Here is a 459,834-nt window from a genome sequence, read left to right as displayed (position 1 = left end):
GGTCCTGGATTGGATTTGTGTTTCAGCATGTTCTATGACATACAGCTTTAATTCAAGGCCAGTTCGTATACATCCTATTTATACAGCTACAAAATCTTTTGAAATGCAAGTTAAGAACTTTAGGGGGGAAAGTTCTTTCTGGAAGCAAATGAAACAGAAATTCCAAGTGAAAGCCAAAAGTCATCCCAAACACGGTTTTATTCCAATGGCATTACTTAACGGTGAAGTGTTATATTACCCTTGAATTTCCTGCCTGGGCTCAGGATAGGCTGGGCCCTTGATGCTATTTCGATTGTCCATGTATCACAGCAACGCCATCGCCCCTAACTCAGGCCGGCCCTCCAACACGTCAGTTACTCAAGAAAACGGGTAGAGTGTTTCCCATGCACGCACTGTAATTTTTTTCGTGTTGCTCAGCCTGCCAGAACAAACGTAAAACCACAGAAAGAAGATTTAGATCAGCCTCTTCATTGCCTGGCTGTTATTTTACAGTTTTAGGAGGGGTTGGACATCAAACACTTGAAACTGTCATCCACACATTCCTTCTCGGAATAAAGCAGCATTGGCGTGGACCCCTGCTAAATTATTTTCTACCCCCAAATGTTGGAAACTTTTGCCCTCCAGGAAAATACTCCACAGAAGACACACTGAATTAAGGGAGTTAGTTCTGAGAAAGTCTCTTGCGGTCTATAATAAACTGGCACATGTTGACATCTGGCCAGATGGATTCTCCGCCTTAGCAGGGGTGTTGCTTGGATGTTTAGTTTTTCTGATTTGTTGGCTATTATAAATAGTGCTTGAGAGAATTTTTTCTTACTGCCCTATTAAAGCATCTGCCCCCCAAAATCACTGTCACATAAATCTGTTTATTTTCTTCAAAGTATTTATGGCAACTTAATGCTCTATTCCTTACACGTTTGTTCATGGTCTACCTTCTCTTGATCACGACTTGGGCATAAATCAGGTAACCTGGGCTATCTTGTTTATTACCTAGCACACAGTAGGTCCTCAGGAAATGTTTTCTGAAGGAATACATCTTTCGTGGATGTATATGTTGCTCTTACACAATTTTCTCCTTACGATTAATTCTTTGAGTCGTCAAATTCCTAGAGACAGAAAGTAGGACACAGTTGCCAGGGGCTGGGGGGCAGGGGGAATGGGGGGTTCGTGTTTAATGGGTGCAGAGTTTCAACTGAGGAAGAGAAAAAAGTTCTGCAGATGGAGGTGATGGGCACACAACAATGTGAATACACTTAATGTCACTGAACTGTACATTTTTAAATGGTTAAAATGGTAAATTTTATAGTACCTGTCTTTTACCACAAGAAAAATAAATGAATTCTTTGAATTGAAATTCTTGGGCTAAGGGTAAGTGTGTATATTTTAACTTTGGGTATATGTTACTAAACTTTCCTCCAGAAGTTATGTCAGTTTACATGCCAACTACCAGTTCATGAGAATAAGCATTTCCCAGCACGCTGGCAACATTCTTTCCTCAGTCTCTTTCTCCTTTGTATTTAGTAGGTAAACACACGCACACACAACAGTATAGTTATTTGTGTCACTATACTTATTATTAACAGTTGAGTATATTTTTATATGTTTGGCATTTCTTCTTTGGTAAAAAGCTTATGTGTTTCATTTCCCATATTTATTGGGCTATTTGTTTCCTTTTATTGATTTGTAGAAGATCTGTGATCAGTAAAGATATTAACTCTTAGTCTGTTATATAGTTTGCAAATATTTTCCCCAGTTTACTACTTCTCTTCAAATGTTATTTGTAATTTTCTGCTGTATGAAATTGAAAATTATGCGCTGTATCAATATAATGTTGGGATGAAAAAGTCCCTTTCTCATTCCAAGATTATAAAAATAGTCATCTATGCTTTTATCCAGTACATTTGTGGCTCTGTATTTTTATATTTGATGCATCTATATGTTGATGGTAAGCAGTAAGGTAAAGATCCAACTGAATTTGCTTTTAACAGACAAGTTATTCTATCATCGTTTATTATAAAGTCCATATTTTCTCTCAGTAATTTGAAATGACATCTTTTTGTTGTAATAAATAGCCATATTCTGAGGCCCATTTCATTGCTCTATCTATCCCAGCACCTAGTCGTGCTGTTCTATGTACAGCGAGTTACCAATATATTTAGATGGTGCTTATTGCCATAAATCTTACACTAGTGACTAACCTTTAAGAATTGATCCATTATTGGAAAGATTTTAAATTATGTATAATTGTAAATTGGAAAGGTACAGCCAGACAGAGAATTTCTTCTACTGGGAGTCAGCAAGGAAGGTGCTTGCCAGGACCAGTGGTAGGAAGGAGAGGGCTTGGCTGGGATGACGGACACAGGGTCAGGTCTGCCCTTATACCCAAATCACATTCCCCAGTGAGATTAACTCAGTTACCATGTGGTGGACAGAAAGCTGGTGGGCTTTGCCCTCTTGGTACTGAGTTCTCTCTCTGCTACTTATTAGCTTTGTGGTCTTGGATGAGTCACTAAAGCAATCTGCTTATCTCAAGGCAAAGAACAGCTCCCAGCATGATCGTTCTATAGGTTAAACTGTACATTTAAATGCACTCTGCAGATAGCATCTAAATATTTATCATCATTATCATCTTTACTATTACTACGACTGCTGTAGGGGAAGATGGTTTCCCTCCTGTGTCTTCCTGCTTCTGCTGGTTCACCTGCATCCTGGCCCAGCGCCTTCCTTGGGAGACATCCTTGTCCTCCAAGGAAGAGCTGCCAACAGAATGGCGAGGCTCAGAGGCCGCCATCCCTCGAGGGCGTGTTCCCAGGCAGTGGCCCCTCTGATGCACCTCATCCAGGACACTGCTGGCTTGCATGTGCTCCTTCTCTCCCTACAGACTGTCTTAATTCGCTAATCCTATCATTTACATTTCCTTGCGGGGGAGGAGATCTTTGTGTGTGTGTGGCCTTGGTCTAGACCACAGGCTCCGATCCAGCTCAACCAGTGAGCGCTGTGCTGGGGGCCCTGGGGGGTAACCATGCCGTGTGTTTGGGTTGCCATTCTGCCGCTGTTCCTTGAGTGCCATCACAGGTGTTCCGCAGTGACACACAGTCACACCTCATGGGAGGGGGACTGACTGACAGAGACTTGGGACACTGCTAGTTCCCTAACGATAATATACCATCCCGGATGTCAAACCCTCACCTCTGTGACCTCTAAGCTCTGACAATTACCCGTCCCCAGCCTGGGTCGGTCACCCACAGGGAGAGTCTGTGGAGGACACAAGAGTGAGAGTTCAGTGGACACCAGTTACTGTTACTGCTCTGACCACGGGCTCTGCAGGCGGGGAAGTGGGGTCCTGTGACACGGGGAGCTGCTGCGCCCGGGGCTCCACCCCAACGTGCTCAGCCTACGCTGATTCCTTGCCCTCCGCATGGCCTTGCCCTCCACCTCCAGCCCCTCTGGGCCCCCGGCCTGGCACCTGGCTCTCTCTTGACCTGCTACCCTCTGGATCCAGCCCACCCTTCGCCCCAGCCCCTGCCTTTCCTTCTCCAGTTTGCCAGGGTTCCTTATGTTCTGTCTCCGTTTCTCTGGGTGGTGTTTCACCAGGCGTCTGGCCAGGGAGGCTAAAAGAAAACCCGATGAGTGTTCAAGGCATCCCACGCCCAAGCAGGACGTGAGAGCTGCCAGCCATCAGGGGGTTCTGTGAAGGACAGGCACACAGCGAACCGTGGGCACGGCCAACCCTGGAGCCTGCTCTTGTTAGAGGGAGGCTGGGTAGTACCACTGGCATCTCCGTGCATTCCTGCAATGCCTGTGCCACTTACTGGGAGTCAGAGGTGGGCAAGACAGATGTGATTCGCAGCCTCCTGGGAACTCAGTCCAACGGGGGAGACAGACAAACACCACGAAACACGTGAATAAACAACCCAGTGCGGCGAGCGCTGTCCAGGCACGGCCGGGTGCTGAGGTCAAGGCGAGGGGGACCGGCCTGTAGGCCCACTCAGACCTGATGCCAGGGAAGCCCTCTCCGAATGCCTTAATCCCACTTTCAACAAGAACTCTTTTCTCATCCCATACAGATTTGCAAAGACTTCCATCAGTTCCTCTTACATTTTGCGACTTTTCTAGTGACAAAAACAAAACCAAAAAAATGATCACCAGGCGGTAAGTAGCGAAACCTGTAAAAGAGAGCATCCCTGGCCCCAGTCACACTTCCCTCTTTGTTTGCCCTTTGACACCTTTTACTTGATTGCACTGAGGCCTGGATTAATTTTTCCTGGCCCAAGGCCCATGCTAATTTACATGGCTATTCTATACAGGGGTCAGATCCAGGAAGACAGCAGGCCAGCCTGGATTCACAAACAGAGTCACATCCATCAAATCGCCATGAGCTCAATATACTCAGGGAGAAGAATGGAGGGTAATGAGAAATCCTACCGCGGCCTGAAAGCGTGACTCACCAGGGTTGCCCTGTGGTCAGGCTGATGGGTAAAGCACTCCATCATCCTTATGTTCTCCTTGTCAGACACTTGTGGGATCCATTTTGGGCTTTAGACATGTAATTATGGTTCCCATTGTTTCCAAGGCCAGAATGACACCTCAGATGATACGATTAATTGTGAACTAAGTGGAGTGCCCTCTTCTACGACGTTCATACAAATCCTCGTTTCCTGCAGCAAATACTAGATATGCTGCCGAATCCCACTAGTCCCTAAAATCCACGTTCCTGTTGTCATATTTAGCTGTTGTTCTGAGTGGGGAACTGGTAGACTGACTTACAGCTGGGGCTAAAATCCACTATGGGAAACTCCATTCTTTCGCTGTATTTGTTGGCATCGTCAACAATGCTTTTGGTCACTGGCAGTGTTTGTTCATTTATTCACATATTCATTTGTTCGATCAATCAACAAAGACTGTTTTAGGTCTGTTACGTGGGAGGAACTGTACTAAATGCAGGTGAAAAGGCATATGGTCTGAACTAAAAACAGAGCCGCCATATGATCCAGCAATCCCACTCCTGGGCATTTACCCAGGCAAAACTCTAATTCTGAAAGATACGTGCATCCCTATGTTCATAGCAGCACTATTCACAATAGCCAAGACATGGAAACAACCTAAATGTCCATCGACAGACGAATGGATAAAGAAGAGGTGGTACATATAGACAATGGAATATTACTCAGCCATAAAAAAGAATGAAATAGTGCCATTTGCAGCAACATGGATGGACCTAGAGATTATCATACTAAGTGAAGTAAGTCAGACAGAGAAAGACAAATACCGTATGATATCACTTATATGTGGAATCTAACATATGACACAAATGAACTTATCTATGAAAGAGAAACAACCTCACAGACATAGAGAACAGACTTGTGGTTGCCAAGGGGGAGGGAAGGTGGGGGAGGGAAGGAATGGGAGTGTGGGATGAGCAGATGCAAACTATTATGTACAGGATGGATAAATAACAAGGTCCTACTGTAGAGCACAGGGAACTATATTCAATATCCTGTGATAAACCATCATGGAAAAGAATATGAAAAAACATATACATGTGTATAACTGAATCACCTCGCTGTACAGCAGAAATGAACACAACCTTGTAAACCAACTATACTTCAATAAATTTTAAAAACCTCGAAAAGGCACGGTCTCTGGCCTCAAAACTGCCCGGCTGGGAAGGTGTCCACCTTGGGGCAGGTGCTGTATCCGAGTTACCTGGGCATCTTCTAAAGTCACATATGTCTGCTCTTCTCACCCCAGACTTGTCCGAGATTCTGATTTGCCAGGTCCAGAAAGAGGCCCTGGCGTGTGGATTTTGAAAAGACAAGACCCCTACAACAGTTCTGATTACACCCTTGGGTGATGAACCACCGGCCTCGTGACCTTTCCAGAACTCTGTAGAAATCAGCTCCTTTCCGTGGAGCATAGGGCCACAAGCCCCTCTTGGCCCAAGATGTCAGGAGCTACCCTGGGCCCGGGGTAACACGGGCTCCCGAGGGCCTGTTCCCAGGCACGGGGTGGGGCCTGCACCGGCCACCTGCTCTCATGCCGACTCTGGCTGGGGCATCTCTGCTGTAGTCTGTCCCTGGCCAGGGGCATCCCTCTGTGCTGAGCTTACCTGGCCCCCTGACCTCTTCCCTGGCTCCGAAAGCTCGCCTTCTGGGGCTGGCTCTGAGGTTACAACTCATGACTGTCTGAGCCCCCTTCTCAGGGCCATGGGGACCCAGGGCACCTGGCTCTGTGGGCTGAGGACCGTGGAGACGCTGAAGAGGTCAGAAAAGTGGCATTTAGGGAAGTGTCAAAGCTCAGAGGAGGAGCTGGGCAGGGAGGCCCCGCCACCAAGGAAGCTAAACAGAGAGGGTGAGCCGGGCTCTGACAGCAGCTTCCCAGCGCGGGGTGGGAGTGGGAGGCAAGTTCTTTATCAAGTGCCCACAGGTTGGGGGGCGGGGCCGTTAAAGGCCTGGGCGCAAAGCAGGCCTCGGAAGGGACGCAGCCCCGCCGAGCCCGGGCACCGCCCTCCCACTCCGCCCCGTGCAGCAGTCAGTGTGGCCAAGCTCCGGTCTGAACACCGCACGGTCACTGCTGGACTGTCACTTCTGAGTGAACGGCAACGGTTTGTCTCACGCAAGGCCTTTGCCAGCTCGTGAATGGTTTAGCTTTGTTTTTCATTGCTCGTGTCACGCCTGATTATTTTGGACATGACATTCTGGCCTGAATACGGCTGATACTGGGGACCAGTCAGAGATGGTGTATTCACCACTTTACAATGTAAGGTTGCGTAGGTAAAGACTGGGCCAGCCAGCCAGGGTTTAGGGTCCGTCAGTCTCCTGAATGGATGAATGCAGTCAATCCAGAAAGTCTTACTTAAACTAAAATAAGCTGGAAAAGTACAAGTAAAACCAGAATTAGCTGATGTATGTTTGCTAACTGGGGCGATTTGCTGTTTTTTTACCTTCAATCATCACATCCTCTCGCAGCGCATCATCCGTGGGTTCATTTGCTCGGCTTTCCCTACGGGGGGGTCACCGGGGGTGCCTCGGAAACCGACCCCCAAACCACACCTCCTTCCTCATGGCCACACCCCCTCCCCTCATACATGGACCACCGGGCACACATGCAGATAAAGTGAACAGACGTGGCCCCTGTCCCTCAGGTCGCCCCGTCGGGTGAGGGTGACAGCCACAGAGCAACCGTTCCGAGGTGATGGAGCCTGTGGTGGTGTCTTCCCCGGGGGCTTGAGGACGCAGAGCCGAGAAGCCAGGAGCACCGCCCTGCGGAGACCGGGGCGCGAGGTCAGATCGGGGGAGGGCGGCCTTCGTGTCTCGGGGCGCGTGCACGGAGGGCAGGCGGGAGGCAGCTCCGCGCCGAAGCCTGACCCGTTGCTCCGTGAGTGGCTGTCCTGCGTGTGGCACTCCTGCCCCTCTGGCTCTTCGGCGTGACCACGGCCCCCCCTCAGCCGCCCTCCAGGGCCTCAGCTCAGCTGGAAGAGAAAACTCAGCCCCTTGTTCTCGGGAGACAGGGAGGGCGCCTGGCGGCGGGCGTTTATTTCTCTTCCTTTGGACGTTGAAACAAACCACATCGAACTGCTGCTGGGATCCCCGTGCAGGTGTCCCACAGACCTGGCAGCACACGGGTCTCCTCCGGGTGCGGCCCCGATGGAAACACGTTCTGAGCCCCCAGAGAGGTCTGTGGCGCGAGGCTAAGAATAGGCGAGCAAAGCAGCCCCGGCTCAGGGATCAGGCTTTGCAGGCCCCAGGAAAGGCAGCTGTAGCAAGCTCGGGCCAAGCCTCAGGGTCGTGAGAGACTTCCCAGCTTGGCTCCGGGAGCTGGGAAAGACGGGCAGGATGTGGTGCAGTGGCCGTGCGCGGTCTGCAGGGCCAGCGCTCCCAGCAAAAAGCCTCCTACAGACGCTTTGAACAGTGCTAACCAGTTTAAAAAAACAAAAGAGCGCGTACACACGCACATGCGCGCACACACACACACTGCCCCTGAACAGCTCTTTGCTTTAATCTCCTTCAGTGGAAACCGGGATTTGGGGCAGTTCTCATAGCGGGCGGCCAGCTCTTGGTTTTCAGGGTCTTCTGAGTATGTATAGCCATCAGCAAGGCCGCGAAAAACACCACGGGTACCCTGATAAAGCCACGTGTCCCAGGTTGACGGACGTGAGTGAGGGCCAAAACCCGGAGCAACGACTTCTCGGTGCTGATCTGCAAAGGACCTGGCCAAGCCCGGTGTGTGACGGTGCAGGAGTCCCCTTCCTAACACCTCCCCGCCAACATCTCTCCCCTCCGCCCTTCCAGCCGTGGAGCCCATCCGCTTATCGTTGGCATAGTTTCATTCAGGGGACGTGGGTCCGAGGGACTGGAATGATAATAGGTTTCAGTCCTGATTCAGTGTGTTCTAGGGCAGAAAAGACACTTCCTCTTTGCTTCTGAACTCCTTCCTGAAGAGAAAAGCAAAATGCCACTCCCAGGAAGGCAGAGCAGCACAGTCACCCCTGCATCCCCAGGGAACCACTTCAGGGGGCTTCTGTTAGCAGGTGGATGAGCTCTTTTCCAACCAAGTGTGTGAAACCTGAGCAGCTCTGAGCACATTGCTGGTGAGTCACAGTGAGGGGGATGACTCAGTATTTTAGACTCTGATAAGGATCGTTACCGAAATACCCAAGGCAGCTGCCGTCAACATTTTGGAACGCATACATTTTAAAAACATGGAAAGGCTCTACCCTCTTACTTTTCATTTCTTTATCTTTTTGATTTACCTTAAGCAAGGCACTTCATTTTCTCCCCAGCGTTGTGGAGATGGAATTGACAAGGCTCTACTCTTTAAATCCTCACTTGGAGGAAAAGATCTTCTTAAACAGATTGTTCTCTTACTCTTTCCCGACCCGGAGAAGAGTCTTTCTTCCAGATACGTCCTCCTTGACGGCTGTCAGATAGGATTGACGGGAAAGGACGGGAGAGGGGATTAGTGTTTCCTGAGCGACCACTGGATTCCAGGTCGATGAATAGCCAGTGAAGCAGATTTCTAACGTGGGCAGGTACCCTCCATCAGACTAGCTGAAGAAGCCTGGAGACAGGTAGCGTGTGTGAAGGCTGGAGCCTGAGGTCACACGGTCCAGGTTCGTGGAGACGCCGAGTTACCTGCTCCGCGGGTTTGTGTGGATTTCATGAGCTGACCCTCGAGCAGTCAGCGCAGTATCCAGCACAGAGGATGTGCTCGGGAAACGCGAGATCCTTCTCCGGTTCTATCATTCCCAGCCCACAGCTCTGAAACCCATAGTTTATGTTCACTAAACACCGATTCATTTGGAAAGATAGACCTGGCATTAACCACAGCTGCGGTACAAGAAAGATGACTTGTGTTGATGCATATTTCGGGGGCAAAAGGCACAAAGTGACGAGCAAATAGTTTGCCGTTTGGTGGCCTAGAAACGTGTTTACTAGTCTGTGCTTTCCTAGTGCTTCTGCACCAGCAGAGTTAAAGCTTGCCAAGTAGGAAAAGACTGCACTCCCGGGGGGTCATTAACTCAGTGCGTGGATCAGGCTCTTACTTGGGCCTTCTCCCTTTTATTCCAAAGAGATTTTTTGCAGTTATTCCATTTAGTTCTAAAGACCTGAAGTGTCATGGGATACATTTGCTTATGGTGATGGATGGGCATTTGGACAACCCAGGGCTTTGCTTCGAGGGCCCTTTTATGAACGCTGAATATCGCCCAACAGGGAAAGAGCCCAGCGCCCCAACCGAGAAGTGTGTGTTCCTCTCACGTTGCAGAGAGACCAGGTGACTTGTTTAAAAGTGCCCAGCAGACTGGTGACAGGCAAAGTGGGCTGCCGTCGGCCAGACTCCCACACGGAGGGAACATGAAGGAGCAGTTCGGCCGCTGCCCAGCTGCCTTTAATTAGAAACAAAGGAAGTCAGGGCTTTCTATCCGCTGGAGAAAAACAGTGAAACTCGACTAGCTAAACACTGAAAATCCCTGTCATCGAAAGCCCATGGGATTGAGCTTCTGGAAGGCCAGCCCAGCGGTAAACGTTGGTGACGTGGCTGTCCAGCTGGAGTGGCTGCAGAGAGAGAGAGTCATGGGACGGAGCATCGTAAGCAGCTGGTACAGGAGTGGGGAGCGGGCCCTGCCTTGCCGCCTGCCCTGGAGCCCTCAGGTCCAGTCATGGGCCCCTCTGCTCTGATCTCCTGAGGAGAGAATGGCACCAGATATTTTTCCCATTCCAGATGCAAAACCAAGAGCTTGAGTCCAAATGTTCTCAGTCCAGGGAAAACGTTCTGAGACCTCAGAAAACTCATTCCCCCAGAGACCATTTTCCTGACTTGTAATTGGGTCGGTGATCACCCGTTTTAGAAAGGTTTGGGGTGGTCCAGTTTCCTCTGGGAACCCTGGAGGTTTCATGGTTTCAGTTTCCCGAGTTTTCTGCTGGCCTCGGAGTTCCAGGGAAAACTGAACTTGCTGAGGAAGCGAGCGCCAGCTGTTTGGCCGCAGAGGTAGTTTCATGCTGAGGAAAAGAAAACCCAATTCGGATTCCTTCCCCTTTCTTGATACGAGCGAAGGAGCTGGCCTGAGCACAGCCTGTGTGCAGAGGGAGGCTTTGAAAGTTTCATCCGTGGTATACCACCATAAGAAAGATCTGAAAATTTCAGAAAGACTGAGAATTTCAAAACATTATGTAATGAGCTACACTTTTTTTTTTTTTTTTTTTTTTTACAAGTGTCATTAGATCTCCTGTCACCACTTTGGGGTGTCAGAACCGCTAAGCATCAAGCATCACCCTCCCTAAGGGCCTGAGTCGGTTGTGACTGGGGATGGTGTGAGTCTCTGATTTCCACACACTTTAACGCAGCCCTCTAATCTGAAGTATGCAAACTAGGTTTTCTCCCTTCGGAAAGATGATCCCATACAATTTGGTTGAGGAGCTATGCACATTTCACAGCGAGGGGACAGGGGCCATCCAAAAGGATGGAAATTGCTCAAATGAACAATTTGCATTTCCTCTCCTCCCTGGGGGAAAATAAATGCAAAAACATCTGTTGTGAAAGTTAAAGTCTACTCTTCACCTCCTCCACCTTTCTCAGTCCTTGTTTTGCACAGCAGAACACTAACAGAAGGCAAGGTGGCTTTTTTTTTTTTTTTTTTAAATGCATGCACAGAGAATCCGAGCTACAACAAATGGTCCAGGGAACCAGTGTGGAGACTGAGAATATCAAGTCAGGACAGTCAGCTTCTAGAACAAGTTGGTGGAGGGTCCCTGTGACAACAAAACTAGTTGAGGAGTGTCAGCAGCCTGGGTGGTCCTCCAGCCCGAGGGGTCATGGCCCTGCTCTCTGTAACAATAAATGTCAGAAAGCACAGCCCATCTCCCTAAATGAGCAGAAACCTTTCCCCACTTTTCCAGCCCCATCAAATATTTCTCCTTCCAAAGGCAGGACGGTCGTGTGTTTCTTGAAGCTAATCAAGTAGAGACAGTTTGAGGTGCAGGTGGAGAGTCACCTCTCTGAGGTCACTAGATTCAAGCCTTCACCATCTGTTTGGGGGGGCCCAAGGAGCCCCCGTGGGCATCAGATGGGAATTTCCACCTCCCAGCTACAGAGCCATTGTGGGAAGATCCGGCCACACCAGGTCCGGAGCTCCGTGTCCAATGAGGGCAGGTATTGCATCAAATGCCAAACACACGTTGGGTTTCTTCCTTCCTTTCAGAGTTGCTCTGGCTAATTTCATTAGGTCCCTGAGCTTGGCATCAAGACCAATTAGAAGAGAATAACGATAAAGTCCGGAAGTGTGCAGGGCTAAATAGATAAAAAAAAAAGCTGTCGCTCATAGATCCCAGCGGAGCTTTCTGGCAGGAGCCACTTTCCAGCATCAAAGCCATTTGGAACTTATCTATAAGATGTTTGACCTTTTAGCTGATATAGCTGCTTTGGTCTGATTTGCAAAATACCCAAAGTTTTTCAGCCATGACCTTGGCTTCCCTCTTCTTTTTATTTCTTCTTTTGTCTCTTGAACCAGACTATTCTGAGTGTAGTTTGGTTCCACTGACCAAAGATGTTAGAAGCAAGGGCTGGGTTCAGATATGTCACTCAGTCCAGACTCTTTGCCCCTCACGATGAAGGAATTCTGTGCAAAGACCTTATCATTGCTGATCTTGGCACATTCTGACAGCCCGCTTGTGTGGGCCCCAGACAAGCCCCCACTGTGGCCAGCTGGATGGATGTCACCGGGGAACCCTCTCATCTCAGAGGGTCACTTCCTTTCTCAGGCTACAGCCACAAGAGCGGTGTCAACTGGGGCTGGGAAAGTAGGCCAAACCAGAACTGGAGGAAAACCAGGCAGAGTGTGTTTGGAGGCGTCTGTGATCCACAGAGAGACAGATACCTCCTCTCTGTTGAGAGTGACTTGGGGATTATCTCCATTTGCCTTCAATTCTTAAAGGTCATGCACTGTGGTCCAAACCATGTAATTCACCGAAACCTGCACAGATGAACTAGATTTTTGCATCCAAATTTCTTTTCTAAGAATCAGCGTATTTCTGTCTTGTGATCTTGTGTCTCCAAATGTTGCCAAGTGTGTGTGCGCAGGGTGTGGATACACTGGGGCCAAACCTGGGTTGCCATCTGGGGCATTTCATATATATGACGTGTTCCTCATATGTCCTCCGCTGCCAGTTTGCTGCCTGAAACCTCAAACAGGAAACAAAATCTTTATTTCTACCATCTGAGCCAAGGACTCTGCCAAGAGGAAAAGATGCTTGTGGAAAATGTCCCACGAGACTTTCGATGATGTGCGGATTCTTGCCTGAGGTTAAGCTCTGAAGGAAGTTGGTGGCGGGGATGGGAAAGGGGTGGTCAAGAACAGGCGGTCCGTGGGTCCCAGAAAAAAGAAAAGTGTATCTGGAAGGGCATCAGAAGGGACCCGCAGGGAAAGGAAGACAACTTCACCTACGCCACACCTTGCCTGGTCATCGGTGGGTTATTCTCTTGGCATCAGCACAGCAGGCCTGCTGGTGAGGGCTCTCAGTGGATGGGAAGCTACTTTTCTCCACACCAAGGTCAACAGCAAACAAAGCTGCCTTTGTGTCCGGTTCACCCTGAACTTTGCTGACCACCCTGCCCCCAGCAGAGCCGGGAGGAGCTGACTCGATCACGAGATCCAGCTCCCATTCACCTGGTTATAGACACAGGGACGCAGCCATGGGTTTCCAAACCTTTGCTCCTGATGTGCCTTCAAGGGCAGGTATCCACAGGCCCATGGGTCTCCAAATTGGGAGAACTAATATTAAAGCAGCATCTGCTCTAGATCCAATCTCCAGCCACCTGGCCCTTTCCATCAGGTCCTCCAAAAGGCCGAAATAACCTTTAACACGGTCCGGGAAGAGGATCTTAACAGAAAGAGGGCTGAAAGAAGACCAAACTAACCACCCCCGCTTCCCTTCCCTGACTTAGCCAGGCAAGCTCCTCCACTCGTCTGTTCTCCTCCTTGATGGCCCCAGTGGGAAGGAAACATAAAGGACCCACATATAACCTTTTCTCATAATCACTTCTTAACTCTTTTGCCAACAAGTACAGGCAGAGCCCATGGTGTGTAAGTACAATGGAAACTCAACTGTTGAAATGACTGGGGATGTACTTGGTCTAGACTACCTGGGACCAAGTTGAAGAGACTGGATCTCAGCTGGTTGACTCTTCACCTTGAAAAAACTGCAAGAGTCGCCCAAAGGCCTGGAATCACCAGTTGTATTTTACAGTATTGTGCCTATTCTATTTACAGTAGCCTATTTATAATATTCTATTTACAGTTTATTTACACAGAAGCAACCTAAATGTCCACCGACAGATGAACGGATAAAGAACATGTGGTACCACATCCAGCCACATGGATGGACCTAGAGATTATCATACTAAGCAAAGTATTGACAGGTCAGAAAGAGAAAGAGAAACAGAAATACCATATGATATCATTTATATGTGGAATCTAAAATATGACACAAATGAACTTATCTACAAAACAGAAACAGACTCACAGACACAGAGAACAGCCTTGTGGTTGCCAAAGGGGAGGGGGGTGGGGGAGGGATGGAGTGGAAGTTTGGGGTTAGTAGATGCAAACTACTATATATAGAATGGATAAACAACAAGGTCCTACTGTAGAGCACAGGGAACTATATTCAACATCCTGTGATAAACCATAATGGAAAAGAATATAAAAAAGACTGCATATATATATAATCACTTTGCCGTACAGCAGAAATTAACATAACATTGTAAATCAACTATATTTCAATAAAATAAAATTTAAAAATAACATAAAATATTGTGCCTATGAATACAATGAAGAGTATTTGGTTTCACTATCAACATTTGTTTCAGCATAATTAAAGCCATTTCATTCCTTGAAAAAATGTACAATCTTATATTCATATTTAGGGTCTGAGTTCCAGAGTGCCTTTTAGTTCTTTACCATTTCATCTTTTTAAGAAATCGTATAACATATGGAAAGAAAATGGAAAGATTACTCACTTGACTGGAATCAGATTTGAAATCACTCTGAATATATTTTCTAACACTTCCTCATTGATTGCCTCGGAAATAAATAACCCCAAGCAGTAGCATCATAAGATTTCTCTTATTACTCTGCTTCTAAAATAAATTCCCAAGAAAGTGCGCAAAGTATCAAACTAGCATTTTCAGTATCTGCCAACCTCACACTCACATCTCAGCAAGAAAGCGTGCGAGTGAGTAAACTGCCTCTTTGTCAAACATAAATGTGGCAAATTCTAAGGTGGCTCCTTTTCAACTAAATTGTCTCAGCACGCAGAGCAGCGGGGAGAGGGTTTGCTATGGGACCCAGGCAAAAACCCAACCTTCAGATGATTTTTCCGGGAGGGTATTATATTACGTTCCTGGGAGAAATGACGAGATATTCGCGGTGAAACGGCACATTTTCTTTCAGAATCCCCTGCTCTCTTTAAATGCGTTCGAGTCTCCAGAATGTGTGCCTGACGGGCCCCTGGGTCGCACACAGAGTCCCCGGGATGCTAAGGAATTCTGTAACCTGACTGGCTGCTGCGATTTCCACGAGGCCTGACCTCCTCTGGACTCACCCTGACCCCACAAACATGCTTTCCAAGAGACACAGCCTTGTCTTGTCTGGAGCACGTGTGATGAGAAAGCAGCCGGGCCCGCCCACCTAGCAGCCACGGTCGCTCTGGGCGGCAGTGGCTCTGCCTGGGCTGTCCTCAGAGGTGTCTAGTGGCCCAGAGATCCAGGGCATGGCTCACCCGGAGCCCAGGCTTGGCCAGACTCACGCAGTGCCAGGCGCTGTCTGCTCGGAGCCTTGGGGGTGACATGGGGGCCCGTGGCAGCCGTGCCCCACGTGGCCTTGGGCGGCAGGAAGCGGTCTCAGTCACCTGGCGCCAGCTGCCCAACGACTCCACCCAGAGTGCAGAGACCCTCCAGGGGCCTATCCAACCCCAAAGCCCCTCATCGCTCACAAGCTTTCCCTGCAGACTCCCTAAATCCCAGTCCCCCAGGCCCCGTTTTTAATCCAGCTCTCTCTCCATTTCTCTCTACACCCAATAAGATCCCTTGCCCTATCAAACTGGACTTCTAGTTCCTGTTTTCAACGCCCCAATGCCAGCCTCTGACCCCAGACACTCTAAAAGCCCCTCAGCAATTATTTCCATACTCAATTCCACATCCTCCAATTCAAGGATTACCCTATAACCAAATTTCTTTTCCAAATACACACCTCTGGTCGTGTTACAATGTCATTCTCCTGCTCACAGACTTCCAGTGGCTTCTCACAGCCTGGAGTTTCCTTAGCTGGGTGCCCTGGCCCGCTGCCTGTTTGTGTAAATAAAGTTTCATTGGCACGCAGCCACACCCGTCATTTACATATTGTTTACAGCTGTGTCCATGCTCTGATGGCAGAGCTGAGTCATCGTGATGGAGATCACATGGCTTGAAACGCCTAAAATACGATTTATCCCTTCATGGAGCACATTGGCTGACACCCGCTCTAAAAGGTGGTCCCAAATTTCCTTTGCAGTTTCATGTCTTTAGAGCCTGGGCGCTCCTGACTTTAGGGCCTTGATTTCCACTAGTCCACTCTCTGCTGGGGGAAATGGACCCTCCAGGTCCATCCCAAGTGGACCCACTCACAGACGCTTTCAACGCCATCTCTCCCTGCTTTGGACCCGTCACACACTGTTATGGCATTTTGCAAGTTCTGACTTTTATTGTGTTAATGTGTGTTTCCCATCCCCATTGAGTCTGGAAGTTCCTGGAGGGCAGGAGACAGGTCTCAAACATCTTAAGCTCTTAACCCAGCTCCCTGCAGTGTCACTCAATAGCTATTTGGAGACTTACCTGACTCAAAATCTGGGAGTCTTTTCTTCCAGTGGCTTCCAGAATCAATCATCAACATTCTCCCAGATGCCCACGGGCATCCCAACACCACCCAATATAAGGGGGAGTTAGAGTGAAAAGAGACAGTGGTCTTAACTGATTTTGCTTCAAATCTCTTACTTTTTCAAATTAAAAAAACCCCCAACAAATTACCATATGGTAAGGGCCCTTCCCAGGGCTTCGGAAGGAGTCAGGGCAAGCGAGGGGCTCTGAAGCTCAGCTTTATCAGCTTCTCGGCAATTTACCTCTGTATAGAGGAGTCACTCAGGTGTGAGGCTTTAATGCGATTGCCTAGAGAGAGCTGGGCGAGAGGTACGTGCCCTGTGCTAATGAGGACTCCAGGCACAGCTGGCAGTCATCACGCAGGCGTTCCCCGTGGCATAACAAGAGCCTCTTCTACATGTTTTCTTTAATCTGGGTTTTTTAAATCTTGCAGGTTTTCTATGGAAAACAGTTTGGTATTTTCTCAAAAAGCTAAGTGTAGAATTACTGTATGACCCAGCAGTTCCACTCCTAGGTATATACCCCAAAGAATTGAAAGTAGGAACTGGAAAAGATACTTATACACCCATCTTCATAGCAGCATTACTCACAATAGCCAAAAGGTGGAAGCAACCCAATGTCCATCAACAAATGAACGGATAAGAAAAGTGTATGTATACGATGGAAAATTAGGCAGCTGTAAAAAGGAATGATGTTCTGATGCATGATGCAACACGGATAGACCTTGAAAATATTATGCTAAGTAACATAAGACACAAGAGGACACATATTTTGTGATTCCACTTACATGAAATATCTAGAACAGGAAAATTCTTAGAGACAGAAAATAGATCAGAGTTTACTAGGGGCTGGAGAAAGGGGGGAATGGGAAATTATTACTTAATTGTTTTGAGAAGTTCTATTTGGGATGATGAGAAAGTTTGAGAAATATACAGTGATAATGGCTGTACAACACTGTGAATGTAATGAATGCCACTGAATTGTACACTTAAGAATTGGTAAAATGGTAAATTTATGCTATGTATATTTTGCCACAATAAAAGTACCAAAATATGTGAGGTAATATCTGAGCATCAGAAATGAATTTGTTCAGATCAGGTTATTCATGCATAAAACATAACTGGCAGAATCTTTTGCATAAAAATATTTATCTAAAATGATTGCCATCTCTGGAATAAGAACACTGTAGAGCTCATATAGAAAAAAATCTCACAGGTTAATTACCAAGCCAATGAAAATTGATATTAACCTGCTGTACATTCACCAACTGTCGTTACACTTGTCAACCACCCACCATGGATGCATTCAAAGGCAGTGAACACACAGGTTTCGAGAGATGGTGTGGCTTGTGTTTGCCAATGTTGTCTTCTAAAACAGAAAAATTTACTCGGTGGCGATTTGCCTGGGTTAATTTCTTTCAGATCCTGAACTCCCTGAGGCCTGTTTAATATGCCTCCTTAGCTGTCTGTATAGATCCTGACAGCCAGCCAGAGGTGAGGGGCACCCAGACAGCCTCACAGAGGTTCATCCAGAGCATAAAAGCATTGATAAGGGAGGATCATTAAGTGAGCGGCAGACCACATGCCACTTGGACACTGTGAGCCACTCTCTAAATGTATTTGCTACCCCTGGCTCCCCACCCCTGCCCCAGGTTCCAGTCACCCTCTCAGCTGCTTTCTCTGGGACACATTCCGAGCCTGCATTAAGTAGGGTAAACAATGCTTGATAGGACAACAAACTCTGAGATGGTTTAGCACAGTCAGAGCTTTATTTTGCATTCCAGGACAATCTGAGACCGCTAGGCAGGTGGCCACAGATCAGCTTCTGTGAAGCTGATCAGGGATGTGAGCTCCTTCCATAGAGTGGGCCCCCATCCCCATCAGCTGGGAGTTTGTCTGCGGATCCTATGCACGTGACCAGAAGCCCAGGGAGTGGGATTGTGACATGGCCCAGGTGTGTTTTCTGGGCCAGGCCCAGAAGTGATGCACGTCACTTCCATCTACATCCCATTGGCCAAGACTCAGTCACATGACCCCACCTGGCTGCCAAGGAGTCTGAGAAATAGCTTTGGGTGAGTTCACAACAGTGTTTTCTGCCACGGGGATTTTATAAGCCACACAATCAGTGCTTTTCCCATCCCTTGTCCCATTTATCCTCACTCCACCAGGCAACAGGAATTGCCTTGCCTCCCAAGGGTAGGAAATGGGAGAAACCTTGAACTCAAGGCTCCAGCCTGGATAAAGACTGTGGCCAGGAGCTGCACTTCCACTTTCCTGGCCGGGACAAGACTACTTTCTCTCGTGACCTGCTCTGAGCTCCAGGGCAGACTAGGCCAGCCTCTGCCCAGAGGGAGATCTGCTCAGAACATCTGGGCTCCAGATGCTGCTGGCTTCCTTAATGGCTCCGAGGGCAGGGGAAGGTATTGGTCTTAAGCCGTAAAATCCTGCAAGGTCTGCTTTTTGTCTCTGAGAGCTCTTCTCTCCCCTTTGCACTCTTCGAGGGCTGAATTCAACGGAGCCAGCCTTCTTTGACAGCTGACAGGGAATTCTCCGAGGAGGACAGTTGATTTTGGAACAATTCCTGCTGTCAGTCCTGTAAAGCCCAATCTTCCTGACCCATAGGACAGGATGACAATCTCACCTGTGTTTGCAGTTAGTCATTTGAGGGGCTTCACTGTTAAAAGTTTGTCAAAGGTCAAGCTGGATGGCACAGAAAAGGATGCGTTCATCAGGCTGATCCTGGCACTCTCTGCCCTATTCCTTGTGACTTTGCTCACAGACCCACGAACGTGCGTTGCCAAGGTGTGAAGACACAGTCAGCAGGAGATACCTTTTGCCTCCTCTAAGTGTAGGTTTCCACCCATACATCTGTCTTGGCATTTTATTTCCCGTGAAAGCGGTCCTTGGGATGAGGTGTGCGTCCACTGCATGACCTCTTAATTCAGAGTAGGACTAACAACATTGAGAGTTGATCAGATTCATAAATGGTCATTCATAACGGGAGGTGGGGGAAATGAAAGTGCACTGTGTGCAACTTTAACTTTCCAAGGTTGCGACCAAGAACGATCACACCTTCCAACTTTCCTCCCAGTGTATCTTTCAGTCACACAGCCCTGAACTGGCTGGATGGGATGCTGACCCCAGGAGGGATTTTTTATGTTTGCACATAGCTCTGTTACTAAAGATGCTTTACAGATAACTATGAGAAAAGTAAATCTTTGTTATATTAATACAGTATATAAGAGCAGAGAGGCTCAAAAATACACTTGCTTTAAGGTTAGGGAATGTAGCTCTCTCGTGTTCAGGTGAGAGGGCTGAGATCTGGGTTTTTATTTTTTATTTTTTTCACTATTTCTGAACATTTACCTCTTCAGGTTTGCTTCCTCTGTACCACAGTGGAGAAGAAAGGCATGTGATTTTGGGGGGATGCTTTCAGATGCAAGGAATAGCATATCTGACCAAAAGTGAGGTTTATCTTCTCACATAGCCAGACATCCTGGATGTCGAGTCATGGGAAGGTTGGCTAATTCAGTGGCACAGAGACATGATCTTTTTGCTCTGTGGTCCTCAGCCATGCCTCCTCGTAGCCACAAGATGGATGCTGAAGCTCCAGACATCACATCTTCACAGAACTAAGGCCAAAGGCTGCAATGTCTTTCCTCTTTTCATCCGAGAGAAATACCTTTCTTAAAATCCTCCAGCAGACTTTCACTTGTATCTCAATGACCTGAAGGGAGTTCATTCTTATCCTTAATGTAATCATTGGCAAAGGGGAATGGGATTATCACAACTGGTTTAGACCAGTGGTTCTCAAACTTCAGCATGAATCAGAATCTCCTGGGGGGCTTACTAAAAAAAGATTGCTGTGTTCCTCCACCAAAATTTCTGATTTAGTATATTGGGGATGGGGCCTACTAAATTTGCATTTCTAATAAGTTGCCAGGTCATCCCACTGCTGCCAGTCTGGGGATCATACTTTGGGGACTATTGGTTTAGACAGGTCTTGATTCATTTTCTGGGGCTGAGGGTACTAGGAGGAACACATCGGGACCGAGTCAGCAGAAGAGAGCTTGTCAGGTCGGCACCCAGTCCCGACTGCCTCCTGTTTTCCTGTATTTTCCCTGCATTTTCTCAGTACATACCTAGACTCTTTTGGCCTTTTTTTCAGGACCACTGCAGATTAGATGGCTTTACTGAAATGTTTTTATTAATTTGATTCCTACAGCAAGTCTTTTCCTTTTGAAACTAACATAAATTCTAAGCCCCTCGGTGTGTACTGCTTAAATTATGTAGAGCTTAAATGATTTCTTTCAATATCTATTACCTTTTGGTCTTCTCTGTAAAACGTTATCAGTCTTCATGTTTGTTGCATCCTCCAGTTTATTAGAGCCACCTTAAGATCCTCACAACCCTCCCAGCTCTTACCAACCTAAACACTTTTGTGTCCTCAGCAAATTCTTTCACACTGCCATTCACTTCATCCTCTAGATCACTGACCAGTATACGGAGCTAAATTACTGGAACTACCAACTTGAACTTCAGCCACTCGCAGCACCTGAAACACTGCGGCCGCAGCCGTCAATCAGTGTATCAGTTTCTTACGTTAAAAAAAATCCATATTTGACTCCATTATTTCCTGTGCAGAGTTTGTAGCAGATACATAGACATAGATATAAACATGATTATACAGAAGGAAACTTATCTTGTTGAAAAGGCAGCATACACGGCTTAACATTTTGGAGATCGTTTTAGAGATTTGGTGGCACTAAATGTGGAGATTTGTTTCGAGAGGCACCCCTTCACTCCCATGCCCAAAGGGCTAGCTACTTGATATCAAATTCCACCGTTAGAAAGTCATTCTTTGGAGTCAATGAGCTTCTCGTTTAAAATAAGTGTCTCTTGAAAGGTTAAGGTTAAGAGAGCTATAGCCCTAGTCGTATATACCAACCTGAGCGTGACTCCATTTAGTAATATTCATTCCTCCGAGCCGTGATCTACACACCGAAAGGATGGAAAGACGGAAGCAAGGAATGGATTGAATGGATTGACTCGGGAATTCAGGGCAGCAAACCTCTCTGGGAAGGAATTCCCAGTGGGCCCTGGGCCACTGAGGGGGTGACAGGGGGAACTGGGTGTGATGCTTGTACATCACAAAAGGCCCCAGAAGGTAGCAGTGGAGACAGAACACGTCTCTCACAGTTTGATCCAAGACAGCCCTGTTTAGTAGCTTAATGTGCATCTTAATAAAGATTAATAAAGAGCCCAGGGATGTTTTTATTATTAGTGGAATATTAACACCTGAACTCCAGACCAGCCTTTCTCCCCTCACCTCTGGTCAGAACAGGTTGATGGGGCCCATGCCTGTTTTTTTTTTTTTTTTTTTTGCGGTACACGGTCCTTTCACTGTTGTGGCCTCTCCCGTTGCGGAGCACAGGCTCCGGACGCGCAGGCTCAGCGGCCATGGCTCACGGGCCCAGCTGCTCCGCGGCAAGTGGGATCTTCCCAGACCGGGGCACGAACCCGTGTCCCCTGCATCGGCAGGTGGACTCTCAACCACTGTGCCGCCAGGGAAGCCCCATATGCCTGTTTTTAAAGCCTAACCATAGTTCTTATCTCAACCAAGCCCCATAGGGCCAGAATCCAAGATGAGAAGCTCAGGTATGAGGACTTTTAGGTGGTTCACCAAAGGCCATACGGTTAATGGCAGAGCCAAGATTTGGTGGTCAGTGCTGTTTCTATCACACCACGTGGTCTATAGGATCAGGGCTGCTGTGGATGGCTGTGCAGCCTGTGCACTGCACAAAGGCACCCGGGTGACGGGTGACAGGGCAGCAGGAACCAGGGGTCCTTTTGTAAGGAGCACCAAAGCCCCAAATGTACTGGCTTAGGCTTTGCTTACTCATTACTAGCTCTTATTTTCCTACAAATGGATTCACCCCTAACAGACCAGAATTCTTATGTTTATATTAGAGTTATTTATGTAAAATTGGTTCCTGTAAGGCGGGTTCTAGGTGTAAGGACACTTTGGATTCTCAGCGTCTTCCTGAGTGGTCTCCCTGCCTCAGTCTTGCCTCTTCCAGTCGCAGCGCCAACACCACGTTGCTTCAGGGATAATGAGCAAACAGTACACGGTGTGTTTTAAAGGTGTACAATTTGAAATGCCGACATATGTGTGCATCCACGAAACCGCCCCACAAAGTGGTCAACATGCCCAACCCCCCAAACTCTCCACCTGACCCTTTGCAATCACTCTCCCACCCCCTGCTCCCAATCCAGGGAACCACCCACCTGCTTTCTGTCCCCAGAGGTCAGTTTACATTTTCTAGTACGGTATGAATGGAATCATACAGTCTGTGCTGATTTTTGTTTGGCTTCTTCACCAGAATGATTATTTTGAGCTTTATCCATGTCCTTCCATGTATCAACAGTTTGTTCCTTTTTTATTGCTAAGTACTATTCCATTGTATGGATGTGCCACAATTTGTTTATCCATTCACCTGATGATAACCATTTGGATTGTTCTTGGTTTTCTGTTAATTAATTAGTTAATTAATTAAGGCTATTACAAACAAGTCTGCTATAAATATTTGTATACACATCTTTGTATGGACATAGGCATTTATTTCACCTGGATAAATATCCAGAAGGAGAAAGCCTGGATCTTATGGAAAGTGTATGTTTATAACTATTTAAGAAATTGTCAAACTGTTTTCCAGGTATTTGTGCCATTTTACATTGTGTGTCAGAGGTCTAGTTCATTCGCATCCTAACCAGCAATTCACAGGGTCAGTCTTTTTAACTATAGACCTACAAATAGGCACACAACAGTATCTCACTATGGTTTTAATGTACATTTCCATAGTGCATAATGATGTTGAGTATCTTTTCATGTGTTTATTTGCTGTCTGTATATCTTCTCTGATGAATTGTATGTTCAAATCTTTGGCTCATTTAAAAAATACAGTTGTTTGTTTTCTTATTGCTGAGTTTTGGGAGTTATTAATATATTGTGGATACCAGTTCTTTATCAGATATGTGATTTATAAGCATTTTCTTCTACTCTCTGGCTTATCTTTTCACTTTTTAACAGTGCCTTTTGAACAACATTTCTTAATTTTGAGGCAGTCCAATATATCAATTTTGTATGTGTGTGTATTATTCTTTTGCCGTTGAATGTAAAAAAATCTTTACATAACCTGAGGCCACAAAGATTTTCTCCTATGTATCTTTTAGAAATTTTGTAATTTTAGTTTTTACAGCTAGATCTCCAATCTATTTTGACTTACTTTTTGTATAAGTGCCAGGATTGGACTGGAATTATTTTTTGCATAAGAATATCCAACTGTTTCATCTGCGTTAGTTGAAAACTTTGTATTTTCTTCTGAATTATCTTTATACCTGTGTAAAGAGACATAATAGAGAAGTTGACCATTGAGAACTGCTGACACCTGTCTATGGTATATTCCACAGGACACCTACCAAAAGAAAGAAAACCAGAAAGAGAGAGCCAGCATAGCAAGACATAGGCATTGCAACACCCCGGCACAGGCTCCTGCCAGTGCCAGCTGGGTTCCCTGCCACTGTTACCATTTGTACTGGCCTTGCCACTCTGCCCCTTACCTGCAGTCCTGAACTTTAAACCCAAGGATTAGGTCAAAAGAAAAAATTGACCTTATCAATGTGAGTCTATTTCTGGACTCTCCATTTTTTTCTATTGATCTTATTGTCTGTATTGACACCAATATCATACTATTTTAATTACTCTATTCTGTTCCATTGATCTACTTATCTATCTTGATGCCAATACCACAGTATCTTAATTACTGTAGTTTTATAATAAATACCAAAGTAACGTAGTATGAAAGCTTTCCTCCTATTTTTCAAAGTTGTTTTGATTTCCCTAGGTTCTTTATATTTCCAAATGAATTTCAGAATCAGCTTGTCAGTTTATACAAAAAGGATTCTCATTGGGAATGCTCTTTTTTTCTATAGATTAATTTGGGGGAAATTTGACATATTCGGTATATTGAGTTATCTGACCCATGAAACTTGTAAATCACTCCATTTATTTAGGCCTTTCATTTCTCTCAGCAATGTTCTATAGTTTTAATGTGCAGACTTTAATCATGTTTTGCCAGATTTATCCCTAAGAATATAACACTTTTTAATGCTATTGTAAATGGAATTTAAAAAATGTCAATAGCGAACTGTTCATTAGTAGTATTTGGAAATAACAGATCTTTGTATATTGATTTTACATCCTGCAACCTTCCTAAAGCCACTTATTGGTTCTTTTGGCTTTTTTGGCAGATTCTATAAGATTTTCTATATAGATGATAATGTCATCAATGCATAAAAAAGGTTTTACTTCTTTTCCAATTAAGATGGTTTTTCTTTCTTTTTCTTGCCTTATTGATGGATCTGGTTAGAACCTCCAGTACGATACTGAATACAGGTGGTGAGTGAACATCCTTGTCTTGTTTCTAATCTTCAGGGGAAGGTGTTTGGTCCTTCACAATACATAGGAGGCTAGTTATTCATTTTCCTTTGATAACCTTTATCAAGTAGAATTCCCTTCAATGCCTAGTTTGCCGAGACTAGGACCTCCAAGTACACATATATTAGACCACTTGGAAGCTGTCCCAGAGTGCACAGATAGTTTATTGTTTCCAGTCTTTCTCTCCATGTTTCACTGTATTTACTTTCTATTGCTAAGTCTCCAAATTCACTAATCTTTTTCTCTGCCATGTCTAATCTATTTTGATTCCATCCAGTGTGTTTCTAGTCTCAGATATTGTAGTTTTCATAGAATTTCAGTTTGTATTTTATATTTTCCATGTCTCTGCTAATCCTGCATGATCTTTCCTCCAATTTCTTGAACACACTGAATACAGATATAATAACTATTAAATATCTTTGTCCACTAATTCCGTCACCTATGTCATCTGTGTATCAGTTTCCATGAGCTTATTTCTTCCTCTGATTATGGGTCAAAATTTTCTGTTGCTCTGCATGCCTAGCAATCTAGATTGGATGCCAGACACTGTGAATTTCACCTTGTTGGGTGCTACCTATTTTTGTATTCCTTGAACTATTCTTGAACTCTGAACTCCGGAGCACAGTTAAATTACTTGGAAATGGTTCAATCCTTTCAAGTTTGCTTTTAAGGTTTGTTGGGCAGAACCAAGAGAATGTCGTCCAGGTCTAATTTTGCCTCACCACCAAGATCCAAACACTTGGATCTCCATGAATTATGCCTCTTTTGCTCTGGCCCTGTGTTATCTCCGGAGAGTACCTACTTTTATCTCTTAGGTGGTTCTTTCCCCAGCCTCGGGAGTTTCCTCACACACTCTTACTGATAGGCTGTGAGCTGAAGCCTCAGGAGAGACCCTCTGGATATTTCTGGAGGCCTTCTCCACATGGCTCCCTCTTCTCCCACTAACTCTAGCCACCTTGGCCTCCCCAGACTCTCAGCTGTCTCCTCAACTTAGGGAGATCACAGGGCTCTGCCTGGGTATCCCCCTCTGCCCCACTGCTTGGAAACCCTCCTTTAGGGCTGGGGCAACTGGATGCCCCCCCCAACCCTGGTTTGCTTCTCGTCTCTCAAGGATCGCTCTCCTTTACTACCCGATATCCAGGGTCTTTCAAACTCTTGTTTCATATACGTTATCTCTGTTTCCAGTTATTTCAGGCAAGAGGGTAAATCTGGTCCTTGTTACTCTATCTTGTCTGCCCTGTGTTTCAAACCCTTGTTTTAAATCAAAACCTACCAGGTTCAAGTGCCTCTCTTTTAGAGCTTCTTCCCTAATTTAGAAATTAATCTAAGCAGGCAGCCAGGGTTTGTGACTAAGAGCATAAGCATCGAGGTTGCACAGTATTACTTCATATTCTCATGGTCTGACCTCGAGCGAGTTACCTTCTTCAAGCCCCAGTCTCCTCCTTTATAACTGGGGGAAATACTGCGTGGGTTAATTGTATGTGTCAGCCTGGCTATGGGGCTCAGTCGTTGGGTCAAACATTAGTCTAGATGTTGCTGTGAAGGTATTTTGTCAATATGATCAACACTTGCAAGCGGCTGGCTTTGGAGGGAGATTGCCCTTGATAATGCGGGTGAGCCTCATCCGATCAGTTGAAGCAGACACTGAGGCTTCTGGGAGAAGAAGGAATTTGCCTCCAGACTCCACACACAAGTCCTGCCAGCCTGCCCTGTGGGTTCTGGACTCAAGATCGCAACTTAACTCCTGCCTGAGCTCCAGCCTCACCTACGCACTGCTGCCCTGTAAATGCTGTACTTGCCCAGCTCCACAATCACATGGGCCAATTCCTTAAATGAGCCTCTCTAAGCAGGACTCTAAGCCTGTTACTGATCAGTTCTTTTGTTCTCTGTCTCTTTCCCACATTCCCCCTACCATGTAGTTGGTTTTTGTTTGTTTGTTTGTTTGTTTTTTGCAGTACGCGGGCCTCTCACTGTTGTGGCCTCTCCTGTTGCGGAGCACAGGCTCCGGACGCGCAGGCTCAGCGGCCATGGCTCACGGGCCCAGCCGCTCCGCGGCATGTGGGATCTTCCTGGACCAGGGCACGAACCCGTGTCCCCTGCATCATCAGGCAGACTCTCAACCACTGCTCCACCAGGGAAGCCCCATGTATTTGTTTTAAAAATACACGTTGCCAACAGCTCAGGTGTGTGTGTGCTTTCACTTTACCATTACAGAGGGCTATCTTCCATGAGCTGCAGTGTACAAGGCAATATTTCAGAAGAGAATACATCTTCTCTTAAAGTACGTCAATTCATCTATGAAACAAACACACGAATGCAGGTTCAGCTGTGGAGGCCTATGGGGCAAGTGCCTGACCCTACTTTCCCGCAAACTTCACATTTTCCCCCTCACTTCCTGTCCGGGGCTGCCCTGAAATTCTCTTCCACTTCACGTCCTCCCTTCACAGAGGCAGCCACTGGGGCCAGTGTAAATCCTGGGGGTCACAGCCAGGAAACTGAAGTTGGGGGAACCCAAGCAGTGGCAGAGTGAGGTTGGACTGGTAACTTGAAGGAAAGCTCAGACTCCAAGTTTTTATACTGAAAAATCCAGGGCAATCGATATACATCAGCCTGACCTACACTCAGCAAAGCAGAATGTAACAGCTCTGACTTCCTGCTCTGTGCCCTGGAGAATTAAGAGAGTAAGAGAGGCATCTTTTAAACTAGGAGAACATTCTTTTAAATGTTGAAAATATTTGAGGGTTTCTTCCTCTTACAGTATCATTTACGCCATCATCATAGCACTAAAACCTGGTATTTCTGGCAACGTGCTTTCACTATTACGTATCCATACAGAGATCAAGTGGGACTTCAAGCGGAGCCTCTGTGCGGACCTTCACTCTGTCAACCTCTTTTCTCCGGTAGATGTATGTATTAATTCAGTTATAGAAATAGTAACTTAAATAATGGATGAGCTCTTTCTACTTTTCATAGACAAAGAGATTTAAGCAACCGAAGAAAAGGCAATTGTATTTACCCGAGTAAACACACATAATGTACGCAAAGAGGAATAAATGGAGACTAACGATAGGAAAACATCAGCTATTTTAATTTATCCAGTGTTCTTTTTCTTTCTGCAGTGGAGTTAGGAAATTGAAATGTGTAAGCCAAAACATTTGGAGTTTTAAGTCCTACGGTATTCTGACATGTGACGATTTTAGTTACATAAAAATTTAAATGCCTTGCTTTGGAAAGAGATAAGACAATGGAATAAGAGAAGAGACACGCCTATGCTCCAAGGATGAATTTTAAAATGGTGTTTGATTTGCTCATTGAACCTTCGTGATCTGATTCCTGCTATGAAACTGGCAAAAATAAACACTAAATGAGGCACTTTCGAATAAATATCACATTGAAAGCTCTGGTCGAGGGAACTATACTGTATATCATTTGGTAAATCTCATTTCTCTGAAACTCTGGACTTTATGCTTTTATTGGCTTTTTCTTGCCAATTTTTAGTCTCCATCTTTGAGTCATTATGACTGTTCAAAAGAAAGCCAGAATTCATGCAAACGCACATAAAAGAAGACTTGATTAATTTTGAAATTATAGACACACCAGGAAACAGTAAAGTTAACACACCTGGTATAAAACGTACTTGGAGCACTTTCATATTTAATGGAAAATATATTCCACTGAGTGTTAACCCTGAACAACATGACCTAGAAATCCACTAATAGTTTTGCAGCTTATTGCAAGATTGAGATTTTACTATCCCCACGCTAGCCGAGCATTATATGAAAATGATTATAAATTTCAACAACTCACCCTGAAGTCCTGCCAATCAGAACTTTTGCCCCCAATCAGTGGAATGTACATGAAAATATAAAAATTTCAGCAATGTCTACAGAGACGCTCCAAATTACTAAGGTATTAAATCATCTAATATGAGATGGATCTATGACCACAATGGGAAGAGTCCCCGAAGAGGACGAAATAGTTATCTAATGGGCCAATGGATCATGGGACACAGAGTGGGTTTGTAATAGGTTCAGTTATGTTCTCACTTCAGGGAGAGAGAATGCTGTGATTCCCTCTAAACCAAATTTTGGTTGTTCAACAAAACCATATTATTACCCTGTATGAAGAAATAAGCCCATAAATAGCGATACAGACCTTGGGTTTTCCCCTCCTCCCTGTGAAACTTCTCTGGAATTTCCTGCTTCTCTTTTATGCAAGAGATTTCTTTTTTCCATCGTTCTTCTAAGGCTGATTGGTTTGTATCATTTTGGAACACGGATTTTTCTTTCAAAATATCAGATTAAAAAATTCTCAGCCTTGCGTTGTCTCATAAAGATTATGCTCTGATTAAAACCAGACCTGGCTTGTGGATCTGCTTTCATTTTTTTTCCTGAAACGCAAACAAGGGAAATTTTAATAAAAACATTCCACTTCCCACCAGGGATGCTGGCGATGGTAATCCAGGTATTACCCTATCTGCAAATATGCATCCAACATGCAGGGCCTGCATGGAAGTATTTCAAAGGCTTAACCCAAGATTTTCATATTAAGAATGGAACGTAGTATTTTTTGATTCCTTAAATCCCTAATTTTGGAGAAAGGCACCTTTTAAAATGACCTGGGTAATGACCTGGGACTGCTAACAGATATCCGGTAAGATAATGAGCTCACCTGTTTCCTTTTCTCAGTGCTTTTTATAAGTGGGGAAACGGCACGCAAAGACACATGAGAAAAGATGTTCACTGCAGCTTTGTTTGTAGCAGCCGCCAGCTGCATGTAGTCTGACTGCCCATCAAGAGGGGGCTTGTGGGGGGCCTCCCTGGTGGCGCAGTGGTTGAGAGTCCGCCTGCCGATGCAGGGGATACGGGTTCGTGCCCCGGTCTGGGAGGATCCCATATACCATGGAGCGGCTGGGCCCGTGAGCCATGGCCGCTGAGCCTGTGCATCCGGAGCCTGTGCTCCGCAACGGGAGAGGCCACAACAGTGAGAGGCCCGCGTACCACAAAAAAAAAAAAAAAAAAAAAAAAAGAGGGGGCTTGGGGAGGGTGCTAGTGGAGGGAGTAAAAGCAGAAGCACTGGAGACCAGCTGCCTGGTTATGGATTCTGGTGCCACTACTTACTAATCCTGTGACCTTGGGCAAGTTATGTAAACTTTAGTTTTCTCCTCTGTAAAATCGGGATAATCACAGTAGCTAATTTTTAAGGCTGAAGTGAAGCCTGAGATAATAGCTGCTAGTATCCATAGCACCTAGAACAGTGCCTGGTACATAACAGGCTCTCCATAAATATGTGTTGAATAAATACAAAGAGGGTGCAAGAGTGCCCAGCAAACAGTCGGCACTCAAATGGTGGCTATTACATGGTGTGTCCATACAATGGCATAGTAGGCAGTGATTTTTTTTTTTTTTTCGGTACGCGGGACTCTCACTGTTGTGGCCTCTCCCGTTGCGGAGCACAGGCTCCGGACACGCAGGCCCATCAGCCATGGCTCATGGGCCCAGCCGCTCCGCGGCATGTGGGATCTTCCCGGACCAGGGCACGAACCCGTGTCCCCTGCATCGGCAGGCGGACTCTCAACCACTGCGCCACCAGGGAAGCCCTCGAGTGATTTTAAAACTTTATGTATCACTATGTAAAAATAAATTTTAAGATTTTAAAATATGATATAAATAAAAAAGCATAAGATGCTACAATTTTTCTAAGAAAATGGCCAACACATATATACACACACACATTTTTAAAAAGTATTTATTTGGTTGCACTGGGTCTTGGTTGCGGCAGGCTGGCTCCTTAGTTGTGGCACATGGGCTCCTTAGTTGCAGCACGTGGGCTCCTTAGTTGTGGCACGTGAACTCTCAGTTGCAGCATGCCTGTGGGATCTAGTTCCCTGACCAGGGATCAAACCTGGGCCTTCTGCATTGGAAGTGCGGAGTCTTAACCATTACGCCACCAGGGAAGTCCCAAAACACGTATTTTTTTTTTCTATGTACACATTCACACACTCAGGACCATCTCTGGATGCATCCGCAAGCACAGGTGTGCTTATTTTCCTTTGCACACTGTTTTGGCTTGTTTGACTTCCCTATGTGGCAGGTGGGTTTTCTGGGAAGCAGATTCTCTGAGCTGAGACTCGTGTGCAGAACATCTGTTAGGGGGTGCTCCTGTGGAGGGGAGGGGGGAAGCGGGATTGGATGGAGAAGTTGGTCTGCGATGGATTCCCAGCAAAGCCAACCCCTGGGGAGTCAGAAGCCGGATGGCCCCTCAGAGCTGCTCCAAGATGGGAGGAGGGGCCAGGCCTTCACGCCCCATGGATCGGGCACTGGATGCTGGCTGGTCCTGGGAGGAGGTGGGCCTGAGGCAGTTTTCTTCAGCTGAGGCAATCCCCAAAGGGGGTCGACGGTAAGGGCCTTCTAGCACATCCCCAGCAGCTGGGGGAGAAGTCGCTCCTTCTTGAAGGGGGGTCAGGCAGCACAGAACAGTATCCACAACATTATCTGTTCCTTCAGTAAGTGAATGACATAGCTATCGAGGATTCAATTTCCAGTCACACGAGTTTGTGGTGTGACTGACACGGTGCCCCAGGGCTATCGGCTCTCAGCCCCCAGAGGTTTTCCCCACACCACCCTGCCCAAAGTACCAGAAGTTTTAACAATTTGTTGAGCGATGGTCTAAGAGGTGCTTCCTGGAGAAATTTATTAGGGTGTACTCACTGCCTTAATAGGTTTCTCAATGATTGTCTACTATAGACCATAATTCAGGCACATGTCAGAACAAGACACTGAAATTGTCCAGTCTTCCTAGTTTAGCCCTTGTTAATATGAGCAGGAATTTAGGGCTGATTCTCTGGACCACCAAAGGAGCATGAATACAATATAGAGCAGTGTTCCCCAAAATGGGATGTGGGTGCTCCAGGGAGTACAAAAGACCCTGACCCTCTCTTTATAGCAGGGGCATTTGCTATAGAAAGGAAGTTTGAGAATTTTTACGGATACAACTTTTTGTCTCTAAAAAGGAAAGGAAATGGGCTTCTCTGGTGGCGCAGTGGTTGCGAGTCCGCCTGCCGATGCAGGGGACACGGGTTTGTGCCCCGGTCCGGGAAGATCCCACATGCCGCAGAGCGGCTGGGCCCGTGAGCCATGGCCGCTGAGCCTGCACGTCCGGAGCCTGTGCTCTGCAACAGGAGGGGCCACAGCGGTGAGAGGCCCGCGTACCGGGGGAAAAAAAAAAAAAAAAAAAATATATATATATATATATATATAAAGGAAAGGCAAGGAAGAAGTAAAGTTTCCCCAACATTTAATAAACATATGAAGACTGGCCCCTTATTCGGCCCACAAGCTAGACCAACCTTATTTCCGGTCCAGTGGAAAACAGAGTCCTAATTCCACAGCAGGAAAGAAAGGGACAAAGCCACCCCTGCTTTCAGCATCTTGTAACACTTGCAGGAGCTCCTTGGTGAACTGGAATGCCAAATAACATCATCTCGTTTTAACTAAACAAATCTTCACAAAATTATTATGTGGCATTGGCTGCTGACTCTTTCGGTGACGTGGTATCCTGGAACAGAAAAAAAGCGCAATAATGGAAGAACTGGAGAAATTCAAATAAAGTCTGTAGTTAGTAATACTTTATTAGTGTTAATTTTTTAGTTTTGATGGATTTACTATGCTTATATCAGACGTCCACATTAAAGGAAGCTGCAATGAAGGGTATATGGGAATTCTTCGTTCTATCTTAGCAATTCTTCTGTAAATCTAAAATTCTCTCAAATTAAAAAGTTCTTACAAAAAGCCTATTTGAAATATAGCTTTTTACATCTATTATTGTTAACAATGAACACTGACCTAAGTGTAGAGCGTTCCTTTGCTATATTAGAAAATGACAGAACAAAATTAGCACGGTTAGCAAAAGCAACTTAAAATTAAAATTCCAGAACATAAAAAACCAAGCCTCTTGTTTTGTTTGAAGTGTATGGTTGTGTGAGTCTCCATCCAGGATTTTAAAATAACTTACTAAATTTTTATAATATTTAGAAGCTACTCTTGAGATTTCTTATCTAATAGCAAATACACCGTTAGAGAAACTGCAGCAGAGAAATAATTTACATAAAGCAATAATGAAAAATGAAAACGCTCTCTTTAGTTAGAAAACCTTTTAGAAGACACAAGCAAAGTGTTAGAAAAAATGACACACTGTGGGCTGATTTCCGGAAGAACGAAAGTTGAGAGCCTTCTAACACGACTCCATAATTGAGCGGCTGGATTGTTTCAATAATGAAATACCTGCAGAAAGGCTTTCATATGGGCTGCCAAAGAAAAGACGTACCAGACAAAGATACATGCTCATCAAAGTATGGCTTCTTTAATTAGATGAAGGTGGTCAAAAAGTACAAACTCCCAGTTTTAAGATAAATAAGTTCTAGGGATGCAATGTACAACATGATAAGTAGAATCAACACTGCTGTGTGTTATATATGAAATTTGTTAAGAGAGTCAATCCTAACACAAGTTCTCATCACAAGGAAAACAAAATTTTTTTCTATTTCTTTGATTTTTTATCTATAGGAGATGACGAATGTTTACTAAACTTATTGTGATTATCCTTTCATGATGTATGTAAGTCACATGATGATGCCATACACCTTAAACTTACACAGTGATGTATGTCAAGTATATCTCAATAAAATTGAAAGGAGAAGATAAAGATAGAAAGAAAAAAAAAAGAAGTGGGAGTGGGGTGGTATCCATATAAGTATAACCACTTATGGAGTGGCAGCTTTGGCAGAATAAAAAAAAAGAAAGGACATCGAGGAACGCGCCCAGACCTGGTCCCTCCCAGGACGTTCGCTGACAGCATCAGTCACAAGGATGTCACTGCAGCAGAAACACTGAACCGGAGATCCCCCAAATGCTACCAGATGTCATTAAAAAAAGAAATAGGGGAATGACCATGAAAATCTCTTGTGCCCTCGGATGGTTGTAAGTTATCTGATGGCAAAGCGCTTAAAAACGTGATTAAATTTGAAATGGTCATTATTCTTTTACAAATACAAATGTTCCAAATGTGCTGGCTTTTTTGGGGTGTGGTTATAAGGGGTTGACACACAGTCTGGCAGACATTTCCAAAAAGTAAATATGCTTAATCTGTCCATTTGCGAAAATGATGTTAAAATGAGTGAGGAAGGAGTAACTTTTGAAAGAAATTCATGCTACGGAAAGAGAATTTTGAAACTGGATGTTTGAGAATGTTTCTGATTTACATGGCTTTTACTGTCACAAACAATGTAAAAACTCATATGTGCAAACATAAAAATTCTGGAAACAGAATTTTCGACCCTGTCCCCAGTTTTTCAAAATGAAGAATTTTATCACGTTTTAAATATGTTTGTTAGAAATGTAAAAAAGTGCCACACTTTCTAATTTTCAACAACATCAATTTGATATTCAGAAAAAATGGAAATGTACTAGCCCGTAAGAAACCTTGGGATAATTAGTGGAGGGAATTAAAAAATCAGTATCATAATTTAGTAAGTGCAGAAAAAAGGGCACTTCTTCCACTTAAATCTACGTATCTTTGTGAAGCATGTTTTCATTTATTATAACTAAGTAATAAAAGATAGCGAATTCAAAACCAACATCAGAAATTTGTTTCTTGTTTGTTTTATTGAAGTTGATTTACAATATTGTGTTAGTTTCACGTGTACAGCCAAGTGATTCAGTTATACATACATATATATATATATGTATCTATATTCTTCTTTTTCTATTCTTTTCCATTATAATTTATTACAAGATATTGAATATAGTTCCCTGTGCTGTACAGTAAATCTTTGCTGTTTACAAATTGGTTTTGATCTCGCTATGTCACAAAGTACTAAACCAAAATTTTCACTAATCAAAACCTTAAATCTTATTTCAACTTTTTTCCTTTAAAAACATTTTTTAAGTATTAGGAACATATTCATAATATGTTCCTACTAAAGCACAATATAGTATATAAATACAGATATTAATATTCAATATTTTTTAAGTGCCAATATTGGAAACACATGCTCAAAAGTGTTTTCCTGATAGGGGTGCATGATTTATAGTCTGTTATAGAGGATAGCTAATCAGAAACAGCAAAGAAAATGGGTTGGTTTAGTCCTTTATAAAATCTATTAGAGAAAAAACACGCTCCCCACCACATACACAACAGGCCAGTTCTAAGTGTGCATTGGCCCTGTTTATGCCAAGCAAACAAATTAGAAAGCTAGTTACCTAAGCACTTTTACAATTGTTCAGCAACATCATCTATTTGCCTTTGGTTGAAAGTCACGTTTGTGGAGCACAGCCCCAGAGATTCTGATGCAGCAGGAGAACGGGTGTCAGCCCAGGGATCTGGACGGTTAGCAAGTCCCCTGCACTGTCCAGAAGCAGTTGCTCAGGCGTGGAGATGAGGGCAGTGAGATCTAGAGAGTTAAGTGACTTGCCGGTGGTACACAAGTGGTTCCCTAACCAGAGCCAGGACTGGGACGGTCCAGACTTACCTCTTTGGGTACGTCCTGCTCTTGAAGCGACAATCTGGTGCCGGTCCAGTTTGATATTTGCAGATTGGAGGAAAAGTAACCGATTCAAAGCTTCAGCTGGAAATCGCTCTTCGCTTGCAAAATATCCTTTGAATTTTCTGGTGAGACTCATGCCACGGGCTTTATAGAGCTAACGACAAAAGGTCATTGTTGGGTTTGCTGGCGTCGCCATGTTGCTAGGAGAGCCTGTGCGATGGAATGTCTCAGGCCACACGAGCTTGGAGCCTCCACTCAGCCCCGCCGTGTGCGAAGGACACCGCCTCTGTGCACGGCGAGAGAGACCGTGCATCCCAAGGCCAAGGCCGGGGCACCCAGTCCTCCCAGACTCTGTGGGAGAGGGATCGAAGACTAACACAAAAGTCCCCAAGTCACAATAGGGTGCTTACAATATTAAGAAATAAGCATATGTTAAAATTTCAAATATTATTTTGCCTTGTGGTCCCCAAACCTGCTCGTTTCTCCTTGGCAATAGTTATAACAAAGAGCAGTAAAACGGGCCTAAATGGATATGAACTCGTTTTGCTGGAAATTGGCGACGACCTGGCCGCAACATTTGACTTGCTGGCCTTGGGAACTCTCCAAGCACGTGGCGCGAGCGCGGGAAGTCAGCCCAGCGGCCTCGCGGGTCAGGTCGTCGAGCACAGGGGAAGACGAGGGTGCACGTGAAGGCCACAGACGCTCCGTGTGTAACAATGTGCTAAACGCTGTGCTGGGACGCAGAGCACAGACCCATCTCTTCCAAGCACCAGGATTCCAACCGCCACACTCTTTCCTTTGTTATTTACATCCTAGAAGATACGCCTCCAAGCGTGACGTGTGCTTATGTATACATACGTATTTTCAGAGCGAGAGAAAACGGAAAGAGTAAGAGGAGATTTCTGACTCACCAGCTAACGTTTTTGAAATGTCTGAAAACTGCTTTGGGGAAAGCGACGTAGCTCTGGCTTAGAAAATATAACCCATTTGAATTTTAAAATAGCTCTGCAATTTTGGGGGGCAGGATGTGTTTTGTAAACCCCCCAAAGCCGAGCGTGGGTGTCAGTTCTGGAGTCTTCCTGCGGCGTGCTAACGGGAGGCCGTGTCCCCTGCGACCAGGGCTAAGGGCACAGCCACGGGCTCCCACACCTGCTTCTGGGTTCCCAGCACAGGGCCAGAGAAGGGCGAGGGCGGGATGCTGGCTGAGGCCAACTCTACCCTTGGGTGAAACTGGAGCAAAAGATAAGCAGCCAGGGAGGATTCTGGAGTGGTTAGAAGAATGGGGGAACCTTCCAATTCAAAAGCTCAGTGGGGCCCACAGGGCTCAGGTCTGCCCAGCGCCCCGGGCATGGCGCAGAGCCCCCCAGCCCTGCACCCGGCCGCTCCTCCGGCGGGTAGTGATGCTCTGGCTAAAAAGCGGAGGGGCGGAGATGCCTCTGGCAGAACTCACCAGAATCTCCTCACTAGGACGATCGGCTGCCGTCCAGACTGTCTGCATATCATGGCTGTCACAGGGAATGGTAATACCTGTACCATCTCGGGGACCGTGGAGAGAAATGAGGAGGGAGGCTCCAGGCCCTGCCGAGGCGCCCGACACCTGAGGGGACCAGTTTGTCGATACACTGACAACTGGCACAGAGGTTGGGAAGCTCTGGTTTGCACTGCAGCCCCACCTCTGCTGGAGGACTGAAAGCCTTTGTCCCCCACTGAAGGATCTGGAAGGGCAGGCATTTTCTGCGTGGCCCTGAGGTGCTGAGGTCTTCTCCTGTTGGGGGAAAGCAGAGACCGTGCGAGGCCTGAAGAAGGAGAAGACTGCAGTCCTGGGGGGGACTGGGAATCCCTGGCAGGTACCCCAAGTGGAAGAGGGCACCCCGGTGCCTGCCCCGCACCAGGGCAGAAGCTAAGGGGAGTGCCTGTAGCCCTCAGTTTCTCAACTCCGCACCTGTGCCCCCTCTGAGAGGGGAGAGGGCCACCGGCAGAGCCCCTGTGCTGCCTGGCCTGGATCCCGGAACTGGGATGCGGAGAAAGTGGGTTGGGGGTTCCTGCCTCTCCTATGGTCCCGCCTCCAGCTGGGCCATCCTCTGCCCGCCCCCGAGGAACGATGCCACAGGTGAGGAGTGGTTGGCAAGGTGTGTGCCAGGGTTTGTATTCGATAGAGGAACTGAAGGGATAGCGGTGGGCCCATCCACAGAGGGAGACACAGCAGATACTCCATAAGGCGGGTCATCTCCTTTCCTCATGTATTCTCTGGCCAAGAGGAAATCATTCCATTCACATACTGCAAGTAATCGCCCTGTTACCAAACCCTACGGACTTAAGAGCGTTTCGTGTACATAGCTCAAAGAATCAGGCGCATGGTTTTCAGTTATGACTGCTTTAGTAATTTCCGCCAGACTAAACAATAAAATTCTATTCTTGCTTCCAGAGTCTTATCAGTGTGAAGTACACTTTATCAGACATCTTCAGTCTCGCCTGAGTCTCCAAGTAATGGTGCAGGCGGTCATGCCCACGTGTCGCAGCTGCAGACAGACAACCCAAGCCCGAAGACTGCCTGCCACGTTTTCTGACCAAGTTCCTCAGAAACATCTTCTTTCCAGTTCAGCTCAGGTGCTTTTCGGCATCAGACAATTTTTCTCACCTCCTAACTCTGTCCCCATCATTTATTTTAACTCGCTTTTACTGAAATAGAGTTGATTTCCAATGTTGCGTTAGTTTCAGGTATTCAGCAAAATGATTTAGCTGTTGCCCTTTGGCTAAATCGAGTCCCACCTTGGAGGCTGACTGGTCCCGGAGCTCGGCCGTCCCCAGAGTCTGGAGCGACGTGGGGACGACGCACGTGGCAGTGGTTCAGAGGAAGCCAGGTGGCAGTTCTTGCATCCTCATGCCGCCGTGATGCCTGTAACACAGGCGTAGTGACGTAGATGTGGGGACGCCTGCATCACCACGTGTGTGGAATTCTCAGTGAACGAAGATGGAGAAGGGATGTAACTCGCGCAGGTAAGAAAGAGGTGACGCTCCATAAGGTGACGGGGAAGCGGGGTGTCCACTGGGGGAGAGACTGGAAAAAACGACTTGGAGCAGGGCGGTGGGAGGGATGCCGCTGGGATGAAGGGAACTGGTGTTGGCTGTCGGCCCCGCCGGACTCACCTGAGGGCCCCCCGAGCTGCGCCGGGGCCCTGTGGGTGACCACTCTCTGCTCACACACACCTGCAACTCCTTCCAGGCACAGAGGCGAGGGGCTCCAACTGAGAAAACTGGGGAGAAAGAAACAGAAATGAAGCGCGACGGGATGGCATTTGGGTCCGTCCCCCAAGCTCCACGGTGCCCTCTGTGCGCCCAGCGCTGCCCCAAATCCTAGGAGCCGACAGGTGTGAGTGTGGCTCCTGCCCTCAAGGAGCGGATGCAGGTTGGGGAGGACGCGGTCAGCGGCGCACGTGTGAGGACGGACAAGCCAGGACCACAGCGGGCAACGAGCGGGGAAGCGCATTCCACCCGCAGCCTCCCCTTAGAGCTTTCGGCGGGGAAAAATCAGGGGCCAGTGACTTTCCTGATCACATTTAGACGTGAGAAACGTCCCAGTCATTTAAATCTCCGAACACCAGCTCATTTCAGTGATTTATATGGCCAGCAAGTGTGATAATCAAAAGCTTCGCACTTCATTGCACAGGAAAACTTCGCCCGCCCCTCCCCTGGCACGGACCGAGGGCTGAGGGCAGCGGGGGCGAGGTGCCCCCAGCCGGCCCACCCCCAGTTGTGGCTCGGATTCCTGCCTACCGCAGAGAGGGGTGAGGCGGGGTGGGGGGATGCGGGGGAAGGTCAGGGAGCCGGGAGCTGCTCCTGGACCACCAGCAGCAGTGCATCGGCCTCTCTCTCGGCCCCGCTTATGTTCCAGTAGCTTCTTTCTCGTGCGATGCCTTCAGTGGTTCTCCCAGACCCTCCAGGGCCCTGTCCCCAGCTTGGCCACAGTCCAGCCAGGGTCTCACCGCAGCCCCCTCTGCTGAGTGCATCCCCTCTGCTGTCCACTCTCCACCCTTTCCTCGGCTCCCAGACTCTAAGGTCGCGCCCTACTAGGGTCGCCTCTCTCTCTACCTGGCCCCCCTGCTCCCTCTTCCTGCTGAATGGGGCTCACCCCGCCATCTGGAAACGCTGTGAGCCCCCTGCCCACCAACTCTGAGCGCAAGCTGGTCCCCAGGCGGCCGCCTCTCCTTGCTCGGCCATCAGGGTGACTGACCCACCGGGCTCTCCCTCCAGACTCAGCCAGGCTCCAGCCCATCGTGTCCCGCCAGCTTCAGGGACAAAGGTTAAGCCTCCAAATACTTCCTCAAAGCCCCTGTGGACTGTTTTGAGGGAGTCACCCCATTCTTCTGGGTGGGACCCACTGCTTAGCTTTCTCCCCCCAAATTCTCTCCTGTGAACTGCAGTTCTTTCCTCGGCTTCTGTGTCACCCTGTAGAGTCTGGAGGTGGGTGGTGGGCTGAAAGTAGAAAACTGGTCCTCATAAGCATCCCTTGCAAATCTTGCAGCTCATTTTGGAATATTTTATCTATTGCTTGTGGCCTCAGTTGAAACGGAGACTAAAGGTTCCAATTTAGCATCCTTAGCGCATCCATCTTCCCCACAGGGCGTCGCATGCACAGAAAAATGGAAACATTTCTGTGGTCCTCTAGGGTCAGTGGATGTGCTGTTGGCAGCTGGAGGTGACTGGGCAGGAGCTCCAGCTACTCTAGGCCCAACTGGACACCTCAAGGCCCAAGGGCACGCCTGTGATCTATTTGCATACCCGATGCGCTACTTCACATTGGCTGGGAAGCTGTGCACTAGACTGCCCGAGGCCCGGAGCGATGCAGAAGAGTGAACGATTCACGTGAGCTGTGGCATTAAGCCACCCAGAGGTGGTGATGCCTGAGCTGGGTTTTGAAGGGTGAAGCGGAGTTCCTGGGCAGCCAAGTAGGGCAAAGGCATTCTGGATAACTCAGTAACTTGGTGCAGCTGGAGAATTCAAGTGTGTGTCAGGTAGAAGGGGACCTGGCTGGGCAAGAGGCTGGAGACGCCGACTGCGCAAGGGCTCCTGGGAGCCGTCTCCCTCAAGACTGACTCAGAGCTGTGACTTCCAGCAGTCTCACTGTCACCTCAGCCTCACTCTTGGCTTTTTTTTTTTTAGTTCTCCTTCCTAAGTCACATCTAATGAATTACCAGGTTCTGCTGCTTTCACCTTTCAACTCTTTTTCACGTGACCCCCTCCACTCCATCCCTGCACTCACTGCCATGGTCACACCCAGGGTCTTCTTTCTCCCACCTGTAAAGGAGGCCCTCCTCCCATCTCCCTTGCCCACCTGCCCCTCTCCCCATCCACTGTCTGCACTGCAACCACAGTGATGTTAAGACATCCAGGCCGCTTAACCACCCCCGCCCCCTGCAATCACCTCACATCTCATTCGGCAAAGCCCCTGCCTTGCCGTGAGCCGCCCAGACCCACACGCCCCACAGCCTGCTGCCTGTGGGACCACCCCGCCCACCCCGTCCCCTCGGCTCCAGCCGTGTCAGCCTCCTGGCTCTTCCTCAGACTGGCCAAGCACACCTCCCTCAGGGCCTTTGCACTCACCCTTCCCTATTTTCGGAGAGCTGATACCTCAAATAGTCTCCTCTTCTTCAAAGTCTCAAGCACCACTTTATAAGAGACCATCTGTAAACAACAGCAACCCTGCCCGCGACTCTCCCCTCCCCGCCCCCCCACCACTTCATCTTCCTCCAGAGCATTGATACCTCGTGGCCTGTTGCACATTTTTTTGGATTATTGCCTGCCTGGCAGAATGTGAGTTCACGAGGGTGGGACTTGGTCCTCTTCCCTAAATAATCCCCCACGCCTGGCTGGTAGGAGGCTCGCAAATGATGGACCAGTCAAGAGGTGTGGGAGGAGGTGAAGAGCGTCCGACTCACTTTACACCCAAGGGCTCTTCAGGCTGGAAAAGCTGTCTCCTTTGATACCAATCATTTATTGAAGATTGACTGCATGTGGTTCTCTGTGCTAGACATTTTACATGTATCACCTCAGCTAGTCTCTGCAGTAATCTATGAAATATATATGATCTCTAGCCCTCCTTTCAATACAATGTAGGTTTTACAGTAAATTAAAGCATATAATAAGACATTCAAACATACAACAACATATACTTTAAACTGCATTTACTCTTGCAACTTGTTTATCTTTCCTGATCTTTTTCTGTGTACACATAAGTGCACATATATTCCACTGGGAGTTTGTGTGTGTTTTCACCTGCTTGTTTTGTTTTTTCCTTTACAAAAATGACACCCTGCTACAGACATCGTTATACAGTATAATGTGTCTCAGAGATTTTTGTCATGAAAGTTAACAAGATACACCTTACTCTTTCTCTTGGCTTCTTACATAGGATACGCCACGATGTGTTCGATTCATCACCTACTGGTTCACATTCGCCTTGGATTTTTTGGTTTGGTTCCACTGTATTAAGAACAATTCTGTCTACAAATAACAAATGCTGGAGAGGGTGTGGAGAAAAGGGAACCCTCCTGCACTGCTGGTGGGAATGGAAGTTGGTGCAACCACTATGGAGAACAGTATGGAGGCTCCTCAGAAAACTAAAAATAGAACTACCATATGACCCAGCAATCCCACTCTGGGGCATATATCCAGACAAAACTCTAATTCAGAAAAATACATGCACCCCTATGTTCACAGCAGCAGTATTCACAACAGCCAAGACATGGAAACAACCTAAATGTCCATCAACAGATGAACGGATAAAGAAGATGTGGTACACATATACGATGGAATACTACTCAGCCACAGAAAGGAATGAAATAATGCCATTTGTAGCAACAGGGATGGACCTAGAGATGATTATCACTAAGCAAAGTAAGTCAGAAAGAGAAAGACAAATACCATATGATATCACTTATATATGGAATCTAAAATATGGCACAAATGAACCTACCTATGAAACAGAAACAGACCCACAGACACAGAAACAGACTTGTGGTCTCCAAGGTGGGGTGGGGGAGGGATGGACTGGGAGTGTGGGATGAGCAGATGCAAAGTAGTATCTACAGGATGGATAAACAACAAGGTCCTACTGTAGAGCACAGGGAACTATAGTCAATATCCTGTGATAAACCGTCATGGAAAAGAAGATGAAAAAGAATGTGTGTGTATATATATGTGTGTGTGTATATATATATATATATATATATATATATATATATATAACTGAATCACTTTGCTGTACAGCAGAAATTAACACAACACTGTAAATCAATTATATTTCAATTAAAAAAATCGAAAACAATTCTGTAATAAAACCTGTCTTCCTATATATATTGTTGATCAGGGCCCAGGTAGGTTAGTATAAATCAGGAGGGACATTCCTGGACTTGATTCCTAAGTCAGCAAATATGCACATATCATTGATTTATTAGAATCTGGTACGACGGCTGTGGTCTCTGTAGCAGATGTGGCCAGTGCCTCACCTACATCCCTCCACCCACCACTGCCAGGCAGGCTGTCCTGACTCTTTGCCTGAGGCTTCCCAGGGCCACCAGAGCTTGCTCTGTCTGTGTGTGAGCCATGGAATGAACACCCCAGAGCAGACTTTGATCAGTGACCCACAGGAGCTAATGGGCACGCCCCTGTTGGAGGGTTGACTGTGTTTTGAGCCTTTCCTTTGCTCCTGGTGGTAACCTGATTGACAGACACTCTTGACTGACAGCCTTCCCTTTCCTACTAGCTCTCCTCCTCCTCCATTCCCTGCTCATGTTTCTCAAGTTCACCACCACAATGAACCCTCACACTCAAATCTCTGTCCTGGTGTCTGCTTCTGGAGAGCCAAAACTAAGACACCCTGATTTATTTCTGGGGGAAAAAAAGAGTTTCTTCTCTAAATAAAGGTGATGCATGAACCTGGTATTTTTTAAGTATAAAAAGATAGAAAATGAAAGGTAAACATCTTTCACCTCCCAACCTCTAGTCTCTCTACCCAACAGTAATGTCTGTTCACAGTGTCCTTTATTTCTTTCCAGAAAAAGACATGACTACACAAATATAAACACATATCCTTTTAAATTTACGTAAGTGGAATAATCCTAAACACTGTGCCTGGAACCTTTTTTCCACGTAATCATATAGTCTTGGAGACCATTTTTATTTGCACGTACAAGATCTTTAAGTAACAGTTTAACTGCCTTATATTTTGTGGCCACCCCATAGGTTTCCAACCAGTCTCCTATGAGAGAACATCTATTGTATCTAATATTACACAGGTACAACCATGCTGTGACAAACGTTTTTGTACACAGACCTTAGCTCATTTTTTAAAAAATGTATTTACTTATTCATCTTTGGCTGCATTGGGTCTTCGTTGCTGAGTGCAGGCTTTCTCTAGTTGGGGCGAGTGGGGTCTACTCTTTGCTGCGGTGCGTGGGTTTCTCACTGCAGTGGCTTCTCTTGTCGCAGAGCATGAGCTCTAGGCGTGCGGGCTTCAGTAGTCGTGGCTCGCGGGCTCTAGAGCACTGTCTCAGTAGTTGTGGCATGCGGGCCCAGTAGTTGTGGCACACGGGCTTAGCTGCTCCACGGCATGTGGGATCTTCCCAGACCAGGGCTCGAACCCATGATACCTGCATTGGCAGGCAGATTCTCAACCACTGCGCCACCAGGGAAGCCCGGCAGGTGGATTCTTATCCACTGTGCCACCAGGGAAGTCCCTCAGTTTAAAAATTTTAAATAAATTCATAACAGAACTGCTGGGTCAAGGGGTATATGCGTTTTAACTTATTTTTCTATTTTAGATATTACTGTTTTTCCCTCTTGAAGTTGATTGCTTTGATTTACAGTCTTATCAACAGTGTGTGAATGCCTGTTTCCCATGGCTTCCCTGACACTGGGGTTATCAAACATTTTAACGTTTACTCATCTGTTAGGTGCCATACCATTTTACTGTGGTTTCTACTTGTTCATATCCTTGACCCATTTTTCAGTTGGATTTTTTTGTCCTCTTTTTGACTTCTAAGAGCTTTTAATTAAATAATTTTTTGAGGTAACACTGGTTTATAATGTTAGGTAAGTTTCACGTGTACAACATACCATTTCTACTTCTGTGTATCCTACAGCGAGCTCACCACCAAAATTTCAGTTTCCAGCTGTGACTATACGGTTGACGCCCTTTATCTATTTTGCCATCCCGCCCCCCCGACCCCTTCCTCTTGGTAACCACTACTCCGTTCTCTGTATCGACCTGTTTGTTTTTGTTTCATTTGATTTGTTCACTTATTTTGTTTGTCTGTCTTCTACATTCCACCTATGAGTGAAATCATATGGTATTCATTTTACTTTGTCTGACTTATTTCACTTAGCATAAGAGCATCAAGGTCCATCCAGGTTTTTTACAAATGCCAAGATTTTATCTTTATTGCTGAGTAGTATTCTGTTGTATATATATACCATATCTTCTTTATCCATTCATCCGTTATGAGCACTTAGGTTGTTTCCATATCTTGGCTATTGTAAATAATGATGTGATTTACACAGGGGTACATATACCTTTTCTAACTAGTTTCTAAGAGCTTTTTTATTGAGTATGGTTACTAACCTGCTACATACAGCACTTATATTTTCTCCCATTCTGTGAATTCCCTTGAACTTTTTTCTAATGAAATATTTTCTTATACAAAAGTCTTAAATTATTAAATCAAGTCTGCTCATTCTTCTTTTTTCCCCCATAGTTTCCAGATTCTATATCATGCTTAAGTCTATCCTGCCCCAAGTTTATAAAAATATCCATCTATGTATCTCCTAGTTCTTTAAGATTTTACTTTTGTATTTAGGTCACTAATCCAGCTGGAGTTTATTTTTGTGGATGGTGTTTGTTGTTGGAAGAAACTACAGAGAAGTGGGAGTGGGGCAGAGAGAACAGGCCAAGAAGAGAGTGCTTGGGTGGTGTCTCCACTGATCAGAACCAGCTGATGGCCTTCCCAGGGAGGGTGAACTCGGTCCTTTTCTAGGGCTGTTGTCAGTGGTGTGATGGAGCCAGCCTGGCCAAATTATTACATACAGCCATTATTATAAGTTGAATCCTACAACATCACTATAAAAAGATAAAAATTTCCAAATTCATCACTTTCTAATTATTTTACTGTGTTTTACTATTACCTATGCTCCTAAGATTATTTACTCGTACCGGATGTAATACGGTGGAAATACGACATAAGGAGATGTCTTGTTGGAAGCTCGAATAGGCCATGGAGGGAGTATATACGCCATGCAAATTGGCAAAAGCTACCAGTCAGAGTCTTTCTTTCTTCTTTGGGGATCCAGTTGTTAAGCATTTACCAGCACACCACTGACTTTGCCCGTCTCCAGATACGTCTATTCAGAGAGGAGCTGCCATGCTGGAGAGGAACCTCAAGCATCAATTATGGAGTCAGACTGGAGGACACTGAGATCTCTTCCAGTCCTAACATTCTATGATTCTGCGATGCTCATAATTACTCTCAATGGCTATGCTGCCAGGGGGAATTTAGCTCAGAAAAATCTGCTTTTAGGGGATTTCTCCACGGTCTCCACATTGCTAACCTGGATCTCATTTTGGTGTAATTCAGTCCCTTGATGAGTCCTGCACAGGATTTTCCCCTGTGATACCTCAGATCTGGATTCCAGTGCGGCAACTCAGAGCTCTAGATAGAATTATTAATCATCATCCCTCTGTTTTTCATTTGATATTGTGTTCTTCAAAGATTTGACTCCTCTTTAAATGCTTTTAAAGTAGCCACAGTGTACTAACCACTTTACTTCCTCCCTGCCACATGGCGGCTCGTATTCTGTAGAAAGTAAAAGAAAGTTGGAGGAAAGAGAAGCAGAAGATGAGCTTGGGACCTTACACCAACTCTTGGAGCAATGGAAGCCTTATTTTTCCCAGTTATAAACAAGGGCTTTTGTTTGGTCTTCATAAATCACTTTTTCAGAAGAAGCTATGAACACTTAAAAGGTACATAAAAGTCACAGGAAAAAACGTAATATTCAAGGAGCTCTTATATGATCTTATGAGAACCTTCTCACTTGGAATAGGAGAAAGTTACTTTTTTCTGCTTCAGCATTTTCTTTTAAAGGTAGAGAGACCTTTTAAAAGTGTTCACCACACATTTAGAAATCCCTACGGAATCCATTACAATAATAATTTTATGCACTGTTCATCCTGAACCAAATCCATCTACCGTATTAATAATGTTTGGGGGGGTGGAGGTTGCTTTCACCAAGAGTTTTCTCTTTCACAAATATTCCTTAGAAGTCATTTTGCCCACGTTTCGCAGATGGTCAGACTGGTCTATTGACTGTCTCCCCAACATTCAAGCTAATTTCCAGTTTCTCTCCTCTCCCTCTTCCTGCCTGAAATTCTGTCTCCCCTCTTTTCATGCAACCATCTCAATTCTTTGAGACCCTATGCAGTCTTTCCATAATTATCCCCCAGTTCAGCGATGCTTTATCTTCAGGACTCGGAACTCCTATTTTCTGTACCACTCATTGGTGCCCAATCAATCATACCCTCCCTTGTGACCTAATGCTGTTAAGTCCATTTCTACTGCGTATGGTTTTACCCCAGCATTTAGACAAGAGGTTTCTATCCTGGGTTACACGGACCCCTTGAGACTTCAGGGAAACTAGGGATGTCATGAACTTATAAGTAAAATTTTGTGTGTATGTGCCTTTTTAGGGGCAAAATTTCTTATCTTTCATCAGATTCTCCAGAGGATTTTTGGCCCAACAGTTTCGTCCCCTGGAGAACAGAAACTAGATGCTATTCTTTGCTGTATTTTCCACAGTATCTTCAATAACTCAGCTCAGTAACTGAATGGGCACACGGTCGATCTAATGTTTCCTCTTATTTGCTACCAGTGAATCCCTTATTTTCCAAACGAAGAAAGAGGGACAACATGGCTTGTCTGTTTCCATCTCACAGTTGGGCATATATGGAGATGATAGATGTTTAAATGTTGGGAAAAATAGAAAACAATACCATACAAGTATGAGAGCTCACCTTGAGACATGGAATAAAGGAATTCTGCACTGATGAAATTCTCTGTCATTTGATTACCTTTTAAGAATCTTCTAGAGAAGCAGAGCTTGGAAAATGTCTTCTCCCTTGACACCAACTTTGGCTGCATCTGTTTTATCCATACCTCCTCTCACCCAACAGCTTGTCAATGAAAATTGCTTCATCCCCTGGTCTTTACTCTCCATTCACTGGTGATTTTTATTTCCTGATTGACTCTCATTCTCTCCAATACTATTCCCGCTCTAATGCTTGGTGATTTCAGTACTCCCTCAGATACCCCTTGCAATACCCTAGCCTCTCGTCTCCCAAACCTTCTCTCCTCCAGTGACTTGTCCTCTACCCACTTAAGCCACTCACTCCCACGGTCACACCTAGACCTTGTCTTTACCAGTAACTACACTCTTTCTGTGTAGATAATGATCGTGCCACCCAGAGATGTCTACACTCTAATCCCTAGAATCTGTGACTATGTTGCATGACACGGCAAAGGGGAATAAAGGTTGCAGACAGAGTTAAGGTTGTTAATCAGCTGACCTTAAACAGAGAGAGTATACTGCAGTACCCAGGTGGACCTAATGTAACCACAAGCGTTCTCAAATGTGCAAGAGGGAAGAGAAGAGGACGTCGGAACGATGCTATGTGAGAACATGGCTTTGAAGATGGAGGAAGACAACCATGACCCAAGGAACGTGGGTGACCGCCGTGGGCTGGAAAGAGCCGGGAAGTGGCTTCTTCCTTGGAGCCTCCAGAAAGGAACACAGCCCTGCCCACACCGTGATTTCAGCCCAGCGAGACCCATTTCAGAATGCTGACCTCTCATAATGATAAAATAATATATCTGTATTGTTTTAAGCCAATACATTTTGATAACCTGTTCCAGCAGCAAGAGGAAGCCAATACACCTTCCTTCCATTAGCAAATGAGGTCATGCTGCCTCCGAGAACCCACTCTCCTATCTTTATAGTTTACTCTTTCTACTACCCAGTTCCAGCAATGCTTTGACCCCACTAAGACCTACAATCCACTGACCCTAGAGCCTGTGACCTACTCCCTGTGTCCTGCTCCCCTGAGCAAAATCCTAACTCTAGTTGAATCCAGCCCTCCACCGATTTTGTACTTGAACCTGTGGGCTGTAGTTGGAAAAAAAACACACAACCAACCTGACTGGTTTCACTTCAAACTCGAGAAGGACTTTGTGTCCCTGCAAGGATTCTGTAGCCCCCTCACCCTCTCGCTCTTCTAGGAGACTATTTCACCATTTCTCTTCTCTCTGGAAATCTCCAAATCACCAAATTCACCCTCTACTTATTTTGCGTGAACGTGACCTTACTTCCTACCCCACCGAGAGAGAAGACGGTCAGAGCAGTGCTTCCTCACACCCCGCCATCTCGTCTGCCCCCGCCTGTCTACACTGCCTTCTCTTCCATAACTGCGAACCATCTCTGACGGCGTCTAAGCTTTGCCCCTCCAGTGGGACTGAGAACCCGTCCCCTTACACCCCTCCAGCATCTGTCTCCTTCTGTGCCTGTGAAGTCACCTTTCCGTTCTCTACTGGATCCTCTCCTGAAGAGCATCCAAACACCCTGCTGTTCCCCAATCCAAAAGCAAACTCTTTTGTCCCTGTGTCCCCACTGCTGTGACTTCCTCCTCTTCTCCAGCCCCTCCTGGACTACTCCAGTCGGCCTTGCATCCTCACCTCGCCCCTGAAACTGCCCTTGACCACGTCACCAGGGCTTCCCCACAGCTAAACCCAGGGGTCAGTTCTCTGTCGCATCGTACTTGGCCCATTGGCAGCATCTGGTATCATCTCTGGCCTGAATGGTCGCCAAATGTTCCTAAACGGCCTCCCAGCTCCCCTTGCCGCCCTGGGTCTAGTTTCTACTCGGCAGCCCGAGCGCGCCTGTGTTGTTTTGTCTTCAGTGGATCGGGTCCTGTCTCGCCTCGGGTGACAACCCTCCAAAGCATCTCAGCTCATTCAGGGTAAAAGCCAGGATCCTGACACTGGTCCACGACGTGCCTATGGTGCCGTCACCTGCTGACACCTCTCTCCCGTTCCCTCTGCTCCAGCCTCAGGGCCTCCCCCTGGCCCCTCAGACACACACGTTGCCTGTTCCCGCCTCAGAGATTCTGCCCCTGGAGCCTCTGCCTGGAGAATTCTTCCCCAAGATCAGCATGGCCCTCCCCTCCTTCCTTCAGGTCTCTGCTCAAATGTCACCTTATCCCAGTGGCTTCCTGGACACCGTCCATCATGAAACAGTAACACCCCTGCTTGCCCCCAGCTGCTTTGTTCCACGGTAAAATACAGGAGGCATTTAGCGCGGGGCTGTTCCACTTGTCACTTACACCGACCAGCATTTATCACTATCTGAGATTTCATATATATGAAACATAGATATAATTTAATATTTGCATTAAATTTAGATTCGATACTTATTTAATATTTAATAAACATATTCAATATTATTAAATTATATAGAACAATGTATACTATGATACATTAGTGTCACATATACTAATCATATTGTATGTTATATAGTATATTATATATGTATGTAAGTGTATTATATACATGTATCTTTTTTTTTCTCACCCACTAAAATATAAATGCCATCAGGGCAGGGGCTTTGTTTTGCTCGTCGCTACACCTCCAGCACTTAAAAAAGTGCCTCATGTGTAGCTGAATAAGCCTCCTGAAGGACAGTAGGAATGGATGGGTGGGTTTAAGGAAAACTGAGCCCCTGTCTGCGCGTATCCTGCTTGGCCGTGGCCCTCTGCGCTGTTTCAGCAGCGAGTGGACGAGATGAGCTTTTCCTCACTTCACACGCCTCAGCTTTAGCTCTTACCAAACACGGATCGCGTGATCCTGGAGCTGGTCTACCTGACTAATGTCTTTTCGGCCTCAAGGGGCACCTCCTCCAGGGAGGTCCCAGACTCCTGCAATGTCACCACCATCTAGCTCTCTTTGTTGTCTTTTGACGATCTTCCCTTAAAAGCGCCCTCCTTGGGGGATGACAGTAAGGAACAGAAGTTAATTATTGATGCTGCTGCTGAATGTCTTCTTTGATTTCTGTGAAAACCACTGCCTTTTTTCAGGAGGAGCTTTGTACCAAGGTAGAGCAGCACTGCCTTTCCCACCCGTGGCAGGGAGCGGCTCAGGTCCAAAGCACCATCTGAGAATGGCACTTACCCAACAGTCAGCGCATAACGACTGCGCTGACCCAGTGCCATTCTGTTTGTTAACTAGCATGTAGAAATATACACCCTTAGAAAAATGGAGGCAGGTAAATTTTCTCTCTCATTTTCACCTCTTCTTTAAAGGTGGTAACAGACGGCCCCATGGAGCCCCCTGCCAGCGGGGCTGTGAGCAGAGCGTTTGTCTACACCGCCCTCCAGCCCAGTTCCAGAAGCACAGAGCTTCTCAGCGGCTCCGGAGGCTGGACAAGCAGAGGCTCTTTCAAGTTCCTGCCACAGCAAACCCTCTGCTTTAAATCACCAACATCAACAATCCAAACAGGACCTGGTTTCTGAACAGGGCATCGAGAGAACCGGATCCTCCTTCACCCTTGACCTCGAGGTGTGACCTGCCACGTCCACAGCGGAGCAACAAATGTGAGTGGTTAGACCACGATGCTGGGGCCCCAGCTCGCCCTGGCGGCTTGCATGCTTGGGCGAATTACTTAGACTCTGTGCCTCAGGCTGCCTGCCTGTAAAATGGGGAGAAAGGGTGTGGCGTGCATCGAGCGGCTGGAGCTGTGTTCGTGTGTGAACGCACGAGGACCGTGCCCAGCACCTCCCTGTACCTCCCGAGCGGTAGCTCAGGGGTAGCAGGACCTGGAGGCTTGCATCCCCTGGTACCACTTTGCGACCCAGGGCCACGGTATTCAAGCACGCCTCAGCTTCTTCACTGTAAATGGGGATGATTATATTACTGAAACCATAGGGTTGTTCAAAGGACTAATCCGAAGAAAGTGCTTACACCTCGCTGAGCTTTGTGCCGGGAGCTTGGTCAGTGATGCTGCTCTTACCACTGCCTTCATCATCTTTCCACCTGGGAACCACCCCCCACCCCTGCCACGTGGGTATCACCCTCGGGTACCACGACCCGTACAGGGACGCATGAGGGGAACACCCATCCCTTTCCTGTTAATACGTGATAGCAGTTTAAAGTGGCTGTTTCTCTGGGAGACTTTGGCGGCGGCCCTGGAGTAAAATGGGAAGAGCCCTGGGATTGGAGACAAAAGCCCCGACTCTGAATCTCATCTCCTCCGCTCGCCAGCTGCGTGTCCCTCGCCGACTTGCAACCACTCTGTGCCTCACCGTCCTCCCCAGGGCTTCCGTGCGGACCAGTGAGAGGATGCCTGTCTGAATACGAATGTCAAGGCAGAAGCAAGGCAGGAGAGGTGCTGAGATGGACAATACCAAGGCCACAGAGGCCGGCAGAGGCGGGGAGAGCCCAGCCCAGGGCCCGGGGTGTCGGGTGGCTGCCTGGAGGGGAGAAGCCTCCTGGGGCCCCGAGCCGTGGCCCACATCTGATGCACACCTCCAGGCATCGCTGGGCCATCCGCATCGGGAGCCCACTTTGTGCCCAGAGCTGCAGGGAAGGAGCGGAGTGTTTCCTTCCGGGCACCCTGGACACAGAGCTCGACAGGCGGGGGGTCCCCGGGCAGGGCTGCCCAGAGCGTCCCTGAGGACAAGGACAAATCGGTGGCTCGTCCCTCCTCCTCGATGAGATGAAGTGAATGGTCCCAAGTATTGACTCATTCACAGGATTCCCAAACAGGATTATAAAGGGTCCCTTTAAAGGTTAGAGGGGGGACTCAGCTCTACGGCAACTGCCCCGCGACAACTGAAACGTGCTGGGGCCCCCGCCCCGGAGCAGCTGTCGAAATGCCTCCGCCTCACACACCTCGGGCCTGGCTGGCCGCCCCCAAAGCCGCATTCCTGGTAGGTCCAGGAATCAAGAAAAATCCACCAGAACAAGAAGTGCCTCCGCGTTCTCCAGTTACCAGCAGGTGGAAGGGGGGCTGCTCCGGATGCAAATGGTTTTGACGGACCTCCAGAGTTCAAGGGCGTTTCCCGCTCAGCACGCAGGGCTGCGCGCTGGCCGGTCTTCCTTTGGAGACACGGTCCCCGCTCTCATGAAGTCCGAGCTTCTGCCCCCAGGGTCTGCCGGCCAGGACACTGCGAGCCGCGTGCAGACCCCCTTCCTCGCCTCTGTGCTGAGGTTCCCACAGGAAGCCAGCGCCCACGGCTGCTTCCCTCCGGCACTGAGCTGCCCGGGGCCTTGTGATCGTGCTTGCATCTCCTCGAAAATGGACCGTCAGCCAGGAGACATGTGGGTTTTGCCTTACCTTTGTATCTGGAGATTATGGAATTGAATTTGAATACTAATTACAAGTGCCACTGCCCTTGTGGATGAATTGGGGGGTGACTGGTGCTTGATTTCTTCGCTCCACACTCAGTCACCACGGGGGAGAATGCTTGTTCAAGGCTCCATGATGCTGATCCTGATTTACAGAGTCTTTAGCTGGAAGGATGGTTGAGTCCCCTCTGTCTGCCTTACTGGATGGGCCAGCTCTTTCCATGTCTTTATAAAAAGTATCAGGGACCAGGTTTCACAGGAATTCTAAATCGGGCAAGGCCCTGCAGTGATGCATGGAGAATTCTCACTCCCCTCTATTACAACAAAATCCTGCTATGGGATCTGCGGCGAACGTACCTCCTTTACTGTGAAACGCGTGGACTGCACGAGTGCCGATGCTCCGGTGCCGCGTCCGGCCTCGAGGTCCCTACTGCTGGCGCTCTGGGTGCCCCGTCACCTGCAGCTCTCTGAGCCGCGGCGGTCTCTCGGGCTGGGGGTGCCGGGGGACAGGATGCTCCCGTGTCCCAGCAGAGAACCCTCGGAGCCCAGTGTGCTGCAGGCTGGGCCCCCGGCCACAGTGGTGCCCTCGGGTACCCCGCTCGGGTGGCACCAGCACCAGCTTCCTCCTCCTGCCTGGCTCACTTCTCCTGGGATGGCTCCCAGGAACGCGGCACTAGCCTCACTTCGGTCGCAGGTGTGCTCCCAGGAGATGCACACTAAGGAGGACCCCGGCCCAGGACAGCAGGCTGGGCCGAGCTGGGGGGAACGTGAGGGCCCTGGGAGCCGCAATAACTCTGCAGCCTGGCCTGAGCCACACTCTGCCACCCGGCGCCTGTGTTCCCCGTGGCCTCCCTCACCACGGGCTCTGGAGGAAGCACCTCGGTATCTCTCCTTGGGTCTGGGGTGTCACTCTCCCTGCCTCTCCCCGAAAAGCAGCCAGCTTACCCAGTCTAGAACATCGGCCCTGGGACGCTCCCTTCCTGGGACCCGGCTTACACAGGCACAAGGGACCAAGCACTTAACACCCGATGCCTCGCTGATGCTAGCCTGTATCTGCTTCTCTTCTCCAACGGAACTGTCAGGTTCTGGAGAGCTAGATACCGGGGCAAATGGTTTTTGTTTAGTCTCGTTCAGGTTTTCTTCTTTTGTACCCCATGCCACGCCAGGCACAGTCCTGGTGACGCACAGTGGGTACGCAACACTTCAGCAAATGTGGGTTAAGTGTCCACTGTGTTCTGGGTTGCAGGGAGATATCTCTCCCAGCTCAAATGATGGTGTAGGAAACAGTCAGCAAAAGTACATAACTAATCACACGGTGCGTCAGAAAGTGTTAGCCGATGCACAGCAGGGGAGACTGCCCGGGGTGGGCAGCGGGGAAGTTGCCATTTTAAACAGTGTCCACGGAAAGCGGTGTTGACAGAGGTTTGGGCTGAGCCCAGCCTTGGACGAGCGAGGGAGCAGGCTCGACAGGGACCTGGGGGGAGAGCATCGCGGCAGCAGCAGCCCCCAGGGCTGCAACCTGGAGATGCGGGCGCACCTGACGCACCGAAGGCAGCAGCAGTGGAGGCTGGAGACGCAGCACCCGACCCTCATCCACACTGAGGACCTGGGCTTCGGCTGGGTGCACGGGGCGGGGCGGGGGGCAGGGACGCGAGTGATGAGGGGGTCGGCGATCCCTCAGCGGGGGACGACGGTGGTTTGCCGGGATACGGTTTGAAGGATTTTCCGCTGGGTTGGAGGCAGAGTGTGTGAACTCCGGTGCCTTGGTTAAAGTGCAGGCCATCAGGTTTTCCCCTGGGACGATGTTACTTTTCCCTTTTGTAATTAATAAGGAATCTGGGGGGAGATACATTTAGGTGCTGTGAGTATCCTCTGCCTCATCAAGCTTTCATGCATGATCCTTGCTTGAATCAATCGTTACTAGGATCACTGGCGAATGGTGATTCTCCTAAACCCATCATTCACTCTGCATTCATGAATCAGCACTTTCTCGTAGGGAGGCCTTTCCCTTGTGCCTTGATTATTTACTCATGTGAGTGGACTCACACATTCTTGTTTTTCCTCACTGAGTTATAATCTGTTAATATCATTATATATGTTGATGATCAAAATATCCCAGATTTGGCCAGTGGGAGCCACTGCAGGTTGGCCCCTGGGTCATTTTGACATTTCTCCACCATCCTTTGAGCACCGTCTCACTTCCAGGCTCTGGGCACCTCACCGGGGTCCGTGTGCGGGGGGCCTCATCGGGGCTCCACTCTTTCTCATACGGTGCCCAGGGGACTGTCTGCGGTGCTGGGGGCGGGGGACTGGGGAGTCCACCGCTCCTGTGACGGGTGCCCTTTCCTCTGTGATGATTTGCCTCGTCTCCTGCCCCTACTGCTGCCAGTCTCGACAGCCGAAGCTCCCGGGCGAAGCCCCTGCAACCGCGGCTGGGAGAAGTTCAGGCAGGAGCTCGACGCAGCACAAGCCCCGCCCCGAGTCAGGCTGAGCCCTCAGCGTCCTGGAGAGGAAGTGTGTTCACTGCGGCTCCTGCCATCGGCTCCTCCTGGGCCCCTTTCTCGGATGTGCTTACTCCTCGGGCATATCCCGCATCAAATCGTTCTCCCCCGGCAATGCCCAGCCCCAGCCCAAGTTTCCCTCGTGCCTGCATCTCTGTCCTGAAACCGGTCCAAGTGTCCCTGCTCATCCGGGATTGTGGCCCTGCCCGCCCCCTCCACCGCCCCCTCCAGTCCTCAGGATCTGGATGGAGCCTGGCTCACGGGGCAGCCCTCCTAACGACCCGGGCTTCTTTCTCCTCGCGACATGCTCCCTGCGGCCCGGGCTGCTCTGCTGCTTCCCCCTGCAGCCTTTCTTTCCCTGGGAGCCCTGGATTCCTGCCCTCCTCCGATGGTCAGCCCAGGCTCTGACTCTGGCCCCGTTTCCTGGAATGGCTTACATACCACATCCTGTTCCTGGCGATTATAAAATCTACCATGATTGATCGCTTTTCTCCAAACTTCCCCAAATGTCTCCCTCATCAAATAATTATTCCTTGCCGGTCACCCTTAAGCTCTGAGCAATCACTGACTTTGCTGTCAGCCCACTCCGCAGTTCCCCTCGTGTGCCAAAAAAGCTGCTTTTCACCAGCTCCTCAAATGTTTCCTGATTCCATCAACGAATGGGTGCGTGATCTCTGGCACACTTTTGCTATGTCTGGAACTCCAATTCTTTGAAAATCGGTGCGGATGGTTATATGCCTAACGTATTTTCCAGCGTACTCAATTAGTTCAACAGTTTCTATCAGCCATACCTTAGCCATTGCTTGTTGGCATACTCCTGTGTTATTTTCTTCAGCAAAGAGTTCACAAATTAGAGGATCCCAGAGGAGAAACTCTGGCACCTCTTCCTAGGTGGAAGGTAGAGGTAACATCTGGAGCAGCGTCACGTACAGACAGACCTAATAAACCTCGGATGATGATGCTAGTAAACCAAAAGGGAAAGCCCTACAGAACTCCTGGCCTCTGCACTTACCAGCTGCAGGGTCTTGCTCAGCTGTAAAAGCACCTTCCTATGGCCGCAACGTCAAGTGTACTAGCAGAGGGAACTAGTGCTCGATGCCAAAAGCAGTAAAACTGACAGAGTCAGAATGTTGCATCCTTTAAGGTAAACCAGTTAGAAACCGGAGACCCCGGCCTCCCGGCTGCCGGTTGCTACAGGAAATCTTATTCACAGTGGACAATGACAATACCTAAAAGACGAATAGAAAGAAGGAGAGTGGGGGAGTTTCTCTGTGCCTTTCATCCAGGAAAGGTTCATTTTCTCCCTCGTGAGTATTGCCTTGCGGTAAATCTGCTTAGTGCTAAGTAAGCCCTCAAGATGACACAGCGTGCTCCAGAGCAAGTGGCTGACAGCGAATCGAACATCAGGATGACGGCAGCTCCTGGGCAGGTGCTTACGTGGCCGTTATTCAGCGTCTGTGCAGGGCCCCTGAATTGACGCCTTTGTGGGGAGGCTCAGCCAGGGAGCGGGGCGCAGGGTGGCTGGGCACCGCTCCTCAGGCCACCAGGCTGATGAGGCTGGGAGTGGGCAGGGGAAAGGCCTGGGCAGCGAGCGCTTCAGAGACTGTTACAGCCAATCAGCACCGATACCAGGCTGATTCGTGTTACTGTTTCCTCCCAGCCCAGTCATTACCTGCTCTCCTGGGACACGCTTGCAAGGCCCTGAGTTCTTTAGAGGCTGGTTGAAAAAAGGTTTCAAAAATTTTTTTTAATTAAAAAAACACTTGGTCACTGACCCGCTTTTCACCTTTCAGAGGGTGGAGAAGGGTGAGGCTGAGGAGTCAGGCGTCCGTCCTGCAATGAGCGGTCCCCTGGCATCGGATAGCCTGCCCGCGGCAGCATCCCGCCGCTATGCCATCCCTCGCCCACCCCCCTGAGACGCTGTCAAGTTCCTGGCCCTGAGGTTCCGCTTGCCGGCTGAGTCCAACTGCGATTAACTGTCGGGGGAGTGTCAATGGTTTCCCTCAATAGACATAAGGTGGGAGTAGGGGGTCCTTCCTGCCTTAAGATGACAAAGTGCTTGATCTTGACCTCTCCCTTTGTAGGATGAGGATACATACAGCTGCCTCTTATGGTTGCTGTGAAAACAGAAAGACTGAATACTCATGAATACAGGTAAACGCTCAATAAATGCTTACTATTGGCAGAGGCTGTAGCAGGGGGTGATTCTTGCCCAGGAGGAAGTCAGGCATCCCTGTGTACCTCTGACCATTGGTGAATTAAATCAAATATGGAGAGTTCACTGATGCCCAAGCTACTCGAGGAGCATCACCTTTTATCCTCAAGGTAAGTGCCAAGAAGACATTTCCTACGGAATAACGCGGTGATCTTTCCAAAGAGAGAACTCTAAGGCTCCTGCTTGCCAGCCCCAGAGTCTCAGGCAGCATCTTACCTCACTGGAGTGCACACATGCCTGTATATGATGGGGGGATGCCAGAGCCTGGAGATGTCACATTTGTCACGTGTGGATGTGCCACCATCAGGATGTTAAATGAGACTTTTTCAACGAAAGAATTTTCAGCAAACATTGAAACAATACTCAGAGTATTGGGTTGAATTTATCTAAGGGTATTTGCTTTCTTTGAACACTGCCCATGGTGCATGGCAAAGAATCGGACCTCACTGTAAGATAGCTCATGATTTTCCTGGGCGAGCTAGAAGGCAGAATAAGGTCCTTGACATGAGAACACCACCCCAAGGAAAGGCCTGTGATGGCACCATGAGACAATGTGGGCCATGGAAGCAACTTAAATGTCCATCAACAGAGGAATGGATAAAGAAGATGTGGTACATATATACAATGGAATATTACTCAGCCATAAAAAAGAATGAAATAATGCCATTTGCAGCAACATGGATGGACTTAGAGATTATCATACTAAGTGAAGTAATTCAGAAAGAGGAAGACAGATACCATATGATGTTGCTTATGATACAAACGAACTTATTTACAAAACAGAAACAGACTCACAGACTTAGAGAACAAACTTACAGTTACCTGGGGGAAGGGTGGGAGGTGACGGATAGACTAGGAGTTTGGGGTTGACATGTACACACGGCTATGTTTAAAATAGATAACTAATAAGAACCTGCTGTATAGCACAGGGAACTCTGCTCAATATTCTGTAATAACCTAAATGGGAAAAGAATTCGAAAAACAATAGGTAACAAGTATATGTGTAACTGAATCACTCTGCTGTGCACCTGAAACTAACACATTGTTAATTAACTATATTTTAAAATAAAATAAAATAAAAAATAAACACACACACATACACAGAGACAATGAGGGCTAATCCTGCCCCCTCCACCAAAGTCAGCAGGAGCCTCTGGTTTGTCCATCAGAAAGGCAGGGCTGAGAGTCACAAACTCCATTTATAGAGACAAAAACTGAAATAGTTTTGCAAGTTCCCACACATTGTTGGATGGTGAAGTCAAAAGTGGACCTCCCCAAAGTCAGCTCCACAGAAGGAAGGTCCTGGTCTGCTGTGTTCCCAGCAACATCTCTGGGACCTGGAGCAGCAGTTGGCACAAAATGAATGTTCACTGTTTGTTGAATGGATGTTTCAAATTTTGGGGGGCGGGGGACTCGTTTTTTGCTTACTGAAGGTTATTACTTAAAAGAAATGAAAAGACAAACTACAATCTAAGAGACTATATTTGCCACACATAACAAATAAAGGTTTCTTATGAAGACTGTATTAAAGTCTTCTACAAAGCAATAAAAAATAATATTGAAAAGACAAACAAATCAATAGAAAACTGAGCAAAAGATGTGAACAGGCACATCACAAAATGTATAAGGCCAATAATCATATGAAGGGATGCTCAACTTTCAAGAGTCAGAGAAATACAAATCAAGACCATAAAGGATATATTGCTTTTACCCATTCCGCCGGCAAAAATAATTAAGTGTAACACCACCAAATACTGAAGAGTATGCAGATGAATTGGATTGCTTACACACCAAGGATTAGGACAGAAATGGGTGCAATCATTTTGAAACACGATATGGCATTATTTTGTAAAGTTGAATATTTACACATTTTACGATTCAACAATTCTGCTTCTAGATAAGAACTCCCCAAAATCTTTTGACATGCGTCCAGAGACAGATATAAGAATGTACTTAGCAGCACTGTTCAAAATAGCAAAAATAATTAGAAGCAACACCAGTGACCATTGGCAAGGGAATAGTATTTTCAAACAGCAGGATATTCTACAGCAGTGACGATGAATGATACACACAACATGACTGATCTTTGCAACCACTGGAGATCAAGTCTCAGAATGTTACATACCCTTTTTATAAAGTTCAAGGACGGATGAAACTAAACAATACATTGTTCAAACATACAAAGGTACTTGATAAAACTATAAACTAAAAACGTCAAGAGAAGAATAAACACAAAATCCAGGACAGTGGTGATCTGGGCGAGTGGGGAAGTGAGGGGACGAGATGGGAGAGTAGAACACAGGTAAGTTATAAATAAAGGGTGGGCAGTGAATTCACAGGTGTCCCAAAGAATTAAAAAGGAAACATATCTTAACAGAATGCTATTAACATTAACTATGTCTTACGCATTTCCCATTTAAGAGAATTATCATGAAATACTTATTTTTCCTTTTTCTTAATCTGAATGCCTTCCAGGCCTACAATCATAGAATAATTGTTTAGAAACATTCCTTATAAAAGAGAAAATTCTAATTCTGGAAAACAGCTAACTGGGATGTACTGTTTCATCTTGCTTGACTTAGGAATGCTGTTATTGATCTCTAAATGGAATTTTGAAACCAGTGACTTGTATAAAAATATGATGTACTGTGGGAAGAAGTAGGAAATAAAGAGCAGGAGGGAGAGAAAGAAAAGACAATGTACAGAACAAACTCAAACAATAACCTTAATGGGCTTTATCCTTCCCTGTACATCAACAAATCATTTTCCCACCAGCCAGACAGTTGCAGTAGAATCTGGATTCATTCTGCTCATTCTGGAGATGGTTACAAGTGCTCGGACTGGTGCCATGTTATGCATTTGGAAGAATGATTGCATTATAAACCCCATTCCAAGCTTCCCACTGTTCCAACAATGGAAACAGAGAAGAATGTTTGGGCTGATGTAAGATGTGAAGATGTAGCTCTCGTATTACTGAGGCTTCCTGCCACTCAAACACTCCCCCCAAATAAGTCTCAATCACCTGCCTAATTAAGGTCTGAGGTTAGGTAAGAAAGAATCATTTCTTCTAGTAGTAACTTGTATGCTGCTTGTAGAACGATGCACTCATGAAATTGGAGCCCTGTTGAAACGCCAGGCTTAGCACCTAGCAGGAAATAATCAACCTCGATAGAACAGGCTTTGGGGCTTCTGTTTCCAGAGGTGTGATTGATAAGATACCCTGAAGGCCCTTCCTCACTAAAAACTGAAATACTAGATTAAATGTTGAAAGACACACCCCGTTCGTTTAGGTGCATTGCTGAGCTGGTACTAAATGAAGGAAGCACAGAATCCCACAGAAAGTGAGAACGGGCATCCTGGGAGGTAGGCCAACACCAAATTCCACTTATGCCCTGGAGGGGTGTGGCCAAACCCTAGAGATGATGAGACGCTGCTCTGATGGTCTCTGCTGTCAGACGACAGAAGGTCAAGCAGAGACCCCTAGTTATCTGGAAGCCTCTAGGCCACAGTCCTAAGGGAAGGATGAGTGAGAAGGAAACTCTGATATTCAGAAGGGAACAGAAGGGAAACTTGGCTCCACTTTGAACTGAAGGTAGGGAAAAATAAATGCCCCTCCTCCCCCTGAGAATTCGTACCCACAAGCCAGCAGTCTAAGTCCACCCTACCCGGGTGGTACAGAAAACTCAGGTTGAAGTTTTAATTTAAAATGGTCCAGGGTTGGTGGCTCTAAGGAACAAGGGCTAATCCTCTCCAGAGGAGCTCGGCTTCCGATCCAGCCCCGGGAAATTCCTGCGCAGATGACTTCCCCAAACCATCAGGCCACATTCACGAAACACTCAAGGAAAGAAGCCATCACAGGTGAAATCCACCAGAAACAACACAAAACAGAAACAAGTCCCCAAATGCTTTAGATATTGAAAATAACTGGCCCAGAATAACTCATTTAATAGGCTTAAAGTGAATATAATAAACTAAGTGAACTGCCTATGTAGCAGATTAGATGCAGTTGATTTGGAGAGGAAAAAGTGAATGGCAGATAAACCCAAAGAAATGAGAAGAATCTGGAGAGAGGGATGGGAAATGGGAGAGTTTAAGGGGGAAGGGGATAGAGCTGGAAGCTTTAACATATGTCTAATTTCAGTTCCAGAGGGAGAAAACAGGGTGTGGAAGAGGCACTGTCCAAACAGAGAAAGTTTCAGAGCTGTTGAAAGACGTCCATCCTTAGATGCAGTAAGCCCCGTGAATTCCAACTGGGATGAATTTCTGAAAAATCACAGGAAAACCTAAGAAAAACAGAAGATCCTAAAAGCAGTGAGAGAAAAAAAGGTCACTTACAAAAGAACTACAATTAGGCTTGTGCTGATTTCTAAACAGAGAGGACTGAAAAGCCAGGGGGAGCCCACCTGACCATCATCAGTAGAGAGAGCTTTCACCTGAACTTGAACTTCATAAACGGGATCACACTTTCTCTCTCTTTCCTGCCCTCTTCTTGGCTTTCTGTATGAGGCCAGTGCTTGATGTGCTCACAGTGGTAGCGTTTCACCAGCCTTCAGTCCTCTGCACACGTACCAACTCGCGACCTAGTGTATAAATGTCCAGATTGATCCCCTCAGGTACCCTCCCAATGTACCTGTCAGTTCTCACTTAAAATGACCAGGTAATCAACATTGTAATGAGGTAAGAATTAAAGGAAAGTTGATACGAGTCAGACATTTCCAGGCTGCAGCATAATCCACATGATTCAGTGAAAATCTCAAGAAACTGGTCAACGTCCAGAAGAAAGAGGTTCTACTTCATATGCTGTAGATAGTAGAAATCTAAAGGTCATAGTCTAAATGATCACCTATACTTAGAAAAGATGCCCATGGATGGCACTTTTTAAGGGAAGCTCCTGCCAAGCCTGCAGTTTTATATTAGCTGTTTGAGAAACTCTTGAAAATTGCAGTTTATGTGGTAAGTCCGACAGTACTGGCCGCACTACACAAAGAATAGCGCCGTAAGTAAAAGTAGCCTGGAAACTGTCAGTGATATATTCATGCTATTAAAGATCAGCACATCTCCTTACTTGTATTATTGCTAAGATTTTTAGCAATAATAAAACAAGAAGAGTAACCATAGAAACAGAGCATTTATCTTATTTCCATGGGAAGGAAAGCAACTCCTTCCATGGAATACTTTGAGGTGCTCTGGCAGCGATTCTACCTGAGAAGATTCCTCTCCTAAAGCTCTCGCTGAACTATTTAAAGTAATGGGAATTCTCTAAAAATAATAGGCAAGTCATTTAATAATAAAGGCAATTTTCATTGAAAGTTAAAATATTCTTACTACACAGAAATGCAAAAATGTGGTGGCAACAGACCAAACCATCCAATAGGAAAGAGGGAGAACAGCAAAGGACCAAATCAATGTTCAGACTGCAATAAAAAGGAAAAACTGACATGCCCTGAAAGCCGGCTCTTTGTCAAGCACTTGTTATATACTTCATTGCACTGAAGACTCATGACCATCCTATAAGTATATATACATATATATTTATTTGTATCTTTTCCTCAACTGCTAAAGCCATCCAGTCCTCCCTCAGTGTCTGTAGGGGATTGGTTCTAGGACTGCTGTGGGTACCAAAATTCGAGGATGCTCAAATCCCTTATAAAAAATGATGCAGTATTTGCATAACCTAGGCACAGCCCGCCAGTATACTTTAAATCATCTCTAGATTACTTATAAGACCTAATACAATGTAAATGCTATGTAAATATTTGTGAATGCCACGTAGTTACCACAGGGCAGCAAATTCAAGTGCATTTTTACGATTTTACCTCCTTTCCCTCCTCTCTCAGTATTTAACAATTTTACCATTAATTTTCCCCTCTCTTTTGGTTACCTTTGTAAATTAAAATGCTACCTCTAAACTTCCCTTTCCTGTTCCATCAACTTGCAATGGTGTATCTTGATTCCTTACTTTGCAATATGAGGATATTACTCTCTCTATCCTTTCCTACAAATTTTAAACTTCTACTTATTATTATTATTTTTTTGGCCCGTGCTGCACGGCATGCGGGATCTTAGCTCCGGGACAAGTGATCGAACCCACGCCCCGTGCAGTGGAAGCGTGGAATCTCAACCACTGGACCACCAGGGAAGTCCCTTAAACTTCCACTTTTGATAGATCCTATTTTACATGGTCAAGGCTGATGTTATGTACATTTTGCCTCTACTGATAGAATAGTTAAATATTTCGAGGTTTGCCTATAGATTGATTCTAATACTGGAAATCAATAAACTATTTATCATGGTTGTATAGTTATTTTTTATTCCAGGGCCAAATTCCTTCTCCCTTGTTCCAAGATCACAGTGCCATTCGCCTTCAAAGACAATATGCTAGCATCATGTAAGATCAAATGGATTTTTTCTTAATTCTATCTGTGGCTCAAAATAATAATAAATGTTCGGTAGAATTCACTTGGGATGCCATATGGACATCGTGTGGCATAGAGTTTTGTTTGTGGGAAAGTTTTTAATTACAGATTTAATATCTTTAGTAATTATAGGACTACTCTGATTTTTTACTTCTTAATATGAGTTTTGAAAAGCTGTGTTTTTATAGAAAATTGTCCATTTTACCTCAATTTTCATTTTTTTGGCATAAATTTTTTTCACAATATCCTGAAGTACTAATTTCAATTTCTGAAATATCATTAGTGATGTCTCCTTTTTAAAAAATAAATTTATTTATTTTACTTATTTTTTTAAAATTTATTTTTGGCTGTGTTGAGTCCCCGTTGCTGCGCGCTGGCTTTCTCTAGTTGTGGTAAGCAGGGGCCACTCTTTGTTGCGGTGCACAGGCTTCTCATTGCGGTGGCTTCTCTTGTTGCAGAGCACAGGCTCTAGGCACGCGGGCTTCAGTAGTTGTGGCACGTGGGCTCAGTAGTTGTGGCTCGCGGGCTCTAGAGCACAGGCTCAGTAGTTGTGGCGCATGGGCTTAGTTGCTCTGTGGATTGTGGGAATCTTCCTGCACCAGGGTTCGAACCCGTGTCCCCTGCATGGGCAGGTGGATTCGTAACCACTGCGCCACCAGGGAAGCCTGATGTCTCCTTTTTGATTATAATAATGGTTATGTCTACTTCCTTAATCAGCCTTGCTAGGTATTTATCAATTTGATTGATACTTTAAGAAGCAACATTGCTGGCTCCTAGGGTATAAGTCTAGTCTACTTTTATTGATATGCTAAACAGTTTTCCAAAGTGGTTTTTACCAAGTTACACGCCCACCAGCAGTATATGAGAGTTCCGGTTGGTCCACATCCTTGCCAAAACCTGGTATTGTCTGTCCTTTTTATTTTAACCCTGCAGGTGGGTGTGCAGTGGTATCTTATGATCTGAATTTGCATTTATCTGATAACTAATGATTTTGTGCACCTCTTCATATGTTTGTTTGCCATTTGGATATCTTCTTCTGTGAAGTATCTGTCTATATATTTTGTCCATTTCTCTATTATCTTTCTTTCTTTGTAAGAGGCTTTTTACTTATTTTTTTAATATATTTTTTTACACATTTACATATGTGTCCTTTCCAGGTTGCATGTATTGCAAAAAATCATATCCCAACTTCTTAGCTTGCCTTTTCACTCTCCTAATGTTGTTTGATCAAGAGTTTCTTAACTTTGTGTAGTCCTATTTATCAATTATTATGTATTATTTACTTGTTTATTATGTCCAATTTATCCATTACATTCAGTGCCTTTTAAAAGTCTTTCCCTACCTCAAAAGCATGAAGATATTCTCCTGCGATTTATTCCAGAAGTTGATTGGTTTTGCCTTCCTTATTTACATATATAATCCACCTAGAATTGATTTTGAATATGATTTCTTTTTTTCAATATGGATATTCAATTGGTCCTGCACCACTAAATGAAAAGACCATGTTTTTCTCATTGCACGTCAGTATCGTCTTTGTCATTTAATCAAATGACTATATATTTAGGTCTGTTTCTCTACTTTCTGTTATGTTTCATTTCTCAGTTTGTCTCTCCTTGTGTGAATGGCACACTGACTTTATTATGATAACCTCATAATTAGTTTTTTTTTTTTTTTTCTTTTTGCGGTATGCGGGCCTCTCACTGTTGTGGCCTCTCCCATTGCGGAGCACAGGCTCCGGATGCGCAGGCCCAGCGGCCATGGCTCACGGGCCCAGCCGCTCCGCGGCATATGGGATCCTCCCAGATCGGGGCACGAACCCGTATCCCCTGCATCGGCAGGCGGACTCTCAACCACTGCGCCACCAGGGAGGCCCTCATAATTAGTTTTAATGTATCAGAGTATAAGTCCAAATTAGCTTTTCTTTGAAATTACTTTGGTTATTTCTAGACTTTCGTATTTTCACACTAATTTTAGAATCACCTTGTTGATTTCCACACAAAAAAATATCTGCTGAAATTCTGATTGAGTTTGCAGTTACTCTATAAATCAACTTGTGGAGACTTGTTATCTAATAATTTTAGTCATGATCATGGTGTAAATTTCATTTATTTAGGTTTTTTTTTTTTTTTTTTTTTTTTTTTGCGGTACGTGGGCCTCTCACTGCTCCCATTGCGGAGCACAGGCTCCGGACGCACAGGCCCAGCGGCCATGGCTCACGGGCCCAGCCGCTCCACAGCACGTGGGATCCTCCCCGACTGGGGCACGAACCCGTGCCCCCTGCATCGTCAGGCGGACTCCCAACCACTGTTCCATGAGGGAAGCCCTATTTAGGTATTTTTAATTTATTTCCACAATGTTTTATAATTTTCTACATAGAACTCTTGCATATTTTCATGAGTTGCATCCTAGATATTTGATATTTTGATGTTATTATAAACAGTAGGTTTAATTTTTTCACCTTTAATTCTTTATTGCTAATATACAGAAATAAAGATTTTTGTATTGTTCTCTTATCTAGTGTCTTTACTAAATTAACTTATAAATAGCTTGTAGATTATTTTGAATATTCTGTGTATAATGACGGCTTCATTTCTTCCTTTCTAATCATTCTACTTTTTTATTGCCTTATTGTACTGTCTAGGATGTCTATTACAACGTTAAATAAAAATGGTGATATTAGGACTTCCCTGGTGGCGCGGTGGTTAAGAATCCACCTGTCAATGCAGGGGACAGGGGTTCGAGCCCTGATCCGTGAAGATCCCACATGCTGCGGAGCAACTAAGCCCGTGCGCCACAACTACTGAGCCTGTGCTCTACAGCCCGCGAGCCACAAGTACTGAGCCCACGCGCCTAGAGCCTGTGCTCCACAACAAAGAGAAGCCACCGCCGTGAGAAGCCTGCGTGCAGCAACGAAGAGCCAACACAGCCCCATAAATAAAATAAATAACACTGTATAAATAAATAATTTTTAAAAATGGTGATATTAGGCATCTTTCTCTTATTCCTGATTTAAGGAGGAAAACTTCTGACAAAAGCAAAATTAAGTATGAAGCTTACTCTAAGTTTTTTGTATATACTTGTTCATCCCATTAAGGAACTTCCCTTCTATATCCACTTCGGTAAATTCTTCCCTTTTTAATCATTACTGGAATTTGAATTTTATCAGATGCTTTTTCTGCATCTGACATGATAATCAATTTTTCTCCTTTATTCAGTTAATCTGGTGAATTGCAGTTCATTGATTTTTATAGTGTTAAATCAACCTTGCATTCCTGGAATAAATCCAACTTTTCATGACATGTTTTTGGTTTTGTTTTTATACATTGCAGGATTCAATTTGCTAATATTTTGTTTAGGATCATGCCTCAATTGTTCGTGAGAAGAACCAGCTTATAATTCTCTTTCCTTGTACTATTCTTGCCAGGCTTTGATATCAATATTATGCTGGCCTCATAAAAATAAATTGGGATTTATTTCCTCTTTTTCTATTCTTGGGAAGTGTTTTTTTTTTTTTTTTTTTGCAGTACACGGGCCTCTCATTGTTGTGGCCTCTCCCATTGCGGAGCACAGGCTCTGGATGCACAGGTTCAGCGGTCATGGTCCACGGGCCCAGCCGCTCTGCGGCATGTGGGATCCTCCTGGACCGGGGCACGAACCCACATCCCCTGCATCGGCAGGTGGACTCTCAACCACTGCGCCACCAGGGAAGCCCTTGGGAAGTGTTTTTTTAAGAGTGGTGTTATATATTACTTGAGGTTTGGAAACATTCACAAATGAAGTTTATCTGTGCCTTGAGATTTCTTAGTGGAAAGGTATTTAATCACAAATTTAAGTTTTAATTACATATTTAAGTTTTAAATGGATATTCAGATTTTCCATTTTTCTTTTTGTAACAGTTGTAAACTGTACTTTCTTAGGAATTTGTCCATTTCATCAAAAGTTGTAAATTTCTTGCCTAAATTTAGTTCCAGTATATCTTATCTTTTTTTTTTTTTTTTTTTTGCGGCCTCTCACTGTTGTGGCCCCTCCCGCTGCAGAGCACAGGCTCCGGACACGGAGGCCCAGTGGCCATGGCTCACGGGCCCAGCTGCTCCGCGGCATGCAGGATCCTCCTGGACCGGGACACGAACCCGTGTCCCCCTGCATTGGCAGGTGGACTCTCAACCACTGCGCCACCAGGGAAGCCCTCTTATCTTTTAAACGTCTGTATGATCTGTAGTGATGTCTTTCTTTTCTTTTATTCCTGATATTGATTATAAGGGCTCTCTTTTTTTCCTTCTTCAGTCTTCAAAAAACTAACTTAGTCTTTCAGAGAACCAAATTTCAGCTTTGTTGATATTTGTCTATGGTACTTAGGGTTTCTATTTCATTAATTTCTGCTCTTATCTTTATTATTTCCTTCCACCTACATTCTTGGGTTTACTTGGCTGGGAGTTCGTGTTTTTTTTTTCCCCTTAGGTTTTTTAGCTGGATAGTGAGATCATTGTTTTTTAAACTTTCTTCTTTAACATATGGATTTGATGGTTGTACAGTTTTCCATAAGCACAACATTTGTGGCATTCAACATATTTTGATATGCCATATTTTCATTTTCATTCAGTGCAAAATATCATTTACCTCCACTGGGGTTTCTTTCTTGACTCAAGGTTTATTTTTAAATGAATTGTTTAACTTCCATGTATTTGAGAATTTTCTAGTGATTATTTCTGTTTGCTTATTTTTAGTTTAATTTCGCTGTGTAAGAGAACATGATTTCAATCCTTTGAAATTTGTTGAGACTTACGACCTAGCAAATTATCAATTTTGATAAAATTTGGCATGTATGACTTGAAAAAAGTATATTCTGGGGCTTCCCTGGTGGTGCAGTGGTTAAGAATCTGCCTGCCACTCAGGGGACACGGGTTTGAGCCCTGGTCTGGGAAGATCCCACATGCCACGGAGCAACTAAGCCTGTGCACCACAACCACTGAGCCTGCGCTCTAGAGCCCATGAGTCACAACTACTGAGTCCGTGCACCACAACTACTAAAGCCCGTGCACCTAGAGCCCGTGCTCTGCAACAAGAGAAGCCACCGCAATGAGAAGCCCGTGAAACTGCAACGAAGAGTAGCCCTCGGAGCGGCTGCAACTAGAGAAAGCCTGCGTGCAGCAACAAAGACCTAACCCAGCCAAAAATAAATAAATAAAATAAATTAATTTTAAAAAATTGACTTTTCTAAAAAAAAAGTATATTCCATCAGTTAGGTGCATTGTTAAGTAGGTTAGTTTTGCTTATCACATCATTCACCTTTCCTAGTCCTCTCTTTGGTTGTATATAATTAATTATAAAATACATCTATTTACAGTTTAATTTACATTATTATATTTTTCAGTTTTTGAATTTCCATTTGATATTTTTTAAAGATCTAGTACTCTGGAAAATTCTCTATCTTGATTTCAATGTTTTTTTTAACATAATAACACTCATTATTTTTAAGTATGTGTCTGACCAATAGCTGAGTCACAAATGAGTCCACCTGGTATTTTATTTAATGTTAGACATCGTGATTTTAAAAATTTATGGCCTTAGATGCTATTATTTTTCTTCCAAGAGGCTTTCCCCTACCCTCTGTGAGGCATCCAGAATGGAATCAGATGAGTTCAATCCAACCAGGACTGAGGTGATGTGAAGTGGAGTTGTGGTCTTTATAAGGCTTGGTTTACCCACAGGCTTAGTGTAAAACCCAGAGATTCCAGGGGAAGGTCACTAGGGCCCCCTCCCCTTCTGGCAGATTCTGAAATCCAACTTTTGTTTCCCAAGGACCACGAGCGTGTTGAAAATTCCACACTGTGTTTCAGTGTTTTCTGCTTAGCTTCCTAGACTTTGCCCTGTACAGCTTAAGCTTCAATAGGGTTAGAGAAAAATGATGCCAAATATGGAGCTTTCCTCAATATCCCTGTTCTCTGGGATATTGGTCCTTCAAGTCCTAGACACTTTGGTAGTATCATTGGTCAGTGACAGAAGCCAAATTCACTCCGTGGTTTGAAAAGAAAATCCAATACTTTTAGGATTATTTTCCATTTACTAATGCTGTTCCACCATTACAAAGATCAGCAAACTCAAGCTCTTTTTATTTAACATTCCATTTTCTAGAATATAGTTGGTTTAGTGTTTCTTTTTCTTTTTTTTTTTTTGCGGTACGCGGGCCTCTCACTGTTGTGGCCCGTTGCAGAGCACAGGCTCCGGACGCGCAGGCTCAGCAGCCATGGCTCACGGGCCCAGCCGCTCCGCGGCATGTAGGATCTTCCCGGACTGGGGCACGAACCCGTGTCCCCTGCATCGGCAGGTGGACTCTCAACCACTGTGCCACCGGGGAAGCCCTTAGTGTTTTTTTTAGAACGCTTATTTAGTGGAGATTTATATCTTTGCCACTCTGAATCTCCCTGGACTATCCATTGTCAGGAAAACTGTGAACTTGGATTTAAAATCATTGTACTAGGTTGCTTTCTTTTAATTGATTATTTATGGTCGACTCACTCCCTATTAATCCCCACCAAGTTATATGGCCTTAGGGGCTTGATCATAAGTTTTGTTTCCATAAGTCTTTTGGAAACAAAAGACTTGGAGTGGCCATAGATTCTCCTATAGTCAATTATTTCATGAGTCTCATTCCATCCAAATTTATTTTGGAAAAAATGCCTTTTTAAAGTAAGCTTTAAAATAATCACAGGGAAAAATATAGTTCATTTTTCAGCAATCCCTTCTGGTGAATTAAAAACTCAAACCTTGGAGATCAATCAGAGACTGTGATTTTCCACCTGAAGATCTGATAATATCTAAAAATCAGAATATATACAACATTCAGGATTTTTCAAAAATCAACACATTCTGAAAAGTTGCTCTGCACGGAAAAAACACACAAGAATCTAAGATTTTTTAGACCTTTCACCATATGAATTGTCAAGTTTATTATGCAGCTCCTTTTTTAAAATATGAAGTTTCATCAACACTCTTTTAGTGAATTTCAATGTATTATTTGTCAACTGATAAGCTGTGGACTGTTTTTGTTCTTCTGTGTCCTATCCTATTGAATTGTTTTGGAGAGAAATTTGATAGAAATCACATGTGGCTGGGTAACAAACAAATTCATTGCACTGAAGGTGAACCCATGCTTTTATTTTAGAATAATTTAAACCAAACGTGACACTATGAAAATTAACATTTGGTTTTCCTCAATCCTGCGACACAGAGCAGTATTCTCCCATCTTACTTCCCAGTTACAACAACATGAGAAGATATTGATATTGAGCCTATTATCTCAGCAATAACGCATATTACTACAAGTGATTACTTATTAGCAGTAAAATTTTCCTCCAGGGCTTAATTTAGAATGCCTGCAATGAGATAACAAAATCTCAGTCTTGGAAGTGATCCTCTGTATGGTTAATGTTTAGGGAAATTTTGATTGCTTCATGGCAGTTTAAGATCCTTAATTGGCTGGTTCTTTGAAATGAAGGCATACGGTAAGGACCCAAACCTTGGAAGGCTGACGTGAATGACATATGCAGAATTAGAAGCCAGGCTTCCTGGAATGGTTGGTAGGATTTAGTTCAGAAGTAGAAGTGTTCATTTTTTTTTCATGTTCCGTGATGTCCTCGGGACTCCTGGATGTCCTGCTGCTTTAGCGGCTTCCACCTATGCCCCAGGATTCTACTCTCAGATAGAGAAGTTGGGCGTGGACGGGTTAATCCACCCAACTGTACTCTTTCATGATCAGAATGCAGTCAAACATCAGGTTTGGTCACATGGAGTTGTGATGGGGTTGTGATGCAAAACTTGGCTGATCCAATGGGTTAGAGCAGGTTGTCCTGGAAGATTTCAGCTCCTAGTGAGCTAAATCTACTTTAGGCTTGACAAACCAACAGAGGAGTCTAATTCCTGCAAATTCTTGAGATAGCAAGGCAAGCTTCCAGTCCTGAAAATGCCGAGGCAGGTAGGAGCTCAGGTATGCACGGGTAAGATAAGGGTGCAGGTCTGGAACTTCTGACTCACAGGTGTGCCTGATCAAAAAGCATAATGTGAGAATCCACTTCCCAGACTCAGAACTGCAAGTCAGAGCAGGCCTGAGAGCATGGCTGATCTGATGCTGAACCCCCAAACTGATACCTAAATGGTTCCTCCATTCTCCCTGACCTGATCACAGAGCCTGAGGCAGTGGAGTCTCCGGGTAATCACTAAGAGGTCCCAGCTGTGGGATATGAGGGCTTCAAGAGCAGGGAATTCCCTGGTCGCCACATCCTTCTTTAGCGACTATTTTTGTGGATTTTTTATTCCTTTCCGAATTCTTGGAGGATTGGAGATTTATGAATGTTGGAGATTAATCAAGTTCCAGAGGCAGTTTTTGCCTTGACCAGGTATCTTTCTTGCGACCCTGAACAGATGCTCAACGGAAGACCAGGTATCCCCTCCCTGGCATGGCTGCAGGTGTGCCTGGGTCCTACAGATGGCCCAGGGCCCTGCGTTTTCCCCTCTGAGTCCCTTTGAATCTCCTGACTGATGACAGTGATGACTGGACGTCTCCATGACTGAACTAAAATCTTTAGACTTCCAAAACACTGAGATAAATTTCCTTAATGGAACTGTTGGCTAGAGGAGGAAGCATCTACAGAAGCCTTGCTTGTACTTCTATCCAAAGCTCTTCCCTCTGATTCTAAGCTCCAGGCTCTCGGTAGATTGCCTAATTATTTGGAAAGGTGCTGAGCTAGCAGGTGGTCTGGCTCAGCCCAGTCGAAGCACCGAGTGCCGCCTGCATCCACACCAGTCTGCATCTTAGGGGACCTGCTCCTGCGGGACCACTCGCTCAGCTAGACACATCCTCTCTGGTCCAGCTTCCTTAGTCCAGAATATCAGGATGGCGACTTGGAAAGCAAAGGTACAGGCAAGCTAGGAGAGCCTCCAACCCGGCAATGAGGCACGTGCAAAACAGAGAAGCGTGTTCTCGTGAACTGGTGAAGATGAGCAAGGAGGTTGAGCTGCAAGTGAAGAGAAATCCAGCAGGAGAGCAGATCTGATGTCCAGATTATAGACCCAAGAGGAGCCCAGTGCAGGGGGAAAAGGATGGTCTTCAGGCCCTCGCAAACCCTAAACGCTTCCGCTGACTATCCATTAATTCATCCATCCAAGGTTTATTACAACCTACTACATACTCTGGTGCTGGACTAGGCGTGTGCCAAGTCCAGATTCTGTCAGCGGAGCTCGTTTTCCAGGCAGAAGTCAGGTTAGGGTGAAGGAAGGAAATTGTTATTTCAGTATTTACCACATGGCAGGCACTTTCATAGTGAGGATTTCATTTAATCCTCAAAACAATCCTGTAGATATTATTCTCCCCAGTTCTGACGAATGGCAAAGAAAGCACATTTCATGAAAGTAGGATAAAGAGAAATAAAACCAGAGTGAAGATGATCATCCATGGGACCCACACAAGGTGCCACCTCTGAGTCTCTGCTCACTTACCTGTAAAATGGATAGTTGTACCCGTCTTGGAGGACAGTTGTAAAGAAGGAAATTGCATTACGTGGCAAATACAAAAGTCCCAGCTCTAAGGTTTCACGCCCGGCAAGTGGTTGCTAAGTGTATGTCTTCTGCATTCCCATCGGAGGACGATGCCCTAGAGGCTGGCAGAGCCCCAGGATGACGCCTGGCCCGGGTGACACACACAACAACCCTGAGCTGGCCAGAGCTGGCGTGGGACAGCTGGAGCTCAGCCCCCAGTCCCCGGGGGGCTGGAAAAGCAAGGCAGCCATTAGCATTAGCACAGCATGACCAGGTTTCCTCGGGCTGGATGACAAGAGCGCTGCTGCATTTCAGCAGGACCCACGGCCTCAGCCCCTGAAGCAAGGAAGTCCTGGCCCCAAGTCATTGCTCCCGGGGCCCCAACTCCAGGCGTCACGGCTCTCAGCTCTTCCTCCTGTGACTCAACAACTCCTCAGTGGTTTCCACCTGCCTCTAGCCTCGTTTCCCTGACCCTTTGTGTCTCTGATGCTGTGTCTCCCCGCTGATATCAGCTAGGTTCACGTCAGCTAGGTGCACGGTGAGCTCGCTCGGGGCTGAGTCACGCAAAGCCCAGGGCCCCTGGAGGTGCTTGGCGGGCGAGTCACCGGACCTGTGAAGGCTGAGCTGCCGGCGGGAGAAGTGGCCCTTCCTTCAGGGTCCCCGAGCCTGCGCAGGACACGGTTGGTCTCAGGCTCTGACCCTCTGTGTCTCTTTCTTTCTCACACACACATGCACAAGCACGACCTCAACAAGTCAAGGATGTGGTGTCACGGTATCCAGGCCACACTGCCCCATGTGAAAACGCTTCTTCCCCTTGGCTGCTGAATATCACTACTGCTTCCTTCTCATGAAGGAAGGCGACTCTGGCCTAGAGCCTAAAAACAGGACTTTTCTGTTTCAGACTCCTGTTCACGAATTGAACCACAGTTGAAAAGCAGGGAGAAAGTCTGCTTTGTTTCTGCATCATTCATGTTACAGGGCCTGGGTGGCACTGCAGAACTGTCACCAACTTCTCGGTTTGAACTCCTACCCAGAATCCATCCTGGGAAAGTCTCTTCCTTCACACCCACCAAGTTCACACTAGTTTGTTACTTGAAGCCATGAGCACAAAACAACAGCGGAAAGGTTTTGGGATGCGGAATCAGAAAGGATGTGAAGGTGGGGAAGATACGTCAGTAACACATTGAGAATGTCTGAGTGGGTAGTTCTGGGGATAGACATTATCTAAAAGCTGTGAAGAATTCCCTCCTTCATGTAGAAGCCCATTTGCCATGTTTCTGAATTCAAAGTCTTCCACTCAATCATAGCTTAGCTGAAACCCTTCCTCGATCGTCTGTCATTAATAACTTCTTCCCTTTCAATACCCCGCCCCCCAGCCCCTCTTATCTTTTTCTCTTATCACACTCATTAATTTGTCCTGGGGTAGATCCAGGTTCTATAGGGCCTAAAGTTTAAACAATTGGGGGGGGCACCTCCTTGGGGAAAATAATTATAAGTGGTTAGTTAAAAATCACTAAATCAGTAACTAGTAAAAATTAGATGTGAAAATGATTATTTGTTTAAAATAAAGAAATCACCACAAAATCAAGTTTTAACAAGTTAATGAATACAACAAACCTTACAAAATCTAGAAAAAAATAACATTTTCATGAAGTAAGTACCTGTCAGAGTTACTTAACTATTTTTTATAGAGAAAATGGAAAGATAATTCAGTGTTTCTTCTATAAGGTTGGTCACAATTTTATTATTGTTGATAACTGGAATAAATAAAACATACAACTTCACATATAGGCGTAGTACCCACTCTTTGTCCTACGGCCACCAGGTTGTACCTAGATACCTACACATGCTATTATTTTGTGCATCATCAACAACCAGAAAATGTATGATGCATGTATAATTGTGTAACTGTTTATGCTGTGTCATCGAGAGCATTCCTGACTTCAGAAAGTTCTGTTTTGACCAGGCACTGCTGTGAACCGAATCTTCTGTTTACAGTTTCACGGGTCTGATTAGAAGAGTTTCCCACCAACTAGCTTTGGGCTCCATTCACTTTACAGCTGATGTCTCCTCCATGCCCACCCACTTCCTGTGCTGAGTGCCACGGGGCCTGCTCCTGTTGCGATAAAGCCACTGCTCGGCACCTGCATCAGCACGGGGGTGGGGTGAGACGTTTCTAGAAATCACTCCTGCACCGGTGCAAGTGGGAAGCGGTTCATTCCACAATGCAGTGTCCGGGAGCCCCACTCATACATTTCAAAAAACCCAACTAGATGTGTCCTCAGCACAACTTCTCCTTTGCTGGATCTCAAAACTATCCTTGGCTTTTTCAGCAATGGGGAAAAGCAAGACGGGAGACACAGGTGGAAAAAAAAAAACTCAACTTTTTCAAATTTTACCAAAATGTATGGCCAGGTAAGTGAACTGATAGGGTCTCTCCCTGGGGTTGCAAAGGAGTGAGGGGCACTGAGGCGTGGGCGTCATACACTTCATGCTAAATCTGCTGCTGCTTGAACCTGGTCTTACAGTAATTGACGTCCTCGTCTAATTATGCCTTCTATCTTTTTTTCTTTTTTTTTTTGCGGTACGCGGGCCTCTCACTGCTGTGGCCTCTCCCGTTGCGGAGCACAGGCTCCGGACGCACAGGCTCAGCAGCCATGGCTCATGGGCCCAGCCGCTCCGCGGCATGTGCAATCTTCCTGGACCGGGGCACGAACCCGTGTCCCCGGCATTGGCAGGCGGATTCTTAACCACTGCGCCACCAGGGAGGCCCTCACCATTTACTTTATTGTGGTAACATACACAAACCATAAAACTCACCATCTTATTTATCTTTAAGTGTACAATTCAGTGGCATTAAGTACATTCACAACGATGCAACCATCACCACCATCCATTGCCAGAACTCTTTTCATCTTGCAAAACTGAAACTCTGTACCCATTAAACACATACACACACACACACACACACATATTCCCCTGGAAATGACTGTTCTCCTTCATCCCTATGATTTTGAGTACTCTAGGTATTTCACGTGAGCAGAATCATATAGCATTGTCTTTTTGTGACTGGCGTATTTCACTATAATAATTTTTTTCCAGTTATCTTGAAGTTTATTTAAACTAAGGGAAAAAAATCACATGTTTTCATGCAACACATACTTGGTTCTTTAAATAACAGTTGTGACAAATAACATAAAGAGTTAAGGAATGCTGTAAGATGTCTCAAACACTTTGAAATACCATAGTAGCCAATACATACATAGAGGCATGCCTTAGGTGGGAATAGGAATGCAGCTTAGAAAAGAAAGAAAAAAATCACACTGGAACTACTCAATTTCTTTAAAATCACTGAGCAAGAGAAGCAACATTGAACTTCCAGACTGACATAACATCGTTTAGCAAGGTTCATCCATGTTGTAGCATCTGTCAGAACTTCCTTTCTTTTTGAGGCTAAATAACACTCCATGGTATCATTTACACCACACACATACATATACCACACTTTGCTTATCTGGACACTTGTTTTGCTTCCACATGTTAGCTAGATTTCTCTCTCTCTCTCTTTTTACATTTTATATATTTTTATTGATATCTCCATTTTGTTCATACATCATTTTCTTGACTTTCTCCTCATCTTCCTTTAGTTATTTCAGCATCTTTAAGGCAGCTACTTTAAATCTTTGCCTAGTACGTCTACCATCTGGTGTTTCTCTGGGCCAGTTTCTGTTGGTTTATTTATTTTTTCCTTTGAATGGGCCATACTTTGCTGTTCCTTAGTATTGCTTGTGATTTTTTGTTTAAAGCTGGACATTGCATCTAATGATGTGCTAACTCTGGAAATCAGATCCTCCCCCTTCCCCAAGGTTTGCTGATTTCTCTCTTTCTCTCTCTCTCTCTCTCTCTCTCTCTTTCTCTCTCTCTGTTGTTATACGCTGTTTCCGTGCTAAGGATCAGCCTGAGGTGTAAACTTAGGGTCTTCTCAGGTCTCTTCTGAGCCTGTACCTTTCACTTTCCCTGGATATGTGTGTTAACTTTCTAATTGTCCCATATATGCAGTTGCTTTTGAACATTCTAGTCTTTAGTGTCCAGCTCCCAAAAGGGTACAAAGGGAAAAATGAAGGGAGGAGGTACCAGCCCTTTGAATGCCCTGGAAGTCACTTCAGTCAGAGGAGGAGGGCTTGCAACGATGCCTGCTCACCTCTTCACCTGCACCTTTATGATCAGAAGCGGCAACCAGCAGTCAGAGCACAGATCCTCTGGCTCCCGAAAGCTACACAAGCTGCTCCAGGAACACATGCAAGGCTGCTCCCCGGGGGTGGGGGTGGGGGTGGGATGGGGGAGGGGCAGAGAGATGGAGGATGGATAGCTGCTACCATGCTGGGTGCTGAAATTGATTTGAATTTAACCACAATTTACCATGAAGCCTTCTGCTAGAAGTTGCTGGACTCCAGAGTTCCAAAACAGTTACACTGGACGGATTCTGCCAGTGCAATTGCTGTCTAGGTGCAGAGACAGATTCCTGATGCTCCTCCTCTGTCACCTTCCCAGAACCCTCTCTGAACCTCGGCCTATTAATTACACTTCCCTACCTGGCAAAACCTTTGAACTAACCCAACTGCTCTTCTTCTACCTGCCTGCAATCAGGCAGCGGAATCCCACTGGAGAAAATCACGTTACTGAACGGATTGCTAACCACCATAGACTACAGACTGATGATCACCAAGCACAACTGAATCTACACAATTCCAACCGATCTTTCTCAAAAAACTTGTCTTCACTTCTTCATTTTTCTCTTGCTCTGCTTTTCCCTTTAAAAAATAGGAAGGGCTTCCCTGGTGGCACAGTGGTTGAGAGTCCGCCTGCTGATGCAGGGGACACGGGTTCGCGCCCCGGTCTGGGAGGATCCCACAGGCCATGGAGCGGCTGGGCCCGTGAGCCATGGCCGCTGAGCCTGCGCATCCGGAGCCCGTGCTCCGCAACGGGAGAGGCCACAACAGTGAGAGGCCCGTGTACCGCAAAAAAAAAAAAAAAAAAAAGGAGATATCTTAAACACTCTCGAATATACGGTCTATGAGGCTGATGGGTTCTGCTCTATCCCTAGTTCTTAAAACACTGGCACATGCGAGATACTCATTTCGAATGAATGGGCACTGAGAAGTACACAAATCAAAATAGAAAGCGCAGTGGGACCCCCATGCTTTATCAAATGTTGACATACTGCCATATTTGCTCCACATTTTTTCTTTTGTGAAATTAAATACTGCAGACAAAGCAGAAACCCCTATGTATCCTTTCTGGGTCCTGTTCCCCTCTCTCCATCCCTAATGATAGTTGCTGTCAGTCATTTGGCGTTTATCTTTCTCATGGAAGTTTTTGTGCTTTACTACTACCTATTTAGGGAGTTCCATAATACTATATAGCACTGTTGTGAAGGATTAGAGTTTGCCTAAGTGGCACCATACTCTACATATCATTCTACAACTTTTTTTCCTTCTACATCATGCTTTTCAGATGTTGATACCCGTGGTTCCAGTTCATTCTTTTAAAGTTGTGTAGAGTTCCTTTTCGCTTGCTTGTATCACAGTTTGTTTATTCATGCTCTTATTGATGGACATTCAAATGATTTCCAGATTGTTACCATTACTGGCACCGCTACAATGAACATTCCTGTACAAGTGCCTCTGTGCAACAATCTGCAAGAATTCCTCCAGGAATGATCTGGAATGCTGGGACACAGGGAATGCCGAGTTTCATCTCTGAGAGACATGGTCAAATTATTCTCCAAATATTTTGTACTAACTAACATTTCCAACAGAAATATTTGAAAGTTCTCCTTGCTCCACATTCAAGTCAACATGTGGTATTGTCAGGCTTTAAATATTTTTCTAACCTCATGATGTGAAACAGCAACTTACTTTTTTATTTTACATGACTCTGATTACCAGTAAAAATGAAACAATTTTTCATGTTTATTGGTCATTAGGCAATCCTCTTTTATAAAATGCAACCTCATATAACTTTGCCTTTTTTTTTTTAAGTAAGACTTTTTTTTTTTTTTTTTTTTGGAGCAGTTTAAGGTTCACGGCAAAATGATAGGGGAAGGTACAGAGATTTCCCATATGCCCCCTGCCCTCAAGCATTCATTATCAACATCCCCACCAAAGAGGTACATTTGTTACAATTGATGAACCTACAATGACACATCATTATCACCCAAAGTTCATAATTTACAGTAGGGTTCTCTCTTGGGTGTTGTACGTTCTATGGGTTTGGACAAATGTATGACAACATGTATCCGTCATGATGGTGTCAGACAGTATTTTCACTGTCCTAAAAGTCCTCTGTGTGCCGTTTATTCATCTCTCTCCACTCCAAAAAGCGAAACCTTGCCTATTTTTTTAATCAAGTCAGTTCTTTCTCTCTTTAATTTGCAGGCAATCATTATATACTCTGACAACTAATCCTTTGTCAACTATGTGATTGTAAATGTCTTCTTTTGGTCTGTGTTTTATGTTCACTTTATTTATAGCATTAAAAAATATATTTTAAAGGAGTTTAACATTTTAAAGGAGTCAAATTTATTAATTCTTTCCTTGACTTAAGAACGCTCTCTCTCCATCCTCAGGTCTTAAGGATATTGTTTTATGCTATCTTCTAAATTTTTAAAATACTGTTCCACACACTGAGTTTTTAATCCAGCCAGGGGAATCAGGTAAGAATTAAATTTTATCTTTTCCATACAGATAACTAATGTTCCCACCACCATTTTATTAACCCACTGATCAGTAATGCCACTCCTGACAAATATACTATTTGTGTATTCTATTCCACTGGGCACCTTCTCCATATCTGTGCCAAAATCACATTGTATTAATCACTATAATTTTACAAAAAGTATTGATCTCTTCCCTACCTTGCTCTTCTTTAAAGATTTTTTTGGGCTATTCTTGTCCTTTTCTCTACATATAAATGTTAAGGACGCTTATCAAATTCTATATAAAACTCTGATGATATGTTAAATGGAATTACATTTTAAACTGATTTTGTAAATTAATTTGGAGCAAACTGCTATCTTTACTATAGTAAAACTTCCAGTCCAAAAACACGGTTTTTATTTAGGACTTCTCCATTTATTTGAGACTTCTGTTACTTCAATAATGCTGTATTTTCTTTTTGATTATCAAATACATCTTTGTTGGATTTAGCCTTAGGTAAATTATAGTTTTTGTTGTCATTGCAAAAAGTATGTTTTGTGTATTGCTTTTCTAATGGATTATTAGGAGTGTTATTGGGCTCAGCTTGTATCCAAAAATATGCATCAGCTTTCAAATTAGTTTTAGAATTTTATATTGGTTCATTACTAGGAAAAATACTAATTCTTAGGTTTTGTAGTATATAAATATGCCTCATGTCTTTCTTTCCAATACTTGTATCTCATGTTTTTATTCATCTGTTGGGTTGTCTAGAACCTTCAGTACATTACTGAATGGAGCAGTGACATGAAATATCCTTTTTTTTTTTTTTGGTGGATGGTCCCTGACTTTAATGAGAATGCTTCTAAAGTTTCATCAATACACTATTACTGTAGGTTTTGGATATTAGGTATAGAAAGTTGTCTTCTATTTCTAGTTTGCTAAGATTTATTTATTTAATTTTTAGTTTGCTAAGATATTTTAAAATCATGATGAATGCTGATTTTTTAAATCAAATGCTTATCATGGAATTACTGAGATGATCAGAGAGATTTTTAAAATCTCTTAATGCAGCATATTACACCAAAAGATTTTGGAATCTCTTCTGAAATCACCCCTCTGCTCCTGAAATGAACCCAACCTGAACATAAACACTGCTGAATTTAATTTGCTACTGTTTTATTCAGAATAAATAAAATGGGTCTATGGTTTCCTCTTCCTATGTTCTCCCTGATCTCAAGAGTACACTGATGCATCTCTTTGTCTCTAAATATACATTTTGCAAAAGTTGACATAGCTTGTGTGGTAGACAGAATGGTGACCCTCCCAAAGAAGTCCACGTGCTAATCCTGGAATCTGTGAATATGGCACCTTACATGGCCAAAGGGACTTGGCCAATAGGATAAAGTAATCACAAGGGTCCTTAGAAGTGAAAAAGAAAGGCAAGGGAGTCAGCACCTTTTGGAAGGTGTTAGCAGCTGGCTTTGATGATGGAGGAAGGGGCTTGCACATGACCTCTGGAAAAGGCAAAGCAGTGGGTCTCCCCCACCGAGGCTCCTGAAGGAATGCAGCCCTACCCACACCTGGGTGTTAGCACAGTGGAACCCATTTGACTCAGAATTTGTTCCCCCATTTTCATTCTTAGTATGAGTTATCACAATTTACTATTTCCCACAATATCTTCTGCTTTCTTTACTCATTTTGGTTTGCTTAGTCTATTAATTTTTAATAGAGTTTGTTTAAAATCTTCAGCTCTAACTGTGCACTTACCAATTTATCTGTGTAATTCTGTCAATTTTTGCTTTGCATACTTTGATGCTGGGTCTTGAGCTAACTCATGACTGGTTTGGTTTTTTGGTGGATTATTCCTCTATTCTTAGGTCATTTCCCATTTTATCCCTAGTAGTGCCTTTTGCCCTGAATTCAGTCTTGACTCATACTGATGCTGTTGTACTGGTGTAGCTAAAGGCGCCCCTTGCCCCACTCAGAGTCCCTCAGCTTCACCTCTATGTGCAAAGGCTGCTTCATTTCTGGCCATGGGAGGACACTCTACTCACCCACAAGGCAAGACAGGAGAGCCGAATAGCCAGTGTCCCCAGAGCCAGCGCTCGTGCTCCTTTGCTCCTCAGGGGGAAGCTTGGAGCCACATCCTGCTCTGGGCGGAGCTCCAGTGGCCATGGTGCCAAGTGGCGAATAACATCTTGGATTGGCTTCCTTCTCTTCCCTTCTCCCTACCTGTGTTTCCCGGAATCACCTCCCAAACAATCTGTACTTGGAACCTTGCTTCCAGGTCTGTCAACCAGCTTTCTTTTGCTTAATACAACTGACCCTTGAGTGATGCCAGGGTGAACCTGATTGTGCAGAGGGTCGGTGCCCAATCACGGCATTTAACTTATAGTTGGGTTCTCCTATTCCCTATTCCTCCTTATCTGTGGTTCCGCATCCTCAGTTCAACCAACCAGGGATCGTGTGGTGCTGTAGTATTTACTATTGAAGAAAATCCACATATAAGTGGACCTGAACAGTCCAAACCCGTGTTGTTCAAGGGTCAGCTGTATATGCATAGAGTATCTTCCCCACCCTTTATTATAAATCTTTTATGTGTTTTTAAAGGCTCTTATCTTGTGAGAAACATACAGCCAGCTTCAAAAAAATCCCATATGAAAACTTCTGTCTGTGCAGGATACAAAATTAATACATAGAAATACACTGCATTTCTATATACTAATGATGAAAGATCAGAAAAGGAAATTAAGGAAACAATCCCATTTACCATCACATCAAAAAGAATAATATACCTAGGCATAAACCTACCTAAGGAGTCAAAAGACCTATACTCTGAAATCTATAAGATGCTGATGAAAGAAATCAAAGATGACATAAACAGACAGAGAGATATACCATGTTCTTGGATTGGAAGAATCAATATTGTCAAAATGACTACACTACCCAAGGTAATCTTGGGTAGTGCAGTCCTTGCAATCCTTATCAATGCAATCCCTATCAAATTACCAATGGCATTTTTCACAGAACTAGAACAAAGAATTTTAAAATTTGAATGGAAACACACAAGACAGTGAATAGCCAAAGCAATCTGGAGAAAGAAAAACAGAGCTGAAGGAATCAGCTGCCCTGATTTCAGACTATACTACAAAGCTATAGTCATCAAAACAGTATGGTAATAGCACAAAAACAGACATATACATCAATGGAACAGTACAGAAAGCCCAGAAATAAATCCATGCACCTATGGTCAATTAATCTATGACAAAGGAGGCAAGAATATACAGTGAAGGAAAGACAGTCTCTTCAATGAGTGGGGCTGGGAAAACTGGACAGCTACATGTAAAAGAATGAAACTAGAACATTCTCTAACATCATACACAAAAATAAACTCAAAATGGATTAAAGACCTAGATGTAAGACTAGATACTATAAAAGTCCTAGAGGAAAACATAGGGAGGACATTCTTTGACATAAATTGCAACAAGGTCTTTTTGGATCCATTTCCCAGAGTAATGAAAATAAAAACAAGAATAAATGGGACCTAATTAAACTCAAAAGCTTTTGCACAGCAAAGGAAACCATAAACAAAATGAAAAGACAACCTATAGAATGGGAGAAAACATTTGCAAATGATGCAACCAAGAAGGGATTAATCTCCAAAATATACAAACAGCTCATACAGCTCAATATCACAAAAACAGACAATCCAAATCAAAAAATGGGCAGAAGATATAAATAGACATTTCTCCAAAGACATACAGATGGCCAAAAGGCACAGGAAAAGACGCCTAAACACTGCTAATTATTAGAGAAATGCAAATCAAAACTACAGTGAGGTACCACCTTACACCAGTCAGAATGGGCATCATCAAAAAGTCTACAAATAATAAATGCTGGAGAGGGTGTGGAGAAAAGGGACCCCTCCTACACTACTGGTGCAGCCACTATGGAGAACAGTACAAAGGTTACTTTAAAAACTAAAAACAGAGCTACCATATGATCCTGCAATCCATCTCCTGGGCACATATCCAGAGAAACCATAATTTGAAGAGATATATGCACCCCAATGTTCACTGCAGCACTATTTACAATAGTCAAGATATGGAAGCAACCTAAATGTCCACTGACAAATGAATGGATAAAGATGTGGTACATATAAACAATGGAATACTACTCAGCCATAAAAAAGAACAAAATAATGCCATTTGTAGCAACATGGATGCAACTAGAGTTTATCATACTAAGTGAAGCAATTCAGACAGAGCAAGACAGATATCATATGATATCACTTATATGTGGAATCTAAAAAAATGATACAAATGAACTTATTCACAAAACAGAAACAGACTCAAATACATAGAAAACAAACTTATGATTACCAAAGGGGAAAGGTGGGGGGGAGGGATAAATTAGGAATTTGGGATTAACAGATACACACGACTATATATAAAGTAGATAACCAACGAGGACCTACTGTATAGCACAGGGAACTATACTAGATATTTTGTAATAATCTATATGGGAAAAGAATCTGGAAAATTATATATATATATATATATATATATATATATATGTCTGAATCACTTTGCTATACACCTGAAACTAACATAACATTGTAAGTCAACTATACTTCAATATTAAACAAATAAATAAAGATAAATGGAAAAACTTTTCTTGTCCAATAAAAATTTAATCCACAAGTTGACCAACTACTCCCAAGGGGCAAATCTGGCCTGAAATATGTTTTTGTATGGCTTTCAAGCCATACACAAGCTAAGAATGGTATTAAGGTTTTTAAAGAATTGCAGACATTGTATGCGACCCACAGCAGCTAAATATTATCTGGTCCTTTACAGAAAAGAAGTTTGCCAACTCCTGGCTTAATCCATTCATATTTATTGTGATTGCTGTTTCACTGCATATTCGTAACATTTGTAATTTTAATTTACTATCATGTTCCTTTGCAATTTTCTCCTTTTCTGTCTTCTGCTGGATTGATAAAAGTTTTCGGTCTTCCTGTTTCTCCCTGCTACTTTTTTGGAAGCTATAGATTCTACTCTTTTGGTGACTACTGTTAAAATTTTTAAATATATTCTTCCCTATTTTTTTAAAAAAGTATTTTTATTTATTTATTTTTGGCGGCATCAGGTCTTTGTTGCTGCACGCGGGCTTTCTCTAGTTGCGGCGGGCGGGGGCTACTCTTTGTTGAAGTGCGCGGGCTTCTCATTGCAGTGGCTTCTCTTGTTGCCGGGCACGGGCTCTAGGCACACAGGCCTCAGCAGTTGTGGTACGTGGGCTCAGCAGTTGTGGCTCACGGGCTCTAGAGCGCAGGCTCAGCAGTTGTGGCGCACGAGCTTAGCTGCTTCACGGCATGTGGGATCTTCCCGGACCAAGGCTCGAACCCGTGTCCCCTGCATTGGCAGGTGGACTCTCAACCACTGCGCCCCCAGGGAAGTCTCTTCCCTATGTTTTTAATGCCAAGTCTAAAGTTGGTCAGCATTTAACCTTCTCCCACTAAATACTTCGTGCTGTTATTTAGAACTTCAGATTTATCTAATATAACACCAAACACTTTTCTAATAATTGTATTGTACTATTAAAGACTAAAAGATAAACTTCAGACTAAAAATAGTTGATATACTATCTTTTATTTCTATCAACATCTGTGTTCGCTGTTCTCTTGTGGTCCATACTTTCTGGGTTCTTTTTTTTTAAAGTATATCCTATAATGAGGGTTTATGATTGGTTGACTTTCTAAATCTTTGTACTTGTGTAAATGTCTCTTTTGCATTTTTCATAGTTTTGCAGAGTCTAACCTGCTGGGTGGAGGGTTCAGTTCTCTCAGGTGACGAGGACACTGCTCTCTCCCCACATCTGTTGTAATAAGGACACGTCTGCTGCCAGTCTGTTGAGTGCGCCTTTGCCTGGAATCTGCTTTTTATCTCCGATAGTTTTAAAGTTTTTGTTACCGAACACAAGTTTGTGTGCCCGACGCACAGTGAGGCCAAACAAACCAAAACGTCACAGCTGCAGCAGGGAAAGGTTTATCACAGGGCCGTGCAAGAAGACAGGTGGCTTGTGCCCCCAAAAGCCCGAACTCTCAGAAGGGTTTCAGGTAAGCATATTAAAGGCCAGGTGAGGGAGGGGCGTGGTTAGCTGTTGCAAACTTCCTGGTGCCGGAATCCCTTGTCCTCGCCGCTGTCCACGTAGATCAGGTCACGATGTTCCTGTAAACCTCCAGCAACACACATGTGATTCTCTGTTCTACACCTTTTTGTCTCTGTATGAATGGAAAGGTGTTACACCTTTAAAGGTCAGAGTCTTGAGAATGGGAGGTATTTCAGGCTACAGGCAACATTCTTTTTGAAATGGCACAGAGCGAGCCAGCAGGACTAGGCACAGGCAATGGAGGTTAAAGTAAAAGAAACAGATCTAATATGGAGTCAGATGTGTTCTTCTCTGTTACAGTGTTTCTCTTTAGTTTTGGTGTTCTTCAACCCCATACGTTGTACTTAGTTTTCTTCCTCCTGCTTGCTACTGGTTGTCCCTTTAACCTGAGGATTCATGCTGTCTTACAATTCTGGAAAACTTCAACTCTTCTTTCTTCAAATCTTGCTCCTCCAGTCCTCTCTCCTGTCACCCCTACTGGGCATATATTGGAGGACTTGTGTCCCTCCCTATCAAAGTGCCTACTATCACCCACAGGGTTGTACCGCTAATGTTTCTCCATCATTCCAAGTGGAAAATTAAGATACAGTATAAACAGTGAAGTGCTTAACTATTATTTGCTTAAAGCAAAATCCTAATTCAGAAATGCATTGAGTCACAGTATTTAAACCAGGGACAGTTAGACCATAACATTATGGCAAAATCCTGTTTATGCCACGACAAGGCTAAAATTATAATCATACATTGAATTTAATAAACTTAAAATCAGAAAGATTCTTAAAAACTGAAATTGATAAGCAACAATAACATTACTATCCAAATCTATGATTTGTAACTAGTTACGTGAATTCTCTGATTTTTGAATCCTGAGGTCATTAAAAAACTTACTGATACAGGCTTACAGTCATGGTAGCCTGTGTCTTTTCTATTGCGTGGATATGTTACGATCCTACAGTAAAATAGCATCGTCCAGCAACCCTTGCTGCGTAAGTTGTCTACAGAACAAGCCTTGTCTCATAACCATTTTCTGCGTAATACCTGTCACTCCCTGTTATCTTGTTTGTCTGTCTTCAGCCCCAGGAAGCTGGAGGCTGAGAGTTTTTTAGTCATTACTGTCTCTCCTAGAACATTCTCTTGCACATAGTAGTTACTCTAAGAGTTGTGGAATGAATGGTAAGCTCCTATATTTTTACATGTTTCAGATTTAAATTTGAGTTAAAATTAAGCAAGAGAGGGCTTCCCTGGTGGCGCAGTGGTTGAGAGTCCGCCTGCCGATGCCGGGGACACGGGTTCGTGCCCCGGTCCGGGAGGATCCCACGTGCCGCGGAGCGGCTGGGCCCGTGAGCCATGGCCACTGAGCCTGCGCGTCCGGAGCCTGTGCTCCACAACGGGAGAGGCCACAACAGTGAGAGACCCGCGTACCAAAAAAAAAAGAAGAAAAAAAAATTAAGCAAGAGAGACATTTTGATGAAAGTGCATAAAATAGGAGCACTGTAGGAGTGTTGCGGGCCCAGATGGAGCACAGAGTGTGTGACCATAGGAGGTACGACAAACTGGGCGAGGCCACCAGTCAGGGGATGCAAACAGTGGGCGAGCCGTGGTCAGAGCCTTGGTTAACTGTGGAAAGACAGGAGGGCATGAAAGCCAGCCAGATGGCTAGAGTCCACTAACCCCTCCAGGATAAAGCCTGGATGCTTAGATACAAGCTTACGACAAATCTGGAAACGGCTGCTCGGATGGAAACACGGCCCATGGGGTTCATCCCCTGACCGATCCCAATTACAGCCAACGCCTTGACGCGGTAGACGCGGCCCTTCCCGTCTGGTTCCCCCGGACCGTCGTCTCCTCTGTCATCCCTCCGCTACTGGTTCTACTTTCTGCTCCCTGCCCCCCCCCCACCACTGTGAAGTCGTCACACTTCTCTGACATGGGTCTGCCTGGCCTTCACAGGCTCTGGCTGGCCCCTTTCCTTCCCCGTAGAATCCTGTGCCTTCTCGCCTTATCTTCGCTCCCCCTTAGGCCTCCTGCCTGCCTTCTACTCTTCCCTCACAGCTTGGCTTAAACATGGGCTCTCGTGGGAAGTGCTTTCGCCTCCCCGAGATCAGGGAGAACACCTTTCTGATGTGTCCCCACAGCATCCACTCACCCTTACGTAGCAGTTATCATAGGGTTTTGAAGTTGCCGCTTTTCACGGCTCTCTGCCCAGCCAGGCAGTATGATCCTCAAAGACAGGGGCTGGGTTTTGCTCTCACAGGACCCAGCATGACTGACACACAGAGGGGAGACAGTCAATCGTTGTTCAGTGAATGGTGAGCAAACGAGTGAAAAATGAGTGGATGAATGAACGCAGGAATGAATGTGAACAGGCTGAGTCACAGGCAGCCCGAGGAGGCTGGTAGTAGAGCCGGTTGAGTCTCATACCCACCAGAGAAGTGTGTCTGACTCAGGAGTCAAGGGAGCTTCAGGGGAGACCGGGAGGCCTCGGTATCACAGCTGAGGTGTGCTAAGCAAGGTTGAGTCAAACGCAGGTGAAGCTAGGGCACAGTAAAACCACGACGCGGCCAGAGCTGGCCTTCGTCCGTTGTATAACAAGCTGACTTCAGACACCGGATCCCCTCCTACTCTTTCTCCTTCGTACAATACCAGCTCTGGCTGGTGAGGTCTTCCTCCTAAGTCATGGGTATTCGAACTGCAGGATGTTCTCAGAAACTCTGGCATTGTGGCCACAAGAAGGTTCCCATTCTGCTGGGGGTCAGATGGGCGTGGGCTTTATCAATCTCTCAGTGGAGAGTCAGAGAGCCTCCCAGGAGGACACAGACTCAGCCAGCACGAGGCACTGAGGTGTTAAAGAGGGAAGTGCCTGCCATGATGACAATGGGTTGGAGCTGATCTTTAATGATGCACGAATCATATGTATACACTTTCCACCAACTGGAATATATTATTTCTCTTTTGAGCCAGCTGTTTCCTAGGCTTTGTTCCCTATAATGGAAGGGAGACCTTGAGATATTACACCTTTCCCATCCTACATCCTCAGAAATCTGTACCTGATACTTTAATAAAGGGACTCGCTTCTCCTCCAAGAACCCCTCTGTGACAAAAGTCTGTTTGGGTACAGCCTAATGCACGCATAATAAAGATACACGGCCATAAAACCGAGCAAAATTCCTGGCAGCCTGTTATTTACAGTGATTGTAGATTGTGAATGGACATTTTAAAGAGAAGCTTACAAGTTAGTTGTACCTTCTGGTACAATTACCTCGTACAAACATGACTCACTTCGGCAGTTTAAATGCAAGAGTTGGGTGTCCCCAAATCAACAGTCCTATAAATAAATCTCTGAATCACGAACTGAATGCATAAATGTTATAAATATTGCTCTTGATCTCAAACACAGTTTTAGATTTAAGATCTGATGCATTAAAATACCTTCGGGAAAATGCAAGAAACAGAAGCAGAGATCACAGCCATCCCTGTGCACTGGGGCAAAGCTTTCTGCACTCGAGAAGTCACCATCCTTTCGGGAAGACAGAAACTCCAGCAGTCAGAGTGTGGAGGGTACGTTTTCTTCAATCCAGGAGGGGAGGCTGCTTTTATGTGTTGATGCAGTCCATTTGCTTTGTTTCTTACATAGCACTCACAGGGCGGACTTTTATGGTAATAGAGCAACGCTAATGCTTTTGGGTGGGACGGCCCAGGAATCTCGAGGGTAACAGAACATGTAACTGGAGGAATGCAGTTGTGTCAGCTGGGAACGCCGAGGAGAGGACCATCCAGGCCAGAAGGATGTATACATTTTTTTGGAACGCTCGCTCAAAGGCACTGTGTATCTCAATAAGCGCTGGCTTTCCAATCAGTGGAACATTTTTTGTTGTTGTTAAACATTAAGAAAAAGCCCACTTTGAAAGCATTGAGAGAAATTTAGGTGCTGACATCATTCACCCACTAGATTAATTTCTTTTTGTGAAATCCTAAAGTTTTATTTGTGTCTGATTAAAACTATATTAGAAGCTTCTCAGACTCACAGACATAGAGAACAGACTGGTGGTTGCCAAGGGGGAGAAGGGGTTGGAGGGGGGTGGAGTGGGAGTGTGGGATGAGCAGATGCAAACTAGTATATACAGGATGGATAAACAACAAGGTCCTACTGGAAAGCACAGGGAACCGTATTCAATATCCTGTGATAAACCAGCATGGAAAAGAATATGAAAAAGAATACACATATATGTACAGCTGAGTCACTTTGCTGTACATCAGAAATTAACACAACATTTATATCAACTATACTTCAACAGAATTAAAAAATATATGTATTAGGAGTTTCTGTTAGATTCTCATTATTTCATGGATTTCAGCATATAATGGTAGTCACTCACATGGGCCAAAGAGTCAAATCTATAGTCAGAACTCTATCATCTGTGTTTAAAATATGAAATCACATGTCAGGACACAGGCAGTTGTTTTTCTCCTGTTTAAAACTGCTGTGTGACAGCCAACCTACCAATGATTCCTACAGAATGTTTGGCGTCAAAAGAGAACTACTTCAGCTGACCATTCTTTCCCAGTACTTTTCTGAATTTGTGTCTATGTTGTTCCTAGTCATTTTCATATCTCTAGCTGCTGCTGTTGCATTCCCATCTCTTGGAAGGATCCAGGGAAATACAGGGCTCCTCTGTGGCCAAGGGGAAAGATGCCTGCCAAGAACTCTGAACTTCTGGTGAAGGTCACCAAATACTACAAAATGGACTCAGCACAGTAAAATCATCTTGTTGTTGTGCACAAACGAATAGCCAATGGCAACGGCATTTTGTGGAGAAATCTGATATCATATAATAACACTAGTACGGCTAGGCTCAGGGGAGCATAGTAAAATACCTCCGAAGGGCATGCAGCAATTCTGTGGTCAGACAAGGACCAACCCAAAGCTCAGAACATCCCAGAATAATCATCACGACAAAGAACGGGTATGGGTTGCACATATTAGACCCCCGTGTACAGCTCAGCATCACAGGCCAGAAACTTTCTACCTGGCTCTCATTAAGTCCTTTGAAGAAGAAGGAAAACCAGATCTGCACAGTCTATTCTCTTGAACGTGAAATGATCACCCCAGATGCTCAGGCTCACGGCGTGTCAAAAAAACAAGGCGATTCCCTCTACAGATCCACTGGAGATGCTTACAGTGCCCAGGGTATTAATTCTGGTCCAACAAGAGCTTAAGTTTTGGGGTTTGGCAGGACAGAGTGGGAGCGGGGTAGTTTGGAGGACATCCATTGCCCATTCTCAAACCACTTTTTCAACAAGAGTAACTTACTGCTAAGGATGGGGCCCTGAGGGACCTTCACTAGCATCTGGGGAGAAGGGAAGTTGCCTGGAGGCAGCTCAGAAGGGACTGGGGTGAGGGCAGAGGATGCTAACCGGCCCTCCAGCCCTAGGCCCCTTTGCCGGGCACAAGTGAGGTCTCTTCCCCAAAGGCAGCAGCAAACCCTTTTGACTTTAAAAACAGTACCAGATAACAAGCTTTTTCACAGCAAAGGAAACCATAAACAAAACAAAAAGACAACCTACGAAATGGGAAAAAATATTTGCAAGCAATGTGACTGACAGGGCTTAATTTCCAAAATATACAAATAGCTCATACAACTCCACAACAAAACAACAAACAAACAACCCAATTGAAAAAATGGGCAGAAGACCTAAATAGACATTTATCCAAAGGAGATGTACAGATGGCCAAGAGGCACATGAAAAGATGCTCAACATCACTAATTATTAGAGAAATGCAAATCAAAACTACAATGAGGTATCACCTCATGCTGGTCAGAATAGCCATCATTAAAAAGTCTACAAATAACAAATGCTGGAGGGGGTGTGTAGAAAAGGAAACCCTCCTGCACTGTTGGTGGGAATGTAAGTTGGTGCAGCCACTATGGAAAACAGTATGGAGGTTCCTCAAAAAACTGAAAATAGAACTACCATATGATCCAGCAATCCCACTCCTGGGCATATATACAGATAAAACTATACTTCAAAAAGATACATGCACCCCTATGTTTATAGCAGCACTATTCACAACAGCCAAGACATGGAAACAACCTAAATGTCCATCAACAGATGAATGGATAAAGAAGATGCGGTACATACATACAATAGAATACTACTCAGCCATAACAAAGAATGAAATAATGCCATTTGCAGTAACATGGATGGACCTAGAGATTATCATATGAAGTGAAGTAAGTCAGAAAGAGAAGACAAACACCATATGATATCACTTATATGTAGAATCTAAAATATGACACAAATGAACATATCTATGAAATGGAAACAGACTCACAGACATAGAGAACAGACTTGTGGTTGCCAAGGGAGAGGGGGGTGGGGGAGGGATGGACGGGGAGTTTGGGATTAGCAGATGCAAACTATCATATATGGGATGGATAAACAACAAGGTCCTACTGTAGAGCACAGGGAACTATAGTCAATATCCTGAGATAAATCATTATGGAAAAGAATATAAAAAACAATGTGTGTGTATATATGTGTGTATATATATATACACACACACACACACATATAAAAATGGAATCATTTTGCTGTACAACAGAAATTAACAAAACATTGTAAATCAACTCTACTTCAATTAACAAAGATATTTTGACCCCTTTAATTACTGAGTCCCCTTCAGTGACGGAGTTCCCTAAGTTCTAGCTGGGTTCCCACTGCCAACTAGAGACTACATTCCTCAGGTGTGTCCTCAAAACTAAATTCACTCCAGTGACAGAAGTGGGAAGAAATAATATATGTGATTTCCAGGCCACCCCTTTAATGGCAAGTTGCTTGTCCTGAACGTCTCCTTCCTGCTGGCTGGAAGATTTGGTGGCTGGGTGCACCTTGGAGGCCACATGTTCAGGGCGGCAGAACACCTCCATCGCCCTGGACATACTCACCTATGGGTTGCTACAGGGGGAATAAATACACCTCTATCCTATTTAAGCCACTGTATTTTGGATCTCTTTGTTACAGCAGTTACGTAATAAGCCTAAAGAACACTCCCCATGCAACAGGGGCTATATTATATTCCTCTTTGTAACCTCATCATGACTCAACTCAGTGGTTTATATTGAGTAAGCTTTCAGTAGCTTATTGTTTATTGGGATGAATGTTGAATAAATGAAATCCATATATGTGTAATGTTAGCCCCAAGAGAAGTATTTAAAAGCTTAAAATCCTACATACTTTTAATTTTCTTTTGCCATTCACGGGCCTCTCACTGTTGTGGCCTCTCCCGTTGCGGAGCACAGGCTCCAGACGCGCAGGCTCAGTGGCCATGGCTCACGGGCCCAGCCGCTCCGCGGCATGTGGGATCTTCCCGGACCGGGGCATGAACCCATGTCCCCTGCATCGGCAGGTGGACTCTCAACCACTGCGCCACCAGGGAAGCCCACTTTTAATTTTTAAATGACATCAGACAAAATTACGTTCTGCCAGGTTTGTCCTTCACACGTCATGAGAGGCCGACAATTAAAGTTGGTAAAATGTAGAAAGGACAGAAAATGAAATGACTCTTAAAGCTGGTACCTATATAATAATGCTTTGGGTTTTTTTTTTTTTCTGGTAAAGTATCATAGAATTGTAAAATAATACACTCAAGGATAAATTATGGATTAACAGTTTAAACTAATTTTACATCCAAAATTATCCTTTCTTCTTCCCAAGAAAAGTTATCAACTTCCAAATCAGCTAAAATATTGCTATAACAATTAACTGCAAATATGTGTTCCATAAAAGGTAATCAATATGCATCAAAGAGCTTGATCCTCCATTGAAACAAACCTGATTCTTTGCTGACAAAACCTGGTCAAAACAATTTGTACATCTATCCTGCATTCCTTGCAGGAAAAATTAGCTGTGTGAAAAAACAGATTTACTTTAAAAATGTTATTTAATGCATCTCTAGTCACTGCAGGTAACAAAGACTTCAGCCAAATCTTTTTTTACGGGAGAAGAGTCAACAGAATTTCATGTTGTTTCAGAAAAAAATGATTTTTAAAAGGTTGCACTGCTGCCTGCTCAAGGCTAAACTACTTCTGCTTTGATGTCACTACGTCTAATAGTAAAGCTTTGTGAAGAGCCTTTTTAAAAAATGTAAAACCAAAGAAATATAGTGTAGAGCCTAGATGTCAAGATACAAACACTGATTTTCAGGGCTGATGCTTTCATGAGCATCTTATTTATGCCAGAGGAGAGAAGAAGTTGCCAGTCCGTCTACTAGGAAATCCTACAAAGACTTCCCCCCCAGATCTCACTCCACTCAGCTCTAAGGGTACAGTAATTTCTTGAGGTGAAACTAATAATCCTTAGCAAATATAATTGTGTGTTCTCATTGCCAATTTACTTATTAAAGTTAAGTCCTTGTTAGAGTTCATTCTAACGCTAAAAAATAATTTTTTATCCTAGCAAATCAATCTCCTTCCCCAATGGGTGTTGTTTTAAATATACAGACTGATTAGCATCCTTTTAGTTTAATCAAATATAAATGGTGTGCCTGCATCATACTCACATTGGTATCTCGAGCTACTTACCATCCTTTCATTTAGGATGACGAAAAATCACTTACGGCCATTTACATCGCTGGCATGTAAATTTAAAGTAGTTATCCATCACTAAAACATATTATGAAATTATTAAAATGTCATTTCATTGTACTTAAAACAGTTGCTCTGATGTGAATTTTAAGTAGAAAGTGAGTTAAACACACTTCCCAAATAATTTCTCCTCAAAAGCCTTAACGAACTGTTACTCACAGAAGCATTTCAACAAATAATGATTATTTGTCCTATAATTAAGACGAGGATGGCTGTGCGGCATTTAGAATTCGAAATGGAAAGCTCTTTTCATCCCCCTGCCTACCTTCAGGATTGCATTTTTCTTAGTCTGATATTTTCCCGTGAGGGACTCAGCTAGTATTCTGACTTTGGGTTGCAGATCCTTGGAAAACTACACGTGAGACTAATCCCAGCTCTTCCTCTAGACGCTTTGGGTAAGTTCTCAGTGACTCAGTTTCCTCAGGTATAATGTGAGTGCAGAAACGACCCCCTCACCGAGCTGAGGAATGGAGGAGGACGTGTGGGCAAGGGTCCAGGCGGGCAGGAGCCTGCCGGTGCCCCTTCTCTTCCCTCTGGTTACTCTGGCTGATTGGCCCGTCACTTTCACGAACGCAAACCTTGAGGCCAGAAATGATGTCCTTCCTCTCAGCCTGATTCTTTGGCTTCCAGACTCTTGGGTGTTTCATTAGTGTCAAAACCATGAAAGCAGCCCTGAGGAACTGGATTTGCAATGAGAAAAGGTTGGGGTAGGATAAGGAAGTGGACTGACCAGTACTTAGAATGCTGTGTGTTCTTGTTTCTTGTATTTCCAGCATCTTTAATTTTTTGTCCTGGGAATCTTCCTTTCTAGGACACACGCTCAGGATCTCAGCAATAGCACAGCCCATCACCTCCTTCGATGCTGGTTCCTTTTTCCATTTGTTAAAACTTTTAAGAGGTTTTGAATGGGGAGAGAGGCAAGGGTACTTTTCATCTCATACTAATTTCCATGATTTCTAGTTCAAAAATTGCCTAGTGCAATGGGCCTGTCCAAAAGTGGGTCCACGTTTATCAAAAAGAACATTGTCCAGTTCCAAAATTAGAAGGAAACCCCTAGCAGTCAGCTGTGCTGAGCACACAGGATGCCCCTGGGCCCGGGGAGGGGCTGGCTCTCCAGGGCGGGGTCTGAGGATGAGCAGGGTGTTCTTGGCCAGTGCTCTTGGCCTCAGTGTGGGGATATTTCAGGAGAGGTTCAAGGGACTGACTTTGCGTGCCTGACTGGGAAAATGTGGTCCCTGCCTGTATAGTCACACATGGAACCTGTTCTTTTGGGAAGTGTCATAAAGAACAGGATGGCCAGTCCGTTTGTTCTCCTGGAGAGGATGCCATGTCTTGCTTGTGCAGCAGGCGCTGCAGGTATCCGTTATCAGTGCTCCCTGTGCACCGACCGGAAAATCCTCACAGTATTAACTGAGACACACCCTAGGCTTTCTGTGATGTCATGTAACAGCACGTGTGGAGAACGTGTGTTCTAGGCCTTGCCTCTACACAGCGGGTACTGGACGTATTGGGGGCAAAGTTCTCTATGTGCTTCTTGAGTGTCTTCAAGAAAGTCTACTGACTCTAGCATTTGGTGATCCAATGCTGACCTTGCACACTGTTGGGTTTTAGGATGGGCAGGTGAGTGCGTTGTATAAATGAGTAGGAAAAAGGACACGGATGTAAAGACAAGAAGGCCTCCCCACTGGTAACACAGCCAAATGGGAAGAGCCCTTGCTAGCTGTGTCACCTTGTATGAGTGATTTAACCTCTCTGAGCCTTGGCTTCCTCCTCTGTAAAATGGGGATAATACCAGCCTTACAGAAACTGGATCATAAATATTGATAAAAACAGGTTAACTACTACTTATTGAGCACTCACTGTGTTCAGTATTTGGCCCAAGCACTTTATGTGTGAAACTCCCTTTATATTCACAACAGTGTTAAGGGACAGCAGATTCTACTGTGATCCTGCTTTTACAGTGAGGAACCTGAGTCATCATGACAGCCACAATGGGAGACGTTACCACTAATCACCACAATGTCACTACCACTGTTAGAAGTATTAACATCTAACGAGGAAAGGAAGTAAAACAACAGGAATTTCTTCACTTTAAAAAATTATAAAAGCAAGATTTATATAGGAAAAAACTTAGTAAGAGAAATGAGAAATATAAGAAAAACTGAGTAAGAAAAAAATTGAATAAACTAAACATTCTTTAGATGTACGCTTGATTTCTTCCCCCATGCCTCATTCTCCAAAGTAATAGGTAGTCATGAAAACTATTTGCCATAAACGAGCCTTATGGTCTGAACAGTTCTATAAAGATGTGATTAGAAACTGAAATTATTTGCTAGTCCCAGAGAGAACAGAGAAAATGGACAGGGGAAAATACAAACAAATAATTCCCTCCAAATTAAAAGATAAGAGTTTCCACATTTGGGACTTCCCTGGTGGCGCAGTGGTTAAGAATCTGCCTGCCAATGCAGGGGAACATGCGTTCGAGCCCTGGTCCGGGAAGATCCCACATGCCGCGGAGCAACTAAGCCCGTGCGTCACAACTACTGAGCTTGCACTCTAGAGCCTGCGAGCCACAACTACTGAGACCTCGTGCCACAACTGCTGAAGCCCGTGCACCCTAGAGCCTGTGCTCTGCAACAAGAGAAGCCACCGCAATGAGAAGCCCGCACACTGCAACGAAGACCCAATGCAGCCATAAATAAATAAATTAAAAAAAAAGAGTTTCCACATTTGAATGGGCCATCCCAACAAAGAAGAAAAGACCCACACCAAGTCACAGCACCAGTGAAATTTAGGAAAATCAGAAAGAAGAGAAGATCCTAAAATCTAACCCCAAAGAACAAGCAAGCAAACACCGTTTGCAAAGAGTCAGGTGTCAAATAGCATCCAACTTCCAACACAGGACAAACTAGAGGACAGTGGAGAAGATTCTTCAAAGGTTTGAGGCAACATTCTTTCCCACCTAAAACATTACTCCCAGACAAATTGTTAATTATTTCCAATATTTTATGATGTTTAGAGGCTCAAAAATTTCACCTCCTATATATTCTCTTTCTCAGGAAAGTACTAGAGCATCTGCTCCACAAAAAAAAGAGGAAGTAAATGAAGAAAAAGGAAGACGTGCGATACAGGAAACAGAGGATTTAGGAGACTATGGAAATTCCCTGGGGGCACTGAAAGAATGTTCCGGAATGACAGCTGTGCGGCAGCCCTGGACAGCAGGTCCATGTTCGGGCAAGATGGAAAGCCATGGGAGAGAAATCTCCAGAGAGGGGGAAAGGGAACTGATTGATTTGCTATGTTTGGCATTTGGAAAAGTTAATTTTAAGTTGTTTGACATGTATGTTACAGCATTAGAAAAAAAAATAGAGTGACAGATACACAGAAACTAAGCAAATACAAACATAAACAGGGCAATCATGAACTCTAGGAAGAATAAAAAGTTGTACAGAGAAGGAAACAATCAAAGTACACTACCTGTATGAGCAACAGAAAAGATTTATGTAGTCCTGTAAATGTAAACCATGACTGCTGATTTAGCCACAAATTGAAATTTTACTCTATTGGGAAGATGGCGGGGGTGGGTGATGGAGGGAGGGTGAGACTGTAACTATAGCCTCACCTACAAAATAGCAGGTTGACGCTGCCTAGAATTCACAAACCAAGGAATTGTATTCTAAGTATATTACTTACAAGGTGGAGAAGCAGGTAAAAGGACTGAACTTGGCTGCCCTGGGATCCTCAGTCTGGGAGGTGGAGAGGGACAGTGAGGGGAATTGTTTTCAACAAGACTTTCAGGGATTGTTTTTTTTTTTTTAATTGTGGTATAACTGACATATAAAAATATATTATTTCCAGTTGCTTGAACTTTGAGGCTTTTTAATTTCAAAAGATGTAAATATGCTCATGTATAAAGATAAACACATAAAATAATCCATTTAAGAAGGGCTCATCCTGAGTAGGCAACTTCATCAGAGATGCTACTAACTTTAAGAAATTGCTTATAGAGCCATACTAGGTGATTCCGATCTGATGGTTAAAGATTACAGTTTTCTGCTCTTTTAAAAAAAAAAATCTGAATTTAGGAAGTTGATTCTAATGCCCCAGACTGATAGAAAAGGAGCAGAAATTTTAAGGATGAGAGATATTTAATAAGAGGAAGAGAAGTAAAGAGCGAAAAGCAAAAGAATAGCAAGTAAGTTAGAAAAAAGAACTTGAGAAAGCAGTAAACATTGAAGGCTGAGGGACTGTGGACAGGCTCATTACTCAGCAGGAACTGGGAAAGGAGAGAGACTCACGGACACATGTGCTGGTCGTCCCCACCTGGGTGGTGCACAGACGGGAAGCAATGGGAAGGAAAAGATGTAATGCAGGCAAATAAAGCATTCTTTCTTTATTTATTTATTTTTTTTGTGTGTGGTATGCGGGCCTCTCACTGTTGTGGCCTCTCCCGTTGCGGAGCACAGGCTCCGGACACGCAGGCCCAGCGGCCATGGCTCACGGGCCCAGCCGCTCCGCGGCATGTGGGATCTTCCCGGACCGGGGCACGAACCCGTGTCCCCTGCATCGGCAGGCGGACTCTCAACCACTCTGCCACCAGGGAAGCCCAAATAAAGCATTTTTAAGATTATTGGTAATTGATTTGAAACTAGTTGCTGATTTTTTTTTCTTTTGAGCCTTAAAAAGGAGGCTCATGAAAACATATACCTAAAAGAGCGAAGAAAACTAACACATTTTGAGAGGGAAAAAGCATTTCCAAAGAGGCTGAGAGCTCTCCCCTGTGTGTGTGAGTAGCGGGATTCCAAGGCAGGAGACGGGTCTTCTTTGGGGCACAGGAGGATGTAGGGGATATGAAGATCTGGGAAAAAGGCTCCTCGGAAATGTAGGGTTCTTCTTTCTTCCCCTAATTGGCAACAGGTTTTGACTCTGAATTAAATTTCCTTTCCTTCTTCTATACTTTAATAAATATTTGTGCTACATCAATTTCCCAGTGTTCTGAGTTTCTGGGTAAAATGATATTTCAAGCCTCGTTTCCATTCATCCAATGCATTGTGAAGTTTGAAAGCTTGTGCAACACTGTGGAAATTCTAAGTCACAGGTAGGTAGTTCTAAAGCAAAGGTCGCCATTTTGACGCCACCATTATTTATAGTTCCAGAAGTCTGAAGCCCTTTCAACTGGGTGAAAAGAAGAAGAAAAATGCATTACCTTTTCTATAAGGCAAGCATATACACAGACTGCTTATTCTACAACTTACACAGTCATTTTTAAATCATTTCTAATTATATTCACGAGAATTCTAAAAGTATAAGTAGCCCTGGTTACCAAAGGGGAAAGGTGGGGGGTGGGAGGGATTAATTAGGAGTTTGGGATGAACAGACACACACGACCACAGATAAAACAGATAACAACAAGGACCTGCTGTATAGCACAGGGAACTCTACTCAGTGTTCTGTAATAACCTATATGGGAAAAGAATCTGAAAAAGAATATATATATATATATATATATATATATATATATATATATATACATACACACACACACACATATATATATGAGTATATATAACAATCTCTTTGCTGTACACCTGAAACTAACACAACATTGTAAATCAACTATACTTCAGTAAAAAATAAATACATAAAAAAAAAGATGCAGAAAAGGGAGAGGCATATGGTTGGCAGAACTCTACAATGGCCCCCATTATCTCTGTGCCTCTCCCCTTGAGTACAGATGGAACCTGGAAATGTGATGAGATATCACTGCCAGGGTTAAGTAATAATAAGTTGGCTCTGACAGAGGAATGGATGAGGAAGATGTGGTACATATATACAATGGAATACGACTCAGCCATAAAAAAAGAATGAAATAATGCCATTTGCAGCAACATGGATGGACCTAGAGATTGTCATACTGAGTGAAGTGAGTCAGACAGAGAAAGAGAAATATCGTATGATATCGCTTATATGCGGAATCTAAAAAGAAATGATACAAATGAACGTATTTACAAAACGGGCACAGACTCACAGACTTGGAGAATGAACTTATGGTTACCACGTGGGAAGGGTGGAGGGAAGGGATATCTATATTTAAAAAGGATAACCAACAAGGACCTACTGAATAGCACAGGGAACTCTGCTCAGTGTTATGTGGCAGCCTGGATGAGAGCAGAGTCTGGGGGAGAATGGATACATATATATGGATGGCTGAGTTGCTCTGCTGTGCACCTGAAACTATCACAACATTGTTAATTGGCTATACTCCAGTATAAAATAAAAGGTTTAAAAAAAAAAAGTCAACTCTGAGTAATCAGAAGAGAGATCATCCTGGGTGGGTCTTACCTAATCAGGTGAGTCTTTAAAGGCCTGTGAGGAGTCAGAGAAGCATGCTTCAGCTGGCCTGGAAGAAGGCAACATCCTACTGTGCGCTGGCTGTGGGGACCACATGTCATCTATATTTAATTGGACAAATATTTATCAATGACCAGTATTTGTAACAATCTAGTAGGCCCTTCTATGGATTGAAAAAAAAAAATCACAGTTCTGTTCTTCAGAGGGCTGACTGTCTAATAAGATGGAAAACACAAGAGCACAAAGTTTTTCTTCAAGGTAGATAGTAAAAAAAAAAAAAAAGTCCTAAGAGAGACATGAGTAAAGTGTTACAGCAGTTTAAAGGTAGAACAGGTCACATCTGGCTGGGAATAGAAATATTTAATAGAGAAAGAGTCATGGGAGAGGGTACTAAAAAATAAGTCAGATTACCACAAACAGAGAGATTGGAAAAAGGAAAGCAAAGGGGTTGGATGAAATGAGAGGCTATTTTCGAAGAAGACAGACCAAATAAACAAAGGCTTAGTGTAACGAATCCAGGGCGTATTTGCAGAATGCAAGTGGTCCAATGTGGCTGGAGTATGTGGACCAGCAGCACAGCAGGGGAGAGTAAGGCCAGAAAAGTAGGCTGGAAAGGCTTCTAAATGTCAAAGAAGGATCAGTCACTGGGAGAAGCAGGTGGGAGTCCGGGATATCACTGTAGAATTGACTGAGTGGACATTATTAAGTTGATGATTTAACAACCTCAGATCCCTTCCTTTCTGCTAACAGGTCCAGGGTGCTTCCAGAAACGTATATTACCTTGACTTTAAATATAAATGTGTGTTTGGGGATATTAAGAATAGGGGTGACGTGAGGGACAGGATTCCTTTAGACTCAGAAAGATAACCTTCACGGCAAATTGGAAATCTCTACTGTATTTACCTCTCTAGCTGTTCACATATACTAGCAACGGCTTATCCTAACCTTTATTACTGACCCTTAGCTCTAGATCGGTGTTGTAGCCCAGTAGCGTATCCTTCATTGCCAATTTGGTCTTTGTTTGGAGGAATTCTATCTTCTTGGCTCTTTCTAATGACAGAAAATTCTCAGTCTGCTTTTCTGATACTGGTCATTAGACCAATTCCTGTGAGCCAGCAGAATTCCTGTCTTTCTGATATGGGTCAGATGTTTCCCTGTCCCTAATCCCAGGGGGTATCACAGGGAAGAAAAGAGATAACGCAGTTTCTGTATGTTGTTGACTAGCACCTCCTTCCCAAAACGTACAGAGATTTCTCTTAAATTATTTGTAACTTCGAAAACATTTTTTGAAATGCCCTGTTTGGATTACAAACACTAAAAGTATTGTAATATTTCCTTTAAGTAAGAACTACTTCCAGACTCCTTCTAAAGTACATGTAACTTATCTGAAATAAAGTGCTTAGTACTTAAGTAATGGTGTTAGTTGACCTCACTCAGCAGCACAAAGAAAGCTTGGATCCCTTAAAACACGGTTCAGTTATAAAGATTAATGTGAAAAAATAATCAACTTCCATTTTAGGATGTGATGGGGTACCTTAGAGTATATCAATGTTCCCACTAAGAAAAAACAGAAAAATAGAAAAAAATGAGATGCACAAAACATGCATCTATTTAAATGCATCAGTGACCAACAGAAGGAACCAGGAAGAAGGGAGGCCGAGACTCTGAAGCTTCTGGAAAAGGGACAACCAGGGAAAGAACAGCTGAGAGTCTGTAGCTGCTTCTTCCCCGGCCGATGCTGGATCCTAGAGTCTGAGGATTGCCTGGACAGAGGGCTACTGGGGAGAGACACAGATGCAGAGTTCTGGGCGGACTTGCAGCACTGGGACACAAAATTAGAGACTCGAAGGGCCAGTACTCGACTGAAAAGGGACCGTCGAGAGTGCAGCTTAGCTGTTCCACGGTATCACTGCCCCCGTGGACATTTGGTTTGACCAAGGGCCTGCAGGGGCCTTACACAGACACTAGCCCCTCGTGCAAGTGCATTCCCTAGATAACAGCCCCAGAGTCACAAGCAACCTGAGTTCCTGATACGACTTCCCCACCAGCAGTCTCCCTGCCTCTCAAGGCCTTCTTTGTGTGCCCCTTGGAGCTTAACCAAACCTTAATCTTTTTGCTTTAAATTGGCCAATCTGATCTCAGCCCAGGAACCCCAAAGCACTCTGCCCACAGACCCTAATAAAGGCATGTGCCCAGGTCCTGCCTCTTTCTCTGCCTGCCCCCTGCCTTGACCTCCCCGTGTAACCCCTCGAAGCGTACCATGAACTTCCTCCAGGACCTGTGAGTGATAAACTTCCCTATTTCGATTTCTTGTGGCTTTTTGTTGAACCATGCCAGCACTGTGCAGGAAGCTTAACAAAAGTTAATTTAACAAGTCAGAGCAGGGGCACATGAAGCACTAGGGTTGGCACATGGTCGGTTTTCCCCAGGACATCTGCTGAATTCTGAAGCTACAAGAGGTGGGAAACTAAGAACCTAAGAACAAAAAAGACTGCAAAAATCAGATCTGAGTTTCTGATTAAGGAGAAAAAATGAAAAGAAAGTTAGGGACTAGATGGAAGGAGAGGCTCTGGTGAACACGGGAGGCCTCCATCTGGAATCTGTGGAGATGTGACCTCCTGTGAACACCGCACAGTCCTTGATTGGATTTAGATGGTCAGTCTTCACTCTCTCTGCCCAGCAGAGGAAAAGGCAGAACTGCTCTGGAGAAAGATTACATAATCTGGAGGCTCTATGATTGCTTATTACACAATGTCCAGAATTAATACAAAATTACTTAGCATGCCAAGAAAAAGATCATACAACCCAAACTCAAGAGATAAAAAAGACCTCTGAGATTTGGTGACTAGACTTAGCAGATAAGAGCTCTGAAATGATTATAATTAACATGTTCAATGAAATATAAGAAAAAAGACAAAAATATACTAAAATACTGAAAAAGACAAGAATTGGAATTAAGAACTCAACATATGGGTTTAACAACAGATTACAGAGATTAAAAAGAAAAGTAAACTCAAAGCCAAGTCAGTGTAGAACATCAGTACTAAAGAACAGAGGAAAAAATGAGTGGGACAACAAGAATAAGAAACAAGAATATGAAATGCACGTGAAGCGTAGTGAAAAGGTTCAACAGTCATGTAAGTGGAGTCTCATTAGGAGCTGGAAGAGAGAATGAAACAAAACAGGAAGAGATAAAGAAGAAGATCCCAAAGGATGAAAGGCATCAAAATGCAGATCAATAGGGCTTTAAACCTCAAAAAGGAAAAATACAAAGGATAAGTATTACGGGCACACCAGAATAAAACTGCCTTTAAAAAGACAAAAAGAAAATATTTAAAGCAGCCAGAGAAAAATTTTACCTTAAAAGGATCCACAGATTGTTTGGTAACTTCTCAATAGAAATAATGGAAACCAAAAAACGATAGTGTTAGTATGACATAAATAAGACTGGTGAAAAATCATAACTGCCAATCTAGAATTGTACTCTGCGAAGTCCTTCAAAAATGAGGGTGATATAAAGACTTTTCAGAAAACAAAAACTGACATTGAGATAATTTGTTGTCAGTAGCCCGAGAGAAGGAAAATTATCACAGATGAAAACACCAAATATTATAAAGTCATGAAGAGTTAGAGAAAGGGCAAACATTTTGGATAAATACAACTGAATATTGACTGTACAAAACGACGATGGTGATAATGTCTTACAGAGTTTAAACTATATAAAAAACTAAAATGCATATAAGAATAGTACAAAAGGCAGGAGGGGGATAAATGGATTACCTGGGAAGTATTAAAAGTAATACTTTATATTATCTTGTAATAAAACAAGGATATAAATTGTAATCTCTAGGGTAGTTACAAAAGAAGAGTTAAAGGGTAACTACCTAACAAATGAACACACAGAAACAAAATAATAAAAAAACTGATTAGTACAATAATAGGCAAGAAAGGAGAGAAAAAAGAATATGAAACAAGTGAGTCAAAGAGAGAAAATAGGAAGCAGATTGATTTAAACCCAACAGTGTCAGTAATTACAGTAAATGTAAGCAGGCTAAACATTCCAAGTAAAAGACTAATGGGGCAAAAACAAAAACAATTCAATTACATTCTGATTACAAAAGATACATTTTAAATATAAAGACATAGGTTGAAAGTAAAAGTATGGAAAAAGCTGCTTTAGTAATACTAGTATCAGATGAACAGCCTTTAAGACAAGAAGCATTATCAGAGATAAACAGGAACTTTTCATAATGATAAAGGGATCATTCCACCAGGAAATATAAAGTTCTAAGTCTGTATGCACACATAGACAAAGATTCAAAATATATACAGCAGAAATTAACAGCACTAAAAGACAAAAATGGTCCAAATTATAATAAAAGGGGTAGATTTTAATACCCTCATCTAAGTAGCTGACAGGGCAAGCAAATCTTAGGAAGACTATAGAAAAATCTGAACAACATAATTAACAAAGTTGGTCTAGTTAATATATCAAGAAGGAGAGAATTCACATTCTTTTTAAATGTACATGAAATATTTACCAAAGTCAACCATATTCTGGGTCACACAAAATGTCTCAATAAATTTTACAAGACTGAAATCACTTAGATGTGTTTTGACCTCAATGGAATTCAGCTGGAAATAGATCCTAACCCAAACTCTCTGCAAACAAATAAACAACAACAAACAACAACAAAGATACGTTATGAAATAGTTCATGAAAAAAAGAAAATTAAAATAAATATAAAATATTTTGCACTGAATTATAATGAAGAAATAATATATCAAAACTCATGGGATGCAGCTAAAGCTTTACTTTGGAAACTATGTCCTTAAACGCACTTATCAGCAAAGAAAAAAGGCTGAAAAACAATGTTTTAAGTTTCAATGTCAAGACGCTAGAAAAAGAAAAGTATTCAAAGCCTAAGAAAAATTTAAAAATGGAAATAATAAACACAAGGTTAGAAATCCCGTAAGTAAAACTGATGAAAACCTATCAAGACCAATCAGTAAAAATAAGCACACAGTGGGATAGGGAGGGTGGGAGGGAGACGCAAAAGGGAGGGGATATGGGAACATATGTATATGTATAACTGATTAAATTTGTTATAAAGCAAAAATAATAATAATAATAATAATAAGCACACAATTACAACACCAGGAATAAAAAAATGAACATCTCTACAGATCTTACAGACATAAAGAATATATTAAGGTATTAATCTGCACAACTTTATGCCATGAAATTTGGCAGTTTGGATGAAACAACAAATTCTTTAAAAATAGAATTTACTACAGCTGACAAGGGAATAAATATAAAATCTGAATAGTCATACACACACACACACACACACACACACACACACGTATATATGTTAAATAATTAACTATGTTATTGAAAACCTTCCCATGAAGAAAACTCCAAGGCCAGATGGCTTCATTGGTAAAGTTTTCCAAAAACTGTAAGGAAGAAATGTCACAAATAAACAAATTCTAGAGAACAAGAAAAGACAGAATGAATCACAACTTTTCTATGAGGCCAGAATAATCTTGATATCAAAATCTGCAAGGATATTACATGAAAATCACAAACCAATCTCTCTCTTGAACACAGATGCAAAATTCCTAAACCACATAACAGCAAGTCAAATCCAGCTATGTATAAAAACAGCATTAGATTATGACTAAGTGGAGTTGATTACAGAAATGTAAGGGTAGTATAACGTTTGAAAATCAGTTCATGTAATTTACCTCACTAACAGAGAAAAAAGGAGAAAAAAATATGATATGGTCATTTTGGCAGATGCAGAAAAAGCATCTGATAATGCTGAGCAGGAAGATGCAGCTACCAGTCCCCAGAGAGGATTCCCACCAAGTGGAGGACAGCAAAGATCATAACAACGCCGACCAGCAGAAGTCGGAGCCCACAGACCTCAGCCTACTCCACCTTCTATGGGTTGGAAGCCGCCAAGAAGGACTCAGCATATAAGGCGGTGCTTGGAACAATGTTTCACTCACAGAAAGGAGAATATACGCAGCAAAATCAGTGTCTGCAGAGTGTGCTGGTCTCCCATGGCCAGGCTGTCCCTCTTGAGAGCCAGTGCAGGGCTATGGACTTCAGGCACCTCTCTCAGGCTGCAGGTGGAGACCTCATTCCCTTCCCAAGGAGAAGCGGCAGATACCCTGGTGGGGTTGTCCACGTGCCATGTGACACACATTTAAGAAATAAAAGGAAGTTCGCTGTGTACCCAGAACAGGGGAAAGGTTTCTTTAATAAGGAAGAAGAATCGAGGGCCAAGTGACAACTTGGAACCCTGCCTCCAGATAAGAGAATGTTCTAGGCCCAGAGCACTGTTGGGCAATCCAGGAGGTGGGCAGCAGGCTCAGCAATGACTGCTGCTTCAACAGATACAATCCAACATTCATTCATGATATAAACTCTCAGCAACAAGAAATAAAAGGGAAGTTTGTTCACCTGATGAGTATTCACAAAAACAAAACCAGATGTACGGCAAGCATAATACTTAGTGAATTATTGAAAGCTCTCTCCCTGAGGCTGAGAATTAGACAGTGATGTCCCATACTACCATTTATACTCAACATTGTATCAGAGATCCGAGTTAGTGCAACTAGGCAAGAAAAATTAAGTGAAAAGAACTAGCAGGCTTCACGCAGGGCTTGATCCAGGGGCTCAAGAATGTTACCAAGGACCCAGTTTCTTTCAGTTTCTCCACTCTATCTTATGCAGTGTCAGCTTCATTCAAACTTGGCTTTCACTGCAGTCTGAAGATGGTTGTCAATAGCTCCAACAGCCACATGCTTTCTCAGCCAAAGACACACACACACACAGAGAGAGAGAGAGAGGGAGGGAGGGACAGGGAGATTGAGATGGAGATTGTATGAGACTTGAGATTTACTGTGACTGGGCTGATTTGGGACACATATTCACCTCTTCAGAAGGCCTGGAAGGTAGACTGAACTGCACTGATTAATTTAGCTTGATCATGCCGTCCAACCCTCAAATCTGGTGGTGCATCCAATGTCTCAGATTCACATGGATCCCCAAAGAGTTGTTGAGAAGAAGGTAATGCAGAGGTGCTAAACTTCTTCCTCTGTTCACAGTGCCCTTAGTGCTGCAGTAATTTTCTCATGGTGCCTCTAGGTCAAAAGAAATAATCTACAGATCCTTTTTTATTGCTTTTCTTATTAAGTAGTCGGGCCCAAACAACTTAATAATTGTAGTTCATGCAGCACTCAACAAACGTTACAGTACTTCCCTTGAAAGTGTCAAATGTCTCAGGTGCTCCTGTGAGTTCTCCGTGGTGCCCCAGAGCACATCAGTGCAATCTGGGAACTACGGTAATAATGGCTGATGGGGAGGCAACCACACATAGCCACTGACTTCCTAAGTCAACAATCATGAAAAACAAAACAAAACACAACTATTTCAGAACAAACGACAGAAACTTTCCCAAAGGGAAAATTAAGGAAGCATAGCTGCAAACACCATTTACTGACATCACATTTTCAACATCCATTACCTTTAACAAGACCACAGAATACTGAGCCTGGATGGAGTTTAGGGAAGGGGAAGAAAAAAAGATAAATAAAAATTCAGCCTGTCCTGCTCCCCACTGAGCCAAGAGCTTTGAAAGAGGAGGAGACTTCCTGTGCTTGCATTAGAAGCTCCAAGTCCTGGAGGTATGTCCTCGGCTGCCTTCTGCACAGGCTTCTAGTGCAGATCTGAGCTCTGAACCAAGATAATTAAACTATCTACTCTGCAGGTTTGCAGTCGCATCAAAGAACTGGATTAATGGCAAATAAGGATTTTCAGAGAGCCAAAACAGACAAAAATAAGCGAATGTTTAAGAGCTCTTATTTTATGGTTTTTAATACTAACGTTAAAAAGTTACCTATGGCTAACTAGGGCAATCCTGCTTTCGGTGGATCTTTCTGCTACTTGCTAATACAACATCCTAGGTCTCTGCAAATCTGCCTGAAGGGGTTCTGGAAGTTCACAAGGGCCGTCTCACACGAGCTCCTTAACAAGTCTGGTCAGTTTTCACCATCAGGTTAGAGTCGATGAAGAGAATTAGTCATCGTGTATGGCTTTAGCCCCTTCTTGCTCCCGATGGCCCCCTGACTAGGTGGCACCTCACCTCCTGGGCACTGCCAGGCCCACTGGGCACAGCCAGGCATGCCAGGCCTACCAGGTACCACCACAGCTTATATGTGTGACTGGACATTGCCGGCACCTCCTTCAGATACCATCAGGTCTACAGTATACAGCTGTGCAATATTCCATGAGAAGTGGCAGAGACTTAATCATTAAGATTATACCACACTTCCCCTCCCCCATAGCTAACCATCATGTCAACAGGCTCCAGTGTAATATCAGTGGATTACAATCGAGGGAGCTGCAAGACACAGACTCTATTTAAGAAAGAGCCCTTAGGGAAGCCTAAAGACATCAGGGGAGGGAAAAATAACACCAAAAACAAAACAAACAAAACACTGCACACAAAACCAAAAAACCCTAGAGGAGAGAGAAGCCCCTGGCCCAGCTCCTGGCCAGACTGACACCTCACACTAAAAGCCTGATTAACCCAGTTCCTATTACCAGTTGGATCATATCTGGCTTTCTGCAAAAAATAACAAGGCACGCTAAAAGGCAAGGCAAGGTGAAGACACCCATATTACAAATGACACACACACACACACACACACACACAGAGAGAGAGAAACCTCTGCCCTTGTCCAGCTCCTCTTCCCAATGGCAGGGGGAAATCTCATGACCACTGAGGCTGTGTGCTGTGAAGGCAGAAAAGATGTGGAGCCTTGGGCTTCACAAGTTCGGGACCAGATGAGACTCCAGCTCTGGTGAAACGGTTAGGGGGAAGGGCTCTGAGTCTGAACACTGGCTCGGCTACTTAGCAGTCTTCTGCCTGGCTTAGCACTTATACACTTCCTATTCCCAGTCTGCAAAACGGTGCTTATCGTAACACCCAACTCACAGGGCTGTCACGACAGGTAAATGGAATGATAAATGGGCACTTATCGGTGCACCAAGCACCAAGCACAGCATAAGCACTCAACTATTAGTTGTGATTATCCACAAAGGCTAACATCATCCAGGTATATAGATGTCCACCATGTCCTCTGTTCTCTTACAATTAACAATCTTATTTCATTTGATGCATAGTGTAGGTAAATGACACAGAGCCGGGGAACTAATTTTCTAGCTGTAAAGAAGAAATATTATTTATTCTTTTCTAAATCCAACAATTTTCAGAGCACATTAATACATATAGTGTCTGCTGCTTCATTTCTAACAGGTTCTGATGCCTTCGTTTCTTGGTGTTAAACTAAGAACCACTATCAGCAGTAGGTACAGACTTAAATGATCAACAGTTTTCCATTAGAAGAAAAACTCAATTCTTAGAACAGCATGACTCAAAACTGATGGCTTTTTAGAGCAAATGTAGCCTGATCCTGAGAAGACAATTTCTAAATTTAAGGAATCTAAGTGAAATATCCTACTTGACTATTAGGTACTATAAATTGATGATTTAATTATGTTGTATTATAATTTCCATTTGTGAGTACTGGCTGTAGATTTGTGTTAAGTTGTTTCACATTCTATAGTTGACATTCAAATGGGGCCTGTGGTTGTGACTTTGGGGCAGGGAACACTACCTGCCATATGTCTTCCTTTCCACTAAAACCTCGTACCACTAATATTTAACATGCCTTACCTGCCTTAAATGACTCTCATTGGTTCCCATTTTGGTGCCTTTAATTCTTGATGAAATTAATGTCTTCCTATGCTGCTGTATCCAATTCTCAAAGACTACTCACAAAAGTGTGGTTCTGGTTATTTGGAATGTCAAAAAATATTTATATCTTGACCTAGGAATTCCTATACATATATTCTCTCAGACACATAAAGGCACACATACACACACACAAACATATTTGTTGTAACACTTCTGTAATAACAAAAAACTAGAAGTGATATCAATACCTATTAGTAGGAGAAAAGCTAAATACATTACGAAATTTCCCAATGTTGGAATATTATGCAATCATTAAAAATATGATATAGACATTATCTATACTTAAAACAAGATATATTTAAAAGCAGATTATTTATGCACTGATATGCAAACACATAAATATGCTAAAACTATGCTGATGAAAAAATTAAGTTGCAGAAGAGCATGGTCTCAAACTCTGTTAAAAAACAAAAACAAAAAAAAACTGCACTGGCATACACATAGAGAATTTATGGAAAGATGCAAAAAACAAAAGTGTTAGCAAGATTAATTCTGGGAAGCAGGGAAGGGTGAGGGGAGGGGTAAAGAGGGATTTACTTTTCATTCTTATAGCTTTTTGAGTTTGAATAACAACATTTACTTTATAAAAATAAATAACTGAACAGAATGATTTCACATGTATATTTCAGGTACACAGATAAACCACAAAATGGTATGTAAGTTATGATCACATTTCGTTTTTTAAAAACCGTATGTATTTTACATGTATTGATAAACACAGGCATGGCCTAATTGTGGAGCCATAGAACAATGCATTACTTTGGAATTAAAATATTATTTGAAAAAGTGTTAACTTGATAAGTGCCTCTTAAAATTTTATTTGTAACCGTGCTTGCTAACACAAAATATCCAGTAAAATAACGCAGTCATTTCTCGGGCCAAGGGTATAATTTCCTGAGGTGCTATTATATTTATTAGTTCGCATAATGCTGTTCCCGAGAACTGCAGGACATTGTTAACAGAAATAAATCAATTGACGAAATAGGAAAAAATGGCACCTAATAAGTAATAGTTGCTATATTGCAGTGGGAATTTTTTAAAAACTTTTTTAAATTACTGAAGTATAACAGACATATATTAAAGTGAAAACTCACTTTAATATATGTCAATGAATTATCCCAAAGTGAACAGCTTTATGACTACCACCTAGGTCAAGAAATAGAACATTACCACCACCCTAAAATCCCCCTCTTGGTCCCTCTCCATTTCTAAATCCTCCCTCCTCCTGAAAGATAATCAGTATTCTGATTTTTATCACCATAGATTAGTTTTACCTATTTTTAACATTATATAGATGGAATAACAATGGTTAGTTCATTTGCATTGCTTGAATGGACATCTTACAATGTTACTTACGTATATGCTGCTATGAACATTCTTATACATGTCTTTTGGTGCATGTGCACATGTGTATGCATTTCCACCAAGGAGTGGAATTAACTGGGTCATAAGGTATGACTCTGCTCAGTTTTAGTAGATAATACAAAATAGTTTTCTAATTTACTGGTATCGATTTACGCTCCTACCAGCAATACAGGGGTACCTATTGCTTCACATCCTCCCCACATCGTACTGCTAGGCTTTTCTATTTTAGCCATTCTGGTAGATTTGAAGTAACATTTCTTCATGGTTTTAATTTCCATTCTCATGACGGGTAGTGGTGTCAGCTTTTCATATCTTTATTGGTCATTTGGATATCCTCTTTTGTGAAGTTCAAGTCTCTTGCCCACTTTTCTTTTGGTTCTCTTTTTCTTATTGACCTGTAAGAGTTCTTCACATATTCTGGATATGAGCTCTTTGTTGGTTATACAGGTTGCAAATATTGCCTTTTACTCTGTGGCTTTCATTTTTACTCTATTTCTCTGAGTGTTAGTAAGTTCTTAATTTGAATGTCATCTATTTAATGTGAGGTATCAATCACTCTCTTTTTAGTTGGTGCTTTTTGTGTTCTGTTTAAGGAAACTTTGCTTATCCTAATACCCTAACGATAATCCTGTTTCATTTCCTGCAGGATTTAATGTTTCACACTCCGTATTTATATCTACGATCTACTTGTAATGGATTTTTGTGTATGGTATGAAGCAAGGGTGCGGTTTCATCTTTTACCATATGGGTACGCCAACTGACTCAATACCATTTATCAAAGATGCCACCTGTCACAACACAAGAGTCCATATATGTATATGTATTAGTTGTGAAATATCTTCTCTGGTCTATTGGTCTTTTTACAATCCTTTTGCCAGGTCACACTCTTAATTACTTTGTTTTAAAATAAATCATGGTTCCTCCATACTTCTTTTTCTTAAGATTCTTTGCTATTCTCGGCCCTTTGCATTTCCATATGAATTTGAGAATCAGCTTGCCAGTTTCATAAAAACCTGCTGGAATTTTTATTGGGTTTGTTTGAATATGTTCATTACATGAAACTCATTGAATTTAGGGAGAACTAACATCTTTACAACACTGAGTTTTCCAATGCACACACATTTATTAGGGTCTTCTATGCTTTTAAGAATGTTTTATGGTTTTTCTATGTAGAGGTGTACATTTTTATTAACCTTACTCCTAGGCATTTGATGCTTTTAAAACTATGCTATATGGTATCTTTAATTTTTTTCCTTTTTTTCTAGGCCCTACTTACTGCTGGGTATGGAGAAATACAACTGATTTTTGTATACTGATTGTATACTCAGCCTTCTTGCTAATACTCTAATTTAAATTCTAAAAATTTCCCTATAGATCTTTTGGATTTTCTTTGACCCAATCATATCACCTGTGAACAATCTCCGTTACCTTTTTTTTCTTTTTTTTTTTTTGCGGTACGCGGGTCTCTCACTGTTGTGGCCTCTCCCGTTGTGGAGCACAGGCTCCGGACGCGCAGGCTCAGCGGCCATGGCTCACGGGCCCAGCCGCTCCACGACATATGGGATCTTCCCGGACTGGGGCACGAACCCATGTCCCCTGCATCGGCAGGCGGACTCCCAACCGCTGCGCCACGAGGGGAAGTCCCCCTGTCCTTTACTTTGTACTTTCCTATCCTTCTGTGTTTCATGTCTTTTTCTTGCCTTACTGGCAAGAACCTTCAACACAATACTGATTGGACATTGACAATGGGCATGGTTATCTCACCCCGATCTTAGTGAGAAGGTTTTCATCAATAAATACAAGGTTCGATATAAGTTTTTTTTATAGGTCCTCTTCGTCAGATTAAGTAAATTTCCTTCTATTTCTAGTTTCCTGAGAGTTTTTTTTTTGAAATCACAAGTGAATGCTGAATTTTATCAAATGTTTTTTTTTGCATTTACTGAGTATCTAACAATTTTTATCTTTCAACCTGTTAATATGATGAATTCATTAACTGATAATATAATATTGAATAAGAGTTGCATTCCCAGATTCTTTTAACAGTCGTATGTCCTATTCCCTTTTGGACAAAAGCACCTGACAGTCCCTTTTGCAAAATCACCTGGGCCTCTCCAATTCCTCTCCCTCCTCCTCTGTCTCCATCTGTTTCTCTCATTCACCATTGCATCCCCCGCAAGACGGGGCTTAATACCCATGGTGGAATCATAGGTGCTGGCACTTCATAGATACTAAACATTTGTTGATAGCATTTAGATGCTTTTATATTAATTAGACTGTATATGTCATACATCACAGAACTCTGTTAGATCTTTTTCTTTTCAGTCCCATAACTGTTTTTGTCACGTTAGGAAACAGCCCGGCACAATGAAGCGTATGTGTAGAATTCCTTTTAACAAAAGCATTTAAAATTAGTATATGAGTTAGGTACTATGTCTCTATGAGAACATTCTGCTTAGGATTCCTGGAGATTCTCTATTAAATTATTTAGATTTAGGAATAGGCTTTGGAATCTGAGAGACCTTGGTTCTACCCCTAGTTCTAGGGCAGGAACATGCCTGGCACATACAAGGGCCACGGAGGAGGCCGGTGTGATGGAAAGGAGCGAAGATGGGGCTGCAGGGGGTAGGCTGGAGAGCCGGGTGTGGGCGGAACTTGCAGACCTTGAAGCCCACTGTACGGAATTTGGATTGACTTTACTGAGAGGGGCAGCCATTGGCGGGCTGGAGCGGAGACCGTGAGCTGATTGTTTTAACAGGCTAACTCTGACCGCTCCTACTGAAACAGGCCGGGCGACAAAGGCAGAAGCAGGGGAAACCCCGTGAGGGACAACGGTGACTTCAATGGCCCAGGCGAGTGGTAATGGTAGCTCAGCCCAGATGGCAGGAGAGAAACTGATGCAAAGTGGTCAAATTCTGGATGTATTTTGAAAGGAGAACACATGAATTTTCTGAAAAATTGAACAAGGGGTTTAAGAATGAGGGGAGTCCAGATTAACTCCAAGGTAACTCAAGCTTAACTCAGGCCTGAGCCTTTTAGGAGGATGGGATTATTGTTGTGTGAGATAAGAGATTAAGACCGCAGAAGGAGCAGGCCAGGGGAGGGGGACTGATACCAGAGGCTCAGTTTGGGGCAGTTTAAGTGTGCAGCCGTGTCTACTGGCCATCCAGATGGAGAGGCCAAGTAAGCCCAGAGTTCACAGATTAGGGCCAGGCTGGAAATATTTATTTGGGAGCCACCAGCCAAGAGATCAGAACTAAAGCCAAGGACACAGAGGAGATCGCTTCAGGAAGGCATGCAGACCGAGAAGGAAAGATGTCCCTGGACTGACCCCTGGCACTTTAATATTCAGACACTGGAGAGAGGAAGACGAACAAGTCGGAGAGACTGAGAAGGAGTGGCTTGAAACGTAGGAGGGAAACCGGGCCAGTGTGCCATCGTGAAGGCCAAGTGCATCAGGCCTTTCAGGGCGGACAGAGGACCAGCCGTGAGCTCTGCTGTCACGAGGACTGAGAACTAACCCCCGGCTCCCGCGACGCCGCAGCAGCTGGGTTGCTGAAGGGGCTATGATGCAGAGCAGAGGGGGTAATTTCCGTCCCTGGGTGAAGGAGAGGCTGCGAGGTTCAGTACACACGTAGTGGGGGCTGGTTCTGGCCTTACTGCCAGTTAAGGAGAAAACCAGAAGAAAAGGCAAAAACACAAAGCAGTGAGCAACACGGAAGAATATCCTAATAAACCTGTAGAAGACTGGAATGAGGGCCTAAGTCTCCTTTCCAGGGGAGTTACTTCAATCTCTAGAGACGCTCCATAAATCATATAATGCTTTGCACCTCGGAGTGGGGTAGGGCACTCCTGCTGGATAATGTTAAATTTCACCCCGTTATCCAATGTGCAATTAAACTTGCTTACACAACCCCGTGTCCCCCGCGTCGGCAGGCGGACTCTCAACCACTGCGTCACCAGGGAAGCCCCTCTGAGAACATTTTTGAACAGCATGGGAAAAAAACCTTAGATTTCAAGGAGAGTATTTTTTCTTTTTTTCACTGTTTCATAAACAAAAAGGGACAGGATATTCTCTTGCAAGCTTCATGACCAAGTTGGAAACAGAGACCTGAGGCAAAGCCTATGGCAGTGAATGTTCCAGACGTGTATTAATACACAGTAAAGGACTAAAATGACCCAGGGTTTAGCAGGTCTGCTTCTGTACTAACACGAGTATTGAGACTGGAACATTCCACAAATTTAAATTCTAAAATTTTGGCTTGATCCATAAATCACATACAAAGCAGCAAAACACTGACTTGCAAATATTAATACAATATCCAGTTTGAAATTTTTTTCAATCTTAAAAAAATCATGAATTGTTAAGAATGACTGTACAAGAGATGTTGTTTCATTCTTTAAAAAATTCTAGGGGAATTCCCCGGCGGTCCAGTGGTTAAGGACTCTGTGCTCTCCCTGCCGAGGGCATGGGTTCAATCCCTGGTCGGGGAACTAAGATCCCGCAAGCCCCACGGTGCAGCCAAGTTAAAAAAAAAAAAAAATTCTAGAGTTTGTTTCCTAGGTGAGCACAACATTAAAAGAAGCCAACTAAAGTTCTAGTGCATACTTGGTTGCTTCCTTTATTAGAGATTATAACAGTCCTGGTCCTACCCGCACCCTGCCCCCCGGGGATGAAAAGGAGGGGTGGGGTGAGGTAAGCTGAGCTGCTGAGAAACAGGAACCAACTGTGGACGAAAGGGGGAAAGGTGCTTAGTCGTTCAAGGACGAGGCTCACCTAGGCGCCGCAGCACCCAGATTTGGTAAGCTCTGTTAAATACTGCTCCGGTTTTCACAACAAAACCCAATCTCTTAACCCTAAATAACTTAACGGGTTTCTTTTTCTTAAGATCAGTGTAGTATTCATCTGGGCCTCACACACCAGGCTCTCCACGTCCACCCGACTAGGTGAGGGACCTTTCGGTAAAACAACACCTCTGAGCCTCAGTTTCCCAAAGAATGTTCCTGACATCATGATGTTATTATGAGGATCAAGTGAGATTTTCAGTGGTCAAGAGCCTGAAGCTCTTTGAACAATGATGACTGTAGTTTAAGAATAATCCATCAGCTTCATAATTCTAATGATCTTTCAAGGGTTGGGAAAGGAGGCAGAAGTCCCCACATCGATGTGGTTTGGACTTTAGTGTCACGGATAACGTACCTGGATAACATTAGAAGAGCCACGCAAAGGTACATGAAGCCTACGGCCCCTGGCCTAAGCCGGCAAACCCCTCCATGTTCTTCAGGGCCCTGTGCAAACGGATGAGGCTCTACATGTTCCATCTGGGTGATTAAAGACATTAGCCCTATTTTCTTCAACATACAGACACAGGCAACTATGTCATCATTAGCACTGATGGAAAGAATGTAAATGTTTTACAAGGAAAACTGCACATATGTTCACTTACTTTGTTTTAAAACAGTAGTGAAATGGTATCTAACATAATGAAAAACAAAATTAAACAAAGAGAACAGGTGGTAGTGAGTCAATTAATGGGAGACACCAGAGGTTTCATTACAGCATTTGTAACAGACTATATATTCTTAGGGGAATTCCACACCGTACACCTTCTGCTCTGACACCTGCTTTGAACCAAACGAGACTTACCGAGCAGTTAAGACCAAACAATCATGGACTGAACACATCCTACCTGCCTGGCTCTCCCGACACCCTCCTGGCCATACCAGCCCACACCTTTCTGAGGACGTGTTACCAGCGCACTGGAATTCTGCTCAGCAATTCACCAGAGGGAATCATGACCCCTGTGCGTCTCCAACTGCTCTTGCCCCCCTTCTCCTTTTCCATGGCACTTAATCCTCTTCTAACACGTTATACAATTTGCTTATTGTATTCGTTGCCTATTGTTTGTCTCATTCCACTAGCGCTTAAGTTCTGCTGGGCAAGGATTTTTGTCTGTCTGGTTCCTTGGTGTCTCCAGCAACTTAGAACAGTGCCTGGCACACAGAAGCAGATCAATAAATATTTGTCGACTGAATGAAAAAAAAATTCTTCTTCTTAAGTGTCCCTCTTTAAAAAGATCAGACACTCTCCCTTGGTTCCAAGGTAGGTGTATGAGGTTAAATGGCATGTTTTGACATCTTTGGTTTCATATTTGATCTGTTTTATCTTACTTGGCGCACAGCACTGTCCAGTTTTCTAAAAACAATCCGGTGATATTTCCTGTACTGACCTTACCACACTGACCTTCTTGATACTGAAAGAACAATAATTCTTATGCCTTAAACCAACAGTTGGCTCCACCCAGAAATCTTTCTATTTCACTATGATTTCTTTTGTTCCAAGACCTTTGTTAATGACTTGGATGACTTTTAAAAGGCATTCTTTCTCTGCGGAAAATTATTAGTACCTGTATCTATATTCTTTCCAAATTTTTTTCTTGGATAGTGTGACTAGACCCTTATCTTTTTATCATTATTCTTAGACATCCAGTTAATACATTGTTTATCTCATTTTGCTCTTTCAAATTCTTAAGCATTACATCTTACGTGTATGTTCATCTCTATAAAACTATCTTTATTCTTGTAGTAATGTCCTAGTTGAGACACAATTACTTCGAAACATTTGTCCTTTTGCCTTTAAAGCTGTTTTGGGGTAGGCTTTTGAGATCTCTTCCTACTCTGCAGTCCTTTGTTTTTGCTTACAGACAGCCCTGGTTTGAAAAAATAGGTTACAGGATGCTGCAAGAGGTGCATCTTTTTGAGATCTGGCCCTGCTGCTGGAGTTGCCTTCCATGACAACTGAAGCATCTTGTGCTATCTGAAAAAACGTTTCCTCCCTGACATCTGTGTTTCTGCCAGTCCTTAATTTTTCTACTGGCTACTTTAAAATGTACACATTGAAGGCACAGTACCTTGACAGTCCCAGCAATTAATTCTTTTATCGGGTTGGCAATTTCTTTTGGTCCAAAAGGAGCTACCATAGTTATGAACTCTTGGCTCCATGTATCATACTAACATAAAAACTTTACAATTCTGTTTCAAAAGAATCTTTGTATTATGTTTGTGGGTTATGCTAGCAACAATGGGATGTTAGATTTTTTTTCCCCAACTGTTTTGCCCGTTAGAAGTATTCACTTTAGAAGATATATTCTTGACTTTTTCTGTCTCCGTAACTCCCAAGCTGTATTGTCATGTGTCCCCACTTTCATGGACAATCTAGATCCCTTTCTATTCCAGGGCTCCTAAATTCTAATTCAGAATTTAAGTTGTTTTTGGTGATGGATATCTTTCAAGTTTTGACTGCTGTCTTCCTCCTTTTGGTCGTCACGTCAAAGACGTCTGCTCCCCAAATCAATCTTTTCTTCCTTGGCTCTCGGAATTCAGATGTACTAACACCACACGTAATGGTATAAAATGTGATGGCTCATCCCTGGTAGCTCATTTTAAAAGGGCTGCCCCTTTTCCATGTTTTTGCTTCCTATCGGGTTAAGTTCAGGTCAATTACGCTGAGACAAATTGTACTCTTCTTCCATATCAGCTTCCAATCAGGACTCTCTTCTTACACCAGCCATCGATGGTAGTTATCTATCATAGAAGATATTTAAAAATATATATACGTTCCAGACATAGTCATCAACTATAACAGGAGTTATCAGCCATGGACTCTATCATAAAAGAGTTTATAATGGAGCATGAGAGAGAAGACAGGGAACAACTGATTATGAAATAAAGATGATTAAAAACTTCGTTGTTGGAGACTAGAGAAATCAATGAAGCAGATGAGGAGGGATGGGGATTGGGGAGAAAAAGGACCTTCTGAAACATGAGAGAAGGAGAGAATGTCTCATGTTCATGGAACTGCTCAAGTAGAGAAGAGGGGATAGAGAAAGAATTACAAGTCATTCAAAATTTTGTACATCATGAGAAAACTTATAGAAATGCTGAATGTATAACAAAATGTTCACTAAAATATTTCTGCTCGTAATTATTTTTCTGAATGTTAACATTTCCTTTATGCTTTAGAACTTTGTCTTGGCAAAGCCCTGCATATGCTTTTATGTTTATCGAGTACAAGAGAATTTGAACGTGGGATTTGTAGTTACAGTCTGGGTTGGAATCCCAGTCTAGACTATCATCAACTAGGTGACGGTAGCCTCTCTGATTCTGTTTCCACACATATGAGATGGAAATAATATCTATTAGTGCTGTAACAAAGCTCAAATAAAACCATCGTGATAGGTTACAAAGGCTCTACAAATTGTACATTCTCTATTATGTTGGTAAGTGTGCATCAGCATACGTAGGATATTTCCCTCCTTCCTTTTCCTTCCTTTTTGCTCTCGAACCTAGACACAGTGGATACATGATTCGCCATTTTATTGTGGAAAGAAGCTTTCATTCTTCATCTGGAATGCGACAGCAATCATTCTCCAGTTAGATCTAAATGACTGAATTGCAAGGTGAACTTTGTTGGTGACTAACTCATTTTCCCTCACCTCCAGCACCCTCTTTTCCCAAGATCAAGCAATTTTCTTGTGTAATGAACTGTATCTGCTATCAAGTGGCCTGGAAATTAAGAGGTTAAGCTCGTTCCCTATTTGGTATCATGATGTCTTTTGCTGCTACACCACTGATCTATGTTTTCCAAGGCTGTGCAAAGGAAAACTGCAACAATGAATGGAACTACAGCACAATTTTGTATATGGGGAAGAGCTTCAATAGATTTTGAATTATCCAGGGGATGGTTTTCTAGCTAATGGGTTGTCCAACTCTTTGCATCTAGTGCTTTTGTCTGGTTGATAACATTTTGGTCAGTTCGATGCTGACCAGCAATGGAAGGGGAGCAGATGCAAACGAGGACAGGCTTTACAACCAACATTAACCCCCAGAGTGGATTGTAGTGGTTTGATTTACGTCCATAACATACCCAAAGTCTGGAGAAAATAAGTTCGAGCGAGGACAAAAATATACGTAAACTAGGGAATAAGGAAAACAAAAATTCAGGCCATATGTTCTCTTGATTTACTACGACTTCTATAGGTACGGAAAATAAAATAAAACAGGGAAGAACGAACCAGTTTATTCGACCATCCCATGAGACTAATATTTTTCTCACATAGTCCATGTTTTTTTATCTTTTTCTGTTAGCAAACAATTTCTGAGTGATTTCTTCTATTCACCATTTCTGCTATTTATAAGGTTTCTGCTGAGCACTGGATGTTTTATATTCATATATTACTTTTTGGCATTTACTAAATATGTCACCGGTTAGCTAATAAAAATATCTGCCAGAAAATCTTTCATATCATCTTAACAGTATCTGAAAGACCGTAACAGATATCTGTCAGTGACTTTACCAATCAAAAGCACATATCAGATGGGCAGAATCAGGAAATTAGTTGAGCCACTAAAAAAAGATACTTATTTAATGACTAATTAATTCAACGTATGTAAAATGACTAAATTCCACAACTGCTTACATTAAAATAGTATTAATTGCTAGTTGTAAGTAACAGCAAAACGTGTTGAATAACGTTGATTCCAAATGTGCATGCATTCCATACTATTTTAAATAGGAATGACTTTACTTATAACTAAAATATTGCTACTGAAGGTAAAACAACATAATTCTCTAAAGTTATATGGCAAAAATGTAAAATGGTATCAAAGTTAGGAGTAAATAATAATTTTGTTATTTGTGGGCATTTTAAAAATGGTCTGTAGGAACACTTTATAAAGTAACCTAGAAGGAAAAATGTGACTAAATTCAATTGCATTTGACAGTTGGCTGAAATCCTGGCAGATAATTTCAGAGACAAAACTGGTCATAAAACCAAAGCCAGTCCTTTGCGAAAACCTTCAGAAATAAAAAGCAAATATTTTTCAAAAGTTTATCAGGGTGGTTTTGACATAATAGTCAAGTAGTTGATATACCTTTTTAGTTCAGACCTCTTTTTACTTTGTCTTTTGCATCTATTTTGTTTTTGACATTTTCATTGTTTAAAGGCACTTCCATTAGAGGGTGAGCAAGAGAAACGAAAGAAATTAAAAATAATCAACTCAGTATATGTTACTGAAATGAGTCAATACTACAGAGGTTCAAATAAAATACAAAGGAGCTAATTATTCAAAACGCATTAATGTTTGGCTTTAGGAAGAATTTTTTTATAATGATATAGGTTTGTACAGTAAAACTTCAAAATTTGATGTCTTAACAGTTTTCAAAATAACGTCCACGCACATGATCTCACGTCATACTCACCAAGACCCTGTGAATATGTAGGGAATTTTGGTTTATGTAGGGAAATTAGGCTTAATCCTACAGAGAAGGAACTCAGGCTCAAGGAAGTGAGGTGACTTGCCCAAGGTTATGCCTACAGTAAACTACTGAGTGTGGACTCTCAAATCTCATTCATTTATTCATTCTCTCATTCATCCATCTTTTGCTAACTGTCCCTCCTTCCCTAAGTTCCCTTTGCCGGATGAAGGCAATCTTGACAGAGAAAGAAAAACCACCTGAGTTAAGAATTTGCCATAGAAATTCAGCAAAATGGGAAACTGGCCAGAGTTGTACAGTCTGGATGTGGATCAAAAGTAAAGATATTGGCTAACAGTGATTTGCAGTTCTGTCAGACCATGCTATGCCTATGGGTAAGAGCTGGCTATGTCTCTACCTTACAGCTTTTAATGGAATCACTTTATCATGATTTTGAGTATCGTCATCTTTCTAGCTTACACACAGCCGTGTGTATAATTGTGTGTATAAAACAAATGGTAGCTAACTACTCACGCTGTCCTTTATCATGTCATTTTATCTAACTTTAATTTTACTTTTTATCTTTGAGAGTTTTTCAGATCAGCTGCTTCATTCTTTTTAAGTGATGGCATAGTATTCCTAGGAATTCCTTTGGACTACGCTCTTATTAATTTATTTGATAGCTAAGTATACTTTTTCAAGTATTCCAAAACTGCTAACCTTTGCTATCCCCTAGAAAAGGGATACTTGCAGTTAACTGATTATTTCATAAGAGCAAGTGAGAATGTGAAACTCACAAAAATTCTAAATACTGTTATTTTACTAGACACTTATTTAAAAATCCAGTGATAAGCTTAATTAGAATCTAAAATACAAACTGTTCTTTCACTAATAAGTGAATTTTAAATAAACAAATGAATAAACATACACATATTTTAAAAACACTAGGTATGAAAGGGCTTGAATAGGTCTCAAGATCCAGGGCTAGAATTATTAACAGTTTAATCCAGTATGGAATTTACTATATAGTCATATATGTTCTTCCTTAGTCCATTTAAGTGTCTTCCTATGTACATATTCTAAAACACAGAGTGATTTGTATGTTTCCAATCAGTGTGAATAAGCTACCAATTTTCAAAAATTTTTAGTGTTGGTGAGACAAATTCTTATATATTTCTAGTGGCATCATATGTTTGTACAACCCTTTTCAAAAGCATGCTGACAATAGGTTTAAAAAGATACAACCGTGTTCATTCCCACTTACAAAGTAATTCCAGTTTTGAGAATATTTCCCTAGGAAATGATCAAAGACCATACAATAGTGTCCATTCTTCACAAAACAAAAAATTGGAAATAATGTAAATGTTCAACAATATATAACTGGTTTAGTAAGTTATAGTATATCAATTTGAAGAATGTTATAGTTAAGTAAAAAAAAAAAAAAATTCAAGCATAAAGGTTCTGTGCCTACCTGGGAAAATGTGTTTGTTAAGTGAAAATAGTATAATACTACTAAATTATACATGGTTCTTATATATGAATATGGCAAAAACTAGGCATTATTATAACTATAAACTACACGTGAAAAGTGAATAATCCCAACATTGGGGCAGGAGTAGGGATGACTGCTTTCACCCTAAGCCTTGCGTAATAGACCTCTCCTGTGTCCATCCCACCCTCATGCCCAGCAGGAGGTCTGCAAAGAAAATGAATCGGATGCGAGAGGGATGCAGAGGTGAGAAAGGGAGGGACACTGCCTGCAGATGTACAGGTGTTCCAGCTCCTCCCTCCTGAGACCTGGCTGCTCCCCTGCTCTCGGATTCCATGGCAAAACCCCCACACACTTACATCCTTATTAAAAATCCCTCTCTTTTTTGCTTGGGCCACTTTGAATTGGTGTCTGCTACACACAAACCAGAAAACAAAACAAAGAGAGTTTTTATATTCCTTTCGTAATTTTTAACCTGTATTTTTAAAAAGTGCCACACGTCATCTAACTGCATTGCAAACAGCATTACTCATACTAGGGAAGTAAGTTCACTTACTGTGTAGATAGATTTTCCATAGATAATATAGCTAATGGGAGCTAACAGTATCTCTAGACAATATAACAAACCTTCCAGCTAACGTTAAACAAACAACATGCTAATATCATCTCCTCTTTCTGCCTTTTAATTAGAATCATTCCACCTACGCCTGAAGTGACATTTTCAGGGATAAAAATCATCTTATCTTTTAGCCTGAACAGAAAGGCACTGTGTAGGAATTCTAGTGGATTATGCTCTTAATATCTGACTCTGCTCTTTGCCCAAGAATTTGCCTTTGTTGTATTATCTGTCATTTACTGTTTGCCATGTGCCAGGCACCATGTAAAACTTCACATACAGTATCTCGTTTGCTCTTCACAAAACCCCTCCACCAGAATGATTCACAAATGGCAGGAACTTTCACTCTTTTCCATAATTAACTGAGCGGACTTCCCACTAGACAGGCATTGCTTTAGGTATCAGAAATACAAAGACGAAAAGCTCAGGCTAGGAGGAGAGAGATGTCAATCACCCAGTAAAGGTAGTAAATGCTACAGCAGTGGTAGGTGGGAAGTGCTCTGAAAGGTGTGAGGGAATTACTAGCTATGTGGGGCTGCTTGCCCAATTCCCAAGAATTCTGATACAACTGGAAAACTGCTGAGAGAATGTGCAATCTAGGGAAAGAAAACTATCCTGCCTCCCTGGAAATATGTACGGTAATCCCAAAGACAGCTGAATCTGAACGGGGAGGATGTTAGCTTTTGTGCATTAGGCTGTAGTAAACATACTACTGGGGGAAAAAAGCAAGTGTTAAAAGACACACTGGAGACCCTTTTTAAAAATACTCATTCGTTTAGTGTACAATTTCGAGGGCCTGCCATGTCCTAATGCAGTACTAGGAGCTAGTAAGAGCACTATGAGAATGTATAAACCAAAACAGCTCTATTAATAATGTAAAGACTCAATATTAATTACGCTTTACATTGCTTTTCACAGCAGTGTTACCCTACTTGCTAATAAAGTCTGGAAACGTTCTCTCTCACCTGTGCTTCATGTGGATAGTCACAGCTCATCTGTGCACTGCGTTTACTTGCTGACTTCTTCCTTAGTGAACGATTCTTCCAGAGGAAAAACCCTTTGAAGCTCCCTTGACGCTTGCTCTGCTCACCCGCTCCCCGTCCCTAGCACCCACGACACTAATCAGCACATATGACGTGGACACCCTTGACTTTACAGAAACCTTTCCATGGCTTACAATGCGTCAGTATAAGGTCCCCAAACCTTAGCGCCGTCACGGGATCTGGCCCCTGCCTACCCACCTCTGCAGCCTCTTCTGGAGCACGTGGGGTTTTACCTGCTGCGGTCCCTCCATCGGATTTGCCACCTCCTCACGCCCCCTACCGCCCCCCGTCCCCTGCCCCAAAGCACAAGACTTGCATCCGGAGACTTCTGTTGTCACTTCTGCCTTTAACACTCTTCCCCGCTCCCCCCGACAAATTCCATCACTTCTTCAAGAAAGACTTCCTTGACTCCAGGGTACTTCAGAAGTCTCTCCTGTGTGTACTACGCCAACCTGACACTCGTGTTAACAGGCTCTTGGTCAGTTTGTTTCTTCCACAGACCTGTGAGCTGCTTGAGGTCAGGGACCGTACGTACTAGGCATTCCTAGCCCCACACAGTGCCTGTCCCATTAGAATGCTAGAGTATTAGGTGAACAAATGAACCAATGAATTATTATTAGAACTTCCATGTGGCACGATGTTCAATGTTACATAAAAAGTAATGACCACTTAGCAAAAGGCTTTAAAGCTGCTTATCAATTAAAGATGAACAAATTAATCGATACAAACATGTTTCTCAGTCACGAAACTGAGAGCTTGCATACTCTGGTAGGCAGAATAGTGGCCCCCAAAGACGTCTATGCCCTAATCCCCGGGGCACAGACGGTGTGTTATGTTAGGTCATACGGCAAAGGGAAATTAAGGCTGCCGATGGGATTAAGCTCACTAATCATTATCAGCTGACACTGAAATGGAAGGTACCTTGAATGATGCAGGTGGACCTAATTTAACCACAAAAGCCCTCAGACATGAAAGAGCCGGGCAGAAACAGAGCTAGCAAGCTGGCGGCACGGGATGGGCTCTGCCCTGGGCTGCTGGCCTAGAAGACGGAGGAGGCCCAGAAGTCAAGGAACGTGGGCGGCCTCAGAGCTGGAAAAGGCCGGGAAATGGGTTCTCCCCTCGAGCCTTCCGAAGAAACCCAATCCTGCCAAAACCTTCATTCCAGCTCAGCGAGACCCACTCTGACTTCTGACATCCAGAACCGTAAGATAATACATTTGTGTTGTTTTAAGCCACCAAGTTGGTGGTAATTTTTTTATAGCAGCAACAGGAAACTAACACAATACCTACAACACATCAGACAAGGTTAACCTTCGCTCCATATGGCAGAGTTTTCTAAGACAATAGCGGCTGGAAGAAGATCGAAGTTTACTTGTCTCTCTAGAACAGAGCTCTGGAGGCAGAAGTCGAGGGCTGGTTATGCACTCCCACACCATCAAGGACTTGGGCTCCTTCAGTCTTGCTGCTGTGCCTTCCTTAACCTGAAGGGGCCCTCGTCAGCAGGTCTGATCCCAGCCAGCAAGAAGAGAAGTTCTAAGGAATGGTGAACCGCTCCCTCTTGAGGGACCTCACCAACCAGGGCGTCACTCACAACTCACGGGCCAGGACTGAGAGGCACAGCAGCAGCGAGGTATGTGCCGTGGCCACGCCAGGGGCCACGTGACAAGTGTGGCAGGTTCCACTGTTAAAGGGGAAGAAAGGTATGGGGACAACCAGCCACCTCCACCTTCATACTGTAGTGCTGTGATGCCTTCCCACTCACGGTTTTCGTCTCTCCTACTTTCAGATCAACCAAGGCAGGGGCCCTCATTTCAAAAACAGTAACTGAATAACTACCATGTCATAGACTCTGGCACATTCCTAAGCTTTGCCAGATTTTGCATGTACACATATTAGAACATGAGTATATGCCTGTCAGTGATGACATCACATTCAAACTCTAGTGTTATAATGGATGGAAACAGAATTCTTGACTAATAAGAAATAAGGCGCAGGGGTTAAGAATCTACCTGCTAATGCAGGGGACACAGGTTTGATCCCTGGTCCTGGAAGATCCCACAGGCCGCAGAGCAACTAAGCCCGTGCACCACAACTACCGAGCCTGCGCTCTAGAGCCCGTGCGCCACAACTACTGAAGCCTGCGCACCTAGAGCCCGTGCTCCGCAACGAGAAGCCACCACAGTGAGAAGCCCACGCACCTCAACGAAGAGTAGCCCCCGCTCGTCGCAACTAGAGAAAGCCCGCGCGCAGCAACGAAGACCCAACACGGCCAAAAATAAATAAATAAAATTTAAAAAAATTCTTAAATCATAAAAAAAAGAAGTAAGGCTAAAAACATATTTTATTTCTAGACATGTGCTACTCAGGGGCCTGACAGGAAGCAGATGGCATGCCCCAAGGGTGAATCGCAGAGAGTTTGATGAAGAGACTACTTACATGGACGTGGGCAGGCTTTAGGGGAACCAATAAGGGATAAAGTACCCAAGGACTCACAGCAGGAGGAAACCATTACCCTCTCTAGGCCTGAAAGGACAAAGGGAAGGCGCAGTTTCTGGAACTTGCCAAGACCTGTAGCCATGGGACAGGACTGTCTGACCCGAGCCACGGCCTTAGGTAGAGGAGCCAGGCGCCTGCCAAAAGCCACAGACAGGCAGGAGGGAGTGTGGGGGAAGGTGAAATTAATATCCTGACCTCTCTCTCTTTCCTTCCTCTGATCATCTGCCAGTGCCTCCAAATGGGCTGAAATCAAATAGAAACCAAAGGGCAAAGGAGCCTGGGTGATGTGGTCCACAGGAATCAGCCTTTCAGAGCACAGAAAGGCAGAGACTGGACTTTGATGGACAGAGGATAGAACCAGCATAATACGGAGAAGTACTGATGTTTCACAGGGTGGGGATGATTCAAAAGGCCTTGAACAAAAAGAAAAAGGGAATCGATCCAAACAGATCTGGGCAAGACCTGGGACAAAGAAAGATGGAGGAAGAGAATGATTAAAACATGAAAGAGCAGAGAGGGGCCCAGGTGTGATCTACTTATGCAAGTGGGCTAAAGAGAGTGGGCGAAGAAAAATGGAGGCGGAAGACGGAAGAACTTCTGAAGGGCCTGACCAGGGGCCTGAAAGTTGTGGGTCTGTCTGAACACAGTGTGTTTCTCATTGCCAACTTTTCCACGTGAGTTTAACACAGTGGTGGGACATCTAAAACCTGTTATTGACTGCAAATATTTTTAACATGTATACTCAAAGGATTGAATAGTGGCAGTGATTATAACTGAAGGTCTGTGGAATACAGAAGGCTAGGACTGTAGGTCAAAGAAACAGCAATACTCTGCAGCAGAACCAGTCGGCTGCTAAAAATAAGCCAAGATGCCAGAGAAAAGAAATGCATCGAGACAAAGGGGGAAAAACAGCAAAACAGAATATCAGAAACCTGATATCAGACCCCTGATACCACGGTAGATTCTTAAAATTCCCTCAAATCCAAAATATGCATGTTGCTTTCCTTCTCTCTAGTACAAATTACCTATCTACAGTTGTTAAGTATAAGAAAAAAAAATGCTACTCACGTTCACAAGTGATTTCAATAACAGAAACTGTAATCTCTCTTCTGTAGAGGCAGCCTTTGAATGCAATCGCTTTAATCACTGTGACTTTACGGAAAAGATCAGCTTTACTTTTTGGATGTTCATTAACAGCCTTCAAACATCTATCTCCCTCTACGTTTATTTACATTTAACATCTCTCTACGTTAGACATGTTCCTGAAAAACTGTCCCCCAGATTAGAAGCTCCATGGGTTAACATTTCATGGACTTATATTAAAAATAGGAGCCTTATTCCCCAGAGAGGGAAAAAGTTTTGTGGTGCAATATGTAATAAAATCACAGGGAGGTTTGGGGAAAACACCTGTCCCTATTATTACCTCCTGGGAGGCTTCATTAGAAGAGCGTGTGTGGGTCCTCAGGACAACTGTTGGTTCTGTGCCACCCCGTAGCCTTGTTTCCTTCCTGATCTGGTGACACAGAATTTGGTGAACTGCCCTCTTGCAACGCATGGTGACCCATGTACACCCAGAGTCACTACTGAGCACGGACTGCAGGGCCGCTCTCCAGGGGCTTCTCCATGCTGTCCTTTGATGGACAACATGTCTCAAGACTTTAAGATTAAAGCCTGACAAGTTAGCGAAGTCAACTTATTTCATGAAATACATATATTAACTTGCCGTGAAAATAACCGATTTCTTACTTTAACAAAGATTATAGAATCACATTATGTTCTACTTCTCAAATGTGTTCAGGAAGTGAGGTACGTGGAAATCATATGCTCCATGTGGAACACTGTGCAGTATGTACATTTTAAACTTAAAATAATTTCATGTCAAATTTTATCCTAGCTTAAACATGAATCTTACATGAAATGCAAACAGCAGGTGCAAGGGGTTTATGAAAAATTTATAGAAAAAAACTCAATACTGAAAATATTCTACCCATTTACATTTTCCCTGGGACCTTAGAAAAGATTACAGTAATTTAGTTTTAGCAGTCTACCTCTCCTTCAGCATGTGCAATCCCAGTGCTCCCTGGAAGTAGTGTTGACACTTCAGTGACATTAGAGCGAGGAGCACATATTGAATACATATTGTATAATGACACTACGATGACTAAAACCAACAACAATACAGGACCCATGCTAAACTCTAACAAGTATCCCCACCATGTGTGAATAAAGTAAGCCTAATTTTTTAAAAATTGAGGTATAATTGACTAAAGAAACCTAAAGTTTAACACATTTATTTAGAAATTCCTTTTCTAAAGTTATTCTAAAGATTTTTTCCAATTCTTTAGTTACATTTAAGAGATAAAGCAACCATCACATACGCATCAGCTTTAAAGCAGCAATCTATTTTGAGATTTACTTTTGCCTGCTTTCTTTCCAGTCTAGCGTTCAATAATTTTGGGAACATTACAGTAAATAAGCACATTAACCACATATTAAATTTATAATCTATGTCTAATGACTGTAGGATTTTACAAAATTGAAATTCTGTATTAGAAAATTTGGAACATCAATATTTCCTGTGCATATTTAAAAACCAGAAGTGATCGGGATTAATCATTTGGGAAAAATGACTATGGAGAATCTAAAATCAAGAGCAATTAGTCTCAAAATAAGGCAGAATATAAACGACAGAAAACAGCTTTCACATTCATGATTTCAACTGCTCCTAAGAACTAATGTGATGAAGGCAGATAAACAACCCTTACTTTAAAGCCAAGAAGAGATTCAGAAAAAGTCAACGATACTAACTTTTAAAAGAAATAGTTACCTACCAAGCATCTGCTATGTGACTAGGTACTCCGCTAGGTGCTAAGGGCACAGAAATGAACCAGCAAAAACAAAACACAAAAAAGGTAACTGTCCGCAAGAAGTTGAATAGTCTGGCCCAAACTAACTAAACCAGTAACGACTAAAGTAAGGAAGATGACTTCCACTTGGCTTATCCCTTGACTTTGTCTCTCTGATTTCAAGGTAAGGATGAACAATGAAGAAAGCCTAGTCGGGGGATCAGGACAGGCACCTCAGAAAGACGTGTGACACTTCCTAAGTTTAAAAGTAAGTGAAATATGCACTAGAGTTAGAAAGTTTTGTTTTGTTTTGTTTTTTCCTTTCTGACTGGAAATTAGGGTAGCTGTAAAAAAGCTGTGCGTGTGTGTGCCTGCCTGTGCGCTGGGGCGGGGGGAGTGGGGAGATGCCAGCAAAGGATAAAGTCTACAAGCTGATCCAGAAGGAAATTGAAGAACATCACATAGCTCTTAAGAGGGTAGGGAAAAAGCACCACTTGAACCAAGCAAAGCACGAACGTGGCTCTGGTTCTCACATGTACACGGTCAATTAACACGGTACTGAAGAAAGGCAGGGATGCCTGTACTTAAGATGATCATTAAGACGGATGATTCTAGTTGTGGCCTTGAGGAAGGGAGCAGACATATAGACATAATGTATAGCAAAGGATACTTACAGTCACATTTCACGCACCAATAAATAATGCATTCACTTCTCAAAATGCCAAAGCAAACGTGGGAGAGAATTTTCATCTATATTCAGGATTAAACTTTCTAATTTTAAATTACCAGACTTCAGCTGTAAATTTATTTCAGTTGAAAGGTGTGAAGAGATTATTAATGAATCTTCTAAAAGTCTGGAGAGTGTTTAGAAGATTAACATAATAAAAAAAGTCCAGCCATAGGCACGGCAGAAATTATAAGCATGAATTTATTGAGCACCTACTGTGACAGCACTGTGCTAGGTGACTGGGTTATTTCTCATACTTTGTCACGCTCCGGTCTCCTCAATTTCTCTGTCATCTCTTACCGTGTTCACTTGGAACTGCACGATTCGAAGTGCAGCCCGGCTCACTTATTCCGTAAGGTTGGTCCCAAAGACATTTCCTCATTTGAAGGCGGGGAGGAGGGGAAAGCTAAGTCCCTACCGAGCACTTAAGACCTGACTTCCTTGGTATTTGTGGTGTTATCTACGTGGCCCTTCAGAAGTCCCCGAACTTGTACAAAGAGCTCAGAGAAGACCGCAACCGCTCTGCCCCCAAGACCTCCTCCGCCGGCCCTCCTTTCTTGCCGGAAGGTCCTTCGCAGCCACAGCTGCCCGTCTAGGTACTAAATCGCGGCCTGTTGATAACCTCAGCTCTAAGTCTGGAAGCCTCGGATCTGGCCGGCCGGGGGCGGGGGCGGCCGAGGTGACAGCAGGTGAGCGCCCGGCGCGGAGGAGGAAGTGAGACAGGCCGGCGTGGGCATTACTCAGGCCGCGTTACCGCCGAGGTGGCTCGCAAGCGGAACTCCTCGCCCCTCCGTCGCTCCAGCTGGGCTTCTATCTCGCTGAAGTCACTTCCCATCCCGGGTCGCGCGGGGGAAAACCGTGCGTCCGAGGAGGGGCAGAGAGTCAGACGTGCGGGGTCAGGTGGCCTCTCCCCGGGCACCGCGTGTCCCGAACCAGCCCCTCGCCGCTCCCCGGACCTGCCTGCCCCCGATCCCGGGGCGTCCCCGGGCGGCCGGGGGTGCGTGAGCTCCCCGTGAGGAGGAGGGAGGACAGGTCGCTCCGGCCACTCCGGGGGCAGCTCCGAGGACACCGGATCCCGGGGAGAATCAGCCAGACCCGATCGTGCCCCTGGCGGCCGCGGCGGGTGTGGCCGGTTCAGAGCCTCCTACTTTACCTTTCTCATTCCGACGGCCAGTCGCCCTTCGGACCACGTCCACACCGCTCCCCAGCGCCCCCGCCCCCAGCCCGCGACACCTGGGGGAAACTTCTCCCTCGCCCCTCAATGCAAACTCGGCCGCTCCCCCAGCGGCCGCAAACCGTCCTCTCCCTAGCAACAAGGTTCCGGCCGTAGAGCGAGCGGCTCTAGGTGTAAGGAAGGTGATGTCGTAAAGCCGCGAGTGTCGTAAACCAGGTGCGGTGGGGAGGGGGGAGGGGTGGAGGCGGAGGGGCGGGGGGGAAGGGGGAGGGAGGGAGGGGGAGGAGGTGACTCGAGCATTTAGACACAAGCGAGAGGATCATGGCGGATGGCCCCAGGTGTAAGCGCAGAAAGCAGGCGAACCCGCGGCGCAATAACGGTGAGTGGCGGAGGGGACCGGGGAGCGGCGGAGTCAGGGGGAGCCGGGCGGCTGGGGCGCCCCCGGGGGCGAGGGGGGCGAGCCGGGCTGGGGGCGGCCGGGTAGGGACGGGCCAAGTGGAGTGGGAAAGTAGAAAGTAGTGCTCTCTGCCCCCCTCCGGGCCGCCGCCTCGGGAGCCGCGCCGCGGCCGCCCGCTCTCCCTGAACCGTTATGTCTCTTACCTGGTCTCTCCGCCTAGCGGCTCCCGCCGCCCCTGCCGCCTCGCTGGACCGTTAGCCGCCGCCGCCGCCGCATCCCCGGCGCAGGCGGGCGGCCGGGACGCGGCGTCCACTTTTCTGGGCTCCGAGGGAGCGGCTGTTGCTTCTTTCCGCACTTTTCCCCACTCTTGTGCCCCTCGGCGCCCCCCTCCCCTCCTCCTCAGCGCCCTCGGCGTTTCGTCCCCGCGGCGCCGAGGCCCCGGAGCTGAGGAACTAACTTGTGCCCGGAGCTGCCTGTGTAGAGTAGCTTCCGCGCGCTGCAGCCCCGCCGGCGCCGGCGCTCGGGCCCCGCGGCTCGGCCGGGCGGGCGGCGGCGGGACGCGGCGGCCGCGGGCTGCGTGTCGTCCGTGCGCGCGTGTGCGCGGGCGGCGCGGAGCGCGCGGCGGGCGGACGGGCCGGGCCGGGCCGGCGGCGGTAAAGTTGGGACCGGCCGGCGGGGCGCGCTCGGCGCGGGACGGGGCTTCGCGGCGCGGGGCGCGGGTGCCTCAGCGCCCTTCCTCTCCCGCGCCCGCGGCCGCCGCCGCGCCCCGAGCGTGGTCCGCGTCCCGCGGGGAGCCGGCGGGGGCGCGGGCGGGCGGGGCGGGCGCAGAGCTGCGGCCGCGGGAGCCGCGGGGGGCGGCGGGTTTGCGGAGTTGTTACCTGGTCTCGGGACCGGGAAGCACCGCAGACAGGTCCCCGCCCGGGAGGACGCCTCCTCCGCGCCGGGATGGGGTGCCGAGCGTGCGCCTCCCTTGTGCTCTTTCGGTTTGGGGAAGTTGTTACCTGGGCCGGACGCGCGGGGCGTGAAACCGGCGAACGGAGCTTGGACGGCACTCCGGGTCTCGGGTGGAAGGAGGGTGGGGGAGGGGCGCCCGGACCGACGGACGCGGGGCGCCGCTGCCTGCGCTGCGGGCCGCGGTGTTTACTGATGAGTGCCGTTGCGCCGGGGACGCACACCCGCCCTGCCTGGCGTGAGAGTTTAGAAAAATAACAATAATGACGAGAGAGCGAGCGCGAGCCCCGAACATGTGGTGGTGGTTTGCACAGTCGCCTTTTGCAGTTGGGAGAGACGGTGTAAGTTGACTGCATGTCTGCTTATCTCGGGCGCCGCTGTGCCCGCCCGCCCGCCCACCTCTCGGCAGCGAACGTCTGCTGGTGGGTATTGTCTGGACAGTTCCTGCGGCGACAGGGCCGAGGCTGGAGCGCGGCCCCCGCCCGCCCGGTACCTGTTTGGAGAATAATGGGCGGCAACGGCCCTGCCGCCGGCTGAGGCCGAGTCTATATAAGGAATTGCACGGACCTAGCGGACCGAGGGGCTCGTGTGGGTTCCTGCGTTATTTTTAAAACGAGTTTCTGAGAGTCGGGAAATAAAGGCGCCTGAAATGGGATCGCCGTGTCCGCCAGAAAATGAGGAAATGCGGGTTTAAGTCAGAACTCCCCGGCGCTCGCCCCACCCCCACGCCTGGGCCCCCTTTCTCCCTCCCCTCTGGGATGCGAAACGCGAGGTTTTGTAACCTTTCCTGGCAATTTCAGATTTTGTGTGGGATTTCCTGTCTCGAAGCAGATACGAAGGTTTTAGGCGGTTTCAAGATGTTTCCTTCCAATCGTAAACGTAATTTTAATATATTCGAGTCGACATTAGAATCACCGCTTTCATGAACAGTGTTAGTTATCCAAATACACATTTGTATTTTAAAGACCTCCGTTAGTTATGATCGATAACTAATATCGGGCGTCCTCATTGTGGAGAGATGACTTGTTACGGCCGCAGCGGAGCACAGGCTATTGCAATTTTAATTTCCTGTTTTAGCGTCAAATAGCGTGTGTGCTATATCGAGCTGTTGCTGCTGTGGCTTTATGAAAGGTAAGTTGGTTTGGAAAGGGCTGTTCGCGTTTTACCTTATTTAAAATGTTCGTCGCCAGAGAAAGGGGCTTTTCTTGTTGCTGACGACATGTGTGTGACATGTGAGTCTGAACCACCCAGCGTCTGTGCAGCTGCTGTAAACATGTTTACCTGAGCAGGAAAGGATGGATTTTCCTCCTAAAGATCCTGTGATACGAATATTACGCCCATAAGGCATATCAACAGCTGACTTAGGGGGAAAAAGCGATCCCGAAAGGTACTTGAAATCAGCAGGAAAGAGAGCTGCTGGACGGCTGCAGCAAATGGCAACTTGCGCAGGTAGAAAAAGATGGTGTTTAGTTTTCCCCTGCGCGTGTCAGCCCCTCCAGTCTGCTGCTTTCATTCTCAAGGGAGCGATTTATTTACCGCGCTTGCTGTCAGTGTTTTTCCTTTGTGTTTACTATTAGAGAAACAGATTTGGGGCTGTTTAGCACAAAATGTCTCGTCTGCAGTGTGCATCACTCTCAGAAAACAAAAGGTGTTTCAGATAGCACTGTGCTACTACAGGTATCTTCCATTTTCATCAGTGTTGGCTCTGTCCTTGTATTTCTTTTTGTTCTCAGATGCATTTCATCCATTGCTGATTATTACAGCCACGCTATTTGATTAAGCCTCATGATTTGCAAATTAAAAATGAAGTTGTATGCCATTGTGTTGTGAAACCTCAGGATAGGTGCTGGTTAAGATTTCTTAGCAACGCAGTCATATTTAAGTTGCAGTTGTTTATTGGAGAGAATCGCTTGGAAAATGTTAACTCTTAAATCTTTTTAATGAAGGAATAAATGATGTATACAGTGGGAGGTGGTCATAGAGATACTTTATGCTGTAATTTATATGTAAATAATTTTTTGTTCATTTTAAAATAAGGCATGCAGATTTTTTGCTAAGCCTTCAGTAAAACATTTTAATTTCCTTTCTGGAATATATCTGCAGAGTAGGATATTAATGGGAGCATCAAGTAATGTAACTTGACAGGGGTAAAACAGTTGAGCAAGGCTTGGCCAAAGCCTGAAACCTTATGTAGTAACTCTATGGTGATGATGTTAGTGGCTTAAATTGATTTTTTTTTTTTTTACGGTTTATAATGTAATGCTTTGTTTGCTGTATTTTAAAAATCTGCCTTCTCATTTTGCACATCTCCTGTTTGTGGTTATTTATTTATTTATTTATCTACTTGAGAAATGTACTCTAGCTGCTAATGACCACATACTGATGAATTCACTCTAGATGGACTGGCAGGTACATATCTTCTGTCATTTGCATTTCTACTTGCTGTCTTTGGAAACCACCAGTAGAGGATGCTAACAAAAATGATTATTGGTGTAGTATACCATAAATCTATCTATCTCCTGTTGATTTGGGACCTCTGCTTTGATAGGGACCTTCAGTATAATTCCGGGTCTTACCCTTATTTAAAACTAGCCCTGGGTGAATTAGGCATAAGCATTTTCTAGTCTGCTAGGACGGGAAAGAAGTAGGATTGTTCTAGCTTGAACAGTTGTATAAATTTGGTCTTTTTAAATCTTGCAACTGAGATTGCTGTCAATTTAGTCTTGCTTTAGACCAGTTGTATTACTGCTTTTTTAAAGAAAGTTTTGTTTTATGTTGTTAGGTTTAGAGAAGACTATGTAATGATTGGTCCATATTTATTTTGCATTCTTACTATATATTTTTTTCATACTATATTTTTAAATCTCCTTTTTCATTCATGGTAAGATCCCTGGAAATATATATTTTTAGACATTAAAAAATGTAAATGGTTGGATATGGTAAGAAAATTTGAAATTGACTGATCGGTGATATTGTGTAATTATTTTTTCATAACTTACATAGACTTAAAACTATACATGGGTTGGCAGACAACTACTGAAGAAGGTATTTACCAGCGGTCACTCAGATGTTAGTGATTTTTATCTTTTCCTTCCGCTTCTGATTAAGATTCAGACTCAGGTAGTGTATAAATTTTTAATTTACCAATTGTAAATTAAGGAATGTAAATTTGTTTTGAAGTTTTAAATGCATTTAAGAGTCTCTGTAGTTTACTAATTATTGTATGCTTGTATTCAAAGAATTCTTTTCAACAAATATAAATTGGTATTGTAACTTATATTCCATGAGATTTAATGTATTTAGTTATGTCTTTTTGGTCTGTGTGTATATAATTATGTTAATGTTACTGTAAACTTTTAGAAGCCTTTTATTAGGTCAAATGTTAGAAGTATTTACTTCCCTAATTTTTTTTAGGTATTTTTACCTAAATATTTTTTAATGGTATTTCTGTAAATGCACCAACACCAGTACCATAATGCAACAGTAATACTCTTTATCTTGAAATAAGTAGGAATTATGTGAATTATCAGGTAAGCCTGTGTAAATTTCTCATTTTAGGGTGTCATAGTTCTTCGAGAGAGAGAGAGAGTGTGTGTGTGTGTGTGTGTGTGTAAATATAGTTTTACATTTCCTGACACAGTTCTTGAGTGTGGTTTTCTAATTCCTAGAGCTCAGTAGTGAATAGGTTTGGTTACTATCAACTTATTTCTTTATGAACTGAGGAACTTTACCACAAAGCCATGACATATACAGTTGTAGCATGGAGCAAAACTTAAACTATCTTATAAATTGAAAGTACCAATCACTTGTTAAAATGACCCTAGTATAAGAGCATATGAAATATTTGGTTAGTACTTTTTTTTCTTTCTTATATCCAGTGTTTTTGAAATGCCATACCCTATGTTTGCAATTTCAGTAACTTTGAAGCATGTGGTGAGAAAGTTATATCAAGTTGGGAATGATACATTTAAAATAACAACTTAATTGTCTCTCATACTTGTGTTTTTTTCCCTCCTTTTTTGCTTTCCCCTGTATAAATCACTTCTAAGCATGTGATTAGAGCCAGATGTAAACACAGATGCAATATCATGTGGAATTATATTGTTAGCTACTCTTAACTACCTGTAGTGAATTGCAATGGAGGAGAAGAAAAGTCATGCAGATGTTGGAAGAAGATACGCATTGGTGTGCGGAAGTGCAATGAGAGGTTAGAGGACTTGGTGAAATGGTAGAAATAGTATTTAGGACTGAAAAAGGTTTCTTAATCCTTGCAGTATGATCAGTAATTTATGGGGAAATGTATGTTCATCTCTAACAGAGCTATGAGCTAAATAAAACAAATAAAAGTTCATTGTTGAAAGAAAAGTAAAATATTTTAAGTTAGAAAGATACCCTGATTAGGAAATATAATAAAATGTATCTTTTAAAATACTTTTTAAAAGGCTGTATGTTGTGCCTATAACTAGCTAAGTGATCATTAAACTAGTTATATTAAAAGTAGACAATAAATGGATATACACATAGTAGGAAAAGTTCTGTAGCAACCCTGGTTAAAATTAAATGTGATCTGTTATACAAGCATTGCTATAGGAAATAATCTTTCCTTTGGATGGGACAGTGGCTTTTTTTCTAAGTTTTTCCGGCTTTATTGAGATGTAATAGGCGTACAACATTGTGTAAGTTTAAGGTGTACAGTGTGATGATTTGATACATGTATAGATTGCACGTTTGCCATGATAAGGTTAGTTAACACACCCTTCACCTCACGTAATTACACTCTGTTGTCACCATGGTGAGAACATTAAAACTACTCTCATAGCAGCTTTCACGTACAGCATACAGTTCTGTTAACTAGTGTCCTCATGCTGTGTGTGCATCAGTTCCCCAGAGTTTATTCGTGTTATAATTGAAAGTTTGTACCCTTTGACAGACATCTCTATGGGACAGCGTTTGAAGAATTGTATCTGCAAAGGGAGCACTCTTAGGACATCGATTTTACCAAATACAGTTTTTCAGTATGCTGTGCACGTGATGGGGTGGGTTATACTGCTTGTTAACCTGAAACGGAGTTTCTTGGAAGTATGGCAACATACTTAAATAGCACGGTGCTCTCTAATGAGTAAAGTTTGCCTGTGGATTGTGTTCAGAGAAAAAAATTTAATGTTTACAACTCACTTCATTAATTTTGTTACAACGTATTTTGGAGTATATCATTTAGGTGTAGATAAACCCAAAGATTCCAGAAGGAACAGCCAAAAAAGCGGAATTCAAGTCCATGCTTGCGTTACAGCTATGAAACGTTTTATTAGATTCTTATTTTTCATTCTCTAAGAAGTTGTTTTCCTCTTGTTTATTTCGTCAAACATTTCCTTGTTATTTAATACAGGTGCTCTGGAGACATAGGGAATGCAGTTAATTGTCCATGTACACATTTTTCTCCTACAGTCAACTCTGTGTATTCCTGGGACTTGATGTGCAGGGTTTGGGGTCTGCACTGTAGCTGTTGGTGGAAGACCTCATAGCAGGGCAGCGTGGAGGACCTTCATCCTCGCTTTTGCTGAAACAACTGCATCTGTGCTGGAATTATTAGGAACAGATGTTTCGTGACCTCTTAATTCCCACTCCCCTTCCCCCTCCCCTTCCCCATCCATATTTAAACTTCAGTGTGAATGAAGATAAATATGGGAATGATGTCAGTTTCTCATGTTTATTATTGTATTCTAAAAATATTGCAAGACATCTCTTTTCTCTTTTAAAATGTTCCAGTTTCAAAATTTTAGGTATATTCTAATTCCAGCTTTTTAAAGATATTTTAAATATTGTGATATCAATTTTCTTTTTACAAAATGTGACACCACTATTTTTTAGATACCTCAGTTACTATTTATGGCCACCAAGCCACAATATAGTCTAATTTCCCTTATTTTTAATGTCTTCATATCCATTTAATCCACAGATCTAATTGAATGCTTGGTTTTTTATTAAATGCTCAGGGTGACCAGTTTGTTGATTAAAAAATTCATCATTCTCTTGGAATCTTACATTTTTAATATGGAAGGGACTTTTAGGGAATCATCATTTTTAATCTGAAAATTTATACAGATAATCTGAAATTTAGGGCCTTCAAGTAGAAACTCCATACGAGACTATAATGTGTGTTTTGAGAAGGGGCAGCGGTGATGCGTGGAATAGTGGGTAGTAAAATCCTTAACGGAATAGAGTGTCTGAACCTGGGCTCAAGTTAACGTCACTCTGACTTAGGTACTTGCCAAGGCTCTCTGAACATCACTGTATCTCTAATGTTTTCTCCTTTCTGCCCTAAAAAACTAAGTTGCTATTCATTCCTATTGCTACATCACTCTTCTAAATCTCTTTTGATACTCTTGTTTTTTATTTATTTATTTTTTGGTTGCGGGGGAGGGAATAGTTGGAGCAGAGAGAAAATAATTTCATATGAATAAAAATTAAGAAAATAAAAATTAAAAAAAGAAAAAGAAAATAAAAATTGTGGAGCTGGAGGGATTCGGGACAATCATCCGAATCCATTTTTTTCAGATAAGCAAACAGATTCAAAGAGGTAAAAGGACTTTGCCAAGTTCCTATTACTAGTTTGCTTGGACCAGGTTATAGCTTCTCAGGCTAGTAGCTTGGTATTCCGTTATTAGACCGTTTTATCTATGATGATAACAAGGAAGAACTAGAAGCTGCGAATTTTCAAATTTGTCATAGTAAAAACCAAATGTATTGTGTAGAATACTCAATCATCTCATAAAAATGGATTTCTAATCTATTCCCATAAATCCATCAAATTTAACAGTTGATGTGCCGATATCACTTAGAACATTTCAGGTGCAGAGAGTTGGTCTGGTCTGCTTAGAGGCATATACTCCCATTATTTGGATTGTAATTTTTCCTCTTCATTCCCTACCTCAACTCCCATTCACCCTGTCCTTCTCAACCCTCACTTCCACCCAATCTAGTGTGTTTTATATATGTCCTTGGCTATGTCTCTGTCCTTGTAAAATTATCTAGTTCTTTGTGTGTTTTGCATCTGTATACCTGATATTTTGCTGTATATTTTACTTTCACCACCCCGTGTTGTTCGAGATCTGTTCATGTTCCTGTAAGTACATCTAGTTCATTGCTTCCAGCTGTGCAGTATTTCATGGTTTGTGTCAGCACTTATCAATTACTCATCAGTGCCCCTAATGATGGATGCCTAGATTGACTCCAACTCTTGAGTACAAATAATTCTGTAAAAACATCTTTTTACATGTTGCTAATGGCTGTGGAAGAGTTTCTCTGGGAACATACATCCAGGCCTAGTATTGCTGAGTTACAGGTTAGTCACATATTTAATATCACTAAATTCTGCCAGATTATTTCTAAAATGGCTACACCAATTTTTACCTTCACCAGTGTTACATAAAAATTCCTATATTCTCACATTTTTGTCAGCTTTTAGTATTGTACAACATCTGCATTTGGCTAGTTTGATAGTTATTAAATAGAATATTGTAGTTGCTTTAGTATGTATTTTCTTGTTTACTGGCGAGGTTGGTTATTTCTTCATATCCTTGCTAGCCATTTGAGTTTCCCTTTCCATGTCTGGCTTATTCATACTCTTTGCCCTTCTTTTTGGTTTGGTTTCTACTTGTTGATTTCCTAGAATTCCTTGTGTATTTGAGATAGTAATCCCAGTCACCTGTTGACTTTGACTATGGTATGGAAAATCCCTAATTTTAATATATTTACATCTGTCAAATTTTTGACTTTGTGGGTAGTAGGAAAGTCCTTCCTAATCCATGAATTGCAAAGATATTTTCTTAGATTTTCTTCTAATAGTTTTGTAGTTTTACCTTTCATATTTAGGTCTCTGGTGAATCTGGAGTTCACTTTTTGAATGTAGTGTTTCTTTCTGAAGGGGAGCAAACGTAGTGGTTAAGGGTTTGGGTTGATCCTATAATTTACTAGATGAGTCACCTTGGCCAAGTTGCTTAGTCTCCGTATGCTTGAATTCTCCCATATGTAAAATGGGGGTGGTAACCTTAGAGTTTATGAAGCACTGCACTTAGCACAGTTTTAAGCATTCAATAAATGTTTGTTTAAAGTTTTATTTATATTATTAGATTATGTTTGTTTTAAATGCATCTTGCATCAACTGATGCTTAATTCCTTATTCTCTTGTCCACAATTAACTTTAACTGACATAACTGCCATTTAAAAGGATGTTGTTATAAAATTTATTCATTGCTTCTATAGCTTTGACCTTAAACATTGCTTAGTTGTTCTGGCCTTAAGAACAAGGCTGTCCGTTAAATCAGTAATAGAATAGTAATATACACTGAAGCTTCATCTTATAGCTATTAGTATATGGTTTTTAGCTTGAGGAAGGCGGCCTTGAACTCCTTTTTAAAGAGCATTATATTGAGAGAGACCTCACCATATTACTTTATGTATAATATTGACCTGAACTTCAAGGATAATGTCCCAGTATTCTATTGCATAAAACAAAGAACCTTGAGCTGGGGAGAGTAGATAGGGAGGGTTAGAGGGAGGCTCAAGAGGGAGGGGATAAGGAGATATATGTATATGCATAGCTGATTCACTTTGTTTACAGCAGAAACTAACACAACATTGTAAAGCAATTATACTCCAAAAAAGATGAAAAAAAAATTGAGTAGCTTAATGAATGTGGCATCCACAACTTTTCATGGTTTCATTCATTTAGTTTGGAATATATTGAAGAAGACAGTTGTATGTCTTCCTAAAACATAGTATGTTCTTGTGCTTATGGATCAAGGCAATCCTAAGACAAAAGTTAAAATGCTACCCTGTTTTGTGTGTGTGTTAATAAACTTTATTGAGGTATAATTTGCATTCTACACTGAAGCTTCATCTTATAGCTCTTAGTGTATGTTTTTTAGCTTGAGGAAGGCGGTATGTATACACTAGTATGCATGTAACATTTTGGTGAGTGTTGACATACCTGTGGCTACCAGTGTAACCACCACCACAGTCAAGGTACAGAACATTTCCTGCTTGTACCTCATCTCAGTCAATCCTCCCTGCCTATGCCCAAGCAACCACTGATCTGGTTTTGATCCCTAAAGGTGAGATTTACCATTTTAGGGTTTCATATAAACAGAATCATACAGTATGTGCCATCTGTGTTCTTTTGCTCAGCGTAACGTTTTCATCATGTTATTGCATGTATCAGTAGTTCATTCTTTCTGCGTTGCTGAGTAGTCTTCCATTGTGTGATGGAATTAGTTTCTCTCTTCATCTACAATGGGCTTCCTACAGGCAGACCTTGGAGTTTGGTACCAGACCACCACAATAAAATGAATATCACAATAAAGTGTGTTACATGAATTTTTTGGTTTCCCAGTGCATATAAAATGTTTACACTGTCCTGTCCTCTGTTAAGTGTGCAATAGCATTGTCTTAAAAAACAGTGCACATACCTTAATTAAAATACTTAGTTGCTGAAACGTGCTAACTATCATCTGATAACAGAAGGTTGCTCCAAACCTTCAATTTGTTAAACAAACAAACAAACAAAAAAGCAGTGTCTGCGAAGTGCTGTAAAGTGAAGTGCCATAAAACAAGGTATGCCTGCATTTGAGTTGTTTCTGATACTTTGCTGTAGAATAAAGCAGATATGAGTGTTCACATCCAATTTTTCTTGCAAATATATGCTTACATTTCTTTTGGGTAGAATTGTTGGCTCATGTAGTAAGTGTTCGTTTAACTTTGCAAGAGACTGCCAAACTAGTTTATAAAGTGCTTGTAACATTTCACCTTTTACAGTGTATGAAAGTTCTAGTTGCTCCAATCCTTGCAAACGTTTGTCCACGTTTTAAATTAGGCTATTCCATGGATGAAGAAGATGTGGCACATATATACAATGGAATATTACTCAGCCATAAAAAGAAACGAAATTGAGTTAACTGCAGTGAGGGGGATGGACCTAGAGTCTGTCCTACAGAGTGATGTAAGCCAGAAAGAGAAAAACAAATACCATATGCTAATACATATATATGGAATCTAAAAGAAAAATGGTACTGATGAACCTAGGGGCAGGACAGGAGTAACTACGCAGATGTTAGAGAGTGGACTTAAGGACATGGGGAGGGGGAGGGGTAAGCTGGGACGAAGTGAGAGAGTGGCATGGACATATATACACTACCAAATGTAAAATAGATAGCTAGTGGGAAGCAGCCACATAGCACAGGGAGATCAGCTCGGTGCTTTGTGACCACCTAGAGGGGTGGGATAAGGGAAGGTGAGAAGGAGGCTCAAGAGGGAGGGGATATGGGGATATACGTATGCATATAGCTGATTCACTCTGTTATGCAGCAGAAACTAACACACCATTGTAAAGCAATTATACTCCAATAAAGATGTTAAAAAAATAAATTAGGCTATTCCAGTAGGTGTGTAGTAGTATCCTTTTGGTTTTAATTTGGATTTCACTGATAACTAATGATGTTGGAGTATCTTTTAATGTACTTAACGGCCATTTCTGTATTTTCTTTTGTGAAATATATGTTCTAATCGTTTATCTACTTTTTAATTGGGTTGCTTTTTATTGAGTTGCCAGAGTTCTTTTTATATTTTGGATCCAAGTTCTTTGTTGAATATAGATATTTAAAGTATTTTCTCCCTTTCTGTGGCTTGTACCACATTTGATGAAGTCCAATTTATAATTTTATTCTTTTAGGCTTTGTGCTTTTTGTATTCTAGGAAATCTTTGCCCAGTTGAGGAAGATTTGCTGCTATGTTTTGCTTTAAGTTTATAGCTTTAACATTTAGGTCTGTGATCCATTTCAGGTTAATTTTTGTCTCTACCTTGTTTTGATCTTCATCTGCAACCCTGCCTGAGATAGCCTTGAGTAGTTTGCAAGAGACAAAAACTTGATCTTACTCATGAAAATTCAGTATGAGAATTTCTGTTTGAGGTTTTTAAGAATATTTTTCAGAACCCGACTAAGAACCAAAGCTCTTGATTGTAGAGGAACACAAATCCTGCTTTCCTGGTTTTATACGTTTTTAAACTGAGCGCAGTTTCATTGTGTCTAGTCAGCGTTTTCAAGTTTTCTATGTCCTGAACACACTTTGACTTCATGGAGACGTTCAAGGCTAAAGTTGCCGGGAAAGATGCTTGAGAGAGTAGCCAGAGTTGGGCCGAGTGTGGATGTTCTCTTGATGGTCTCTTACTCCTGTGTGGTGTCACTGAGCTTAGCCCTTCACACTAGCCAGTTACTTCTCCTTCCTTTGGTCTGTCATGCAGGCTGCTACCAAAATTATCTCTGTGGAAAAAGTCTGATTCAGTCATTACCCCAATTAAACCCCTTCCTTGGATCTTTATTAACTTACAGGACAAAACCAAGATCCTTCGCATGAGATCCCAGGCCCTGGTTTATGGTCTTGCCCTGCTGTTTCTTTCCTCTCTCTGGTGGCCCCTCCGACCTACAGATTTCCGGGTTTTTCTCCATGTCTTTGGAGGTACTTTTGTTCCCTCTACCTGCTACACACTTCTTTCCCCACTACCCCATATGTTTTGGTATGTTTTGAAAGGTGGACAGGAGTTCATCTCAGGTATTTCTTTGTCTGAAATGCTTTCCGTGATCCCTTTCCCATTTGTCAGAGAAAGTTAATTTTCTTCTGTTACATTGGTGGATCCATCTTTTTTTTTTTTTTTTTTTTTTTTTTTTTCTGTACGAGGGCCTCTCACTGTTGTGGCCTCTCCCGTTGCGGAGCACAGGCTCCGGATGCACAGGCTCAGCGGCCATGGCCCACGGGCCCAGCCACTCCGCGGCATGTGGGATCTTCCCGGACCGGGGCACGAACCCGTGCCCCCTGCATTGGCAGGCAGACTCAACCACTGCGCCACCAGGGAAGCCCAGATCCATCTTTTATACTTGTATTATTGTGCTTTTTTGCTGTGTTATGGTGTGTTTCTGTGTCATCCTCCCAACCTAACCCTGGTTTCCTTTAGGATGGAGACTGTCTTCCTCACCCTGGCATGCCAGGGGGTAGTCGAGTGGTAGTAATGACGTGGCAGGTACAGCACCTACCGCATTTACACTGCTCTCCGCGTGCCAGGTGCTGTTCTGAGTGCTTTACATTTGACTAGCTCATTTGATTCTCACAGTGATCCTGTTACGGTTTTTAGACCCTTTTTTTTTTTTTTTGCGGTATGCGGGCCTCTCACTGTTGTGGCCTCCCCCGTTGCGGAGCACAGGCTCCGGACGCGCAGGCTCCGGACGTGCAGGCTCAGCGGCCATGGCTCACGGGCCCAGCCGCTCCGCGGCATATGGGATCCTCCCAGACCGGGGCACGAACCCGTGTCCCCTGCATCGGCAGGCGGACTCTCAACCACTTGCGCCACCAGGGAGGCCCTAGACCCTTTTTTGTAGGTAAGCAAACAGGCAAAGAGATTAAGTGATATACCCAAGTTCACACAGCTGGTAAGCAGTAGAAGCAGGATTTGAATCCATTTAGCATCTACACTCCTACCCACCGCCCTTCCTTGCCTCTCAGTGAACCGGCACATGGTGGGCATTCAGTGCTTGTTGAATGAAGGTTAACCCTGGGAGAAGAATTTTATTGCCCTGCTCCCCTCTGCCCCAAGGGTAACTTGAAAGACTATTTAAAAATTTTATATATTTTATAATATTTAAAAGTGTATACATCTGAGTTGGTTAATATCATTTTTACTCAATTGAGAGCTTTTTTCAGTTCATTCTTCTTGGACTAGTGATTTTTTATTTAAGTTAAAATCTTGCTTCCTATAAGTTTTTTCCCATGAAAGGTAACTTATACACCAAATAAGGCTACTTTCCTTTTACCATGGCATAAATGCTTGATCTTGTTGATTTTTAGCTACATACTTTACCTCTTATATTGTTTAAGGAAAAAAATGTTTAGTTACTTTGAAGTTGATTACAGATATATTTACTTACTTATTATTTATCTTTTTCATATCCTAAAAAGTTTTTATGTCACTGGACTAACTCCTATGTGATTCTTATTTTTAAGGTAGTATTTTTCTATCTAACTTTTCTATTTATTTTTATCACCTATCCCTATTCCTTGAAAATTCTTTATAACTAACTTGTATCTTATTTTTGTTTGTAAAGCTCTCACTTTTTTATACTCCATTTAGCTCTTTGTCTGGCCTGAACATTATAGATATTAATGCATAATTCTTTCTGATCTGGTATCCTTAGGTGCACTTATAGAAAGAACATTGAACTGGAAGATAGAAGTCTTAGATTCTAATATTAAATCTGCCATTAATTGGCCTATGAAATTAGGAAAATAATTCAATTTATTTGGGCCCAAGTGTGTTCATCTGTAGAATGAACATGATGGATTACTGTGTGCAAGGCAGTGACACTCTTAGGCAGAAAGATACAGTATGTTGCCCTGAAGAGCTTCCATTAAGAATTTAGAGCTTCCTTAAGAATTTAGTTTGGTAACTGATGTGATATTCTATCCCACACACATGGAGGGGATGGCCACATCTTAAAGGATGTGTGTTGGTTGTCTTAGTAAAGATGTGGAAAATAATATTCCAGACAGGGTATTGTATGTGCAAAAGCATCTCCCTCCCCCCTCCCCTTCCCTCCCCCCCCCCCCCACACATTGTGGGACCTGCAAGTCATGTTTGGGCAAACTCTGTAGGGTGAGTGGAGGAATGGCTAGAGATGAGGCTAGAGAATTAGATGGGAAGCAAATGAAGAAAAGAAAGCTTTATATTGCCATGATCGTTTTTTATATTGGAAGTGGTGGGGAATTGCCAAAGGTCTTGAAGCAGAGAGTGACAACGATTATATACTTCATCATCTTTATGTATTAAATGTTAAATGATTAAAAATTCAAGAAGATACACGCTTGCTTTACTAAAAGTGGGAAAAGTGTAAAAGTAAACACTGATATTTCCTGTGTTCCCGAGTTTTTGCTTGTATACTATATTGCTAAGAGAGTCACATAGTAATCGCTCTGATGGTGTGGCCACCATCATGACTGTCACCACTGCTGCTTCGTCATCTATGAATAAAAGGCTTACTTCACTAGAAGCAGAAGTGGCCTTGGTTGGAGGTGATTGCTAAAATCTGTGCACCAAGTTGGCTACTTTTGAGCTCTGCACTATTTTGAGGAATTTTGTATCTTTATTTTTTTCCTCTTTTCAAATCAATAAATCACAACCCATGCAAATGTGTTGTGGACTTACAGTCCTATGGCATAAGATGGTTTTACTGCCATTGATTATGGTTCTCCAAAGATGTAAAATCCTCTGCGTTTATTATTATGAGACAGTTTTCTAGATCATTTCTGGCACTTCTTAATGGTCTGTGTAGAGCTCTATCTCGTGAACCTGTTATATGTACTTTGTCAGTGGTTCTCTACCATAGATATTTAATAAAATAAGGTAGATGATGCTTGCCATTCTTCTGGCTGGCATGATCCAGTACCTGCTTGTCTATGTTAGACGAGGCTGATAAGTGAGCTGGCTCTTTTACTGTCTACATGGAAATAACTAGGCATCTACAAAACTTCCATATTCCAAGTAAAATAACACTTTGTTTACCTGAATATTTCTGATTCAAAATAGCTGTAGGACTGGTATGTGTTTTTCTTATTAAACAAACAAAAAAAATTCAAGCTTCTTTGGGAAATTACACTGTCTGCTACAGGATAAATGAAAACTAGTGCCTTTCTCTAGACCTAGTGCTGAGAAAGCACACTTTTATCATGTTTCAGCCACTAAGGTAATAATTCTTATGTAAAAAATATCATCTTATTTATGTATGTTTTCTAAATAATTCACATTGGACCTAATTTTATGTTAATTAAGGGACTTTTGTGCTCTATATGTTATAAACTGTATTTTTAAATCAAAACTTAGAAAACTTAACTAACCTCATCTTACTAGTATTCATTTGTACCTTTTGTACCTTATTTATATGTTTAACTTAACCATGTGTGACAACAATAAAACTTAATACCATGTGTGACACGAGTAAAACTTAATTGTTATAAAATGCTTTGTAATTTTAGCTCTTACCATGTCAAGCTGGTTTTTTGAGTGAGGCGCATCCTCCTCCTTTTTATCCATAGTAGACGAGTGAAGTTTTACTGTACTAACTTCAAAAATGGTTTGTGGCAGGAAGGCAGACTTTGGCAGTCTGTTCTTTGGAAGTACCTTAGTCATGTGGGGAGGGAAGCAACGTGTTCGCTGTTTTCAGGGTTCAGGGCCACACCGACTCCCACCTGTTCATGGTCACCTGAGTTGTGAGAGCCTGGGGTTGCCACCTGTCCTTCGTGTACTGGGTTGCGGCAGCAGTCAGCTCTCAGTCGCGGTCATGCTTCCACCGTTACGTTCTCTGAGTTTCTGATCACCGTAGTCTCACAGGTACGGAAGGTGGTTGCAGACGGAAGGTCTGAGATGTAAGGATAGAAAACCCAGGAAATGATAAATAAGGGTAGGTTTAGACAAACACTGTAAAACTTGGGAGGAGGGTAAAATTACTGATAAGCTGTAGACCCTGGTAAGTTATGTATTCATGTTAAAATTTCTGAGATAAGGAATAAAAATCTAGAAATAGTATGTGTATCTTCCAAACTAGTAGAGGAGGGAAATAGAATGAGAAAAAATACTCAATTTTTAAAAAAAGACAAGGAAGAAGAAAAGAAACATAGAAAAGGGGATACACGTAGAAAGCACAAAATAAGGTAGTAGTAATAAATGCAAATATATTAAAAATTAAATGCATATAAATTGGAAAAATGCTCCTGTTAACAGAAACTGATTGTCAGATTGGATAAAATAACAAAATCTAGTTATGTGCTCTTTATAAGAAACATACCTTTAAAAAGGATATAAAAACTTGAAAATAAAAAGGATAAAAATAAGACATGCCTGATAATACTTACTAAAGAAAGGTTGTGTTATGTGGCTATGTTAATATTGTGTAAAGTTGACTTTGGGAGAAAAAAACTATCCTAGAGAGTGAGGGTCACCAAATAATGATAAAAAGATAAAAGAAACGGTAATTTAAAATTGCTGTGTACCTGATAATATGCTTTCAAAATATATTAAGCAAACAATAGATAGGACCACAGAAAAAACAGGCAAATCCATCAGCATTGTAAGTTATTAAAAACAGTCTCCCTTACTAAAGAGAGATTTAAATTGATTTTTAATAAATTTAAAATAAATTCTCTGCTTATTAGTGTTGGAATAAGCAGAGAAAAATCAACAAAAATGTAGAAGATTTTAATAATAGCATTTACAAGCACATGGGGAACATTTTAAAAAACTGATAATATTCTGGTCAAATACAGCCAGTTTTAACAGATTTCAGTATATTGGCATCACTGCATTCTCTGTTTACAATGCCATTAACTATAAGTACATAACAATATATATAACAATAACTATAACATAATTTCCTTGTATATTTGGGAATTCAGGTGTATTATTTACAAAATAACGCTTGGGCCAAAGAAAAACTCAAAAAGAACATTAGAAAATATTTATAATTAACAGTATAAAATACTCTATATCAGAAGTTGTGTGATATTGCTAAAGTGGTACTATATGGAAACTTGTAGACTTTAATGCTTATTTACAGGACTAAATGCTGAAAAATAATAACTGAATTCTTAAGAATTAGAAGAAGAATAAAAGAGTACTTCAATTAACATAAAAAGGAAATAAATGCAAGTTAATGTAATAGAAAACAAAAGTAAATCAGAGAGGAAAACAATGCAACTAAAAATAGATTATTTGAAAAAACTAACAGAATTGAAAACTGCTGGCAAGATTAGTCAAGGGAAGAGAGAAGTCACAAAGCAGTATACTTCTGGAGTGAAGAAGGGAGTGTGTTCCTATAGCTGTTTCGGGAATGGTCAGCTCTATGCTCCTGTAGTTGAAAGTTTAGATCAAATGGACAAATTCCTAGAAAAATATAGCTCATGTTGATTGGCTCAAGAAGGGATAGAAAATTGAATGGTCTTAAAACATAAAGGAAAAATACTCTCTCAAAAATACCAGCTCCACACAGTTTACTAGAAAATTCTACAAAATATCCAAGGGATAATAGTAAGATACTCATTAAGAAAATGTGATCATCAGTAACAGCACTGGTATTGCCAGTCAGTGGAGACAGGATGGCTCTTTCAAAAATTGGGGTAGTTGGTTAATTAAGTGGAAGAAAGTTGAGTTGGAGCATCACCTCATAATATTTAGAGAAATCAATGGGGTTGGATTATAGATCTAAATCTGTAGGTAAGATAAAGGCATAGTTAAAGTAAAACCATACCACTTTCTAAAGATAACAGAGTAGAGTATTTTAATGACTTTGAATAAATAAGGTAAAAATGCATAAGTAGAGCAAAAGGTGAGCGAACATGACTACATCAAAATTAACAATTTCTTTTCACTAATAGATATCTAAAGACAATACGGATTAGTATTCACAAATAAAGATCTGCCACACAGTGGAATAAAGACAACTCAACAGAAAACTGGGCAAAGGATTTAAATGTGTACTTCCTAAAAGAATGAAGTCATTTGGCCAATAAGCATGTTATAAGATATTCAACCTCATGAGTAATCAGGGAAGTGCATATTAAAACCATATTATTAACCAAATGCCGCAATGAGAAGGCATTTCATTTCTCCTAGATTCTCAAAGATTAAAAGCCAAATGATATTTCTGTTCATGTAAATATGGAGCGACTAGAACACTTGCTAGAAAAAATACCCACTAGAAAAAATTTGGTGATATTAAATAAAGGTGCAGACGCACATACATTATGATCCAGTGTCTCCATTCCTAAGTATGTCTTAGGGAAACCTCCCTACAGACATATCAGGTGATGTGTCTAGTTGTCCATACAGCACTGTTCATAACAGCAAAACAAACAAAAAAACCCCTCAAATCCACAGTAGGATGCAAAGTGGTATATTCATACAATGGAATGCTGTTCATTACTGAAAATGGATGAGTTATAGCTGTGCTCAACAGCTCAGATCATCTGAGGAATGTACTGTTGGTACAAAACAAATCATAGAAGAAAATGCAGCATGGTTGCATTCATAAAATTCAAGAACATGCGAAGTGAAGTAATATACCGTTAAAGGATACCAGTATAGTACAACTCTAAAGGGAATGATAAATACAAAATTTTGGGATAAGTGAATAACATTACTTAGGGGGAGGACACAGGGTAAATATAAGAGGTAAGGGTGATTTTTTTTTCCCAAACTGGATGGTGAATACTCATATGTATTACATTATTCTTTATCCCTTAAACTTATTTTATGGAAATGTGTTTTAGTATTTCCCATTAATAATTACTTACAAAATTAATCACTGATAATCAATATTTAATTGAAAATAGTAACTGGAAATGGAAAAATGAATCCTTTTGGGTATCTTGAGTTTTTACTATGATCTTTGTATCTAATAGAGCAGAATAGTTTCTAATGCTGGTTGTGAGGTACTCCAACATGTAGTCATTTATTTCAAGGGGTACAGATAACTTTAATTCTTTTACATTTTTCTAAGCATTGAATTTACGTAGTTTTCTACTTTCATATGTTTTCCACTTATTGACTGCATTTTAAGAAGTTTGAGAAAGGCCTTGCCTTACCTTATATTTTTCTAACTTAAAACATGTATGATGTCTTTTATCCCTAAGGTTGCATTTGTGGGTGCAAATTGCACTTGCATTCATAATATTACCATTTTGTTTTATTTATTTCTAAAACACTGAATAGTTTTATGTGTCAGGCAGTATTCTAAGCACTTAGAAAATATTAACTCATTTAATCTGTATTCAAATCCCGTGAGGAGGAGATTGTTATTCTCATTTTATAGCCAAGGACACAGAGACACAGAGAGGCTGTTTCCTAAGGTCACACAGCTAGTAGGTGGAGCCTGAAATCCGGGCAGCTTGGCTCCAGACCACTGAGCTACAAAAGATCATGTGAAGTAGATCTCTGAGGGGAACATGCCATCATTTTCACATTGTTTAACAAATAGGGTATGGTTGCTGAAGGTTGCCAGCATGTTATCAGACTATGAGACTATGTAATTCCCTTTCTTTTATCTAGAATGTGGAAAGTAACATGAGTAAATGATATATTTACAGCCATTGCTTAAATCTACTCCTAAATGAAACTTGTGTCCATGTATTCATGACATGAGAAGAGTAGATGGGTTAGAGAACCCGGCAGTCTAACTGCAGGTCTGACCACATGCACAAATGGTGGTAATGACCTTTCTTTCTTTTTCTGAAGATGAGTTGATGGAGTCATAATCTAAAATAAGAAAGTTTAATGGAAGCATGTGTAAATTTGGGACAGCAATATTTGATTCAGGGATGTTGACATGATACTTTGGGGAAATTCTTATAATCAGGTAGAGTTAGACTCTGAATAGAGAGAATTGGGCAATTGTAAGTGATTTGTGAAGAAGCTAGTAGTGATATTTGGAAATAAGACACCAGAGGTAAAGAGAGAAGAATCAGATCCTTTAGAGCGATAGTTCTTTACCCACTGAGGGTCACACCCTTTTGAGAATCTGATATTAGCTTATAGAAATTGCAATATAAATTCAAGGGTTTTATAACTCCACGTTCTTACTCTCTTCCCCTACCAAGTGCATCCTGCTTTGGGCACAAGATCTCTTTCTTTCAGACATCAAAACACTTAGGGATACATTTTATGAATTTAACTTTTTCCTTTGGTACAGACTTGAAACCATTTGGAGGATAAACTATAGCAAAAGTCTGATTTTTAAAAAAAAATTAGAGTAAAAAGTCTGATTTTTGTTGAATGGAGCTGCAGCTAATCTTTAAACCTTGTTCATAACATTTTAGTAATAGCACTTAACATTCAGAAAGGAAAAATAAATCACCTAACTTCTCATTTTCAGTTTTATATAATTTTACAATCTGGCACTTGATGACTTACTTGCTGTTCTTGATATGAGACTAGACAGTATAACGTAACCAACGTTTAATGATTGCCATCTGTGTTGTAGGCACTGTGCTAATTGCTAGGGATACAGTGATGGATAGAGCTGTGGTCCTGCAGTTAAGAGAACTCATAGTCGACAATGGATAGAGTCACAAAAATAGATATTTGTGATACAGTACAGTCACTATAATACAGAGAAATAGAAAGAATGGCCAAAGAAAGCATTACTGGAAGAGATAATGTCTGAACTGAATATTAAAGGATCAGAAAGAGAGAATTAGCATTTGTGCGTGTGTCTGTGTGTGTGTGAGAACGGAGATGGGAGGGAGCGGGGAATGGGAGAAGAGGAGTGAAGGCGTGTTGGGAGAAGCAGCAGATGTGTTCTGGAAGTGCACGCGGGTGTGTGTGTTCTGGAAGTGCACGCGGGTGTGTGTGTTGGCAGGAGTATAAGTAAGGGACCGAGAGCGGGGAGAGCTATGGAACCAGATCACGGAAAGCTTTTTTATGCCATTTTTAGGAGCTTGAACTTCATCTCTCATTCTGTGCTTTGGGAAGCCATCAAAGAGTTTTAAGCAGGCGCTGATTTGATTGCAGCCAAGCTGAATGGGTTACTCTGGTAGCTGTCATGGATGGTAAATTTGAAGAGAAAAAGATTGGAGGCAGGGAGGCCAGGTAGTTGGCTTAATCAGAGCTGATGAGGACTTTAGGGCTGTGTTAACAGAAATGGGGATGAGGGAACAGATTTCAGACTCTGTACGTTTGTTTTTGGTTAATAGTAAATTCAGTAGGACTTGATGCTTGGAAATGGCGGGGTGGGTGGTGGGCAGGAGTAGATAAGTTTGACTCCAAAGTTTCTCGCCGGGTGCTCACATGGATGGTGATGACACCAAACAGAGTGAATACATGATGAGTAAGGACCAGTTTCGAAGCTAAGGGAGCCAGTTTGGGGCATTTTGAGTTTGGGGTCTAACAAGGCAGTTGGCTTTTTGAATCTGACTCTGTGGGATGTGGCTGAGGATCCTGGGCTGGAAGAACCAGCGTGTCAGAGGCCGTTGAAATCGTGAGCCCCTGCACGGAGCGCCTGTGCGCAGAGAACGTAGAAGAGGGCAGGAGATGGGCTCTTGGGGAATCTCGGTGTTTCAGAGTCAAGCAGCGAAAGAGGAGCCCCACAAAGGAGAGAAGGAGTCAACCGAGAGCAAATGAAGGAATCGTGAGCCCGCCTGAGGGTCCACCTGAGACTGGAAATGTGAGCCACATTTTTCATAGGACAGATCGATATCGTTGTGATGCCCTCTCTAGCCTAAACCAGTGACGGAGATCAGAATGTAGCATTAATCCAGGACTGAGCTCTCACCACTCTGGCACAGTGGAAAGCTGTGAGTTTGGGGAAACGATTGTGCTGGAGTTAGAGCAGTTGAGATGATCAGCTGTGGCAAATATCGCATATTACGTGCTGTGCATTATTCTTTATGTGTATCAACTCATTTAATCCTCACAACAACCATCGTTGTCCCAGGAGAGTCTATAACGTCAGTTCCATGAGGACAGGAGTTGTATTCTCGGTGCCTGACCTGCAGAATGTGCTCAGATACTTGTTGAATAAATGAGTGAATACGAAGTACGTATTATGTTTCCCGTTTGACAGAGGTGGAAGCTGGGCAAGGAGAGATCCAGAAACTCATGCTCTTTAGTGACAGAGGTGGGAGGGAAGGAAGGGAGCCGAGACCCGGAGCTGGTAGAGAATGGAGGCGTTCTGGGACCACTCCAGGCGTCCTCCTGGAATGGAGGACGTGTGGTGGGGACCAATTCCTGAGAGAGAGAGAGGAGGGATGGTCAGGGAGTTGGGTGTTGCAGGTGCAGGTGGGTTGTTCTGGGTGGTGACCAAGGGGCAGGTCTTGGGGGCGGAGTGGAGTGGGGTGGAGGATGTTCTTTGCAGACGTTTGGGTGGCAAGGAAGAGAGTGACCCAGTCCTCAGTAGGTGAGGCGCCCTTCTGTGCAGATGAGGGGCCGCAGAGAGTGGAGAGGTGAGTGCCATTTTCTTTCTTTGACTCCCAGCTTTTGGACATAGGGGTGAGATCTGGTTTGCTGAAGAGACAGGGAGAGATTGCCTTCACTGCCTCCTGCTTGCGGACAGTCCTGTTGGAAAGCTGCAAAAGTACTCAGAATAAAAATACAAAAGTTGTAAATTTTGCCTCACATTCCAGCCATACTTAAGGTATGAATTCTAAATGTTGCGTTTCTCCCCTGCAAAAAAAAACCCTACCTTGCTTTCTATAGTAGTAGGGCAAATTTTTTGTGTTTGTAGCATCAGGGATTTTTTTTTGGTAGCTGTTGAGTCCACATCCCAATAATGGCAGGAACAAAACACACTTGCTCTTCTAATCCTCAGTCACTGCCCAGTGGATGGCCATTTGTTCCCAGTTCCCTGCTGGCCCTTTACCCTGCCCCTCCCCCAAGGCCCTTTTGAATGCTTCTGTTTCAAAAAGCTCTTGAGAGCCTTCTATGTTACATTGGTGGCACAGAAAAAAGCAAAATTTATTTTAGCACTGAATTATAGTTAACATTTTCAGTTGAACGTTTTCAGCATGTTTCAATAAACCTAAGCAATCAATTCTGCTTCATTTTAAAAAGATTATTCAACCTGATATTTCATCTGCTTTAAAAGGTTTTAATTTATTTTCATAGCATTGTTATTTCTGTCCTGAATATTGCCCTTTAGAAAAATACAAAAACCCAGTAATTTATTACAGGATTGTGTTAAACCTAAGTTTTTGTTATTTATTACATAATTTAAATCATAGCTTTTGATTTATAGACTTTTTTTCATTTTGTGGTTGGACAGTTATGCCCGCCTATCCTTTTGTTTATTTATGTATGTGTGTGTCTTTCGACAGATGAGTAATAGCTCTTAGGAAATTCAGAGTTAATCAAATATGCTATACAGTATGTTTGTATAACGAAAAGGTTGGAGCGCATGATTTCCAAAGGTGCCTTTTGGAGCAGATGTACCATGATTTTGTGGTTCTCTGTGCTCGGCCTACTTTGGGTCTTAGTAAGCAGCAGCTGAAATACTGCCAAGCGACCTTTGACACAGAAGCCATGAGTGCCCCACGTATGATTTCACTTTCAGCTCCTCTGTAAGCTTAAGTGCTTGTCAGACCAGATGTGCGCTCCGGTCTTTAACTGAACGTGTCTCGAGGAGGAGAACAGAGCTTGGAGCCAACTTGCTGTAATTCCGCCCCATTTATCTTTTTCTGTTAGGGAGGCTTGCTGTGGGATGGGGTGATGGTCCTCTCAGAGGAGGAAGTGCAGGCCAAGTGTAGGTGGGCTTGCTGTCCTCTCCTCTAGACTTTCCATACACTAATGGAGAGCAGACCAGGGCTGCTGGTTGGTATTTGTGGTTCCCATTTGACCCAGGTACTTCTGGTTTATCATAAACACGTTAAGGATACTGTATCAAGGCGCTGTATTTGGGGGCATCTCCCTTTTCCCTTATCAGTAAACTAGATTGCCTCCCAGTGTTAATAGCATAAGAGGTTGTTCATATGTTCAAGTATGTGTATAGTATATATAATAAAAGGTTAAATGTGTGTTTTTCTGTGAGGATTTTTGTAAGCCTGGTAATTATGCCAGTTTGTCAACTCTTAAGTGTAAAATGCTTAAATATAAATATAGTTAAGCATTTAATTAGTATTTTAATTTTACAATAATGAAATTGAAAATTCTTGAATCTTATTCATTTAAACTTTCTGATTTAGGTTCTGATAATCTGTTTGAAAATTAAGAATATGCTTAGGCTCGCATGACTTTCAGTAGCAGAAGCTTCTGCTACATCCTTATTGGTGATAGTTGATTAGAAGCTACAAACAGTCACTAATGGTTAAAATATAAGGAGGTTGTAGGGGGACCATATGACAAAAGCACTAGTTACCTTTACAGTTTGTTCGCTGTACCTCATACACTTTGTTTCAGAAGAAAAGCTCTATTCAGTGCCTTGGGTGAAAAGACTCTTCCTCCTTTTAGACAAGGATTGTGGGAGATTCCTTGCTAACTTGGACATTTCAGCTGGCTCAGGGCTATTTTGAACGTATTGAACCGTAGTCTCAGAATTGTTCAGAACTTAACTCATTTTTTCTTGTTTTGCTGAATCAGTTGTTTAGTGATTAAAGCTCTTTTAACAGACTTAATAAATATCGATTTGAAACTTAATGAAAACTATTAACATAAAAGGAGATCTCTAATAATTTTGATATGAGAGAACATAGAAAATCAAAATATTTAATGATTTGTCTAGATAATAAGATTTGACTAGAAGAAAGCGTTTTCTACCAGAAGAGGTTTTTTTGATTTTAACATTTTGGAGTAGGGGAAGGAAGCTGAAGAGGTGGTTTAGCCCAGATTAACCACTGACGTGCTCAGTATCCAAGTCTGTAGCATCTCACTAAGCCATTTGTGTTCGCAGCATCTTTGTTGACGAGTCTCTTCATTCACAGGGCTCTGAAGTCGCTTCCTTTAGTTAAGTCTGTTTAGCTGAAGATTAAAGCATACATTGCGATAGATGAAAACAGCTGTGGGGGGGACTCGTGTTATTATTAAAGCTGCTTAAAACAGGAGCACTGATTTCCCTCGTCAGAATTGTGCGGTGGCAGGAAGGTAGACTAGCAACCTGGAATTAATTCTTTTTCTCTAAGTTCATCCAGTTCTTTGGCCAGTATGGTGAATATAGACCCTTCCATGCTCTAAGTTGTCCAGCTGCACAAAACTACTTTCCAGAAGCCTTGATGTTTCCCATAAAGCTGTAAAGACAAAAAACCCCAAATCCTAACACCTTTTATGGGAGAGAAACCCTGATGGGGGTTATGTGACTTGTCTTGACTAAGCAGAACACCGAGGGGACCAGTAGTCTAAAGGGAGGGAGATCAAAAAAGGAGGCTGTTAGCCGAGAAGCCTCATTCGTTTATCAGAATCATTATCTTGTAAGGAAATCAGCTTCTCTAGATCTTAAGGAGGGTTTTGAAGATGCTGGGAGATCCTAGAAAACTTTTCTGTGCAGACTAACAGAAAAAGGTGAGAGCATTTTCTTTTACTATCACTTTTGAAAAGGATTTGAAAAAGAGTGAGAGAAATGAAGTACAGATTTTTAAATTAGAAAGGTCCTTAAAGAAATCCAGCTGATTTGATCATTTTATAGATAGGAATTTGTCTACCTATCTTTCTGAGAACCTCAGAAAGCTAGGTGGTTTGGTGTGTAGATCATAGAGCTAGTTTGAAGCCAAAAGTACAGTTTCCTCATTGGGTTTGGTTGGTAATAAAGTGTGAACAGTCATTGTTAAAATGTGAGGAGATTATAGGGGATCATATGACAAAAGGACTACTAGTTACCTTTACAGCTTGTTCACTGTTCCTTATACACTGTTTCAGAAGTAAAACTCTATTCATTGACTTGTGTGAAAGACTGACCTTTGTACAAACATGAATTATGGGAAATGTCTCGCTAACTTGAGTATTTCAACTCCATTAGGGTTATTTCTAGGAACTGGTTAGTTGTTTTTAGGGAGACAAAAGCATATAAGAGTTGTTGATATATGGAAACCCTAGAGCCAAAATTAAGGCAGAATTATATGAGTTTAGTACTTAAAATTTGAATGAAACAGGAACTTTTTGAGATGTTTTAACAGTTGCCCTTAACAGTTTATCTTGAATTAGATGGATTTGGGACTAATATTTCTTTTAACAAAAAGTAAATATATAAACAGAACTTTCATGTATCCCTTTTCTTTTCTCTTTTGGAGGTGGATAAAGCATTTTAATGTTACTATCTATTATGTCTTGATTAGTCAAGGACAGACCACTTGTTGAAGAGAGACATGAAATAGTAACTAACATAGAAAAAATCCTGTCAGAGAAAAGATAAAGTTTTTCACTGTCTGTTAGTCTGGTTATTCTTTATTGTGTAAAAGGAACTTAATAAATCTTGTCAACTTACACATAAGTCCTATTTTCTGTCTTTCAGGTATAACCATACATGTTTAATGATGTCAATTATCAGGTCTTTCTTTCACTATAGGTTACAGAATAAATAAATGTGTTATCAGACCTTTGAGTCTTAAATAATGTGAATATTCTTTGCACATTTTTCTGCATGCCCATTTAATAGATGCGCAAAATATTTTTCTACCCTAACACTGTACTTTTGCTCGTTCAGCCCTTTCCTTGGAGTTAAGATTAGACAATATTTACAGAATTTTAAGAGTGTGATTTTTGAAAGGCCTCTAACTACTGAGGATTGTTTAAAGCTTTGGTAAGTGAGATTTGGTGCTTTAAGAGAGAACTTTAAATATTCTCCAAACACTTGGAGGGTATTTATTCCAGTTCTAAGTAAAATGCAGTTCAGCGTTAGATAAGGAAGTTTTTGAGGTTTTAGTCAGGGTTTAGGAAATTCATTTTATTTCTACTCTAAAGTGATTATGAGGGCAGGTTTTTATTCCTTATAAAGTGCTAGAGAAAGAAAATGAATTGTGAAATGCCGATTTTAAAAAAACAAATGTACTTCTTAGAGGAAGATTTCTCGCTCCCTCCCTCCTCTCCCCCCAAAACCTCCTCTTATTAAAATAAGATTCTTCCCTTATTTCTGTCAGTCTTAATGTAATAGAATCTCACTCAGTGAAGAGCTGAGGCTTCATTTGTTTGAAAACATTCATGAGTTTTTTAACTTGTCCCCTCCACATGCATATACCACTTAACATAGGAAAGCGCCTTTTATAAAGTTTATAAAACTTTCATAAACAATTCAGATTACTCCATTATAGGTCTTTTAGTGGATATACCGGCTCCTCTTATTGGACATGTGTTATGAAAATTGTTTTCCTTATTATAAGTACCTGACATGAATATTTGTATATAAAGTTGGTTTGACAGTTTACCCTGGGATAGAGTCCCAGGAGTGAAATTATTGGGCAAACCCTTTTAAGCCTCCTAATACATATTGCTAATGCTCTTTGCAAAAAGCTTCATCAGTTGATACTCTCCAGTATGAATTCCGGAATCCTCTTGAGAGGTTGGTGAGGACGCGTAGCACAGCACCAGGTGGTGTCTGGAGGCGTGGTTTCTAGTCTCTGTCCTGCCACGTACTAACCTAGATGTCTGGGTTAGTTCCCTGAGCTGTGTGGACCTCAGTTTCCTCACCATAAACTTCGATGAATTCTAAGTGCTCTCCCAGCTCTAATTCTCATTCTATTACAAAGCGGGTTTGAACACAGAGGACGAGTGCTGGCATCTGACCAGGTGATCTGTCTGGAAGGAGGCAGGAGCAGGGAGAATCCGATGTACCTGGAGGAGGGAGGGCACCGGGCCGAAGGGACAGGACGTGTGGTTCGCTCTTCAGGTGGTTTAGCGGGAGTGGAGCAATAGGATCCAGTCTAAGTACGTCATGTAGACAACTTCTCTTGAGACAGAGGGATGTTCCAATAAGTTTAAGTAGAGAATGAAAGTACAAGGAGACAGGTACATAACTTTTCAAAGGAAGTTGTGTCCTGTGTAGGTTGTAGGTTACAAAATGACTCAGTCGAAGCCAAAGAAAAAAGAGAGAATTTGTTAGAGATTCGGATGTTCACACAAAGGCAAACTATTTTCATATTTCTAGAGTAAATTATTCATTCTGTGATGAGAAAGGGGGCAGAAGCTGTGTGTGATCTCAAATATGTAGGAAAAGGGGACCTGGGCATAGAATAAACCTGGTTATTTCTCTTTTCAAGGAGCAACTACCTTAACTCTGCCTATATTCAAAGAAGATTTAAGCTCTATTAATAATTTAGGCAACCAGGCATCATTAATAGTTGTGAGAGAAACCTGACCCGTAGCCTGGCTGTGCTCCTCAGGAGCCAGGACTACCTAGCAGAGACTCTGCTGTAAAATAAATCTCGACGGCACTGTCGCCAGTGGAGAAAGCTTTTCTTGAACCAGTTTAAGACACTGCATTATTAAATGGACACAAATAATGATAAAAATGGAAAGATTGATAAATGAGCATTTTGTAATTAGCTTCCTCAATTAAGAATAACAAAAAATAGTTTGGTTTCTAATATCCCGTGATGAAAATTATTAGCTGATTTACTGGTCTGTTTCAAAATGGACACTTTTGGTCTGATGTATAAAATGTATAAATTAGAAAAATATAATTTACAGTGTTAAAAGTGTTTTCAAGTAGAAAAAAAAAGCAGAAGTTTACTGAATAGTGATAGTTTTTAAACTTTGTTAGTCTTTGAGTTCACTATTTAGAGTTCCCTGATGGATTGTTAGCGGTAGAAATAGTGAGTTCATTGCTTGACTGAATAAATAATTCATATGGCACAAAAGCGGCTTTTTCTTTCTCCCCAGTTCCTTTCTCCCCCATTATTCGCTTTCTCTCTTTTAAAAGGATCCTTTACAGCCAAAGAGTAACTTTGTGTGAATGTGCAAGGGCTCGGGCATGGTTGTGGCCTCAGTGTTAGCTGCATAACTGGGGTCACCAGAGAAGGGGAGGAATCTGTCTTAAATGTATATTCTCTAGTAGCGGCTAGAAAGGTGCAGAGTAGTTGTGCATTGTCGTAGTTACACATTGTCAGACCTTACCCTAGGTGAAGTTGCCTGGGGAATTTTCTTTAGGAAAACACGTTCTTCTTTTTGGCTTTAGTATCTTTCATAGTGTCTGCCTCAAGACAAAGTTGAATTTTAAAATTGAGTAAATCATTGCATTTCTTCTAGTTTTTCAGAAACGTTTTCACTATGACTGTGACACTGTCATAGTTTTAATTCTTTACATGCCGTTTGAGAATTTTTTATTTTCTAACAATTTTGAAGATAATGTTAAATATTTATGTGAAGTTCCATTTTTCTACCGTTTATTACAGCGCCAAAGTAGGAATTATGCCAGATTATTTTCTCTGCTATTTAAGTCATAAGAGACTCACTGTTTTATTGGATCAGAGCGATTTCTCCCAGCCCGATAATCTCTTGGTCGGTGATACCACTGGAGATGGTGGTTATCTTTCATAAATCAACTGGATAGTTATTTTTTGTAATAAATTAGTATCTGGATATCTTAAGAGATTATCTAAAAATATTTCTTCAAACTTGTGTGTATTCAGCACATTTCATGATGTACTAATACTTTTTTTACATTTATGTGACAGAAATTTAAAGTAAGATATTAGACTGTAATCCAAACTTCCATCAACTGGAAATATTTATTAGTTGATATTTTGCCGCTTCTGTAGTGTACTGATACTTCACCTATAAAATGTTTATCCTTGAATACGTTTTCAAGTAAGATAAAATACGTTTAGCGTAATTCAGTGTTATATATTTTATTGTGTGCTCTTCTTCATACGACAATAATCCATAACGTGTAGGCTAATAAATCTGATTTAGATGCCGTATTTTGATATAACCAAACTTTGCCGTGTTACCTATTTGCCTTTTTCAAACTTAAAGCGATACCTTCTTATTTGCTTATTTTAGGACTTGGAGATTCAGTCAATATTAACTTTATTCTTAAATAGTTATTGTGATATTCGCACACTGTGATTTTAAGTGCTGAACCATGCTGGGGTTTTTTGATCTAAATTAGATGTGATCCTTAAAACTTAGGCTTTACTGTGGTGTTTCACAACTCTACTTCACTAGTCCCAGAAACCAAACATTTTGGGGTTTCACTGGCCTTCTACGTGCTGACGCTGTATGGCTGAAGCGCGTTTCTGAGAGGACAGAGCGCACTTCGCTGATCAGTTGCTGCGTAGCAAACGCCCCCGAGGCTCTGGCTTAACGGGACAGTGACTGCTCATCCCTCGTGCCCTTGAGGGCTGCCTGGCTGAGTCTTCTGCCTCTCGGGGTCGTGGTCGCGGTGCTCGAAGGACGGCCGGGACGCAGGCTGCAGCGGGGGCAGCTTCTCCGGGGGCCTCCTCGGGCTTCTCCCAGTTGGTTAGCTGGCTTTCAGGGAGGAGGGCCCCAGAAGGTGAAGGCCCAGATTCTGGAGCGACCCGGGGCCATTCCTGCGCGTTCCGTTGGCCAGAAGAGGTCGCGAGGCCAGCTCAGGTCAAGGGGGGCGGGGGGTGGTTCCACTGCCGGATGGGGCGGCCTGTGCTGTCGCTGCCCTCGTTGGGAACCTGGACCACCGCAGGGGAGCTGAGCCTTTCGCGGGACGTAGGCGGTCGTTGTTACCACGTGTCACAAGCTGGCGTCACCGGGCACGTGAGGAGCGCGTGCTGGCTCCACACGAGAATCACGGAGGAGCTGTTCGCGGCCATTTTCTCGGCGGGGCAGTAGTAGTGTCAGCCCTGCAGGATGATGCGACAGTTAAACGAGACGACCGTGTGGAAGCAAGCGGCGTCGTGCTGGAGCGTCAGCTGCTCCCATCCCGTGCCTTGCCCCTGTCCTGCGTGTTTGATTAATATTTGTATTTGTGATGAGAGTACTTGGAAGTATGTTTTTTAAATGACAAGTGATAATTCATCTAAAGTCTTATCCGTCTTATCAAGGTATTTTGCTAGTTCTAATCTGAATAAAGTTTACAGTCGTCATCGAATTGATAGCTCTAATTTAAGCCTCTGCCTCGTGCAGCAGTTCTTTATAACTGTTCTGTACGGACTGCTCACAGTGCAGGGGCTGCTGGCTGGTCCAAGTGTTTCAGCAAATCGGCTGTTTCCATTTGCCATCGCTCTGCATTCCGTCCGCCTTCCAGTTTGCAGAGAAGTCGTGTGACTTTCCCACGCCGTCTTTTCAGGTCACCAGAATTGGTTTCTGATCTGATGGACAAGTCCCTTGCTGTAGGGCTTACCAGACCAAATCAGAGGAAGAAGTCTGAAGAGGTAACGTCATTTTCCACTGGCCGTTTATATGGAGGATGTGAATACCGGCTACTTTGGTTGATTTAACAGCCGTGGTGCTAACAATCAAAGGTTGATTCAGTTTGAGTCGGCTGTTTGTTCTGGTCTTGGGAGTCACCAGTGCCACCAACCTGTCATGTTGTCATTACAGCGTTTTGGTCACCAGGTAAGAGAGTCATAGAAAATCAGTGCTGGTTATAAAAAATAAGTGAAAGCACAAGTCCTGCTTTTTGCTCTTCAGGATCAGGTTGAAGAGGATATTGATTTGGCTTTAAACAGTATCTACAAAGATAAAACCAAATAAAATATTATATTAAATATAGTAGACAATTGGAAGAATGGAGATAGATGTAAGGAAGAACTTTGGGACAGTAATAACGATTAGATGTTAGAATAGGTTTCCCAGGAGAGTATTTTAAAGAATTGAACGTATGATAGGGTTATGGATTACGTGGAAAGTGCTGAAAGTGCGAACAGGGCAAAAGAAGTGGACTTAGTTTTGTCAAGTGAATTTGTCTTTTGAAAGTTAGAGGGAACGTTTCATTTCCTCTAAAAAAATCAGTAACATCGGAATCTTGTTCACCTTCTTATTTTTAAACATTGACTTTGTAAGTGACTTATGGGAGAAGCTTTTAAGTTTTATGGAAAGCACTGCTTTTTGTACACAGCACACAATGGGTACCTTTAAAATTACCTATTTGTGGCACTTAATTTGAAGAACGTGTTCATGCATATTACTATGTTTTCTTGATTCTGAGAGATGACGATTGTAAGACATATCCTTTGATTTTGGTGCATTTTTTACTCTCTTTTTGGAAAAATCAAGCACTTATTTTGGAGGGGGGAGGAGCATTCTATCTAAGGATTATCCTGAATTTCTTTCAGCCGTAGGGGTGCTGCTTTTGACCTCGAGCACTTTTCAGGTTGATAGCATAATTCTGAGGCACATCCAGGAATTACTTTGGTTTCGCTTCCATTTCCTATTTAATTAAGCTTGTAGCTTTTTTTTTTAGTAGTTATATTACATATCACTAGAAGTTAAGTAACTTCTCTTGAAAGTCATCCAGGAGAATTTCACAGACAGGTATTTGGTACCTGCTCAGAAATATCACTTAGTAAATCTTCACTGAACATAAATTAGCCACATGTTACAGGCAGCTCTGCATGTACAATAACTTTTTATTTCAGTGCTGCATTATAGCGATCTTTATAAAGACATTTTAAGAGGTAGTTAGGGATTTAACATTAAGTTAAAACTCAACTGTATGTGGTTCTATCAATGCAGATAATTGAGGTGATAGATAAAAGGTATATTCTTAATCATGTCCAAGTTCACACATGGATAGGCAGTGACAAGGTGTTATAACGTGTAATGACTTGCAAGTTTCTTTTCATGTCTACTGTAAGACTCCTCTTGATTTGAAAAGTGTTAAAGTGAAAAATACATGCATTGTAGAATTTCAAAAACAGACTATTTCTTTTTTCCCTCCCCACAACTACGTAAGGAAGGCAGAGAGGGCGTTGGATTCTGCTCTTATTGAGGTAAAGAATCTGAGGGTTTGAGACTTAGTGACGCAATAAGCGGTAGATCTGGGATTACATACCGGGTCTTCAGGACGTCCAGATATGTGTACTGTCTACTATGCCACCTTTTCAACTTCAATTTAGTGAGATGCATTTATTCAACACATATTTACTAAATGCTCTTATTGTGTGCCAGGCATTCTGTTAAATGATATCATAAGACAGTAAATAAGAAGTTAAGGTCTGTGTCCTCGTGAAACCAGCAGCTTTGGAAAAGACCAAAGTAACTACAACTCAGATGAGCATTAAGGGAGAAGTAAGTCACAGGTGATAGGAGAGTGTGTGTAGCAGGCAGACCTAACCCGGCCTGGACTGGTGGGCAGTGCTGATGGGCAAGTCAGGGAAGGACACGGCGAGTTACCTCTAGGCTGAGGTTGTTGGGAATCAGCATGAGTCAGAGAGCGCTGCAGGCAGCAGAAACAGCCTCTGCAAAAGCAAGAGGAGGAACTAAAAGGGTTCCAGTGCGGCTGAGCATCAGAAAGAGGAGAGGGAAAGGTGGAGAGGAATTCAGGAAGCAGATTATGCAACCTTGTTCAGGACTTTGGCCTTTTTCCTAAAGGATATTGGAAGGCGTGGAAAGGTTGTAAGCAGAGGGGTGACCTGATGAGGTTTTCATTTGAAAACCACTGAATCTGACCTCAGTGCAAGTAGAAGCCTGTCGTTAGAAGCTGCTGCTGTAGACCGGGCTGGAGATGATGGGTCCAGCAGCTGAGCTGGAGGGAGAGGGGCAGCTTTGAAGTGTGGGAGGTTAGACCAGGCCTAGGGACTTGATGGGGCCGGAGCACTAGTCCTGTCGCTGTCCCGTCTGTAGGTCGCTTCCAGAATCCTCTGAGTGACCTGCTCTCAATGCCAGGGAGTGACTGTGACACAGAATGTAATTGAGAAAGCACTGCTCCTTAAAAATAACTTGTGTATTGAGCTAATTCCTGTTATTGTTTGTTGGATTCCATTAAGTAGTCCAGGGAGAACTTAGTTTAAAAGAGAATTTTACATCTTATTTATATGGTGAAGCATGTAAGCAGTTCTGTACATACACGATGTGGACCCATATAGTGCATGTTACTTGGTTCACACCACTTATTAATCAACATCAGATTTGAAAGGTGACTGAATATTTAGGATTTTATTATTCCTGATCGGTTGGTTGAAACTGAGATTTAAACCATTTTGTTTCAAATAGCATTTTATTAAGAAACACTTTTTCCTTTGTAATGATCAGAATTTATGGTTGGCTCATTGGTTCTAGAAATAGGCTCCTAGTTAAATTAGAAGATTCAGAAGGGAAAAGTTTTAAAAGCATGCTTGCCTGAATGCCTTATGAACTGCTCTGTTTTCTTAGCCAGCAGTATTTTTTTGTGTACTTACGGCTTCTGTCAGTCTGTTGTATTGGGGTCGTATAGACAAATACCTGTAAGAACTTTGACAGGAAGAATTAGAGCATTTAGGGAAATGATCTGGAGCCTGGGGTTCTCAGGAGTTTATGCTCCTCTAAGTGGGCGGGGGGAGCAGCTAGTACTCTGTTCCACCTGATTGTGGCCATGCGAGTGTTCGGGCTGAGTGTTCCCACATTTTCCAAATTTTCAAAAGTATCCTGAAATACAGATTTCTATGTAAATTAGTTGGTAACTAATTCAAATGTTTTTTATTTTTATTTATTTTATTTCTGGCTGCATTGGGTCTTCATTGCAGTGCGCGACCTTCTCATTGCGGTGGCTTCTCTTGTTGTGGAACACGGGCTCTAGGCGCACGGGCTTCAGTAGTTGTGGTTCGCGGGCTCTAGAGTGCAGGCTCAGTAGTTGTGGCGTGTGGGCTTAGTTGCTCCGCGGCATGTGGGACCTTCCCGGACCAGGGCTCGAACCCATGTCCCTTGCATTGGCAGGCAGATTCTTAACCACTGTGCCACCAGGGAAGCCCTCAAATGTTTTTTAAAACCATCACTACAGGGAAAAATGTGACGGTAGAATATATTTAGCCCTCAGGCCTTCATTTTACAGCCTCTGCTTTATAGAGGTCTATAATCACAATACAAAGATAAAAGATCAGAATTATTTCTAGGTAAAGTAAATGCCAAGAGAAGGAAGGAAAGAAAGAAGAAAAGGAAAGAGGAAATGAGGAATTTTTTTTTTTATAAAAAGTACAAAACTATCTAGGTTTGATTTTTAGTTTAAGTTCAAAACGAGATTCACTGTCACCAGAATAATTTGTCTGTGCTTCGGAGCACGCTTCTTGCAGCTTCAGCTGTCTGAGTGTGCTTAACTGGGAAATCAAGAGCGGGATGGGAGTGTGTGGGGAGCAGGAAGCCAGTGAGCTATACAGATGGGCGTCTGGTGGTTCTCTCTCTCTTTCTCTCTTTTTTTCTTTTGGTTTTTAGTGGTTCTCTCTTAACCAGTTCCCAGCAAAGTACAGCAGAAACAAGACACAGTTGATGTCAGAGAAAACTCAGAGTATAAGAAAAGAGCATTCTGAGTGGGTCATGGACCCTTGAAAGCATTACTATATTGAAAGCATTATTTAACTTTTATATTAATGATCAGGAAGGTGTCAAATTGTTTGGTACATTCCGATGTGTTAAATCCTCTCCTCTCAGTAACACATGTAATACACAGTCATAGTAGGCAATTAAGAAAATATAGAAATATATATATAGCACTTTTCTTTAAAAGCCAGGGATAGGTAAAAATAATTTAATAATTATCTAAAAGTATTTAAATAGAGCCGGGCACTTGTTAGTTTCCTAATTGCCAGGGCTCAAACCCATGTCCCCTGCACTGGCAGGCGGATTCTTAACCACTATGCCACCAGGGAAGTCCCCTAGTGCCATTGAGTTTTGATAGACACAACCCAGAAAAGCACGGCCTTTGCTTTTAAGGAGCCATCTCAGTGATGTGACCTGCTTGACTGAGAAGATCCAAACCTGTGATAGCACGGATGTCTACGAACATTGCCTATGAACAACTTTCCAAAAAAGGCCAGGGGGCAGAGGGTGGGGTGTGGCAGGGTTTAAATGAGAATCAAATATAACTTACATTTTTCTTATGTTCAGGAATAATGATATGAAATTTAAAGGTGAGTGCAGTCTAACAAAGCAAAAATTCTCACTTCCAATGAAATAAATGAGCTTTGTTTATTATTGAGGTTTGTTCACAAGTACTTGATACGTTTATTTGTGCTGAATAAAGCAGAGTTTTATTGTTGATCCTTTTTTGTTGGGCAGGCTGAATTTGTGAATATGTCATAAACTGTATTAAAATGCATTTGTATGCCCTACTAAATATAGGGAACATAATCTTTAGACCAGATGATCGACATTTTTAGGCATTCCGTGTCTTAAACTGTTGTTCCTTTTCTTTCTTCGTCAGTCACACCCTTAAGGCCTTTTGAAGTGTCATCAAGAAAAAGCAGCTGTGAGCGTTTGGCTCCGGCAAACTGGAGCAAACTTCCAAGTCTTTGCTGGAGCTGCTCTCTGCCTTTGCTGCCGCGGGCTAGTCCTCGCCACCTGACTCTAAGACCACCCCAAGTCCACTTTCCACGGCTTCTGCTGTCTACCATTTCCTTCATCCTGAGCTGATAGGGCGGAATAGAGAGTTGCTGGAAAAACCTGACTTAAAACAAATCATCTTTGGTACCTGTTTTGTTCCTCACCGTCGGTTGATGGATTAAAATAATCCTTTCGATTCCCGTCTCTGTCCCTTTTCAAAACCAGAGTTGGACTGTCATAACACACCCCGTTATGCACACCGTTGCCAATACAAGCTTTCTGAAGGACCGATTGGGTTTCTGAGCAGAGAAAGGGAGATAGGTGATCAGTCTTTGTGGGATGCAGTGTAGGTGCTTTGCGGTACGTGTGCTCTCCTGGGACAGCGGTAGTTTTCCAAGGTTCTACTTCCTGCTCACACTTCTTCGACCTGAAATGGAGTTTATCTCTACCTATAAAAATCTTGTTTGTTATGAGGTCTAGCAAAGATCTTTTCTGTGAAGCCTTCCCCATCAACCCTACTTAAAATCCCTTCTCTGAGCTCTGAGCACATACTACTCATTAGCTGGAGCCGGACTTTGTGATGAGAGGTGATTTTCCTGCTGAGATTCCAGTAACGTTTCATACCTCGTGCTTCTATCCCCTTTAGTACCTAGCAGAGAATACCACCTCAAGTGAGCATGCAAATGTTTGGTAACTGCCTTACAAACAGGAAGTTTTTGTGAAATTGCTTGCTAGTCTGTACCCAAGAAGGAATGAAGTATTTCAGCTTCTTTACCTGTTGGTTGAACCCAGGACCCCTTCCTCCCTTCTGCATTCCTGTCTGCCCTGTAGAGCAGTTGGCTCGTCAGAAAATAACTCTTGGCTTTGGGGATGGGTCATGTGTGTTGTAGAGAAGGAAGTGAAACTATTATTGGACTTTCAAAGCTGTAGCCTTTTCTGTTTTAAAGTATTTTGCTTCTTGATACTGTATTCATAATGTCATATCGGTACAAGCAGTGTCTTGCATATTTATTTGCTTTCTCTTTAATACAGTATTTTCAAACTTTGGTGTGATACTGAACTAGAATCTCTGGGAGTGTGGCCTAGTCTGCTTTCTTACTAAGCCTCCTTGGAGCTGCTTCCAAAGGTGGTGATGGTGGTGGTCGTGGTGCTGACCATGGCTGTGACAGCTTTGAAGGCTTATGTGTGCCTGGCACACTCCTTCAGCCAGTGGACAGCTGTTAACTTACCTCATGTTCACAGCAAGCCTGTGAGGTGAGATGCTATTGTTAGCTTCATTTTTCAGATGGAGAAACTCAGGTAGAGATAAATCAAATAACTTGCCCCCCAGATGACTTTCTTTTAAACATGGTAAATTTATGAAAAGGATGAGGCATATTTCTTTGGTTGGTTTAAAAAATCCTATTCTCTCAAGGATTGCTGTGAATAATGTGAATGATATAAAGAAGCTGTTTCTTCTTACATGTATTGGTATATCGATATGCTAACCCTATATAGAACACTTCAACAGCTAGACCTAAACATAGATAACCCTATATTGCTTTAAGGAAGCCAGTCACAATTCTTGGTGGAAAAGTAGACACACACACATACACACAAACACACACAAACTTAGCACATTGAGGAAAACTTTAAAAAATTACACATTCTAATAAACTTGCATGATTTTTTTTTTTTTTTTGGCTGCGTTGGGTCTTAGTTGCGACACAACTCAACCGCTCTTTACTATAAATATAGACATACATATACACATGTATATATTGATACATATAATATATTGAGATGTTATTTTGTGACCAAATGGAATATAAGTAAAACTCTTTAAGCACATATTTTTTGCTTAAATAGCATAAGATAGATCTGGATTTTATATTCTAGAATATTTTATTCTATTTTTAATAATAAATGGTAAGAGTATTTCATGCTCTTTGGCTCCCAGACTCTGGTCAGGGGAAGTGTGTCATGCTGGTGGGTGGAACTAATTTGTTGGTGTCGTTACCTGTTCTAAGAGTTTTGGTGATTGATTTTAGGTATTGCCTAATGAGCACTCTGACTTTGGATACCAGTTGTACTAAAAAAAAAAAGTGTACTGTGTTTTACAAAGCTAAATTGAGTTAGTGGCCAACTTTTATCCTTACAACTAAATCTAAGCAGTTTTTGACTATTTCTTTCTATATTTCCCATTTACACATTTTCTGAACTTCTCTTACTGCCGATTTATATGTAGTTGGGATGAGTTATATCAGGCAGTCAAGATAAGACTTTTAAATTCTAATGCTATCCATGTGGTGTGCTTAAATTGCTAGACAATCCTAAGAAAAACTGGATAAATGGAGTGCCAGGAGGTAAAATAAAAATAGACGTGATGCCAGGGGAACATGTACCAAACTGTCTTCTGTATAGAAACTTTTGATAAAATTTTATGTATTTCTTAGACCCATGTTCTGAGTCTGTAAGAGTTGGATGTAAGACTAATTGCCTGCCTTAAAGCTTATAAAGAGGGAGTATCAGGTTTAAATTAATCATACACTGTTCTTCCCCTAACTTTATGAATTGATTCTTTGCATTTTTCTGGGGCTAATGATGTATATGTTTGAGATTTAGTACTGAGGTTAAAAGGTTTAAATCTTCCTAATAAAATTGTATTTCCTTCTGAGGCATAACTGTTTCTTTCCTTGATTATAATAAAAGAAGCATTTGTTCTTAAGGGGTCTTGATTTTGCTGCAGACTAGCTGTGTGACTTTGGGCAAATAATGTCCTCTTATTCTGGACCTGGTTCTTCGTTAAAATGAAGCATGGTGTCACATGTTGAAACTGCTATAAGTGGACTAGTTGAATATATTTAAGATTATATGCAAGCACATAAACACATTGGCAAGTCATTGCTAGAATGTGAAACTAGCTTTGTTGTGTAGGTGTGTTATCGATAATGTTATTCACACCAAGAGAGTTGCATTCTCTGCTTTTTGGTTCATGATTTTGTTACTCTGATAGTAACTTTTCAGAATTATGTCTCTTGTACTGAAAACTAAATTACTGCCATGGTGATTGGAATCATTAGGATGAGTGACACGAACAAATTTAGAATTTTTGCTTCTCTCATCCTGAATGCGTGATTTTTAAAGTATTTTCATGTTCTGTAATTTCATTTGGCTAAGGAATTTATCCTTGATCTTTTTCCAGAGTGAGGACATGAATACTTCCATAGTCATAGTCTATATTTAATTAAGTTTTGCTTTGTGGGCTTTATCAGGCTAAATAAAGTGGTTGTATATTTTCTGTTTTTAAAAATGCTTCTTGATACAAAGTCTTCTCAGATCAGCCCCCCATGTGACAAGTCTCTTCAAACAATGTAAGCTGCCACTGTGTGCTTGTTTCTTTCTTGCAAGTCTAGCCATTCATATGCCTTCATGAGCTGTTTTCTCCTCCCTAACCCCCATGTTCAGCTGTGTATTATGAAACTCCTTGAGAAAGGAGTTTAACTGTTCCTGTGTATCTCGTAGTACCCAGGAAAGAGCTCTGTTAGTCTCTGAATAGTTCCTAAGTGTTATTGCTACTGAGGATTTGGGATTAAAATTGGATAGAATGAAGTAAGCCTGTTTCTAGGATATCAAACTGTTTGGGGTTGGTGCTGTTTCGTTAAGCTCTAGGCTTTGTGTTCTGAAGTCAGTTTCTCCTAGTTTAACAATAAATTGATTATTCACCTTATATTCTCTTGTATGTAATACCTCGGTATCAGGTTACTGATGGGGAGAGTCTGTCAGGGTGTAGGAGGGATAGATGTGCATTTGCACATGTCCTTACGTGCGTGTGAGAGGAGGACGGGTTTGGAATGCGGATGGGGTGATGTGTCATGGTCAGTGTTAACGATCTGAGTCCTGCATGACTGTCTAGTTATGTGCACTGAGTTTCGGACCTGCTACAGTTGACATTCAGAAACAATTTTTAATCAGTAGTAAACACAGTACTTTAGGAAAATAAGACCGTGTTTTCCTTTTCTTTCCTATCCTCATTTTAGCTTTACTCTATTGTGTATTTGCTGAAGCTGTAAATAGTCAGGAAAAAATAATCATTGAAATGGGCCAACTTCTAGCTGGGCAGAAATGCTGTTGGGACTCTGGGGTATACCTCAACGACATCTGGGAGCAATGTAATATGCCGAATACTTGCGAAGTATCAAAACAGAGACTGTAAAAACCTAATCAGAAAACCTAATCAGAAAGCCTAATGGTTGAAGATCATATGTAACTGACAGGCACTGCAAAGATTAGCTCTAATAAGTAAGAAAAAAGGAGCCTAAGCTGGTGCAGAAAAGGGCCCGAGTTGTTTGTGCACTATAGTTGGAAGTGGTAGCCAGACATTGTTTCTTCTCAGTGCAGAGGATGATGCTCGCAGGCAGGGCATGTAGCCTTTAACTTCTTATGATACGGACTGCAAGTAGTTGATGATTTAATAAATACTTTGTAACTATAGATGATACTGTCGAAGTGTTTCCCAGCATTACAAATAGCTTTCAGGTAGAGTCACTGTTGGACAGAATTTAAGTTTGTGACTCTATAGATACATCACTGGACAAATACCATCTTTATCGTGTGTTAACTTGGGTTACAGAATAATTGAGGGAACTTTTTTGGAAGCAAATGAAGTTTACTTAAAACTGCTCTCTGAAGAGATTTTTTTCTCTTTGCCCTGGCATTACTTCTCAAACATGTTAAGACTGCTTGGAAGGAGGTGAATCAAACTCAACTCACGTAATTCTCCAGCTTAGAGTCTTTGTTCATTATCAGTTGGTGGGTGTGGAAACAACTTAATGAAGTTTGGGTAATTTAGTTTCAGTTTAAATTCTCACCTGGCAATTGGCCGAACACTCCCATCTGAAGACAGGAGCATCCGAAAGGCATGTTGTGATTTCGCTACTGTCTGCTCGACAGAGGAAGGCCTATCAAGAAAGCTGTGGAGGGACGAGCTGCCAAAAGAAAACCCATGGTAAGAGCTTCCCATTAACTCAGCGTGTGTGCGTGTGAGTGCGTGTGCGTAAAGCTTACCAACCCATTGTAGTTGAATGAAAATTCTAGAGCTTTTAAAATCTAGGACATAATTAATGCCTCGTGTTTGAATTTGTATGTCTGTTGCTTATTGATGCACTTATAATGAAATAAATGCAAGGAGTCGTTTTATGAAAGATTTTATATGCTTAATGTTGATAAGAAAACAGTATTAAGTGTGAAAATCAGTTTAACAGGTTGTTTTTTGTGGTTCGACTGTAGTTAATCATCTTTTAAAAATAGCACATTTTCAGTGTTGCTTCAGTAAAGTTTTCACCAAACTGAATTTTTCTGTTAGTTTCATAGCTGTTTCTCATTTACAGTAAATGTCATAAATTTTGCAAAAAAAGTAGTCTGTTGATTCCTGTTTCGTTTTTTACTTCCATTATAAAGTGATAGGGAAGAAGAAAGAATGTATAATATCTAATAATAAAATAGACTTCGTTTAACATTAGGCCTTTAAAATGTATCATTATTACTATACCTCTGTGGAAAATATTAAATTCTGAAGATAAGATGTTTGTATAGCCAAAATAGAGTAGCTATTCACATTATAGCACAGTATCAAATTGTACTGATAAAATCAGGCATCTCTCCCTTGCCATACACACATTTTGCACTGAGAAAAAAGTTCAAATTTAGCTACATTTTTATATCTTTCAGGTGACCTTAAACTTAATATTTTCATCCTCCTTGTGTTTGGTTCCTGTATATCCCTTTATTTGGATGTCTGTGTCTTATCAAATCCATGATTAGTTATATTAACTGTGGACAGGAGTGGGATTAGTATCTTATAAAGGTTGAAATCTAAAAGCACTGTTTATCCGAGCTTGCTCTAGTGTCTGTGGACATGGTAGCTTTGTGATAACTGGATAATGGTGATGAAGGCCAGATATTAATAATAGATTGTGATTCTGTTGTCAAACTTACAATTTTTGAGATTGACATAGTTTGAATAATTTTTTTTGCAAGTTAGAGGTGTCAAAATGATGTTAGTTGAATGTGACCATATTCTTAACTGTTTTCTAGAGCTTAATAACAAGCATGTCAGGAATAGCACGTGTGACAAGCACCTCTGAACAGCAGCTGTCATCATGTAAACATTCACACGCTGACAGTGAACTAAGTACTCTGGATGACAGCATCTGTCCTTTAATCCACCTACCTAGTAATTCAGGTTCATATAGACTGCTCCGTGCCAGCCATTCAGCCAGGTGCTGAGAAGAAAATGGTGCGATTGAAAACAGAGGTGCTTCCTAACTGCTCTTGAACTTGCATTGTAGATGGTGATTACACTCTAGATAAAATTACACAGATGAATGTAAAATTGCAACTGGAACCAACACTCTGGAAAGGTGTAAGTAGCTGTGAGAGTAGAAGCAGTATGGCTGGCATGTAAGTAAAGCAGGGAGCTCACATTTATTTATTAAGATGAACTGATGACTTGTCTTCTGAACTTTTAAAACTTATCATTTATTAAATGAATATCTTCTAATAGAAACACGCAGAAAGACTAAATTCCAACCACGGAAAGAGAATTTTTTTTATGCTACTATTCTATTTTCTTAGATTTCTTAAGAATTTACAACAAAGTCTTGTCAAAGCAGTGTTTTTATGTGAGAATTTCATTTTCTGGGGAGAAATCTTATAGGATCCTTTAACATTGTAGGATTGCAAGCAGTGAATGAAGACCCTGATTTCTTCAACCAAATTTAAGTTTATTAAAGGATGTCAATCATAAAATAACCACAGTCCCCTCCTTAGCACCTCTTCCATTCTGGTGTCAGGCCAGAACAGGGGTTTATCCATCACTCACTTTATATCATTGAGTTGTTACATGCAGACATTTTTTAATGATAGTATGATTTCCTTAATCAACTTTTATTCCTTTTTGAAAGAAAAGAATGTAAAATTTATGTTTCTTTTATAATTTATTCTAAAACATATTTATTACATTTTTGAAAATACATATGATAGATCATTTGGATGCCTAAATGTTTACACTTTTTCTGTAGGACACAGAGAATCTTGTCTAAGGGAAGCGATGTTTGAAAATTGATGAAGTTAGTTGTTTTCTGTGTTCGCTCTGTCAACATTTTAAAGAAAACTCTCATGCAAGGACTAGCTTTTCTTTATTCAGCTGATAGTATAAACAGATTGAATCAGAGCATGCTATTTGGTATGAACCTAAAATCAAAAAAGCTTACTTTTATAATAGAAATGATCTTTCTCTAATTTACTACTAAAATATGTAAGCTATTTAAAATATTAAATAAATGTAAGTATTTTTCAAGTGGCAAAAATCCAAATTGTCTGTTGTTAATTTTTTCTCCAGATTATTATGTTGAATTCAGTCTCTGCAATGACTTCTAAATTAAGTTTTTCCTAGATATACTCAAAAGAAGGACACCAACCTCCCTTTCAAGTTGTGACATTAAAAAAACAAAGCAGTCTGTTCTTAAGTATACCTTGAGAATTGACCTGTAGTATGCTCATCATTCAGTCAGTTTACTTTCCTCATGAAATGAGGTTATTCATTTTGACATAAAATTGGACAGAAACTCTTTGAGGATGGATCTCAGAAATTAGTGGGGACTGATACATAGTCTTGGCTTTTGTACGGCTTATTTAAAGCAAGAAACTACTGTGGAAAAATCTTTAAGTTTTTAAGGTACCAAGAAATGTGAATATGAGCAGAGCAAACTCAAAAAGCCTATCCTGTATATTGTACATTACACAGATCATTTAATACAATTATATGAAGCAGTTTTACATTAAAAATTTCCAAGCTGCAGTGGTTAAGAGGTTGGGCTCTAGAGTCAGACTGGTTGGGCTTGAGTATTAACTGAGATACTTACAAGCTTTGCAGCCTTAGGGAAGTGTATAGCTCCTCTGTGCTTCAGTTTCCTCATCTGCAAAATGGAGATAAAAAGAGTACAAAGAAAATTTTTATATTTGTGGATTAATTCAATTTAATTATTATAATAAGTGCAAGTACTTCAATGAATCATTTTCAGATGAAGTATTTGAATTAAATGTAAAATAGGAATTTCATAACCTAGTGTCTTTTCTTTTTTTTTTTTTTGCGGTACGCGGGCCTCTCACTGTTGTGGCCTCTCCCGTTGTGGAGCACAGGCTCCGGACGCACAGGCTCAGCGGCCATGGCTCACGGGCCCAGCCGCTCCGCGGCATGTGGGATCTTCCCGGACCGGGGCACGAACCCGTGTCCCCTGCATCGGCAGGCGGACTCTCAACCACTGCGCCACCAGGGAAGTCCCCTAGTGTCTTTATTTTTGTTTATAATACAGAAATATTTCTTCCATTGTAAGATCTCCATGAGAGAAAATTATTTCACTACTACCAGTATGGTTTCCAGTGACCACAATTAGTTGAATAGAATTAATCAACAAGTAATAGAATAGAGCAGAATAGAATTAATCAGCTTAGTAAGTTATTGAAAACTCACTAAGCTACCTAGCACTTGCTAATAGCAGTGTCATGGTAGCCAAAAGAGTTATGCTGTCACTGTGCTTAGGCCTTAGGAAGACTAAAACCATGGAAAGAACTTGGACATCCAGCAGGAAATTGGAGACCTAGTTCCTGCTCTGCCACTACTAGAGGGATCTCAGGTGTATGAACCTATGAAAATCATGCGGCTGTCTCAGTGCTCAGTCTCCTCATTTTATACGTATGTGTTATGTATTTGTGTGTGTGTGCACGCGTGCACATGTCTGTGCATATATACACGCACAATAGGTATATATCCAGTCCATATTATTGCTCCAAACTGAAAGGAAAAGCTAAGAATTCGTTAAGTTTTTTAATGTTTAAATATACTGAGTAAAGAATTCTGTTCTACAAAGTATTTTACATGATACCTTCAAGTAAAAATACATTATTGATTTTTACATATACTATTTCAGGGCCTCTCAAATATTCCCGTATAAATTATGTACTGTTCCATAACTTCACAAGGGAAATGTAGAATTCCTGTAGTCTGCCTAATTTCAAACTCATTTCCTTGTTACGTGATTAAAACTTTTTTCTAGTAAATGTTTCAAACAGGTACCAAATTATTTTACACATCTGGACTTTTTTTTTCGGTACGCGGGCCTCTCACTGTTGTGGCCTCTCCCGTTGCGGAGCACAGGCTCCGGACGCGCAGGCTCAGTGGCCGTGGCTCATGGGCCTAGCTGCTCCATGGCACGTGGGATCTTCCCGGACCGGGGCACGAACCCGTGTCCCCTGTATCGGCAGGCGGACTCTCAACCACTGCACCACCAGGGAAGCCCCATCTGGACTTTTTATACACCAGTTTTAAATAGTTACAGCAGTTCTTACCAGCTCTGCCCTTTGCAACAACATAGGGCATTTATAGTTGTGTAAATGGTGTCATGAGTTTTCAGAGTAATTTACTAATTCAAGTAGACTATAGCATTTTAAGGGAAAAGACATAAGCAAGCATGATCTATATATGCTTTATATATATGCACTTACTTGCTTTACCAGATGATCTCACTGAATCCTATAAAAGACCACCTACTCCTACTAAAGGAGAGTGGAGTGGCTAGGAGCTGCTAACTGAAGGCCCCTGTATCGCCCAGCTCTGCTTTAGTGTGGCAGGCGTCTGGGCCCCAATGGGTTCCGAGCCAAGTGAACATAGGAAGTTGGTTGGTATGCCTAGTGAACTACTAGATGCTACTGTAGTCATAATTAGAATAATTCTTCATATTAAAAAAATCAAAGAGTTAAAATAGCTGCCTTTTATAGACTTTAATAGAAGATCTAAGAATGCCTATATTGTCAGCTACTACATTTAAAATGTTAAAATCTTACAAGGGCATTAAATGCAAACATTTTTTGTACAAGGATAGTACTTAAATTTACAAGTTATCTGGAGGAAATATTAACATGCAATCATATGAAAGAAGACTGAAGTTTGTAAGAATATAAAATTAACAAAGAAAACTTTTTTTTGGAGGATTTGCTTACTGTGGTATCAAGTGGAAAAAAGTCTTATCCATCACTAAGCAATCATTAATAGTAAAAGTGCAGCCAAAAACTTTAAAAAAAGTCTCTAATTGCTGTGAAAACAAGATAAGTAGATAATTCTCTCTCACGCTGTAGAATACTTTTTATGTGGGGACAGATAAATGATGACTGAGGTTCTGTGGTGGAACATATGATGGGCAGGTTTCAGGGGATCTCTGCCACATACTTTACCCTTAGAGAGTCATTTAAATGTTTAAGAGGAGCATATAAATCCAGATATCTGTGTGGGTGTTAAACTTATATCTTTCTTTCACTTGAATACCTGAGTACCTGCTGTGTGTAAAATATTATGCTATTTTATACTTAGCACAGTGAGGCTGTAACACACAACCTCCTGTCACTTAGATGAGACCAGTCAGCCTCATTCAGAGAAGAGAATATCAGTTGGTTAAAGGGGGAGCATTTGAATCAGGGGATAGTTTTTGAAAATACAGACCTAAGTAATATGTACCATTAAAATCGGAAGGCAGCAGGAGTTGGTTGAGATATGAAGGAGGTAAGGTATCAAAATAATTTACTTTGCATTGACTGGTTCAGTGTACCCTACAAACCATAGTATCTTTTATTTGTTTTGAGGGTACAAATTATTTTGTTGCTCTGATATTTTGTTTCCTAAAGTATTGTTGGACTAGAATTTACAATTTTTTTCTCTACAAATACACATACACACAGTAACAATATATGCAAGTCAAATTTAATTTTAAAATGAAGCTTTTACAATGTGGGCACATCCATGCCAACCACAGGGCAGTCTGTCATATCTTTTGCGCCCTTGCTTTGTACAGGGTGAGAAGGTTTGATGTCTGGCAGGGTAGTAGATAATAGTTCTATTTTTACTCATACCGTTTTTGGCTTAATAGATGATGTTCTGGGGGCCTGAATTGTTTTAATTATGAAAAATTTCAAACATGTAAAGGAAGAGAGACTGGTGTAATAAACTCCCTCTATCTGTGGCCCAGATTTAACAATTAGCAAATTTTTGCTGCAGTTGCTTCATCTACTTCCTGTTTTCTCAACTATTTTAAAGCAGATCCCAGACCTCAAGTCTTTTTATTCCTGCCTTCTTCAGTAGTCACCTCTTTTTTAAAAAAGACTTTAAAAGATGTATTTTAGTGAAGTGTAGTTGATTTGCAATGTTGTGTTCATTTCTACCGTACAGCAAAGTGCTTCAGTTACATATATATATATATATATATATATATATATATATATATATATACACATTCTTTCTCATATTCTCTTCCATTATGGTTTATCACAGGATATTGAATATAGTTTCCTGTGCTCTACTGTAGGGAAAGAAAGACTTTTTAAATATAACCCTAATACCTCTATCACATCAAACAAAATTAACAAAATTTACTTATCACCTGATACTATCTCCCTATTCAGTCCCTCCTGCTTTTGATTCAAAATTGCCATGTCACATTTGGGTTGTCTGTTCAGAATCCAAACAAGATCCATATAGTGTTTGGTTGTTTGGACTGCTGCATAATTTGAAATGTCTCTTCCCCACTGCCTACTTAACTCCCTCCTTCCCTTCTTCTCTTCGTCTTTCTTTCCTTCCTGTTCATGATTTATTAAAGAAGCTGAGTAAGTTGTCCCATAGAATAGCCCCCATTCTGGATTTTTTTTGGTGGCGTCCCGGTTATTTATTCCATTGACCTCTAAATTTCCCGCAAATTAGAAGTTAGCACAAAAGACCTAGTTAGATCCAGGTTCCGCTTTGATTTTGGGGTTGTGGTGGGGTGGACAGGAATACTTCGAACGTGAGGCTGTGCCTTCACACTGGATCACGTCATGTAACGTGTGATGTCTGCTTGTCACGGTCTTTGCGATGCTAGAATTGGTCAGTGCTGACTGTCCAGTCTCTCCAGGGAGACTTTCCCCCCTTCCTCTGTGGTTTCATCCACTGCTGATTGTTTTTGAATCAATTCTATCATCAGGGTTTGCAAGATAACGAATATTTTAATCTGCTACCCCATCTACATTTATTACTGAAAGTAATAAATAATATATATTATTTATTACTGAAATTTCTATAAAGAAGAAATTTCCCTCATAAACTGTGGCTTTTTGATTTCCCTGAAGTATTTCATCTTAGAAAGAAACCTGGTACTTTCAATACCATCTCTTAAATACCTAGTTTCCTATCTGAGAGTAACTTCAGGTACGAAGCGCACACAACACTGAAGTGCCTATGTAATTATAGGGTTTTTATAGAATAAGGATATTTCTTACTTGATTGTCATGAACACTGTCAGTATTAGGACAGCTTTATATAGTCAGCATATACAGTGTTGATCATTTAGGAGTTGGGAACCTTTTCTACCAAGTTCTACTTGGTTAAATACATTGCTTCCCACTGAGTAATGGGTGACGAGTTGAACTTCAAGGAATAAGACGCTTCATTAAGTCAGCAGGCTGAACAGTGTCACGGAGCAGGGTAGCAGCATGTAGGGGACGACTTAATATTGCTATAGATTGATAAACTTACATTCGGGAGCAAAACAACTACCATTTTTATTATTAGTTTATTCAACAACCACCACTAACTCCATTTTTATTTAATACTGTTAATGAACAAAATAAGAAAAAATAAAACAGATTTCATTTTTAGATGACATGATTGATTAAGCAAATCTATGGCAGTCAGCTTTAGAGCCATTTTTAGAAACAATAAAAATGAACTTCTGGATATACTATATCTTTATACCAGCTGAAAAAATAACGGAGAAAGACCCCACTCAGAATCGTAACAAAGTATAATACTTAACAATAAATTGGAGAAAGATGTTAGGCCTTTAGAAAGAAATTATTAAAACATTTGAGAACATTTTAAGATTCAAATAAATGAAGAGAAACTGTTTCTGAATCTTGAGAATATTGGCAAATTATTTGACTATACGCAATTTATAGATTTCTAAGTTTACTTCTAACTTTCAAAATTTCTAGTGATTTGTTTTATAGTGATTCTACACTGAGGGGAAATCTCACCCTACTACATACCAGAAACTATTCTCAAGCAGCAACAGTGGTAATGATGCGGGAATAGACGGGTAACCCAGATAGTGGAGTAGACTTTTCTGCTCCTTGGAGATTTAGACAGAAATTTTCCTTGAAGCCCTGACTTCCTGGTCAGTGAGAGTTAGGAGAAATACCCTTCATCCTGTGATGTATGCAGATCCCTGTCCCTCACTTAATGCTCATGTTTCTTGCTTCTCTGGCCACCCTGTTTTTTGCCAGTGTCAATACAGATATGAAATCAGCCCCTTCTACTAGTTTTTAAAAATTTAGCATTTTGTCGGTTTAGAAACTGAGTAGGTGCTATAGTCAGCAAATTTTTTCTTAGTCTTTGAGCAAAACATCACCATCCATACCCTCACCCCACTTCTATTCACACACTTTACTAAATTAATACAATTGCCTTCTTAAGAGGAATTCTGAAAAGTAAACTTTTTTCCTGTCTTGTAAAACATGGATTACTGGAGTGTTATGAGGAGTCCAAAATTAGTCCCATCTACTTACAACAGCTTAATATTCTTCCCTGTAGGAGAGGCCACTTAAATGATATTCATTCACTAGTATTAGATAGTGTTATAACTGCAGAAGTGAAAAGACAAAAAAAGGCTTTCATCCTTATTTCATACCACCGTAGGACTTTTTAAAACGTAGCATAGAAAATGCTTTTACATCTCATACTTGAAGCATTAGTAGAACTCAGCAAGGTAAAGATACACATGAACATTAAAAATGTTTGTCAGACTAAAATATTGTAATTCAAAGGATCACTGAAGATCGTGGAAATATCTAAATCAGAAGTTACAAAGGAAGTGATAATAGCTGTGGCGGTTTTATATTATTGCAAAATATGCAGATTTAGACTTCAAGATTCTAACGTATGAGAAAAAGTATGACAGATTAAGAATATGAAAAGAAATAAATATGAATAATAAAGAAATATGAGGGGAAATATTTACCCATGCACTTATCAAAAAACTTTGATAAGTTGAGCAATAAATTTGAGCAAATTATGACTTAGAGATACAGGGTTTTCATTGTATTAAAGGGGCTAAATTTTCTTAAAAGAAATCTAATCTTGGCAAGATAAGCAGTGATACCAAACTCTTCTGGGAATTGTTACAGGCATATGCTCAGAGTCACAGCAATGTTTAGATATTTCACTAGTAGGAATTCAGGAAATATATATTGTGCTAATTATATGTAGAGAAAGGTACCCAATTTAGAGACTAATTATAGAACATCAGTGTAAATATTATGTTGTCTTTAAATGGTTAGTTTTGAAGACTCTAGAACGACTGTCCAGTAGAACTTTTTGTGTGGATGAAAATATCCTGTCATTTGCACTAATACCATAGCCGTTAGCTACACATGGCTACTAAGCAGTTGAAGTGTAGCTGGGGCACCTGAGGAACTGAATTTTTAATTTTATTTAACAGCATTTAAATTTGAATACTCATGTGGGCTAGTGGCCACGTTACTGGACATTGCAGTTCTAGAAATGTGGAAAAATGTTAGGTGTAAGTGAAAATAAACTAGTAAGTTTATATGCCATGATTACAAGTGTGTATATATCTATACGTACGTATGGAAAGTGATATCCACAGTTAAAATATTTGTACTAGGTTTGAAGGAAATGGGTGATTTTTTAAAATGCTAATTAGAAGATAAGTGAAAACAATGCAGAACTCCGCACTGTGCTGTTTAGTATGGTAGCCACCAGCCTGATGTGGCAGTTTAAATACAAATTAATTTAAATTAAGTAAAATAAAAAATTCAGTCACTCGGTCACACTGGTACATTTCAGGTAGCCACACGTGGCTAATGCTTCCGTTTGGACAGCGGATATAGAACATCGACCACTGCAGAATGTTCTGTTGTAAGTGCTGCAGAGGGAACTGTTGGGAGGGATATACTGGAACCAGGTCTTGATAACTTCAGTCGATTTCGAAGGGCACAAATGAGTGAGAACTGGAAATTCGAGCCAGTAAAAAAGTATAAGGGATAGTATCAGAAAACACTACTTTTTTTTTTTTTTTTTTCGGTACGTGGGCCTCTCACTGTTGTGGCCTCTCCCATTGTGGAGCACGGGCTCCAGACGCGCAGGCTCAGCGGCCATGGCTCACGGGCCCAGCCGCTCCGCGGCATGTGGGATCTTCCCGGACCGGGGCACGAACCCGTGTCCCCTGCATCGGCAGGTGGACTCTCAACCACTGCGCCACCAGGGAAGCCCGACACTACTGTTTAACCCAGATCAGCATTCCATGAAGTGTGGGCAGTGAACTAGTGATGGCTGTACTGTCCACGACTAACTGCGTCCTCTCAGTTTCAGCACTTGCTTAGAACCTTTTACAGCAGTGTCATGCTTCTGTGTCATCCAAGCACATCACCTGTTTTATCTCATTGGAGGAAGCTGCCTGGAAAGCCCCATGTGGTCTGAGCTGAGTAATAGCTGTGAGCAGTAGGCCGTGAGCATGGGTCCAAAAACGGTCCTCCACTATGTAAAACACTGGTCAGGATGAAAAAGGGAAAGCAGATTGCTTAGGGCAACTGTGTAAGAAGCTTAAGTCACTTGTTCCTATAGCTTAATAATCTGTACTTGCAAGTGAAATCAGAATTGAACACTAAATCTCTGAATGTGGTCAACTTAGTCTTCATCCCTCCTGCCAGTGGAAATGATCCATTACCCGCTAGTGGGAACCAGGATTTTAAAGGAGTTCCTAGCCAGTGGCCCTGTCTGGGGAACTGATTTCCTCTTTTCACCCTCCTGAGCCTGGGGATTCAACCAGGTAGCGGAATCTTTTTCTTTCAGCAAAATTTCCAACTTTGTATTTTCCTTTACCGCTTTTAAGCTCTTTTTGACGTATTACACTTAGTTCTTCGTAGCTGTTTTCACCTCTCTCCTCCAAAGTTAGTTTCAAAGGTTTTTCAAGGTGCCTAAATAGGAAAATTGTTCTAAATTAAGTGAGCTTCTAAAGTTTTGTTCTAAAATTTCTTCCTTATTTTCACATTTAATCCTGCTTCCCTGATATGAGATATTAAATTGAATTCTTTGTGAAATACGAAAAGCTCTTTACTACTATGATTAAGGCATAATCTGTCAGCTAGAACATTGTCTTACTGATATGGGGTCAGCATCAATCTTAGATTTCCTACCTGTCTTCTGTGACTGTGGTTTTGGCCGTACATTAAATGGTTGCCTGTGCTCAGGGATGAGATGCCCATGTGCACCGTCCAGTGTGTTTTGAGGACCGGTTCTACATTTGTGGAATTTGGGGTCAAATGAAATCAAGTATTTCCTAATAGTTTGTTCTTCTAGTGGCCTTGCATTTTGGACTTAAAAAACATATACATGTTGTTCCTTTATCAAGAGGATTGTTGTATCTGTTACTGATTTCAGCATTTCTTCTTTTTCCCCTAATTTATCAAATTTGGAAAGAGTCGTTAAAACTACCTGAAAGAAATCAATCTCTGTTCTTAGTAATAGTCTGTAAGTTAAAGGAAAGCAAATAAATGAATAATATTCAGCACTTCCTGTTTAAATCCTCTTTTTTGAGATTGAAGAAAATGTACATATTTACTTAAAATATATATGAAAATCATACTGATAGAATGGTATCTTCTGATTTCAGTTTTAAAATTACGGTAATGATTTACTTAAGCATATAGATATATATATATAGATAACCATATTGCATATAGATAACTGTATTATCACTTGGTTTATGTAGACCTACTCTTCAGAGGATGAAAAATAATTAATACTAAAGTATTAAAAAGGCATGTTTCTTTTTCTCTATATTAATATTATTATGTTTGATATTTAGTAATATATTTTGAAGGTACAGTGTGTGATTTCCTGACCGTAACAAGGTATTCCATTCCTTTTCAGGAATTTGGGTTGAAATAATATATTTATAGCATTGTCTCATAAATATTTTAAGGTATAGCATTTTAAAAACATTATATTCTCAAGTTATTTGATGTGTGATTAGGGGTTGATATTGTTAATATTATTTTTAAGTCACATGTTTTCAAGTTCCTTGGAACATTTGTAGGCTTCTAATTGTTTCATTCTGTATAAGTTTCGACCTTGAGAATATTGACTAATTGGTTAATATTCTTTCTACTTATCAGATTTTTTTTAGTGCTTAGTATGTGCCAGGAGCTGTTTAAAGCTCTGCAGATAATCTGTGTAAGAAAGAAAACCCACCCAAAATTCTTTTCCCCCAGGAGCTTACACTTAGTAGATTCCTTCATAGATGATTATGTGGCATTTAACTCAAAGGGCTACTTTTCTGTTAATTGTCAGGAAATGCACGTCATTAAAGAGAGAGAGAGGCAGGACAAAATTTCTCTTTGTTCTTTTTAACTCATTGCTTTTCAGTGAGTTTAGCTTTCCTAATTTTTTTTTAGTGGCATTTACAACTATAATCATTTGGCAACCCAGAGTTTTTCTGTATTTTTCTCAACTTCCAACTATTAGTTCAGTGCAAAGGTAGAAGTTGAACTAGTCACTTAAGGTTTGGAGTTTAAAGAGGAATGTTTGAAGCAGGCAGTATTCTTTAGGGAAGATAACTTTTTGTGAAAGAAGAGAATATGGCTTTTGGAAGACTCATGATTTTATCTAATTTATTTCTTCAGAGCCTACCATTTGTATTCTAGATACGTAAACCTGAACCACATGGCATGGTCTCTGTGTAATATTTGACTCTTCTCTCCTCTTCAGGAAAATCTTAAACTTCCATCACCAGAAGACTAAAAAGAGGTCCCTCCTGCACCAGGAGAGCGCTGCGGGTCTTTTTCAGTGTTCTTGGAGGTGTGGGCGGTGAGCCCTTGGTCACTTTCTGTCAGCCTCCTTGTTCTCTAAAGGTAAGCTCCGAGTAGCGAGCGCACGCTCAGGGCCAGGCTCCACGCAGGACTGGGTTTGGAATGCTCCATGGTGGCTTGGAGACCATTACTTCTCTCGTAGAAGAGTGCATAGGCAGCACCTGTGGGCAGGACACCCACACCCATCAAGAAGAGATGCTTCTCCTTGTTGAGAAGTCCGCATGTCCTAGAGATGTGCGGGTGTTTTTTGTTTTGTTTTGTTTTGTTAAAAATTCCAGTTATAGTAAAACTTGTCTTCCACTTCAGTCTGCATTTAAATCAGTTTAATAACTACCACAGTTGATCCTTCATCAAAAACTCTTCTTGGACGTATTAAGATTTGCATTCAAAAATTTTGACACGAGGACAGCATTTAAGCAGTCTGGTGACTTAATAGCTTAAATTGATATAACCAGCTTTGAAGAATTGCTTTTCATGATCTTCTTGAAGCTTACCTTTACTTCAGAGAAAGTCCCTCAAACATTTTTTAAATCTCTGTTAAGCTTCAGAAAGTGTGAAGGCGAACGTCTTCTTAATCTTTAATAGGTCTATGGTCATAAAATTTATGTCAGATCCTAACTGACCACCAGGAGACCAAATGTCTATGGAACATTTCAGATTCTCATCACCAGGTCACTTGTATTGTCAGTGAGGCCTTACAGTGCTGATGAAGAAATTAAGTCCGTCCATATCCAATTTTATTCATCTTTTATGAAAACCCTTAAAGTGATCTTGGAAACTTTAAAAGATGCGAAATTTTTATGAACTATTAAACTTGGTAGAAATCTGATTTTTGTCTGGTAGCCCTATCTTTGATTTATGATAATTTTACTTTCTTTTCAAAGCAGTTGTTTTTCCTATATTTGTATAATAAAAGATGTTAAGAAGGAAAAGAACACTTGTGTTTGCTGTTAGAATGAGTAAAAATACCACCGAGACCTTTTATGAAAAAACCTTGAGAACCAGTTTTTTTGTATGTCATACAGTTGAGGAGTTGGAACCAGTCTTGCTTATTATAACTGCAGGCAACTTTAAAAGATTTCAGTCTCCAAAGTAGATATGATATAGGTTATATTAGTGAAAAATGGAGATTACTAAGTATTTGGAAATAATCTCTCTATATAATTTTCTTTGAGTTTTTAATTTGTGAGAGCATGTTGAATATTTTTAATCTTTATAACAGCGTGGAACAGAATAGACAAATGTATTAACTCTTTGGGCCAGTTGAGAAAAAAATTTGAATTGAAAGTCAAACCTACTGAAAATGTAAGGTGGGGTATAAAAATAACTAAACAGGTTATTTCTTACCTAAGCTAAAGCTTTTTTATAACTGAAACTTTTTTAATCTAAGAAGGCCCCTCCCCCATCCCATCTTTCTTAAAATGAGCTTTATCTTACTATAGTATTGGTCACACACTTTTTCTTTTCTTTTTTTTTTTTTTTTGCTGTACACGGGCCTCTCACTGTTGTGGCCTCTCCCTTTGCGGAGCACAGGCTCTGGACGTGCAGTCTCAGCGGCCATGGCTCACGGGCCCAGCTGCTTCGTGGCATGTGGGATCTTCCCGGACCGGGGCACGAACCCGTGCCCCCTGCATCAGCAAGCGGACTCTCAACCACTGCACCACCAGGGAAGCCCGGTCACACACTTTTTAAATAGAAAAATTTATTTCATCGTTCTAGAACCAGTGGTCTAATATCACATCATTTACATAGCATGAATATAAAAAATGGGGACCTTTGGGTCTTGCCTTCAGTATCTAGAGCATCATAAATAAGATCTTTTCCCAATAATTCTTATTAATAACTATATCATCTCAGTTTGTATCAGACAACAAAATAAATTATTGTTCTATGATTCTGATAATATATAGGAGTGAAAACCCAACATGAGAGTACTGAGAGATTCTTCCACTGGAACTGGGATCTGGGAGATTTTATTTTTATACATACCTGTACATACTTAATCATACACACTCGCACGTACAAGGGTTTATTTCTTCTTTTAACTTACATAAGACCTTATCAAAGACCAAGTTTCTGATTTGTCTCTCACTAGTATTTGGATGCCATGTTTTGTTTTTGTTTTTGTTTTTAAAGCATAATAGCCAATCCATGGGAACAGCCCCTGCTAGAAGTTTTGTTTCCTTGGTATGATCATGTTCCTTACCTACTCTAAGAGCAGGACAGAAGTGAGAGAGGCAGCCCTGTGTTTACCAGTATTGATTTTTTTAGAGAAAGAACAGCAAGGAAGTTCTAGACCAGTCCTCTCCTTGGAGCCATGCAGCCCAGCAGTGTCTAGTAAAAATGTAGTGCAAGCCACAAATACAAGCTACATGTGTAATTTTAAGGGTTTCTTTTTTCTTTGTAGCCACATGAAACAGGTAACAAGAGACAGGCAAAATTACTTTTAATTATATTTTATTTAATCTAATATATCTAAAATATTTCAACATATAATTAGTACAGAAATTTATGAGATGTTTTACCTTTTTCAATACTAAGCATTCAAAATCTGGTGTGAATTTTACAGTTGCAGAACATTTCATATTGGACTAGCCACAGTTCGAGTGCTCCATAGCCACACGTGGCTTGTGGCCACCGTGTTGGTACAGATCTAGACTGAGAGTGGAGGACCCATTCTAGCTTTATCCATGCTGATGTCCATGGTAACCCTGTGAGCTCCCCTGGGTTAAGAGTGTCCAGATTTAGCAGAAGACAGGAAAAAAAAAATTGAGGATGCCCAGCATAATTTGAATCTCAGATAAATAAAAAATAATTTAGTGTAATTATGTCCCATGCTATATTTAGTATATACTAAGAAAAAAATATTTATCTGAAATGCACGTTTAAGTGGGTGTCATGTATTTTATCTGGCAATCCTACCCTGGTTTCACTGAGTGGAAGACATCAGGCTGCCTATAAACGTGCAGGACTAGAGGATAGAGAATCTTTTCCTCTGTGGAGAAGTTTTACAGCCCTCTGAAAATCAATATGCAACCCAGAACTATCTGTAGCCCATTTCCTCCTAATTCTCTCAGATGTTTAAGAGACAACAGAGGGGCATATATGACAGGGACTCAGTCCTTATATAGTTAAACATTTAAAATTTAAATTATCACATTAAGCTGTAAGGTTTATTAAATTTTATAAATTGAATGATTAGTTGCTTGAGTTTATAAAAGAGAACTTGTCTAACTGCACATTACTAGTATCAGACCATATGAAAAACAATTCACCCTTGGTGATGATCTCAGCAGTTTTTAGGGTCCTGGCTGTTTTGGGTTACTTTCTTGCCATTGGTTTCCACTGCAGCTGTCACATAACTCTCAAGTTGGCAAGCATTAACACAAAATTCTAGGTTGCTCAATGCCAAGGTGAAAGTATTTAAGTACCTGTGATGCTCTGCTCTGGAGTTGACCAGTAGATCTCAACCTGGTCAACAACCAGTCAGTTCTTATACCAGTTTCATTCGCTCCCCCTCAGGGCTTCTTTTACATAGGAACAGCTTTCCATTCTTACTCTTTACCAATTTTTAGTGTTCATATTTTAGTGCCATTTTTGAAGCATGTAACAACTTCTCTAGTCGTGGCTCCCTCCCCCTTAAGCTGTAGAGAAGAGACCGTTCATAATTCGTGTTCTCTAAGGACAGTAATTACACCAGCTCCACACTCCCTCTAGGGGGGGCACCTGCCTCCCAGGGTGAATGACTAGGTGACAAGTCCACCTCATTCCCAGCCAGGCAGGGAGAGCCATTGCCAGTGCAGTCTGGCAGTCTAGCAGTTGGGTGTAAGCCATGGCGCATTCCAAATCCACTCACGCTTAGGAGAATGTACCCAAGAGTGTGGATGTGTTTAAAATTACTGCATTTCCTTCAGAGAACAAGAATTACAGGTAAGTTTTCTTCTTTTTTCTGGCAGTGATCCAACAATTATTTTTAAATAAGAAATTTAAGGATCTGAAAGTATTCCCTTTCCCTCAAATCAGTCACCTAAAAGATCTCAAATATAGCCTATGTTATGTAATATTTTTCTTCCTCGCTCTAAGAAGGAGTTGAACGTGGCGATGGGGAGGGTTAGAAGGAGACAGCTTATTGTCATTTGAAAGCGGTGAATGTCACACATTTCCATGTCTAGAAATACCCTAGCTTTACATAAGAATCTTACTTCACCTAACTTGTAATGTCTAAAGTATGAATTATTTTGTCAAATTAGCACCTTCATCTATATATAGATAAGGTGTTCAGCCTTTCCAAGCTAATATCTTTAACAGCAGTGAGTAAATTAATGAATTGTATTTGGGTTTTCACATTCTCAAGACTGATTTTCTTTTGTTTAAAGACTTTAACCTTATTTCTGAAACCAAAATTTAAAGCTACAAAATACCTTAAATATAACGTAGCTCCCTTTTTACCCAGTGGTATTTGGATGAGCTTCAGAGAGGCTGTGAACACCCTGAAATTATAATCAAATTTTGTATGTATGTGTTTTTTGCTGGGAAGAATGTCCGTATTTTTCATCATATTCTTGAGGGGTTTTTGTAACAAAAAATTTGGTTAACAAACACTGATCTGGACTAACATTATCACTTTACTGATAAACTGGGGTTCAAAAAATATATTACTTGCCTTCATTCATTTGAAACTTAATACGCATAAAAACTAAAGTTTATTTCTAAGAAACACTGTACTTATTTTTAGAAGGAAAAAGCTTTAACTTGAATTAATTAAACTTGAGAAATACCAGCCTAAATGGGAGCATTTAGCTTGCTAATAGTTTCTTCTGTTCCCTGCTTTGACTGCAGTCTGTACCAGTCGTCACACGAAAATGACTCCTCAATAAAGTACATATGAGACTGTGTGGTAGATTCCTGAAGATTGAGTAAAGAAAAAATGAATTCTCTATTATCATTTTATTCCTATTTTTCTCTTTTCAAATTCTCCCTTTAAAAAGAGTTAAAACTCAAAAAAATAGATGAATGTTATTTTAGTTATTTTCAGATTATTTTTAAAAAGCGGTTAATTACCTTAATAAACATCACACTGAGCATTGTTGGGACCCCTTCTGGTTCTGAACCCTGGTTAAAGAAATTCTGTAGTAGACTGTGTCTGCTTCAAGTTGTGGGTCAGTGATGGAGTGTTTTAAGGTTTTTCTTTTTATTGTAAGATGCTTTTAACTAACACAACATTGTAAATCAACCATACTCTAATAAAATAAAATTAAAAATTACAGTAGTACTTTAGAAATGATAAGTAAGGCCTGTATTAATTAAGGAAACTAATACTTCTTTCTCAAAATAAAGGAAGTATCTTTTTCTTTTACTGGTACTGGCCAGTAAAGTCTGCCTAATTCAAGATTTAATGAATTTAATGAATTTTAATGAACTGAATATTAGAATAAAAAGAAACTTGAGAGATGATACACAGAAAGCAATTATTTCCCAAAAGGAATAGAAAAAAGTAAGACAACTTAGGATATTACCTGTATTTTTAATTTAAATTTAATTATACTTAAAGTTTCTAAAATTTGTAGCATAAAGCTCATTATAGAAAATGGCATTGATTTCCAAAATAGATGACCGTTTTGTTTTGTTTTGTTTTGTTTTGTTCTCTCCTTTGGGCATTAGCACTCAAGGCGATTATCACTTATGTTCTCGGCCTTTATATCCAGTAACCTTTTCAGAAAGCCAGAATGTGTTTTTTTCCAGGAAGAACAGTTTGTGAATCAGTAGGCCACCTGTGTTACTTGCCATGGGTAATTATAACAAATAAGGAGTTAAATTTTTACTTTTCATTCAACAAATCATTTAGTGTTTAAAATAGAAAAGCTCAAATTCTTCTTAGGAACAATTGCATATATTTATAGTTTTTATTTAAAGTTGAGATAGATATGAAATATTATCTTTGCATCAAAGAAACTGAAACAATTGACCTGCTCAGTCAGTTCTCTCAGCGGTGGAGCCTTGGTTTTCATAGCAGGTTAAAAACAATCAGCATCTAAATGCAGACAGTAAAAGCTTATTTATGATCAATTCTATTCCAGAAGTTTATTACCATAGATTGTATTTAAAATAGAACTTGTGAATAAACTTAAGAACTGTATTAAAAGTGGCTTCTCTCTGTGTGCCCACGTGCATGGCTTACATCTTTGCTGTGTATAAACAATTTAGCATTTAACTCTTACTTCATTTAAGTTCCTGTATCGAAAACTCTTAGCAATTTCACTGTTTATACTGCAGTTCATGGACTGAAACTTTGCCACCACTACCTACCATGTTCTTGTATAGGAAATAAATGTATTCAACCAGTTATCACATATATAAAGAACTAATTGAATAGAGTGGGAAATAAAACACATTCCCTGCCCTCAGAGAATTTGTAGTGGAGCAGTGCAGAGGGAAGCAGTGCATCTCGGGTCAGAGAAGACTTACTGGCAAAAATGAAATTCTAGCTGAATCTGAGCATTATTAGGAGTTAGTCAAACAAAATGCGAAAGCAGAATAAGCATATGTGAAAGCCATGAAGGAAGGAAGAGAGCCAACACATTTTAGACAGACTTATGGGGCTTCCCTGGTGGCGCAGTGGTTGAGAGTCCGCCTGCCGATGCAGGGGACACGGGTTCGTGCCCCGGTGAGAGGCCCGTGTACTGCAAAAATAAATAAATAAATAAAAGACTTATGGAGAGAGGGGAAGGTGAAATATATGTCAGGTCATTATTAGGTATTAGATATTAGATTTGGGGCTTTAGCTAAGAGCAGCCAGAAGACACTGAACATCATGTTAGTATTTTTTCTAAAACTTTTAATTTAAGCCAAATACACATCTAGAAGAGTGAGCCTATCCTAAGTATATAGATCCATGAATCGTCACAAACTGATACACATATGTGACCATCGCCCGGGTGAAGAAACAGAAGTCCTGTCTCACCTTTCCTTTCTGGTCAGTGTTGCCCCCCCTTATGCCCCCAAGGAGCCCTCTGGCCAATCTTCTTCTTCTTTAAAGTATTTTTTTTCTATTTATTTATTTTTGGCTGCATTGGGTCTTCGTTGCTGTGTGCAGGCTTTCTCTAGTTGCGGCGAGCGGGGGCTCTTCCTTGCGGTGCGCAGGCTTCTCATTGCGGTGGCTTCTCTTGTTGCGGACCGCGGGCTCTAGGCGCACGGGCTTCAGTAGTTGTGGCTCGTGGGTTATAGAGCAGAGGCTCAGTAGTTGTGGCGCACGGGCTTAGTTGCTCCGCGGCATGTGGGATCTGCCAGGACCAGGGCTCAAACCCATGTCCCCTGCATTGGCAGGTGGATTCTTAACCACTGTGCCACCAGGGAAGTCCCCCACCTTCTTATGTTATAGAAATGGGAGCATCCCCTATCCGCTCATTTCAAGGAAAGAAGCCAGACACAGCATTATGATTATAAGAGTCATCCGTGTTGTTGAGTGTAGTTGCTGGTCATTCTCACGGCCCTGTAGTGTTCCGTCATATGGATTACGGATGTACCACAGGACTTGCGCTTTTCTGAGACTGCCACATCTGCCCTATGAAGGAAAGAAACGTGACGTTGTAAGCTTCACAGTCAGTTTGGGTTTGCACTAGTGTGGTGACAGTGAGGATGAAGAGAAGCGGGCGTGTTAGAGATTTAAGAGTCAGAATTTATAGGCCATGGGGCTTAATTAGATGAGAAGATGAAGAATACAGAGACACCAGGGGTAACTCATGGGTTTCTGACTTGGGCAGAAATGGATGGTGGTCCCTTTATTAAGCCCTAACACTTGAGGGGAATGGATCGTTGTTTGAGTTTTAGTGATAGAGGGGGATAATTAATTCAGTATCCGATCTGTGTGAGGTACTGTGGACAGGTCTGCTTTATACAACAAAATACAGTTTGATTAACTGAATGAATGCATGACTTTACATTCATTCATAACAGTGTGGTAACAGGGAGCTCTTCTGCATAGGGAATGTTATAAATCTTCTCTTTCTTCACTTCTAAATCTCATCAAATACTCTTTCTAAGTGTTTGTAGGAGTGATTTTGTCACATCTTATAAAACTCCCTCCCTAAAATAGTGCTAATTTCATATGCAAGCAGACTTACACTTTCTTATACACATGATATGAAAGGCATTGTAATGCCTTCATGCTCTGTGTGTGTGTGTGTTAGGATTTTTAAAATTTTTATTGAATATAGTTGATTTACAATGTTGTATTAGTTTCAGGTATACAGCAAAGTGACTCAGTTATACATACATATATATACTTTTTTTTACATTCTCTTCCATTATAAGTTATTATAAGATATTGAGTAGAGTTCCCTGTGCTATACAGTGGGCCCTTGTTGGTTATCTGTTTTAATGTATAGTAGTGTGTGTATGTTAATCCCCAACTCCTAATTCATCCTCCCCATCATGTTTCCCCTTTGGTAACCATAAGTTTGTTTTTGAAATCTGTGAGTCTGTTTCTGTTTTGTAAATAAGTTCATTTATATCATTTTTTAAATTAGATTCCACATATGAGGGATATCATATGATATTTGTCTTTCTCTGCCTGACTTACTTCACTTAGTCTGATAATCTGTAGGTCCATCCATGTTGCTACAAATGGCATTATTTCATCCTTTTTTATGGCTGAGTAGTATTCTATTGTGTGTATGTACCACATCGTATCCATTCATCTGTTGATGGACATTTAGATTGCTTCCATGTCCTGGCTATTGTACATAGTGCTGCAATGAACACTGGGGCTCATGTATCTTTTCAAAGTATGATTTTCTCTGGATATGTGCCCAGGAGATGGGTTGCTGGATCATATGGCAGCTCTATTTTTAGTTTTTTTTAAGGAACCTCCACACTGTTCTCCATAGTGGCTGCACCAATTTACATTCCCACCAGCAGTGCAGGAGGGTCCCCTTTTCTCCACACCCTCTCCAGCATTTATTATTTGTAGACTAACTGGTGTGAGGTGATACCTCATTGTAGTTTTGGTTTGCGTTTCTCTAATAATTCTCATCACGTCAATAGTGATGTGAAGCATCTTTTCATGTGCGCCTTTTGGCCATCTGTATTGTTCATTGGAAAATTGTGTTTTTAGATCTTCTGCCCATTTTTGGATTGGGTTGCTGGTTTTTGGTGTTGAGCTGTATGAGCTGTTTGTGTATTTTGGAGCTTAAATTAGGTTTCTGTCGTAATTTTTTTTAATTAGCACAATAAGCACCCCTTAAAGTGCGTTTATTTCTGTGAAATGATTAACCTATTTACTTGGCAAGACTTAACATGACTGAAATAGATGTTCATTAAAATTTTGGGAGGGCAAAGGAAAGAAAGATGAGAATGAGGTGAAACCTGCAGCCTGAGCACAAGCCATGGCAGGTGCCACGGGGAAGACACTGGGTGTCAGAGCACGGGACAAAAGAACCTGATTTTAACAGCGTGGAACACCAAAGGGTGGGATAGGAATTGTGGGCAAGGAACTTTGCCCCTTTACAGTGCTGCCGGGACTGGGTGTACCTCTGGGAGACTTTACCAGAAGAGGAATAATAGGTATAGCACTGACAGTGGAATCCCAAGTAGACGTGGCCATTTACCCCTGTTACACCAATCAGGATTCACTGCTGTCTCTAGACCATAACGTTTGAACTAAAATCAAGGCAGTTTTATCATGTCAGTGAAAAAAACCTAAGCAATCACGCTCACGATTTTCAGTTAATAGAGTTTTTACCCAGCTTTGGGCTCTATCACTTAGTAGATGGTACTGTTTTTAAAATTAACACTCCCATTTCATTTCATGGGGGGTTTTTTTTCCTTCAAATTTTTGCCTGTAATCGACATTGACATAGTGAAATCAGACCAGTACTTTCAGAAGCCATTGAAGTTAACTAGTCTGTTTAACATATATTTATGAAATATATATCATGTTTTACAACAGTATTATAGCTGAAGGCGATGATGCCAAGAAGTATTTCTGCCTTTGTTATTAGTGCTCTAGTTGGGAAACTCAGAACATACAGAAACAGTGAGTTGATGCAAATTATTATAGGATTAACTGATTGAATGGTGTTGAAGAAGCAGTGAATCCAGGGGAAAACAATTATGGGCTATGATATCAGAAGAAATGATGTATGTGGTAGAATTTGTTTTGGGTCTTGATGGGTAAGTAGGATTTGAATTGCTCAATAAGCCAGCAGACATAACAACACAGATTATTGATTTTTAGATTATCTGTAAGTATAATTTTACTTTACTTGTCATCAATTACTTAGGTTTTACTTGTTATCATATGTAATTATTTAGATTTTATCTGTGAAATTACCTGAAGGAGCAAAGTGATTACACTTTTTAAGTTCAGAGGATCATCCCCTGGGATCTGTGGATTGGCTTCAGTGAGTCTGGATCTCTCTGAAATGAAAGCAGAAGTTTAGATGCATATCTTTTTTGGAGGAAAACTCGTTGACTTTATCAGAGTCTTAAAGGGTCTGACAATCCAGAAGATGTTGATAAAAACAGCTCTTCCTCTCCTGACTTAAAATGTTTTAAATCGAACACCTGACTTCCATCTCCTGCATCGTTAATTTTTCCCTCACTACTAGATATTTTCCACCAACATACAAATAATGCTGTTTTTTTCTCTCACCTTAAAAGTAATTCCTGTTCCCAATATTGCCTTTGGTCACTGCCCAGGGTCATTTCATTTGCAGCTAACCTCCCTGAAAGAGTTGCCCACGCATTGGGAATTCAGCTTGTGTAGCCTCCGCCACCCCTTCAGAACCATCCTTCTCACTGACCCCCGTGGTGGGCTTCACGGCCCTCAGCTCGCGTGACCTGGTGGCAGTGTTGACCATGGTCTTCATCTGGCCTCCAGATGCTGTGCTCACCTCTCTGGCCTCTGTTTCAGTCTCCTTTGCTGGGTCCTTCTCTCCTCTCCAGACTAAACTGGGAATGCATCAACACTTGGAATTTGGACCTCTTTTCTCTTCACACTTACGCCCTTGGTGACCTCACCCAGCCCCATGGTTTTAGATGACCATCGATTTGCTCATGAGCAGAAGTCATTTTCTGAGCTCAGAATGTACTGCAGTAAACCAGACTCCCTATCTTACCCACCTCACCACGTCCTCCTGAGTTTTCCGAGTCTCAGTAAATAGCAGTGTCGTTTTTCCGGTCAGCCTTGGTGCCATCTCGGATTCCTAGCTTTCTTTCATCCCACGTCTGATCATTCCCCAAATGTCTGTCACCAGTCTGTTGTCCGCACCCTTAAAAATATCCAGAATCCAGTCACAGATCACCATTTCCACTGCTGCTTCTCTGATCCAGGTCCCCTTCACGTCTTGCCTGTATTATTGCAGAAGCCTCCTACAGTGGGTCTACCTGTTTCTGCCTGTGGTTTACTTCAGTCTGTTCTTAATACACCATGTAGAGCGGTTATGTTAAAATATGTCATATTATGTCACCACCTGGATGAAAATCCTCCACTGACTTCTCATCTCAATCAGAAGAAAAGCTAGGACCCGATAAATCACCTACCAGGCTCCTCCTCTAGGCGCCTGCTTATTCCCAGACCTCAGCTCCTGTTCTCCCTCCCTCACTCTGCTCTAGTCATACTGGTTCTTTGCTTGTCTTGGAACATGTAGGCAAGTTCTTGCTTCAGAGGATTTGCGCTGGCTCTTCTCTCTGCCTGCAAATCTCTTTCCCTGTTACCTGTGGTTCATTCCCTCATCACTTGGGGATTTTTACTGAAATGTCAGCTTAGGGTTTCTTTAACCACTCAGTGTAAAATTGCAGATCCTCTCCATCCCCATTCTTCTTGCTCCTTTGTGGTTCTTTCCTTGTGAGCCCTGCTACCGTCTACCATCCTGTAGATTTTACTTTTCCTATTTATTTTCTGCCTTTTCCACATAGAATGTAAGGGCAAGGATTTTGTTTGCTTTGTTCACTGCTTTGTCCTCAGCACATAGAAGTTCAGGGCCTGGTTCATGTTATACGCTGCTCGGTTAATATTTACTAAACGAATGAATGCTGTTTAAAAAATAGCCTCCAGGGCTTCCCTGGTGGCGCAGTGGTTGAGAGTCCGCCTGCCGATGCCGGGGACACGGGTTCGTGCCCCAGTCCGGGAAGATCCCACAGGCCATGGAGCGGCTGGGCCCGTGAGCCATGGCCGCTGAGCCTGCGTGTCCGGAGCTTGTGCTCCGTAACGGGAGAGGCCAGAGCAGTGAGAGGCCCACGTACCGCTAAATAAATAAATAAATAGCCTCCAAATTGAAAGTAGTTCAGAGGTGATTTAATAAACACTCAAGCATTTCAATAAATAACATGCATGGAACTAAGGTATTAGGAATATGACTGTATATACTGATATTATAACATATGTAGAGCTTCTTTGAACAGACCCTTGGTTTTGACCGTTTACTTATTCAATTTTATAAGTGTAGAATACTAAAAAAAATATTATTTGAAATTACATATGATCATTATTTCAGTATGCTACAACGTGGAATTTTTTTTTAAGAATCTTTTTGTCTTTAAAAGTGTTGGGGGCTTCCCTGGTGGCGCAGTGGTTGAGAGTCCGCCTGCCGATGCAGGGGACACGGGTTCGTGTCCCGGTCTGGGAGGATCCCACGTGCCACGGAGCGGCTAGGCCCGTGAGCCATGGCCACTGAGCCTGAGCGTCCGGAGCCCGTGCTCTGCAACGGGAGAGGCCACAACAGTGAGAGAGAGGTCCACGTACCGCAAAGAAAAAAAAAGAAAAAAAGTGTTGGTCATTTAGTACAATACTAAGAATTTTCTTTTTTTGTTTTTAAAACTTTTTATTTTGAAATAATTTAGATTTACAGAAGAGTTATAAAGATAGTACATACTGTACTCTTCAGGATCCTTATTTTTTGTTTTGTAAGTTTACAAGCTTCAAAAAGCATAACATGGATACTAAGTCAGCCTACTAATATAGCTTTTGTTAAAGTTACTGCTTTTTTAAATAATGATTTTTAATAACCATCATGAAACCACCAAATAACTACTGTTTTCCAATTTCCATATTTATTGTCCATCTTGACTACATGCATAACAATTTAAAATAATTATAGTCATAACGTGCATTTCATTTTGTTTCTAAATTATGATATCCATTTTTGCATGTTTCATTATAATCTCCATCATTATCTTTTTAGATGACTAAAATAATAGGCCATATTGCTGGTGTGCATTTTTTTTTGGAGGGTTTTGTTTATTTTTTATTGAAGTATAGTTGATTTACAGTGCTGTGTAAATTACTGCTGTACAGCAAAGTGACTCAGTTATACATATATATATTCTTTTCCATTATGGTTTATCACAGGATATTGAATATAGCTCCCTGTGCTGTATAGTAGGACATTATTGTTTGTCCATTCTATATATACCATTTTGCATCTGCTAATCCCAAATTCCCAATCTATCCCTCTCTCACCCGCCTCTGCCTTGGCAACCACAAGTCTATTCTTTATGTCCCCGATTCAGTTTGTGTTTCATAGATAGGTTCATTTGTGTCATATTTTAGATTCCACATATAAGTGATACATGGTATTTGTCTTTCTCTTTATGACTTTCTTCACTTAGTGTGATAATCTCTAGTTACATCCATGTTGCTTGCTGCAAATGACATTATTTCATTCTTTTTTATGGCTGAGTAGTATTCCATTGTATATATGTGCCACATCTTTATCCATTCATCTGTTGAGGGACATTTAGGTTGTTTCCATGTCTTGGCTATTGTGAATAGTGCTGCTATAAACACTGGGGTGCATGTATCTTTTTGAATTATAGTTTTCTCCAGATATATGCCCAGGAGTGGGATTGCTGGATCATATGCTAATTCTATTTTTAGTTTTCTGAGGAGCCTCCATACTGCTTTCCATAGTGGCTGCACCAACTTACATTCCCACCAGCAGTGTAGGAGGGTTCCCTTTTCTCCACACCCTCTCCAGCATTTGTTATTTGTAGACTTTTTAATAATGGGCATTCTGACCAGTGTGAGGTGGTACCTCATTGCGGCTTTGATTTGCATTTCTCTAATAATTAGTGATGTTGAGCATCTTTTCACATGCCTGTTGGTCATCTGTATGTCTTCTTTGGAGAAATGTCTCTTTAGGTCTTCTGCCCAGTTTTTGTTTAGGTTGTTTTTTGTTGTTGTTGAGTTGTATGAGCTGTTAGTACATTTTGGAAATGAAGCCCTTGTCAGTCCTATCATTTGCAAATATTTTCTCCCATTCCATAGATGGTTGTTTCATTTTTTTTATGGTTTCCTTTGCTGTGCAAAAGCTTGTAAGTTTGATTATGTTCCATTCATTTATTTTCATTTTTATTTCTATTGCCTTGGGAGACTGACCTAAGAAGACATTGGTACAGCTTATGTCAGAGAATGTTTTGCCTATGATCTCTTCTAGTAGTTTTATGGTATCACATCTTATGTTTAAGTCTTTAAGCCATTTTGAGTGTATTTTTGTATATGGTGTGATGAGGGTGTGTTCTGACTTCATTGATTTACATGCAGCTGTCCAACTTTTCCAACACCACTTGCTGAGAGACTGTCTTTTTCCCGTTGTATATTCTTGTCTCCTTTGTTGAAGATTATTGACCATAGGTGTGTGGGTTTATTTCTGGGCTCTCTGTTCTCTTCCATTGATCTATATGTCTCTTTTTGTGCCAGTACCATGCTGTTTTGATTACTATAGCTTTGTAATATGGTCTGAAGTCTGGGAAGGTTATGCTTCCTACTTTGTTCTTTTTCTTCAGGATTGCTTTGGCAATTCTGGATCTTTTATGGTTCCATATGAATTTTAGGATTATTCTAGTTTTGCGAAACATATCATGGGTAATTTGATAGGGGTCCTATTACATCTGTAGATTTCTTTGAGTAGTATGGTCATTCTAACATTAATTCTTCCTGTCCAAGAGCATGGAATCTCTGTCAGTTTCTTTGCATGCTGATGTTCCTTAGTAATAAAGTATCTCCTCCTGTTAGAGGTGGCTGTCCAGTGAGGTGGCAGTAAGAACGGAAAAGAAAGTGTAACTATGAGCAGCAGGATGCATTGTCCCATAAAGAGAGGATAAAAAGGATATAAAATGAACATCTGGGGCTTCCCTGGGGGCGCAGTGGTTGAGAGTCTGCCTGCCGATGCAGGGGACACGGGCTCGTGCCCCGGTCCGGGAAGATCCCATATGCCGCTGAGCAGTTGGGCCCGTGAGCCATGGCCGCTGGGCCTGCGCGTCCGGAGCCTGTGCTCCGCAACGGGAGAGGCCACAACAGTGAGAGGCCCGCGTACTGCAAAAAAATAATAATAATAAAAATAAATAAACATTTGTCCAAGATTGCTCCAAAGTATTATCCTTAGTGTCTAAGGAGTAGTGATCCAAGGAAAAGAATAGAGTATCAGGAAGAAGGACTTTCTGAGTTGAAGGAGAGGGTCCTCCTGAAATGATGAGCTCAGTTTACGAGGAAGCCTCACTGTGAGTAGACCCATCACTGGCTTGTGTCCTGAGACAGGACAGTGTTGCAGTGTTTGATTAATTGCGTGGGGACCATGGACAGCCGGTCACTCCTCTGGCTCTGAGCTTTCTCACTTGTGAAGCAAGTGTTGGGCCCCTGCTAGGTGGTGGCTGAAGTCTCTCCCAACTTTGGAATGATTGCTGTGTCTTTTGTTTCATTTGAACTCCGTTACTGTTTCTTCTGATTGGTTTCTAGTGCCCTTTCATAAAAAGTTTGGCTTACAAGAAATGAAAAAGCGTAAAATGCCCAATCCTGAGTCTGTTGGAGATGAAACTTTCCGTAATACTCAAAACACTTAAACACAGGAAGTACAGAACTGCCACTGCATTTTGTCTTTCTCTGCCAAGAGCAACTTCTTATGGATCAAAATTTAGAACAGAGAAGATTGGATTTAAGGCCAAACTTTGAAAAAACATTCTGGAGTTTTCTGTAATACATACTTGTGGGGTTCTTATTTATCTTAGCCACCGTAAGTCCCAATAAATTATTTGGAAAAACATAACGCAATACAAATATAATAGTATTGTGTAAGTATATACATGAAGTATATGTGATAAATACAGTCTAGCCTATAGAGAAAGCAGTAGCCTGTAGAGAAAAGAGCTGGCTTTGGAATTAATCATTTCAGGTTCAATTATCAGTTTTACTACTTTACTAGCTATGTAACTTAGGCAAATTGCAATGAAAAGCTTGATTTTAGAGGGTGATTTAGTTTCTTTCTATGTAAAATTGGAATAGCAGTACTGAGTTTGCAGACTTGTCACCAGGATCAGAGAGAATGTTTGTAAAGTACTAAATGTATAGCCTGATATTCAGTGAACACTAACCTTTATCGATTATCAGTAACAGTTAGTGCTATTGCTGTTATAATATACACTTAGTTAATACTTTTTCAAAATCTTGACTGTATTAAGTACTTATTCTGTATTCCTGTCCTGTAATTAGGATCGTGTGTGTGTGTGTGTGTGAGTGTGAGAGAGACAGAAAGACAGAGAGACAGAGTCCGAGACAGACAGACAGAGAGAGAGAGAGATGGAGGGAGAAAGACACCATGGGTTTCTAATATTCAATTTTTTGGCAGCTTAAATGATTTGGTAGAACTAAAGAATTTTTAAAATTCTTATTCTAGAGCTTAAGCATATTCAAGTCTCAGATTGAATAATGTTTATTTTTAAAGAAATGTTTCTTCCCTATAAATTTCTGTCTTTTGCTGCTTTTGTGAAAACATTTGTTAGATTCAGACGGTAGTCCAATAAAATTACTAGAAGTGCACTTTTTAGGGAGTTTAGGTAGTATAATGTAAAATGTTTTGGGAATCAGAAGAGCTAATTTTCTTCTCCTTAAAAATTATCAATTGTATTTTATAATGTTATAACAGTGAATTGTCATACTATATACAAGTTTATTATTTTCTGACGCCAGAGCCAGAAGAACTGCCCTAGGTGTTTAATCAGAGGAGGGTTCCTGTGCTTCTCAGTGGCCTCTTTTAGGAACGTTTTTTTGTTCAGGGATCTGAAAAAGGTAGATGTGCTTCACTGACTTGATTTATACTAGGAAGTTCTTTATTCGGATACATATGGAGGAAGGAAGAGTAATAAGTGGGGGAACAGTGACCATATAGACATATCATGAGCTTCAAAACTAAGAAGAAAATATGGATGAAAATGACTTTTTGGTTTATCAAGAAAGATGTTAATCAGGAAGACAAAAGAGGAAAAGATGAAAAATCAGAAGGAAATTTTAAAAAGACCCTGATGCTTTGAATATGTATTTTGTAAGCGAAACAGGAAGACTTGTTTGTATTCAAGAGAAAATACATTTTGAATAATTTAAAACATGGAAATATTATTTATGCCAATTGATGTGATCAGAGGACCTATTTTATGCAGGAATTGATTTCAAACCGAAGTAAGATAACTGTATGTTCAGATGGATGCCTTTCTTCCCAGGGTCCTTAAGGAACAGGCATATTGCTTTCTCTTTCCTCTGTTGCACTTTGTATCTGGTGCCAGCTCAGTAGTATTGTGCATTTAGTACTTCTCATTTCATAAGATATATTATACAGCTGTTACATAAAGCATTTTGGGTGGCTTTTTTAAAATTTCCTACCTGTTATTGACCAAGACATTGCATTCAGTCATAATTGCTCTCTTACAGTTTGATTATATCATTGCTGAAGAGAGTAGATTTAATGTACTTGTAAAATTGATATCTTGTTTCTTCTAAGTTGCGCTTAAACTATTCATGTGGTCTAGGGACACTTCATCCATAAACCATACATGATATTTGGACAGTTTTTTTTTTCCACCAAAATAACATTTTTTAATGTTATGCACTAATTTAGTTAGAGCTGCCAAAACAAAGTACTGTACCAGAGGCTGCATGGCTTAAACAACAGAACATTTTCTCACAGTTCTAGAGACAAGAAGTTGGAGGTCACGGTGTGGGCGGGTTGTTTACTCTGAGGCCTTTCTCCTTGGCTTACAGTTGACCATCTCCTGTCTTCACGTCATCTTTCCTCCAAGATTTGGACAGTTTTATCTCAAATACCTTATAATCCGTTCTGAAAACATTCAACCACTGGTTCTTAAACTTCAGCTGTATCAGAATCACCCAGAGGACTTGTTTAAACAAAGATTGAGGGACACTTCCCCCATCGTTTCTGACTTAGTAGGTCTGGGGTGGGGCCCCAGAATTTCCAAGAAACTTTTCACAGGTTCCCAGGCGGTGCTGATGCTCTTGTTCCAGGGACCAGACCTTGAGAACCACTACACTTAACTAAGAACAGAATAGCTTTACTTTACCCCCCAAAGAGTTAAAAATTAATGATGTTTGAATTGCATGCATTAAGGGTAATTTCGTGACTTTTTTTTTTCCATTTATTTATTTTTGGCTGTGTCAGGTCTTAGTTGCGACATGACGCGCGGGGTCTTTGTGGGTTTGTTTGTTGCAGCGCGCGGGCTCAGTAGTTGTGGCGCGTGGGCATAGTTGCCTTGCGGCATGTGGGATCTTAGTTCCCCAACCAGGGATCGAACCCGTGTCCCCTCATTGGAAGGCAGATTCTTTACCACTGGACCACCAGGGAAATCCCTCATGACTCTTTCTTTACCAGGTTATACCATAGTGACAAATAATGATCTTCTTCCAAGGAGTTGGAACTAATTTCTTCTGCTATTTTAAACACCCACATTACTCTTTTGTAAATTAGAGAGGAATTATTTGTGTAAAATTAGGATGACGTTCCTTTCTGTTTTTTGCATTTAAAATGGCATTATTTCTGAGACTAATATAAAAAAGCATTTTTGAAAGTAAGAGTAGACTAGTAATCTGCTAGATCTGACAAAATAACAGAAACAGCATGCTATAGAATCTTTCTTACAGTACTTCCTGTAAAAGATAACCAGTATTGTGGGTATTAAAGATTGTTTGCTGGCATATTATTTATATTACATATTCAGCTTTGCTTTCATGAAATTTATTTTAAAATTTCAAAAAAATACTTTAGATACTTCTTAACAGCTTTTATGCTTTTCTTTAATTAGGAACAGATTGATAATGCTGATGATATGGTAATGGTTAAAACTGTTATGTTTTTTGCAGAAGTCTTTTCAGAAATATTAAAAATACCTTTTAAAATAGATGGAGAAAATATGAAAGGCGAATTACTGCTGAAAATTCAGAGTCTTTAAGGGATAAAATATGGAAGTGTTGACTGTGGACAGATTGGTCTGTATTTACTATATTAACTTTCCACCTAAGTTATGAAAGATCCAGTATATTATCCTTTTGGACACTTAAAAGTAGTAAAACTCATTGTTTTTCAGAACAGAAACAATGTGTTTGAGATAACAAATTCATTTTATGATTGCGGTTATAGTTGAAGACTGTATGTTAATACAGTGAATCATTGCCTCTCTGATTGCTGTGTGTACCCTTTTCCCCAACCGTTTTATTTTTTACTCTTCTTAAAGTCTGTTTTATTATAGTGATTCTCTTTCTTGTTTCAGAAGGGATAAACGGTTATTTTTTGTTAATAATAAATGTAGGCTGCTGTTTATCTGCCTTTATACATTTTTTTCTTGTCTATACAGAGCACTTATCTATGCAGGTATTAATTTACTAAAAATGTTACCAACTTTGTGGCCTTGAGAATATTTTTTTAAATGCTGTTAACTGATTAATACTCTGGTTAAAAGCGAAATGCATACCTCAACCTGAGCGGTTTACCTTCGTAGGGGAAAAAATATATATATTTGATCACATTTTAAGTTTACATCTGCTGGCTTTCATGTATTACTTTGCACTTTGTATAGTTTGTCTAGTGAGTTGATCTTTTTATGCATCTATTATATCCTGTTCTTATCCTATAAAGTGTAGGTTACAATTAAAATCACTCACAGACCGTTTGACCTTAAACCGTGGACCTTGCCCTTTGCCTCTCTCCTTTTGTGATTTCGGTCTGAAGGCGGAAGCAGCACAGAGAGAGAATGTGGTCTCTGCCAGTCAGCCGCGTGGTGGCGGGAAGAGGTGAGGCAGAGGGGATGACTGGAGAGGAGGAGGGTCTTCAGCAGTAGACCGGGTGAGGGTGCGAAGCGAGGGCAAGGTCGCAGGGGCCAAGCACGCCGAGGGGCCGTGCCCTGGGCTGGATGCTCCGCTGTCACCATCTTCAAAGACTTTGCAAACGGGTCCCTGCATTTTCATTGCCCTGGATCTCCCCATTTCTGTAGCTGATCCTGCAACAGAAAATAACAAGAGAAAAAAGCAGAGATTGCTGCTGCGTCCTTGGCTCTTCATTCCTTTTCCCAGTGCCAGGATAGGGATTGTTTTTAGGAGGATGACTTACAGACATTGCAAAGTTGTGCAAGGTGAGCCTCATTTGAAAGTGATTGTGTGTGCGTATCTGTGTACTCCAGCCACTTAACGAAGAATTGGGTAGAGGGAGATAGGAGCTTGTTAGAATGATCGTATAGACGTATCAAAGATGGCCAGACTTCCAGTAGAGACTTTACCAAGTAAATACATAATATGCACAGTTTGAGAAGTACAAATGATTGGAACTACAGGATTTTATTCCTGAATTAACCTACTGCATGTCTTTGCAAACCGTAATAGTCTTTTCCTTCACCCGTAAAGCCTGATATTTTGTACTCAGTGTAGTACTTTATTACTTGGTAATTTTTTCCTTTGAATATTGTTATTACGTCTAACATGGTGATGGTTTCTTGCCTTTATAGTGCTTGTAAAGTTTATTTTTAAAAGATTTTGGAAATTAAAATTTAGAAATTCAAAATCCCAAATATTATGGTTTTTAGGGAGCTCTGTCAGTGTCTTTCTTTTATTTGGTAGTGACATAGTACTTGCCTATTTAAGATGGAAGATGCTTTGTGTCACACCTGCACTCGTTTTCCAGCTCTCTTCCTTGTTCAAGTTTGCTAATTTCATTTAACTGCATAACCAAGCTAAAACATAAAACCAACCTTCTTTTACATTCTTTCAGTTGAGCGTTCTGTTATTCTGTGGCGTAATGGGTGAGGGAGGGGATTGCCTAAATTCATAAGGATCCTTGCAAACTGAGTGAACCAATATAAGATTTCCTGAAATTGGAATTAACCATTCACAGACCTCAGCAGAATTCATTGTATTTAAAACCACGTGACTTAGAATAAGATTGTGCTTTCTTTTAGGAGCAAAATTGTGAAAAAGCTAGGAGTGGGGAGAGATAACACTGCGGTTTCTCTGCAGATGTAGAAAAAGTATGTGCTCACTTTTATAAAGTGTCTAATAACATAGTTAAGAGCTAACTTTTTAAAACTAGAGGAGGGAATACCAAAATTTTCATTGTAAGGTGACTCCACTTGTGGAATTTTTATTTTAAAATTGATAAAATACATTTCTTTAAGACTCCTTCTTATATAATTTTAAGGATTCATTGGGTCGATTTTAGATCTCCTTGGCTTCCGTCGAAAATGTATTAGTCCTTAGGAAAGTCTTTCCTGGGTTTGTAAAGTATCCTAAAACAGCTGTCAGGAAGCATCAAGCTGAAGGTTTAAGCGGGGGGTACTGCCCTCAGCCTAGTGAAGGTGTTGAAACTCTTCTACATCCTGGAAGTATAACTAAGAGAGAGAAACCAACTTAAAGTCAGCTGACTTGCCGTAAGTTGCAAGAGAAGATTTTTAAAGGGCATATAGCTAATAATTTTTTAAAGTTACAGAGTCTAAATTATGGACAAGAATTCTTTTATTTCACTTATTTTTATCCAGAATTACAAGATTACATATTGAGATTATATAGAAGATAAACATTAGAAGCATTATTTTTTCATGACATTGTACAGGGTAATACCTGTAAAAATGAAGTTAAATATATGTGTGCCCATCATAAGCCTAAAACATCCAGCATCAACATAGGCATATAGAAGATGGGCAAGCAACTAAACCAGTAGCATAAATCAAAGAATAGAGTGGTGAGTGCATTTTGGGCTTCACAGGTAATAAACCCTTGATTCTGCTGGAATGGTCTAGCAAAAATTGCATCTTTTGCTTTAGCCTCAAAAAACTTTACATAGGAGGTGGAATTGTAGATGGTTGGTGTATAGATGATGGGAAAAGTGCTTTTGACAAGTGCAGGGGAAAAGCACAGGGATTGTGATTACAGGTAGAGAGGGTGGGAAGCACTGGCTTTAGGAATCAGAGGCCATGGGCTTGTGCGGGTATAGAAATAAAAAACAGAACTTACTGGGACAACCAGATACAGCTGAGGAGGAAGCGGAGGCAGAAGCAGGCTGGTGGGCTCAGTGGCAGTGTCGTTCACCAGCAGGCACCTCTGTGGGTTTTCCTTCGGGACAGAGAGTTTGAAAGAGATGAAATACAGCCTCTAATTAAGGCTACCTGTAAAAGTTTTGACTGTTGTTAAGAATACAGAGATGGTTTGTGTCTTTAAAATGAGATTTGTTTACAGTTTAACTTTGTTTGTAGACTGAACATCTTTATAATTTTATAGTCGTTAAGCTTGATATTCATAAACGTGAACAGGCAAAATGTCTTGGTCTCTGTGCCAGTCCGTGTTTCCAGCTGCCCATAAAACAGCTCCATTGGTCGCCTGCTCTGTGTCAGTGTGTCCATTGCTACAGGCTCCTCTCCTGGCCCCTCCCAGACTGCCCTTTCCTCCTAGTGGTGTATCCAAGGTCTAACAAACTGTGAGTCATTTTTTATTTTCTCTCTTCCCTTTACCCTTTTCAGCCCTAGATATGATTTCTGCAGGTGACTTAATCTCTCTGCACCTCAGTTTTTTGATGTGTCACATGGAGATAAAACTTTATTGGCTCTTTCAGAAGTAAATGAGCTAATGTTTGAAAGCACCCAGCATAGTTCATGGCACACAGTCATTGAGCTTCGGTCAGCAGATGTTATTTGTTTTTCCTCTCTTATCAACTGGTAATCATAACTCTACTGAAAATGTGAGAATTTAGAGAAAAATTTTTAAATGAATTGTGTTTGCCAAAATTTTGGTTCGCGTTTATACAGTGGATTATGTGTAAATTTGTTCTCATTAGATAGATTATCAAGTGTTTTGTCTTTACCTTACTTGTTTTAAAAGGTTAATCGGGGCATAACAAAATTATAGCATCACTGTCCTACAGTGGACCCATAAAATCATAATTATCTTAAAATGCGTTTGAAAATTAGTGAGAGGGGTTGTTACATGAGACAGGGGACAGGGTATACTTAATTCTAATTTTAGTTATGAAATTATTTGCTTCTCAGACTAAGGCAACATCTCTAATTCCATATCCCCATCGATGACTCAGTGATTTTCGAGGTTGTGAATGAATGTTTGCACGTCCCTGCCTGTAATATAGATTATCTGAATCATGATATCCCTGTCATCTTGACATCATATTGGGCTTCATCACATTTATACCAAGGCTTTACCTGTCACAACTATCTCCCTTCTGTCTTTCAAGATCCCTCAGCAAAGAAAAATTCAGTCCTCACTTGGTTATAAATAGTAGCAGCATTGTCAAGTAGAGTTTTTGATATAGTGACTGAGCACACATCTCAAAGTATGATAAAAGCACTGTTCATACTTTATAACACTTAACCGTTGATGAAAGATTGGAACTGAAACTTAACATGAGTGCATCAGCTTTATTCAAACAAGATTATTGAGAAACAGAGTCATAGGTTTTAGCCAGTACGGTTTTATAAGTTCTGTATTGTTTTTCATTCAGAATCATTTAACTGTTCTCTCCGCCTGCCCCCATCATCCTTACAAAGAGCTTTGATTGGTCGGCATTGCTGAAGTGTCAGCAATGGAATACAAAGTCTGTGTTTCCAATATAATTACTATTCAAGAGAGGGAACATGATTTCTGTGAAAAGACAGCATGGTCCTATAAAGAGAGATTTGTTTTACCTTGCTCACTTAATTCTAGAAACTTAAATATCAAAAAAGTTCTTAAGAACAGCTGGCGTGATACATGTGTATAAAGAAATTACATTTCTGAGAAGTAGTGCTAGGAGTATTTAGCCCATGTATATCATATAAATTAGACAAGGATACCTTAATAATCCTGGCTGCTGTTGACACTACTAGGACTAGTATAGCTACACTAATAGTGTAGAAAAAGGTCTCTGTTCACGGGGTTGGGCGGCAGAAAGTCATGATGGGTGGTGAGATCACATCTCTTTTAGCATCTTTTTCCTTTTAATTTTTCTCAAGTGGAAGTTAGGTTCTCTTGTACTTTAAAAAAATTTTTATTTTAAAAAGTGACAGCCCCGTCTTATTGGACTTCCTTAAATCATCAGTTATTTTCCATTTATGGTTTCATTTCTGACATTGATAGAGAGCCCTTTACCATTTACTCAATACTTTGACACTTTAACAGTTTTGTAGATACAGTTTGAGGGATTCTGAATATAGAAAAGTGAAGTTGATATTTGAATGTAAAACCTGTATTTGGGATATTTGTTGCCCTTTTTGCCTCCTCAAAGATAATCTAGAATCACTAATATTGATGGGTTATTTTGTTTCATAACCCTTTGTGAATGATTATTGGCAACAAGTGTTAATTTCTCTTCAATTGTGAACACTAACGAAAAAGTTAACTTAGAATTACCCGGTGTTTTAAGGGCTACCCAAGCTGACACTCAAAAATATAAGAGGGCTTCAGAGCATGAGATACCTAATTGTTAATCAAGGCTGGACTTATTTGTAATAATCTTAGATATAAATGCTAATGTCTTATTGGCTTTCTGCTTCACCTTACCATTGCTGGTATAAAAATGTGTTGAAATGTTTGAAGTTATTTCCTCTGTTATAGTTTGTGTCCTATGTAGAGGTGTGATTATCTGAGGACTGATTTTTTTTCCAGATTTAAAATATGGTGTACTGTTTACTACTAACACATAGTTCTAAAGACTATCTTGACTAAATATTTTTGTTCCTTTTGATTGGTTATAATTGAATATTTCCTATATTTGGAAAAGAAGAAAGCTAATTTAGTTTTAGATATACTTGTCGGTAGGCTCTTAATCTTTTTCTCCTCTGTGATGTAGGTTTCTAAGCCAAAATTGGAATAACTAAACATGCTGAGCGTCCTCATTATTACATTTTACTGCTGTAACACACGCAAAGCTAGCTTCCGGCTTCCAGCCTCAGTGTTCACTGCCACGCATGCACCAGTGGTCGGTCCTCACAGCTGCGAACACACTCTGCAACTCCGTCCCCGCACAGGTGCTTTCAGCTGGCCATCACCACTCCACACACACACCCGCGACCTCGTCTGGCCCCTGCCACCATCCTGGCTCCCACTCCTGAGCGTGTGTCTGTGGACCCCTACAGCAGAACAACTGCACACAGCTGGCCTTGGCCCCTGCTGCCACATGCATGCCTGCAGCCGACCCCAACGGTTATGCATACATTCATAGCCAACCCTAGCCCCTGCCTAGCCAACGACACTCACTGCTGGACGTGGAATCTCTGTTGAGGACCCCAGCCCTCACAGCCACTGATGACCTCAGCTGCTGCACCACTGGGTCCCTCCCCCAAACCTGGAGCTGCCATACACCCCTGCACTCGATGTCCTGTGTACAACTAGACCTGGTGCAGCAGTGCACTCTTGCACACCCTTCCAGTGGCACTCACACACCTACTCTTTAGACCTTCTTGCAGGTGAAGGTCTTTCTTTATGGAAGCCTCTTTATGAAAACTGGAAAATGTGACTGCTTCTTCAAATGCACAGACTCCAGTGCAAGGAAACAAGGAACACCAAAAATCAGGGAAACATGACACCACCAAAGGAACTGAATAAACTTCCAATTAGCCTTCCCCCAAAGAATGGAGATTCACAGAATGCCTAAAAAAATACAAAATAATTGTCCTAAAGAAGCTCAGTGAGCCCACACACCACAACTACAGAGCCCACATGCTCTGGAGCCCTCACGCCACAACTAGAGAGAAGGCCACGCGCTGCAACTAAAACCTGATGCAGCCATTAAAAAAATAATAATAATAAATTAAAATTTAAAAAAATAAAGAAGAGAGATCTCAAGTAAACATTCTACCTTTACAACTCAAGGACCTAGATAAAGAAGAACAATCTACACCCAAAATTAGCAGAAGGAATGAAATAATAAATATTAGGGCAGAAATAAATGAAGTAGAGAATATAAAAGCATTACCCCAAAAATCAATGAAAGTAAGAGTTGGTTTTTTGAAAAGATAAACAAAATTGACACACCCTTAGCTAGTTTAAGGAAAGAAAGGAGAATATTCAAATAAAATCAGAAATGAAAGAGGAGACATTACAGAGAAATAAAAAGAATCATGGGAGACTGTTAGGCACAATTATATGCCAACAACTGGATAACCTAGAAGAAAGTAGTAAATTCCTAGAGACATACAACCTACCAAAACTGAATCAAGAAGAAAGAGAAAGCTTGAACAGACCAATAAAAAAGAGATTAAATCAGTAATAGCCTGCCAGCAGAGAAAAACTGTGGACCAGATGGCTTCACGGAGGGCATGCTACCAAACATTCAAAGAAGAACTAATACCAACCCTTCTTAAACTCTTCCAGAAAAAATAGAAGTAGAGAGAATATTCCTAAACTCATTTTACGAGACCAGTATCACCCTGATTCCAAAGCCAGACAAAGATAGCACGAGAAAAGAAAACTATAGGCCAGTATCTCTGATGATCATAGATGCAAACGCCTCAAGATACTAGCAGATTGAATTCAACAGCACATTAAAAGGACCATACACTATGGCTGAATAAGATTTATCCCTGGGATGCAAGGATTATTCAACATATGAAAATCAATCAGTGTGGTACACCACATTAGTAGGATGAAAGACAAAAACCACATGATCAATCTCAGTAGATGCAGAAAAAAATTTTGACAAAATCCAAATCCTTTTATGATTAAAAACTCTCAACAAAGTAGATACAGAAGGAATGTACTTCAATACAACAAAGGCTATATATGAAGAATAAAAAAGAACTAACATCAGAATCAATGGGGAAGAAACAAAGTTTTTCCTCGAAGTCTCAGAACAATATAGCTAACAATATAGTAATAGAAGTTCTAACCAGAGTAATCAGGCAAGAAAAAGAAATAAAAGGCATCCAAATCAGAAGAGAAGAAGTAAAATTACCTGTTTGCAATGACATGATCATACATGTAGAAAACCCTAAAGGCTCCACAAAAAATCCTGTTAAAACCAATAAATTCTGCAAAGTTGCAGGATGCAAAATCAGCATTAAAAAAATCAGTTGCATTTCTGTACACTAACAACAAACTATCTGAAAAAGTAACTACCAAAAAAATTCCATTCACATTAGCTATGCAAAGAATAAAATACCTAGGTATTAACCAAAGAGGTTAAAGATATACATTGAAAATTATAAAGCATAGATGGAGGAAATTTTAAAAGATGCAAATAAGTGAAAAGACATTCAACATTCATGGACTGGAAAAACTAATATTGTTAAAATGTTTATACTACCCAAAGTGATCTACAAATTTAATGCAATCCCTATCAAAATCCCAATGATTTTGTTTTTATACAGATAGAAAAAACAACCCTAAAATTCATATAGAACCACAAAAGACCCCAAATAGCCAAAGCAGTCTCAAACAAGAAGAATGAAGCTGGAGGTGTTACAGTGCCTGACTTCAAATTACGTTACGAAATTAGTAATCAGAATAGTATAGGACTGGCATAAAACCAGACATCTAGACCAGTGGAAGAGAATAGAGAACCCAGAAATATACCTATGCATTTACAGTCAACTGATCTTTGATAAAGTTTCCCAGAACACACAATGGGGAAAGGGGACAGTCTCTTCAACACATGGTACTGGGAAAACTGGATATCTACATGCAAAAGAATTAAATTGGACCCCTATCTTACACCATTCACAAAAATCAACTCAAAATGGACTAAAACTTAAATGTAAGGCCTGAAACTATAAAACTCCTAGAAGAAATATAGGAGAAATGCTTCTTTTACATTAGTCTTGGCACTAATTATTTTGGCTATGACACCAAAAGTACAGGCAACAAAAGTAAAATATAGACAAGGGGAATTACATCAAACTAAAAAGCTTCTGCACAGCAAAGGAAAAATTCCTTATTAATTTTCTGCTGGATGTTCTATCCATTATTGAAAGTTGGAAAGTAATCAACAAAATGAAAAGGCAAACTACAGAATGGGAAAAATATTTGCAAACCACATATCCAGTACAGAGTTAATATTCAAACTATGTGAGCAATTCATACAACTCGATACCAAAAGTACAAATAACATAATTTAAAAAGATACTTTTCAAAAGAAGTAACCCAGACAGCTAAGAGGTATATGTAAAGATGCTCATCATCTCTGATCATCAGGGAAATGCAAGTCAGAACCAAGAGATACCGCTTCACGCTCGTCAAGATGGCAGTTACCACAAAGAGAAGACACAAGTGTTGGTGAGGATGTAGGAAAAGGAAACCCTTGTGCACTGTTGGTGGGAACATAAATTGGCACAACCACTATGGAAAAGCATATAGAGGTTGCTTAAACATTTGAAAATAGAACTACCATGTGATCTAGCAGTCTCGCTTCTGGATATATACCCAAAGGAATGAAATCAGGATCTCAAAGAGATCCCATACATTCCCATGTTGAACACGGCACTATTCATGATAGCTTGAGATATGCGAACAACCTAAATGTTCTTCAACATATGAATGGATAAAGAAAATGTGATATACACACAACGGAATGTTTACATATATAAATGGAATGTTATAAATACATACATATATGGAATGTAATTGGAATATATAAATGGAATATTATTTATGGAATATTATTCAGGTTTTTAAAAATAAGGAAATATCACATCTATGTGGAATCTAAAATCAAACTCCTAGAAGCAGAGAGTAGAATGGTGTTTGCCAGGAGCTGAGGGTAGGGGGAAGTGGGGTGATGGAGGTCTAAGGGTACAAACTTTCAGTTATGCAGGACGAATAAGTTCTAGAGATCGAATGTACAGTATGGGTAAGATAGTTAACAGTACTGTATTGTATACTTGAGATTCGCAGAAAAGTTAGATCTTAAATCTTACCACACACAGGCACAAAATTGTAACTATGTAGAGGTGTTGGATACTTTAGCTTGAATGTGGTGATCTTCTCATATATCAAAACATCAGGGGCTTCCCTGGTGGTTCTGTGGTTACAAATCCGCCTGCCAATGCAGGGGACACGGGTTCGAGCCCTGGTCTGGGAAGATCCCACACGCCACGGAGCAACTAAGCCCGTGCACCACAACTACTGAGCCTGCACGCTAGAGCCCGTGAGCCACAACTACTGAGCCCACATTGCCACAACTACTGAAGCCCACATGCCTAGAGCCCGTGCTCTGCAACAAGAGAAGCCACCGCAATGAGAAACCCGCGCACTGCAACGAAGAGCAGGCCCCGCTCTTCGCAACTAGAGAAAGCCCGCGCGGCAACGAAGACCCAATGCAGCCAAAAATAAATAAAACAAAAAACATCAAGTTGTACAGCTTAACTACATGTAACTTTTATATGTCAACGATACCTCAGTAAAGCTGTTAAAATATAAAAACAAATTCAAGGAAAAATATTCAAGAAATAAAATATTATTTCTTACTCTCAGGTGATGATGTGATGTATATTTTCTAGTCTTGCTGTAGGCTTAGAGTTATCTGTATGATGGTAACGCACCAGTCTGCTTAAAATGGAAAGCAAGGAATTAAAAATGTTGAATTTGAATTCTCAGTGAACTGTTTAGTCATTTTTCCTAGAGGATATTGAATCAAATTTTAAAATATATTATTTGACCAAAGGGTCAAAGCCCCTTACAAACTGGGAGATGTTACAAGTGTATCTAAATTTTATATTTAGAGCACTGGAGAGAAACACAGGAGTACATAGAAAGAATGAATTCAGTTACGTATTTTAGAGTTAATCCAAGGACTCAGCAACACGGCACATACTTGCCAAATAACATGATTCTAGGAAGCAAATATTTTCTTGATTGTACCATAACAGCCTAGAGATTGTACCATAACAGCCTAGAGATTTCTATTTGTGGCATTACTCTGATTAATGAAATCAGTTCCAGGGCAAACGTTTGGGCTGTTAGAAAATTTGAAAAACCGTTATTGTCCAGTTCCGCAGCTGTTGCCATAGCCCTGACTCTCATCTTTTCACACCTAGTTTACTGTATCTTCCGTGTTGGGATCCGTGCCTCAGTCTCGCCCTCCTCAAACGTTGATACATTCAATTTATTTGTTCCATATACATTTGAGAAGCTACCATGTGCCACACATTTATTTAAGCGATGTTTTTATATCTTCCATTCCCTAGTTAGGAGTGTTAATAGTCCTTAATTGACTAGCCAATCAAAACTAAACTCAACCTAGAATTCAAAGTTTTCCGAGTCTCACTTACTCTTGCTGTTTGGTACACGTCTCTTCGTGATCACATTTCTTCTCAGCACAATCTGTGTCTGTTTCCGCTTCTTGGTGTTTCGTCCTCTTCTTCTTCAAGGACATACTCCTCCTCCCTTACAATTTTTAAAAACACAGCCAGAAGTACCTGGTGAGGTTTGAGGTTTAGGTTGGGTTTAGTCATCAATCTGGATCATCCTTTTATTCTGGATCCTGAAAGCAATATCAGGAAATTGAGTATTCTAGTTAATTAGTGGGTTATCACATTTTCTTCATAGGTTAACAGTGCACAGCACTCTTCAGTCAAATTCACATCATAACAAAATATACTGTACTGCAATGTCTTTAATGCTTCTTTGGTGATATAGCAGGTGTTTCTCTTAGAAATTTAGATGTATGGGAATACTGGTTAATAGAAATTTCTAGTTTTTACCATCTATTTCATATTTTCTGGTAGTTTATTTGAAGCTATTGTAAATATTTTATGTTTCATATTTTTAACCAGGCAGTATCTCTGTTCCCCATTCTGAACACCTAATATGGTACTTTGTGCAAACAGGTTTTCATAAAACACTTGATTCATTCTGTCAAAAAAAAAATTTTTTTTTTTTATTGAGCATCTACTATGTGCCAAGACATAGGACTTTAGTACTGGTGCCATGAAAAGATAGTCTGTGCTCTTACCTGCAGGTACATAAGCTAGCAGAAGAGACAGTGGACAGACAACCCTAATGCAGTACAAATTCTCTGATTGAGGGAAATACTCAGTGGTGTGTAGTACCTGGGCAGGGCTGGGCTGCCCAGCAAACTTTTCCAGTAGAAGCAGTGTCAGCTCCAAGAAGAGAATGAAGACATTTTAGTCCCGGAGACTCTCCTTCAGACCCCAAAACTATACCACCTGAGCCTGACCATCAAAGTACAGTGTGTTTTGTTTTGCAAACACAGCTGTAAGACAAGTCTCCAGGGTTCTCTCCCTCCAGAGTGCCACCCCTAACCTTACCTGGGTAGAAGTTCTGGAGCTCCTTTGAGGGGAAGGGCTGGCTAAGCCGAGGCGAGTAGAGGGCATCCTGCAGGACAGAGGAGCCAGAGCGCTCCTGGGGAGGGAGCGTGGTGAACAGAGAGCCTCACGGGGGAAGTAGGTCTCCGAGGCCAGAGCCGGGAGGTGGTGAGGGGATGGTCCTGATAGGGGCCGGGTTGTGAAGGGAGCAGCCTTTGCGGGCCTTGGTGAGAGCTGGGATTCTATCGGGAGGGCAGTGGGGAGTCACTGACAGGTTCTAAGCTAAAGAAAGATGACGTGATCCTGTTTAATTACCAGCGTTGTTCTAAGCCCAATTTAGATTCTTTCTTTTTCACATTTATACTAATCAGATTTTTTTAAATGTTATTCTATACCTTCTTATTCTTAAAAACATCTTTTGAAAAAAGCATTTTAGATCCCTTAAATCAGTGATTTTAAAACTTTGGTTTTCCTAGCAGTGGAATTCTTAAAAATTTAAAACTTCTGGCTCAGTATGTTACAGACAGACAGAAGGAGAAGATTTCTGTTCTAGTTGTGGTGCTTTCAGGCTCGTTCTGCTGTGTCCGCCGGAGCGCCGGGCTGCTGGGCGTTGTCTCGGTTGCTTGCCTCCGCCCCACCCTGAGGTTCGGGATCCCGTTCTCCAGTGACGTTATGGGCACCAGGTAGGGCTCTGGGCTTCTGAGTGGTGGTGGCAGTAGCCTTCGTGATTGGTGGCTGCTGGTCTCCTAGGCCTTTACTCTTATGTACTCACCACTATGTGTACTAAATGTGCTCAGTACTGGTGGTACTTCTCTGAGCAAAGCAGACACAGTCCCTGACCTGATGGAGCTTCCAGTGTCGTGGAGGGAATCACACGAGCTGTGTGATAACTGGTATGCAGAAGAGGGAATTTATATCGGGAGCGCTTTGAAGAGGTGACATTTAAGTAGACACTTACGCTAGGGTCTGAAGGATGAGAAGGAGGTGAGCAAAGGCAGAAGGTTCCAGGCGTGGGTGGTGTGAGGTGATGGCAAGGGAAGACGCTCGGGGGGGAGGCAGAGGCCAGGTGACAGGAAGCCACCCTGAGGACCTGGGCTTCCATCCTCAGTGTAATGAGAAGCCGTTAAACGGGTTTGAACAGGGAAGTGAAACAAGATGATTCGTCTTAAAAAGATTGATTGCTCTGGGTGATGTGTAGAAATTGGCTGAGAGAACAGCTAGGATGAACACAGAGACATCAGTTAGGAGTCTCATCCCAGCATCAGGCGCAGCAGATGTGTGTGGGTTTACTGCATGATGACTAGATCACTGTCTGTTGTAACATCTCAAATTATTCATACTTGGACCATGAGTTAAACTGAATATTTTTAAGAAGTCACCAAGAGTGGTGCTGACTTGTACTAATTTTTCCTCATAAAACTTCAGATATTTTGACTTGCTTCTTCATCTTGGCCAGTGTGAAAGTCGTTCATTCATTCAGCAAATATTTGAGTGTTTGAAATGTGCCTGGTACTGGCCTGGAGCTGAATGTACAGAATCGTGTATAAGATAGGCATGAAATCTGCCGTCAGGTGACTGCCGGTCTGCGAGCCAGACCCGAGCAAAGTGAGCAGTAGATTGGCCTCGTGCCTGTCAAATGATGCGATGTGGAATTAGGCTGGCTGTCCCAACCTCAGGATCTGGAATGTCCTGGGTGAACCAGGAGACCCTCCTGGTTCTAACCTGTACTACTAGGTTTGTACTTCGAATATTTTTGCTGAAAATACAGCCCCTCGTAAGTCCTAACGTGTCAGGGACCTGACAACCTAAAGATTGATTTCCAGTTCTCCTTCACTTTTAGAAAAGCTGGGACCCTATTTAATGGATTACCCTTCCATTGCTGCATAAATTACCACAAATTTCGTGGCTTAACCAGCACATATTTATTATCTCACAGTTTCTGTGGGTCAGGAGTCCAGGCACAGCCTCTCTGGGCCAGGCCACGTTCCCACGTGGAGTTCAGGGTCGTCTTCCAAGCTCTTTCAGATTATTGACGGAATTCCTTTCCTTGTCCTTGTAGGAAGGCTACTTCTTTCCATGGGCAGTTAAAACATGGCTTTTTGCTTCTTCAAGGACAGCAGAAGAGAGAAAGTCTCCACTGCTTTGAATCTTTGAGCTCAGCAGAAGCCTAAGCCCTCTTTTTTTTTTTTTTTTTTTTTTTTTTTTTTTTTGCGGTATGCGGGCCTCTCACTGTTGTGGCCTCCCCCGTTGCGGAGCACAGGCTCCGGACGCGCAGGCTCCGGACGCGCAGGCTCAGCGGCCATGGCTCACGGGCCCAGCCGCTCCGCGGCATATGGGATCCTCCCAGACCGGGGCACGAACCCGTATCCCCTGCATCGGCAGGCGGACTCTCAACCACTTGCGCCACCAGGGAGGCCCCTAAGCCCTCTTTTGAAGGTTTCATCTGATTAAGTCAGGTCCACTCAGGATAATCTCTTGATAAACACAAAATCAACTGACTAGAGACCCTCATTATATCTGCAAAACCCCTTCACATTCATCATGTAACTTCGTATTATAATGGGAGTGATATCTCCATCCACACGCACATGGCGGGATTTACACAGGGGAGTCACTCGTAGAATCCTGCCTGCCTCACTTGCCCCTCTGTGAATTTCTCCAATCTCTTGGCCGCGCACAAGGCATGGTCTTCTTAGTCTCTCCACATCTTTGATGGTCCCTTCTCCATTCTCTTCGTCCATTCCATAAACGTTCACATCCTCCAGAACATCCTGTTAGCCAGCCAGCCTGTTTCTTGACCCTGTATCTATTGTTTTCCACTGGACGAGGACCATTTTCCTTCTCCTAAAAACAAAACTAAGAGCAAGTTCTTTTTTCCCAATCACTTGCTGAAGGACACAGACTTATCAGATAACGAATAAAACAAAAGCTATCTATTATACTACTTCCTGCCATTCTTGGACCCATTTGGGAAGAAAGGGGAAGATCCCTGTCTTATCATGATTGGTTACAGCTCCAGCCACTCAAGGTAGGGTAAGCTGTGCATGGATGGTGGCGAGAACCCTGAGGATGGTTGGGAAAACTTGACCAGCCCAGGGGCTAGGCAGTTGTGCAGGGGGTCTAAAAGATGGAGCCATGGAGGAGTATTGTCCTGGAGTGCCCAGGCACCTTCAAAGAATATGGGTATGCTCATGGCTTTTATTGAGAGGGGCCAGACATGGGTGGGTTGGGGCAACTGTGTGCTATTATTAACCCACAATGATTTCAAATTATATTTCTGGAAACACATTCTTACATTTTAAGTGTAGCATTTGCACCTGAATTCAACCTTCCGTCCTCTAGCAAAACTGGGTATACTGTATATAACTTAAGGCCTTCAGTCTTCTGCAGTTTCCCTAATTTAGGAATAGCTTGGTGGAATTTGTCTGAAAGAAGCAGTTCCTTTTGCCACTTTCTGAAATGACCTTCATCTCTCTTTTTTTATCTATTTGGTTTATCCATTAAGAACCAGCTTAGCAAAGAAAGCTTAGACATTATCTCCTTGCTAAAGCATTTTCATTTCTAGAAACCTGCCCCATTGTCCATCCTTCTTCTCTCTCTTTGCTTTCTACAAGGTCATACATGTTTATATCAAGTATGCCCATCGTGATGTATTATAACTTATTTATTTAAGATGTTAGTCTACCCTACTAGTGAGATACTTGGTGATATAAATTGATTTATTCATTTTCTTAACTATAGTGTCAGACCTATGACAAATGCTCAATAAATGTTTTAAATAAATAAATGAATCAGTCATTACCCCAACCCAGGTCACAATATTTCCACCCATATGACTTCAAGTGACCACATCTGGTTCCCTCAGATACAGACACTGACCCTGATAACCCTATTTTTACTTTGCGCCATGGGTATGTATTTGAACTACATACTAGCCATCCTTTCTGTAGCTAGTTTGGTTACTCTAGCATAGAGTTCTCTGCTTTTTCCCCTCCCCCTCCCCACTACTGACCAGCATGTTTTAAAGTCGTAAGACCAGTCTTCCAGAAAGATGTTATGGCTGGGCAAAGCCTGTTGTCTTGAAGCCCTCAGTCACTCCAGAAAGTGTGGGAACTAAAGTGCTTGGCACAGGGTGAAGCACTAGCCAAGGGTTTTCATTATAATTCTTCACACTTGGGTGAACTTCTGAAGATATGAAATAGAAGAATAGGGACGATAATGCCGGCATCCGTAGGTTTGGGGGATAGACTAAAGATTATCTTTGGAAACCCCCAAATTTTGAAATATACGCTATATTTTTAAGGTTGTAAACGCAGAAGAATTTTAGGGTTGTATAGTATTTGGACTACCAAGGAAACTAATTTTATATTCATACTTAACAGAGAGCTAAGTCACAGTATCTTTAGATTATTGTCTCTACTGAAGATCCTTCTGTATTTTACTGTTGAAAAGCAACATTAAAGATGGTGCAGTAGCATCATTAGAAATGTGGCCTTGGAAGAACATCACCTCCATATCAGAAGTGTACTTTTTTTTTTTTTTTTTTTTTTTTTTTTTGCAATACGCGGGCCTCTCACTGTTGTGGCCTCTCCCCGTTGCGGAGCACAGGCTCCGGACGCGCAGGCTCAGCGGCCATGGCTCACGGGCCCAGCCGCTCCGCGGCATGTGGGATCTTCCCGGACCGGGGCACGAACCCGTGTCCCCTGCATCGGCAGGCGGACTCTCAACCACTGCGCCACCAGGGAAGCCCCAGAAGTGTACTTTTTAATGTGAGAATTAATTCTATGCAACGTTGATGGCTATAGCATAGGAGTCTAGAGTTAAGAGAATTTGATATGGATAACAGTGCTGAGTTAATTTCAGAAAGCTCTGTGTAGCTCTTCTTCTGGAATATTGGCAGAAAGCAGTCTCCCGGTTTTCTCTATGGTCAGCCATTTTCTCTGGGTACTTACCTTGTCAGAGGTAAGGTATCTAACTGACTACAGTTAACTAAAAGTTTTGTTTAAGAATGAATCTATTTTGGATGGAAAACAGAGTCCGGAAGGTGAATGACTTTATATTAAGCAAGAAATAATTTTTTTAAGCTAGCAGTTCTAAAACCAGGTGAAGGAAATTAATGATTCAGTAGAAATTGGGACATGCATGGAATTTTTTAAGATTGTAAAAAGTTTTTCTAACTTCTTTCTTGTTTTCAGATTATTCTGATAACAAGAGTTTATGCAGTAGGTATACTCCAAAAAGGTTGTGTTACTGCATAATGTAAATGCATAAGGATCAGTGTTCAGGAACTAAGTAGTCACAAACCTCCAATTTATCTCTTCCCCAAATGTAATTTTTATCTATAAGCAGGCACACTTGTAGGAAGAAATGGAAAAATGGCGGGGGCGGGGAGAGTTGTTCATCCAGAAAACTTTAGGATTTTTAGTCTGAAAACTTCATGGGAAATCTTAAAATAGTCAATTAGGGCTTCCTTGGTGGCGCAGTGGTTGGGAGTCCGCCTGCCGATACAGGGGACACGGGTTCGTGCCCCAGTCCAGGAAGATCCCACATGGCGCGGAGCGGTTGGGCCCGTGAGCCATGGCTGCTGAGCCCGCGCATCCGGAGCCTGTGCTCCGCAACGGGAGAGGCCACAGCAGTGAGAGGCCCGCTTACCGCAAAAAAAAAAAAAAAAAAAAAAAGTCAATTAAAGGCAAATCTGATTGTATCAATAGTTACTTGGAATCAAATGTTCTTCAGGCCCAGTCTTTTGATTCTGTTAGTCTTTAAAGTTCTCAAATGCAGGATTTTAATTACGTACTCCTCTCATTTCAGCAGGTGCAATGATGGTAGAAAACCATTCTGGAATAATGGGGATACTTTAGATTTTACTTAGTAATTCTGTAATGACCAGTTGTTATAAAGGACACTTGATAAAATTCCAAATTGTTACTTTTGTTTTTCTTGTTTCTGTTGTCTTTCATTTTAGTTACTGGTTTCAGCTTATCATTTTAGATCCTTGCCTTCTAAGTGGTACTTTATCTCCTTATTCTCAATTTTAATTTAATTTTTTTCTGAAAAGTATTCTGCCACTCTGTTAAAATATTTCATACCTTCTTCTCTAACACACGTTTAGATGAATTCACACTGAAGAAATACATTCAGGTTATCAGTTGTGTGGAGTAATTAATAGCCAGCAGCGTCATCAGTGAAACTATACATTTTCCTTGTAGACTTTTCATCGTGAGTTTGCATAGCATTGTTTCAGGTAGATCAACAAATTGATTATTATATTTTACCTTTATTATATCATGAATAATGCCTACGGTCTCAATAATGAAATTTGTTGGGGAGGGGTTTTTATAAGCTTCTGGGTTTAAATGGTGCTGCAATTTAGTTATTCCACTGAATCTACGCAGAGCGCACAGTTGACATGGTTAATAAAAGGTGTGGTTAAGCTTTCTCTAGATTGAACGTTGAGCAATACACAGTTCTGTGGTGCATTAGAATTTGAGTTCCTTATGTACAAGAATATTTACTACCTTCTTTGTTTCATTTCGGAATGACCTTATTTTAAAATGTATGAGGCTATTTATAATCGACTCTGTGGCAGTGATTAAAGAGGTGTGAATAATAGATTATTGGAACTTGACAGCTAAACTCGTGTCAGAACGTTTATGCTACTCACATGGACTTTATTTTTCTAAGGTGGGAATTTCTTTTTTGACATGTGGGTTATTGGCATAATATATTCTGTAGGTTTTTCTCTTTAAAGTGGTTTTTACCAAATCATAGTATTTTATTGATTTATTTTATGTTTTAAATCTTCTTCAGCCCACGAATCAACACCTTATGCTTCATAACAATAACCTTAGTGTAGGTTATCAATCACATAGTCAGTACAGACAGAGGATTGTGCCTTAAGCACGGCCTTGGCCTTCTACCTGCAGCTTTCCTATACAATAAATGCAACCGATGTTTAATTTTTTTTAATAGGAAAAAAACCTTTTATTACAGAAAATTTGAAAACATTTGGAAGGTTGATATTCAGCATTTGTTAGTTTGGGAGGAATGTCAGTACTCCTGAAGAAATCTGAGATAGCACAATGTATCCGAAAAAGAAGAGCTGTGTACCTGGTGTTTCAGTAAACCTTTTTATTAATTGTAAATACAGAGACCAGAAAACATGAATTTGAATTAATCAGATTCAGATTAGACAGTATTTTTATTTAAGAATAAAAGGAAATGTAGGAAAGTATTTTAAAATTTTGAATAAATTTTAAGTAGTTTTGAGTAAGCCAATAATTAACCAAATGATTTTCCCGCCGTCAGCACGGACTCAGAGCACTTGGTCATTTGGTAACACTGAGGTACATTGAAGACTGAGCACTGAGATATACTTTAATGGTACGACTCAGTGACTCCGACCAGCCAGGAGGTGAGGTTTCTAGAAGGAGTGGGGTTGACAGAAGTGCAGCAGGGGCCATCAGGCCTCGTAGAAGACAAAGCCTATAGGGAAATCATAAGAAAACTCGCTATGTGTGTATTCCTCAGTAAGCCTGAGAAATGCTTTAATCTAAAAACATCCGGAAAAAACCCACATTTCTCAGCATGACAAACGTCCTCCACTAAATAACTCTTCACCTGACCCACTTTCCTCAGGTGTGATCTATAGCATCAGTCTCACACAAATTTTGAATTATATAAATAGTGCCTATTTGAAAGTTTCTAAACTATCTGGCTTGAAGCTTACTTTTCACTTGATTTTTCCCTTGTTTCATTTTTGCAAGTCTCAAAAATTATTGCAGCAGCTTGCATTTTCATGGCATTTAAGGGTGTATTTTTCTAGAGCTGAACAGCTACCCACATATTGAGAAACTGGAATACAGATGCTTACCAAAGGATGGAATAATTGTTTGCAGGTATCAAACAGAATTGTAGATGCATGTATATAAACAGCACAAAGGTTTTGTGAAAAATTAAATGTGAAATTCAGAGCACCTAGCAAGAGACTTATGTTTATTCCTGGAATACCATGGTGCTTCGGAGAGAACTCCAGAGACCTGCTTTTAATCCGTACTTTCCTACTACTCTCTGTGTGAATTTAAGTAGTTTGCTTTTAACTTCACTGTACTTCATACGCCTTTTCCTTAAAAAGTGATGAGAATACCAGCTCTACAGCCTCACTGTTTGGTTCTGAGAATGTCCTGGTTGAAGTGCTTTGTCGTTTATAAATCGCAGTATAGAGTTGTCAGGTTTGGAGATGTTGTGGGTTGTTTTACTCCTTGTCAATCTGAAGATTCCAGTTGAAATACAAAACACGTGACCTAGAGAAAACATGAGTCTCTACTCTCTGTTCCCCAGAGTGACTCAGGGTGACAGCTGTTCTTAGTTAAGAGATACTTGGGAAAAACAGGACAGTTTGGGGAGCTCTCTATGGATATTCACTGACTTCTAGTTCGTTTGGGCCTTCTGAAGCACTTCTCTTGAAAGACAGTTTTATGTCTGTAACTCATTCCAGAGTCTTTAGACTACACCAAGATATTCTGATTATAGAGTCGGTCTAACTTTATAACCCGGGAGTAGCACAGAGAACCCTCCTGTTGTTGAAGTTGTACCACTGGGACGTCCTGTGATCTGACTGTTCCTGGTGAACTAGCTAATCCCACCCATATCCTGTTTGTGAATAATTGGATGGATGCCTGGAAATTCTAATGCCAGATTGTATAGCACCTTCTACAACAGAAATCTCTAGTTTGCGTGTTTATTTACCTTCTCCCTATACAAACACCTTTTGTAGGTGAGTCTCTTAGCTCAAAAAGGCAAGATTATATAATATGATAATCCTTAGCTCAGTCTGCAGTCACACTTTGCAGAGCAGTTCCCGTTGATCTGGATGGGAGACATATCTGAAGTACAAACACAGGGCTGTCGTCTTTCTGTATAACTGAGAAAATAGGTTTTGAATTGTACACCTCTTGCTATGAATGTAGCAGAAATCTCTGGAAAAAGAAAGCATTTCTTAATTATCTTCTTGTCTAAATTGCTGAGAATAGGAAAATGCCATTTGCATCTTTGTATTCTCTGTTGCTGTTTGATTTTCTTTACGAACTGTCGTAGTGCATGGTTACAAAACAGATGCATATAGGTGTGTGCAACCTTGTCTTAGTTCAGAAAGGAATTCCGTGGTTACATCTCAGGGATATATGTAACAGTGCTGCCATGTACTCCAGCAATGTGATTCAGGGCACAAGCTCTGGAATCAGTATCTCAGTATAAATATGCTAAATCCATCATTTACTAAAGAATTCGAATGGATATTGTGGAAATAAAACCTCCATTTTTCTACCTGCTGTATTCTCACCCATAATTAGTGTATTAATAAAGACTGTTTGAGTTGTAAGTTTTAGGTATCTGACTCAATCAGTAGGCAAAAGCAAAAAGAGGGGAGGAGGGCAGGGAATGGATTTCATTGGCTTGTATAACTTTAAAGTACAAGAGGTGATGACTTCAGGTATTGATCCATCCAGGGGCTCAAACTATATTACCAGGACTTAATCTCAGTCTCCTCCTTTCTCATTCTCTCTCTTATTCCTCTAGAGGGATCTCTCTCTCCCTCTCTCTCTTCCCCTCCCCCCCTCCCCCCCTCCTTTATCCCCTATCTGCAATATAAAAAACTTGAACTAGTTGCTTTAAAAGTCAATGAATCTGTCAGGAATACTGTAGACAGAATTCTTACTTGAGGGAAAGTGTCTCATAGGATTCTGAGAGTCTGTTTTTGATACTCTTATTAGGCAATTGCATATGATTTTTAAATCTAAATCTCTTAATTTCTTATTTAAACTTCTCAGTGATATTTGACAAAGTAAAAAAGATTTAAATAGCATATTATTTCAGGTATGGATTACTAAAATGAATCAAAGTGAAATGCTTGTAAATATATTTGTGTCCTCGGGAAACTGTGTGTGTGGTGTGTAGGATCATTTATTAATCACTTACTGTGCATCTTTTACTGTGTGAAGCAGTTTACAGAAATTGCCTAATTCAGTCCTTAAAACAATCTTATAAGTGGTTATTATTGTGTTACATGTAAGGAAACCAAGACTTAAGAAGGAAACTTATCCAAGAACAACCAGCCATTGAGTGTTTGACCCATGATTTGAACTCAAATCAGCCGGACCCTAAAGCCTCTATTGCATTGTTAGATTATACTTTTATGGCTTTTATTAATGAATTGCCTCCTTATGTGAACCAAATACTACCCTTTAGTATAGTATCTTAGATTGCTACCATTTAGTGTCATGAATTGAATTTACTAAAAATTGTCTCTTTTTTCAGTTTAAAAATTATTTAAGTAGTCATATGACTTTTATCTAAATTTCCTAATTTTTCCACATTAAAATTTAACAAGCCAATTTGAACCATAAAATCTGATTTTACTTTTTAAAAAATTTCTACCACTGCCAATATAGTGTCAAATTTTTACCCTTAGCTATAATGTTCCTTGTAAAATAATTTGCTACACAAACACTTTATATGGAAAATAAAGCAGTTTATGAAAATATGTTAACTCTTACTTAGATCATAACCCTTTCTAATTACAGGAACATTATTTAGAATGAACTTACATAGCAAGACAAAATTGAAAACAGAGGCTTTAGAAGCTAGCATAGTATAAAGTTTACAGTTTACAAAAATTACTTCATTTAATAGCAATTATTTTTATTTGCTTTTACTGAAAAAATAAATTCCTGTGATTCAACTTATGGTACACATTCTTTTGCATGGAGGAGGGGTGATTTTGTAAGGCCCCAAAATCAGTACCTACTCCACGCTGTACAAAGAGTATGTTAGTTTTATGGATCATGTTTTTGCTTCTCACCCAAAAAGCAGATTTAAGAAAAAATATTGTCTTCTTTTTCCCAAAAGAATCTTCAGGGGGTGTATGGAGGGGATGATGCATAGTCCTAAATTGGCAGAGGGCTTTTGTATACATGCAAGCAGCTAACCTCTCACCTAGCTCCAGGTACAGATCTTGGTTGTTGACCAGAGAAGTACCTACCCGCCAGAAGCCTATGTATCCCTCCTGTTCTTCTCCTTCCTATAAATGTGGTCTTGCCTGCCAAGGAGCATTGCTTTAAACTAAACAGGAAAGAGGAAGCAATGTTCACTACACTATAAATCTGTTAACTACTAAGTGAGGAGTAACAGAGGGCAAATACAGGCCAGCTCTAGCTTTTTGGTGTCCCTGAGTACTTTGCGATTATCTTGGTACGTAAGAATCTCAGAAGTGTATTTAAACAAAATTTATTTAAAATTTTAACTTTAGTATGCTTCCACAAATTCCATTCCCTGCTTTTAGTAGGATATAAGGATTGTCAAATCAAAATAATTAGACGCTAAAATTTTAAAAAGTTAGGAATCCTACAAGGCTATACAGGAAATAAAAGCATTCTGTAAACCCCAGGTGATACTAATTTATTCAAAACAAGTTTAATCATTTTATTGTTTATTATAACTTTTAATATAATGTTAAAAACATTGCTTTTTTTCACCCACATGTACAGAAGTCTTTGGAAAACTTGAAAGTCATAATTAGTAGTTCATGATTATGAACTGCAAGACCTGTACAGTATAAGCAATAGATAATAAGAGGAAAGGACTGTCTTTAAATACTTATTTATGCAAATGAAGTGAAACAACGTAACTTGACCCTTGACAAAGTAGTTTATTGTAAACCCATAAGAAGAGAAAAAGTGGAGACCCAATGCTTATAAATTTGGGCAGGAATATATTGAAATATGAAAGATGATAAACATAATCACGTGGGTCTGTCTAATGTAAAACCCTCAATAAATACTTACTGAGTAAATATTCAGTTCAGCAGTTATCTTATTCAGCATATTTATTTCTAGTAATGTATATTTAAGGCATTATGGGCTATAATATAATATTATATATATATGTGTGTAAAACATTATCATGTCGTATAGATATTAGTGTTTTAGTCCCTGCCCTCAAAAGGCATATATTCTTTTTAGAGAGTTAAAAACAGGTATGAAAATACTGAAAGAATTATACCAGTGATGTTTAGTAAGATGCTGATTAACTGCCTCCCAAGTGTAGTTATAGATCAGCACTGTCCAATAGAACTTTCTGTGATGATAGAAATGTTCTATATCTGTTCTGTCTAATAGCCACTAGCCACATGTAGTTATTGAGCACTTGAGCTGTGTCTGGTATGAATGAGGTTGAACTTTGTACTTTATTTATAATTTTAATTAACTTTAATGTGAAAAATAATATGTGACTAGTGGCTACCTTATTAAACAGCACACTTTTCAAAGTTTTTTTTTTATCTCAGGATCCCTTTACACTCTTCAGAATCCTTTAAGACCTCAAAGTGCTTTTGATTATCTGGGTTATGTTTATTAATATTTATTCTTTTCAAAAGTAAAACTGAAAACACTTAAAATATTTATTAATTGATTCTTAATAACAGTAAAGGCAGCTGGGTTCACGTATCTGCTCTGTCTTCAATCTGTTGTAATTTGTTTTGGTTGAAGTATGTTAAAACATAGCCTCACACAGTTATGTAGTTGGAATTAGCTTTTTCAGATAATTGTGGGTATTCTTTGATTACTACCCCAAAACTCATCAAGTAACAACTGATTAGTTGCAATGTGAGTGGAATATGAAAAACCATATAATGATTTCGTAGTCTGTTACATTAAAATCCATTGGTCTATCTTGAACTTTAAATGGATCTTTTATACACTCATGAGTCTGTAACATCATGCATTACTCATTTGGAATATATTGGTTCACTGAGTTGTATAGATCTTCCAAATGTTGACCCTTTTCATTTTACCATGTCAAAAAAATCAGTATTAGCACCAGGCCCTTCAGAAGAGTCTTTAAAATTGGGAAGCTGTGAAACTCACATGTTTTCCAAAATTCTAACTTATAACTGAAAGCTCAAATTTTATCATTGGAAACAAATTTGGACTTTTGTTTTCCTTTAAGTGACAAGCTTACTTTTTTTTTAATGTTTCTCAAATTCTTAAGTCTGAAAAAACATAATTAGTTGTTCTTTCAAATAAAATTGGTGTACCATGAACAAAGCAGCTAGTTTAGCTGGCAACTCAAAACAATTGCATGCTTTGATATCCAGCAGAAATGTTTTATGTGTACATCCCATTTTGTCACACAGAATATTTAAAAGACATGTTCTAATGGATAAAGATTTAATAAAATAATTTTTACTACTTCATCAAAGCATTCTTTTTTTGTGGTACGCTGGCCTCTCACTGTTGTGGCCTCTCGCGTTGCGGAGCACAGGCTCCGGACGTGCAGGCTCAGTGGCCATGGCTCATGGGCCTAGCCGCTCCGTGGCATGTGGGATCCTCCCAGACCAGGGCACAAACCCGTGTCCCCTACATCGGCAGGCGGACTCTCAACCACTGCGCCACCAGGGAAGCCCCCATCAAGGCATTCTTAAGTGAAATGGCAATTATTTTTAAGCTGGAAATGAGTGACAGTAAAGGATACAAGGATACAGTTTGTTGCCACTGCTTTGAATTGTGCTACAAAACCAACAGTTTTACCCACCACTGCCTTTGCGTCAGTGCAGAATGTCAAAAGAGTAAATAAGGCAAATAATGTAGCATCTTAGTAGTATTATAGAAATGCTTTTGACCTTGCTGGTATAGACGATGAGGGAGGAGGGAAAGTGCCTTTAACAAGGACAGGCTGGGGAAGGCATCATGACAGAGGTCAGTGTGATATGCATGCTCTGCTTTGCTTCTCTTTTACCTGCCTTTTCCCATAAAAAAAAAAAAGTGAGTAGGAAAGCATTTAACATGTAAAAAACTGTTTAACCATGTTCATTTGTATTTTACATTTTAATCATTCATTAACTCAAGTATTCATTGAATATCTACTTTGCATAAGTTATTTTCCTTGTTGAGAAATTGGAAATATATAGTGTTCATGATAATGATCATGCCAGTAACAGCATCTACTGACCCTGCTATTTATAGAGCACTTGCTCTGTGCGAGGTACTGCGTTTATGTGCTTTTTTCTTTTTAGTAAATTTATTTATTTTTGGATGCGTTGGGTCTTTGTTGCTATGCGCAGGCTTCTCACTGCAGTGGCTTCTCTTGTTGCAGAGCACGGGCTCTAGCGCACAGGCTCAGTAGTTGTGGCGCACGGGCTTAGTTGCTCCGCGGCGTGTGTGATCTTCCTGGACCAGGGCTCGAACCCATGTCCCCTGCATTGGCAGGCAGATTCTTAACCACTGCAGCACCAGGGAAGTCCCTGTGTGCTTTTAAATGTATTTATTTAATCTTCATGGCAACCTCAGGAGGTAGATTTTTATAGAAGGTCCACTGGATCTTTTGCCAGGTTCACAATTTTTTTGTGTAACTGGGCAAATTACTTAGCTTCTTTGGGTTTTAAGTGTAAAATATGGCACTGAAACTTAATCTTCATATCCTTTCCAGGTTTAAAATTTATTAATTTAACATATATTTCACAGCAGGGTGATCCTTTATTGACACATTATTAGAATATTCCACACTTTATTAGGAAACCGTAAAAACAGTTACAGAATCAACAAACTTTTTGAAACCTTTTAAAGTCTCTTTCACTTTAAAATTCATTGATTGTAGACATCTTTCACAGCACTTAATCCTTTATTGACATATTGTCAGAACACTTCACACTTGACCAAAGACCTAATATAAGCATGTGAACATAATGAAAACATAATGGGATATGCACACTATTGCAGAGAATGTAAAATTTTATAAAGGAGCACAAAGATTAAAACGAGTCATGAAAAGTCAAGAAGAACTTCACCAAAGCAGTAGCATTTTAGTTAATTCAACAGATCTCTTAAGTGCCTTCAATAGGCCCTGTAATGCTTGGAACTAAACTCTTGGAGTGAACGAGACAGTGTCTTTGCCCTCGTGGAGCTTACATTTTTAGTGGGAAAGTATAGTAGGTAGAATTTATGAGTACGTTACATTACACGACAAAGGAAAATTAAAGTAGCAGAAAGAATTCAGGTTGCTTATCAGCTGACCTTAAAATAGGGAGATTATTTTGGGTTATCCTGTTGGGCCCAGTGGTAAGCATCCTTAAAAGTGGAGGTGAGAGGGCCTCCCTGGTGGCGCAAGTGGCTGAGAGTCCGCCTGCCGATGCAGGGGATACGGGTTCGTGCCCCGGTCTGGGAGGATCCCATATGCCGCGGAGCGGCTGGGCCCGTGAGCCATGGCCGCTGAGCCTGCGCGTCCGGAGCCTGTGCTCCGCAACGGGGGAGGCCACAACAGTGAGAGGCCCGCATACCGCAAAAAAAAAAAAAAAAAAAAAAAAAAAAAAGGGGAGGTGAGAGAGAGACAAAAGGAGGGTCGGTGTCAGTGATGTGACGTGAGAGAGTCTCAGCTGGCCATTGTTGGCTGTGAAGGGGGAAGGGGGTCACCTGCGGGCAGTGCGGGAAGCCCCTAGAAGTTGGAAGACACAAGAGAACAGGCTCCCCCAGAGCCTCCAGAAAAACCCCAGCTCTGCCAACACCCTAATTTTAGCCCAGTGAGACCTGTCTTGGACTTCTGACCCCAGAACTGTAAAATAACAAATGTGTGTTATTTTAAACCTCTTAAGTTTGTGGTAATTTGTTAGAGCAGCAACAGAAAACTAATATAAAGGAAAGAAAATTAACAAGTGACTAAACACTTTAGACATTTACGGATTGGATGCTGTGAGAGAACCCCGGTGGAGCAGGTTGGGTTGAGTGGCCGTGGAAGGATCATTTGACACTGTGACCTTGGGGTGGAGACGTGGAGAGAAGAGCCAGTGAGGACGGAGCTGGGACCAGAGCATCACTCCAGGCAGAGGGGAGGGCGGGGACCAGGGCTGGCGGGTGCAGGAAGCCTGGACACCTGCCAAGAACAAGATCCTCCAGTGAGAATGTGTAAGAAGAGTGGAGAAGAAGGTGTGGGCCCGAACTCGCAGAACCTGCAGGCCGTGACAGAACACTGCAGAGCCATTAAAAGATTTCAGGAAGGAGAGTGGCATATTCCGCTTTTATGTTTTGAAAAGATCATTCTGGCTGCCACTGGTAGATACAGACAGGGGTACCGGTGAGGTAGGTCTTACAGGATCCAGAGAACGGCACGGAGAGGTATGACCAGCAGGACCTGTTGATGGCTTGCATGTGAGATCTGAAAGATGAGTATGAATTCGGCAGTAGAGGATAAGGGGCGAAGGGGAACGTGAACATACAGAGTTGCCTGGGGAATAGAATACCTCGGGCAGAATGGTAGGGGTAAAGATAAAGAGGTGATTGAGGCTGTAATGGTCACGGTCTAGAGACCCTTATTTGCTGCATATAGGGTTTTGGAATTCATGGTGTATGCAATGGAAATTTAAATCGAGAATAAAACAGTCTCTGAACTGAGATTTGTAGTTATTTGTGTCTTCCAATGTCATTCTGATGTAAAGACGAATAGTAAGGATATTTTAAGTTTTATTTTCTTAGATTCTGAGGTCAGAAAGATTTGATTAAGTGCTTGTCAGTGAAGTGTCTAGTAATTCATCGTGACCCTCTCTCTTTTCCTGGTTTGTTTGTGAGGGTGTGTGGCTTGTTTGCTGGCCCTGGCATTCTGCTCCGGGGAGGGCACAGTAGATGTAGGCTCAGGCAGGACCTTGGGAGCCACGTGGGCTTGGGTTGGGGTCCTGGCTCCAGTGTAACTGGTCTCCTTTGGCAGTTCCATAACCTAAGTCTCAGTTTCCTTATCTATAAAATAAGAATATGAGTAGCTTTTCATGTGGTTCTTGTAAGGATTAACTGACTCAGTGCTTATAAAACACTGTAAAATACCTAGCTAGTGGGAAGCAGCCACGTAGCACAGGGAGATCAGCTCCGTGCTTTGTAACCACCTAGAGGGGTGGGATAGGGAGGGTGGGAGGGAGACGCAAGAGGGAGGGGATATGGGGACATATGTATATATATAGCTGATTCACTTTGTTGTACAGCAGAAACTAACACACCATTGTAAATCAACTATACTGCAGTAAAGACGTTAAAAAAGTAAATAAAAAATAAAAAAATAAAACACTGAATACTTAGTACTTCTTGGGGCAGGGTGCAAAACTATGTAAGCGGCATTGATTGGTTTAACTTGCCTTTTCACCAGCAGTAGAAATTCAGTAGGTCATAATGTCTTTTTAAATACTTTTAAAATACTCCTTTCTCTGTCTGTTTCTATATATGGTATTAAATTGTCCATTTATGTGTGTTTTTCCAAGAATCTCCACTTCTTTCACCACTAAGGCCATTTACTCGCTAAGATAAAGTTTATATGAAAACTTAGGTGTGGTGAGTTCACATGATCTTCTTGTTTACTGGATATTGTTTATTTTCTGAATAGGTTCTGTCCAAAGATGGTTACCATTCCAACTGCTTCTCAGATAAATCAGGTACAACAAAATACTAGAAATTCTTTGGTACAAAATTCAAATACATTTAACTTCTCAACAACGTATTTCAAATTAAAAACCCAAAGTATTCAAAATTTTATTTCTGTAGCATATTAGCAAGGCATAAAAGATTAGACACAATGAGGTATGGAATCCTATAGTATTTATTTGCTACACCACTCTTAGCATTTATTTACTGTCACATTCGCATGATAATATTCAACATATATCATTCATATTTTGTAAGTATTGCATGCATCTCGGAAGCAGAGACTGTAGACCACATATGTCTTCATCCTCCCACCTTCTGGAGCACTTAGGTCAGAACTAAAGTCTTCATTCTACTTTGATAACTCACAAGCTTGTAACATGTAATGTTTAGAAGATCTCAGTAAAACTAATATCTAGTTACCTATAAATTGTTTTTAATGCTTCATTAAGATTAAATTCCAGTTCAGATCTTACTGCTGTGATCCTTGTTCTTCTGTGATGAGTCCATAATGGAGTGAAGAGAGCCCCTTTATGAGGCTAGACTTGGGGAATGAGTGCGTGCAGTGCCCTCAGGAAAGCTTCAAAGACGAGGTCCCCCAGTGGTGCCTTGAGCCCTGCTTGATTACTGTGTGCTGCCCCCCCTGGAAGCAAGGGACCACCCATCCTTGGGGTTACAATCTGTTTCGTTCCATTTCTCCTGACTTCCTTTCCAGCTGTGAGCAGTGGTGTCCAGCACAAGGCCAGGAGTTTTCAGTTAAACACACTGTATTACTAGTTGAAGGGAACGTGAAAAACTCACATGAAAAGATTTAGAATAAAATTCTTGTCCTCTGCCTTCATCTTATTTTTCATAACCAGTTCAGCCACAAATCGGTGAGTCTCAAAACCAGTCAGGGAAAAAGTGCCTTCTGGGATTGGTAAATGACAAGATATGTCTTAAAACTTCTTTGTAAATCGAGGAAAACTTAGAATCATGCCAACTCCTGCAGTAGAAGCTACTAAACATACGATTGTGTGGATGGGTGTGTGTGTTGCTGTAACCTGTGCTTTGGGAGTATTAGTTGCCTTCGACAAGGGGAAGCAAGTGCTCTCCACAGGCCTCCCTGGGCGCCTGCGGAGTACGAGAGCAGCTGCCCTCGGCACCGGCGGGCAGGGCAGGAGGCACAGGCCTGGGTGGTCACTTACGTCTCTCTGCAAGTGTCACTTTCCTTTTTCATTTTGCGTGATGTCACACTTTTAGGTACCTATGGATAGAAAAGGTGAATGTTATTCATACTATAAAACAGCCGTCTTTCACATGTGAGACAAATAGAGCTGTTATTTTCTAATAAGAACTTAAGTTGTTTTATTTCAAAATCTACAGGACGTATATTTACAACTTATTATTTATTTTCTTCCTAAATGTTATTTTTAACCTTTATTTTTAAGATTTCACTTCATGTTGTTTCTAATCATACCCTCTTATCTACTGTTATTAAAATTCAAGTAACAAAAATATTAAGAAAATGTTTCCCCTGATCCCAGTTCAGTTTTCTGATGTTCACCACTAGCAACAGTATGCTGATATTATGTCAGACTTTCTCCCTGCACATTTAAAACTTATCTTTTAAAAAAGTTTAAGTAGGGCTTCTCTGGTGGTGCAGTGGTTAAGAATCCGCCTGCCAATGCAGGGGACATGGGTTCGAGCCCTGGTCCGGGAAGATCCCACATGCCGCGGAGCAACTGAGTCCATGCGCCACAACTACTGAGCCCTCATGCCACAACTACTGAAGCCCATGCTCCACAACAATAGAAGCCACTGCAGTGAGAAGCCCGCGCACCGCAACAAAGAGTAGCCCCTGCTCGCCGCAACTAGAGAAAGCCCGCGTGCAGCAACAAAGACCCAACACAGCCAAAAAAAAAAAAAAAAGTTTAAGTAATACAAATATTTAAACAGTCTTATAGAAGGAATAAAATAGAAAAAAAACAGGTCACTCTTTCTTACTCCATTTCTTCATTTGTATGTCCTTCTAGACAGTATAATGCATTATTTAGGTGCATGTATATGTACTCTGTGTCTTTATTTTCTACAAGGATGGGATCAGACTGTTTTGGAGGACCCCTCTGTATTAGTCCAAACAGATATACCTTGAGGGGCTATTTAGGTTTTTTGTAATTAAAAACAAGTTTGCAGAGAAGCATATGTATACGTATTTGCACACCTGTGTAAGTTCATTTAAAGGGTAAATTCCAAGAAATTGCTGGATCAGCAGGTAAACATTTTAAATTTTGGAAAACACTGCCAAATTGACACAACAACATGAAAGCGTGTATTTGTTTCCTCAACCCTTGCGTATACCGTGAGTTAATGAACAGTTAATACTGATGGGCAGTACGGTACATGCATGGGGGCACAGCAGTGAACTAAACAAAAAATCTTGCCCACATGTATTTTACATTCTAGTGAGAGGAGACAATTAAAAAATAGTAAAATATTACGGCAGTTGGCAGTAAGTACTTTAAAAAGAAAGAAGTCGCAGGAGCGGGGTGTACTATCGTGGTGGAGGAGGTCTGTAACTGTAATTAGGGCAGTCTGCAGAAGCCTTGACCAGTGCATCCGGAGGGCAGGGAGCGGGCATAAGGGTGCACGTGGAGTCCAGGCGGCGGCAGCGGAGGGCACCGCTCCTGAAGGGCCTTTGGATTGCAGTGGATGAGGTGGGAACCCACTGGCTGGGTTGGGAGAAGGGTGACAGGGTCCCCCTGATGCGGTGGAAGGGTTGCTTGGCTGCTGTCCTGAGAACTGACCGTAGGGAAGCAAAGGAAGCAGTAAGAAGGCCTGAGAGGAGCCCGTTAACGATATTCGGGGGTCGGGGGGGCCAGAAACTGGTCAGATGCCAAATGGGTTTTAAGATACTTCCCCTCCAGGTTAGACGTGGAATATAAGAGGAAATAGGGAGTCAAAACTGACACCACGATTTTTGGCCTGAGCAACTGGAAGAACAGAATTGCCATTTACTGAAGTGAGGGGACTGGGAGAGGCCCAGGGGTCGGCTTTGGGACACGGCATGTTTGCACCTTGGTCATCCAGGTGGAGGCGTCAAGTAGGCAGTGGACGCCCAGGTCCGGAGCTCCGAGGAGAGACGGGACTCGGGTATGAAGCAGGTTTAGGGCCGTGAGACAGATGGAGGCCCGGAGGTGGAGGAAAGAAACAGAAAAGGAGCAAGGGGTTCGGAGGAAAACCAGGAGAGTCGAAAGAAGAGAGGGCTTTGACAAGGAGAGAGTGAGGGATTATGTCAGCTGCTGCTAGTAGGTCGTGTAACATGAGGCCTGATGACTGTCGTTGGATTTAGCAATGTAAACATCCTTCACAGTCACAAGATAAGAGCAAATCGGAAGAAACGTTGGAGGCAAGTGTAGGCAGTGTTTTCAGGAGGCTTTGCAGGGAACAGGGACTGAGGTATAGTCTGGAAACGTGAGATTTAATCAGAATAGGGGCTTTGAAGTCGGAGAAAGGCAGGAGCGTTAAAGGTGTGTATAAGAAGTAATGATATTAGAGCAATGTAGGATTAAAGTAGGTATGTAGGTTGAGTGTCTTTTTTACATGCTTATTGGCCATTCATATTGTTGTGTGTGTGAATTACCTTTGCATATTCTTATTGGGTGGTTCATCTTTTTCTCATGGATATTTAAGAATTCTTTGTATAATAAAGAAGTCAGCCTTTGATAACATGTATTGCAGATATATTTTTTTCTTTTTTTTTTTTTTGCGGTACGTGGGCCTCTCACTGTTGTGGCCTCTCCCGCTGGGGAGCACAGGCTCCGGACGTGCAGGCCCAGCGGCCATGGCTCATGGGCCCAGCCGCTCCGCAGCATGTGGGACCCTCCCGGACCGGGGCACGAACCCGCGCCCTCTGCATCAGCAGGCGGACTCCCAACCACTGCGCCACCAGGGAAGCCCTGCAGATATTTTTCAGTTTGTCATTTGACTTGAATTTTTTCTATATATAATCATGGGTTTCACGTTGTGTTTGAAACAGCCTTCCTTATTCCAAGTCTGTAGAAGGATTTGCTTGTGCTTTTTTTCTGTTATATCTGTGGTTTCATTAGTGTTAATTAAAATCTTTGATTCATGCAGATTTCATTTTGGTTAAAGTTGTGAGGTGGGAATCTGATTAGCAAGACTACCATATGTTTGGGGGTCTGTTTCTGGATTCTGTGCAAGTCCATTGATCGTTTGCCTGTCCCTGTGCCTGTAAAAATATCTTTCCATTATAGCTTTGAGATACTTTCCCTATCTGGTATGGCTAGTCCATGTTCTCCTACCACCACCGTTACTATTAGTTTTCTGAATTTCCCTGAATATTTTTGTGTTTATTTTCCCAGAAAATAATACTACTAACATCATGTATTGAGCACTTATATGCAGTACTACATTAAGTTTTTTGCGTATATAATTATTTTTATCATTATGCCAACCCTATTAGGGACATACTGTTATCATTCCCATCTTAGAGATGAGAAAACTGAGGCATGAGAAGGTTGAGTAACATGGCCAGTAAGTGGGGAAGCTGCGATTTGAACCAAGCAGTCTGGCTCCAGAGACTAAGCTCCTAGCTCTCCTTGTAAACTTTAGAATCATTTGGTCTAAATCATCTAGATTTAGAATCTAAAATATCATATTAGTATTTGGACCAGAATTACATTGAGTTTGTAGATCATTTTAGGTAGAATTGAATCTTTACAATATGAAATCATTCCACCCCAAAGAGGGATGTCTTCATTCATCCACATCTTTCCACACGCAGTAGGGTGTGCAAGCTCCCCACTGTCCTCCAGGCTTCTTTTTTTCCTTCATATGTTATCCTTTGAGTACCTATTATTAATAGAATTTTTATTTTCTTATGTCTTTAGCAGGTTATTGTTGGTTTATTGGAAAGCTATTGATTTTTTTCTGTTAAATTCATAATTAGTCATTTACCAAATTTTCTAATTACTAATAGTTTTTTAATGATTTTTTCTTGCATTCTCCAGAAACATATCACCTGTAAATAATAATTTTGCTTTATCTTTTCCAGTATTTGTGCTTTTTCTTTTGTTCTTTTAAAAAATCAGCTTGTTCTTTTAGAATACTGCTAACTTCTAATGACATTAAACATCTTTATCTTAAAATTGCCTCCAATACATAATAGTTTATCATGATACTGACTTCAGTTTTATTTTTATGAAAAAGCATTTATCAGCAAGGAATAGTGAATTTTTTCAAAAGCATTTCAGTTTCTATACAAGTCATATTGTCTCCTTTACTGTGTTAATGTAGTGAACTCTCATATATTTCTTTTTTTGTGTGTGTGTGTGTGTGGTATGTGGGCCTCTCACTGTTGTGGCCTCTCCTGTTGCGGAGCACAGGCTCCGGATGCACAGGCCCAGCGGCCATGGCTCACAGGCCCAGCCGCTCCGCGGCATGTGGGATCTTCCCAGACCGGGGCACGAACCCGTTTCCCCTGCGTCGGCAGGTGGACTCTCAACCACTGCGCCACCAGGGAAGCCCTCATATATTTCTTAATGTTGAGTATATTTTATTTGGAGTTTTTTTTTTTTTTTCTTTTTGCGGTATGCGGGCCTCTCACTGTTGTGGCCTCTCCCGTTGCGGAGCACAGGCTCCGGATGCGCAGGCCCAGCGGCCATGGCTCACGGGCCCAGCCGCTCCGCGGCATATGGGATCCTCCCAGACCGGGGCACGAACCCGTATCCCCTGCATCGGCAGGCGGACTCTTAACCACTGCGCCACCAGGGAGGCCCTATTTGGAGTTTTTACATCAGTGATTACCAGTGAGACTGATCTTATGAGTGTGTGTGAGACTGATTTTATGAGTGGGCATGTGTGTACTCTTCCTCAGACATTGATTGATTGATTGATTGATTGCTGCATTGGGTCTTTGTTGCTGCGCATGGGCTTTCTCTAGTTGTGGCGAGTGGGGGCTACTCTGTTGAGCTGCGCAGGCTTCTCATTGCAGTGGCTTCTCTTGTTGCATAGGGTGCAACAGGCTCTAGGTGCACGGGCTTCAGTAGTTGTGGCTCATGGGCTCTAGAGCTCAGGCTCAGTAGTTGTGGCACAGGGCTTGGTTGCTCCGCGGCATGTGGGATCTTCCCAAACCAGGGCTCGAACCCGTGTCCCCTGCATTGGCAGGCGGATTCTTAACCGCTGTGCCACCAGGGAAGTCCCTGTTCCTCAGATTCTAGTTGACTGTTACTATGCTGGCTTCATAGAAAGAATTTGGACTCTGCATTTTCCTCTCTCTTTTTAAAAGGCAACAGAATTATCAGTCCTTTGAAGATCTGAAGTTCACCTGGGAAAACATCTGGCACTTTTTGGTTAACTCTTTGATAGCTTCCTACATTTATTCTATGGTCTGTCTACCATTGCTCTCTCTTCCATAATTTTATAAATTCTATCAAATGTAGCTATAATCATTTACAGTGTCCAGAAAAGTTATTTCATCCATGTTTACAAATTTACCTGCTTAGATTTGTGCAAAATATTTATAAAGTAAGTAGCTTAAATTACTTTTAGTTGGAGTTACTTGTCTATTTGCATTTTAATATCGAATATTTGTGCCTCTCAATTTTTTTCTAGTGTTAAGTGGGCTAGTGACTTGTCTATTTTACTGATAACTTCAAAGATCTGGCTTTTGGATTGATTTATCAATTATATGGCTTCTCTACTTTTTGACTCAATAATTTCCATGTTTATATTTTTAATTTCTTTTTCACACTTTACTTGCATTTTGTCATACTGCCTGTATTCCAGAAGTAACAAGTAACATAAATTAAAAAGCATCCTTTTATAAATGTAGAATTAACCTATGAAAGAAATATTAGTTATTAATAATTTAGTGTGAGTTATTTTAGTCCATATATTTTCCTCACCTGTTCGTGAGACTGAATTTAGTTTAATCTGCTGAGAACTTTGCTGTTTAACTGTTCCACCAACCTTTTTGTGAATTGTACTAACACTGGCAGAAATAAGCTCCCTGGATGAGTGGGAGTTTTGATACGGCAGACCAAGGGGAAGGTCACTTGGGATAGCTCCTGGTGGGGGCCATAGACAGCGGACCCGTGGAGAATGGGGGAAGGGCCAGAGTAAGGACCGAGAGAGGACCAAAGACGGATCCCATGGAAACCTAGTACGTTTTGTGTGATGAGAGAGGGGAGAAAACAAGTCAGCTTTCAGTCTATTAATAGCTGGTATCTGGAGGCATTGAAAACCACCAGCCCTTTTGCAGGGGTAAACTTCAGAATCATTGACTTTCACTGAAGTTATGTTTTTCAAATTAATTTGAAAATGTAAAAAGAGTCTGTGATTATTGTTCATTAGGTACCCTAAGTTAAGAAAGATTTTACCTAGAGAGGAATTGAAATAACTTCCCGCAAAATTGGCTGAACCATTAGTGTTTGTTAAAACCTCACATGTTCATAGGGCTTGGAGCACTCTACAGTCACTGTGATGCCTGTTTTTAAGGGACTTAAATATAAAATTAGATAATATACACATTGTACATTATTTACTAGATTACTTGTATGTTATATTAAATATGCATATTATATCATAACCTTATGCACTAAATAATAGATAGTAAGTTAATATTATCTTTAAATCAGGTCAAAAGCCAGATTAACAAATACTGACGGTGTAGACTGAGCGAAGTGTTTATGGACAGTGTGAGCTCCTCTCTCTTGGAGTAATATTTGCAGAAGTTTTCTATAAACTTATGAATTGTCAAATAACCTCTTCTTTCTATTTCATGTGTTAATTTTAAGTTTCTTTACATGGTTATTACCACTGCAGCTTTGTCTTCATTTTCCTGAATTATCATTAACACTTAAATATACTCACTGACTTCACTGAGAAAAAAAGAAGTGTGGCCTCAGATTCAGTTCAGCAAATAATTCTGTACCTACCGTGTGGAAGGCAGTGAGTGTGCCAGGGACTCTGCTCAGGACCAGAAAACTACATGACGTGACATCATTTCCGTCCCACTGATGTCAAGGGGTAATGGAAGCACCGGTGCTGGTCTCCGCCTTTCTCTCCACGTTTCATGCGCTCGTGCCTGAGTCACGTTGTTCTCAGCCTAGTGCAGACACGTGTAAGATATTCTGCTGCTCAGTCCAACTATAATCTTGAGCAGACTTGCAGTGTCCCTCTTTTTCTAGGTCTTTCTTAAATTATGCCAGTAGGTTAGACTGATGCATATGGAAGAGTTTGTTAGAAGGAGTCTGTTAGTTTTTAAGGACCAGTCTTAGGTCTTTTCCTGAGACAGGTTTTTATCTTTCTTTTCTGCCATGCGGGTGAGTGTGTGTTTGGGGGTTAGGTAGGCGTGAGTGGGACGTAATTAAGCATGAGGTACCCCTCCTCTGGAAGGAGAAACGCCTTTGTACACCTGAAAATATGTCGAAACGTGGCCTTACCTGTGGCTTTAACCGACACATGCCACCGCTGTCACCGGACAGGAACCGAAAACCTGTGAGTCAGACCTGACCACCGCCCACTCCCCTACCCGCCCCTAGTCTCCCGCTTACGTGCAGGAACCTACTCTGCTGTTCAGAGCAACTGTAGACAGTGTCTGGTGGGGTTTCGATTTGTAAAGCCTTCAGATATCTTCGTGATGGAAGTTGAGATTGTATTGCTCTCTTCTTGAACTGTCTTCATCTAATTTAGCTAGTTCTTTTATTATTGTACTTTACTTAAGAAACGGATACATAGGAGTTTAGCGCAGTTGATGTGGTGCTACATGCAATCAATACTAAAAATATGCTATGTGCTAGTCTTTTAAAGTTTATTGATTATAATGATGATATTACCCCATGGTATACTGTTTGTTATATTATTTTGAGATTCTGATGGTTAAAATTCTTTAGTCATTTGCAAATGTTTTTAGTGCCGAATTGTTAAGTATGAGATTACAGGGCCCCAGAATAGGCTAGACACAAAAATACAAGTTTAAAAATATTTATCATTAGTGCAACCATCTTCTGTCAGCAGGCTTTATATATAGCAGTAAAAGTATATGGGTTGTGGAATCAGGCAGACCAGGTTTGTAGTCCAGCTTTTCAACTTAGTAGCTACATAACCTCAGACACGTTACTCAGCTACTTTTTTTGTCTATAAAAGCTATAATAGTACCTACTTGTTAGGAATTGTAAGCTTCATTGAGATGTTGCTGCTGCTGATGGTAACAGCAGGCACTTCTGCAGTCTTTACTGCCTGCGAGGTGCTGCTCTAATAAGCACAGCGCGTTTCTAAGTCAGTAGCTCCTCCCAGCCGCCTTGTGCAGGAGACGCTGTTAAACCTGGCATTGATGGTAGCAAATGCCACGAACAGGAATCGTCACCGAGAGTCAGCGTGTCCTTATCCCATTCTAGAATGCATTGAAAATGTTACTATTTTTATTGAAATTTAAATTCGTACTGTGTATTATAAATTATATTTAAAGATTTTAAAAAGCTGTTTCCCTTTTCTGTTTGTCTTTTCTTTCTTAAAATGTTATTATTTCAGTGAAAACTCAGAACCAAGAGGTGATGATCACCTGTGATGGTTAATAATATTCCTCTCTTTAGATAAACTATGTTATTTTTTTAGCCAAACGGTGCAACAGTGTAGAGATAGATGGGCACAGTTGAGATCACTGACGCTCTCATTGGCTATCAGAATTTATAAAGGTCCTGTATTATTCTCTATGCTTTTTAGTGCTGGGGCTGTACTTTTGAGATTAGCTCTGTAGATCCACAAAAGGTTAGATCCAGACACACAGGGAGGCTTGCCTGTTATCTGAGTTACGATAATTAATGTAAGTGATTTGCACTACTTTTTCTCTCCACTAAGTGACTTTGAAGCAGAAGACAGTGTGAAGTCTTGGAAAATAGTTATTGGTCTTTTTTTCCATCTTAGCCAGCAAAGTGTATTGCTCTTCTGGATTTTTCAAGTTTTATACCACTTATTCAAAACATGCTTTAGGAAAATTCACAGGATAATAGTAAAATATATGCCGTCTCTGTGTTTTGGTTATTTGGCTTATAATCTTCCATACCACAATGGCAGCGTGCACTGGGGGACAGGAAGGAGTTTTGCTAGAGTCCTAGACAGTGGCAGGTGTTCTCAGAGGACTTTAGGCTACAGTTGACTCAGACAGAGTAAAACAGCTAAGAGTAAAAAGAACTCAATGAAAACTATGAAGCATGCAAGTAAATATTTGAACCATAAGTAAATATTTGAACCATAATGCCTACATGTCTTAAAGCCCAAGTTTTGGAAAATTTTCAAGCCTAGAATACTCTTAAGTGTGCATGTAAATATCTAGGGTTAACAAAAAAACCTACAGCTAACAAAATTGATAATGATAAAGCTAAGCTGGAGTGTACTTCATTAAAAGGCAAGAATAGCACCAATATAAACCCATGCTCAACTCAAGACGCTGAAGAAGCACCGAAACCTCCCTTCAGAAAACGGTAGGAATTTCAGCTGTCTGTGAATGTCCAAGCGCGATGAGAGCTTTGCAGTGAGCCAGACCTTCCGTGGCGTCCAGGTCTAGTGGAGTACAGAATCGATTAACCCTGAGGAAACACTAGCTGTGTTCTAAGTTTAGCTTGTGGCATAGAAATGCCTTTATATACTGTCCCAACTTTCAGTGACTTTAGTAAGTCATTCAGTAGGCTACTACTAAGGAGCCCTTGACAGTAAAAATAAAGCTGATAGCACTGTGCATCATTTGCCAGTAAGATCCCTCATTCAAATACACACACACTTGTATCTTACTGTCAGTTAAAGGTTCATTGGGAAACCCTTTTCCAACTGCAGACTGTCCTTTGAGAATCACGCTCTTTACCCACACACACAGTTTCACAATTTACATTGCTCCTGGTGTGGCTAGAGTGTAAGGAATTCCCTGTGTTTCCATATCTACTTAATAAGTTTTCCTTTGACTCAGCAATTCCACCCCTACTAATGTATCTGACAAATGTATTTAAGGAATGTCCAAAGATATATTTACAAGAAAATTTATTATGATGTTGTTGACAATGCTTACACACTGGAAACAAACTAAATTTTGTCCACAGGTGATTGGTTAGGTTATATCTGTTACAGTGAAATGCTCTGTACCCATCCAGAGGAAAATGGGAAAGCTCCACAGATGCTCACATAGAAAAGTTTCCAGGATATGTAATTAAGTGGCAAAAAACTAAGTGGCAGAACAGTATAATGTGATCCCATATGTGTGTATTTTAAGTATGCACACATACACTTATATATAGGATTGATATTAAATACATGATATGTATGTGTATAAGGTGAGGTCTGTGTTACAATTAAATAGGATAAGGTATATAAATATAAAGTGCTTAGTATCATGCCTGCCTAGTGCATAAATTAATTAATAAACCTTGCTGTTACTGTTACCGTGAAAGAGTGAGTTGAGGAAGGAAAAATTGGGAGGGGGGATTTTACTAATTTTACATGTTTTGTGTTGTCTGAATTTTTTACATGTATTACTTTTACATTAAAACTAGAGAGAAAACTATTTGCTCTTGGGGCAAGATCTGGGAAACTGTATTCATACTGAAGTATTACAGACACAACAATACTTGACACTTTTCTTCAGATATGGAAGAATTCCCAGTGTGGGCAAAAGAGTAACTCCCGTACTCTCTTGGACAGAGGGGTTTTCCCAGGGTCTGTCAGAGCAGTTTTAGAGACGTGGTTATTAGTTCTAGCCTTGACATACACATCCATGCTTTTGATTCTGTTTCTTCTTTTGTGTTCTTGGGTGTGTGTGTGTGTATGGGAAGGGGTATATATATATATGCATGTCATTTAAGCGTTTAGGTGATTATCTTCTTTCAAGAATGCTTGGAAGATTTAAGGAAGAAATGGAAAGAATAACTGGAAGTGATTGTTGCTTAGCTACGTAAACAAAGCTTTCTTTTTCTCCCTTCCTCTCACACTTATCTTAGCAAGTAAGAATCACCCGGCTAATTGTTGAAAAGAGGTATTCCAGTGACCATACCCCACGAGGTTCTAAATAATTTATCGCATTAGAGTGACTATTACAAGGACTCTGAAGAAAAAATATTGACTACTATATAATTTGTTTTGGTTCTGTGAGCTGTAGTTATTCAGAATTATTATATGTCTTTATAATGCTGGTGTGTTAAAGTTTATTGAAGCTCATTAAAAATGTGGAAAGGGTGCCCGTTTGAAAACTGAATGTCAGGGTGTTTTTTCCTTCAGAATGACGGACTTACGTATAAACATTACTTAAATCATGTCTTAATTATGTGGGAATTTGGTTAAATTGGTTGATTCTTTCTAAAGTCAGTGTGGAATTAATAGGAAATGCATGGGCCTAATTGACAATTTGAAAATACCCTCATTGTGTTAAACTTGATGATGCATTGCTATTTTATTAGGAGAGATGACCTCTTTTCTTAAATGGTAATGCTTTAAAGATTTGAAGCCCTTGTTCCTCATAAGCAGCGTCATGTCATATAAACGCATTACGATTGGAGAAGATGTTTGATGTAGTGGTTAAGGACACAGAATATGGAACCAGACTCCTAGGGTTCAGATCCCCACCCTGCCACTTCCTAGATGTGTGGTCTTGGACAAGATACTTACCTTCCCTGTGCCTCAGTTTCCGCTTCTGCAGAACAGGGATATAAGCAGTAGGCGGTAGGTAGATCCTGTGGTCATAGGGCTGCTAAAAGGTTGTGGTAAGAATCAGCGAGTTACTCTCCATAAAACGCCCGTGCGCATAGCTAAGCATTTGGTAAGCATGGCTACTGTTACTTGCCTTTTTGTCCACCTAGTATCTAGTAAGTGCTGTGTGCGTGCATGTTATCAAATAAATTAGTTGCTTACATTTTACAGTCTAAAACTATTATTGAATGCCAATGGTTTAAGTACTTCTTAAAATTTCTTTGTACTAAGGTGTGAAAACCAGCTTTTGTACTAATTGGTTTTATTTGTTTCTTGTTTGTATTACAGTTACAAACTATAATACTGTGGTAGAAACAAATTCAGATTCAGATGATGAAGACAAACTCCACATTGTGGAAGAAGAAAGTATCACGGATGCAGCAGACGGTGAAGGTGGCGTGCCAGAAGATGACCTGCCAACAGACCAGACAGTCTTACCTGGGAGCAGCGCAAGAGAAGGGAACGTGAAGAGCTGCTGGGAAGACGATGGTGAGTTTAGTTTTTCTGGTAATGTTCTATTCTCTGGATTTTTTTTTTTTTACCATCTTTATTGGAGTATAATTGCTTTACAGTGGTGTGTTAGTTTCTGCTTTATAACAAAGTAAGTCAGTTATACATATACATATGTTCCCATATCTCTTCCCTCTTCTTTTAAAAAATATATTAACTGAAACAATAAATTGGATGAAAAGTTTGAAATGAACTGTAATTTATTTGCTGTTAATCAGTAGAACGTCTCCTTCTACTTACCAAAAAGTACATTTTAAAGTCAGTGTGGGATTAATAGGAAATGCATGGGCCTAATTGACAATTTGAAAATACCTTCATTGTGTTAAACTTGATGATGCATTGCTATTTTATTAGGAGAGATGAAAGTTATTTTGACCATAACTTGCATGTAATATATTGAGCCATATAATATATTGAATTTTGGTAGTTTTTTAAAACCAGAGTCAAGCTTTCCCTATACTGTTGATATAATTGAACCTATCTTTAATTTCATATTGTGACTTCAAATGAAGAATCTACTTAGAAACCAACAAAGTATATTTTGGTATAGTAACATTACAAGATAATTCAGTGTGCAAAAATCACAAATGCAGGTAAATCATGGGAATATTTTTAGTGTTTATAAGCATCTCCACACCCCACACCCCCCACCACATGGTTCTTTCACTTGCTTTAAATTTCTCCGCGAGTGAACCCTTTACAAAAGTAAAGCCTGGTTGAGTGGAAGGAGCAATGAAAGCAGGAGCCCCCACTAGTGCCCTCCAGTGAGCGAGCACCGTGTCTAACCTTCCTCCTTGTCTGTCAGATGAAGGTGCTTTTTCTTCCAGCTCTAAAACGTCTCCTTTCTACTTTTCCCAATAAACTATTTAGCCTATCTTGTGAGAATTTAAGCAACAGTGGGATAAAAACAGAAGGATGTGGACGTGGCAGCTGTTGTGAATTAGAGGGGTCGGGGATCGGGCTCAGGGGCATCAGCAGAGGCAGAGAGGAGCAGGTAAAGGGGCCACATTCAAGGTCAGGCAGAGAAGCTGCCCAGCAAGATTCAAATTCAGGGAAGTCATCTTAACAGGATATCAAAACTCAGGCTACACAGTCAGGGGAAACGGGTCAGGTATGCAGGTCCAAGAATCTGGGTAACCAAATGTGGAAGCTGAGATAAGAGTCCAAAGAGTAGGCACAGGGTGACAGGAGTTAACAAATTTTATAGCTAACAGAGGGCCTCTGGAATCACGTGATCAGCCCCTCGTTTTATGGCGTTACTCAACTGTCCATTCAGCAGCTCTGCAGGAATGGGGTTGCAAACTAGAGTGAGACTGTCTGTGTGAAAAGTGCTTACAGTTTAATGTGGGAGAGGGAAATAAGTCACAAAGTCAGTATAGTTCGATGTAGGTATAAATTTAAGAGTTATGTGGAAACATGAGGAAGGAACACCTACACCTGAGAGAGTAGAAGTCCTAGAAGGGTTTCCGAGTGAAACAGCGCCGGGCTTGAGTCACAGAGGACCAGTGGAGGTTCAGCAGGCAGAGCAGAGGCAGAGGAGGTGCTTGTGCAGCAGAAGGCGTGACATATGTGGAACCACAAAGATTTGGACAACTGGGGTTGGCAGAAAATGAGCTCAGAGAAGTAAACAAGGGCAAGACTATGAAGGGCATCATGTGCTAAGTCAAGGAATTTGAACTTTATCCTGGAAGCTATGAGAATAACAGCACTGATATGTACTTTAGAAATAAGTCTGGTAGCAATATGGAAAAAGAATCCTAGGAACAGGGGTGTCTAGAGGCAGGAGGTAGTGTCCTCAGTAAAGAGGCTTAATAGTTCAGGCAGTGATGAGGGTTTTTGAACTAAAGAAGTGGGCCTTGGGATGGGAATAAAAGGGAGAGATTTGACAGAAATGTAGGGGGTAAAATATATTGAATTTGGTTGATTCCATGTAATTCTGTTATGTCAGAAAGGCTGACATAACTCCCAGGTTTCTGAAAAGTAGAACCCAGAGAAGTTAACTTGCTTATTTATTATCACAGTTGGTTAACAGCAGGGCTGATAACCTGTTAAATTGTAATACTGAGCTCAGAACTTTGGGGAGCAGCTGTTTCTTAAGTATTTACTGTTGGTAGCCAGAACTGATCCATTGGTGTCATTGATCTGAAGTCTTAATACAGAAGCAAGAAGGAAATGATTTGTCTGGAAAAGGGGGAGATCAGGAGAATGAGATAGAGGTAAAAAGAAAGATGAAAAAATCAATGAAGAGGTTCTGTTTCTGAAAATACATTCGGATAGATTATTTGGACCAGTGTTCTCACTGAAAATAACTAATGATAATAAACTTTTAAATAAAGAAAGAAATCTTCTTGAAAGATTTAAAGAGCTAACTAGATAGTAAGACATTAACAGATTATATATCTAAGTGGATACAGGAAGCCATAGAGGTCAGCAGAGCACAGCATAGAAGACTCTTTGGCCTCGAGGACATTTGCCTCACAAGGGTAACCTAAGATGTGGTTTTCAGGCCTCTGAGAAGAAACAAAGCCTTGGACCACCCAAGAGTTAGTAGCAGATCCTCCCCTAGTATGGACTGCATCCTGACTATGATGAACTAAAAGCAAACCCTCTACCACCCCTACCATCCTCAGGAGTTAGCAAACAAAATTGCCTTGACTAGGAACTGGGGGAATGGAGGATTGTCTCTGAGAAACAGTAACCACAAGCTATCATGCATTGATTTATAGCTCAGATTCACATTACTAGGCAGCCTGATAAAGTTCAAGCCATAATTGAGTCTAAAGTGGACCTGCTGCCCTACCCATAGACACCAAGCAGAAGCAAAGCCAAATCTTTTGGAGGAACATACCTTCATCTTAGCACTGTAGAAGTTTCCCAGATAATTCAGCAAGAAGACAGCAACGTGAGTGAGAATTACCAGAAACAAAAGGAAGCAGAAACTGACCCATAAGGACTTTAACTATCTGATACAGATTATAAAATGACTGTCATGTTTAAAGAAAACATACGCAAACTTGAAATTACCTGCTGTGGTAGAATAAAATACAGTAGAACCAACAGATTTTAAGAAACAAATATAACTTCTAAAAATTAAAAAAAATAGAATAATAGAAATTCAAATTCAAAGGATAGGTTTAACACTAAAGTAAACAGAGCTGAAGAAAGAATTAATGAATTGGAATATAGGGGGAAATTTATACTAAATGCAACTCAGAGAGACAGATAGAAAAATCCTGATAAGAGACATAAAGGATAGAATAGAAGTTTCTTCTACTCTTAATTCTAGGAGAAGAGAGAACAGGGAAGCAGCAGTATTTGAAGAGATAATGGCTGAGATTTTTTTCAGTCTTGATGAAGGACACTGGACCACAGATTCAAGAAGTTCAGTGGATCTCAAGAAGGATAAATAAATCTATCCCCAGTCACATTATGGTGAAATTACAGATTATCCAAGACAAAAATAAAACTCTTAAAAGTAAACCCCCCAAATTCAGATTATGTTTGAGGGGGTGGCAGTTGGACTGACAGCTGAATTCTCTGTGAAAACATTGGAAGCCAGACATAGTGAAAAGATGCCTGCCAATACAGAATTCTGTACTTCACAAAATATCTTTTAAGAAAGGAGGTGACGATTGCAGACAACTTTCAGGCAATGAAAACAGAAAATGTGTTCTCAGTAGACCCTTATTAAAGCAAGTCTTAAAGAATATATTTTAGGCATGAAGAGAGAAATCCTTGATAGAGGTCTGAGGTGTAAGAAGAACAGAGAAAATGACAAGTACGTGGTAAAGATAGATAAACAATAGTATTTCCCATGAAAATACTCACAAAAAAAGTGGGTGTAGCTAAATTTATTTCAGATGATGTTGACTTGAAGGCTAAAAGCATTATTATGGATAACAGGATCATTTTATAATGATGAAAGATTAAATTCACTGATCAGATATTATTTTAAATGTGTTTGTACCTAATAACAAGGCCTCAGAAATATATGAAGAAAAAATAGACAATCTACAAAGAGAAAAAGACAAATATACAGTCATTGCTGAGGATTTAACATACCTTGGTTAGTCATGGATGGAATAATCACACAAAACCAATGAGGATATGGAAGATTTGAAAAGATACACAGACAGTGTACTTAGTAATTGCAAAATAAGTATTTTTTCAAGCTATTTGGAATATTAGTAAAAATTGAAATATACGGGGTCATAAAGCAAATCTCAACAAATTTCAAAGGATAAAATCATATAGAGCATGTTCCTTGAACACAATACAATTAAACTATGAAATAAGCTAAATAGAATATTATGTTTGGGAGTTTTAAGGAACACACTTTTGAATGTATGTTCATGGATCAATAAAGAGATCATAATGAAAATGAGGAAATATTTTGAACTGAATGGTAAAAATATTCTATATCAGAATTTGTAGGATGTGGTTAAAGCAGTTTCTAGAGGAAAATTTAGAGTTTTAAGTACATATTTTAGTAAAGTTACTGGCTAAAAGTTAATGAACTAATAAGCATCTATCTTAAGAACTTAGAAAAAGAACAGCAAACTGAATTGTTTGAAAGTAAAAGAAAAGAGAACAAAGTAAGTACAGTTAACTCTTGAACAACGTGAGGGTCAGGGTGCCGACCCTCCCTGCAGCCTGGTCAGCCCTCCGTGCTTGCAGTTCCCCCCAACCACCTGTGTGGTCCCCGCCGTGTGTACTGTCCCCCCATGCCTGCAGTCCCTCAGTGCATGCGGGTCCCCCCGTTCATGCAGTTCCTCATCCATGGATTCAGTCAACTGCAAATAGCTTAGTATTGTAGTATTTACTATTGAAAAATGTCAGCATGTAAGTGGACCTGTGCAGTTCAAACCTATGTTGTTCAAGGATCAACTATAATATAAAATTGAAAATAAACCTACAGGGGACTTCCCTGGCAGTTCAGTGGTTAAGAGTTTGCCTTCCAATGCTGGGGGTGCAGGTTCGATCCCTGGTTCGGGGAGCTAAGGATCCCACATGCCTGGCGGCCAAAATACCAAAGCATAAAACAGAAGCAATGTTGTAACAAATTCAATAAAGACTTTAAAAATGGTCCACATCAAAAAAGAAAAAACTTTGAAAAAAATTAAATAAACCTACAGTTCAAAAAAATCAACATAAGCAAAACTTTGTTCTTCGAAAACATTAATATTTACAAACCTTTGATGAGACTGATCAAGGAAAAAAGAAAATATAAATAGCTAAAGTCAAGAATGAAAGAGTGGACATAACTACAGATACTACAGACATTAACAAGTCTGCAGGGGAAATGTGGGACAGGATATTAGAAATTCTTAGCCAAAACTGGCTCAGGAAGAATTGGAAACCAGGAATAGTTCTATAACCTCACCACAAAGGAGTGGTGAAGACACGGAGCAGCTGAGACTCGTAGGATTGCAAATGCTCTGCCGCCCTGGGAAGCCGTTTGGCAGTTTAGTATAAAGTTAAATGTACACTTAGCATATGACCCAGCAGTCCCACTCCTGGGTATGTTCCCTAGGAAAATGAAAACTTAGGTTCACACGAAAACTTGTACACTGATGTTAGAAGCTCTATTCATAAGTTCCAGAAATTGGAAGCAACCCATTGCCCTTCAACAGATGAAAGTGTAAGGAAACTGCAGTACATCCATGAAATGGAATACTACTCAGTGATGAAAAGGGACAAACTAGTGATACAAGCAACAACTTGGATGAATCTCAGAGGCCTTATGCTAAATGAAAGAAGCCAATCTCAAAAGGTTATATACTGTTTGAGTCCACGTACCTTACATTTTCAAAAAGACAGACTGTATGCTGGATAACAAATCAGTAGTTGCCAATGGCTAAAGGGAAAGTGTGACCATAAAGGGATAGATAGCACCAGGGAGTGTCGGGGATAATGGGACTGTTCCGTATCCTGTTTTTGGTGGCGGTTACATGAATCTACAGTGTTAAAATTCATAGAACTGTACACCAAAAGAAAAAACAGTAAGTTTTTCTACATGATAATTTGATATGTGTACGTATGTGTGTGTGTATATATATATAAATTTTTTCCTCCTCTACAAAGAAAACTAGCCCAAATGACATCACTGGTAAATTCTTCTAAATATTCAAGGAGATAATAATTAGAATTTTAGACAGTGCTTCCAAAGACTAGTGTAAGAGAGATGATTCCCCAACCCTTTAAATGAGGCTACCACAATCTTGATACCAAACCAGATAAGTATAAGAAAGGAAAATTACAGACTTGCTCAGAACACAGACACAGAAATCCCAAACAAGATATTAGCGATACAGTATACATGCATGTACGTGTATGAAATGCAAGGTCAGAATAACATTTAAAACAATTTAGGGATTTCCCTGGTGGTCCAGTGGTTAAGACTTCACCTTCCAATGCAGGGGGTGTGGGTTCCATCCCTGGTCAGGGAGCTAAGATCCCACATGCCTTGTGGCCAAAAAAACCAAAAAATATAAAACAGAAGCAATATTGTAACAAACTCAATAAAGACTTTAAAAATGGCCCACATCAAGAAAATATCTTTACAAAAATAAAAATTAAAAAAAAAATTTTTAAATACCACTTTAACCCAGACTTAAGGAGAACACTCAAAATTCACTTCAACAGACACAGGAAAAAAAGTGTTTATTAAAACTCAGTACCTGTGAATGGATATCATAAAAACTAATGAATTAGGTACTTCCTTGATCTAAGGAAGTATGTCTATGTAAAATCTATCACAGACATCATGCTTAATGACAAAATGATGAGAACATTTCCTTGGTGATTAGGACGTTTACCGCTCTCCTCAGCCTTCTTCTGGAGGTGCTGCCAGCGCAGTACGACTGAACAGACCCAGGAAGACAGCAGTTAAAAAGGAAAGAACAACTCTCATTATCTACAGGCGATACAACTGTATATATAAAAAAGAATCTACAGATAAATTATAGTACTAGTAAGAGAATTTGACAAATTTGCTGACTACAAATGATATACTGAATTTAAGTCATCCTTATATATCAGCAAGAGTTAAAAAATGAAAATAGATGTGGAAGACCACATGAACAAATTATAAACCCTTATTAGAGGCATTAGCAAGTACCTCAGTAAATGGAGAAATATGTCATGTTCATGGATTAGAAGACTCCATCTTTTTTTACCTAGACTCCAGACTTTATTTGGATCTCACAGGTTTTCCCACTCACATCCTCCTGTTCCAGGGTCCAGTCCAGGGCACACATTGCATTTGGTTTGGTCTCCTTGGTCTCCTCTGGTCTGTGACGGTTTCTCATCTTTCCTTGTTTCTCGTGACCTGACAGTTTGAGGAGTACTGGTCAGGTACTTGTAGAACATCCTTCAATTTTGGTTTGTCTGATATTTTTTCATAATTAGACTGAGGGTGTGAGATTTTGCAAAGAATAACGTGGTAAAGTACCCTTCTCGTCACTTCTTATCAGGGGGCACACAAAAGCCACAGGACATCACTGTGATTTCTCTTTTTTTTATTGGAGTCTAGTTGATTTACAATGTTGTGTTACTTTCAGGTGTGCAGCAAAGTGAATCAGTTACACATCTACATATATCCACTCTTTTTTTTTTTAGATTCTTTTCCCATGTAGGCCATTATGGAGTATTGAGTAGAGTCCCCCAGTCCCCTGTGCTACACAGCAGGTCCTTATTAGTTATCTATTTTACATTTAGTAGTGTGTCTGTGTCCCGGAATCACTGTGATTTTTAACCTGGCGTCTGAGGAGCCTGGCCAGCAGGCTCATGGGCAGAGGGAGGGAGGGAGGGATCCGCAGACATGAAGCCAGAGAGGGAGTGAAATGTCAGAGCACTGAGAGGTCTTAGAAGCTACTGGACACACTTTTACTCTTGTTAAAATGAGGAGACATTAGAAGAATTTGAATGGAGACGAATTTGAATGGAGACGTGGTGTGGCTTGATTCTCATTTCACAAGGAGCACTCTGGCTGCTGTATTGAGAATAAACCCTAGAGGTCAAGGGTAGGGACAGAAAGACCAGCGCAGAGTTATTACAACACTCCAGGGCAGTGGCTTGAATCAGGACAGGAGAAGTAAAGGTAGTGAGGGGTACCAAATTCTGGTTATACTTTGAAAGTAGAGTCACTAGCGTTTATTGATGGATTATATCAGGATTGTGAGGGGAAGAGGGGTTTAAGAGGATCCCATGGTTTCTTCCATTTTGCAGTTAGGTTTGGAGGGAGCTGATTATGACACATTTTTTACTCGTAATCTTGTTGGAACCAGTCCCACTGGTATCTGTTTTTGAGTCTGATTCTGTCTTTTGTCATGTCCATTTCCCTCTGTCATCCAGAAGTGTGATGAGGAGGGCCAACGACAGACCTAGTGGCACTAGCTTTCTTCTGTTGTCATCATTCTCTAAACCACCACTTTTTAAATAAATTTATTCAACCATTTTTTTTTTTTTTTTTTTTTTTTTTTTTTTTTTTTTTTTTTCCGTACGCAGGCCTCTCACTGTTGTGGCCTCTCCCGTTGTGGAGCACAGGCTCCGGACACGCAGGCTCAGCGGCCATGGCTCACGGGCCCAGCCGCTCCGCGGCACATGGGATCCTCCCGGTCCGGGGCACGAACCCGCGTCCCCTGCATCGGCAGGCAGACTCAACCACTGCACCACCAGGGAAGCCCTCAACTATTTTTTAATCCATCCATGTCTTCAAAAATAAATATCATATGAGACCATGCCTCCCAGTAATACTTTAAAAAATGGATATGAGGCCAGTTTATATGACTTTTTTTCTTTGAACCCATCCCAAATGCTAGTGGTCAATGTTTTCTTTTTCTTCTTAAGTGCAGACAACATAGTACCTTTATAATCTATTCTAGAAAACATTCTCAGGATGGAAGTTAAATATCTCTGATCTGTAGTTTACAAAAGGAAGTCAAAGGTAGACTATGCAAATTGAATGACTTTGTCCATATCTCCTAATCTCCACTGTTACTCAAAGATCATAACCAGTGATCAGGTCAGTGATTTATCTTCAAAGTCTTTTATATTTTCTGAAAATAATTTTGTATGAGCCAGGAGACCCAAGTGTTCCTGTACAGTGATGTATCTATCATGAGTTTGATTCTCTTTTGCTTCTTGAACGTCATACTTTGTGGAAGAGAAGATCAAAACTAATTCTTTTAGTTCCTGGCTGCCTGTGGGATTTGAATCCCGACTCTGCAACATGACAGACCAGGGCCGGTACGGTCCAGCTGCACCATGTCTTCCCAGGCTGGGTGCGGCACCACGCCCTGTGTCCAGCCCACTCCTCTAGGCTCCCGTATCCTGTCCCCTCTCCCGGGTGTCCTTCTGTCCTGAATGTCTCCTCCTCTGTGACCCACTGTCTGACCCCTGCAGACACAGTGAGTGAGTGTCAGCAAAGCTGCGTCTGTCTGTCACTCTCCCACGTCATGCCGTGACTGACTGATCACTCTGCTCCACCAAACACTCCTGAGGCCACACGCCGTATCATACTGATCTCTGTCGGTGACCACTACCGCCTAATACGTATTAGATGCTTACGAAATCTCCTGCAAGTGAGTGAATGAGTTAAGACGCAAGACATTTTCCTTGTTTTATTTCTAATCTTCGTCAATTATACCATCAGTTTCAAGAAAATGTTTTTTCCTTCCTTGCTTTCCTTAACATTTTGAGAGCTTTAGTTCTTCATTTTTTATCTTCCTGACACTGTTTGGACCTTACGTTGTCTAAACTCCTATATTCATCCTTGGTTATGTGACATTCTTTCTGCTCTTTGTAAATTTACTTTTGAAACTGAGCAACCTGGAAGCTCCATCTGGGTGGCACTTTGCTTTCTTTCTTTTCTTAAACTTTTCTTATATAAAATATGAATAGAGATTAAGGAGATTTCTTGGCTGGCCCATGTATAAGGCATCTAGGAAGTAGTAAAATAAGACAATCACTTAATCCTTTATCAACTGTTTTAAAAAGAACTATAGAGACTTCTTCTGGTAAGATGCAGTAGATATACTTTTCCCTATTTCTTCTGCTAAGTACAGCCAAAACCTGTGCATACTACATGTAAACAAGAAGACTCTGGAAGGTGGAGGGAAGAAGGCAGGCTAGTTGCCTCAGGACCCGAGGAACAACCCAGCAGTGAGTCCCCTGGGCTTTCTCTTAGCCACTGTGTCCCTCGTGGATCAGAAACTCAACACCTGGTAAGAAGGCGGCTTGTGGACACTAACTGCTCTAGTCCAGCCACAGGAAGACTGCAGCCCCACTGCCCATCCTCACCAGCAAAGGCTAGTGGGGAGCCCAGCCTTCCACACTCACTGAAAGGAACCTCCCCCCATGGTGATGTCAGAGACCAAGTAGGGAGCTGGGACTTGGGTCCCCACTCAGCAGCAGTGACCACGGAAACACCATGGAAACTGCGCGGGAGCCTGGCCTTCCATCCCACCGCCCCCAGCGGTGACAGGCATCCCACCTGCTCCTGCTAGGAAGCCTGGTGGAGACTGAAGGCTTTCACCCCTGCCCGCAGGGCCAGCGGAAGCCACGTGGAGCGCGGCAATGAGCCGCCTCACCCTTCTCAGCCAGAGCAGGATCAGGAGAGCCTGGCAGGGGCCTGGACCCCACCCGCTCAGCCGGAAAGAGCAGCGCCTCTCCCCAGGCGGGGAGCACAGGCTGAGGGCGGAGCCCGCACCTCCCCCGCCACAGCCCAGAATGGGAGCGTGCCCGCCTTCCCACGGGAGATCCAGGGTCTCCGTCTCCCCACAGAGTCGCTGAATGTCTAGGTGTCGTTCAAAACTCATTTGTCACACTGAGAGCCGGGAAAGTTCCAACTGAAGTAGAGAAGACAGTCAACAGACACCAGCACGGAGGTGACAGCGATGCTAGAGTTACCTGACGCGGGCAGTCATGAGGTCAGAGTGCGCCGACTCCCAGGTGTGAGCACGCTGCAAGCCAAAAGGTACAGTCTCCACAAAGAAGTGGGAGGTATGACAATGCAGAGCTGAACGATACAGTAACTGAACCTCAGCACGCAGATTCTGTAGCCGCGTGGAAGGATGGGAGGAGAATCAGCGAGGTTGCAGCTGGACAGGGGAGTCGCCCAGCGTGGACGACAGAAGGACACAGCCTGCAAAAAGGACAGAGCCTAAGCGACTCCTTTGGATCTGATGTGCCTGTCGTCAGAGTTCCAGGAGAGAAGTAAGAGGACGGGCCTGAAAAAGTATTCAAAGAATTAACGGCTGAAATTTCCCAAAAAGTGGCAAAAGACACGCACCCACACCCCAAACAGGATAAATCCAAAGAGACCCAGGCCAAGATGCATCATAGGCTAACTCCAGAAAACTAAAGCCAAAGAAAGAATCCTGAAGGTAGGGAGAGGAGATGCCTTTACCTTTAGGGGAAAACAGTTTACATGACAGAAACTGCTCATAGGAAACCATGGAGCTAGCCAGAAACAGGACACCTCAGGTGCTAAAGAAAAGACTTGTCAACCTGGAACTCTATATCCTGAAAAGAGATCCTTCAAGGATGCAGAAGAAATCAGGACACTTTCAAATGAAGAAACACTAAGAGGGTTGGTCCCCAGCACACCTACGCTAAATGAATGGCTAAAAGCAGCTCTCTGAACAGAAAGGAAGTGATAGAAAAGAAATCTTGGGACATCAGGAAGGAAGAAAGCACAATGGCAAGAGTGAACATACGATGACATGCGGTAGAATATCCTCTTCTGGATTTTCCAATGACGTGTGATGACAAAGCAAAAGACATGAGTGTGGGCAGGTAAAATGAACGAAACAGAGTAAATATCAATAGTTTCTAATTTGTATTGTGTACAAGCTACCTCAAGTTCTGTTTGACCGAATCTTATGGTAAATTTGATACTCAAGTCATAGGGTATTGAGAATTACACATCAATTCCTACCTGAACATAACTATTTTCATTTGAGCCATTATTGTTCAACATGCATTGTTTAGAGAACATATGTTAAAGAGACACTGAAAACTACTTAAAACTCCTCTAAAGAAAAAAACCCTCAATTTGGAGATACATTCCTTTCATAAATAAACTATATTTCTAAACCAACATAAAGGGCTAATTTCTAGGCTTTACCTCAGCTAATTAAATAAGTAAATAAAGGTTTATGTGTGTCACACCATGTTCAAAACAATCTTGCCTGACCAAGTAGAAAAAAACCAATACACATAAAACCGTACTTTTGATAAATAGTTTTGACCAAAGTGAAAAATCAGTATCAGCCACTGAAAACCTCAAGTCTGGATAATTCTGGCATTCCACCATTTAAAAATATCCTTTCCCACTGCTAGAGTTTAGAATTTCATCTGTGAAAAGGGGCACAGCAGATTTGCAACACTGCCTAGGAATGCAAGGCAACCAAGACTTTTTGCTGGAATATTGGTTCAGAATCCTCAATAAATTAATTTAACTTCATGAATATCCAGGTTAGTAACTGTTACTGGTTTCTTCAGTTGGCTACCATTAAGTGGCCCTTAATCATTCATTCAAATGAAAGTTCATGTAATGAGGCCTCAAATCCAGAGACTTCCACCCTTGAATTGTTTTTTGGCTCCTCAAGATGGTCCTTGTGGCTGAATTTGAAAAATTATCTGTCATATTGGACCTGGTTGACCAAACCAGCCTGGTCCTGGAGCAGAGGAAGAACACTTGAGTTACGGCCAGTGGAGCTCCCGGAGGCAGACAGTCCCCCTGCCTGGCCACCGTTTCTCTCAGGAGACCCAGCTCCACTGCTGGTCTGTGTTCTTTACTGTTTTGGTGCATCCTATTAATAAACTACTACCCAGTGTGACAAAACAAACAACAAAAACAAGGAAGGAAAGCTACAGGGGCCACACCATCTATGCCAATTAGTTACTTTAAAGACTTTTAAGAAAAAGGGGAAACAGTAAAGAAGAAAGCAGTCAGTGACATTTAGCTGTGCCAGAGACCAGCACATGAAAATGATACACAGCTGCAGCAGAGTGCAAATCAAGGGTCTAAATATATTGGAAAATATATGCTATTGAGATGTTAATTATGCAGTAAGCGCCTTTAAAAATCTATTTGTATCTGGGAGTGAAATCTCAAGTTAGGATCAAGTTCTTAGATTAGAGAGAAGACGCAATAGTTTCATCGTAGATACTAAATTAACTAGGACATGTTCACTTCTAAAAATGAAATTTCTAGATTCTTTAAGCCCTGTTGTTTTAAAATACTATAAACTTGACATTTTTTTCTAGGGAAGATAGTGTAACCTGGCAGTGTTCCAACATGTCATACTTATCTGACAAGAGTTTCTTGTGGTTCAGCCAAAAATTCTCATGCTTGTCTCAGTTAAACGTTCTTAAATATATACACTCTTAACTTTTGAGACACCTGTTTTATAGGCCCCTCATTTTTTTAGCTTCTAAAAAATATATGAAACTAATCCAATAGTATAAAATATTATTTAATAGATTGGCTATTTCTTAATGCTTTAAAATGCTTAAATGTTTAAACAGTGATCCCAAGTAACAGTGACTTAACCATTTTTCTACTTGAAGTTTTTTAAACTCTTTAGAAATATACGTGTTTACAAAAATGCCAAGTCAGTGAAAACTTCTCTAAAATAAAAACATCTAAAATTCTGATCTTATAGTCCATAGCAATAAGTCTTTCTTGAATACAAGTTATAATAAAATAGTATAAGTAATCTGTGCAAACAGTGCATCAATCACTATATAACTCATTATCGAGCCAAATTATCCTCACGTCTCAAGATTCGGCCTTACCTACTCTTTGGAAGCTTTTCAACCAAGGACGGTGTGTGATGTGGACAAAGCTCACCACGCAGCTCCATGTCTTCACTGTACCGCTGTGCCTCTTGAGCGCCTCTTTTGCGTCTGTGAAATGAAAAGACTGGGCCAGATGACCACAGAGGTATTTTTTCGCTCTACTTGTAAAGGGATCCCACTCCGTTTGCGCTGATATGCAGCAGTAATATTTAAGTGCCTCTACATACCTAAGTGTCAAGAGACATCCCTGGCGGAGGAGCCTGGGCTGTGCCCACAGTGTGAGCCTCAGCCGTGCCCTCCGCCCTCCTGCAAACCCCAGCCAAGCACACGAGCTGCCTGGAGAGCAGTGTGCGCAGCTCCTTTGTCATCAGCTCTACTGCGCGTGTTCCGAGCACTGCTTTCCAAGTTACTTAGGTTCTGTCTTGTCTTCCCCACCCACTTCAGTGTGTGATGTAATTCATTTGTAATACAGCTAGGTTCCTTTGTTGATGCTTGTATTTCATGTTTTATTCTGTCTGCTGAGTGATTGATTTTGGTGGGGGGGGGGGACAGGGACATTGTCATGGCTGTAAAGGTGTGCTGTGCAGAAAGATACACTCAGACAAGGGTCACACTGCCCCCCCAGTCCCTCTCATTTTCCCTCTAGCTAATAAAAATGCTACTCACAGAGGTACGCATTATTTTGAAACTATTTTATGTGTAAAGTGTACACTGGAATTGAACAAACAAGTTTGTTGAGGATGATGAGACCCAGATTTCTCACTGTCAGAAAGAAGTTACAAACAAGGGGAAGAAAGGAGTCTAGAATGAAGCCTGTGGTGTCCGACTAGAATCAGAGGTACCAGAGTGAACTCATGGTTCTTTATGTCTATAAAGATAAATACAAAATTACACATGGGTATACGCAGGTGTTAGGGTACGTATGTGTATCTCCCGGCTGTGTCTGCTGAGAAGGCATGGAAGCAATGAGAGCCAGCAGCAGGGAGTGTGTCTAGTGCGCAGACCTGGGATTCACACACCATCTCCTATGGAATGACTGTACCAAGGCTCCTGGCATAAAGGACTGATTCTAGAACTGAGGGGGGGAATATGAGATCAGCCTGGAACATAAGTAAAAAAGTGCTAAAAAAATTGATGAAGGACACAAGAGCTACCTTGAAGGAGCTCCCCATGGCCAAATCTGGAACAGTTTCGGCAGCAAAATAATGATGATAGTATTGGATTATAATCTAGAAAATAAAATATCCATTCATCCATATTGATATAAATACTTAATACATGGGGGAGAAGGGAAAGCTCCTCCTTACAGTGTAATTCCAGTTGTAAATTAAGAAGTAATTAGGGGAATGGAAAATCGCCATTGGGCAAACACCTTGGTAATAATTGTTGCAGGCAAGAACCATCCATGGATGCTAAAATTAGTGGGTGCAAGTAAAATGAGAAAAAAGTGTATCTGCATAATCGCAAAGTATTTCCCCACCAGACAATTATAAAGAAAGGCATAATAACTAGTATAAAGAAACCTGACGGCATCTTAACCAGGTGATCAAGGTCACTGTCACCAGTAGTAGGACATGCTGACACCACACACCGCTGGTGACAGGCACTAACATCGCTTCAGAGACAGTTTTGCTCAAAATGTATTTCCTCAATCCAGTCATTAGAAAACGGCAGAGAAATCCAATTGAGGGCATCTTACAAAATAAGTGACCAGTACTCTTCAAAATTGTCAGTGTCAGGGTCATAAAAAAGACTTGTCGGAGACTGACTGGACTGTCAGATTTTGGAGGAGACGAGGAGACATGACAACTGAATGCACTGTGGGATCCAGAGTTGATTTCTGAACCAGAAAAGAAAAGGATGTTAGGGGGGAGACTGGCAAAAGTCACATAAGATCTGTATGTGAGTTAATAGTATGGCATTAATGTTATTATAATGGTTCTCATAATAGTATGGTGATTATGTAAGAAGCTGGTTGAAAGGTATACAGGAACTCGGTGCTATCTTTCTTTTCTATAAGCCTAAAATTATTTTAAATCAAAAAGGTTTTTTTTAATCCTGGTCAAAATGAAGCAAAACCCCCTTTTCTTTGAGTTTCATTAGTATATCTGAAAAAAAAGTTGGAGTTTTGAAAAAGATTTTTCTCAATAAACAATAATAGAACAAAAGGGGGAACACTGAAACATAGTAATAATTCAGCTTACAGAGTGCATATGCTGTCGAATCTCTGGCCAGATCTCTGGACTTCATCCCTGCCTTAGCCTGTCTGATAGAATGTCTGATGTCCCCACCCTGAAGGCCTCGGGCATGGCCGGCACCGTCCTCCTGATCTGCTCCAAGTTGCCGGCAGCCTTATCCCAGAGCTGGTCTCCATACCTGGAACTCTGGGGGCAAGGATGAGTCAGGCTCATTCTACCTTTCATTCGGGCTTTTGTGTTCAGGTCTGGTTTGGGTTTTGAGAGATATGCGTCTTTTCTGAAAAACACTGGAGGGCTGGGAAGGCTGGCACAATAATGAACATTCAGCTGTAAAGCCAACTTTCACACATCAGCACAGAGAAGTAACACCGAGTGGATGCACCTGTACAGGCCTGCTGCTGACTGCTTTCCCAAACATCATTTTCTTTAATTTTTATAACAACTCTGTGAGATAGCGTATTAGCTCCATTTTACAAGTAAGGAAACTGAGCCTCAGAAAGGTTAAGTATCTTGTTAAGATGACACATTAAATATGGAAAGCCAAGATTTAAATCCAAATCTATTTGACTGAAAACTATGCTCTTTTCTTTTCCTCATAGACCAACAGAAGAAAAAATATATACATTGAATATAACATCATTACATGACATACATGTATAGAGGAACAGGATGTAATTTCATCATAGGATACATCCATAGAGATCTCTTCTGTGGTGCTTCTTTCAGCACTGAACTCTTCTCTGTTTCATGCTCCCCTTTCTAATTGACTTAATGACCTCCAAATCTTAATTTTATTTTAAATTTCTATCTTTATGTTTTATGTTTCCTTCATATATCTGTTTATATTTCATTTTTATATTTTAAATGTAAAAGCCTTCATTCCCTTCTTCTCATAGGCATGTTACATTGAGTTGACCAGAATGTTCAGTTTTTTCGATAAGATGGCTCTAGTAGTGCCTAGTTGTCTTTAACTTCATTCAAAACAATTTTGTTAGATTGTATTGTGACAGCTGTCATATCAGCATGCATTAAAAAAAACTTATCAAAATTGGTGAATTTTTGTGTAGCCATTTTAATATTGAAGGTGGAAGAAAAAAAGCAACATTTTCTGCATATTATGCTTTATTATATGAAACTGAAATGCAATAAAAGATTTGTACAGTAAGTATATGGAGAAGGTGCTGTGACTGATCGAACGTGTCAAAAGTGGCTTGCCAAGTTTCGTGCTGGAGATTTCTTGCTGGACGGTGCTCTAGGGTAGACCAGTTGAAATTGATAGAGATCAAATGGAAACAATAATTGACAACGGTCAACGTTATACCACGCGGGAGATAGCCGACATACTCAAAATATCCAAATCAAGCGTTGAAAATCATTTGCACCAGCTTGGTTATGTGAATTGCTCTGATGTTTGGATTCCACGTTAAGCAAAAAAAACCTTCTTGACCATATTTCCACATGTGATTCTCTACTGAAACATGATGAAAACGTTACGTTTTTAAAACAAATTGTGACGGGCAATGGCAAGTGGATTCTGTACAACAGTGTGGAACGGAAGAGATCATGGGGCAAGCGAAATGAACCACCACCAACCACACCAAAGACCGGTCTTCATCCAAAGAAGGTGATGTTGTGTGTATGGTGGGATTGGAAGGGAGTCCTTTATTTTGAGCTCCTTCCAGAAAACCGAATGATTAATTCCAACAAATACTGCTACCAATTAGACCTGAAAGCAGCACTCAACAAAAAGTGTCCAGAATTAGTCAACAGAAAACGCACAATCTTCCATGCGGATAACGCAAGACCACGTGTTTCTTTGATTACCAGGCAAAAACTGTTACAGCTTGGCTGGGAAGTTCTGATTCATCCACTAGATTCACCAGACATTGCACCTTCGGATTTCCGTTTATTTCAGTCTTCACAAAATTCTCTTAATGGAAAAAATTTCAATTCCCTGGAAGACCGTAAAAGGCACCTGGAACAGTTCTTTGCTCAAGAGAACGTTCTGGAAAGATGGAATTATGAAGTTGCCTGAAAAATGGCAGAAGGTAGTGGAACAAAAAGGTGAATATGTTGTTGAACAAAGTTCTTGGTGAAAATGAAAACTGTATCTTTTATTTTTACTTAAAATCTGAAGGAACCTTTTGGCCCACCCAATATATCCCTCTAGACTATAAACGTTCCCATGGCCTCCAGCAAGGCCAGGACCTAGTAATTCCTTGACGATTCTTGGTTTTCAGACCTATGGTATCTGATATTGAACCCTACATCCCAATCTTCTTCTTGGCTAGCCAGCAAATAGCTGTTATCCTCTTCTCCTTGCTCTGAGACTATTTAACCACTTGATTGGTTTTCTGTTGCTGCCATAACAAATTACCAGAACACTCAATGGCTTAAACAACACAAATGTATGGTTTTACAGTGCTGTTGGTCATAAGCCCATGACAGATCTCACTGGGCTAAAATCTGAGTGTTGACAGAGCTGCATATTTTTCTGGAGATCCTAGGAGAGGATCAATTTCCTCACTCATTTGGAGGTTGGCGGAATCAGTTCCTTTTGGTTGTAGGACCAAGGACGCCCCAGGACAGTTCCATCAGCAAAGAACTCCTCACTGTACCCTTTTTAGTCACACCTTCCTCCTACTGCAAACCCTGGCGGCCACGGGTTCTTCTCTGTCACTGTGGTTTTGGTTTTTTGAGGTCATATAGATGAAATCACAGCATAAAACCTTTTGTGTCTGGCTTCCTTCATGCTGCATGCCTTTGAGATTCATTCGTCTTGTTCCAAGTGTAACTTCATTGATGAGTAGTATTCCATTATATGGATGCACCACAGTTTATCCATTCACCCATTGAAGGACATTTAGCTGTTTCCCGTTTGTGGGGATTATTAATAAAGGTGTAAACATTAGTGTATATGTGGGGTTTTGTGAACAGTTTTCATTTCTCTAAGGCTAACTTGTAGTGGTACAGTTGAATAAAATGTTAAGTGTATGTTTAATGTTTTAAGAAAATGTCAAACTGTTTTCCAGAGTGGCTGTACCATCCCACCAGTAATGCAGAAAGATCTAGTTTCTCCACATCCTCACCACTGTTTGATTTTATCAGTTATTTTTTACTTCAGCCATTGTAATAAGTGTGTTTTTATAATGTGTCGTTCTCCTGTGCATTCCCCTAATGGCTAGTGAAGTTGAACATCTTTTCACGTGTTTGTTTGCCATCTGGATATCCCCTTCAGTGAAGTGTCTGTTCATGTCTTTTGTGCATTTATATAAACAGGGTTTTAGTTTAAGTTTTGAGTGTTCCTTTTAGTTGTAGTAAATATTTTCTCCCAGGCTGTAGCTTTTCATTCTCTTATCCTAGCCTTTCACAGAGCAAAAGTTTTAGATTCATTGAGGTCCTCTAACAATTTTTCCTTTTATGGATCATGTTTTGGTGTCATGTCCAAGAACTCTTTGCTTACCCCAAGATTACTGGAATTTTCTCCTTTGTGTCCTTCACTTTTTTATCAGATCTATGATCCATTTTCAGTTAACTTTTTATAAGATACAAGGTTGAGGTGAGGTTCATTTTTTTGGATATGGATGTCCATTTGTTCTGATATTGTTTGTTGAAAAGACTGTCCTTTCTCTGTTGAATTGCATTTGCACTTGTGTCCAAACTTAATGTCCATATTGTGAGGATCTGTTTCTGGACTCTGTTCTGGTGGTCTGTGGGTCTGTCCCTTTGCCGGTACCACCACATCATGTGATTACTGTGACTTCATCCTAAGTCTTAAAATTAGGCAATGACATTCCTCCACCTTTCATTTTATTTTTAAACATTGTTTTGACTATTATAGTTTCTTTGCCTTTCCATGTGAATTTTAGCATAGTCTTATATATATTAAAAAATCCTGCTGGTATTTTTATTTAAATTGTGTTAAATCTGTAGATCAATTTTGAGAGAACTAACATCTTTATTATGTTGAGGAGTCCCTATCTTTATTTTTTCCAGCTTTATTGAGATATATTTGCTATGTAACATTAAGATGTACAATATGACTTGATATATGTCTTTATTATGAAATGATTGCCATAATAAGGTTAGTTAACACATCCATTGCCTCACATAGTTACCACTGTGTGTATGGCGGGAACATTTAAGATCTACTTTCGAACTGTAATACAGTATTGTTAACTACATTCATCATGCCATTCATTAGGTTCCCAGAACTTACTCATAACTGAGAGTTTGTACCCTTTGACCACCATCTCCCATCTCCCCCAGCCCTGGGCAGCCGCCAATCTGCATTCTGTTTCTGTGAGTTATGTTTTTGAGATTCTGCCTATAAGTGAGATCATGCAGTATTTGTCTTCCTTTGACTTATTTCACTCAGCATAACGCCCTCAAGTTTCATCCGTGTTGCTGCATAGGGCAGGACTTGCTGCTTTTTTGCTGCTAAATAATATTTCATTGTGTGTGTGTATGTGTATACATACCACATTGTCTTTATTCATCTGTTGATGTACACTTTGTTTGCATGTCTTGGCTATTGTAAATAATGCTTCAGTGAACATGGGAGTACAGATATTTCTTGAGACAGTAATTTCCTTTCCTTCAGATATATACCTAGAAGCAGGATTCCTGGATCACGTGGTAGTTCTATTTTTAATTTTCTTGAGGAACCTCCATACTGTTCTCCATAGTGGCTGCACCAGTTTACATTCCCAACAGTGCACAAGGGTCCCTTTTCTCCACACCCTCTCCAGCATTTGTTATTTGTAGACTTTCGAATGATGGCCATTCTGACCCATGTGTGGTGGTACCTCACTGTAGTTTTGATGTGCATTTTGCTGATGGTAAGTGATACTGAACACCTTTTCATGTACCTCTTGGCCGTCTGTAGATCTGCTTTGAAAAAAAATTTCTGTTCGGGTCCTTTGCCCATTTTTAAATCATTATTTGTTTTTTTACTGTCAAGTGGTATAAGTTCCTTGTATATTTTGAATATTAGCCCCTTTTCAGATGTACGGTTTGCAGATATTTTCTCCCACCCCATAGGTTGCCTTTTCACTTTGTGGATCATTTCTTTTGCTATGCAGAAGCTTTTTTAGTTTGATGTATTTCTTCCTACTTGTTTATTTTTTATTTTGTTGCTTGTGCTTTGGTGTTATATCTAGAAAATCACTGCCAAGACCCGTGTCAAGGAGTTTTTTCCCTATGTTTTCTTCCAGGATTTTTATGGTTTCATGTCTCACATTGAAGTCTTTAATCCATTTCTAGTTAATCTTTGAGAGTGATACAAGATAGGAGTCCAGTTTCACTTTTACATGTGACTGTCCAGTTTTCCCAACACCATTTATTGAAGAGACCATCTCTTGCCCATTGAGTATTCTTGGCTCCCTTGTCAAATATTAGTTGACCATATACACATGGGTTTATTTCTGAGCCTCTGATTCTTTTCCATTAGTCTGTGTTTTTTTTTTTTTTTTTTTGCGGTACGCGGGCCTCTCACTGTTGTGGCCTCTCCCGTTGCGGAGCACAGGCTCCGGACGCGCAGGCTCAGCGGCCATGGCTCACAGGCCCAGCCGCTCTGCGGCATGTGGGATCTTCCCAGACCGGGGCACGAACCCGCGTCCCCTGCATTGGCAGGCGGACTCTCAACCACTGCGCCACCAGGGAAGCCCTAGTCTGTGTTTTTAATGCCAGTACCATACTGTTTTTATTACTATAGTTTTGTAGTATGGTTTGAAATCAGGAAGTGTGATGCCTCTAGCTTTGTTCTTATTTCTCAAGATTGTTTTGGCTATTCAAGGTCTTTTGTGATTCTGTATAAATTTTAGGATTTTTTTTTCTATTTCTGTAAAAAATGCCATTGGGATTTTGATAGGGATTGCATTGAATCTGCAGACAGCTCTGGGTAGTATGGACATTTTAACAATATTAATTCTTCTAGTTCATGAACAGAAGATATCTTTCCACTTATTTGTGTCTTCTTCAATTTCTTTCATCAGTGTTTTACAGTTTTTAGTGTACAGATCTTTTATTACCTCCTTGGTTAAATTTATTCCTAAGTATTTTATTGGTTTTGACACTGTTGTAAACGAGATTGTTTCCTTTATTTCTCTTTCAGGCAGTTCACTGTTAGTACATAAAAATGCAGCTGATTTTTTGTATGTTGATTTTTTTTCTTGTCCTACATAGGTATTGTTTGATTTCTTGCATCAGTGTTTTGTAGTTTCAAAATGCAGGTCATTAATATGTTTTGAGAGACTTAAAACCTATGTCTTTCATTTTTGAAGGGAGAAACTATTGTGAATGTTCTGTTTTTAATTAAGTTTCCATTTGTTCATTGCTTTTATATAGCAAGCAATATGATTCATTTTTGTGTGTTGCCCTTGTATCCTGCAGACTTGCTAGTTCTAGAAATTTTTTGTAGATTCCTTGAGATTTCTATGTAGACAGTCTTCTCTTCAAATTGGGACAGTTTTTCTTCCTTTCTAATCTGTATAACTTTTATTTCTTTTTATTAAAAGATGTCAGGAGTGGTGAGAGTGGACATTTTTCTTTTCCCCAATCTTAGAAGGGGAAGTATTTGATCTTTTACTTTTAAATATAATGTTAACTGTAGCTGTGTTGTAGATGCTCTTTATCAAACTGAGTAAGTTTTCATTTCTAGTTTGCTGAGAGTTTTCATCATGAGTAGATGTGAAATTTTTTCAAATGCTTTTTCTGCATCAGTTGATATGATCATGCAGTTTTGCTTCTTTAGCCTGTTAACACAGTAGAATGCATTACTGGACTTCCTAGTATGGAACCAGCCTTAGATTGATTCCCTGGAAAGTCCCTCTTAGTCATTGTGTTTTCATATATTGCTGAATATGACTTGGTAATTTTTTGTTGAAGATTTTTGTGCCAGTGTACATGAGAGATATTGGTCTATAGGTGGGTTTTTTTTTTGCAATATTGTTACATGATTTTGGTATCAGGGTAATGTGGACCTGATAAAATTAGTAGAAAAGTCTTCCTTTCTCTTCTATTTTCTTGAAAATATTATTTAAATTCAGTGCAATTCATTAAATGTCTGGAAAAATTTAAAGTAAAACCATCTGGACCTAGAATTTTATATTGTTCGGGGGGAAGGTTTTAAACTCCAAATTCAATTTTTAGAACAGTTATAGGAATATTCAGGTTAACCATCTCATCTTGGATGACTTGTAGTAGTTTCTAGTTTTTTGAGGAAATGGTCCACTTCAAAGTTTTCAAATTCATGTGTGTTAGAGATGTTAACCTTACAGGACTGCTTTCAGGAAACTAGCTCACAATTATATAGCACTTACTATGTGCCTGGTACAGTACTAAGCATATACTATATTGATTTAATCTTCACAACTACCCTAAGAGGTATGGTTACTATCCTCCAAATTTATATTTTGTAAACTGATTATGTACTGCCTCACAGATTTCATAATGGACATATAAAATTTTTCATTTCAGGTGTAAGTAATTACAAAAACAATCTAATTTCTAGCACATTAAAAATGACATTTTTAACATTATTCTTATATGTGAAATCCATAGCAATTTAATACCTTCATTTAATACTTTCATTTTTAAAAAATATGAATAAGCTCTTCTTTAAGAGTCAGAAATATATATCTTAATGTTTACTCCTTGGACTCATAGTGGTCCCTTATAACTCTTTTAATATCTTCTGGCTCTTCAGTGATATCCCCTTTTCATTCCTGATATTAGAAATTTGTGGCTTCCCTCTTTTTTTTGTCAGTCTTGCTTAAGGTTTGTCAATTTTATTGATCTTTTCAAAGAAGCTTTTATTGTTTTCTTCTCTGTTATTCTTTTTTGAATTTTATTGATTTCTGATCTTAATACTTCTTCCTTTCTGTTTGCCCTGGGTTTATTTTTCTCCTCTTTTCCCATTTCTAACATGGAAGCATAGAATTTTGATTTGAGTCCTTATTTTATAACATAAGCATTTAATAATTTAAATTACCCTTTAAACAGTGTTTTAGGTACATTCCACAAATTTTGATACATTGTTTTTCATTTTTCTATTTGACCCATGGATTCTTTAGAAGTGTGTTAATTTCCCAAGTGTTTAGAGATTTTCTCCTCTTTCTTCTACTGATATCTAGTTTATATTCATTATGATAAGAGAACATACTTTGTATTATATATATTTTTTAATTTGTTGTATGATCCTGGATGTGATCTGTCTTCATGAATGTTCTATGTGCATTGGAAGAGATTGGGTTGAATGTTTTATAAATGTCAATTGGATCTGGTAGTTGTTAATGTTGCCTAGTTCTTTATATCCTTGCTGACTTTTTCTGTCTGCTTGTTCTGTCAATTAATGTGAGAGGACTGTTGAAGTCTCCAGTTATAATCATGGATTTGCCTCTGCTTTCTGTTCTCTCATTCACCTATTTTGAAGCTTTGTTGCTAGATTCATACAAATTTAAGATTGTTATGTCTTCTTGGTGAATTGACCTCTTATCATTATAATGTTTCTCTATATCTCTGGTAATTTTCTTAGCTCCAAAGCCTACTTTGATATTAAAATAATCACCCTAGCTTTCTTTTCATTAGTGTTTGTCTGGTATATCGTTTTCCATCCTTTTACTTTTAACATACCTGTATCACTACATTTGAAATAACTTATTTGTAGAGAACTACAGATGGAGCTTGCTTTTTAAAATCTGTTCTGACAATCTCTGTCCCTTAATTGGCTTGCTTAGACCATTTATATTTAATGTAACTTTTGGTGTTTGGAATTTAGGTTTATAATTGTATATTATTTGTTTACCGTTTTTTCATTCTTCTGTTTCTTCTTTTCCTGTCTTTTTTGGACCATTTGAATATGCTTTAGTATTACATTTTCACTTATTTATTTCATTTTTGACTATCTCTTTGTATAGATTTTTTTTTTAGTAGTTGCTCTATTTTTTGTGTGTGTGGTACGCGGGCCTCTCACTGCTGTGGTCTCTCCCGTTGCGGAGCACAGGCTCCGGACGCACAGGCCCAGCGGCCATGGCTCACGGGCCCAGCCGCTCCACAGCATGTGGGATCCTCCCAGACCGGGGCACGAACCTGTGTCCCCTGCATCGGCAGGTGGACTCTCAACCACTGTGCCACCAGGGAAGCCCTGCTCTATTTTTTAAAATTTTTTATTGGAGTATAGTTGCTTTACAATGTTGTGTGAGTTTATGCTGTACAGCAAAGTGAATCACCTATATGTATACATATATCCCCTCTTTTTTGGATTTTCTTCTCATTTAGGTCACCACAGAGCATTGAGTAGAGTTCCCTGTGCTAGACAGTAGGTTCTCATTAGTTATCTATTTTATATATAGTACCAGTAGTGTATAGATGTCAATTCCAATCTCCCACTTCATCCCAAACCCGCCCCCCCTTTCCCCCCTTTCCCCCTTGGTATCCATACATTTGTTCTCTACGTCTGTGTCTCTATCTCTGCTTTATAAATAAGACCATCTATACCAATTTGTTCAGATTCCATATATGAGTTAATATACAATATTTGTTTTTCTCTTTCTGACTTACTTTGCTCTATAGATTTGAATGTTACATGCTTTTCACAGTCTACTTAGAATCAGTGTTTTACCAGTCCAAGTGAAATATAGAAACCTTGCACCCACTGGGTCCCTTTACCTTCCTTCCTTTATGTTGTAGTTATCATATGTAGTTGTCATTTCTCATGTTCTCCTTCATTCCTGACATTTCAATTTCCCTCTAATATCATTTCCCCTTCTGTGTGAAGATCTCCTTCTAGCAGTTCTTTTAGATGAGGTCTCCTGTCAACAAACTCTGCTAGATTTCTTTTATCTAAGAATCTCTTTATTTTACCTCCAGTTCTGAAGTATATTTTCACTGGATGTAGAATTTAGGGTTGAGAGGCTTTTCTTTCTTTTAGCACTTTAAAAATGTTCCACTTCCTTATGGAATCCTTAATTTCTAATGATAAATTTGCTGTCTTTTGAATCATTCTTCCCTTTATAGTCATGTTACATTTTCTCTCTTTTCAAGATTTTTTTAAATTTTAGTTTTCAGAGTTTGACTCATGATCTGGGCCTGGATTTGGGGGGCTTTACCCTATTTGAGATTCAGTTAACCTCTTGAATCTATTAATTTGTGTCTTTTGTTGAATTTGGGATGTTTTTAGACATTATTTTTTCAAATATTTTTTTCTGTGTCATTCTCTTTCTGGGACTTAAGTGACATGAAAGATACTTTATTATTATCCTACACATCTCAAGACTCTATTTTTTAATCACTTACTCTGTTTTTCAGATTAGATAATTTTTTTTCATTGCTCTATCATCAAGTTCACTGATCTTTCCTCTTTCATCTCCATTTTGCTATTGAGCCTATCGAGTGATTTTTGTTTTTACATTTTGTCACTGTAATTTTAGTTCTAAAGTTTCCTTTTGATTCTTTTTTATATCTTCTATTTGCTGATGAGAGTTTGCTGAGACTTTTATCTTTCCACTCTTTTCAGGAGTGTTCACCCTTACTTCTTGGAACACCTTTACAGTAGCTGGCTTACAGTCTTTGTCCTATAATTTCAGCATCTATGTCATCTCAGTGTTGCCATTTTTGATCACCTTTTCCCACAGGCACTGTGATTTTCCTGGTTCTTTGTACGCCAGGTAATTTTGGATTGTATCCTGGACATTTTGAGTATTGTCTTATGAGACTCTTGTTGTTATTTAAATCCTGTGGAGAATTTTTTGTATTTTTGGTTTAGCAGGCAATTCAGTGTATCAGGCTGTAAGTTCCAAGCAGCTTTCTGTGGGTTGTGGTTCCAACATCAGTTCAGTTTTCAAGCCTTTGCAGTGCTTTTCAGATCGGTGCCATGCAGTGGCCAGTCTGGGACATGAGTAGTAATCGTATCCCACACTTCATTTCTCAGAGTCTGTGGTCAGATCCACATGTGAGAAGCTTGGGATGCACCCTGGAGCTCACAGACAGCTTTGTGCAGTCTCTCTCCCACGCCCCTCCCTCTCCACGGTCTCCTCAGTATTTCCAGTTCCTTGGGACTCCCCCGTTCAGTCTTCTGACAAAAGCCTGGGACTTTGTTGCCGTACCTGACGCGTACTTCCTGCAACTATGACTGCAAGAAGAAGGGCTGCAAGAAGACGGGGAGGAGGAACTCAGTGGACATTTGTGCACCCTCTTCAGGCTCTGGGCCTCTGACTGGAGGAGAAGGTCCCTTTCCCTTGGAGTTTTAGGTACCCTTAGGCCCCTGCTGTCACCATGGCCTCTCCCGCCACCGTGGAATGACCTGGGGCTGGGACACAAGACAAAAGAGGGGAAAATGCATATTTCTCCCTTCTTTGAGCCCCTCCCTGCTCCCTGAGCCTAAAGTAGAGGGCTTTCTTAGCACGCTCTTCTGTGCCTCAGTGTTGACGTCCAGCTTTTGGGCCTCCCTGAACCCAGGCCGGGGTGGGAGGGGTCACTTCCAGCTCAGTGGCCCAGTCTGCCTTCCTGCTGTGGTTCACCTTCCAGAGGCTTCACACTGCCCCTGCCTGCATTCCCCGAGCTGCTTTAGCTGCATCCAGTGGGACACACAGGTGGTTTATCTCCATCTTAACCAAAGCTGACCCCAGGTATATATTTTTTTACCATTATCTAAGTTAACAGGTATTCATGGAGGTTGTGAATTATATTTACTGTGACATTGATGGGCAGTTATACCAAAAATATATTAATACATATGTAGAACCTAAACGATATTAGAAGGGAAGGTGGCACTGTCTGGAAAGATTCTGAAAAAGTACATGATAAAACAAATGTTTCACCCCTAAATAAAGTTTGAATACTATACTAATACTAATGCTAATACTAATACTATACTATACTATACTATACTATACTATACTATACTATACTATACTATACTATACTATATTATCGGCGTTTGCTTTTCGGATAGTATTCCTGTAACAGGAACAGCAGGGTGGGGATAGCAGAGAGCAGGGTCAGGGAAGACTTACAAAATGAGAGACATGTGAACTGATCTTTAAAGAATCAGATTAGTAGAAGTTACTCCGATGAATGGGTAACAGCATTCTCGCAGAGAAAACAGCTTGAGAAGAGGCAGGTATAAATGTGCGTGGCATATGTGGATGTGTGTCATCAAGGAAGAGACAAAAGCAGGAAAGGAAAATCTGATTCATTTAGCCACTTACTGTGCCTTATTGGCCATTGCTACAAAGTGTTCCCACAGAAACATGTGAAATGGTTATAGAAACACCCTGGTATGAATTTCAGAAATGTAAGGTTTAGGATTTAGAACGTGTTAAATAATCAGTCCTGTACTTTGAACTATTCTATCTTGCCATTGATAGTAAGCTTCTGGATTTTTAATTAAAATCAATTGCATTTGTCATTCTTACTTTTACTTGCTAGGAATTTCATCCTTTGGCAAAATGAGCAAGTGCTGTCTATTTTGATCTAAATGTGTGCTATTTGCCTTTGACTTTTTTTAAACTAAGCTTTCAATTTTGAAATAATTATAGATTCACAAATAATTCAGTTTTAGATTTACAAATAATACAGAGAGCCTTTGTACCTTTTACCCAGTTTCCCCCAATGGTAGCATGTTCTAAAACTGTAGTGCAGTATCATAACCAGGATATTAACGTTGACATAGGCGAGATACAGAGCATTCCATCACCACAGGGCTCCCTACTTGCCTTCAAACAACCCACCCTCTCCTCCCCTGCACCCCATCCTTAACCCCTGGTAACCACTAAGCTGTTCTCCCTTTTTGTAATTTTGTCATTTCAATAATGTTACATAAGTGGAATCATACAGTATGTAACCTTTTGGATTGGCTTTTTTCACTCTCCGTAATTTCTTGGAGATGCACTGAAGTTGTATCTATCAGTAGTTTGTTCCTTTTTGTTGCTGAGTAGTATTTTATGACTTATTGCAGCTATATTTTACCATTATTTAAAAAGCTAAAGTCTTGTTACTCAGGAGTTTTTCCTTTATATATTTGCTTTGGAATTTAGACTAAAAGCCAAAGCCTCAGGAGCATTCTAGTTTTCTTTCCTAAGTTGCATTTAGGTGGGTCAATCATAATGTGTTGACATTATTAAGTCTTACAGGAGAGAAAGTCTTATATACAAGTAGATTCAACTACTTTATCCCTCATATATTTCTTAAAACTAGAAGTAAGATCAGAACACATGAGGGAGAACGCCGCTTGAGAAATATTTAGAACAGCCCCTGTTCCAAGACACCCTCGTGCTGGTCCCTGGACAGAGCGGGGGGGCCTGCCCCAGGTAGCGGTCTGCAGCGAGAGGAGTGTGCCCACCTTACAGCCCAGCATCAGCACCGTTTCTGTTATTAGTTATTGAACCAAAATTCCAGCCCCAGTAGTGAGGGAAAGAATGGACACTTCTGGGTTTCAAATTGTGGTAAGTGAGTGTGGGACCAGATTCTGACATATGCTGCATGCTCGTCTAAGCAGCCTAGATTTTATTCCAGCAGAAGGAATGAATAGTTTAATTGAATTGCATACAGTGTTTAAATTAGCTATAATAATAACTGTAAGTAGTAAAATTAATAAGGTCCAAAATATCACCTTAAACTTTAATATCAGTGTTATCTTCCACCTTAGCAAGTCATAACTCTGCCTGCTTTGATCTTCATTTGAGGAGAAATAGAGAATGCGCATATGCAATAATAAGTACCTGTATTACTACCATATAATTGCCCACTTGGCACACTGTTTATTTTAGTTTAAGTAGATGCTTTGGAGGAAGAGGAAAAAAAGACATTAGAGATTTTCAGACACTTACCAAATTCTAGTGTTTATCCTACAGTATTGTTAACACTTGACCAGGGATTTTTAAATGGTCATTTTGCTGATGGCAAATACAAAATGAGAATTCTTCGGCAGAAGTTAATGTCTTCATTATCCACTTTAGACAGTGTTTTTTTATGCTGATCTAGAGAGGTTTGTGCATATTTTAACTATTTTTCACATAATGATCATCCTTAAGTAGTAACATAAAACTTAATGAGTATAGAAAATCCGCTGAATAAATCCACCCGATAATCCAAGACACTTAAGGAAATACATGCTTTAATGTGAGTACAGATTTTACTTGATTAGTGCTCTATTTCTCAATTCAATTATCAAACTTAAGGGAAATCTAAATCAAGATTTTTGACTGACATATTCAATGGGATTGATTGGAGTGCAGATAACTGCACAATGTTTTAATATGACTGTAAGTCTTCTGATCATAATTATGATATATACTCTGAAAGCAGTTTTTAACTTATCTTTTGTATGTGCACAGGTTCTTAATAAACTATTTAATGAATAAAATGTACCTAAATATATAAAGCATACTTTCTGCTTGCCTAAATAATGTGCATATTTACTCTGATCTTATGAGTTCATTACAAGCATACATAGGCGGCAGAGACAGATAATAGACAACTAAAATGTTTATTATACCACTGTTACCATTTATTACTACTTATCAGTAGTTAGAATAATAAATACAGAGAAAGAAAAAGGATAGTCCATAGGTGTTTGCTCTGGGCACACTGCAGTTTGGTCCAGCCTGCTTTCTGGTGGTCCAGGACTCCATCTCTTGAGAGGGGCCAAGGTAGAGTAGCAAGTAGGCTTTGGAGCCATTCAGATGTGCACGCCAGTTCCGCCTCCCCCACCCAGGAACCGTGTGTCCTTACACAGGTTGTTTAACCTCTTAAAGCCTCATGTTTGGGTGGGATTTTTTTAATTTATAAAAAGGTAGTTATGAAGATTAGAGGAAATGAGTTGATAAGGCATCTAGTACAGTGCCCAGTACATAGCAATTTGTGCTTCGGGAAGGAGATGCAAAAAGGAATCCTACTGCCTGTAGGTAGGGCTCCTCTCCTAAAAAAAAAATGCTAAAATCCTAGTATGCTTATAATTCTAAGACATGTACGCGTTCAGAATTACATATACATCTTCACTTATTTTGCTTCACTAAAATATCTGAGTTTTGTAAAACTGCTTAATTTCTTTAAAAAGCTTTCCCTTACTAGGAGATATTACTATACTTATAAAAGGGAAAAACTCCAAATCAAATATAATCTGAAAGTTTCCTTTTCAGATTTCTAGAAGTTAAAATGTTGGTGAGAGGTGGATCTATTTTAATGCTTTGTTCTTTGATTTTAGCAGGAAAGGAAGGACAAGAAATCCTGGGGCCTGAAGCTCGGGCGGATGAAGTGGGAGGTACAGGTAACTCTTGCCTTTTTCACGCATACTGTCGTCCTTGAACAAGGCCTTTTGTGTCACTGGTTTCTGCATCTGTGAGTCCTGAATTTAGTCTATTTCCTACTCTTTATCTTGCCCCCTTTAAATGTTTAAGTACCCAGGCGTGTGGGACACTGTATGAAAAGTTAGCTGTTTATATTCTTTAAATACAGTGTAAGCTTACAGATTCATGTAATACAGATTTCCATCCATAAGGATGACAAGTATAATCTACAGATAATCCCCAAAATAAGTATTTGAATGATAATTTAAACTTCTATCAAGTTTTTTTTACCATAGTTATAGAAATACAGATCTAACTGTTCTGAGTTTCATTATTAGTTACCAGGATCTACAATGAATTGCCCACAAGACAAAAAGCAAAGAGAGAAAAATAAGCAGATATAATTGGTTATCTAGAAACCAGATTGAGAATCATGAATATTGATGAGTGAACATGTCACAGCAAACAAGAGAATAAACATTTTTCTTGTAATTACTGTGATTGAAAAAGGCCAAAATGAAATTGAATTATAGTAAACAAGGAAATTGCTTCTAGGTGACTAAAAGTACATACTCCCTGAGACTTAAGGCTATTCCTCTGTAATGGATCCAAATCAGATTTAAGAAGCAAAAGAATAAGTGCAAATCTTAATTCCAGATTTTATATATGATAAGAGTAGGCACTTAATTATTGTGTCTCATAAGTCAGTCTTAGAATGTAAACTTCAAAAATAAATTCCAGATTATTGAAACATTTCCTCAAAATTCTGTACTTTAAAGCAGTATAACTGTATTCTGTATATACAACCATAAATTAGATATTTCTATCATATAGTTTTAATTAAATTTTGGTTTTTTCTTTGGTTTAACGTTTATAGTTTTTTTTTCTTTGCAGTACATTTTAGGAGTATTCCAAAGAGCCTTATAAATTACCTTGTGTTGTGTAAGATGAGTGAGTTTTATAGTAATGTGTCAAAAATGGATTTTCGTCTATAATATAAGCATCAGCCCTCCCGTACTTGTCAGTTCTATAAGACAAAGGGCAAGTCTTTGTACTGTTACTGAAGGTGCATTCCAAATTAACTAAATAATAATGGGACATGTGATAATTTATGGTGCCTGCAGCCAAAGATTTTGTATTCTGCCTTTACTATGGTTATGTTGAACTTGCATGAATAATGTATTCAGGTATGCTTGTTATCAAATATTTGTCAGGCTAACTTACACCTTATATAAAATATTTAAACGAGGTATTTGTTATTAGTAAAATAGTGTTAATGAACACAAAAGAATGCTGTTCATTACTCTTTTATTTAATGTTAAAATTTGATGACTTACATTACCAGAGTAATATAAGTTATTCTGTAAAAGATCGTTTGCCCTTTTAGGCAAAATGCCAGCCAAAAAAAGACATTTACAGTTCCAAGTTTACAGTATTTCACCTCACAGCTTGCTCTTCACTACGAAAATGAATGAATTCTTTCCGTTTGAAGTACTGAGCGACACATCATTTCCCTCCCCCGCCAGCACAGTCACATCTGGAAGATACAGTCCCTGTGTATCAGCCAGAGCTGCCACTGAAACACAGGACCCTCGGCCACAAGACCATGAGTCCTGTGCTTTATTTCCTTGGAACATGGGGAGTTAGGAGTAGACAGACATTTAGTGAAACCCCGATAAGTGCAGTTTTCAGCATAGAAGGATGGAAATTAGACGTTTGAGACTATTGAGCAGTTAAACCTTAAAATTATGTTTCGCCTTTGCTTTTGTTACTTCCTTGACTTCTAGGGAATAATGTGCTGACAGAGTCAACAAAAACCTGGCACAAAGGTCACCATCATTAGTTTAGAACTTTGTCAGCTTCTTTCTATAGTTGACTTCCTTCTGCAATTCACGAAGGGAAGAGAACTATGGTCTCAGCTTAGTATTCAGAGAGTGAAAAATGCACCACAACATCCTTTGTTCTTCTAAGCATCCCCTTTTTGTTTATATAGCTGATACTTGTGCAGAGTTTTAAAATTGGAGGATAAAGATAGGATACTTTATTCTGATGGGAGTGAAATACTGATGGCCACGTTAAAAATGTTATTTAGTCTTTACACTAAACATTTGTCTCTCTCTCCTTGCTTTCTCTAATTTGCGATGATAACCCTGTAATTCTGCACTTCGTCAAATGATTATAGTCCTATAGTTCTATACTTTGACAATTAGCTCTGAGTTTTGTCACACCTGAAAGAAAACCAAATTATCATTATGTGTTTCTCTGTGTTTGCTCATCTCTTTAATGTTTAAACACATAAGTTTATCAGTCTTAGGACGAGGAATTTTGCTTTATAATTGCCCTTTTCACAACATGCACCTCCCAACACTTTAAATTTTATGGGTAAAACTGTGGAATGTCTGGTCTTAGCTTGAAATTGGCTTGGTAAATGCAGGCTCGTGGAGACAGTGTACTTCAGTTGGAAAGAGGCCCAAATGTGAAAGCAGACCCTAATACTGAACCATCTGCTCCAATGTAATGTTCACCTTGCCAGGACTGCTTGGAGGAAAATAGAGAACAGTTATACAGCACGTACTGCGTGCCTGGTACAATACTAAGCACATACTGTAGTAACTCATTTAATTCTCACAACTACCCTATTATTCTCCAGATGTTATAGTATACAAATGGATCATGTATTACTTCCCAAGTTTCTGATGGACATATAAAATTCTTCATTTTAAGTGTAAGTACAGTTGACCCTTGAACAACACGGGTTTGAACAGGGCAGGTCCACTTATATGCAGATTTTTTCCGATAGTAAATATTGCAGTGCCGCAGTCTGGCCTTGGCTGAGTCCGAGGATGCAGACCCATGTATGCAGAGGGCCGACTCTAAGTTACACATGGACTTCGGACTGCATGGAGGGTCGGCACCAGTAACCTGCCCCGAGTTGTTCAAGGGTCACCTGTACTTACAGCCTCATCTCTGGCATATTAAAAATGACATTTCTAACATCCATCACTCTTATATTTGAAATCCATAGAAATGTAATACCATTCATTTTTTTAAATATGAATAAGCTCTTCTTTAAGAGTCAGAAATGTTATATCATCATGTTTACCCCTTGAACTCATATTTCCATTCTACGTAGCCCGTAGAATTTGATGCTAACATACTGTATATTTCCTGTTGGAAGATATTTTTGATCAACTCTCATTTCTTTGCAAGAAAAACATGTATAGAAATTGAAATCTAAGTTTCTCTTAAGTTCCCAGGAACCATACGGCTCTTAAGATTAAAACAAAATTATGGATTGATTTATCCTATGATTATTAGTACTACATAGTTGATCACAACGTACATGACAAATTGTAATAAATATGGTTGACCCTTGAACAACATGGGGACTGGGCCGCCGACCCTCTGCCCAGTCAGAGTCCACACATCACTGAGAGTCCGTGCTCCCGTGTACGCAGCCCCTCCGTGCACAGGACCCCTCCCTGTCTGCGGTTCCATATCCGTGGCCGCAACCAACCATCGATGGTGTAGAACTGTAGTATTTACTGTATTGAAAAAACCCAGTATAAGTGGACCCGTGCAGTTCAAACCTGTGTTGTTCAAGGGTCAACTACTTATTAAAGAAAAATGTTACTGGAAATGAGATGAAAGGAGCTGAAGTATTCTTCAATTAGCCCGTGTATCAGTAGTTTAATGTTGCTTATTCTAGAAGAAAAAGTATTCAGCATTAATTCTGTTTCCTTTTTTTCTTTAGCGCTGAGATAACCTTATTCTCATAAATAAAAAGGTGAAATACATTTTTGTTATAAATGATTTATTCGATTCTTTACATATTCAGATTTGCAAAGAATTATGGTTATCTATTAATAAAAATATTTTAATGTCTTGTCAACTGACAGTTCTATTAAATGCTCCTTCAGTTTTGTTGAAAGCAAAAATGGAAAGCCACCTAATTTGCTAAAGGATTTGTTTCCCAGTCACCAGAATCATTCACTCCCTCATTTCCTGGGACATATGTCAAAAGGCTTTACCAATACTTACTTATCAAAGGACTAATGATATCTGTTTTCCCTTTTGTCACTTTTTTCCCCTCACTTTGAGGCACCTTGTTTAATATATTCAGAAATGGTTGGAGATATTGAAATATTGCTAATTTTAGTACCTTCTGTCAGTATATTTTTAAATAAAAATCCTTTTAACGTGAATTAACTATATTTTGATCAATACCTTAGAGCTATAAACTTAGTTCATTCAATTTCTGGAAAATTTGTACCTAATAACCTTACTAGTAAAACCAATTATCACTGTTAGACCAATCAGCCAAATCAGACTTTCTGTCAGAAATAAAAAGGGTGTCTTCATTTTTCTAATTAAAATAAATGTGTTGATACACATTTTGAGGGATTTTATAAAACATTTTCTATGAAAAACATGTTACAAACAATGAGGAATATATAAAGTATAAATAAATACATCTTTAAAATAGATTATTCAATAATGAGATTAAGATTATTTAGATCTAATCTAATCGTTATGCTTTATAAAAATCTTGGTCTCCAAATGGGTACCTTTACAACCAGTGTATAGATAAACTTATAACTTATTGAAGATGCAAGGTTTGTGTATAAAATACAGATTACGTATATAATGCTGAGAAACATATACTATTTAAAACCTCATCATACTATCATCTAGCATATATATAGTTACTAGGCTATAGAAAATATAAACATTTTAAAAGTGGAGACTATTTAACTGAAATAAATATTTTGTAATATAATCTGATAAGAATATTTCTAAGTAACTTGTCAAATCTATATTTCTGTATAGGAAATCACATAAAATATAAATTTCACTCATGAGTTTAATCTAGTTTAACTTGAAAATTTGAAGTTACTTTGAAAAGACCTAATAACACAGACTTGTACTACTTTAGTTATTCAGAAGTGCTTATTGTTCTAGCTAATGACAGATCCTAGGAAGGGTTTTTGAGAATACTCTTTGCTTTGCTCTCACCAGCCTCCTGAAGAGCAGTGAATTTTTTAATAATAGGGAATGAAACAGGTGAGATCATTAAAGGAAAATTACTCTCACTCCCTCTGGATATATTATATAGCTGAGTTCAGAGCTTTGTAACTAGGGCCAAAATAATCCCCATTTCAATTGCCATACTTTACCCCTGATAGAAATCCATGTAAACAGGAAAGGCCGGATGCCTAGAGCGCTCTTATGTTGCTCTTGATTGATCAACAAAGAAGGTTTTCCTCAATCGGTATTTTGAATCGTTTTCCTTCGGCAACCTGGAGGTTTTTTACACTCCCAGGCAATGCACTGTATTAACGTAAGGGATGGAGGGGGAGGGATCTGCCTCTCTGAAGTTAGAGCAAAGGACTGTGAAAAGCAGGGGTAGAAAGAACCTTCAGGATGCTAGGAAGGACCGTGCATGGAAGCTGAGGATCTGGAAGTAGATTCTGTTTAAACCAACAGTACTGGCTTCACTTTAAAAGAGTCTTTTCCTCCCCCCACCTCCCCGGATCCAGTAACCCTGGTTTGGTGACTACAGGCGTCAACTAAAAACTACAGTTCTCAGTACAGTTACCATTGAACAACACAGGCCTTAGAGGCACCTGACCCTCCCCACGGTGGAAAATCTGTGTGTCACTTACAGCCAGCCCTTCCAACACGAGGTTCCTCTGTGACCACAGTTCCACATCCACGGATTCAACCAACCACAGTCATGTAGTACTTACTATTTTAAGTATTTACTATTTACTAGTAAATAGTAAATTTACTAGTAAATAGTAAAAGTATTTACTATTGAAAAAATCCGAGTATAAGTGGACCCACACAGCTCAAACCCATGTTGTTCAGGGGTCAGTGTGTATAGCAGATACTAAATAATTGATAGCTCTTGGCTGCATTTAAGAGGAGGAAAAAATGACTAGTCATCATGATTACTATGTCATCATCAGCTCTAAGTTTGTAACTAGCAGCCACCCTGAGGAGTTGGGTTACTACTCCTGTGCAAGATTGCTTTGGTAACTGTCGAACAAAAGGATGCCCTTACATCACCATTTTAATTTTTTTTCATGATTTTTTTTTTTGGCTGTGCTGTATCTTTGTTGCTGCGCACGGGCTTTCTCTAGTTGAGGCGAGCGGGGGCTACTCTTTGTTGCGGTGCGCGGGCTTCTCACTGCGGTGGCTTCTCTTGTGGAGCATGGGCCCTAGGTGCGCGGGCTCAGTAGTTGTGGCTCGCGGGCTCTAGAGCACGGGCTCAGTAGTTGTGGCTTGCAGGCTCTAGAGCGCAGGCTCCGTAGTTGTGGCGCACGGGCTTAGTTGCTCCACGGCATGTGGGATCTTCCCAGACCAGGGCTCGAACCCGTGTCCCCTGCATTGGCAGGCGGGATCTTAACCCCTGCACCACCAGGGAAGTCGCACCATTTTAAACACCAGTTCAGTCTGCTGCTTTATAAATTTAGAAGTGAGTTCAGTCTGAAGTGTGTGAAGAGGTCAGCCATGAGACACCCGGGGGCCACCCTGACCCAGGACAGTTAGCAGCAGCGTGGAGCAGACCCTCCTCCGGGAGGAAAAGGACGGGAACCCCAGGATACCAGTCCCGCTCTGCAAACGCAGCAACGCTCTGGGCTGACTTCTCCAAGTGAAGACGTGCTGTTATGCTCGGAACCTTCTGACTCAGGGAAAATGCCTCTCCTTCACCCCACAGTTACACATTTACTGAGGAAGAAACACAGAAAGAATAGCTCTGCCTGTATCTGAATACTAGGGTAGATAGGAAGCAGTTTTATCAATTTGATACTCTTTGACTCTTATTAGAAGTCTTTCCAACTGTAGGGAACTACTAAAGCTGTTTTCTGAGAAATCACATAACTGAACTGAACTTCAGAGCAGTTTGTTATTCAGAGAAAGGTTCAGCTTTCAAGCACAACTCCAACTAAATATGAACAGTAGGTTGCGAGGAAGGACTGAGGTTTGAGAACTACATTTTTCTCTTTTCCTGTTTTCCTTGCTTTATCATTGATTCAGAAACTAAGGATTCAGCCAGCCTTCTCTGTGTCTTGCTCATCAGTAAAATGGAATAGAAGTACAACCCTAAAGCTTAAAAGGGATATTTTGACAATGTCAAGACTTTTATAACATCTTAAACTTATGAAAACGGACTTAATAGACTATAACAGAACGAGCAAATTTTTAATGTTCCGTAAATATTTCCTGCAAGTTCAAGAACACTCATTCATTCTCTCAAGATAAACAATTTCTTATTTAGGAAAACTATGTAACAACTTGGTGGTGAAATTGGTTTTTATAGAGCATGCATTTCTTTTAGTAAAAGATGATGAATGCGACTCAGACGCAGAAAATGAACAAAACCATGATCCTAACGTTGAAGAGTTCCTGCAGCAACAAGACACTGCAGTCATCTACCCCGAGGCGCCCGAGGAGGACCAGAGACAGGGCACGCCGGAGGCCAGCGGGCACGATGAAAACGGTAACAAGCATCACGGCCGCTTTGTTCTCATCTCCAAAGGATTATTGCTTCCCTTACTCTATGTGGGAACCCACTCTACTAGAGGGAACATTTTTGAAAACCAAAATTTATTGCAGGTGGCTGTAGAGCGTGATCTCTTTAATCAGTGGAACACTGTCCATGGTAACAGTAGAGCATTATATCAGTGGCCTCTTGTGTGTATAGTGTGATGCCACCACATATGAAATGCTTAGGGCAGTGCCTGGACATTGATTTCCATTCACTTACATGGTAGCAAGTAGTAGAAATGGGAACTAGGATGACCCTTACTGCCCTTTGATTATTCTCCACTGTTCTGGCAAGAAAAGCGTGGCTGTCTGGTTCAAAACATAGTAATTTGGAGACAGATGGTTCTCCTGTATCTACTTTGGTCCTCTCTGATATGAACAGCCAGTATATAGAGTGGTAAAATACAATAATAATGCGTTCATACTCTCCTGAAAAGAAATATGCTGTCATTCTGCCTTCCATGCACTAGAAAGAAACAGATGAAAATATTCCTGTAAGAAATTTTACACAGTATCTGTACCAAGAACTAGGAAGATGCTTGGAATGTTTGAGGATATTTGAAGTATTAAGATCCTAAATCTGGTTTGGTTTTTCCAGGGTTCCCAGTTTAATGGATAGATTTAGCTTAATAGCCCAATAATCAACTTTTTTAAAGACTTTTTAGAGCAGTTTTACATTTAGAACAAAATGGTACAGAGGTGCGGAGATTTCCCATATTCCCCGTCCCCCCATTATCAACATCACTCACCAGAGTGGTACTCTTTTTTTTTAAACCAAGGATGAACCTACATTGGCACATCATAATCACTCAAAGACCCTAATTTGCATTAGGGTTCACTCGTGGTGTTGTACATTCTATGGGTTTGGACAAATGTACAATGACATGTATCCTTCATTATAGTATCACACAGTATTTTCACTGCCCTACAGGTCCTCTGTGCTCTGCCTAGTCATCCTCCCCTCCTCCTTGCCCTGGCAACCGCTGATGTTTTTATGTCTCCATAGTTTTGCCTTATCCAGAATGTCTTATAGTTGGAGTCATATAGTATATAGTCATATAGCCTTTTCAGATTGGCTTCTTTCACTTAGCTATGCATTTAACTTTCCTCTGTGTCTTTTCATGGATTGATAACTCATTTCTTATAAATGTTGAATGATATTCCATAGTCTGGGTGTACTGCATTTTATTTATCCATTCACCTACTGAAGGACACCTTGGTTGCTTCCAAGTTTTGGCAATTATGAATAAAGCTGCTATAAACATTCATGCACAGATTTTGATCTGGAAATAAGTTTTCAGCTCCTTTGGGTAAATACCAAGGTGCACAATTGCTGGATTATATGATGAGTATGTTTAGTTCTAGAGGAAAGTGCCAAACTATCATCCAGAGTGGCTGTACCATTTTTCATTCCACCAGCAATGAATGAGAGTTCCTGTTGCTCCACATCATGGCCAATATTTCATGTTCTCAGTGTTAACCGATTTTGGCCATTCTAATAGTGTGTAGTGGTATCTTGCTGTTATAATTTGTATTTCCCTAATGAAATATTATGTGCAGCATCTTTTCACACTTATTTGTCATCTGTATATCTTCTTTGATGAGGTGACAAAGTCCTTGGCCCATTTTTTAATTTTTTTGATTTTATATTGGAGTTAGTTGATTTATAATGTTGTGTTAGCTTCAGGTGTACAGCAAAGTTATTTAGTTATACATATACATATCTATTCTTTTTCAGATTCTTGTCCCATATAGGTCATTGCAGAGTATTGAGTAGAGTCCGCTGTGCTATGCAGTAGATCCTTGTTGGCTGTCTATCTTATATATAGTAGTGTGCACATGTGAATCCCAATCTCCTCATTTATCCCGCCCCTGCCTTTCCCCTTTGGTAACTGTGAGTTTGTTTTCAAAGTCTGTGAGTCTGTTTCTGTTTTGTAAATAAGTTCATTTGTACTATTTTTTAGATTCCACATATAAATGATATCCTTTGATATTTATCTTTCTCTAACTTACTTAGTATGATAATCTCTAGATCCATCCATGTTGCCGCAGATGACATTTTGCATTCTTTTTTATGGCTGAGTAATATTACATTGTGTATATATACCTATATCTATACACCACATCATCTTTATCCATTCCTCTGTCGATGGACACTTAGGTTGCTTCCATGTCCTGGCTCTTGTAAATAGTGCTGCAGTGAACATTGGGGTGCATGTACCTTGTTGAAGTGTGATTTTCTCTGGATGTATGCCCAGGAGATGGGCATCCTCTCCAGCATTTATTGTTTGTAGATTTTTTGATGATGGCCATTCTGACCGGGGATACCTCACTGTAGTTTTGATTCTCATTTCTCTAATAATTAGTAATGTGGAATATCTTTTCATGTGCTTTTTGGCCATCTGTATGTCTTCTTTGGAGAAATGTATATTTAGACCTACTGCCCAGTTTTTTGATTGGGTTGTTTGTTTTTTCGATATTGAGCTGTTTGTATGTTTTGGAGATTAAACCCTTGTCGTTCGCTTCATTTGCAAATATTTTCTCCCATTCTGTGGGTTGTCTTCATTTTGTTTATGGTTTCCTTTGCTGTGCAAAAGCTTTTAAGTTTAATTAGGTCCCATTTGTTTATTTTTGTTTTTATTTTCGTTACTCTAGGAGGTGGGTCAAAAAGGTATTACTGCAATTTATGTCAAACAATGTTCTGCCTATGTTTTCCTCAAAGAGATTTATACATTTAGGTCTGTAATCAATTTTGAGTTTATTTTTGTGTATGCTGTTAGAGAATGTTCTAATTTCATGCTTTTACATGTAGCTCTCCACTTTTCCCAGCACCATTTATTAAAGAGACTGTCTTTTCTCCATTGTATATTCTTGCCTCCTTTGTCATAGATTAATTGACCATAGGTGTGTGGGTTTATTTCTGGGCTTTCTATCCTGTTTCACTGATCTGTATTTCTGTCTTTGTGCCAGTACCATACTGTTTTGATGACTGTAGCTTTATAGTATAGTCTGAAGTTAGTCAGCCTGATTCCTCCAGCAGCTCTGTTTTTCTTTCCCAAGATTGCTTTGGCTGTTCAGGGTCTTTCGTGTTTCCATACAGATTTTAAGGTTTTTGTTCTAGATCTGCAGAAAATGCCATTAGTTATTTTATCAGGATTGCATTGAATCTGTAGATTGCCTTGGGTATAGTATAGTCATTTTGACAATATTGATTCTTCCAATCCAAGAATATGGTATATCTTTCCATCTGTTTGTGTCATCTTCGATTTCTTTCATCAGCATCTTATAGTTTTCTGCATACAGGTCTTTTGCCTCCTTAGGTAGGTTTATTCCTAGTTAATTTATTTTTTTCATGCACTGATAAATGGTATTGTTTCCTTAATTTCTCTTTCTGATATTTCATTGTTAGTGTATAGGAATGCAACAGATTTCTCTGTATTAATTTTGTGTCCTGCAACTTTACTGAATCCATTGACGAGCTCCAGTAGTTTTCTGATAGCACCTTTAGGATTTTTTATGTATAGCATCATGTCATCTGTAAACAGTGACAGTTTTAGTTCTTCCTTTCCAACTTGGATTCCTGCTATTTTTTTCTTCTCTAATTGCTATGGCTAAGACTTCCAAAACTATGTTGAATAGAAGTGGCGAGAGTGGACATCCTTGTCTTGTTCCTGATCTTAGAAGAAATGCTTTCCGCTTTTCACCACTGAATATAATGTTAGCTGTGGGTTTGTCATATATGGCCTTTATTATGTTGAGGTATATTCCCTCTATGCCCACTTTCTGGAGAGTTTTTATCTTAAATGGATGTTGAAATTTTGTCAAAAGATTTTTCTATTGAGATGATCATATGGTTTTTTTTCTTCAATTTGTTAATGTGTATCACACTGAATGATTGTGGGTACTGAAAAATCCTTGCATCCCTGGGATAAATCCCACTTGATCATGGTGCATGATGTATTTAATGTATTGTTGGATTCTGTTTGCCAGTATTTTGTTGAGGATTTTTGCACCTATGTTCATCTATGAGATTGGCCTGTAATTTTCTTTTCTTGTGGTATCTTTGTCTGGTTTTGGTATCACGGTGACGTTGACCTCATAGAATGAATTTTGGAGTGTTCCTTCGTCTGCAATTTTTTGAAATAGTTTCAGAAGGATAGGTGTTAACTCTTCTCTAAATGTTTGATAGAATTCCCCTGTGAAGCTATCTGGTCCTGGACTTTTGTTCATTGGGAATTTTTAAATCAGTTTCAGTTTCAGTGCTTGTGATTATTGTTCATATTTTCAATTTCTTCCTTGTTCATTTTTGGGAGATTGTACCTTTCTAAGAATTTGTCCATTTCTTCTAGGTTGTCCATTATATTGGCATATAGTTGCTTGTAGTAGTCTCTTAAGATCCTCCGTATTTCTGTGGTGTCCATTGTAACTTCTCCTTTTTCATTTCTAATTTTATTGATTTGAGCCCTCTCACTTTTTTTCTCGATGAATCTGTCTAAAGGTTTATTTATTTTGTTTATCTTTTCAAAGAGCCAGCTTTTAGTTTCATTGATCTTTTCTAATGTTTTCTTCATCTCTATTTCATTTATTTCTGCTCTGATCTTTATGATTTCTTTCCTCCTGCTAACTTTGGGTTTTGTTTGTTCTTAAATTTCTAGTTGCTTTTGGTGTAAGGTTAGGTTGTTTATTTGGGATTTTTCTTGTTTCCTGAGATGAGACTGTATTGCTATAAACTTCCCTCTTTAGAACTGCTTTTGCTGCACCCCATTGGTTTTGGATCATCATGTTTTGACTGTCATTTGTCTCTACGTATTTTTTTATTTTCTCTTTGCTTTCTTTAGTGACTCATTGGTTGTTTAGTAGCGTATTGTTTAGCCTCCACAGGTTTGTGTTTTTTTACAGCTTTTTTTTTTGGTAGTTGATTTCTAACCTCCTAGCACTGTGGTCAGAAAATATGCTTGATAAGGTTTCAGTTTTCTTAAATTTATCAAGGGTTGCTTTATGGCCCAGAATGTGATCTATCCTGGAGAATGTTCCATGTGCACTTGAAAAGAATGTGTATTCTGCCACTTTTGGACAGAATGCTATATGAATATCAATCAAGTCCATCCGATCTTATGTGTCATTTAAGGCCTGTGTTTCCTTTATAGATTTTCTGTCTTGATGATCTGTCCATTGATGTAAGTGGGATGTTAAAGTCCCTCATTATTATTGTGTTACTGTTGATTTCTCCTTTTATGGCTGTTAGCATTTGCCTTGTATATTGAGGTGCTCCTATGTTGGATGCATAAATATTTACAATTGTTATATCTTCTTCTTGGATTGATCCCTTGATCATTATGTAGTGTCCTTCTTTGTCTCTTGTAACAGTCATTTTAAAGTCTATTTGGTCTGATATGAGTACTGCTACTCCAGCTTTCTTTTGATTTACATTTGCATGGAATACCTTTTTCCATCCCCTCACTTTCAGCCTGCATGTGTCCCTAGGTCTGAAGTGGGCCTTTTGTAGACAGCATATATATGGGTCTTGTCTTTGTATCCATTCAGCCAGTCTTTTGGGTGGAGCATTTTAATCCATTTACATTTCAGGTAATTACTGATATGTATGTTCTTATTGCTGTTTTGTTAATTTGGGGGGTGGTTGTTTTTGTAGATTTGGGCATTTATTGTTTATTGTTTGCAGATTTTTTGATGACAGCCATTCTGACTGGTGTGAGGTGATAGCTCATTGTAGTTTTGATTTGCATTTCTCTAATAATTGGCGATGTTGAGCATCTTTTCATGTGCTTTTTAGCCATCTTTATGTCTTCTTTGGAGAAATATCTATTTAGATCTTCTACCCATTTTATGATTGAGTTTGTTTTTTTTGATATTGAGCTGCATGAGCTGTTTGTTGGGTGGGTTATTTTTGTAGGTCTTTTTTCTTCCCTTCCTCTTTTGTCCTCTTGTGATTTGATGACTATGTTTAGTGTTGTGTTTGGATTCCTTTTTCTTTTCTGTGTATCTATAAGTAGATTCTTGGTTTGCGGTTACCATGAGGTTTTGATACAGCAGTCTATATATGTATATACAAGATTGTTTTAAGTTGCTGGTCTCTTAATTTCAAATGCATTTCCAGTATCCTGCATTGTACTCTCCTCTTCTCATGATTGCTGGTTTTGATAGCATGTTTGTGAGTGGATGATTCCTACCTTTACTGTATGTTTGCCTTGACCAATCAGCTTTCACATTCATAATTTTCTTGTTTTCTCTCATGGGCTTTTCTTTTCTGCCTAGAGCAGTTTCTTTAGCATTTGTTTGAAAGCCGGTTTGGTGGTGCCATATTCCCTTAGCTTTTGCTTGTCTGTAAAGCTTTTGATTTCTCCATCGAATCTGAACAAGAGCCTTGCTGAGTATTCTTGGTTGTAGGTTTTTCCCTTCCACCACTTAAATATATCCTGCCACTCCAGTCTGGCCTGCAGAGTTTCTGCTGAAATACCAGCTGATAACCTTATGGGGATTCCCTTGTGTGTTATTTGTTGCTTTTCCCTTGTTGCTTTTGATATTTTCTCTTTATCTTTCATTTTTGTCAAGTTGATTAATATGTGTCCGCATATTCCTCCTTGGGTTTATCCTTTATGGGACTCTCTGCACTTCCTGGACTTAGGTGACTGTTTCCTTTCCCATGTTAAGGAAGTGTTCAGCTATTATCTCTTCAAATACTTTCTCAGGCCCTTTGTCTCTCTCTTCTCCTTCTAGGACCCCTATAATGCAAATGTTGGTGTGTTTAATGTTGTCCCAGAGGTCTCTTAGGCTGTCTTCATTTCTTTTCATTCTTTTTTCTTTATTCTGTTCTGCAGCAGTGATTTCCACCATTCTGTCTTCAGCTCACTTATCCATCCTTCTGCATCATTTATTCTGCTATTGATTCTTTCTGGTGTATTTGTCATTTCAGTTATTGTATTGTTCAACTCTGTTTTTTTAATCTTCTAGCTCTTTGTTAAACATTTCTTGTATCTTCTTGGTCTATGCCTCCATTCTTTTTCCGAGATCTTGGATCATTTTTACTATCATTACTGTGAATTCGTTTTCAAGTAGATTGTCTATCACTTCATGTAATTATTCTTTTGGGGTTTTATATTGTTCTTTCATCTGGAACATATTCCTCTGCCATCTCATTTTGTCTCACTTTCTGTGTTTGAGGTCCCACAGACTGCAGGATTGTAGTTCCTCTTGTTTCTGGTGTCTGCCCCCTGGTGAGTGAGGCTGGTCATGGGGCTTGTGCAGGCTTCCTGGGGAGGGACTGGTGCCTGCCCACTAGTGGATGGAGCTGGGTCTTGTCCCTCTGGTGGGCAGGGCCGTGTCAAGGAGTGGGTTTAGAGGTGGCTGTGGCTCAGGATGACTTTAGGCAGCCTGTCTGCTGATGGGTGGGGCTGTGTTCCCGCCCTGCGGGTTGTTTGGCCTGAGGCGTGCCAGCACTGGAACCTAAGGGCTGTTGGGTGGGGCCAGGTCTTGGTGTCAAAATGGCGGCCTCCAGGACAGCTCATGCCAATGGGTGCCCCCCAGTACCTCTGCCACCAGTGTCCTTTTACCCACAGTGAGCCACAGCCACCCCTCACCTCCCCAGCAGACCCCTCCAACACCAGCAGGTAGGTCTCGCCCAGGGTCCTATGAAGTCACTGCTCTTTCCTGTGTCCCAGCTCACACTAGACCTTATTTGTGCCCTCCAAGAGTGGTGCTTCTGTTTCCCCCAGTCCCGTGGAGTTCTGCAGTCAAGCCCCACTGGTCTTAAAAGTCAAATGCTCTGGGGGCTTCTCCTACCAATGCAAGACCTCCAGACTGGGGAGCCTGACGTGGGGCTCAGAACTCTCACTCCTGTGAGAGAACCTCTGTGATATAATTATTTTCTAGTTTGTGGGTCAAACTAGAAAATAATTAGTATGGGATTTGATTGTATTGCAAATGTGCCCCTTCTACCATCTTGTTGTGGCTTTGTCTTTGGAAGTAGAATTATCTTTTTTGGTAGATTCCAGCCCTTTTTTGTTGATGGTTGTTTAGCAGTTAGGTGTGATTTTGCTGTCTTCGTGAGAGGAAGTGAGCTCAGGTCCTTCTACTCCACCATCTTGTCCTCCAGGTTTACTTTAATCTCAGGTATGTATTCTTGAACTCAGTAGTTCCAGTGGTGATTTCCTGATTCTCCGTCATGAAGTTGGAGGAGGAAGGGCGCTATGATTTGGCCCATTTTTTAATTTAAATTATTTTATTTCTTAGCAGTGAGTTTTAAGAATTCTTTGTATATTTTGGATACTAGTCCTTTTTCAGATGTGTCGTTTGCAAATAGTTTTCCCAGTCCATGGCTTATCTTCTAATTCTCTTCTAGTTCTCTTGTTATTGTCTTTCACGGAACAGAACTTTTTCATTTAATGAAGTCCAGCTTATCAAGTATCACTTTCATGGCTCATGCCTTTGGTATCTAAACTGGCATTACCATACCCAAGGTCACATAGGTTTTCTTCTGTTGTCTGTGATCCATTTTGAGTTTTGTAAAGGGTGTAAGGTCTGTGTTTACATTTTTTTTTTTTTTTTGTATGTGGATGTCCAGTTGCCTTTGCTTTTTGGGCTGTCTATTCTGTTCCACTGATCCATTTGTCTGTTCTCTCGCCAACACCACACTTTCTTTTTTTTTTTTTTTTTTTTTCGGTATGCGGGCCTCTCACTGTTGTGGCCTCTCCCGTTGCGGAGCACAGGCTCCGGACGCGCAGGCCCAGCGGCCATGGCTCACGGGCCCAGCTGCTCCGCGGCATATGGGATCCTCCCAGACCGGGGCACGAACCCGTATCCCCTGCATCGGCAGGCGGACTCTCAACCACTGCGCCACCAGGGAGGCCCCACACTTTCTTTATTATAGCTATATAGTAAGCCTTGAAGTCAGATAGTGTTGGTCTCCCAACGTTATTCTTCACCTTCAATGTTATGTTGCCTCTTCGGGGTCTCTTGCCTCTCTGTATAAATTTAGAATGTCTGTCATTATCCATAAAATAACTTGATTGGGATTACAATGACTCTGTAGATCTAGTTGGGGAGAACTGACATCTTGACAATATTGAGTCAATATTGAGTATCCATGAACATGGAATATCTCTCTATTTATTTAGTTCTTTGATTTTATTCATCAGACTTTTGTAGTTTTCCTCAAATAAATATTATAATTTGTTAGATTTATGCCTAAGTATTTTTGGTGCTAGTGTAAATGGTGTTTATCAATCAGCTTTTAAATTTTTGAAGGAAATCGAGAAGGATGGTACAGAAAACAAAACAGATTCCATTGTAAGAGTGATCTGTACCTTCCTTAAATCAGGAATCGGCTATGCAAAAGAGCAGAAAGAGAAGTTTCACTCCAGAATAGATAGGATTTCTGTAACTAATGTGGTGACAAAGGAAAAAAAGTAGAGTACTCTAGGAATTGTTTCCTGCATAAGTGTGGCAAAAGGACACGTTTCTGAAAACTGTAAGTAATTACCCCTGGGGACACTGCATTTCAGCTTAATGATGTGCGTTCTGTTGATCTGTTTGCATATTTGCAGAGTCCGTAGTTATTGGCATTATAATCCTGTAGGGCCTTAGTTCTCTACTTTTGTTTCTTGATTGTTTTTTTTTTCCTCTTAAAGAAAATGTGTTAACATTTCACCTGAAGAAGCAGTAGCTTACAATAAATATGAAAGGGAAATAGAACATTTTAAATGCAGATGTGTATAACTATGTAAAGTTTTTTATGTAACAGAGGATTTCAGAAAGTATCAGTGAAAGAAAATAATGAAAACTAAAAAAAGTTCCATTGCATAGATCAAATAAGGTTAAACTTTGTAAAGTCCATTGTTACAAATCAATGCAGTAAAATCCCATAACATTGAGGTCTTAACTGTTCTGAATTAGTAAAACATTTTTTGTCTTGTCTAATTATTATTCAATGTTTTTAATTCAGGAATTCATTACTTTTAGGTATATAATGTAATTTAACTGCTAATACAGTATTTCACAGTAGATTTTCTGTCACACCAGCAACATCTGTTTACATAGAAAACGTGATTATCTTCAGAAGCACTTAGGTTTTTAGTGTTTTAATAGATAAAACATACTGTCTGCATGTCATAAGTTGTAAACAGGGAAAATTTACTCCAACAGATGGATTTATCACAAATTCTGGTTCAGTGGGGAACAAATCAAGGAAAATTTTCACAGGTTTTATATCAGTCTGCCTACTAAAGGAAGTTTAAGATACAGAAATTTAAAATGTTTTTAAAATAAGTATATTCATGGTCACAGATACATAAAGAAATTATGGTTCAAAAAATCGTCAGACATAGGTTGGATTTTTTAGTAGTACTGAATTGCTACCATAAGTTTATTATAGGAATGCTAAAAAGAAACATTTTTTCCCTTACATGACAAGTCTTCATTGCTAAAAAGTGAGTTTTTAAAAAATAATAGTCCAGTATTTTTTAAAACAGAAACAAAAATTCTAACTTTTAAACCTGTTCATTCTATAACTTATAATGTCAAATATTTAGATTTTTCTCATTGTTTTATGCAATTGGCCTAAAAGAATAAATTCATATCTCATACATGTGAGAACATTCAATAGATACTGATTTATGAAAAGAACTTGCTATTTGAATATGAGACACTTGTCATTTTATGGAATTATTAGTATTTTGTTTACTGATTGGAAGGATTAATCATGAAGGTAAAGAAAAAATAGAATGTCATGCAAGCAGACCGCGTATGACCCCGGAGTACAAGGAGCTTGAATCATGGAATCACACTGTGACCGTGGTACTGATGACCAAAGACCTGTAACGGTGGACTCTGACGTTAGCCGCCGAGGCCAGTAGGATAGACAGTCTGGCAAGGAGAGTGTCCCAAATGTTGATTTCCCACTTGTCTGGACAAGTAGGAAATTGATACTAGACAAAATATAACTTCATTTCCCCCTCAAAATATCCTCATGTGGCTACTCTAGTCCCCAGAGAAGGGGGTCATGCCAGAGTCATCACTAAGAGAAAAAAACTCGGGTTCCAGGTGCCTTGTGAGCTGATAACAAAAAAAAAAACAGCATAAACCACGGGGGTCTTGGTTGTTTGATTTTATTTGCATATTTGATACATATTTCGGTGTATTTAGCTGTCTAGTGTCAGGTGCTTAGCTTATTATTTGCAGGCCTGCCCTTAAGCAAGACATTTAATTTACATAGACTTGAATTTCAATAATGGAGACACATGTTTATGAAGCATTTGAAGAATGTTATGAAATGTTCTTTGGTGGTTTTTTTCTTTAAGAAATTCAAAATGAAGGTAAGATGATATTTACAATAAGATGTCACTTAGGAACTTATTTCTTTGAAGAAATACATCAAATATGGAAATCTACTCTTAAATATTAATTGGCCAAAGTAGTATTACATTTTTAGGATTGGCAGGCTTAGATGGTTCCATATATGAAAAATATCTAGTTCACTCTGCAAACTACAATTCATCCATAATGCCCTTATTTTCTGAAAGCTATCGTAATAGTCATCCAGATAAAACTATACAGAAAATGTGTTGGTGTTTCAGGAGAGAAAAGAACATGAAGAGCCGTGCAGGGGGCGTCTCAATGGGCCAGGCCTGGTCTGGCCCCCACTGCTCCTCTCAGTACACACTCTTTTGGTCTGAACTCGGGCACAGGGCCACACCTACCTGCAAGGGAGTCTTAGAAACATAGTCCATGTGCTGCTTACTCTCCGAGGACTATAACTAGAGTGTCATTTTTCTCTAATTAACCATGAAAACGAAGAGAAGAAATATGTTTTAGTGAAAACGTCACACAGCATGTGTTTGACTTTTGACTTCATCATTTACTGGCTGTGTGATTTGGAAGTTATTTAGCCTTTTCTGGGCCTCACGTTCTCTCTTTATAAAATAGAGGGGGAGATCAGTGTGTTGTTTTGAGAATCAAATACAAAGCATAATGTCTGGTACGTAGCAGAGGGCCTTGGTGGTAGCTTCGGTAATTTTTTTTTATAACATCTTTATTGGAGTATAATTGCTTTACAATGGTGTGTTAGTTTCTGCTGTATAACAAAGTGAATCAACTATACATATACATATGTTCCCATATCAACTCCCTCTTGCGTCTCCCTCCCACCCTCCCTATCCCACCCCTCTAGGTGGACACAAAGCACCAAGCTGATCTCCCTGTGCTATGCGGCTGCTTCCCACTAGCTATCTATTTTACATTTGATAGTGTATATATGTTCATGCCACTCTCTTACGTTGTCCCACCCAGCTTACCCTTCCCCCTCCCTGTGTCCTCAAGTCCCTTCTCTATGTCTGCATCTTTATTCCTGACCTGCCCCTAGGATCTTCAGAACTTTATATGTGTTAGCATATGGTATTTGTTTTTCTCTTTCTGACTTACTTCACTCTGTTTGACAGACACTAGGTCCATCCACCTCACTACAAATAACTCAATTTTGTTTCTTTTTGTGGCTGAGTAATATTCCATTGTATATATGTGCCACATCTTCTTTATCCATTCATCTGTCAATGGACATTTAGGTTGCTTCCATGTCCTGGTTATTGTAAATAGAGCTGCAGTGAACATTTTGGTACCTGACTCTTTGAATTATGGTTTTCTCAGGGTATATGCCCAGTAGTGGGATTGCTGGGTCATATGGTAGTTCTATTTGTAGTTTTTTAAGGAACCTCCATAATGTTCTCCATAGTGGCTGTATCAATATACATTCCCACCAACAGTACAAGAGGGTTCCCTTTTCTCCACACCCTCTCCAGCACTTATTATTGGTAGATTTTTTGATGATGGCCGTTCTGACTGGTGTGAGGTGATACCTCATTGTAGTTTTGATTTGCATTTCTCTAATAATTAGTGATGTTGAGCATACTTTCATGTGTTTGTTGGCAATCTGTGTATCTTCTTTGGAAAAATGTCTATTTAGATCTTCTGCCCATTTTTGGATTGTGTTGTTTGTTTTTCTCAAATTGAGCTGCATGAGCTGCTTGTAAATTTTGGGAGATTAATCCTTTGTCAGTTGCTTCATTTACAAATATTTTCTCCCATTCTGAGGGTTGTCTTTTCGTCTTATGTTTTCCTTTGCTGTGAAAGTTTTAAGTTTCATTAGGTGTACCATTTGTTTATTTTTGTTTTAACTTCCACTTCTCCAGGAGGTGTGTCAAAAAGGATCTTGCTGTGATTTATGTCATACAGTGTTCTGCCTATGTTTTCCTCAAAGAGTTTTATAGTGTCTGGCCTTACATTCTTTAATCCATTTTGAGTTTACTTTTGTGTATCGTGTTAGGAAGTGTTCTAATTTCATTCTTTCACATGTAGCTGTCCAGTTTTCCCAGCACCACTTATTGGAGAGGCTGTCTTTTCTCCATTGTATTCTTGGCTCCTTTTATGAAAAATAAGGGGACCATATGTGCATGGGTTTATCTCTGCTCTTTCTTTCCACTGATCTATATTCTGTTCTTTCTTTCCATTGATCTATATTTCTGTTTTTGTGCCAGTACCATACTGTCTTGATTACTGTAGCTTTGTAGTATAAGTCTGAAGTCCAGGAGCCTGATTCCTCCAGCTCCATTTTTCTTTCTCAAGATTGCTTTGGATATTTGCGGTCTTTTGTGTTTCCATACAAGTTCTGTGAAAAAATGCCACTGGTAGTTTGATAGGGATTGCATTGAGTCTGTAGATTGCTTTGGGTAGTATAGTAATTTTCACAGTGTTCATTCTTCCAATCCAAGGACATGGTATATCTCTCCATCTGTTTGTATCATCTTTAATTTCATCAGTGTCTTATAGTTTTCTGCATACAGGTTTTTTTTTATTCCTAGGTATTTTATTCTTTTTATTGCAGTGGTAAATGCGAGTGTTTCCTTAATTTCTCTTTCAGATTTTTCATCATTAGTGTTAAGGAATGCAAGAGACTTCTGTGCATTAATTTTGTATCCCGCTACTTTACCAGATTCATTGATTAGCTCTAGTAGTTTTCTGGGAGCATCTTTAGGATTCTCTATGTATAGTATCATATCATCTGCAAACAGTGACAGCTTTACTTCTTTTCTGATTTGGATTCCTTTTATTTCTTTTTCTTCTCTGATTGCTGTGGCTAGAACAAAACTATATTGAATAATAATGGTGAGTGGACAACCTTGTCTTGTTCCTGATCTTAGAGGAAATGGTTTCAGTTTTTCACCATTGAGAAGGATGCTGGCTTTGGGTTTGTCATATATGGCCTCATTATGTTGAGGTAAGTTTTCTCTATGCCTACTTTCTGGAGGGAAATGGGTGTTGAATTTTGTCAAAAGCTTTTTCTGCATCTATTGAGATGATCATATGGTTTTTCTCCTTCCATTTGTTAACAGGGTGTATCACATTGACTGATTTGTGTATATTGAAGAATCCTTGCATTCCTGGGAAAACCCCCAACTGATCATGGAGTATGATCCTTTTAATGTGCTGTTGGATTCTGTTTGCTAGTATTTTGTTGAGGATTTTTGCAACTGTGTTATCAGTGGTGTTGGCCTGTAGTTTTCTTTCTTTGTGACATCTTTGGTTTCGGTATCAGGGTGGGGGTGGCCTTGTAGAATGAGTTCTGGGAATGTTCCTCCCTCGGAAGAGTTTAACAAGTATAGGTGTCAGCTCTTCTCTAAATGTTTGACAGAATTCACCTGTAAAGCCATCTGGTCCTGGGCTTTTGTTTGTTGGAAGATTTTTAATCACAGTCTCAACTTCAGTGCTTGTGATCGGTCTGTTCATATTTTCTATTTCTTCCTGATTCAGTCTTGGCAGGTTGTGCATTTCTAAGAATTTGTCCATTTCTTCCAGGTTGTCCATTTTATTGGCATACAGTTGCTTGTAGTAATCTCTCATAATCCTTTGTATTTCAGCTGTGTCACTTGTCTCCTTTTTCATTTCTAATTCTATTGATTTGAGTCTTCTCCCTTTTTTTTCTTGATGAGTCTGGCTAATGGTGTATCAATTTTGTTTATCTTCTCAAAGAACCAGCTTTTAATTTTATTGATCTTTGCTGCTGTTTCCTTCATCTCTTTTTCATTTATATCTGATCTGATGTTTATGAGTTCTTTCCTTCTGCTAACTTTGGCTTTTTTTGTTCTTCTTTCTCTAATTGCTTTAGGTGCAAGGTCAGGTTGTTTATTTGAGATGTTTCTTGTTTCTTGAGGTAGGATTGTATTGCTATAAACTTCCCTCTTAGAACTGCTTTTTGCTGCATCCCATAGGTATTGGGTCATTGTGTTTTCACTGTCATTGTTTCTAGGTATTTTTTTTATTTCTTCTTTGATTTCTTTAGTGGTCTCTTGGTTACTTAGTAGTGTATTGTTTAGCCTCCATGTTTTTTCCCTGTAATTGATATCTAGTCTCATAGCGTTGTGGTCAGAAAAGATACTTGATATAATTTGTTTTCTTAAACTTACCAAGGCTTGATTTGTGACCCAAGATATGATCTATCCTGGAGAATGTTCCACGAGCACTAAAGAAAGTGTATTCCATTGTTTTTGGATGGAATGTCCTATAAATATCAATTAAGTCCATCTTCTTTAATGTATCATTTAAAGCTTGTGTTTCCTTATTTATTTTCATTTTGGATGATCTGTCCATTGGTGAAAGTGGGGTGTTAAAGTCCCCTACTACAATCTGTTACTGTTGATTTCCCCTTTATGGTTGTTAGCATTTGCCTTATGTATTGAGGTGCTCCTATGTTGGGTGCATAAATATTTACAATTGTTATATCTTCTTCTTGGATTGATCCCTTGATCATTATGTAGTGTCCTTCTTTGTCTCTTCTAATAGTCTTTGTTTTAAAGTCTATTTTGTCTGATAGGAGAATTGCTACTCCAGCTTTCTTTTGATTTCCATTTGCATGGAAAATCTTTTTCCATCTCCTCACTTTCAGTCTGTATGTGTCCCTAGGTCTGAAGTGGGTCTGTTGTAGACAGCATATATACGGGTCTTGTTTTTGTATCCATTCAGCCAGTCTATGTCTTTTGGTTGGAGCATTTAATCCATTTACATTTAAGCTAGTTATAGGTATGTATGTTCCTATTACCATTTTTGTAATTGTTTCGGGTTTGTTATTGTAGGTCTTTTCCTTCTCTTGTGTTTCCTGCCTAGAGAAGTTCCTTTAGCATTTGTTGTAAAGCTAGTTTGGTGGTGAATTCTCTTAGCTTTTGCTTGTCTGAGAGGTTTTAATTTCTCCATCGAATCTGAATGAGGTCCTGGCTGGGTAGAGTAATCTTGGTTGTAGCTTTTTCCCTTTCATCACTTTAAATATGTCCTGCCACTCCCTTCTGGGCTGCAGAGTTTCTGCTGAAAGATCAGCTGTTAACCTTATGGGGATTCCCTTGTATGTTATTTGTTGTTTTTCCCTTGCTGCTTTTAATATATTTTCTTTGTAGTTAACTTTTGCTAGTTTAATTAATGTGTGTCTTCACGTGTTTCTGTATGGGACTCTGTGCTTCCTGGACTTGATTGTCTATTTCCTTTCCCATATTAGGGAGGTTTTCAAGTATTTTCTTGGACATATCTTTCTTTTTCTCTTCTTCTTCTTCTGGGACCCCTATAATTCGAATGTTGGTGTGTTTAATGTTGTCCCAGAGGTCTCTGAGAATGTCCTCAATTCTTTTCATTCTTTTTTCTTTATTCTGCTCTGTGGTAGTTATTTCCACTATTTGGTAGTTATTTCCACTATTTTATCTTCCAGGTCACTTATCTGTTCTTCTGCCTCAGTTATTCTGCTATTGATTCCTTTTAGAGAGTTTTTAATTTCATTTATTGTGTTGTTCATCATTGTCTGTTTGCCCTTTAGTTCTTCTAGGTCCTTGTTAAATGTTTCTTGTATTTACTCCATTTTATTTCTAAGATTTTGGATCATCTTTACTATCACTACTCTGAATTATTTTTCAGGTAGACTGCCTATTTCGTCTTCACTTGTTTGGTCTGGTGGGTTTTTTTTGTTTTTTTTGCAGTACGCAGGCCTCTCACTGTTGTGGCCTCTCCCGTTGCGGAGCACAGGCTCTGGACGCGCAGGCTCAGCGGCCATGGCTCATGGGCCTAGCCACTCCGCGGCATGTGGGATCTTCCCAAACCAGGGCATGAACCCGTGTCCCCTGCATTGGCAGGTGGAGTCTCAAACACTGTGCCACCAGGGAAGCCCAGTCTGGTGGGTTTTTACCTTGCTCCTTCATCTGCTGTGTGTTTCTCTGTCTTCTCACTTTAACTTGCTGTTTTGGGGGTCTCCTTTTCGCAGGCTTCAGGTCCGTAGTTCCCGTTGTTTTTGGTGTCTGACCCCAGTGGGTAAGGTTGGTTCAGTGGGTTGTGTAGGCTTCCTGGTGGAGGGGACTGGTGCCTGTGTTCTGGTGGATGAGGCTGGATCTTGTCTTTCTGGTGGGCAGGACCGTGTCCAGTGGTGTGTTTGGGGGTGTCTGTCACCTTATTATGATTTTAGGCAGCCTCTCTGCTAATGGGTTGGGTTGTGTTCCTGTCTTGCTAGTTGTTTGGCATGGCCTGTCCAGCACTAGAGATTGCTGGTCATTGAGTGGAGCTGGGTCTTAGCATTGAGACGGACATCTCTGGGAGAGCTTTTGCTGTTTGATATTACGTGGAGCCAGGAGGTCTCTGGTGGACCAGTGTCCTGAACTCAGCTCTCCCACCACAGAGGCTCAGGCCTGACACCCGGCTGGAGCACCAAGACCCTGTCAGCCACACAGCTCAGAAGAAAAGGGAGGAAAAAAGAAAGAAAGAAAAGAAAGTTATTAAAATAAAATTTTTTTAATTATTAAAAATAAAAAATTTAAAAATAATTTTAAGAAGGGGAAAGAAAGAAGAGAGCAACCAAACCAAAAAACAAATCCCCCAATTATAATAAGTGCTCAAAACTATACTAGACAGACAGAACCATAGGACAAATGGTAAAAGCAAAGCTATACAGACAAAATCACACAAAGAAGCATACACATACACACTCACAAAAAGAGAAAAAGGAAAAAATATATATATATAAAAAGAAAAAAAGAAAGAGAGCAAACAAATCAATAAAAAATCTACCAGTGATAATAAGCTCTAAATACTAAACTAAGATAAACATAAAAGCAGACCCAAGTCTACAGTTGTTCCCAAAGTCCACCTCCTCAATTTGGGATGATATGTTGTCTATTCAGGTATTCCACAGATGCAGGTACATCACGTTGGTGGTGGAGATTTAATCTGCTACTCCTGAGGCTGTTGGGAGAGATCTCCCTTTCTCTTCTTTGTTCAGACAGCTCCTGGGGTTCAGCTTTGAATTTGGCCCCACCTCTGCGTGTAGGTCGCCTGAGGGTGTCTGTTCTTCACTCAGACAGGACGGGGTTAAAGGAGCTGCTGATTCGGGGGCTCTGGCTCACTCAGGCTGGGGGGGAGGGAGGGGCACGGAGTGTGGGGCGAGCCTGTGGCGGCAGAGGCCGGCGGGACATTGCACCAGCCCGAGGTGTGCCGTGCGCTCTCTCGGGGAAGCCGTCCCTGGATCCCGGGACCCCAGCAGTGGCGGGCTGCACAGGCTCCCAGAAGGGGGGCGTGGACAGTGACCTGTGCTCACACACAGGCCTCTTGGCGGCGGCAGCAGCAGCCCCAGCGTCCCACGCCCATCTCTGAGGTCTGTGCTTTTAGCCGCGGCTCGCGCCCATCTCTGGAGCTCCTTTAAGGAGCGCTCTTAATCCCCTCTCCCAGGTACATGGGGAGTTTCTTGCCTTTTGGGTAGGTTTGAGGTCTTCTGCCAGCGTTCAGTAGGTGTTCTGTAGCAGTTGTTCCACGTGTAGATGTATTTCTGATGTATCTCTGGGGAGGAAGGTGATCTCCACGTCTCACTCCTCCGCCATCTTGAAGGTCTGTCCTGGCAATAATTTTTTAATGTTTTTAAATTTAAAATATATGATCCTTCTTTTACAGGAACACCAGATGCATTTTCCCAGTTACTCACCTGCCCGTATTGTGACAGAGGATATAAACGCTTTACCTCTCTGAAAGAACACATTAAATATCGCCATGAAAAGAATGAAGATAACTTCAGTTGCTCCCTGTGCAGTTACACCTTTGCATACAGAACCCAGCTCGAACGTCACATGACCTCCCATAAATCAGGAAGAGATCAAGTAAGTGGAATGACTGCATTCACAAACTTTCCACACTGAGAACTCACCCCTCCACAGAAGGCGAGGGTTTTAATAGACTGAAAAATTTAGGGGATGTACTGGACAGTGTCAGGTCTACAGCCTTATGAAAAGGAAAGTGATTATTCATTTGTATTATCTGGTCATTTCTGATTTTAAAAGCACAAATGAACACTATTTTAGAGGTAACTAAGTTTTTTTTTCTTTTTCAGGTAGGTCCCTTTCATCTCAATTTGTTTTGCTTATACCATAACAAATATTTCTCTTATGTTTAGGATTTCAAAATACATACTACTGGAATGTTCAGTGTAGGGAAAATAACTGATTGCATAAACTGCATGCCTCTAAAAGTCTAAAGTTTAGACTCTAAACCATTTTTAATCTGAAGATTCAATTTTCATATGGTTTATTCTACTTCTGTTTCACTTTGCCTCAATTTCTAGAAGCATAAACCAAGACTATCCTATAAGTGTAAGTTACATTTAAATTGTTGGCTCTGTACTTAAGTACAGATTAGAGTTAAAGAAGCTTTTGCCAGTTGTCCTTTTATAAGATCCTGATAACTATCAACTGCAAGTAATGAAATTTAGCTACTTAATTCTAGATTTAAAAATCAAGTAAATATTCAACTGCACAGGGTATGTTGAGGCTATGTCCAGTTTCTTATATCCAAGGATGTGAATATCTGTCTACCTGAGTGCATCATGCACGAGAGTCTTCTCTGTGTGCGCCTAAGTCACAGATCCCCTAGAGGACAAGTTACCCCAAACCAGAAAACTGCAACAGAATGATGAGAAGGGTCAGCCTGTCTTCTCAGGGCTCTGGGGACAGCACTCACGAACTAAGATAAGGGGTGTGGGAGGGTGGCAGGCAGGAAGAACCAAGCTTCTCCTCAGGTGGGTTAGTGGTTCCGTCCACGCAGGGCACTTGGGGTGGAGCAAGCACCAGGAGGAGAGAAAACTGACACACGGAAGACAAAGCCTATCTGTTCGCATGTGCCCCGCACGAGTCTTGTCAGGGACAATACAGACGCGTGCTCTTGCCACACTGGTGTCCCGACATGACCACGCTATAGACAAGCCCTGGGGAAAGGGCCTGCCAGGTGACGTTTGGGGAGCAGCCCCGTCCTGCCTCTGCTGCCCCACATCCTCTACCCTGAGGGCCCTTGTCAAAGGAGGGGACCTTCGGAGGACAGATGGAACTGGTGGGGAAAGCAGGAGATGCTGCTATAAAATTGTAAGATCTCTGATGAGTGTGAAGGCCACTTTCTGTGAGGATTGATGGGTGCTGTGAGGATTTGTCTGATGGGTGCAAAGGTACAATAGTGAAAAAGATGAGCAAAGTCCCTGACAGTAGAAGGCGTGTATTAGTAGGTGATAGAAATGTAAGATATAAAAGCAGGTAGAATGAAGAAGAAATAAGGCAAGAGTAAGAGGATAGAAAGTGGTGGAAGCCGCTATTTTTATTATTTTTTTTACAGGGTAGGGAAACCTTTCTGAGAATAAGTGTGATAGGGAAGCCACTGAAAGATACTGCATTTTGTCTTTATATTTCTAAGGCAGCACGGGCTCTTGGGTGCAAAGTAGACTGAGAGGGACAAGAAGGAAGCAGGGAGGCCACTTAGAGGCTGTGGCTGTGATCTAGGCCAGAGGTGGTCGGTGTGGCAGACACATCGTTAGGGACCGTGGGTGCAGGATCGTTGCTGGGGGATTGAACAAGGGTCTAAGGGAAAGAGAGGGATCCGGGATTCTTCCGAAGTTCAGGGCTTAAGTGATGATCAAGTCAATGAGGGGGTTATTCACAAAGGTAAGAGACACATGAGAGGAGGAGCCGACTCTTCCAGGAGAGGAATGCAGGGGTCACCGCAGGGGTCGCCGCAGGCCTGTTCCCAGCAGGGACCATGGAGGGAGCAGCCGGCTGTGAGGGTCTGGCATTGAGGGGCGGGGAGACTTCGAGCGAGAGAAATCTGGGCGTTGTCACCGTATGTCTGGTTTCAAAGCCAGGGGTTTGGGTGAAGTAGAGGCTGACACGTGCTCATTCTCTGTCCTTCCTGTACGAAGGACAGAGGGAGGGAGGTTCCAGTGAGGGAGAGCACGCTGGACTTGAGCCTTTGACAGATGGATAGCATCTTAACTGTCATAATTCAGGGGAAACATAGCCAAGAAGTAAGGGACAGTATAAATCAGAGCAAGGAGATGAAGAGCAGTACATGTGCAGAAGATTGGGACTCACTGGACGACTAGGGCATAGGCTCCTGGGAGGGGACTGGTGAAGAAGAAGCCTGGAGACTCAGGGGCTATGAACCTGGCGTCTCTAGTATTAGAATCTGGGTTCAGGGGTGGAGAGGAATCCTCTAGAAATCTATGAGCAGAACTGGTTGAATAATTCAATTCCAGCAGTGCTTCTGTAAGATTAATAAAGGGTACAGAATATATTCGAAGTATATAGAAGTGGAGATTTGATAAGCCAGGCAGAAAGCTATTATAACAATCCATATATGGCTGAAAAAAATGGAAGTACTTTTTAAATCATCAGATTAAGGTACATTATGGAAATACTAAACTTGTACTTTTTAAATCATCAGATTAAGGTACATTTTGGAAATACCAAACTTACTAGAGACAGGCTAAAGTGCTGAAAAAGCCCAGCCTTTTCTTCTGTTCAGGAGACCTTGTGCTTCTGTGTAGTAACTATGCTAGAGACAGATGACAGGATGTTCTCGACTGCAGTTCCTTTATCTGTGAATGAGACTGAGGGGAGACGGTCTCTGGTTCCTTGCAAAGTGTGTAGTATTTCATAAAGTGATTCTGATCCTTTATGTCAAAATTCTGCTGCCATGATCAACCTCCTTTTTGGTAATATTCCAAGTGTTAGATTTTTGTGACTTAAAATTTGAGGCCTTTAAGAAACAAAAGAATCACCAAAACATTACTTTTAGTAGACTGGATGTTCTTTATGTCTAAAGCCTTTTTGCTTTATAAATAAAACACCAATTCTTTCTTACAGAGACATGTGACGCAGTCTGGGGGTAATCGTAAATTCAAGTGCACTGAATGTGGAAAAGCTTTCAAATACAAACACCATCTAAAAGAGCACTTAAGAATCCACAGTGGTAAATATTTGTTTTCTTTGTCTATGGTGAATATCATAGCAATGATGGTAATAAATTACACACATGATTAGAAACGCTGCTTTTCTTTTAGGATAAAGACTAATCTGGAGAAATCTTCTGCTTGTAAATGGTATTTTACTGGAATCTTAATCTTTGACTAAAGTATAGCAAGTCAGTAGGACATACTCCAAATTTCCTCATCAGAATATAGCATGCGTTAACCAGACATACAACCCGAAAACACTTCAGCTTTCTGGTGAATGTTAATTTCATCACCTCCCCTGCACAGTTAACAAGGGAATGATAAAAGGTATAGGGGTACCGTGTGCACAAGCAAAGGAGGAGATGAAGACACTCTTCTTTACATGAGAGAAGTAGAAATGGAACTCGAGGCAGGAGGTGGCATGGGTGCTGTGGAGTCAGCGGGAGAGGGCAGCACAGCGGGGCACGGACTGAGGCGTGAAGGGGGACCTACAGGAGGGAAATGTGCTCTGCCCTCATCTCACCCTTCTCTTCTACACTAGTCACTGTCTGCAGCTTTACGTACAAAATGAACATTACTATATGGTAAATATGTTATGTCTGTTTAGAAACTTGTTTCCACAAAAGCTATCAAAACCTAGAAAGTATCCCACATTTGCTTTATGAACTCTGTTCGTCTCCTGATTCATTCTGATATGTTACTTAAATAATGAGTGGGAAATTATGTGTCTGCACATGCGTATTTTGTGAAGATTTTACAAATATCCTGCAAAAAGAGTAGAGTTGGGTGGCTTTACGAGGTCTGGTTGGTGATATCTGTATGGAACTGCATTTCTAGACGTTGTGCTGAATTGGTTGTTGAGGGCTAAATAATGTTAAAGTTACCACTTAAAAATGCTCAAACCAAGATTCATACAAATACATTTTTAAATTTTTACACATTATAATGTGTCTGGAAAGTAAAGATTATCTTTTAGAGCCTGCAACAGGATCCTGTTTCTCAGCTCCTGTGCCACTGAACAGTTTTCATCAATTTTATACATATATATTAATATTAATTAACATATATTAATATATATATTAAATGGATCTTTTTTCCTCTTACACCACTGTCCTTTTTTCTTCTAGCTTTATTGAGATATAATTGACATACAGCACTGTATAAGTTTAAGGTGTACAGCGTGATCTGACTTACATACATCATGAAATGATTATCACAATAAGTTTAGTGAACATCCATCTCATACAGACGCAAAATTATAGAAAAAATATTTTCCTTGTGATGAGATCTCTTAGGATTTACTCTCAACTTTCATATATAATATGCAGCAGTGTTAATTATACTTATCATGTTATACATTGCATTCCTAGTACTTATTTATCTTATAACTGGAAGTTTGTACCTTTGGACCACCTTCATCCAATTCCCCCTCCCCCCATCCCACCTCTGGTAATCACAGATCTCATCTCTTTTTCTATGAGTTTGTTTGTAAATTTTTACAAAGTGTCTTTGTCTGGTTTTGGTATCAGGCTGATGCTGGCCTTGTAGAATGAGTTCAGAAGTGTCCCTTCCTCTTGCAAACTTATTTTTGAAACAGTTTAAGAAAAATAGGTGTTACATCAATAATATATTTTTAATAACCTCCTGTCTTATCAGAAATGATTTGAAGTTGTTGATAGAGATATAGCTAATTCAAGGGGGTTATTTAAATATTAAAATTGGGGTAATAAAGCTTAAAGTAAGATTCACATACAAAATGAATGTCATATGGTCCTATTTGCAGTCATATAAGAAGGACTTATCAGATCTATAGATGATACGCAGTTGGGATGCACAGATCACACCAAACATTAAAATATAAGTCTAGAAACAAGAAGTTAATAATCACAGAATCCCACAATGATACTCAAAACTCAACCTCAATCAAGTAGGGAGCTACTGTCTGTAATACCTACAGAAAAACTTGAGGAGTTTCGATGGTGAAGAGCTTTGTATAAGCTAACAGTAAGCTGCTGCTTTAAAAGATAAGGCAAATTTAGGCCACATCATAGAACCAAAACTCCCACAGTGCTTTGCTCTCCATTCATTATGTATTTATGTCTCCTATTATTAAAATTATTTACTATGAGGCTTGTACACCTTTAATACAGCAAAAATTTTAAAAACATTTAAGAAAATAAAGTTAAAGTAAGACAGGCATGAACTAAACGTGAGAAAAAAAGGAATATATAAAATCCTTTGCATATACTAGAAGTGACCACAAATTAGACCCTAAGGTTTAGGAAGTAAGAAAACTACAGTTAGTAACCAAGACCCAGAGTGACTGTAAAAAGCACAACCCTTACATATGGAACAACTCCTACAGAACACTGGCAGAAGGCCAAAGACTTCCCAAAAGGCCGTGTGGCTGACAGGGTCTTGGTGCTCCAGCCAGGTGTCAGGCCTGAGTCTCTGAGGTGGGAGAGCCAAGTTCAGGACATTGGACCACCGGACACATCCCAGCCCCACGTAATATCAATTGGCGAGAGCTCTCCCAGAGATCTCCGTCTCAATGCTAAGACCCAGCTAAACTCAACGACCAGCAAGCTCCAGTGCCGGACACCCCATGCCAAACAACTAGCAAGACAGGAACACAACCCCACCCATTAGCAAGGAGGCTGCCTAAAATCGTAAGGTCACAGACACCCCAACGGTCCTGTCGACCAGAAATACAAGATCCAGCCTCATCCACCAGAACACAGGCACCAGTCTCCTCCACCAGGAAGCCTACACAACCCACTGAACCAACCTTAGCCACTGGGAGCAGACACCAAAAACAGAACCTGCAGCCTGTGAAAAGGAGACCCCAAACGCAGGAACTTAGGCAAGGAGAAGACAGAGAAATACACAGCAGATGAAGAAAGTAAAAACCCACCAGACCGAACAAATGAAGAGGAAAAGCGCAGTCTGAAAAAGAATTGAGAGTGATGATAGTAAAGATGATCCAAAATCTTGGAAATAGAATGGAGGGAATACAAGAAACATCTAACAAGGATCTAGAAGAACTAAAGAGCAAACAGACAATGATGAACACAATAAATGAAATTAAAAATCCTCTAGAAGGAATCAATACCAGAATAACTGAGGCAGAAGAACGGATAAGTGACCTGGAAGATAAAATAGTGGAAATAACTGCTGCAGAGCAGAATAGAGAAAAAAGAATGAAAAGAACTGAGGACAGTCTCAGAGACCTCTGGGACAACATTAAACGCACCAACATTCGAATTACAGGGGTCCCAGAAGAAGAGGAGAAAAAGAAAGGGACTGAGAAAATATTTGAAAGGATTATAGTTGAAAACTTCCCTAATATGGGAAAGGAAATAATCAACTCCAGGAAGCACAGAGGGTCCCATACAGGATAAATCCAAAGAGAAACACACCAAGACACATGTTAATCAAACTATCAAAAATTAAATACAAAGAATTAAAAGCAGCAAGGGAAAAGCAACAAATAACATACAAGGGAATCCCCATAAGGTTAACAGCTGATCTTTCAGCAGAAACTCTGCAGCCCAGAAGGGAGTGGCAGGACATATTTAAAGTGATGAAAGGGAAAAAACCTACAACCAAGATTACTCTACCCAGCAAGGATCTCATTCAGATTCAACAGAGAAATTAAAACCTTAACAGACAAGCAAAAGCTAACAGAATTCACCACCACCAAACCAGCTTTACAACAAATGCCGAAGGAACTTCTCTAGGCAGGAAACACAAGAGAAGGAAAAGACCTACAATAACAAACCCAACACAATTAAGAAAATGGTAATTGGAACATAACATATCCATAATTACCTTAAATGTAAATGTATTAAGTGCTCCAACCAAAAGACATAGACTGGCTGAATGGATACAGAAACATATGCTGTCTACAAGAGATGCACTTCAGACCTAGGGACACATACAGACTGAAAGTGAGGGGATGGAAAAAGATATTCCATGCAAATGGAAATAAAAGAAAGCTGGAGTAGCAGTTCTCCTATCAGACAAAATAGACTTTAAAATAAAGACTATTACAAGAGACAAAGAAGGACACTATATAATGATCAAGGGATCAATCCAAGAGGAAGATATAACAATTGTAAATATTTAGGCACCCAACACAGGAGCACCTCAATACATAAGGCAAATACTAACAGCCATAAAAGGGGAAATCGACAGTAACACAATCATAGTAGGGGACTTTAACACCCCACTTTCACCAATGGACAGATCATCCAAAGTGAAAATAAATAAGGAAACACAAGCTTTAAATGATACATTAAACAAGATGGACTTAATTGATATTTATAGGACATTCCACCCAAAAACAACAGAATACACTTTCTTCTCAAGTGCTCATGGAATGTTCTCCAGGATAGATCATATCTTAGGTCACAAATCAAGCCTTGGTAAATTTAAGAAAATTGAAACTGTATCAAGTATCTTTCCTGACAACAACACTGAGACTAGATATCAATTACAGGAAAAAAAAACTAAAAAATACAAACACATGGAAGCTAAACAATATGCTACTGAATAACCAAGACATCACGGAAGAAATCAAAAAGGAAATAAAAAAATACCTAGAAACAGATGACAGTGAAAACACAATTACCCAAAACCTGTGGGATGCAGCAAAAGCAATTCTAAGAGGGAAGTTAATCGCAGCACAATCCTACCTCAAGAAACAAGAAACATCTCAAATAAACAACCTAACCTTACACTTAAAGCAATTAGAGAAAGAACAAAAATAGCCCAAAGTTACCAGAAGGAAAGATATCATAAAGATCGCAAATAAATGAAAAAGAGATGAATGAAACAATAGCAAAGATCAATAAAACTAAAAGCTGGTTCTTTGAGAAGATACACAAAATTGATAAACCATTAGCCAGACTCATCAAGAAAAAAAGGAGAAAACTCAAATCAATAGAATTAGGAAAGAAAAAGGAGAAGTAACAACTGACACTGCTGATATGCAAAGGATCATGAGAGATTACTACAAGCAACTCTATGCCAATAAAATGGACAACTTGGAGAAATGGACAAATTCTTAGAAAAGCACAACTTTCCAAGACTGAACCAGGAAGAAATAGAAAACATAAACAGACTAATAACAAGCACTGAAATTGAGACTGTGATTAAAAATCTTCCAACAAACAAAAGTCCAGGACCAGGTGGCTTCACAGGCAAATTCTATCAAACATTTAGAGAAGAGCTAACACCTATCTTCAACTCTTCCAAAATATAGCAGAGGGAGGAACACTGCCAAACTCATTCTACAAGGCCACCATCACCCTGATACTAAAACCAAAGATGTCACAAAGAAAGAAAACTACAGGCCAATATCACTGATGAACATAGATGCAAAAATCCACAACAAAATACTAGCAAACAGGGCTTCCCTGGTGGCGCAGTGGTTGAGAGTCCGTGTGCCGATGCAGGGGACACGGGTTCATGCCCCGGTCCGGGAAGATCCCACATGCTGCGGAGCGGCTAGGCCCGTGAGCCATGGCCACTAGCCTGCGCATCCGGAGCCTGTGCTCCGCCACAGGAGAGGCCACAACAGTGAGAGGCCCACATACCACACACACACAAAAAAAAATACTAGCAAAGAGAATCCAACAGCACATTAAAAGGATCATACACCATGATCATACACCATGATCCCAGGAATGCAAGGATTCTTCAATATATGCAAATCAATCAATGTGATACACCATGTTAACAAACTGAAGGATAAAAACCGTATGATAATAGATGCAGAAAAAGCTTTTGGGGCTTCCCTGGTGGTGCAGTGGTTGAGAGTCTGCCTGCCGATGCAGGGGACACGGGTTCGTGCCCCGGTCCGGGAGGATCCCACATGCCGCGGAGCGACTGGGCCCGTGAGCCACGGCCGCTGAGCCTGCGCGTCCGGAGCCTGTGCTCCACAATGGGAGAGGCCACACAGTGAGAAGCCCACATACCACACACACAAAAAAAAGCTTTTGACAAAATTCAACACCCATTTATGATAAAAACTCTCCAGCAAGTAGGCATAGAGGGAAATTACCTCAGCATAATAAAGGCCATATATGACAAACCCATAGCCAACATCATTCTCAATGGTGAAAAACTGAAACCATTTCCACTAATACCAGGAATAAGACAAGGTTGCCCACTCTCACCACTCTTATTCAACATAGTTTTGGAAGTTTTAGCCATAGCAGTCAGAGAAGAAAAAGAAATAAAAGGAATTCAAATCGGATAAGAAGTAAAACTCACTGTTTGCAGATGACATGATACTGTACTAGAGAATCCTAAAGATGCTACCAGAAGACTACTAGAGCTAATCAATGAATTTCGTAAAGTAGCAGGATACAAAATTAATGCACAGAAATCTCTGGCATTCCTATATACACACTAATGATGAAAAATCTGAAAGAGAAATTAAGGAAACACTCCCATTTACCATTGCAACACAAAGAATAAAATACCTAGGAATAAACCTACCTAAGGAGACAAAAGACCTGTATGCAGAAAACTGTAAGACACTGATGAAAGAAATTAAAGATGATACAAACAGATGGAAAGATACACTATGTTCTTTGATTGGAAGAATCAACGTTGTGAAAATGACTCTACTACCCAAAGCAATCTACAGATTCAATGCAATCCCTATCAAACTACCACTGGCATTTGTCACAGAACTAGAACAAAAAAATTGCACAATTTGTATGGAAACACAAAAGACCCCGAATAGTCAAAGCAATCTTGAGAAAGAAAAACAGAGCTGGAGGAATCAGGCTCCCGGACTTCAGACTGTAGTACAAAGCTACAGTAATCAAGACAGTATGGTACTGGCACAAAAACAGAAATATAGATCAATGGAACAGGATAGAAAGCCCAGAGAAAAACCCACGCACGTACGGTCACCTTATCTTTGATAAAGGAGCAAGAATATACAATGGAGAATTGAGCCTCTTCAATAAGTGGTGCTGGTCCCACATCGACTGATTCACTTTGTTATAAAGCAGAAACTAATAAAAAAAATAAAAATAAAAAATATAAAAAAATGAGTGGTGCTGGGAAAACTGGACAGCTACATGTAAAAGAATGAAATTAGAAAACTTCGTAACACCACACACAAAAATAAACTCAAAATGGATTAAAGACCTAAACGTAAGGCCACATACATAAAACTCTTAGAGGAAAACATAGGCAGAACACTCTATGACATAAATCACAGCAAGATCCTTTTTGACCCACCTCCTAGAGAAATGGAAATAAAGACAAAAATAAACAAATGGGATCTAATGAAACTTCAAAGCTTTTGCAAAGGAAACCATAAACAAGATGAAAAGACAACCCTCAGAATAGAAAATATTTGCAATTGAAGCAACTGACAAAGGATTAATCTCCAAAATACACCAGCAGCTCATGCAGCTCAATATCAGAAAAACAAACAACCCAATCTAAAAATGGGCAGAAGACCTAAATAGACATTTCTCTGAAGAAGATACACAGATTGCCAACAAACACATGAAAAGATGCTCAACATCATTAATCATTAGAGAAATGCAAATCAAAACTACAATGAGGTATATCACCTCACACCAGTCAGAATGGCCATCATCAAAACATCTACAAACAATAAATGCTGGAGAGGGTGTGGAGAAAAGGAACCCTCTTGCACTGTTGGTGGGAATGTGAATTGATACAGCCACTATGGAGAACATTATGGAGGTTCCTTAAAAAACTAAAAGTAGAACTACCATACGACCCAGCAATCCCACTACTGGGCATATACCCTGAAAAAAACATAATTCAAAAAGAGTCATGTACCACAATGTTCATTGCAGCACTATTTACAATAGCCAGGACATGGAAGCAACCTAAGTGTCCATCGACAGATGAATGGATGAAGAAGATGTGGCACATATATACAATGGAATATTACTCAGCCATAAAAAGAAATGAAACTGAGTTATTTGTAGTGAGGTGGATGGACCTAGAGTCTGTCCTACAGAGTGAAGTAAGTCAGAAAGAGAAAGACAGATACCATATGCTAACACATATATATGGAATTTTAAAAAAAAGGTTCTGAAGAACCTAGGGGCAGTACAGGAATTAGACGCAGACGTAGAGAACGGACTTGAGGACACAGGGAGGGGGAAGGGTAAACTGAGACAAAGTGAGAGAGGGGCATGGACATATATACAGTACCAAATGTAAAATAGGTAGCTAGTGGGAAGCAGCCACATAGCACAGGGAGATCAGCTCGGTGCTTTGTGACCACCTAGAAGGGTGGGATAGGGAGGGTGGGAGGGAGATGCAAGAGGGAGTGGATATGGGGATAGATGTATACGTATAGCTGATTCCCTCTGTTATACAGCAGAAACTGACACACCATTGCAAAGCAATTATACTCTAATAAAGATGTTAAAAAATTAAGTTAAAGAATAAAGAACAAAATATTTATATCATCCTGAGAAATATCCTTAAAATAATACAGCAGAGAATTTGATAGTGTTTTCTCTCTAAAATAAGATTTTTCGATAGAGGCCAGTGATAGTTCACCAAAGTGCAATTCAGAAAAAGCATTGTCCCAGGGTGGCCGATGGATGCTGTCCCAGTCTACGGCTCCCTGATGGTTTCTTCCAAGGGGAGAGTTCAAGCAGGGCTACTCAGTGTCATCCCAGATACATTGAGAAACTAGTACATCAAGACGGTGCTGTGACAGTTTCATTGTATTTTATACAATATTGGTCCATAGGAGATTGGAAAATTGTTTTAATGAAAAAACAAATGACCCTTCACCACAGATAGTTTTGAAAGCACTGTTTAGAGTATCTAGTAATGAATGAACTGCATATCCTTCAGGAGTCCTCTGTAATTTTTTTTCTCAGCTGAGTTTTTAAAAGGCCTTGAGGGTCAGGGTCCTCAATTCTATGCCATAAAATTGCCCGGATAGTTGGTCTCTTCTGATACCCATGAAATGAACCCTATGCAGAGACGTGTGTCACCCGTCATGTGAACTTCACACATGGGTGGGAACTGAGCTGTGAGAAGGCCACCACACCTGCACACACAGGGGGTGCAAAAGAGCCCCTGCACCTGGGCTGCGATCCTCCCCAGTAAGTAACCTAGGTTTGTTCCATGGCCTTACCGTCATTTTAGCCTGGAAAACTTTTACATCAGGTGCAACCAAACACCCACCCAGCCATTAAAAAAAAGAAGTCAGTGTTCGTAGTACATGTAACTTTGAGCTGCACACCCTCCTGATATGACCTCCAGGGCTGAGCGGTTACAAACACTGACCCAGGTTGACTGGTAAGCGAGCTGATGTGCTTCAGCTATCATCCATAAGCTATAAAGTTAGAGTTAGAAACAAGGGTTTTTCTAACAAACGTAGTGACTTTGGCTGTAGAATAACTGTTCTGCAGACTTTCTTTGCAGGAGTGGTAAAATATCAGGGTGATTCCCAATAAGCATAATGATAACTAGCACTTACTGAATACCTAACTCTGTACAGCCACATTCTAGTTACTTGTGTGCATTAAGTCATGTAGTTCTCACAATAGCCCTGTGAGGTAGATGCTACTATTTCCTCTTTTTTTTTTTTTTTACTGATGAGAAAATGGAGGTTCAGCAAAAGCTTAGCGTGTGCACAGTCACTCAGCTGGGACGCGGCAGGGCTGGGCTCTGACGCAGGCATCCTGTCTCCACAGCCACTGCCGTGCCCCCTGTGCTCTTGTACCCCCGTTTGTAAAGACAGAACTAATCTGTATTACATACGCTTATTTTCCTAGTGAGCAAGAGAACAAGCGCAGCTCATCTAAAAATGCCATCGAGTAATTAAGAATGTGAAAATAAGAGAGATACTAGGACATATCCCTTGTTTTACCCCCACTGGAAATTTTTATATGATGCATTTTGAGTAATGAATCATATTTCAGGCATCCCACTGGAAAGATATTGATTAAACTGGAGAATTTCCAGAGGTGAGTGAAGAAGCGAGTAAGGGTTCTAAAAACCATGTCCCATGAGGAATGCATGAAAGACCCAGATATGTTCAACCTACACACGGGAAATTGAAGAATACACATGACAGCTCTTCATCAGTTTGGAAGTCTGGCTCGTGGAAGAAAAGTTAAACCAATTCTGTGTGACATCGGAAGCAAACTAGTACAAGGAAGTAGGCATTCTAACAAGCTGACTTTGGCTTAGTACTGAGCCTCTGATCATTGCCTTTGTAAGGAATCACTAACATTTCTTGAGAGCACACTGAGTTTTGCTATATAATCTCATATAACTGCTACAACAATCCAGTGAGGATGTATCTACATTTATTTATGCACCAAAACACTGAGGCTTAAAAAGGTTAAGAAAATAGCCTGTGACAGAGCCAGAATCTGAACCCAGATCCATGGTCCTCAGCAGAGCCAGACTAGACTGTCTTGCACAGAGCTGTCCAGCGGCAGTAGACTCCTTTTAATAAAGGAGGTAAAGCCAGTGTCAAGGATGATATAAAATGAACTCTTCATTGAGAAAGACGCTATATAGAGAGCTTATTAGATTCCTTCCAGTTCTGATTTCTTAGATATAAATTTCTGTGGGCAGCATTCTCTGAGGGCATGCGAGTTCTCTGTAAAGAAGGAGCCACCAACTCTCCCTGGTTTAGAGCCTTCTTGGAGTCTTCAAGCACTGAACAAAAGCATTGTTTGGAAGAACCAAGACAAAAGCCGTGTGGATGAAAGGCTCTTGGTGCTGCAGCCAGGAGTCAGTGCTGTGCCTCTGAGGTGGGAGAGCCAATTTCAGGACACTGGTCCACAAGAGACCTCCCAGCTCCACATAATATCAAACGGCGAAAATCTTCCAGAGATCGCCATCTCAACACCAGCATCCAGCTTCACTCAACAACCAGCAAGCTACAGTGCTGGACACCCTATGCCAAACAACTAGCAAGATACGAACACAATGCCACCCATTAGCAGAGAGGCTGCCTAAAATCATAAAAAGTCCACAGACACCCCAAAACACACCACCAGACATGGACCTGCCCACCTGAAAGACAAGATCCAGCCTCATCCAACAGAACACAGGCACTAGTCGCCTCCACCAGGAAGCCTACGCAACCCACTGAACAAACCTTAGCCACTGGGGACAGACAGCAAAAACAACGGGAACTATGAACCTGAAGCCTGCAAAAAGGAGACCCCAAACACAGTAAGATAAGCAAAATGAGAAGACAGAAAAAAACATACAACAGATGAAGGAGCAAGATAAAAACCCACCAGACCTAACAAATGAAATAGGCAGTCTACCTGAAAAAGAATTCAGAATAATGATAGTAAAGATGATCCAAAATCTTGGAAATAGAATAGAAAAAATGCAAGAAACATTTAACAAGGACCTAGAAGAACTAAAGATGAAACAAGCAACGATGAACAACACAATAAATGAAATTAAAAATACTCTAGATGGGATCAATAGCAGAATAACTGAGGCAGAAGAATGGATAAGTGACCTGGAAGATAAAATAGTGGAAATAACTACTGCAGAGCAGAATAAAGAAAAAAGAATGAAAAGAACTGAGGACAGTCTCAGAGACCTCTGGGACAACATTAAACGCACCAACATTCGAATTATAGGGGTTCCAGAAGAAGAAGAGAAAAAGAAAGGGACTGAGAAAATATTTGAAGAGATTATAGTTGAGAACTTCCCTAATATGGGAAAGGAAATAGTTAATCAAGTCCAGGAGGCACAGAGAGTCCCATACAGAATAAATCCAAGGAGAAATAAGCTAAGACACATATTAATCAAACTGTCAAAAATTAAATACAAAGAAAACTTATTAAAAGCAGCAAGGGAAAAACACAACAAATAACACACAAGGGAATCCCCATAAGGTTAACAGCTGATCTTTCAGCAGAAACTCTGCAAGCCAGAAGGGGCTGGCAGGACATATTTAAAGTGATGAAGGAGAAAAAACTAAAACCAAGATTACTCTACCCAGCAAGGATCTCATTCAGATTCGATGGAGAAATTAAAACCTTTACAGACAAGAAAAAGCTAACAGAATTCAGCACCACCAAACCAGCTTTACAACAAATGCTAAAGGAACCTCTCTAGGCAAGAAACACAACAGAAGGAAAAGACCTATAATAACGAACCCAAAACAATTAAGAAAATGGGAATAGGAACATACATATCGATAATTACCTTAAATGTAAATGGACTAAATGCTCCCACCAAAAGACACAGATTGGCTGAATGGATCCCAAAGCAAGACCCATATATATGCTGTCTACAGGAGACCCACTTCAGACCTAGAGACACATACAGACTGAAAATAAGGGGATGGAAAAAGATATTCCATGCAAATGCAAACCAAAAGAAAGCTGGAGTAGCAATTCTCATATCAGACAAAATAGACTTAAAAGACTATTACAAGAGACAAAGAAGGACACTACATAATGATCAAGGGATCAATCCCTTGATTGAAGAAGGTATAACAATTGTAAATATTTATGCAGCCAACATAGGAGCACCTGGAACATTCTCCAGGATAGATCATATCTTGGGTCACAAATCAAGCCTTGGTAAATTTAAGAAAATTGAAATTGTATCAAGTATCTTTTCTGACCACAATGCTATGAGACTAGATATCAATTACAGGAAAATATCTGTAAAAAATACAAACACATGGAGGCTAAACAATACACTACTTAATAACGAAGTGATCACTGAAGAAATCAAAGAGGAAATTTAAAAAATACCTAGAAACAAATGACAATGGAGACACGATGACCCAAAACCTATGGGATGCAGCAAAAGCAATTCTAAGAGGGAAGTTTATAGCAATACAATTCCACCTTAAGAAACAGGAAACATCTCGAATAAACAACCTGACCTTGCACCTAAAGCAATTAGAGAAAGAAGAACAAAAACACCCCAAAGTTAGCAGAAGGAAAGAAATCATAAAAATCAGATCAGAAATAAATGAAAAAGAAATGAAGGAAACGATAGCAAAGATCAATAAAACTAAAAGCTGGTTCTTTGAGAAGATAAACAAAATTGATAGACCATTAGCCAGACTCATCAAGAAAAAAGGGAGAAGACTCAAATCAATAGAATTAGAAATGAAAAAGGAGAAGTAACAACTGACACTGCAGAAATACAAAAGATCATGAGAGATTACTATAAGCAACTCTATGCCAATAAAATGGACAACCTGGAAGAAATGGACAAATTCTTAGAAATGCACAACCTGCCAAGACTGAATCAGGAAGAAATAGAAAATATGAACAGACCAATCACAAGCACTGAAATTGAAACTGTGATAAAAAATCTTCCAACAAACAAAATCCCAGGACCAGATGGCTTCACAGGCGAATTCTATCAGACATTTAGAGAAGAGCTAACACCTATCCTTCTCAAACTCTTCCAAAATATAGCAGAGGGAGGAACACTCCCAAACTCACTCTACGAGGCCACCATCACCTTGATACCAAAGCCAGACAAGGATGTCACAAAGAAAGAAAACTACAGGCCAATATCACTGATTAACATAGATGCAAAAATCCTCAACAGAACACTAGCAAACAGAATCCAACAGCACATTAAAAGGATCATACACCATGATCAAGTGGGGTTTATCCCAGGAATGCAAAGATTCTTCAATACATGCAAATCAATCAATGTGATACACCATATTAACAAATTGAAGGAGAAAAACCATATGATCATCTCAATAGATGCAGAGAAAGCTTTCGACAAAAGTCAACACCCATTTATGATAAAAACCCTGCAGAAAGTAGGCATAGAGGGAACTTTCCTCAACATAATAAAGGCCACATATATGACAAACCCACAGCCAGCATCGTCTTCAATGGTGAAAAACTGAAACCATTTCCACTAAGATCAGGAACAAGACAAGGCTGCCCACTCTCACCACTCTTATTCAACATAGTTTTGGAAGTTTTAGACACAGCCATCAGAGAAGAAAAAGAAATAAAAGGAATCCAAATTGGATAAGAAGAAGTAAAGCTGTCACTGTTTGCAGATGACATGATACTTACATAGAGAATCCTAAAGATGCCACCAGAAAACTACTAGAGCTAATCAATGAATTTGGTAAAGTAGCAGGATACAAAATTAATGCACAGAAATCTCTGGCATTCCTATACACTAATGATAAAAAATATGAAAGTGAAATCAAGAAAACACTCCCATTTACCATGGCAACAAAAAGAATAAAATATCTAGGAATAAACCTACCTAAGGAGACAAAAGACCTGTATGCAGAAAATTATAAGACACTGATGAAAGAAATTAAAGATGATACAAATAGATGGAGAGATATACCATGTTCTTGGATTAGAAGAATCAACGTTGTGAAAATGACTCTACTACCCAAAGCAATCTACAGATTCAATGCAATCCCTATCACACTACCACTGGCATTTGTCACAGAACTAGAACAAAAAAATTCACAATTTGTATGGAAACACAAAAGACCCCAAATAGCCAAAGCAATATTGAGAACGAAAAACAGAGCTGGAGGAATCAGGCTCCCTGACTTCAGACTCTACTACAAAGCTACAGTAATCAAGACAGTATGGTACTGGCACAAAAACAGAAATATAGATCAATGGAACAGGATAGAAAGCCCAGAGATAAACCCACGCACATATGGTCACCTTATCTTTGATAAAGGAGGCAGGAATGTACAGTGGAGAAAGGACAGCCTCTTCAATAAGTGGGGCTGGGAAAACTCGACAGGTACATGTAAAAGTATGAGATTAGATCATTCCCTAACACCATACACGAAAATAAGCTCAAAATGGATTAAAGACCTAAATGTAAGGCCAGAAACTATCAAACTCTTAGAGGAAAGCATAGGCAGAACACTCTATGACATAAATCACAGCAAGATCCTTTTTGACCCAGCTCCTAGGGAAGTGGAAATAAAAACAAAAATAAACACATGGGACCTAATGAAACTTCAAAGCTTTTGCACAGCAAATGAAACCATAAACAAGACCAAAAGACAACCCTCAGAATGGGAGAAAATATTTGCAAATGAAGCAACTGACAAAGGACTAATCTCCAAAATTTATAAGCAGCTCATGCAGCTCAATAACAAAAAACAAACAACCCAATCCAAAAATGGGCAGAAGACCTAAATAGACATTTCGCCAAAGAAGATATACAGACTGCCAACAAACACATGATAGAATGCTCAACATCACTAATCATTAGAGAAATGCAAATCAAAACTACAATGAGATATCATCTCACACCAGTCAGAATGGCCATCATCAAAAAATCTAGAAACAATAAATGCTAGAGAGGGTGTGGAGAAAAGGGAACACTCTTGCACTCCTTATGGGAATGTAAATTGATACAGCCACTATGGAGAACAGTATGGAGGTTCCTTAAAAAACTAAAAATAGAACTACCATATGACCCAGCAATCCCACTACTGGGCATATACCCTGAGAAAACCATAATTCAAAAAGAGTCATGTACCAAAATGTTCACTGCAGCTCTATTTACAATAGCCCAGAGATGGAAACAACCTAAGTGTCCATCATCGGATGAATGGATAAAGAAGATGTGGCACATATATACAATGGAATATTACTCAGCCATAAAAAGAAACGAAACTGAGCTATTTGTAATGAGGTGGATAGACCTAGAGTCTGTCATACAGAGTGAAGTAAGTCAGAAAGAGAAAGACAAATACCGTATGCTAACACATATATATGGAATTTAAAAAAAAATGTCATGAAGAACCTAGGGGTAAAACGGGAATAAAGACACAGACCTACTTGAGAATGGACTTGAGGATATGGGGAGGGGGAAGGGTAAGCTGTGACAAAGCGAAAGAGAGGCATGGACATATATACACTACCAAACGTAAGGTAGATAGATAGTGGGAAGCAGCCGCAGAGCACAGGGAGATCAGCTCGGTGCTTTGTGACCGCCTGGAGGGGTGGGATAGGGAGAGTGGGAGGGAGGGAGATGCAAGAGGGAGGAGATATGGGAACATATGTATACGTATAACTGATTCACTTTGTCATAAAGCAGAAACTAACACACCATTGTGAAGCAATTATACTCCAATAAAGTTGTAAAAAAAATTTTTTTAAAGCAAAAAAAAAATTTCTGTGAAAATATAATGCACTTGTTTTAAAGTTTACAACACTGAAGTTATATTACTAGCAGAGCTTACACTGACTTTCTTGCTGCTTTCCTTTTAATTATTAAAAAGAAAGGGGGAATGTGTTGGGGGTGGTGGTGGTGGGATGAACTGGGTGATTGGGATTGACATGTATACATGTATAAAACAGATGCCTAATAAGAACCTGCTGTATAAAAAATAAATAAAATTCAAAAAGAAGAATAAAGCTGAATATACCAGAAACTAACACAACATTGCAAATCAACTATGCATCAATTTTTAAAAAAGTGGCTATAAACATCAAACAAAAGGGGTGGTGATAAAGAGCTTTAATTTTGCTACTGAGTAGATAATCAGCATCATCACATTTCATAATTTTCATAGCCATTCATTCATCTAAGAAGGTTTAAAGAGCATCTCTGTGAGCTGCTGAGCTGCACTGTAACAGGTGCAGGTAAACGGCCCACAACACCTGGAGTTTGCTACCTCCCTGAAAATGGGCATCAGTAACCTTTAAATTATAAATGATGAACTATAAGTTAAAGCAAAAGGAAAAAAGAAATAGGTTGTATGTAAATATTTCATGTAGCTCGGTGCTTCTCAAAATTTCCTGTCCAAGTATCCCTAGTGGCCAAGAAGCGTACATGCCTTGTGCCCTGGAAGGTTTAGGGAAGCAACGTAAAGGCCTCTGTAAGCAGGAAGCGTCTTCGGTTTGTTTCCTAACACTTCACAGAAACGTTGCATTTGTGCAACATAGTCTAATCTGTGTCTTAATATTTAAATGTTTTAAATTACCATAACCACTATCACTAAAATTGAAACTGTAAGATGCTTTTCATACCCAGTAAAACATTGCCTGATATATCCAGAAGTACATACATCCCAGTTTAATGAGCCAAGGCTTATAACAATACCTTGTATTTAAAGTTTTCTTCCCATTGAAAAAGATCTTTTCAAGGAAACCTGTGGATATGGGAAGGATAGATATTCATGACTCATACAGTTAAGGCGAGATGTTCATACATGTTAAGCCTTATGGGAGATTTACTTTTCTTTCCTCTAATATTAATTTCTCCTACAGATGGTTAAGTAGAACAAAATATAGAAAATTACATAAATTAGTGAAACAGGGTAAGAAAAAAATTACTTGAAAGAGTAGGATATAATTTTTTGGTATTTGAGAATGATTTGAACTTTTAAAAGTTTGCAGAAATGTTGGACACATACGCTGAGAAGATTCTTTAATTGGTTAGCATGTAGTTCAGACTCACATTTTACTGGTGTTTATGACATTTACATAGGTTTTGAACGTAAAGTGATGATTCTAAATAAAATTATATTACAAACATACATGGTAACCCCTTTTTAAATTTTAAAACTGCTTGTTTTAGGGAAAACATGGATACGTAAAAATTTATAATTTTTTATACTGTAATGTAATGAATGTCATTTTTTGTTGTTGTTTAGGAGAGAAGCCATATGAATGCCCAAACTGCAAGAAACGTTTTTCCCATTCCGGTTCCTATAGCTCACACATAAGCAGCAAGAAATGTATCAGCCTGATGCCTGTGAACGGGCGACCACGAACAGGGCTCAAGACCTCGCAGTGTCCCTCACCATCTCTCTCGGCGTCACCAGGCAGTCCCACGCGACCACAGATACGGCAGAAGATAGAGAATAAGCCCTTCCAAGAACAACTTTCCGTAAACCAAATCAAAACTGAGCCTGTGGATTATGAGTTCAAGCCCATAGTGGTTGCTTCAGGAATCAACTGTTCAACCCCTTTACAGAATGGGGTTTTCAGTGGTGGTGGCCCCTTACAGGCAACCAGTGCTCCTCAGGGTGTGGTGCAAGCCGTTGTTCTGCCAACGGTGGGGCTGGTGTCCCCCATCAGTATCAATTTAAGTGATATTCAGAATGTACTTAAAGTGGCAGTAGATGGTAATGTAATCAGGCAAGTGTTGGAGAATAATCAAGCCAATCTTGCATCCAAAGAACAAGAAACAATCAGCGCTTCATCCATCCAGCAAGGCGGCCATTCTGTTATTTCAGCCATCAGTCTTCCTCTGGTTGATCAAGATGGAACAACCAAAATCATCATTAACTACAGTCTTGAACAACCTAGCCAACTCCAAGTTGTTCCTCAGAATTTAAAAAAAGAAACTCCAGTCCCCGCCAACAGTTGCAAAAGTGAAAAGTTACCAGAAGACCTTACTGTTAAATCTGAGAAGGACAAAAGCTTTGAAGGAGGAGGGAGTGACGGCACTGGCCTCCTGTGTGACGACCGTCCCGGGGACGTCGGCGCGCTTCCGGAGCTCAAGCCCCATGGCCTGAAGCAGCCCGCCCAGCCCCATCTGCCCCCCTCACCAGGAGTCGCCAGGCCCGAGGCCTCCGCTCCCTCGGGGTCCGGAGATGGCAGTCTGTCGCCCAGTCAGCCGCCTTTAAAGAACCTCCTGTCTCTTCTGAAAGCATATTATGCTTTGAACGCACAGCCAAGTGCAGAAGAGCTCTCCAAAATTGCTGACTCGGTGAACCTACCGCCGGATGTAGTGAAAAAGTGGTTCGAAAAGATGCAGACGGGACAGACTTCAGTGCAGTCTTCTGAAGCATCTTCTCCCGAGCCAGGCAAAGCCAACATCCCTGCAAAGAGCGATGATGAGCCTCAACCCACAAACGCAGATGAATCCCAGGACGGCACAAGGAATCTCCAGAGTCCTCTGAAGATAACTAGCTCCCCCGTCCTACCAGTGGGCTCAGCGGTCAATGGTTCCAGAAGCAGCGCATCATCCCCATCCCCCCTCAACCTCTCCTCCTCCGGAAACGCACAGGGTTACTCGTACCCGGCAGAAGGGGCACAGGAAGAGCCCCAAGTCGAACCTCTTGATCTTTCACTACCAAAGCAACAGGGAGAGTTATTGGAAAGGTCAACTATCACTAGTGTTTACCAGAACAGTGTCTATTCTGTCCAGGAAGAACCCTTGAACTTGTCTTGTGCAAAAAAGGAGCCACAAAAGGATAGCTGTGTCACAGACTCAGAACCAGTTGTAAATGTAACCCCACCAAGTGCCAACCCCATAAATATTGCTATACCTACAGTCACTGCCCAGTTACCCACGATTGTGGCCATCGCCGACCAGAACAGCGTGCCGTGCTTGCGAGCGCTGGCGGCCAACAAGCAGACCATCCTGATCCCCCAGGTTGCGTACACATACTCGACTGCAGTCAGCCCCGCGGTCCAGGAAGCATCCCTGAAGGTGACCCAGTCCAACGGAAATCAGGTAAAGAATGCTCACACCCTCGACCTATTGGTCAATTGCTCATTTGACTTATTTCAGTGAATTTTTCTAATAAAAATCAGTCACGAGAGAGCCAAGCAGCGTGTTAAGCCGTCATTTTCGAAAGGAAATAGATGAATGTGTGCCTTAGTACTTTTCAATGGCAGTTTTGTTATTCTGCTGAGAAAAGGGTGGATGAATCTCAGTTAAATATTGACTGTTTGAAACTAGAGACAGAAGAGGAAAGTAAAACTGGAATGCTCACTGATCAGACTTCTGTTTTTATAGTTAGATTCCCAAAATTCGTAACTTTCTGTGTTGATTATGATCATTAGTAAATGAGGATTTGTTCACAGACATTTCACACCAGGCAAACTTAGCTTTCACTTTTTATGTGTTAACACCTCTGTTTATAAAAAAACCTTTAATTAAACAGAAATTAAGTATATAAAGAATTCATCTAGTGCATTCACTAATGATTTTATAAGCTGTAAACTAAATAGTGTTCAATCATAATGATATATGAGGAAATATACTCGTGAATCTATGTTTGCATTTTCCTCTTTAACTCCCCCCAAATCCATGACAGTTTTGATAGAACCATTTTGTGTGATTGTTGTGTGTCTCACTGTCCGGGCTTTTTCTATGTCACTGACCTTGATGTCTCTCCACTTTTTTCCATCAATTTCTGATTAAATTTATCCCTAGTATTCATTAGATTCAATCTTTTTCCCAAATATTTGCTATAAGTAGGTTCAGCTAAAATAATTACAGTATCCTGTTCAAGTGTGTTTTGCTGCTTTTTTCTCCTTAACTATATTGCTACCAATGGGCTTCCCATAATTGTGGTAACTCTTGAAAAAGTTTTCACATGGCTAAATTTCTAAGTCTAAATTTTGGGTGTATAAAACACTCTTCACACCTTTGAATAATAAACAGGGAACCACAAACATTTCAGTTAATCATCCAACTAGATCAAATAACGTTGAAAATAGAGTCCCTTTAGCACCATTAGCAGCTCACAAATGCCAGAAAAAGGTCGGCACTTCTCCCTCCTTACAAAGCCGTGAGAAATGTGGAAAACCTCTGAACTTGTAGATAATTTGTGAGTTTAGAATGGAAGACTTCAGAAAAGACGCAGGACCTTAGGGGCCCAATCCCACTACAGACTCCCTGAAGAATTATTTTACCGACAGGAGGCCCAAGTTTCCTCCCCAACCCTATCCCTAACCCGAAACTCTAAAGATTCATTGTCTGGCAAGTGTTCTTGTTTAAAAATGTAGACCCTCCTACATTGTTTTTCCATCTTGCTCCTTACAAAAGTGATAGGGAGACAATGGAGTTTAGTTCATGAAACTCTAAGATTCTGGAAGATACAATTTAAAGACCACTTTTAAAAAACAGAATCTTAATTTTTGCTTAGTGAAACCCAGAATGAAAAAGTGAAGGTAAGTGATGCAGTCAGAAATCTGTGATTGTTTAGCAAACTCGTAAGTTAAAACTTTCTGCCAATTTCTCATAAATTAATGATTCATATGGAACTAGGTGGACTGTGTTAGTACTGCGTTTTGTATTATTTCTTTTTCGTGTCCTTTCTTCTCGGTGCCAGCTGGCCCTGGGTTTGCTGCGGTTGTGGCTGTAGCGCCCCTCCCTTTTGTCTGTGTCAGCCCCACCTGTCACCTGGCCCTCCCCTTGGAGCCTGCTTTGGTCAAGTTGTTGAAAGTGTAAATCACAGTAGTTCTTTAATCTGTGCTTTTATTTATGTCTCTCGTTTATCTTGTAATTTTAAATGAAATTGTCCCACTTCGTTTTCTCCTTTAGGATGAAAGGCAAGACACTAGCTCAGAAGGAGTATCAAATGTAGAAGATCAGAATGACTCTGATTCCACGCCACCCAAAAAGAAAATGCGAAAGACAGAAAATGGAATGTATGCTTGTGATTTGTGTGATAAGATATTCCAGAAGAGTAGCTCGTTGTTGAGACATAAATACGAACACACAGGTATGTATGCTCATGAACCTGGCAGTTTTGGAAAAACAAATTTATAACCATTTCCATAACCTGAAGTGCCCCGAAGGCTATCTGCTTAATGCCATCTTATTACATAGCTGTACCCTTATTTTCAGGTAAAAGACCTCACGAGTGCGGCATCTGCAAAAAGGCGTTTAAACACAAGCATCACCTGATCGAGCACACGCGCTTGCATTCTGGGGAGAAGCCCTACCAGTGCGACAAGTGCGGGAAGCGCTTCTCCCACTCGGGCTCCTATTCCCAGCACATGAACCACCGCTACTCCTACTGCAAGAGGGAGGCCGAGGGGCCCGAGCCGGGGGCCGCGGGCCCCGGGGGCCCGTCCGCACACCACGCGGGGGCCCACGCCTCCCCCTCGCAGGGCGACTCAGACGAGAGGGAGAGCTCCACGCGGGAGGAGGATGAGGACAGTGACAAGGAGGAAGAGGAGGAGGAGGAGGAGAGGGAGACGGAGGACCTGCAGGAGGAAAAGGAAAGTGGAGGACCGCAGGCGGGGGAGGGGGAGGAGGGGGAGGGGCACGAGGGGGAGGAGGGAGCGAGCTCCGAAGGTGCGAGGGAGGGCACAGGGGCTGGAAGCCCAGCCCGCAGCTTAGAACACAAAGTCAGCCAGGGCGGCGGGCAGGTGTCTGAAGAGAAGACAAATGAGGCCTGATCGTTTTTCTAGAAAGAAAGAAAATTCTAATTGGTAATGAATTTTGTTCTATATTATACATGCTTTTCACGGAAACACAGTAACCTGTATACTGTGATTTCTGTTCACTACTGTGTAAAGTAAAAATTTAAAAAAATACAAAATACCAAAAAAAAAAAAACACACACACACACACAAAAATCCGGGTGTGCCTGAACCTCAGACCTAGTAATTTTTCATGCATTTTTCAAAGTTAGGAACAAGTTTGTAACATGAAGCAGATTAGAAAACTTAATGACTCAGAAAGCAAAGATGCAACAGGTTAAAGGAAACTGATTACTTAGATAAGCATCTGGCATTGTTTCATTTTATCAGTATTATCACTCTTATGTTGGTTTATTCTTAAGCTGTACAATTGGGAGAAATTTTATAATTTTTTATTGGTAAACATATGCTAAATCCGCTTCAGTATTTTATTATGTTTTTTAAAATGTGAGAACTTCTGCACTACAAAATTCCCTTCACAGAGAAGTATAATGCAGTTCCAAACCGTGCTAACTACCATTTCTAAATTCAATCTAGAAGGTAGTAACTTCTAATATTTAGATGTCATAGTAGAGCGTATTCTCATTTAAAGTGTATCGTTAGCCTTAAGAAAGCAGCCGATAGAAGAGCTGAAGTTTCTTACTCATGTGGTTTAAATGGAGTTGCAAAGATTGCCGTTGAGTTCTGATTGCAGGGACTAACAGTGTTGATACTGGTGAGGACAGCAGAGTCGTCAGATCAGTGTTCGTAATTGTGTTGGAGTACGTGGTAAACAAATATGAAGGATGTGATATGAAGCTTTGTATCTCCTTTGGCCTTAAGCAAGACCTGTGTGCTTTAAGTGCCATTTATCAGTATTTTCAAGGCTCTGACCAGCCTCCGTTCATGCGTGGCCTACAATAACTAGCATTTGTTGATTTGTTTCTTGTATCGAAATTCTAAAATAAAACTCAAAACCACTGACTCTGTCAGAGAAGCCAAACACTGGGACGTTTCACCCTTTAATAATTCCTCAGTATTCATTTTGTGTTAATTGACTTTCAGAATTTCTCTACAGAAATGAAAGGGAAATTTTCTAATCTGCTTTATCCATGTATTTGCATTTCAAACATGGACCTGCCATTGTTATTCGGCTCATAATTGTTTCCAAATGTTAGTTATTATGGACCCAGTTTATTAACAACATTAGCTGATTCTTACCTATCAGTATTATTTTATTTCTTTTAGTTTATAGATCTGTGCAACATTTTTGTACTGTATGTCTTCAAACCTGGCAGTATTAATACCCTTCTTAACTGACATATGTACTTTTAGTTTTAGAAAACTTTTATATTTATGTGTCTTATTTTTATATTTCTTTATTTATTACACAGTGTAGTGTATAATACTGTAGTTTGTATTAATACAATAATATATTTTAGTATGAAAATTTGGAAAGTTGATAAGATTTAAAGTAGAGATGCAATTGGTTCTCTTGCATTGAGATTTGATTTAACAGTGTTATGTTAACATTTATACTTGCCTTGGACTGTAGAACAGAATTTAAATGGGAATGTATTAGTTTTACAACTACAATCAAGTCATTTTACCTTTACCCAGTTTTTAATATAAAAACTCTTAAATTCTGAAATTCACTGTGTGACTAACAGCATGATGCTCTGCGGTTTTATTAAGAGATTAGTCTAACCATGAAGTCTCATTTCCTTATAAGCCAAGCTAGGGCAACCTTATATAAACAGTGCTGGGAACAACGTTTAACATTTTGTGCCAATTTGTTCCTGTATTCATGTATGTAAGTTACAAATCTGACTCTTCATTTTTAAGTTCCTTGTTACACCATGGTCATTTTCTAGTTTTTTACCAGACTCCCCCATCTCACAATAAAATGCATCAACAAGCCTGACTCACGTGCTGTCATTCTTTTAATCATTATCAAGATTTTCTTTGGAAAACTCTGTGACATACATGGGGGTATTATACCGTCATCCTGCGCTTGGTTTATCTTGGGCTGGGTCCGGGGAGACTGAATGGTGTAGACATTCCCCGCTAAATCGTGGATTTTCCTGCGGCTGGGTGTTTCTGGGAAGGTCAGAGGTGACAACTAACGAATGGCCTCCCCGGAGCTTTGCTTCCTCTTCCCGAAACCCTTCGCCCCTCACTCCTGATCCCGTGGCCTCTCACCCTTCGGGGGGCCTTGGTTAGGTGCCTTTCCTCTGGGCTCCCACAGCCCCTGTACCTGCCTCTTCACCTCAGCCCTTCTGCTGTGGCTCGCACCCCACCCACCAGGACGGGCCGTGGTGGCCGCTGGGTCACCCGCCCCAGTGCCCACCCGGCAGAGTGCCCGGCCCAAGTGCACGCAGCCACGTTGGTTGAACGAGAATATAATTTGCACGTTAACAGGGCTCAGCTGTGTCTTTCTTTACTACTCTTTTGCTTCTGTGTATGTTCAGTGATTTCAGCAATTTAATAATTTTTTTATTCAGGCCCTACTAAACACTAGACATAACAGACAAATAGTAAACCATACCTTTCCTATTGCCTTTCTACTCTGATGTGCGAGCTTATTTCTAGGTGTCGTCTTTCTGGTGCTTAACCCAGTGGTACATGACACAGGCATTCAAGGCCTCTGGTAGGAACTGATGGGACCCCTCCCCTTCTCACGGCCTCACGTTCCTGGGCGATCATTATAAGCATGGTGCCTCATTGCTTCTGTCACCGAGAAGAGCTACCCAATAAATAAATTCATTGTATAGGGTTAGAAAATAAGAATAAATAACCCTTCTGAGGAGACACTGGTACTATAATCCCTAAAGAGCAGCTCAAAGAAGGCAGGTGCTCGATACCTACGGAGAAACGGCTGAGAAAGGGATCCAGGTTCATCAGACAAGTGCTGAAAACGAAACCGTGTGAATGCCTCCCATCACTCCCCCAAGTCCCATGACAGCAAGAGTGTCATTTGTCCCTGACTTGTACCATGCACAGGTGCTTCACTGCTGTTGTCAAAGCTGATTTCACAAAAGCCTTGCAAGATTGAAAGACCATGTACCCATGAACACAGACGTATTAAGTAGCAGAATAAAGACTGGAACATGGGTCCACCTGACTCTAAGAGCCACGCCCTTAACTAGCCAGCCTCACATCTCACTTAAGAGTAGCGTACACCATCTACATGTAAACTCAATCCTGGCCTTAAGTAACATGAGTAGAAAATGTCAGCAAGACCAATATACATCTTATAATATGGTGAAAAAGAAAAGCAAGGGCAAGGGTTTTTCAAATCTGTGCAAACGTAAAATTAGCCTTGAAAACGTGAAAATGCAAACTCAGAACAGATCTCTTAAGATCAATTAGAACAACCACAATATGGTCTTTGTCTTCTGAACCTAAAAAAAAGCATGAATTCCTCTGTTCTAGTGAACAAATACATTCCACTCAACAATACACATTTTTCCCAACAACACATGGGACATTCATGAAGAGAAACCATCTTATGGGCCATAAAACAACCCTCAAATTCAAAAGAATTGCAAACAAAGTGGTTTTTCTCTGACTACAAAATAATTAAACTAGAAATCAGTAACAGATACATCTGGAAAATCCGCCCCCCTCCGCAAAACTACTGGAAATTAGACAACACATTTCTAAGTAAATTATGACCATTATAAATTATGAAGAACAAAGTAAAAATGAAAATGCAACATCAGAAGTTGCAGTGTGCAGTAAAGCAGTGCATGTAAGAAAAGTTATAACATTAAACACTTTTATTAGAAAAAAATAGAAGGTGCAGTCATCTAAGCTTCCACCTTAAGAAATTAGGAGAAGAATAAAATTAAACCCAAGCCAAGCAGAAAGGAGGCAATAGTAAAAGACAGAAGTCGATGGCATAGAAAACAAAAACAATTGAGTAAACAATGAAATCAGAATCTGATTCTTTGAAAAAATTAATACAATTGATAAACCTCTAGCCAGATAGATCAAAGAATAAAAGAAAGGAGACAAATCACCAAGAACGAGAGAGAAGATCTTCTTGCAGATTCTACAGGGTAAAAGGATGAAAAGGAAGTATTATGAACTTTATGCCAATGAATTTGACAACTTTGATGACAATGTCATGTCCAAAATACCAAAACTCACTAAAGGAGAAACAGATAACCTGATTAGTCCAATCACAAAGAAATTTCTAGTTAAAAATATTCCCACAAAGAAGACTCCAAGCCCAGATGGCTTCACTGGTGAATTCTACCAAGAATTTACAGAAGTTATTGTACCAATTCTACACAAACTCATCCAGAAAATAAAAGAGGAAAACACTTCCCACCTTAGTCTGTGAAGCAGCATTAACCTGACAGGAAAACCAGACAATGATATTACAAGAAACAAAAACTACACACTAATAGCTCCCTGGATGTAGATGCAAAAATCCTTGACAAGATATTAGAAAATCATTTTGAATAGTTTATCAAAAGGAAAGTACATTACAACTAAGTGGAATTTATCCCAGGACTGCAAGGTTGTTTTTGGAGTCAAAAACCACCTTGTAAACCAGAAATTTACATAGTTTTTACATATTTACATCATAGTTACAGAGCAAAAAGAAAAACTATATATCACCTTAACAGGTGTACAAAAAGCATCTGACTAAATTCTACACCAAGTCATACAAGTTCTTGGCAACCTAGGAATAGAAGGGGGTTTCTTCAACCTGATGGCACATGCAAAAAAAAACCTATAGTTAATAATTTTGAAAAATTAAACGCTTTCTTCCTAAAATTATTAACAAGGCAATAATGTCTGCTCTCACCCTTTTATTAAGCATTGTACTGGAGGTCCCACGAGGTGCAACATGACAAGAAAAATGAAAGGCATACAGATTGGGGAAAAAAAAGAAGTAAAACTTTTTATTTGCAGACAGCTTGGTTGTCTATGTTGAAAAAAAAAGAATTTACAAAAAAGCAACTAGAAAAGGTGAGAGCAAGGTTGCAGGATATAAGTAAGGTCATTATGCAAAAATCTATCATTCTTATGGTAGGGGTAAATGGAAATTTAATTTTTTAATGTATGAAATATTTAGGGATAATTTAGCAAACTACAGGCAAAACCTAGGCACTGAAACATACAAAACCCAGCTGAAAGAAATTAAAGGTACAATGAAAATGAAAAGATATTCCATGTTTATTGATCAGAGGATTCAATGTCATTGCTGCGTCAATCCTCCCCAAATTTATCTATTTTTAAAAATTTTTTTCAAATTTATTTATTTATGTTTGTCTGTTGGGTCTTCGTTGCTGTGTGTGGTTTTTCTCTAGTTGCGATGAGCGGGGGCTACTCTTCGTTGCAGTGCATGGGCTTCTCATTGTTGTGGCTTCTCGTTGCGGAGCAAGGGCTCTAGGCACGTGGGTTTCAGTAGTTGTGGCACACGGGCTCAGTAGTTGTGGCTCACGGGCTTAGCTGCTCCGCGGCATGTGGGATCTTCCCGGACCGGGGATCAAACTTGTGTCCCCTGCATTGGCAGGCAGATTCTTAACCACTGTGCCACCAGGGAAGTCCCTATCCTCCCCAAATTTATCTATTGATTCAACACAATTCCAGTGAAAATTGCAGCCACATACTTGTAGAAACTGACAGGCTTGTTCAACATTTATATGGAAATGCAAAAGACTTCAAGTAAGAAAAAAATTTTGGAAAAGAATAAAGTTGGAGGACTTAGACTACCTGATTTCTAGTGTTACTATAAAGCTACAGTAGTTAATACAGGGTTGTACTGAATGGACAATACAGGGTTGTATAAGAATGGACATATCAATCAAGAATACAGAATTAAGAGTTAGGAGGAGATCCACATATTCATAGTCAATTGATTTTTGTCATAGGTGCCAAGATAATCCAATGGTTAACTGATCAACTTTTAAAATGTACTGCTGATAAGATATCCACATGCAGGAAAATGAACTCGATCCTGATGTCACACCATACATAGAAATTGTTTCAAACTGGATTGCATACTTAAATATAAGAGCTAAAATTATAAATATTTTGGAAGAAAACAAATTCTTTGTGACCTTCGATTAGGCAAAGATTTCCTAGATAAGATACAAAAAGGATGAATGAGTCATAGAGGAAAAGAATTGATGAATTAAAATTTATGAAAACTTTAAAATTTTGCTCTCTAAAAGATACTGTCAAGAAAATCAAGAGGGAAGACATAGACTTCTTCAAGAGGGAGAAAATATTTGCACACATATATCTATATACCCGAGAAATGAAAACGTGTCTACACAAAAACATGTACACAATGTTCATAGTAGCATTACTTATAATAGCTAGAAAGTGGAAACAGTCCTAACGTCAATCAACTAATGAACAGATAAATGTGGTATATCCATACAACAGAATATTATTTCATAGTAAAAAGGAATGAAGTATTGATGCATGCTACAACATGGATGGACCTTGAAGACCTTACCCTAAGTGAAAGAAGCTAGTCACAAAAGATAAAATATTCTGTTATTCCATCATATGAAATATCCAAAATAGGCAAACCTAAAGAGACAGGAAGTAGATTAGGGCTGGGGGTGGGGAGAGAATGGATACTGACTGCTAACAGGTATGGGTTTCTTTTGGGGACAGTCAAAAGTTCCAAATTACACTGTGGTGATATTGGCATAACTGTGAATATACAAAAACCATAAAATTGTACATTCTAAATGGGTTGCTTTATGGTATGTGAACTATATCTCAACAAAACTTAAAATATGTGTATATATATTAATAAGACAGCCCAATTTTTTTTTATGGGACAAAAGATTTGAACAGATACTTTACCAAAGAAGACATAAGAATGGGAAGGGATCACATGGAAAGCTCATCAACATCATCAGGCATTAGGGGAGGCAAAGTAAAGCCACATGTGCTACCACTACACACCCAAGAGAATGGCCGAAATTTAACACTATCAGTAATACCAAATACTGCACAGGCTATAGAGCAACTGGAACTCTCAAACATTGCTGGTGGGAATTTAAAACAGTACAACCGGGCTCCCCTGGTGGCGCAGTTGTTGAGAGTCCGCCTGCCAATGCAGGGGACATGGGTTCGTGACCCGGTCTGGGAAGATCCCATATGCTGTGGAGCAGCTAGGCCCATGAGCCGTGGCCGCTGAGCCTGTGCGTCCGGAGCCTGTGCTCCGCAATGGGAGAGGCCACAACAGTGAGAGGCCCACATACCGCAAAAATAAAATAAAATAAAATAAAATAAAATAAAACAGTACAACCACTTTAGAAAATAGTTTGTCGGTGTCTTATAAAGTTAAACACATACTTAATATACAACCTTGAAAGCCCACTCCTTGGTATTTACCCAAGATAAATGAAAATATATGTCCACTCAAAAACTGTATTAAAATGTTCATAACAGTTTTAGTCATAATAGCCAAACTGGAGATAACCCAAATATCTATCAACCAGGGAAATAAACAAACTGCAGATTTTCCACACACGGGAATAAGTAACGCATAAGCAATAAGTAACATATAACAACACGGATGAATCTGAAAAGCAGATATGCAAAGTATAACATGAAGTGTGGTGGCCACACAGGTATACACCTTTGTAAAAACTGTAAAAATTATCCTTTTTGATGCCAATCTCACACAACCTCCATTTCCTTTATTAATTAAAAGATCAAAACAACAGGTAGTAAGCGCTGTCCTTGTGTCCTAAGTATATATTTGAGTTGTGTTGCAGTAACTCAGTATTTCTATTATTGGATTAGGTTTCTTCTTTCAGTCTTAAAGTACTAGAAGGTGGGAAGGGGACTATCTCTTAAACACAGACATATTCAAGGCAAATTGCAAGTTAGAAGTTTTTATAAATCATCTGGAGCTTCAGAAAACACTATATTCTATTATTATTACTTTGGGGCTTGTATATTCTTTTTTATTGCGGTAAAATATATACAATATAAAATTTACCATTTTAACCATATTTAAGTGTACAATTCACTGGCATTAAGTACATTCACAATGTTGTACAACCATCACCACTATCCATTTTTCATCATCGCAAACAGAAACTCTGTACCCAAAAGTCCTCATCCCTCCCTGTCCCCAGCCTCTTTAACCTCTATTATACTTTGTTATATTTTCCATCTCTATGAATTGGTCTACATACTTCATATGAGTGGAATCACACAGTGTTTGTCCTTTTATGTCTGGCTTGTTTCACTTAGCATAAAGCCCTCAAGGTTCATCTATGCTGTAGTATGTATCAGAACTGCATTCCTTTTCAAGGCTAAATAATAGTCCCTTGTATGTATATGTTACATCTTGTTTATCCACTCATCTATTGACAGACATCTAGTTGTTTCCGCCTTCTGGCTATTGTGAATCATGCCCCATCAACACCGACTTACAAGTATCTCTTTGAGCTCCTGCTTTCAATTCTTTTGGGTGTATACCTAGAAGTGGAATTGCTGGATCAAATGGCCATTCTAAGCTAAACTTTTTGAGTAGCTACCAAACTGTCTTCCACAGTGGTACACCATTTTATATTCCACCAGCAAAGCACAAGCATTTCAATTTCTCCATGTCCTTGCCAACACTTGTTATTTTGTTTTGTGTTTGATAATACTTATTCCAATAAATAATACTTATTTCTTCCAGTCAGACAGACCTAGGTTTAAATCTCAGAATGTTAGGAGTCACTTCTCAGATTCTTCATTTATAAAATGTATTTAATATGCTCCCTCGTGAGGATTAAATGAGAAAATGTGTACAAATGTTTCAAGCATATGCACACATAGTAGGTGCTTAATAAATAGAAGATTTTCTCTCCTAACTATTCATCTTCATGTACTGCACATTAATTTTCCTTAAGTACAGCTCTGATTATAGCTCCCTGTTCATGTATGACCACTGCCTATGGAGTAAAAGCCAAATTCCTGAGCAGTTACACCTTAATTTCCCCTAATATAATTAGCAGCTCGTATTTACTGAGCACTTACTTTATGTCAGACACTGGGATACTTGTATTATACTTATAAACTGTTTAATCCTCATAATGACACTATGAGATAGGCCCTGTGGTATAAGAAAAATGTACATATTGGGGAAGGGTTCTGGGAAGATGGTCGAGTAGGCAGCACCAGGCCCCGTCTCCCCACCTAGACAACAGTTACCTACGCAGAATGTGTCTGATGTAACTATTTTGGTACCCTGGGCACTAGTGTCCAAGGGAAAACTTGGAGAGTCAATTGAAGCTCATTTTGGTCAATTTCCAAAGTTAATATTTGGTCAACAGGAGCAGCTACCTATCCCCCAACCCCAGCCTGTGAAAGGCATCTGCCCACGTGTCGCTGGAGTATCTTGCACACGGTGTGCAGGATCCAGGGTGGGCACAAAGGACCCTGTGCTCCAAATAGCAGACACCTGTGCTCTGTTCGCTGATTCCTGCTTCTGATCACAGAGGCGGCAGCCACTGTTGTTACTCCTCCCCCAACTGTCACAAGCCCCTCTCCTTCCGGACGAAGTGACTTCCATCCCCCATTCATTTTTCACTTTAGGAGCCAGACCTTAGGATATTCAAAAACAACTAATATATGGGGAAGATTAGAAAGTGACTGCACATGCCCAGGACAAGGCTCAGAAAAGACTTGAGAAAAACCTTAAGTTTAGACCTCAGACCAATCCCTGGCTCAGAGACAGATTATAAAAATAAAACAGTAACAAACAGCAAACCCTGGGGAAAGGGGAGAATCTGCTTTCCAGAGTTACTGCATCATTAGATTCAAACGTCTAGTATTCTACAACAACGACAACAGCAAAAATCACAAGGCATAGAAACAGGAAAGTGTGGCTCATTCAAAAGAAAAAATAAATCAACGTAACTGTCCCTGAGAAAGACCTGATGGCAAATCTACTAGACAGAGATGTTAAAACAACTGTCTTAAAGATGCTCAAAGAATTAAAGGATGATGTGGAGAAAGCCAAGAAAACAAACTGTGAACAAAATGGAAATATTAATAAAGATGTAGAAAACCTAAAAAGAAACCAAAAAGAAATTCTGGAGCTGAAAAGAACAATAACAAATTTAAAACTTCACTAGGGACACTCAAAAACAGATGTGAGCAGGCAGAAGAAGAATTAGCAAACTTGAAGATAGGGCAACAGAAGTTTTCAAGTCTGTAGAACAGAAAGAAACGAAATTGAAAAAAGGTGAACAGAGCCTAAGGGACCTGTGGGACACCACCAAGTGGACCAACATAATAGGCATCATGGGAATCCCAAAAGGAAAAGAGAGGGAAGAGGCAGAGAGAATAGTTGAAGAAATAATGGCTGAAAACTTCCCAAACTTGATGAAAGACAAGAGTATAAACATCCAAGATGGTCAGTAATCTCCAAGTAAGATGAACTCAGAGACCTACACCAAGACACATTATAATCAATCTATCAAAAAACAAAGACAAAGAAAGAATCTTGAAAGTATGTAGAAAGAGGCAAATCATCACATACAAGGGACCCTCAATAAGATCATCAGGAGATTTCTCATCAGAAGCTTTATGGAACAGAAGACAGTGGGCTGATATATTCAAAGTGCTAAAAGAAAAAACTGTCAGCCAAGAATCCTATACCCTGAAAAACTGTCTTTAAAAATGAAGAAGACATTAAGACATTCCCAGATAAACAAAAGCTGAGGGAGTTCTTCACCATTAGACCTGCCCTGCAATAAATGCTCAAGGGAGTCCTGCAAGGTGAAATGAAAGGATACTACATGGTAACTTGAAGCTGCATGGAGAAATGAACATCTCAATTAAAGTAACAAATGGGAAATTATAAAAGCTAGTAGTAATGTAACAATGATTTGTTACTGCACTTTTCATTTTCTACACGGTGTAAGAAATTAACACATTTAAAGAAAAAATTATTAGTGTAAAAGCTAATTAATATTACTGTAACTTTGGTTTGTAACTCCAAATCTTCTTTTCCACATAATATAAAGGACTAATGCATTTAAAATAATTATCAGTTTATGTTTGGGGGCATACAATGCATAAAGACGTAATTCTGTGACATCAACAACCAAAAAAGCTGGGGACAGAGCTGTAAAGGAGCAGTGTTTGTATGTTAATAAAGTGAAGTTGGTGTAACTTTAGAATGTTAAATGTAATCCCCATGGTAACCACAAAGAAAATAGCTATAGAATATACATAAAAGGAAATGAGAAAGGAATTTAAACATTTCACTACAAAAAATCAACTAAACATGGAAGATGACAAGAATGTAGCAAATTGGGGGGGAAGCTATAAAGCATATAGAAAACAATGACAGAAGTAAGCCCCTCCTCATAAGTAATTATTTTAAATATAAATGGATTAAATTCACAAATCAAGAAACAGATATTGGCATGTGTATAAAAACACACGCTCCAACTATATGCTGTCTACAGGATAATCATCTGAGATCCAAAGACACAAACAGGTTGAAAGTGAAAAGATGGAAAAGGATATTATGTGCAAACAGTAACCCAAAGGGAGCAGGGGATAGGGCTATAGTAATATCAGACAAAATAGACTTTAAATCATAAAAGCTTATAAGAGACAAAGAATGACATTACATATTATAAAACGTTTAATACAGCAAGAAGGTACAGCAATTACCAACATTTATATACCAAATGATAGCCCATCAAAATAAATGAAGCAAAACGTGACAGAACTAAAGGAAGCAATAGAGAGCTCCATCATAATAGCTGGAGACTTCAATGCTCCACTCTCAAGAGTGGATAAAATAACCAGACAGAAGATAAGTCAGGAAACGGAAGACAACACAATAAACCAACTCGTCTAACAGACATACACAGAACACTCTACCCAACAACAACAGAATAAATATTTTTCTCAGGTACACATAGGACGTTCTCCAGGATACACCATCTGTTAGGCCACAAGTTAAGTCTCAGTACATTTTAAAATATAGATATTATACAAAGGATCATCTCTAACCACAACAGGATGAAAGTTCGAAATCAGTAACAAAAAAATTGGAAAACTCAAAATTTTAGAAATTAAGCAATATGCTCTTACACAATTAATGGATCAAAAAAAGAAATCACAAAGCAAATGAGAAAATACTCAGAGATGAGTAAAACTGAGAACACGATGGAGGTGTGGCCAAGATGTGGAGTAGGAAGACCCTGAGCTCACCTCCTCCCACGAGCATGTGAAAACTACAACTATGTACAGAGCAACTATCTATGAGAACAACCTGAAGACCAGCAGAAAAGATTTTCCACAACTAAAGATACAAAGAAGGAACCACAATGAGATAGTTAGGGATGGTAGAGATACACGATGATCTGACCCACACCCCCCAGGTAGGCAACCCACAATGGGAGGATCATCACAACTGCACGTTCTTCCCAAAGAGTGAGGGGTCTGAGCCCCACACCAGGCTTCCCAGCCTGGAGGTCCTGCACCAGGAAAACAAGATCCCAGAATGTGTGGCTTTGAAAGGCAACAGGGCTTGTGCATGGGAGAGCCAGAGGAATCTAGGAAACAGAGTCTCTTAAAGGGCACACAGTAAATCTCACACAATGCAAGTCCCAGCGCAGAGGCAGTAATCTGAAGGGAGTCTGGGTCAAACCCACTTGTTGATCATGGAGAGGCAGGAGGCAACTAATGCCCCCTGGGGACACAGACACTGGCAGCAGCCATTTTGGGGAGGCTCGTTCTACCACCAGGACACTGGTGCTAACAAGCACCATTTTGGAACCCTCCCTCTAGCCTATTACCAGCACACTGACATCAGCCCCAGGACACCCACCCGCGGGCTGGCATCAGTCCCAGGACCCCTCAGGACTGGCAGCCAGCCACCCAGGGGTTAGGCTCCACCCACCAGCAGGCCAGCACCAGCTCTGCCCCCGCCGTGCCATGCAGCCAACTGGGCCAGGACTCAGGCCCACCGACCAGTGTGTCCACCGTCGTCAAACCAACCACAACGTAACAGTCTACACAGCCTACGTGAGGTGACCAGAGGGGAGTGTGCTGCTGGGCCCCACAGAACATCTTCTACATAAGGCAATTTCTTCTAGATTAGGAAACGTAACTGGATTACAAATACACAGAAATAAACACAGAATTAGGCAAAATGAGGAGACAGAGGAGTGTGTTCCAAATGAAGGAACAAGACAAAGATGAGAAAGAGAACTAAGTGACATGGAGACAAGCAATCTACCTGACAAGGAGGTCAAGGTAACGAACATAAAGATGCTCAATGAACTCAGGAGAAGACTGGATGGACACGGTGAGAAGTTTAAAAAAGTTAGAAAGTAAAAAGAAGAACCAAACAGAGCTAAAGAACACAATAATTGAAATAAAAAAGTACAATAGAAGGAATCAACAGTAGATTAGATGACACAGGGGAACGGACCAGTGAACTGGAAGATGGTAGTGGAAATCACCCAAGCTGAACAGAAAAAAGAAAAAAAGAATTTAAAAAAATGAGGATACTTTCTATGACAAAGTAGGATACAATGGAGAAAAGACAGCCTCTTCAGTAAGTGGTGCTGGGAAAACTGGACAGCTACATGTAACAGAACGAAATTTGAACACTCCCTAACAACAGACACAAAAGTAAACTCAAAATGGATTAAAGACCTAAATGTAAGGCCAGACACTATAAAACCCTTAGAAGAAAACATAGGAAAAACACTCTTTGACATAAACCACAGCAAGATCTTTTTTGACCCATCTCCTAGAGTAACAGAAATAAAAATATAAACAAACAAATGGAACTTACTTAAACTTACTTTTGCACAGCAAAGGAAACCATAAGCAAGACAAAAAGACAACCCTTAGAATGGGAGAAAATATTTGCAAATGAAGCAATTGACAAAGGATTAATCTCCAAAATTTACAAGCAGGTCATGCAGCTGAATATCAAAAAAACAAACAACCCAATCCAAAAACGGGCAGACCTAAATAGACATTTCTCCAAAGAAGATATACAGATTGCCAACAAACACATGAAAGAATGCTCAACATCACTAATCATTAGAGAAATGCAAATCAAAACTACAATGAGGTATCACCTCACACCAGTCAGAATGGTCATCATCAAAAAATCTAGAAACAATAAATGCTGGAGAGGGTGTGGAGAAAGGAACCCTCCTACACTGTTGGTGGGAATGTAAACTGGTACAACCACTATGGAGAACAGTATGGCGGCAGTTCCTTAATAAACTGAAAATAGAACTACCACATGATCCAGCAATCCCACTCCTGAGCATATATCTGGAGAAAACCATACTTCAAAAAGATACACACAGGGCTTCCCTGGTGGCCCAGTGGTTGAGACTGTCCGCCTGCCGATGCAGGGGACACAGGTTCGTGCCCCAGTCTGGGAGGATCCCACATGCCACGGAGCGGCTGGGCCCGTGAGCCATGGCCACTGAGCCTGCGCATCCGGAGCCTGTGCTCCGCAACAGGAGAGGCCACAGCAGTGAGAGGCCCGCGTACAGCAAAAAAAAAAAAAAAAAAAAAAGATACACACACCCCAATGTTCATTGCAGCACCATTTACAACAGCCAAGACATGGACGCAACCTAAATGTCCATCGACAGATGAATGGATAATGAAGATGTGGTACATATATACAATGGAATGTTACTCAGCCATTAAAATGAATGAAATAATGCCATTTGCAGCAACATGGATGGACCTAGAGATTATCATACTAAGTGAAGTCAGACAAAAACAAATATCATATGCTATCACTCATATATGGAATCTAATTTTTAAAAATTATACAAATGAACTTATTTACAAAACAGAAACAGACTCGCAGATTTCAAAAACAAACCAAACAAACCAAAGGGGAAACATAGTGGGGAGGGATAAATTAGGAGCTTGTGATTAACATACACACACTAATATATATAAAATAACCAACAAGGACCTACTGTATAGCACAGGGAACTCTACTCAATATTCTGTAATAACCTATATGGGTAAAGAACATGAAAAAGAATGAATATATGTATATGTAACACTGAATCACTTTGCTGTACACCTGAAACTAACACGGCATTGTAAATCAACTATACTCCAATAAAATTTTTTTTAAATGAGAATAATTTAAGAGCCCTCTGTGACAAAATCCAGCATACTAACATTGACATTATAGGGGTCTCAGAAGGAGAAGAGACAGAAAGAGGCAGAGAACATATTTAAAGAAACAATAGCTGAAAAAGTCCCTAACCTGGTAAAGGAAACAGACAGGTTCAGAAAGCAAAGAGAATGCCCAACCAGATAAACCAAAGAAGTCCACACCAAGACATATTATAATTAAAATGGCAAAATTAAAGAAAAAGAGAAAATCTTAAAAGCAGCAAGAGAGAAGCAAATAGTTATGTACAAAGGAACTCCCACAGACTATAAGCTGATTTTTCAGGACAGAAAGGAGTGGCACAGTAAGTTCAAGTGATGTAAGGAGAAAACCTACAACCAAGAATACATTACCTGGCAAGGCTATCATTCTGGTTTGAAGGAGAGATCAAGAGTTTTACAGACAAGCAAAAGCTAGAAGAGTTCAGCACCACTAAAACTGGCTTTACTAGAAACATTAAAAGGACTTCTCTAAGCAAAAAAGAAAGACCACAACTAGAATGTGAAAATTATAAAAACAAAAATCTCATTGGAAAAGGCAAACATAAAGTAAAGGTAGTAAATCAACCACTTATAAAGATAGCAGAAGGTTTAAAGACAAAACTAGTAAAATCACCTATATTCACAATAAGTAGTTAAGGGGTCCACAAAACAAAAAGTTGTAAAATATGATGTTAAAAAAATTAAACATGGTGAGAGGAGAGTAAAAAATGCAGAGCTGGGCCTCCCTGGTGGCGCAGTGGTTGAGAGTCCGCCTGCCGATGCAGGGGATACAGGTTCGTGCCCCGGTCTGGGAGGATCCCATATGCCGCGGAGCGGCTGGGCCCGTGAGCCATGGCCGCTGGGCCTGTGCGTCCGGAGCCTGTGCTCTGCAACGGGAGAGGCCACAACAGTGAGAGGCCCGCATACCGCAAAAAGAAAAAAAAAAAAAAAAAAAAATGCAGAGCTGTTGGAATGCATTCAAACTTAAGAGATCAGCAACTTTTATATATATAAAATAAGCAATATATATAATAATCATATATGCTATATATAATATATAGCATAGCTATACTATATATGTAAATATGAACTTAATATGAACTTTAAACAAATGATCTATAATAAATACACAAAAATAAAATTGAGAAAGGAATCCAAACGTAACACTGATAACAGTCATCAAATCACAAGGCAAGAGAACAAAATTAAAACACAGAAACGAAAAAGGACTACAAAAACAACCTGAAAACAGTTCACAAACTGGCAATAAGTACCTGCCCATCAATAATTACTTTAAATGTAAATGAGCTAAATGCTCCAATCAAAACACATGGAGTGGGCTTCCCTGGTGGCGCAGTGGTTGAGAGTCCGCCTGCCGATGCAGGGGACACGGGTTCGTGCCCCGATCCCGGAAGATCCCACATGCCGCGGAGCGGCTGGGCCCGCGAGCCATGGCCGCGGAGCCTGTGTGTCCGGAGCCTGTGCTCCGCAACGGGAGAGGCCACAGCAGTGAGAGGCCCGCGTACAGTAAAAAAAAAAAAAAAAAAAAAAAAACACATGGAGTGGCTGAATGGACAAAAAAACAAAAACACAAGACCCAAATAATATGCTGCACTCAGGAAACTCATATTAAATCTAAAAAAACACACAGACTGAACATGAGAGGATGGAAATACATATTCCACACATAAGGAAATGAAAAGAAATCTGGGGTAGCAATATTTATATCAGACAAAATAGACTTTAAAACATAGGCTGTGGGCTTCCCTGGTGGCGCAGTGGTTGACAGTCTGCCTGCCGATGCAGGGGACACGGGTTCGTCCCCCAGTCTGGGAAGATCCCACATGCCACGGAGCGGCTAGGCCCGTGAGCCATGGCAGCTGAGCCTGTGCGTCCGGAGCCTGTGCTCCGCAACGGGAGAGGCCACAACAGTGAGAGGCCCGCGTACCGCAAAAAAAAAAAAAAAAAAAAAAAAAAAAAAGGCTGTAACAAGAGACAAAGAAGGACATTACATAATGATCAGGGGATCAATCCAACAAGAAGATATAACAATTTTAAATATACATGCAGCCAACGTAGGAGCACCTAAATACATAAAGCAAATATTAACAAATATAAAGGGAGAAATTGACAGTAACACAATAATAATAACTTTAACAATAATAATAATAACTTTAATAGCCCACTTAAATCAATGGACAGATTATCCAAACAGAAAATCGATAAGGGAACACTGGCCTTAAATGACACATTAAATCAGATGAACATAATAGGTATATAGGTAACATTCCATCCAAAAGCAGCAGAATACACTTTTCAAGTACATATGGAACATTCTCTAGGATAGATCTCATGCTAGGCCACAAAACAACTCTCAGTCAATTTAAGAAGACTGAAATCATATCAAGCATCTTTTCAGATCAGAAAAGTGTAAGACTAGAAATCAACTACAAACAACAACAACAATCAAAACACACACACACACACTGAGGCTAAACAATATGCTACTAAACAACCAATGGGTCACTGAAGAAATCAAAAAGAATATCAAAAATACCTGGATACAAATGAGAATAGAAACAATTCAAAATCTATGTGATGCAGCAAAATCAGTTCTGAGAGGGAATTTTTTAGCAATAAAAGCTTACCTCAGGGAACAAGAAAAATCTCAAATAAACAATCTAACCTTATATCTAAAAGGAACTAGAAAAAGAAGAACAAACAAAACCCAAAGTTAGTAAGAGGAAAGAAATCATAAAGATCAGAGCAGAAATAAATTAAATAGAGACTTAAAACACAATAGAGAGGGCTTCCCTGGTGGTGCAGTGGTTGAGAATCTGCCTGCTAATGCAGGGGACACGGGTTCGAGCCCTGGTCTGGGAGGACCCCACATGCCGCAGAGCAACTGGGCCCATGGGCCACAGCTACTGAGCCTGCACTTCTGGAGCCTGTGCTCCGCAATGAGAGGCTGCGCACCGTGATGAAGAGTGGCCCCCGCTCGCCACAACTAGAGAAAGCCCTCGCACAGAAACGAAGACCCAACACAGCCAAAATAAATAAATAAATACAACAATAGAAAAGATCAATGAGACTAAGAGCTGGTTCTTTGAAAAATAAAGAAAATTGATAAACCTTTAGCCAGACTCATGAAGAAAAAGAGGGCCCAAATCAATAAAATCAGAAATGAAAAAGAAGAAATTACAACTGAAATAACATCGTATGCTGACAGATGAAAACTAGGCTTATCACAGTGTTCATTTTGTAACGTACAAAAATATTGAATCACTACATTGTACACCTGAAACTAATATAATATTGTAAGTCAATTATACTTCAATAACACCCCCAAAAAGAAAAATGTGCCAAAATGCTAATAATTGGTGAAAATATGTTAAAAGAATATATGGAAGCACTGCAACTTTTCTGTAAGTTTTAATTTTGTTTAAATTATTTTTATAAACCCACAATATACCAAAACTTACAGGATGCAGCGAAAAATGGTACTAAGAGGGAAACTGATAGCTATAAACGTATTAAAAACAAGAAAGATGTCAAATCAACAAAGTAACTTTATAACTTAAGAAACTAGAAAAATAAGACCTAAACCCAAAGTTAAGAGTAACAAGGAAACAATAAAGATTAGAGAAGAGATAAATGACATAAAGAATAGGAGAACAATAGAGAAAAATCAATGAAATTAAAAGTTAGCTCTTTGTAAAAACAGAGTTACCATACAATTCAGCAATCCCACTCCTGGGCATATATCTGGAGAAAACTATAATATGAAAAGATACACACATCACAATGTTCACAGCAGCACTATTTACAATTGCCAAGACATGGAAGCAACCTAAATGTCCATCGTCAGATGAATGGATAAAGAAGATGTGGTATATATACACAATAGAGTATTACTCAGCCATAAAAAAGAATGAAACAATGTCATTTGCAGCAAGAGATTATCATACTAAGTGAACTAAGTCATACAGAGAAAGACAAATATCACTTGACATCACTTACATGTGGAATCTTAAAAAATAATACAAATGAACTTATTTACAAAACAGAAAAAGACTCACAGACAGAAAACAAACTTATGGTTACCAAAGAGAAAAGGTGGAGAGGGATAAGTTAGGAGTTTGGGATTTAAATATACACACTACTCTATATAAAATAGACAACCAACAAGGACCTATGGTATAGCACAGGGAACTATACTCAATATCTTGTACTAACCTATAATGGAAAAGAATACACACACACACACACACACACACACACACATATATAGAATCACTTTGCTGTATATCTGAAGCTAACACAACATTGGAAATCAACTATATTTCAATAAAAAATTTTTTTAAGTTGGTTCTTTGAAAAGATCAACAAAATTGATAAACCATTAGATGAACTAAGAAAAAAATTACTACAACCAGAATTGAAAGTGTGGACATTATTACCAATTCTACAGAAATAAAAATGATTATAAGAGTAGTATGAGCAATTGTACCCCCAACAAATTGGATAATTTAGATGAACTGGAAAATTTCCTAGAAACACAAATCCTACCAAGAGTAAATCATGAATAAAGAGAAAAACTGAACAGACCTGTAACTAGTAAGGAGATTGAGTCAGTAGTAAAAAAATCTCCCAAAAAAGAAAAGCTCTCAACCTGATGGCTTCACGTAGTGAATTCTATAATACCTTTTAAATAATAATTTCATACCAATTCTCCTCAAACTTTTCCAAAAAAATTGTAGAAGAGGGAACACTTTCTAACTCATTCTATGAGGCCAGTTTAACCCTGATACCAAAGACAGACGAAGATACTACAAGAAAACTACAAACCAATATCCCTATGAACATTAATGCAAAAATCCTCAATAAAATACTAGCAAACAGAATTTAGTAGCATATTAAAAGGATTATACACCGTGACCAAATAGGATTTATTGCATCTGGAATGCAAAGATGGTTCAACATATGAAAATTGCTCAGTGTAATATGCCACATCACCAACATGAAGGAAGAAACCACATAATCATCTCAATTGATGTAGAAAAAGCATGTGGCAAAATAAAACACCCTTTCATGATTAAAGAAAACAGCTATGAATAGAAGGAAATTATCTCAACATAACAAAAGCAGTTTATGAAAAGCTCACAGTAAATATAATACTCAACAGTGAAAAACTGAAAGCTTTTCCTCTAAGATCAGGAACAAGGTAATGATGCCCATTTTCACTACTTCTATTCAACATAATACTGGAAGTTATAACCAGATCAATTAGGCAAGAAAAAGAAATTAAATACAGCTAAATTGGAAAGGAAGAAGTAAAATAATCTGTTTGCAAATGATATGATCTTATATATAGAAAACTCTAAAAATTCCACAGAAAAACCATTAGAGATAATAAATGAATTCAGCAAAGTAGCACCATACAAAGTCAACACACGAAAATCAGCTGCATTTTTACACATGAACAATAAACAATCTAAAAAGGAAATTGCAAAACAATTCCGCTTACAATAGTATCAAAAAGGATAAGATACTTAGGAATTAACTAAGGAAGTGAGAGACATGTACAACGAAAACTACAAAACATTGCTGAAAGAAACTGCAGAAGATATAAATAAGTGGAAACACATTTCATGTTCATGGATTGGAAGACTTGATATTGTTAGAATGTCCGTATTACCCAAAGAAATCTACAGATTCAAAGAAATTCCCATCAAAATCCCAATGGCATTTTTTTTTACAAAAATAGAAAAATCCAATCTAAAATTCACATGGAATCTCAAGGAACACCAAATAGCCAGAATAGTCTTGAAAAAGAAGAACAAAACTGGAGGACTCACATCTTCTGATTTCAAAACTTACTATAGAGCTAGAGTAATCAAAAGAGTGTGGTACAGGCAGACAGATGTATAGACTAATGGAATAAAATAGAGAGCCTAGAAATAAACTCACATATACAGTGAAATGATTTTTGACAAGGGTGCCAAGACCATTCAATGTTGCCTTTTCAACAAATGATAGGAAACCTGGATAAACACATGCAAGAGAATGAAATTGGACCCATACATAACACCATATACAAAATCAACTACAAATGAATCAAGGACCTAACTGTAAGACCTAAAACAATAAAAATTTCAGAGGAAAACACAGGACAAAACTTCATGACATTAGACTTGGCAACAATTTCTTCCATATGATACCAAAAGCACAGGTAACAACAGAAAAATAGACTAATTGGACTTTGTGAAAATTTTAAATTTCATGCATCAAAAGACACAGTCAACAGAGTAAAAAGGCAAACCACATAATGGTAAAAAATATTTACAAATATATACCTGATAAGGGATTAATATCCAGAATATATAGACAACTCCTAAAACTCAACAACAACAAACAACCCAATTCAAAAATTAGCAAAGAACTTGAATAGACATTTCTCCAAAGATATGTGAATGGCCAATTAGCACAAAAATATGCTCAACATCACTGATCATTAGGGAAATGCAAATCAAAACTATAGCGAGGTATCGCCTCACACCCAATAGGATAGCTACTATTTTTTTTAAGAATACCAAGTCTGGCGAGGATGTGGAAAAACTGCAACCCTTGTGCACTCCTTGTGGGAATGTAAAATGGTATAGCTGCTATGAAAAACAGTATATTGGTTCCTCAAAAAATTATACATAGAATTACCATTAGTTCCAGCAATTCCATTTCTGGGCATATACCCAAAAGAACTGAAAGCAAAGTCTCAAAGAGATATCTGCACACCCACATTCACAGCAGTATTATTCACAACAGCTAAAACATGGAAGCAACCCAAGTGTCCACTGACAGATGAATGGATAAGCAAAATGTGGTCGATACATATGAAATATTACTTAGCCTTAAAAAGTAAATAAATTTTGCAATATGCCATGTCAGAGATGAACCTGAGGACATTATGCTAAGTCACAAAAAAGACAAATGCTGTATGATCCCACTGATAGGAATTACTTAATCAAAATCATAAGGACAGAAAATATAATGGTGGTTGACAGGGTCTGGGAAAGAGGAGAAAGGGGAGTTGTTCCACGGGTGTAGAGTTTCAGTTTTATAAGCTGAAGAGAGTTACGGGGATGGATGGGTGGGGATGACTGCACAGCAATGTGCATGTATTTAACACCACTGAACTGTTCAGTTAAAAATGATTAAAATGGAACAGTTCATGTCATGTGTATTTTACATAAACATTACATTACTCCTGAGTGACCAGAGTGTCTTTTGCTATTCATAACAATCCCCTTTCATCCACACCTGTGTTTATACGAACAAGGTGATTTAAGGTGGGCCCTTAGGTAGTTTCAAGGGCAAGGCTGGCCACGCCAGAACAACCATGCACACTACTAGAGGGCTAGAACGTCCACCCTATGCCCTGACCTCCAGTGGGGGAGTCGGTCTGGAAGTTGAGTTCAGTCACCAACGTTCAACGATGCAATCAATCCTGCCTACGTAACGAAGCCTCAATGACCATGAACGGTGAGGTTTGGGGAGCTTCTAGGTTGGTAAACGCATTGATCACGTTGGGAGAGTAGCTGTGCCTGGAGAAAGGATGGAAGCCCTGTACCCCACCCTACCCCCAAACCTTGCCCGATGCATCTCTCCCATTTGACTGTCCCTAAGTTGCATCCTTTGTAAAAAAAAAAAAAAAAAAAAAAAGTGGTCATTGTAAGTAAAGCTCCATTCTGAGTTCTGTGAGTTATTCTAGTGACTTATCAAAGCTGAGTGCGGAGTGTGGAAAGCCCTGAATTTACAGCCAGCTGGGCAGACATACAAGTAGCCTGGGGACCTCACTGGCAGCTGCTTTCCTAAGTCCGGGCAGTCACTTAAGTGGTACGGAGCCCTCACCTTTGGGGTCTGTGCTCACTCGGGGTCATCACTGTCAGAATCGAATTGAATTGCAGGGTACCTAGTTGGTTTCAAAGGATCAGAGAATTGGTTGTTGGAATGACAGAAGCACCCCATCACTATTCCCACGTTTGGAAGAAAGAGATGTTAAAGGGCTTATCCAAGTTCGGGGAGCAGCTGAGATTCTAGCGGGGCTGCCTGACCCCAGAATCCACGCTGATAACGTTTAACAGCTGTCCCACACCTTAAATCCTAACATACATGAAATGCTCTCAGCCTTCCATGGGCAATTCCATACGTTCCTGCTTCTGTGTTACTTACTGCTCATCTTACCTGGAACACTCTTCTCTCCCATCCCCACGTTCTAAATCTACATCAAGGTCAAGCACCGGTGCCAGCCTGTGAACAAAGTCCCCCCCGCCGCAACACACACACACACCCCGCCCCGATTCCCAGCTGCAGCCGTGGGAACACACCTCGTGCACCTGCCGTGACAGCGTTGACCTCCAGACCCGTGGCTTCACTCTGGACCTCACTGCTGTCCCCGTGTGGAGGCCACGTTGCCCCTGGGTTGCTTCCGGCCATGACTGAGTGTGACGGGAGCCTCAGGACAGCTCTGAGGCTGGCGCTGGGTAGAGGACTCCTGACGGCCGGGCCAAAACTTCCCTGGGCTGCCCTCTCTTCCCCTCACCCCTCAATTCCTCTTTCCTTCACTCAGGGGTCGGGCTGCAGCGGGGCTTGGTGCCTCTCCCAGGTTTTCTCTGCTCCCTCCCTGTTTTCTCAGAGCTGATACCCCCTAACCAATCCTTGCACAATTAGTCCGGTCTTGGAATGTGCTTCTTGAAGAACCCAGACTGACACATTCCCTGAGGTGAAAGAATACTTTCCATCCCCCGAGACTCCACGGCACCTCGTCCGTGCCGGTCTCAGCACACGTGACACATGTGCTGACCTTGGCCGGCCGTTACTGTCTTAGCTCCCCTGCTACCCTTTAAGCTTCCCTCAAGGCTCTAAGCCCGAGTCATGATTTTATCCTTCTCTACACCTAGTAGATTGTCAATAAATACTTGTTGACTAAGTGAATGAATAAACAAGGACCTGAGAACTGGGAGCTCAGTCTAGCATTTCTCAAAGTCAGCTCGCTGGGATGTTAATGAATGCCATTTGGGGGGAAAAAAAATTCCATGGTCAAATAAGTTTAGCAACTGCTGAGCTAAACAAAAATTAACAGATGTCTTTACTATACAACTTCTCAGAGCATTTAAGATGCTGCTTTTGTTTTGTGACCCTCCAGGAAGCAGCCTCCTTATATGATCACAGAATTGGGTTCTGAAAAACCCAGTTTGGGAGGCATATTATAATTAGGAAGACCAGGTAAATCTTCCAGAATGCACGGTGCATCTGAGATGATTCTGAAGGAACTGCAAGGATTTCAGCAGGCCAAGATGGAAGAAAGAAAGAACTTTCCAGGAAGCATTTCATAAACTACAGAGGTAGGAAGGTACAAGTTACATTCAGGGAAAGCATATAGACTGTTTATCTATTAGGGTCCTACAAGAGCCTGAAGGATGGTAAGACCAGGAAGGAAAGTCGTGGAGGAGCTGTAATTTAGACTATGATACTTGGCCTTTATCCTAGGATGCTATGAAGGTTTCTGCACCAGGAAATGATGGAATAAATGGTGACAAAGGGAATCATTAGTTTTAATTAGAAAGGCATGGTACATGTGTAGTGGTGTGCCGAGAAGAATTCCATATGTTGCAAAACCAAATGAAGCAATCTCAGGTTTTATAACCAAGGCAATTTGTCTGTCACATTACTAAATCCACAGTCATGATAAGGCTTCTTCAGTGTTTAATGTTCTGGTTTGCAATATGTGTCATGGAAGGAATCTATTAAAATGCCATTAAGATGAACAAATTATCTTGCATTGACTTCTTTGGAAAAGAAGCTGTAAATTACATCATCTCAATTTCTTGCCTCTTTTTTTGGTTCAGATTTGTAGCCGACACTCACATATTGGGGGCAACTGAAGTTTGTATCCTTTAGGCAAACCTGAAGCTTATTCATGTCAAGAGATATTTAGTGTTTGTGGACATTATCTTTCAACCAAAAAGCTAGTATATGGCACGATGCAGACAGAAGTGCCAGCGCATGCACACCACTGAGTTTGTGCTCTTGGGGAAGGCTGGTTGTTGCATTTTGAAATTTAACTAATCAGTTCTTCTTTACTCAAATTAAGTGAAAATCAAATACTATTTTATAAGTTGAAAATATATTCATCTTCAATATGCAACGATGGGAAAGCTGGACAAATTTTACTCTGGATCTAACATGTTACCTTGGGTTAAATAATCCCAAAGAATCATTTTAAATGATTTTTAATTTTAACCTGCAACATTTTGAGTTTTGATTATTTCAAATCAATGTCGGGACAATTTCTAACCCTTCCAAAGACATTTTTGTGATGGCACCTGTAGTGAGTGAAAGAGGAGAGTTTCCTGAGGGCATGATAGATACATGTATATGTATAACTGAATCACTTTGCTGTCCACCTGAAACTAACACAACACTGTAAATCAACTATACTCCAATATGAAATACAAATTTAAAAAATAAAGAAATGATTTTTTTCTCCAAAAAAAATATTTCTTTGCAGTTATTTTTCTCAGGATGCAAATAAGATTTTTTATCTTTCAATTTGTCTTTTGGTTTTTTCCAACTTTAATGCACATCACTTTTAGTTTATAACATAGGACTTTTTCTCAACACTTCTCTGTCTAAAATATACAACCAACATCACTGTTTCAGACTTGACTGCAGGAATCCTGGAATGTATTTATTTAGTCCTTCTCCTCATTCACTGGCTCCTGGCCTCAGGACCTTTGTTCATGCTGTTCCTTCTATAGGAAATGCTGTTCCTTCCCCTGCTCACCAGGTTAACTCCTATCACTTACTCAGAGAATCTTTCCTTGACTGTCGTGATTGAGTCAGTGCTTCCTGTATCACCTCTCATAGCTTTTCCCCACTCCTTAAATCTTACCACTGTTGTAATTTTCATATCTGTGTGATTATTTGACAGTAACCTGATTTCCCCCAGATCCTAATCTCCCTGAATTATGGGGATGGATGGTGAGATAAGGAATTTGGTATATCTTTTCTATCATATAGTATATTAAACCACATTTAATTTATATAGTTCAAACCCTTTAATGTGATGCCCAAGAAATTATCTGGTTTGGAAAGTTGCCCAAAACTTAGCAGTTTTTTTGGAAAATTCCCCAAAACTGAAAAGAGAACAAGAACTACCAGTAGGTGGGAAAGGTCTGGCTAATTTTTAAGGAACATTGGATCTGCTTTGGTTATTAGGAACAAATCAAAATATAAATATGTCTAATCAGGTATATATACCTCTGGCACAACTGTTCAAGAAAAAAAGAGATAATGCAAATCAAATAAATGCTGAAATAAAAAGATGATCAACTATGACACAACAGAGATATAATAATAGTAAAAATATTAAGTACTCAGCTTTAACAAATGTAGAAAATCTAGACAAAATACATTTCTGGAAAAATATAAGATTTAAAAAATGGGAGGTGGGCAAAATGGATGGAGGGGGTCAAAAGGCACAAATTTCTTGCTATAAAATAAATCAGTCATTGGTGATGGAATAACGTACAGCACGGCGACTATGGTTAATAATCCTGTGTTGCATATTTGCAAGCTGCTAAGAGAGTAGGTCTTAAAAGTCCTCATCACAAGAAAAATTTGTAACTACGTGGTGACACATGTTAACTACACTTATCGTGATCACTTTGCAATATATACAGTATCAAATCATACTGTTGTACACCAGAAAATAATATAACGTTGTATGTCCATTTTAACTCAATAAAAATTCTTTTGAAATGGCACAAGATAAAAGAGAAATATTGAATAGACCAATAATTATTAGGGAAATTGAATTAAACATTCCAAAAAGTACCCAGACCCAAAGGGTATTGCTATGGACTGAATGTTTGTGTCCTCCCAGAATTCATATGTTGAAGCTAACCCTTAATGTGAATGTATTAGGAGGTGGGGCTTTGGGAGGTGATTAGGTCATGAGGATGGAGCCCTCATGAATGGGATTAGTGCCCTTACAGAACAGACCCCAGAGAGCTCCCTCATTCACTTTCAGCCATTTGAGAGTAAAGCAAGAAGACAGTGGTCTATGAACCAGGAAGCAGGTCCTTACCAGACACTGAATCCACTGGCACCTTGATCTTGGACTTCCCACCTTCCAGAACTATGAGAAATAAATGTTGTTCAAGCCATCCAGTCTATGGTATTTTTGTTACAGCAGCCCAGACTGACTAAGACAGGTATCATGGGGGCAATCTACCAAACTTCCAAGGAATAGATAATCCCCATCATATGCTTGATTCTGAAACTGGATAAGGAGAGTACAAGAAAAGCTAACAGTTCTTTACACTTATGAACCCTAACAAAATATTAGACAACCAAATCCAATAGGTACTGATGATGCAACAACAACAAGAAAAGTTTATTCTAGAAATTTAAGCATAAGTTAGGATTAGAAAAGCAGTAACATTAAGGGCTAAGGTACTAAGAATTAAAGGCAAAAAATATCAGCTTATTATGATAATAAATGCAAAAAAGTACCAGATGACATTCAACACCTATTGATGATTTTTATTTTTTTAAATCTCAAAAAGCTAGGAATATAAAAGTACTTTATTTTAACAAAATCTAAATACCAAAAAATCAACATATTTAGTCAACAAAAACATTACACTTAATAGAAAAACCTAAATATTCCCTTAAAGTTTAGAAATGCCTACCATCATCATGACTACTTAATATAAATCTGGAGATCCTGGCAATCACTGAGACAAGAAAAGGAAATAAGAGCTAAAAGAATTTGAAGAGAAGAGATAAAACTGTCTTTATTTGCAGATGATTAATCTACCTAGAAAATTCAACAGGAATTATAACTAATAAGAGAGTTCATCAATATTGCAAGATAAAAATATTAACTCACAAAATTTAATGTTCTTCTCCTATGACAGCCAATTTAGAAATAAAATAGTAAATCATTCATAACAGTTACAAAAACTATTGTGTACCTGGAGGAAGGGTGTGATGAAATGTTCTTGATTGTGATAATGGTTATACAACTGTATACATTACATCAAAACTCACAGAACTGTCCACTGAAAGGGTTCATTTTATGCTGGAGAGGGTATGGAGAAAAGGGAACCCTCCTACACAACAGTGGGAATGTAAATTGGTGCAGCCACTATGGAGAACAGTATGGAGGTTCCTCAGAAAACTAAAAATAGTTACCATATGATCCAGCAATCTCACTCCTGGGCATATATCTGGAGAAAACTATAATTCTAAAAGATACATGTACCCCTATGTTCACAGCAGCATTATTCACAATAGCCAAGACATGGAAGCAACCTAAATGTCCATCAACAGATGAATGGATAAAGAAGATGTGGTACATATATACTGATATGATGGAATACTACTTAGCCGTAAAAAAGAACAAAATAATGCCATTTGCAGCAACATGGATGGACCTAGAGATGATCACACTAAGTGAACTCAGAAAGAGAAAGACAAATACCATACAATACCACTTCTATGTGGAATCTAAAATATGACACAAATGAACATATCTACAAGACAGAATCACACACATACAGAACAGACTTGTGGTTGCCAAGAGGGAGGGGGATTGAGGGATGGGATGGGGAGGGATGGAGTGGGAGATTGGGGTTAGCAGATGTAAACTATTATACAGAGAACGGATACACAACAAGGTCCTACTGTAGAGCACAGAGAAATATATTCAGTATCCTGTGATAAACCATAATGGAAAAGAACATTAAAAAAACAATGTACATATGTGTAACTGAATCACTTTGCTCTACAGCAGAAATTAACAAAACACTGTAAACCACCTATACTTCAATTTTTTAAAAGTTTCATTTTACTGTATGTGAATTATAACTTTTTTTTTTAAGTAGGAAAAACAAATCACCAGATTGAAAGGGACACCAAATCCTGAAGCACTGAAGGGCGCAGGCCTCCAGCAGACCTGGGAGCTGCTCTCTACCTTCTGGTGAGCGTCCACCTCTGATCCTGCCCAATCCTGTGCCTGGAGCAGCCCCAAGCACCTGCTGTGAGACTGGCTTCCCCCAGCCCCGTACCCCAGCCAACACACGCACACACACCCTGCCCTTTCTTTCCCCTTCTCCCTCCGCTCCGTTGCCCAAGCTCTCCCCAGGAAGGGCCCTGCTCCTGCCCCTATGGAGCTGAGCTCCTGAGGAAAGCTCGGGGCCCAAGACCACTGTTCAAACTGTACCGGACACCCCGTGGATCAGTCAAGCCTTTGCGGGCGGACCCAAGACCCCAGGTCACCCCCGAGCAGAGCGCCGCTTCTATAGGGAAGTAGCTCATTAACAAACAGCGTTCAGAGCACACCTCGGCCCTAAGCTGAGGACGGTCTGTACCTCGGTCTCCTTGGAACAACTTACCCTTCGGGGTTTCAAGTGGGGCTGGAGGTGTATGTAGGCAGGTCTAGCAGGAGGCCCGGGGTCATGCAATCCCACCTCTGCTGGGCCTAAGGAGAGACATGGCAAGGCCCAGGTCAGCCCAGACAGACTGTGAAGCCGACGGAGATTAGATGGACATCACGTGGAGGCTGGGGCCTTTCTCTGCTCATCCACCCCCTCGGCGGACCGCCACCTCTTCCCTCGAGCATCCAGCCCCCTGGCGCCTTCACCGTACAGAAGCTCACCTGGAAAGTTTCGTACCAGCTCTTCCAAGCTGCGAAGGCCCGTGAGAGGGAAGAAAGGACTTCCAGCGTCCCCAACCAGGTCTTTTCGTCCGAGGCACAGCACGCCTGGCTGCTGAGACGCTTAAATGTTCAGCAGAGAGTTTGCGCGGGGAGCGCGGAAACGGTGTGGCCCGGCCGTTCTGCGCAGGCGTAACTCCGCTACCAGCCTCAGACGCTAACAGAGCGGCTGCGCGCTCAAGCCCAGTTGGGAGCTCGGTGGTCCCACCCCGTCTTAAGCAGCTCAGCTGCAACTAGACTGAGCTGGTTAAGTCAGCTGACTCCAAGTTCCCGGGAAACACCTCGGGCAAACATCTTACTCTTGAGGCTGCGTGCTTCTTGGAGAACAAGGGAGCCTTAAAACGACCTTGATTAGAGAAGGCAGGTGAAATGGATCTAACCCACGGCCTCACCGGGACCTTATTATCTATCAGCGAAAGAAGGCTTAGCCCGAACCAGAGCCTCTCAGGTCGCAAGTGCAGGAGTGGATTTAGGGGGAGGAGGTGGGCAGCCGGGGGTGGGGGTGGGGGTGGGGGGAGGGTCTTGTGTATCTGAAACCTTGAAATAGGTATTCCGTGGAGCACCCAGTCCACTGATGCATAAAGGAGTCTCTCCCCCGCCCCAGGCCCCCCCTCCCCCAGCCTCAGCATCCTTCTGGTTCCAAAGTCCATCCACAAAGCTGGGAACACAGGGGCCACTGGTGACGGCCAGAGTTCCAACCCTGCTGTTGCAACCCATTAGGAAGAGCTGAATCTCTTCATCAGCACGCGATTAAAAAGGGTCTCCTGTCTCAATAACCCCCTAGAAGCATCCCAGCCTCCTACAAGTTGGCTAAGTTTTGTAGACCAGAGCATCTGGCTCCATAATGACACCAACTTCTCACGTGTGGGGAGAAGGCCAGCTTGAGTCTCTTGGCTCTGGGCAAAGACGTCTTGCCCTGGAGGAGCAGCGATGTCTCCTCTCATTTGTTTTAAATCGAGGGCTGAGGGTTGGACGTCAGCACTCTGCCAGAGATCTGCAAGCGGACCTTCCTCACCCTCCTGCCAATCAGCAGCTCAGCGTGGTGTTGGAACGGCCGGCATGTCCCCGCCCGACTTAGACTGCCCACGGGTTCCCTTCGAGCCACGTCTGAGGCCCCTGCTGGCCCCCCTGCCAGCGCCTCCTCGCTCTCTGCAGCCAGAGAGGCATACCCCACTGCCCGACCCCTTCCCAGGCTGGCAGAAGCGCCTCACTCCTCAACTGCTTCTCTCCCCCAGCTCACTTAGCTGCCCCCCCAGGAATTTAACACCCCCAAGCTGGCCCTAGTCACCGTCCACCACCGGACGGCCCACTCCCACGGGCATCAGGAAGCAGCACCACAAACCAGTGTCCTTCATCTGCGACCTCCTGGCTGACCAGGTCTTCAGAAACAGGTTGGACTCTGCGCTTCCTGCCACCATTTATCTGGCCTCCCAGGGGGCGGGGGACAGCAGAGTTGACTTCCTGAGGTTGAACTAAATCCCTATCAGACCACGGGGAGCAGATGGTCCGTGATGACCTGGCCTGGGGGAACAAGGGACCTTGCTTTCATCTTGAGTTTGTGAACACCCACAGTGGAGAGTCCCAAGACACGGCCTTTCCCCTTGCCGGGTCCTGGGCATTTCATCCTCACACTGGAAAACTGTCCAAGGAGGGTGTCCCGAGCACAGAGACCGCACTGAGCCGAGGTCCGTGGGAGAGTCTGTCTGTGTGAGAAGATTGGTCAGACTCCCGGGCATCTGGGCCATCGGACACATGCGCCAAAGCGTGACGGAGGATTTCAAAATGAAATCATTAGCCGCACTTAGGGTTACAACCAGGGCTTCACGTGTGCTCAGCCGGTTTCAGGCTCGCCAAGGATGACCCGTGACCAAAGACGATTCCAGACCGTCTGCGTTTGGGCTGCCCCTGCCCTGGACCCCATGGTGGGGCGTTTATGCAAAGGCCTCCAGACTTCCTAGCCGGGACGGGGCTCAGGAGAACCAGCTGCTGCTACGCAAACTTCCGTTCAAGTCAGGAGGCTTTGGGCCAGACTGCTGCTCCCGCAGCCCCGTCCCGGGACGGCCAAGGCTGGACCGAGGTGTGATGAGGCCTTTAACACCGGAGGCTGGAGCTGGTCCAAGGAGGGAGAGGATGAGGAGGGCCAGGGGTTTGCAAGTCCAAGGAGGGCATGGAGTGGAGTCAGCATGACCTTCAAGTCGCTGATGCTCCCCAGACCTTGGTGTCAGTGTCTGTGTCCGTGCTGTCCACGGGGTGGACGACAGTCTTTATAAGGAAATGAGAAAATGTACGTGAAGGCAACATAAAACTAGTAGCATGACAGGCATACCAACTACTTCCCGAGGTCCCTTCCATTCCTAAGTCATATGCATATGTTTCTGTGAAATCCAGACTAGGAGAGGTCAGAGGCTTGATGACCTGGCAGGGGGCCATGGGCAGCACAGTGGAGGAAGGAGCTGGACGGCCACAGGCCATCTTCCTGATGATACAAGCACGTGGCCATCACAGGGGCCAGTGTCGTCCCGTGGAGAAACGCCAGCACATCACAGAATGACGTGTGTGGTCGTCAGAATGCGAGACGCGGACACACCTCCTCGGGAAGCTGGGGGCATTTCCTTTTGGCCTGTTCACTCCTAAGATCTGAATCCATCATCGATGTTTCTAGCACAGCAAACTGCAGCACCTCCAGAAACCAACATGTGGGAGAGGACTGTGGGAGGCCGCTGTGCTCGGAGCCCAACCTGCAGGCGTCCCACGGTCACTGCGAGAGCCAGAGGGCAGAGGAGCAAGAACAGAGGCTCCGAGGGGGCATCACAGCGTCCAGCCGTCGGGGGAAGGGCTGGCCATCGGTCCCTCCAGCCAGGCCGTTCTTCTAGGGAGCCTGACCCAGGCAAACACTGCCCTGGGGGCCACCCGAGCGTCTACAACAGCTGGTCCCCCGTGAAGACAGCAGCCAGACAGCTGGAGAAGAGAGACTGCGCGGAGGGTGAGGCCAGGCCTGCAGGAGCCAGGACGGTGGGGAGGCTGCCGCTGCCGGCCCGGGGGTCCAGCATATGGTCTTTGTGCCATATTCTCATCTTGAAAAGAGAGGGCGCGGGGAGGGGGAAGGGTGAGCTGGGACCAAGTGAGAGAGCGGCATGGACATATATACACTACCAAACGTAAGGTAGATAGCTAGTGGGAAGCAGCCGCAGAGCACAGGGAGATCAGCTCGGTGCTTTGTGACCGCCTGGAGGGGTGGGATAGGGAGGGTGGGAGGGAGGCTCAAGAGGGAGGGGCTATAGGGATATATATACGCATATGGCTGATTCACTTTGTTATACAGCAGAAACTAACACAACAATGTAAAGCAATTATACTCCAAAAAAGATGTAAAAAATAAAGTGCACAGTCATTCTCTTTTGTTCCTCAACATTTATCAGCCCCGGTCTCAGAGGGCTGCTGCCTACTTTCACAGAGTCACTCAAGGACAGTGACTCAAAGTGGAACTCAGGGGCTTCCCTGGTGGTGCAGTTGTTAAGAATCCACCTGCCAATGCAGGGGACACAGGTTCGAGCCTGGTCCGGGAGGATCCCACATGCTGTGGAGCAACTAAGCCCGTGCGCCACAGCTACTGAGCCTGCGCTCTGGAGCCCGCGAGCCACAACCACAGAGCCCGCACGCCTAGAGCCTGTGCTCCACAACAAGAGAAGCCACCATAATGAGAAGCCCGTGCACCGCCACAAAGACCCAACGCAGCCATAAATAAATAAATAAATAAACTAAAATAAATGCTAAAATATATAATAATGATCAATTTTTTTTAAAGAAAAGTGAAAGTCAGCTGACCTGGGTTTATTTCTCCGTTTCTGTCATTTCCCCTCTGGGATAAACCTAGATCAGTGACTGTGGCAGTTTCCCGAGCAGAGATGCTGGGGCCCCGGGGGTCTCCCTCATCTGAGCTCTCAGCCTCTCTCGCTCAGGTGTTAGATTTACCCACAAAAATCGCCTTCCTGTGCGTCTGTGGACTGATTATGTAAATGCAGCATCACCGCTGCATGGGCTCCTGGATACCTTGGCATTAGACTGACTTTAACGACGAAGGAAAGGAACACAATCCATGTAGGGGACCAGGAACATCTCAAAAATGTTCTTTCTTCCCAGGGCAGCCGTGCCATGATGACATTTACGCAAAATGAGGCAACGTTTTTTGAGAAGCTTGAGTCTCCGGCTCTGTGTCCCAGAAGGAAATTAGCTCAATCTAATTACACGTAACAAGTGGCTGCGTGAATCTCTGCGTGTACAGCCACCCCAAGGGTCCTTTGTCAACTCCCTGCCTCTACCCACCCCCATGAGACCACCCTTTGGGGGCAGACGCACCTCCTTCAGGGCCATCCCCAAAAGGCAGCCAGCTGTGATCCAGGCTGCCTCTGCTGTTTGCTTATCTTGGTGACTGTTGTGAGCCCCACCAGTGGATTTCAGCCCCTGGAGCAGAACTGGTGCTGCAGAAATAAACAGCCCAGACAGCTTCTCAGGAGGAGGGCTCCCTGCCCACCGTCCCAGAGCACACGGGGCCTCCGTGGGCACAGCTGCTCACCCGGCACAACCTGCAGCCTCCCCATCCAGGGAGGCCCAGCCTGGGAAGCCATGGTACAAACACGCCGCTGATGCACCAGTTCCCCCAAAAGTCTGCTCCAGGGCTGTGGTGCCATGGGGTCCCCTCCTGCTTGGGCTGCAGCCGCCCCTGGATCCCCGAACCCCCAAGACACCAGGTTCCTGGGCCCAGTCATTCCTGGCCTGGCACCTGCCTGTGAGCTCAGCTTCTGTCTGCATTTGCCCAGTCCTACTTCTCAAGCGCTTTCTGGGCCAGGCCCTGCTCGGTGCTGGGGATTCAGAAATAAGACACGCCACTGCCCTGCAGGGAGCTCACGATCTCGTTACTTCAAAGGAGAAGATAGGCCCCTGCTCTTGCCCTGCCCCGACCATCCAGGGCTATCCTGCAGAGTCTTGTTCCCCTCCTTCTCCAAACTCGGAAACATCCTTAGATGCGACAGCGTTCGAACTGCTGAGCCAAACATACGAGATGCTTCAGGCCTCTGACTTCACCCTGAAAAGCACCAAGTCAGCACTTCCCAAAATGTGAGAAAAGCAACAGCTAAATATAAGCTCCTGAGGAGCAAACGGTAGGTTGGTGGGAACGAGGTGTCCTATAGTCCTATCCGAAAGCCACTTGCGGATAAAAGGTGAGGGAGCAGCGGCGCTGGCCCCCGTTCTGGCTCTGCGGGCCGGGCTGGGCTGAGCGCTAAGCCCAGGCTGAGAAAAGCTGAGAATCTTCAAGTAGCCAGGTAGAGCTGACAGGCCTGGGTGAGAAAGGCCGTTTCTTGAACTGGCCTTATTCAGACTTAATAACTTTGATTTGTCCGTGGACAATGATGACACTTATTTTGCTAGAAGACACAAGATGCAGACTCCCTAGAGACGGAGGACACCGCCCTCCTCCCTCCAACCGTGCGGCTCGTTTTCTCGTTGGCCCCTGACAACGGTCAGTGTCTGTTACAGGTCCGGGGCACGACCGTGCGCATCCTCAGGTGGGGGTGGGGTGCGAGGGGGGATCCCAGGAATCCAGGAAGCACTGGGGGCGCGGCTGCCCCTCTGACCTAAGGTCACCCGTCCTCACCAACGGGGGTGTTCACACCCCAACAGGAGAACAGGACGCCCGCAAAGTGCCCACGCGGCTACAGAATTAGCCCGCCGTCCCCGGAGCCCCTCCCGTTTCCGCGGAGAGGCAGGAGCCGCCAGCGGGCGAGAGGAAGCAAGGGTGCGGGTTGCGGGGTGGCCAGTGCCTGAGCTCAAGGTCCCACTTCGTCACTCACTAGCTAGCGGTGTGCAGCTCAATTCCCTGTCTGTGAAATGGGGCTGAAGGGTGGGACACGGCCCCCCACTGCCTTGGCCGGCGGGGGCTGGGGGGACGTTGGCCCTCCCCTTCGGCCCGGCGCCTCCCTCCAGGCCCCGCCCCCCAGCGCCGGGGCCTCCAGCCTGCAGAGAAGGCCCGGCTGCGCGGAGAAGCCGACGGAGACTCGCCGCGCCCCGCCCCTCCCCGCCCCGCCCCCGCCCCCGCCCCACTGCGGCCCCGCCTCCTCCTCGACCCCGCCCCCCGCCCCCATCAGTCACGGGCCTGTGTGGCCGCCCCGCGGCCTTCGACCGTACCGAGTGTAGGACACCCCCGAACAAAGGGCGGAGGTGCTGGCCCAGGGCAGGTCTACCAGGGACAGGAACGCTGGGGGTGCTGGGCCGTGGGCGCGGGTCCCCAGACCCTGCCCCCGTGAATCTGGCCTGGTCCCGCAGCCCCCCCGAGCCTGGGTCTCCTTGTCTGGCCGGGGGCAAGGGGGCGTTTGGGCGGGTCCCAGGAAGGATGGGCGAAGCCCGATCCTCCCCCGAGCCCCCGGCTCTGTGCGTCCCGGGCTGGGAAGGTCCCCGTGCCTCCGTGGGGCACCCAGGCCGTTCTCCTCACGCTGTGAAGCTTCATTTCAGCCTCCCCAGGGCAGGGGGGTTTGCCCGTGGGGCGGGCACCGTGACTTCATCTGCTTCTCAGGCAGCGGGAGGGACGATGCCTCGTTGTTTCCTCCCCAAGAGCAGACAGAATGAAGCACGTTCTGGGCACTGGACCAGGAAACGGGTTCCCAGAAATCGTGCTGTCTTCTCTGCCCCCCCTTTTCGCCTTTCTCCTCTTCCTTCCAGCAGCGAGGGGCGTGGTGCAGGGGTCCCGGATCGGCCTGCGAATCCTGAGTCTTCAGGAAGTGACCACGTGGAACCGACTGCGGCTTCCATTGTACAGCCCCTTTGATCAAGCATCTTACAGAAAGACATACCTGAGGATATGTGTACAAGGTTGTTTCTTGCAACGTTATTTACAGTGACAATAAAAGGAAATAACCTACATATTCTGTTGGGGAATGGTGGAAGAAATTACTGTGCATTCAACTATGAAATCCATACTTTGAGCTGTTATGCAGTTATCACAAAGAACAGGTTAGAGCCACATACAGTTACCGGTAAACAGATTCGTTATGTATTGGAAACAAGCAAATTGCAGAAATAATATTTTATCTCTAAAATGTAGTTCTGTTGAAAAAAAATTAAAAGTGGGTGGGGAGACAGAAAGGTTTGTATATTTTTCATGTCCCTCAAGAAAGACATGAAAGAATACACATCACACTGTCCAGTTTCCTTGGAGGCCTAGAGCTTTTCTCTATGTATCTTTGTACTGCCTGATGTGTTGTAAGCAAGTATTTTGAAATTTAAAAAAATCAGTATAGAAAAGGAGAATAGAAAAAATCATGTCGGAGGCCGAGTGCTGTTCCCTCAGTAATCATGTATTGCTTCTTGCGCAATAATATATCCGCAGATATTTAGCTGGGTTTGAGGCCACGTTTCCCTGCCTTCCTGCAGCCCGCTGACGGCCGGCCTATAGAGAGTGAGGAAGGGACGTGTGTAGTTTCTGGGACAAGATCCCTTAAAGGTGGGGGTCGTGCATCTCCTTCCCACATCCTCCATCCTGCTCTGGGGTTGTGGACGAGCCGGCAGAAGCTCACCTTGGACCCTGAGGCTCAAAACCACACCCTCTGGACAGCTGAGCAAGCATCGTGGAGAGCCAGGCTTAGGGAGGCCCGGGAGCCATCACACTGCCCTGAAGAGCCTTCCTCCAGGCTTTGACATCAAAGGGAAAGAAACTTTGGTATTTTTCAAGCTACTTAATTTGGACTCTTTTACATGCAGCCAAATAAACCCTCCTTCAAGTAAGACACAGAAAAAGTAGACTTCTTCCTGGTCATGAGATTCTGCTGCGACGCCACACCCAGGACCACACGGGAACAGACTGGGTTCTACAGGAGGGAGAGCAGCCTGAAGCCCAGAGCCGCTCAGAGCCTCACGGAGGTGAGTCACTCACACAGCAGGTGACGGGTGCACCAGGCCCACATTGCAGGAGCTGACCTCTGGACTGAACTCAGCTCTGGCCACAGGGCCTCCATGGCAGAGAGGCCTGGCTGCAAGAGAGACAGCTCGGGGTACGAGCAGCCTGTCCTCCTCCCAGGGCTGCACCTGGAGCCCTGAGGTCAAGCTTCTGGACGGAAAGGCAGTCCTGGGGTGAGTTTTAGCAAAACCTGAGTTTTCGCTCTTTCAGGTCAAGCCCCTCAGCTGCCATTCTGGCCGCCGGTGTTAAGGCCTGGCGCCCTCTCCAGTGGAAGGAACTGCCTTGGGTGCTGGAGGGAAAAGTCTTGCTCCCTCCTTGCAGTGGCTTTTTGGGGTGCTCCCCATCGGCTCAGGTTTCTGGAGTGACAGTGAAAGAAGGGAGGAAACAAAGGTCCAGAATCCAGAACCACACCTGCCTGTCTGTCTTCATCAAGCAATGCAACCTCGTAATTCTAACCGCCAACATTTCCTGACTTGGGTTTTGCATCGCACTTTCAAATTCTCTGGAAAGAATCTGATCAACCGATGCCATTTGGTGCCCCAGGATCCCACATCCTACTTGGACTGTGGGCTGTTCTTCGAGAACCTTCCAAGGGGAGAAGGCAAAACGTTAAGTCCCACCACAGCAGGCAGCCCAATGGAGTCCTAGGGGAAGCAGTGTTCCCGTGGTTTCAGTGGACAAACATGATCATGCCCTCCTCGTCTGTCACTTGGGTGGCAAAATCAGCTTCAGGTCTGCCATTTGAGCATAGAGTAAAAATTCGATCATCTGTATCCAGCCCATTTGATGTTTGTGAGTTTTTAAACAGGGGCTATGCTGTTTGCCCTTGCACCATCTCTCTCAAAACACAAACTGATAATATAAAGAAGATTGTGATAATATTAATCTATTTTTTTAAACTGAAATCTTCAAGCTCTCATATGAATATCAGCAATTAATATGCTAATTACAAAGGGTGCTTCCCTAATCATAAAAGCAAGTCTAACAAGAATTCGTTAACCATTGCATCTTCTTTTAATTGCTTGCAGGTGACAAGACAGAACTTATTTTGAAATCTTTTTATCACAAATTTGAGACCAGCTTCTCTTCCTCTCGTGCCTTCCAGGTTATTGGGATTAAGACTGTATCCCAGTCACATCACCCCTAGAGATTCCATTGGAAACTGGGTCTGAGTGCGTTTGTGGGTGGGAAGGGAGGACCAGTCTGGACCTCATACATCCCATTCTACAGGGAATGGCCGTGCTGGGCTCCATCCGTCAATACGGTCTGTCTTTCTATGTGTTCCCACTCTAGAATTTTAGGTAGGTCAGTTCACGTGAGAAAGCCAGTACCAGGCAAACACGGTCCATCGCAACTCACCTGCTGAGGGCTCTGGGTTCCCCGGTAAAGCTGGAAGGAACCATCAGACTCCTTTAAGGACACGCCATTTCTCAGCTACTGCTTATCAGCTGAACCCAGGCTGCATTCATTTTCTGCGCTGCATGACAAATTACCACAAACTTAATAGCTTAAGATAACATGGGTTTATTATCTCAGACTTTCCGTGTGCAGGAGTCTGGACTGAGTCCTCACCCGGAGGCTCCGCTGGGGAAGAATCTGCCCCCAGGCTCATTCAGTGTCTTGACAGACTTCCTTTGCTCGGCTGTACTGAGGGCCCAGCTCCATGCTGGCTGTTGACTGGGGGCACCCCCTGGTGCTAGAGTCTGCCCACAGTTCTTTGACATGCAAGCTTCTCCAACACGGCTGCATCTTTCACTAAGCTCATAAGGAGAGACTCTAGCCCCTGTTTGCTAAGAGGGAGTCTTGTGTAATGTAACCTAATCATAGGAGTGATGTTTTGTTACCTTTATCATATTCTGTAGATAGAAGCACAGGTCCTGCTCACCCTCAGAGGGGGATCATACAAGGTCATGGACACCAGGAGGCAGGGGTCCCAGCAGCCACCCTGAAGTCTCTCCACCACACAGCCTTTAGCATTTTCCCCATCCCTTGAATCTGGGCTTGCCCTGTGACCTGCTTTGGCCAGTAGAAGATGGCAGATGTGACCAACGGTCAGTTGCCAGCCTAGGCCTTGGGAGGCCTTGTCCTCTCTTTCTCTCTGAAACTTTCTAGGCTAGCATGAAAGCAAACCCAGGTTAGCCTGCTGGAAGGTGAGAGATGCATGGAGCAGATTAGTCATCCTAGCACATGCAAAGGCCCTGAGGCCCAAGGATGTTTGACATGCGTGAAGATCAGACAGGATGCCAGACTGAGGGAACAGTGGTAAGAAATGAGGCTGGAGAAGCAGCTAGGAGCCTGAAAAGCCGTGATGAGGACTTTGAGTTTTATTCTAAATGCATGATAGCAACAAATGAACAAATGAATAAACAAGCAAACACAGGAGTGAATGGTCAACCAGGGAGAAGGAAAGTGTGCATGGTTTCTAACAGGCAGCCATTGCCATGGACAGCCTGTCTGGGATTTGAAACTCAAAGAAGAGCACATCCCATACTTCTCTGTGACAGGCTCAGCTCACGGGGAAGGGAGCCCTGGGCACCACATAACCTGATCTCTGTTGCTTTCTTTCCTGGCTCTGGATCCCCAGTGGGCATCAGATTAGCTCTGATATTGATTATTAACTTTATTATTATATATGTTGTGTCCCCAGTAACAGATTTATAATTAGTTTTAGTGTTTGTCTTTTAAATATTATAGAAAATAAAAAATGGATTTACAAACCAAAATTGCAATAATGATGAAGTTTATGTTTGCCCATATATTTACCTTTATTGGGGATCTCATGTCACTTTGTGCTACTGTCTAAAGTCCTTTCATTTCAACTTGAAGGACTCTCTTCAGAATTTCTTGTAGAGCAGGTCTAGTGGCAATGAACTCCTTCAGCTTTTGTTTACCTGAGAATGTCTTAATTTCTCCCTCATTTTTGAAGAACAGTTTAGCCAGATATATAATTCTTGGTTGACAGTTTTTTTTCTTTCAGCATTTTAAACAAATTATACTATTGCCTTCTGACCTCCATGACTTCTAATGATAAATCAGCTAAAAATCTTATTGGGGATCCCTTGTATGTGATGTTACTTTTCTCTTGCTGTTTTCAAGATTCTGTCTTTGGCTGTCGACAGTTTATGTGTCTCAGTATGGATCTCTCTGGGTTCTTCCTACTTAGAGTTTATGGAGCTTCTTGAATTCATGTCTTTTTTCAAATTTGGGAAGTTTTCAACGACTATTTCTCCATATAATCATTCTGCCTCTTTCTCTTCTTCTGAAACTCCCATAAGGCATAAGTTGTTCCACTTAATGGCATTCCACAAATCCGTTATGGTCCGTGCATTTTTATTCATTCTTTTTCCCTGCTTCTCAGACTCAATACTTTTATTTTTTTATTTATATTTTTTATAAATTGATTTATTTGTTTGTTTTTATTTTTGGCTGTGTTGGGTCTTCGTTGCTGTGCATGGGCTTTTTCTAGTTGCAGCGAGCAGGGGCTACTCTTCACTGTGGTGCGTGGGCTTCTCATTGTCATGGCTTCTCTTGTTGCAGAGCACAGGCTCTAGGCACACAGGCTTCAGCAGTTGTGGCTCGCGGGCTCTAGAGCACAGGCTCAGTAGTTGTGGCGCATGGGCATAGTTGCTCTGTGGCATGTGGGATCTTCCTGGGCCAGGGATTGAGCCTGTGTCCCCTTCATTGGCAGGCAGATTCTTAACCACTGCGCTACCAGGGAAGCCCTCAGACTCAATACTTTTAATCATTCTATCTTCAAGTTCACTGATTGTTTTTTCTGTTTGTTCCAATTTGTTGCTGAACCTCTCTAGTGAATTTTTTATATAAATTATTGTACTTTTCAGCTCAAAAATTTTTGTTTGGTTCCTTTTTGTAATTTCTTTCTCTTTGTTAATATTCTCATTTTGTTCATGTATGGATTTCCTAGTTTCCTTTTGTTCTTTGTCCATGTTTTCCCTAGAGAGTTGGTTTAAAGGCTTTATCTAGTCATTCTGATGCCTGGGTTTCTTCAGGGACAGCTTCTGTCAATTAATTTTGCTCCTTTGCATGGGCCATGTGTTCCTGACTCTTTTTATGCCTTGTGATTCCTTGTGTTGCTGTTGAAAATTGTGCATTTGACCACTATAATGTGGTAACTCTAGAAATCAGATTCTACTTCTTCCCCGTCCTCAGGGTTTGCTGGTTTTCTCTCTCCTTTCTCTTCCTTCCTTCCTTCCTCTCTCCCTCTCTTCCTATGGTTATTGTTGAAGGCTATAGTCGTACAGTTATGATACTTTTCCAAAATATTTTTGCAAAGATTATAGGCCTTATCGCGTGTAATCACTGAAGTTTCTATTTCTTTTGCTTGTGTTCAGCTAGGATCTTGACAGAGATTTCCTGAAATGCCAGGAGCTCAAACAAACAAACCAACAAAAACACCAAAAGAAGACTCCAAAATGAGAGAACAGCCACCTTTCCTAGTCTTTGCAGACTGGCTCTATTCTAGGGACACTCCTTCACCACTTACCTAGGCTTCCTTTGAGCCTAAGGATCAGCCCAATGTAAATGCTTAAGTTCTTCTCAGGAGTTTTCTGAGCATGTACCTTCCCTGAATATGCACATGTGTTTCTAAATTCTCCTGGATACACGGCTACTTTTAAATGTCCTAATTTCCAAAAGCATCTAACTTCAGCTTCTCCTCCTGACCTTAGATGGTCTACTGTACGTCTCCACCCAGATATCTTTCAGTTTGTAGTTGCCTTGTAGCTTTTACAAGCAATACCCGCCTGCATTTCAAGTTGTGCAGAACAGGGACTAGTGGCTTGCATCATTCCTCCAGGTATGCCGTTCCGGCTTGAGGAAGAAAACTAGAAACAGGTCTGCCACCTTCTCAAGACCAAAGTCACCATTTTGCTGGGAGGGGTGACGTGGGCTGGAGCTAGGGTGAGTAAAAATATCACATAATTTTCCCACCATTTTGAAAATGGATTGTTTTTGGAGGGCATTTTCTTGGTTGCTGTAAACATTTGACTGTTTTCTAGAGCTCCTACAATGTTGTTTAAGACAGCTTCCATTTCTTTTTGCTGTTGTTTGGGTGTGTGTATGTATGTGTGTGTTTGTATGTGTGTGTGCGTGTGTGTTTCTGTGGGGAAATGAGAACTTTGAACTTCCTGGTCTACAATTTGCTGATGTCACTCTCTGCTACATGACTCTGGACACAGGTGCTGAGGACCTGAATCAGGCAGAACAGCTGTCCTATAAATGGAAAGGAAAAAGCTAAGCTCACTACTGAATTCAACAAATATTTATTAAGTACTTACTATCTGTAAGGCACAGTTGCAGGTGCTGGCATCTAGAGCAGCAGCTGAAAAGGACATGAGATACCTTTATTCATTTATTATTTTACGTAACAAACATTTATTGTGCTCCGTCCATACACCAAGCACTGATGACACAGCAGTAAGTAATGTAAGCATCATCCCTGCTGCCACAGAGCTTGGGATTGAAGTAGACATGAGTTCGTGCTAAACCATTAAAGAGCAGAAATTGGATGCATTACTGCCAAACTACTAGAGAAGAGAAAAATGGAAGGAAACTTGTCTTTAAAAATTCAGGAAAGGGGTGCTAGAGGAAAAGCACCGCAGTGAGGAGATATAGGCCACTGCAGTGCCACATGATGCAGGGTATGATAGCAGAGTACAAGGTGTTCGGGGGCTTCTCAGGGGCAAGTATAACTTGGCAGAGTCTTAAAGATGCACGTGAGGTAATCAGGTGAGAGGTAGCAAAGGTGTTCTAGGCAGATGAAAAACTACGTGCAAAGACAGAGTAAAGACAGTGTGTGGCATATTTGAATATAACTAAAAGAAGTCCATTTGGGTCAGCTTTTTGAGATTTTAAGTACTGAGAGCCGAGCCAGGAAAGGAGAGTAGAACCAAGGTCTTGCAGGATATTTTAAGCCACATAAAGCAGTTTAAAATTATCATAAGAGTGATGGAAGCCACTGAAAGGTTAATAAAGGAAGTGACATGAAAAGATGGGGATTTTAGAAAGCTGAACTTGGCTGTCTTGCAGATAATAAACCAGAGGCCAGTTAGGGGTTGTTGCAGGAATATACTCAATAGATGGTGGTGATGTCGACTTGGGTCGTGACAGTGAGAATAGAAAAAAGTGACTGGGATGATTAGGAAATTAAAGACATATCTTGGAGATTGATTGGACTGAGAATTGAAGAAAAGGAAGAAGACAAAAATAAGTCCCAGGTTTCTGGCTTGAGCAACTGATGGATTGGGTGTTATTTACTGAAATCATCTTAGGAGTTGTTGGTGTCCTGCCCAGATCACTTTACGGGCCAGCGAACCTAACTGCGAACCACCAGAAAATTGTCCTCAGCCAAACGGGAGCCAGGAGCCACCTTACACAGGGAATCACACTCCCCACCCCACTCCAGAAATCTGCAGCTAATGACCAGCTGACATGAGGGTACAAAAGCCTGGCTCCTTTGCTTCAAGGTGGGATTGGTTCTGTGGTGTAGGCCATGCTCCAGGGCTACCCAAGAGATCAAGCTGTATCTGGGTCCCATGTGAGACCCCCTCCATGCCTTGGTCCTTTCCCGGCTCACCCTACTTCCCTTACACTCCCTTTCTCCTAAGAGTGCTCCCTCAGTAAATCACAGTAACCCAAATCCCTGTCTCAGCCTCTGCTTGAAGGATGCTTACCCTAAGACCATTGGTACCAAGAATGCTCTCCAGAGGAAATTCTAAAGATGCGATTCCGGAGTTGATCACTTGCCACCTAGCTGGCAATGAGGACCCTCATCACTGGTGGTCGAGTGGGAGTGCTGAAAGACCTTGGCCTGATGTAGCAGTGTAATTGCTGAGACCTTCACTGGGGGGTGAGCTGAAAGGGAATACAGGTTGAAAGAGATGTAGTTTATTGCAATATCTCTGGCACATGGGAGGTACAGGGCAAAGAACAATTAAAGGATGGTGGGGTTGGTGGCCATTGCTGACCATCATTTGAGGCATTGAAAAGAGAAAATGAAAGGCTTGGGGGAAATCAATGACTAATCCAAAGCAAACTGTGAGAGACAGAGGCTTCCTTGGCACTGTTAAACAAACAAACAAAAAAACATCTCCTGGAGCCAGAAGGTAGACCAAGCTGAGAACCAAACTCAAGACTTTCAGGAAAGCGACTCTCTTCCATCCACGTCGGGGCCTGACACAGACTGGGAGGGACTGAGGGACTGAAATGGGGGAGTGGGTGTTTCTGGGTGGATGCATTGGAGAACCCTGAAGCCCCCAGATTCCCCTGAACCTCCTGAGTTTGCAGAAGCGGCCCCTCCACCTCGTTGAAGGAGAACAGCCTTTCCTCGTACATTTTGCACAAGCCTCCAACGAGGCAAAAGCCACCACGGTGACGACTGCTCTCTGAGGGTCTCCCCTCTCCCCTTCTTGCTGGCCACCGGACCAGTGACTGGGGTCAGGTTCAGGACAACCCACGTGAGGGCTCCGTCACTGGGCCTGAGAAGGGGGAAGAATTCTATAACAGAGGAGCCGCAGGACTGGGTGAACGTGCATGGGCAGGAGCTGGAAGTGTGTGCCGGGGGCGCATCTGAAGAACGCCAGCTCACGGAAGGAAGAGTCCGAGTCAGGACACGTTTATTAATATGGAACTATCCTCCCAGAACAAGGATTTCACATCATGGGCAAGGGCCTAGGGGCGGGATGAGAGAGGGAGGTCCTGATGGCTCTTACAAGCTTGGAAAAAGCAATACCAGGATCATTGTGCTCAACCATGGAAGGAGGTATCAAAAGGCTATAGACATGGATGCACTAAGACTAATCTACCGTGAGGCCAGACACACCAGCTGACCTTCCCTCAGAAGGGCCTGGGGGACCAACATCCGCCCAGGTGTTGAGGAGAGCGCTGGGAGAGCAGCACCACCATCAAGATGCTTCAGTCAGTGGTGACCCCTGTGTAGTCTGGGGCTGATGATAAGAGGAGTGGCTTAGTCTGGGCTTTTTGGTGGTAATGAGGATGCTACTGGACCCTAGAATATCAAAGGCCAGTGGCACACTTAACCATGAGAAACAGGAGAGGCACCATTATCGTAACAGGCAGCAAAGGCAGAAAGGCAACCAAGGACCCTGACCTGTGGTGAGCTGTGGGCATGACTAATAGAACACGGTGCTCCCAGAGGCAAGACAGATGGACAAGCAGCAAGGTCACTGCCTGGTACATACGGGTGAGCAGAAGAGGCTGAGAATATAAGCTCAAGGATGTCAGGAGAGCCGGTGGAAAGTCACAGTCCTTTTCGCAGTTTCCAGGTCTGAGCCGGTTTTCAGACCCACGTCCATCGACTAAAGGCAAGGCTGGGTCACTCGTGATGCCGCACTGTTTCCTCCAAAGGGACTTATGACCATTTACCCAGATACCATACGGTGGGGAAAGGAGACGGCCCAGATCTTCTGAGGCCTGTTGGATACAGGGTGTGAAATGATGGGGACCCAAAGTACCACTATGGCCCCTGTTAGACCAGTGTTATATGATGATCTAGTAATAAAGGGCTCCTGATCCATGTATATGCCTCACTGTGGTCCACAAACCCACCTGTGGTCATTTTCCTGCTTCCCAGATGTACAATGGGAATGGATATTAGAAGTTGACAGAAATCTCACTGGTTCCTTGATCTATAGAGTAAGCCCTAGGATAGTAAGAAAAACGTACTAATAGGAGATATATTTATATCTATCTATCTATCTATCTATCTATCTATTATATATCTATATCTAAAAGATTTATTATAAGGAATTGGCTTACCAATTTGGGGGGCTGAGAAGTCCCAAGACCTGCAGTCAACAAGCTGGAGTCAGGGGACTTCCCTGGCGGTCCAATGGTTAAGACTTCGCCTTCCAATGCAGGGGGTGCAGGTTTGATCCCTGGTCAGGGAGCTAAGATCCCACATGCCTTGTGGCCAAAAAACCAAAACATAAAACAGTAGCAGTATTGTCACAAATTCAATAAAGACTTTAAAAAATGGTCCACATCAAAAAAAAAAAATCTTTAAACAACAACAACAGAAACAAGCTAGAGTCCCAAGAGATCTGATGGCAGAGTTCTGGTCTGAGTCTGAAGTTCTGACACCAGAAGAGCCAGTGGTGTGAGTTCCAGCCCAACAGACTCAAGACTAGCCACTGTTTCAGTTCAAGTCCAAAAGCAGAAAAAGACCAATGTCCCCACTCCACGGTCAGCAGGAGGACTCCCCTGTCACTCACAGAGGGGTAGCCCTTCTGTTCTCTTCAGGTCTTCCTTGGATTGCATGAGGCCCCCCCATATTAGGAAGAGCCACCTGCTTTGCTCAGTGGATTCAAATGCTGATCTCATCCAGAAACACCCTCGCAGACACACCTGGAATCATGTTTGACCCAATACCCAATATTTAAGTTGACACATAAAATTAACCATCACAGTCACCCAGCTGGTACGTGGTGGATTCAGGATCAGAACTCCACATTCAGAGGGATATGAAGATCTCAAGCTACAGGGAAATATCTGAGCTAGAGAGAGAGGTTGGGGAGTTGTCGACATGGTGGTGGTCACTGAAGCCACATGAGGAAATGAGCCAACCAAGGAGAACATGGGGTTTGTCAAGAGAAGATGGCCTGGACCCAAAACCTGGGGATTCGCAGCATCCAGGTGATGGGCTGAGCCAAGGGCACTAGGGCAGGATGGCCGGAGATGTAGAAGGAAATCCAGGAGAGAAGCTAAGGGGAGGCACGTTGGGAGGAAGAGGGGCTGTGATGGGGTTAAACAGGACTCGGGTATGGCGAGGGCCACAGAGTGTCCTGGGGACAGAGGGAACTTGGCGGGGGCCATTCCAGGGAGGCGGACACTAGCTTGCAGTGACTAAGGAACCCAAGAGCATAAGGCAGGCTTGCGGATATGTACAGGGGGAAGCAGGAGAAGGCTAAGAGCTGGAGACAGGCACTGGGAAAGGCTTATCAGTTTGTCTTTAAGATGGAGAGACCTCAGCATTTTGAGTTAGTGGGGTGTGAGACCATCCAGGCTACCAGTCACGCCGGGGAGGGAGCCTCCGAGAAATGGGATGAGCCCAGGCTTTGAGTCGAGTCCCGCTCTCCTGTTCACTCCTCGGGCAGATGATTTTGTGTCTCCAGGCCTCATTTCTATAACAGCCGACGTCAAAATGCTGTTGAGATGAAGTCACAAATGCATGTGAAGTCACTGGACCAATAATCATCGCGATTTCCAAATATGAAAGGCCAAAGAGATGGCTGAATGAAAGATACTCCCAAGCTTTTTGATCCCAAGAGTCTGGCAAACAGCGGCGTGGACGGCTGAATCAGGGAAAACCCAGCAGGAAGAGCTCTGGAGAAAAAATGACAAGGTTGGTTTATGCAGGCTACCACTCGGGTCATGACAGGACGTCAAAAGTGGAAGCACGTACAGTTACGCGGAGTTGGGGACCAGATGTGGGAGAGAATTCAGGGCTGGAGAGAGAGCGCTGGCTCCCCAAGTTGAGAGGCGAGAGGCGAGTCAACAGGGGCCTGTGTAATGCCTGACAGAGTCACAGAGAACACCCACAGATGTCCTGCATTTAGCCACGACTTTGTGTCAGGGCCTTTCCCTACGATACCTTCAACCCTCGGGATTAATCTGCACTTTACAGTTGAGAAAATGGAGGCTCAGAGAGATCACCCAACTAATAAATGACACAGCCCAGAATCAGACAGTCACTCTGGCTCCCAAACCTGCATTCTATTCTTTCCACTATCTCACGCCGCTCCAGGGGATGGAGTCTCAGGGGCGAACTGTGTTTAGGAGACGAAGGACAACAGCTCATCAGACAGAAGGACGGGGAGCGGGTGTGGTGTTATTACGGAGGCCAAGGAAGGATAGTTTCAAGATGGTGGAGGCGGGAAACAGCACCGGACACTGCAAAGAGAGGAGAGAGAGAAGAGGAAACCTACTCGACGCGGTGAGAGGAGGGTTCCTAGGGACTGTGGAGCGTAGGAGGGGGCTAGTCGGTAAAAACAAAGGTGTTGCATAGGAAGGCACTGGACCCCATCCTTCCCAGGTCCCCACAACGGTGCTGGTGGGGAGGGGAAAGAAGCGAGCCGCCAAGGCGGTGGGGGGGGGGGAGGGAGGGGAGGGGCGGGGGAGGGGGAGGGGAGGGGAGGGGAGGGGAGGGGGAGGAAGGGAGGGGAAGGGAGGGGGAGGAAGGGAGGGGAGGGGAGGGGGAGGGAGGGGATGGGAGGGGGAGGAAGGGAGGGGAAGGGAGGGGGAGGAAGGGAGGGGAGGGGAGGGGGAGGGAGGGGAGGGCAGGGGGAGGGGAGGAGAGGGCAGGGGAGTGGGGAAGGGAGGGGATGGGAGGGGGAGGAAGGGAGGGGAGGGGAGGGGGGAAGGGAGGGGAGGGGAGGGGAGGGGGAGGGGAGGGGGAGGAAGGGAGGGGAGGGGAGGGGGGAAGGAGGGCAGACACACCGGAGGAAGGGAAGATGCAGACCGTGGCCACGAGCTCCGCGTTCAGGTGCCTCGTCGCACCCGCAGCCCGTGGAGGTGCGTCCTCACCCTCTTCACCTGCTCAGGCCTCGTCTTAACAACGGCCTCACCCCGCTTGCCTTGGCGGCTCACTTATCTCCCCTCCCCTCCAGCAACAGATCCAGCCTAATTTCCTCTTTCCTGCCTCATTTTCTAAAAGCCACAGGCCAGGGAGTTCCCCGGTGGTCCAGTGGTTAAGACTCCACCTTCCAATGCAGGGGGCACGGGTTCGATCCCTGGCTGGGGAACTAAGATCCCACGTACCGCATGGTGTGGCCAAAAAAAAATTTTTTTTAATTCAAAATTAAAAAAAAAAAAATGAAATCCACAGGCCAGGGAGTGTCATCCATGTGGGCAAAGCAAGGCTCTGGACTCTTCCCTCCCTCCCCCACCCCTCCACTTCCGCCTTCCTGCTGCCGCTCACCTGCCATAGGTCAGGAGAGGACAAGCAGAATTCCTGCGCTGGACCGGCCTCAGGCTGGGTGCTCCGCCAGAGAAGGCTTCTGCTGCCACCGTGCCTGAAATGCCAACATGATCACCAATTCCTTTGGTGAAGAGTTCCTGGTGCCTGTCTTCAAACGTAAACATGCTTGGAAGGGTAACTAACAGCCTCTGTCTCTAACACTGTGGAGAAAATCATGAGAAGACCTCTTTGATGTGTCTTGGAGAATCAAATACCTCGGAAGCCTGGGGCAGGGGCGGGGGTTGGCACCAAGAGATGGTTTAGGGAGCAGAGAGGGAAGGTGGTGGGGCTGATGAAATCTTAACCCACTTTGCAATTTTATCCTGGATTAACCTCGTGCCTTGGTTTGGGTTCGGGGCAAGGGGCAATCATTCATTTGTAACTGAGGCTGTAGATGCTCCAGCCATACCCCCTGGGCCTTCCTCAGAATTTACCCGCAGACGTTTTCCAAATATCAGTGGGGAAAGTCAAACGATCTGGAGTTGATGCCCTGCAGAAACGAATGGGGGTCAAGTCTGGGGTGTTCTGCGTGGTCGCCCAGAGGGTCCCCAGCGGCATTGGACCCCACGGCCCCCAGCAGTTACCCGTTCACTACTGACCCTTTGATTGCTGACCCTCAGAGCGCTTCCTGGATGGCCCCTGGAAGGAACTATTCACACCCAAGCTCTGTTTCAGGTCTTGCTTTGGTGGGGGGAATCCAGACTGTATAAGGAATTTTTCCCTGTTATTCCTAAGACCGATTGGGGCGGGGCGGGGCGGGGGACGGGAATAAAGTCCACCGGCTCTCAAAAAAAAACAAAACAAAAAACCACACACCCACGACCCATAATTCAGAAATATGCATCAAAATTTTAAATGCCCATATGTTTTGACCCAGAATCCTACCTCTAGAAGTTTACCTTAAGGAAACTAACAGACTGGGTGCAAAAATGTATGCAGAAGGACGTTTATCATCATGCAGAAGAGTAAAATTGGTGAAGCGATTTAAATTTCCAGCAATAGCAAATTGGCTAATAAGTTATAGTAACCCTATGTTGCCATTAGAAATAACAGTACGGATTTTTCTGTATCTTTCTATGTCTTTGGTAAGTTAAGTGAAAACGCAGGCGACAAAACATCATGGAATCTACTTTTGTCACTAGTACATCCCTAGGTGACCGCGTGGGCGTATCTGGAGGATGACAGCCGAATGTTAACAGTGGTTGGTCATCTTTGGGTGGAAAGATGGGGATTGCGGCTCATGTTCATTTCCTTCTTTACACCTTTCTGAACTAAAAAAATGAAGTATGCTCTTTTAATGACTGATACAACTTTTAAAACTGAAAAAAAAAATTTGTAAAGAGAAGCCAAGGCCTCAGCCACGTAGAACTGAATTCCACAGCCAACCCCGCCTGTCCTCCCAACACGAGCTACTGGTCTCATCGGCTAGGGGCCTGGGGCAGACCCCCAGAAGGGAGGCATCCTCTCAGCCGGCCGACGCTGGGCGGGGCGTCTCTAAGCCAGCCAGCCGACCCGGAGGCCGGGCGGTGGGGGGGAGGGGGCTTGCAGCGCGCGTCACGTGTCCGGCGTGTGTGTGGCCCCAGCTGACTCCGAGGAAACGCGCGCAGCCCAGCATCCAGGCTCGGTCGCGCCCCGCCTCCCTGCAGACACCGCCCTGCCCCCGCCCGCCTGGAGCCCCAGCTGGCACTCAGCGGGTCCCTTTCCAATTTGCGGCACATTCAGGAGGTCGGTATTCCCACGGGAAGAGCTCGTTGCCATGGCGATGCGAGCCTCCCAACCCCGGGACCGCCCGGGAGGCCGAGTCCTCCCCCAGCACTGCCCGCCCCCGCCCGCTGGAGAGGGTCGCGGCGTGGGGGAGGGCGGCGTCAACGACGGACCCAGGTGAGAGGGAAAGGGAGGAAGGCCTGCTTGCGAGCCCCCTGGCCGCCCTGCCCTTTCCAGCCCCCTTGGGTCCAGGGGCAGATGCCACCTCTGGTTCTGGAGCGTCTGGGTGAGGATGTCGGACGCTCCGATTTCCTCCCAACGTCTTCCAAGAACGCCGGGGCATCTGTAAAAGTTTCTGGAACGCAGCACTCAGGAAAGAAGCTTTAACCTCCGGCCCCCGCAGTCCGGACTGAAAAGTCGGGAGGGCTGAGGAGAGGGAGGAGGAGGAGGCGACCGGCCGGTGCCGCGAAGGCGGGGGGGCAGGCAGGCGGGGCCTCCTGCGCGCCGTGCTGCGGCGGCCCTGGAGGGGCCGGGGTCACAGGCGAGGCCGGCCGCGGGACAGCGCAGCCACGCCCGGCGGCGACGCGGGGAGGGAGGGGGCGGTCACGTGCGCCTGCTCACCGGGGCCCCGCCCCCATCCCCACCTCCCCACCTCCCCAGGGCTCCCGGATGCCTCCCTCCCTGGGCAGCCGGGGGCTCTGGACTGGCAGGCCTCTGCGCGGGGAGGAGCCGTGTCTCCTGTTACTCACCGCAGGTGGCTGCCCAGGGGAAAGCTCCAAGCGCATCACCGACTGGCCTGGAAAGCCTTTCATCTCTGCTCCAGCAGCAGCAGCTCTCTGATGAATTGTGCCTCGTGGCTTTGGAGCGTCCAGCCATGCCGCGCTGTAACTCCCTGGGCGCCTGCTGGCTCCGGTCTCCCTCCCCTCCTCCTGCTGCCTCGAGACTCAGGGACTCGCAGTCGCAATAAACCTTGAGTTTTCCAAGAGTTTTTTTCCCCCTCCAGCCTCTCCGTGCACCCACCCACTCCTACACCTGACGTTTTCCTTCGACTACACCCTGCCCCGCTTCAGGTCCGCAGACACACAGGCCTCGTGCCTTCCCCTCCATCACCAGTCCAGTGAGAAGTCAGCTCACCCAAGAGGGACGCCCCCGGCCAGCTGTCCACTCAGCCCGGGAGAGAGAGGCCACACCCAGCAGCAGGCCCCTGTGCAAAGAGCGCTTTTGCCAACCCCAGGCATCGTATTTCCCGAGTGAGCCAAATGTAGGAAGGATGAGCTGTTTTACCCAACAAGCCCACATCTGTAGTTACGTTCTAACAGGGATACAACGACCCTGGTTATTAGTCCTCCTGCTTTAGGATATAAGCTGGTCACCAGCTGGGCTCAGGAAAAAAAACCCTGCCCCAACCCATCCTCACCTGCCCCATCTCCTGTGGTGCAGTGTTGCACTTCTGTCTGCAAACCAAGTTCAAGGCCACCAACGGAGGCACCTCTGAGACCGACAGCTCCAGTCTGTTCTGGAGAGGACATCCATTCAGTCACGTGAGTACGTGTGAAGAATCTACTTCGGGCAAGACGTCAGTCCCCACTGTGGCAGAAACAAAGATGATTCCTGCACGGCCCTTGTCATTTCTGTGCCAAGAAACGCTGAAGTGGGAGGCCACAAACTGTACGTGGTTTCTGGGACTTCTTGCCCTGAGGCGCCCGGGGTGTATCAGGTGGCCTCGGGGAAACCAGCTGGGGTTTGGGTGGTATTTCCAAGCCTGCTGCCAACAAGGAAGGGAGCTGTTTCCTCTGGCCTCCGCTGATGGGGCCTCTCCCTCCCGTGAGCAGCCGGAGAGGCCAGGGCAGCTGTGTTTCCTTCTCTGATTCATTCTCTTCCGACCTCATAACTGCAGGAACTGGACACTTCCAGAAGTCTCCATTTCCCTGGGTGGGACCCACAGGAGTGATGCAGGTTGAGAGCCAGGACTTACTCTTTCCAGATCAGCAGGCCTGGAAGCCACAGTGAAGTGACATCCCCGGGAGGCCATAATCCCCAGTCACTCGGACCTGGCCAGGGATAGGCTGACCACATGATCCAGCATCCAAATCGGGACCTGTCCGTAATGAGAAGAGGTACCGTGGATAATTACATGGGACTTTCCTGAGCAAACCAGGATGCGTTCACCTAACCTGAGGGGTCATCTCCGCTGGGAAGGGCCATGACCAGGACACCACTGAGACTCGACAGTGTCAGCCGCTCCCTGAGGATGTCCCTGTGTCCCCTGCTGTGGACAGGTCTCCACCCACCCCAGCCCTTCCCCCCTCCTCTGCCCCCTGTACCTGAAGCACCTGCATCTCCACTCTCCAGCGTTGGATCAGCCCAACCATCTGTTTTTATTGGTACTGGGTCCAGGATGCTGGGAGATTAAATAGAGATTGTGATCAATAATGCTCATCGAGTGAATAAATCTGGGTTGACCCCATTGCACAGTTAGGCTTTCTACCCTTGACTGCTTCTCCACATGGCTCTGTTGTCCTGCTGGCTTTCTCATTTCTCACGGTAGTGTTCCAAACCTTCTCTAGCCCGAATCCCCATCCACCCCCGATTCTTGCCAGACGCCCCAACTTCCCTGAGAACAAAAAACAAAAACAAACTTGAGATGCAAACCTGTCAGACTTTCTAAACTCCCCTCCACCTCTGAACTACACGGATCGACGGACGCCCCTCTTCAGGGAAGACTGTCCCTCCTTCCCCGCATCTGCATGGTCCCCACAGGGGCATGTGCTCACGTCCGGCCACCTCTGCAAAGCCTCGCACAACCTATTGACCCCGGTTGGACTCCTACAGACTCAGGATGGACCAGTGAGAAACTCTCCCTAGAATTCTGGGTTTGGGGCCAAGAGGGTCAGTCTAGTGCCTCTCCTGTGGCTGCAGCCTCTGCCTTGTTTCCCCAAGACTGAAGAAGCTGAGGACCTGCAGGGGCCAAGAGAAGAATGAGGAGGATTCGGAGGGGGCCTGAGAGCCAAGTAGGGAGAGTCTGGAACATTCTGGAAGCTCCTGAGGCCCAGCCATGCTTCTGTTGTTGTTTTGTTTTTGTTTTTGTTTTTTAACTTAACTGATTTAGGTTAGTTTCTCTTAAACAGACTCACAGACTTAGAAAACAAACTATGGTTACCAAAGGGGAAAGCTGAGGGGGGAAGGATAAATTAGGAGGTTGGGATGAACATATACACACGACTATATATAAAATAGATAATCAATAAGGACCTACTGTACAGCACAGGGAACTCTACTCAATATTCTGTAATAACCTATAATAGAAAAGACTCTGAAGAAGAATAGGTGTATGTATGTATAACTGAATCACTTTGCTGTACACCTGAAACTAACAACATTGTACATCAACTCCAATATAAAATTTTTTTAATAAAAATAAAGAATAAATTGGTTTCTCTCACTTATAATCAAAGGCCCCTTATATAACGCAAGCTGCTTCTCTCACTTATAATCAAAGGCCTCTTATATAACGCAAGCTGCTTCTCTCACTTATAATCAAAGGCCCCTTATATAACGCAAGCTGCTTCTCTCACTTATAATCAAAGGCCCCTTATATAACGCAAGCTGCTTTTCCCTCCTGTCTCTGGCTGATTTCCTCCTCAATTCAGTCCCCACGCTGGCCATGCTTGTTTTATCACTCGCACCACTTCTCTTGAACCTTCAGTCGTGTTAGTCACAAATATGCTCATCTCCCTGTCCCAAAACTAAATAAGCAAAGGATCCAGAAGCTTCTGTCCCCTTCCCCTCTACTCTCGCCAATTCCATTTTCTTTTTTTTTTATTAGTTTCTGCTTTATAACAAAGTGAATCAGTCATACATATACATCTGTTCCCACATCCCTTCCCTCATGCATCTCCCTCCCTCCCACCCTCCCCATCCCACCCCTCCAGGCGGTCACAAAGCACCGAGCTGATCTCCCTGTGCTCTGAGGCTGCTTCCCACTCTCTATCTACCTTACGTTTGGTAGTGTATATATGTCCATGCCACTCTTTCGCTTTGTCACAGCTTACCCTTCCCCCTCCCCATATCCTCAAGTCCATTCTCAAGTAGGTCTGTGTCTTTATTCCCGTTTTACCCCTAGGTTCTTCATGACATTTTTTTTTTAATTCCATATATATGTGTTAGCATACGGTATTTGTCTTTCTCTTTCTGACTTACTTCACTCTGTATGACAGACTCTAGGTCTATCCACCTCATTACAAATAGCTCAGTTTCGTTTCTTTTTATGGCTGAGTAATATTCCATTGTATATATGTGCCACATCTTCTTTATCCATTCATCCGATGATGGACACAGGTTGTTTCCAGCTCCGGGCTATTGTGAATAGAGCTGCAATGAACATTTTGGTACATGTCTCTTTTTGAATTATGGTTTTCTCAGGGTATATGCCCAGTAGTGGGATTGCTGGGTCATATGGTAGTTCTATTCGTAGTTTTCTAAGGAACCTCCATACCGTTCTCCATAGTGGCTGTACCAATTCACATTCCCACCAGCAGTGCAAGAGTGTTCCCTTTTCTCCACACCCTCTCCAGCATTTATTGTTTCTAGATTTCTTGATGATGGCCATTCTGACTGGTGTGAGATGATATCTCATTGTAGTTTTGATTTGCATTTCTCTAATGATTAATGATGTTGAGCATTCTTTCATGTGTTTGTTGGCAGTCTGTATATCTTCTTTGGAGAAATGCCTATTTAAGTCTTCTGCCCATTTTTGGATTGGGTTGTTTGTTTTTTTGCTATTGAGCTGCATGAGCTGTTTATAAATTTTGGAGATTAATCCTTTGTCAGTTGCTTCATTTGCAAATATTTTCTCCAGGATAGAAAGCCCAGAGATAAACCCACACACATATGGTCAACTTATCTTTGATAAAGGAGGCAAGAATGTACAGTGGAGAAAGGACAGCCTCTTCAATAAGTGGTGCTGGGAAAACTGGACAGGGACATGTAAAAGTATGAGATTAGATCATTCCCTAACACCATACACAAAAATAAGCTCAAAATGGATTAAAGACCTAAATGTAAGGCCAGAAACTATCAAACTCTTAGAGGAAAACATAGGCAGAACACTATGATATAAGTCACAGAAGGATCCTTTTTGACCCACCTCCTAGAGAAATGGAAATAAAAACAAAGATAAACACATGGGACCTAATGAAACTTCAAAGCTTTTGCACAGCAAAGAAAACCATAAACAAGACCAAAAGACAACCCTCACAATGGGAGAAAATATTTCCAATTCCATTTTCTCACCTCCCACTTCCCACCCAATCTTCTGTGTCCTCTGGCTCCCTGCCCCCTTCCTTGCAAACCACACCCACTTGCTAGCCTCGAGCTGCTTGTCTGCAGACCTGGCATCAGCAACCACCTTGTCTTGAAACTCACACTTCTCTTGAGGCTTTTCCTCCTGGTTCTTGTTGCTTTTAACGCAGAGAAGATTGACCTGCAGAAGTGGTACCAGGATCTCAAGGTACTAGGGATCGAAAGCTGTAGACTTTTTCAGCCTTCCTCTCATCCCATAAACATGCAACTGCCCTGTGCCCGCTCTTCTGGTGCCCTACAGAGTGAGGCTGACTCATCTCAGGAAACAGCTGGAGCTGAGGTGGTAATGGACGAGTCATTTCACTCTTGTGATAACACTCTCAAATGTGGATTACAGTGGAAGGGGATGGGGGGCAGGAATGGGGTGGAAGGGGGGCTAAAGATGTATTACTGAGATTCTAAACATTTTTGTGACATTTAAGGTTTTATTTTCACTTTCATGTTAATCTGTGCTTGATGATGTGTTTCAATTTACCATCCCACTGGCACCAAGTAATCACCGTTTAGTGCGGTATTTCATAAGTGAAACGTATGCTCAGTGTTTCAGAAAATTTCTGCTTCTAAAGTGAGTCCCTTTCTCCCTCAGACTGGAAAGGACTGACTCAAGGGATAAGCATCTTTGAAATGTGAGAGCTGTCTCTGTTCCTAGCGGCACTAGATGGAAAAGAAGACCTCAGTTCTGCCCTCAAAGATTCATAGGTTCATTAGAAAAACAACACAAGGGGCTTCCCTGGTGGCGCAGTGATTGAGAGTCCGCCTGCTGATGCAGGGGACACGGGTTCGTGCCCCGGTCTGGGAGGATCCCACATGCCGCGGAATGGCTGGGCCCGTGAGCCATGGCCGCTGGGCCTGTGCGTCCGGAGCCTGTGCTCCGAAACGGGAGAGGCCACAACAGTGAGAGGCCCGCATACCGCAAAAAAAAAAAAAAAAAAAAAAAAAAAGAAAAACAACACAAGCACACTTGAAAAGTTAATTATAAGCATAAAGCAAGAATGTGAGACATGTCACATGTGGTGTATTATAGGGTGATGCAGACAACACTTTCCACGGGAGATCAGAGGCAGGAGAGCTTTCCCTGTGTGGGAATAACCAGCCGAGGCTTCCTCGGTTGGTGGTACTGCTGGTCTGGGAGGTGAGTGGGAGCCTTAGACGAAAAGTAAGAATAATGGAGGAGAAGAAAGAGAGACGGATGCTTGGGGCAAAGAAGTCCAAGAGCCTGCAAGGTCCTGAGCCTGGGGTCAAGATCAGGCTGGACTGAATGGAGGGTTCTTATGGGCACACAACAGACAACGCTTGCTGACCTTCCATCAAACTGAGCACATACCCAAGCCATCAGCACGGCCAGGACGCCCACCATTGTTGTTTAAGAATTTCTTATTTGACATTTTAAAAACAGCATCAAGAAGACATTATGGGAAAAATCGGAACAGAGTTGGACGTCCTTATACTTGTGTTAATGGTTTTTAATAGTGTCGTATATTTGCCTTCTTTGGAGGGTAGAGGTGGGCACCACCAGTGGCTAGGTCCTCCAAAGGTCTAATGCAGCCTTTCAGGAGAAAATTATGTTGAGGCCATGTTTTGGGCGACTTGAATCCCAAGCGCGGCAGCTAGACTCTGCATGTCTTGACGTGCAGACATCCAAGGCAATGACCGCCTCACCTTCTCTGGGGCTCTGAGTTACTCACCAAGATTAATTCAGGGTTTCAGATCCTTTGTTGCACAGTGCACATTTCCAGGGCTACACACGTAAGAGGTTTCTTCATGGCAGTGATTATACCTCTTCGTTTCATTGCCATTGTTGATTGGCATTGGCTGGAAGACAGAATGTCCCCTCGAATGCAAAGCCTTTCTTGCAGAATATTCCCTACAACAACCAAGGAGGTTTATTGCTTTTATTAACTTGACAGTCTGGAGACAACGGTTATCCAACTTTCTCATCCTTCTGGGTTAGTCGGACACTACCTTGCTGTTGTAACCTGTACCCACCCTGTGCTTGGGACAGTGAAGGTCTGGTCATAGGGTGCCGTGAGTCACAGATATTGTGAAATGAGTGACTGAATGAATAAATGAACAGTTAAGGAGGATTCATGCTAAGAGAAGGTATCCCAAACGTGGCACCGAGAGGGAGGTTGGGATAGATGATTGCTAGGTCTCTTCCAAGTGCAAGAACTCTCCTTAGATTGGGGAGGGGCTGAGGGAGGACATTCAATTCTCTAATAGGTCTCAGGAGATCCACTCTGAGTCCCTTCCCTAGGGCTCTCTTGGAAAGATCCCATCACCCTTGTCAGTAGACTATTTCAGCTTCTCTGAGTCTCGGGGAAGAAAGTTCTTTCTAGTGGCCAACTCACCACGCTCCAACTGCAGTTGAACTGATTCCGTCGGTCTCGTTCTTCAGTTAAAGCAGCTCTTCTTAGCGTCAGGGTGAAACGATTGCTAAGGCCAGTCTAGGATTAAAGTCTTGGTGGGGAGGAGAAGAGAGGCCTTTACAGAGACGCCGGTCAAGGTGATGAGGCCCTGCTGGATGGCTTCAGTTATCCGGGCATCTTGATGGGTGGGCCCTGCACACGCTCTGGGGGAGACGGGAGGAAACGAGTTCCAGATCAATCACTCCGACCGTCACTGGATGGAGGGCATTGAGCACCTGTGGGACCAGAGGGACAACAGGTCCACAGAAGCAGAGAGGGAAACAGAAGGTCACGGGGCCAGGATCGGGAAAAGAGGGGCAAGCGAAACACTGAGACCCATGCTTTTTAGGCCGATTTGCACAAAGGTAGTGACAATGAAGTCACCCAGGTGGGAGTGGACGGTGGGGTTCAGGCCTGGGAATTCCCCGGCCTCACGTGTGGCCCAGGGCTGGGGCCTTAAAGGGAGCCCCAGACCAGAGACGGCGGGTCTCACAGGCAAAAAGGAGGGGGATGCCATAAACTCAGGTGAGCAAAGGAGATGAGAAGTGGTGAAAGCAGCCTCCTGAAGGCTTCTGGAGAAGGACAGAGCAGGGTGCCGCTCCCAGCCTGTCCCAGAAGTTCAACAATCCCCACCACGAGCGGAAACTCCGTCCCTGCCGCCCCTGGGTTACTGTGTGGGGTGGAGGGCGGTGGATGGGTGTGTGCGTGTGCACGCAGTTAAATACAGAGAAGTCTTTTTCCTTGAGAAATGTTTGTGTATGTCCAGCATTTAACATACAGTATTTCATAACTGTTTGTTAAATGAATAGAGCTAATTGGGCTTCCCTGGTGGCGCAGTGGTTGAGAATCTGCCTGCCAATGCAGGGGACACGGGTTCAAGCCCTGGTCTGGGAAAATCCCACATGCTGCAGAGCAACTGGGCCCGTGCGCCACCATTACTGAGCCTGCGCGTCTGGAGCCTGTGCTCCACAACAAGAGAGGCCGCAACAGTGAGAGGCCCACGCACCGCGATGAAGAGTAGCCCCCGCTTGCCACAACTAGAGAAAGCCCTCGCACAGAAACGAAGACCCAACACAGCCAAAAATAAATAAATTAATAAATTTTAAAAAATGAATAGAGCTAACATTCATTGCACTTCTTTCTACTGCTTCTCGGTGTTTTATAGGAATGATTTCACTTAATCCACCTAATCATCCTATGACTTTTTAAAATCCCTCTTTCATGGATGAAAAGAAAAAAAAATACTGAGGCTCAAATCAATGAAGTAACGTGTTCAGCTATGAGGGGACACGTGTATGGAGTGGAAGGAAAGAAGAGCCAGAGAGAAGAAAGGAACGAGACGGGGAGGGAGGAGGGTCTTCGAAACGGGCTGTCGGAAGGCTCAGAGAATTCCTTTTGAAAACCACGTTGACTCAGCAAAACTGTGCCCAGCTCACAGATCCGCCTTCAGTCCTCTTTACCGCTGGTGCTGAGTCCTGTGAAGAGCTGTGAAAATGAGCCCGGCCCCACGTGGGACTGAAAGGGAATAAACGACAGGGCAGGATTTTAAGTGAATGTCAATACGCCACCAGCAACCCTAGCGCTTCGGGCTGCTGACAGTGGGATGGACACACGCTGCGGTGCTCGCTGTCCAGGCTGCTGACTGTCGAGAAATGATCCTGTGAGCCTCATACCCACTGGCTTTATTGGGGATAATAGCCATCAAAACCTTTGAGGGACTGAAGAGGAACCTGAATGGAAAAATAAAGGTTAGATGACCTCACAGACGGGCACACTAAGTGTCCTGCCTCGGGTGCAGGGAAGCAGGACACAGTCTTGGCTGTGAGCTCCCCAGCAGCTTAGGCAAGCAGTGAAAGCATCAGTTACAGGAGCCGTGGTGTTCACAGGGCAAAAGCGAACCCCCGGTTTAGAGGAAGCACGGCGCGTTCTCTTTGCTGAAACCTCAGATACTTTTGCCTTGCAAACATCCTCAACAGCGTCCCGCGACGTCACAGTCTGTAGAGTTCATGTTTATGTCGCTGGACTCCATGCCGGTCGGTTCAGAGCCGCCGCAGCATCCTCCGAGGGCAGCAACCCAGAGGCATCACGAGACGCCGCTGGTCAGAAAGGGCCTTTGTTGCCGCGACCCTTCCTACTGCTTCCTCGGAGCCGAAGCCCACAGCGAGAGGAGCCGCCGTGGGCTTCAAAAAGGAACGGAACTGAGTTATTTGTACTGAGGTGGATGGACCCGGAGTCTGTCATACAGAGTGAAGTAAGTCAGAAAGAGAAAAACAAATGCCGTATGCTGACACATATATATGGAATTTAAGGGGGAAAAAAGGTCATGAAGAACTTAGGGGCAAGACGGGAATAAAGACACAGACCTACTAGAGAATGGACTTGAGGACACGGGGAGGGGGAAGGGTAAGCTGGGACAAAGTGAAAGAGCGGCATGGACATATATACACTACCAAATGTAAAATAGATAGCTAGTGGGAAGCAGCCGCATAGCACAGGGAGATCAGCTCGGTGCTTTGTGACCACCTAGAGGGGTGGGATGGGGGGGTGGGAGGGAGGGAGATGCAAGAGGGAAGGGTTATGGGGATATACGTATATATACGTATAGCTGATTCATTTTGTTATACAGCAGAAACTAACACACCATTGTAAAGCAATTATACTCCAATAAAGATGTTTAAAAAAAAAAAAACTCCACCCAGGGAGTCTCACCAGAGGCAGCCGGCCCCGCCCAGGAACAGGAAGGATCCAGTCACCTGGAGACAGCCCTGAACAGACCCAGGCAGAAAAGGACAAAGTGCTGCAGAGGTATTAGACGGTGCAGATCAAAGGAGAGCAGCCTCCCCGAAGGGCTGTCTCCCACAGCTCCTGTCTGGACGGCGTGGGAGCAGAACTGCAACGCCTCAGCCACCGGTCCATGGTCGCATCATGGCCCATTGTTCACGGCTGCTGGCTGGGGTCCTACAGATGTTAAAGATCAGATTTTGACTTTGGTTCAATTCCAATAGGCTGGACCTTTTGTACATGCCCAGGATTTCTGACTGAACGACACGGAGCAGCTCAGTTCATCCGCACTAACAGCACCGAGGTGGGCGATTTTATTATTCACATTTCCACGTTAGGAAGTTGAGGCTCCAAGAGGGAGAGGCCCGAGAAACGTACTTTTGTTGGGGATGGTATTCACTGCCGCCGCGGGGCTAAGTGCAGAGGTCTTCCAGTCTCTCCATTGCCCAGGTTGGTGAAGACAGGCATGTCTGTGACTGCTTTTTATATCACTCTTCCAACTCAAAAGAAAAAAGACTTGGCAAGCTATAAACAGAGCTCTCCACCACCCCCAAAAACTCGATCACTCGATCGTGAAAATGTCCTTGATCACCACGCCAGAGGAAGTGACTGTCCCACCTCCCCTCCACCCTCCTTCCTTCCAGCCCAGGTATTTGTGAAGCATTTACCATGTCCTTACAAGTCCTAGCTATTATAAACACCGCTGCAATGAACACTGGGCTACATGTATCCTTTCGGACCATGTTTTTCTCTGGGTATGTGCCCAGGAGTGAGATTGCTGGGTCGTATGGTAGTTCCATTTTTAGTTATTTAAGGATCCTCCATACTGTTCTCCATAGTGGCTGTATCAGTTTACATTCCCACCAACAGTGCAGGGGGGTTCCCTTTTCTCCACACCCTCTCCAGCATTTGTTGTTTGCAGATTTTTTTGAATATGGCCATTCTGACCAGTGTGAGGTGATACCTCATTGTAGTTTTGATTTGCATTTCTCTAATGATTAGTGATGTTGAGCATCCTTTCATGTGTTTGTTGGCCGTCTGTATGTCTTCTTTGGAGAGATGCCTGTTTAGGTCTTCTGCCCATTTTTGGATTGGGTTGTTTGTTTTTATGATATTGAGCTGCATGAGCTGTTTGTAAGTTTTGGAGATTAATCCCTTGTTGGTTGCATTGTTTGCAAATATTTTCTCCCATTCTCTGGGTTGTCTTTTAGTTTTGTTTATGGTTTGTACACACTGCTATATTTAAAACGGATAACCAACAAGGACCTACCGTATAGCACAGGGAACTCTGCTCAACACTATGTAACAACCTAAATGGGAAAAGAATTTGAAAAATAATAGATACATACATAGGTATAACTGAATCACTCTGCTGTATGCCTGAAACTAACACAATATTGTTAATCAACTATACTCCAGTATAAAATAAAAAGTTTAAAAAAAGGGCTTCCCTGGTGGTGCAGTGGTTGGGAGTCCGCCTGCCGATGCAGGGGACACGGGTTCGTGCCCCGGTCCGGGAAGATCCCATGTGCCACAGAGCGGCTGGGCCCGTGAGCCATGGCCACTGAGCCTACGCGTCTGGAGCCTGTGCTCCGCAACGGGAGAGGCCACAACAGTGAGAGGCCCGCGTACTGCAAAAAAAAAAAAAAGAAGAAGAAGAATTTATCACGTCCTGTTCCCAGGCATGAGGGGTTCAAAGATGAGCATAATGTAGTCCCCGTGCTCAAGGGCTCACGCTCTATCGAGGAGACAGACAAACAGCTGGAGGCTCCCATGCCCGCAGGAAGGGCTAGCTCAAGGACCACAAAGAGGGGGCCCCCAGGTGGGGGAGTGCAGAGAGAGAGTGTCCCCTGCCCGAGATGGCACAGTAATCTCTAATGTCCCTCCCAGGAGGCAGCTGCCCTGACCCAGCAGGGTTGCTGGGCTTGCACTGACTCACCCCCACTCTCAGCTCAGGGATGAAAGATGGTGGCCCCAATCTGCGGTGCTGGACTCATAAAGAAATGTGAAGCCTGTGGTTCATCTCTCCCAGAGACCCGTTTAAAATGTGGTCCAAGCTTGGAGCAGCGAAAAAACAGAACTCACTTAAATGCCCAACACAACATGTGGACTATTATCCACTGTACATCCATTTCCTGGAATATTAATCTCTCATTTTAAGTGATACTTGTTAAGACTCTACATTTGAAATTCTTCCAACAGGGACTTCCCTGGCAGTCCAGTGATTAAGACTCCGCGCTTCCACTGCAGGGGACATGGGTTTGATCCCTGGTCTGGGAAGATCCCACAAGTGACTAAGCCCATGTGCCACAACTACTGAGCCCATGTATCACAACTACTGAAGCCTAAGAGCTCTAGGCCCACATGCTACAACTACTGAGCCCAAGTGCTGCAACTACTGAAGCCCGCGTGTCTAGAGCCCGTGCTCTGCAACAAGAGAAGCCACCGCAATGAGAAGCCCACGCACCACAAGAGTAGCCCCCGCTCGCTGCAACTAGAGAAAGCCCGCACGCAGCAACGAAGACCCAACGCAGCCAAAAAAAAAAACAGTAAAGTTTCTATAGTCATCCCCCGCCCCTTATCCAAAGAGGATACGTCCCAAGACCCCAGTGGATGCCTGCGAGAGTACCCAGCCCTGTATATACTATGTTTTTCCCTTACATACCTATGACAATGTTCAATTTATAAGTTAGGCAGAGTAAGAGATTAACAATAATAACTAATAATAATATAGAACAGTTATAACAATACACTGTAATAAAGGTTATGTGAATCTGGTCTCTCTCTCTCAAAGCATCTTATTGTACAAATGTAATGCCTTTGCCACCTTAAGAAAGCACTTACCACACACTGTGGCTGTAACTTTTGCAGTCTGAGGTGTGACAGCAAAACTAGCAGGAATTTTTTTCCTTCTTCACAATTTCATGGGTAGAAGATTCGTTCTTACCATACATAGCAACCTCAGCATACGATTTTTTGCCTTCCTTATTAAGTGGAGAACTTTCACCTTTTCACTTAAGGAAGCACCTTACAGCTGCTCATTGGCACATCCAAATCGCCTACCTCACTCCTCTTGTGCTTTGGGGCCAATATTAAGTACAATTAGGGTCACTTAAACACAAGCACTGCGGTACCACAATGGTGTATCTGACAACCGAGTAGCTACGAGGTGACCAACAGGTGGGATGTGCTGGACAAAGGGGTGATGCATGTCCTGGGCAGATTTCATCCCGCTACTGAGAACGGCATGCAATTTAAAACTTACTGTTTATTTCTGGAATTTTCCATTTAATATTTTCAGACTGTGATTGACTGCAGGTAATTGAAACCATGGATCAGGGAAAGAATGACTGAAGTGTGTTTTAGTATTTGCATATTAAATTAGTATTTGCATATTAAAAAGGGTAAGTAGAATTCTAAAAGATACATGCACCCCAGTGTTCATAGCAGCACTATTCACAATAGCCAAGACATGGAAATGACCTAAATGTCCATCGACAGAGGAATGGATAAAAAAGACGTGGTTCATATATACAATGGAATATTACTCAGCCATAAAAAAGAACGAAATCATGCCATTTGCAGCAACATGGATGGACCTAGAGATTATCGTACTAAGCGCAGTCAGTCAGAAAGAGAAAGAAAGAAAAACCCCATATGATATCACTTATATGTAGAATCTCAAATATGACACAAATGAACTTATCTACAAAACAGAAACAGACTCACAGACATAGAGAACAGACTTGTGGTTGCCAAAGGGGAGGGGGGTAGGCGAGGGATGGACTGGGAGTTTGGGATGAGCAGATGCAAACTGTAGAAGGGATAAACAACAAGGTCCTACTGTATAGCACCTGTGCAATTCAATATCCTGTGATCAACCATAATGGAAAAGAATACAAAAAGAATATACATATATGTATAACTGAGTCACTTTGCCGTACAGAAGAAATTAGCACAATATTGTAAAACAACTATACATCAATAAAATGTTTTTAAAGGGTAAGTAGAAAAATTAAAAAACAAAAAGAAGAAAAAAAGGGTAAGTAGAAATACTCTTCTTTTTGACACTTACACTTTTTTTCATTTTTAGTGACCTGTATTGCTCTCTTTAGAACTACTCTTGATACTGGTCAGCGGCTCTTAGGTGAGGGCCTGGCAGCGCCGGGGCTGTTTCCTCCTTCTGCTTCCTAAGTGCTCTGTGGTGCAGTTACATCCAGTCAGGGACTATGACTGCACACACACGTGCACGGGAGGACAGGTGTCGGGCCGCGTCCTCACGTTCTGCGTCCCCTCCTCACACGCCGTCGGGGAGCATCTGGACTTGGCGAAGGCTGCCCGCTCCCTCGGGAGGGTCGTCCGGGGAGCCACAGTTGGGGGCACCTGTGTCCCCAGGTAGCCTCCTTGTGCCCCTTGGGGATCCTGCCTGGGCTGACGTCCCCTAGACTGGAGTTCTCGCCCTGTAGAGACAGCTTTGAGGCCGACACAGGACCTAACCCCCCAGTAGGAAGCACTCCAAGTCCACAGACACTGCTGGGACCATGGCAGGCAAGTCCCGAGCTCCTGTGGCCCTCGAGGGTCCACTAGAGGCTCTTGCGGGCCCTGACTGGGCAGGGAGAAGCGGGGTCTTCTGAGGGCAGCGCTCTGCGCGCTGGCTGACCCCGCTGGCTGAGTCTCTGGGCTCCGGAATCTTCCTACTCACTTGGACACACTGCCTGGGAGGCCCCGGAGGCCGAGCCAGCTCCCAGAGGCTCCCTGGGTGCAGGCGGTCCCGGGGGCACGGGGTGGGTGGGGAGAGCTCTCACCCTGTCGTCTCTGCGTGGGCTGGCAGCTCTGGAAGGGACCAAGGGGATTCCAGCCTCTAGGTCCTGCCTCGAGGTCCAGCCCCATCATGGAGCCAAGGGTTTGGCTCAGCGGTACTGGGCCTGAGGCCCTGGGGCCCTGGCTACTCCCCTCCCCCTCCCCTCCCCCTCCCGCGGGGACTCTCGGTGGCTCCCACACGGGGTCCCTGCCCTTGCTTCCACTGCCATGTCTGCTTCCCGCTCCGGCCCTTGTGTCTGGCTGATTATCAGCCCCTGACACCCTGTCTACTTCCCGCACTTGCTCTTTTTGTACCAACACCGTGGGCCGGGGTCCCTGCTCCGGACCCGGGTTCATCCCTCCTCAGGGCAAGGCCTCCCTGGGGTGAGAAAGCATAAAATGGGGAAGAGGGAGGACATGGGATGAGGGACAGAGAGAGGGCAGAGGAAGAGAGGGAAACGATGTCGCATCTGTGGGGAGAAACACCCTTCCCGGCTCCGGACGTGGCTCCACGCACAGCTGCCCCTGGGAATTGGACCGCAGGGAGGTCGCGGGGAGAGGGGCAGCGGGGAAGACGGCCCCCCGGCCCGTGCCCTGGGTCCGAGGCCCACGTTGGCGCCCGCGGGCGCGAGCCCTCGCAGGGAGCGGGGGGCTGCATCCTGGCGGCCCGCGGTGTGGCGTCCCACCGCGCGGCAGAGCTACGCTCCCGTTCCAGCTGTGGCTCCACAGCTGTTTGAACCCCCCCTGGTGCTCGGAGACAAACGACGCCAGCCGGGCTGGGCTAAGGGCCGCGGCGGAGCCAGGCGCGAGCTGTGCGTGACCCGCGGGCCCTGCCGCCCGTCACTGCGCAGCCCGCCTCCCGAGGGGCCGCCGGCTCGCCCACGGGAGTGTTTACATTGGAACGTGGCTGCGAAACTTCCAGCAAAAAGAGGGGTGGCAGGACTCACGCCACTGGGCAGCTGGGCCGCCGGGCCCGGGGAAGAGGCACCCAGCCGCGAGCTGAGCCACGAGGAGATGCCCCCCGAGGAGATGCCGGGGACAGGGGACAGTCCCCGAGGCCGGAGCAGTCCGCCCTCCGCGGGGAGAGAGGACGACAGTCACCGAAACGGCTCCGTGGGCCTGTCCCAGTGGGTGTCCGCCGGGCCCCACCCTCCAACCCCCGGAAGTCACGTGAATTCAGCCGAAGGCGCCTGCTGACGGCAACCCGCTTTCTCCTGTGTGCCTCACAGCTGAGATGTCTTTGCCCGGCCTGGGCCAGGCCGGCGGGAGGCCCCGAACAGACAGAGGAGCATTTGGGGGCCCCCAAAGCCACAGAGGCCCCCGGAGCCCCCAGCTGCCGCAGCTGACGAGCTTGGCTAAAGAAGGCCTGAGCACCTGTTTAATCTCGAGAGGAAGACGGCAAGTAGGGCTGTTCGCTCTAACACGCCCCATTAAATATTCCTGGAATCCAAATGCAAAAGGAAAAAAATAAACCACTTTGAAGTTCCAGGCCACGGGTGAATTTGGGATGGGGGAGGGTCCAGGTACAGCTGGACGGGCTGGGCTGCGTTGGACTCGGCCGGGCGAGGCTCCATGGCCGGGTGGGGGCGCCATGCCGCCCCTCCCCCGCCCACCTACTGGGTGTATCTGGGCATCAGTTGGTCCTTGGATCTGCAGGAAGTGGGGAGAGAAAGGTGGTGTCTCGGGGGTGCAGCTGCGCCTACCTGGGCGGGGAAGAAGAGCCGGGAGCCAGGGTCGGTCTGGGGAGGTTGGCCTCCTGAGAGCTCAGGCCTCAGGAGGGCCTCTGGAAAAGCAAATGGGCCCCTGGGCAAGGGGCTCCCTGCTCTAAACGCTGTGGGTGTATCAACTCATTTCATCCTCACAACAAACCTGCGATGTGGGTATCATTATCGCCCCCCTATTACAGATGAGAAAACCCAGGCACAGAGAGAGAGGTGGCTTTCCCAAGATACCCGGCAAGGAAGTGGTGAGGCCAGCATCTGAACCCACAGTCTGGCTCCACAGTCCTGGCTCTGAACCGGGACTCTCCACTGTCTCTCTAACTGCATTTTTTGTTTTGTTTTGTTTTGTTTTTGTTTTTGTTTTTGTTTTTTTCGCGGTACATGGGCCTCTCACTGTTGTGGCCTCTCCCGTTGCGGAGCACAGGCTCCGGACGCACAGGCTCAGCGGCCATGGCTCACGGGCCCAGCCGCTCCGCGGCATGTGGGATCTTCCCGGACCGGGGCACGAACCCGTATCCCCTGCATCGGCAGGTGGACTCTCAACCACTGCGCCACCAGGGAAGCCCTCTAACTGCCTTTTGAAACCAACTCTTCTGCCCAGGAGGCATCTGGCACATCACGCCCTGCCCACCCTGGCTCTCCCGGTCTGGAAGTCTCCCCACGCTCTGTGACTGGCTGTCTCTTGGGGTCGGAGCCCTTCTGCCCACCTGGACACCCGTGCCCAGCCCGGGGCCTGCTTCCTGTGTTGCTTCCCACCTCCAGAGGCAACAGAGTTTCACAAAGCTGGATGGCCATTAAAAATGAACACAGGGGGCTTCCCTGGTGGCGCAGTGGTTGAGAGTCCACCTGCCAATGCAGGGGACACGGGTTCGTGCCCTGGTTCGGGAGGATCCCATGTGCCGCGGAGCGGCTGGGCCCGTGAGCCATGGCCGCTGAGCCTGCGCGTCCGGAGCCTGTGCTCCGCAACGGGAGAGGCCACAACAGTGAGAGGCCCGCGTACCGCAAAAAAAAATAAAATAAAATAAAAAGTGAATACAGGGAAGGGATCCAGGGCCTGCCCCTGGCCCCGGCCAGGATTTACTGCGATTCATGAACGCCTGAGGCCTTCGTTTCTTTGAGGGACTGTGAAGGCAGTGTCAGGGGGCGAGGAAGAGGGGCTGAGGGCTGAGGTGGCGGTGACGGCCCCTCTTACCTCCCTGGGGACCTGCCGCCCCCCCCACACATCCTTGAGGCTGTCTTTCTCTCCCCGAGGCCCGAGCTGGTCTCCTCTCATTGGAACCCTGGGACAAAGCCTGCTTGACCCAAACGCACTCTCAGCATCTGCTGAAAACATCCAGATTACCGAACTCTCTGCAATACGGCCTCCCTTTGTCCAGGTGACTCATCCACCCTCCTCACTGTTACCAGGAATATCTTTCCAGAACACAAGTCAGATTAAATCTCTCTCCTGATTAAAACGATTTAGAATCTGATGGGGGCAGCTGCCCACGGGATACAACCCCGGTGGCTTAGGATGTCACACGAGGCTCTCTGCAGTCTGGCCCAGCGTACTGGCCTCTGCCTACTTGAGCCAGCTGGGGCAGAGGCCATTATTGCATCCAGGCATTGGGTAAGCTGCTTTCCCAGTCCAGTGACCCCTCAGCCTGGTATACAGCTCCTATTCATCCCTCAAAGCCCCACTCAATTATCTCCTTCCAGGGCTGTCCTCAACCACCTCTCTCCACGGGCAAAAAACAATGACAAGAACAAGAACAACAAAGCAACATAACCTTTGGCACATACCTCTATCACATCCCCTCGTACCCATGTCCTCCCCACTACATGTGTCATGTCTCCCCACTGTAACGAGCTGCTTAAGAGGAGGTAGCGGCTTTATCTTTGTATTTCCAGCACCCAGTCCCAACAATGCTGTTCCAGTGCAAGTATTTGGGAGAGGGAAGCATATTGAGCCAATCACTTCCATTAACCCAACAGTGTGCGTGCGCCTCCTTAGTTAGCTCTAGCAGAGAAAAAGCCTTTTGAGAGACTGACCACCACACGTGACACCAAGTTCTGACGTGACAGGAAGGAGACCTACACTGTGGGAGAGGCTCACCCAAGGAGGCCAGAGAGGCAGGCATGGGGCTTGGGGCCCCTGACGGGCCTTCAGGGACTGGGCAAGCTCAAGGGCTTTGCAGATGGGTGCAAACCAAGCTTTCTCAGCCCTGTGGCTTTCCCCAGGCCAACCCTTCCCAGAGGAACTCATTCTGCCTCTTGACTCACCTACCCTAGACTCTCCCCCGGAGGCTCTGTTCTGGTCACTGGCGGCCCCCTCCTGCTGAGCAGAAAGCCGCCTCCGGGCGCCCACTCAGTCCATCACAGGCAAGTGTGGACCACCCCCACCTCCTTCCTCCTCCAGGGACAGCGTCTTCCCCTCCCTGCCGCCTTCACCCCAGATCCCGCTGGTCTGCCCAGCTGGATGCACCGTGGAACCCCAGGAAATAGAGGTGCTGGAGCCAAATCTATCTGAGTCTAAATTCTGACACAGCCAAGTCTCAGTGTCCTCATCTGCAAAGAAGTGGGAACCAATTCTCCCTCAGGGTAAGTCTGGGAAACAGAGATAACGCAGGCACAGTCTCCACGAGCAAACAGTAGACACTTAATACATGGTAGCTCTGGGGTGCAATGGCCCCCTTGCTCTTTCCTTCGTGTTGATAAACACGGTTGACTATGATGGGCTCATGGACCCTTGCCCAGTAGCAGCTCATGAGCAGTAGCTCGTGACAGGTACATCCGGGTCACCTGTAAACCACAGTGCCTATGGTGTGACACGCAGAATGGGAGCAGCCCTGAGCAGGGCAGGGCCCAACACCATGTTCGTAAGGAAAAATAAAGCTCCACTATGGAGAACAGTATGGAGGTTCCTTTAAAAACTATAAGTAGAGCTACTATATGATCCTGAAGCTCCACTCCTGGGAATATATCCAGAGAAAATCATAATTTGAAGAGATACATGCACCCCTATGTTCACAGTAGCAGTATTCACAATAGCCAAGACACAGAAGCAACCTAAGTGTCCATCGACAGAGGAATGGATAAAGAAGATGTGGTACATATATACAAATGGAATATTACTCAGCCATAAAAAGGAATGAAATAATGTCATTTACAGTGACATGGGTGGACCTAGAGATTATCATACTAAGTGAAGTAACTCAGACAGGGAAAGACATATCATATGATATCATTTATATGTGGAATCTAAAAAAATGATACAAATAAACTTATTTACAAAACAGAAACAGACTCACAGACTTCAAAGACAAACTTATGGGGCCTCCCTGGTGGTGCAGTGGTTGAGAGTCCGCCTGCAGATGCAGGGGAAACGGGTTCATGCCCCAGTCCGGGAAGATCCCACATGCTGCGGAGCGGCTGGGCCCGTGAGCCATGGCCGCTGAGCCTGCGCGTCCGGAGCCTGTGCTCCGCAACGGGAGCGGCCACAACAGTGAGAGGCCCACATACCGCAAAAAAAAAAAAAAAAAAGACAAACTTATGGTTACCAAAGGGGAAACTTGGAGGGATAAATTAGGAGTTTGGGATTAACATAGACACACTACTATATATAAAATAGAAAACCAACAAGGACCTACTGCACAGCACAGGGAACTCTACTCAATACTCTGTAATAACCTATATGGGAAAAGAAGCTGAAAAAGAATGGATATATGTATATGCATAACTGAACCACTTTGCTCTGCACCTGAAACTAACACAACATTGTAAATCAACTATAATATAAAATAAAAATTCAATTAAAAAAAGAAATAAAGTTATACATATAAATGAATATACCTAGAAAACCTCTAGAAGGATCAGTTTCAAAATATTAACAATCATAGGGCTATGAGAGTTTTTTCTTTTTGTTACATATTTATCTACTTTTCTTCCCCCCCAATGAGCAAGCATTGAGCAACAATGCGGAAAAAAATTAAACCACATGTGGTGGAAATCTGCAGGCAATATGGGCCTTAAATTCAAAGCACCATCTGGGATTTGCGTGTCAAAGAATCACGGTTTACAACTGCAGATGCCGGAGCCTCCATGTGGAAGGAATTAGGGTAGCCAAGCAGGTCCCCACCCTAGGAAAGTCCCCCGTGGGGAAAGGCAAGTGCCACTCCCCAAATAGAGGCTTCCCTACAACTACCACTTAACAGAGGGGTTCTGTAAACCTGACAGCACGATCACTTAAAACAAACGCTCCATTAGATAGGCAGTATTGGGGATTTGTATTTTCGAAATGAAGTTCCATTTTTAATCCATTTGGTGAGCTCTGTGTTTTAAAGAACCTTCTAGGAAACCTGTCGCAAAACCAAGTCCTTTCTGCAGTTCAAACTCTCACTTCCCTGAATCTTTCCATGTTATCAATTTGCACGTGAGCTGGTTTTCTTGTAACAAGAAATGCTTCCACATGCTAAGACTAACAACTGGTTCTATTAGGACAAATGCCACCCCATTTCTTTCACGATAAAACTCTAAAACCGTGCCTCTTTCTTTGGCATCAACGCACTGGAATGCACCACAGCAAAGGGAGGTGATGACATTTCTGTGTGTATGAAAAGCATATGAAGCAATTTTACGGGGTAGTTTCTCATGAGACCTGCTTAGAGTCAGGGCAGCAGACTAAATTAACTCTCGACAGCCTCTTCAGTTCTGCAAGTCTGTCAAATTGACTGTACGGATGCTTTACTCTTATTTTTATTTTTATTTTTTTTAAGTTCCTTATCCCTCCATGAAGAAGAGATGGGAGAAACATTAGGCCTGAGGTGCCTAATGTTTAACACAAAAATCAGCCATGTTGAGGTGCCAATGATTCGAAATAAGAGTTATGAATAGTAATAAATCTGATCTCTTCAAGAGGCAAAGTGATCCTCAAACTAAGAGACAGTCTAAAATCTATTTACAAATAAAACTCTGACCGTGTAAAGTACAGCTGACTCTTGAACAACACGGGTTTGAACTGTGTGGGCCCACTTATACTTGGATTTTTTTTGTTAAGTAATATTACAGTACGTCACGATCTGCAGTTGACTGAATCTCCAGATGTGGAACCTCGGATACGGGAGGCCCGACTGTAAAGTTATACGTGGATTCTCCACTGCATGGCGTTGGGGTTGGTGCTCCTAACCCCTGGGTTGTTCAAGCATCAACTTAGATAGTTTTAGGGTTGGTTGATTCAACTGTGTGATTACGTCATCAATAACTCAGATTCTTTTAGTCTTTCTATTCTGTCTCTGACATTCTGTTCTCCTCATGGTCACAGGATGGCTGCAACCATTTAGAATCATCAAATCCTCAAGCAGAGACATTCAAAAGCCTATTACTAAATCAGTCTCTGATGTGAAGAATGGATTTATCATGATTGGTTTAAATAAATCATGAGTCCCCCCCCTGGGGTTGAGGAAGAAGGCAAAACAATGGTCTTGACACTTGAACAAGATCAGGTTCGGTAAGAAGGAAAAAGGAAAGACTGGATGGTGAGTAGTCTACGACCAAGAGCTGCTACAAAGACAGATACGAGGTTTATAACTGACAACACTAAATGCTAGAAGGCAACAGAGAAATTCAGTTATGATTCTAGGAGAGATATATTTCAGACCTGAGAATCTATACCTAGCCAAGCTATCCATCAAAGAGGAGATAAAATAGTTTTAGGTGGGAAGAAATCAGAAAGTTTATCTTCCATAAACCTCAAAAATAAAAATAAAACAAAAAAGTATTTGACGATGCATGCCATCACAGCCAATAGGAATCCAAGAAAGAGGCATATCTGTGATCCACGAAAAAGTGAAATTAACTCAGGAGTGCAACTGAAATAAATCTTAGCTTGAAACTCTGCAACAGGCCTGAAAAACAGTGTGTCAAAATTAAAATGAGAAGTACCAAAGTTCTCCACCATGTAAGTTTTCAAAATGCAAGTGAGTTCCATTATATAATTCTATGATAAGGAACCTAGAAATTTTTAATCAGATGAAAGCATATATGTTTCTTTTTTCAACACAACAACAAATAAAACAGCTAGAAATTCCAGGGAAAATAGCCATACAACATCATAGTACAAACACGAATCAGAATAAAAAGTGACATTAAGCATGACATTAAGCAATTGACTGTAATTATAAAAAGAATCCATTCAGGGCTTCCCTGGTGGCGCAGTGGTTGAGAGTCCGCCTGCCGATGCATGGGACGTGGGTTCATGCCCCGGTCCGGGAGGATCCCACATGCCGTGGAGCGGCTGGGCCTGTGAGCCATGGCCACTGAGCCTGCGTGTCTGGAGCCTGTGCTCCGCGATGGGAGAGGCCACAACAGTGAGAGGCCCGCGTACCACAAAAAAAAAAAAAAAAAAAGAAAGAAATGCATACTGAAATATTTACAGGTAAAATGTCTTAACATTTGTTTCAAAATAATTGGTAGAGGGAAGTAAGTGAGGATATGGAAAAAATAAGATTGATTATGGGTTCCAAGTAGAAGCTATGTCCCAGATACACAGGGACTTAATACACTCTTCTATTTTTGCATATGTTTGAAATTTTCCATAAGAAAAAAGTTTTAGAAGATAAAGTTTTAAGTGTGTTATTTAAAGCTAAAAATTAACCACTAGAATATCCAAAAGTGTAGTGTAAATATCCACAATCAGGTGATAGAGGCAGAGGGTTGATGGGAGTTAACGGAAGTACTCTCAGTCCCTCATCCATCCTTGAGAGGAGGCCCAGACACCATCTACACTGGGAGAATCAAGGCACAGAGACATACACGGGTGATTCAGAGTTACAGAGATAACCACGAGAGACATGTAAAAGGAGGGGAGAGAGGATGGGAGGCAAGGTGTTCCCTTTTCATTTGAGATTATTTTGTATTGTGTGATGGTTTTAACTCGAGCACATATTACTTTTTTTTTTAATTGTGGTAAAATAAAAACAACCTAAAAGTTACCGTTTTACCCATTTTAAGTGTACAGTTCAGTGACATTAAGTATTTTCACAATGTTGTGCAACCACCTCCACTATTAATTTCCAGAACTTTTTCATCACCCCAAACAGAGATCCATTAAACACTAATTCCCCAGTACCCCTTCTCCCCACAGCCCTTGGTAGCTGCTATGCTACTTTCTGTCTCTCTGAATCTGCCTATTGTCAGTGCCTTATGTTAGTGGAATCATCCAATATCTGTCCTTTTGTATATGCATCTTTAAGCCGATGGCATCTTAGGCGATGAAATACAGTATCTGGATTGCCCGTGTGTCATTTATGCCCCAACTGTGTGTGTTGTAGGACACCATGGGCTCTTTTCTTTCTTTTTCTTTTTTTTTTTTTTTGGCTGCACCACCTGGCATGTGGGATCTTAGTTCCCCGACCAGGAATCGAAACGGCGCCCCCTGCACTGGAAGCGTAGAGTCTTAACCACTGGATCTCCAGGGAAGTCCTTGTCCGTATTATTTCATTTAGCATGCTTTCAAGGTTCATCCATGTTGCATCCTGTATATCAGAAGTGCATCTCTTTTTGTGTTAAAATATACATAACATAAAATTTACCATTTTAACAACTTTTAGGTATACAGTTCAGTGGTACATTCACACTGTGGTGCAACCATCACCACCATCATATCCGGAACATTTTCATCTTCTCAAACAAATTCTGTACCACTTGAACGCTAACTTCCCATCTCCCTGATCCCAGCCCTTGGAAACCACCATTTCATTTTCCGTCCCTAGGAGTTTGACTACTCCAGGTACCTCAGACCAGTAGACTCATACAATACTTGTCTCTTTGTGTCTGCCTTACTTCACTTCGTGTAATGTCTTTAAGGTACGTTCATGTTGCAGTATGTGTCAAAATTTCATTTCTTTTTAGGGCTGGATAACATTCCATTGAATATATACACCACATTTTTTTTATCCATTCATCTGTTGATGGACATTTGTGTTGTTTCCACCTTTTGGTTACTGTAAATAATGTTGCTATTAACGTTGGTGTGCAAGTATCTGTTCAAGTCTTTGCTTTCGATTCTTTTGGGTATATTATCTGGAGTGAAATTGCTGGATTATATGGTAATTCCATTTTTAACTTTTTGAGGAACTTCCAAACTGTTTTCCACAGCATTTCACACTTTGACCAGCGAAGTACAAGGGTTCCAATTTCTTCATTCCTTGTCAACACTTGCTATCTTCTGACTTTTTGATAATAGCCATTCCTAATGGGTGTGAAGTGGTATCTTGTGATTTTGATTTGCATTTCCCTAATGACTCATGATGTTGAACATCTTTTCATGTGCTTATTGGTTATTTTATGTCTTCTTTGAATATCTTCTTTGGGAAAATATCTATTCAAGTCCTTTCTCTCAAGTCCATTTTTGGATCAAACTGTTTTTTGTTGTTGAGTTGTAGGAGTTCTTTATATATTCTAGATATTAATCCTTTATCAGATATATAATTTGCAAATATTTTCCCCATACAATGGGTTGCCTTTTCACTCTGTTGATTGTGTCCTTCGATACACAAAAGTTTTAATTTTGTGGAAGTCCAGTTTGTCTATTTTTTGTTGTTGTTGTTGTTATTGCCTGTGCTTTTGGTGTCAGCCAAAAAACTGTTGCCAACTCCAATGTCATGAAGCTTTCCCCCTATGTTTTTTCCTAAAACAAAGAAGTTTTAGCTCTTATCTTTAGGTCTTTGCTCCATTTTGAGTTAATTTTTGCATATGGTAAGAGTGCATACACTGTTTTAAAGTTTAAAAATAAACATTTATGCAAATAAGAAAAAATTCAATAGGATGATGCTTATCTTTGAAGAATTACCCTTGAATTATTACTTTGTTTAATTCTCAGAAACTCACAGCTTTGAAAATCACATTGTTCTACCTTTTCCTCCTGAAGTTTTGCAATGACCTTTGGTTAAGTTGTACTGGAAAGTCACAAATAGCCACTGACTTTATGATCAACAATGACTCTTTTCCACAGTGCTCTGGACAACCTCAGCCCTGGACAGAAGCAGGTAGTTTCCAGCCTGTTTGCTTCCAGGCAAGTTCAGCTTCTCATTTGGTTCATGAGGAGGGACAGGAATAGACTCTGTAAGCCTAGTGCACTGTACATAGTAGGTGATCAGTAACGCCTGTCCAGTGTTGACTATCAAATTCCTAGCACTGAGCACATCCCATTAACTGTGGTGCAAGCTGGGGACCAGCCAACCTCTGTCCCAGGATGCCCACAGGGAACACAGAAATGAGATCAGCATCTGCTGGGCCTCCCCTGGCAGATCTCCCAGCTCTGGGAAGGAGTGATTCCACGAGTCTGTCCAAATTTGCAATTCTCTCCCCCGCCTTGAAGTCTCCAAGCCTGGGCATTTAAGGTGATCTGGCCCTGGGCAGATACCAGCCACACTCACAACAACATCAAACATTCAAGATCTTTTCTGTGAAACTATCACTTCCCTGTAGATCTGCCCAAGAAATGCAACAACAGCTTCCTTTTGGTGAGCACTTAATTGATCCTGTGTTACTATGTCATCTAATTCTGAAAATAAGGGGGGAAGGTGGGGGTTGTAAGTCCCATTATACAGATGCACATTCCGAGGCTTAGTCAGCATATTTAAGGTTATACGAGTAGAATTCAAACCCAAGTCTGACTGGCGTGAGGACTCCTCTCTGAGCCATCACAGTATATAGACAGTCCCTGGTTTCTACCTTGCATTTCCCTGCTCCCATCCTCCGCCACTCAGATCATCTCATAGAACAGCAGTTCCCCAAAGCCTACGGTCATTCCTTGGTTTAACCTGCAGGGCCTCTTGCACTCGGGCAGCAATGAGGGGAAGGAAGGTCACAAGAGAAGGTCTTCAATCTCTAAGACCTTTGCTTCTGCTGACTCCCTTTCACTCTCACCCTTCAGGCTGCCCTTGGTAGTAGAAGATGGTAAAGCACTGAAACAACATGAAAAAGGTTCCAGAGACCCTGTTCCTCAAGCCCTCCCAGCTGAAGTCCCATAGCAATGCCTTCAAAAACTTAGAAGATGCAAGAACTGCCTTTGAGAAGATTCACTGGTGGGACAGTTCTGGAAGCTTCTGCTTGCTGCAGGGCAACTTACTACAAGAAAAAGAGGGCCCCCATTCACCTCTCCATGAAACAGCTTTATTTTATTTTATTTTCCAAATGTTAAATTTTTTTTAAAGAAAACATTTTTAATCTTACGGTACAGTACCTTGAAAAGTACAGTAGTACAGTACTACAGCTGGCATACACAAATGTTAAATTTTTTACTGTGAAACTGTTAGAGGGAAACATATAGGATAAATCTTTATGACCCTGGATTAGGCGATGGTTTCTTAAATATGACAACAGAAGTTCAAGCAATAAATTAAAGTTGATAATTGGACTTCATCAAAATTAAAAACTCTTATGCATCAAAGGACACTAACAAGAATCCGAAACAGCTTTTAAAAAGAAACATAGGAATCATCCCTAAAAACCTCTTAAATTCTGAAAAAGCAAATACAGTTATGAAGGAAATACACATTTTATTTTGTGATAGCCTGAAAGAATGGTTTCGAGAGATCAAATTTACGATATGATAGAGTTGTATTTTTTTGGCTGTGTGTATTCTTTAGATATGCCAGCTCCTTGTTCACCAACAGGGCAAGTACTCTGAGTCCCAAAGGAAGGCAGCAACAAATAAAAGTTGAGAGACAGAGGGTTTCAGTTTTTGACTGTCGCCTGGCTGGGTGACTTTGGACAAGCCACTTAAGATCTGTGGACATTATTTTTTTTTTTTTTTTGCGGTATGCGGGCCTCTCACTGTTGTGGCCTCCCCCGTTGTGGAGCACAGGCTCCGGACGCGCAGGCTCCGGACACGCAGGCTCAGCGGCCATGGCTCAAGGGCCCAGCCGCTCCGCGGCATATGGGATCCTCCCAGACCGGGGCACGAACCCGTATCCCCTGCACCGACAGGCGGACTCCCAACCACTTGCGCCACCAGGGAGGCCCTGTGGACATTATTTTTAATTCATCCATTCACTCTTTCATTCATTGAGACAGTCGAGTATTTATTAGGCACCTTCTGTTCTGAAATGTACTGTGGGATTTTAATTTATGGAGGAGACACAGAGAGGCCAATGCCATTGAAAGAAGAATTTATTATATACCTTTCCCAAGAGAAAGGAACACACCACTCCAAGCAGGGCTACAGGGGAAACTTAGGATGCTCAGGAGGCAGAAGACGGGAGTGAGGGAAAGCCAAGTCAGAGCCTGTATTGGGGCTTCTGCAGGAAGCAGTGTAGGGTAAAGAGCTCAGGATTGACTAGACTGAATAATTCCAGTGGGCTTTGGGCAATATGGGTGGTCTCTAGTTGCCTGGTACCTGGCCCCGGGATGGTTTAGGGCAGAGAAAATATTGACCTGGTGTGTGAGAGTTAGATAAAGCGCTGGTTGAGGATAGACTTGGGATTGTTTGATTTGCATGGGAAAGGTGTGCCCCCGGCCAAGCCCTTTGCTAGCCCTAAGAACTGGCTAGTTCTGGGAAGGGCAGTCTTGCCCAGGGTCTATAAGACCCCCAAAAGCCAGAGTATCAAGAATGCATAAAATAGGGGCTTCCCTGGTGGTGCAGAGGTGAAGAATCCACCTGCCAATGCAGGGGACACGGGTTTGAGCCCTGGTCCGGGAGGATCCCACATGCTGCGGAGCAACTAAGCCCATGTGCCACAACTACTGAGCCTGTGCTCTAGAACCCGCGAGCCACAACTCCCACATGCCACAACTACTGAAGCTCACGTGCCTAGAGCCTGTGCTCCACGACAACAGAAGCCACCACAATGAGAAGCCCGCGCACTGCAACAAAGAGTAGCCCCCACTCTCCGCAACTAGAGAAAAGCCCACATGCAGCAACAAAGACCCACCACAGCCAAAAATAAAATAAATAAAAATTTTTTTTTTCATGGTACGCAGGCCTCTCACTATTGTGGCCTCTCCTGTTGCAGAGCACATGCTCCAGATGCGCAAGCTCAGTGGCCATGGCTCACGGGCCCAGCGGCTCCACGGCATGTGGGATCTTCCCAGACCGGGTCACGAACCCATATCCCCTGCATCGGCAGGCAGACTCTCAACCACTGCGCCACCAGGGAAGCCCCAAAATAAATAAATTTTTTAAAAATTAAAAAAAAAGGGCTTCCCTGGTGGCGCAGTGGTTGAGAGTCCGCCTGCCGATGCAGGGGACATGGGTTTGTGCCCTGGTTCGGGAAGATTCCACATGCCGCGGAGTGGGTAGGCCTGTGAGCCATGGCCGCTGAGCCTGCGCGTCCGGAGCCTGAGCTCCACAATGGAGTGAGAGGCCTGCGTTCCACAAAAAAAAAAAAAAAATTAAAAAAATGAATGCATAAAGTAGGAAAATATACTTACTAGGAGTGATATCAGCAAGATGGCAAAATCGTTTCCAGCCCTTGTCCCTCAAAAAACATCAATTTGAACAACCATCCACACATGGAAATACCTTCACAAGGGCTAAGGAATCCAGTTGAGAGTTTATAGCACCTGAGTAGAGCAGAGAAATCAGAAAAGATGCAATGAAGATGGTAGGAAGGACAGTTTCACATCACCCATGTACTATGGTCTGAATGTCTGTGTTCTCCCAAGATTCGTATGTTGAAACCTAATGTCACCTGTGATGGTACTAGGTGGTAGGGCCTTTGGGAGATCTTTGGGAGGTAGAGTGTTCATGCATGAGATTAGTGTCCTTATAAAAGAGGGCCAGGAGACCTCCCTTGCCCTTTCCAACACGTGAGGACACAGAGAGAGGTCAGCATTCTGCAGTGCACCAGAGCCCAACCATGCTGGCACCCTGATTTTGGTTTGCAGCCTCCAGGACCATGAGAAATAAATTTCTGTGTTTATAATCCACTCAGTCTATAGTATTTTGTTAGAGCAGCCTGAATGGACTAAGGCTCTGTGCCACCAACCCCCCCAACTCCTTACAGTGCTGCATGGAAAAAGATACCCACTTCATGGAGGAAGGAGAGTAAAATGAGCACCCATCTTTGCTGTGGACCACAGCATCAGGCTTGTCCCAGTGAACCCTGGTGCTGGGACAGCATGTAAGGCCCTGGGCTCCAGGACTTCCCCTATGGACCCAGGCCCCAGGTCAACCTCCACAGACTCAGGCTCCAGGCCTGTCACCATGATCTCAGGCTCCAGGCTAAGCCAGTACCAGGCCAGCCTCCATGGATCCAGGCTCCATACTTGTTCTTGTGGACCCTGGTACCAAGCCAGCCCCCAAAGACTCAGGACCAGGTCCATCCCTGTAGACCCAGGCATCAGGCCCATCCCAATGCCAAACTGCCTGAGGACTTGGGCTCAAAGCCCACCCCAGCTCCAGGCTGGCCCCCACAGACCCAGGTTCCTGGACCATCCCTGCAGACCCAGTCTCCAAGCCTGACCCTGTGGACCCCAGCAACCAGGCCAGTTCCATGGACCCAGCATCCCAGCCCACACCTGTGGACCAGTCTCCAGGCCTATCCCAGTATACTCATGTTCCAGGTACACCCCTGCAGACCCAGGCACCAGGCTGGCCCCAATGGACCCAGGTGCCAGACCCACCCACCCAGTTGCCTAGGCAAAAGGCCAGCCCCTTAAGGACTCCATCCAGCAGCAAGCCAGCCTATGGAACCCAACAGCTGGCCTGCCCAGAATCTCTGGACAGACTGACTGGTGAAGAGTTTTCCCTGCAAAAGCCAGTGTGTAAAGCCTGGGAGAAGTGACTACTTCTTCAAATACACAGAAGGCAATAAGGGACACATGATACCACCAAAGGCACAAAATAAAGCACTAATAACTGATCTGAAATTAACAGAAATCTATGAATTGCCTAACAAAGAATTCAAAATAATCATCTTAAAGGAGCTCAGTGAGCTACAAGAGAACACAGATAAACTAAAGAAAATCAGAAAACAATACATGAACAAAATGAGACGCTTGACCAAGAGAAACAATAAAAAATAACCAAACAATTTTTGTAGCTGAAGAATGCAGTGACTGAACTGAAAAATTTGACAGAGAACTTCAACATGAGACTCAATCAAGCAGAAGAAAGAATCAGCAAGCTCAAAGACAAGTCACTTGAAATTACTAAGTCAGAGGAACAAAAATGAAATGAAGTAGGAAAAAAAGAAAGCCTACAAGAATTTGCTGATATGACACCATCAGCAAAGCAATTTACTGATACTGTTAAAGTCCCAGAAGGAGCAGAGAAAGAGAAAGGGACAGAAAGCTTATTTTTAAAAATTAGAGAAAACCTCCCAAATCTGGAGAGGTACATGAACATCCAGATCCATGAGGCCCAAAGAACCCCAAATAGACTAAACATAAAGAGATCATCACCAAAACATATCATAATCAAATTCTCGTAAGTTAAAGACAAAGAGAGAACTTTGAAAGAAGCAAGAGAAAAGTGACTTGTCACATACAAGGAAACTCCTATAAGGCTATCAGTGGATTTCTCATCAGAAATCTTACAGGCCAGGAGAGAGTGGGATGATACATTCAAAGTGTCACAAGAAAAAATTGCCAACCAAAATTACTATACCCAGCAAAGCTGTCCTTCAGAAATTAAAAAGAGATAAAGACTTTCCCAGACCAAAAACATTTAAAAATTAAAAAGCTGAAGTCCATTGCCAACAGACCTGCCTTATAAGAAGTTGTAAAGGGAGTTCTTCAGGTTAAAATGAAAGGACACTAACCAACAACATGAAAACATATGAAAGTATAAAACTCACTGTAAAGGTAAGAATATAGTCAAATTCAAATACTCTAGTACTGTAATGGTGGTACATACATCACTTTTAACTCTAGTATAAAAATTAAGAGACAAAGCGTTTTTTAAACTATAGCTACAATAATTTGTTAATGGATATACAATATTAGAAGATGTAAACTGTGACATCAAACATAAAATGTAGGATAAGGAGAGGAAAGAATGTAGAGTTTCTGTATGTGGTTGTAAGTTAAGTTGTTATCAGCATAAAATGGACTATAATAAATGTTATAAGAAGCTTTATGTAAGCCTCATGGTAATCATAAAGAAAAAAACCAACAAGGGAACTACAAAGCAATTTTTTTAAATTAACAAAATGGCTATAGTACGTCCTTACCTATTAATAATTACTTTAAATATAAATGGATTAAGTTTCCCAATCAGAAGACACAGAGTGGATGAATAGATTAAAAAACTCAGTTTAACTCTATGCTGCTTACAAGAGACTCACTTTAGCTTTAGGTCCACACATAGGGTGAAAGGGAAGGCATAGAAGAAGATGTTCCATGTAAATGGAAACCAAAACAGAGCAGACCAGACAAATCTACATCAAGACAAAACAGACTGGAAGTAAAAAAACTGTCATAAGAGACAGAAGCCCATTATACAATGAAAAAGGGGTCAATTCAGTAAGAGGATATAACAGTTGTAAACGGGAATGTACTCAACATTGAACGACCTGAATATACAAAACAAATATTAATAAACTGGAAGGATACATGGACAGCAATATAATAATACAAGAGGACTTAAATATCTCACTTCAGCAATGCATAGATGGCCCAAACAGAAAATCAATAAGGAAACATTGGACTTGAACTACACTTTAGACCAAATGGAATTAACAGACATAAACAGAACAGTCCATCCAACAGCAGCAGAATACACATTCTTTTCAAGTGCACACTGAGCCCTCTCCAGGATAGATCATAGGTTAAGCCACAAAACACATCTTAACACATTTTAGAAGTATGAAAACATATCAGGTATCTTTTCCAATCACAGTGGTATAAAAGTAGAAATGAATAATAGGAGGAAAATTGGAAAATTCACAAACATGGAAAATTGATAGCATGCATCTGAATAATCAATGAGTCAAAGAATAAATTTAAAAAGAAATCAAAATTACCTTGAAACAGGGCTTCCCTGGTGGTGCAGCAGTTGAGAGTTTGCCTGTCGATGCAGGGGACAAGGGTTCGTGCCCTGGTCTGGGAGGATCCCACATGCCGTGGAGCGGCTGGGCCCGTGAGTCATGGCCACTGGGCCTGCGTGTCTGGAGCCTGTGCTCCACAATGGGAGAGGCCACAGCAGTGAGAGGCCCGTGTACCGCTAAAAAAAAAAAAAAAAAAAAAAAAAAAAAAAAAAAAATTACCTTGAAACAAATGAAAATGGAACACAACATACAAAAACTATGGGAAGCAGCTCCAAAAGGAAAGTTTATAGAAATAAATTCTTACAATAAGAAAATAGAAAGATTTCAAATAAACAACCTAACTTTAATACCTCAAGGAACTAGAAAAGGAAGAACAAACTAAGCCCAAAGTTAGCAGAAGGATGGAACTAATAAAGATCAGAGAAGAAATAAATAGAGACTAGAAAAACAATTTAAAAGATCAATAAAACAAAGAGTGGTTCTTTAAAAAGAAAAAAAAATTGACCACTATTTAGCTAGACAAGAAAAAAGAGAGACGCCTCAAATAAATAAAATTGTAAATGAAATAGGAGATATTACAACTAATACCACAGAAATACTAAGGATTAAAAGACTACTATGAATAATTATATGCCAACAAATTGCTTAACCTAGAGAAATGGATCAACAGTTAGAAACTTACAACCTATCAAGACTTAATCATGAAAATATAGAAAATCTGAATAGACCAATCATGAGTAAGGAGATTGAATCAGTAACCAAAAACCTCCCAACAAAAAAAGTCCACGACCTAATGGCTTCACTGGTGAATTCTAGCAAATATTTAAAGAAGAATTAATGCCAATCCTTCTCAAACTCTTCCAAAAAACTGAAGAGGAAGGAACACTTCCAAACTCATTTTATGAGGCTAGCATTACTCTCATACCAAAGGCAGACAAGGACACTATGAGAAAAGAAAATTACAGGCCAAGAACCCTGATGAAGATAGATGCAAAAATCCTCAACAAAATACTCGCAAACCAAATTCAACATCATATTTAAAAGATCATATGCCATGATCAAATGGCATTTATCCCTGGGATTCAAGGATGTTTCAATATATGCAAATCAATCCATGTGACAATACAACATATTAACAGAAGAAAGGATAAAAATCATAATCATCTCAATAGATGGTGAAACGGCATTTGATAAAATTCAACACGCTTTCATGATAAAAAAAAAAACTCTCAACAAATTAGGTATAGTAAGAATGTACGTCAACATAATAAAGGCCACATAGGACAAGCCCACAGTTAACATCATTGTAAATAGTGAAAAGCTGAAAGCTTTTCCTCTAAGATTAGGAACAAGACAAGGATGCTCTCCTATTCAACATAGTACTGGAAGTCCTACCCAGAGCAATCAGGCAAGAAAAATAAATACAAGGCATTCAAATTGGAAAGGAAGAAGTAAAACTGTCTCTGTTTGCAGATGATATTATGTTGTATATAGAAAACCCTAAAGACTCCACCAAAAAACTGCTAGAACTAATAAATACAGTAAAGTTATAGGATACAAAATCAACATACAAAACTCAGTTCTGTTTCTATATGCTAACAATGAACTATTTGAAAAGGAAATTAAGAAAATTCCATTTACAGTAGTATCAAAAAATTAAAACACTTAGGAATAAATGTAATCACAGAGGTGAAATATCTGTACAATGAAAACTATAAAACACAGATAGAACGAACTGAAGAAGACACAAATAAATGGAAAAATATTCCATGTTAGAGAATTAATCAAAATGTTAAAATATTCACATTACCCAAAGTGATCTTCATATTCAAGGTAATCCCTATCAAAATTCCAATGACATTTTTCAGAGAAATTTTAAAAAAAATCCTAAAATGTATATAGAACCACAAAAGATCATGAATAGCCACAGTAATCTTTAGCAGGAAAATATACTATAAAGCTATAATAACTAAAGCAGTATGATACTAACATAAAAACTAATACATAGGCCAATGGAAAAGAATAGAGAGTCCAGAAATAAATCCACATATTATGGTCAACTGATCTTCAACAAAGGTGCCAATAACACACTATGGGGGAAAAGACAGTCTCTTCAACAGATAGTGCTGGGAAAACTGGATATCAACAGCAGAAGAATGCAATTAGACCCTTGCCTCCCACCATATACAACAATCGACTCAAAATGGATTACAGACATAAACGATAAGACCTGAAACTATAAAACTACTGGAAGAAAAAATAGAGAAAAAGCTTATTGACATTGGTGTAGATAATGATATTTTGAATATGAAAACAGAGCACAGGCAACAAAAGCAAAAATAAACAAATGGGATTGTATCAAACTAGAAAGTTTGTGCACAGCAAAGGAAACAATCAACAGAGTGAAGATACAATCTATGGAATAAAAGAAAATATTTGCAAGCCATATCTGATAAGGAGTTAATATCCAAAATACACAATGAACTCAAACAACTCAATAGCAAGAAAAAAATGACCTGATTAAAAAATGGACAAAGGACCTGAATGGATATTTCTCAAAAGAAGATATACAAATGGTCAAAAGGCACATGAAAAATGCTCATCATTACTAATCATCAGGGAAATACACATCAAAACCAAAAAAAAAGAAAAAAAAGATATCACCTTATATCTGTTACAATGGCTATTATCAAAAGACAAAAGATGACAAGTGTGGGCAAGGATGTGGAGAAAGGGGACCCTTGTGCACTGTTGGTGGGAATGTAAATTGGTGCAGCCACTATGAAAAACAGTATGGAGGCTCCTGAAGAAATTAAAAATAGAACTACCACGTGATCCAGCAATCCAACATCTGGGTATATATCTGAAGAAAACGAAATCACTATCTTGAAAAGATATCTGCACTCTCATGTTCATTGCAGCACTATTCACAACAGCCAGATATGGAACCATCCCAAGTATCCATCAACAGATGAATGGATAAAATATATCTCTCATACACACACACACACACACACACACACACACACACACACACACACACTGGACTATTACTCTGCCATACAAAAAAAAGGAAGTCCTTTTATCTGCAACAACCTGGATGAACCTGGAGGATGTTAGGCTTAGTGAAACAAACCAGGCACGGAAAGACAAATACTGCATGATCTCATTTATAGGTGGGGCTAAAAATGTCAAACTCACAGAAGTAGAGAGTAGAATGTTGGTTGCTAGGGACTGGCAGGTGGGTGGTGGGGAATGGGGAGATGTTGGTCAAAGAGCACAAAGTTTCAGTTATGCTAGAGGAATAAGTTCTGGAGATCTAATGCACCATGTGGTGACTAAAATACTCTATTGTATACTTGAAACTTGCTCAAAGTAACTACATGAAGTGATGGATATGTTAGTTAGCTTGATCATTTCCCAAGGTATATCAAAATCTCACACTGTATACCTTAAATATGTACAGTTTTTATTTGTTAATCATACCTCAATAAAGCTGGGGGGAGAAAATATAGTTAACATAATTGGCCCAGTGATGAATGGATGCCAAGCAGACAAAGACAGAATCTAAGAAAACACAATTAGAACACCTGTATCTTATTCTTTGTGCTAGTCCTGAAAATATAGTCGCGAGCAACTCCGGCATGGTTATCTTTATGGAACATTTAGTATAATTGTAAATTAAGGAGGTTGGATTAGGTGATCTCTGAATTCTATAACCATTGCATTAATATTTACATGGTGGGGGCATCAGGTCTATGAGTTATTTGCTGCTAAGTCCTTGGTCAGGATGTGACCTTAATTATAACACTGTTTCATCAGGTTTCCAGGAAAGCACCATGGGGATGAGTGGAGCTCGTGTCCCTCAGCCACGCACACCAGATTTCCCAGACTCAGAGCTGTGGAAAAGGTACAGACACCCGTGCAGAGCAGGGCAGGGGGAGGGGGAGATTCAGGCTGTGCTCAGTGCCTCCAGACACTGAGCTGGAGATGCTGGAGATGCCAGGGGACAAGCATCTCCCCAGGCCTGACCGAGATGCCACAGAAAATCGGAAGGAGATTCCATGCTTTAGTCAGGAAGATGGGAGAGAGCCACAGTGCGCTTTCTTTCTACCAAATTTACCTCCTCAACAAATCACAAATCCATTTTTCTTTCATCCATGGCCATTTTAACCCAAGCCAACTGCTCCCATTGACCCCTCACCTGTCTCCCTGCCTCTTCTCTCCCTCCTATCTCTCTTTTCCAAGTGATTTCTTCTTTGATCATGAATTATTTAGAAGTGCTTTAACATTTCCAAATACATGGAAAATTTGGGGATTTTCCCCTCCCATCTTGTTTTCTCATTTCATTGCACTGTATTGAGAGAACATGGCTGGGGTGGTACAGAAGTGCTAGTATTTATCAGGGTGGGTGGGTGGCCTCATGTGTGATTACCTTTTGAAAATGCTCCACGGAGAAAAGGGAACCCTCCTATACTGTTGGTAGAAGTGTAAGTTGGTGTAGCCACTATGGAAAACAGTATGGAGGTTCCTCAGGAAACTAAAAATAGAACTACCAGATGATCCAACAATCCCACTCCTGGGCATATATCCAGACAAAACCATAATTCAGAAAGATACATGCACCCCTATGTTCATAGCAGCACTATTCACAAGAGCCAAAACATGGAAACAACCTAAATGTTCACGGACAGATGTATAAAGAAGATGTGGTACATATATACGATGGAATACCACTCAGCCATAAAAAAGAAGGAAATAATGTCATTTGCAGCAACATGGATGCAACTAGAGATTATCATACTAAATGAAGTAAGTCAGAAAGAGAAAGACAAATACTATATGATATCACTTATATGTGGAATCTAATATATGACCCAAATGAACCTATCTAAGAAACAGAAACAGACTCACAGGCATAGAGAACAGACTTGTGGTTGCCAAGGGGGAGGGGGTTGGGGGAGGGATGGAGTGGGAGGTTGGGGTCAGCAGATGTAAGTTATTATATACAGAATGGATAAACAACAAGGTCCTACTGTATTGCATAAAGAACTATATGCAATAGCCTATGATGAACCATAATGGAAAAGAATATAAAAAAGAATGCATATAATGTATGTAACTGAATCACTTTGCTGTAGAGCATAAATTAACACAACATTGTAAATCAAGTGTACTTCAATTTAAAAATGTTAAAACTGAAAAAAATAAAATTAATGAAATAAAAAAAGAACTTTAAAAAAAAAGAAAATGCTCCATGTATACTTGAAGAAAAAAGTTTATTTTTAAAGTATTGGGTAAAGGGTTCTCTCTCTATATCTACGAATGGTGTTGTTCAGATCTTCTACTGTTACCAATTATTTGGTACCATTTTGATCTGCCGTTTTGTGAGGGAAATATTTTGAATTCTCCCATTATGAACGTGGATCTGTCGACTTTCCCTTAGGACTGTCAGTGTTTGCTTTAGGATTCTGAAGGTGATGCTGGTAGGTGAAAACAGACATAAAGGTTCCAAGTTGTTACACTTTCCTGGTAAACTGACCATCTCTGACGATGTCTCCTTGAAAAACGAGCTACAGAAGGGCTGCCAGCTGCCCACCTGCTCCGCCTCTGACCCAGCACTTTGCTCTCGTCCCCGAATGCTTCCAACGATCGGTGACCCAGAATGCCTCCGAGGCGGGCACTACCTCTGCTTTGGGGTCTGTCATCCCAGGAAGGTTAGACGAATACACTGACAAACCAACCAACCCAAACAAGTATACACAAGTAGTATTCGCAGTGGCATTTTTAGATGATTTAAAATACAGTGTACTGATCACTATGTGTCAGTGCAGCTCATCAGCTGTACCATGTGTCCCGCTCTGGTCGGGGTGTTGATAATGGGGGAGGCCATGCACGTGTGGCGGAAGGGGGTATATGGGAGACCTCCACCTCCTACTTCATTCTGCTGTGATCCTAAAATTGCTCTAAAAAATAAAGTCTAATAAAGTAGTGTATTAATAGAAAATTTGAAGTACGATAAGGCCAATAGATCAGGAGGGGTTGCCGGTGAAACGACAGTTTGTCACAGTTCTCAAGAAGAGGATGCTTACGTGCCATGGGGGGCCACGGGGTCACACAGGGAAGCACCTGTCAGGAGAAAGAGCCAGGGAGGGGAGATGGGGGAGGAGCCTTTACTGTGGTTCCCGTGGGAAGGAGGGTGAGGGAAGCCAAGCAGCTTAGGATTGGCTGGCTTGCATCACTTCCGCAGGCTGAGCCACAGGGGCTGCCCCAGTTGCCTGGTACCTGGCCTCGGGGTGATCAGGGCAGGTCAAGAGCAGCCCCGAGTTCAGGAGCTGATTAGGAAAGCGGCTGGGTGTGCGGCTCTGGACTGGCTGGTCTGTATTTGAAGAGTGCACTTGCAGCCAGGTTGTTTACTGTCTCTAGGAATTGGCTAAGCATGGGAGGGGCAGTCCCTCCGGGTCAGCAAGACCCCAGATGTCAAAGCATCAGAATACAGCGGGGGGAGGGGAGGAAGGCAGCACATGGTTCGCGCAGGACACTTGCTCTATGCCAGGCGTGCACTGGGCTCGATGTCGCCTAAGCCCCAACTCCTCCAGGAAGGGAGTGAAACTGTCACTCTCCCGTTCGAGACGAGGAAACAGGCCCAGGGCTATGCAACAACTTTCCCAAGGTCACAGAGCTAGTAAAGAGTGACATCTGGCCTGACTCCAGAAGCAGTTTTCTAAGTCGTTTCCAAAGAAGCTCCAACGTTAATTCTACCCAAGGAGGGGGCTGAAACGCGTACCTCAACTCTTGACCTTTGACCCTGAAGGCCTGGGTGCTCCCTCCCCCTTCCTGATCTCTGGACACTCCCTAGTCTCCCTGGAGCCCCTGTGACTCAGGTCCTGGTTTCTCACCAGGGGCGCCTAACCTCCACCCAAGAGCCTGCCAAGCAAGATTCTACCCACAAAGCCAATGAGCAACAAGGCTGTGGTCCCTTTGGTCAAGAGAAACCAACTGGTCAAGGTCATAGGCTTCTAGGCCACCAACCACACCCACCCCAGGGCTCTACCCGTGCGACTCAGAGCAACCAAACCCAAGTTGCCCGATTTTCACCAACGGACCTGGAAGAGACCTCAGACACAACAGAACTGAGCCCTTTGGTTTTATAAACAATGGAACTCAAGTGCGGAGAGTTGAAGGCTGGCCGGTGCAAGGTAGAAGGGGCGTGCAGGTGGTCTACACACACAGAGATGCGCCCAGACGCACACAGGCACACATGCAGAATGCTGGCAGAACCAGTGAAATCTGCACACACTTTGTGCGTTGTACTAGTGTTAGTTTCCTGGTTTTGACAGTCTACTGCAGTTACACAAAATGTTACCACTGGGGAGGCTGGGTTAAGAGGAAACAGCACCTCTCTGGACTTTTTTTGGCAACTTCCTATGCATCTATAATTATTTCAAAATAAAGTTTGGGGTTTTTTTTAGCCTCACTGCCGGCTTACAAGGTCTTAGTTCCCCGACCAGGGATCGAACCCGAGGCCTCGGCGGTGAAAGCGCGGAGTCCTAACGACTGGACTGCCAGGGAAGTCCCAAAATAAAGTCTTTTTAAGTCACCTGAAGAACTTCTAAAACTCGGCAATGCCTGTGCCTCAAAGCAGGACATGTGAGTTAAAATCTCTAGGGGTGGGACTCAGGCAAATATATATTTTCTCAAAGCCCCTCAATGAGAATAGTGGGCGGGCTAAGCTGAGAACCACCGTGCCGGGTTCCGCAGGAAAAGATGTGGATGGCAATGTGGACTTGGAGCTTCGGGCCTCCCACCTTCCTGCTCGGAGCATCCCCTTGGAGTTGGAGTCCTGCACGGGAGAAGCACCATGGAGGCCACCTGGCTGGAGAGGGGGAGGGTTGGCTGTGCTACCCCTTGATGGACCCAAGGGGCGATGTTGCCTTGGGACTCTGGCTGGGACATCACTCAGACCTTGGCCGGCAAGTTGCTGATGTTTCAGGTGGCGCGTTAGGTCACAAGGCCAGCAGGTGCCCAGCACATCCCAGGTGATGGAGCCAGACACAGTCACTGACCTGCCCTCTCTGTCTGCCCAGCGTTACGCTCCCAGACCGCGGGTCTGCTGGGCTCGTCTGTCGGCATAATCACACGGTCTGGGGCACCATCCACTTCTGAAGTGTCCCACCTGTGCCATCACTTCTCTGAGTCAGTCACCAACCCCTGGTCTGTCCCCTGCGGTGAGGGTGACAGCGATGCTGTCCCTTGCTACGAGTAGCACAAACCATAGCAGCATATCCCGGGAAGGGCTGAGTTTTCACTCCTTTCCTTAAAAGGCAGCTGAAACCCAGGGGCTCTTCCTGCAGCCTGTCCGCAGGTTTGCCCTTCTCTGCCCCAAAGACAGGCAGTCTTGGTCCCAGGCAGGCGAGAGAGTGGCCCTCATCCTATTCCACGAGGGCCTGCATCTTGGGCTGGGTTCAGCGCAGGCAGACCCTGAAACAGGGGTGCGAGCGTGCGGGGGGCATATCTCAGGAGGCACCAACAGGAAGTGGGCCCGCGGGGCTGGAAGGGAGAGAGCCAGCCCCTGGCGCAGTTACCCAGCGGCCCCTGAGGCTCGGCTCCCGTTCATCCCCGGCCGAGGGCTGCCTCCTGGCAATAACGCCTCACAAGGCCCCCAAACTCCTGACCTACAGAAATAGTGACATAATAAACAATAACTGTCATTTTAAGCCACTCAGTGTTGGGTGACTTGTGACACGACAGGTAACTGATACATTTGAGATTGATGGATCCGAAAGCCCTCAAAAACCCTGACTGGTCCCTCCTCCCAGTGTGTGTTTTCTGGAATAGCCATCGGCTCCTCTGGGGACAGATTAGAGGAATATCCACGCTGCACACTTGGCTGGTGCTGCAGGGTCTTTCCTCTGGAAGCCCGGCCTCCACTTTCACTGGCTTCTGGGTCTGAGAACAGGCTTACTCCTGGACACTGGGCAAGGGATGGCCATGTCCACCTTGTGGTCGCCATCACCCTCTGCTTAGTACCCCCGATCTCGTTTACTGCTCTAGGTCAAGCAACACCCACTGGTTTCCTGGCTCTCCTGCCCCTGGGAACTCCATGGTTATTCGCCATTGCCACAGACCTCTGTGGGTCCGTGTCCCCAGGGGCCAACCTGTCCTTGCTCAGTTACAGTGATGACTGGCCTCTGATGCGTAAGTTCTCTCTGTTCTCAGAAGTGTGGCCTCTGTCCTATGTGTCCATTCTGGGGAGTCCAGTTCCCTAAAAGCATCGAACCCACCAACCATGACCCAGAGGGCAGTCACCGGTGAGCCCCTAGGTGGTTCTTGTGCCGACACAGACAGGCACTGGGGTAAAGGCATCAGCTGAAGATTGCTCACTGTCAGGTAGCAGAGAGCACGATCTCCAAGGAAATAAGGACCAGCACAGGTAAACCGATGGGGAAGCAATACTGAAAATGCAGAGCAATGTCCTAGGCTGAGGCGGGGCCATGGTGGTGGCCCTGAGTGTGTGGGCACGTTATGTATGAGGAAGAATGTCAGGGAATGCCCGGAGGAAAGGGGAGAGTGTGGACAGGCGTTATCCATCTCCTAGCACTGCCGAGGACCAGCCTTGGAGGGAAGAAGATGGTTAAGCTGATAAATTAGCTTTGATGAGCAGGCTCCATGCTTAGTCACACCAGCTGAGCCTATGACTTGGCAAGATCCCACCAGAAAAGAAACCAACCCTATACAACAAAAACCAACAGCTGTCCCCATGCAACATGGAAAACAACTGTTCATTTCAGGCATTTCACTGAAAAATCAGCTGAGTCAGTAGGAAAACAAACAAAATCAATAGCTAAACTCCCTTGGCAATATACCAAACAGCCAGTGCTTATGCCTAAGGAGAGGATTTTTCACTTTTCAACCAGCTACTCTGACGCTGGCCGACTCTGGCAGTGGCGCTGGCATCTGCTCCAGGCCACCTCCCAGCACAGGGAGGTGCCCCAGAAGAGCTGGCCTGGAAGACGTCACCGGTAAGCAGTTGCCATGAATGGAGCATCAAACAGAAGTCAAGGCCAAGGAGAGAGAGCCCTGGGTCATCCTCCTTTGCTGTCAGCTTCTGTCTTTGATCCTCAAGGTAGAGCATTAGAAAGTCGTGGTTCTGGAACACAGTCCTCCAGGGAGACATGAGGAATCCTTGAATCATACCCACAAAGGTCCTGGCAGGACAGGCCATATGATTTGTGCGCCCCAGAGGAAAATGAAAAGGCGAGGCCCCTTTTTTGAAACTTATTAAAAATTTCAAGACAGGCATAGCAGATTATTAAACCAAGCATGGGGCCCTGGGTGAATGCACAGGCCACATGTCCAGGAAGTTGGCCTGGGTCCTGGGCCACAAGGTAGGATGCAAGAAGCACTGAGCCGGGAGTCAGCAGCCCCAGGTTTGGTCCTCACCCTGCCACGTGCTTACTGTGTGACAATGCATGAGGTGCTCAGTGTTTCTGGGTCATCTGAAAACCCGAGACAAAGAGCAAAGATATGAGGGAAATAAAGGTTTCAAATCTTGTTTGCTATTTATAAAAATCTTTTAAGAATCAATATTTCTATAAATATGTACATACTTAGCCTTGAAAAAGCTTTATTTTCAACCAACATCTGCTCTTTACCTGTCTCCTGCCAGCTGCCATGCCAGATTCTGGGGTCAAGGATTAGGGACGGTCACTGCCTTAGGGGACTCACACTCTCCAAAGCCCCGTACCCGGAAATGGGGCTACAATGTTAACAAGCAGAGCATGTCCACCAATGATGTCTTTCAAAGGTGTTGCCCTGGGGACTTCGCTGGCAGTCCAATGGTTAAGACTCTGTGCTCCCAAGGCAGGGGGCGAGGGGTCCATCCATCCCTGGTCGGGGAACTAAGATTCCTGCATGCCGCATGCACCAAGAAAGTCAACCCCATTGCATTAGTCACTCCTAGTTTTGGACCACTTACGACACTACCTAGCTTGATTATCCATCTAGCTGAATAGTTTTCATTCATAATGATTTGGAGCCATTTAAAAATTCTAATCCACCCTCAGAATTTTTTAAAACATAAGATTTGTTTAGTGTTTTACACTTTGCCAAGTAAATCCTACATAGTTTTCCTTTGTTCATCAGGACAATAGAAGTATTATTTTTATCTCCATTTTATGAATGAGATTCTGTCTCTAGTTAAAAAAAAAACCAAAGGAATATACAAATTAGCCCAATTCTTTAAAAATGCCAAAATGCTTTGAGAAATGGCAATATCATAGGGATACATCTATAGTGTCTTAATGTGATAATTTCAAAGGGGAACCACTTACATAAGGTATGAGTTCTGGTTGATAAACTAGTTACACCCTTTTAATCACACTCATACATTAACAATCCATTAGGTGTGACCACACATAAAATGCAGTGGAATAGCTGTTTTGGAATAGTAGAATTCTTCCTTCAAGCAAAATCTTACACAGAAGTCCAATGTGTTATATAAAACTCGGGCTGACTGGATTAAAACAAGGTAGGGCAACCTCGCTAACCCTGGCCACTCCCCACCTCCTTCGCCTCCCCACTCACCCTGGTCCTTGGACCTCTGGAGCCCTCAGAGCACAATCAGCAAATCATTAGAGAAGTTGAGCCAATCTGTAGAAAAATTAGTTCTAAAATGTTAGGTTTGACTAGGGAAAGTAGCTTGTTGATTCAAAGAGGGAAGAAAGTAGGCAATGCAGAGAAGCAATAATTAGTTAATGGAAAAAACTGCCACCGATTAAAATAAGATTAATCCTATTTTGAAGATTAACCATATTTACATTCCTGGAGCACAGTCTAGCTATAATGTGCTTGAAAATAGGCACAGATATTCTCGCCCTCGCTTCCATTACAGCAGGAGTCATATTAGAGGCAATTCTGTGATTCTCCTCAACAAACATGGTTCACGTTGAAAACAGAGGCACAGGGCCCTTTGCAGTTTGTGGAGAGAACAAGTCTCACCTTCCACGTAGCTCCTCAAGGGTGGAGGCTGCGGAGGGGCCGCACTGGCAGCATGGGACCCACAGATCCAAGTGGTCACTGGTGCTTCCTTTGGACAGTGTCTTTTCTCAGTGGGCTGAGGGTGGGGGTGGGAGTGTGATGAGATTCGGGTTCACCCCGGGCTCAGGGCCCTGCTGCCGGGCAAGCAGGCTTTGGAGTCCCTGGGGAGATGTGTTCTTTCATTGACTTTTATGGAAACGGTGGCATTTCAGATAGACTGGGAACAGGAATCAAGACCCAATAAACCTTAAGAGACACAGACACGCAATTAGAATTACAAGATTAATTTGAAAGAGCATCCCGGTTAGGGCTGGGGTGGGGACAGTGGGGAGGGAGAGTTCAGTGCTTGGAACTTGGCCCAGGAACAAAAATGTTGGCTTTCTAATTTGCCTGCCATGCCTTTCTGAGCCCAGATGATAAAATAATGCAAATCAGAGCAATTTACCTTATGCTAAGTGCTTACTATGCATTCCTTCCTTTAATCTTCACAAGAGGCTTCCCTTGAGCCAGATACTTAGCCCCATTTTACCATCAGCCAAGGGGCCTGAGATCCAGGGAGACTGAGTAGCCAGCGTCACAGCTCAGTGAGTGGCCAGGCTGCGATGCTGACCCAGTTCTCCTGACTCCTAGGTCTGTGCTCTTGAACTCTGCGCCATGCTGCCTGAAGATTCGGATATTTGTCTATTTTATTGTGGAAAGTGGAGGGCAGCCAAGTATGAAGACAGTCTCCCCAGCTTCTCAACCCTGAGACCCTTTAAAATCCAGACACAAGGATGCAGGCGTCAGGCCTAGAGCAGGCCACCAACCCATCCTGGCTCACAAATGTCACTCTGCATCCACAGGGACCCAGGAGAAGCTAGAGAGGGGTGACCTGGCACGGTGGCCCCAGGGGGAGCTACTGTGGGCCCCTCTAGGCCCCCAGGCCACCTCCCTTCTGGCTATTTACCTCTTGGTTCTTTCCAAAACCCACTGCAGAGCAAATAGCCCCGGAATTTCCTATGAACACATGGATTTTACTACCCTCTTCCTGCTTGAGGGATTTTGAATACATTTATATGGTTCTTGTAAATGCTAAAGATAAGGCGTGGAATGTAGCTCTCATCCCCTCCCTCCCTTCCTCCAATTTTTAGCCCTCTTAATACAGGAATGGGCCAGACTCCACCCGTTACAGCTGCATGTGTTACCATAAAACGCCGAAAAAAATCCACACCGTCCTGCCAATACCCTCAGAAATCGAGACTTTCCACAGGGAGTGGAGTATGCTCTGCATTCTCCTTTTAGGTGAAATAAAAATAAAAGGAGACAGGAAAAACAGTTAAACAAAACACTCATTCCTGTTCAAAAACTAAAACAGAAATTAATAGCAGCTTTGGGGCTGCAGGTCAACGTGATATTGTGAGTTTGCCCTTGGAGTCCCCTCTGTTCTCCAAGCAGGACACTTAGAGATGAAGTTTTCTTTATATAAAAAAGACAGGGTCACGATTAGAAACAAAGGAAACAAGCACTAGAAACTGAACAGACACACAGTGGTGAATGCTGATGTCACAGGTCTGTGGGGCTCCAGGCAGAGGAGGCCAAACTCAATCCTGCAGGGAAATGGGTTTGAAGGCCTCCCTTTCCTGGTGCGAAACCAGAGCTGGCTCGAGGGAGTAAGCCGGGAAGGGCAGAGCGTGGCTGGTACCGTAAAGCATCATCACAGCTGAGGAAGGATCAGAGAGAGCTTCACCTGGGCTCCTACCGCCAAGGAACAGAGCCCCAAGTCAGGGACACGGGCCATCTCAGGTGGACGGTGGAGGCAACCACAAAACCAGGGAGAGAGAAATCAGAAACAATTTCCAGTCCAGGCCACCCTACAAACAAAGTTCTAAAGAATGCCAGAAATGCAGCCCCAAGAAAGGGCTCCCACAAGCAATGATCAACAGAGAAACCTCCTCTGTGTGAATGCATGTAATAGAAGCAATCTCTCCAAAGGAATTTACAATGAGCACATTTAGCTCTTGAAGACATAAAGGAGGGCCAGGCAAGAATATTAACAAGACTTTCTGAAACAAAACTAGGAAGCAATGAAACAAGAAAAGATGGACGGGATCGTGATGAATTGCGGCAAGGATAGGGGAGGATGGGGGTGTCAGCTGCTTCTTCTAGACGTTAGGGAATGCAGCTGGACCTGGATCTAAAGCAGGCTCTCCATATCACCCAGGCCTGGAGGATGACACCTGGCTGGAGGACCGAGAGGAGCTCAGAAGGCCGGCCACCCTGTGCCTTTGGATTGTAGAATTTAACCCATTTACATGTAAGCCGAGTGGCTGACAGTGCTCCGGCCAGGTGTCAGGCCTGAACCTCTGAGGTGGGAGAACTGAGTTCAGGACACTGGACCACCAGAGACCTCCCGGCTCCACGTAATATCAATCAGCTAGAGCTCTCCCAGAGATCTCCATCTCAACACTAAGACCCAGCTCCACTCAATGACCAGCAATCTCTAGTGCTGGACAGGCCATGCCAAACAACTAGCAAGACAGGAACACAACCCCACCCATTAGCAGAGAGGCTACCTAAAATTATAATAAGTTCACAGACACCGCAAAACGCACCACCGGACGTGGTCCTGCCCACCAGAAAGACAAGGTGCAGCCTCATCCACCAGAACCCAGGCACCGATCCCTTCCACTAGGAAGCCTACACAACCCACTGAGCCCACCTTACCCACTGGGGGCAGACAACAAATACAATGGTAACTACGAACCTGCAGGCTGCAAAAAGGAGACCCCAAACACAGTAAGTTAAGCAAAATGAGAAGACAGAGGAATATGCAGCAGATGAAGAAGCGAAGTAAAAACCCACCAGACCAAAAAATGAAGAGGAAATAGGCAGTCTACCTGAAAAAGAATTCAGAATAATTATAGTAAAGATGATCCATTGGAAATAGAATGGAGAAAATACAAGAAACGTTTAACAAGGACCTACGAGAACTAAAGAGCAAACAGACAACGATGAACAACACAATAAATGAAATTAAAAATTCTCTAGAAGGAATCAATAGCAGAATAACTGAGGCAGAAGAATGGATAAGTGACCTGGAAGATAAAATAGTAGAAATAATTACCACAGAGCAGAATGAAGAAAAAAGAATGAAAAGAATTGAGGACAGACTCAGAGACCTCTGGGACAACATTAAACACACCAACATTCGAATTATAGGGGTCCCAGAAGAAGAAGAGAAAAAGAAAGGGACTGTGAAAATATATGAAGAGATTATAGTTGAAAACTTCCCTAATATGGGAAAGGAAATAGTCAATCAAGTTCAGGAAGCAGAGAGAGTCCCAGACAGGATAAATCCACAGAGAAACACACCAAGACACATGTTAATCAAACTATCAAAAATTAAATACAAAGAAAAAATATTAAAAGTAGCAAGGGAAAAGCAACAAATAACATACAAGGGAATCCTCATTAAGTTAACAGCTGATCTTTCAGCAGAAACTCTGCAAGCCAGAAGGGAGTGGCAGGACATATTTAAGTGATGAAAGGGAAAAAACTACAACCAAGATTACTCTACCCAGCAAGGATCTCAATTAGATTTGATGAAGAAATTAAAACCTTTACAGACAAGCAAAAGCTAAGAGAATTTAGCACCATCAAACCAGCTTTACAACAAATGCTAAAGGAACTTGTCTACGCAGGAAACACAAGAGAAGGAAAAGACCCACAATAACAAACCCAAAACAATTAAGAAAATGGTAATAGGAACATACATATCAATAATTACCTTAAATGTAAATGGATCAAATGCTCCAACCAAAAGCCATAGACTGGCTGAATGGATACAAAAACAAGACCTGTATATATGCTGTCTACAAGAGACACACTTCAGATCTAGGGACACATAGTCTGTAGACTGAAAGTGAGGGGATGGAAAAAGATATTCCATGCAAATGGAAATCAAAAGGAAGTGGCAGTAGCAATTCTCATATCAGACAAAATAGATTTTAAAATAAAGACTATTAGAAAGACAAAGAAAGACACTACATAATGATCAAGGGATCGATCCAAGAAGAAGATATAACAATTGTAAATATTTATGCACCCAACATAGGAGCACCTCAATACATAAGGCAAATACTAACAGCCATAAAAGGGGAAATCAACAGTAACACAATCAAATTAGGGGACTTTAACACCCCACTTTCACCAATGGACAGATCAACCAAAATGAAAATAAATAAGGAAACACAAGCTTTAAATGATACATTAAACAAGATGGACTTAATTGATATTTATAGGACATTCCATCCAAAAACAACAGAATACACATTTTTCTCAAGTGCTCATGGAACATTCTCCAGGATAGATCATATCTTGGGTCACAAATCAAACCTTGGTAAATTTAAGAAAATTGAAATCGTATCATGTATCTTTTCCGACCACAACGCTAGGAGAATAGATATCAATTACAGGAAAAAAAAAACTGTAAAAAATACAAACACATGGAGGCTAAACAATCCACTACTAAATTACGAAGAGATCACTGAAGAAATCAAAGAGAAAATCAAAAAAATTCCTAGAAACAAGTGACAGTAAAAACACGATGGCCCAAAACCTATGGGTTGCAACAAAAGCAGTTCTAAGAGGGAAGTTTATAGCAACACAATCCTACCTCAAGAAACAAGAAACATCTAAAATAAACAACCTAAACTTACACCTAAAGCAATTAGAGAAAGAAGAAAAAAAAAGCCCAAAGTTAGCAGAAGGAAAGAAATCATAAAGATCAGATCAGAAATAAATGAAAAAGAGATGAAGGAAACAATAGCAAAGATCAATAAAACTAAAAGCTGGTTCTTTGAGAAGATAAACAAAATTGATACACCATTAGTCAGACTCATCAAGAAAAAAAGGGAGAAGACTCAGATCAACAGAATTAGAAATGAAAAAGGAAAAGAAACAACTGACACTGCTGAAATACAAAGGATCATGAGAGATTACTACAAGCAACTCTATGCCAATAAAATGGACAACCTGGAAGAAATGGAGAAATTCTTAGAAAAGCACAACATTCCGAGACTGAACCAGGAAGAAATAGAAAATATAAACAGACCAATCACAAGCACTGAAATTGAAACTGTGATTAAAAATCTTCCAAAAAACAAAAGCCCAGGACCAGATGGCTTCACAGGTGAATTCTATCAAACATTTAGAGAAGAGCTAACACCTATCCTTCTCAAACTCTTCCAAAATATAGCAGAGGGAGGAACACTCCCAAACTCATTCTACTAGGCCACCATCACCCTGATACTAAAACCAAAGATGTCACAAAAAAAGAAAACTACAGGTCAATATCACTGATGAACATAGATGCAAAACTCCTCAACAAAATACTAGCAAACAGAATCCAACAGCACATTAAAAGGATCATATACCATGATCAATTGGGGTTTATCCCAGGAATGCAAGGATTCTTCACTACACACAAATCAGTCAATGTGACACACTGTATTAACAAACTGAAGGAGAAAAACCGTATGATCAACTCAATAGATGCAGAAAAAGCTTTTGACAAAATTCAACACCCATTTATGATAAAAACTCTCCAGAAATTAGGCATAGAGGGAACTTACCTCAACATAAGAAAGGTTATACATGACAAACCCACAGCCAACATCATTCTCAACGGTGAAAAACTGAAACCACTTCCACTAGATCAGGAACAAGACAAGGTTGTCCATTCTCACCACTATTATTCAACATAGTTTTGGAAGTTTTCGCCACAGCAATCAGAGAAGAAAAAGAAATAAAAGGAATCCAAATTGGAAAAGAAGAAGTAAAGCTGTCACTGTTTACAGATGACATGATACTATACATAGAGAATCCTAAAGATGCTACCAGAAGACTACTAGAGCTAATCAATGAATTTGGTAGAGTAGCAGGATACAATATTAATGCACAGAAATCTCTTGCATTCCTATATACACACTAATGATGAAAAATCTGAAAGAGAAATTAAGGAAACACTCCCATTTACCGTTGCAACAAAAAGAATAAAATACCTAGGAATAGACCTACCCAAGGAGACAAAAGACCTGTATGCAGAAAACTATAAGACACTGATAAAGAAATTAAAGATGATACGAACAGTTGGAGAGATATACCATGTTCTTGGATTGGAAGAATCAACATTGTGAAAATGACTATACTACCCAAAGCAATCTACAGATTCAGTGCAATCCCATCAAACTACCAATGGCATTTTTCACAGAACTAGAACAAAACATTTCACGATTTGTATGGAAACACAAAAGACCATGAATAGTCAAAGCAATCTAGAGAAAGAAAAACGGAGCTGGAGAAATCAGGTTCCCTGACTTCAGACTATACTACAAAGCTACAGTCATTAAAACTGTATGATACTGGCACAAAGACAGACTTATAGACCAAAGGAACAAGGTAGAAAGCCCAGAAAAAATCCCACACACATATGGTCACCTTATCTTTGATAAAGGAGGTAAGAATACACAATGGAGAAAAGACAGCCTCTTCAATAAGTGGTGCTGGGAAAACTGGACAGCTACGTGTAAAAGAATGAAATTAGAACACTCCCTAACACCATACACAAAAATAAACTCAAAATGGATTAAAGACCTAAATGTAAGGCCAGACACTATAAAGCTCTTAGAGGAAAACATAGACAGAACACTCTATGACATAAATCACAGCAAGATCCTTTTTGACCCATCTCCTAGAGAAATGGAAATAAAAACAAAAATAAACAAATGGGACCTAATGAAACTTCAAAGCTTTGTACAGCAAAGGAAAGCATAAATAAGATGAAAAAACAACCCTCAGAATGGGAGAAAATATTTGCAAACAAAGCAACTGACAAAGGATTAATCTCCAAAATATACAAGCAGCTCATGCAGCTCAATATCAAAAAAACAAAAAACCCAATCCAAAAATGGGCAGAAGACCTAAACAGACATTTCTCCAAAGAAGATATACAGATTGCCAACAAACACATGAAAGCATGCTCAACATCACTAATCATTAGCAAAATGCAAATCAAAACTAAAATGAGGTATCACTTCACACTAGTCAGAATGGCCATAATCAAAAAATCTACAAACAATAAATGCTGGAGAGGGTGTGGAGAAAAGGGAATCCTCTTGCACTGTTGGTGGGAATGTGAATTGATACAGCCATTGTGGAGAACAGTGTGGAGGTTCCTTAAAAAACTAAAAATAGAACTACCATGCAACCCAGCAACCCCACTACTGGGCATATACCCTAAGAAAACCATACTTCAAAAAGAGACATGTACCAAAATGTTCAATGCAGCATATTTACAATAGCCAGGACATGGAAGCAACCTAAGTGTCCATCGACAGATGAATGGATAAGGAAGATGTGGCACATATATACAATGGAATATTAGTCAGCCACAAAAAGAAATGAAATTGAGTTATTTGTAGTGAGGTGGATGGACCTAGAGTCTGTCATACAGAGTGAAGTAAATCAGAAAGAGGAAAACAGATACCGTATGCTAACACATATATATGGAATTAAAAAAAAAAAAAGGTTCTGAAGAACCTAGGGGCAGTACAGGAATTAGACACAGATGTAGAGAACGGACTTGAGGACACAGGGAGGGGGAAGGGTAAACTGAGACGAAGTGAGAGAGGGGCATGTACCTATATACACTACCAAATGTAAAATAGATAGCTAGTGGGAAGCAGCCACATAGCACAGGGAGATCAGCTCGGTGCTTTGTGACCACCTAGAGGGAGGGTGGGAGGGAGACTCAAGAGGGAGGAGATATGGGGATATATGTATATGTATAGCTGATTCACTTTGTTATACAGCAGAAACTAACGCACAACTGTAAAGCAATTATACTCCAATAAAGATGTTAAAAAAAAAAAAAACCAGCGTAATGTGTAAACCCTGCTTGGGGCCTGGACTAAATAAATAACCAGGTCTACAAGACAAAAAAAAAAAAAAAAAAAAAGATGGGACAGGGAAAGAGAACCAATTAGAAATCTTGGAAAAGAGAAATGATCATTGGAATAGCAGTTTATACAGTATTATCTCAGTTCAATACACCTTCAACCATCCCTCACACACAATTTCATGTTCACAGTGTGAGCCGAAGATGCTTGGTCATCAAAGAGTCGCAGATCTGTGTTGTGTCGGGCGGGTGGGGAGGCGAGAGGGGGAGGAGCAGAAGCAGCGGAAAGAGGTGAAAGTACTGGCACCTGGAGTCCCGCCCCTGCCCCATGACCAGCAGTATTTAACCTCCCTGAAGCTTCACGCCTTTCTGTACGAGGATAATAATGACCACGACAGGGTTGAAGATGGTGGACATTTTATGTAACATCGTGTAACCTTATTGATAGAAACTGATCAAGGAAGGAAAGTACCTCAACACTTCTCATTGTATTTTTAATAATTAAATAAATCCTGGTACCTTACATGTCACCCTCCTCTGGAATCAGAGTAGTGTATTCTCTGGACCTTCTGGCCACTGCACTGTCCTGTAGGTAGGTGGTCTCTGATGCTCACCAACAGAGGCTTTTCTTGGAAACTGCCTGTGAGCACTTTGCTTTGCCACCGTTGCCTGCCATGCCACGCACTTGAGTGGATCGGAATCAGAGTCAGAATCAGATAGCCACGAGGATGCTTCACTAGCCCCCGTGACAGGAGAACAATGTTTCAAGATGACTTAATCCTTTTACCCTCTAGAGTCTGCCTTCTAAGTGCTCCCTCTTAATGCAATAAAAACTTATCTGTGTTAATAAATGTCTGTGTCTGCTCCAGCCTTGCAGTTTGTTTCGCTGGCAGACACCCATCATCTGATCAACAAGGTGACTGTGTCTGCTCTTCCACCCCAGGGAGGGGGAGAGGCCGCTGGGGCTGACTGCGGGGAAAGGGCTCATTTCCGGTTACTTGATGCCCTCTCCTCACAGGAAAAGAGAGCCCTGATTAAATAAGACACAGCAGAATTAGATCTTCCAACATGAAGAGAACCAGAAACACCTGTTCGTGATGGCCTAGGGTGGCATCTGTGACCTTCAGGGGAGTGGGGTTAATGTGAAGAATTCCATCTACCCAAGGCGGCCTTAGCGTCAGAACCCCAGGGACAACCATAATATAAGGAGATAAGCTGACAACCTTTCTCTTCTTTCTTTATTTACCTGCAACTTTAAAAAATATATAAAATGCTTCAGACACCGGAGATGACAGAAGTTCACATTTTGCCACATTTGCATCGGGTCACTGGACTCGCTAAGAAATGCGATGTCATAGATGGGACCAAAGTCCCACTCCAAAGCCTCCCCAACATGCTCTCCCCACAGAGAGCTACTATTTTGAAGTGAACATGCATGTTTTAATTCTTTTTAATACATACACATTAGGTAGCCACAAACTTTGTGCTATTATGTGTTTTCAAAATTACATGTGTGGTACCCACACCCTTTTGCATCTTTCTTTTTTTTACTCAGTATTACGTTTTTGCAATTTCACTTATTTATTTTTGCTACAAATAGTTACAGGGTGCCTACAATAAACCAGGCAACTTTTGGGGTACTGAAGTTGAAAAAAAAAGGGACAGACAAAACCCCTATTCTATGAGAGGAACAATAAAAAAGATAAGTAAGTTATATACTCTGATTTATATGAAGTATTGTATATATGAAAAATATACTAAGGCAGTGGTAAGTGCTAAGGAAGACAAGGGGATAAGAAGTGTGTATTTGGGGGTGGGGAGCATGATTGGTAATTTAGATCACGTGTTTCAGGTTAAACACTGCGTGGCATTATCCTTGGTGAAGTGACTCTGCTACACAGAGGGCTGACTGCCATGCACATCCTTGCTCATGGCTCCTTTAAGAACTGCCAAGTCATAGCATAGGCGCATCTTCAAACACAAGAGCACCCCACTTCCCTCTGGGATTGTATTGATGTATACTCCCATCAGCAGGCTATTGGGATTTCCATTTCCCCACATCCTTGCCAGTTTTTATCAGACTTCTAAACTTTGCCTTTCTGAAGGGTATAAATGATAACTTGTTACCATTTTAATTTTTTTCCCAGATTATTACTATGGCTGAGATCTCCACATGGACCACTCTGGTTTCCTTCCTGGAGTGGTCTGGTCACATCCTTTGCTCATTTTTCTGTGGAGGTATTTGTCTTAACTGTACTCATTTATACAATATGATTCCTTTATACGGTGTGGATTCATCCTTTGTCACTCGCAGGGATTGCAGATACGTTATCCCTCTCTGTGGCTTGTCTTTTTGCCTAGGGTCTCATTTGTGATGCAGGATTAACACTAATTTGATCAAATGATCAAGCCTCTCCTGTGTCATTTGTGCTTTTTTTTATCCTAAGAACACCTCCCCTACCCTGATGTCATAAAAGTATTCTGGCAGGTTTTCTTCTAAAAGTTTTATAGCTTTTCATACAAGTCTGTAATCTGGGGCTGAAGTAACATAAAAACGTACTTTTCTTTTTCTCTAGAGAGCCAACTGTCCCAGCACTATTTATGGAAGTGTCCATGTCTTCTCTGTTAATGGGTAATGAGACTTCTGTCAAATGCCAAGTTACTTACCAGATATGGGATCTTCTTCTGTCTCGCTGGTCTGTTCATCCATCCCGCAACAGTTCTACTGTCTTTATTACCATAAGTTCACAATGTCTTGGTATCTACAACAACCCCCCACCTTGGCCCACCATTAATCTTCCACAACACTACCTTTGCTATTCATGGCCTTTTCCACTCTACCATAATAATTTTAGGATCAATTTGGAAAATTCCCAGTCAGTAGTGGAATTGCATTGCATATATAAATTAATTTAGGAGAACTATTAACTTTATAATATTGAGCCTTTCCATCATGACATTATCTCTTCACTTATTTAGGTCTTGTTTGATATTTTTTGATACATTTTATAATTTTTTATAAAGACCTATTATTTGGTCACATCATATCCTACTGCTATTTTTTGTTGCTATAGAAAATATTGTCTATAATTGCATTTCCTAATAGTTTATTGCAGGTGTATAGAAGAACGATTAAGTTTTGTACATAAGCCTTACATAGCAACCTTGCTGAATTCTCCCATTAGTTTGTCTGCCGTTTAGTTAATAGTCTAAACAGCTTAGATACTCATACTCAACTAATAGTTTATCTGCAAATAAACATATTATCTTGAAATGTTACTAGTTAGGATTTTTTTCTTTTCCAATCAATACAGTTCTTTTTTCTTATTGCTAGAACTTCAAGATTAATGTTAAATATAAGTTGTGATGGCAGATAGCCTCATCTTTATCCTGGTTTAAAAAGGAATGCTTCTGATATTTTACCAGTAAGTATAGTGTTTACTGTAGGGTTTTGGTAGATTATTAGGTTAAGAAAGTTCACTTCTATTCACAGTGAACTAAGGATTTTCGTTAGGAATGGGTTTTAAATTACATAAAATTTATTTTTGGCATCTACTGAAATGATTAATTTATTAAAGTGGGTGGCTCTTGTATTCTCAGAAAACCCAAGAATTTGATAATAATGTATTTTGTATATTGATGGATTTATTTTACTAATATTTTATGTAGAATTTTGTATCAATATTCATAATTGAGGTTGTCAATGATTTACTTATTACTCCTCTCTGAGTTTTGCTATCAAGGTTACACTAATCTCATAAAATGAGCTGGAGGGGGACTTTCCCTTTATTTTAATATTCTGTGAACAATTAGCATAACATAGAAAGTATCTGTTCCCTAGAGTGTTGCCAGAACTCAGTGGCTTTTGTTTTTACAAAGGATAGGAATCAAGCAGATACTTAATTTCAGATTCATTTTCTTTATGGGTTATAGACCTAGGTAGGTTTTCTATTACTGGGTAGATTTTTATAAGTTAAATTTTCCCAGGAAACTGTCTATTTAATTTCAGTTGTCATGTTTTTGTTCACAGAATTTGCTTATATATGTTGTGTATATATTGTATATATGATTATATATATGTATATACTTAATCATATATATGTTAAGTACCCTTATTTTTTTTCCTAGCTAAACCTTGCTAGAGATTTGTTTATCCTTGTAGTCTTTTCAAAGAACCAGCTGTTTGATTTGTTAATCTTTTCAATTCTATCTTTGTTTTCTATTTTGTTAATTTCTGTTCTCATCTTGATTATTTCTTTCTTTTTTTTTTTTTTTTACGGTACACAGGCCTCTCACTGTTGTAGCCTCTCCCGTTGTGGAGCACAGCCTCCGGACGTGCAGGCTCAGTGGCCATGGCTCATAGGCCTAGCCACTCTGCGGCATGTGGGATCTTCCCGGACTGGGGCACGAACCCGTGTCCCCTGCATCGGCAGGCGGACTCTCAACCACTGCGCCACCAGGGAAGCCCAATTATTTCTTTTCTTACACTTTCTACTTAATCTGTTGCTCTTTTATTAATAATTATACTTCTCCACTTCTATTATATTCATTTAAAGGTATAGATTTATTTTTAAAAACTGTTTTAGCTGCATCCCACAAGTTTAATTTAATTTAAAAAATTTTATTATGATTCTTTCTTTGACCATTAGTTATTTAGAATTGGGTTTTTAATTTTACCAATGTTGGTTTTTGTTTTCTTGTGGTATTTATTTTTTTTCTTTTTTTCCTTTGTTGTAGAGAACATGGGGGATATTAAATGTTTAACATTTTTAAAGTTTTCTCAGTTTTTATAAATCTTATAAATTTTATAAATTACATGAATGAAAGAATGTGTATTTTCTAATTGTTGGACCTGAGGTTCTCTCTACATATAGATAGATATATAGATATAGATTTATATTCAATATATAAGCCTTGTCATTACACTATTCAAACCCCTATATCATTTAAATTCTTTGCCTATTTCATCTATCAATGACTAGGGAAAGGGTGTTAAAATCTCCTACCAAACTGTAGTTTTGTGAATGTGTCCTTATAATTTTGTCCATTTTTTATTTATAAGATCTGAAGCTAAATTATTAGGTACTTAAAAGTTCAGATTTATGTCTTGTGCTGAATTTTTCTTTGATCATATTACGCAACAAACTTCTTTACTCCTAATAGTGCTTTTTGCCTTAAAGTGTATTTTATCTGTTATTAATGTAGCTTCATAAGTTTAATTAGTATCTATCTTTACTGTGTCATTATGTTTTAGGTATGTTTCTTGTAAAAAGCACAGAACACGATTTTTAAAAATCCAGTCTGGGGACTTCCCTGGTGGTCCAGTGGTTAAGACTTGGCCTTCCAATGCATGGGGTGTGGGTTTGATCCCTGGTCAGGGAGCGAAGATCACCGACCATGCCTTGTGGCCAAAAAGCCAAAAAACAAACAAACAAACAAACAAACAAAAAACAGAAGCAATATTGTAACCAATTCAATAAAGACTTTGAAAATGGTCCACAGCAAAAAAAAAAAAAAAAAAAATCCAGTCTGATACAAAATGCATCAAAATGATATTAAAATGTATCACAATTAGTAAAATATTTAGGTTTACAGGTATCCCTCTTATTCTTCCTTACATTCATTCTTACTTGAGACAAATAAAAGCTGAGAGAATTGTCATCATACCTACACTACAAGAAGTATCAACACAAGTTCTTCAGGCAGAAGGAAATGACACCAGATGGCAGATGGTTATAGAAAAGGAATGAAGCAGGCCCTAATAGGGGAAAATGGGTAAATTTAAAAGGATTTTCTCATGTTTAACATTTCTTTAATTGATAGTTGACTGACTGAATAAAAGAAATAACAGTATATTGTTTGGTTTATGACCTATGTAGGATAATTAAGAATAGCAACGGCATAAAGGATGGGCAAGGGTGGGCAAGGGAAGCCTGACTGTAATGTTATAAATGTCCTGCACCAGACATGAAGTGATTTAATATTATTTGAAGATAGACAGTTACAAGTTAACAATGTACATTTTAAACCCTAGATCAACCACACAAAAAAAGAGGCATACGTAATAAGCCACAAGTGGAGATAAGATGGAATCATTAAAAATACCTAATCCAAAAGAAGACAGATAAGGAGAAAAAAGAAACATAGGAAAGACGGAATGAACAGAAAAGAGATAGTAAGATGATAGATTTAAATCCAATGACATAATCAAATACATTAAAAGCATATGTTCCAAACACCACAGTTAAAAGGCAGAGATTGTCATATTGGGGGGGGAAAAAAGCAAGACCCAACCATATGTTGTCTACAAGAAATCCATTTTGTGTGTAAAGACACAGAGAGAGGAACTTCCCTGGTGGAACAGTGGTTAAGAATCTGCCTGCTAATGCAGGGGACGCAGGTTCGAGCCCTGGTCCGGAAAGATCCCACATGCCGTGGAGCAACTAAGCCCGTGCACCACAACTACTGTGCCTGCACTCTAGAGCCTGCAAGCCACAAATACTGAGCCCACGTGCCATAACTACTGAAGCCCGTGCACCTAGACCCCATGCTCTGTAACAAGAGAAGCCACTGCAATGAGAAGCCTGCGCACCACAACGAAGAGTAGCCCCCGCTTGCCACAACTAGAGAAAGCCCACGCACAGCAACAAAGACCCAATGCAGCCAAAAGTAAATAAGTAAATTAATTAATTTTTAAAAAGACACAGACAGATTAAAAATAAAAGGATGGGGTTTCCCTGGTGGTGCAGTGGTTAAGAATCCTCTTGCCAATGCAGGGGACATGGGTTTGAGCCTTGGTCCAGGAAGAGCCCACATGCCGTGGAGCAACTAAGCCCGTGCACCACAACTAGTGAGCCTGCGATCTAGAGCCTGCGAGCCACAACTACTGAGCCTGCGTGCCACAACTACTGAAGCCTGCATGCTTAGAGCCCGAGCTCTGCAACAAGAGAAGCCACTGCAATGAGAAGCCCACGCACCACAACTAAGAATAGCCCCCGCTCACCGCAACTAGAGAAAGCCCACGTGCAGCAACGAAGACCCAACAATGAAGACCCAATGCAGCCAAAAATAAATAAATAAACTTTTTTTTTTTTTTTTTTTTTTTTTTGCTGTACGCGGGCCTCTCACTGCTGTGGCCTCTCCCGCCGCGGAGCACAGGCTCCGGACACACAGGCTCCGCGGCCATGGCTCGCGGGCCCAGCCGCTCCGCGGCACGCGGGATCCTCCGGGATCAGGGCACGAACCCGCGTCCCCCGCATCGGCAGGTGGACTCTCAACCACTGCGCCACCATGGAAGCCCTAAACTTATTTTTTAAATAAATAAATAAATAAAAGGATGGAAAAGATACTCCATGCAAACAGTAATCAAAAGTAAGCTGGCTAATAATAGTAAACATACACTTATCATAAAAAAAAAGTTATTGTGAGGCAAACATTGATAAACAGCAGAAGAGGAGAACCACATTCTATAAATGATAGTATGTCATTTCCCTTTTGGACTAAATGATAAACTCAATAACAGATACAGCTGATTAATCTTGTGGCTGTTTTGAAGTATAAAGATGAGTGAACTAGTGATGAATGAACTGGTTTCAACTATTAAAAGGGTGACATTTATTATAAAACTAATATATGTTTATTGTAGGAAATCTGGAAAATACAGAAAAGATATTTAAAAAATCACCCCTGGTTCCACACTCAAATTCAATAACAAATATATAGTTAAAACAAAAGTCCCTTTTTTGTCTCCTTTCCCCCAAAATATACCATGTTAATGATTTGGTTTATCAATTTCACATGGATGAGATCCTATTTAATACATTGTTCTCTCACTTGAAAAAAAAATAAAAGTAAGCTGGAGTGGCTATGTTATTGTAAAACAGATTTCAGAGAAAGAAATATTATCAGAGATTATATGAGATAAAGAAGGACATCTCATAATGATAAAGAGGTCAATTCACCATGGAGATATAATAAATCTTAATATGAATGTACCTAATAGCAGAGCTTCAAAATACATGAAGCAAAAATTAGTAGAAGTAAGAGGAAATGTAGACAAGTACACAATCAGTTGGAGATTTCAACACTCCTTTCTCAGTATTGTTAGAACAAACAGAAAATCAGTAATTATCTGGAATACTTGATAATGCTATTGACTAACTTGACCTAATTGATCAGTTAGAGAATACTCCTCCCAACAACAGCAGGATCACACATTATTTTAAAGGGTATGCAGATCATTCTCCAAGATAAACCAAATTCTGAGCCATAACATAAGTCTCAATAAATTTAGAAGGATTGGAATCATGCAAAGCACTTCATCTGAACACAATGTAATTCCACACAACTAGAAATCAATTATAGAAATATATTTGGAGTATGATCAAATACTCAAGATTTTAAGAACACACTTCTAAGTAACTTACAAGTCAAAGAAAAAGTATTTTGAACTGAATGAAAATGGAAACACAGCATAACAAAACTTACTAGGTGTAGCCAGGGCAGCAGTCAGAGGAAGTCTGCAGCACTGAATGCTCACCTGAGAGAGAAAAGTTTCAAGTCAGCTAACTAAGTATCTACCTTAAGAAAGCAAAAAAAAAAAAAAAAAAAAAAAAAGCTAATTAAGCCCGACATAAGCAAAAGGAAAGAAGTAATAAAAAAAAAAGGCAAACATCAATGAAATAGAAATAAAAAGGAAACTTAAAAACAATTATGAAAAATAAAGTCAAAAGCTGGTCATTTTAAAAGCTCAATAAATTGGCAATCATTTAGCCAAAGTGGTCAGAAAAAAAAGATAAATTACCAATATCATGAATGAAAGAGAAGCCATGGCTATAGATCCAGCAGCATTAAATGGACAATAAGAAAATATTATGAACAACTTTACACCAATATATTAGACAAATTAAATTAAATAGACAAACTCCTTGGCACATACAAACTTCCAAAGCCCACTCAAAAACTAAGATAAGCAGAACAGCCCAGTATTTGTTTGTTTTTAAATAAAGTTGTAGTTATAACCCTTCTCACAAAGAAAATTCCAGGCCCAGATGGCTTCACTGGTGAACTCTAATACACTTTAAAGGAAGAAACAGTACCCATTCTACACAAACTTTATCCACCTGATAAAGGACATATACGAAAACCTACAACGGATATTACCTTTAATGACCGAATGCTTTATCCCTAAGATTGGGAACAAGACAATAATATTCACTCTTACTACTTCTATTCAACATTATATTGGAGTACCTAGCCAAAGAAACTAAGCAACAAAAAGAAATAAAATGCATAAAGACAATATGATCATCTACGGAGAAAAACCTAAAGAATCTACAAAAAAGCTGCTGGAAATGAAGGTCAACATACAAAATACTGGAACTAACAGCTGGAAACTGAAATTGAAAAACAATACCATTTATAATGGCATAAAAATGTATAAAGTTTTATGGGAGAGATTTAACAACAACAACAAAATGTTCAAGGCCAATGCACCCAAAGTTACAAAACACTGCCAAGAGAAATTAAAGATGACCTAAAAAAATGGAGAGATATGCCATGTCCATGGATCAGAAGACTCAATATTGTTAAGCTGTCAGTTCTCGTTGAATTTAATCTGTGAATTCAAGGAAATGCCAATAAAATCCCAGAAGAGTTTTTTTTTGGTAGAGATTTATAAGCTGATTTGAATATTTATATGGACATGCAAAGGATCTAGAGTAGCCACAACAATTTTGAGAAAGAACTAGTTGGAAGAATTATACTATTTTGATTTAGAGACTTACTATAAAGTCTAGTAAATAAGACAGTGTGGTATCGACAATGAAATGAATAGGGACTCCCAAAATAGACCATACATACATGGTCAATTAATTTAAGACAAAAGTACCAAAATAACTGAATGGGAAAAGACAGTCCTTTCAACAAATTGTGCTGGAATAATTGGATATCCATATGCAAGAAAATGAAACTCAACCCTTACCTTACACCTTATATAAAAATTAACTTCAAATGGATCACAGACCTAAATATAGACCCCAAACTATAAAACTTTTAGAAGAAAACATATGGCAAAACGTTTATGACTCTGAATTAAGCTAAGAGCTTTTAGGTAGGCTAAATTAAGCAGAACCATTAAAGAAATACTTGAAAAATTGGACTTCATCAAAATTTAAAGCTTTTGCTTTTCAAAAGACAGTGTTCAAAAATTAAAAAGCAAGCCACAGACTGGGAAAAATATTTATAAAACTTTTACTTGTTCTGGACTTAAATCCAGAATTTATAAAGAAAACTTAAAACTCACTAATAAAAAGATAATAAGCCAATAAAATGGGAAACAAGTTGATCAGACTCTTTACAAAAGAAAATATATAAATGGCAAATAAACAAATGAAAATATGCTCAACATCATTAGTCACTAGGGAAAAGCAAATTAAAACCACAAGGAGATACCACCGGTGACATGCCCATAGGATGCTGAAAGTAAAAGTACCAAGCACACCATGATAGGCAGACTAGTGGCCTCCAAAGATGTCCATTCTAATCACTGAAACACGTGAATCAATCCATCTTGTTGTAACGGTCCCCAAATAAGTCTTCATTATTGTTCTTTTACCCAGTAAATGCTTGTCCTTCGTTCCATCTACTTCCTTCTCAGACACATTCTTTTAATGAAGGTCTGTGAGTGGCAAATTCTCTACATTATTTTTAGCTAAAATGGTCTTCCTGTTTTTCCCTCACTCTTGATTAACAGTATAACTCTAAGAAGGTATCATTCTCTTCTCGTCTGATCTCTGTTGTTGGTATTGGGGAATCTGCTGTCATTCTAATCACTGGTACATTGTATGTGATCTCATCTCTCTCTTTGCTTTGCAGATTTTCTCCTTGGATTTTGTGTTTAATGGTTATACAAGGAAGTCTCTAGGTGTGGGATTACCCAGCTTGGGATTCCTTGGAATTCTTCCATTGAGGGTTCATGTCTTTAATCAGTTCCAAATCATCTATTTTCTCCTCAAATATTTCCTCTGATTCTTTCTCTCTGTTTAGGTCTTATTAGCTAAGAGATACCACCAGTGAGTACATACCAGCACTCTTATTAGCTTTGTATTGGACATTTTCATTATCTTAAACTCCCTTTCACGTTTTTCATCTTATCTCTGTGCTGTGTTCTAGGTAATCGCCTCTGATCTTTAGCTTAACAATTCTCTCCTCCAGTGAGCTAATTCAGGGTCCCATCCATCCACTGAGACTTTCATTCAATGAATACGTTTCACATTTCTAGAAGGCCTATTTCATTATTTTGCAAACCTTCCTTCTTTACAGCATCTTGATCCTCCCTCCAGGACTTGATTCCGTCTATTATGTTTTTAAGCATTTTCACCATACTTTCCCCCCGATTGTGCCTTTATTAGCTCACGTCCGTGGGACTGGAATCCTAATGTTTGTTGTGTCTGCTGTCTCTTGCTCCCAGCAAAGTATTTCACGGTATGTTTCCTAACTTTTTAAACTCATGAGCTCACCGTCAATGAGGCTGATTTTCTGAGAAAGCACGGCGAGGCCAGTGCTCTCAGAGTACCTCTGCTGGGCGACGTAGTACGGCAGACATTCCAGGGGTGTCCACTCTGGGACAGATTTGCATGTTTATTTCTCTGCTCGCAGTTTCCCTGAGCCTTGCAGAGATATCTGCAGGTTTTCTGAGTGGAGTAAAGACATGTTTTGGACCCAAAACCCAAGGGCAAGCCCAGGGCTTAATATTCTCTAGGGAGACTGTTTCCTTCAACTCAAGCTGAGGCAGCTTCCTTGTCTTCTCCCTGTGCCAAGAGCCAGATTTCTCCTAATCCCCCTTTCCACTGAGAGTTCAGCTCTTCAAACATCCTGACTTAGCCCTTTCTCGGGATTCCAAGACCTTGTCTCCTGTCCTCAAATGCGTGTTAAAGCCCAAGCCCCCGGGTTTACTAGGACCGAAAACAAACTCCCAGGTCAGTTTGTGGGCCCACATTGCTCTCAGTTTCAGTCTCCTTGTTTCAGAGACTCACAATCTCAGCTGTGCAATTCTCAAGGGTCACACCTACCCAGAACATCTGTGTCTTTGGGACAGGAGGGAGTTCAGGTCTCTTAGTCCATCATCTTTCTGGAAAGAGAACTCTCCTCCTCCACTTATTCATGTGGCCACCTCCCAAGAAACATAACTTCAGAGTCATCCTGTGACTGTTTACATGGCTCCAAAACACATTAGTTAAGTTGAAGCGTTCGGCCAATCATCCAGATGTTTTTGTCTACACAATGCCAAATATCCAGATGTGCATCCAATTCATCTGCTATTTCCAAACATAATAAACTTACATTATTAAGCACATTGCTATTTCACAAACTCAGGGATCCTGTGGGTATAATCCTGTCCCTCATTTGCCAAGACCAATTATATTAGAGCCCATGACTTTCATTTGATCACACAGACTTCTAACGCTGTCATTCTTTTCCTTGTTCTTGTTGGTACTCTTGTGTTTTGTTTTTGTTTTTTCATAATACAGTATTGAGGTCCATAAGTATTTATTAAACTCTTGGCTGAGGGTGAAAAGAATGAAAAACCACTCTGTCCCTGGGGGGATACTAAAATGTAGTTTATTTTTTATTCATTCCTTCATTCAATACTTTTTTATTGCGCAGACACCATGTTCCTGGGGAAACAGGGTAAACAAGACCGACCCCCTGCCTTAGTGAAGCGGGACATTTAGCGGGACACACACGTAATATATAATAAAACAATCACACAAGTAACATAGAACAAAAAGTCATTAATGCTACATAGGAAAGGAGAAGTACTGTGACAGAGAATCATACATAGTCTCAGCTTAGTTTGGGGAAGGGAGGGAACGGCCTCTCTTAGGAGTGACCTAAGCTGTGACCTGAGAGATGCAGGCAAAGAGTGAGGAAAGAAAGTTCCAGACTGAGGAACCATAGGAGAGGCCGTGGGAGGGGCCGGGGGCCGAAGGGGCTGGGAGGCTGAAGGAACACAAAGATTGTCGGTGTGGCTGGGCGTGTCGGCAGGAGGCTGGTGTGGAAATAAAGCTGGAGAAGGAGGTTGGCATCTCATCAGCTCTGAAAAGGACAGGGTTTGGATCTGGGATTTTCTTCTGAGAGCAATAACTCCCCCACTGGAGCAGAGGGAAGACGAGAAGAGATCCCTGGCTACTCCATGGCAAGGGAGACTAGGAAGAAAACAGGTGAGTTAGAATTTAGTGAGAGGATGGTGGTGAAGAATGAGAGGTGTCAGTGGCGACAGAGAGAAAGAGGCGAGCGGGATGCAGTTCAGAGCTGGGATCTGGTGATGGATTCGGGTAGCGCAGGGGAGGACCGTGTCAAACCGGGCTCTGGCACGAGCGGCCGGGGTTACAGAAGCACCATTACTCAGAGAGGGAAGCCTGGAGAAGAGCCAGATTTCTGGGGAATTAGTTCACTTTTGGACATCTGAACTTGGGGATTAGCACGCTAATCAGCTGGTTACCTTTAGCCACGATCTTATTTATCGCGCTAACCCTTCGTGAGACACACAAGTCGAGTCTTCAACTGGACAGCAGGGTATATATGGCTGGAGCTCAGGAGAGGCAGGTGAGGTACAAGTCTGGGAGTCAAGGGCACGTAACTGGTACATCAAACCACGGAACTGGTGACGGTGATGCGGGGAGAGACAGAAAGAGAGCAGGAGCCTTGGTCACAGAAGACAAGGAATCTATTTTTTTTAAAGAAGACTGAGTTAGTCATATGATATCACTCGTACGTGGAATTTAATTTTTTTAAAATGATACAAATGAACTTATTTACAAAACAGAAACAGACTCACAGATATCAAAAACAAAATTATGGATACCAAAGGGGAAGTGTCAGGGGGAGGGATAAATTAGGAGCTTGGGATGAACATACACACACTACTATGTATAAGATAGATAACCAACAGGGACCTGCTGTGGAGCACAGGGAACTCTGCTCAATATTCTGTGATAACGGATGTGAGTAAAGAATCTAAAAAAGAATGACTAGATGCATATGTATAACTGAATCACGGTGCTGTCCACCTGAAACTAACATGACATTGTAAATCAACTAGACTCCAATAAAATTTTTTTTTAATTAAAAAGACTGAGTCAGGAGTATCTGAATTGGGGAGAAACAAGAGCCTGGTGTCATGAAATCCCAGAGAAGAGAGTGTTTAAGGCAGAAAGAGTGGTTAGCTTTTCACTGAGAACTTGAACTTCTGAAAGGTCGAGTGAGATAAAAACTAAGAGGTGGCCGGTGGGGAGGACGGATGCCAGGGGCGAGTCTGCCGGTGAAAAGGAAGAGCTCCCGGAGTGAGACGGGCTACAGTTGTCGAGGAAGCAGGGCTAGACAGGGGCCAGCTCTCCCTGCGAGGGGCCAAGCGAGGGCCGTGGAACCAGGAGAAGGAACAGAACGCAAGGCACTCTGTCACTCCAAGCGGGGAAAGGAGACACACAGAGGCTGCAAGAGGAGGGGGAGAACTGACTGCCTGATGAGATGCAGCCCTCGGGTACCGGGTACCGGGTACCGGGTGGGATTTGGATAAACGGGGAGGGGAGGAGGCCTTTGGGCCTGGGAGCCAGCGCAGGCAAAAGCAAGTGAGCAGAGGTGGTCAGGGGATGAAGGGGACCCGGGAGAGACCAGGGGGAGGGCGGCTTTGGTCTCACAGCTGAAAAATAAAGCTGGATGGGGAGGCTTGACTCTATCTCCTTTGTCATCTGCCCACTTCTGAGAAAGGGTCACTGCCTTTCGGTGACCCTTCCCTGCATTCCGTCCATGAGGCGGGAGAGAGGCTGCTGTCATGGGACCCGTGCCCACCCGCCGGGGCTGTGGGACCCCAACCAGGCAGGCCGGACACCCCCCACCCCCGGCCCCGAGGCCACCTGGGGCCTGCCCACACCACCGTCCTTCCCGGGGCTCCAGCACACGGAGCCCCCAGTATATTCCTTCCTCCTTAGGCCTCAGCGGCTTCTGCCGAGCATCCCTGGCCAGAGCACACGGCCAGGTGGCAAGAGGGAACAGCACCGCCCACGGCTGGGGCTCAGCGGCAGGCTGAGAGGCAGCCCCCCGCCCAACCCCAGGGGAGGCTGGAGGAACCCCTGCAAGGAGCCAGGAAGACAGCCCACACCTCAGAAACAGTCCACCCTTACCTGCTGGCGAGGACTTCTGAAATCTCTAGCTTTTGCAGGTTGATAACTTGTGGTTAATTCCATCCATTTCCTTTTGAAATGACATCAGAACCCTCTTCTACTGAGCCTCAAGGATTAGCTCGTGTCAGAATCAAGGCACCAAGACACACTGGTCTGACCTTGCGCGAAAGCCCTCGAGAGTGGAGGAATTCACATCAGAAAGTCTATAGATATCAAGCACTGGTGAGGCTGTGGAGAAAAGGGAACCCTGCTACACCGCTGTGGGGAATGGAAATGGGGGCAGCCACTGCGGAGAACAGTACGGAGGTTCCTCAGAAAACTAAAACTAGAACTACCCTACGACCCAGCAATCCCACTCCTGGGCATATACCCTGAGAAAACCATAAGTCGAAAAGATACATGCACCCCAATGTTCACTGCAGCACTATTTACAATAGGCAAGACGTGGAAGCAACCTAAATGCCCATCAACAGACGAATGGATAAAGAAGATGTGGTGTGTATATACAATGGAATACTACTCCGCCATAAAAAGGAATGAAACAGTGCCATTTGCAGCAACATGGATGGACCTAGAGAATATTATGCTTAGTGAAATAAGCCAGACAAATACTGTATGACATTACTACATATGGAATCTAAAAAATAATACAAATGAATGTATATGCAAAACAGAAATAATCTGATAGATAGAGAAAACAAACTTGTGGCTACCGGTGGGGAGAGGGAAAGGGGGAGGGCCAGGATGGGGTAGGGGATTTAGAGGTGCAAACTACTGTGTATAAAATAAATAAGCTATAGGGATATATTTACAGCACAGGGAATTATACCCATTACCTTGTAATAATCTATAATGGAGTATAATCTGCAAAAATACTGAATCACTATGTTGTACACCTGACACTAATATAATATTGTAAATCAACTCTACTTCAATTAAAAGAGCAAAGGAATACAGAGGTTGCTGGTAAGTCGCGCTCGAGTTGGGTCTGCAGGCTGGAGGTTTTCCGCAGAGGGAAAAGAGCTGCAGGTTTGTGGTAGGTCGGAGGTAAGAAGACCGGGTCCCTTGCCAAAGAAGTGACAAGGAAGCATTTCCCAGCCTCGCAAGCTATGTTGCCCATTCTCTGCTCAGGGTTTGATGCCTTATTTGGATTGCAAATATGCACATGTGGCCCAGGGTGCCTGCAGGCTGAGCTGACCGGCCCACTTTTTAGGAGGCAGCCACCAGAGCCCTGGTTCTGATTCAGTGTCTGTGGAAGCTGACGCCTTGCATGTGGGGCTCCAATAGCCCACGCAAGCTCCCTGAATTCACACTCCACCCAAAGGATAGACTCGGGGGCCGGGAAGGCTACACTCTGTAGGGACACGATCGATGTCTAATGTTGGAGGGAGCTCCCCTTATAAAGAGACACAGGACCTCAAAGACTTCCTAACTTGGGAAACATCCATGAGAGAGTATGTGAAGCATTCAGCTTATAAACCACGTGTGTGGAGCAACCGCATTCCGATAAATAAACATACGCACGTGGCTCTCCATGTGCTGTGTATGTGTGCATGTACATTTAAAAGATCCTGAAGTGACACACACCAAAATGTTAGCCATGGCTACCTTGCAGGGAGGGGAAGGGGGCTTAAAGGTGACTATTATTATATTTCCTTTTCTTAACTGTATTTTCCCATTTTTCTATAATAAACACATATAACTTAGGTTAATTTTTTAATACTCTTTTTTAAAAGAGCACCTGGCAGGTTTCTTATAAACAGGTATTGAAAACCCACAGTTTAGGGGTTTTGTTGGCAGGCATGGGGGTAATGGCTTAGGGAAGACGTGTATATTGTTTGTGGTTGTTTACTGCTATGTCGCTTTATTGCAGTGTAGCCGAGGGATGGGAGGTGCCCACGTGGTTTAGGATCACACCATGCCACTCACATAAAATCACATCCAGGGTGGTTCTCTGTGTTGTCATTCTCACTTGACTAACCATAAATAAACCCACTAGATAATAGCTGGCTGGAACCAGGCCACATAATCCCTCCATAATCAGGCTTTCATACTCAGTCCAGATCACTATATGCTCACCGTTTGCTGCCTGAGGTTGGGTAGAAACCACTTAGTCACAAAGCTCCAGAAGACCACCTCTCTCTTGGCCCTACTAAGTGGAATCCTTGTTGAAGCCAAGATGCTATCTTGTACTCGAAATACTTATTAGCAGTTGTTAACAACCCTTACACACCCACATGCAGCCTCCTGGCTTTATCCTCGGCCCCTCAGAATTGAAAAAACTTCGATGGATTTCGTTCTCAGCTGAGCTCACCGTCCTAGAAACCCATGCGCACACAGGGTCATCTATCTAATACACTTACATGAGATCATTCGTATCCGTCTAGGGCCTAAGAGCGTGGATTTTGGAGTCAAATGGTCTTCAGCTGATTAGCTTTAGGGGCGTGATTTTATTTATCACACTAACCCTACAAGGGTATGCATACCACGCTCCATTTTACAGATGGGGAAGCTGAGGCTCACAGGAACTTGCTCAGGGTCTTGCTCGGGTAAGCGCAAGTTGGAAACTGAGGCCACAGTTCCCTGACCCCAGACCCTGTGCTTTTTCTCTCCTGCCAGGTTAGCCCCACCACTCCTACAAGGATCTGGCCCAGTGGGGATGTGTCCATCCTAAGGACCAATGTCACCATGTTTGAGATGACCATGGTTTTGTTTTCCAACAAACTTTCCAAGGAGCAGGCCACACTGTCTTTCCCCTTTTCTTGCACCTTCCCTCCCACTTTACACACAGACACACACACAGTCTTCATGAAATAACCACTTGCAAAGAGACTGACGGGGGCTTCAGACACTGCTGGGGCCACAGGACGGCGCACCCCCAGGCAGTGGCTCACCCACTGCTGTGAGGACTGAGGCCCCCTCGAGCGAGTCCGAGGCCAGACACCCCCTTGTGTGTGAGGCTGGTGGAGGGCTCAGCCGGCCTTCCTAAACCTCCTTGCAAGCCACAGCTGGAGGATCCCGTGGAGAGGCTGGGGCAGCGGCCATTCTAAGGAGGCTCCAAGAAGCTCAAGTGATGTGGCTTCCCTGCCCTTAGTCTACCTCACAGGGTGGCTGTGAAGCTCTCAGAAGGTGTCCTGGGAGGGTGGATTTTGGCAAAACCTAGTGTGTGACTCCTGTGAAGGTATCATCACCTCTGAGTAGAAGCCGGTCACCATGGTGACCATCTCGTAGGGTGTCTGTCAAAGCTCCTGAAAGGGCAGTATCATCAAGAGACCACAAACATGGGGGAAACCTTCAGGGGCAGAAAAGCTGGAAGGGAATCCTTGGAACACAGATCTCTTCCTCTGAAAAATGGGGCTAATTGTATGTGAGTGTGCGGATACATCCAGCACAGGGCCTAGATGTAGAGCGAGCCTTCCAAGAATCTCTAGTAGAGCAGATCTAACTTGATTTTTAAAACTTAATATCACAAATGGACTTGTTTACAAAACAGAAATTGACTCACAGATATAGAACACAAACTTATGGTTACCAAAGGGGATAGCGAGGGGGTGAGGGAGGAGATGAATTAGGAGTTCAGAATTAACAGATACACACAACTATATATAAAATAGATAAACAACAAGGACCTACGGTATAGCCCAAGGAACTCTAATGTCTTGTAATAACGTATAACGAAGAGAATGTGAAAAAAGAACATATATTTATATACGTGTGTGTAACTGAATCACTTTGCTGTACACTTGAAACTAACACAACATCGTAAATTAACTATACCTTAATAAAAAAAATTTTTTTTAATAAATAAAAATAAAAATTTAGGACTACAGAGCAGAGGGATTAAAGCCATCTAGCACATGCATGGAAGAGTCGGAACCTAAGCCCCAGGCCCCGGACATCATGCAACTGACCACGTTATTCCCAACAGGAATGCAACCAGTGTGCATCGCATGACTGGATGGCCGAATATAGTTCTGATATAAACTCACCTTCCCAAACTCAACCCTGAATTCAAATGCTTTCTTTAAAAAAAAAAAAAAAAAAGAAAAAAAATGAATATCAACCTCAAGACCCCAATATTAGCCCAGCCAGCTGCCCAATCTACCAGCAGGTTCACTTGTACAAACTGATCCTGTCCCCTAGTGAGGAGAAGCACGCTGAAACATGCCATTGTTCACAAGGCAATTATCGTAATGAGGCACAGCAAACTGAATGCGGGGCTAATCCAGCTGCTGTGTTGATAAAGCATAACAAGGGTGGCCGCTCCAGAGCACAACCGCAGAGTTAATTTGCGCTTTTCTCCACCAGCCTGATGCTGCCTACACCACAACTGCCCTCATAACTAAACAGGAGCTAATTACACATGTTAATTACCCAGCCCTGCGTCAGATCCCAGCAGTTACAGACAGCCAAAGGCTAAGCCCAGGGATTCTTCCTTTGAGCTCTGCACAGAAGCTAAGTTGGGGTGTCCAAATCTTTGCAGTGGGTTCTCACCTCCTTGAAGATACATTCTTTGCACAGAGGAAGATAATTCTGTGGATGAGGCTGGTGGCCACTTTCCCACTTCCTCGTTCTTGTCTTCCAAGATTCCCCCAGCCCCCCAAATATTTTTCCCACTTTTCTTTTCTCTGCACAGAACATTATATCTGGTAGAACTTTAGCAAAAGTAAGTTAATAAATTAAGTTACTATAAACGAAAAGGCTATACACTGTATGATTCCATTTATATAACGTTCTGGAAAAGGCGAAACTATAAAGGCAGAGGACAGATCCCTGTTGGCAGGGGTGGGGATGGAGGGGAGGGCTACTCCTCCAAAGGGAATCTGGGACTGGTAGAACTCTTCCTGTATCATTATGCTCATGGAAACACAATACGTGGGCATACGCAGGTGTCAAAACCCACACAACTGTACACCACAAAGGGCAAAGTTTACTGTATTGTCCTTTATGTAAATTTAAAATAAATGTAAAAAGAAGAAAACGTGTTCTCTCTCAGACAGCTTTTCCTTTTAATTTGTCTTTATCATTAGAAATTGCCAAGCAAGCAGCTCATGCAGCTCAATAGCAAAAAAACAAACAACCCAATCCAAAAATGGGCAGAAGACCTAAATAGACATTTCTCCACAGAAGATATACAGACAGCCAACAAACACATGAAAGGATGCTCAACATCTTTACTCATTAGAGAAATGCAAATCAAAACTACAATGAGATATCATCTCACACCAGTCAGAATGGCCATCATCAAAAAATCTAGAAACAATAAATGCTGGAGAGGGTGTGGAAAAAAGGGAACACTCTTGCACTGCTGGTGGGAATGTGAATTGGTACAGCCACTATGGAGAACAGTATGGAGGTTCCTTAAAAAACTACAAATAGAACTACCATATGACCCAGCAATCCCACTACTGGGCATATACCCTGAGAAAACCATAATTCAAAAAGAGACATGTACCAAAATGTTCATAGCAGCCCTATTTACAATAGCCCGGAGATGGAAACAACCTAAGTGTCCATCATCGGATGAATGGATAAAGAAGATGTGGCACATATATACAATGGAATATTACTCAGCCATAAAAAGAAATGAAATTGAGCTATTTGTAATGAGGTGGATGGACCTAGAGTCTGTCATACAGAGTGAAGTAAGTCAGAAAGAGAAAGACAAATACTGTATGCTGACACATATATATGGAATTTAAGAAAAAAATGTCATCAAGAACATAGGGGTAAGACAGGAATAAAGACACAGACCTACTAGAGCATGGACTTGAGGATATGGGGAGGGGGAAGGGTAAGCTGTGACAAAGTGAAAGAGCGGCATGGACATATATACACTACCAAATGTAAGGTAGATAGCTAGTGGGAAGCAGCCGCATAGCACAGGGAGATCAGCTCGGTTCTTTGTGACCGCCTGGAGGGGTGGGATAGGGAGGGTGGGAGGGAGACGCAAAAGGGAGGGGATATGGGAACATATGTATATGTATAACTGATTAAATTTGTAAAATAAAAAAAAAAAAAAAAAAAAAAAAAGAAATTGCCAAGCCATCTTTTTCTGACAGAGGAAACCTTTGAAATTCTAG

General features: G+C 42.0%; 1 protein-coding gene and 1 long non-coding RNA gene across 2 annotated transcripts; one reads left to right on the top strand and one right to left on the bottom strand.

Moving 5' to 3' along the window:
* Positions 1 to 23,615: 23,615 nt before the first annotated feature.
* LOC132488936 (uncharacterized) lies at positions 23,616 to 134,040 on the bottom strand. The gene is made up of 5 exons (XR_009531822.1): positions 133,860 to 134,040; positions 35,432 to 38,700; positions 32,252 to 32,460; positions 29,059 to 29,293; positions 23,616 to 23,804 (listed from the first exon to the last, which is right to left on the bottom strand). It is a non-coding gene; the product is annotated as an uncharacterized LOC132488936 (long non-coding RNA).
* Positions 133,557 to 335,316, top strand: ZEB1 (zinc finger E-box binding homeobox 1). Its single transcript, XM_060097802.1, has 9 exons — positions 133,557 to 133,638; positions 250,459 to 250,659; positions 281,893 to 281,955; positions 289,320 to 289,481; positions 308,501 to 308,703; positions 311,728 to 311,833; positions 329,470 to 331,280; positions 333,099 to 333,279; positions 333,405 to 335,316. Exons 1-9 carry the CDS (start codon positions 133,581 to 133,583, stop codon positions 333,959 to 333,961), a joined length of 3,342 nt encoding a protein of 1,113 aa, XP_059953785.1. The 5' UTR covers positions 133,557 to 133,580; the 3' UTR covers positions 333,962 to 335,316.
* The last annotated feature ends 124,518 nt before the right edge of the window (positions 335,317 to 459,834 follow it).

The sequence above is a fragment of the Mesoplodon densirostris genome, chromosome 4, assembly GCF_025265405.1.
Source record: "Mesoplodon densirostris isolate mMesDen1 chromosome 4, mMesDen1 primary haplotype, whole genome shotgun sequence".
Taxonomy (NCBI): domain Eukaryota; kingdom Metazoa; phylum Chordata; class Mammalia; order Artiodactyla; family Ziphiidae; genus Mesoplodon; species Mesoplodon densirostris.
The sequence above is the reverse complement of the archived record's forward strand: the minus strand, read 5'-3'. Positions and strand labels throughout refer to the sequence as shown.

Coding starts and splice junctions, on each gene's coding strand:
- ZEB1 (XM_060097802.1), top strand. CDS start 133,581: ATGGCGGATGGCCCCAGGTGTAAGCGCAGAAAGCAGGCGAACCCGCGG. Junction 311,834..329,469: donor GCACTTAAGAATCCACAGTG/GTAAATATTTGT, acceptor GTTGTTGTTTAG/GAGAGAAGCCATATGAATGC. Junction 333,280..333,404: donor ACATAAATACGAACACACAG/GTATGTATGCTC, acceptor CCTTATTTTCAG/GTAAAAGACCTCACGAGTGC.